The sequence below is a fragment of the Manacus vitellinus genome, unplaced genomic scaffold (assembly GCF_001715985.3).
Source record: "Manacus vitellinus isolate BGI_N305 unplaced genomic scaffold, ASM171598v3 scaffold_45_pilon, whole genome shotgun sequence".
NCBI lineage: Eukaryota > Metazoa > Chordata > Aves > Passeriformes > Pipridae > Manacus > Manacus vitellinus.
The window spans coordinates 6,012,590-6,534,391 of NW_021940571.1; the positions used below are offsets into that span (position 1 = coordinate 6,012,590).

The 521,802-nt window shown below is 37.3% G+C and overlaps 1 protein-coding gene and 1 long non-coding RNA gene across 2 annotated transcripts; one reads left to right on the forward strand and one right to left on the reverse strand.

The window, feature by feature from the left end:
- The first annotated feature begins 6,039 nt into the window (after positions 1 to 6,039).
- NAALADL2 (N-acetylated alpha-linked acidic dipeptidase like 2) lies at positions 6,040 to 247,465 on the forward strand. Its single transcript, XM_029962326.1, has 14 exons — positions 6,040 to 6,052; positions 7,117 to 7,618; positions 51,296 to 51,566; positions 72,822 to 72,941; positions 101,504 to 101,654; positions 137,965 to 138,108; positions 147,227 to 147,319; positions 151,163 to 151,365; positions 152,892 to 153,011; positions 171,287 to 171,433; positions 185,857 to 185,952; positions 221,608 to 221,701; positions 230,334 to 230,532; positions 246,605 to 247,465. The coding sequence occupies exons 1-14, from the start codon at positions 6,040 to 6,042 to the stop codon at positions 246,801 to 246,803; spliced, it is 2,352 nt and encodes a 783-aa protein (XP_029818186.1). The 3' UTR covers positions 246,804 to 247,465.
- Positions 247,466 to 444,815: 197,350 nt separating this feature from the next.
- LOC108640833 lies at positions 444,816 to 453,027 on the reverse strand. The gene is made up of 3 exons (XR_001921525.1): positions 452,951 to 453,027; positions 446,063 to 446,131; positions 444,816 to 444,905 (listed from the first exon to the last, which is right to left on the reverse strand). It is a non-coding gene; the product is annotated as an uncharacterized LOC108640833 (long non-coding RNA).
- Between the last annotated feature and the right edge of the window lie 68,775 nt (positions 453,028 to 521,802).

Below are 521,802 nucleotides of genomic sequence, written 5' to 3' on the forward strand. Positions count from 1 at the left end.
CATCTTTGGACTAGACTAAATTTTAGATAATATTGAATCCCAGGTGCTCCAGATTCCCCAGTTTGTTAGTGGGTTGTGGTTTTTGATTTGGTATGGTTTGGGGTTTTTTTCCCCTCCAACAGAATGTGTTAATGTTTTCATTGCTGGATTTTGTGAATGATAGTTAAAATCAGGAATGGAGTTATTGTGCATGATGAGGTCAGATTCCTGTTTGTAGCTTATCCATAAAAGCGACCATTTCGGTTTGTTTGCTTTGTGGGGTTTTGTTGTTGTTTTTTAGAGGGGAAGTTTGTTGTTGTTGTTGGTTGGTTGGCTGTGGTGTTTTTTGGGTTTGGTTTGGTTTTTTTTTATTTTTTTTTTTGTTCTTTCTAAGGCATGGGTTAAAATCACATACTATTTTGCAATGTGGCTTTGTACCTTTTAAAGTATAGCAGACTCTGATTAGCACACTTTCCTGCCATGTAGTAGCTTGCAAGTGTACAGTTTCTGAATTTTCGAAGTTCAAATGACTTAAATTTTTTATAATAGTTTAAATATGATTGGCTGTAATTAAAAAGGAAAAAGAGATTGAAAAAAATCAAAGTGAAATGTGCCCAAGTCAAAGACTGACAATGTAAAAATTTCCAAAGCAGAAATGAGTCATATAAAATTAACTTTCTTAAGAACTGCTATGGCCTGTTACTACAGCTATCGCTGTCAGCATTTTCAAGTTAAACACCATTTACAATAATTTTATTTCACATCAAGTTCAACTATAAGCTTAAATGCAAATGTCTCAATAATAGTTTTTGTCCTGGCAAAGCTTTATATTTTATTTCTTTCAGAACCAATTATAATGTCTGGGGAAATGTAATGCAAAATATATTATTGATGAAAATTTGAATTTGGAAAAAATACATATGCAGGCAAACTGAATATTAGGTTGGTGTACAGGCAGTCGGTGTGAGGAGAAATGAGAAAAGGAAAAGACTAATGTGTTGAATGAGCACCTTTGGGTGGGTTGTTTGGTCTCCAAGAAGAGGTGGTTGCTGCTGACCATCCCACACTGGGTGAGAGGGGGCAAAGGGGCCCAACAAGCAGTTGCATCCAAGATCTGATGGTGGCTGCAGGGTCAAGCAAACTGTGTGAAGGACTGGGTGAAACACATGACTAAAGTGACTTCTGCAGGAAACATTCTTTTTGCATTTCCTTCTGAGTGCATTTTGTTTGTTGTAACTGTGTAATGTCTGCAAGTCCCTGAAATTTGAAGCAGGGATAAAACTCAGGTGCTTTTTTGCTGAGGGATCCCTGGTGTCATGTGGGCTTTCCCCACCCCATCAGCTCCTGTGATTCTCTGGAGACACCAAGAAAGAGATGCTGAAGTGGGATTGCAGCTGAAGCAACAGGGAAGGAGGAGTGAGGGGCTTTGGGATGGGAGGGGAAGGACAAGGTCACTCTGGAGGAGCAGGGCCCAGTGTGCTTGGGATGGGGATGGACAGGAGTTCAGGCAGAGGTGCGGGAATGTAAATTGTGGGGAGGTGGTTGGGCCAGGACGAGCTAGGTGGTGGAGCTGAGGTCTAGTGCCAATGAGCAAAGATGTAGGGTGTAATTTCTTCCCCTTAGACCTAGTTTAAGAACAGTGTGTAAACGCACGTACACAACACATCCCTCCTAGTGCTGGAACTTCTGTTTCTCCATCCGCTTCTTTGCTTTTAGCAACCCTGCAATCCTATCCAGTGCCCTTCCCAAGGAGAACAGCGGGATCTGAGTGTTGAGTCCAAAAGAAAGATGAGTGATTAATTCATGGTCTAAGGAAATGGAGTGTGTGTGTGGTTGGGGTTTCTCTTGTTTTGTTTGGGATCAATGTTCTGATGTTTGCCAATGAGTGTGGTGATAAGGGAACAGCGAGAAAACTGAGCTGATCCCCACCCTAATGGGAGGGAAAAACTGTTCTGGAAGCAGAGCAAAGGCAGCAGCACAGCACGTACCACAAGAAATGCACAGACTCTGCAACAGAGCCATTTATACTGATCTGATTACACTGCAGTTTTAATAAACCTCCTAGGTAGGCTCTGCATATATCACAGATGCTGTTAGCTCCAATAAGTTCAGTAAATATTTCTGACTTTTGTTTCAGGCAAATAGGTATTTGAAAACTAAACATGCCTGAGAATGGAAAAGATCTGTTAGTAATACATGCCCAGCATATCAGAGACCAGCCAAGGGTGCCTCATCTTTATGTGATAGTTGTCTGCTGGGGAAGAAGGAGCTTCCCAGCAATTCTTCTTTCTCTAAGTCCCAGGAATTCAGAGGTTCTGAAAAGGCAGCAGACAAATACATCCATGTACCTATGTGCATCTGGATAGTCCAGGATATTATAGCTCAAGTGGCTGATATGTTTGATCCCAGGCAAGTTAAATCTTGTTCCAGCTGGATGTCATCATGCACGAGTCTTATCAATCAAGGTGTACTGTAGACCCTGTTCTTGTCGTGTGGTTATCCTTTGTGTTAATTCTGTCCTGGTCCACATGGCTGTTCATGATATAATAAAACTGGGGAGAGATTTTGAAGAAGTTAAATATTCCACAACATTCATGTGTGCCAAAAAGCGCTTATTAATGAAGGGACAATTTAGGGTCTATTTGGCTGAGTTCTACAGACCTTCTTTCTCCAGCCTGATCTCTCTGTTCTGTCTTCTGCTATCACTCTGCTTGGTCTTTCAGGTTGGGTTCATCTTCAGTGGAATGTGAGCAACTGGTGAATTTTGTCATTTGTTTTTATATGGTGGCTGTGTGGAGTGACAAGGTATTTAATTGTCCTGCTGTAACTGAGCTGGTTGCCAAGCCCATATCCCAAACGTGAGGAAAGGGAGAAATCATTACTGCAGGAAATTAGGGCAGTGGTGATGGAAATATCACATTATGTTTTGAATTACAGGGTAGTGTAACCTTGCTGTTGACAAGGGCATCATAGTCTTTTCTGCAAACAACTTTTGTCAGGTATTTACAACTCTGAAGAAATTTGTCTAGACCTGAAACTTGGCATCATCTTGTTTAGCAAAGTACTAAATTGTTGTCATATATACTTTAAACACTTGTTAGTGCAGTAGATGTTGAGTTCCATGATAAACTACAGCTTTAAACAGGTGACATTATATCTACTTTGGGAGTTTGCCTAGACACAAAAAGATTGCAAGGACTTAGAGCAAAGGCACTCTGTATAGAAGATATTGAGAAGAAAATAAAAATGAAAGAGCCCTTAAAATGAGGAGATCCAACAAGCCTGGATTTCATGTTCTGTGACTACATGAAGAGGCTGCAATGCCTTTAGTCCAGTTGCTGGGTGAAGTTTGCCTTATCAGTAATGGACACTAAATGACCTGAGAAGGATTCTCTGGGGGCAGCAGGTTGACACTTGCCACACTCCCTGCTGTGCATGAGCCTGCTGATTGTCTCAGCTGTTTATGAACTGGATTTAACAACTGCAGCACCAGTCACAAAGAATTTACTGTGGCATATTCATATTGCTCTTTCCTTGTTGCTTTCACAAAATGTTTGTATAAGCTGACCTTTCTTTCGAGGAGGTGTTGGACAGTGGCAGTGGTGCAGATGCAGGACGTTCCATGTCAACCTTATTGTGTAGTTTTCAAATTGGTAAGGGATTGAAGCAGGAAGGCCGTCAAAAAAAGAAGTTTCTGGTGGTTTCATAACAAGATGTACCTATCAGGATGTAAATGCATTATTTTTAAGGTCGAAGAACAGGTGGATAGTTTTGAAATGGACTCGTTAAGGCAATAACAATCTGATAGAGCTGACTCTCCTGATTTCTTGGGAACGGTTAACTGAAAGGATATTTAGGTTTGGTTTGATACCTCTCGATAAACATTCTCCCCACAAATCAGTGGAACTATAGAAATGCACATCAGCTTTATTGGTAATCAGCTTGGCTCTGTCCAGTATTCCAGAGTTTATGATCCCCTTTGCTGTCCCTATAGAATGGCTTTAAAGCTCACTTGGTGCATATTCAGACTTCTGGCATTTTGCAGTTGCTCTTTTATCTTTATAATAAAACATGTATTTAACAACAATTAAATGTTGAAACAGCTTGCTGGCAGATGGGATGAATTTTCTATCTCCTGAAGTTTTCAAAAATGTCTTTCAGAAATATGTTCATTTTATGGTCTGTGTTTTAGAGAAGAATGAACCAGGGTATTGTAGTGGTTTTTCTTGACTTCAAAATTTTTCCATATTTCTAGTGTCAATTTTTTTTTTCAAATCACTATGTAGAGTTTTCTTTATCCTTCTAATTTCCACCCAAAACTGCATTTATTATCTAGTCTTTAAGTCATGCCTAATTCCTTAAACAGCTAAATACCCAGTGGTAAACAGAACTAATAATGTGGTTTACGTGGCACAAATGGCTTGTGCCTTGAGAACCAGGAGACCCTTTTCTGTTAAAATGGTTCAATAGACTGTGGGCCCTGATCTCAGATACTTTGAGGTAAGTTGTGCTGTGTTCTTACACTCAAATAATGAACTTAGAAATATCAGTAGAAAAAGTGAAGTTGTTAACTGCAGCTACTCTTGCATTCCTCGCGTTCTTTAACTAAAGGACATGCGTTGCTAATAAGATCCCATACTCCAAAGACTGGTTTCAAATATAAAACTGAATTGAATATTGATTTTTAATTTTAGTTCATTTAGTTGCTTATGTGTTTTTGGGTTTTTTCTGAAGTGAGGTAACTGGTTTTGGTGCTTTGAATGAAAATGCAATTGCTGAGATACTAAGCTGTGGAATGTGGTTGCTACTCGTCTGCATTAACAACCATTTGAAGAAATTTCATATGGATTTTTATTATGCACTTATATGTAGATTTAAATACCCTTTATTAATACACTCAATTGAACAATAACATACATTTTTAAAGTGTCATAAATACAGGGAAAACTTAACTACTGCAGTTAGGCAATGGCCAACGTTTTTAAGCTCAGCAAGATTAATATTAGCCATGAAACTGCATCTGAAAAACTGCCTTAATTCCTGTTTTATGGCTATTACAGTGCTAATCTGCTAAGGATTTACTTATTTGGCTAAAACAGTTTGTTAAATGACTTCAGGAGTTCTAGAGTCAAAAATACATATTTATGGAATGCAGTAATAATTTGTTCTGCTTTAAAGGACAAAACACTGGTCTTCAATTTCTGACAAAGAGCAGTATGAAATGGAGTTGAAAAGATGAGGTTGTTGGGCAGTTGATATTATCTAGCAGTGATCTCTCATTGGTTTGCAAATTAATCCCTCCACTAGCAAAAGAGGAGATGGAGTGAAAGGGCAGATAAATAGCTTGAAAATTAGTTAGCTCAATTTTCCAGAGAATATTAATACATCATTTTATGTCCAGCTGGTGCTTGGCAAGAAGCTTAGTGCACCAAGGATCAGTTCTGGGGCTGATATTACTAAAGATCTTCCTTAACAACCTGTCTAAGGAGACAGAATGCTCCCTTGAGAAATCTTGAGGTGATGCACAACTGTGGGGATAGTAAAGCTGTAGTTCAGAGGATCCTTCACAAACCTGAGGGTTGGGCTAACAAGGTCAGCCACAAAGGCTTTGCAGGCGTAAACCATTTGTTGACTCAGTTGGAATTTAAAGACCAAATTTGTTATTGTTATTTAAATAAGTAATGCAGACCTTCACAATAATTTAAGAGGCTTTAGTTCAGATCACTCTAAACTCTGTTGCTTCCACTGCATATAGAAGAGTTTGGACTGCAGGTGGAGAATTGATTTGCAAAGTGGCTGCAATAGCTCCACTCGGAGTGTGTGGGCTCTCCTGGCTGTTCCTGGGCTGCCTGACAGTTATAGGCCAGGGATATTTATATGGCTGTACAGGGAAAATAGGATCTGTAAATTGGTATTGTATAGAGCCAGATAGCTTTTCAGTGGACAATAGGCTGTTTCATTATATCAGAGCTTGCTAACACTTTGCACTCTTCTGAGCTTCAAAAAGCTGAAATTCTACTTTGCCATTAGAGTTGGTTCATCTATTACGTGGCCTCAGTAATGTTATTTGGAGGTAAGTCTTGGAGAGTGAAAATGCCTTAAAGCATAAAAATGGAGGGGTAATATAGTGCTGTAGGTGTCAGTCTAGTATTCATCACTGTGAGAGGTTTATCTTCATTTTATTCTAATTGAGAAGTGAGTCTGATGTTTGAAAAGCCCAAAATTACAGATGCTTATGTGTTGGAATGGCTATTGTCAAAGTATGGAGGGAAAGGCACCCTGTCGTTGCAGTCTTTTAAAAATGATTTGTTGAAAATTGACTTTGAGTGTTCGTACTGGAGGTCAGAGTTCTCTTTAGAGGCTTCTGCTTCCACAGAAATATCTAGAAGTACCACAGTTATGCCTTGCTATTAAAGGAATGATTTTGTTACAAATACTTACCTGGCAGCGCTTTTGATTCATTAAAATGGGAAAAATAAGTGGAGCAAAACAGCTGGGACAATTTCTAAGTAAATTCATCAGTCATTCAGGAACTATGCATTTAAAATACCTATAAATAATAGAATGCTCCATCTAAATGGAATCCTTTTATTGATGTGTAAGTACAGTGTCACCCTGAAATTTCTTTAACGTATCATTTCCTTGTGTTTAGAATCACATCAGGCAATTTATATTATTTCTAATTTTTCTACTTTATTTTAACAGCATTATTTTGAATGGTGTGTGAAATCAAATTGATACACACAGTTGTTAAGCTTTAAAATTACTTTCAGGTAACAAATAATTGTTTTGGAAACTCTGTTCCTTCACTCAATTTTTTTATATTATCTCGAGGACTGACAAAATAATTGGATAACTTCTGTGGTTTGCCACTGGCACTTGTAAATTCCCTTTATTCATATTCTTGCAATATATTCTCTTAAATATCTTCTTTCCACACTGATGGTGTTGATGGGACTGCTGATCCTACAAAAGAAGACAGGACGATGGAAATGGGGAAAGTGAAATACTGAGAACCCAGTGTTTACTTTTTATTGTCTATGTTTAGTTCTCCCACGTTTACAAAGAATAAATAAATTGTTTAAGTTTGCATGTGGAAAAAAAATCTGTGATTTTTTTTAAATTTTGTTCTAATAGATAAAAAGATGGCCTATCACAAAGTGAATGCAGACCAGAGAGCACAGGGGCACTCTCCATACCTTGACAACGATGAGCTCCAAGCCACAGCGTTGGAACTGGAATGGGACATGGAAAAAGAGCTGGAGGAGCCTGGCTTTGACCATTTCCGACTGGATAGTGCAGTCCAGCATCACCTGGGAAACTCCCAGAGCCCTGACCTTGATCTCGAGCCCATCCAGACTTCATCTTCTCCCAAAGGAAGATTCCAGAGGCTTCAGGAAGACCCCGACTACATCTCACACTACACGAGACAGGCACCAAAGAGCAATCGCTGCAGTTTTTTTCGGATACTGAAAGTATTTTGCACTGCTTTGATTTTATTTATTTTTGGAATTGTGATAGGATATTATGCTCGCAAGAAATGCCCCTCTCCCCCAGCATCTCAAGAACCAAATAATCCTCATATCTACCATGAAATTCTCAAGGAAATCAAAGCTGAAAATATTCAACAGATTTACAGGTATGTACCTTGGCATGTTTTTTTGTCTAAATGCAATTAGGTACCAGTGTTAAGGCTTTATGTGATTTGTTTTATGTGGAATCATATTTACAAACCTTGACTTTTTCTTCATGTTCAGTTTTCTCATGATGCTTGGGAAGCTTTCATAAGAAAACTAGTGGAATTTACTCATATACAAAAGTAGTTGAATTTTTAATAATGTAAATTTGTGTTAAACACAATAGTTTTGCTTTAGCAGCGTTCTGTTACTAAATATGTTATTATCTTTAATGTACATGAATTGAAAAACATAGATTATTCAAAGTGAATAGAAATATAAACAATAGAACAACTGTCCTAGGTCCAACTGATTGCCAAATAACACTGTTGAAAAGCAAGGTTTATATGATGTTTTGTAATATTTGGTGCTTTAAAATAATTCCTGACTAATTTTTGGCACAAAAATGAAACCTGGCTTGTGGTTTTATCTAAATGGTGAATTAAACCTTTAGTCTGCATTGCTTTAGGATGAAAAAATTGGCCTCTGCACTCTGAAAGACCACGATTTGTTTATTTTTTATTCTTTATAATCTGTTTTAAGAACATAAATTGTTGTAAAATATCTGCTGACTGGGGTTTGATTTTATTTTTTTCCATGTGGAATCTTTTCACTGCTTTGAAAGTTTATATAACATGTTCATATTAGAGTATAATCACTTTTCTGTAGCGGTGAGTGTGGAAGAAACTAGGTTTTCCTTCCAACTTTTGTAAGTTATTTGAGGGGACAGAGGAGCTTATTTTGGCTTCTGGAACAGAAAGTTCCTTTCTCATGATAAAGGCAATGCATTGCAGATTTTTTGATCAGTACCAGTTCAGGAGCAGCAGAACTTAAAAACCTGAGGTTAGAAAAGATTGTTGTCATGGTCATCCAAAGAGGTCTTCTTGAGTAGAGCAAAAATACATTTGAAAGTAACCACAGGAGTGTTCTAACAATATTGTCTTTTATTGTATCTGCTAAATCAAGTCCTAAATCCTGACGTGGTTAATACAGTGTTTTGAGCCAACACTGTTACTAAATTCAAGGGAAAAAAAGTAAATATGCAGGATTTCATGTCAGTTTTCATGTGCTGAACTGACTCTACTTTAGACAGACTAATCATTTTCATAATGGGAAAGGGTACAGGTGATGAAAAATGCTGATTTTTCTTCTTTTTATGTAAAAAATTAACTTCTTTGTCTTTTCAGGGAGTCAATTGAAATGAATGCTGTCATTAGGCTTAGTCATGACAAAAGTATTGGAATAAACTAAGCCCTGAGATTAGGTATTACACAAATTACAGCAAATTGCTGACATGTCTGTCAAACTCAGGATAATACTTTGTCTTTGGGGACTGGGAGTTGCTTGCCATTTTATTATTTCAAAGAGTGGTTTAAAAAGATCCCTTTTCAAACTCTTCATCACTTGTCAAATGATTTCAGCCTTCTATTAGGATATTAGTGAGAATCTGGACTTTAACTGAAATGAATTATATGAATACTTTGGAACTTAAAAAACATATTATATAGTTGCTAGCCTTTTACATAATTTTTAGTATTTGATTTTTTTTTCTATTTAATGGCATGATTTCAACAAATGTAGTCAAGCATTAATTCAGCTGCCTATCAATTCTGTATATAAATATATAATCAATGCTTTTAGTATACTGCATTACCCACAAGATTTTTCTTAAGCCAACATTTTGATCTGAGACAGATTTTATCCCATGTTGTTTTAAGTTGCTTTTTCTCAACATCTGTTTGGCAATAGTCAGAGACTGCAAGGAAACCTGTGTGTGTTTAGCCCCACAAGTACAGAACATGCAACATATGTTGCTTGGGTAAAAAAACCCACAACTCAAACCTGACAATGTCAATATATGTTATTGGAAAACTTCTTTCAATATAATACTTTGAGTTATTAGGAAAGTGGCAGCTGCTTAGCTTGCAATTTCTCTTCTACCTGTTACTGGGAATGACATTAATTTAATTATCTTTGTTTACTATTTAGATCAGACTCAGTAATGGTAAAGGATTTTGCTAACTATCCTGAGAAAGGAATTGGGAGGAAAAAAAAACCTGTTTAAAAGACACAGAGTTGCCAATCATATTGTCCAAGCAGACATCACCTCAGTGTGCTTGCAAGTCTGGAGTGGGAGCTGTTCACCCCAACGGGGGTGAAATCTGCTTGTGATCAAATGAAGCTTTGAGGATTGGGACCCTCTGGGCTTCTAAAGGGGTGGCAGAAGTGCAGCAGTGGACTTGTGTTTGCTTTGTTGAGATTTGTGGATTTTGTGAGTTGAATGAAACCTGTCTACCAATCCATGTTAGGAATGGAGGATCATTGCTGCCCAGGGAAATGGTTTAGTCTCCATCCCTGGAGGGATTGAAAAGGTGTGTGGATGTCTTGGAAGTGCTGGGTTAGTGTTCTTGTCCAGCTTCTCCACTGGAGGCTCTTGGTGGGAGCCGATGTGCAGCTCTTCTGTCAGGCCCATTCTGCCTGTCTACATCAGCCAGGTCCATGATAAGCATTTTTCCCAGCAGACACACTAGAAATCATTAGGTAAGAAAACTCAGCGTTGGCTTTTATTCCTTAAACTTTGCACCTTGCTTCCCGTGAAATGTCAATGTTACGGAATTTCCGTGCAATTTAGCACAGTTGTAATTACTGGTCTTGGCCACGTTCCTAATCAATGATACAGCCTAAGTAAACATTATATCTGTAAGCCTTTCTGAACACTTCCCCCCGCCCCCTGCAGGGAGGTGCTTGCAATGTTGACAGGAAAAAGTTGAAATCGGTTTACTCCTGATGTTTCAGGGGTTTCAAGAGGTGTTAAGTTGTGAGAGGTGCCTGAAAGGGGAGAAGGAGTTGTCACCAAAAAACTTAGAGTTTTTCTTCATCCTGCACGTTGCTTTTTACATGCTGACAAAAATTGGCACAAATACTGTTAATAGGACTCAATCAGTAAATCTAATGATTTAGCAGTATGAATACTAGATTTGCTCAGATAAATATTTATGACATAACCTGCTCCATAATACAGGAGATTCAGAACTGGTAAAACCAGACTTAATTCTGCAAACATCACTGGGCTGATAGGAATCCAGTAATTGTATCTGTCTGTGCCATGAATATGGCTTCTCCCAATTTTCTTTCTTTGTTCTATATGTCCTTATGAGAAGGGCATAAATCCCACACCCAAAAGAGACGAGGTGGAAGTTGAAACATAAAATACTTTGGGTGCTGTTTAAATTTATATCCATAACTAGCAGAACTTAGCAGGACAAAACAGATGGATAAAGCTGGTAAAACTGATAGGCTGACAGCAGGTTATCTCCTGGGACAGCTGGGTTGAGACTCCATGGCAAGACTGAGTTCTCAGAGCCCTTTTAGAGAGAGCGTGTCAAGAGGGCAGAGCTGGAGGGTCTTCTGTGCTTTGAGTCTGCACCATGCTCCCTGAGGAATGTGTCTACAGCTCCAAAGCACAATCATTAGCCTAGGAAAGGTCCTGTTTTCAAAAGTGATGAATGTTTTTAGATGTGGAACTCTCTATAGTTTATAATAAATGTCGAAGGTCGTAAGAGTCAGACTTTCAAAAATACAGAAACACCCAGTAATTTCACTAAGTGTGCTGTTAATTCTCAAAAGGAAATTTGCAATTAAAAATTTCACAATTCTCACTGAAATCTGACTTTTTAAAGCTACTTTTTAAAATGGCATTTAGATTTCTAATATCACTGAAGTGCTTTTGAAAATTCATCTGATTTTTCCTTCTCGCCCTGTATAAAAAGGGGGATGCTAAAGAAGTGTATTTTTATTCTGTTGCTACATATCTGGGTATGTATGTAGATTCAGGGTAAAATGGTAAACATTTGAGTTTTGTGCAATTGAACTTTGAGTTTTTTCAGTTAAGAGTTGAGTTTAAAATTATTAACAAAATCTAAAGGGACAGGGCAATAAAACCACAAAAAGTAGCAGAAATGCAGTCTTATCAAAGACCTCTATGATTATAATTATCACTATTATCCAATTTGGCACCTTTTTCTTAGAAAATACATATTGCATTGCATCTTTAATTTCTTTATTGAGCATTTCAGTAGGGAAGTATGAAAAACGGTATTTTTATTTTATAAGAAATTATTTCAGTTGGGTTGCTCCAAAACCAGGTAAAAATGAAACTATCCTAGTTTATTTAGAGAATGTGGGGTATCAGAATTTTTTACGGTTGTAATTTTGGATTTGACTTTTGCAAATTAAATGGATAAACAAAGATTCATGTTGAATAGTAAGAATTAAAAAAAAGGCAGTTGTGTTGATGTCAGTGATAACTCTAGCTTATACATTGTTTGTCAGATCAGCCAATTCACTCTGACGTTTTTAAAATTCTTGTAACCTTATTCTGCTTTACTCAATAATTCCACTCAGCAGTCATATGTCTTGGTTACTATTAGATTCACAGTTTCTTGGATACATTTTTCCATTATTAAAACTGGGAGGGGGCACAGAGAAAGGAGTCTTTGCTTTGCTCTCCAACCAGTCTATAGAGCGGCTCCTACATTTCACCTCTGGTTTTTATCCTGTATGTTCTCACTCAAATGCTTTCTTCACTATCATTTTTTCCCCTCCTCGAGCAATAGGGAGGTTTAAATCCCTTTGTAATACCTGTAGTTGTAACTAACTGTCCTTTAGAGACATATCTGTTCCTTATTCCAGCGGGTAATATCACCTGCAGAATCTCCCAAATCCATCTCTGGCAAGAATTGATTTGTCATTGGTGCCTGTTGCCAGCCATAACTTCAGCTTAATTCTTCAAAGGGCTTGGGAGGGCAGGCAGCAGCAGCTCTCCTGTGCAGTCATGGCCAAAGAACAAAAGTGCCTGTGCAGTGAGAAAAGGAGTTTGCTTGTTATTTTCTTTAAGTGAGAAACTTCCATACACAACTGTTTGTTGTCCCTGATCAGTTGTAACCAGTACTGTTAAAACCTTGGAGCTTCAAACCTTTTCCTCGGGTTTGTGAGAAACACGTATCTGAGGAGCAAAGAGAGCTTAGAACTTCTTGAAAAGTTTGAATTCTGGAGGTTTGGACTGAATTAAATTTACAGGCTGCTGAATTAGATTTACAGGCAAGTTGCCTTTGTCCCAGGAATGAGAAATCACAGCAGAAGCAGAACCTTTCCTTCTAAGGGAGAGGGATGTGTGGAGAGAAAGGAGGGCTCCGGTGACTGCTGCCCTTGGGAAAGACCCATTTGTCCCTATTCCTGTTAATAGTTATTATTAATTAACAGCTCCCTCTGACCAACCCCCCCCCCCGGGCTGCTGGCAGCAGTCTGCTGGCCTAGGCTGCTCTCATTCCACTTATGGTCAGAGCAGTTGTCTTTGTGTCCCTTGTACACAACCAAATTCTGGTTTTTGTCATGCCAGCAGCTGAAAAATGCTCTGCAAAAAGCAAATCTAAATGGGAACTCCTCATTTCCCTCCTGTATGTTAGTCTCAGATATTTATTGTATTGTATATGCAAGTATTAAATCTAGTTAGGCTGAGTCTGAAGTCATGCCTGCTGCATCTTTAGGAATGGATGTTGGCGTGTTCCTGGGTAACCAGCAGCTAAGTGAGCTCAATAGATTTATTTCATTCCCACACTGTGGAATCACTTGGGATTCTCTTCATTCACATGATAATTTTGAATGTGTATTTATAAGTACAAAGGCCCCTTTGAAGGGAGATAAGAGTAATGTCAAACATTACTTATCCTCCTGCTACCTGCCCAGCAGAGAATGGCTCTGAGAACACAGGGAGGTGTCTTTTGTGGAACAAAGATGCCCTGTGTGACCCAAGTGGTATCTGTGGAACAGTGACTTGATAAACTTAGGCTTCAGATACCCACTTACGTCAAATGTGATTTCTTTTTATACCAAAAAAATAGGCTATATCTGTACTTCAGAGGTGTTAAGAGGAAAGCTTGTCTGTTTTATAGGTTTCTTTGGTTTCATTCAGTTGTTTTTTTTTTATTTGCCAAACGTAGCTCTCTCATTTGTTTTGTTTTCTGTAGATGAAAGAAGGAAGCATTATACTGATATAATACTTGACAAAGAGGTGTATTTTTGATCCTGTTAGGGTCAGTTACAGATATACTTATAATATTCCACTTCTTTGTTGAAGAAATGTCTTAGCTTATGGTTTACTTAACATTGAAAGGACATGTTTCATGTTTCAAGTCCACGATGTATTTCACTAAGAACAATTTTTCCTCTTGTATTTTTTTTGTTTTGGTTTGGTTTTTTTTAATGGCAACCATAAACATTTATTGATTTATTTTTTTTTTAGATGTTTGATTTGGGAAATTATTTGCAGTGCAGTCTAATTTTTATGTATGATTTTTACTGTATCCTTGGTAAATTAAGTACACAGTGTGGCCTTAAAATAATTTTCCTAAGCGATATCTGTGTGATTTCCTGAGCAACAAGTATTATATGGTAATGAATTAGAATCAATAAGCTGTATTATGCCTGCTCAGCATAATAAGTGATAAGTCCCTTGACAAATTTCCTTATCTGTCACAGCTCACACGAGTGGCTTTGGTCTTACTGCTCCTTTTTCAAAGCCAACATACATTTTTCTGCTAGGGAACACGGAAAGGAAAGCTCAGTTGGGCCAACTTCCTGATTTATCTTTAAAGACAGGAAATGAATTTAATTTTGTGTTTCACATGTAAGAAAGTAAAAGAGATTGACAAACCCCAGAAACCTTCTCTGAAAAGAGAAGAAGGCAGAAGGCAGATTTGTGTCTTGTATTTCATGTCCTATGTAAACATCATATGTTATCAGTGAGAAAAGTGGGAATGAGCTTTTGGAATATTTTCTTATAAACATCTAATTCCAGGAAATGTATTTTATGGAACAACTGCGTGTGTATATATAGATATATACATAGATATAGATATAAATACAAATAGATAAGCTAATTTTGAATTTTGGAAGATTACATGTATTTATTCCATAAATCTGTGTTTTTGGTGCTAGAGTGTCTGTTTCAATGAACGATTTACAAGCTCAGGATGCGAATCTGGGAGGGGAAGATGGGAGACAGCTCAGTACTGCTGAGAGTTTACATAGGACACAGGGGACAGTCCTGTTCTGCATGAGGGGAACAGGATCTGACAGTGAACTTTTCCTGTTGGGGTGCTTTCCTACCTGGTGCATGTTGGTGCAGTGCCTCATGTTTTCTATAAGGATGTGACATCAGGTTTTTGATAGGTTATAAAGTACAAACGAATTTTGCTCCGATCACTTGTTTTTGAACTGCACGATCTTACTTATTTCAAAATTAAAGATTACCGAGCTGAAATTGCCTCACACTTCTCATAGCAGAAGTGTGGTTAGGGTTTAGAGAGACAACCAATTTCTATGGCCATTAGCTATCTACATCTTTACCATACTGCTGGAAGTGCGGGCAATTTAGAGCCAATTAGGATAGCAATTCTGAATGGCAACAAGTACTACTTTTCCTAATAGATGATGAAATGAGCTGTGCCAGCATGGGTGAGGGAGCAATTTGCTTTTTAAAGGTCTAGCATTCCTCGCTCCTGCCTGCTTGGGGTAACAGAGGGATTGGGGCGGGACTGATGGTGCCTTGAATCCTCCTGTTATCTGGGCTGCCCCAGGACATCTGGCTCTCCTCTTTGCTGTGGGTGTCTGGTGCTGTTCAGAAAGCTCAGATTTTCAAGGGATCCATTTCTGTTTCAGCATGACAAACTAGAATGGGTGGTGAAACATCTATGGATTTTAAGAATCCATACATTTTAAGAAACTTTTGATGAGTGGTAGGCCCTGTATTTGACTTTACCTGAAAAACAGAAATGCTTGACTAGATATTTCTCAGTGATTCTGATGCTAATACTGGCTAAAAGGCAGCAGTTAGAGTCTAAAGAAGTATCTACATTGCCATCTATAATTTTTATAGATTTAACCAAACCACATTTTTCCTAACAGAAAGAATCTGAAGGACAAAAAAACCACACAACTTGCTGAGATGACAACCAGTTTTCCTTTTAGACCAATTGCTTCCACTTGGGAAATACCACAGGATGCAGAAATTGGAGAAAGTTGCCCTTTACTGTCCAGTCCTTGCAACTCCATACAAGGACAATCAGCAATTTTGGCTGGTGGTCCCAGGCAAATGTTTATAATGATACTGAGGAATAAACTTTCCAGAACAACCCCCCCTTAATGCAATTAGTAGCTTTAGTTACACGGACTATCTCCTAATTGCCTGAACTACTGCAGGAATTTGGTCTTGCTTAGTTGACAGTGTTGCCTCAACTTCCCAGCGATCCAGTGGCTGTGTCCTCAGAGGAGATGGTGCCATAGGGCATTGCAAAGAGATCTTAAAACTTCCAAAGCATCAAACACGGGCAGATTCCTGTTTAGGATTCATCTCTCACAGCAGCGTAAAACTATTTGGTACTCTTGAGATCCAGGCTTTGAGTGGAGTGCTGCAATTCCATGGTATGCAATGCAACAATTAGCAATTAGTTTCCTGCCTGTACACATAAATCAAATTAACAAAGCCTTGAGGGGAAAGAGTTTTCTCAGCCCTTTTTGGTGGTGCTTTGACATCCAGTTCCCTGCCGTCAGCACCTATGACAGCTATTTACTAGAAGCCTGCTAATAAGTTGGACTGCTCCCGAATTTAACCGGGAGCAGCAGGGCTGCAGTTTGTTGTGCTGTAATAAGTTATTGTTCATGCAGCATTTGTAGCTGCAGGTTGCTAAGGAGCATTGCTTGGGATCGATCAGGGATAATGAAATTGATATTGTCTGAATAATAATCAATTTTAATAATAGTATTCTACAATAGTCTTGCATTAAGGGGCTTCTGTTCTCAGTTCAATTCTCTTTAAAAGCTGATGAGTTTCTGAAGTGTAGGAGCTACCACACTGAAACAAATATGGAATGTATTGAAAAGTTAGGGTCTTCCCTGGTGATATTGGGACTTGTGTAGTGTTAGACTTCAAAATTAAACAAGTTGAATTTTTTAAATTTCTGGAGTGCTGATTATGGAAAAGAAATCAAATGATGCCTCCTCCTGTGTGTATGTCTGATTTTTCTCAGTCTCAATAATGAGTAATCTTTAAACATGAGAGAAGTCTCATCCTTCCTATAAGCTGATGTTTCCTTTGAACACATGTAATTGCCACAAATTTACAAACACATGATTTCCTAATGAACTAGTTCCTGTCCAAGTTAAAATACTGACTCATAATGTGCTTGTTTTATGAGTATTTCTTCAAGGCTGAAAAGGTTGTAATTTTCCAGTTAGATGAAAATTTTCTCTATCCATTATTTTTTTTCTTTTAGTGAAATAAAAAAATTGAAAAGTGTATTGAAATGTCTCTGTCAAAATAGTGTGTTGGAATGGCTCAGAAGTGAAATTGTTTAGAAATCTTGTTTCTTGGTGACTTCATGTGACTTCATGATTTTTATTCCTAGCTGGGGTATTTGGGGTGTGTGTGCTGATGTTTCCCACCAAAGCAGTGTCTGTTCCTGGACCAACTCCATGTCTTCGTTTATCTTTGGGGAAAGTTTGTTACTGAACAGAATGGAGGAGATAACATTAACAGAAGTGAGCAGGTAGCATTTGAAGATCTTACTCATTTTACCTTTTATAATGGGTGCTCAAACTCTGTTAGCCTACAGGGTATTTAAGTGGGTTGTGTGAAGCTTCAGGGAGAAGGTCACTGTTACTTTAGGGGTCAGGACCCCATCAAAGACTGACTTCTTTCCAGCAAATTTGAGAAGTCTCTTCAGAGATGAGTTTGTGTGAATTGTAGTATTTTTGCTGAGATCTTGTTCTAGAGAAAAGAAGTTAGGGGATGGCTGAAGACTGCTGCAGTAATCCTCCCTTATAATACAGAATTGATGAAATGGCCAGAGTTTTGATGTTACCTTGGCTCAAGAATCCAATACTGGTGTTATGCTCTAGGGAAATTTGAGCCTGGAGAAGCCCAGGACTGCTCCAGGATGTGAAGAGGGGAGACAGCTGGAAGAAGGATCGATAGTTAGAAATATATAAGGAGTCCATGAAAATGTCAGTGTGCCTTTGGTGGAAATTGCTTTCTTTGTTCCAACAGGGCATCTGTGATTTAGCAGAGAGCTCAGTAACAGTTGTGGCCGAGGCAGGAACATCTTCCCAGTGGTTCTGGAATCTGTTTCCTCTTCAAGGCTGTGTGAGCCAGGGCTGATGCAGTGCAGATTGAGAGCATTTAATTATTTAAATAGTTGGCTGAGTGCTATTTGCAAGCAAAAGGTGGTAGCACTTGGAAGTTGCTTGTTTTATGGCCATTTGTTAGTAATAGTTATTGAATGCTTTTATTTTTAATAAGTGCTAACCCAGGTGATGGGCCCTGTGATGTGCATTATTAAATGAATAGGCAAGCTTCAAAAAAGGCCATATGGGTCATGGACAAAGTTTCTGTTCCCTGTCAACTATTTAGGGAACAAAGCAAGGAACTGAATTATTCATGATATACTTAGTGCAAGGCAAATGGAACCTGCTGCTGTGTTGCTAGCTGTGCAAATAGTGACCTAAAATATATAAATGGTCTTCTGTAGCATCATGCTTGTTTTTCTTTACTAATATTTCCAGAAACTATTTAAGAAAATTAAATCCTGTGTCAAAAAAAAATTTACATCTGCATGGTTCCTCGGGATCCTAGCACAGACCCTGTGGGGAATTTTGTTTCTGAATTATTCAGTTTATGTGCTAAGAAGATAGATAAGACATGATGTTAATAGTGGTATTTGTTTTGTTATCGTGGAAAACTTTTTTCTTTTTTTTTTAATTAAATAACTTTTGTAAAGTCTTTCCTACAGACAGAAATATATATGTAGAGTTGTCCATTTATATATGGGGGTTTGTACCTAGGTGAATACATAGATGTAATTTTGGATAATAGCTGAAGTTCTGTCATTTACACAGCACTTCTCAAAGCTGTCATATGTTGTAGTACCACTTGTCTGGTACTGTAGTACCACTTCTGCCTGTGGTTGTGGCTGAAACCTGAATACCTTCTAGTCCCAGGGCCAGAAGTACTTCTTGTATTCATAGTTCTTTTGAAACTGTAGGAACTCAAAGTGATGACTGTGTTAAAAATGCCCAGAGAGTTATTAAGGACACAGTTCTGCACTAAAAGAGGGGCCTTTACACCTAATATAGTTACTTATTTAGCATTTGACCAGAAATAAATATAGCTTGGGGGGCTTATCTCGTTCATATTGACATAAGTATTATATAGAACGTAAGATTAAATTAGCTGATTACAGTGCAGAAGTATCTCCACATGAAAATAGATGCCTGGACTTCCTAGTCTGGTGTGGTAAAAAGCTACAACAAGAATCAAGCATTAAATTACAAGTAAAAATATACAGCACAGAACAGGTGAAGAATGGAACCAATTTCATTACGACTTTGTTGTGTTGTTGGATGTTCTTTAGCCAGACTGTCATCGTAGGGTTCAACACAAGGCAGAATATGTCTGTGGCATAGAAAACGTCAGGTGAGGTGATCTAGTGATTCCTTCCTAATGTCTTTTTTCCAATCTCTGTGTTTCATCAGTCTTTTCAAATCTTGTATTGAAGTATACTGAGATCAATCAAATTTGTTACTTGTACTGAAAAGATCTTGGAGTACAAGTTTGAAACCAGTAGTTAGTTCTTTGGATGTGAATGAACAAGGCAGTGCTGTTCATTCTCTTTACTAATAATAATATGAGGACATTATGAAAAATTTTCCTACTTTCAGATACAAACCCGGAATATAGATCCCTTCTTTTTTTAATCCACAAATTAATAGGAAATTTTTTGAAATTGGATTTCTTTTTTTTTTTAACAAGCAAGTTAACTTTATATTTTTGACCCCATTGTAAAATTGCCATTGGCACCTATGAGCTGAGAGTTGTGTATAGCCTGTACACTTAGCCACCCATCCCACTGCCTGCACGTGGGTTTCTGGCAGAGAACAAAGCAGTTCTTAAAATACACTTCAGAGGCTCAAGGCTGCACTGATGCCTCTGCCTCTTGTCAGCTGTGGTCAGGTGAGATCAGATTCTGCAGTTCTTCCTTAGCTAGCTTCTAAAAAAAGACAATGATAATTATATCTGATACAGGCTGCTAGCATTAACTCCTAAATTTTTGGAATTTTCCTTTATTCTTCAGCTGTTTTAGCTAGGATGCCTGAGAGGGCTTGATATTAATATTCTATTCTGATTAACAAAGCAAACTAGAACAGAGGGTTTGGGCTCTGGTGCCTGCAGGATTCAGCACAGAGGCCAGAGCCAGGCACTGGAAGGCATAGGGAGCTGTTTGTGGCACTGCCACGCCACCTGGGCATTATCTGGGATTTGCAGTTCTCCACTGGCAAAACTACCTTTTTTTTTTTTTTTTTTTTTTTTAGAAACACTCTCTTAAAACAAGAATCATTTGGTATTATTTTAGAAATTCAAAGCTTAATAAATTAAATCCTCCTTTAGTCTTACGGCTTTGGAAATTGGTTTTACATGCTTTTGTCATGTCCCATCTGGATTAGCCTAACTCCTTTTTCCCAGTTCTTGCCAGTGCTGCCACAGCCATGTACAGATCACTCACAGTGGCTTCCTGAGGATAAATGGATAAATGAGGATTATGAAGGTTTGAGTCTCTCTTCTGTCTCTCTCCTTTCCTCCTGACTCAGTAGGTCTTGAAGTTCAAAAGGTTTTGCTGTGTGGGAAATAGTTAATTGGATCAGGATGAGTCATACCCAGGATTAAAAGCTGCTGGTAGGGTTGGATCCCTCCCCCTTAGTTAGCATAATTAAGACTGACATTAAAGATCAAATTATCCTGTACCAAATTAGAGCCTCAGGTAAGTGAGGAACTCTTTAGTGACATTTCCGCCCAGTGCTGTCCCTGCCTTGCTAAGGAGGCTTTGGGGTCCTACCAGAGGAGCCTCGAGGTGCCCTGGTGCTCCAGAGCTCTGGGTCTAGTTTGTGGAAGGCTCCTCCTTGCCCAGATACCTCCCCAACATTGTAAAAACTGGTCATTTCCCAGATCACTTTGGGGGAATTTCAGAATTTTTCTAGCAGGACTGTGGAATTGCGTGTGTTAAATCCAAATGCCTTGGTACTTGGCTGTCTTTCCTCAGTGACCTTTCCTGGACTGCCTGGGGGAAATCCCTGGGTCCTTCCAGGGCATCCCAACTGAGCTGGGTCTGCTCCTCCCAGCAAAGGGTGTGATGCCACCAGCATCTTCTGACTTCTGAGGGCCTTCATGAGCTGCCTTTGCTCACGGGTGCTTGGTTTCTCCAAAACAGCCGACTCTCTTTGAGATCTGGTCCCATTTGCATCGTATCAGACAAGAGCAGCTGACATTCCTGAAACACCTGATAGCATAGAAGGGTATTCTTTAAAGGTTTCTTTACACACTTACTCTGAATTTATATTACCCTCCAAGGAATTCAGGGTGTTTGCATTGAAATATGGCTACTGAATAATCCAGTCTGCGCTGAAAGAATTAACTTCAGCATAAGGTTATATACTGGATCTTTTGGAGCATAAAGGCATTTTAACACCTTTTATTCATTGTGTGTTAGACACTGGTTTCTGGCTGCATTATATTATGTGACTCTTAGTTCAGCAGAGATAGAAAACAGATTTATCTGAAGATGAGTCTTAAGTATTTGTTATGTGCTGTTGTGCCACTCATGAAGAGTGACTTCGAGATGAGAATGGCGTTATTCCATCAGTAATTCAAGATCTATTACCCTGAAGGAAAAATAGTTTCTTTTTCTAGGATGAGAGGAAAGTAATTTTACACATAGAGGGATGGTAATAATTGCCATAAGGCTCGCTGTAGCTCTACACAAATAGTCCCAGTTTCTTATGCCAGAATGTGATACAGGATGTAAATAGTGGCTCATAAACCCAGTAAAAAGATAACTTAAAAGAAAAAGTGTGACCTTAGCAAGAATTACAGGGCAGCTATTCCAGAAGCAACAAAAGTATATTGTTGTACTGTTTGTAATCCTTTAAAGAGATGACTTGAGAGTAATGGGAAATTAGTGTTCTTTGCTAGATTCACCTCCAGCTGCAGGATGCATCTTTATGCTTTTTGGTATTACAAACAAGATATTAACTTCTCCTCAGTTATGAGTGCTATTAAAGTTTGCCAGAAAAAGCTCTTATTTTTCTTTGTCCCCACCAATGTTTGAAATCATGGAAACACTTGTGTGTGTCCAAGCTTTGTTAGTTATTATTATAGCTGAAAGGGAGCTAATTGAACTCTGTTAACATGTTTTTGAGGCAGTATTTAAACTGCCCTGGGAATATTTGACAATACACAGTAAAATCAAATGTTTTCTACTTACAGTATTATTTGAGCACTAACTTTGCGAGAGACCATATTCTACTAGTTACAGAAAACTAGATATGGAAAATTAAAGTGAGAACTTGCTTACAGGTAATTATGTGGCTCTGCTTGTATGTAATGGAGGAAAACTTCATGGAGAAGTCCTTATTTGATCTCTAAGGCAATATAATAAAGTTTTCAGTTGCTTTTCTCTGTTTACCAGAAAAATTTCAGACCCACTGGAAGTATTGTCTCTCACCAGTCTTGAATACATGCAAATGTTAAAATATAGCTTCACAAAATTGTTATCTCTATAATCCAAAGTCTGAGTTTTCAGAGAAGGCTTAATTATTTAGGAAAAGTGAAGAGTGAATGAAGACAAGAAAGGCTCCTTGATGGTATTCATTTTGAATGCTTTTCAGAATGTGTATTCTATAGTAATGTTTAGATTTCATCAAATTCATTGTCTTTCTTTTATTTTTCCTTTAAAGAAATAACTAAACAAAAGACAGGATGAATTGTTACATGCACATTATTATGCACTGGGAATCCGAAATGTCTAGTTTAATGCTGTTTGAACCCTTCTTTAAAAAAAATAATCAAATATATTAAATTGCTGAAGTTCAAGTTAAGGTTGAATATTCAGAGTTGTATCAGAGACTGCAAACCCCCTAGAACTTACTGCTTATGCCATTTAAAAATGATTGGGCACTTCAGTTTAATTTGCTTGAAGGTGAAGAGCTTATAAGACATATTCGAACCCAGAAATAATTCTGACAGCTAATTTTTACATGCATGAAAAAGAAGTTTTATAGTGGAAACCTTGACTTTTAGTGCTGTAGAGCTGTCATAAAGGCTCTAATGATTTCTTACTTAATTATGGATCTGAACACTTAGGCTGATACACATCCACTACCCTTTGGAGATTCACGTCCAAGTACCAAATACTGGATGCACTCTTTGGCTGTGAAACCTGCTTTACTTTACTTCTCAGGCTGCTGAGATCTAGGAGGTAGATTCTATTCTTGTTAGTATTTTACATGTAATTTAGGCTTCCCTACACACCCCCTTATTTATAAATAAATAGCAAAACCACATCATTTGCTGATTGTGTAAAATACTTTGGGGCAACTATTAGGAAAAGCCTTTCTGAAATTGTAGCAACATCCTCTGTGTGCCCATCAGTGTGGTAGTTGAGTGGATCCCAAAATACTTTTGCAGCCCTGGGGATCCACAGTGTGTTATTGAGGGGGAAGAGAGGAGCTGGACCTTTCCATCAGGTATTGCCCTCTTAGATGGCAGGAGAGCAGTGCTGGACCAGAGAGCTGCTGCTGCATCCAGAGTTACCCTCCACGTGCCTCTTCTGGGAAAGGGATGTCCTAGGCTGACCTGAGAAACAAAAAGTCTGTCCAGATAGGACAGGGCAGGCTCATCTCTGGCTGGTTGTGGAAATAAAATGGTAAAGGAGTCATTAGTAGAAAGCGCCTTGTTCTTACTTAGTTTTGTATCAAACCTGTTGGTTTAATAGTTAAGGAGTGTGAAATTAAAAAGGTTCCATCATCCAAGTGCTTCAGGTGCGTTTTTGAAAGATTGTTACCCTTTGGGTACAGTTAATTCCATTTTAAATATGTTTATTTTCACTTAGAAAGTTCAGCTAGAGTTTGGATTGCTTCCCTGCTGAAGATAATTTGATTTCTGATTGCTGCAGTTTAGAAGTACATAGATAGAAGGAAAAATTCTTCCATAAAAGCTGCACTGTATGTAAATCATCCTGTTCAGACAAGGATTTTGGTGCTAAGTTACCACTTATGTCTTAAGAGTGAATGATTTATGGGTTTGATATAATATTTTAGAATTCTACTGTGAATGCCTGTCTTTTAATAGCTCATGTGTCATCCAACTGGCACATATCTGTCTGTGTGTGAAAGTCAATGTTAAAGTTAAAAGGGCTTAATGAAAATTGAATTTTGAGAAGCATGTGGTGACACTGCTATTTTTTGTGTCTGACACGCTAAAACTGATCTGAGTTCTCACTGGGTTGGCACAAATGTCAGTCTCAGACTACTCTGAACCTGTTTGGGTTTGATGCATTATTTGCTGATGCTTTTTCCTTGTTTACATAAGTGGATTTCCATGGCTTGGTGCTCCAGATATTGGACTCTTGAAAACCACCTGCATCTGCTGAGGTATTGAGACTAAAGCTCTGGAGGCTGGCCAGGTTTCTGCAGTGCTTTTGCTTACGTGGTTGACAGAAACATCTGGCAGCGCAGATGTTGAGTTCTAGAGAGCCATAATTATTTTGAGAGCAGGGAGAAGTTGTCACACGTAGTTATTATCATGCTACTATCACAGGTATTAGTATCAAAGAGATCATTTTGTTCTTTGCTGACAGCATATGTTTTCTCAGCTTTGGAGATGTGCAGTTTTGGTGCTGTGGAATATGCAGATTAAAAATTATCTTGGTTTTTTCAAGCAGTTTGAAGGTTAAAAAAGACTAAAGAGACTGTAAATGCAAAATATTTTGTTTCTTCAGGATGCCAGTTTCCCTGCAATTGTAATTGCTGCCAAAATATGTTTCACATTGTGCCCTGGAGGGTCCTTATAACTAAGGGAAATGAGGGAATAAGGGAAGGACCTTAGCTCTGTGTGTCTCAGTTATTGGGGTTTTGATTTTGCTTTGGTTTGGAGGTTTTTTAGGTTGCTTGTTAGTTTGTGTTTTAAAACCCCTGACTCATTTTCGGGCACAAGATTATTGGGAGGAATAAGACAGCTGAGATGTTGGGAATTTTTGAATTTACAGAGGTATTAGAGAACAAATATTTGAATCTCTCCTAAGGGAAAGATTTCAACTCTGTTAATAGAATAATTTTTGGAAGTTTAATTCAGCTGGCCAACTTGATATCAGGAATTAATCTCAATTTTTATAAGATGCACCTTTTATTGAAACAAGTAAAAATTGTTATTTCTTGATTTTTTTTTTTTTTACAGCAAATACTGTTTGCATCTAAAAGCTTTGTATTTGGACATGTACATACATGGAACTGAGTATCTTGTTAGATTTCTCAAGTCTAGTTTAATGCATTGTAATCTTTTAACGTTGTTTTCAAAGCATATGCTTGCAGCAATGATATTTAAAAATTTCTTAGACAACAGAAGTTCCTAATGTGGCTAGAAACAAAAGTCTACAGGGGTGAAATCAAACAAACTTAAAAATCTTTGCACTATCTAGGACAAGTTTTTTCTTGTCTTACACTTGCATGACTTGTGAAAAATATTTGAGAAAGTGGGACCAAATATGAGTAGGGCTAAGAATGTGAAGTACCATAAAGTTCTCCTAATGTCTTATTCTGCACAGTCTAAATCTGAAATCAGTAGTAAAAGCAATTTTATAATAATCTATATTTATTCAAATCGGTGCTTTTTTTCTTTAAAACATGACTTTAATCATATTTGACTAAAAATGAGTGTTCTTTGTTTGAACATCTGAAGTTACTTAAAAGTGTGTTGATATTTTCCAAAGTTATCAATTTTCCTATCCATGCAGCTCTCCAAGTGCTCAGGCACCCAAGAGTAAAGTGAGATCACAAGCAGGTCATCATTTAGCTGTTTCTCATGTTGTCTTATTGTGCTGTCCAGACCTCTATACTTTAAACTTGCTTTTGTCCTCTGCTTACATTTGCATTTTAAGCTATGCTTAGTCCCAGAAGAGCACAGCGAGCTGTGGACTGTGTTTGACAATCACCAAAATAATGGAATACCCTTTGTCGTCTGGGATGAACGTTAGATTTAATTTGGCTTTTTACCTGTTTTACCACCTAAGCAGTGCTCCAAGCCCTCTGTGGTTCCTTGCTTTTCCACAGCAGTGCCTGTGCATTGCTCTGCTTTCTGGCAGCTTTGTGCTCCTCACGTCGTTGTTCCCTCCTTCACAAACCGACAGCGTCCGAGTTTCCCAGAGTGAGTCATTACCTGGCTTTGATGGAAGCACTTTATTATTTCACGAGGTGTTGCATAGGAATGGTCACCATGAGACACATATTTTGTAACTTTTCTGATACAGTTTGTTGATGCAACAAGCTTAAAGCGATTTAACATCGTTTTCTGCCCTCTGGTTTTACTGCTGCTGGATGAAAAGGCCTGTTTAGTTTTATTCTCCTTTTTATGTTTGTTGAGCACCGTGTCTTTGAACTGTACTTACACAGTGCACTAGGTCAGTTTTTAGTTTCAGATGCTCCTCATGTCCAGGGTTCACTGGTGTAGCTGCATCAGTGAACCCTGGACAAAAATTTAGATAGTTTTTACATTTTTTTCCCATGATTGTTTAACCGTGTGTAATAAAGGGAATTCCCATGCCACCTCGCCAGCTGACATGTTATCACCATCCTGTGACAGTTTTCATACCCTGGTCTATTCCAGGCATTCTCTACCAGCTTTTTTTTCTGCAAAGTGTGCTGGCCCTTCTTACTCCCTTCCATAATAAAATAATAATTTGTGATCCCGGCTTTCCTGCTGGACCTCTACATATCCATATGAGGAACTGTGCAACTGGGAAAATCTGATTTAGAAAAGAACTGGAACTCATCAGAGGTTTTGTTCTGGAATGGCACTTACTGTCTTATCAACATCTTTCAAAATAAAGTAGGAGCTCCTTCTTTGCAAACTTTTTTGTGTATGCCAGAGACTATTTGAGAGCTCTTTTTAAAGACTAGATTTTGCCGGCCTTGCTGCAGTGGGTCTGCAGATTTATCAGTCGGCCTCCCTCAGGGGTATAATTGCCAGATGCTCTGTGATGCTCATTAAACTGTAATCAACATCCTTATAAAATCTATAAAGGTGGACTGCAGTGCTGCTACTTCAAGTAGGTAAACAAACCCTATTGTCAGCACTTAGAACTGCAGTGGCTGTAACATGGCACAGCAACCATCTCCTATTGCAGTGGGCTTCTATGGAAAAAAAATAGGACTAGTGAGGAAAAATGAAGTTTTCGAAGTGCTAACAATATTTTTGCCTATTTATATACTCATAACACTTCATATTTTTATCATGTTGATGATACAGAATACTCCATTTGCGAAAATATGAACTTATATTTTCAACAACAGCAATATATTGAATAAAATAGTAAGCCCTATAAGCATTAATCTTGGCATTATATCTAAGATAAACATAAGAGTACTATATAATATACCTGTAATTTCTATTTCAATTAAGGAAGGTGGGTTCTGAGAGTGGCTCTCTTTAAGCCAGTTTTTAAATTTTACCTCACTTTAAAAATGTTCTGAATTCAGACAAAGAATGGGTAACAAGTTAGCCTTGGATTATATTTTAAGATTTAAGATTATGTAAATATGGAACACTTCTAAAATATTGTACTTTTCTACATGAGAAATTAAGAAGATATTGAAATGTGTATTTTGTAATTTATGCCCAATGATATAAAAGTTATGGACTCCAGCAACCCATAGGCCTGTTAATTAAAACAACAGCAATAAGCAACAAGAAGATGAACAGTAGATGTTTTCAGCATCATCTTAGCTTTCACAGTTAAGACTGTGCAAATTAGTCCCACTTCTGAAGATCAATAAACTTCACAGAGCAGGCATGTAATTGAAACTGCCTCCTGTTCTGTGCCAATGCCAAATGCATCAGAGCAGTCTGTGAGAATTCACAGTCAATAATTATGGCTTAGTTGATGGTTGTATTATGCCTTGAGGTGTTTCTGACTCTTCTGCAAAAAAAAAAAGTAGATTTTTTTTTGTCAGACAAATGCATGTTTTTATTAACCACCTAAACACATCCTTCCTTCCTAAATGTTACCTAGCTGCTCTTCACAGTATTTTTACTAAAGGGGTCACAGCACCAAGCCTGAGCTTGAACTCAAGAAGCATTTGAATGATGCTCTTGGGCACAGAGTGTGACTCTTGGGCATGGTCCTGTGCGGGGCTAAGAGTTGGACTCCGTGATCCATATGGGTCCCTTCCGACTCTTTATATTGTGTGATTCTGTGATAAGGAGGTTTTGTCACTTGTATAATCCAGTATTTCTTTTCAATCACAAAATTTTTTCACATTTGTCAAAGCTTTCAGAGCCAAAGCCAAACTTACCTGCAGCATGGGTGCTGTTGGGAGCAGTGAGAGTTCAGCTGTGTCTGCAGCCACAGTCAGAAATGGTGTTAATGTCACTCTGAAATCAAGATGAATTTAACCTCCATTCAGCCTGGGAAGAAGGTGAAGCTTAGGGCTTACAAGAATATTGATTGCTGAGGAAAACATGGGCACAGAAGCTGTTGCGTTCCTGTGTTAAGCTGCCTGCAGACTCTCCCACATCCAGCACCTGCAGCAGGTGAAGCAGCAAGTTAATACCCTAAGGCTTGAGACAGGTTTCTTTAAAGACCTGGTCCATATAACTGTTGCAATTATTTCTTTCCAGAACTTAGTTATTTCAGGCTTTATTAATGATACCTAGTGTAGCTATTTCCCTCTACTTTGGCTCGAATTGCAGATCATGTAGAACCATAATTTAGTGCAGAACATTATTTAATGAAACAAACTTTTTTATTCCTTTAATAAGTAGCTGTTCCCTTTTAAATTTGCAGGGATTAGTTTATTACTGCTGATTTTTGAAAAGGCAACAAATATGTCTCCATATGCCTTTTGAATATGGGTCCAGCTTAAATTCAAACAGATGACTTAAAAAGAAGACGAGAAGTTATTTATTGCATGTTCAGCTCATGCAATGGAGCGGTGGGGAGTGTTGCCTGCTCTGAGTTAGTGCTTGCTTGGGAGATCACCAGTAGAATTCTTATTAATTTTGCCCAAAACTGGATTAAGTTATCAAAAAGTGTACGATGGCACATGGTGCGTAAAGGCACAAAACTTTTTATTGAAAAATAGAGAATTTTGGTGTCTAACAGCATCTGTATTTAGGGAGAACGTGATTTTTTTTAAGTATTTTCTTGAGCACACAAGGCCCAAGAGACTACTTGTTTTGACAGAAGTAACCTTTATACACTAATTTAAAATTTTCTTTAAACCCTTTCCTTTTATCAGTACACCAGATTTTTATGGATTTCACAGAGATTTGATTTTATTTTGTGGCTGATAAAGTAATTGCTAAACTACCTTTGGGGATCAGTAAATCTGAAAACTCAAAAACTCTTCTTTCCTTTTCCTGCCTTTAGCCATATTGACATTATTAACTTAAAAAAAAAAACAACAAACCGAAACAAACAAAAACCCCTCTTAGTTTAATGAATGAACTGCATTCAGGCAAATAACTTGGAAAATTATCAGTAGAACGTATGCATAATAATCAGTTGATATGCTGTCATTGTAATATAGAAATGTGAATTTTACATGGTATGGATAAAACCTGGGTAGGTTGTTGTATGCCCTCTCCCAATTTTAATCTTAACCTCTTTATGTATGTACATAAGATTATTGTTTTCTTCTGGCATTAGTTTTAATACCACTTTAAATAAGTAGACTTATTTAAATCTTCTTTTCATTTTTTTTCAATATCAAATCGGTGTTATTGAAGGTATCAGGCTGGCAGCCCTAGAAACTTACAGCCTATATCAAAATTCCCTGAAATTATTTATTCCAGTTAATGTCTTGCTTTTCTCTGGAAGAACTTTTAATCACCAGGAGGGTTTTGGTAATTATTTTACCCCTGCTTCTTGATTGACTTGTGTCTGGCTGATGGTTTTGTGAACTTCGTGGGCAATGAAAGTCATTTAGTGCTGAATTGAGACAACCATGCTTTTTATCCTAAATTCTTACATCACTCTCTGGTTACTCTGGAGTAATTATTAACATCTTTGGTAGACTTTGTGAGTGAAATGTGGGGTTTTGTTGGTTTTTCTTCTGCCTATTTGGGTTCAGGTGATGCTGAATTTAAATGAGGAGCACTGGAACTCACATCTGTTAAAATCGGAACAGACGCTGATTGTTCAGCTCCTCTTCGATCTCCCGAGTTTTGCAGTTGGAGTCTGGATTTAGCTGTAGTGTCAGATAGGAAGACACTAATTTCACCAACTCCAAGAATAAGTACTGTGTGTGTGTCAGAGCTCTGATGTGATTGATCTTGATTTCCAAGGGATTTTGAGAGTGAGGGGAAACAACGATTTTTCTGTTCAGGGAAAAGCTGATTGAAATGTTCAAGATTTACATTTTGGAGATGAAAAGAGGGTAACATCTTTTTAATAAAACTCAGTTGATATTTCCATTTTGGTTATTGACTGAAGTGAGACTTTTGGCCACCTCTTGGGTCTGTACTGACTGATTCACTAGCATTTTCTGATGGTATTAAATTTACTAGATGGATAATTAATATCCAGTGGAATGATCACAGTGGAAATCTTCAAATGAAAGGAAGAAGACTTCTTTTTTTCTGATTGCAGAAAAAAAAAAAGGTGTTCAGCTGCAATTGTGTATCTGTGGTGGTGACATGCTGTCAGCACAGGTGTCATAAAAAGTGAGGCCAAACCTGTCAGACACACACGTTGAGGATATATCTGCTTTTGAAACTATCAGTCTGGAGGAGACTGATAAGACAACCAAAAGTAATCTCAAGTTGAGAAAAGAGAGAGAGAATAGCAGGATTTAAGATGATAGGGGAGAAGTGAGGTAAACCAGAAAGGCTTGGGATGACAGGTTTGTACTTTGTGTTAATAAATAACATCCCACCTAACCCAGCATCGTCTATGTCTGGTAATCCTGTAGTGGCATCCCGGGAGCCCAGGCTGCGCCTGTGTGGCCTTGTCTCTGTTGGTGACTTTTTGTTCTCCTGCTGCCTTGCTTTCTGGGGAAGGGAGATGTAGGTTGGGCCTTTGGGTCACCCCTGTTGCTGCTTCACCTTGAGTGAAGAGTCTCTGTCTTTTCAAAGGCAAGAGATGCTCAAGCAGAAGGTACTCTGGTTGTATCCTGAGCAGGCACGGTCATATCGTGATGGTTAGGGAAACAAAACTGTTGTTGTTGTTGTATCCTCATCTGCCTGTTGACTTGCTTCAGACCATAACACCAGCTCTGGAGCTGGTTGGGACAGTGATGTATGTAACACCTGCCCTCCAGGTACCTATTGTGAGTTCGTGGCACAGATGAGGATTCCTTATGCTAGAAATCCTGTTAACAGAATTTCCTTGGCTGCTTCCTTGCAGATCCTAAACCTTCATAATGGCTTGAATGTGTAATGCTCACCTAAGGAATGTTTGGGGGTTTGGGCAGGGGGTCAGATTGTTTTGGTTTACTAATTGATTTCTATTTTTCTCCCTACTCTTTACTTTGTAGTCAAAGTGTTTCTCTTGCTTTTACATTTACCAAGTGAGTAGTGATGAGTCACTGTCTAGTGCTGGCCTATCACACCTGTTAAAAAATTACACCTGTTCCTTGTAGATAAGGCAAGAAACAAATTACTCTGGGGTGCCTTTCTCTGACACTTAATTTGTCTTCCAGATTGTGCAAGGGTAGTTACCTTCATGACAAAATTAATTATGGCCAACTCTGGAATTGCTTAATCTGTCAGAAGCAACAGGAGAAAAAAAATCCGTATTCAGTGCCAGAGGACTGGGTGAATAAGGAATAGATGGGAGTTTTCCAGACATAAATAGGAGTTTTCTCACTGCTATTTTCAGCAGATTTTCAGAGTTCTCACTGAAGTTGATATAATTTCTTTTTTCACCAAAATTGCTTGAATGTGTCTTAACTTAGCAGGGTCACGCTGTAGCAGATGGTTGAAGAGTTAAACTGTTTTCCCTTTTTCTACAGTAAATTTACTCACAATGTATACAATGCTTTCAACAAAACTAAACCCTCCTGGTGTTACTCTCCGTTTCAAGAAGGAAATGCCTCTTAAAAGAATAAATCTTGCATTGGCTGGATATCATCCTCTAATCTAAGGACTGTAAGTGGTAACTACATAAATTACTATTATATTCCCAGCACAGTTTCAAATGAATGACTTTATTCCTCATAAAACCTCTGCTATATGGCTTTTTCACAAGCAGCAGTGCAAGGGGCTGCTCGCTGTGTCCTTACGCTGCTGGCCCAAGTACTCCTTTCACAGTTTCAGTGCAGACAGTAACTTTAAACTGTATTTACTTGTTTGGAATGAGTCAAGATCCATAGGCAGGGTCGTGGCTTTCCCTGTTCATTCCCCTGTGAGTGCCACACAATGTGCCCTCCATCTGGTGACAGGAGTACAGTGGGAAAGGGAAGGATTAGGAATGCATTTACAGGAAAAAGTAAAAACCTTTCACTAACTGTTGATTTAACAGGTTAATATCTCTGCAGTTAGAAATTAAATTGTTAGCCTAGGGGTTTTCCAGAATAGGCTCCTTGTTGTTTGGAATAGTTTTCTTTATATTATAGCAAGCGAGTGCGGTTTATACATCTCTTATTCTGTCCTTTTTCTCATCAGTAAATCGAAGCAGGGTTTGGCTCAGGATTTGCTGTGCTCCAGACCCCTTTGGTTTTCTCTGTATCTTTCCAGTAACACAGCTCCCGTGGTGTGGCCTGCAGCAGCTGTCCAGTGAGCATGATATTTTATTTCAGATCCTGCTATTATTTATTTTAACTGTGATCACATGCCTAGACCAGAGGAGTGCAGCCATCCTGGAGTATCCAAAGCCCCATGTGTGTTGAATACCCTCTAGTGGGTCTGTGCCTGATGAATCCTCTGAGCTGCCACCAGGCTCCCCTGGGAGAAGGGACCTCAAAGGCAGCAGAGGGTTGCCAGCAGCAAGTGACATTGCTGTTGGGGCCCTGCAGTGGTGGCCCAAAACCTGCCTGTCACTGGTAGCACAGCGAATGTCGGCTCTCGCCGCTGCAGCTCATGAAGCATCTGATCAAAGACAAGCCACACCACATCCCTCTGTGTGACTGTCTCATTACCTTAGGGTTGTTTTTTTTTAATATCACACAAAACAGTGTTGTCCACACCAAAGGGCAAAATGATTCATATGATTTCTATTGTTACTTGCTCAAGCAATGCAAGTAATTGTATCTAAATAGGGATGCTCTTTAATTTGTTATCTGACTGCTGAGCACTTCTGGTTCATTTCTGTTGCACTCTTCTTTGTAATCCTAACAGCTAAAATATTTCTTAATAAAAGCTGAAAATCTGTCATCATCATGGCATCCCAAGAACTAAGACTTGGGATTATATGCAAAACAGATTTGTGTGGCTAGAAAGTTGTTGCTGTAGCCATTTCTGTAGGAATTTCAGAATAAAGCTGAGGGGAAAGGCTCTGCTGTGAGCCACACATGACATTTCGAGTATTGTTTGCTTGTCTGAGTAATAGGAATTCTGTCTTTTAAAAAATCTTGCTGATAGTTTGTCACATTACACTGGTGTACCCAAAATGACAGTGGCTAATAGACAGTGGGATCTTGCCAGCATGTTGCATCTTGTGCTTTTGCTCATCAGCTCCAGCTTCTGTTTCTGAAATTGCTTTGAACTGTATTTTATATGTTTGAAGCACTGATTGGACCTTTTATTTGAGGGATGTGCCAAACACATTCCAGGTATTGTGAATAATAATTTCATCGATAAAGTCAATTATCCCAAAATCCTTCTGCATTTTTCAGTTACCACTTCTTCCTGACTGTGCCTGGGTTAGGAGACTCAAAAAATTACAATGTTAAAATTCTTGTGTTATTGATAATGTCCCACTTTCAAAAATAAGTCATTACATAGTGTGTCCTTATGATTATATGTGTGATGCTACATTTACGATGCATTCATCAGCTGACAAGTGCAACCATTCATTTTAATAATGTTTCTAATGCTACACTTAGCAGGAATTATTTAATAATCCAACCTGTAATAATTTGAAATCCTTGATTGGAGAGATTAATTTCATCCATCCGTCTGTTTCAGACTCTAAAGCTTTTTATGTAAATTATTTCACTGGATTTGGGTGTGTCATTTTTATGTCTTTAGTTATGTAGACAAAAAAATGTATAAAAATTCAGTAGTTGTCTACTGAGGGAGGCTACTAGAAGAAAATATTTTGTACATCATTGATCCACCATATTTTGGAGTGTGGGGAAAATACTGGTTTCATTGCTTAAAAGAATTTTGTACAGTAATGGTTCATAATTTTTTTTTTTTGATAGAAACTAGTGTCTCTTTGAAGTGATCACTTCCTAGGAGAATTGCAAAAGAATTACAGTTCTTTTGTATTAGAAGATTTTTGAAGGATACTGCAATAATGCTTTCTGTAAGCATTATTTGATAGGATTTTGTAGTGGGAATGTCTTTGTCACATTGTGGAACTGATGAATATGAGGATAGCACATAAAAAGGCTTTGATTAATTTAAACTTTACCCTTTGTGTGGTACCATAACTTTTGGGACTTGAATGCGGAGGCACAGCTTTGCTCTGCAATTAACCCAGAGAGACAGAGTTCAATGTACATGAAGTGAACCTGTAATTTTTTTTTATCTTAGGAGCGTACATTAAATTTTTGACCTTGCTGGATAGTGGATTTTTTTAAATTTTTTTTTATTCTTTTTGTTGTGTCTGAAAATTCCTCTGTGCTCATCCAACAACAGCTGGAAAGCTGTTGTGGGTCTTTCTCCCAGGCTTTGGTGACTGAGGATGCCCAGTGGCAGCTGTATCACCTGGGTTTTGTGCTGCACCTGGCAGGAGACAAGTTGAGCTGCAGCTGCAGGTGGGCAGGGGCAGAGAAAGCAGGTTGTGTTCCAAACATCTTGCTGTCCTCAGGAGCTTCACTGAAATCTTCTGGTGTTGTGCTATGAGCCTTAAAGTGGAAAATAACAGCAGATTATATATTCCATGTATCTGTCTGACTTTCGAACTAAGAAAATGCAATTGTGAAAATTTGCTTTACAATTACATGTTTATGTAAGAGACCTGCACATTTATGGGAAGAAAAGTAGGTATTTTCCTCTTACAGCCAATCTGGTTTGGGTTTTATCCTTAATTTGGCAGCCTGTGGAAACCTGTATATTAACAATCATGATTTCATGCATCATTGTTCTGGAATATGAATGGATAGAAACAATGTGCCTTTGACTGCCTTTAACTATGCTTTTTTTCTTTTTCATTCAGCAATGCAGATGTATCTTTTTATTTTAAAAAGCATTTATTTAAAAGCAGTTATTTAAAGCTGATTTGATTTTAGGATATCATCTACTTCATTATGTATAGACCACTTGGTCTCATTTCATGTTGTCTCCTGGTTATTTACTGAGTTTTTAACCTGGTTGCTGGAGTCCTGCAGTTTATTTTATCCTATTATTAGCACTCCTTTAAAAAGGTCAGGCCCATTCAGCTAGAAGGTTTTGATGTGGTGATTTCATTTCAGGAAGCAGAATAGCCAATGCCTACTGTGGGTGCCACAGAAATGCTGGAAGTGCTCTTGTGTTGGATGGTGGCTTGTTAAAAGATTGTATCTAGTCTTAGGGAGTGGACTTGCTGCGGAAAAATATTCTTAGTACCTAGTGAATTAGCTGGATTAACTCTATAAATATATAGAGTTTAAAACGTGTAAATAAACACCCCAGACTATTTTGATTAGGTGGGTTTGTTTTTCCAAACAGTGGTTTTCGGGGATAGGGGAGGGTTTGGGACAATGATCCCTTTAGTGGAAGCAGCAGCAGCTGGAGCTGTGTGAGTTTATTGGGTAAATTTCCAGTCCTGATAAGGCCATGGCATATTTGAAGGCAGAACATTTTGTATCTCTCTTGAGACTTAGGTCTGAGTAGGTGGAAGAGGATGAACCATTTGGGTATTGAGGGGTACGATGTGTCTTGCCCTTAGAAACTCATGATGCTGTGGACCTGTCAGTCTCACACAGGAAAATTTTCTAACTGAGGAGGAAAGAGCCTTTACTGTACTTAAGTCTTTAATAAAACTCCTGTGTCTGTATCTGACCTAATTTTCAGTGCTCATCATCTTTAATTCAAGATTTTATTTATTTATATGTCTGAATGCGGATCTGGGGTTCTAATATTAATCATGCATTTAAAAAAGTAAAAAGAAATCTCAGCTATGGATAATTTGATTAATTAATTTTTTTGCAGTTGCTGAGAGGTGTACTAAATATATAACTGGAGAGGTAAATTCTGTTGATGGTTTCAGAAATGCATCCTAGCAACGTAGTATATAGTAAGCTATAAAGCTATTATTGACTTCATATAAATGTGTCATTAATTCACATTTCCTAATATAGTGGACAGGGTGAACAGGAGATAAGATCATGCAGAGCAAGATTTTTTTCTCATTTCCCATCTCTTAAGTATGTCAATGTTCACATCTGCCTCCAGATAAGTTATACAAAATCTTAGAATGATTTTTTTTTCCCAAAAAAACCCTTAAATAAGCTACTCTTTTGTTCCTCCAAAAAAGATGTGCTGTATTAGTCATGAAGGCTATAAGTAATATTCTTAAATAAAATTTAGGACCTAATTATTGAGGTAGAAAAAGGTTTTACCCATCTTTGTACAGATTTGTACCTATTGCTAGCCTAGAGAGCCAACTCGTGGGCACAGGCTGCCAAGTCACCTCAGGTGACATCACTTTTATCTAAAACTTTAAAATATGAATACAAGGTGAGAAAACACTTCCAGCAGCTAGGCTATTCCTCTCCCCACTCACCATCTGGATATTGTGAGTAAATTATTTTTATAAGCCCATGCTTCTGGAGTGTTTTCCATGTGATATGCATGATGAAAGGCTGGGGGAGGCATACGTGGTCCAGCTCGCCTATCAAGTTTAATTCTTCCTTTCTTTCTCCACTCGAGCTATATTTGCCTCATCAGTCATTTATTCGGTCCCAAGGCTCAAATACATTATATTATTTGTTTGCTGATCCTGTCAGCTGAGCACATAAAGTAATATGTTATAGTGGAATAGTGGGCTGGAGTTGACAAGGGACGTTGCAGAAGTGAAATGTGGAAACGTAAGGGAGCAGATGTGAAGCCATCAAAGGCTGAGGTAACCAAAGTACAGTTTGTAGTGTGAAGAGGAGGAGGATGAAAAGAAGTGGTAGAAAAATTGCAAGAACGGTAAAAAAAGTGTGTGACATGAGGTGACCCTCCCCAAAGCAAATCACGAAACTTCAGAAAGAAGGGGAGGTATAGCCATGATTTGACTGTCTTGTCAAACTAGAGTTCACTGAGAAAGATACAGAAGCAAAGATTTTTCTCTTTAAAATAATAATTTTTAAGGAATTCCTCTTAATTCACAGTGACTGCCACATATTTGGGTGACTGTAGCCTTTTGGTGCTCTCTCTGTGTGTACCCAGACTCTGCACTGATAAAGCATTTCTGTAAATCACTAAGGAAATTTGCTATTTCAAACAGTCTGTAGAAGAGATGCTCCCACGTGCAATTCAAAAGAGAAGCTTAAGTCTTTTTGCTTTCCTAAGTCCTGTAGGCACTCTGGAAGATATTGCTTACATAAATATCACAGCTAATATTGTATTTCGTTGACAAAACTATTAACTTCACTGAAAATATGCTTAGCATCTTCCCTTGTGTTCTGTGTTACAGTGATTTCAAATAAAGTGAATTTCTAAGCTTAACCACATGTGATATTTATTTTAATTGGCAATCAGATTGAATAAAATCCACAATTTGTTTCATTCAACATTGCATGCATTTCTGGATCATATTTTCTTTAGTGGCAAGACACACAGTAATGCACTTCTACTTTTTACCTCCTAACATGCCCCAAATTGCTCAGGTCTTGTAGTAATTGTTGCTTGTAAAATGAAGTTTTAATTCCAAGTAACTTGATGAAGCATCTAACCAAAATTCAGATGTCAATAAATGCTGTCCCAGTTATCCTTGTCTCTGCTCTGGAAGAAGGTTAAGGAGTTGATCTAAATTTAGGCATGTATATTTTGTTTTAAAAAGAGCTTACTTGTATGTGGTTTTAATTGGGGTTGGGGGAGAGCTTGCAGTTCTTGCAGGGGTGATGTATCACTGCTTCCTGGCAGTGGAGTTATGGAGGCTGCTTGTGGGCACGCCTACAGCCAACAGAAAATGTGGAGAAATAAAAGCCTCCAGTGATTTCTCATTAAGCAGAGCAACTACTTTAAATTAACGGCCACATGTGGATTTGCACTTGTATAATTTAAATCAGTTTATTAGAGTAGATGCGTGCAAAATCCGTAACTTACTGTTACAATGTGTTGCGCTGAGGAACAAATGCCCATGAATTGTTGAGTCTTTCACTGTCTTGTTTTTCTCTTTTTGGCAGAATTCTGCCTGCAGTGAAAACGCCGGTGAATAGGCAGCAGTTTGGGCCATTAATCTGAGCCAGTTTGGGAGTGTGTTGGGGGGGAAATGGAAGAAGGGACACGATATGCATTAGTCTGCAGTGAAACACTTGGTGGGTTCCTGCATTTGCCAGCTGAGGTAGCTTGGTTTTCTGAAGGTTTCCAGTGAAACACAGTTGAATTTATCTTCAGTTTTCCTAAAACTTTACAGATACATCTAGTTTAGTGCCCATTGTTTCAGGTATAGTTAATTTTTTCCAATTTTTACTTCTTTTTTTTTTTTAGGTCCGTTTATGCATTTTACTGTAGCAACACTGCAACAGTTGTGGTTTGACGTTTCCTTTGTCCCCTGATTAAAAAATCTGAACTTGCTCTGTGTGGTTCAGCTTGATTAAATATGTTTAGACTTCTTAGCCCTTACTGGTTTTCCCATTGTTATATTTATCCTTTTTATGTGTCAGTGAATTTTTCATATGTGTTAATGTCACAGATTCTTAAGAAACTTGGAGATGAAATGTTGTGTCTGCATAATCCACGTAGGTAGTTTATTACCAAGAATATGAGTAGTCATGTCATGTTAATAACAAACAGACCATCTGCCTCCCACAATTCCTCCAGCTAGCTGATAGTTTAATAGATGACTTTGTCTTCCTAGTAGATGTGAGAAGCAGTGCTGGATGACCATGCAATATTTCTGAATGTTTTGTGTCCTCTTGTCTGTCTGTAGTTTCCCTAACTCTGCATTAAAAGCAAATTTAGACTCATAATACATTTGCAGGAAGAAAGACAAGAAAATGTACCTGGGTTTTCCATTGATATGTAATGATTCTGCTTTTTTTTTCCCCAAAAAGAATTAATTGATGCTGTAGCTTTGGGATAGCACACTTTTACTGTCTATCAGCAGCCACCCCCTCAGCCTTCAGGTTGAACCATCTCTGCACTGCAATATCCATTTGTCCTGGCAATGAGCAGTTCAGGTGATTGCACATCAAAGTATACTGAATACTAGGGGGCATTTTCCAGCCTCAATTCCAATTCCTGAACATCTGTGTATTGCTGTTGTTTTGTTCTTTTTATTTGTGCTTTATTTGCTTAAAAATGGGCTTTGAAATTTTAGTTAGATCATAAGAGAGGCTGAAAATGAATTAGACAATGTAAGTATTGCTATTCCATGAAACCAGCACCTGCTGTTCTGGGAAGACTTTGTGTGGCTTATTTTATTTTCAGTTAAAGAAGGTCCAGAAGTTCAAGGGAAGTCTAGAACAGGAAAGAAAATGTGGGTAAATAGATGGCTTGTGGGGGAGTGAGGTACACTTTTGGGCATGCAAGGTGACAACAGAGAATGTTGTATATACTAACACATGTCAAAGGGGAAGGTGAAGGGAGGAGCAGGTCAGGTCCTTTTCCTGTCACTTTTCTAGAAAACTGCACTGTGACACCTCCATTTTGCCCTGCACACCCAAGGGTTATAATGTGCCCCTTAGGGATGCACTTCACTGGAGCTGTGTGGGTTTTATGAGACTACTGAGAAGAGATGAAGTGGGTACATCAGCCTTAGAAGTGACAGAAAGGACTTTTTTGTGTGGACCTGAAGTGGACTGTGCAGGTGGTTGCAGCAGATTTGCTCTAAACTTACAGGATTCTGTAGTACATTGCAAAGGGAGCGATGGCTTTGGAAGCCAAAACTCAGAGCAGCTTCAGACTTGAGACTGGGAGAGGCTTGGAACTGAGCAAACAAATACTTCGAATTTTGCCTGCTTTAAAAATTTATCCTTGTAGTGTACACACTGGTATACAATGAAGTCAGCACAAATCTTGAAGTCTTGTACTTAGGGTTAGTTGTCTCTGTGGGAGCTGTTTGTTTTTTGGGGGGCAGAAAAAATGAATTCTTAACAGCGAATTCTCAGCACTTTGAAAATCTGACCTATTTTATACAGTTCGTAAAGATGTATTCAGGACCAGTCCTTCTTGAAGCAAATCAGTGATGAAATGGGGAGGTCAACAGAGCTAAAGGAACCAGTGAACTTACTGGAGAGGTACAGAGGTGAAATCAGAATAAACGACAGCAGAGGAATAATAATTGACTTTCATGGAGGCAAACGATAATTGGATACTAATCCTTCATTTTCAGTGCAAGTGGCATATTCAGAGTCTCCTCTGGTTGGACTTCAGTTTCAGAGGACTGGGGTCATGCTGGAAGAGGGCCAGAAGAGGTCAGGAGGGCAATTGAAGATGTCAGAAGCAGTAGCTCTTAGGAAATGGATGAAAACACTGAGACAGTTTGGTTTTAAGACAAGATCAGGTGAAGGATAGCCATAAGAGCAATCCTTAAATACATAAAAAAACTGTTGCAGGGAGAAAAAGATTAGCCTGTTCTCAACATGAGTGGTGGAAGGGAGAAAATACAGTGTGTCTAAATACAGCAGGGTGATTATTTAAATGGACAAGTTGCTATTTTTGGAAGAGGGCAGGAAAGCATCTGCCTGGAGTGGCAGTGGGGTGAGCCGAGCCTGCCTTGAACCAAGTGATGTCCTGTGGTCTCTTCCTGGGCCTCTCTTTATAAGATCTTATGCTTGTTCATTCGGAGAGAGCTTTTAGTTTATCCACAAGCAATTTGATTTGTGGTACAGCGTAAATAACTCCAGGACAGTGTTTCGGTTCTCAGCGTTGATTTCCTCAGTTGTGTGTTAGAACTGAACGGTCAGCTGGAAGATGTCAGTGCTTTCAGATAAAACAAATGCATCTGAAATGCTGTTCAGCTGATCAGATGGAGATTATCTGAACTAAACCATGTGATGTGGCATTCATGATAACATTTTCCTTATATAAGCACATAGAGTGGTATTTTATCCTTGCTCCTTTTTTTTTTCTCTCTGCAGTTTTCATTTTAACCAATATATATTTTTGTAAAACATCCAAGATCATGTATCAGCTAGGAATCTCTCCAGTTCCATTAGAATTGCACTGCTATGTTAAAATACACTGATAAGGAAATGAGGCTTGTAACAGAAACATGGCATCATCTTGTGGCTATCTGAGGTTTTCCTGTATGTAGGGTTAACTTCTTGAAATTCATGAAATAAAATGAGGGTTTAACCTTATTTTTAATTTAAAAATTAAACATTTATTTGGGGATCTATCTAATTCCAAGTAATACTAAATCTTCAAGTAATAGGTAGCTTCTCTAAACATTTCTGGTTTTTCTTCTAGGATTTTGGGTTAGCATGCCTTCTTAATTCCTCATTGTCCTTTGGGAACTGGGATGTTATTCAAAAGTTAAATCATACAGTTCAAATAAAGATGTCCAGTGCCATCAGAGTGACACATTGAATGTAATTAATTTAGAGTTCACTGGGTAACCTCATGATCTACAATTGAAAAGAATAAAATACTGCCAGTATTTTTTTTTTTGAGATTATTTTTGATCAGCAGATTTTTTCTATATAAGAAGCAAGATTTCAAGTTGGAGTGGTTTTTTTTTTTTTTTGATCAATAGGTTTTCTATATAGAAAAAGCATGAACTGCTATTCACATGCACACAGAAATGGTCTCTTGCTGGAAGTAAACCTAATTGTCCCTGACAGTAAAAGGTACCACTTGGACTTGATTATGCAGCTGGTCACATTTTATTGAGACACTGACATATTCCCTGTGGTCTGGGAAGAAAAGAAGATTATATCATTGTGAAGTTCTGCTGGGTCAGTGCTCTGCCAGCGAATGCAGGGTTATGTGCAAACACTTTCAAGGTGAGGGATTGTCTTTTCCCTGTGCTCCTTCCGCTGTGCCTCGGCATTGCCCTGGCATCCCAACCTGTTGGAAAATGCAGGGCACAGCTGTTTGGAGCTCAGGACTTGTTTTATTTCTTGCATTATGAGAAAATAGTAGTAAATCCCTTTGTTAAATAACTGGACCTATAAACTTTGAATGAAATTAATCCCTTTGCTGTATTTGAAACACAGGCTAGGATATCCTTATATGTCCAAAATAAAACTAAAATAGATTACACCATCCAGAATGTTAATGTGACTTTGGACATGGTACAAGTTTATTTAAAATGCTTTACATAGAATCATGCAAAGATACAGTTTGTGATGTTATGCATGCACTCAATCCTGTGTACCATAGAGGAAAACCTATCTCTTGACTGAAATTTAGCAACAGTGAAAGTTAGGAAGAATACAATAGTTGAGGTCATCTTATTGATTGTGAGAGAAAATGACATTTGAGAGATTATCTTTCAATCTCTAAGAGATTATCATGTGATAATAATAAAAAAGAGGTTTCTTGTCTAGATATCTTCACTGTGTATATATTTTGAAAGAACTTTTTTTACTGACAGTTCATCTGTTGAAAGCAGTTTATTGCAATAAAAAGAGTAAAGGTATGAAGGAGTAGATCAGTCCTGTTTGTGGTAAGTATTTGAAACCTGAGGGCTCAGTGTTAGGAAGAAGCAAGGTTTGCTTGCTTTGCTAAAAGGAGAGCATGTCACTCTTGTAACCAAAGGGAACAGTGAAACATGACAATGACTTCTTTTGTGCTGAGGTACAGAATGTTAAAGTTGTCTCCTCTCTCTGTGGGATTAACAGTCTTAGGGTCTTTGAAATAGCCCATTTGAGGGTCTGGAGCTGTCATTCTCCATATTAAGGTTTCTGTGGTTCATTAACAATTCTTAAAATGGATAGTGATTACTATCCTTTTTTTTTTTTTATGTGCTTCCAGAATGATGGGGAGAGGTGCTAAATGACATTCTCATCCATCTCTACACTGGGCAATTGAGCAAGATATATGTCATGGAAAAGTGAGTGCTTAAAAAAAAAGATGATTAAATATGATTTTAAATAAAATGTAAGGCACTTCGATAATTGCAAGCCAGGAGTGTAAATCAGCCAGTCTGGTTTCTGTTCCTTGCTCTGTCAAGGAACCTACCTTTCTGCCCTTGGGTGATTTGCTTATCATAAAAGTTTTTTGAAAACTTCCACATTTTTGTGGGTTTTATTTCTTTGGCATCTGGTTTAATGTCAAAGTCAACTGCCTTTCAGATTTTGCCTTCAGATTGCAAGTGATAGAAAAGCAGTAATTTAACAGACTTTTTGTCCAAATTTTGCAGTAGAACTTCAGCCAATTGCACATGCTCACAGTCCATTGCAAATGAACACATTTAAACAACCTTCACTTGGCCAGTGAATTTTACTGTACCTTTGTGCTCTGTTGACAAACCAATTCATTCATTAAGTACTGTGGTAATATTGATATTTTGCCATTCATCTCTCATACTGCAAATAGAAATTGTATTAAGAAGGTCTTTATTTTTGAAAATCTGATGTATTAAGAACAGTTTCTATGAAATTTACAACCCAGATAACGTATTTTGCATATGTTCAAAGTCTTTTTGGCTGACTTGCAAAGAATCTGAATTAACTAAACTCTTCAGTTCTTTGCCCAGCAATTTCTGGACTCAAATGCTAGTGCACGTTCAACGTTTTTTGGATCTTCTGTGAGGGGTTTTTGTGACTGGCACTTGCAGATGCTGCTGATTCATGACATGCTGGGAGTATTCACTATGTTGTTTTAGAAGAACACACGCAGAATAATGAAACAAGGACCTCCCTTGTGCTGGGATGCAGTTTATACCTATGGTTCCTTCTGAAACTGTGACTTATATCAGGAGTTATTAAGAATTAGAGTAAAAGGATTCAGAAGAGACAAACTCTCATAATTTTTACACAGTGAACATGCAGTGAATTTCCATCTTGAATGTAACATATTTGCAGATGACTGCCTTGTTGACAAATGCTTACCTTTCAAAACTTGGATGCCTTGGATTCATTGAGTATATTTCTGCAAATGTCAGTTGGTTTGTTGGTGGATCTGGCCACATACTCCTTGTGGTGACAGAGCTGAACTCAATAGATTAACTTCTAATTCATATGACTACTTCAATTGCAGCACCTGCATCATTCAATAACAGTTTTTGACAATTTTCCTTTTTCTTCAATAACAAGAGATAATGAATAGTTGTCCATTAATAGGTCATTAAAATGCGATGGCGTCCTGAACTTTGAGCATGTAGAGGATATTGTTACATTAATTCTGCTTTAAAACGCTATTATGTTGTTTCTGTGTCTGATAGAATAGCCAAGACATTGAGTTTTACTGTGGGTGTTCTCTTCCACAACAAAAGGATTGTGTAACTGGAAGAATTGTTTATTAAGCAAATGGATCTGGAAGAGTCTTTTTTGGTTTAGAATGGCATGTTATTGCTGAAGAATAAGGTGAATACTCTCTAATTCACGCATATTTGGAGCTATAATTTTTTTTCAAAAATCTTGTAAGCTTAAAAGGGACTAGAAGAGTAATTGAGGGGTTTTGCATGTGCTTGCCCTGTTTTTACCCTCCTCTGGGTAATCATTTGATATACCCTTGTTAGAACTCATATTGGTGCTCTGATGTCCTGGAGCACTTGAAGGATTTGGATGCTGGCTAGACGTCAGCATAACTGACATCCAAATCCCTCAGAAAGCTTTGGAAAGCTTACCTATGACCAATTTATGACTTAGCAATGTTTAGTGTAGAGGAACAATGAATTGCTTGTTTTCCACTAAATTGGAATCATGAAGTGAGAGGATCAGTCATTTTTCAATGCCTTCCACCATCTGCCTTGAATACAAGTTTGGCTTGTCTCCTGATGTTGGCAAGTGAGATTTGAACTCTCCTCGTTAGTTTTATTTAAAAAATATAAAAGGCATTTGACTGTCTGATGTGGTGGGTAGGAGCAATATGCTTGGTAGTCCTGCAGAGAAAAAAAAAATGTACAAAATAGCTAAACTTGGGAGCCAGCATGAGCTGAGATCTGAGGGTCTTCTTCAATCCCATGGCAAAGAACTTCCCAGGAAAATGAGAGGTTTGCCCTGAAGCAGTTCTGCATGTAATTATACTATGATAGGAGAGGGTACATATGGTCAGATACCCCTGTGAAACTCTAATACCCAGGTGGACTTAAACACAGTACAAAAATGCTATGAAGTTTTGTTTAAAAGTAGCTTTGGACCTACTTATGATGTGACTTTCTAAAGAGATAACTCAGGTCCCTTTTTGTAGAATATATCCAAAAGCCACATGTTTAAAACAAAAAAAAAGGTTCAAAAGCGCTTTTTTTTGGCTGGAGAACTGTGCAACCAAATTTAGAGCCGGTGTTCTGGTATCTGATGTTCCGTATTTTTTATGGTTTCATGAATTGCATTTAGTCTGTGTCTGTGAAAAGTAAAAGCTGTCATAAATCATACTCCTTTATGTTAAAGAACGTTAAATCTATATAGTAGGCCCTGTGTAGAATTCTTAGTGGTACACAGGTGCAGCTCTGTAAAGCTGCCTTTGACAGCAAAAGTGAGATGTTGTTACACAAGAATGTGCAGGGATTTGACTTTTCCATCAATAGGACAGACCATGATTTCATACTGTGTTCTGATAAGCCTGTTATGATTTTTTTTCTGTCCTGCAGAACTGGATGATGGTGTGGGCTGGCAAAAAACACTGCCTCCCATGAGAGGTCCATCTCCAGTGGAGAGACTACTGTGACAGGAGGGGTGTGAGCCCCCTGGCACAGGTTTCCAAGAGGAGCTGTGGATGCCCCACCCTGGAAGTGTTCAGGGCCAGGTTGGATGGGGCTTGGAGCAAGATGGTCTAGAGGAAGGTGTTCCTGCCCATGATAGGGATTTGGCAATTTGGCACTAGATGATCTTTAATGTCCCTTCCAACCCAAACCATTCTGTGATTCCAAGCAGTAGCACCATGTCACAAAGCTGCTGGCCATCTCTGGTGTCCAAATGTTCTGTTTAACCAGTGCTTTCCATTGCTTTCATGCTGTAGACCAGTATTATTGCTTGTTTATAATGTAGGAAGCATATCTGAATAGCCTTACCTGTTAATTTTGATCAATACTATGGTCATCATGAGACTGGAATCAACACAGTACCAGATTTCTTGTGACCCCTGACTGATATTATAATCCATAATACTACTACTACTAAACTATTAGTAGTATTCATATCAGTGCTAGAAATATGCCCAGAATATCCAGAATGTATGGAGACTGATGGTAGATGTGACAAAGGACATGTCATGGATCTGCTTTCTGTAGCAGATGCTGGTGGCTTTGCAATGTAACCTGAAGAGCCTGAGGTGGTTCAGGATCCTGTCCCGCACCAAGCTCCACATAGTCAACTGTTTACACCATGTTTCTCTCACATATTCTAACCTCCTGATATTTAATTTCTCACGGGCATGGATTTTTTTATATTTATTTATTTTGAGAGCGGTGAATTTGTGGCCATCAACTCAGACCACGGGAAATCTGATCGGGCAGTTGGAGACCAGCCGGTTGAGTGCCCTAATTAACAGGAGCATGTAATTAAAATTTAAGCAGATGTGGCTTGGGCAGGTGGTATTTCCTGAACGCATTCAGTTTCCTGTGTGTGCACACTCTTATGTGATGGATACAAATAAATGCTCCTCCTGCCACTGTGGAAGACACGGGTGCATGTGCTGAGCAGTTGGTCTGTGCGGGTGCTGTGCACTCACCCAGCGCCGCTGAAACTGCCACAGCTCGGCTCTTAATGGTCTGAAACGAGCTCTGAAATCCTCAACATATGCAAACATTTTTAAAACTCAGCCTGAACAAAGTTTGTGGGTAGGAAAAAAAGACATATGCATGGGAGGCTATAAATATAATAACCCCATATGATGTGTTTCTTGCATTCTTTTGTGATTGTCTGCTACCAGCTGCTGTTGGGAGCATCGTATTAGACAAGATAACACTTTGATCTGGTGTAGCTTTGCAAAATCTGTGAATTCGTTGCGGCTCACGAAATTTGAAAACCACTACTCAGCTGAAAAATCGGCCAGTAAAAATTCCAAAATCACATTTGTTTTTAGTTCTTATCTAAAATTCCAAAAATTGCTTTATCAACAATTTCAGTGAACTGGAAGAAAATAAAGAGTAAAAATTTACAGTCGGAATCTGGGAATAAGGCACTTAGATAGACTTTTAACTCTGAAAAACTGTAATTCAGAAGATTTTTTTTTTTAATAGGCCACGAAGTGTAGGCCATTTCACCGTGCTCGTTTCAGTACAGGCATCAAATGTGTAAAAAAAAAAAAAATACAAAGAAACCACACTTGAAGTTCTTCATATTTGAGGGGAAGTTTTGTCCCTGTAGGTTGTTAAGATTGAATCTATAGAATCCTGCTGCAATTTTAGATTTGTTTCGTGGGGGGTTTATAGCAATTTAATAGGATTATCTGAGAAGTAATTAAATTATACAGTTAAATTATTCCATTTTTAGGTCGTTAGAGTGACCTGTTGTAACTTTTCAGTATCTGTTGAGTGGTGTTTTGCAGTGTCCCAGCAATGAGCAGCGAGCTTATTTGCAGTACCTTGTTCTCTCCTTTAGCAAGCTGTGTCAAAAAGTGCTGTTGTAGCAAATGACTTTCCATTAAGCCACAGAAGGTCCATGTTCCCCATGGTTACCAAATTAAAACTGAAATTTGTGTATTTTGTGTGCGTGTTCATTTATCTTTTATAATCGTCTGTTAAGGAATGGCCTTTTGAAGCTTCAGAGGCTGCAGAACACCTGGCTTTATTTCATGTGTATCTTGGTCTTATTTCAAGTTGTTTTCCTATCTTTAGGACTTTGAATCTTCAACACTGGTGGTCTCTTCCTCCTCACTAGGCAGGACATTTAACTGATCAGGCTGTAAAGTACAACTGAGATTTCTTATTTAGACAAGAATTCTAATCATGTGTCTTCATAAACATTTTTTTGATCTTGTCGTCATATCAGAGTGGGAAAACTTTACCTTGTTCATTTGAAGTAGGGTGTGCTTTCTGAGTTTTAAGTTCAGTTTTATCTGTTTATCAGTTCAGGAACTGAACATATTTGAGATAGAGCAGAATGCTCATAAAACAAATTTATATCCTGTTCTGACGTACATTAGTTCAATATCTGATCTGCATTAGAAAGTAAAGGCCAGTAATTTTTGGAAATCTCTTTGAGAGCATCCTATAAGGGCACAGTAGTATTCAGACTGTTATTGTTATATTTATTAGTGTTGATTCTAACTTGAGACCAAATCAAGTCTGTGGTGGCTCCACTTTACTAGATTATATAGATTTACAGCAACTGAGATGTGCCCATTAGCTTTGTGGTTATTCCCATTGAATGAACCTGAAAAAAAAACTGAATAAAGTAGCTTTTTAAATGTGAGCAAGGGAATCAAAAATTTGGCTGAGGTTATTAAAGGCAGTATTGTAAGTGGAAATTGGCAATCACATTGCTATTGATTCCTACTGAAAGTGCAGCCGCCTGCAGAGCTGAGAAACATCCTCATCCCAAGGGCCTCCTTCCCTCCACTGCTTAAATCTTACTGCTGTGAGTCTCTGAGGCCTGGAAGTTTTAGGAAGTAAGTTAATTGAGAATTTGTAGAGAAGGACTAAGAAGTGCATGTGAGGTGTTGGGATTTTTCCAGGCAGAACTGCCAAACTTTGCACTTTTCCAAATTTGGCTGGGTTTAGAAAATACTGTTTTTGCATATTATGCGTGGTGCACAATTAGTATGTGAAAAAATAATGAGTTAAATTAACTCTGACTTTAAGTTCATACAGTCAGCATCAAAGGCAAATGCGAGTTAGGGATTATAATAAATCTGGAAAAAAAATCTTTCTGGTGCTGTTCGTAAGGTTTATTAAAGTATTCTAATATGTGCTGATTTATTGTAATATAATGTGTGCTTATAATTTGATATTTGATTTTAACATGCTTTAAAGATGTTATGGAGTAAATAGTGAGTGTGCTCATTTCTGTAACTTAATCAGATATGTTGTCACAAAAGTTTCAAATACATTCTTATTTAATTATGAAGCGGAAAGTAATTTTTCTTCTATTACTAAGGGAGCAATTTGCTTATTCCTCTCTTAATGCTTAATTCCTTTTATTGCAACTCAGTACTTCTTCTTGCAATATGCCATAACCTTATTGGCCTAGGATAAATTTCTTTAATTATTAATTCTATTAATGCTTCCATCACCTGAGGGAAATGCAGATATTCTGTTAATGATTGTGTTAATCAAACAGCTTTCTGTATTTCTGCACTGCCCAAGTTTATGTCATTACATTAACAGGCACAGGAGATGAAATTGGAAACTTGTAATATACTACAGATTGGATTAACTCATCTGTTTGGTGTAGACTGCTCGAAGACTTATTTTAGATAATTTAAAAAGATTAAATCTGTGAGACAGTTATTCTTCCTGACAGGATCCCTGAAGTCTTCAACTTAAGTCCAGTGTTCTTGTAAAGATTTTAAACTTTGCTCCAACTGGGTTATTCACATACAGTGTGACCTGGGATACAATATATTGCTTTGAGCAAATATATTTAAAAAAACCCCCACAACAACAAACTAACTTCTTTATATAAATATATGTATATTTTTAAAAGGCCTTTGATGTTGGAATAATTATTTTGCCTATGTAGTGTGATAATGGACATTAGACACTGAATATAGTACACCATTTTTGAGCCTTTTCTAGGTGTAATAGGTGCCATAACTTCCCTTTCTGTCTTTTTTAAGGGTTTGATGTTATCTAGGCAGTAAATGTTGATTTTTTTTTTTTTAAAGGTTTGTTCAACCACAAGATAGTTTTGTTGAGGTGAAGAAGGGAGTCTTTGTGATTGACTTCTGTCCTGGGGTTAGTGCAGACCCTTCTGGAAGTAGTGCTGGTACCTTTATCCAGGAGTATCTCACATGCAGCATTGCAGGGGTACCACAGCACTTGGTGGGATTCTCAAATACCTATTGCTTGCTTAAAAAGATTGTACATTATTCACCCTTTTTTTTCATGTGTGCAAGACAGCCAGGGTATTTTTTTTTCATTCTACTAAGACCTAAGACCTTAAAGCAGCTAAATTTAATTGGCCTTTTTGTGAAGAGATGATTGAGGACAAGAGTTTCAGTGTCTCTGTGCTTGGAAATCAATACCTCTGTGATCCTTAATCTTCTTTCTCAGTCCTGAGAGCTTCATAGAAACACACACACACACAATAAAAAAAATCCTCAGAAAATTCAGCAAATATTCCATAAACTTTTTGTGCTGTGTTTGGATAGTGCTTTTTATTTGAATAATAATGCATTTTTTTTTTGCTGTCCTGCTTTGCTTAAATGACTGCTTGCCTATATAAGTAGGGAAAACCTTTAGCTGTCCCTTCAGCATGCCTGTCCTCTAAAGTTATCATGCAAATAGTTTCAACATCTCGAATCTTTTGGCATTTGCTGGGGAGGAGGGTGGTCCTTTGGTGCCCTCATCCTGTGGCCCATCTGGCAGCCAGTGTTGAACCCTGATGCAAACCTGGTGATACACACCCAGACCAACCTGTCTGAATCCTCAGTTGACCTGTCAGTAGATAATTTCCAGGTTTGTCTCTGTGTTTGCCAAGGTGGTTGCTCAGCTAATCCTGTAGTGCAGATAGGAAATCTCAGGAGGACACCCTGACAGTGACCACAATATTTGGGGGAACAGTTGCATTCTGCTTAGTAAATTTCCTTTACTTGTTGAATTAAAGTCAAACATATAATTACAACTAATTTTCAGCATCATGCCCTCCCTGAAATCCCTGAAATGTGACTTCAGATTGTGTACTTCCTATTTAAAAGTTGATTAAATTGATGCTCTATCAGAAATTTGATCAGTGCCACATATATGAATTTCAAAACAGTTATGTGATAATTTCTGTAGGATCCTTTATTTCAATTGAATGTTTTTCCTATAATTATTTTTAATTTTATTTCTCAAAAAGCAGTTGCTTTTGTCTCATAGTTGATAAGAAATTATTTGCAAAGGAGTGAAGGGTGGTTGGGTTTTTTTGCACATTTGATGATAGATTATGAATAAAATTATGCGCTGATGCCTACTAAGGTACAAATGTTATGGTGGGAAAGAAACTAAACCTGTGTTTACTTGTGTGTTGTTTTGGTTTTTTTCCAGAGATTTGTTACAGTTCCCTAGGGAAGATGATGTAGACATTGCAATGAAAATTCTGGTTCAGTGGCATTCCCAAGGCCTGGAAGATGTCCGGCTGGTGAATTACTCTGTTCTGCTTGACCTACCAGGCTCTTCTTCAAACACAGTAACTCTGAAAAGCAGTGGTGAATGCTTTTATCCGAGTGGGCAACAGTGCAGCAGAGACCCCAAAACACTTCATAGCCAAGACCTCCTGTACTCGTATGCAGCTTACTCTGCCAAAGGAACTCTTGAGGTAATGTGACCATTTGTCTCTGTCATTTGTGGTGAAATAGAGTTAGAAAACACCAGCTTTTGTTGACCTTGACTGGAAAATGGCACATAGGATCATAGAAGCATTTAGGTAGGGAAAGCCCTGTAAGATCATCAAATCCAGTCGTTAACATGGTGAAATGCCCAGCCTATTTTAAAATAAGCACATTTGCATAAAATATGATGTGGCCAATCTTATTTAATCTTACAATCTTAAGTCAAGTTTATAAACTAGTCAGACCTGAATACTTCATATGAGATAGATAGATAGATAGATAGATATAAATTAATTTTTTTTTAAGTATCTGTGTTTATAAATTGTCTTGGGTATAAAACTCTGAAAGCTGTGTCTAGAGCTACACTTTATCTTGCTGATGTATGAGTGCTACTGGTTTGAGGGATGCTCGTAGGAAGGGCATGCAGGATGAGGCTTTTTGCACTAAGGCAGGTGGGAGTGCTGGGCTAATACCTGGAGCTCCTGAATTACGGTCGTGGATCTCACATACTTTCTTTTATGACAACTCAGTTGACACATCTGCTCTGTTTCCTCTTGAAACCCCCAATTTGTAGTTTCATTGTACTGTAGCTTTTGTTGGGAAGTTTTGTCAGCGAAAAGATCCTGCCTATTGGGATTTGTTACTCGACAAGTGAAAGAAGATCTTGGATTATCTTGTTTTATCCTGTTTACTGTCTTCACTGCCTGCCTTCCTTTAGATCCTTTCCAAATACATTGGGGGTGCACAAAAGGATCATGATTTGTTTGCTTTCCTAGCTGAGATAGTATAAATCTCAATAAATATTTCTGAAATATAAAAACTTCAATTTCTCTGCTAACTGCATTAGCAGTTAGCTAATGTCTTTCTCCTTTTTTACAATATTGTATGTTATTCCAGTGTTGCAGGAGGTTTTCCATCTTGCCTTCTTTTTGATTTAAAATGCATGTTTGTTTTCATGACTTAGAACACTATTACACCACATAGGAATAGATTTTGAATTGCTTTGGGTTTGGAGGAACCTATTCCAAAATAACTTTATACTTTTTGAATATCTTAATATTTAAAATTATCAATTACTTCATTTCTAACATAAAAATAGAACTGTCATGTATTTTCCTCTTGCTTGTGACAACGTCTGCCCGTAAGTTTTATTGATAACATGTAAAATGCTGTGGAACTCTTGCAATAACTCAAAATGGGGAAAGCTGCACAATGCTAACTAAACCATTGTATAGACTATTAATCTAATTTTGAATTTTTGACTGTAGGAAATATGAGGACTGGGTAAAAAGTTTCTCATCTTGAAGTCAGCAAGCTTCAGCATCTTTTTCTTAAAAGCATTGAAGCTTTTTAATCCTATAGAGGAGCAGGAATGGAGTTCTTGTTCTTCTTTGGGAGAAAAGCTTCTCTCCATCTCCTGTTTTTGTGTACTGACCATGCCTACTTTCCATACTGAGTCTCGTGAGCCCCTGTTCTGGAGATCTGTCCACTTCAGAGTTTGCTGTTAAGAAGAGAAATGAAGTAGGCAAGAGGAGATCCTAACCTACATGATGTATGCTTTAACTTCTCCATGGGAAAATAAAAAGGACAAATGAATGGGTTTTCCTTCTCATATCATATAAAAACTCTATATTTAATATTATTTTCTCATTGTAACTTAATAAGAGTAACTGTAATGAGATAAAAGTACAGTTGTGACCTTTAAGGTTTTATTTCATAAAAATCAATGTGTTGCTAACCAATTCATCAGATTAAAGGAAATCCAATGTTCCGGGAAAAATCCTTGATGTTATTACCAGCAGCACATACACCACCTTCCATTATGTTTCAGGGCAGTTTTCTCTCCAAGTTCAGCAGAAACGAGGACCACACACACTGTACTAATCACAAGGGTTGGACCTTGGCTTTGGCAAAACTCCAGACTTGTTCTTGAGCCAAAGTGTGACTCTCTGTGCACAGTTTTACAGTCAGTTCTTTGAGACACCTTAGCACCCTTACAAAACTTCAGATCTGTTCTTTTATTCTTCAGAAAGTCTGTCCAAAACGTCCTGAGTTCTAGAGTTTTGCCTAAAAGGGAAATTTCCCCATTTGTTTGGGGTACAGATGAGTTGGTAGTGATCTAAGCATCCTGACTTTCAATCCTGTACACTAATCTCTATTATTTAAATTAATGGAAATAGAAAAACTTTAAATGAGAAGTTGCAGGTGGTGGCTGTTGCTGGGTTCAGCCATCAGAAAGTGACTTGACTGCTTGTGGTGGATCTACAAGGCGCATATTTTGAATATCCTGCCGTGGGTTGTGATTGTGAAATCATGAGGGCTTTCCTGTGAAAAGGTATTTTTATAACAGCTACTCATAATCTGAATAATTTTCTTTCAAATGTGACACATCTTTAGCAGAAAATTTCCATTATGTGTCACCTAATCAGGTTGAATTGCTGATACTGCTTCAGTGCTGCTGCTTCATTGTATCTCATTTGTCTGTTTGGTTTGCTAGAAGTTCAAGCAGATAAAACCATTAAGCTATTGCAGTCTGGCTACCAGCAGAGCTACAGCTCTACCTTCACGTTGACAAGGTTATTTGTAGAACAGCAAGGCTCATTTTCTTTGACCACCTGTCATGTCCATTCATCATACGACCATTGTGTATGAGCCATCCAATTTGTGCTTTCTGGTAACAGTCTAAACAGCATTTGTGAGTAAAAATGTGAGCATTTGTGATCTGAAATCTACTTCAAAAACCTACTTAGTGCCATTGTGATGGATGGTGCACTTTACTGCTTCTCTATATTTCATTGGGCTGTGAAAAGGTGACACTGTTTACCCATCACGGTGACAGGCAGGGCAGCTTACAGTTCCGGAGAGGGCTGTCTAGTCAGTTTTGAAATAGATATTGCAGCAGTTATGTAAATAATATCTCGTAGGCTAGGTCAGTCTAAGGCAAGTATGACATACGTGAAATATATTTTTATTAAAACTTAAATATCAGCCACCTTTTATGGAGTTTAAACCTTTTGTCTGCTTGATGAAAACAGGAAAGCTGTTCTGGCCAACAGAGTGCACATATAAATGGAAATTACATTGCATCAAATTTATGCATTAAAGCAAAATGCATTGTCAAATGGTATGTAGCCAGTCTGCGTGTAGTGTGGTGAATCCGAATGTGCTGCTCCCTGCCTCCTCAGTGTGTGGTGATCCAGGAGCTGTGTCTGTGTGTGCTGTCACTGGTGGAGGGATGAGCTGGGGAACCATCAGTGAGAGGTGATGATAGGAGGATGTGAACCCCCAGAGATCTGGTGTCCCTGTTCAGCACCTGGTTGGTAAGTGGTGTCAAGGTCAGCACACCTGTAGCCCATCTGTTGGCACACGTGGTGGTGATCCCTAGAGTGCAGTGAAGGATAAAGAAGGGTATGTTTTGGCTGGCAGTGCAGCAGGAGGCTGGGTGGTACTTGGGGCATCTGGTTTAAATCAGGCCCACTGAGTGCAGCCAACTTTAGGATGAAACATGTTCAGTTTTGGTGTTCAAAGTTTGTCTGCTCTGTCCTCTGTTTCTTTAGCAGCTGTAGAGACAGTCTAAGCAGAGGTAATGGTTGATGTGTTAGGACAGCATTCAAGGACAGACTAATTAAAGCAAAATGAAGAATATGTTTGCTTTGTATTCCCGCATTTTATGGAATAATGTTTGTGTGAACTGAAGTTTTTCTTGACTTCCTTTCACCTTAAATTTATTCACTCTCTTTTTGTGGAAGTATTAAGGAACTTTTGAAAATCCTGTCTGCTTTAATACTTTAACTCAGATATTTAATGTCCTCTGTTATATGACATAATCTCATACTACACTACACTGCCTCTTACTGGAATAACTGCTGCCAAATCCCTGTTGGTTCCTTTGCTGCTTCTCTGTGCTTTCTTCTTTTTATTTCCTCATGGATGCTTTCAGCAAGCCCATCAAAAACATCTCTTTTCTTTCCTGGACCTCATATACTGAAAGGACTATGTTGGTTCAGGAACGAGAAGAGGACGCAAGAAAAGTACAAGTACTGGCATGTTCTTGAAATGGGAATGCATATGCAGGTGGGGTTTGATGGTTTCATGGACAGAAATGAATAGTGCCCATCTCTGAGGCAGTTCTCCCAACACCCAACTATGTCTTTTTAGTACCTTGACCCCTGCTCTGCTCCTGTTTCCCTGCTCAGACTTCTCTGCTGTGTCACCTTCCTTCCCTGCCGGCTTCCATGTTCCCTGTTTCTATCAGTTTCTCTGTTTGCAGTGTCTGATGTGAGACATTTCTACTCCCAACTCAGCCAGTGGTATCTTTGATTAGTTTTGGAGGGGCATCAGGGAGCAGACAAGTGAGAATTCCGATTGCTTGCCTCTATCTACAACATGCAGAAGAGATTCTCTACATCTGCTGATCACATATCATCCTGCTCCGCTTCATTTGTTTTGGTGACATTTTCTCAGCTATATGAGAACCCACCACAGAGATTAATGCAACCTGAAGCAATATGGGAAGTACAAGCCCATCTGTTAAGCTCACTCAGTGATCTTCCCACCATTCTTCAGTCTTGGCAAGTTGGAATAAGGGAAGGAGGACTCAGATTGCTGTCAGATCCTTTCACAAGGAGGGGGTCTTGGTCACTTCTTACCGGATACCCCATCTTCTTATGGCTGTGTTGAGATGTCTCTTTCTCCCCATCATCCCCTTCTTTCTCAGGTCCATCACTCTGCAGGAAGATGGGAGTCTTGCTCTCCTCTATTGCATGTCCCTCTAAACTTTCCCGCTCCTTCCAGGCTCTCCACTTGTGTGTCCTGCAGTCCCTTCCCCTCTATGCTCAGGTTCACAGTGCTGCAGCCCTGTTTCCTGGTAGTGCTGTCAGCTCTCTGTATTTCCAGCTCTGCACCAAAATGTCTGGAGTTCTCTGGAGGGGACAGTGCATCGGGAAGTCCTTGACCCAACAGCTTGCTTTCATTTGATTCGGTTTCATTGCACTGGAAATGTGATTAGTGCGCCCTTATTATCTTTTATCTTTCCTCCAGCTAATCAGTGGTAATTTCCTTAACAATATTTCCGAATTAAGATTGGTGTCAGCGGGTTGGTTTTAGAAAATTTTAAAATCTTCCCAGGTTATTTTTATCCCCGGGCAGAATTTCCAAATGAGCCTTCTGCAGCATGCTCACTTGCACATCTTGAATTCCAAAGGCAGAGAGTGCAGATAATTGAGATTAAATAATCACAGCATCTCTCCCTAAGTCTTTCAGTCATTTTTGATGGCACATTGGTGCAAAATATCGAGCTAGAGGGAATCTTGATACATGTGTGCATTTAATTCTTTTAGGCACGCCAAATTTAGTTCATTATTGTCTTTATTAACATTTTTTAAGATTTCTTCTCCAAAGAGACATACACTAACTAAAATGAATCCCTGGCAACTGAAATCAGTTTGCAGATGGTTAGGGCTATAGGTTGAATAACACATACACACAAATGAGAAAAATCATGTGATTTTTTTGTAACATTTAGATGTTTTAGAGGAGCTTTATTTATCTTTTATTTATAGAAGAGTTTCTCAGAAGCCTCTTCCACAAATAATCATAATTTAGACCACTGCTCTGCATACCAAGTAGGCACAGCAAATTTTCAAGACAATCTCACTAAGAATATGGATTTTAGAATAGACTTGACCTTTAAACAGAAAACAACATTCAACATTAACTACAGCATAGCTGCCACTCTGTTATAATTACATATAGAAAGCTGTGAAATGCAATGTGAAGGTTATATAATTTAAAATTGCAGGCAAGGGCTTCGAAAACAATCATTGAAGAGATGTCCTGCAGAACATCCTGTCAGTTTTCTGGCATATTTCACATAACTATGAATAAATAAAGTTGTACAGTTCCCTAAAAATAATAGTAGTTCATCATGCACAAAAGCCTCGATTAATATTGCTGGAAGATTTTTGTGTCATTGAAGGGCAGGGTTTCAAACACGCAAATGCTGCTGCTGCAAAACCTTTTGCTGTTTTATGCTTGAGTCAATACTGTGCTTACATTTTACTAATAAAGTGTTAGTAATGACATTTTATTAATAATGTCATTAATAATAAATGAGATTTTTTAAGTGATAAAAAAGCAAAAGGTGAAAGGGTGAGGCATCTTGATATCTCAAGACATAACAGATCACTGAGCGCTTCCATGCCATTGCACAGAATCAGCTGAAGGCATTTCTCAGTAAGGCCTCTGTACAGTATTTGAGGGGAAGCAATGTTGAACCATAAACATTATTTATATTCCAATTGCACAGTAAAAAACTAAAGGGTGCAAACCCCGAGGACGTGAGAAGTGTATTTGGTGCTTTATTTGGGTTTTAGTGCACGCAAAGTTCATATTGAAATAAATGGGAATTACATCATTTTTAAGCAGAGATAAATTTTGTCTGTTACTAGTCACTGTGAGAGAATACAAGTGGAAGTGTATGCATGGATCTTCTTCTTCTTCTGCAAATGCATGGATCTCTGAGAAATAATTTTCTTTTTTATTATCTTATTGTACAACTTAGACCCAGTGAGTTGCCATCTCCTCTGCAGTTCAGTAGGTATCTGGGTTGGTACCTACCCAGTCAGGCTTTTCTCATGCCTGCTCTTTGATGATGGTGTTTGGTTCAAACCTGAATACAAACATTCTCCAAGTCAAGTGGAAATCTTTCTGCCAAATCACAAGGCACATTTTGCTTAGGCAGTGCCATCTTATCTCTCCCTGTAATTTCTTCTGCATCTTCTTAGTAAATATGGACCTTCCAATAACATACCTGTGTTTTTTTCTGTTTAAGTTTGCAAGGCAATATTCTCCTCAGAGGAGAAATTCCAAGTAAAATGCTGCTTCTGCTGTGAGCTGTTTGGATTGGGTTTTAGGGATCTTTTTCTTTTAAATTTCTCTAGTATTCTGAAGTTTTCAAAATGCCTTGAAGGAATCTTGCTTGCATTGAAAAAAGCAAAAATTTTGTTCAGCAGAAGGACTATAAAACAAATATCAGCTTTTAAAAAAATTGCTAGGATGAGAAAAACATAATAAGAAACAACTATGACTGATATGAAAACAGTAACAAAATATTTTTGTGTTTACATAATACTTAATCCTTGTCCCTAAAACTACTTACATAACGTTATTGTTTAAAAAAATATAGTTTCATCCATTAACAGTAAAGAAGTGCTTAAAATGCTACTCAGTTCTGTGATAGTTACAAGTGACAATAAAATAAAATATCGATTAAGCTGTTGCTGCTTTTCATTTTTTTAGTTTACTTTTGAGAAAGAGAAGCAAGTCCTAAAACATTTTAAGGAACATGAACAATAGAAAAGCATCTGTAATTGAAGGCAGATTACCTTTTACTGTGCATATACATCGTGTATCTGGGAGCATGGGCAGAGGGTTCCGACCCTGGCAGTCTCAGATATCAAAAGGGAACAAATCACTCTTCTTAAATACTGCACTTGATTATTTTGGAAAATAGATAAAAAGTCTAAACAATGGTTGTGTCACTTGGATTAAAGCTGGCAGCAGAAAAGAATCAGGAGGAACTATTTTAATCTCCGATGCAGCGTGATAAATCTTACCAGTTGAAGCCTTAGCAATGTGTTTTATCTTAGGAGTTATCTCTACCTACCAGTATAACTTCTGCAGTCAATATTGGACAGCATTTTGTCAAAATCTTGAAAAGTTTATTTCTTCTAATGTAATATCAGCTTATTGGATGCTTTTCTATGTAAGTCTCTTTTTGTCTCATTAAAATCTTTTTTAATGTTTTGAAATGAGAGTAGCACTGAAAATCCAAAACAGGTCTGAAGATTTACTATCTGTGTGTTAGGATGTGGTGATATGAAGTACAAATATAGTCTTCTAAGATGAGCAGTTGAAAGAGTCGAAGAAAGTTCTTGCTAAAAAAAGAAAAAAAGAATAAGCTTGCCTGATGTTTAAATGTAATCTAAATTGTTTAAGGATAAAGCTGCAATTTTAAGAATAATTTGGTAAGGACTGCAGCTTGTCTGACTTCTTTGTTGAAGATTTTTGGTATAAAAGAGCAAAGTATGTACCTCTCTAGAGACTGCTTTGAGGAATGCTCTAAACCTGGACAGAGCCTTGGTACTAAGAAAGACCAAAAAAATGAAGAAGACCTCTCTCAGAGCAAAACCCTTTGAAGCAAATGTCTTTTGAAACCTTTTGGAGCGGGATGAAAAAAATGTGCTGCTGTGATAGAACTGGTTGAAAAATATATATAAGATTTGAATTCCTAGAAACGTAAAAAGGAATAAAAAGCTAAAAAAAAGGAGATCCAGATACTTACCATTGGCAAGTCTAAGTTTGGTATCCAGGTGTTGTTGGCAGAAGTGCATTGTCTGTGTGCGTGAACTGTCAAAATACCAGAGCCTGTTCACTGGCTGGACTAAAATGTCCTGAGAAAAAGCTTTTGTTCAGAAATTCCCTTTTAAGCTGGTTGGAAACACAGCACTTCTGACTCCGCCTACCAGTTGCAGGAGAGAGGTATCCTCTTAGAAATAAAAAAAAACAACCAGCAAACACTGAAAAACATCAGTGCGAACTCAATAAAGCTGAAAATACACTGATCTTCCCTTTTCCTAGGTTTAGGCATTCCTAGTTTTTTATTCTGTCTGATATGCTGTCTCTTCCACTAAATATAAATAAATCTCATGTAATGAATATTAGTTACTGTGTTTATCTCACTCATTAAGAGGGCCTTAATGTGAATTAATTGTGAGCTATATCAGTTCTGTTCCCATAATTATTTTTTGTGTTCCTGTGCTCTGCAGTTCAAAGAGAAGGTCACTAATCAATCACCAGGTTGTGACTGGCCCAAGAGTAGGTGTGCGTGAGAAAGAAGATACTTCAAGGAATTTATCTTCCTTCCACTGAATTATGTTACCATATAGAGTTAGTCTTGTCTCCTGAAAGATTCACTGCCTCACACTGCTGTCTTCAAGGGGCAGGCAGAGGTGAATAAGGATAGAAGAGGTCTGGCAATGGCTTCAACTATGAGAGAGCAAAACTGCTTAAATATGCAAGAGAGCTCCTGCTATGTTGTCATCCAGGAGGGAAATTTCTCTTACTGCAGGTCAATTATTGCCAGGCACGATCTTTACTTGGAGAATATTTTAGAGAATGAATTAGTATGAAAAGTTAGAAATTATATTGCTGGCAAAAGAATTACTGCATCAGTTTTCTAACAAAAAAATTTATTAAAAAAAATCTTTTTCTGTATTTGTCCATGTTGCCCTTTTAACCATAAACTCCTTACATCTTAAGGCTGAAGGAAAATATTACAACTGTGTAAAGTCAAAAACTAAAGACTAGAATGAGAAAATTTATCAGTATGGACAGTGTTAAGCTCAGGATCCAATGGCTGAGACTGACTCTTTGAGTTGAGATCTTTCCCTGATGATTTTATTACTGTTGCCTTAAAGCCTGTAGGATTGTTCTCCTCGAAATAACTTTCATAATTGTTCAATTTTCTCTGCAGACAGTGAAGATAATTTGTTTACAATACATAGTGTTTGTAAAGTAGGTACCAAAAATGTAATGGCAAAAGAAGAAATAAGGAGGGAACCTTTTCAGTAGATGTTACAATTAGTGATAGTTGCTAGTGATGACCATTGTATGTTCTTTGTCTCACCTATTGAATTGAGTCTCTTGTATTTATTAAAATTCAGGAAACACATCACTTGATCTCAGAAGAGGGACTGTTAGGGAAATGTGTGGTTGAGTCAGAATTTGTGGGAGCACGTACTGAGCTCCCTGTTTCTGGTTTCCTTTTGTTGGTTGTTCAGCATCTGGGGCAGGAGGGATTGTAAAAGGTGAAGAGAAGGAATTGAGCACAGATTTCTGTAGTAACTGATAGTTCTCTAACAATGTCCCTAACTGTTTTTATTGAAAATTGTACCATCAAGTACTATTACTACAATCATACTGAGCATTTCTGTACTGCTGTGAAAGAGGCTGACCTGAATTCCAGGCTGTGTGGAAGACAAGGGAAGCTCTGTCCAGATCCATCTCCAGAGCTCTGGATGGGCTGCACTGATGGCAAAGCTTTTGAATTAAACAGTAAAATCTTTTATATGATAGCAGGTCAGGTTGCTCCTTCGTCCCACCAAGTCATCCAGAGTCTCTTCAGACTTTCCTGTATATTTTAGATAACGTGAAAATTTTTCCAGCTTTTCTTTTGTGATGCAGTTAACCAGGATGTCACTGCACAGGGCGAAGGGTTTACTGGGACCCTTTCTAGAAAGAAACAGCTTCTGTCCTTTGCATGGGATTTTTCCTTTTTTCTCTAGGATTTTCCATCCCTGCTGCGAGCACAGGGACCAACTTCACAAATTCTCTGTGGTGCTTCTGCCCACATTTAGAGATGAATGCTCAAAATGTCTGTGTGAAATTTGGCATGGTTCAGGAAAACTTTCACCCTAACCTTTGGAAATACTTAGGATAAAGGTGAGCTACTAATTTTGCTATAGCAAGGATACCTGGCAGGGACCTATCCCAAACTTCCATTTAATCCTTGCTGTTAATTAATAAAACATTTTTTAAATGAAAGTTAGCTGTTTCTGAAAGAAAAGCTAAAAGATGCTGCCGTATAGAACCTTTAGAACTAAACAATGCAGACTGCAGTATCACATTGAATGACCAAATGACTATTCCAAAATCTTGAGTGCACTTTCAAAAGCAAGATTTGAAAGCCTGAAACAAAAAAGAACTTTGTTTTCTTCCTGGTACAATTTTATTATCTATGAGACCTGAATCACACATCATGTGTCTCTTGTAAGATAAGTCTGCTTCCAAAATGTTAGGTGACTGAAAAACAGAAATACATACTTGTTTAATCACATAGAGCTGAGCTGTTCTCAAGTATGACCATATAAATATATATACATATATATAGTCCTGGTCAATCATTTGGGCTACTTGAATTTGCTGTCACTCAAGCATATTCCCTGTTTTCACTGGAGTCCTTTTCTGTCCTCTGAATCTCTGAATATATTTGTAATTTTAGAACATATTTTCCCCTGTCCTTTTTCTACAGATGTAATTTAGAGACCTATAAACCTGTGCAATGACTCAAAACAACAAAATTCACATGAGATGGGAAAGATGTCATTTTCCTTTTCACAACTGCATATTTGCTTCTGCAGGTTTGCTCAAATACCGCTTTAACACTCAGATTTGTGTTTGAAACATTACATGCTTGGACATCTCTCTGATTATGTTCAAGTGCATGATGTTTGGCCAAGCTTTATGAAAGCTTTTATAAAAGTAAGTACTTTATAAAAGACCATTTATTATAATCTAGAAAATAGAGTTCTCCCTGAGATTTCTGAAAGTTCAAGTGTTCTCTAGATGCAGTGGATGACCTCCTCTTGTAGCTATGAATGATTATTTTCTTCTTTGAGGTAGATGTCTGTTTTATCATTATGTATCCATATACTGGCAGTAACAACATATGTTTTGTCTGTTTGCATAGCAAGTGTACACAGAAATCCAGCTAACCTGTACATTTCAGTTCACAGTGCATGTGCTACTATGAGAGTTGATTTGGAAATGGGCTCCTCATCCTATGAAAATTGCACTGTTTCAGAATGTGTTGTTGTGGTTTAACCCCAGCCAGCAGCCAAGCCCCAGAGAGCCGCTCACTCCCCCACCTGTGGGACTGGGGAGAGAACTGGAAGGGTAAAGGCTGGAAAACTCCAGGGTTGAAATAAAGACATTTTAGGGAAAGCAAAAGCCATGCACATAAGCAAAGCAAAGCAAAACAAGGAGTTAATTCACTATTTCCCATGGGCAGGCAGGTCTTCAGCCACCTCCTGGGGAGCAGGGCTCCATCACACGTAACAGAGATAGGAAGACAAACACCATCAGTCCAAATGTCCCCTCTCTTCCTCCTGCTTCCCCCCACTTTATATACTGAGCATGATGTGATATGGTCTGGAATACCCCTTTAGTCAGTTTGGGTCACCTGTCCTGCCTGTGTCTCCTCCCAACCTCCCGTGCACCCCCAACCCTCTCCTGAGTGTGGTAGAATGGAAAGCAGGAAAGGCCTTGGCTCTGTGTAAGCTCTGCTCAGCAATAACAAAAACATCTCTATATGATCAACCTCAAGTTCAGCAAAAATCCAAAACACAGCCCCACAGCAGCTACTGTGAAGAAAATTACCCCAGCCAAAACCAGTACAGTTCTGAATCATGAATTCTGAAGAGGAAGCTTGGAAGTGGTAAGGCTGTTTTCTAGATATTTTTGTTCTGACACAGAAAAACTGACTCTAAATATGAAACAACCGAGCCAAGTTGAAACACCTGTCTCTAGGAAATTAAAATATAAGCGTATTATATGTTAGTTATGAGATTAAAATATTTAGATTTTCCTTAGATTCTAACGCACTTCCATGTAGTGTTTCGTTCCAGTTGACCCACAATCTGTCTTTAATGGTGTTTGCATTCACAGGGCATTGTTCACTGCACAGGATATGACTTCACTTCTCTGGTGTGGGTATAACCTCATGTTTCACTGTTGTTCACACTGAGCCTCTGAGCAGGTGGAGGTGAGCTCTCCCAGTTCAATTTGATCCCTGTCCTGCCCAGTTGAGATTGGATCCATCCCTGCCAGAGCTGTCCTGCAGAGCCTGTTTGTATATAAGGTGCTTCTAAGGCACCTTCTGTAAAGTTCAAACTTTTTCTCTAAAGGCTTAATGCTTGTAGCTATTATAGGAGGGAATGTCTGGTTTTAATTCAGTGTATGATATAAGGACCATTGAAGGAGGCCACTCTGCAGCCTCTGGATGTTTTGCATTCATTCTCTGTGTTTCAATGAAACCTCCACCACACGGCAGCCCAGCCTTGAGAATTTGTTGAGTTCAGATGTAATGAGGCTGGACCTAAAACCCTTCCACTGAAAATTTTAAAGCCAAGTTTAAAATCACACCATTATAATTTACTGTGTACATATGTAGCTTATGATTTAAGATCCCACATCACAGCTGAGTAATTTCTGTTTTGTTTAGTTTACCCTTAGTCTCTGTGATTTGTAAATGTATATTTGCATGAATAATTACCTCTAACTAAGCTGAACCAAGTAGGCTGGCAAATACAGATTACTGTTTTTTCTTAGAAAAGTATGATCAATGTGACTTTATGCTTTAGGGACTAATGGTACTAAATAGCTTTGCAGTTAACTCTTATAAAGAGGAGAATATAAATAATGTTAAACACAAATAAGAAAGAATCATTAAAATTTAAAATTATGTCACTAGTGAAGTGACAAACAATCATCCCTGCTTAATGAAAGTTTGAAATAATAAAATTTCTGGTAGTATTTTAGACATTCAATGATCTCGTGTCCTTTAATGTTTTATAACAAAAGTCAATGTTAGTAGAGATTTTAAAATAAATGAATATCAGTTAATTGTGACTGAAAATTACAATATTTTATTTCAGAAACTTGAAAAGTTAGATTTGTGTTTATATATAGTTAGAAAAGATGACAAAATACATATTTGTTGTTTGGATATCTTGCTGGATATCATGAATTAAGAAGTTACATTCAAGTATTAGTTTTTCCTTTTGGGAAACCCAAAGAATGTGATTTGGGACAGAGGGAGCAGAATATGAAAGAATTAAAAGAAGGAAAAATAAAGTTGAAAATAGATATAGAGATAGGAATCTCCAGGATGAGCTTGATCTACGAGGACCTGAGCTGTGTCAGCTGAGATTTATTTGGGGCTTTGTAACCATAAAACACAGAAGAGGTTCTTTTCTCTAGGCTATAAAAAGGCTTCGATCTTGATTCAGTCTCCCTCGGAGTTGGTAGGAAAAAAACCCCTGCAATAAACTGCAAAAAACAAGCAAGCAAACAAATTTAACCTCCTTGTCATTCTAAAAGTGATCCTATAATAGCAGAAGCAACTTGTAGGAGAAGCTTCAGTAGAGCCCTGTCTGGGATGGAGCTGTGTGAGCTGGACAGGTAGGACGAGGGGGAAGAGTGAGCATGAAATGTCTGCAAGGCCAAACTCCATCAAACTGAGGTTAAGGAACATCTCTTTTTTTTCTCCTCTTTTAGTATAAATTACAGTTTTAGCTGCCATTATAATGCAGTGTGCAATTTTATCTAATAAAACCTAGACACAAAGAACCCTTTTTGACTGTAAGCTGACACTGTGAGTCATACTGAATTACTCTAGAATTTTATTGTAGGGGAAGGAATATTGAGGCAAAAAAAGAAAACTTCAATAGAGTAAGGTGCTAACAACCATGAAGAAAAACATCACGAATCTGTTTGAAGAGCAGTGCTTGAAGGTAAAATTCACTAGTTACTTAATTTCTAGATAGTTCTCTAAAGACCCTTCACACGTCTTCTCTGTGGAGCAATATTGAAGTTCTCTGATTTAAATCTGCCCAGACACTGTTGGTCAGAGGCATCTCATAGTATTGGAACAGAGCAAAATCAGCTTCAGTTAATCCAGATATGTAATTATTTGCTTTTTTGGGCTCAGACAGAGTGTTCAAATTCAAATTGCACAAATCATCTCTTGTCAGCGTGCCTGACACAGTTCCTCGGAAATGCATTAGGTTATTAATTTTCAAGGCATAAAATTATTTTTCTCCTTCCAGTTTTCTAATAAGACATAAAAAGAAGCTCAAGGATAGAGAATCCTATGATACTAGAAGTACAGTCTGGATAAGTAGTGTCCACATTTGGCCAAGAAGGTAGGGGAATTTACTTTCAGATATATAGTTTAGTCATTCACGGCATATCACACAGATGTTTCTGTGTAATTACCCCAAATTACCAACAACATTTCCAAGACAGTTTGGGAATGGCCAAGTGTTGTAGTATACACAAAACACTGAAAGTAATATTTGCTAACAGAAGACAGTGCACTTGGATTTTAAGATCTTATATGAAATTTTTCCTAAAGTACATAGAGAGTGGAAAGCTCACCAGGGGATTGCAGAGATAGTGTTATTTTGAAATTATTGTAAACACTGGAGTATGATGTTTTCATGGAAACTGAGTCCTAAAGAAACACATTTTTATTATGTAGCAAAAACAACTCTATAAGAAATTACTTTTTCATGTGACAGGCCCCCTTCCCCAAATCTCTCTTCTTAAAAATCAGATATCTGCCACAAATTCTTCCCTGATTTCTTTCTATTCTGTGTCATAATTGTTTAATTTTACTAAATATTGAATTATACCCTTGGTCATGCTTTCTCAGTTCTTTTCCTCTTCTGACAATTTCCTCTTCTGATCCTTGAAACACAGAGCAAAAAATAAAACTTCATTGCACTTGCACTTGTCTTCAACGAGTCCGAACCATGAAGGAACAGAGTGATGGATCCTACTCACACAAAGTGCCATTACTGTAAAAGAAATCACTAGTGTGGCACAATATTTTCTCAGTTCAGCCTTCAGCACTGTGATTGAACTAGAGACAGTCAGCAGGCATCACCTAACACACAAACACAGATCTCTCCCTGTCCCTCTTTTTGCCTGGAACCAAGTGAAGGACAAAGTGTGAAAGACAAGTTTGGATATTAACATTCCCCTAGAAATACAGTAAGTATATAAAAGGTGGTTGTGGCTGTTTGGTGTGCTCAGCAGGACCCTGAAGGAGGCCTGGGTGGTGGCAATCACAGGGAGACAGGTGTGGCTCCCTGATTATCACAGGGATGCTTTTGGCTGGAATGGGAGCAGCAGCTCCTGTCAGAAGGTGTAACAGAGTTTACACTAACAAAAGATTTGGCATACTTGGGCACAGCTCTATTATCTCCTCTTTTCTTTCTTCCTTCCTTTTCTCTAATTTTGGAGAACAACTAGTTTTTTATTTACTGCTTTCTTTGCATTCATTGGTGTCCAGCTTTGATCTACAACCAGCTTGAGTTTACTTTTATGCTCTGCTGAATGCTGCCTTCAGCCTCAATTTCAGAGCTGTGCAAATAAATTATAGTGAAGTGTTTAATTAAAGTTCGCCTCATGTCCTGATTGCAGAATGCTGCCTCCTCAGATACAATTTGCAAATATATTTTGGTGTTTTATTTTAGACAGGATGACTAGCTGAAGGTTATTTAATTGTGATTGATTGTGCATTGGATGTTTCTGTTGCCTTTATTTTGTGAAAAAACTGAAAATAGTAGCTGAGTGTTGAAGGACAAATGAAGGGCATTGACCTGGATGAAAGAAGGGGATTTAGTAAGCCTGAACAGTTGCAGAACTGAGAGTTGATACTTGTAGAATTACATATTTAATATTTAGTTTTCTTCAATACTTGGAGGTTTTTTAGGTCATCTATTTCTGAAACCCTTTAGTGAGTAGGTCAGCACTGTCAGGAATCTGATTTTGACTGTGCTACTGTTTATCAGTGATTTTCACACCTGCAGCTTCCACAGTCCTGACCTCCCAAACAGTTCGTGCAGAAGCTGTTCATTAATGTGAGTCAACAGATTGGTATTGGTTAAAATATATTCATAATTTGAGGTTACCGAACTGTGTCTCTAACAACAAGTAGCATTAAGAGGGAGAAGATTTTTCATCTCAGACATCCTGTGTGCTATTCCTTGTTGTTGTTTTTGTGAGGTTTTTTTTTTGTGTGCTAAGTTTACACCTTTCAGATTTCTTTGACATTGATCAGTACTGACCTTAATGAGTTCTCTTAAGAAATAATAATGAAAGTATTTATTTAGGTGTGGTGCTGTTCTACCCCGAGCTCCTCAGTTTGATAGCTGCTTTCTTATCTAAACTGATTCCATCTGCATTTTAGTGGTTGTGAGAAACATCCCTTCCTGATGTAGTGGCTCTGAGTTTTGTGGGGGTTATTTTTGTTTGTTTGTTTTTCTTTTGGGTTCTTCCCTTAAACTGTTCTGTGCCTTGTGTGCCCCTGGCAAATCAGTGACAATCTGCCTCTTAGTCAGTGTGTTGGATACAGATGCATAATGCTGTTATTAAATCCCTTTCCTCAGTCAAGAGGATTGATAACAATGTGATAAGACAAACATATTTCTGTTACTATTTTCAACCTATTTAACTTAATTTTTTTTTAATTGCCTCAGCATTCACAAAGAAAGCAAGGTTTAAAAAACAGTATCCAGCATCTCCAAGACCCCAGCTGCCACCTGCTTCATACACTTATTCATGCTTTTCCTTTTTCAGACCTATTCTACTCTTTGTTCTCTGTGACTAGATATGAAGTACGCTGTTTTATTCTGTTTCATTCTGGAGATAAGTAGAAGAAATTAGGAAAAAAATCCATGCCTGTCTTGATTGTGGCATTTTAAGAGTGTTTTTCTTTTCTGTTTTGGGGGAATTTTATTAAAATTTTTAAGATAGAATGTTTACAACTCATTGAGCATCATCTTGGTACTTAGAAACGAATAATAAGTCTAACATAAAATAATTACTTTTCCTAAAAATGTTTGTTTTATTACCTACCCCTACTTCATTTCATGCATGGGGGAATACTACTGAACTCCATAATGCACATCACAATTTGTTCCTAAATAGTCATATCTTTCAAACAGATTAGCATGAAACAATTTGAGGAGTAAGTACCTAATTCAGATGGATAAAACAACTCATTCCTTAGCAGTTTCCCAGTTTTAGGGTAAGAGGATTTACTGTTGCATATCTAAACCAAGTAGACAAGTGCTCTTTTTCGGCACCTGTTAAAAGAATGAGCTCTCTTTTGTTTTCGAACAAAATTATCCTACCATAGGAAAGCAGTTGATCCAATATGGGTAGTTGAGGGCAGGGTATTTTGCTTTTTAAAAAGCTGGTGTGTGTAAAATGAGGATTATGTCATGTTGTAAGCATTTCTTAAAGAAAAAAAAAGACAAAAGAAATAATAGAAAATGTAATCTTCATTCGTTTTTAAAGGTATTGGGAATGTTGCAACTAAAACAGACCTTCATGCAACATAAATGGTCTGTCAATTACTGTGGGGATTATTGAGAAGGTAGAAGTCTTTGAATTCAATACAATTCTTCACCATTATTTTGAAAATGTATTTTTTCAATACTGTTTTTTGTCAGAAGTAAGGTGTCCAATTAGTTGGGTCCCAGTCTATTATAAACAAAACCAAAACCAACTACTCTGAGTTAGTGTTGCTGTACTGTATTTGATATGTTCTTATTAAGTAGTGCAAACTGTTTTGCTTTCTATTAATAATTTTACTAAGATATTCCAGCACAGAAGAAGGGAAGGGGCAGGGATAATTTTTAAAACTCTTTTCGTAATTTAATGCGTACCTCTTAGTTTCTGGATTGTATTGCCAAAATGTTATGACCTTGTTCAAAACTCTTCCAGTGGGTTATTGTCTTCACTCGTTGGGATGAGCCATGCATAGTTTTACTACAGAGAATATTTTATTCCTTTTTTTTTTTTGGTCATTTTAGCTGAAGTTAAATCCGAGATTCACTATGGAAACTTCCAGCTGCTGACTACACATGATGTTGCCAGAATGTGATAACCTACTTTGGTAGACATGTGCAGTTTTTACCCACAGTTCCCCAAAAGATAAAATTAAAAGTCAAAGAAGAGAACCACTTCAGACTTACAGTGAAATAGAAGTGTGCAAGTACCCCTAAAGTTGGACAGTTACAGGATGTTTAAGTCATGCTTATTTTCAGGCAAATGCAGAAGAAAGACTTCTTATATACTGAGCTTTGACATATCTATCCTTCATGTGGAAGATGTGTGATAAAAGCACATGTAACTCTGTTATATTACACCCAACTTCTCATTCATTATGTAATGACTTCTTCCATGTACTCTCAATGTATGAATGTATTTATTAGCTTTGGCATTGGGGCTTACTTTTAACATTTGGAGCACAGAACATAGTTTGCAGAGTGTTTGGGGCAGCAGGGATTCAAGTTTGGTTCTCACATAATTAAAAAATGAACAGTGCTTTTGCAGGGCCTCTTATTCTGCCTCTCTCTTGTTGAGCTCATATGTTGCCTGGGAAAGACCAGTGAGCAGCTCTTGAAGATGCAGTTTGCATCCATAAATTAACTAAGAACATCCAAGGGCAGTTGCTAAATGCATTAATTATTGTGCACACATGTAGTTTTGTTGTTTACAGAGCAGTGGATAGCACCCTGGAGAAGCTAGTGGTGTGCAGAGGAGCAGCACATGAATGTAGATGGGCAGGGATCTCATTTTCACATGGGCATACTGGAGAAGCAAATGGCTTGATACTTCATTATGTTATATATCTGTGTATTGATTTTGCCTCATGAAAATTCAATGCAGTTTCTCTCATACGAATGATGAAAGCTCTGATTTTTTGCTTTGGGAGGGTAAGTGGCAAAGGCAATGGGTCCAAAGGACTTAGACAGAAGTATCCCTAGAATTCCTAGATGTAACTTCCCATAACCTCTCAAACCATAAGACTTTTGAGACACTTAATAATTGTTGCACTGAAGTGTATCTATTGACACATATGTAGGTACAAATTAAGATAAAGATAAGGTCCACAATTGTATGAAGTTAAGGAAGTACCCTGGTTAATACCCTTTCTTCATCTGAGGTTAACTCTATAACTGGAGGCTGGAGATTAGGTAAAACATAAAATACCTTCTACTAGTATAAAATCTTCACGTGATTTTATCTTACTTTTCAAATGCTGTAGTCATACAGGAAAAATATATATTGGATCTCAGCTTGTATTCACCCTTTGAATTTTCTTATTAAACAGTTTTCAAGTTCTTTAGATATCAAAACCCTCATATATTTTAGAAGAAACAAGCTTTTCTGTTCTTAAATTTCTGTATTTGGTGTTAAGTTTGATATTTGCTGTTCAAAAGTGTCTTATAACTTGGGCTGACCTTTCCAAATACTTGGTTTATACAGGACTGATGACACATTACAGACTTGGAAACTTGTTATCTTAAAAATTTAGAAGAATACATTTAATAAGACAGGAACCTTGGCAAAATTTTTATATGCTTTCAACTTAAATGTTGAGATGCCAACTCAGACAAAACATTCAGATACAGTTTTATAAGGGTAAATACTTTCCTAAAATAGCCACGTTCAGGAATCTAGTGAAATTTCACACATCCCACATATCCAGAACAACTGTTGCTAGAATTTAAACAGTTTGTGTAGAGATACCCAAAATCAGAACTGTTGCCTTTGGCAATGAATCCATACTTAAGTTACCAAACTGTACTGAAAGAGAAACTTTTCCATCTTGTACTGCTCCTCCTATTTTAATTTTTAAACAGTCATGTAATATCCTTGTGTCTTCTTGTACTTACGTTTAATGTGAACACTGTGGAGGGATTTAGAGGTTCCAGAATGTCCTCAACAGTGTCCTGAGAGCTTCATAACACTCTAAAATAGTAATGTAGAAGACTGATTATCCTCCTACTTTGTCTTCACCAGAATTTATTGCTGTAAGTGTGTGTGAGAAACATGCCCTTGGTCATTCTTGAATTACATGTATTTTAAAAAATCCTTGAAAACACATCTTGAAATATTTTTCCATTACTACTAGTGCTTGACATTTAGTAATAACTTTACCATATTTTCTTGCAGTGTCCTAACTGAAGAGCTGAAGATCTCCATGCTCTAAACACTTTTAGTTGGAAGTGACTCTAAAGAATTTGAAAATATGTGTTAATAGAAAAGTTCATGCTTTTAATATTGCTATCTGAGTAATGCTTGGATAACTGATGGTATATAAGAAAATACTTCAGTAGTTGAGGAAGGCTGCTTGGGAATCATATGAGACCACATAAAACTGTGTATGTTTGGTGGAGTTTGTGTTATCTGTGTAATTTCATCAGTGACCAATATAATCACTCATTTTCTGAAATGCTTTACAAGACTGATTCCTTCGAAGAAAAAAAAACACAGGAGTGACTTAAACAATTTTAAATAAATTCCTGTAGCTAATGAGGGCAAATTCTCACCAGAATCAGCATCACTTATAACCACTAGAAAAAAAAAATAGAAGGGATTTTATCACAGCTGATAGATTGTGAGTGAAAACTGCATAAAATTATGTGTCAGACTACACTCTCAAGTTCTTTGCTATTACAGGTATTGCTGATGAGAAGCTGGGGTAAGGCAATTGCTCATGTGCTTGTACTTAAGCAGACAACTTTGTTTCTGTGCAAGGAGCACCCTCAGTAACGTGTGGTTGTAGGTATAACCTGAACTTTGTCTTCTCTTTGCAGGCAGAGCTGGTTGATGTGCAGTATGGTACCATGGAAGACCTGCTCCGGATTCAAGCCATTACAAACGTGACCAAAAAAATTGCACTTTTGAAGCTAGGACAATCACCTTTGCTTTATAAGGTTAGTCAGAACCTAGTTACACATTAGCTGAATTATTCACTTGTTTGGTTTTTTTTGTTGTTGGTTTTTTTTTTTTTCATTTCCAAAATATCGAAACAAAGACTTTCCCATTCTGTCCCAGTAAGTCAGGACTTACTGGCATTCACATTCTTCCTTAATACTCACCGCTTCGCTCTGCAGTGCCTTTTATGTGTTACAGTTATTTATGTTGCTGCATATCTTGCAGTGCCCCACTAGTCTGTCATATTTTTCCTGGGCGTACTGTGAACCTTTTGGCAAATAAAGAAATCCCTGAAAGAAATAATAAAGCATGAGGGAACAAGAAAAAGGCAACTAATATCAGGAATAGTTTGATCTGTGTCTCCTAAAAATGTACAGAGAACAGTGCACTGACATCTTTTGTTTCTGCATAATTGCACATAGTACTTGGTTTGATGGCTGTAGTTGTGTGTAGTTTGGCAGAGCACAGTCTATGCTCACCTGAACTCAGGCTTCTGTGCGTCTTTCCAGCCCTGCTGGGCTGTGTCCAACATCCAGCACTCGGATGTGATGCTGCCAGCACTCGGATTGCAAGGTAATCACCAGTAGCATACACTATGGGAGAACTGACACTAGTGTTTATGGATTTAAGAAAGGACACTGTAACTTGTTTTCATCATGGCATTTTGCAGCCTTGCTGTGTGCAGAATTTGCCTTTGCCACCGTGTTCTTCTTCCACTCCCTCCTTTCTCCTTCTTTGGTTGAGATTATGTGTTGGGAGGGCTGCACATGGGTACGTGTCTGTCCACCTTCTCCTCCAACTCAAGTACTGGCAGAAAGCACAGAGCAGGAGCTCACTAATCCATTTGCACATTAAATGTAATAGAGTCAACATATAAACCACATTTAAACTCTAAATGCCCAGTAACTGCCTTCTGTTGCAAATAATTTATAGGCAAAAATGCTGGTTTGACGTTCAGAAAATACACTGAACCAATAAATACTTAAACAATTAATTCCCAAATTAACAAATGCAATTATAAAAGAGCAGTGAGTCCAGATCTTGCCATTAAAAGGATCAGGATCTGCTCTGTTGGCCGTAGAAAGTACAGTCGGGACTATAACACAGGTTCAGAAAACAACCACTTACTATTTTTTCTATAGGAATAAGATTTGTCTCAATAAAAATGCCATTTTCAACTGAGTAGCTTTAACTGTTTATTTAAATTATTTAGATGTAATTTAATTATGCTCTTGAAAGGTCAGTTGTCATTGCTGGAACTTGGCTGTCGCGCATCGTTTCCACCAACAGATCTGATGCTGCATTTCACCACTTTCAAAAACAATGAAATAGCAATCAGGGCTCATAAAGTAGGGATTTGATAAAGATGTAATGTTTACTGTAACAGCACTGTCTCTGAGATGGGTTTTTTTACCCGTTTGTGTTCCTGTGAGGATGCACTATGTCTGAATTAGGAAAGCGTACAGCCTGAAGGAGGAGGGGAAAGCAAATGGTGCTGAGAACAAGGCACATCTCAGGAACTTTTTGTGTGGGTTGGCTGTAGCCTAGTCCCAAATATGTGCTATTTGGTGGCTGAGGTGCATTAGTTACATTTCTGGTGCTCAGCTGCTGCTCCAGAAGAATCCATTTTGCACATCCAGGGTCTGTTATACAGTATGAACCAAAGTGTGGTGTGATCAGGAGGCTGATTTCGAATGCACACTCAGGATCTCAGCTAAAAATACACTCCCCAAGCCTTCTTTCTGTGTTCCCCTCATGCAGGTAGGAAGTTTGCCCTTTTTTTGAGGCTGTAAACTGTCCTTTTTTAGAACATAAATTGTCTCTCTTTGGCAGTGAAATAATTGTAAGCTTTACTTTTCTCATAAGAGAAGATGTAGAAAGATTATCAGAAATAGATTCTCCTTTCATAAGGAATATTTGAAGTGAAAGATTGCCTTAAACAGCAAGTCCTGCTGGTTTAAACAGACCCAGTATCTCACCACTTAATCCACTTTTTGTATCTTTTTCCACCCTAATGTTTATGTTTCTGCACTTATTGAGTCTCACATTTCTGTTTCAGCAGACACTTTCCTCTCCCTATATTTTCCTTATCTCTGTCTTCCATGTGCTTGGTTTTACATCACATTAAAACAGAATACTAGTTCATAAGAGAGCTGTGGCTATATATACATATATATTTGCTACTTTTCTTTCTCATTTCTGTATTTAACTTGTATTTTTCATGTTTTAATGTTCTTTATTTTCTCATTATTATTACTTTATAATACACAAATATCTCACTCTGGATTTGAGTTTTATTTTTATAGACCCTGCACCAAGGTTTAATCTTCATAACAGGGTTTCTAATTATGTCTCTATTTTTCAGCTTGGATTTTCCCTTTTGTGAGTATACTTTTTCTCTCTTTCTCTCTCTCTCTTTTTACTGCCATCAACAACTGCTGTTCTTCTTGTGTTTTTTTCTATTTCCCCCTTTTGTGTATTTAATGTGCCTTTTTTTTTTTTTATATTTTGACTACTGTTTGTTCTCTCCATACTGAGTCCATTGAAAAAGGCCTGAAAGAAATAATAAACTGCTGCTGGCAGAAAAATCACCATGAAAACTGAACATTTCTTTAGTCTTTATATCACATTAACAGAAAGGATGTGCTGGTAGAAAAGAGCTTCATGTGCAAGGGGATAATTTATAGACATAAGCCCAAGTGATGGAAATTTGAATATTTGGAAAAATAATGGTATTAATGACAATGTTTTTGCAGTAGAGGTTTAGTATGTGGAGATTGGATAGGGTACAAAATTTGGGGAAGGATTAAGGTTGAAGATAATTTGGAGCTTCTACTTTGTCTTTCAGACTGGGCCCATCTCTCATATCTTCAGACACATTGAAAACAGCAGACAGAGTTCAGAGCTTGGAGTAATTTGAAATTGGAATATACAGGGAATTTGGAGTATGCAGAAAAGCCTGAATTCAATGTGCTGTTAGAATATGCAGTTTAGTCTTTAACATGAGTAATTCTGATTAAATTTTGTAAGGTTCATAAATTGAAGCTGCTTTGTGAGAACAAGATTTTCAGGAATCTGACCTGGGGTAATTTTTGTAATTGGATATGATTTTCAGATTTCATTGGGAGTGTTGTATTTCTGTTCCACTGAAACAGAACTTAGTGTCTGTTCAGGGCAAGAGGGGCGGGAATGACGGCCATGGGCACATGTCCAGAGGATTGGCAGAGCCAGTCTCAATCCCTTAAACCAGATCTTTGCAAACAAACAATATGTTACTACAGCCACATCATAAGTTACAGCTATAAAGAGAAATAACATGAATCCTTCCTTGATAGCAGGGTATCAACAAGAGCATTGACTCTATGGTGGGAAAAAGAACCCACAAAAAACCAAAACAACAACCAAATAGTTTACATTGATGTGATAAAAAGAATAGATAAAAAAGGGATATGTATTTATATATATAAATCAGACTGGAGCAGAGGTTTGGGAAAGGGGTTTTACCATTCGTAGGGCACCGCTAAGGTCAATTAGGGAGCAAGACTCTTTTATAAAATTAATATAAAAAGTGAAGAAAAAAATGGTAGAAATGCTTCAAGGGCTGGAGCATTTTTAGTATGGCAAAGGCAGAATCATTTTCAAATGCAACCAAAATATTTAGGAATTTGCTGCTCCCAGCACCTGGAGTGACAGTTTCCTATTGCAACATGAATTGAGCCAGCGGACTGAGCAGGGAAGCACAGAGGGAGTCCTCATTTGACATGTTAACTTGGCATAACCATGGTCTGGTCATTTTGGACTCATTAGCCCAAATAATTCACAGTGCTGAAAAACTGACAGAAGGAAAAAATGTAAACTCTTGTGACAACTCCCAAAGGGATCTTGTGGCTTAGTCTGAGACAACGTGTAAGAGCTGGATTGTTTCTGAATTAAGAGGGAGCTGCATTAAGGAAGAGGAAAAACTTTCTTAAGGAGGGAGCTGAAATGAGACAAATGTAGAACAGAAGCAAAGCACAACTTCTGGAGTGAAGTGCCATAAAAAGAAGTAGAGTCCTTGCTTTTCACACCTTGAGATTGAAAGTGACCTGTTCCTGGTGTTCTGGCTAGAAGGAAAATTCATGTGTCAGTGGAACTCAGGTTGTTGGGATCACTGGTGAGGTTGCACAGTCACAGGAGGTCAGGGCAGACCACTGATGTCCTTGAACGAGGAGAATCTATAAACGTGGGGAAAGATGATGAAGTTTGTTACTACTGATTAAGCAAATCACTCATGTGATGTAGAAAACCTTCTTGAGAAAGAGCACCTTGAGTTGCCCACGGTGTTTGTAGAGAACATATTCTAATAGTATAGAAAATGTGTGGTGACAGAAAGATTGAGAAAACCACCTCACTAGCACCCAGCTCCTCTGCTCTAAAGCTGCTCTGTGTCACCACTGTGAGCACATAGAAGAAACCAGAGGAGGCTTTTTAAGAGAGAACTGCACAGTGGTTTCAATATCCAGCCTCTGGAAATACCATTAACAGATTTATTTTTTGAAAAATGTTGTGAGTCTTGATCATGATTTAATCTTTAGGGGTTGCAATTCATGAAAAAGCCATAATTTTTGTCCTAAATTAACTTTTAATAGAGTAACAAAAACCCTGAAGGCCAAACCACTTCATCTTTAATATGTTCACATATTAACATTTTTTCCACATCCATTAAATGAAGATGTTGTTCTACCATGTAAATATCTATATTTATTTTAATAATTTACTGCCTGCATAAATATTCATAAAATTGCTTTTTAACTGTCATAAAGTTTAGGAATGTGGATGCTTGGATGTTTATGCAGAGGTTATTGGCAGGCTCTTGCGGATAAGGATTTGCTAAATGGAAAATATTAAAGATTCCCAGAATAAAGGCAATTTGCAAAAAGGCTTCAATTTAATAACTGTGTTAGTTTTAAATAAGTTTACTTTGGAAAAAGTAATTTCATTTTTCTACTGTCTACATTGTTTATTTCTTTCTCTCTAGTACTTTTTATGGCTAGCACATATAATTCTGAAGATTGCAATTCACATTGTAAATCTCCATTTAACTGGGACTCTCTTTCCTTCCATCCCTTCCTCTCTCCCTATATATACACACAAATATACGTGTATATGCATTTATTTACACACACACACATATATATACAGTGTGTGCATATAAATATACACATAAAAACTGTATTAAAAACCCCAAACATTTTCTAGGGAACGTAAACATTTTATATGCATTTCATTAATAAGGACACTGGGGGTTTGGTTGGTTTTTTTTGGTTGGCTTTTTTTGTATGATGGAATTTTTTCCAAGGCTCCTAAATTCTTTATATACCCATTTCCCATATGAGTGCTGTGGGACTTTTAATGATATTATATCCTTTCCTAAACCCCTTCTTGAAAATTCAAGTCATAGATATAGGTAATATAAATAAAAATTATAGAATCATTTAAAACTGTATTTGGAGATCTGAAGGGATCATCTAGTAACATCCACTGGAATATCATCCTCAGGTTTTCTCTAATTTATCATCCTCTTAAGATCTCATCTTTATTCCCAAAATCCTGAGAGCTCCTCATGATAATCCAAACTGAATTCAAATTGATTCATTCAAATTATTGAAGCAGATTTTACTAATTAGATAAGTTATATTTCTACAAAATATACTAGTTCTTACCTAGTTGTTTTGTGGTCCTTTTTCCTTAGCCTTTGCCTCCCTTGAGTTTTTCAGAGACTCTCTCCTTCCAGTTAGTTGGTTTTATTCTTTATCCTTTTTTTTCTTCCCTCAAAGATTAGATTGAGTGTACTCATGTTATTAACCTTCCCCTTCCTCAAACAGCCTATTTAATCTTTTGGATATTATACAGTCTAAGAAATGGTCCCTTTTCATTTTTTCTTTACTGCCTATGTAAAAAAATTCTGCCAAGGCCTTCAAAAAACTTCCTGCGCAATAGTCTATACTAAATACTAATACTAAAAATCTGTTTATGTAATTGAGGTTTCACACTCATGAATCCTGTGTTTTGAATGATTAATTTAGTCATCTGTTTACCTCTTCCTGATTTCATGATTCATGGAACGATATACAAGATATTTTACTCTTTAGTGATTACTGAGAAATGTTATGTTTGTTTTGAAGAAAGACCATTGGCCTGCCTTCATCTGAAAAAGTGAGAAATATAAGAGAGTTAAAAAACCAAGTCTGTCTGCACAGGTTTATCACTTAGTGCTTCTTCCTGAAGTCATATTCTAAGGGGGTTTTTTTGCAAAACTGAGTTTAAAACATAGCTAAAATAAGTAAATGAAAATGAAAAGTAACAACTGTGATACATCTTCCCCTCTGTGTGAGGTACTTTGGGAAAGAAAATCAAGAAATCATAGCAACTTGAGAAATCTGTGGTTGATGACTAAAAAAGCATTGAAATGGAAACCCACAAACAGTGGCTTTGTACTCCTGTTTGGAACCAACTCTGAGCTCTAGTGTTCAGTTCCTAGAAGGCTGTTAGAATAATTTTGAGCTGAGCATGTCAGTTTTCCTCCTACTTTATCCAACATTTGAAGGATGATCTACTGTGACCTGTGCAACCTAAAAGTGAAACAGTGCCTGTGCTCTTATAAATCCAATCTGTATCTGTCCAGATGAGTATGAAATAGTTGACAAAAATTTGCTCTCTTATCCCCTTAGTCAAGTGCACTGCAGTAAATTAAAGAGGGAGTTCTCACTCTACTTTTTACAGTATAAATGGGAGGAAGTAATTTGCTCTTGTAAGCAGTAAGAAGAATATGTAAGGGGTGGGGTAGGAGAAGAGCAATTGATGTCTGGAAGGAAGCATAATTATAGCGCAACTTGTCAATATTCTCAAGTAATTAACATTTTGGTTGCATCAGTAAGAGGACTTCTGGTTATTACTCATTTCCTTTTTGCTTACAAACCCTTGGATTTGTTTGCATGGAAGGAGAAATGTGCTATTAGCAGAGTAAACGGGGGGATATGTAAGTTAATGAGCAAAAGTAGGTATTGATTATTCTGCATTTCTGATGCCACAAAATTTTCCTGAATGTTTTGAGAAACCATTTCTGTTTTGCAGATTTACTTGTGTTCCCATCTGCACTTCCTAATCTTTCTTTCTCCTCTGGATTGATACAGAAATTTCTGAAGTCCTACTGCTGAATCAAACACTGAATTCTTACCAATTTGACTCGGTACATAGTCCTGTTATCTTCAGTGATCCTGAACGCTTAATTTTCTCTTGGGAAAATAATTTTGAATATTCATATACTCAATTGGGTGTTTAATTGCACATTCACTACAGATATTGAATGTATCCTTTGAAAAATCAGCCCATCTCCCATAATGAATTGCTATTTCCTGAGGGAAAGGGATGACTAGTGTTACAGGAGGTCTTCTCCTTTTAGTGCTAAGGCTTAAATTGAGTGAGACAGTTAAGTGGCTTCCATTCAAACATGGACAATGGTTGACTCATAAAGAATTCATTCTGGGGTCTTCTGAAGCTCTTGTCATATTTTAGAGGTGTGAAACCCAAGCATAATTTTCTATTTTATCAAGCCCTTAAAAATGAGCAGTGAATGCAGTCATCCAATTTACTGTCTGAGTGCTATGTCCTGATAAATGGTGCAAAGTCAAGTGAAATGGCTTTGCTGTGAGGCAGCTGTTCTCAAGCAGAGCTGAGCAAAGATATCCATTGCCTCAATTTGTACCTTGAGCCCTAAATCCACACAGCTGGTCAACTACTTGTGTGCAGGGCAATGGGAAAGACTTAACCAGTTAGTTGGTCTTTCCTTCATAAAATCTAAGCCTTTAAAATTTACTCTTCCTGCAGATGCACTGGTCACATTTCTGCTAGTGGTCTTGACACTTTTTTTTGTTGCTTATGTAGGGAATTACAGGCTGCTAATTGAGCTGGTCTTTTGCATTAGTTGAGCTTGGATTTCACAAAACAGCCATTGACAGACAAATTATCTGGGCCTTTTTCCAGCTCATGTGTTTCCAGCACATGCTGTTTGATTTCAAAAACAGCTAAGAAAGGGAAAAAGAAAGTGGAAGATCCAGGAGCTTTGAGTAGAGATGAGGAGTGAATATATAAAATCTCATCCTGCCACAACAGGTCTACCTGACTGTTGGTTCTTTGAAAGCGTCAAAGACGCTGGACTTGGTAAAGCAATGCCAGTGATCCTCAGAACTACCCACTCAAAGAGCTCTGCAAAGGAGAGGTACAGACCAGCACTGTACGTGCTGCTTATTTGGTATTTTTGAAAAACTAGCCAGAGGAAAAGGTCATCTTTCTTCAGGCAACAAGTTTTTTTTGTCTTCCCCTCATTTAGTAGTGGGTTAGAATTGTATGGTATGTTCTATATTAGTTACTGGTTTATCATTTTATTAAAAAAAACTTATGACTATTCTCTGGCATTTTATGCTGGTTTATGTCTTTTCTCCTCATTTCAGAGTACCTACTTTATAATAATCAGTTTATTTACGTATCTGGGAACTGATTTGAAAGGTATCAAAAGTCATTACTCTTGAACAAAGTATTTATATAAACCTTTATTTAGGAGAATATAGAATAAATGGTTCTGTTCCTAGAATCAAAGGTTTTTTTGATAAACCAGGATGTCACAGATTGCTCACTGAAGAATTATTTTCATGCCTTGTGGCTCATTTTAGTCATCTGCCCTTTAAAATGCAGCTAAGTTAAAACGCAGTTAAGAAAAAAGAAACGGTTCAGTAACCTGGTGGGTTCTCTGAATAGAAATAGGTTTGTAGCTGGTCCTACTTTAGGCCAGATCCAGACTTTGGTTTGATTTGCACTGATTCTGCATTGCTTTACACACTCATCTGTGAGAATTTGTTGACAAAATCAGCACTTGTGATTTATATGTGAAAATCTGAGTTCTGCCCTTTCAAATACACCTGCAGTTTGCTGTGTGATCAGAGCTTCGAGTAGAAATGTGGCCTTGCAGAGTGCTGAGAGCCAACCTTTTCATTTGCATCCATGGAACTAGAGTTTTATACTTGACGTTCTGTAGCCTGTGGAAGGTTTTTCTCATTTTCCCTTGGGTTATTTGAATTGTTCTTTTGAGATCTTCTGTAGCTGCATTTTGCGGAGCATGGATGGTTAAAATATGTAACTGCTTGTCTTCCCTGCAGAGGGAAGAGGTGGCTTTTGGCATTGTATCTTTTAATTTTCTCTTTGTTTGCATTATGCTGAGGAAGCCATAGAACAGCAAAGTCAAAATTTCACTCTTAGCAATTTTGGCCTTTTGATGGCCCATGCATGAATTTGAAAAGAAAAACACCAAGTCCATCATTACAAATATAATTGGCACCATCTTTGCAAGTACAGCAATAACTGCTTGGAATATTTTGTTTCGACTGCCAAAACATTAAACTAACCTTCTGTGCAGAAGGCAATTCTTCCACAGTGAACATATTTTCTCTTAACAGGAGAAGATTGTGCATTTCAAAATCAGAACTCAGAAATTCTAATTTTCTCTTTAGGTCGGAGTGAATAATTCACAAACAACAACACGGGTAACAAAGTTACAATTGTCTTGTTTTCTCTAGATCTAAGTAAATGGCAACTTAATTTATATGTTATCCTACTACATGCTTATGTTTTTAATTCAGTTTGGTTCTTGTGTTTGGTTTGGGGGGTTTTTCTTTGTGATTTTTTGTTTGGTTGGTTTTAGTATTGATTTTATTCTAAGTAATTTGCTGAGATCAATTAATTCTCTGTGTTTGAGGTTGGAGTTGTGATCATTCAACATGATTGATTGTTTTGATTTTTCTTTTTTTTTAAAGCACTGACTTGGATGCTTTTTGATACATATACTCAATCAAGGTTGTTGCAAACAAAAAGATTCCTGAACTTCCTTATGTTCATTGGGAGAGAAGACAAAAATTGCATGATCATAGTCACTGGAACCTTAAGTTAAAAGCGTTTGGGGCTACTTTCCTTGATTGGCTTAGGATGTCATATTTCATTATTTTTTTCAAATTTCACATCACTTGTACATTTTAGATTTCTCTAAAAATCGGGTTCTTCATTAGGTAAAAAACTGTCAACCAAACAAACCCAAACCTTCACACAGCTGCTGCTGATAGCCTTGTAATTGTAAATAATCATAGTATGTGCATGGGCTGAGATTTGTCAGTGCAGCCCCATTATTTCTAGATACAGGTAATATTTTAGAGAGAGGACGGAGTGTTTGCATTTTGTGAAGGTTGGAGGAGTGCCTGCACTGACAGCTGAACTGTTATTTATGTTTTTCCACTGTAAGTTATTATGCAGGCATCATAAGAACTCTTACCACACAGCCTCAGAAGTGACCTTGAGGTGACCTAGAGAGACCTCCCTTTCAATAAGATGGAAGCATATTTTTCAATTCTGAGTCAGTCTTGGTTTTCCTGGGAGTGGGAACTGACTGTATGGCCTTTTATATCAGTATTCAGTTTTATGTGATGGTTTTATGAAATAAAATGTCCACTGGGGAACTGACCTGACAACTCATTTCAGTCAGGCCTCCTACTGTAATCTCAGAGGAAATATGATAACATTTAATCCACTTAACCACCTGACCATGTCCCATTCCTGTTTATCATATTATAGAGAATAAGGAAAAAAAGGCATATCCACATCTGCTGGTTCAGGCCGTTCTTGGATTCTAGCCTTAAGAAATCTTTATTACAGATTAGAAATTAATTAGTTCAGAGCATCTGAGTGTGTAGAAATTACTGTCTCTCAATACCCATGTGTTCCATCTTAATTTTGAATTCCCTCCTAGCATTGCAGTTGATCAAGTAAATGTGTGATAGGCTGGATCTGCTGTTTCCAGTATCAGATAAATGTGGAGGCTTAAGCAGGTTTTATGGGCTCTTCTTGTGTCTGGCAGTGTAAGTTGTCTCCATGGAAAGGTGATGCACATGTACCTTAAAAATGAGATACAAGGAAGACATTTGGAGTGCATTAAGGAGGGGTGTGACCCAGTCTCCTCTTCCTGCCTAGGAACAGTATGTAGCACCAGTCCCATTCAAAGCACTGTGTATTTATGTTTCTTGTTTTGAAATATCTAAGAGGAGTGTAAGTGTCCTATTTGCATGGTGCTTCATGCTTGACAAAGCATCTTTAAAAGATGACTTTTGCCCAACCAACCAAAGTGGGGTTGGAAGTGTGTTACAGAGTGTGATAAAAGTACAGAAATATTCACTGCAGAGTATTTGATTTGCATTTTATTTCTTTTCAGTGACATGCAATTAATCAGAAAATAGCTATTTAGGAAAGGGTAAGATTTTAGTATTGAAAAAAATGCATCTAAAACTCTCATACAGAAATTTATTTTGCTGTGACATTTGTACATACCATATAACCTGTTTCCAAATGCCTTTTGTTTTCATTTTCATTTTTGCATGGTTTTTTTTCTGGAAAACTTGAACTTTTTGGAACTGTAAAATGAGTCTTACAAATTATTTTTTTAATAAAGTCTTAATTAAAATTCTAATTTATTCATTTATATTGTTTATAAGTAGACTTGACTGGGATGAATTTTGATGTGAGTGCCATACAGATTAACTGAAAGTTGCAAGGACAAAATCTGACATTGTCACTCAACATGCTTTATTTCTTTGAAGGTGCAGTCATTTCAGGGCATACAGAATATTCAGAAAATAAGATTTGCTTCTGACCTACCAACAGTGCAGAATTGTTCAATACTTCAGTGATAGCAATGGCAACAGGCAAAGAGTCGCCTAAATTGCCTATTTCTCCCTTTTTCTGTTCAGCAAGCAAACAGAATAAAACTTTACAGTACATTATTTAATTTTGGAAAAAATTCTATTTAAGTGAAAAAATTACCTTGATTGTTAATATGACAACATTTATTTCTCAGTAAAAAGATAAGCTTGATACAGGGAGATTTCTAACATTCTGCTCTTGCTCCAGAAGAATATAGAAACACCACCTTATCTTTAAGCACATTAAAACTCACTTTATTTAATATAAAGAACATATTTAATTGTGTTGCTTAGTATGTTTTACAGGAACAATTGCCCTTCAGCAAGAGAAGCTGTGGCTGGTGTTTATTCAGGTAAAACTTTCACATGATGATAAGGTCGTGGCCATCACATAGTGCTGTTATTGTTGAAATACTTTTACCACAAGCCCTCATGGTGAAATGCACAGACAGTCACTCACCCAGAATGATTGGCTGCTTAGTCTTCTGTCAAGAAGTTCTTATTAAACAGAAAAATCTCTCCTCCTTTTACTGTGAGAACATAACATAAGAAATGTCCGCTGTCAGCCCGATATCCTTACTTGACACGGCTCGTGCTTAGGGGAAGAGGATGGGTTACAAAGCAAGTATGAAGTAATTTTTTTTTCCCCAGTATGTCTTTCCCAAAAATGGCAATCATAGGTGTTGTGGAGAACTCTCCCTGAAGTGGAGAATATGTCTGTGCTGATTTGATAATAATAATGAATATTCCATGAATTGGTGTATTCCAGTTCTGAGCCTGTTTATACTTACCTTGTATTCTGAGGTGATGAGTTCCACCATGTAGATACTTATGATTTCTTGATATAGAATTGCACATTTGGGAAAGAATGTATTTAAAACTCTGCTAATGCTCTTCCATTATGGGGAAAAAAGAAAAGGATATAACAACCTACACAAAATATTCCACCTTCAGTCTAAATATGAACAGCCTAAAGTCACTGATGCAATTCTGATGGTACCAGCTGCATGCTAAATGCATCCCTTTAAGGATATTAGAAAGAGATAATTTTTTTCTCTTGGTCTCAAGGTTAATAGACAGTATAATAAGAATGAGTTCTTAACAGATTTGTGCTCCTTAAATAACATTCAACCAAATTTTAAACTTTTTTTTCTGAATTAAGCTAGTCAGTATCTCATGGTCAAGGTGTGTTACATGATGATTTGATTTGCCTCTGAATATATTTATAGATACTAGGAATAAAGATGTTTTTTAACTTTGCTTAAACCCTATTCTCTAATTACACTCCAAGAGGGAAGAGGGGGAAAAAAAGCAAAATGCAAAAACCAATACCCCTCCAAAACAAAGAGTGTCTTCTAGAAACTTTCAGCTATTTTGTTCCAGATAATATCTTAGATAGTAAGCCCAGAACTTAACATCAGTGACTCTGAGATTAAATTAATATAATAAGGCAGACTTCGAAGTATTAAGTTATTTTCTAATATTCAAAGATTATCTGAAGAGATGCAAACAGCTGAGCATGTTAGAGGAGGGTTTTACTGTCAGAGCTGCCTTCTTAACTTGGTATCTTCATGGAATGTCATATGAACAGATCACACTCTTCAGATATCTTGTCTGAAAGGACAGTTTAGTAAATGCTGGTGAAAACTCAAAAAGGTAAATTAGATTGTAAACCCCCTGTCATCCTGCTTTATGTATCTTAACAGAATGATTTGGCTGTACGGTGTCTCCTATTGGCATATAGACTCCTGTTGGACAAATGGTATTAATTAATTTGCTTCTCTGTTGGTCTAACTTGTGTCTACTTCTATAATTATTTAAAAATTCTAGAATTTCTTCTACTATTATTCATGTACTTTGTCTTTTTTAAAGTTGTTCTTTAGTATTTACTAGCAAAAATAATCATAACTGTATAACCGAATATGTGTATATTAAATATTTTTCATCTCCTGAGAGAATTAGGTTTGTGCTGGTTTAAAAGTTAACCAGCAGGGGGAATGAACTCAACTCAAAGGAGAGATTATAAGTCAGAATAACAATTTATTAAAATAATACAGTAAGTACAATAATACAAACAAACAATTGGTCTCAACCCACAAAAACCCAAATGTATAACCCAGTACCCTGGGGCATGAACAAAGTGGTGTTCCTTGGGCCCTGTTTGAGTCCAAAGTAAAGGGAGAGGGGAAGAACCTGCTGGTGGGAGAGCTGCTGCAGTCTGGCCAGAACTGGTGATCGCAGTCCAGTGGTGGTCTAGGTCTGGTTGAGAGCGATGAGATGCAGCCGTCCTCTGGATCCCACGAGTGGGTTGAAAAATGTTCCAAAACTCCAAGATTATATATCCTCCAGTTCAGGCAGGAATGTTCAGTGCTCCCCTCAGGGCGGGGAGTTCCACAAAGGGTGTGAGGACAGAAACATCCTCCTATCTCACAGGCCTCTTAACACCTAGTTTATAGCCTGAGGAGTCAGGCTCTATGGGCAGAGGGTGCGAATAGTCTATTGACAACAATAGTCTAGTTTCTGGGAAATGACATGGAAGGCTATAGAATACAGTTTTGGGTTACACTCACCATGATGAACTGATCTCAGCTGTCCTAACTAGGACAGGTTCATACACACAGAACCATAGAATCATTTAATGGAAAAAGACCTCTAAGATTGTTGAGTCCAACCATTCCCCCAGCACTGACAAGGCCACCTGAAGTGCCACATCTACACATCCTCTAAATCCTGCCAGGGATGGTAACTCCACCACTGTCCTGGGCAGCCAGTGCTTGATAACCCTTTTTGTGAAGAAGTTTTTTCTAATATCCAGTCTGAATCTTCCCTGATGCAACTTGAGGCAGTTGCCTCTCATCCCATCACTTGCTACTTGAAAGACCAACAAATTCAAGGTCACAAAGTCTGACTTTTGGTTTTTTACCAGTTTAAGTTTCATTGACATTGAGGGCTTGTATAAAGCTGGTGCAATTAAATGCAGGCTTAGGCATGGTGATTTCAGTAACTACCAGTTTTCTAAATGGAATGGATGGACTTTCATTTTTCATTAATAAGTGATGCAAAAGTAAGCTTGCTGTGTCACCCTGAACTGGCTTGCTTTTCACCTTTTTGACCAGTTAAGTACAAAGATTAGTCATCACTGCCAGAGAGAAGAAATCAGTGGATGAGAACAGAAATTTCTGTTCAGGTTTTTTTTTCCACTCTGTCTCACTTGCAAGAGAAAATGCTTATCTGAACTTGGAAATATTCCCTCATTTTCTATAGATTCCTATCCTGGGCTAAACACCAGGGGATATGAATGTCATCATCATTCTGTGTCAGACCATTCATTCATTGCATGGCCCTCCAGCATAACACTGTGTTGGGTTGAGCTTTCATTTGGGTTTTTAGTTCAGGGTTTTTTGGTTTGGTGTTTGTTTGGCTTTGTGTTGTGGGTTTTTTTTTTCCAGAGTAAAGTTGTGTGTTCTTTAAAGACTTTTCCTAAAAGTTCTGTCTCAAGAGAAAACAGTGGTGTAACAGAAATTGATTGATCATGAGTTTTATTGCATTTCCTCTTCATTCATCTTCTAACTGCAATCTTCTGTGTTCGGCATTTCAAAGTCAGCTCAGTGGAGTTGTAGGAGCTGTAAGTGGCGCTAAATCTTTTCAGTGGGCCCATTAGAGGGAACTGTATTTGTTTTTAACATAAAAGGTTTCAGAGGATGTTTTCTTTAGGTTTTTCCTTTCCTTGCCCAAGAAATTGTCAGAGCAAGACAAAAATCACTTTACTGTGGCTGCTGTCAATGACCTAGCTGAGGAGAAGAGTGGCAGAGCAATAGTGTTACAACCTCATCTTTCTTAACCAACCTTTGTATGACCTTGTCTTCATATTGGGGTCTTCCTTTCCTAATCACTGCGTAAGAAATCTTTATGTCAGTGAGTCAGACATATTCTTCACATTTTATATTTTTCACTCTATTTTTTAAGTCAAGGCAAGGACATAATTTTGGATTGATGTTCTGGAACTAATTGTATACTGGTGTTATTGAAGAAGAGCTGGGGGTTGTTGGTTTGGCTTCTCTTTCTTTTTCTTTTTTTTTTTCAACTACTGGTGAATGAATGACTTTGTAGTGCTTTGTGACTGCCAAACTAATACAGCTCCCTTCCCTGTTCTCATCAAGTACTTCAACCTTGGACCTCCTTCATGTAGCTCTTTCTACTATTTCATTTTGGTGAAATGGGCTATTTAGTAGGTCACAGGAGGAGGCTGAGCTCTGTTTTACTGATGTGCTGAGTGGAAAGCAGTGAAAATAAAGGACCTAGGAAGACACAAAAGCTGTACATGTTGGCTTTTTCAGCTGTTGTATCTTTTGTGTAGTTTGCCTGCAGTTTTGCTGTACCAGAGTTATACTTAAAGTGGTACTTCAGTGTATTACATATTCTGCTGTAAACCTTGTTCAATATGAAAGATGCATTCATGGTATGTTCTGTGTAGCCCAGTTCATGAATAAGTTCTTGTGGAAAAAATTCTAGTTGCTGAAATGTCAGTCATGAAAGAAAATTAAAACAAGCCTTATTTTTAATTTTGGAATTTCTAGGGGAGCTTAGGAGTGGAAATCAGTACTGATAATTTATAGAGAACTTTTATTGCTAAGGTTTGTAATAACTTCTTTAATATTTAGAGTTCTTGAAATGACTCTATGCACTGTGGCACATTCTTTACAATAATTTCTTTTATCATTCCTGTTTTGTGACTGTTTTTCTAATCAGGAAGATAAATAAGTTCTTTCTGAGTATTGATTTACTTAAAGGCATGCTAACCAAGTAGTTAAACACTGCTCTTTTCCATAAATGAAACTAAAATATTCATTAACCAATTAATAATATGCAGTTTTCCTGATTGATATATAGATATGCCCGAGGCTTACATATAGCACACTCTATATCATTATATGTTCAACTTAGAAACATAAAATAAAGCCAAATGTAAATTTAAAAATACATAACAGTGTTATACAGTCTCAAAAGAGACTGTTATATTACATTCAAGGCATTATTTTAAAAGCATGGATGCAGTGTAATAGCCCAGGAAACAGTTGAGCAGAGAATATGGTTTGGGGTTTTTTGTATTTAAAAAAATACTAAAATCTACCAGTAAGAATAATTGGATAATAAATAAGTAAATAGGCTTTGGGTTTGCTCAGGTCCAATGAAGGCAGCTGTATTTTAACAATCTAACAGTCATCCTAATGTGCAATTACTTGGGGCAGCAAATGAGCCTTAATTAAAAATCTATGACTGATTGTTATGTGGGTTTTGAGAACATCTGCTGATGCCTTGTGGATACCATGTAACATCTACACTCATGGAGCTAGAGAAGTCATAATTCTGCTTTTATCTTGGAGATAGAAGGATGGCTTGGGCTGTTTGCATTTCAACACTACTAACTTTCATTGTCAGTAGTGGAAAATATATATTCCAGGTATCCCAAGGATATCCCAAATATGGGCTACATTTTAGTTGAGAAAAGACTGTAGAGAGAATCAAAAGATTATGAGTTTACCTTGCATATGCTGCACAATGAGTGGTGTTTATGAAAGTAGGTATTTCCCTTGCTCTCTATGTACTCCCTTAGTCATACTGATTATTTAACAGGTCATTTTAGAAGCTACTTAGGTGGGGGTTTTCCACATTGTTGGCTCCATTTTTTGTGTGTACTTCAGCTTTGATTGGTGGTCTGGGGTGATCAAAGGCCTGCCTTGTGTAGGCCTACTTGGTGTGTACTCACACTGTACTTAGATTTCCCCCCCCCCCCCGAGGCTAGTATGATGCTGCCATCAGTTTTTGTTGTAAGTACAGCTTTGAATTTAACAAAAAACAAGTGTGAGGATAACTTAGTTACTTCATCAGAGGCAAGTATGCCAAAACTGAGATTTATCTAATGGTGAGTATCTGATCTGCAACTTCAGTCAAATGTGTCTGTGACCATTGATAGCTTTAAATTGACACATCTATTTAATAGCTCTTACTGTAGTGACAGGTGAAATCCCTTGAATATACTTTATTTGGGGCACTATTTACTGTGTGTAAAGCATTACCACCCATGAATGTAATCACTCATGGCAAATTTGCAGGGTGAGTGCTGCTCTTTTGAAGTGAAGGAAACCTTCCTTTCTGTAGGTTGGTGCCACAGCACTAGGTGGGGCTGGAGGCTGCAAGGGGGAAGGTTTTAGTTTCTGAACACACTTGCCTTCCTTATGGAAACCCAGTATGGATAAGTGCAAAGGAGGCAGTGGTCTGAGTGCACTCTATGAGATGGTTCAGCTTGGAAGAGATCAGAAGTGCAACCAGGTAATGTAGAGTGCAATCAAACTGAGAGAGCTTGGGTTGTTCAGCCTGGAGAAGAGAAGACTCCAGGCAGACCTTAGAGCCCTTTTCAGTACCTGAAGGGGCTCAAGAGAGCCAGAGAGGGATTTTTGTCAAGGGCATGGAGTGAAAGGACAGGGGGAATGGCTTTAAACTGACAAAAGTCAGGATTAGATTAGATATTAGGAAGAAATTCTTCACTATGAGGGTGGTGAGGCACTAGCACAGGTTGCCCAGAGAAGCTACCCCATCCCTGGAAGTGTTCAAGGCCAGGTTGGATGGGGCTTGGTCAACCTGGTCTAGCAGGGTGGACAGGGGATTTGGAACTAGATGATTAAGGTCCTTTCAAACCCAAACCAATCTGTGATACTGTGGTTGAGATGACTCCTGGCTGGGAGCTTGGGGCTTGGTTCAAGAGTGGAAAGAAGAAGAGAACTGCAGAGATCTGAAACCCCCCTGAAGTTTGGACGAGGTGCCCTAAATTGTTGTGGTAACAGTATGTCTGCTGGCACAGTGAAACTGCAGCTGCCTCACCAGAGAAAACCTTCTGTGTTTTTTGTGCCCTGCACAAGGTACAGAAGAGTGAGGTGACGGCAGGGCTTTTTGTATGAGGAGTGTCCTGTGCTGAGGACAGTGTTTGAAAATTGGATTGGCTATTTTACCTCATTTTTCCAGTGATAGGAAAACAAATTAGTAATAAATTAAAAAAAAAAAAGGGGACATTGGCAGATTTGACTCAGGCCCGTGACTGTGTTGGCTGTTTGGTGAATTTTGGATTAAAAGTTGAGTAGAATGGATAAAATACAACAAAGGGTCTAATCAGTTTATTCCTGATGATTTAGCAAGATTATAATTGTATCCTTGTGTAATTGTTTTTTGTATGATGGATGTTCAGCTCTGTTCTCTCTGTAATAGAGCCCAAACATAGACTGAAATAACCATAAACATAATCAGAAACAACAGTTTCAGTATGAACAGGGAAATGCTATTGGCTTTTTGGAGGTTGCTCATCTGGACATTCATCCAGCTTTGTGTTTTGGGGTTTTTTTTAATGTTTACTGAATATTTAATGATATTTATTATACATACAGTGCTCCTCTACATGCTTATTTAGAAATGAGTAGTATTTCCTGAAGATGTAGGAATGCAATAGCAATATGAAAGGCTTTGTATTATATACTCATCAAATAAGAAGCATTTTTTCTGGACTGTAAGCAATTCAATTATTTTGTTTCTGAAATAAATTAAGTAAAGCTTATTGAATGCAATCAGCCCTTGTTTCTAGGGAATTGTAGTTCAATTTCATTTTTAATTAGATCGAACATTGTGAATTTCTTAGCAGTGGTAAGCAAGACCTGGCAATAAAATATGTGCTCAATCTGTATTAAAAGTTGCTAAAATCTAGTGCAGGGAACTGGCAGTATATCTGGCTTATGTTTAATTGTCCAAATACCCTATTGTGAAAAATTCCATTTTTAAAAACTGCTGATGTGTAACAAATTACTTTTCTTTGATAAAACTGTATAGACAATGAGCAGGCAGCAAACATGAAAATGTACAGGACAAAATGTTCAAGTTCTTGATAAGCTTAATACCACATTTAGGACCACGATGTTAAAAATTTTGCTGCACAGAGATTTCAGGATTAAACTAAAATGGTTTTTGGTTTGGAGAGAATGGGGGGGAAGATGTCTCCAGAGGTTTTTCCTCAACTGCTGTGGTTGTCCAGGAGCCAATGCCTAGATTTCTAGTCAAAGTAGGAGACAACAAGCTGAATTGTGATCAGCATTATACATGAACACTTGGAAACTCTTGATCTAGTTTGAGTTCTGCCAATTTAAGGTGTCTCTAATGTATTCAGCACTTTATTCCTTTTGTTGGTGTGTGTTGCTCTCAGTTTTTGCAGCGTAGAAGCTGCTGCTCTGTGTATGTGTACTGTGATCCCCAGTGCTGGTCATATATTTCTCCACTTTGCTTTTTCTTTTGTTTTGTGCCTATACGCTGTCTTATCCATCTCCTGTCAATGCTGCTGAGTTTTTTTTTACAAAATGTGAGTGCTCTAGACAAGGTGACCCATCCTGTGGCTTTGGAATATAGCATAGTTCATAGGAAGTTCAAATGTGGCTCTGTCACAGGCAGCATCCCTAGCTATGGGGAATAATATCCAACAGGGAATCGCAGAATTACAGAATGGGTAAGGTTGGAAGGGACCACAATGGATCATCTGGTCCAACTTCCGTGCTCCATCAAGGCCATACTAGAGCACCTTGCACAGGCTGTGTCCAGACAGCTCTGGAATATCTCCAGTGAGGGAGACTCCACACCCTCTCTGGGCAACCTGCTCCAGTGCATGGTCACTGCACAGGAAAGTTCTTCCTCATATTCAGGTGGAATTTCCTGTGCATCTGTTTTTGCCTGTTGCCTCTTGTCCTATTTCTGGGCCTCGTGGAGCAGAGCCTTGTCCATCCTCTGACACCCTCCCTTCAGATATTTATAGACATTGACAGGTCCCCTCTCAGTCCTTTCTTCCTGAGGCTGAACAGACCCAGCTCCCTCAGCACAACATTAGAACATGTGGGACACGTTAGAACGTGTTGTGATTGTGTTTGGGGGGGTTTAATTGTTAGTTTACCTCAGAATGAAGAGGGTCAGCGCTACCTGTGGTATTGGATAACTGGTATATGATAGATGTCTGTGGGAAGGCTGAGGATGCATATTTTGTTGTATGACAGCTCAGTTGTTGCAGCTCCTGCAAGAGCACTTGTAGTGGGGCTGAAGTGTTCCAAGGACTCCTCATGGCCACATATAGTGCAGAAAGGGATTGAACTAGTATGGACATTTATTGGTGCTCCAAATTGATGGGCTAGGACTGTTGGAACCTACCCTACTTCCCTTAAAGGGCTAGGACTGTTGGAACCTACCCTACTTCCCTTTCTTCTTAAAATAGTTGCACTAAGGAAAAACAACTTCTTCTTTTACTTCTAAAAGCTGATATTCATGAACCTTCCTGAATCAGTTTTGTTGTGCTTAAAGTTTCTTACCTTTCCCTGCTGCTTTTCTTCCTGCATTCCGTAGGGTATCCAGGAAATACAAAAGGGAAATTTTCCTTATAAATAATTTTTTAGATATCAAAAGGACAAAATTCTGAAAATTTAAAATTGTGAAAGACTGTTTTAGTTTGGAAAGTGATTAATAAAAATGTCTTAAAAATCTTAAATATGCACATCAGATTCTTTCCACAAATAAATGCACTTCATGTTCTCATTCCTCTAATAGTAACTACATCAAAGTCTTAAGGTCTTGCCATGATGCAGAGAAAGTATTTAGTTTTGTATTGTTCCTATATATGTCACTGGATGCCAGGAATAGTTTGTTAAATTCCATTGCAGTATGTTTTTCACCTTCTAAGACCTTTAAGGCAATAGCCAGTCATTTATGATATCACCATGTATGCATTTATAGCTTTTTGAAGTTTTATGCAGCTTAATCCTTTTCCCAGTCCTGTTTGTTCAATATAACAATAGTGTCACTCCTTAGACAAGGACAGTGTTTGAGCTGGAAAGATGTATTTCTTTTCATCATTCCCATGTAGCAGCCATTAAATTGGCTGTGTCCTCCATCTCTTTTACAACCTTAACACAGCACCTTGAGGATTCATCAGCCCAAACCTCTTCAGACAGAGTTTTGCCACAGAATTCCTTTGAACACTGTCCCTAGATCTGTGTGATCGGAAATGTAGGAGCGTGATTAAACGTTAAGTACAGAATTAAAAAAATCAAACTGAAACCAAAGTGGACCTTTGCTGCCTTACTTGTTAAAAAATATACAATTTGGGAGAGTGGTATATAAATGAAGATATGTGTATGTCGATGGGGTTTTTTCACTTTGAGTTTTGTTTGTGTTACTGCTGCATCTTCCAAGTGCTCTGTATTGTAGTAGGTAATTGAGAGGACAGTGGCATCTAATTATACCTGCAGCATCCTAAGTCTTAGTTTTCTACCCAAACAATCTGTTACAGTAATAAAGATGTTCTGTCAGTGAGATCTTCTAACAGTTTAAATGTAACTTTCCCCTGGCTTGGTAATTTTACGTGCTGCAAATTAATAAAAAGAGATGGGAGATCCTTTCAGAGCACTATGATTTTAATTGGAACTTCAGTAGAAAAGAGCAGTTAATAACTGTTAACCTGTCCAGCTAGTAAAGCTGTGTCTCAGATTAATGAACCATGTCTTTTGCACATTGCACTATGAATTGAAAAAAATGCAGCAATTAAAAACTGATTATTATTGTTTAATTACTGCTGATATTGTGCTGCAGTGTAATGACTATAGGAGATACAGCTTCTGCAATTTTTATGAAGATATTTATTTTAAAAATATAATAAATGTTTCTTTCTTCCTCTGACATATCATTGTGTATATTGTATCATTTGTTTTGATAATTAGTTTTTCTTCTTTAAACTACTTTGAATATAAAATTCTGCATATAAATTTTTGTGGATTACCTGGAAGGGGCAGAGAAAAGGAGATGACAGTTATGTACAGACAATCAACATATAATTGGGAAATAATTTTTTATTTGTGAATGTGTTATGTCCATGTTTTACATCCATGTTTTACTATGTTAGTATTGTAACAAACAGTAATTTTGTAATAAATTTTTGTAATAAACAGTACAGTTGTGAATCTGCCTTTAGGAAGACTTTTGGCCTAAAGTTATATAGAATAGGTTGTATGGTAGAATAATGACATGATCCCATATTATTTTTGTTGCACTGTCAGTAGCTGACACTTAAAGGCCTTTATTGTCTAATGAACTGCGATTTCATTTACAATTACAGAGTCTTTGTGTAAAATATAATTTTTGCCACTTTGTGTGCAGCTTTAAAGAGATTTAAGGAATACAAACTGCCCTATTAAGGTTTAAAAAATTTCCATTCTTAAGCGTTCTGTAAGTGCTCGTAGCTAAAGCATCTTTCATCTCTTTATTTACCAGACACAGACATATTTTTTGTATAGAAAGGCCTTCAAAAACCTGTGAGTAGTTTCAATGAATAGCCTAATGTTATGTATTAATATAATTACCTGTGTACAGGAGTGAGGATACAGCCAGGATACACACGTTCAATAATGTGAAATCCAAGCATGTAAATGCCTTCTGAAGATGAGAACTACATTTTTCAGATGCTTTTGAGTGAACACAGCATGGTGTGCTAAAGGTCTTTTTGAAATGTAGACTTTTAAAATATGCTAACATAGCATTGGCAATATGGGATAATGAGGTAAAAGAGAACTCTTAAATACCGTTGTGCAGCTAGTTTATATTGTTTTATTTACTGGTACATTTTAGCTGTATGTAAGAATCAAAAGTCTGAAGACATATGTAATAGAGTTGAAAGCAGAATTAGATCTAATAAGAAAATGTCACTGGATTTGTATTGAGCATAGGAACAGTAGAGAACATCTAGTAAAGTGGAGAGATACGGCTCATTTTTTTTCCCAGTGATAGAATTTGATTTATCAAATGCTGAAAATCTCTCATCAGTGTATATACAAGCGGGGAAATGGGTTTGAAAGTTGCTATATTTTAAATCAAGTTTTCCAGACACACTGTTGGTGCTACTTGTTTTGAATAAGGATGGCAAAGTCACACACTATATAGAATTGTAAACCAATGTGTCCTCCCCTGAACCTGCTTTATCTTACATAATGTATCAGTTGATAAAAGAACAGGTTGCTCCATGGGTTAGTGAAGAGGTTTTGCACAGCTTTGTTTCTCGAGGTTGGATTTTGTGGCCCAAGTTTCTGTATCCTTTTACACTGTTACTCTCTGTCTTTTGATTTCTTCTGTGTTTTTTCCCCCTTCCATTAAGGGGTAGGCTCTCTGCTTTTAATTAATGCCTTCTCAGTGAGGTGTATTAACAGGATCTACCTCTTGTCTACTCAATATCCCATTTTTGCTAAACTTGCACGGAATATATTGAGATACTTGTTCTATGAAATAAGTCTTTTGTGACAACTAATCAGTGGTTCAGTCATTACTGTGGACCGAGACATATAAATGGAAAGAAAAAAAGGCATAGAAAGCAAACTAAAGAAATCTTACTTACAGAGGCAATATTTGTCAATAATAGGGCTGGTATTATAACTTACAAGTCATAGCCATCAAACTGAACTGCTGATACTATGGTTGTCTGCATATTGAACACTATGAGATGGAGAACTGTCTCTGCAGTGGCACAAGAAGGTTCTCACTTGCAAATATAGTGGGAAGAATTGGTAATAAAGAGATGTTATTTTTTAGATGTAGTTGGTAGGCTGATATAATCCACAGTTACATGCATCATCTTTTTTTTTGGGTTTTTTTTTTTGTCTGCTGTGTTCATAAGCATGGTTAACCATCACTTTTAGGAATATACTATGTTGTGATGCCCCTCATCAGTTGATCATGCATTACCACTTCCTAAATTATTTGTAAACCGAACTATTGCTGGGAATCGACTAAAGAGACTCAATTCAGCTGCTCAGATGCAATGAGAGAATAGTGTAGGAAGCCCTTTCTTAGCTATCTCTGCGCTCTCACTTGCTGTAACCCAGGTGAGACTGAAGTGTGATGTGCTTTTCCACTCTCTGCCCATGAAATGACAGCTTAAACTCAACACCAGATGTGGCTCCCGTGAGCAGAACATCCAAGTAGTGCAGATCCACTCATCCTTTATTTTCAGCTTGAAAGTGAGGGTGCTGCTTAAACAGCTACATGCCTCAATGTACATGTTTTTAATCTTTCTTGAGGCTCTGTGCTTAGCAGGTAACCAGTCCAATGTACTCTCTGAAAAATAATGGAGCCTGATTACCTGATCGCTTGCTTGGAAGGTGCAAGGATGGTCTCAGCTGAGAAGAGGAGATGAGGGGAAAAGATCTTCGGAGAGATAGACTTTGCTGTTAGGTGAAAGATAACAAATACAGCTGGAGGCTAGTACCTGCTGCATTGCTTCCATGTTTATCCCCTTGATTTAAGGACAGCTCTTACACATTATGCTGGAGATTCACAGGGAGGCTGTAGTCTGTTCTCTTTGGTAGGTTTGTTCCTGTGTTCAGATCACCAATATAACCCCTAATGAAGTGTTCCTGAAGGTACACATTAGCCTCAGGTGAGATAAAACTCATTAAAACCAGCTGTGAAAGGTAGCAGCCCCCTGTTTCTTGTTGCCTTTTTTTTTTTTTTTTATCCCTCATCAAAGAGTTGTGCTCAATTTGCTTACTTTTGACCCAATACCTGAAGTAGGTTTGTGACCAAAGTTCAACAGTAAAGCTTGTCTCAAATGTACAGACCTGATCTCGGTTACCTGTGCGTCAGTGCGAAAGGTAAATATTTCCTCTGCTACATTTCAGAGATGGTGCAGTTAAAATGGAGAAGTAGCTTTGGGTTTTCTCATTAGAGCCAAACCAAGTTCTCTAGACTGTGGCAATCCATCTTTCCACTACCTCAGCCATATCATCTTTAAAAGGCAATTTAATGGTGCCTTATGGTGTATAGAGTTTACAAGGCTAATCTGTCCCCAGTTACATGACACAGCCTTTGATAAAGCATCTCATATTAGATCAAACTGAGTCCAGAATGTTTTATGGGCTGATTTAATATACTGGATTGAAACACATTTTTTTAAGTTACTCTAAAAACTAAAGATTTAAGCAGCTATAAATAACTAAAGGGTTAACAGTGGGCACCAGCATCTCTTTTCAAGGGTTCTGCATTTTCTGTTTTATTCTGAGATATTTGTGGCTTTGAGAGATGGAGGAGGCGTACACCCAAAACCATGAGGAGCAGATTTTACTGTTGGATGGTTTTGCAATATAAGATAATCCATTGATTTGAATAGATGTGCACTGGTTTACCTGAAGGAATTAATCTACAACCTTTTCAATGTAAAAAAAAAAAAATGCAATACCTTCCTTGGATTCTTTGTGCTAGGTCAGTTTATGGCTGGTAAATTGTTGACTTATTTAACATGAAAATGGAATCAACAATACCTATTTATTGTTGGTATAGTTGTGCTGTCACTGTTGTAAAGTTAAAAAGCAGCAATTAAAGCTGAAATCTGAAAGCTGTTTTATAATTCACATGTGCAACACATCTCTCTACTAGAGACTGTGGCCATGGCAGCAGTGGTTGCTGCACTTTGTGAATAACAGACGTGTAGGAGTTTAATAGTGATTTTTGTAAAGTACAAAGTTTTTAAAGCTCTCTTTAAAAAAAAAAAAAAAAGAAAGAAAGCATCTCTGTTTCCTGTCTTATGTGCTACTAAATAAACTAGGGATTAATAAAAAGATAATGGATGTGGATGCAGGAAAAGGCAATTGTTATTTTAAATCTCCCCTCTTCTCCCATAGTTTTCCCATCCCTTTTTTGTGCAGTCAAATCCTGGCTGAATATATGAACATGGACATGAATTGGAAACAGAACAATACAATAATTAATGAACCTACCATTTAGGAAATCTCTATTCCCTCATTACATTTATGGTCTGTAATACCTTTTTAACCCTTTTTACTTTTAAGCATCTGTGCTAGTCCCATTCTCTCACTCTCACACTCCTGTTCATCTGAATAGAGTTCTCTCAAAGAATGCCTTTTCATCCATGGATTGCTTGTTTGAACAAGATATATGAGATTAATTGATTCACAGGTTCAGTTGCTTCTGTTTATCTGAATTCAGACGAGTGTCAAAATCTTTCCAAATCACAATATTAAATATGTTTACTTATAGAAATGGCAAATAGTAGGTTGCTATTTTTATAATATGGCAAATAGTAGGCTGCTATTTTTATTTTTTTTTCTGTCTTAGCTGTTGAGAAAAGCAGAACTAAACACCAAATGCTTATGAGGCTTCAACTGAATACCATATATTCATGTAATTTACATACTTGTAAAACCACAAAGAACTCTGCATAAACAGTCTTTAATATCAGCAGCTAGGAAATAAACTGAAAATTATATATATATACACACACGGGAAACAATGAAGGGTCTAAAATATAGGAGAAGGATAATGGAACTAAGAACCAGAGGTGTAATAACAAGTCCTCGGGTTCCTGTGGAATCAGAGTTGTGTAGTTCAGAAACACCACATACCTGCAGTCATTGCTCAGAGCACTTGGAGCCATTTGCAAAGTCATGCAGAGTATGACAGAGCATGCAGAGCATGACAAAGTAGAGCAGCATAGTGAATAGTAAGATAATCCTTAAATTAAATCCGAATTACTTCTGTCTGGGAAATTAATATAGCTTTGTATCACTGTAGTAGTCTTCAGTCAATTCCAAATATGCAGAGTATTACACGGAAAGGTCATCTCGTTTCATGGGAGTATTTGCCACATTACAGTTTGATTTCATATGATTTGGAATAAAATCCCGTTATTTTTCTGTTCTCTATGAAAGGGAAAACCTGAGGTTTTTCAGTCAAAAAGGCTGCTACAAGTTATGGTACTTGAATGCTTTTGTCCTTGACTTTGGGGAAGTTTGCCTGATTTGCTGCCCCAGATCTATAGATTTTTGGAAAGGCTAATTAGAAGTTCCAATTCAAGCTTCGATGTTCTAATGAGACAGAATAAAGATGTTTGTCTGACAGGAGGCAAACTCCAAGGTTGTATAAGATAGACTGGGTTTTTTAATTTTATTTTATTTTTTTTTAATGATCTGTAAACTCCTTGTGTTTTCTGTCTTAAGTGAAGACTGTGTCCAGAAATCCTGTGCCAGTGTATGCGAACATCCAGCATGTGCTATGCACATGTCCTTGAGGAGGTAAACTAAGTAAAAGTGTCTTACATATATGGAATATCAACTCAAGATGTTTTAGTGAGATTAGTTTCAAAACTGAGGCATTTTCAAGGTGGTATTTATATATCACATGAAAATCTGTTAGGGCTGTAAGCCGAGCAAGTGTCCAGTGAGCAGGGAGAAAAGTGACTCCAGTCATATCTCTTTGTGTATGTGACTGCATCATGACCAGTACATCCTCTGAAGGAAATCTCCAACATACCACCCTTCTCTGCCAAAATAAGAGGTGAAAATGCAGCAGTTTCAAATCTCAGATGCAACTGTAGTCAGTCTTAGCACTGTGTTTCCTCTGGATGCTACATACCATGAAAAAGTAAGATTTATTTTTTTTTTTGTCATTAGGCTTTGAAAGAAGCTCTTGGCAAGAGTTGGGAAACATGACTTCAAATAGTTTTCGGGGGGGTTGATTTTGTCTTTTCATAGCTGCTGGTTCTATGCTACAAATGCTGTGGCACTGCACCTGTCTTTAATTTGTTTGTACAGAGCATTATGTGGTGAGAGCTTGATGCATGATAAAGCCTCTATCTCAACATTAATTAAAATAAATCATAATGTGTTCTGGCACTGCTGTTGTTAATAGTCACCTGTGTTGGTTTGCTCCCCCAGCTTTCCTTGCTGGAAGATGCAGGCTTTGGTGGTGTTCTTCTTTACGCTGACCCTTGTGACTTACCAAAGACCACAGATCTTGCTGATAAAGCTTTTATGGTTTCCTTGAACAGCGGAGGAGATCCATCAACACCTGGCTATGCCAGTATTGGTAAGTACTGTTCAAGGCATATTCAGTTAATGGACATTTTCGTTCTCTGTAGATTTTAAGTATGGGAGTTAAAACACTAAGCCAAATCCTGCCTGAAATAGAAGCTCTGAGTAAGAGAGCGTGTAATGCAGCGTGGCTTAGAGGATGGAATCCAGTCTCAAAAGTGCTTTGAGCTCTTGGCACAAAGTCTGCACTCTAAATAATATATTTTATTGCTTTTTGTATTTGAGTATTCACACACTGAACCATTATTACTGACTGCTTATTCTTATCCCATGAAAAAAAAAGGCTGTGAAGTCCTGATCCAGTGGTTTCTGAGCAGGTTTCATGGGATCTGTCCCCACCAAAAGATATATTCCCTTCATTCTGTCTTCCACTTTTATGGTATTGTTAATGGAAACTCCTGGTCAATAGGTGCAAGCACAGTGTGAACAGACATTTGTATTTGAAAAGTTTTGAGTAAGAAGAATAATGTTTATAGTATCTATGTGCAATTATCACTTGAATAGGATGTGTTCATTTAGCCTTGCCTCAGTTCTGCCTGGATAGGCTTGGTTATCAATTATGCTTCTCTAGGTACGTGTATTTTCAAAGGATGGGAAATAGAGAATTGATTTCAAGGAATGACATAGTCTTACATAACTTTATTGGTTGTTTTGTTGTTTATTTTCTTTCAAGCAATGCTAACAATGAATAGAAGCAGCAGCATATTTGACTTGCATGTACTACTTAAATCTCCAATCTGGCAGTTCAGTGAATGTGTGTTCTGCTCCTCTGCAGCATTTTCAGCTTTTACAGTTTTTTTACTATCTAACTATTTGGAAATGTATTAAACAGCAGTCTATGAGTTTGTGACAAGGCTTCATCAGGAATATTTTGTCCGGTTACTAGCTCAGACATCTAAAGTCTAACTTGAATTGGCACTAAATCAACTGAGGCAATGCTGAGATACTTCATGACTAGAATGGCAGAAAATAGAAATATTTGCCTGGTTGTCAAAGAGGGGTGTTAGCTGTTCACAGCATGAATGCCTTGACAGCTCAGTGGGAAAGAAATTGCACATTTTCTCAATGTCTCAGTGTACCTGACCCAGTGTTCTCAAAAGTGCCCTGGGAGCTACAGAGGTAAATATAACACTCTTCAAGCTTTATTCTTGCTCATTTCATGGAGCTATTTGAACAACAGTTTGTCGTGTATCTGTCTGGCTGACTCCTTAATGTTTTATTTACCCTACATGAAAAGTAAAGCTAATTAAAACAGATATACTAACATGAAGATGCCACTTCAGTGTCTAAACCTTATGTGTCGGTTTTCTGTCAGTAAAAGATCTCATTGGCAGTGTGCATTCCAATCTCCAGTTTGGGGAAAAGAAGCTTAATTATGTGGAGAATGGTGTTGTATGTACATCGATGGTGAAGTAGAAGCCTTAAGCATGGCTTGTCTGTGGTTTTAAGTCTTTGAGCAATGTTCATAAGCAGGAGGAGAACACGTTCTAAAATCGTTTATATTTTGATCATTGAATGCAGTGATGAGCTGGAAAGAGCTCAAAGGAATATTTGAGGAAACTCTTTTTTATGGCTCTGTCACTGGAAGGTAGATCAGATGGAAATAATTTCCATGTTTCTGATGATGGTTTTTCTTCTCTGGAGACTCTGAACCAACTTGGTTAGAGATAGCTTATGCCTGGGACAAACACAAACACATCTGGAGCCCAGCCTTTTCCCTGAGGGATGCACTTGCATACACTGTAGTTAAACTGCCTAAGTGTGCAATAAAAGAGCCAAAGAGCCCGGGTTGCCCCTTTCACTTTGATTCACTGAGTATAATATACACGACAAGAGATTTTATTGGAAACTCCTGCTTAAGTTATTGGCATATCTTTGACACCATCTGCACTTCACACTTTGCCAGCAGAACTGTTACTATCACAATCTCCGGGACTGCTCCTACCACCATTCTCTCTTTTTACTGGGAAATTCCTTGTAAAATGAGTGATCCAAAGCTGTATTCACTGTATTCAGTGAATAAAAGGTAGAAAACCTGTATTTTCATGCTACTGCCTATGTTTTTCACATTCTGAAAACAAATTTCTCTGTGTTATCAGAGCACTGGAATGCTTCAGTTTTTTCCTAGAAAAAAAGTCTTCAGGAAATTATATAATTTACAGATCTTTTCTTAAAGTTGGCAGCATTTTAAAATGGGATTTATTTAATAATTCAGAGAAAATTTTGAAGTTCTCATGAGATTTCAGCTCAAATTTTCTGTTTCATGAAGATTAAATGCTACACTACTGCATATGAATTATTTTGAATGTATAGAAATAGCTTGAGGATGAGTTTGAGATGCCAACTACCTATGAGCGGGATGATTTTATTGATCTCTGTTTAACAAAGGGAAAAAAGTGATGATGACAAGGGGAAGTGAACAGCACTTATATAAAAGTTTCTCCAGCTCTGTTTTATAATTTAATTCTTCTGTTCTTAAGACTCTTCCATTCCTGTGTCATCTCAGTCCTGAAACAATTGTATGAGCCTTTGTGAGCATCAGTTCTGTTTTCATGATTCTGATTGCCAAAGACTAGTGTCCCTCATTTTTAGAAATCTTTCTTCTGTGTTCCTGCTTTTGAAATTAAATAGATCCAGGGGGTGAAACTCAAGGAATTAAACACATGGGATTAAGAAACCTGAGATAAGAGGCATACATGGCAAAAAATTATCCCACAAATAAAGTTTAGAAGAACAGTGTAAAACTTGAGTGACTTCCCCATCTACTTTTCTTTTTCCATTTTGTCTTTTTGACTGCTGCACTCCTTTCACCCACCTTTGTATGGCAGACACATATTAGATTTCTCCATCACTAGATTTCAGAGCTGTTTTAAATCAAATTTGTTTCTGCACAAGAAATGGCTCAGTAAACAAAAATATGGATAGAATCTATTTGTCAGTCCTGGTATGTAAATAGAAAAGTGGCATTGTGATAAGCATTAAGAACCCTGCCCATGAGATAAGGTACCTCGTAATAAAATCCCTATCTGTGCAGTGGGGGAATGGAAAATATTTCATGAAGAATTCAGACAGCATCATAGAAAATACTGTGAGCTTAAAACTGCTGAAATATAACAGCTGTAAAATACAATCTTACGGTATCAGCTGGAGTTTCAAGTGTAATGTTATTTTAGAGAATTGTTATGCAGAGGTTATGCAGTATGAAAAAAGGGTATGTTTTGAAATAGTCCCTGCTTTGAGTCATTGTAACAGCTTGTCATGTGAGCCATATTACAGGAATTTGGGTGAAAAAATCAGTAACACAGGGAAAACGCTTGGTTCCCTATAATTGTGACTAGTGAACATTATTTAGACAGAGGAATTGACACAAGCATTCCTCAAACATTGCTAATAAGGTTTGATTTCATAGGAAGGGAAAAGGAAAGCAAGGAATTTTTGAAGTGTTGATCCACTACAGGCCACAGCTGAGGCCATCAGCGAAGTCAGTGATGCCTCTGAAAACATATTTGAGAGAGGACAAGAATGATGAACAGGAAGGGAAGTGAAACTGAGCCTGGAAAAGGGCAGTGCAGAGATGCTATTCTTGTTTTTTTGGTTTTGTTTCTCACTATCCAATATGTTTTAATTGGCAATTGCTGACACTCAGCATTGATGATAATTGATAAGTGATCTCTCTGTATTTACTGTGATCAGTGATTTTTTCCATCTCATTTCCCCCCCTGTCCTGTTGGGTAGAGGGAATGAAAGTACAGCTGGGTAGGTGTCTGGAACCTGGCCAAGGTTTACCCACCACACTCTGTTCAACCAAAGTTAAACACCAAATATGTATCCTAAAAAACCCATGTCATTTACCTCTAGTCTTGTGTCATTCTTAAATGGAGCTTAGCCAGTTCTTCCACAGCAAACACAGGGAACTACTACCACTGCTTGGGGTGTGGGTAAGGAGGTATGTGCTGTGATGGAAATATGTACCTACTTTATTTTTAGTCAGCCCTGTGATTCTGTATGCTTAGATGTGTCCTGCCTAATAATATGAGTTTGTCCTTACTGTCCTTTACTTCATGATATTTTACTCCTCTGAAATAACAAGCTGAGCAGAAGTGAGCTGGAAAATAGCACGTTGTGTCGTGGTTTTAACCATGCATATGCAACATATGTTCTAAAATGTTTTGTTATAAATCATCATGACTTTTTACAAGATGTCCTCAGCCCTGGTTTGTCTGTTCTTTTAAAGAACAAAACAGAGTGACAAGAATATATTTTCTGTGCTTGCCTTTGCAGCTGTGGAAATGATTCTGGGAATATATATATATTTTTTTTTCAAAATGCATGTTTATTTTCAGCTAATAACATCAGATAAATGCATTGTGAAGATAATTTGATGTAAAGTGAGTGTCTACATTCAGGTGTCTAGATATTGCTCTTTTATTTTCCTTAAGGACAGACTGAAACTGGCGAAAAAGAAAAGCTGAAGTTCCATATTATAATTTAGGTGTGAGTATATATAGGTTTACACGTACTCTTGATCATTTTATTTTGTACTTATGACATAATTTTAGTGGTTGCCATAAAAAAATCACACACTTTATCATACCAACTACAGTGCTCTGTCTGATATACTGTGGTTTTTTTCTGGATGAAGAAAAATCTGTGCTAATGCAATAGAGAGGTAAATCTTTGGAAAATGCTGGCTTTTGAGTAGTGAGCACAGTAAGTAATAATTTCAGCAGATTTTCTATAATACATGTAGCACTAATAGTTCAAAAGGTGTCTGAATCCATGATCTGCCTCTTCAGATTTTGCAGGATATAATAAAGCAACTAAATTTCTATGTAAGTTCCAAATTATGTACTGTGAGGTTTTTCTGGATTTATGGTTTTTAGTTTTTCCTGCTGTCTGGCTTTCAGTTGGTGTTACAAGTATTTTAAACTGAGAGAGTTAGTTGGACATCAAGATAATTTAGGCTCACAGGTTTGAATGAGTGAACCTCTGTATTGTATATCAGATATCATTTTGTCTTCTACTAAGCTGCCTGTAATTTTTTATTGTTGGGGAGAGGAAGAAAATTTGAATTGAAAATGCTGTGATTGTTTTTAACTAGTGTTATAGGAAGAGAGGATAAATCCCTGCCAATGGTACTGCAATGGCTTGCTAGCAGTGTTTGTATCATTTGACTCCTGCAAATGCCATAGTGAAGCATATCAAAACTTTTCTCTGTTTCAATAAAAAAGTTATTAAAAATGTGAATTTATAAGAGAAGTGGAATGTACAAGTGGAGAACACCAAATTATTTGAAAACAACAAATCAGTACTTCCTGTGCTGCAAAATTAGTTCAGTGGAAAAAATACAGACTAAATGCTTCCTGATGCTTTGTAAGTTGACTTCATAATATTTCTGACATTTCAGACAGTTTCAAACTACTACTAAACGGCCTTGACTGACTACAGAACGTTTTCCAGTGAAGCCCCTTTTTCTCTCATTCAGCAAAAATAGCATTTTAAATGGTGTCCAGGTTAGATTTTTGAAGCTACTGAATTTGTGAGTAAATTTAGCATATTTAAATCTTTTGTCCAATCATGATTGAAACTAATCCTACCATAGCTTTACTGACACCATGTTGCAGCTCAACGTAATTTGTGCAAGTGAGCTAATTTATGATGTGCTTACAAGACAGCAAACATCAACTGCATGGCAGTGAGTCTGTCTGGTGTCTTGGAATCTGCTCCTGCAGGGGTGCCTGCAGAGTCTGGTTGAAATCAAATGTCTTTCCATGGGATAAGAATTTGGGATGGGGGATGTTTTTTACAGCATCAGGAAATTATTTTTTTTTGAGGACTCCTGTATACATCTGTTTGTATATGGGAATGATGTGATGAAGCAGATGAGACAGGATATTGTGAAGAAATACTTTATGTTTGTGGGTGAGGAAAGGAATTACTTTTGCAAAGGCAGAGGGGTGTTTGAGGCAGAGGCAGTGATGTGTTTGCTCATGTAGCAATATATAGCCATCCATTTTAAGAACAAAAAAACCTCTAAACTGACTCTCAGCTCAAGGCCAAATTTATGGACCACTTGCTCTGTGGGCAGTCATTTGATACATAACACCCTTCTCTGGCATTACTGTGGTTTCTTCTAATCCTGTGTCCTTTCACAGTCTTTTCCAGTGGCTTCAGTGTGTTTCGAGTGAGGGTTGTTTCCTTTCAGAGCCCAATTAATCTACTGTTACTTGAGACCTTTCCATCCAGCAGTGTCCAGCAGATGGGCAGGAAAGTTTAGCAGTGTTTGTACCTGAAATTTGAGTTTATAGCAAAAACATGCATAGAAATAGCAAACCAATACAGTCCCTTTCAGGTTTTGGTAATTGCATCCTGTGAAGACATTTTTTTATTCATTGCAACTGAAACGCTTACACCACTATCAAACTGGTGACTGTGAGCAAGGAACAGTGGTATTGCCCCAGAAAGGGCTAAGAACAGTAGGTAGTAGTAACCTTTTGAGTGGACTTTGTTTTGTAGGCTCCAAAACTCTGGTTTTATTATTACAATAAAACAACCTCAGTGTCATAGGCCTACTTTTCCTGTGTTTCTCATAGTTGAGTTTAATTATCACCTTCTTCCATTGCAGGTGATATATTGTACATTCTGAAAAAATATACCTGTCAAAATTTAAAAGATTTGCTCCAAATAACACTGCTAAGGCATTTTAAATTTAAAACTGGCTGTTAAGTTTTCAATGAAGACTTAGGTTCAATTAAAAGAAATGCTGGGTGGCAGAATGTTTTTGTGAATTTAAGCTGATTTTAGTGGGCTTTTAAGTGTTAATTTAGTTTTGTACGCAGAAAGGAAATTTTAAAAAGCCATTAATTTCAGTTTAAATTTTAAGAAATATTGAATTTTCCTCTTCTATGTAAAAGTTAATGAAATAGAGGGAAGAGGTAAAAGGGTTAAGTGAATGAGCAACTTGAACATATTGGGCTCAACTCATTATTAGTTGTGCCTTTTTCCTAATTGATTTTGTTTGTACAAAGCAAGTGTTTTGGAGAAGACTGTGTTTTACTCAAGCAACCTGCTAAGATGACACATCAGAGTAAAAAGCAGGCATTTCTGGTAGGTTGTACTAGTTATTAGTGCTGCTGTAATTGCCAGAAACAAAACTATCTCAAGTACAAACTCTGGTCAGATTGAACCAATAACTTTACCAAAGGGAAAAATGTCACAACCAGAATGATTGTAAAGCAGTTTAAATACCCCTCACAGGAAGATAAAGCAAATAGTAGATATTGATATGTGTATAGATGTATATACACATACACACACACACATATATATAAAGGGACTGTATTTGCTAATAAAGCCTAGCTAACTTTCCCATGGATTTGTGTGTATCTGTAATACCATGGTATTTTTTCCTCCTAGTGCTCCTGAGCTCAAGTTGGGATACTAAATGTAACTCTTACATATTGGAGTTAACACCTGCAAATGCACCTGCACAGTATCAAGAGCACCATAAAATCAGCTGGCTGATTGTTTAAGCAATTAAAGATATAATTAGTTTTATAATTGAATTTTTTTTCCTAGTGCAGTTTGAATACTGAAAGCCAGAATAAACCAAACCGTCTTTAATTTGACTTGATCTCTGTTCCAGCCCACTGCTTTACCATACCCAGCAGCTGCATAAAAAAGATAATAGCACCTCTTCCTGCTTTCAGACAGGTAGGAACTCCCCCAGAAGAAAACCTAATCATCATAAAATGGAGATGTGGAAAATACTTTATTGTCACATAAATGTGTACTATCACATTATGTAGTATTGATCTGCAGAACACTAAAATGCATAAGTAATTCACTACAGTTTGGGGAGACAGAAGAATGCTCTGCCCAGGGGAACTGAGAAAAGATGGGAAGCAGGGGATGGGAAAGAGGAGAGTCTGTTGTGATGGTTTAGTTGGTTAGCAAAGGACATCACGAGTGGTGAAGGGAGCTTGTGAAACAAGAGGGTAAATAGTAAATTTACATAGAATGTTGTCAAAACTGGGCTGTAATTTCAGTGACTCCAGAGTATGATGGATCATGGAGTGATTGGGATGTGTCCAATACTGATGTCTGTAAAGGGATCACAGACCTTAGGACAGGATAAAAGACTAGAGCAAGTTGGCCTGGGGCACTGTCCAGTGATCTTCTTGGCCATCGTAATTTTGGAGAGTATTTCCAAGCTTATTTGCTCTGTTACCTTCACATCAACTAATGTATTAGTTAGTGGATCACAGATCCACCTTCTTGAAAGGTGATACAAATGATATTTCCTTTTGTTATATCCTGAGGAACCTCTTCCCATCACCAGGAACTTCCTAAGATTTTTATGACCTCAGTGTGACATCCATGAGTTCCCTCCTCACTCAGGGTTCCCAGCCCATCAGGACTTGCCCTGATGAGTGAATTTACATCTTCCTCTAACTAGTACTCTCTCCTTCTGTCATGCTGCTCAACATCACAAGCTACACTTGTTTTGCAGTTTGGATGCTGAAGGTTCCTTAGATATGGCAGAATGTAGCCTTGGAAAATGCATTTGGAACATGGAAGAGGTGAGGCATTGTGTCCTGTGTTTAGTGGATGAGTGGAGCTTCCCCTGCCTGGTTAACCTCCATTGCATGGTCTTTAGGTGAGATGTTATGAACCCCTGTGGACAAGTTGCCTAAGTACACTCAATGTAACTGGAGGTGTAGTGATTTAGTGATTAAGGAATATGAGAATTTACTGCTGCTGGCACAAATTTGCAAGACTTTTAATTAAGAGACTGCATCAGTTTTGATGCAAATATGTTCTCTCCTTTCTTCTACAAAAACAGTTTTAAATGCTCCAATGTTTGCTCTGTGAAAATGTGGAGCTTCATTTTGGGAAAGGGATAGTACTGGAAAAAACTCTTGGGGGTAGAGATGGTCAAGGGCCAGCTGTGCAATAGAAGAGAATTTCATAAATGTGAGAGAATGTCTCTGACAAGGAGGGAGTCACAGCTTTCAGATATTCTTTCTTCAGTGCTTTTAGAGTGTCCTGTAGGCAGTGATGCCAGTCAATATTTGCTATGCCAGAATGAGAAACAGTCAGTTTGTTGCCAGATGCTTTTGTTATCTGACATGTTTTTCATGTGCAAAAGCAGGCAGTGAGAATGATCTAAGTAACCTGAAACTTTGATAACTGTTTCAGTTTCAATTAGGACAAGTTTTTGCACAAAATGTGTATAACTTCCAATACTTCTTATGTGGTAATTTTAGGTAGCTGACAGGTGAGTCTGTTGAGTTAGTGGGGAAAAAAGGAGTGAAGCCTCTTGGGTTGTTTAAAACCTCGTCAAAGTCATAGATCTTTTAGAATAATGACACAATGATTTGCATATTTATTTAAAATATTGTGCTATAGGGACCACCCTTTACAAAATATGTAATGAACAAATTAGGCAGCTTGTGCTGCCTAATTGGGAGGGAATATTTTTTTTTCTTATAGCAGATGTCAGCTAAAGCTGACACGTGGTGACAATCTATTCCTTTCTGGTATGATGCTCATAACAAGGAGACTAAATTTAGAACAGCTGGTCTACTCAGTTTAAAAATGCCTAAGTTTGTTGGGCTTTTTTTTCTTGATTTCCAAGCATCAGTGGTCTTTCAACTCGTCCACTATGTGATTTCTGCCAAGCCTAGTTTAATCCATGACTGCAAGGGATTTTCAGCAGTATTTTGCATACTCTGAGAGAATTGAACCACACATTGCAAAGTCTTCAGCATTTAGAACTTAGGCAGTAGTAATTTTTGGATATTATAAAGTCCATTTTGCTTACTGTAATAGTAAATGAAGTGTAAAAGTGAGCTAAAACTAAGAATTAATTCCCTTGTACTCTATTCCCTATCAAACCTGCTGCATTAGATGCACTTTCGAGTTTTGCCAGTAAGAGGCAAAGCATTTCTCTGGGCAGCAGTATTATATGCTGATAATCCACTGAAAAAAAAGAGATACAACACCTGGCATGGACTGTCTTGAGGAATGTTTTAAAAGCTACCAGGAAAGAGAGAATATAGGATTTGCAAAGATTGTATGAGTGGAATATGTCTTGACCTAACATTAGGTGACTCTTGTAAGAAGAGTTGTATAAAGGTTATATGGATAATTTCATGGAAGTATTTTTGTTTTGTTTAGTTTTGTTTTGTTTTTTTTTCTAAAGGGATGGGGTTGGAAGGCATGAAATTCAATAGTACCAAAAATATAGGCATTAAGTAGCTACTACTGTGTTTTATTAATTATCCTTTGTAGTCACATTTAATTTGTAAACCTTAGATCCTTAGATACTTTTACCTCTTTTTAATGTTAGCATTCTGTTTTTTAAGTGAAAGAATTGCCTTCTGAGCATCGGTATAGTGGAGGAAGTATCCTGCCCAGAAGTGCAGCTTGATTGCTGTTTAATAAATAAATAAAAAAATCTCCAAACACAATGCAAATGAGGAAAACATGCATGGATTTTAAGTAGGTGTCATAGTTGTTAGGCATTACTTATGCTTTTTACATAATTTTTGTTTGTTAGTACAACACGTCAAAGCATAGCAAATAAGTATGGTTAAAACATTTAGAAGCAGTAGTCTGGTCAGCAATGTTTTCCAGAATTTACAGCTTCAGTTTTTTTCTTTGAGGTTCTGGCAGTTTCATCTTGTTAGGCAAAACACATCTTGTGTTTCTAGAGTCTGGATTTATCCTCTGATTTACACAATGGACCTGTAATTCTGAACTCTGAACTGATTTAGGAATCAGTGCTTTAAGATAAAATTTAGCTACATCTCTCATTTGCTTTGTAAAATGAAAAGCTGAATTGCAAATCCTATAATAGATTTACAAATCCTAAAGCATATGTAGAAATACTGCAAGAGATTTACAAGTCGTAACACAAATCATAATAAAGTAATTTTTAGCTATACAAATCTCTACTCATTTCTAAGTTAAAATCCCTGTGATCCTAACAGAGATCATTATTGAATATTAGTGTCTCTTCTGTTTTGGGTCAAATTCTTTATGATTTGTTTCTACAGGATTTATGTTTATTAAAATACTTTGCCTCTATTTCTCCTTCAACTTTGTAGAATAAAAAAATTAAAAGGCAGCATGCCCTGAACAGAGAGAGGAGCTGTCATTCACAGAAGCTGTTAAAAAACCTGTTCCCTGGTGGTCCTGTTATAGCACAAATGGGTAACTGAAACTTGCATGAAAGTACTGTTATTTTTTAAGATGTTTCTCTCCATGTACATTCACTATGAAACAGTCTGTGAACAGTCATTTTAATGTCTTGGATTGCCTTAAAATGAGAAAAATCCTAGCTTTCATTTTTCATTGTTTTTTTCTTTGACTTTGTTGTGCTTTGAATATATGAGTACTGTGAATACTAGATTTACTGTTGGGGGTGCAAACAGTAGGACAGTTTGCACACAGAACTTGTTTCCCAGAGAAGACACACTGAAAACAGTGGGACCTGAGCAACTTGATCTGACCCTGTTTTGAGCAGATTGGACTGGATGATCTCCAGAGGTCCTTTCCCACCTGAACTGTTCTATGAGCAGATAATATTTTAGAATGAGTTCAGCCTGGCAGCCAGTTTTTTGCTGACACAGATATTAAGAAAAAAATAACAATATAAGTGATCTCTGACATGATGGCTTAAAAGAACCTGGGAACTGTGACAGGAAGCCAGAAAGCTCCAGAGTTGTTATACCTTATAATGTTCTCCCTTGTAGTCCAGCTGATAAGTCCTGTCTGTCTGTAACACTTTTGGAAAAGATGTCTGTATGATTGGAAGGGAAACAAAACACTGAACTTAGTATAACAAAAAAATAACAGGGCCTGAACAGATTCTGCATAGTTTTCTCCATGTTTAAATTCTGACCCAAAACATTAATTAACAAAATGAGATGTTCATTTTAACTAGAATTCAGCTTTTTTTGAGTCAAGTATTATGGAATTATTGTGGTATTTGAATCACCTCTTATTATCATCTATGTCATATGTTTCATTTCCCAGTCTTCACCTCTTGATCAATAGTTTCAGGACTTCAGTCTTTCTGAGGGCAAAGAACAAGATGCTTTGTTCATTGGTAGTATGCAGCCATTTAAGTTAAAATAGAAGAAAACTTCTGTGACAGTTCTACTGTAATTGGCAAAGTAAGAAGTGACTGATTCACCTGATTTAACATGTCCATCTAATGCAATTACAGCCAAATGGCAAGTGTTCATTCCCCACCTAATTTAAAGAATAAAAAATAGCAGTAATTGTCAGAATTGGAAGAATGAGTGAATGTTTTCTGTGTGCTTTAACTCTGAAGAGAGAATTGGATGGATGAAATGTGTGTACTTATTACATTCTGTAGATTGCAGACATTAAAGAAGGTTTCTCAGACAGTACTTGGTGCTGTGCAGCAAGGAAGATGACAGGATGAAATCTAATTCTAGAATTTTTACTAAGAAGTTTCTGATGTGGTGATAAATATGTTAGTTATCTGACATACTCCATAACGCTTGATGATATTACCTTTATCTCTGACTTTAAGGAATTGTCTTGGTAGTTCATAAGTAGTTTTTGAGAGTGCTGAAGGAATTACACCATCTGATTAGGAGACAGATCCAGTGGTTCTGATTTAAAAAAAAAAAAAAAGAGAAAAGACTAAAAGAAACCTTAAGGTCCAGTAGTGTTTGTATTATCTGCTGCAACATCACACAAGTCTTCATGATTCTCTTATGGAGGAGAATCCATGAAAAGCTACAGGGAGGTTTTCTGGAAGGTCAGTTGCAGTGACCACCGTACTATTGTGGTAGGTGCCACAGTTACTGCATGGTGTTCAAAGTTAGTATTTCAACATGAAAACAAATTTTCACTCCTGGAAGAAATGCTTTCTTTATTAATTTTGTTGCTCAAGACTTTGGGCACAGGAAAGTTACTCTGAGCCTTAGACATTTTTGCTTTCACTATAATGCTCTGGCTGAGATAAGTTCTTGTGAATAAAGTAGTTATCTGACAGTCAGGTTCATCAGTTGGGCTTTCTGAAATATGGGTACCAATTCTACTATCTGTATGTCAGGATCTGTAGATCTTTTCTTAAGCTGTGTCTGATAGACCAGTAAAGTAGAACTATTAGTAGCTGTGCACTGATATCCCAATAATAGTTGGTCTTGATAAGAAGGTATGTGTGACCATGAACTGGCTTAAAAAAATGACTTTGCAGTACTCAGATTCCCTGTCTTCCAGTAAGACTCTAGACACCTACTACTTGTTCACTGAAGAATTAAATTGTTATAATTATTGTTTCTCAGTCTCTTTAAAAAAAAAACTTTAAAAGGCTCGCAGATAATCTGAGTAGCAAATTGATGTGTATTTTATACACAGTTTATCTAAGAAACCTTACAAGTAAGGAAAAAAAAAAACCTATTTTGGACAGTTATTGACTTTTTAATATCATTGTACTGACAAGTTAGAACAATCTTTAATTGGTTGTCACATGTTTAAAGAAAAAATGTTGAGATTTGGAATTCCTGAACACCAGAGATATTAGTGTTCCCATTTTATGAGTTGTGCAGAGAAATGCACAGAGGTCAAATGATTAGTCCTTCCTGACCATAAACTTAGATGGAGACACATTCCTGGATTCATTCTTTTTGCCCATTGGAATATGCTGCTTTTCCTTTGCACTCCTTTTGGTTTATTTGCTGCATGAATGTAGAGATGTTACTGTATTTTAGTGGAAATTTTACTCTTAGTGGAAATAACAATAATGCTTTATCTGATTAATTAAAACAAGTTTAAGAAGTAGATGATTTATCTTACAATATATATTTATCTTACAATATATTATCTTGTTTATCCTATGATATATTTAGAGCCAATCCTTAGTAACGTGATTTAGGGGACCCTGCTTGAGCAGGGAGGTTGGACTAGATGACCTCCAGTGATCCCTTACAACCTCACCATTTCTGTGATTCTGTGAAGGCAAATGGATTGGCTAAAAGATGTCCTCATGACACAGCTATCTTTGCAAATTGGCTGATTATAGGTTGGTGAAATTATTTATGGCTTCAAGACTGGAGAGGTTTAATATTTTAGTAATTATTATAATAGAAATTGCCTCCAACTCAAACACATGTTGTCATTTGTGAAACTGAATTTAAGCTCATGTTGAAATTTTTATCCTAAAAAAAAAAAAAAAAAAGAAAAAAGGAGTAAAGCAGAGGGAATAAAAGAAACTGAATGTTTAAATAAATACCCATAGAACATCCAGATACAGACCTGAGGCACTAATGTGTACTGGGCTAGATTTTGATGTGAGCTTGTTTCTGTTCAAAATATGAAAACGTGGATTTCCCTTTTAGCTAAAAGCTGATGGATTTTTTTCATATATCCATGCTTAAATAATGTAGAAGAAAGAGTCTATAGCCTTAAGTTTCAGTGAGGAAAAGGATGGTTTATTCTGAACTACATTAGTAGAATTTACCAAGCAATATTCAGGATGATTTAGGGCTTGAAGGGGCACTTTTACAGCTGAATTACCTTTCTTGTTCTAACTGTAATTGTGCCCATACATTGTATCTCTGACTGGATGTGGGTGCTAATGTCAGCAGTAGTGCCTGTGGTGATTTGAGTGTGAGACCAATTAGAAGCACAAATGGGTAATTAGAGCTCCAATATATTTAGGTAGTGTATAGCAAACTCACCTACTTCTGTTTCAGGTTATGCCTTCCTTGATACTGTAAATTAGACTGTAGGACACTTTTGAAAGGAGTGTATGGAAGGAAATATATGTTGCAGCTTCTAATATTGCCTTTTGACATTGCCTTCCCAACACTGATGGATAAAGATGCTCTAATTGTTATGGAGTGCTTCCTAAAAAGTGCTGATGACTCTTCAGTCCATTGATCTGATTGAGGTTGGTGGCTGTTCAACATCTTGCATGTGTAATTTGAAAAAACTAAGCTTTATTCAGTAAATTGTTCTCAACTAGAGACTGTTAATGTTCTAATTGCAGAGAATGATTTGCTCATCCACAAAAGTGCAATTCACAGGGCATGTCTGCCACTTACTTGAACTAAAGAGAGGAAGGAAATGCCTGACACCTGTGGAAGGCAAGCTTCAGTTGTTTCAGAAATGTCAGGCAAAATGTCAGAGTTGAGAATATCAGGCCAGTGGCTTGTATGTTCTATTGATGGTGTGTTTTTCTTATGCTTCCGTCAGTCATTTTCTTTGAATTAACATCTCTTTTCCTTTATTTTTGTGGCAGTGAAGAAAACTTTAATGTTCCCACTATTAAATGCTTGCTATAGATTAAATCCTCCTTACCTTTTCCAATTCCTTTGTTGTGTTTTAGCCAACTGCTGGATGTTTTAGTGCGGGGGCTTAAAATTGGAACAATAATCCAGCTGAGACTTTGTGTGCTTGAATAACTGAGCTGTGAATGTACCCCATGTAGGGGATTCACACTGCATAGTTGCTTTCAGGATAAAAACTTATTTGTGTATACGTGAGGGTACAGTGGCAAATTCTGCTTAGAAAACAGGTTTTGTGTCCACTTGGACACTATTAATGCTATTTAAAAAATGCCTTTCAAAAACACGTCTACATATTTTTGATTTTGCTTAGATTTAATAAAATAATAGAGCTAGTGGATTTACTAGGTTTTAAGGATATTATTAGATGGGATATTACTGGATAGTACTGGAAATCTTTGATAATTACTGGAAAGTTTGAGAATTAATAAGTGATTATAATTTTTTTTACGCATCAGTCGTGACAATTATCAAAGATAGTTTAGGGTTAAGATAATTTTGATTAAATTTATGATGTTCAATCTGGAGAACTAATTTCAGGATCAATTGTAAAATGTGTGAGTTTAGTTAATGGCAGCAGGTACCCAGGTTTCTGTTCATCTAAGAAAAGCTTAAATTATTTAAGGTTAGAGGAAACTCCATTACCTCTGACCAATTTACTTGGAAGTTTGGATTTCTTTAGGTAATATTTTTCAATGTCAAATGTCTACTTAAGTGGCTTCAATAGTTAAATTATCCCATGAGCAAATTTTCATGTTTCTTATGACCTCAGGGTGGCCATGCACTGGGGTGTTTCGTTTTCATCTGTTTTATCCCCTTGGCTGTAAATGTACAAATGGCTTTGTCTGCCTCATCATCCTGAGCAATGATTCCTTCTTCTGTTCTGGTTTACAGATTCTTTAAAGACTTCCTTCCTTCCTTCCTTCTGCACAGAAGAAATAAAATGAAACATTAAATGCAGACCTCTTGTGGCTTTCCTCTGCTATTTTATCCATAGGTAATCATCCAAGATAAAAACAAAGAGCAAAAGCTATTTTTGCTAGCATGGCACGTAATTTTTTTTTTCCTTCCAATTATGTATTTTAAAAGTCCTAAAATGAGAAGTCCATAAATCTATTACTTAAAATATTAATCTTTACTTCATTACATATTTGAAATTCATTCCTTATAGCTCTTTGTACAATTTAAATTAAATGTTGCCTAGAGCTTAAACTTAACAGCAGTTTTCAGCAGGTTTCTTAGTATATCCAAGATGGATCTCACATAGACATTATTATTCCTTGCAATCCTGTATTGCAAGTTGAAATAATAAACCAAAAATAAAAATCTAACAGGGAAAATGCAGTTTGACAATTTCTTAGAGCAAGCTTGAAATATTTGCAGATACTCACTGAGACTCTCAGTGTACAGTATTGCTGATAAAGCATATCTTCCACTCCTATCCTAATAGCTATGGTACTCTAAAAAGTTTGAGTTTTTCAGGGAAAACAGATGAATTATCATACGGAAGATTGTTTTGTTGAAATCAAAATCTGAAGTCATGTACTTAGCAATCAGTGCAAAACAAAGCAAGTACTTAATTCTTCTTTTGAGAAGCATATTTTCCTTTTTCTCACACTCTCAAACTGTGCCCTGGAAATCTTTTAATGGAATGTGACATAACAGAACTACAGGTATGACAATCCCAGCCTGCAGCACAATTCAGTGGTGCAGCATCAGGCCTGTTCTTTGCAGCTGCAGGAATTGTGTACTTGCTTTGTTTTGCACTGATTGCTGAGTGTATTCTTACTCTAAGCACGGGGCAACATTTCTTTTAAATAACCTGCCTCTCTCGTTAGTTCTCAGTATTTTATCACAGAATCATAAAACTTTAAAGATACTTTATCTTATGAGTTTTGCCCTTTCCCATCTGGCACTCGTTGTTTATGAAGAAAATTTTGCTTTGAAAATTAAAAAGGTCACTTTGTTTATTTTTTTCTTTTTGCAGAAAATATGTCTCAGTTGTACACTGTGCAGATTACTCAACAGAATTCTTCACACTGTCAATATGTCAACCCCATTACATGTGTTGTTTGAAATAAATGGCTAATTAGACAATCTTCAGGACACATTAGGAAACATCTAGGCAACAATAAAATTTCTCTTTCTGTTGTCGAAGTGCTTTGCCTCTTAATTAGCTAAAATAGGTTCTGTCCTATCTGGTTGTCTGTATTGGTTGAGGTGCATGTGTTTTTCCATATATTTGTACCAACATAGCATTGACAACTCAAGTTCTTTTGTTCCTCACTGTAATCTTTGATGTCCTTTACTACTTCACTTGAAAGATAACATGTTGACTCCTCCAAATCTCTGCACATTCCACCCAGGAAGCTAGATCAAGAGTATGTTAATTTTATAATTTTCTTACCTTCTGTTAAACATTTTAAGGCAAAAATTTTCCCTCTAGAAAGGTTGAGGTGTTCTAATTTGTCTGATATGTTAAAGTCCTTTTGTTCTCACTGGCAAACTGGTTTGAGTTTTATAAAAGCCCAAAGAGTGAAGTCTGATATTCCAGATAAATGTGAGATTATATGCTCCTTCTTTCAAGTTATGAATGGAAAAAAGACCAAATGTGTTACATATAAACAGTGTTTGCAAAGTTTCTATTATTGAATTTATTGAAAAATGAAAAGGATTAAATTCTTAGTCACCTAAGATTAATTATAAACTAAAAATTTCAGAAAACACCAGTCATTCCTTTTTATAGGATAAAAATAATGGAGTGGTTCCTAGAACTGGAGATACAGTCTAAAATTCTTGCCATTTTAAAGTTTTTAGGAGTTTACTGTTGACTTCAGAGTGAGAATTCAGTCAGAATTTTCCACCTCTGAGTTACTGCAAGGTCAAGTTAATAGAGATAAAAAATGTCACATCTGTGTAGCTGGTGCAACAGCATTTCAGAAAATGATTTGAAGTTGGGTATTTGGGAATTAATTCAATTTGCCAATGCATGTCCACACATCCTTCACTGCTGTCATTACCTCTGCTTATATTATTTTCTCTATTATCATACAGAGCCTGTCTTCCTTTTGGATTAGATACTGTTTCCTGGCTAGATTTAGTAAAATCCCACTGAAATACAGAGGGAACTCATTCTTTTTGCTTTGAAAATAGATGTTGATAGATATACTGCAACAGCTGTATTTGATTTTATTTTTTAGTCTAATGCTCAGATGCTATTTTGTCTATAGTTGACTGATTTTTATGCACACAGAGTAGTGCTCCATTAGTAGTGCAGAATATTTCACACTGTATTTATCCATCCATCCATCCATCCGCTCCTGTCTCTGTGTCTAACATGAATGTGCCATTTGAAAACAACCTGAAAAGAACTTGGATTTTGGAAGTACCAAACATACTTAAATGTATTATAATTGTCTGGAGTTAATTATTTAAAAGTATAGTCAGTTCTTGTCTGAGTGTAAACCTCAGAGTCATTACCTGCACACGGAGCACCACAAATGGATATTTAATTCAAGATTTTGAAATATTATTTGCAACTCCGCATCATTTTCAGAAATTAATTTTTAAGTCCCTATTTCATTGAAGGTTAAAATGCATTTTGAAAATGAACATTCCTTGAAATGTTTTAGGCTATACCCCAAACTTTCCTTTGCATTTTCAGTATTTTGACCTTAGAGTGTTAATATGAATGTTTCTTCAGTCAGTTCATAAGTGGGTATAAATTGACTGCAGTAAAACTGTGATGCTTCATGCTAGTAATTGATCTGATCCTGTGACTGTGAACATACATTCAGTTTATGTAGATCTTGTAACACAACATTGTACAATATTACCTAGAAAAGAAAGATTAACTATCTTAATGCATAACAGAATGTTTATATTTGAAGTCGGATGCTCAGCAATAGTTACCTTTTACATTTATGTGCCATTGAGTCTTCCTGGAGTAGGTAAGGGATGATGAATTATTGAGAGAGTTTGGGCTGAAACTCCAAGAACTCAACAACCTCCCATTATGAAAGGGAGAACAAGGGAAGTCTTACTATAAGGTAAATTAGGAAAGCATTTCTTACATGGCATGTAAGAAACCTTAGATATTACAGGGAGGTTATGTAATCTGATTTTTATTTATTTATTTAAAGAAAAGTTCCTTCTAAGTTGAACACATGGCAAACAGGAAAATGACTGTTACACATCTAAGGCAGGTCTGAATGATTTGTCTTTGAAGTGAAATGAATTGAAAACTTGCACCGCTTTTGAAATCTTGAATTCCTTTCCTGCAGGTGTTTACCACTGTAAAAGCTTTGACAACAATTTCCACCCTCTTTACTTCAATAAATTACTTTTAAGAGAGCTTTTAGCTTAGACTTTGATCTGGGAAATGCATAAGTATATATAGAAAAGTCTCCACTGTCTCAGTATGTTTTCTGTTAGCCAGCCTGTCAAATAACTAAGCTTGACTCAACTCTGGGCTTTACTTAAGAACTCATTCATATGAATGTAGAGTGTGACAATCCATTTATGTTAGTACAGGTTCTACCTACAGATCCATGGTATAAGGCACTTCCTCTTCCTACAGTGCATTTATAATCCATATTCACTAAATGTGGCAGCTTACCTGGCCTACACGATTTCTTTATCTTAGTGTCCTGAGCACACTTACAGCCACCTTCCAGAACTTACTTTAGAAATGAATATAGGTGAGCTCTGTACTTAGTATTAGATGCTAAATGCAGAGTTCTGTGGAAGTATGAACTCCCTAGATGCCTGAGTATTATTGATGAAAATGTTGCCAGAATTCATTTGGGATTCCCTTGCAACTTACACTGCATTGTAATACAACCATGACAGGAACAGGGCATGTCTGAGTAGGGTTAACTGCCAAGTTCCAGCTTTTTCTTCTGAGGATATGGGCCCATAGATATCTTCTTGACATTCTTTTTAAAGCACTATTCACTTAAGATAGTCATTTTGATTAAATGTATTGTCCTGCTCTGGATCTTTCTCCAGTTGCGAGATACCATAAATTCTCTCACTGTGATTTAAGATTCAGTGTTAATAAGCATTTCCCTCTTGTGTATGTAGATATCCTTCTTGACCACTTGCCTGAGCTGTAATCCTTGGCCAATCTAATTTTCCCTGCATTTTAAGTTGTGTTGACATCACCCTCTCTGTTGATCACACTTGGTGAGTAGTTCAACCCACATCATGTAGTTCTGTGACAGTTGAACTTACTGGGAGCCTTTTGTTGGTTTGGTTATTTTAGAAGTCTGAGTCTTGCACGTTTCTTACGGTCTTTAATAATATCACTTCTATGTAATGAACCTGAGCAGAGCAGTAAATAGAGATGTATTGGTTTTTATTGAATTGGGGACTTGCAAGGTTGCTTTACTGACTTCAATCTCTTGAGTATTTTTAGGAAAATCGAAAAGCTTGCAGATACATTTTTTTTCTTTTATCACTTTATGTTCTTTAAGTCACTGTCATAATTATGGATAGGTCAATTAAATGAGTGGTATTCTAACCCAGTAGGCACAGCTTTACTCTTAGCACACATAGATCATCGTTGGTAGCTGCCAGAAATTTTATTGTAATTGCATTGCTTTAGAGGTTGACTAATATTATTTTTTGTCTAGTGAGTTATCAATAATTATTAAGTTGAGGTTACTAATTTTATCAACCTATGATGTGACAAGAGACTTCTCAGAGCTTTTTTTAATGTCAAGCCCTTGTCTCAGAAGAGACAGCTTTACTTTTCAGAAGGTCTGTGACTTGGCTCTCTAATATTGTGTGTTACCCTTAATTAAAAAAAGAAAAAAGGCAAAACAAAAACCCTGCATTTTTAAAGAATTGCCAGAGCAGATTGAAGAAAGCCAATGTCACAATAACTAATCTATAGTAGTTGTAATTTAATTTCTTCTTGCCACTTCAAGGTACATGTACACCGTTTATTAGAAATATTGCTTTGAAATTTTAGGGCATAACAATCTAATAAATTGTAATTGCAAGATTGTACGTAATTCAAGTCAAATAACTGTGACATCAAGCTCATAATTTTAGTGTATGTACTGGAAATGCATTGGGTCTTGATTATCATTGGTGCTTCTGCAGTGCCTCTGATTGAGTTTTTCCAGTATTTTGCGATTTAAACAAATACCTTTAGCTTATCAATTGCAGGTGTGTTCCATATGGAATGGCTACATGTGCCAACTTGAGGCAATGCTCTGGTATAGCTTTCACCATTCTTTTTAAATTGCATACAGACAGGAAGCACCACAGCTGAGAGGATCCTTGGTGCAGAACTTCATGGAGCAACACTTGAGCTAATGAGGGGTTTGTATTTATAGAAGTTGCTCTGAAGAGGCACTCAAAGTTTCAGAAATTAGTCTGAATTATTTCAGTCTCTTGATTATTCAGTGGGCCATTTGCTTTTCTGATCTGAGGAAATTTCCAGCTGCAGACTGCCAGCTCTGATTCAGGTGGTTGGCTGGTGTTGAAAGTGTCAAGTTTTCTGACTATAATAAAAATAGTTTCTCCTGCCGGGAACACAGAGTTTTGAGGCAGCTTGTGCAAAAGGTGCCATCTGTGTATCTCAGTGTGTTTATGGTTAAGAAATGGGTTAAGGAGGATGCAGTATAGGCTGCCTTTCCATGCAGGAGTTCTTGCACATCAGTCTTGTCCTTCAGGAGCTGCCCTGAGTTGTGTAACAGACACAGTTTAATTTCCTCCTCTGGAAATATTTAATGGATTGCAGAGCCTTTTGGGTACTGGGGTTCCTAATGCAGTTTCCATGCACACTGAATGTAGCCAGTACCTCCCAAAGAAGCCACACATTTATTTCAAAACCCGTGAGAAATGGTGCAAGGATGATTTAAGAAGATTTTGATTGAAGTGGAATGACTTTATAATATCAAGCCTGGACATAAGATATATTTCCTTTATAAAACACATTTTTTAGTTACAGCTTGAAAAATTTAATTCCATGCACAGTCCAAAGAGCACATCAATATGAAGGATTTCAAGTTAAGGATAGTTAAAACCCACCATAGTAATTGAGTTCATATTTGAGGTTTTTTATAGAGATTTGTGTTATGTTGACTAAGACTTCCTAGGAACAGAAGAAAATTGTTTAATTTTAAAATTCAGTAGCCAGAATGTAGGGAACAATACATTTCCAACCAGTGGTGGAAAACACCCCATTTTTCAGAGGGGAACATACTTAAGCTAGAGGTTAACTTGGAATATTTGAAATATTTCCTTACTTACAGTAGGAGACAGAAAAGTATTGAACAGATTTTAAAGGAAGTATAATTAGACCAGTTAATCTAAGGCAATATTTTATTCTGCTCAATAAGCTCTGATGGGAAAATTATTATTTAAATGGATTTACATATGTAACAAAATCTAATTTTGTTCTTAAGTTGTGTGGGTTTATAGATATATTAAGTTTCATCAATACAGGTCTTATACCATTTAAGTATGTGTACAACAGCATTCTGTAAGGAAGACAAATAATAGCCTGTAGCAAAATCATATTAATATATTGAATAATTTGGGTGATTGATGCTTCAGATTTCCTTTTTCTGTGTTTTCTCTTAGCCCATTGACACTTCTCAAGAGTCAGTGCTACTTTTTCAGCTGCTACTCCTAAGTAGGATTGGATTTTTGTGAGAACTAAACCAAGTAAGAGGCCAGATTTTTTTAAAAGAAGTAGTTTTCTTCATTTCTGTTTTCTATCAAATCAATGTGAGTGTCAATCTTTTACATATATGCCTCTACTTAGTTAAAATGTATGTAGCATCTTCTCAGCAGCTGGCTTTGTGACTGTACTCAGCACTGTTGACTGTGACTGTCAGGAAAGTAATGGAATATCTTTCAAGTGCCCTCTCCGTGCTTCGTCCTGAGCTACATTTTCAGTTCATTTTTAGAGATTAACAGGATTTAGAATTGCTTAACCAGATTAAACCAAGATGGGGAAAAAAACATTTTTTATTAAAATAGAATTGGAACAAAGCAATAGCTCATGGTTTTCCATATAGTAATTTTTTGCTTGTTTCACAGCATTAAATACCTTTTCCACATGATTATTGCATTGAATTTTGTGCAAAAGCCACACATGAGGTAAAAGCACAATAGAAAAGGTCAGCTCTACCTACAGGCTAAAGTGGTATTTTTTGCCCTCTGATCTGTCATTACTTAAATATTCGACTTGTTTGCTGCAGTTGAACCAGAGGCAGTAAAATTGGTAGCCTGCAATTGTGATAAGTAGTACTTGAATTTTGGCCTTATAATGAACAGTGATGGATAACTAAACTGCTCACTCAGTTCTGTCTCACTGACTGAAGTGCCCTCATGCAGGACACCAGGTTTGAGAACGAAGTGTTGACTGCAGTGAGTGCATGGGAAAATGATATTTGATCTTTGAGTGGCTATAAATATTTGTTTCTGAGCAGAAAACAGATACTTGAGGACAAATTGCAACTTTCTTACAGCACTATTGACAGAAAATAGTTTATTATAAAACTGCAAATGCTAGTTTGCACACTCTCATGAAATACAGTACCTGTGACAATAAAGAATGGTGTTACATATTGTAGAGGCCAATCATGTAATGCATCATCTGTCACTTCAGGGAAACAGTGCCAATTGAATTTACAAATGTGGCATCAATTTATTTCCACCAATACTGAGAAGGAGACAAAATAACACAGAAGTGATGATTACTTGTGACACATTCATTTTATGAAAATAACTGTTTTAACTCATGTTGTTCTAATAGTCCATATGTTCTTTATATTTGTGTTTCTTTCAATGAACCATATTTCTCTATGTTTATTTGTGCTTTTAGATATCGATATGATGGAGCTGAGAGCACCTCCTGTAGAGCTGTTGCGATGGCCCACCAGCTTTCTGTATCTTTGAGTAACTTAAGACAAAAAACTCATGGAACTGCATTGTGACAGTAAAATAGTAGAATCACAATATAGGCCACATCAAGATTTAGGTTAACAAACATATTTTGAAACAAGTGCTGAATGAACTTCACAATAATGATTAAGTGATGTAGTTGAGTAACACCATGTCTTTCTCATTGAAAAAATCCTGGGTGAGGTTTGTGTTAGTACAGCATCACATCAGAGCTTCTTAACTCTACTTATGGGTACAATTTACTTTCCCAAACTATGATCTCCAGAAACATGGCAGCTGGAGGGTTCTGTGTTTCATATGACCCAGGCTTGGTGTGTGGGGGTGTGTGTCCATAATAAAGTCTGTTTGGGTGGCTGTGCCATCACATTGCCTTAGTTAGAGAAACACAGAATCATTTGGGCTGGAAAAGACCTCCAAGATCATTGAGTCCAACCTTTGACCAATCCCCGCCTTGTCAACTAGACCGTGGCACTGAGTCCCATATCCAGTTGTTTCTTGAACCCTTCCCTGGATAGTCCCTTCCAATGCCTGACCACCCTTTCAGTGAAGAAATTCTTCCTGATGTCAAAGTTTGTGAAACAGAAGCCCAAATGAGGGCCCTTTACCCTAAGATCCAGACACACACAAGAATTATGAATCCCAAATACTTTTACAGTCCATATCTGTATCTGCATATCTAACTTCAAGCATGTCAGAAGTCTTCTTGATAGATGTGGATGCTGTGAATCTTTGAAACCTTGAGGTCCCATCTTTCAGAGACAGAGGTAGTCCTTGGAGATATCACAGAATAAATTTTAGCAGTAAGACCTTGAAAGGGAGAATGTTTATTAGATCTGTCTACATTTATGAAATTTTCAAGATACCACCATTGCAAATATCTGTAACTTTGATGAATAAATGAAACAAGGAATGTTGTCCTTGATACTGACCTTTAACATAAACAGGTCTTCTTCTTGGTGGAGCTCTTGCACAAAGTTTGATTAATACATCTTCCCCAGACCTGTGTGTTTTTAAAGCAGTCTGGTCCTTTGCAGTTTCAGCTTGTGAAAACAATTTACTTGCTGCAAGCTCTTTCCTAGTACTTATTGTATTTCAGTACCACTCCTTTTATAACAACAACAACATCAACAGAGAGGAGAGTTGCCTTGTGTTCAGTGATTTAGTTAATCACTGCTATGAAGAGTAAGATCTGCATAGGCATTTCTGCCAGGAGATATTCTATATACTTCTTGGTATTATTTAAATTTCATTAAACTTCAGGGTAACAGTCAAAATGAAACTAGATATTGATTTCTTCTACTCCACAGCTCTTTTGGAATTCTACTAACCCAAGTTCCTTTCTGTAAAAATGGGGGGGAGAAAAAAAAGGGAATGGATCTCCTGCTTTGCCTATGACCTGAGAGAGATCTCAGGTCTTGCGTGTAAGAAGGAACTCAGGATGGCTCAATGCTGCCATGTGCTTCTAATCTTGCAGTAAGAAATGAACCAGGAAGGGATTGTTCTTTGAGGGAGCTGTAGAGAGTCTGGCCTTCTTGTTTCTCTTAAAAGGAGAAGGGACTGCAAATGAGTAAGGGTGACACATTTGTGTTAATTATAAAAAATGCTTTAAGCCTGCCTAGAGAATGGGGAAAAAATCTATGGAACTTCCCTGCTGATATTTTGCTTGTGAAATGTGGTGTTTCCAAAAAATTGTATTAGCATAAAATTCTAGAACATGATACCTATTTTTCAATATTTTATTTTTGATCTGTAAAGTTCCTATTGTTTTTTACAGTATTTTTCCATGGTTTTAGTGCTATGTTTTCTATTTGTCTTTCCAAGTTGTTTTTCTCTGTTAGAGAGTTTGTTCTTTTGGAGGTTATTCTCTGTTTAAGAACCTGAGACTACAGAGCTCCACTAAAAGGTTACTGCTAGTGAGTGCATTACTTTGTGTGTGAATACAGACCAGCCAAAAATAGATATTTTAAAAAAAATTCAAAGGGTCACTCTTGTTTAAATTAGTGTTAAGTCATAATTCAGATTATAACATGCTTATTTCCTGCTGAATTTTAGTAGCGGTAACTGGCAGTGATCTCCATTGTATTTGTGGAGCTCTTGTTCTTAAATATTTACTTAGAAAAATAGTCTCAAGTAGCATTTTACAAAAATATATGCAGGAATATATGTTTGTCACTGGCTTATAATTTAAAATGTGACCTTAAATATGATATTAAATTATGCTACTACTCTACCCTTCTTTAATAAGGAATTATTTTCTTCAAGGAATTATTTCTGTTTCCTTAAAAATTTTATTTGCTTCTGGTCTTCCTGACTAAAATTGTCCTCGAATTTCAGGGAGTTTAACCTAAACGTTAACTAGCTCTTCAGCTGTGTTATTTAAACAAAATTATTTATTTTGCCTGCTCATCTCAGGTTGCACAAGCTCTTTTGAGGATGCAAAGCTTCTTACAAGAGATGGTTCAGAAATCATTTAGGGCCAAAGACTCCGCTTGGAGTTTTGAATGAATATTCACAAAGAATGTGCTCTTGTGCACAAAATAAAATCCAGTTCTCCTGGGTGTTTGTAATTGCCTTCTGAGGCTGAATCCATCAGTTACACTAGTCAGCATGAACATAATAAAACATTGCAAATACATAAACAAGTTATTAATTAAATTAAATACCAGTGTTTATATCTCTGAGGAGCACTGCAAATAGATTATAGTTTATTTGTCTCTGTTCTGTAATTCAAGAAATAAGCCAATATGTGTTACAAGGATTTCCATAGATTCAGAATTGTAGGATTTTCCAAGCATAGTTCTTTCTCCACTTTGTACTATAAATAGGATTAATAGGAATCTTGAGAACATCTACGTCTTCATACTGGAAAACCGTCATTTGAGATTGACTTGCCAGGATATTTCTTTTTCTTCAGTAATTGTAATCAAATTATTACTGGTACGTGACCAAATATATCTACTTTATCTGGTCTTGCGGGTGGAAGATTAATAAATTAAAGATGAACCGAGAACTTGGAACACTTCCATTGCAGTCTAGCTTTTTAAGATTCTTCTCTGTGTTTCACTTTTAGTTGAGTGCAAGCCCTTTAGAACAAAATAAAAGCAGATAGAGTTTGTTTGTTGGGGGTTTTTTTGAACTTCTTGTATGCTTTCCATACATATAGTCAGAACTGACCTTGAAAATGAGCATCAATTCCAGTTGCATGGTCCACTAAAACAAAGCTAAATGATATCAATATACTTTGCATTAATAGACATGCATTATTAATAGATTGATCTTCTTTTGCAAATTTTTGGCATTAAGATCAGACAAGTTAACACTGCAACTTCTTTAACCTGCTAAAACAGAAGATACATATTAATTATGTATCATTTTCAGACAAAATATTAGAGGCCTTGTTTTTTTAAATGGTTTTCTGGAATTATCCCATAATACCTCAAAAAACCTAGAGAAAATGGAAAATATAAAGATTTTTTAATTTATTTTTTTTAAACTGTAAGTAGCGTTTGAATTCATGTGCATGTTTAAATGTCATTCTATGCCTTGGAACAGTCACTTTGTGTTGAACTGGAGGAATTCCAGCAACACCATTTACCTCCTTGGTCCTACCTTACCTCTTACTCTGCTCATTTATCTGTTAGGAGCACTGCTGTGATATGGGCTGGGGAGCTGATCTGGCTTTAAAGAACTTTTTTAAAGTTTGCTGATTCTGGTTCATAACATGGACATTGAAACATCCCTGTGGTGTAGCGAGAGGAGTAAGTAACAGGCTGTCGGAAAAGGGGGAGACTCCACACCCTTGGTTGACCTTATATGTCATCAAACTGAAGCCAAAATGTGACTTTCCAGATTTTAAACAAATATGAAAGAATGAATCAGAGATATATATAATTTTAAGAAAAGCATACTGTACCACAGACAACATATGCACGTGATTCTGAGTTATTGCAATGTTCACTACATGCTATAAACAAAATAATTGTCATCCTAAACCTGTCACTTTCAGTGTTTTCTTTGAGATTTTCTGTTTCCATTCCATTCCTTGTAGAGTGTTATAGGGCTTTTATTATTTTTAATAACAATAAATCTCATTATTGTGAATAAACAGGACTCTACGCTTGTTCATAATCAGAACAACGGTGGCATATGTTACCTGATGTATATTCTGGCTGCTGCAAACATATTTCACATAAAGCAAGACCCTTATTTTACTGTGTGTAGTGTCCATCATCACTGAAGGGAAGGAAATCCATATAGATGTCTCCTGTCCGTGTTTGTTGTTGGTTTTGTCTTGGTGGCCCTCACCAGTGTAGCAAACCAAGGTTTATTTCAGAAGGGAGCAAACCATAAGACCAGCCCATTAACTCTTGAATGTGCCAGAAGTTCCTTATTTCTTGAAGTGGTGAAAACATAATTCCTGCAGGAGGTGCTGTGTGCTTTTTCTGCTGTTGTGACTCAGTATTCCCGTTTCTGAGCAGGATATCCCTGCTTGGTGCCTGCCTGGATCCTTTTCGCAAGAGGGAGAGAATTTTTTTGTCAGTGAAACTGAAAACAAATTCTGTAATGTGTTTGGCTCCTGAATTCAAAATGTTCTGTAATATATCAGTTTTAAAAGCCATCTCTGTCACATCTTAGTCCATCAGTTTGATCTGTGTTCCCTCATGCACAGACCCACGTACACACGAGCTTCCCTCCAGATCCCAGTTCAAGAACATCATGTAGTTAATGGGCTGGGAAATATATATTTTCTGGGAGCAACAAGCAGCTACATTTCATGCACAGACTTGCAGGTATGGGCTTCATGAAGTAATTTTGCCCTAAGAGGAAGATTAAAAAAAAGAAGTCCAAGTATGTGTCTGATATTTAATATTTTGGATAGTGCTGTAATTCTGAATATCAGAGCAATCGCTTCAAGCAGTTCTGCTAAACTGCTTGGATTAATACCTCTGCATATTTTAGGAAAATAAAAAATACCAGCAATAATTTTTTTTGTAGAATTATTTTATCATATAGTGTTTAAATTGCTAATTTGGTGCAAAGATATAAAATTTAAGTAAGAATCTTAATATTTATTTTTGCGGTCCTTAATGATAAGTTATTATCCAATTTAAGACTCAGATAACTGGTTGCAGCAGATTGTGGTCAGTTCATTACATGGCTAATTTTTCTGAGCGTTTCCAATCTTTTTAGCACTGATTATTTCCACACACACCCTTACGGTGGGAAGTACCTGTGTTCTTAAATTTAATGAAGGTAGAAGATGCTAAGCATATCTTTTGCTATCAAGAACACCTCAAATAGAATCCAAAATTAAATACTAAATATTGAAGATTCTGGTTTGAATTCAGCATGCATGGCAAAGAATAAATTGTGCAGAAGCTGAAGTTTATGACTGTTGGATTTTTTTTAATAAGCTTATTTTTAAAGTGCTGAGAACAATTTATTTTTTGTCTTGTAAGGCAGGCAACTTCTGTCAACCCTTTTGAATATCCACCACCCCTGTTTGGACAGAGATTTGTATGTCCCATGACCAAACTGCTATCAGTGGAGAGTTTCTTTCATCTCAGTAGCAAGGAGAGCATTTTCTAACAGAGGAAAACCTGAAAATTATCTTATCCTTTCTCCTCTGTTACATTCCATTGTTACTAGAACATAAAAATATGTTTTAGCTATTTGTACTATGTGGAAGAATTGCTCTTTCCTTTTTATGGCTTAGTGGTTACACAAGGATACTTAAAAAGGAAAAATTTTACCTCCTGTCAGTTGGCGTAGAAGTGTTATGTAATTTTGCTCCATTTTGGCCACTTATGTGTCATTTTAAGTATTACCCACTACAACAAGCTAAATGAAAAGGGGGATTCAAAATGGTGAGAGATGTGTGAATTTTTTTTTTTGTGTTTCTTTTTTATTCTTGCCAATGTATTAAATATTCTCAGAAGGAAGCAGGGAAATTAATGAGATGATTATGCATCAGTGTGTCAAAGCAGTTTTGCTTTTACACAATAAATGTGTTGCTTTTCATTCTATGTATCTTAAAAAGAAACAAGACAGTATTTTTAAAGTACATTAAGTAGTCATTAAGACAAGAGTGATTTGCACTAAGAGGCAGGGGAGTGACTTTTTTTTCCTCTTTCATAATGGTTAAGAACATTTCCTTGTGAGGGAGGGAAAAAGATGACAGCAAGTTGTAGATGTATTTTTTCTCGCATCAGATATAGAATTACTAGTTTTCTTTTTAAGGATGACAGAAATCTGTTTAAAGAGACACTCTTGAGTAATATATACACAGATTTGCATCCAATCCATTGATAAAATGTGATGTAAACAGAATGCAGTAAATATACTTTGTAAGAAAATCAGTTGTTCTATAGTTTTATGGTTTTGGGTACGTACCAGTGGATGCATGGTGTTGTTAACTGGGGAGTTTATCATAGGTGGTGTGACATCTTCAGTTTTCTTCTAAAATTTTCTCAACTCCTGCAATCATGGGAACGTGACTTTTTTTAAAAACTTATTTAAAAATAAGTTTTTTTATCCATCACCAATGCTAAGAAAAAAATGAAAATCTTTTTCAGATCATTTCTGAGAACTCTCAGTGGCTTGTTTCCCTTCTAGGTGATCCTCACTGCCTTTCAGTTCTGTACTTTCTGTAAATGTGCATAAACCTTTTATAGGCACAGACATGTTTCTCACTCATATCTCAAATCAGCACACAGTTCTAAGTGTCCCTTGCCCACTTGAGATCATGCATCCTGAAATTCAAGCTGCCACAATGTTGTTGTAATTGGCAGAGCAGTTCATCATCTCGTGCTTTGCTGCCTGCAAAGCTGCTTTGAAAGCCCTTACATGTGGCTGTTGTTAAAATCCCTGGTTGCAGAATTTCAAAGTTCTTTTTTTTACAAAAGAGGAAAAAATGTTTTTCTCCGTGCTTCTACCAGTGGCTATGAAGCAAAATACTTCAAAAGTGACATATGTTTCACACTGTAATTCTAGTGGATAATTCATAGAGAACTGAATAAAGACATAGTGGGAAACTTTTGTTACCAGTTCTACTCTAGAGGCATTTGCTCCAGGTTCTGCTCTTCTCTTGAATAACATTTTTCTGTATCAGTTACTTTTTTCTTACTCTTGCTGGTATTTTTTAGCTTCTACATCTCAAGATACTCTCCAAGTCTGAAGCTATGGTCTTCTCCTTCCCATGAATAAAATCCATTCTTACTGCCATTTTAAACACCATCGGGTGTTCAGCACCAATTTTGTTAGTGGAAGAGGTCTCTTTTTGACTTCATATGCAGAAAACTATATATCTGACTTTTAAAGTCCAAACACTGAGCAGGTGGGGGCAGGGCTGAGCCTTCACAGAATTTCCTGTTCATAAGTGCTTGCAGAACAGCATCAGGTTTTCTGGGTCAATATTCTAACTGTATCCATTTACAGCAAGAAGTAACAGCCAGAATCAGTTTATTTTTCTTCCTTTGTTCAAAGAGAAAATTTAGGAAGGAAAAAAAAGTCAGTGACTTTGTGACGTGTAGCTGATGGATACATTTCATATCAGAGATTAAATGGGATGTGAAGGCTTAATTGAAGTCTTTTTGAGTTAGAAGAGTTATGTCTATCTTAAAAATGCTGCTCATCGACAGTATTGTTAGCAACTGTAGCTGAAGATTTAATCAAGTAGCTGCTGCACGGCAAAATTATTATGATTACCAGTAGTGATGTGAGTTTTAGTACCTGGAGCCACCAACCAGCTGGTGGAATCTCCCTGTTGTAGGCACTGCACAGTCCCTTTGTCTGGATAGAGGTAAATCAGAAAAACCACAGATAAACTGATTTTGCAGTGAAGAATAAATCATTGTGCCTAACTACATGAGAGTCAGTGGAAGATAACAGCTGTTGAGTGTTATCAGCAAAGTTGGGGGGAAGCTGTGTACGAGTTCAAAGCACAAAGAATATAGATGCCTATGACATGTCAATTTATACATCTTTTTTTTGTCATGTTAAATACAAGATCAAGCGCTGACAAAGGAATTTATGCTGGGAATCCTTAAATGTAAAAATACCACTTTCACGGAAATGCATTGAACTAACTTCACTTCAGGCAATTGAATGACAGAACCATCTTATTTGACCAAATTCACATTATTCTGTCTTTTATGCTCTAATTTATTCCCATCATGTGCTGTGAAGTCCTGCTTGGAGTGTCTATTCTCAGCATAAAACTGTTTGTCAAATTTCTATTAAGCTTAAGGTGAAAAATTAATGAGCCATTCATTTCAGATATTTCAAAACTAATATGCTCTATTATTAATGCAGCAGAAAGTCAAAGATGTGGGTATGTACAATAATGGTTCAGTGTTCAGTCAGAATACTTTTTTTTCCTCTTTTTTTGGGGGGAACATCCTTAAAGCAGTGTTTCAGGTCTTAGAAGGAATTATTTTGATGAATTCTATCAGTAAACTTTTTAGACAGTTTTAGTTGTTAACTTTTGTTTTATCAGATCCTGGCAGAGGGTGACTTTAATAAACAGATATGATGAAATACAATATTCTGTCCAGTCTTCTTCTGAATCTGGAATTTAAACAAAAGTTAACAGAAAATTGATTCATGTAGCAAAAAACTTCTTAGAGAAATATAAATAAAAGCCTATTTGCTAATACTAAGAAGCTGTGGGTGACGCAACGTTCTTTTAACTAGAGAGGTAAGGTGTTGTGACTAACTCTCATTTCATGTGCTCTGATCTTTCAGTCTTCACAAAAGTCACTGAAACGATGATAAAATTGTACTTTAGCCTAGAATTGAGTGACATATGGTGCACAAGTGTTACTATTAAATTCTCCCCATAAAAGCTTTTCAGAATTCTCAGAACATGTTACAAATACCAGTAAGTTAAGTGATGGATCACTATGAAATCCTGGCTTCCAAATGTGTGTCCCAAACGGAGCAGTATGGAAGCTGGTGCTCTTTGTGCTTACTTTGCAAAAGAAAACATAAAACACAGTCACTGCAAAAGTAGAAATGCAGGCCTTGCTTTCTGCGAAGAAACTTTCTAAAGATTGCCTCTGTTTGTGCTCCTAAAATTAACTTAATAATTGATTACCATATTTTTCTTCTCGCTTTACAGTATGTTCTCTAGAGACTTTCTAAAATTAATAGTGGTTCTAGGCCTGGCACTGTTAGATTGTTAGACTTGCAGAGAAGGAATTCTGTTTCTTGGAAGAGTTTCATGCTATAAAACTAAATTTCATTACAAGCAAAATGTCAAATTTAAATTATCCTCAAAGCATTTGTTGTTTCCACAGATCCTGAAAGCACTCTGTGCTCCACAGAGTTTGGCATCCAGCAGAGAAAGTGCCAGCAAGACTCTCAAACTTCTTTCGATATGTTGGTTCCTTTATGAAGTTGCACTGCACTTTTTCACAGTCAGTATTTAAAAACTGAATGTTTGAGCTTTAACTAGCAGCCCTAGAAATCTCCAGATTTTTAAGTGTGCACTGGAGAGGACTGGTCTTGAGTCTTTCACTTTTGAAACCTGATCATGGTGCAGAGAGCTTTCCTCAGTCCTCTTAGCAGGCTACTTTCCTGGCAGCTATTACATGCCTGGAAGAGGGAAAGTGACTCTCACTTTTCCTTTTTTTAAAAAGCATTTTTTAATATTAGTTCCAATAATGCCTTTTTTTTTTTTTTAATGGTTCAGGAAGTTCAGTTACTGGAGAATTCTATGGAAATCAGGCCTGGAAAAGATGTCAAGAGGTCATCTAATGCAGCACCTTCCCTCAGGGAGGGCATCAGCCATAGCTCTGTCATTCCTGACAGATGTTTGATTACTCTTTTCTTTAGAAAGATTTCAGTTGTAGAGATTTTACCACCTGCCTAGGCAGGTCTTTATAAATTCCTTCTATTAGAGAGTTTTTCTTCCAGATAAATCTGCCCAGATAACTTAAATCTGCCTTTTTATATATTTCTTTTCTATTTGTCACATACATCAAATTCCATCTTCTATTGTTAAATGATTAGTTTTTAAACATGGTGGGGTTTTCTCCTGTAAGTTGTTCTCAAAAGTGTATCTTTCAAAGCTCATTCAGGTGTGAAGCTCAAATTCTGAGTAACTGGAGAAGGGAGAGATACTTCTCATCTGAAACATTTTGAGCCTCATTGCTCTTCTAATACAGTCTGCAGATTGACAAACACTACACAGAAAATAATGTCTCAATTGCCCATCTCTGTAGGACATTTTAGGGGGTTTTTTGATTCCAGAAACTGACTCTCAAAGCCTGAGCAAACTGATTTTACGATGTTTATAGTGTTTTGAGCCAGTTTCACCTTTCCACTTAAAAATTTGCCTGATTCTTTCAAAGTGAACACTTGTCACTTTGTATTAAAGCTGAACCATGGTTTTTGTTTTTCCATATTTAAATAATATAGCTTTGTTCAATTTTTACATTATGTTTAAGGGCATATTATAAAAAGTCTCAGGAGTTTCTAGCATAAAAAGAATGAAAACTGGAGGTTGTGACTGGATTTTTTTTTTTTGTTGTACTTCAGCAATAACAATCCTAATAGTATTTTTACAGAAATGTATTAGAACATGTGCTGCTGATTTCTGATAGCTCCCTCCCTTTGTGATTGCAGTCACACAGGATGTAAAGGATGCTTTTGAGTAGTAAAGAACTCCATGTCGACAGAAAATATGGTGTTTGTTTCCGGGAGGTCTCAGAGGGAGGCCTTGTATTCTGAATCTCTAGCTGAATGCTGGAAATGATTCGGTGGGGGCAGGTATATTGGAAGGCTTTGGAGAGTGTTGCAGGTTGTTCTGGAACTGTGTCCTGCCCTGGGCTATCAATGTCCTCTCCCTTTCCATGGTGGGCTTTTCGTCTGCAAGAGTGTTCTTGCTTTCCATGGGAAGAGATGATACCTCTATTGGCCAGAAGAAATAGCTGAGAAAAACAGATGTTTTGTCCTGAAGTGCTTCAGAGCATTTCCATGTGCAGAATTAGCCTGTTTTCTTTTGCCAGTTCTTTCAATTGGTCTCCTAGAATATCTCATTGTCTCATCAGAAACATAGATGTGTGTGGAAACTCACATTTTTTTCAGTTGAAGGGAGATTTTAATATTTGCATGAATCTGTTGTTATTTAGAGGTTTGTGCTATGACTTCTTAAGTTCTTTAAGCTGTAAATGAGGTAGTCAGTGGCTTTCTGATCCATACCTTACTTCACTTGATGTGTGTGTCTGTTTAGTAGTACCCTCTTATTTCAGGTCTCCTTCATGTGATCCTTCAAATTCCCTTCACAGAAACACCCCTGCATTTATAAAATACATGAGAGTCACCTTAGCTGCATTGAACCCACTTTGAGTCAATGAGGTGACCAGTTTGTAGCCTTTCAAAGAGGTTGGTGTATATCAGAATTTTCAAGGTTTCTGGTACATGCAAGGAAGCACATCTCATCAAATTGCCAGTATATTATCAACATGCCTCATTTTTGGTGTTTTTCTTGTCAGATTTCTCACAAAGGCTTGTTTGTGTCATAGCACTAAAACTGTTTAAAGGGTGAACTAAATAGCACAACTTGTCTAGGCAAAATAAAGCCTAATCAGTAGTAACTGTTCAATGCAGATGGATACTTGCACATGATTCTGGGCAGTTTAAATGTCTGCTCTTCCCTGTAAGACTGTGTTCAATTTTTACTTGAATTTAGAAGTTATTTTTGATCAATAATTGTATTTTTCAATGTTTCCTTGAGTACACACCAATTTAATTTAGTGTGTTTAAGTCACATACAGTCCAATATCTGCACGGACTCTTTGTCAGCTTCTTTCCTGTGGAACTATTGCCCAAATACTGTAATATGCACATGCAATTTTGTGGTACATGGTCTTGAAGAGACTTTTTTTTTTTCAATAAGGTAAGTACCAAATAACAGCTGCTTATCTATGTCAGTTGTTTTAAGCTGTGTTATAGAGATTTGTGGGTTTTATTTGGTTTATGATGGATTGAAATCTAATTTTAATTTACAAAATTGCCCTTCTCTTTCCATTTTTTAAGATGGAAGCTACAGGCAAAATCGACTGAATCTCACAACACTGTTAGTACAACCAATTTCTGCTGTGCTTGCCAGAAAACTTGTTTCCTTACCTGAGGACAGTGTCCAAAAAGATAGGTGTACACCCCTCCAGCTGCCACCTACAGGTAATGCTTTCTAAGTACACTTTCCCTCTAACTATGGAATGTTCCTCAAGGGCTCCACATCCATTTTCTGTAACTGTATACAACTAAGAGGTTTAGCTGGTCATGAGTATGTTTTGCTGAGCTCCTTTCTAGGAGGGACTATGAACAGCCTAAAAATTATGCTCCTAGAATCTGACAGATGGAAGCTTTGGTTTAAAAAACAAATAATTCTCTTAGAATAAGATATTAAGCACTAATTCTTCATACTGATGTAAAACCTCCTCTGTGTAGCTACCATCACTAGGTAGTTTTGTTAATTGTTTGTTAGGACTTACTGTACTATTAAGAATGTGATTTTAACATTAAAGCACCAAGAACAGTATTATTGTATAGGTTTTTTCCTGTCTCTGGTACAATAATACTGTAATTCTAAACAGTGGTATGTCTCTCTGCATTCCTTAATTTGTATCTGGTATAGAATAAACAATGTATTGTTATCTGAACCTTCAGGCACCTTTTTCTCCAGGTTTCACCAGAAATATGGTCCTGATGATAAGAACAAAAGACCTTGAGTAGAGACAGATGAAATGAAGGAATGCATTCAGAGTATATATTTAGATATAATACCATTAGCAAAGTCACACAGATTAGTGCTTGAACAAACTTATTGCTATTGTGTGGGGGAAAAAAATGAGGATACAGTCTTCCAGCAAAGATACTGCACAGTGTTTCAATGAAGGAACAGCTTCCAGAGAACATTCTAGATGAGATGCATGTTCAGTAATTCTGTCTTCATTTTTGTTTAGTACCTGTCCATCTTTCACCATAAAAAAAATCCAGAAAAAAAGGTGTATTTTTTTATAATGCCTGTTTAAATGAAATGATTTGAAGCTGTGGTCTTGGAGGGGAGGAAGCAGATTAAGTTAGCCACTGTATCCTGTGCTACAAACAGCGATGACAACAGTAAAAGCTAATTTTAAGGAAAACCAATGTACTATCACTTGTGTACTGTATCACTTGTTTATTGCTTTTGGAAAGTTATTGTGGAATAGCAGTGCAATACAACAAGTCATAAAAAAGGTTGATTAATTTTATGACTTGTGTTAGCATTTGTAGTTATACATACTAAACAGGGAGGCAGAAGACCTCCTGCTTCATGGCTTAAGCTGCTGTGGTTAGGCAGGACTATTGCTCTCCATGCATGGCTGACTAGATACTTTAAAGATGAACTGATCGTCCCCACAACCAGTAGAAAATGGAAAAAGGCCATTTTGGAAGGAGGAAGTGCTTTACTGTTCCAGGTAGGATGTGTGAAGCTTGCTGGTATTGTTGGAATTTTAAACAGCTGAAGTGCCCTAAGGAACGCATGAATTTGGCCTGGCAAATGACACTCGTTTTAGAAGGATAAAAGCATTCACAGTGCCTGTTTCTCAAAAAGCTCCTTGTGGAGGCTGCAGGACAGAATCACCTAAAGGGTGGCTTATTCTGCTTTTTCTGTGACAGGTGTGGCATGTCTGTTTTATTTCACTGAGAAGACAGGTATTCTGTGAGGTGGAAAATTTCTGGAAAGAATATTCCAAGGATAGTAAGAGCCAGTCCATGTGTGGCTTACTCTGAGTGAACACAACAGCCTGTGTCTGATTTCCTGTAAAGCTTCTGAACCACAGTAATCCATGTGGGATTTTTTTTTAAACTCTTAATTTACTGAGAAAATAGGGACTATAATAAGAAGCCTTGTATAATTCTGCAATGTTTTATGATGTATTTTGCCTTGAAGTAATGGTGAAACTATGGATGTGCTGGGGCATATAGTGTGCTGAAGTGTTCAGTAGCAACCTTAATGGAAGAGATAAAAAACTGGTCTTATGATAAGAAATTGTGTAGAACTGTTTAATAAGAGTAATAACTAAAGAGATAACACTGAAGAGAGCAAGGCATTTGAAAACAGTGAACGTTGAATTTGCAGTCTTCCTGTTGATTTGAAGAAGCTTAAGAGAGAGATTTCACTTCTGACGTAGAACTCATCACTCATCTGTCAAAAGAGGGGAATGAGCAATTCAGATGATTGGTTGGCTTGAAATTTGTTAGAATAAAATGATCATCATTCTCTCATCAGTCTGTTCCAAAAACTGAACAGCAGATTCATCAGTAATGATTAAACATTTATATATAGTTTTCTCATATTGCCTCTTTTTCCCCTTAGCCTTGCAGTTTTCAAGAGACAAAATGTGACAGAATGAGTGAGAGGATATGGAACAAACATCCGAGATAGATCGACTGCTCAGAGCCTACAAAGCAAATAGTGGGAATTGAAGTTAGTTATTAGTTTTGTATTAGATGAAGTTAGTAATTAGATTTGCTTTTTGTGTAGCAAGGGACGTTGTTGTTAATCCTCATTAATCTGAATCCATGAATTTTTCCTCCAAAATAGGCAATTAGAAGGAGTTTGAGTGAAGCTTTATAGAGAAGCTGTAAAGTTTTGAAGCTTTCCTTTTTTTATAGGATATTAGTAGGATATTGTTAGAACATTGTGAAGGTGATTGTAAAACAAAAGCACTCCTATAAACGTAAATGAAGAGAATCCTGCTGTGTTGCAGTGAACTGTCCTTGTTTTTTAAGTTACCTGCCAGTTGGTAGATTTCAGTCAGGTGAAAATCATCCCTTTTCAATTAATCTGTTGAGTATTTAATTTAAATCTGTTTAGTGGAATTTAATTTAAAAAGTCTTTTTTTGCCACTAGTGACCAAATACTTTGTTGTTAAATGGAAAACCTGAAGGTCTGGTGGTTAAAAACACGAGTAATATGTAAGTAATTTTTCTCTTTGGTTTTAAGTGTTGGTTTTCATACTCATTCGTATCTGAGAAGACAGAAGATGAGAAAGATCTAGGATTTAACTATTGATCAGTGTCCAGGTGTCTGTGGCATCATCCTATTCTTCCATTCTTTTCCACATTTTTGTTGTTGGTCACTCTTAGAGATAAGGACTGGATGGGCAGCTGGTCTGACCTAATACTCCTGGGCAATAGAATTCAAATGACAGGAAGTATAATGCAAGCAGTGTGTCGATCTCACTTAAAGGATCACTCATGCAGTGATCTCACCTAAGGGCTTCTAAGTTTCTTTAGCCAACTGATGCTTAAATCCAACCCCATTTCTCTCTTTGTATAGATCAACCAAGATTATTAAAGGTGTATTATTTCAGAAAATATCAACGGAGTTAACATAAACAGAAGAAGATCCCATTTCTTACCAGCTCTGCATCCCTTTTGCTGACACCTAGGTGTCATTTCTTTTTATATTTTAACTTATAAAATAGTAAAACCAAAGCATAAATAGTTTGAGTAACTTGAATGATATCAAACACACTGTGAATAAGAGAGCCACCTATACAAAGACTCATAGGATTCTACTACAATGAGTAAAATTACTCAGATCTAAATGCTTTTTAGGTAGAACCTTTTAATCTTTTGTAACTTTTTTTAGCCTAAACAATACAGTCATTGCTCAATACTGAATCATCATAGTGACTGCAATGCAAGACTACATTTTAGACTGCAATCAAATCCACCTCCTCTGCCAAAAAAAGGAGAGTGGATCAGATAACCAGAAGTGACTGTTACTGAAAAGGTTTGTAGCATAACATAAAGAATAATTTTTAGAATACTTTAAACATCTATTTTATACAGTTCCACATGTCAGATGTTTACTATACTGAGTTTTTAGTCAACTCTGATCATGTGAAGTTTGAATCATTAATTACACAAAAGCAATAATTAATTGGAAGAGTCCTGTAGTTTCCATATTACACGAACATCATCCAAGACAAAGTTCTCTGCCAAGTGGTGCACTAGTGCAAATCAAGCCTGTCTTCTATTCAGTCAGAGGAAGGACATGAAAAGGATATATATCTCCTCCTATTAGGCTACAGCCTTGTACTCTTGTTATATGTGTTTCTCCTTCATAGTTTGCTACCTGTCAGAGAAAAGAAAGGGCACCATATTTAATAAACTCTGGCCATGCCATCATACACTGTGATACCAGTGCACAAACAATGCCATAATTTCTAGGTACTTGGGTTATGCTAAGCATGAATCCAAGAAAACAAATAGAGAAAGATGCCAGCATAATGTGTGGCAGTGCATGTTACTGTATCTATAAGATATGAAGTCACTGTACATAACAATAGGAATATAACAGTGTTCTGCAGGTATCTCTTACTGCCATTTCAAAGAAGTACATGTTAAATAGGGAAGTCTGATCTAATTCAGATATACTGGATATGAAAATTTACAGACATTTACACCAATACTCTCAGATTTTCTTTTCACGATTGCTTTAAATTTTGTTCTTTAAGTTCATGGAATGAATTAAGCATGAACAGCATGAGAAGCATTTTTTATGTATCTTCTCTCTACTCCCACCTGAAGCCTCAAGAGTTTTTCTACTAGAACTGTAAACAGTCGAGGTATATTTTCATAATTGTGTTCTCTGCCATTGTTTTTCTATGTGATGTTTTGGTTTTGATTGCTGTAAAGCAGGTAAAGAAACTGTCAAAATAGTGTGAGGTTATGAAATTCAACTGTACCATATGAAGCATTTTCAGCTCTCTTTGATACTAACTTTGACACATTGATTTTGTATCCCATTTAAGCCATCCCAGTTTAAAGCCTTCTTAAAGGACTTTATTCTAGACATTGCTTATTTTCAGAAGCTCTTAATCTGAATAGTTTTATTTCTGGATTCCTCATTGTAGGTCAGAAAAGATAATTAAATAGCAAGAAATTTATTCATTAAGCTCTTCAGACAAAGATTTGGCTTGGAAACTCAGGATCCATGAATATCCGTTTAAAAAAGGGGATATATTGTTAGTAGGCAACATAGTTGGTTAATCAAATAGAAATCTATTAGAGAAAAATATTAGGGATACCAGATTTCAAAGAGACTGTATCTAGATGGTGCACTGCTTATACAAAAAAACCCACAAACAAACAAAAAAAAAAACCAAAGAAAAAAACCCAAATCGCTAAAGGCTCTTTGTTACAGGACATCTGTCCTGGAAGTTTGATCCTGTGCAAATAATTTTATAATTCAACAGTGCTGTACCTTGCGTAAATTCAGTATTGATTTTTGCACATGCAATTTGATAGTGTCTCACAATATTTTTTCAGAGATTATTTAAATTATTGGGTATATACTATTTTATGTTTATTCACTTTTCTAAGTATGTCATTATGTTGCATGTAGTGTTTTTATATGTAAGTTCTGATGTTACATAAATGCTTATGATGATTACAGTTCTTCATTTAGAGTTTTGTGTTTGAACTTAATTGAAAACTGACATAAAATATGTAGTAGATAAGGTTTTGCACTCAAATTGACATGATGAAACACTGAGAACTAACTGAAATATGTTTTTCACAGTTCAGTGAGATTTTAAAAGCCCGTTAACTAGGCAGTCTAAGATGGTAGTAGTAGTTTGGAATTTTTACTCAATTATTCTAGAAAATGTCTGGTGAAAATGAAGCATTTGTTTCAAACTACAGTAAAATCTGGTGTTATATATGTTTTAATGTTTACTTGTCATACCTGTGTGATTAACAGGGTATTCCAAAAACTGCATACCAGGCCATATTATTTTTTACAGTATCACCAATAGAATATAGGAAATCTATGATATATTTGATTATTGGTTACATATAAATAGCTTACTGTGTTTCTACACTGAGTGCAGTTAGTTCTTATTCTACCATCATGTTCTGTGGTATTTGATATTACTTTACAAACCTCTGCTCTTGGGGCAAATAACTTAATAAAAACGGTGGCTTTCATTATTAAAGGAATCCTTGGCCTTCAGGGGTGTCTGAAAAGCTTGGTAATGTGTGGTCAAAAAGTTAGAAGTTGAGTTATTAAAGCCTGGTGTAAGGTTTTTGAATGACTGGAACAAGAAATCTGTCAAATTTAGTATTATTATGACTATTTCAGCTTATTTGGTGCCCCCTAAGTTAGTTACATGGCCATGGATGTTTGATGAAGTTTGAAATCTTTAGTTTAATTGTGATTTCAGACTGATATCTGTTTATTCAGGTGTGGTTTATGTTGGTTTCAACAGAAGTATGTTGAAAACTGCATTACATTCAGTGTACCTTATTTTTGCAGTCTTCTGAAATAACTTCTGGTTTTATGATCCAGGAGCTATCGAAATGCTTGAATTAGTTTAGTTCTCAGTGCTTCTGTACTGGAGCTAAATGTGATGTCAGGAAATTTTTGTAAATGAATAGCAAAAATCTCGTCGAATTAGTTCAATTTTTGAACCCAAGTCCCCAAAGATACTTTTTAAAATTCAGTACTCCAAGAAATGCTCAGAAAACTGTCTGATTATAGGCATTTAGCATGATCAGGATTCAAGAATTTAACCAATATGTTTGAAAGTGAGGCTCAAACTTATACTCCTCTCTGTTTGTATGAGCTTGGGATGAGGTTAAAAACAAACAAAAAAAGAAACAAAACATAACTCATAGTGTGTTTTAACATAAATAGTGCAAGTAGAATTTTTTTACTCATCTGGAGTACTAAAATTGTCAGTCAAATGAATGGGAAATAGCCATGCATTTCTAAAAATAACTATGTAAATAGGAGAGGAGAAGGTAGTCATTTGGTATGAGACAATTTACAGTTCCAAATCACAAAAGAAAGAAATTAAAAATAACAATAAATACGTTTCTCTTCTTCTATTTCAGAAGTAGCTTTTGGCTTACATAAAATCAAAGTGTATCCTGAATCATGTTAAGTTAAAGTTTCCTCATAGTTTTCCAGAGAATACAGAAAAAAAGCAAGAGAAAGATGGCAAGATCTTTAAGTTATAGCATAAGGAAGAGAGGTTTGTTGTCAGAACTCTTTAAAGGGATTAAATTTCGCTTCTGCTGTGTACTCTGAAAAGTACTTTCAGCCTTTTCATCTGATGTACTAAGCCTTTAAGCCCAAGTCACTTTAAACTGACTAGTGTGTTACATGACTATTAACTCAAATATCTGATTCTAGAATATGGTGTATTGCCAGAAGTTAATTTTCTGTTTCTTCATTGTTGGCTGAAGACTGGATAACTGATGTCAGTTAAGGAAAAACAATGAAGTTGGTTGTCTTCAAAAGGATTAATCTTTTTTTCTGAAGTGGAGCCCAAAGAAATGAGTGTCTGAAGTGTTGTAAGAAAAGGAAAGGAAATCAGTTTTGAATTTAAAACTATTTTTCAAGAAGACTGAATTGGCTCTAGAGTGGTTGTAGGTGAGAATCAGCAGCAAGAAGTAAGTTGCATAGTTTGGATTAAATTTCAGCTGCTTAATCAACATGGATGATTTGAGCTCTTCTCACATTTTTCTGAAAGACCCTTTGGGAACCCTTTGGATGATTTTTTTGTTTTAAATCAAATACTTTTTAAAAATTCTAAAATATTATCTGTGGATTTATAGAACAAACATGATTCATCATCACATGGTGTTAATAAACCTTACAGTAATTTACGTCAGAAGGGTGAAGTTAATTGCATGACAAATCAAAATTAACTTGCTGTGATTGATTATTGAAAAATCATGTTCTGTGGTTTATTTTTGATTAACTTACTTGACTTGCATTTTCTTTCCTATTGTGTTCAAGCAAAAGCAGAACACGTCTATTGATAGCAGAGGAGGTCTTGCCTGAGTGAAAAACAGAATAATATTTCTGGTACATTTTTTACAACAAAGATCCTAACAGTTGGTTTGCTTTTTTCAATAGTAAATGAATACTTGTGAATTAAAATATATTAGATTTTATTTTAAGAGAATTTTCAAGTAAACATCAAGTATCAGCAAATGAACCTTGAAGAACAGTATCATAATGATGTACTGGTTTTATTTTACATGTTGCAGTAAACTCCCCACTTGTATGCTTCCCATATCTCGGGAAACAAAGCCTGGAAACAAATTGTCAGGAATAGATCTGTGGGAGAATAATAGCCTGGGAGATAGAGAGCAAAATGATCAGTGGAATATTTTAATTTAGGTGTGTGACAGTTGGGGTATGGACATGGAAGGAATTCTGTCTCAGAGATGCCTTTAAACACAGGGGGGGTGTGGATACCTGGATGGAAGAGACCCTCCCTGAGTGTCTGGGGTGACACAGTGGTTATTGTCACACAATTGCTGCCTTTGAAGTTAGAGCAGCTTAAGACATTTTCATTTTTCTCAGATAGAAGTTATGACCTTTCAGATGAGATGAATGTTAACAAAGTCTATTATAATGCAAATGAAACATTTGGAAGGTACCAGCAGTTCCCCTGACTTAGTTGTTTGGTTTCCATTGTCACAAACTGCAGGAGTTTGTGTGGTTACTCTGTCCCACTGCAGGGCAGAGGACAGTTAATTTTTTAAAGCTATTTTAACTCAGACATTTACTTTTCCCTGTCTTTATTCTGTGCCACAGTCTCAACTGGCTGAGCAATACTGGCAAGTCCCTTATGTTTTAGCTGATTTAAAATTTTGCTTCCTATGTATTTACATTATTTCCTCAGTTGATACCATCTAAGCCAAAAAAACTGACTTCTGTTGGCATAAGTTCAGAAGTGTATCATCAAAAGCCTGGGCTGGCAGTGTGGGTAGTAATGGAGAGGTCTAACTGTTCCCATCTGATTTAACATAGGGGTGTTTCTCCAGAAGAAAATGTAATAGAAACCAGGTAAAATTTTGTGAATGTTATTGATGGATTGACCTGGGTGAAGGATCAGCTGAGAAAAACCTATAAAGAGTAACACAAATTTCATATTTACAGAAGTATGTAAATCCTACTGGTTTAAGGTTTGTTGGGGTTTTTTTCCCCTGTTGTATTTTGGCAACATTTATTGAACAAATTCAATGATCTTTAAACTCAAGGAGTAGAGATCTCTTTTGAGATTCCAGCTTTGAACCACACAGCTAAAATAGGTCTAAAAAAGTAAAATAGTGTAATACTACATTTATTAATCTCTGGTTCCTTTTCAGTATAATTTTATTTTGAAATTTTTTTATTTTTTTTTTACCTTTTTTAATATATGTGGAATTTATTCTGTGTTCTGTAGATTTCTTGGCTAGATAAACAAGTTTAACTCTTTTTTTTTTAATCTTTTAACAGGAAAAAAAATAATCAGTCTGAATATTCAGTCAGTCACAACTTACAAGACTATTTCTAATGTTATTGGATATTTAAAAGGAGCTGTATTTCCTGGTAAGTATCCCTTTATCATTTGTATCAGTTATTTATTTCATGATGGCTGGGAGTCACAGGTGTGATCAGGATTCTGTTTTGCCTCATAATGCAGTGGAAGGAGAGATCCTTAATTGTAGTCATTTTGTGATTTGATTTATGACAACAGAACATAAGTGTTAAAGAGAGAAAAAGCTGAAGGGGGTTGTAGTTACAATAAACACGTTTACATGAGCATCAGGCATTACACATAGACTATAGAGAGTATTAGTAGTTTATAGCAAGTAACTATGTTATGGTTTTAATTTTAATATGATTTTAACACTTGCTGCAGCCTTACATTGTATTACAGTCATGCCTTAAGCTAGTTTCATACAATTCTATGAATAATGATTACTGTTCTCTATGTCTAATAATTAAAAAATAAGATTCTAAATGCAACTGAGACATAAAGCACAACCCCCCTCCCTCCTTTGATGCTGTACGTGGATAATGTGATAATCAGGATATTGTAAGAATGAAGATCTTATGAAGATATCATAAGAATGAGATTATTCTGTCTGTAAGTGAATTTGCCTAAGAAGTGAAGGGTTTCTGCAACGTGAATGAACACTGTTACTTAACTGCTGGTTACTTACATAGTGCAAAGCATTGTGGAGTTAGTCCAATTCCTAGGGTACAGATGATGATCATCAAAACATCATCACACTTGCCTTAATACTTTTTTATCAGGTTCAGAGGAAAGGATGCAAATTTATTTACAGTCCCTTAGGAGGTGGGCCAGTCATTTCATATTTTAAGTCATAGAGAAGGGAGAGGAGAAAATTGTTATTCCTGTTAGTGAAATAAGGAGTTTTGTGTGAGCTAAATGTTTCTCACCAGAATACTGTGAATACTGTAAATTCACCAGTGAATACTTCTCACCAAAATATTTTTTTTGAAACAACATAGAAAACAATTAGCACGGTGAATTTAATTTCAGTAAAGGATTTAATTTCCTTCATTAATTTGAAGCTACCAGTCTACTGTTGCTAATGTTTTGCAAATAGCTGTCATGGAATTTGAAGGGCAGAAACTGCCATGTTTAGACATTCTTTCTACTGAATTGTGAAACAGAAGCAAGCCAGCTAATAAGAACCATGCATCAGTTTATGTTTAATAAATTCTGTATCTCCTCTTTACCTGAATCTTTCATCTTATTATTGCATTCTTATTAAGAAGCTACTTTTAAAGGGTTTGTCAATATGTGCTGAACTTAAAGAATTAAAGGATATATATAATCAAGTGAAGTCAAAAGCACTTTCCAGATGGCAACAGCTTGTCCTGTAGATGTCTGGCTGAACAAGAGCCATAGCAACTGGCTGCTAATGTAGGCACAAGTTAAACATCTAATGCACAGACAGACACATCTAGGTAATGGTGATCTTAGCTGATGTTTGATCTGAGGAGTAAGAATGAGCATCTCAATTCTAACCAAGATATTAAAAGATTTAGGAGAAGATCAAATGTGCTGCTTGATAGCAGTTTAAAACTTGAAAAATGAAACACTGATTTTATAGCTCTATTGAACATGGCTGAAAGGGGGATATATAACAAGAGAAGATAGTATAAAGAGACTTGTCCAACCTGTCACTAGCTTGAACGCTGTCCTTATCACCTCCAAAAGTATCTGATGGGTATTTTTTTCTCTATCTCTAGTCTTTTCTCTTTTTTTCTTACCATGTGATTCTGAGAAAGGACAGCTGCTGCCTCTGCAAGCATGACCATCCTTTCTCCTATGCTTTTCCTGTATTTGTTTGCTTCAGGGTATTACCTCTATTCAAGAGAGAGAGATGTGCAGAGATAAAGAATTCTAAAGGAGACACCAGCTGTTATGTTTTGCCCCTGCTTGTTCAGCTTGCTTCTCCTACAGTAAGCTGCTGCTTGCAGCTTCTGCTCCATCAAAATGTCCCACATTATTTTAATAATGTCTCTTCCCTTTCCCCTTCACATAATATGGGGTAAGTGTTGACCCTGTCTGATCCCTCTATGGCATTTCTTTTAATGACATAGAAGCCTTTAAGGCCATTAATTTCTGTTCCAAATTCCTTTCATTAAGTGAGTTGAAGACCTTATGGTTTTTCATTGTTAGTGCAACCTACAATTAAGCATTTCATGGTGCAATACACAAGTTGCAAAATTATGTGATTTAGATTGCATTTTGTTACATTATTATGTACACTTAGGTTTACACTTTGCATGTCTATTTTTAGAAAGAAATTTTCATTTACATACCTACACACTCCCCAAGCAATTGATTAAAAATATTGTATTATAGGTACATAACAAATCCCCTGTTTGTAAAGCATTTTTGATTCCATATAAAACAACATGCCTTTGTGTTTTGTTGAGCTGATAAAAGTCCAGTTTAATAGAGAATAGGTTTATAATCAAAGTCTGTTGATGTTCTATTAAAATCGTTTCTAGGCAACAGTCACTGTAAAAAATACTGAGGAGTAGATATATAATTTTATAAGCAAATATAAAATGTTGGCATTTTACCACCTATGTGTTGCCACATTCTGGTGTACTGACAGCAAGTGTAAAGTGAATCCCCATGGATAAAGAAAATAAACCAAAACTTTTGCACTTTTTGGAACCCAAACAACACCCAGAGGTTGTTGTGGATCTGGCATCACTTGATAGCTGTTCTGTTCTCTACTGGTATCCTGAAATATTGAAAGAAACCTTTAAAAGACTAGATCTTGACCAGAAAGAAACTACTTAATATCACAACAAAATCAGTGAGCAGTCATTCAAAGTGGCTTTGGTTGTGAATTCATCTCACACAGAAGGTCTAGTAGTTTAGTAAGTCATTCAGCATAACTCAACTTTGACATCTCTGACAGGCCTCAGTCACACTAGTCATTCATGCTATTTCATACCACATCATCGTTTTTGGAATAAAATAAGGGGGTTTTTTCCTCTTGTGAGTGGTATATGGATTATATGAATACCTTGAGAGATGAAGATTTAGTGTTATTTCTCTGTAAGAAAAGTGTTGTTTGCTTTTTTTTTTTTTTTGGGGGGGGGGTAACCATAGGTGTGTTCTTTATTTCAGGCTGAAAGTTCTTGCTTTTCGTCCTGTAAAGTTCTTTCTCCCAGCATTAACAAAACTACTGGGTCTGACTTACCGTTTCTGTATCATTCATTATCTCTATTCCTCTGTCATGTCTCTTCTCTAAACCTGCAGTCCAGGTATTTTAATGTCTCCTTACATGGAAGTCTAAGTCCTGATCTATAACCGTTCTGGTTACCCGCTGCTCAACTGCTGTTTCTACCATGTCTTTTTTGAGATAGGGTGGTGAGCACTGAACACAGTCTTCCAGGTGAGGGAGTACTAATACTTTGTGTATTTTATTTATGTTACCTATTGTAGTACCACACCTTTTGTTTTCTTTTTTGGATGCTAATGTGTATTGAAGACAGTTTCCTACTTATTTTTATATCTTCATAACACTCTAATGTGAGCTTGGAAATATTAGATTGTCTATATGACAAAGCCCTGCTGTAAAAATGGTATATATCAGATTTATAAGGAGAGAAGTAAGCAAACAATGAAGGCAAGTGCACGGAGGTTTAATTAGGAAAGGATATACATATATTTATTTACTAGCTCATTTTTAAGTAGTACTCACGCTTTTATGTATATATGTTGTATGATTGTCTTGCATGTAATCATATGAATTTTTGTTGACAGCTTTGTGTTGTACTAATGACATTACATATCACTAACAGAGTTCATTTTTTAGGGTTATTTAGAATTCTTTTAACGCTAGGATCCAGAAGAAGTAAAAGTCTGTCTTTCTTTTTTTCACATTTCAGACAGATACATCATCATTGGGAGCCATCACAGCAGCTTGAACCCTTATGGACAAGGATGGGCCAGTAGCACTGCTGTCATCACAGCATTGATCCAAGCCTTGACACTGAAGGCTAAGAGGGGCTGGAGACCTGACAGGACCATTGTTTTCTGCTCATGGGGAGGAACAGCCTTTGGGAACATTGGTTCATATGAGTGGGCTGAGGTAAAGTAATTTTAGACGGTGTCATTGCAATAATGATTACTTTTGTTGAAAGCGTGAAAACAATATGCAATTACCACGTGGAAATTGTGGTTCATTAGCTGGTCTGTGAGGTCTGTCTGTGTTCATTCATGTACCACATAGCAAATGCAGTGAAAACACCTTTTGAGGCTGTCCCTGTGGATAATGAGATGGCAGGATGTTTCCATAGCTGTGAGGGTTGCACATACAGCACCTTTGAGAGCTGATTTCCCTCCCTAATTCAGCAGAGCATTGTAAAAGGTCATTGCCAGGGTCTGATAGAGGGAGAAAAACCTCAACAAATTACATAGGCCAAGGAATAGCTTAGAGAGCTTTTTGTCCTTCTTGGGAGTTCAACATTCTCATTTTTAATTGTAAGGCTTAGTGTGGGGAGAAGTGAATCAAGAGCACACTAAATGAAAAGGAGAGAACCATGCTATGGTTTACATTAACGACATAAACATTGCAGTGCCTCCACGGCTAGTGCTGATTCATTTCTCTGATATTTGTGCTAAGGAGTTAGGTAAAATCCAACACAGGCAATTCCTTGGGCTCTTAGTTTCAACAGAATAGAAACCAGATTATTGACAGAAAATACCTCAACAGGGTATGGATGATCATATATAGTTACAGTGGACTTCAGTTCATATATTAGAGGAATAGCTGGCAGAGAGTTTCATAGCTGATTTTCCAACATTAACGATGAATATGAATTAAAACAGTAGATAAAATAAAGAGTTAATTACTTTTTATCGTGCGTAAGAAGCAGCCAGCCCTCATTGAAATTTCATACTTCCGACATCATTATTCTTCAAAAACAAGAGGGGGTGAAAAAATCAAATTGAAAAGATCCAGGCTGGAAGCAAAATTTGTTTAGTTCCACTTCAAGTCAGCTTTACATCAGATGTAATTGTGTTACACCCCTTCTGTTCAATATAAAGAGCCACTTCATGCAAAGAGGAACTCATTACTGAGAAGGCAAAGGGGATCTTTTTAAAAAAGAGATAATAATTGAAACAGTTTGTACATGGTATTTTTATAGTCTAACAAATAAGAAAATGAAAACACTGAGAAAGTTATGCAATTCAAATATGAATGTTGTCTCTTAAAAATTTGAGTCCATTTAACTGTTGATAATGATTGCTTTTGAAGTTTGTCTTCTGTCAGGCATAACTTTAAAAGGCCATCACATTGTTTCACAGTGTGTAACGTTTTCATTTTTGACCTTACAAGTGTAGGCATTTTTAATTCCTCCCAGACCTGTTTGCATTTTGTTGAGATGATGTGTGAAATGGAATTATAACCTGTGTTATATAGAGAAATAGCACCAGGATATCCTTTGAAGTCCATAACAGCATATTATAAGAAGTAGTAGTTAAGTATTACTTAGGAAATCACAGAGGACAGAAACATTGGGTGCAGTTTTTCCCTGGAAGGAAGTGAAAGAACAAAAGAAGCCTTAATTCTAATGATGCATAGTAGTAACCATTGCTCTGCTTGTGTTGTAGGACCTCAAGAGAGTTCTTCAAAGAAATGTTGTGGCTTATGTTAGCCTTCATGATCCAGTCAGAGGCAACTCAACTTTACACCCTGTTGCATCCCCTTCTCTTCAGCAGCTGGCAGCAGAGGTATAGAAATAAAATATTTGGTTTCACATGTTGTTTATGAGGTTACATGGTTAAACCCCTTGATACCAGTTTCTTTTACATGACTATAAGTGGAGGATGTTTTGTTTAGGAATTTTAACCTCACAAATACACCTTAACAGTTTTTACTAAGTCAGCAGGTTAATTTTTTTTTTTTAAATAATGTATTAAGAGGTTGGAAAAGATAACTTATTTCACCTGCTTGTTATATCAAGTCTCACCATACTTGCATGCCCTACAGCTTTTTTAATTTTTGACAGCTTTAAAGTAACATATTTGTTATTCTTTAGCACAGAGCACTTTTTTCTCTTCCTAATCAGATCTTTGCAGGCTGTTTCTCAATTTGCATTTAAACCTGTATATTTAGCAGATGTAACATGACACACAGGGAGAGTATGACTCTTACTATAATAAATACTGTCTAAAGTAAGTATGTCAGCTTCAGTGCTCAGTGATGCCTTTGTGGTTAATCTGGAGTCAGAATATTCCACAGTTACACTGGTCTAAGACTTTAAACTAATGACCTTATTGCTGTTTCTGAGGTTGCTGAATTTATTAATATTTTCCATGAAGTAAAAACAGTATAAGACACAGACTAAATGACAAAACCAGATTAAAGTGGATGCATAAAATGGAACTCAATTTGACTTTCATAAATTGTAGGGTTTAGATGTTTTTTCTGTGTTTGCCAAGCTAATACTCATTAGATTATTCTGGTGTTTCTTTTATTTACCTGTGAAGCATTTGGTACCAAACACTCCTCAGAGTAGCATCTTGAATTGAACTCAGTGTAAGACTGGTCTGGCTCGGCAACTAACTTAGTAAAGTTATATCACTAAATTGCTTCTTAGCAATGTTTTAACTACTTCTCCTGTCCAGTGATTAGGTGTTAATTTCCTCATGGAAAGAATCTGGTTTATTCTGTGTAAGTATTGAGAAAAATGCGATGCAACATCATTTCAGGGGAAAAAAAAAATCTTCTGTTTGTGTAAAATTATTTATAATGTTATATATGTGAGTCTGCAGGTGTTATGGATATATCAATTCAAATTTTATTATCAGTTTTAGCTAATGTATTCGCAAAAAATACTGTCCTCAGAGGTTGCTATCCTTTTGCTAACCTATTGATGTTTGCAGCCCTATCTCCATTAAAACAAGTGTTCACTATTTAAGGGAGTAATTTTATTACATTAAGTCCTTGAGCTATTTGGTTTTTTCTCATTTTATTTCTTTGACTTCGCAACACAGTCCATGGCAGTAATCTGAAAACTAAACTGTGCAGCAGACTCTTTGTTATCTATTTATCACTTTATTAAGATTCAACTCTTTCATTCTAATAAATGCCATATTAGTATGAGCATTGCATTCATGCCCTCTGTTTTGGAGAGAAAGCAAAGGAAGTCTCTTTTTTACTTCCACTGTATTTCTGTGGTGCATTTGGGTGTGCTCTTAATATTCAGTAATTCTTGTAATATATATTGTATCCTGTTCAGCATTATGGACACAGCCTCCCTTAGCAGTCTTACCTTGCACTTCTTAATTAGATGACAGTCAATAAAACATGACTAGAAGTTAATACTTTTTAGTTCCAGTGAACACCTTCCATGTCACTTCTGATTCTTTAATACTGAGGGTGTATCCACTCTGCATTTTGCCCTGAAGCCCCATTTAAAAAGTAAAGGATCGAATGCACGCGAGGCAACGTGTCTGGTTTTACTTTCGGTAGGATATTATTATTTGTAATTAATGCATCTGTCGTACAGTTTGTGACATTAAAAAGATTTGTAGGAATTATTGCTTCCCAATGCTGGCTGGATTTCTGAAATCATGTCAAGTATATTGACAGTGATGGAACAGCCCAGCACAGATCTCCATTTGTTCCCACGGGTGCTCACAATTTGCCACAGACTTTTTCTGGAAGACTGATCCGCTTATAAAGAATATTGATATTGCTTCCAGCACTTGCCAAGAAGACAATGGAATTACAGATTACCTCAAAATTATGATAGAGCAAATTAGGTAAGATGGGACCGTTTGGAGCTCATTTCACCTTGAAGAAATTGTGAGTCTGTTCACATGAGATTCTTGTTACCAGGTGCAGGTTGCAAAGAAGGACTTAAAAATTCCAATGGGAGACAAGGATAATTTTAATTCGTAATAGTAATTCTCTGAAATTATGTTAGAACAGAAAAAAAAGTGAAACAAGAATTTAGAGTTAATAATACCAATCCATTTTAAAATTAAAAGAGAAAATAGCCTTTCTTGTTTAGTTAGATAGAAATTTTCCGTAATTTGTAGATACATGGAAGATACTGGATTCAATGGTAAAACTCAGAATTCCATTTTTAAACTACAACAAAATAGACTATCTTGCAGTACTTTTTTCTACTGCTAAACAGTGTTACAACACTGTTGTTTTGAGGAAAAGGAGACTAAAATCTCACTATTTGCCCTAAGGGCAGTGCTCACTGTTGTGCTAAAATTGTGGACACTCCATCTCAGTAAACAGAGGGAAAATATCTTCCTAGGGAAAATTAATACCTGTTACAAAAGCCTACAAAGGTTAAGTTTTAGGATTCTGGGGAAAACAATGAAAACCTGTAGTTTGTCCTGTGAAGGAGAACTCGAGTAAAAAAATTTTGGACAATTGCTAATCACTGCACTTTCCAATACATCTTTTTCCCTTAATTTCTGGGAAAAGGAGAGAAGATATTTTAGCTGAAACGTAGTTCATCTGAATATTCTAGACTTAGCTATGAAAAGAAGAGTCACAAACCTAATAAGTTGTCTACATGTGAGATCTGGTGGCCAGTTAGAGAATAGGATAAATGCTTGACTAATTAACAGAGACTATGTTTCTTAAAGATGTTTTGTACAAAGGGATTACATCTTCATATTAGCAGCAGGTTTCAAAAGGGAGCTACATAAGCAGTCTGCAAATAATAATTTTATATGCCTATCTGTGGGATTCAGTGGGATTCTGGTTGAAACACCAAATTACATGGAGAAGCTAATTTAAATATTTGGATTAATTAAGCAAAGAGGAATTCAAACAGTTCTGAGACCTTGACATATTTAATTCAAATCTTTTTTATATAACTATTCTAATTAATGTCCACATTAACAAGAGGGAAATACTGCCAAGTTATATTTTTGTCTACTGTTATTTTGTAAGGAAAATGATTGTTAATTCACTTGCTCAGTTGGTGAATCACCATTTGTTGGCAGTGTCATTGGTAAATTGGGTTTGTTTGATGCTGGTATTCATTCTCTGTAAATAATGCCATTTATGATTTTTTCTATAATTAGCATTTCCCAAGTAAAAAAGTTATTATGAAACATGAATTCATTTCTGTTGTCTTTTCACTGATTATGTGACCATACTCTGGCTCTGTTATTACTGCAGTGCCCAACAAACCTTAGTGCTCTTGTCTACTAAAGGAAAAGAGTGATTTAAATCTATTGATGAATTAGTTGATCATTAAAAATGACTTTGCCAAGTATTGTTCCATGCTCTTTATCAGTGTTTGTGTCTACTAAAGGACTAAAAGTCATAAAACATCTTTACGTTTAAAGGTGGTGTTATTGACAGAAAACTCTTTTTTCTTTATGAAGTAGAACCAAAGTTAAAGTCTTGTATAGATGCTCGCTACTATCATTATTTCTTGATTTAAAAAAAAATCAAAACTTATATTAATGTCAGCACTGATTCTTTTCTTCCAACTTCTGTGTGTTTCTCATTTATTTTTTTATACTGCCAGCATTAATAATGGATCTCCTGGCATCATATATCAGTAATTATAAAAAAAAAAAAAAAAAAAGCCTTACTATTTGAATTGCTTGTTGTATGTCTTATTACAGAAGATTACATCTTTCCCATGAGTTTTCAGTCTTTACCTATTATCCCTTTTAGTGTTATATTTTTTTTATTGCTGGTGTCATTTTTTATATTTGTGTTGAAAACCAAAAAAAAAACCTCTTGAGAATCAGAGCTGTGAACTCCTGTCGCAGGAATTCATAACTGTGTTAAAATGATGCTGTTAATATAGACAATACTTCATTGCCAGCTTTATTAAATTAATTAAGATGCTGCTTCTCCAGTGTGAAAAGTTTCATTTAATGGTGGATTTGATTTTCAGCAGGTTCTTTGCAGCTCCTATCTGTTTTTTTCTTTTGATAAAATGTTGCTTTGTCCACTGTTACATATTTTTTCTCTCTTCTTCCAAATCAAATAATTTTGATAAATGCTGATTCAGTGAGTAATCATTTAAACTTATTCAGAAATTTTGGTTTTATGAAAATGCTATTAAACATGGGGAAGAAAGTTTGTTAGTGAGGAATAATGCAACTGGACCAGTTTTCATGCTGTGATCTTTGTGGCGATCTGCAAAAAGTCCGTTGTTTCTAATGAATCAAGCTTTCTGCTTCCATGTCCTTCCCTGTCTTTACAACATAGATTTCTGCTAAAGGTAAAATGATGTATATTTTCATTTTCTTTTTTAGAAATGTAAATGTCTACTTTGATAGCCGTTGTGGATGAAACTGAATAAATCTGAACATTTTATTATCTTTAAATGTAGCACTGGATTAGGGAAGATTTCAATAATTCGTTTCCTGCTGCAAAATGGATTTTGGTTCTAGGTTTCTGTTTTTGAATCTACTTAAAACTGTCTAATATAATGAACTGTACTATGTAAGGGAATTGTTTTTTCCTTCCAGAGACTTTAGCCAGACTACAGTATTAGAAAAGTTAACTTCAGTTCAGTCTAAACATTCCTTTGTTTAATTTCATCTTCATTATTTCCCCTCATAACTGACTTTTTCATGTTAATGGAAAGACGTTTTTGTAGTGATAGAAAAGCCTTTCATGTAGGGAGTTTAAAAGTAAACTTCTAGTTCTTACAAAAGAAGAGAGATTGAGAGCCTTGGATATTTTAAATTTTCTACATAAAGACAAATCATTGAAAAGTTTCTCTTGCTGCTTTTCTCATCATTATTAAGTATGTTCCCAAATGAAATTAAATTGACTTAATAGCTATAAGCTGTACTACACAAACAATGCATGGGAAAAAAACGCATGTGTTAAAGTGAAGTGTATGGTAAAATAACCAGAAAAAAAGAAAGCACCTTTAAATCAGAATTGATAAGACATTACTATAACATTAAATGAGACTTAAGGCTGCATTATGTCCTTTGACTCACAACAGTTGCAGCCGTGTGCTTTACTTCTACATGTGACAGGAAAATAATCAGAATTTTGTGCAGCACAACACGCTTCCTAGTTTTCAGATCAATGTTGAAAAAAAATGCATCTAGGTGATGAAAGCAGACCATTTGTTTGTCATAAATAAAAAAGGTGATGTATTTTAAGTAGAGTGATAGATATTTAACCTTGCCAAAAGTATCAGATACAGCCTTTCTGAGTCTGCCCACCTCATGTTCTCAGAAAGGGAAGCTTTAAAGTACTCTTTAACACACCATTACTCAATCTATCTCAGGATGCCTTTAGCTCTGATTGATAAAATAAGTGAAGGCATTTATTTTATGAAGGACTGTGACTTTAAATGAATGACCAGTATTTTCTTTTTCAAAAATGTATGATATTTCATATGGCCCTAACCAGGTCACATACTGAGAAGTCAGAGGAACAGGAAGAACAAGAGATTTGTAGAAACCTGGGAATGTGGTTTATTTTTTGTTCCATTAAATTATTTCTCCCAGGAAGAGTAAAAATACCTCTGCAGGATGCTAAACCAATAACTGAGGTGAAAATGTTGACCCAAGCCCCCTGGGAAATGGGTGTAGAGAACAGTATAGAATTCCTGCCCATGCTGATAGATTTTAAAGTTGGAAGTTCTTTCCAGCATGGACCCTATTCATGCATGAATGGAGGACTCTATGTGTGTTCTAGTATTCAGGTTTAGAAATTACCTTAAATTATGGTGATTATGTTTTGGTTACATAAATATGTCACCCAGAATATCCCTTGAATTTCGTTGTTGGTGCAGTTAAACTTCCTACATGTGAAAACAAAAACCTGATTCCTTTAAGGCTATTAATTGAATTTCTGTATCTATTCTTTAGGCCTAACTATTTAATAAATACCCAAATTTGGGAAGAAAAAAAAAAGCCACTCCCTGTATCCCATTTACTAATGCCTGACCCTTTCAGTGTCAGTCATCCAAAGGAAAAAAACCCTTAACATTTAAGTTTAGCTATCTTTCTTAGCAAGATCTTACTAGCGAATTGCTTTAATGAATTCTTCAAAACCAGACGTGAGGAAAATCATTCTATGTCCATTTAAAGCAGTCATAGTTTGAATAATCACAAGCATCAACTTGAACAATTCTGGGTGTTTCCTGGTATGTTCATTCTTCATACCCTGCTCATCTGTTCACCACCAGCATATTCTGGTGATGGTGTCTTTCCAGTCTAAAAAAACCACAGGGCTAGAAGGGAGGTTTTCAGGGCACCATAAACTGGGAATGGGAATTATCATGAAATTTCAAATGTAATTTCAAGCCAATCAAATATACATGATAAACCTCTGTATTTTCTAAATTATTCGGAAGGTTTTAATCAGTAATGTAGTTGAGATGCATTTTGATTTATTGCATCAAAGAGCCACAATTCCCATGGTATCACTATTCCTGTCTTGAAGTGCACACAGAATGGGACTTCACTGAATATAACAGAGCAAAATTTTACAGCAGATAATCTCTGATGTCAGGAAAAGCCAAAATGCAGGAAATAGTTTTCTTGAAGGTTCTGCAAACTGCTTTCTTTTGGCAGCTAAAAGGTCATACAGTTCAAACCTTTGTCTCTTGACAGCCTTGAAAGATATTTCAAAACCTCTTTTGTAGCCTTCTATTTTCAGACTTTAATGCTAAAGTTTTCTTTCTAGAAGAGCCTTCCAACATTTAGGAGAGCTGCTAACATCTCTACTTTGTATCAGGTCATCCTCATCTTGATTAGATATATTATTGCATAATTACTTGAAGAAGGCTGAATGTTCTACCTTCAATAGGTAATTTGGCACTAGAAGGAAATCTTCTAAAAATAACACCAAAAAAACCCCCAAGCTGGAAACTAGCTTTCTCTCAGTTTTAACATGCTTATTTTTTTCTCTGACATGAAAATGATCACTTTTAATTTTAGTTGTAAAGATTTTTAAAAAGCTGCAGATCAAGTTTTAACTTATTACTATTGATTTTTTTTTTCCATAGGCTTTTGAGCACCCCTAGGAAATCATTACATTCTGTGTCTAAATGGGAAAGAAAAACAGAATTTAGTATTAGGATTAATAAACAACTTGTGGGTTTGTATGAGTAGAGATGTAGATGATCTTCTGTTGTTTCATACATTACTTGTGTATGTGACAGTCAAGGATGAGATTTGCTGCATTCTGGCTAACTAAAAGTTTCAAGGTGACCTATTAATTTTGTTAAATGCAATCTGAAATCCAAAAATATATCTAAACTTTTATGGAAATTTACCTTTAATTTATTCACATTTTCTACCACTGGTAGTTATTTAATAAGTATCTGTTCTGAAATCTCAGTAATACTCAAAAGGCTTTTAAAGTTTCTGTCATGAAATGGTCAGGTGTTTTTTATAAACTCTTGTAAGTTTAGCAAATTTTTATGTCATGCTTTCTTCAAAAAATTAAGGAGGTTGAAATTCAGTAGAAAAGTAGGAATGTAGTCTACTAGGCAACATACAAAAATACTTCAAGTTGTTTTACCCATTCAAGTTGGGACTAGGATGAGAGGAACATTTGTTCAAGGTCATTTTAACTCTAAGATATAAAGCTGAAGTCTACCAAGTAATAACTCATGAACAAAAGAGGATATAATGTTATATGGAAGGTATCTAGTGTACCTGAACTCCATACTGTGATGTTTTAGAAATTGCTGGTTTTCATGCTAATTACAGAACATCTTATTTGATCTTAAATTCATTATTTAAAAAAAAACAAACTTGTATGCTGTATTTTATTGTTTGCATTTTGTTTGAAGCATTTGGTCTGCTCATCAAGCTTTGTGTAATGATTAGATTTTTAATTGAAACAAGTAGAGGTAGTTATTTGCAGTTGTCACTCAAAATATCTAAATAACTCCAACCACCACAAATGTATCATAAATCTTATTTACAAAATGCATTCAAGTAAGCTTTTTAAAAGTGTGGCCTGCACAGCTAAAATGGAATTGAATGTTCAGAATCGAGGGTGCTTGGGAACCAATTATATTGCAGTAGGTACTTCTTGGGGGCTGTGCGGAATTGGCAGGGGGAAAAATCACATAAAGTCTTTTTCTCCCTGTAAATTAATGAATCATTGTTATAAATGAAACAAATGTGTGGTTTACTTGATTTTTGGGAGGGGTTTTGTTGGTTTTTTTCCTTTTCTGTAAAGGAAATGAGAATTTTATTTTACAGATTCAAAATATATGGTGTAATGAAGTAGAATGTACATACAAAATGAATATGTAAAGCACTTTTGATGATACAAAACCAGGACTTGTAAGGACTTCAAGCAATCACTTGATCCAACCTCTTACTCTACTGCAAAAATAAGACTCTCAGATGTTTTTCAACTTCCAGTCTACAATATTATAAAACTTTCTCAAACGATCTGTGCTTGATTTTTATCACAGTGGTACTTGGAATTATTTTTGTCATTTATTGAAGTCGTCACAGTTAGAGAGGAATGTTTCTTTTCCTTTTCTTCCATGAGCAATTTTGTTCTTTTTTACAACCACCTTTTTACATATTGAGCAAAAGTTATCATTATACACAAAAGAAAATTATACACTTTGTACACTGAATATCAGCTTCAGAAAATTGATGTATCTTCCTCAAAGTTAGTGTGAAATTCAGTGTTTGAAATTAACTGATGTGTTTCAGACATGCAAGTGAAATCTCTGTGAAATCCTGGTTTTGCCAAAGATTATCACTTGAGTCACATCACACTTCAACTAATTTTTTACACTGAGCTAAAACATCAGAAGTGTATATGTGAAGTCAAAGTCACTCTACAGTGAACCTTATCAGCAAAAAACCCCAAACCACAGAAATAAGTATTTCACTTTTGTTTGTTGTATGCCTGTATTGCTGTTAAAAATGGCATCTTGCATGGTTATCCCCTTCAGAGCAAAGGTTATTTGGAATATATCTTTGTAAACCAAAGTAGCTGCACAGTGAACCTGGAACCAGAGATATTTTAATAAACAGCTTAATCTATCCAAGGACAGCATGTCTATCCAAATACCCTCTCTCTTTTCATCTCAATTTCTTTTGTAAAATATTTTTTAATTCTCACCCCTATGTAAACCCCTATGTAAACCTCACTTTCCTTTTGATTCTCCTTAGATCTTTTTAAAAATAAGCTGAATTTCAGATCAGTTTTTACCACATGACTAGCATTTTTCAGATGGAAATGGAAATGGAAAATCGTAAAAATTAGAGGAGAAAATATGGGTACTTTTGTCAGTCTTGCTAAATAAACATTAAGTTTTTAAGTTTACACAAAGTCAGTAATTGGAAGTTATTAAAGAGCTGTGGCATCCTGTCAGGGAACTGAAGAAAAAACTTGAATTAATTGTGCTGTAAAGTCTCTAGATCCCATAAGGCAACAGAACCCAGAGCATCCAAACTGAACCATGGGCTAAATGAGCTACATGCTCTGAAATGTGGAGACTAAGGATGTTCCAGGAACTAAAGGAGTGCTGGAGTTGAATCAGCTTTACAAAGGAGAATTGTAATGACCTGTGTAACTGTAGATTGATTAATGTTGATAATAACTTGAGATAAAGCAATAATTGATTTAAATAGGATTTATAAGGAGAGTCAGAATTTTTTCACAGAACGCATCTCCGTGTCATGAAACTTATTTTTAATCTTTTGAAGGGATTCCATGTTTATTTTATAAAGGTAACACCACAGACTTTTATGGAACATTTTGTATGGTATTCAGGAAATCACAATAAAAACAGTGCCTTAGGGCAGTTGTTAATCACATGGATTTCCAGTTTACACAAACTGACTGATAGATCTTCAAAGGTGTTACATGCTGATGGAGAATCATCATGGAATGCTGATTTTCCTACCAACATTTTTCAGATTAAAGCACTAGATTCAGTACTAGTCTACAGTTTCATTATTTATTGGGTAGAAACTTCCTACTCACATGAAAACAACTGATCTCAGTATAAAAACATTCCTTTTTTTAAAAGAAAAGGATAAGGTAGACAATATAAATGTTGTGTTTTTCTTCAGACCCCCAACTCTCAATTGCTGCAGAAGGGATACTATTAAATATATCTGTGTTTTTACATGTGATTTCTAATAACAGTACTAACTATATCAACAACCAGTACAATGAATATCATGTCCTGGAACTTCAAGTCTGTTTATAATTTGAAAATAAGAGTGTGTGTGTGTGTGTGTGTGTGTTTGTTCCATGCACACTTGATTTTGTATCTGTGAATAATACTTCTGAGCTTAGGGAAACTGTTCCTATCCATAAAATTATTTGCATATGCAATTACAGCAGCGAGGCCAGAGATGAAAACTGTGGAAGGTGGAGGGCACAGAGAAAGATTTAATATTGAAGAAAAATAAGCTCATGTTACGTGATTCAGTAGCTTCAGTCCATTAAAATATCCTGGACTGTGAAGTAAAGCTTTTCCACATTACTCACTGGAATCTGTACCTTTAAAAGTTCATGTAGATGCCATATTATTTACTATTCCGAAAAACAGATTTATGTAACCTTCATTAGTCTTCCTTACCTGATCAGAGTAAATAGCTTTAAGTTGCACTTTACTGGATTTGTCAATTTGTTTTCTCAATGTGTGCAGTGCAAACATTTCTCTGTTACATACCATGTGTGCATTGTTTCAGAAAGTTTCGTTTTATTGCATCAAAATTAACTTTTGAAGATCAGAATCTGGAGGATTAAACCTGACATATAATGTTATATTTTTCTAAGATTATATTGTGCAGTAGTTAAAAGCTATCAGTTTTCTGTCTTACAGCTCTGAACTAATCAGTTCTGAAATAAAGTATATTATCAGCCTTTCTGGCTTTTGCATGCTTCTTATGAAAAAGTGCTGACATATCCCTGAAATGTTGTTAACAGTAAATCCCCACAGTTTCTTAACAAAATTTAAATGTGCTTTTAGTCCTCTGGTACTTGACAGTACATAGAAATTACAATATCCCTGTTCAATACTATAGTTCGGGTTTGGAAATATCTGAGGTGTTAATTTTCAGGGTGCAATGGGAACACATCATTTGGGTGTATGATGAGTTTTGGGTAGTAGTTGACTCCTGTGTGTTTTGTAGAAAATCTTTTCCAAGTTCCTTGGACTAGATCGGATTCATGTATCTGGCTAAAATAACATTTTATTTTATTAGTTTTTTCCAAAGTGTTAATATTTCATACTTCTTGGAACCAAGGCCAAGTGGACTTCTGTGGAAACCAGAAAGAGTCATTTGACCATCTGGCTTTCCCTCCTCTAGCATTGTCTCTCATCCTTTCCTGACTGTTGTTGTTTTCCTGTCCAGTACAGAGGCAATACCAAGGACACTTACTTATGGTGTAAGTAGATAAAAGCTGGAAGAATCCAGTCAGGGAAAGAGTATTACAACACCTAAGTAAGGGTTTACAGTGGTCCATTTGTCCTACTGCTGTAGAAAATAAAATCATTTAACATCTTTTGGATCATTTAATTTATCTCCCAGTGGAGCCTGGAGATCTGAATTTGTGGTGCTGACACACTTCAATAAATCTGCTTTGTGATGATCTTTCTGAAAAATTCAATTTATACAGATACTCAATATCTTAAGTGCAAGTACTGTTATTATACCATTTACTCAGTCCCACTGAAGTCCAGGAGAGGGTTTTTATATGAAAAATATGATGGTAGTTTATTGGCCTTCATGCTCTGTATGGACTAATGGGAGTGACTTTCCATTTCAAAGAATGAAAAATGTTTTTTGTGTGTGGCTGGGAAGGGAGTGATTTGTTCATGCATAGTTGCTATTGAGAAGTTTAAGTGTCAGAGCAGAGATTTTGGGGCAAGGTAAAGCTTTGTCAGCAGTAAATTCCTTTGGCCATGTTCCAGGCTGCTGCCATGAGGGAAGATTTGCAATAGTTTACCAACGTATCAAGAGAGTTCCTCCAGAGTATTACATCTGATTTTCAGTGTACCCTGCCAAAAAAAGTTTCTTCATTTGTGTCTATTAAAATTGAACTTACTCTGGTCTTTGATTAGAGTAATAAAACTAGAGATTTTGACCACAAATTTCTCCCCCACTTTAAAAGCCTGACCATCGCACTGGTTATACCATGTTTATTTATATATGTGTCCCTTCTTGGACAATGTGTTGTTATGGGTCTATCCTGCCTCTGTGGGCATCGCTGGAGACATGTAGGATGATGCAGTAGGATTCTTGGGTTCCTTAAAAGAGCTGACATAGTATTGGATATTGGCAGTGTGTGTGGTGGGGTAGGGAATATGTGGCATGTAATTTGTTCACGTATTACAGGGTTAAATGAATTTTCATTTTCTTTTTCTGGTAAACCACTTTAGTTTCTGTTGTGTTCATAAATAGCAGATTGTAGCTCTCAGCACAGTGAAACAAACCTCTGCATGGGGAAAGGGTGGCAGGTTGACCTTCTGTGCAGAGCTGATGCATCTGCTTTTCTGGGTCAGCTTTATGATAAGGCTCATGATGGTGTCTTTGCTGAGCTGATTTGCACTTTGGCAAGTGCAGTTGTTTGGGAAGTAGTGCTAGGAAACATTTCTGGTAGAAGTGCTACAGGTCTTGAGTTCTGTGTAGTTTAGAAAATGTGACATAGAAATGCTGATAGTTTGGGGAAATGTAAATTACAGTAGTTACAAACTGTAGTATCAGTATTACACCCAACTCTAGACTTAATTTCTAACATTAGGTGCTGCTGTGCTAGTGCAGATTTTGTTCTGTGTGTGGTTTGGTTTTGTGATGTTTTTTAAAACTAGTTCAGAGTGCTGGGGTAGCTTCAGCCATCTGATCAACTGAGTGAGAAACAGCTTCTGCAGGTGTGTGCTGTGCACACTGCTGGGGGAGTGTTGGTCATTAAAACTCCATACATTTATTTTCGTGGTTTACTTTGCAAACTGAGCCTCAACTCATTTTTATTGGAAAGTTTATAGTGGAAGCTTTCTCTCCTGATTTTTTCTTTTTGTGCTACTGTATTGAAGACCAATGTGAACAATATATTTCTGCATATTCATTTGACATCCAACCTCCCAATGACTGTCTTGCTTGGGACACTTATGAGATCCTGAAATATGATATAATTCTTCAAATAATAGAGTGAATGTACATATCTGTCCCATTTAGATTGATGAGTAACTTTTTTTTTTTCCTGTGGGCTATGGAGAAGCAAGACTGTAATCTCACTGGCATGAATTATTTAATATCCATTTGGAGGGTCTGAATGATGCATCCCAAAAATGATCACCACAGAGTTAGACTACACTGAAATGGGTTCACAGTATTTCTAACTCTATGTATTATAAAATGAGAATGCCTTTAGGCATTTAAAATGATTTACAAGCCACAGCTATTTACATGGAGTACAAAATATAACCCCTTTGAAAATGAGGTCTTATTGTCAAATCCTAATCCTTTTACCCACTTAAACAGTGTTTTTAAATTGGCAACAAACATTACTACAGCACAAAACATTTGGGAAGTCATGCAGTTCTTATCAAGTCCCAAAGTATTAGTGTTTTGTACTAAAACCAATTATTTGCATTTTGTTAAGCCTAGGTTTCACAGTATCTCATTATTTATGTGACAACTAACAGAGACCAGTGTTCCTGCTACTGATTAACAGGAAGAAAAAGTATGAACACTATTAAGTCCAGGAAAGTACAACTTTTTACATAATCAAGAAATAGTTTGACTACATCGTTTACTTACAAATGCAACCATTCCATGCTCAAAAATTGTTTATATTGAAAACTAGTTTTAAAAATATAAGCTCTAGAGGAAAAAAGCATCCAAAATGTTCAGTATGTTCAGAGTTGGGTGTGGGGACAGGTTCCCTCTGTTAATATAGTATTTTCTTTGCTGGGCCCATTGTAATGGAATACAATCTTAAGCTGTTTTCTGAAATTTATTATCAGTAAAAGTAGTTCACTGAATATTGAGGCTGAGCCTGTGGTCAGGGAAATTCAGTCTTTAAATTTAGTCATTTCACCTGAGATGTTGGAGAGTTTGCCTTTATCTGTGCTGATGAGAAAATGTGGAAGAAGTTGTAATGAAGTATTTTCTGGTTGATGAGTATGGAAGTCTGGAGTAAGTGAAATCTTTGGAGAAACACAGCTACCACAGCTATGTTCAATAGTTTCTTGATTATTTTTATTAAATCTTGTAATTCTATATTTTTGAGGTACTGAGATGTTTGGAACTGCTGATGCCATTCCAATTGCAGTCTTGCCACTTATATAATTCGTGCTATGTAATTTTAGCTTTAAATATTTGATTATTGTGAAGTTCTCTTATCAAATGAGAGCATACCTGCTTGATTTTTACCTTTCTTAAAAAAGCCATTAAAATTCCTAGCAGTTTGTCCTGGGTGTTGGCAACAGGTACATCTGAGTTAATGAGGCATATGACTTCAATTTAGGTATAGGAAGGATAAATGTAATTCAGAATTGTATAACAAGCATCAGGAATCAGAGAGAGACTGTCAGTAGATAAATGTAGAAAAAGTCCAGGATACAAAATTAAATTTAGACTATATAATTTTTTACTACCTTGCCTTTGTATTTATTACCAGTTTGATGTAAATTTTGCATCTAAAATTTTGTTTAGTCCTGTGAAGTCGCATTTATTATATAGGCCTTTCACTGATAGTCATATTTCTTTAAAAAACGATAATTATTTAAAAGAATATAAATGCTGCTTAACAGAAACCAAAGCCCAGAACAAGAAATACAGGTTTGTGCTTGTCTCATGTTTTCTAGCTATAAAATAAATAAAAAATGTCAATTTGCAAAGCAGTACAATATATAACAATATATTTAAATTTTTCACACCAGTATAGGTATTTCTCCATGCTTTGTTTTATAACTGCTGTATTATAGTTTCCCAGTTTTGTTAGGAAGTCACTATGAAAAGGTAAAATTTACTTAACAGTTTTTTGAAAAGTAAAACTGGAGTTTTATGTCTGGCAGCTTGTGTTGTGTAGTTAGATTTTTTTCTTGGTTCAGTGGAAATCTGAATATGTCAGAACTGGGTCTTGGCTAATCTCAATTTGACCTGGCCTTTTAAAAGCATTGTTCTTGTCACCATTTTCAGTTGCCTCTTCCCCCTGGCTGAAAAAGGTCTTCTCTGTCCTGCAGGAACCTGCAGGCTTGTTCAAAGAGCAATTATTTTTAAACCACATGGTTATCTAACAGGCAAATTTTCCTTGTGAAAATACAATGTTATCTTCCTGCACAGTCTAAGAAACACTTTAGTCTTGGAATTTCCAGGTGCAGTGCTTTTGTGTAAGAAAACACAGGTGGTTTTGTGCTGGGGGAATTTCAAGTGGCTGATGGTGATCCTTGGGAGCTGTGGTGATGTAGTCGAGAATCACCTGTACTGTCAGGAATATCAGAAGATTTAAGATGATGCAAAATTCTTTGTCCCTGATGACTAAATAAACACTAATTCTTGGGGAAATTTATTTCCCTAGTGACAAGACGGTCCTCTCAACGGAATATGTGTGTGTGCAAGGAACATCTTACATTTTACTGTGGTAATAATGAAAAACCCAACTAGGGAAAATTTCTGAGAGTTAAATGCATTTTATCTTTGACTGATTTTGCAGAGGTACAGAACAATTTCACTAGAAGTCTTCATGTTACACTTAGGGGTCAATAAGTAATGTTCAGGTGTTTTCAGTAAAGCTGCATACATATCTAAATGACTGGTACTTGTTTCTAGGTGGAAAGTGAACTATCGAAGTGGCCAATAAATTATTTTTTTTATATAGTAGGCTTTTGTTTATACCAGGATCTTAACATCATAGCAGAAGGCACCTATGAATGCTTAGTTCTAATTAGTGGTAGAATAAGGTCTGCAATGAAGTAACACTTGATTATACTTTAGATGTGTCAGATCTATTTTAGAACATTAGCCCAAATTAAATGTATTTAATGGGCCATATGGTACTCTTCATTTTCTTGAATTTGTAATATAAACCTGTAACATGATGCTAAAACCCAAAATGAACTCCAGAGAAATAAAATTATTCAATTATGAATAGCATGTGCATCCTTGCACTGACACGAAGCACTCCATGATTACTGGCTAACCAGTGGCTTGATTGAAGCCCAGCCTGAGCAGCTGAGTGCTCTAAATAGTGCCTAGTGTGTGTTTTTACTGTTAGGCTCACTAGCTGAAGAAATGTAGTTTGGCTACTCTATACCATAGAGAGTTAGCTGCATGTAGCTGGCAATTTATTCTAGAAGCATTCTTAATGCTTTTTGAATAATCAAATTATTCAAATATTGGATTGAAATTGAATGTGCTAAGGTGTTTTCTGAGGGGCAGAATGCTGGTTGCATGTCAGACTTGGGTTTCTGAAAAGGATGACATCTCTTGCTTCAGTTCCTGGTGTGCTCTTCAGTTCCTGGGTTGGTGTATGTTCAGAATTAACCATCAAAAGCTGTATTTCACATAATTCAGTAAGATTTAAAGGAAGAACAGGCTATTCATCATTTATGAAACTTGGCCAGCTGTGTTGGGCAGTATGAGGAAGTGAGGAGAGACTTATTCAAGCTGCACTATACTGCATTGAACACTTAAAATTCCTGAAAGGAGCAGTGGATCTTCTATACATTTATATCCATAAAATTCTAAGCATGGCTTTTTGGGTGGATGTGTCCTATGCAGTGGTTTTGAGTGGGAAAGATTGTAGAAGATACGGGTATGGTTATTTAAAAACATCTTTGGAAATGAGTTTATGGTTTGGGCTTCTGCTGTTTCTGTCGTAACTTTTTGGATGGACCTTGCACAACTGTGAATTTATGTAAGAATGGCAGGAGCAGAAACGTTTAACAAAAAAAAAGGGAGTGATATAACCATCTTTCAAAAATACTTATGAAATAGAAGCTATTTCTTGAAGGTATTTAAAAATAATTTTCTGTGAGAATCTGCAGCCCTTATTTAGACTGGGTAATATGCAATTGCATTCTTCATAGCACTGAAATGAAACTGTGAAGCAATAATTAATGCTAATTTTAAGATGGAAAAATACTATGATTTGTCTCTGTCTAACCCTTAAAACATTTTCCTGACAACCTCAGGACTTTAATGTACAGAATTTGCTGTACTAATGTTAAAGGAGAACTAATCTTACACTGTTCTGGGAGCAAGCAAGTAATTTAGTAGGTAGATATGAGGAAGTTGTTATATTATATAAACTGTTACCTAAATGCAAATAATCCCAGTACTTCAACTTCCTAACATTCTTGAAAAGCTAACAAGCTAAGTAGCTTATTTGCTATAATTGATGTTGAAAGCCTTTGTGCCTACTGTTTATTAAGTGTTTAATTACCTGATATATTTGAAAGCTACACTAGTATCTAGCACTCAGTCTGGCGCTTATTTTCCAGTTCTCATCTTACATTTATTACAATTCTGTTGCTAAGATTTCACCATTAAATACTTAACAAGAAAGAAATACAAAGATGTCACTGGCAAGAATTGTTTTAAGCAACTTACCCAGGAAATGTGTACTATATATCTTTAACCATTTAATTATGTTTTTCTCTTAAGTCCTACTCTGCAATTGCAGCAAATTCTTTACATTGTCAGCATTTCAGAGACCATAGATACCTTGAATATGATCACCTCATTCAGCTTTTTGTTGTAGCAGAACATGCTATAACTGAATAAAGAATTTATTCCTTAGTAGCCATTAAAGACCTCAAAATATTTTTCCAAATGGAACCATGATGACCTCTAATCTCCTGGCCAGTATGAGACATTCCTTGCTGCTTCTCTTCCCTCTCCTAACATCTCAGTTAAATATTACTTTCTTTTTCCTCTGAAAAACTCAGCCATGTTGCAGCAAATTTCATTCTCTGCTTTGTTCAAGATGCTTCAACCCAAAGAATGCCACGTAAATGAGATGCTGCTACAAGTCATCAAGAGTCTGGTTGCATATAAGTAGAACTTTGATTTGTGGATTTGTTTGTTTTTTTTTTCAGAGCCAGAGCCTCAACTGTGTGGAAAAGACTAGATGTCAAGGATCTAATGTGAGTTCTGTGCAGATACAGGGTGATTCAGACTATTTCATCAACCATCTCGGAGTACCTGCCACGCAGTTTTCTTACGAGGACATCAAAACTTCAGAGGTAGCTACGAATAAAAAATGGACAAACTGAAAATAACAGAGAGATAGAATTATATTTTCTCAGGTTATATCCTCACATGACAAGCATGTAGTAGTGGAAAGTTATCTCCTGTAAGTGCATTTTTTAGTTCTCCAGAGGATTACCACAGAGCTTCAAAGGGACTGGTTTTGCAGGGATATGGTATTCAAAGAAACAGATAAAAATTGGAGGACGTTATGTTATTATGTTAAAAATGTTAATAATTCTGATAGTTTTATAGGTTACATATTATCTAACCCACCTTTTCAGACTGTTTTCAACATAGAGGAAACAGGTATTGATGCATAATTTTTTTACTGCACAGTAGGATGATACAGCCTTCAAAATGAATTTTATATCCATTTTCATATTGTGAGCAAAATACGATTCTCTAGTATAAATGTTGGTGGTAAAGATCTGTATGCTTGACTGGAGTCTTCGAAACACCATGTTCTATTTCAGTCCAGCAGCCTCTGCAAGGTAAGTGGAAGGAAGAGGCATTTTACACTGTTTGGGGACTGGGTGGGAATTGGACACAGATAAACTGTTAGGAAAGTTTGTCCTTCCTCAGCTTTCACTACTGTAGGTTATTTGCCCCTGGACAACTCACATGTTCTCTCAGTTGGTCAGCTGAAGATCAGGAAACTTGGGGTATTAGTTATTCCAAGATAAAACAGGCATGAGAAAAGGTGTGTGTTTTCTTGGAAATGTAATGATGCGCTGACTTCATATTGTCCTCATTTCTCTTTTGCACTGTACTCATCTCCATATGCACACATCTTTCCAAGTTCAGGAACAAAGCTGAAGCTGGGCTGAACTGGAATGCTTACTGACGCTGCATGCTAATGTTTCTCTTTCATAGATGCAAAACAAAGCAGAGATGTGCCAAATACAGAGCATTGCTGTCATGTCGTTGTGTAAATTGAAATAGATTAAGTCAAGAATTTATATAAATAAGGAGACTTCTGTGTTTTAAACTTCATGGCACCTATTAGGCAAAGTTTTCCATTTCAGATTAAACACAAGGCAAAGGCTGTAAGGAAAATGTGAAGGCGGAAGACTTATGAGTGCAATGTTTATGACAGGCTTTTGGTCCAGAGTGAATTTTTGTTGTCACTTAGCAGCTACTCCACGTAGTTTTCATTCAAGATCTGTGTATTTAGGATCTATAGTGCATGAGAAAGAATCTGCAAACTTCAGTATATCAAAATAGTATTTCCCAGCAACATTTGTAATATGAACATTGAAGGTTCCTTTGGCTATTGTCTACTTTAATCCACAGTTATTCTTCGTGTTCATTTAACCTTGTAAATATGCATTTTTGGTCCCACGGAATGACTCAGCAATGTAATTAAAATCATAAAAGGAAGTGTTTCTGTATTTGCTTAAACATGACACTGTAAATTTGGTTCTTTGTTAAAAACTCAGCTTTTGTCCTTGCAAAATCATTTCCTAGAAATAAACTTAGTAGGTGTAATCTGCAGCCTTGAAGTAGATGTGCTGCACTTCTCAGACCATAGGAGACCTTAACCCCATGAGATCTATTTGATGTGAGAAATAAATCTGCTTGGCAAAATGTGTAAATTTCTCTTGGTAAGAGGGTGGACCTTTTTCCTAAAAGTGAAGTTATTCAAAATTATTAAATTTGGATTATTTATTCTTATTATTTATTGCACTGATTGTTAACAGTCCAGAAGATAGGCTTGGTGTCTTTCCCGTATTCTATCAACAAACAAGCTTGTTTATTTTTAGTGCTTATTGCAATTGTTTATTGTGGATTCTGTTCATTGTATCAAACAGAGATATTACAAGGCAGATAAATTATTCTGTTTACAGCCATATTAATAAACATTGTTAGGAATTTCTGTTATGCAGGTTAGTGACTGATAATAATCTGTTGGTTTGCAGAGAGGGATTTTTGTTTGTTTGTTTCCAAGCCATTCAGTTTTTTTAAATTATGCCTCAGCTTGCAGAACAAGATTGGGGAGAGCAGATTTCAGAAACGGGCTGTTTTGACATGCTTTTGTAGACTATCATTTTGCCAGGTTGGTTTGCTTCGCTCTCCTTTCCACTGCTGTGACCTGCTCAGGAATTGGTCTTCCTTTGGAATATACATTAGTTGTTTATCTTACCCACCTGTCAGCCAGCATGCAGTGTCACGTAAAACTGATGCTATTCCACAGTCAAAAAAACCTTTTTTAGAGTAAAAAAGCCCGAAGACCTGTGCTTGTATCCTGCCTACAGAGCAGCAGCTGCAGGTCAGCTTTAGAAATGCATTTCTTACGCAGCCAGTGCAGTACTGGTCTGCAGAGAGAAGGTTATAAAAGCCTTTCATTGACAGGAACCTGAGGAGTAAATAAGAGGAAATAAAAGTTGTAAGAGGAAACGTTCAGGCCAGAAGAGTAAGTAAAACTGTCTGGCTTGAAATTGCATAATACAGTGACCCACAGCCTCAGGGAGGTTAAATCTACCTGGCAAATGCCCGTGGTCACATCTGTGAGCCAGTAAAGTGCATTTTGAGAATTCAACCACTGCTATAAAAATGCACTGAGTGAAATGCAGCTCATTTATTCGCTAGCAGGAAATATGCAGCATTTTAGTTTCAAAGTAAGTAAACTTGGAAGAATTTCTCAAGTGGAAAAAACCATAGTATTACACCAGTTTCCAAGGATTCTCTTGCAGTTGCTGAAGAAAGCCTTCCTCTCCTTATAACCTCTGGTGCACTGGCTTTTACTCCACGTGACGGTCACATTCTGATTTGTAATGTTTTAGGAGAAAGGCTGATCAGATTTTCCTACTACTGCTGATTCTCTTACTTTCAGGAGGAGTCATACTATTAAAGGTAACGGTTCATTTGCATCCTAGTGACTATGTAGAGCCTCCAGAGAGAGACATAATGTTGACTTTAAATCAGAGTTGCTATTACTGAAGGCCATGATTCTATTAGTCTTCACCGCAGCAGAGAATAGTATTAGAAACATATTCACTTAGCTTTACATCAACAAGGAAGAGCAACATAAACGAAAAGAGATCTTAGATCACAGTCTTGTCCTAATTACTCTCTGTACTGCAGTAAAAGCTGGATATTAATCAAATTAATCATATGAGCATCAATACATCTGTAATAACAAACTTGGAGCAAGTGAGTAAATTCTGATTTTTTTTTCCATATATAGATTATTTCTTTTCTCTTGAATGCTTGTATGACAATGTATTTTCAAACCAAAAAATGATGTAACAGGTATAATACATACACATCCTCCATAATGACAGAAAATATATGCATATGATAGACAAAAGTGCAGGTTTGGACACATCACTGTTCTTCACAACTCTGCTTAGTGTCTTAGATGTAAATTCTTCACCTGTGGTGTTTCAATTTTGTAAACAAAACATGTCATCTACATGACTAAAACTCAACTCTTGGTTACCTGATTCTAAATTAGGAATAACTCTGAAAACACTGGGTATGGTGGTGTATGATCTGAAGAACACGTATTCAGTTTCCATTTGAATTTATCTTAGTTATTTTTGAATGGATATACATGGATCGTGTGCCTGTGTAATAGAAAATACTGCTCTATCACTTATAGCTTATGTTGTTTCTCTTCCCTTACACATCTTTTTTTATCCTTCTCTGGTGTTTTTTGACATTTTTTAAATTTGCATTTTAGCGGAAATTCTAGTATTAAATGGTTTATTTCAGTTGTGAGAGTGATGACTGTGTTCTTCCATATGAAGTGACATTCATGCAGACTAAACTCTGCTCTTGTGAATGATTGACACAATACAAAAAAAAAAGCATTTAAAATTATCAAAACTTTACAGCACTAAAAGTTTCATTAGTCAGATCTGTGGCTGTGGTAACAGCCTAACTTGTATGAAATTTCTTATATCTGGAGACATGAGTGAGAAAGAAACATGAATCCATGTCTTAAAATGTTGTTTGGCATAAATCCTTCATTTCATTTTTACACTGCATTTATTATATAAAAACAGCATAGTCTTGAAAATTTTTTGTTGTTTCCTGTCTCTAGCTAAAGTTTTATATAGTTTTATTTGTTGGAGAGACTCAATACTTCAGAAGTTTATCCATAACTCCTCTTTACACTGCTTTTATTTCTCTACCTTATTTCTTTAAGCTTTGCCTTGTTTGTTCGGGGTTTTTTTTTCATACGAGCATCATCTCTATAATTTTCTGTCCTTCCAGTGGAGCACCTTAAAAATGTAGTTTGCTCTACTGGATTCAACATTCCTATGGCAACACTTGCCTTTTTATTTTCATGAGAAGGGACAGAGAAGAGTAGCTTTTAAAACCTCTATATTTGGAAGTGTATTGTGTAATGAGAAAACAACCAACCCCCTAGTTGCAAGTTAATTTATTTTGGTTGTTTTTTTCACAGCACAGTTTATAGCATAGCTGCTGAAGTCCTGGAGCATAAGTATATCACAGAGACTGAGAAAAAGAACCTTGCTGTGGCTGCCTAATGTTTGGGTGCAAGAGAAAATATAAACTGGATTTTCCATAGTTTCAGTTAGAGATTTGATTGTTTCTTCATCATTGTAAATCAAACAACATTGAGCGGTTTAGTATTTTGAGGCTGATTCAATCACTTGCAAACTTAAGCTGGTACAGGTGTATTTTGAGCCTTTTTCAGGATGGAAATTGGATGTTATTACCCATTTTTGTGTCATTGCAGTCAGCAGTTTCACGAGGAATCAGGTGGTTTTTAAATTATAGCTAGATGATTTCCTATGCTGTCTGCATAATATTCATCCTTCTTGGAGCATCCTATTACATAATTATTCCTATCTAATAACACAGAATCTTAAATCCCCTCTGTGATATTGTGGTAGGTTATATCAACATTAACATTATCATTTTGTTGTTAATAAAACCAATTACTGCACATGCACATTATTAAAAAAAAACCACACCTTTTTTGTTGTTGTTGTTATGTATTGATGAACACATATTTGGCATGAAACATTTCATGGCAGAGGTCCACATTTGGGTATGCAGGACTTACAGAACATTTACTTTTACACCTAGGCCATAAAAGTTGTTTTCCGTATCTTCAGTCAAACTTAAGTACAGGCAAGAAGTATAAAAATTGCCTGTCACATTATTCACAGACTAGACCAAGATAGTGTAATACCATGGACCACTAAGCTAATTTAGAAGAAAAATGAAAAGAGGTTTCTTTATAGAAGGCATTTGTATGTAATATATGTAGAAGAGTTTAGAATTTTGACAGTTTGAGATTGTATCCTCTTTAGAGAGAATGCATAATGATTTTTATTTCTGTTGAAATATGCATAACTTTCTGAAGGTAACTTTCAACTTTCATTAGAGCCCTTAAAAGTGATTTTCACCCACACTTGTAAAACAGAGGCCACTAAATCTTAACTCTTCAGTGAATGTGGCTTTTCAGTTGTTTTTGTCATCTGCCTCTGCCTCCTCCCTTCCCCCCATCCTGCCCTCTTTTCTTCCTTTTTTTAATCACTCTTTGGGGAAACTTACTGCAGTTTCTTGGTTTCAGTGTTTACATACTTAGACTGACACATCATGCACTTCTTTCAAAAGAAATCAAAAGCTTTCCAAGTTTCCTTTGTTAGAGGAAAAGAAAGGGAGGAACTGTCCTTGATGGAGAGAACTTTGCATGCTGCTCTTGTCTCTTTGATGTGCTTATGTTAGTGTAGAGAGAGGGCTTAGATAGCATGGAGTGCTCTTCAGTGCATCTGCCTTGTGTCATTTTAAAGTGAATGGGAAACTGATGTTCGTACCACACACAGGCACACTTTATTTTTGTATGTATATGCATCTGTATATATAATCAACATGGCACTGTGGAAGGAAGCAAAGGCTGTGGTATCATTTTAATTCCACAAGCACAACCTGTAACTGTGTGTGTACATCTAAAGCAAACCTGAGTTGTCTGACCTATGATATCCTTTACTGAGAGCTGGGTTTGTATTACTAATGTGGTTCACTGGTCAAACAGTTCCAGTGCTTAAAGTCAAACCTTTATGTTCTGAAGTTTTGGATCTCTGTATTCCTAATGCAGTTATCTCACCATTTTGCATCACATCATAAATCTCATTGTTACTCCATATGCAGATAATTTTCTCCTTTACTTCTGGTGTGTCCTCCAGTCCCTATCCAGTCAGGAAAGAGTATGGCAAGGCAGGTAGTCTTGAGATTTCTGACTGACTGCTTAAATTATCTGCAGCTGACCAGGCCCTTCTGGTAAATGTTCTGCTGGTTTTTTATGTTAATTTTTGTGTCCTCCTTTACCAAGTGTCACCCAGTACCAATTAATTAATCAGAGCCAAGTATATTCATCAAGAAATTCGATTAGAAGGATCATGGCATCATTTTCTCTGAAGGATCAGGGTAGACCATATAGGAAGACACAATGTGCTTACCAGCCTTAGCTGCTCAAGAGAGAAACTTCAGGGCTTGGGACATGTGTGTGAATGTCCTTAGAAGAGAATTAGCACTGGTTATTTGAGTCTGTAATTCCAAGAAGATTCTTAGCCCAAACAGAAGCCATGTTTCTCCTTCTGTGTGTAGACTAATAGGGAATTTGCATAACAGCAGTGTGTTGCTAAGATGATCTGCAATTTGGTAGCTTTTCCATCTAAAAATACAGCTCTGCATAGCTCCCTGCATTCCCTCTTTTACTTCTCCTGTCTCCCTGGTATATGTTAAATTTTTTAAGGAAATAACACAGCTGGTAGTTGCCCATAGGGAGTTACAGGAGATGTTTCATGCATTTATGAAAGAATCAAAGTACTAGTGTGCTTAGTATACCAGAAAGTCTTTGCAAAGGAGCAAATGTGTATCAGCCTCAGAATGGCAGTTTGCTTGGGAACCCAGATTTCCTTTTCTGAACTGTCTCTGGAGAATTCGATGCTGTTGCATTTGCTGCTGATAAGAATGTATTAACTATGTAGTAGAACTTTACAGTCAACAAGATGTAGCAGTGGGAGTCAGTTGTGTCAAAGTGAAGAGAGAGGTTTCATTTTTTGTTCACGGACAAGTGGTGAACTGCCAGTGTATAACAAAATATAGTTTGAAGAGTCCCCAGTAGATTGCCTTGGGACTACCTGTTAAGGTAGGTCCAAACCACAGCTGTCTTTCTAACTCATAGACTATATTGTCCTTACAATAGTTAATGGTTTTTTTATTCATATTGTACTTTTCTGACTGATGTATTTTCTCTTTTCTGTCTTTAGCATAAATTAGTGCTTTTTAATTTCGCAGTTCAGTCAAGGGTTAGTGTAGTACTCACCAGTAATTCATTAATACATTAGTCCATCTGTTCACTTGGATGCTAATTTAGTTGAATTTGGTAGTGAGAACATGCTGAAATTGTTAAGGTTAATGACACAGTGTTTTACAAGACAAAATACATTTGATGTTCAATTGATTGCTTGACTTGTTTTATTGAATAATATGAATATTTAGCTACTTAATTTCATGGCAGAGCATCTTTGTTATTACACCAGTGCTAGTGAAACTGATGACGTCCTCATCAACTGGGTGCATTACTCTGTTCCAAAAAAATCTGTTTGGTCTCACGAATCCCAGTGCTTTGATGTCCCAAACATTCCATGGTGCATCCAGAAGGGGGAAGTTGTTTGCATAAACCTTATGCCAACAAAACCACACAGCTTCTTTAGCATTCATTCACACTGCATAAGTACATGTTGTTGCTGTAAACTCTGTCCTTGCAGATTCTGTCATAGGCTCTTCAGTTTCTTGGGACTGACTGAGGGCTGTTGAAAGTTAGTGGAAGAAAGACAGCCTGGAAGTTAACAGGGTCAGTGGGATATGGGAAAACATGAGAAATTTGTTTAGACACCAGTTAATTGCTTCTGTTTGATAGCCTGGTGAAGCATCTAGTTACTGGAAATATGTATTATCTAAGGAAAGATGCCACTTAAATATCTGTTCTCCTCGGAGAAGTAAATGGCATGTTGCATTCACAGTAATATTTTACCATTGTCCTTCTGAGTGGTTAAATTCAATAGACCAACTAAAATTTTCTGGCAGAGTATCTAGAATAAGTATCAAAATTTGTTTCGTGTCAGTAGCTCTTAGTAGTGTGACACTCAGTTTTGTCTTTTAATACTTGGGGGGAAAAAGTCAAATCACTGGACAATCAAACAGCTCTGATTTGAATCAATGATTCATGCTCTTAAATTACATTTGCAATATTTTGTATATCTTATCATGTTTATTAAAGAACTGGTTGATAAGGCTTTCAGTAAATAAATACTGCCTTTGAAGACATTATTATTCTTAGCAAAAGCTACTTTTTATTCTTACCGAGCCTCCTGCACAACATCTGTCCGGCAGCTAACGTCGGATTTCTTCATTTGGAGTAATAAATATTTTTTTGAGCACTAAAAATAAAAAGTGGAAATAGGAAGTGTTGAATCAGGAAATAAAAACACTGTGATTGATAATATTTGTGATTGTGAAAGACATTGTCACTGGGGTCCATGACTTACAGCAGGACATTGTTAGGATGATCTTCCTGGCACTGCATGTTTCTGCATTTTGAATGCTCACAATTGATCATAAAATATTCTTGCATCCTTCACACAACACATCCAAGAAAAGCTGTTCTCTTTTAGATGTAGTGAGTCTGAGCTGAGCCTCCTATTTCTAACATTCTGAAACTTTGGAAAGATTTTCTGTGAGGTTCCAGATTTCTGGCTCAGGCTGCTTCCTCCTACCTAAACTGCTGATTCTGCTTTCAGTTTAAAAAGCATCAAGGGAAAACTCTGCAGAGGAATAAGTATCAGGAAAGCATCCTGATATCTGAAAAGTTGCTTTCTTTATGCTGTGGTCTGTGAATTTATAGCTTTACAGTGATTATTTCAATTCACTTACTAACACAAGGAAGAAAACAGTAAATTAAAAGAGATGAGAGAAATGTGTTTATATTCTTTTCCTGTCTGATGACTGTTAGCTTGAGTTTTTCTGGCTTGAATAATAAGATAACTTGTGCAGCAGTGATTCCAATTCTGCCTCTCCTGTATTCTGTGCAGTTTTATTTGGCAGGCCTTGCTCATTTTGTCCAACATTGGGTGACATCACAAGGTCACTGCACATCTTTACCCGAACATTCAAACAGAAAAGAGATTTGCTTTTGTTTCTTTTCTAAAAGTTCTTCAGTAAAGTGAAATGGTGAAAATACCGAAGAAATGGCTCTTGTCAGAAACTCCTTCTGACATTCTCATTTTCCAGAGTAGGGGCATTCTCACTTTGAAGATACGTGTTAGGCTGTGGCAGTTGCAAAGCTTTGCTTTATAAAAATAATTGTAAAGCACATATTTTATTTCTTTTGTTTCAGTGAAAACCAACTTTTATATCACTTAATAATCCTTTCTGGTTTTGGTGGATGATATTTAATTAGATATCTAGAGCATTTGCTAGAAAAGGAAAAGTCAGCCCAGTAGTGAGATGGAGAGGCATGAACTCTCTCCTGCAATATATTTGCAGCTTTAAGGGCTTTTATTGGTGAGAAATCCTATGTGCAATACATTAATGCCTGATATTATTCCATCAATTCAATTTAACTCACATATTAGAAAACCCTACTTTGGCTTCATTATGTTCTATGCTACATAATCCACCTTCTTCAGTAAATCTGCTTCAGTCTGCAGCACCCTCCCAAGCTAAAAGTGTTCCAGATAGCTGATGATTAGCCATATTTTAGTCTGTGAAATACCCTTTTCTATTACTCCTTTTTTTTATCCTTCTTGAAGTCAAACCTGTGGTTCAATCATCCTGCCAGCAGAAAAAAAAAAAAAAAAGGAAAATGAAGAAGAGGTGGCCTTTTGGCTTAGGTGAGGTGAAACAGCTGTTTCACAAAGAAATGCAGTTGTTTATTTGCTGCCAAGAAACCATATGCCAACTGCTTGACTTAGGGTAAAATGGAAGAAGGAATTAGTGAGAGCCTGCAGTGCAGATTTCAGAGGTGTTTTTGTTCTTCTCGCTACTCTCTCTTTATCTTTTCCTCTGACGGGGCTTTCTCCTTCATGCTACGACAAATTTTTGGCACGGGTTTTGAATACAGATGCAGACAAGTTCTCATGCAATTGTAAGCCCCTGGGTTTCTGGGTAATAGTTTTGGGCACTGCATAACTTCGTACTGTGCTTCGCAGGTGACTTCAGCTTCCTCACTGAAAGTGTTCCCAGGTTAATTCTGAACACGTGCAGGGACTACTTTGTGTTTTACTGGCCAGACACTGCACGTTTGTGTGTGTCCCTCGGGTTGCTGTGATCGTAGTTCTTGTGCTGTTGTATTACAAAAAGGCAGAAAGAATGAAACAGGTTAATAGCTCATAGAACAGACATAACGTGTATATATATATATGTATATGGGGGCAGGTAACAAATTGTATTCTCAGTCCTGATGCAGCGAAATTCTCATTTTCTAGACATTATTCTTTGGTCTGTGTGAAGAAAAAAAAAGTTTTCTCTTGGCTTTCATCCTTCTCTTGTGTATTTGCTTTGGAGGCTTCAGCAGTGTTAGATTAGCACATTTATACTTTTGGCCTACCTGTACAAATTTCAGATGGATTTTTACTCTCACTCCTTTTTCTCTGTTGTGCTCTGTAGTACCTCCTTTTGTCTTTTACTTTTATTCAGTATAAAATTGGTGGCATGAATATTGTGAAGGGCTGAAGGACAAAGTTGACCCAAGTATGGACAATTCAGATGAATATTAACAAGGGTGAAGTCAAACTGATTTAAGAACTTCAGACTAGAGATTGTTTTTCTAGGCAGAGCATTATTGCTGAGTGGAGAAACCTCCACTGCCTGTTACTTTCAAAACAAACAAACAACAAAGAAACCCCCTCAAAAAAAAAAATAAATCTGGAGATATTTGTGTATTGTTCACCAAATTAAGGGCTTCTTATAAATGCCTTCTTATAAATAATGGGGAATAATTATCAGGCAGGAAAAATCTATTCAGGTGTGGAATAAGAGCATATTAAGGAATTATTTGTTGCGTAATTTGAGTTTATAAATTCAAAATTCTTCTAACTGGTAATTTTGCTTTTTCTAAAGTAGTAGTCAAGAAAACAGGACATGTTGTAGAGGCAGCATTGTCTTGGCCTAGTAAAAAAATTGTTTGTTGAATATATTTACAGAAATATTTCCAATTCTAAGAGAGTGTGTGGTAAAATTTGATATTTTAAAACTTTTTTTTTATTTAATGACAGCAGAATAGATCTTTTAGGTATGTCTTGGTATTTATTCTGTTTTACATTAAATTACCAGAAATGCGGTGGGATTTTATTCATGATTTAAAATGCACTGGTTGAAAGTTGGCATATAAATTGAAGGTATGTTATAAGACAGTACACAAGGGATGGCAAATTTAGTACCTTTAGAAGGTGAAACATTCTGTTCACTTAATTGGTTCAGGAAGGATAAGTTAAGTTAGAAAAATGAGTCTAGTAAATCAGAAGTGAATTTTAGTGCAAGTGTCCATCATAAATAAGCAAGACTAAGCCACGTTTGGGGTTTTAAAGGATTTTCACCTGCATTTTCGATCTCCATTTAATTGATTCATAAATCAATTAATTACTGTCACAAGACCCGAGGGCAGCAGGAAATTGGGTTCAAATTAAAAAGAAAAGGAAGCAATTTGTTTTAAGATTGAAAGTTGAATGTTCAATCGAAGTTTAATCAGAAGTGACCTATTATTTGAAAAGTGGAACATCAATGTCTTTCTAATTTCACAGAATGCTTCATTAAATGAGTATTGAAAAGACCAGGTTAACTGATCATTCCAAAAAGAAGATAAGACAAGGATAGGGTTTGGAAATCTACTTCCAAATACATGTTCATTTCTCTTATGAAAAGCTCATAGAGAAACCAATAATTGCATTGGGAATTCAAGGATTATTGGGGTGATCCTTTCAGGATTGTAAAGGTTGTATGATGAAAACACAACTTTATATCAGAAGAGCAAATGTTCTTTATCCATTGGATAGCTGTGAGCTTAAAGAAAAAAATAGAGAAGGCAATAAACATTGAGTAGAAAATTTTGAAGGCATGACTGGAAGTTGGGCTTCCGAACTTTAGGATGTCTCACAGTCGTCTGACCTTGAAACAGTTTTTCTGTAATTTGACATCATTGTCACAGCATTCAGCTGCACAGTGCATGGGAGACTCTGCCCATTGTACAAACTGAGGAGGATACAAATGCCTGGCTAAGAATGAAGGCAGATGATTTGCGTTTAGGAAGTGAGTGTGGCAGAGTATGAGGACAACAACTGCAGCTGTAACTCCTACTGTGGTTGGAAAGCATAAAGGAATAACATAGTTGGTTTTAATGTTCTTTGGATTAGCATTTCTTTTTCTTAGTGCGTATTTACTAGAAATTTGCTTATCAAATTGCTGTTAAAAAACCAAAACCCAACACTCACTTGCTATTGTGAGCTTACTGAAAGAATAAATGTGAAGTCTGATGCAGTTTCTCACTGTTGGAAACTTTTGCTCTTTCTGTAAAATGCTGAGAGGTACTGTTGGAACATCATTTGGGCTCATCTCTCTGCCACATCCTCCCTGGGGTAAAGAGTAGGCTTCTCTTAGCTAGGAAGTTCATGCAGCTTTCTCTGATGAGGATAGTACTTGAAAGGCAATAAAAGGCAAGAGAAGCAGAGCAAGTTGGCCTTTCTAGTAGTTCTTTATAGAGGAGCCTTTTTGGAAAAAAAAAAAAAAAGAAAAAAAAGGAACAACAATCGCTTTAAACATTTCCTTTTATAAATGCAGAGCAAGATTATTTCAAATCGTGATCCTTTTCAAGATCTTACCACGCAGGGTCTGGATTTGGTCATGAGCAAACTGACTTGCCATTTGTGATGCCTAGATGTGTTTTGATCTATTTGCTGATTGTTGCTTATTTACATTGTGTTCTTTCAAAAGGCAGAGGGCAGAAGCAAAGGCTGCTGTTTTGCCTGGCCCAGCTGCTGTAATCTCAGCTTGGCTGGGAGGTGTGCCTGGAGTAGGGTGGGAGAAAAGCCAGCTAAGCAGCATCTCCCTGTTTTACAGACAGGGAATCCACCAAGTTTTAGGTTCCAGAGAAAGAATATTTGTCTAGGTGGAACAATAATCTGGTCTGGTGTAACAAATCTAAATCATCAGTCATTCCCTTCCCTGACTCTCAGTGAGGTACTCTAGAGTGAATATAAATAGTGTGGTTCTTTCAAAGTTATTGATTGCAATTATGTGAATGATGATGAACAGCATTAGCACCACCACAGCAGAATGATGGTGCTCCTGAACAGACCCCCAGTCAGATGATAAACTAGTGTGCAAACTTAAAACAAAGATGAATAGGTGTTATGAGTTAATCTTGAAGTATGTATTTTATTTTTGTAATAAATGACTTTGTGCATCTTCTCTCTGAGATATATATATATATAAAAGTTTACTGTTTTCCTGAAGGGAAGAATGACTTCATTTATTTTTCTGATGCTTCTGTGACAACTTATGCAACACACAGATGCATCATAAACACGGGAAATTTATATGATTCAGTGCTAATTATATATTTATTTTTTTAAAGAAGGTGATGGGAGCTTTCTACTGGAAATAATCTCCTAGCAACATGGAAATTCTGGTATACTATTGATCATGGAGGCATTAATTTGTAAAAAAAGTTAACAAGCAAACCTACCAGCAATGTAATGTAATGTAATTTTAGGCATCTGTGCACCTTTGAGGCTTGAAGTTTTGTTTTCTATTGTTTTGGGTTTTTTCACTCCACTCCTTGGGATTAAGTTTGTTTTTTCCATGTGACAGCAATTTGACAACCTCACTTCTCCCTTTCTTACAGTACAAGAGATTAATATCTTGTACAAATGATATATTAAGATTGCCTCGTGTTAAAAGAGTGGTCAACCTAAAGTATATAGTTTCAGGGAAATGACAAAAATCCCTTGCTATGTTAGATGTATAGAGAAGTAAGATGGTTGCAGAAGATAAAAAAGTATTCTTTGATTATTGTGGTTACATTTCTTTTGAAGACTTAAATCATAACATATTTAATAAAATGTCTGATTGCTGCTTAGCTCAGAATGAAAGCTGTGTGGATATTTTTTCTCCCTGTAGGCAAAATTTTTAGCTGCTTTGGAAGCATAATAACAGAGACAACTGCCATTCCAGAAATAAAGTCATAAGACTTAGGGCTTTTTTGCCTTTTTCGGGAACTTGGAATCAGTTAATTAGATCAGTGAAATAAATTTCATAATTGTCAAAACTTAAGAACAATTTGAAGGGTTTTTCAATCTCTCAACAAAATCCAATAAGCATTTGAAGGAGGAAATCAGTGTGGAATCCTAAAAGACTTCTTACTTCTTTCTCACAGAATTCTAGCTTTCTCTCTGAAGCTCTTTTTCCTGTACATGCAACAAAAACTGAAGAACTGGATCCCTCCTTCAGTCTGCACGAGACCATCGCAAAGGTAAGAGAAATGGAGATCTCACCTTTACATACCTTCCTTCAGGAGGCCAAATTTGAATTTGTGAATAATTTTGAAAGATAATATTTTATTTTTTCCCCGTGATTAATTTGAATGTAGTTAAAAGTTGTGGAGGTTTTTTTCATTGAGATCCACCTTTGGAATATTCTTTGGCATATTACGTGCGCAGGCACTTCACTTCATGAGCTGTTGCAGTGGTGTTGGCAGGGGAGGAAGGGGTGGCCATCCTGTGATTCTAGAAGGTGCTCTACAGAGGGGATGCTCCCAAAGTTAATGTGTTCTGACTCCCCTCTTATATATTGCTCCAATATAATACTCCCTCCATATTATTTATTGATACAATCAAAATTACTCCTTGCTCTAAAGTGCTGCTTCTTCTGTCAACTCTGCAGGCCCTGTTTCTACAAAGGGACATGACTACAAATGAGCCCAACTTAATGGGTTCATACACTTCTTATAATTTGGTTTCTTATAAGCCAGAGCACTGTAGGCCACACGGATTTCTTTCTGTAGTTGAAGCTACTTTTTTTGGAAAAGCAGCTGCTGTTGAAACATTTCTTCTGGTAACAGCAAAGATCAGCCATGTGAAGATTTAGCATGTGGGTGGCTCAGCATCCATGGCAAAATAGACGGGGACTGATCTTGGGGTTTTGTGTTTTGGGTTGTTTCTAACTATTAAAAACTATTGTTTTTAACTGTTAGTTTGCTTGGTTATTAAAAAAAAAAAATCCCCCACAAAAAATCACATAATCTTAGACATGGTTTTGAAGCTTGTCAGAGTTTAACAGTTAATGAACAACCACCAGACAAAAGTCTTCTCTGAAGGCCTTTCAATGGAATTGATGTTTTTCAAACCATCCTTAATGCCAAAGGGGCTGAAAAGATTCACCAAATCTGTTCCCAAAGTCTGAGGGAAATAGTTCTGTGATTATTTACTGCATAGTTAATTTGTGATTTACTAAATAGTGTGTGATAGACCATGTGTAATCTGAGAAATCTGTAATTCGGTATTTGCTCTATAATATTGACTAACAGAAAAATATTTATTAGATAGTTGACTTCAAGCATTTTGATCCTGCTTAAATATTCACCAAAATATTTTAAATATTGATAAAACTTGATGAAGATTGCACTAGGGTATGACTGTATTTCCGTTTTACTTTTCAGACTGTAGTCCAGGATGCTTTTATAAAGATGAATCACATATACAGCAGTGGAGTGAGAACCTCAGCATTTAAAGGAACTGCTATGATTTAATTAGTTAACTAAGCATCCTTAATACTAATTCTTAGTCTGAAATCTTCATATTTTCATTGTAGTACTCTGAATAATGAGACCAAGTTAAATCTCTAGCTTTATAATAAACTATTCATATTTGAAAAAAAAAAGACTGGTGAGAAGTTAGCTTGTAGTTAGAATTTACACTCCTCAGTTGGAAATTAATGCTCCTTAACAAGTACTTGCCGAATGACTGCGTGTATACCCCATTACAGTTGCAAGTAAAACAGGTATCATACCTGCTTCAGAAAACTTTAACTTTTAATTTCAAAAGACTTTTCACACAAAACTAGTTTTTTATGTTAAAAGAAATTAAATATTCAAATGTAATAAATTCTACATTTGATAATTTTAATTGCCTTTTTTCCTCAGAAATGGTTTATGAAAACATTTTCAACTGTAACTTTTTATTCTTATTTTTCACTGCATATCACTTACAGTCTGCTTCGCTTGTATGGCCACTCAAGCTGGTGGAAAAGAGCTTGTGTTGGTTTGGGCAGGAAATTATTTGAGGCCCTTCATCTCACTGTGGGAAATAGGGCTTTAATGATTTTTTTTTTCAGTGTGGATGGCTTGATACTAAGTAACAATGTAAACATTTCAACATAATTTTTTAGATGAGGTTTGGTGTAAAAACAAATAATCAGCTAATTGTGGCTTGTGCTCTGTGACATCAGTGGTTACCTTAATTGCATGAGCACTTTGAAAAGGAGGAGGTTTCTGAATGTGGCAGAAAAAAATTAATGAGAAATGTGCGGCTATTAAGTAGATAGATCTGTAATCTGAGTGCTTAGAAGAGCTAATTTGTCAGGACAATTGTCAGAACAATTTATCTTAAAATCTTGGCATTTTAAAGGTGGATTTAGGGTGAATTGCTGTGAGAACCAGACTGATCTGAAACATTCAAAGGGAGAGAAATCTGTAGGTTTCCTGGCGCTGAAGAACTGAGATATTCATTACAGAATTGTGTTGCAGTGCAAAACTTAGTGATATCTTAAGTGAGATTTGCAGACCTTGTAATTTCAAAAGTGTTTTGTAATGCATATATTAAGTATTAAAATGGAGAAGTGTGTTCCTGTGTGGCAGAGAAGGGGTTTTCCCACCTGACCAGAAGTCAGGTAGAACTCCATTGTTATCACATGCATATTCAGAAAATTATGCGCTATTTTTCAATAAATTCCATCAGTGTTATTCAGCAGTGTTTCATGGTAACCAGTCAAATGGAGTAATTAACAAGTTTGAAAATACTTTTGTGTTTTGAGGTGTGCTTGCTGGAGTAGCCTCATAGGATTGGGATTATGCAGTTCCAAAAGCCCGAATGGCCGACGTCCAACAAGGAATGCCACTGGAGCCACTTACCAAGGATCAGCCATGGAAAAATATCTTATTGACTTTTTCTTTGGCTGGCACCAAAGTATTGAAAGGCATGCCAGAAGTGACATAATTGGTTTTATGATGAGTTATGGGTGTTGACAGATAACTCTTGAGAAAATTATTATTGAACCTTAATATTCAACACTCCAATTATGAAACTCTTAGTAGAGCTAACTGTTGTAATGCAATAACTAACTACCATAATGCAATTAACTTCTAAACACTGAATAAAAGAGTGAGAGGGAGAAGTGTTTCCACTTCTAGGGGAAATAAATTTTTTTGTATAACGTACTGCGATATTCCAATTTTTTAAAAATATAAACACTTGCAAAAAGATGAGAGGCAGATACTCTTCCTGAAACAAATGGAATGAAAAGTGTGCAAATGGAATGAAAAGACTGCTGGACTGTTAGTAAATGAAATTTGCATTTTGACCATAGATAAGGTGCAGCACAAGAATATTGACTTGAGGCATCCTCTAACAGGATCATACTGTTCTGTTCCTTTGCAGCATGGGAGGATATATATTCCCATTTACCCATTGTCCAGTCCCATTAATTCTCTAATATAGGGAACACTCACTAATTGCAATGCACTGATATCCATAACTCTGGTAGTTCTTTTCTCTGTAATCTCCCTAAAAATGAAGATCTGTGGTTTGGTGCCTGCTACCTCTGCTAAATATTTATATCTTCTTGCATGGTATCTGCAAATGAGCTCTTTTTTTGTGCCAAGATAATACAACATATCTAAATTAACATAAAGGTGTAAAATTCTTACAATCCCAAAGACTGAGAGTGCAGATTTTGAAGCAGTATAATAATACTGTGTACAGGACATCTGTGTTACCAGAAACATTTCTAACAGCATATTGTTCCTGACATAGCTGTTTCAGCAGAGTACATTCGCATTCTTGGGTTGTTCCTACTACATCGTGGCCTTCTGGGAATCAGATTGTTCTTGAAAAAGGTCTGTGGCATTATGCTTGGGCATGCCAGTGGCCTTTGCATGGAGACATCTGGATTTCCATTGATGTATCTTCTCTTTCCATTTAAAAATTCCCTCTGCGTAGAGCTGGAGGATTTGGCAGAATTGCTAAACATTTCTGAACAGCAGAGACACAATATTACTCCAGTCAGTTACAGCACTTAAAGTGTTAAAGAGCTTGCATGGTGGGTGCAGAACTAATCTGAAATATTCAGGAAACAGAAGTCTGATGCACATGAATGTTTCCCATATCCAAGCCAAGCCCAGAAAAGCCTTTGTCCTTGCAAGGCCCAGACAGATACACAGCCTCCCCCCCATCACTGTGTGTTGTGCTATTTGAAAATTTTTGCTGTATGCCTTGATTTCCATCATGAAAATGTGACACACTGGAGTGTCAATTTTCACAGGTAATTTCTCCAGTTAGCTTTCTTCAGTAATGTATTCCATTGGATGTAATTTTTTAAATTCCTGTCTTCAGTCGCGTATGCCAGGCTTTCCCATCATTTCTCAGTCTCTTCATCATCATGCCTCCAAAGGCACGAGTTCTGCACAGACCAGCAGAACTCTCATGTCTTTTTAAAGATGAATTATGTTATGATTTTGTACTTTCAAAACAAATTATTCAAGCCTCCAGCCAACAAACAGGAATGTGGACCAGGGGTAGGTGACAGAGATGCTGACTGAGGTTAACGTAGCAGAAGCACAGTTGTCAGTGTATGAAGTGAGGACCAAGCTGGGGGGCCTGATCCATATCCATATTTGAGGCAGTCTGCCCTTGATACCTAATGTTTAGATGTGGGGTTTGACCTTGTTGTGCAGATATCAGAATGGTCTGTGATACTGTTTGGATGCTCTGTCACACATAAAAGCACCTGTATGGGTTTTGGGGCTTTTGGGGCTGAAAAATTGCAGGATGACTTAAGACATCTTTTAATTTTTCTGTTTGCCCTCCCGCAGCTGGCAGCAATTCATGGTGTTTCAGCAGCTCTGATCTGCCCTAACATGCTGTATCAGCATAATGCACCAATTGCCATAGTCACTTCATAACTTAAATTACTTACTTTGCTTTACTGACCAGCATCTCATGTACTGGTTCTGATCATCTCACTGGAATTTATGGTTTGATGGTATTTGAGATATTCAAAGCACAGCTGTATTGTCTGTGGTGACAGTCTGACTGAAATTGCACAAAACTTGTCCAAATTTTTCTGCAAAGGAGCACAGGCAAACATAATTCACAGAAATGGTTTGATTTAGCACATATTCTCTTAAGCACACAAGTGAGACTTTTTGTTTTACCTTTAGCCTTCTTGCATGAAAGAACATATAATCCAGTTCAAGCAGAGGGTAAATGCAAACCTGCTGAAAACTCCCTTCTAACAGTGTCTATTTTATTCTGTAGCAATTGTCAGCAGCAATAAGAACAAGGCCAAATCTGGTGATATAACCTGGAACAGTAACTTTGGGGTTGCTCTATGGATTGTGGTGAACAGGGAAGTAACAACATTCAAAGGAAAAAAAAGCTGTCTGGGGATTTTCTCAGCATTAGATGAGAAAGAGGTGACTTTGCTGCTGAAGACATGAGGTTTTCTGACAGACAGTCATACTGTGTTTGGCCAGACAGCATATTCTCTATCGACTCTAGCCTAGTTAGGGGAGATATGCTTGGAATTTTTCAGTAGTTCTTTGTTCCTAAAAGGAAGTAGCCTCAAGGACTCCTGCATTTTATACTTGAACTCTGATGGATAAAGACTAGGTAATAAAAATAAGCTCAAATTGCAGAACCCCTGGTAAAAATTTGATGAACCAGCTGCACCATCCAAGACAGCTTCACTTGGTTCAGTCAGGTATTAAAAACCAACTCCATTCCCCTATCCCCTGAAATTTTCCATGTATTTCCTGCTGATATGCTAATATGCTTCCTTCAAAATGGAAGAAGAATTACAGGACAGAACTAATTATGTTTCCTCCTGTGACATATATTCATGGGGTTGTGGATAGATGTCAAGACTCCAGTACTACAAGATTGTTTCTGGGCCCTTTGTTTTTCTTTGTGTTAGGTTTTGTTTTTTTTTTTCTTTTTTAGGTGCTGGAATGTAATGTTTTCAGCATAGATCAGAACTCTGATAACTATGAAAATATCAAAATAAACAGGGAACTGAGGTTCCAATAAACAAGAGAAGCTGAATGAACAAATAAAATAGGTGCCATTAGTAGCATGGCTTGTTTAGAAACCATTCCCATGGATTGTCTGTGTATGTTCTTAGCTGTTCAGTTCTTTGTAAAGAGAGAATTCTTTATTCCTTAAATATTTTTTATATTGCAACAAGACTGTATGTTCTTTAAAGAAGTTAACATTGTATTCTATCAGAATATTTCTTAACCATTAGTTCCTGAGATTCTCTTTTAGGCCTGAATTGTACTTGGTTGCTTTCAGGATTTGTCTGCCAACTATCAGTGGGAAGGGAAAGAAATCATTGCATCATTTTTCAGCTATAACTGCAATTTAAGTGAAATAAGTAAATACATGTCAGATCCATCTGATCAAACCAAACCACGGCATAAAAACATACATTGATACATAATTATCATCTTAAATCTTACAATAGAAACCCAATATTGGTGTTGTTTGCACGTCTCATGGAAGACACTTTTTACTGCAAATTACACAGCAATCTCACTAAGCAAAAGATAAGGTAGGATTGAGAGGAAACATTGTTTTAATCCCTATTTTATAGATGAGAAAATGAAATACCCTGGGCCAGAAATGGTCCTTACAATGAGCAAGTACATCTCATCCCCTGAACACAGAATTATCTTGTAAAATTTGGTGATTTGTCTGACACTGTAGACAGACTGAGACAAAGCTGAAGCTAGATTACTGAACTTTGAATTTGGCATGTATTTGGGATTTGCTGAAATTTTGACTACTGGCTGTGACCAACTGGCCATTTTTCTACTCTGTACTGAGGCCATGGCAGTGCCTGTGTTAGTGGGACTTACCTGCCTTGGAAAGAAGTTACGTTTTCTGCAGCAGTGCTTTCCTTTCCAGTGCCTTATTTGGGTTATGTTGAGATCTGACTGCAGCTGGAGCTACACTGGTGACAGTCTCTCAGCAAGGATGTCTGTGACAGGTGTCTTATTTCTGGGAGGAAGTTTTGTCTGATGGTTGATAATCATGACTGTACACAGAAACCACTGCATATTTATTGCATAAGTCAACTTATTGTTTTCAGTTTGTCCAGTTTACTGTGTAATGAGAAAATCTATTTTATATCCTTTGCTGTTATTTCAAAAACTTAAGTTTGCTGTGAGGGATGTCAAACAATTGGACATGTGCATGCATTTTGTAAGGAATGCCTACACATGTTTATAGAATCATAGAATCATTTGATTTGTATTCAACCCCTGAAATCCAACAACTTTAAATCTGAACAAATCTGAAAAACAAATCTACAGCTTGCTACTCTAGTAGATAAGAATATGCCTGGGGTTATTTGAATATTCCTATTTCTCACTATCCTATTCTTCACACAGTTACTGAATTTATCAGACTGTAATTTTATTTATCCATTCTTTAGCATCAGTACTACCATAGGCATTTGTTGTTGGCACACATACTGAATTTGATGGCTTTGCAAGGAACATGAGTTTTTCTTGAAAGAAGATGCCAGCATTCGAGAGGGATAGTTCCTTTGGGTACTCTAAAAGTACCTTATCTGTCGTAGCAGCTCACTGAATGAGCATTTTTCTGTCTACAAAACTTTTGACAAAGATGGCAAATCAGACAGTCCTTTCCCCAGAGCATGCCTCTTAAAACAGAAGGTTTCTACTAACAATAATAGAGTAACTACTCTTTTCTCTTTTTCCTTGTTTTTGTTTTTTTTTTAATTTAGTGTAATCCAATTTACATTTGAGTGAATATGAGGTAAAGTCAGTGCAACTTTAGTATCTGCTCAAGTAAAAAGAGATGGAAGTAGCTGATTGTGTACTATGACTGAATTAGTTGGTTTTGCAAACAACTTGCAGAAAGACCTGGGGAAATACAGCTGCTAAAGTATATGTTTCTTTGTTCATTTTATTTTTTAGGCCATGCTTATAACTTCCTTTGGTGTACATTTGTACAATGTATTTTAGGCATGTTTTGTCTTTACGTTATTCTGTGACACAACTGCAAACACTGCAAGGTGCTGAAGTTTCCTTTATGAGCTTAGTCCTGAATTCAAAACCACATTTTCAAGACTCTGTATTCCCTTAAGGAATTTTAAAATGACAGATTTTCCCAGGAGACTTAGCCCAATTCACAGTGTTTTTAATCTTGTCTTTAAATGTCAACACCTATTTTGGCATCAAACTGATATCTGAACTCTTCTGAAACCATCCTCTGGGTGCTAAGCATTTCTTGGGATTGTAGCCATCCAGAGAGGCATGGATAAGACCAAAATTAAATGTCTAGACAGTGAATAAGAAATGTGTGTCCTGGAAAAAAAACTCCTAAGAATCAACACATTGTGCCCTGAGCTGAAGGATGCCTGCAGGAACCTAATAGGAAAAAATAAGCACAAACTGATGCCTGCCCTTATATATGACAATTAACCCTTAAATCCTGGTCAAGATCCAAAACAAACAGCTGAAGGTTCAGATTTCAATATGCTGCACCTTGAAATTCTCATTTTACATTCAGGGTGTTACTAACAGGAGTGGCTGGGCCTCTTTGGTGCCTTCACTGCAGATGTGCTGTGAAAATCTGATTCCAGTGGCAGATAATCTTTATTTGTAATTCTTGTTCTGAATTATTTTGTAAGTGGTTGTGTATGAGAAACCTGATGTATTCTCAGTGATAAAAATCTTCAAGATGTTTTTTTTAAATACTCCTGTGCATGAAACCGTAGTTTGCCCTTGTCCTTTATTTTCTTGACACTGTAGTTTGCCATTGTGTTTTATTTTCTTTTATTCTACCTCCTCATATGTTGCTATGCAGGCATTTAAATTGGATATAACTAGAAAGCACAATTACATGCTTTTAAATAGATCTCCTCAAATGAAGGATTGCAAAATCAGCATGAAGACTCTTTTCAAATACAATTGAACAGTGTGAAGAAGTTTTGTGAAGTGTAGAAGCTGTGAGACAAAACTAGTAAATATTTAAAAAAAAATTATGGTGAGCTAAAAAAAAAGAATATAAACCAAATTGTTACAGAATAGATTCAAGCCCATGTGTTAACATAATGCCCATGGGATTTAATCAGCCAACAGGAATGATCACCCCATCCACCAGCAGTTCCTTGGACCAGGGTCTGGGTATTGTCTGTAGCAAACTAACCGTAAAACCAAAGCAATATAAAAGATGTACTTTCCTACAGTGGAAATGATGTTTCTCTTTCATAAGCAGAGATCATATGCTGGCTATGAAGCTATTTTTTATTTTAATACCTTCTTGTAAAATTAATAGCTGGGAGTTTCATAAATTGCAGCCTAATTCCAACCATACAGATATAATATTGATTTTAAAAGGTGCAGCATCGGTATTATCTGTTGGAATAATTTTAGTTTCAAATTTAAACTAATATTATGAAGTACAGCATTTGGACCTAAAATATTTCATGACAAGAGCCCAGTAACCAATACATGAAAAGCAACATTTCAGTAGGGTAGAAGGAAAGAAGGATAGAAATTGTTCTGGAGTAATGGAGTAGTATATTCTAGTATGCTGCAGACTTTTACTCATCTAAAAGTTATATGATAACGTAGAAATTGAGAGAAATTTCTTCAAAATCAAGTTACCAATAAAACTGTATGTCCTGAATTATATTTCCTTTGAGGAATCATTCATGAAAAAGTAGTGTTTTCTTATAGTTATGTGATAATTCTTCAGTCTCATAGAGTCCTTGTCTTTTCCTTAAAAGAAAGAATAGCCCATTTATTTTGTAGCTTAGGTATATCAGTAGTCCTACTGAACATGTATAATGCATTATTCTGAGATAATACCAAAGTTTTACTTAATCTGTTTTAAATTTTCATAGATAAGCAATGAAATAATCCCTGTGTTGCTACCATCAGATGTGATCCATCAACACTTACATGCTTCCTTCTTTAGAAGAATGAAACTCTGAAAGGAGAACATTTACTTTCTTGTGACAAAATAGTTCTGATTCCTAAATATCCCAATAAATAGCAATACACTTGCATCTGACTGATGTGGATGATGTTGACTATTTATTTCAAATTTCATTTTTAAGTATTTTTCTGATCAAATTGAATGTGAACTTTGTGATTACCTTTTGTTAATAACTTATGATTCCATCTTTTCATTATGATGAGGCCAGGAATGTATGGCTTTCATTGTTTGGGTAATCAAATATTAAAAAAATATGTAAATGCATAGTGACAAAATTCATCAATATACATTGTAGTCAAGGACAGTAATTTGCCCAAACATTGTAGCCTCTCCTGCTGTTTGTCTCAAACTTGCTTGGACAGGGAGAGTAGCGTGGCTAATCCATCAAAATTCATGAAAACTCACTGTAATTCTGGAGCATCCAATAAAAAAATGGGCTGCACGATTGAAGTAAGATGAAAACTGACATGTTCTAGGGATGATACAAGTCAGCAATGTCAGAAGTGAATGCTTTTATCAAACATGTAATAAAGTATCAAAGTGGTTGAATACAAACTGATTTTGATCCTTTTAGAGAGAATGTGACATCTCGTTACACTAAAACACTCTCCCTTTCTGACCGACAGCCTTGTATCAGCACGTCCTTTTTAATTTGGAGTGAGGCAGCCTTAGAGATTTCACTTCATCTTGGATAAGTGTTCAAAAGCTCTGATAATTAAAAAACTCAGGGAAAAAATTTGGGCAGTGACTCTCAATGAAATCACTTTATTGATTACTAGCCCAATATTCTTGTTAAAAAAAGTCACCAAAAATAACCTCTGATAATACAGGCAGACATAAAAATATAATTGCTGGGTTTGGTTTTCTTAATGACTTTTTAAGTGAGGTTTTGGTTTGGTTATTTTTTAATTTCTTCAAAGCAGTTAATTGGCAAAGTCACACTTCTACTGGCTTATTTGAGCTTTGTATACACACAGAGACTTCACAAAATCCAAATACATTGATAGAAGAAGAGATGCTACTAAAGATTATCTACTCTGTGATATTTTCTATATTTTTAAAAGATATTTTAAATAGAACACAATTTCTGTGTTTTATTAATGCTCAAATCCACAAATGATGAGCTTTGTAGCTGTATTTTCTGTATTTTCATAAGATATTTTATATATAAGTAAATTTTTTAAAAAAGTTAACAATGCTCAAATTTACAAAAGCTCATTTTTCTAGCTCAGCATGCTGACAGTTGTACACTATAGTCAACTGGCAGACTTTTTATCACAACTTTTTTAAATATCCAAGGCAACAAAAAAAAAACGCAAACAAAAATTGACTGGCTTCTTCTCAAATTAGTTTATAGTTGCCCTACTTCATGATTCTAGGGGTTTATTGATTTTTTTTTTTAATAAAACAGCTTTAGAACACAGAAGTGAAGATTGTGTAAATTTTAAATATTTTATTTTTAATTTCCTCTGTAAGGTGTTTCCTTGAATATATCATTTTGAGGAATCTAATTTTAAATGACATCGTTGCATCTGTCAAGGTGCCACCATGTGTTAATCATTCAGATTTCACTTCTTAAAACTACTGATTAATGCCCTCTGATAGATAAATGAACCTGATGTAAACAGATGAGAACTGTCTTGTTTCTATTATAGTACTAATTCTGTGTACTTTAGTGGAGTTCACTCTGGCTTCAACCAGTATAAGAACCAATGGTCTACATGAAGTGTGCATATAAATAATAGTAAATAAATAAATGATAAATAAATAATAAAAAATATTGGTCAGAATTTTTAGCTGCTCATGAAGTGTTTGAGCCCATAAGTGCAGATGCACTCTTGGATTTTTGAGGTGCAAACTGAGAGGCAGCAGCTGCAAATCTAATTCATTACATCTCAGAATAAAAAGTGTAGTTTTGTTCTGCTTAGTGAATATAAGACCTGTTGGGAATTAAATTATAAACCATATTCTGCATCCCATCAATAATCATCCAGCACTGTCCCCTGTTGGCATTGCTTGAGAGAGGAGTTCAGTCCCAAAGCTTAAAAGGATGCAGAGGAGCACTCTGAAGACAAAAGGCTAAATACTTATATTTATGCAACTGAAAAGCTTGATTAGACTCAGTGGAATAAATGCTCTGCTGTGGAATTTTTAGGTATCGTTAAAAAGCAGAATTGATCAGACCAACATAGAGGAAAAAAAAGTTCCTTTTTCTCTTCTTTATTTTCTCTTGAAATAAGGAGAATGTTGCCTTGAATGGGCAGAGCTTGTGGCTCAGCACACTGTGACCTTTGAGGTTTGGATTTTGCTCTTTCAGAAGAGAGTTTGGCAAGTGAGTTTTTTAATAGAAAGCCCATATATAATGTAAGGAACTATATAAATACATTTAAAATAAAAAAAATTATATAAGTACTTAAAGAAATATATGTAACCTTAAAACTTTTACGTCTCTTGTTTCTAATATCATTTATTGACCTTACCATGGAAGAACATTATTGGAATTTAAGTCGTCAGTTCAACTTTTTTCCTATTTTTAGAAGTATCTCTGGAAAAGTAAAAAAATCTTAAAATAACAAGAAATGCTTTCTTCCACCTGTCTTTGCTACATCACTTCTGATTCTCTACCTCTTCCCTTCCTGTCACCTATATCCCATCAAGTTCTGAGCTGAATGTCAAGTTTTAACATCTGGAATTGGATTTTCAACAGACTTTGCAGCTAATGTAATAATTAAGATCATCAGACATCTCCATCAGCTGAATGTTGCTGACTTTATAGTTTCCCAGTTCCCCTGAGCCAGTGTGAACGTTACCACGGGGCGAGCAGGATTAAGTTCGGTCTGACTGAAAAGGAATCATTTGGGTTTGTTGTTGCTTTTGCTGTAGGGCTTGTTTTGTTCTCGGCTCTCAGATCTGATTTGCCACACAAGCTTTCGTGCCCGTGGAAGGGTGACAGTGAGAAGTGCACGTGGAGCAGAGCACAGAGGCAGCTATTTCAGCAACAGCATAATTTTTGATAGGCTCTGTAATTTGAACTGAAAGGGTGTTAAAATTGGCCTGAGGAGGATTATTTCTTTACATACACTATTGCAAAGTTGATTCTTATATCTGCTTAAAATGCATGCCTAAAATTTAAACAGTCTTTTCTGTGTCTGTTGCTGTTGTTACTCCAATAGAATTGTGGAAGCATCGTGGCTAAACCTGACATATAGTGACAAATTGCCACTTCTACAAAAAAAAAAAAAACAAAAAAAAAAACAAAAACAAAAACAAAAAAAAAGCAGAAAACAACTGTGGCTGGGGTATGATTTATTTTGTACTTTGAAGGAGAACATGAGAAACAGATTACAAAGCCTTTTATGAAACTCATTATTACATTTGGACTTTAGGAACTCGCTGTGGAAATTCTGATTGGAATTTATAAAACCTAATTAAAAGTTAATGCGTAAGGGCTGTATTTGTAATTTTAAATGTTGATACTAACAGCTGAGCCCCAAAATTGTGATTTAGAAATAAATCTATTGCTTGTACCCATAAAGTGAACAGAAAAAACCAAAGCCTACTCAAAATTTTATTTAGGTTTTATTGGTAAGATTTACGTATCTGTTGTGGTTTATATAAATCTGTTGCAGGGTTTGTAAATACGCTTTTGGATTAGTAAATCCATTTGGACAATATTTGCTGAAAATCTAAGGGTTATGCATTATTTGGCACTTAAGGAAGAATATGCTTTAGTGAAATTCCTAAAAATGAGTCCCCATTTTAGTGGTGGCAGCCTTTATGGTGAGTTATTGAAAAGCAACCTCTGAGAAGATAGATTTGCATCTCCAAATTTTATTAGGTAACCACTGTTTTTATTCGCCATTAATAAACCGGTTTCATAATGCAGCTTTAGTGTTGCTCAGTACCTAAAGAAAAATTAGTTCCTATGCTCTATGTTTAAGAAAGCTCCTTTTCAGAGTTAAATCAAACATGAATCTGTTTGGGCTGGAATTGTAGAGTGGTTTGCTATTTAGTTACTCAGACTCCAGTGTTTTTGCTGTGTGCTGCTCATTTTTTGCAAACTGTGTTGCTTACCACGAGCTGTAGTTGAATAATCACAGTTTATTTAGTTGGGGAAATTACATGAAGAAGTGAAAGACAAATTAATACCATTTTTTTTTAACAGAAAGCTATTATGTTCAAGGGTGCATGGTTTGGATATGAATGGCGCTGCCAGATGATAATTTTCTACAGCCAGGTTATCAGATACAATGAAGAGATTGCACTATATAGCCATTTAAAGATTTTCACCTTCCCACTTTGGGTACCCAAGATGAGAACTGTAACCAGGAGGACAAAACTGGTGGAAGGGCCAGAACACATCCTGTGAGGAGCAGCTAACGGCACTGGGGTTATCTTGGGAGAAAAGGAGGCTGAAGGGCAACCTCATTGCCCTCTGCAGCTTCCTGAGGAGGGGATGTGGGGAGGGAGGTGCTAAACTTTCTCCCTGGGGTCCAGTGAGGTGTGGGAATGGTGCTAAACTGTGCCAAGAGAAGTTTAGACTGGACATAAGGAAGCATTTCTTTACCAAGGGGGTGGTCAAACACTGGAACAGACTTCCTAGAGAGGTGGTTATTGCCCCAAGTCTGTCAGTGTTTAAGAGGCATCTGGACAATGCCCTTAACAACAGTCCCCTTTAACTTGGTCAGCCCTGAATTGGCCAGGCAGTCAGACGGGATGATCATTGTATGTCCCTTCCAGCTAAATTAGTAAATTCTGTTGTATTTTCTGTGGATGCCTTCTGCTATGTTTTTTCTGTAAGACTATTCGAAAGGTTTGACAATGAGTCTGAAACCAGCTTTGTGAAGTCTCATGATCTATAAGCTGGTTACCCCAGCAGTGCACAGAACATGATTAATGATTGACTCTAGAAATTTGCTTGATCCAAACATCAACATTAACCAGCTGATACAAAGCAAAAGGGCTGAACTCTTAGTGAGAAACATCTCTGTACTTTATCGCCAGCTTTTATTTTAAATAGCAGCAAAATGAAAATGTAGTTTACCATGTCATAGGTCCCATTGCATGAAGTGATGCATTCATTGAAAGCACAGGGCTTCCAAGTTCCTAGAAAAGACTGCATTCCCCTTTGGGTGGTTCATGAAAACTACCTTCTGGAAGAAGGAGCTGTGATCCTACAGCAGCGCTCTGATCTCAAATGATCAGTACTTCTATCTTGATATGAAAACTATAAATTCATATAGTTTCTCATATTAAGAGTTGCCATTCCTAAAAGTTTATATTGTAATAAAAAAGGCAACGTGACAATGAATAAGATATTGTAAAATTATATGAGCGCATTAAAACAGGTATGTCTCTTAGAATCAGAGATCTGATATGAGGAGCTGTTTAGCAACTGTTGCAAATACAATAAAAAACAGAGCTGCATGAAAGAAAGTGAATAAGGGGAGTGTCTCTTTACTACATGACTGGAGAGAAAAGAGTAAATTTGAATTTAAATGAACATAGCCTGGAGAAGAACCTGAGTTAAATCACCAGAATTTTGGAATTATTAATTTTCACATAACCAAGTAAGGAGATAATTTAAAATTGAATGTCTGGTCTCCCTGGCCATTTCAAATTTGAATACTATTTATCTTTAGGGAAACTGTGATCCTAAAGAAGGTACTTTTCAGCTAAGAAAAGAGCACATAGCGAGAAGTACATGTTGGAATCATTGACTGAACACCTTTATATAGCGCAGTTTGATTTTGGGGTAATTGCAGGATGAGGTCAGGCCTTTACATAAATATCATGTTGTCTAAAAGTGATAAAGAGAATGGAGCCACAGAAATATTCTGTCTCAACTGACATGAATGATATTCTTCTGAACTTGGTGTTCCAACCAGTGCACTCCTTTTGATTGACATATCTAAGGAAAAATTTAAACTTTTTTCTTCCTTTTTTTTTCTTAAGATAAACTGAACAAACTTGCAGCTGACAGGATCTCACATGAGATCCTAATGAGACAAAGAGAATGAAACATTTCTTTTTATGCTGAAGTGCCAAAACCATAATGACATTGTATCATGGTTTTCAAAGAAAATATAAAGATAGAAAAACTGGCTCACAACTCAAAAGATATTTTGCATAATGTGGTGGACTGAATGCTGAATTTTGAGGAAAACTTTTCTGTCTTATCTCTTTTTTCCTTTTTCCACATGAGGCTGGGAATCTTTCTTTTGCATTCCTTTTCTCTTGCAGGAAAAAAATCTCTGTCCACAGTAAAATCTCACAGGGCAGGGAGAAACAATGGAATGATTTCTAACTGTTTTCCAAGTAACCATTCTTTTCCAGATCAAGTGTGTTACAGATATTCATTCAAGTGCTTTTCTAAACCAGCCTATCTTAAGAGCTCTGTGTTTCAAATGTTTAGTTTACATCACTGCATTTGAAAATAAAACAATTAAATTGTTAAAATAGAGTAAAAATAGCTAAATGTAAAAAAAAAATAAGTAGTCTAAATATGAAGTAGCTCATGTTAAAGTAGCCAATTTAAAAAAAAAAAATCAAAGTTAAGAACTTAATTGACTTCAAAACTTATAAAACATCCTTCACTGGAAGGATTTTTATGTTTGAACTGAAAAAAAAAAAAAACCAAAAAAAAACCTCAACAGCAATTATTGAAAATTTCTTTTCAGAATTTCCCATTATGCCTTATTATATTAAATTGACAGGGCAATGTTGACATGATTGTACTTTACCCCACCAAGAATATTGCTATATTTCTTTGAAAGGCTCCTGTTCCACTGATTTTCTATTGCAAATTGGATCACTCCTGCTTACGTCTGGAGATTAGAAGGAATGTAACTCCATACAGAAATATTACTGCATTCTTCTCCACTGCTTTAGAAGTAAATGAATGCACAAAACACGGTCACAGTGGGAAAGAAGAGAGCAGGAGTGTGATAGATGAAAGAGAGTAGGTTTAGATTAGATATTAGGAAGAAATTCTTCTCCATGAGGGTGGTGAGGTCCTGGCACAGGTTGCCCAGAGAATCTGTGGCTGCTCCATCTCTGGAATTGTTCAGGACCAGGTTGGACGGGGCTTGGAGCAACCTGGTCTAGTGGAAGGTGTCCCTGCCCATGGCAGGGGGGTTGGAACAAGATGACCTTTAAGGTCCCTTCCAACCCAACCCATTCTATGATTCTATGATAGTATTTATGTGACTGAACTTTCCACCTACTTCTAAACATTAATTCCAAACCCCATAAAAATGCATACATCTGTGCAGAGTGTATCCAAAACAAGATAGTTGATGACCTGCCCTACACACGTTACCTCTTTGAGCACCTTCTTGTCACACCTGTGAAAAGATACATAATGGGAAACAGTGAGATAATATCCTAACATCCATTTTTGTAGTAAGGACCAGTTTTGTGGATGCTGCATCACCAAATATGACAGTAGCTCTATATAACCTATTTGATTACGATGTACCTCAGGGAGTTTTTTTCTTTCCAAATTATAGTATATAATTAACAGATAAGATGAAGTTTTAAGGAAAGATTTCAATTTCAAATCTTGTTTCTTGTTATCTGGCACATTTTTTAATTAATTTCTATTTGCTGAAGAAGGACAAAGATACTCTAGAGCCATTTGTTTTTCTTAGTAAGACAAAAGTAAACAAAAATAAATCTTAAGATACTTCAGTACAATTAATGTCTGAATCCATAGCAAGTGCTTTTATCTCATCATGCTGTTAGAGTTATTAAATCATCAGTCTCTCATGGACTAGTTGTCAGAGAAGAGATTCAGCTTTTTTTTCTTTTTTTTTAAAACAAAACTCTACCCATACCTGGAATATGTAATTTTTCTCCTCTGGGTGCCTTCTGCTGGGCTCTACAGCCACCATTTTTCCAGACCACAGTGCAGTAGAGTGAAGGACTTGTTAAAAGGTGCTTGGCTGATGCACTTCAGCCCCCATAAGTGTATCACTGGCAGAGATGTGTCCTGTGAGTTGGAAGGCCTTGACTTTTGACTTACTCAGCACTCATACACTGACAAGAGAAATTATATTCTTGCTTGCTGAAGAAAGCAGGTTGTTACAGGAACTTTCTTTTGGCAGGGGCACCCAAATTCTGACAAGCTTTGGACAGTTGTGCTGCAGTTACATAACAGAAGGCAGTAGCCACATGGGCACATTTTTAAAAATTGAGCTCTAGTTCCAGAAAAAAAGAGCTATAAATCTGTGTCCCATTTAATATCTTATGCATTCGGCCTGTCCAGAAAGAGGTGATATGTTGGTGCTAATGATCTACTTTTCATCTTCCATTTCCATGCACAGTAAATTGCTGATAAGTTTTCCTGGTGGACTTTTAAAAGCAGAAGAGATCAATACTCGCAAATGCATACAAAGTTTTTAAAATAGCAAGCCTTTAGAAAATATTACAGTGTGTAAAAGTATTTCCCAATATATTCAAAATTGGATCAGAAACCAAAGCAAGGAAGTGAGAGTCTTGGCAAGGAGCAGAAAAAAAGGAAATCTGTGGTTTTGATCAGTGGATTTAATTTTTTTTTCCTGCTTATAGTTCGGGCTATGTACTTTTACTCTGTTCTGGCATTTGGAGAGGACAAAAAGAAGGAGAAATGATAACAAGAATTCCATGTTCTTTCACTACATTGGTTTATCAGTTGCCTTGCTTCTGTAGAGATATTTTATCCAGTTGCCTGGTTCTGGATGGAAGATAATTTTGCTACACAGTAGGAAACTTTGATAAATCTAGTAGGCATATGCTTGGGTAGGTTTGGGTTTTTTGCTCTTTTTCAGATGCTGTCAAGAAACATTTTTTTAAAGGACTGTAGCGTCTTTTGTCATATTCTGTAATTTTCACTGTGGCACTATTGGAAGAATGATGCCCTTTGCTGCTTGTGCTTTCTTTCTCTAAGTTACTATTAAGATTAAATATAATTAGAGATAATTATGAGAATATATGAAATAAAAAACTTGCATCCAGCCAGTGGAGAATGGATACATGCTTAGTATATCACTTAGAAAAGCTGTGCCATGTGCTGCTGAAATATGTTTCGTTTAACTAAGAGCCTTCAAGTTTTGTACCTTTCAGCTTGAATTGCTTCACTGATGTAGATCATACAAATAGAGTTGGTCTTGTGAGAATACTGTAGGAACAACAAAAACTACCTCTTTGCCTTAAAATACACCTTTTACTTGTCATGACTTTCCGGTATCTCGTTTTAAGCCATTTATATAATCATACCTTTTACTGTACTTAAAAATAGGGGATTTTAGTGAAACATCTTAATGCTCTAGAACTTTTTGAAGGCAAGGAAATAATTGACCAAATTAAACTATCACAGTCCTCACTGCTGTAAAGTCTATAATCCATGGCAGTGATCATTTGCTGGTTACACAGCCTAAACTAGAAACGGCAATCATTATTACACATGAATTGGGCTGAAATCTATGTATTTATTACATGAGACTGAGAGATTGAGTCTCCAAATTCACCTTTGAGGAATCTATTTGGCGCTTCAGATATTACAGCCTGGTTGTACTGTCTGTCTTTTTTGTTTGCTTACCTACGCATCTCTTACTGACCATAAATATTCTAGGACACTAGCCCCTTGTTGAGCTCCTTGGTTGTGTGTAAGGATGCTTTATAAACAGGACATTTTTGTAATCAAGAAGCTGCTAACAAGGATTTTCCATATCTTCATTCCTCTTTGTTTTTTCCTACTTTTATATTATATAACATAATCTGTTAAAGTTGTGTAAATGACTTTTAAACAGAGGATTAAACTGGATAATGCATAGCAAAAATCATGTGTTTCTCTTCAATACATTACTTGCAAGTAATGTTTCAGACCCTCAAATATGTAGCAACAATTCAGTTAGTAGTCTTACCTTACTTTTTAAAAAGCAATTTTTAAGGGATATAAACATAGAGAACTCTCCTCTAGAGTAGCTCTAATGTGAAAGATTATTTTAATTTCATTTCTCTGTTAACAGCTTAAGGTGTGAGTTTACTTTTGTGGAGTTTTTTAATTATATTATATTTTATTTTATTTTATTTGGGATATGTCTGTCCACAATCTTTTTCATGTACTTCATACATTTCTGTTCAAAGCAATCGGCAGGGTATTAACCTGAGGAGCACTCTACTTTAGAGCTCAGCTTTTTCTCCATCAGAACACAGGTCTTGTGTGTCACTCATGGGAAAAATATGGAAGCAGTCATGAAAAATTGGAAAGTAAACAGAAAGAAATATAGTCATTTGATTTACAGGTTGACACTTGTTGTTTTCATGAGCAGGCAAAGAAGACGGTGAGTTTCCAAAGGCTGAAAGACTTGAAGACAGTACTTTTTTAAAATTTCTATTCTCAGCTTGGACAGTTCCCTAAATTTTCATAGAAACTATGGAAAACACATGCTTGCTATTAAGCTTACTCTTTCTACCAACTTTTGAGTTTTATTTGAACACATGAAGCAGTTCAACTTTTTTGGAGAGAAGCTAACCAAAGTTTAATACTGACAGAAGAAAATATTTTTTCTAGCCTGACTTGAATCCTTGTTAGTTCACAGAAATCTTCCTTAACTAGAAAAAAAAAAAAAAAAGGTGACCATTTATTCTCCTCCATTTATTTGCCTGAGCTTTTCAGAACTATTTGAACTTAAGCTAAGCATAGTCCTCTTGCTCAAATTTCTGATTTTTGAGTGTATGATTTGCCTGGCTTTTCTGCATAACAGAACGAAACATTGGGAAGTATATATTCTATTGTAAAAGTCTGCAGTCTCATCTGATGCATAATTGTGTTTCTTGGACTACTGTTACCATAATTTAAATAGTTGTAGCGGACTTTGAAGCTTCCACTCTAATGTGACTAGGTAGATCATCAAATTATTAAAGGGTTACTTTGTGAATGAAAACCTAATAACTTTAAATTTACCCTCTGTTCCAATAATTTTAGCTTTCATAGTGTCTCAAAAGGCAGCAAAACTCAAAATCTTGCTTTCGGAGGTCCTGTGGGCAATACTTAAAATGATCTTGAGGCATGTGGTTTTAATAGGAACATTTTTAATGTTAAAAAAGAAGCTCTTTCTCACTTTGAGCTTGGCTGGCTTAGTCCACTGAGACTGAGTTGTGTTGCTTTTCTTGCCTGGCTTAGCAGTTTTAATTCAAAGAAAGTAATGAAGAGAAAAATGCAAAACACATCCTTTACACTGCTAAACAGCAACAGTATCATGTTTATATTGTTTAGAAAATTTATTGAACTGCCTAATCCAAGGCTCATGGAAACCAAATACAGATTGATAGCAAGGGTATATAATTAGGCTTTACTGACTTTTTTTTTTTTTTAACTCTTGTCATTTAAATGAGTTCACTTTTCCTGAGAAGCAGATAGAGACGGAAGGGTTGACAATATCAGAGTTAAAAGCCAAGGTTGCCTGGTGTCCACTCATGTCTTTGAGTTGCTTTTGATATGTTATTCCAAAGCTCAGGTTCTATTTTCAGAGGGACTGGTGGTACTGGCAGATAAGCAGTTTAGAATCTTGCTGGTTTGCTGACTTTATCCCTTTTAGTTACCAGCTTTTTTTAGTACCTGTCATCTAACCTGGAGTGGGAAAACACATCTCCAAACATACAAGAGGATTCTTTTTAGCAGAGTAAAAGCCTAAATTAATTCTGGGTTTTTCTATCCTTGGTTATCCTGTCTTTAATCAGTAAGACACAAGAGACAAGATTGTTAAGAGTTCTGCTGACCTTCAGTGTTTAAAATAATGCTGGTACATAGTGCAGATGACTACACATAGGGGTTTTTATTTGCATTAATTTAGACAGACTTTCTAACATGTTGCTGGCTATTTTTTCCCTCAAATATGGAATCAGAATGAAAATAAAATACCCTGGATGAGATATTGTGACTCATTGTGATAACTCATGCTAATTGAAGTTAGATTTCAGGACATATGAATTACCTCTGCTTGTTAGATTAAGATAAAGAACTTTGAGGTCATCTAGTCCATTCCTGCTGGTACAATACACTTAATTCCTTTCTTCCTAGGTTGTATTTAACTACCAAAGAGAAAAGTCTTGTGCTATTTTATTTGATGAGCTGTTCCACGATCCACAGTGACTTCTCACAAAGTTTTTTCCTTGTCTTACTCAACAGAAATAGTTTTTCCTTAATTGCATTACTTTACTTTTGATTGTTTCTTTTAATTTTTACTTGGAAACTTGAATTTCCTGTAACTACTGTGTTCTTAATTTCTTTGGTAAAAGATCCTTTATTCTGAGATCAAAGAATTCTGATATATGTTAGCACTTTAATTATAAGCTACAGAATGATAACTGAATGAATAGGTTGAAGGCTTTTTTAGACTAGCAGGACTGACAATTAAAAAGGCTTTTTCATGACTTGCAGCATAGCCTATTCTTTTTTTGTTAAATATGGCTATTATTGTAAATGAAGATTAATAATCACTAATAGCTACTGGGCTTCTTTAATGTACTATTCTGCACAAATAAAACCCTCAGCTTAGTTGGTACTAGTCCCCCCTTCATCCCTTCTTTTGCAAATGTCAGTTGTTACTTAAGCAGAGTAAGCAGAAAAGGCAATTAACTATCTGTCCTCAGTCAAGTTTAACCTCTGTCTCAGGGATGTGGGGGTTTTTTGCAGAGGAATGCTGGAGGACTGGAGGTAAAATAAATATTAAAAAATCAGCATATTATAGTGGTGTAATATGATACTGTGTCTAGAGTACTGCTATTCTCAGAATGGAAAATTTAAACATTTGGGAATGGACAGACATGGCAATGCCTACGGGCTCTCTTGGGACTGTGACCCCTCAGCAGTACCCAATTAGCAGTGCCCAGAAGCCCCAAGATTTAGTGTTATTTCCAGTTTTCCTGTTTCAAATATTTTGAGAGGTCAGTTTTAATAATGGAAAATGGAGTTTGAACAGTGTTAAGAAACTTAGAGTTTGTTACTTATTGTAATTTGTATATTGTACTTATTGTTACTTATTATGTACTGATTTTGGCTACTGAGTGAATTCTAAAATCTGTCTTTTTCTAAAATTTGTCTGTAAGTGAAAACAGGGGTTTTTTTTAAACTTTTAATTTTTTTGTTTTAAAATCCAGTATTAAATATGAATTCTGATCAGTTCCTCATTCCAGAAATGCCCCATATTATTGTATGAGGCTTGGATGAAAATATTGTTCATTAGGGTTCAGAAGCTGTTACAGCTTTATCCTGTACCCAAGAGATCAGAAGAGTTTCTGGAGGGCTTTTTAGTTTTTCTGAAAATACAAGTGAAAAACTTTAAAATGTGGTTTGTGTTTTTGATGTACTATGTAGACATAGTACAATATGTTCTAGAAATTTCATTCTGATATCAAAGCTCTTTTGAAGATTATTTACATTGGGTTTAAAGCTATTCAGAATACATCACATGCCCATACACATTGCCTTTCTAACTGGGTGGGGGAAAGGGGAATTCTCAGAGTCTAGGAAGTCTTAGTTTATTTTTAGGTCTGAAAAATAGTTCTATCTGATACTGTCTTCAGAGAAGAATTTTGAGATGAGTTTTTCTCTGATCTGTGTATTGAAGTGCACTTACACACGGGCTTGCAGAGATCACTTTGGATGCAATCAGCATTCCTACTAATTTGTTCTCTGTGGGTCAATACCATATTCTGCAGCACTTTTTCAGTTTGGGGGACAATTTATTTAGAATTTGACATAGTATGAGGAAATTATGCTGGGAACATATATATAATTATACTGGGAACACTGATTACAGTGTGCTGAAGGACATTTGAAGGCTTTTTCTCTGATGTGATCTTCCTCAGCTATCCTTTTAATCTGTCCACCTTTCAGACATTGCCCAGTCTCCTCTTGTTGTGCAGCAAATTCCAACTTGTTTTTCTTTCCAAATTCTATACCTTTTTCAAACCCTATCCCCTCCACTCTCCAGTCTCTTCAGCAACTTCCCTTTTATCTTATTCTTTCACTACAGTCATCAGACCTTCACCCTTGTCCTTATATTTGGACAAGACTTATCTCCTTGTCTATTTGCCCATATTGAGATCTCTTACAATGAACTCAGTTGTTCCAGACAGTTACTGTAAAACTGGAGACAAGTAGGCATTTGGCTAAGCCAAAGCAAAAGGATTCAATATAGCAAGACCAGAAGGGAACAAAAATATGATGCTTACCAACAAGGCGAGTCAGGGCACTGTATTGCTTACAACAAGTCTCACCAGAGAGTCTTAAGTAACCTGTGCCTTGCATATTTTTTTTGGCTTTAATGGTTTTAAACTGAAAGAGAGTAGGTTTAGGTTGGATATTAGGAAGAAATTCTTTACTGTCAGAGCGGTGAGGCCCTGGCACAGGTTGCCCAGAGAAGCTGAGGCTGCCCGGTCCCTGGAAGTGTTCAAGGCCAGGTTGGATGGGGCTTTGAGCAGGGAAAGTGTCCCTGCCCATGACAGGGTGGTTGGAATGAGATGATCTTTAAGGTCCCTTCCAACCCAGATCGTTCCATGAGTCTATTAATTACCATACCCCCACTCCTTTCATTCTGTAGAGTAAGGTTAAAGTAAGTGAAAAGTGCTTTAGATTGGATGTCTTTTGAATTGTTTTCTGAGACATGTAGTGTCTTTTTTGTGCTAGGACACTAATGCTGATTCTAAACAGAAAGATATTCAGAACAGGTAAGTACCTTGAGCAACCACAGTGCAGTTCTGTAGGTAAACACTGATTTTTAGGTTTTTTTCTTAGCACTAACTGCTGTCATTTGAACAAGTAGTAACATTTCCTGCAGTATTGTAAGATTATATGCTTTTAAAATGTGCTTCTCTATTTAAAATTTGCTGTTGCCATCACATCATGATGCCTTTATCATTTTAATACAGAACCCACATAAAGATAGGGTGCAGTGGAATGAAATGGCCATCATAATTTGCTGATTTTAGTAACAGATGTATGATTACAGACCCAGATGTGGTAATAAATCTCAATTTTACCTTCAGATACTTTAAGTTTTATTGCTAGGGTTCCTTATGAATTTCAAGGGCCATTCTGTAGCACAGAACATTCATCTGAGTTTTCTTTCTCTGTTTCTATAAATATTTTGTGATGAGAAAGACTTTTTATTAGACTTTTATTAATTTTTTTTCAGGAAAAGTTAGAAGGGTGAGGGTATTCTTTTTCAGGTAAAATGGTAGCCTCAGGAGCATGCCAGCTAATTATAAAATACTACAGTAGGTTCATTAAACTGACCTGGGATTCCCTAAGACTCAAAGAGCTTGTAAGACTTGGCATTTTCCCCGAGCCTGAGGGGAGCTTACTCAGGCCCAAACACATTCATCTTTAATTAATGTTTCCTTTTTAAAATAAAACAACCAACCTTACCCCACCTTCATTTGTGAAGTTATACTATTTAATTACAGATCTCCTTTTGAGGTTTAAATTTCAAATTATTATTGTAAGTCAGCTGATTACTTCTTATTCTAGTTACATTGAAGATTGAATGTTCTGATATGAAAAATAGTGTGAAAAAATTCACAGAAATTCCACCTTTCAATTCTAATACTAGTAAGAAGGTTAAATACCTTTCTGGCTTGGTAAATACTATGCAAATATACCCAAGAGCAGACTCTAACCCTAATTAAAATAATTGCCTAACAAGAAAATTGAGCCTCATCATGATACTGCAGCCTCTCCTGGTATCTGGGGATAGCCCAAGTGTATTATCCATATAATTCTCCCTTAAGGTAGAATGTATCTTTTAATGTTTATGGGTGTTTTCTATAAGCTTTATACTACAGAATGATGTATTTTCAGCTTCCTTTGGATCCTCAACCCTGTGGTTCACTGCTGTCTCTCCCTCAGGGCTGATCTGTCGTGTTTAATGAACTGTCAGTGCTCCAATCCTGACTGATTAGGGTGACCTAAGTGGAAAAAATTGCTGTACCTTTGCATCAGGGGGTGGCAAGAGAGCAAAGAGCGATGTTTTCTCTCTATAACCATTAAATATCAGATTTTCTGAGTCTGAGAGGATAGGGAGGCTTTAATATGCAATGTCATGAATCTTTTCATTAAGACTGTTGAGTCTGTGCTGAATTGACTGTGCAAGTTTGACAAGTTCCTCAAGGAACTATTGTCTCAACCCCTCATGGAGGGATTCTTGAGGTTCTTCAACTCCTAAATTCAATTTATTGCATCCATTGTCCCTAGTTCTGCCTAAATCCTGTTTCTCTAAGGACTGACTGCTGCCTAGCATACATTCTTCTTTCAGTATGGCCACTTAGAAGACATAATTGAAAATAAAATTCAGGCAAAACAGGAGATAATTTGAGGCTCCTCTAATAGCATTTCCTCATCCTCATCTCTCAATCGCCATAGTCAAGTCTGACTCATTTTGAAGGTCATGCAATATGAGATTTAAGGATGGTGGTGTATTAATGCATCTCACTGTCCTGATGTTATGATCATTAATGTTGAAGAAGTGTATAAATGGAATGGAGATAGATGAGGAAAACTAGAAAAAAATGTATTGTCACAGTTATGGAAGAAAAATAATAATGAACATCAAGGAGAATGACTGTTCGGTACTGAAGCAGATTATATGTATTATTTTAATTAAGAGTGCCTAATAGTACATATGGTTTCTCTTGAATAATAATTGCATGCTGATGAAGTATGATTAGAGACTTTTTTTTTTTTGGAGTTCAATTAAATCAAATCCATTTCTGTAAAAGGAGAGTGATTAAAAAGATGATATCAAGGTCTAAACTGAAAGCTGTGGTTGAAGCTTCCTATTGCAGATTTCTTTTATTATTGCACTCCTCTGATGACTATTATCTAGTTTTTAACAATGCCACAAGTTTCAGACAGAGTCCTGTAGATTCAGCAGAAGAACTGGCTTTATTTATCAAATAGAAACTTAGCAAGTACTTGGATGTCCTTGAATGTGTGATCCTTGGATTGCTCCTAGTTTGAGAAGATTCTTGGTTCATGCATGTATCTTGAAGCATATGAGAAGATACTTTGATTAATTAGGACTGTGAGGCAACATACTGTTTTCTAGGCTGCTCTGTTTCTGTGGAGTGCTTGTGAACCTGGGTGATTAAATGCAGACTTGCACTGCTGCTTATTTTATCTGCGAGTCATTATTGTCTGCCTTGGAAGGCTCTGAGACCGGCAGGGCCCAGCCAACTGTCTGGCAACTCTTAACAAAATTATCAATTATCTTGTTGAGTCCTATCATCTTGTACTTTGATTATCCTGTGAGTAAGGGGGACTGGTTATGCTAACATCCTGATTGTCTCCTAAACACATACATTAAGTCAGGGAAAGGTAATGATGTTAATTAACTGGGAGCAAACACGATGAAAGCCTTTAGTAGCATGGAAGAGCATGGTGCCCAGGCTGTTAATCATAGCATTCTGTGTTTTCATACCATTCCACAGGAATCTACACAAGTGCATCCTGTCTGTTATTCTGAGGGGCCTTTTACTTTCTTTACTTGAAACTTTCCTTTATGACTTAAACCAGAAAAAATACATTTTTTGTCCTAAAGTGTGTGTATTGATAGCTAGCTGCATGTTTTATCCTGCAAATGTCTGTACTACATATGCAAATAGAGAAAGAAAGTAAGCTATGCAGTTTTGGTTTAAGGTAGTAAAGACCTGTCCAAGATGCAAATTCTGTACATGAGCGTTGTTATTAGCGATCTTTGACTCTGAGATTGGAGATAAATTTTGCTTCATATTTCATTATCTACATCTCTTTCTACCAGAACAATAGCTAAATCTGTTTCCTGAGGACTGCCTGTAGTCAGCTTCAGGCAGCTAGCATTGCTGCTTTAAAAGGGATCTAGCACTGCTTCCCTCTCCTTATCTGTACCTGAAGAGGGTCACAGAATGAAAGCATTTAAGAGGTCATTTTCTGTGCAGTGATGGTATCTTGGTTTATGGGAATGCTGTATGCAAATCATTCTGCTTTAAAGCAAACTTTTCTGCATTCATCACTCTCCAAGTCTGCAGCTGATAACCAGAGTAACCTGGCTTTAAAGTTGGAGGTAAAAAAAGAGTTAGCACTAGAACAATTTTTTTTAGTTCTCTTTAAGAAATCCAGCATGAGGGTTTGTAATGATATAAAGATTTGTGTTGTCATGATGTGGCCTCCTCACCCAGAGCTCAGGAAGTGCAGAAGAGCATTCTGTTACATCCTTCTGCATGTTTGTAATCATCCACGCTAGGGAAAAGTCTGACTAACTTCTTTTTTACAAGAAGTTTTAATCTAGTGGCCCTTCTAGAACTTAATCTGACTCTTTCTTTGCACCTGGATAGCACTAGAATTTGACACACATAAATATGAATTACGTGATTAGAAAGTCATCTCAAGGTTATTGCTACTCACAGTTATGTGCTCTACAGTTGACATGGAGGCTTTGCTGTGTAAGCATTAACCCTGGGTGTTCTGTGCAGGTATAAAGTGGCTCTGCCTCAGTTCCAAACAAACTGGGTTGAGCATAAGTTCATCTCCACAGTGCCAAGCCTAACTCAATAAAGCTATTATCTTGGAAGTGAGTTAATCATCCCTATTGTCTGCCCTGCGGTAACAAGCTTGAGAACTGCCAAAATGGGACAGACTCTGACTGTGTGAGGAGCAGTGGGATGACCCCTTGGTGTCTTATCCCCTCCACTGGTGATCTGGATAGAAGGTAGGACTGGGAAGAAACTCTGTATAACCTCAAGGAGTTATAACCCAGGGTATGGGGTGTCATCGCTCACTATAAATTAGTGCCATTTAAAATATATCTATTTTAATAGAATCATAAAATCATATAAAATCCTGGGTTGAAAGGGACTCACAGGATCATCGAAGTCCAACTCCTGGCCCTGCACAGGACAGCCCCAAGAATCACAATATGATATCCCATCTATGAGGAGATTCATAAATGCATTTAGATATGCACAAAATACATATCTCCACATACCTTTTATTAATACAATCTGAGAAGTAGTAATTTCCACATGCACAGAGAAAACAAAGCAGAGATAAGTATGAGTTCCTTTTTTGTGCAAGAAAGTGAAAGTAGTGGGATGAATGATCCCTTCCAGTTGTGAGTGAAATCTATATAAAATGTGCTTTCACTGCTCTAAGTGCCTTATATTACTAAATTGGCCAACAAATTAGATTTGAGCAAATTAATCACTTAAGAGCATAATTTTGACCTTAATTTCTCAGTGTCTCAGAACCTCATCGTAAACCATGTAGAAAACATAGTGTAAATAGAGATCTGTATTCCAGTGTCATCCCAAGCTGCCATAGTTCTGGCGTATCTTAGTATGTGATTTTGGGGATGCCTAGTGCTGTGTACCACCACCATACAAATAGTTAAGTGCTGTTTGCTCTGCACAGGATACCTGCAGGGGGAGAGAATCCATGTTTTATTCACAATCACTTTTATTTCCTAATCAGTATTTTCTGTGCTAAGAGTAAATAAACCAGTATTAAATTATAGAAGGGGGTGTTAAAATAAAGTATTTAATATCTGCAAGACCTCACACTTTCCATGGTCAGAAACAGCTATTTTTTATGAATTACTGTGCTCTTGTTCACCTGCTGTAGCATAGACTCACCGTACTCCTTTCTCAGGGAGCCCTCTACTGACCTAAAATGCAGTGTGTTCAACTAAATGATACCTCAAAATATCATTTGACCTGTAATGTAAACACATGCCCTAATGCCAAGGTAAATTTCAGTAAGAAAAAAAAAACAACAAACCACATATGGTATTACTAAATATTTAAGAAATTCTTAATTTTAAAGGTTGACAGCTTTAGGTCAAAACAAACATGTTTGTGGCCAGATTTCTGTTTCTTTGTCTAGACAAGGAAATGTGGTTTGCAGAAAAATAGAGGGTCAAAGAACTGGCTGTTCTCATTTTCTTGCCTCTGACTTTTCTTGTATGAATCAGTTAACTTTTTTGGAGGGTGATGAACTCAAGAACAACTGCTGTGTAGACTGATTCTGCAGGAAATTTTTCTACAGTGAATTGAGATCCCACTATTAAAAATGCTCATTAATTTATCACAAGTCTCACAACTGCTGCCATTCATATATTAGCACTAGGTTCTGAAATTGGTATTGCCAGGGAATCACAGATTTCATTCAAATAGACTCAATGTCTCATGCATAATTAAAGCAATCTGATAACATGAAGGAAGTCGGGTGGATGGGGGGTACCAGCAGAAAGCAAATTCATTATATATAAAAATATAAAAGTATTTCTTTAATTTTGCAGGGTGGAGAAGTTAGGGAAGGCTGATTATTTTAACATTTGAAATTGCAAATGTTGTGGATCTGAGAGGGGATTTTAATATATGGAGAGGTTTAATTCCTTATTTACATGGGTACAGGAACTGGAGCTGTTGTTTATTGTTGGGTTAATGCCATAAGATCTCAGCAGGTCACTCTGCTCATCAGTACTTGTGGAAAGAGAGACCCTTGATGCAAAAGACGAACACCTGAGACTGACAGTGCAACAACCAGCCAGGGAAGCTAAACTTTTTCATTTCCAAGGAAAAACAGGAGAAAAAAAAGTGTTATTTTCAACACGCTGTTATTGATCACCCTAAACAGCACAGAATCTTACCATGGTCTTTCCTTATCCGTGAACCCCAGGCATAAAATGTGAAGGGAGAGGTGCCAGGTGTGAGGGCAAACATGACTTGAAAAGAATGATGCTGATATCAAAGGAAGTTGAGGCTCAGAGTTCAGATGAGCTGCTCAGTGTCCCACACTCTCAATCACAAGGGTTGTTTGAATCTGTAGTAGGCAGCAGGGAGGGCTGTTGAGTGTATTTGGGAATCTACACAGGTCTGTGGCACTACTTTGTTACATTATCTGCTTTCTAACATGGTTTGTGATGGTTTTGGTAGATTAGCTGCCATGTGTGTTCTGGTTTCCTCTAAAAGTGCACGGATCTCAGTAAAGTGTTGCTGATATGCATGGAATAAATTTACATCAGAACCCCCTGAAAATTATAGAGAAGGAAGAAAGAAGGAAGAGGGGATAAAAAGTATGTTGCAGAGGTTTGAGGCTTGAAATATAAAGGAGTTGTTGCTGCACAACTCAGGTTTCAAGTAGCTGTGTCTAATTCATTCCAGTAGGTAAAATTGGAGTATGACACTGCTGAAGTGCTGTGTTCACAGAGGGATAAACATGGCAGTTTACCTGATTTTTTGAAGTTATGTTGTTTGTAACTTGACATATGAAGAAATCTGAGATGTCTGTTTAGATTTTAACACTCTTAATGTAACTAAAAATGTCCTAAAGGCTCAGCACTTACACCCACGGAGGTTTGCATAGCGCAGGCACGATACGGAACAGTTTCAAATTTCACTAGACAAAAAACACTCAAAAAAAAACCAAGACTAGCATGTGAACTTCTGTGTTAAAGAAACTGCCTGCACACTGAATACTGATGTTTATTCTAGCAGATTGATCTCTCTCACGCATAATATTTTCATATCTTCGTATCCACTAAATATGTTTCCATTTTATTCATTTTATACGTCTTTCTCTTCCTGTGACAGAATGGAGGATGGGTTGCCATGCCTGCCTTTTCAGTAAAACCAGATAACATTAAAGACATGTCCCTGCAAGGCAGGTTCAGTAAAAGCATGCCCCCAAAGCCAAACCGAATCTGTGTAAAAGTGACTGTGTGCAGCTTTTCACATTTTTTCTATCCTGGGTTTAAACTGTTCATATTTAAAAAAAAAAAAATGTATGCCAGTAGACATGCTTTACGTTGTTAATAGGCAGCTTGGATATTTGAGTAAGCAAGTTGCCTTGAAAACTGAGCTTAACTCACAGAAAAAACAGGTGCAAACATAAAAAATAAAAATCTGTGATGAATCCCCCCAAAACTCCACTTTATTTCGTTTTCTTATTTTCATTGTGATGCAGCTAAAAAAAATAAAGGAGAGATATATAATTTACATAGAGGAAAATATTGTGTGTGTTTAAATCAGGTATCATTTTTTTGCCACGGTCCTTAAGAGAGTGGTGCAGATCCACCTGATGTCCTGAGAACTGGCTTTTATAGTGAAATCGGGTTTGTAAGTTGGGTAGCATTGCAAGAATACTTAGCTCCTAAATGAGTAGGTTGTAAAACTTTGGAAGAGAGAAGAACCTACAACTTCATTTATGAAGTGTCATGTGATACTGAATCATCTTTAACACCAGCATTTTTTGAAGTTTGTGAGGTTTTTTATCTTTTTGGATCTGCATGGTGCCACAGAGATAAAGGCAGGGACAGTAGTTATTTCCTTCCTGCAAAGATGTTTATTCTATAAGGTAAAAGACCTTAAAAAAATGTTACTTTAGTATAAACCTATTCAAAATATTCAGATTTATTTTGCAGTATGCAAAATTTTGCAGTACGCAGCTTGCGTGGGTTGGAGGGGACCTTAAAGATCATCTTGTTCCAACTCCCCTGCCATGGACAGGGACACCTTCCACTATTCCAGGTTGCTCCCCAAGCCCCATCCAACCTGGCCTTGAACACTTCCAGGGATGGGGCAGCCACAGCTTCCCTGGGCAGCCTGTTCCAGTGCCTCACCACCCTCACAGGGAAGGAATACTTTATGACTCTACAATTATTGTTATGTTTTATATTAATATTTATCTCTAAAGTAATTGGAAGTTGACCAAATACATTTTTGTTTACTGAAGAACACCTTTCCCTCAGCCAAATATAGTGAAAGTGTTAAAAATGTATAAGAAAATCATTATGGAGTGAATTAGCATTTGAACTCTAAAATGTTTCCTTAGACATTATAATTGTGCAAATGTTACATCAATTATTGTGTGTATTGTATGCGTATTATTATGTATAAATGCTATTTGAGAAGTTGTCATTAGTGTTTTAACCACTTCAGTATGGGAATAGAATCAATTATGCTGCTTTAGCATTTCACTTTAGGAGAAAATTGTTGTCTTTACTCTTGGCTAAGTTATTCTTGAATTTAATAATTCAATAGTCAGTCTGATCCATTTTTCACCTAGGAAAAGGGAGCAGAAGCTTGTCTTTATTTTCCATGTATATTCAGTGTTGTACTCATGGGAATTGTATATCCAAAAATAAGACTATAAATAAGAAATCAGTAGTCTTTTCTGTCTTGCTGCTTTATGTGGGTTTGATATATGCTTCTGCAGCATTATTACTTACTCTGTTCAAATCAATGCCCTGAGCTTTCCTTTAGGTGATTGATTTCCTCCAGATTAGCCTACGAAGTACGTGATTTAATAAACACTGCTATTACCTGTTTGCTAAAACACAGATGTCTGCAGTATTACAGACAGAGATACTGTAAAATTTCCAAAAGGGCTTCAGACAGTCATAAGATTTTGATGGTACAACATTATTTGAATAGGAAAGAGAAAACAGCTTAGGTCTTACATAGTTGAAAGCAAACTAAAATCACTTGGAAGAAATAGAAATAAGACAAGAACTTACAAATATGAAACCAGACTCTGTAGGAGATAACGATGAAAGTAAAGATACTTATTAGGGTATTGTCCTCTTTAATGCCACTTTTCTGATTTAGAAAAGAATCATTTTTTCCATACTTCTGTGTTTTTAAACATTGCAGTAACAGATTGTAAAGTGTCAGTAGAAATGTGTAACTGTTGATGTCCCTCCCTAAAATATATCTGAATATGTATTTGCATTACCAAGTTTTTGCAGAAATGGGGTGTCAAGGAAGAATTTGAGTGGTTTGTGTGATGCAGTGCTATTTAGGGTTCAATGGCTTTGGGCTCCATGTAGAATACCTACATGGTATTTTATTAGGATGTTATTTCATAACATTGCTTATCCACAACAACTGACAGAGTGTGAATGTTCTGGGTAACTCTATCTTGAAAGAATTCCGTGCAGGACAAGGAGGGATTTTGTATGGCATTTGGACATTTAAAACAGATTTTTTACAGTTGCTCATGGCTGGGTTATATGGACCTGGTTTAGATACAGTTTGGTACAGGTTTCTGTTTGCCCTCACGGTTTTATTTTTTTGTATTTCTGTAATACCTCTTTGATATCTGGAAGACTAATGTTTTCTAATGCTTTCCAACCCAGACACTTTTAGGTATAATCACTGTTAGAAAATGTAATGACCTTCAAGCACTGTTGGCCCGTGCAGTTGGGAAGTTTGGAGAAAGGTTTCATAAGAGGTTAATGTGTAGTATTTTAACACAGATGTCCAAACACAGTATTTTTCATCTTTAAGTTCACTCCTAGTTCTTTGTTATTCCTGATAATGGCCTGACATAACATTATTCCTCCCTGGTTTTTTCTCACTGTGTATATGGTAGGGGTTTTTTTTCTTTATGCCTTTTTCAGTATTGTATTCTCTGAGGGTAAATCTCAATAGCTTCACAGTATGTCTTTGCTTGGATGGAGGCTGCAGTCTGATACACAGCATGTTCCTTCAGTCTCCATACCCGAACTAGTCTGTGGCCAGGTCATTTCTTTAATGCTTTCTGGGAAATATTGTGGGGTTCTATTAATCTTTCTCCAGGAAACTTGTATTTCTGATATTACCCTGCTTTCATCCGCTTTCCTGGGAGATGGTTTTCCTTTTCAATTGCTGTACTATTGTTTTTAATATTACTAAGGCTTGTTACTTTTCCTGCTGCTTTCTATTGTAGAATTAAAATGCTTCTTTTGACACAGAAACTATCATATTGCTTTTGAAGGATAGATATTATTCTTACTCCCCCAACACCTTGGGAAGTATTGTGCCATATGATTCTATTCAGTCCACATTTTTATCAACATGGTCACCATCACCTGCAGCCATCATTCCATTTAAAGCACAGCCTTACGGGTATTTTTTCCCTTTTTGCAATATCAAGATACGAAGAAGATGAATGAAAGTTTCTTGCATGTTTTTGTCAGTGTGTTTTTACAGCTCCCATGAACAGTGATGGACTTGGCAGCCTAGAGACTGAAATCCTCTGTTTAATCACAGGCTGGGTATAGTTCAGCAGAAAGATGTATTTCTATACACAGCCCCTGTAGCATGTCTAAGCCTCAAGCTGGAGAGTCAACCTTCTAATAAGTGGAAAAAAGCTCTCAGGCCAGTCAGTCCCTGGCCTCATCTGTGGAACTGTTGAAAAAGAAGCATTTATACCATTGAGCTTTGTGACAGGTGCTGACATCTAGTCTGGAGTGGACTGAGAGTTCTCTTTCATTCATTTGGGAATGCCTTTCTGTAATTTACTGTAACTCACTACAGTGTAGTGTTCTCTCCAGTTTGGAAGCTGTACATTTGTGTGCATTGAGTTGTCACATAACACTTCAAAAGGCAGTGGGTTTTCAGGTCAGCTTGCATTTAACCCTGGTCTTGATCTCCAAATCCTTAATGCCTGTGATCATTTATTTTATTTTAGTTGTGTAAACTCTGAAAATCCAATAGCTAAAACCAGAGAACTGGTTTTAAACCAGTAAAACAATAAACCTCATTCCTATGTTTAGAGTATTGAGACATTTTATTTGAAAACAAAGGAAAACTAAGGCCCTTCAGAGACTCCTGCAACATCCTGGGTCCACAGAAGACATATTGCACAGAATTCTTGTGTGTGGTCATAAATTGTAATCTCTGAACATTTTGTAATGCTGTGTTAGATGGGAAATGGTCCTGGTCACATTCCTATTCACAAAGATGTGTTAATGGGGATTTATTAATTTTTCTCTAAAAATCCAAGGTAATGCAAGTATGTGCTATGCCAAAAGAAGTGCTGGCTATTAAATATGATAGAAATAATTTGACTTGTTTGGGTTTTTTGTATTTTTCAGCTAACAGGACAAGTGACTTTGAAAATTGCCAATGAACCAGTTTTGCCGTTTAATGCCCTCGACATCGCATTAGAAGTTCAGAACAGTCTCAAAGGTAATTTTCTTTAGAGGAGTATTGCTCTCCATTAATTCAGGAGAAAAAAAGAATCATCTAATCCCTAATATGTATTGTCAATTTTCACTTCAATGATAGCCAGTGATTTTACTAGTTAAACTAGTTAAACATTGCGGGTTTTGTTACTAAATAAATCTATAAAATATTTATATTTCCTCTGATGTTACTTTGTCAATTAAGCAATAATTAGTATTAAAATGTCCTAATTACAGTCAACAATAACAAACTTTGTGACTGAACTTGATTTTAATTCCTTTCAAGGCTTTATTCAGTACAAGCGAGGGCTTCTAATCCCATTATCGTTTGGTTCCTTAATTTTCACAGTCATCTTCCTTACTTGTTTATTCCACTAACTCACCTTGTTGCAGAGCATGCTAACTTCTCTCTTTTTTCAGGTGTGACAAAGCAAGATAATTTACCAATACATGTTGTTGGAACTGTCTAAGCCCTGATACCCTGCAAGCTCCATATTTGACATCAGCATGTTTGGGACAATGGGTTGGGATTAGGGAGATGGACGAGAAAGTTCCTAGTCAGAAAGTAAAGAGGAGTCACTGGTAACTAGGAAATTGTGCAGAGGTAATTCTTGTAGACTCTGAGTTTGGCACTGTTTGCTAGATATAGGATGAATGGCTTGATATGAGACCACTGCATCGAGACTGGGGTGCCATTACAAATATTCCTGTGTTGCCTTCTTGATTAAAGAACAGGCATTCTGCAGTCTCTTTATCCTGTGTCGACAACAGAACCCAATCAAGCCAGTAGCCCTTGACCAGAGCTGTTTAAGGTAACCTGGTTGCAGGGGGCAGTTGTGCATTCCCTTTGCTTATGGGGGCTGCTCTTTGTTTGTTATTTTTCTTTTCCCCTCTCTACAGGTAGTAGAAAAATGTTAATATGTTATAGGGAACTAAACCCATATTATGTTACTGAGATATTCTCTGCTGGTGTCTAGACTACAAAAGAGTAAAATGCTGCCTTCTTATCAATTATGAAAAGAATATTCCTTAGCTCCAGTCCTGAAGTCTAAGGAGGGAGAGAAAGTCTAGTTTTTAATGCTGTCTAGTCTCACTCATCCATATAAACTTTCTCCTTCAGTATCATCTGTCTTCCTCCTTCCATGCAGTCCCTTTTCCCTCGCAGATTCCTCATATTCTAGTGTATTCAAATGAGATCCAACTCTCTTTCCTTTTCTAAATGACTATGCTGGTTGTGGAGAGCACATAAGAAGATTAGTCCTTGAAGAATAATAAATCTTTTGATAATTTAGCTACCAAATTCTAGCACATTCCTTGAATGTGTACAAAATGAGTTATTTTAGAAGCTGGTTTTCTGGTCAGAATTCACTGAACTTAAAGTGTGAAAAGTACATCCCTGACAAGAATCCACATGAAATTTAAAAGACTGCTCCAAAGCATTGTCTTGTTAGGACCTCACAGTGGGAAAATGTGAGATAGGTAAAACCATGTTGTTATTTCCTGGTCTCCAATTATGTCTCTGATACAGATTACCTGTAGTACCCTAAGACCTTTCAAAAATATTTTTATTTATATGTTTATGGAAATCTTAAGTTGGCCTGTTAAATAAAGATGTAAGTTCTACAAAATCACACTCAAACTATACATATACTGTAGCAGAATGTGAGATTGTATCTCAAACATAAAGACTTCTTGCAATCTTGAGGTGCTGCCCCTGCATTTCATTCACTCCCTACACTATAAAGCACCACTTTTCTGTAATACACAGTCATAGAAGTATGATACCTTTTCTTTAATCTTTGCCATCCATCATTGTCAAGACCTAGGAGTCAGTAGGCAAGTATTGGTCTGGAATCAGTGAGCATCTAAAAAGACAAGTAATTTTAGCTCTGTTGAGCCACATAAACATTGGTTTAGTTCAGCTTAAACACAGCGGGGAATGATCATCAAATGAAAAGTGTGGCTCAGCTGGTTTTCCTTCAACTGAACATGAGATGTCTGCTATTGTTCTTCCTTTTTTCTTTATTTTGAGTAACAGGAAATGTTGATTTAAGCTGACATTTTTCCTCTAACTTCAGTTAGATCATTTATCTCTACCACTTCAGGGGAGGGAAGATTATTTCCTAGGCTGTAGGGCCAGGAGGATAAATCTTCTCTCTGCTGTTCACTTTGGAGTTTTGTTTAATGATTTTTCTTATGACTTTCATGTCTTGTCTATCTTCAACTTGTGTCAAATAACAGTTTATTATCATTTTGGAAAACATTAATACAATAGTCTTTTTTCTGGTTACTTGAATGAGTTACTTCAATGTACTTTTTAACATGGCTCATGGGTTTCTTCATTCTTCAGAAGATTTTATGTTGTGTGAAATTTCCAGTTGAAAGTGGCATTGTCTTAGTAAACTGTTTCCTTCCCCAAATCAATGCAAACTGTAAATGTAGAAAAGGTGAAGGTAAATCTGCATGACATAGCTTTGCTCATTAGGCTTAATTTTGTGCCTCTGGGATTTGGTTCAGCCAGTCCCTTAAACACCCATTTTATTGCCCATTGGACTTTCTCACATGCTTAAAGTTAAATCATATGTATAAATACTTGAGTCAGTGTTTTGCAGTCTCCTGGATGCACTCAAAAAAGATTGTGTATACCTTTGTATTTGCTAATAGTGCATTTATTTATGTTTGTAAAGGATTTAACTCTGTAATGTGGTGGATGTATCTCTGTTATATTCTATGGGATATTACTCAGCACTTTACAAACTATTTCTTACATCCAGGATAGTCTGAATAGCAAGTTATGTCATCCACAGCATGTTCACATCTGGCTCATGGCCTGTACCTCAGAAAGATGGGAAAAAGGCTGTTAAGTGACATGTGTTATCTCCATTTGCACACACCAGAACTCTTGGAAACAAGCTACTGCTTTTGGGTTTATCTGAAAGGAAGGGTTGTGACTGGAGAGACATTTCATTTTGTGCATCTGCTGATGGTCTGATGTTTAACAGGAAACCTCATGGTCATAAATGATAGGAGATGGTTTCCAAGACTGAAATCCAGGTCCCCAGGGCTAGTCAGGCTGTTGTCTGTCTGATCACAGATGTGATTTTTTAGACAAATAGGGGACAGCTTCAAATATTCTCATTAACCACACCTTGCAGTTGTGTGGAACTTGTGCCTTCTGTGGGTTTAAAATTAAGACTCACTGCAAGTTGAATCAAGTACAAGATTTGATACTCTCTAAAATTTAGTGTATGTTGCAGGAAGTTTCAGGGATTGATGATGGAGGTGCTCAGGTGTCTCATTAGGATTAAAAACTTTTCTGTACCTTTGCACCTGACTGTCTCAGCAATAAGAAGTTCAATCACACAGTTTATAAAAATAAAGGCAACCAGTTTGATGCTGACCATGTCCCTTGCTTGAGTGTTGTAGAAGCTGATGTCATTTATTATTCCCAGTCACTTGGGCAACCTAGACTCCTGCAGACCTTCCAAAAATTGGTGTCTGTGCTGTAGCCCCGTGGCTGTGCAGCACTAGACAGGCAAGGTAAGATTCCCCAGCTGTGTCTGTCAGCACAGGCTGGTGAAGCTGGTCAGCAAATTGTAGCCATCTCTGATAGGCACTGGCTGAGACAGAGAGAGGCTTGTGGAGACAAATAGTGTGGATGAGATTTTCTGGTTTTCCCTGTATGGGAAGTGCAATAGCTGTGATTTAAAGCTCTTTGGCTGATGCAGTGTCAATTGTGTGTGGCTTTCTATCAATTAGGTCCTTTCTTCTCCCCAGAATGGATGTCGTACAGATGTTAGAGCAGCTGAAGTACTTGGGGTGACAATAGTAGGCAGTGCTAGCAGAAGTTTAAAAATAATCTGGTTTATGATAAGCCATTTCCAGGAAAGTCTGTGTGACTTTCCACAGCCTCGATTCAACCCATACATTTCAAAACATCAGGCTAAACTCTTTGTCCTTAGAAAAATCAATACAAAAACATATCTCTCTAATTTACTTGATGGCTGCATGCTCATTGCCTACAGCTATCTGCTAGTCTTCAGCTTGGCGTCATTTTGTCTGCTTGACTGTATTTCCCTGATCATTTCGGGTGCTTTTCAGAGTTAATTTCTCCACCCGTCTGTCATGTTCAGAAAGTTTCTCTTTTTACTGTTTCCACCCATTATTCTTGACTGCTACAGAGGGGAAAAAAGCAAAACTTGATTATCTGTATGTATGACAGAAATACCTCCTTTGCCATGAGACACTGACATCTTGTCTTCAGTATCCTTTCAAGGTTAGTATATATTAGTATCTTTCATCAGCCTTTAAAAAAAAATCATGGAAAAATGCATTTTCCATGGACAAAACATTTGATACTGAAGAGAAAGGATGAGCAGCTAATCTGTATCTGTAGGCCATGTAAGTTCAGCAACTCTGTACAAAGTCATGGATAGCTTAATAGAATCATGGAATAGTTTGTGTTGGAAAGGACCTTTTAAAGATCATCTAGTCCAACCCCCCTGCAATGAGCAGGGACATCTTGAGTGTTTCCATGGATGGGGAATCCACCACCTCTTCAGGAAACCTGTACTAGTGTTTCACAATCTCATTGAAAAAAATTTCTTCCTTACACCTAGTCTAAATCTAATCTTTATTTTAACACCTTTACCCCTTGTCCTATTACAACAACCCCTACTAAAAAAGTTTGTTCCCATCTTTCTTACAAAGCCCCCTTTAAGTATTGAAAGAGCACAATAAAGTGTCTCTGGAGCCTGCTCTTCCCCAGGCTGCTCCTGTATTGACATGCATGTAGTGATATGTCACAACATGCCTCTTTAGTGGTAGCCTCTTTGAAAAGAGTCTTCTTGTAGCAACACCAGATTAGTTTGCTTGGGCAATAGCAGTCATGGTAGAAAAATTGAAGCTGATGGCAACATATTCTTTGCACTGAGGATGTCTGTGGATTTGTGTTTCTGCCCCTTTAGGGTGCTTCCTACAAAGCTTTCCCATTCAGATTTTCTACTGCCTGGTCTGATCATCCTATTTTTGCACAGCATGAAAAATCTGCCTAGTGAATACAGCAGCACACCATAGCTGATCCTGAATTTGCAAGCTAATCAAAACCTGAAGCAATTTCCCTTCTCTCTTACATGCAAACACATGTTCACATGCATGGTGAGCAAGCATAACTTAAGCATAACTGCTGATTTGTCTGTACTCACTCTCCTGTAGGTACTTGTAGGCAAGTACATTCATAACAGAGGGCACAAGCACAATTTAAAAATGTTAACTCTCTAGCGGTGCTTTTCATAAGAGCAGTCAGTTACATGGGGAAAGGCTGTTGTATTCAATGTCTGTAAAAATAAATATCTGTTTGGTGTAACCTGTTTCTGAGTAGAATCCAGTTACATTTAGCAAGTGTAATGAGATTCAACAATGTAATTCTCTGATCAAGAGTACATATGCTCTTGAGTCACTTTCTTGTACTTGCGATTTTATTTTTATAGCAACTAAACAGCTAGCTTAGATGATTCATCATGAATCATACTGGAGACAAAAGGACAAAGAATACAAAATATAATAACGTGGCATTGTTTTCTCTTGAGTGAAGTGATACTTGTGCTTGATTTTCTCTGTAAAAGCATAACAAGATGTTTAAGCCACCTTTAGTTAATACATCCTTCTCTTGTAGGATCATTTGCCCTTCTAACTCCCAGCTTCTCAACTTGAAACAAGTATAAATCACAGCTTCCCTTGGCAGTGAAGTTCAGTGTATTGTGATGCCCATTCTGTCCTTAGTTTGCTGGGATAACGCTGACCATAGACACTTGCAGGTTTTGTACTGAAGTATTAAAGAGGGACCTGGGCGTGTGTTTTCTGAGAGCTGGTTTAGAGTGTGTGGTAAACAGTGCTTCTTACTTATGAGTGTAAACAAAAATGTAGTTGGTTTAGGTGCCAAATGCTGTGGAGAATGAGTGGGAGCATGTACAGGATTTTTATGTTTGAAAGGGTGGTCTAGTTGGCTTCATTTCCAAATATGGAATGATGGATTTTCCCTTTATCTCACCTTCCCTATTGAAAAGGCAAAGCTGACATTTGCAATTGTTTAAAAATTATAAATGTTTTCTGTTACTTGGAATACAAAGTGCTTTGCTGAAACCAAAGGATTCTTTCTAACAGGGTGAATTTAAGTATTTCCATATGGACAGAAGTCCCGGGGTAAGGTATGCACAGTGCCTACATTACATACCTGGGAATAGCAAGTTCTTCAGCTGCACAGGATGTTTGCCAGAGATTTGAAAATTAAGGATAATGGTATTTTGCAAAATATCGCAAGTGTACCAAGTTTATATACTTGGAGAATATTTTTCTCATGCATCAACCTAACTTGATCAGAATTTAAATTACTCCAGACTCAATCAGAAAGATACCAGTCCCATCCATCAAGGTACCAGAGTGCCTGTTATCCATTCTAATTAGGGAAAGGTGGCTTGGTCAAGTGCCATTAAGAAAAGAACCTTGTCTCAAACCAGGGCAGACATAAACCATCTTCTCTCACTCCTGTTCTCACAGGGAGCTCCTGTTCATTGTTGAAATTTGTCTTGATAGCTCAGAAAATCTGGCAGTTTCTCTCACGCCAGCATCTGTCTCTCCCTGTATTTTGGATCATTTCATGTTTTGCTGGATTGGAATGTGTTAGCTGAATGACAGGAGTACATGGGGATCCATGAACTCCTTTTCATTTACTGGAATTTATCCAGTAGCAAATCTCTTTTTCCATCTGAGAGGGACAGTATATTATATTCAGGCATTTCCTTGATTTCTTCATTATACCTGTTTGCTTTTCCATTCCTATTATGTGCTCACCTTTCAGACTCCATCCATAAATAATTTGAGAAATGGGTTGATGTTTCTCCTGATTTTGACAAAGGTAGAGTTAATTTTCTTCCTAGTAGCTGGTACAGTGCTGTGTTTTGGGTTTAGTATGAGATTAAGGTTGATAACTCATGGATGTTTTAATTGTTCCTTAGCAGTGCTTACCCTGAGGATGTTCCACTTTCCGTGCTCTGCCATTAAGGAGGTTTACAGGAAGCTGGGAGGGAACATGGCCAGGACAGCTGACCCAAACTGTCCAAAGAGATATTCCATACCATAGAACATCATGCCCAATTTCTAAATTGTAGGGAGTTGACCAGGGGGGCTGATTGCTCCTGTGGGCCCTGCTGAACATGCTCAGCAGGTGATGAGCAGTTGTACTGTGCATCACTTACCTGTCTTGAGTTTTATTCCTCTCTCTCTTTCTCCCTTTTCAATGCTGTATTATTATTGTTGTTGTTGTGTTTGGTTGGTTGGTTGTTTTTAAACTGCCCTAATCTCAACCCATGCATTTTACCTTTCTGGTTTTTAAATTATTCTCCCGATTCCATCAGGGAAGCGGGAGGGTGTGAGTAAGCAGCTTCATGGCACTTACTGATTTTAAACCATATCAGTGTTCTCAAATTACTATTTTTGATTTCTTCATGTATCTATTAGACAGGGAAGTTTAACATTCATTTAGCTCGTGTCTTGAACCACTTTCTTGTCTTAATCATCTCAGTCACTAAGATAATGAACTCACTGACATTTTTACATTCAGCTTCTAAAGCTGCATGATTTATGTTGATGAAAATATCATTTGAAAGATTTAAGGATAGTTGCCTTTCTTGTCAATAGGCGAAGTGAATTTTGGCCTTAAGATAATTTCTGCGTCCTGGAAATGTTTATGGTGACTGATATTACTTTTGACTTTATATCAGGTTCAGACTCTGCTTTTTCCCTCCATGTGCTTGTAAAAATGAAAGCAGTTTATGCACACACTGGGAAAGGAGGCCATGCTCTCCACCTGCACTGCAGGTGGGAATAGACTACACATTCACAATGTTCCAGTTCACATTTCACATTCCTCTATCTGGACTATGACCTGGGAAATATTGAGATCAAGGTGTGCTCTGAAGGGCTGCGAGCTTTTATTCTTTTGGTGTCTGTGTAGGATTGCTAACAAAGCAATAGTTAACACTCCATATTTAAAAAGTTTTGAAAATACTGACTGGATTGGAATATACATTTGGATATCAATTAAACTTTGCTCATTGGCATATAATTTAAGTGATTAAGAGGAACAATTTCAATCCCCTCTACAACTGTTGTTAACCTCTAGGATTCTAAAACATTCAATCAAATTCAATTAAACTGCATATTACAATTTTCTATACAGCAGTCATTATGGAATGACTTTCATGGAAGGCTTTCAAACTGTTACAGCAGTAACATCAAATGGCATTGAGTAAATGCTGTCTCGGAAGGAAATGATATAGTTCCTGATTTATAACCGTTACTTCCTGCAGGCCTGTTTTTCCGATGCTAGACTTCAGTCTGTACCCCAAAATCATTCCTCACAGCTTATTAGATCTTAAAACATCAGAGCCCAAATTGATCTTTGAAAAAAGGATCAGAGGTTATACAGAATAATCTATGGCTTTTCTTGATCCATCACAAACCCCTCAAGGGAAAAGAGGCTCAGGTTTTAATTGGACTATTCATTTTGGCTTATAAGCAAGAATAATAAGTGGTGTTCTCTGAATCACTGGCAACTGTCTTGCTCTTGCTCTTCCTAGGTGATGAAGTAGGCGTTCCTCAGTTGCTTGCAGTGGCCTCACGTCTGAGGGACACGGCCGAGCTGTTCCAGTCGGACGAGATGCGCCCGGCCAACGACCCCAAGGAGCGAGCTCCTGTCAGAGTCAGGATGCTCAATGATGTGCTACAAAGCTTGGAGAAAAGCTTCCTGGTTCATCGAGCTCCTCCAGGACTTTACAGGTGGGGTGTCCCATGCGTTCTTTACTTGAGCTAAAATGGTTTTCAGTGTTGCTTGGTTTGCAAAACTGTCATAGTTTAAAAAAAAAACCCAAACCTCAGTGAGTATCCGAGATTAAAGCTATTTTTTCCTATCACATCCTCTCTGCAGAAAACATTAATTCATTACAATACAAGAGGTCATTAGAATGCAGCACTGTAGCATTTCTGTCATGACATCTTTGCTAACAAGATGTACTGTGTGATGGCAGCCCAGGCAGCATGACAGATACGTGTGTTAGACGCTACAGTAAGCTTCCAGAAGAAAATATTTTGAAGTCTAATGCTGCTTGACAAGCTCCACCTATATTTTATTTAAAACTTTTTACAGTTCATTGAAGATCTAGAATTATACAAGATACTCTGTAGCATTATTTAACATATTTAATTATATAGCAGCCTTCTTGGATGCATTTCAACCAGTCAAAGGCAGTACCATGCAGTGAATGAGGAGGCCTTAGTCAGTCGCTATTCATAATGGCTTTTCTGTGGTTGGAGTTAATCTCTGATACAGGTTCAGCTGCACTACCCAGGTTGATTTTAAGATATCATAGTCATTCCATCTTTTACTGTCTAAGAAGAAAGACATCAGTTCTGTATCTCTCACCATCGATTCCTCTACAAAGAAAAAAAAAAAAAAAAGAACTTACAGTGATCAGTAGCTTAAAAAAAGTTGAAAAACAAGAATTGACCAAGCATGCCCTGAGCAATGCCTGGTACTCTGGCTCCTCAGGAACAGACATGATGTGTGTCCGTGTGCTTCAGTACAAACTGTCTGAGCGCTGCAGCCCATCAGTGTGGAGTTTCATGGCTTGACCCCAAGGGCATGTTCTGAGTGCCCTGGGCTACACAGGAGGCAGTGTGGGCTGTCTGACTTCACCAGGCCTGCTGGGATCATTTTGAAGGACTCTGCAGCTGAAGATACCCAAAGGCTCATCCACGCTGCTCGTTAGGGGGCATTCCCAGGTAAAACTGTCCCTAAAGCCATATTCAGGTTTTACTTTAGGGAAAACTGGTTTGCGTGCTCAAAAAATAGAGCTTGGAAGGCAACACAGATATACAGGAGACAGACCAGAGTCAGGACATAAAAGTGAATGAGGTATCTGTGTTATTTTGGCATATAAATGCACTTGCAACCAGAACTAACTGAAGTAACAGAACAGTTCTTTGTTTCAGTTGATGGGAAAAATTATCAAAAATCTCAGTGCAAGTGATGTGTCAAGTAGACATAAAACAGACACAGGGTAGAAGTAGACTTGGGAAGGAAAGCAAAAAGTACAGCAACAGGAGGAAGAGATTCTTCCAAGCATTAGGAATGGCATAAAACAAGCGCAGTCATCTTTTAACAGAAGCAAAGGGAAAAAATAAGAAAGGTAGTTGTGGGGAACTCAGCAATGTCAGTGAATTAAAAAAAAAACCTACAGCTATAATAAAGAAAATATAGTAATTACATTTGGGGAGGGGCTAATTTACTTCCTTCCTGCTGTGACTGGATTTATAACATAAAGAAATAAAACTAAATGTCATTAAATAAAGTCTCATATTCCAGCTTTAGCACTGCTGTCTGTCTTGTCTGAACTGGTATGGTGTTGCAAAGGAGCCATAAAACTGCTTACTGTAATGTAATGTGTCTGTGTTGCATTGCAAGGGCACATAGTTGGATCTGGCCCAGTTCTTTACTTGTAAAAATAAATGATGCCAAAACTTAGGATTCCAATAAGAGGGGTTTTGAGGTCTTCTAATATTTCAATTCTTGCACTGTTTGCAGTATTAGGTTTGTTATTTATCAAAATGTAGTTGCTAGATATGCAGGTATAATGTGACTTAAATTTATCACCTGCTCTTCCCAGTACTTCGGTGCAGAGCAGAAATACTTTCCCAGTTGGCAGTGTGGAAGTGAAAATTTTGTATTTGTTCCCCTCCTGATTTAATTACATTTGATGCAAGATTTAACAGTAGACAATAAGGTTGCTTCAAAGTTTGGGAGAAAACATTGACTTTGACCTGACTCTGAATAATTTTACCAAATATTATCTGGAATATATAACAGTAAAGGACACCTTGTATATCATCATTTAGATACTCATTTAAAAAGAGTACACTCTTTATACTGTGCCAAGGTGTGTAATTGTTACCTTTAATGGAAAATCTACACAGATAAAAAAGTCAAGGACAATGTTAGGTTTCTGATTTCCTTTCTTACCATTAAAAATCTGCAGTACGTTTTCTTAATTAAAGGGGGAAAAAAAATCTAAACATATGTCTTTATTTGGATTATCTTTCACTTTTTAGGGACCAAAGGTCTTTCTATTAATTGATGGAGTTTTATGAATATATTTTGTGTTCTGAAGCTATAATTGTATTGCAGGAACATCAGAAGTACTTGAAAAACCTGATATACTTTTTTTTCTTTTGCTTGTATTACTTTAAGCTTATTCTTTTTGTAATTTGGTAAAGAAAACAAACAAAAAAATGAGTCTCACAGCCAGGACCTTGTATGCCATGTTTCATCCCAGTCAGAAGATTGATAGGCAAGTTATAAACCCCTGAAATAGTAGTTTATAATGGAAATGCTGGCAGCCCTTTAACTATAGCAGCACAAGCAGTACAGCAATAAATACTGTGCTTCATCTGTAAACAGAAATTTAGGATGCAGTTTGCAGCCTTGACCTTCAGGCTCCAACTGTGTTTAGATCATTAAGATTCCATAAATACTGTAATTTACAGCCTTCTGAAGGAAGAATTTGTGTGCACAGTAAAGGACGTATTCTTCACGAAAAAATGATTGCTTCCTGTATACCCATTTGGACTCATATTCTCAACCTCAATCAAAGTACTTGACAAATTTGCTGAAGTTTTAGGCATCATTTTTAGGCTTGTGTTCGTCCTAATTCACAGCTCTCTGGATCTATACTGTGTTTTCTGTCCTAGAAATTGAATTAAAAAGAAAGGTAGATTTTTTTCTTTATTGCAGGAGATAGGTTGCAATGTTACTTGTGCTTCTCCACTACAAGGGAACTGATATATCTTTTCTGTATCTTTTTTTTTTTTGTATGGTTTGCACACACGTTACCATAGCTATAGTCTCTTACTGTATATATGTACTTAAAAAAATAAATGTCTCATTCCAGTCAATGTCATAGGGCAGTATATGGGCATAATTTCTGCATTATTCATCTATAACGAGCAGTAAAATTAATCAAATTACTTTTTTTTATAATTAGATCAGGATGTCTGACTAAACTGAATCATGATTGACACTGGCAGGTTGTTCAATACAGTGTCAGTAAACACAGTCGTTTTGATGCTTATCCTTCTTACCTGAACTTCATGACATTGGACTGAAAATTCGACAGTAGCACACTTTCCCCATGATACTCTATTTCCAACTGAGCTGGAAATATACAAGTACAGCTTTCATCAGGGTATTTTAGTCTTATCCAGAAATTTAGGCGGAATGAAAAATAGTGGGTTGAAAAATATTATCCTGCTCTGGGAAAGTTACCCTGGGACTTGATTTGGGGTTAGGACAAAATCGCTGAGTTTTATTGTACCTGAAGAGCTTCTTTGATTCCCAGTGATAGCCCTGGGTAGATGTTCTATTTCCAAAATAAGTGTGTAGTAACAGAATAGGATAGCTATTGATGTTCTTCATTTATCTGTCTTTGTTTCTCATAACATAGCCATAATATTGATAATTTTGTGGGTTTATAATTTTTCATTATTTTAATGGAAAAAAATCACTAGAAATTGATTTATTTAGTCTCTTACCTCTAGCCATTTCTTGCTTTCCCCTCTTGCAATATATACTAATGTGAAACATTTCTGTATATTTTCTGATTATCATATTTTGCTACTAGTAGTAATAACCACAGATTACACAGCAGTGGCATATAAAACGTTTAGGCACTGTACACAGACAGGGGAAAAAATATCTCAAGCATTTTGTCTGCTCAGTGAGGTGGTCAGCCTCAACAGAGACAAAAAAAGATTCCATAAATACTGATCATGTCTACTGTCATGCTTCTGCATACTTTTCCCTCTACAAAAATGCCTACCAAAACCCTGACACCAGCAATATCATGGACAGCAAGACATCATGTATCTTCCTGGTGTTTATAAATGCTGAGTTCAAATCTTATGTTTACCTAGACTGAGTAAGAGTGTTCCCCCTGTTCCTTGTATATTTTATTGTATTTCTTCCATTTGCTGATCCCTACAGCTTCTGACAACCTGTCAGCCTAATGTACCTGTCAAGTCTGTGTGTGCATTCCTTAGGTACTTACATGGAGAGCTTCTTGTCTCTGTGTTGAAATACATAGCACTTCAATGAATAATAATATTGCAGAGAAATGAGATAATGAAGAAAACTTCATGAAGTATCAGGCACGGGACACTCAGTAAGACAGATGTCCTGTCTTACTGAAGGTGTTCTGTTTCTTCAGGTCCATGTCCAATTTTCGTAGCAGTAAGTATGCAGGATTCCCTAGAATACCCTGGGATGCTCCCACCAAACTTTCCAAATCTAAAAGAGTCACTAAAATCAGGGTTTGTGTCCTTTGTCTTTAAAATCAAAGCCAAAAATAGGTGCACAAGGGCTCAGGTTGTCATTTCTGCTCCAGTTAGGTGGGTTTTAGTCCTAAAGGAGCATTGCCTAAGGATCAGCTATGTCCTCACTGACAGTTCTTTTAACAATTTTATAAAAGAATCAAAGTCAGCTTATGTAAAATCTACCTTTTAATAGTTTTATCTTAGTGTGCCAAGTTTATCCTGTCCATTAAGACTCTGTGCATCTGCCACCACTATTTATGGAATTGTTGCAAGGGTGATTGTGCTTTGTCTAATAGATGTAATTGAGTGAATTGAGTAATAAGTAGGTGAAAAGTAAGGATTTGGAAAGCAAGCTGTTTTCAACAAAGACCTCCAGCAGTTTTTATTGCTCATTTGTACTAATTTGACTTCTTCCTTTTACTTCTTTTTATCAGGGATACCCAAGTGTGACATTAACACTTCACTGGGCTAAAAAATTATAACAAATCAGTTTTAATGCAAAATACTGGCAATAAGCAAAGATAGATTATGCACCCTGAATAAAATGAAAGAACAATCAAAAGATATTTTTAGTGCTCTACAAAAAGGTAATTTGCTGCTAATCTCATGCCACTCAAGTGTGTGTTGTTCACCAGAACAAATGTTTTCCTTTCAGATTGAGATTTGTTATATACATTTCTGACATATGTAGATTCTGCTGGGTTTATTTCTGCTTTGCTGGTAAACTGCAGCAAATTCTCAGGTTTCAAAGTACACATGCCCTAAGAGTCTAGTTTCTACAGATACATTTAGTAGGAAATTAAAGACCTTATTAAATCTCCATGTGTAAACAAACTGCTCACTGGATTTACAGAGGACAAGCATTAAAGATGCAAATATCCTGCTAATCTTGAAGAGTAACATGGGTAAACATGTAGTGCAATGTCATCTGAAAAATAAAACAAACCCCTAGCCCAGAGTTTCTGCAGAAGAAAATAATTCTCTCTCATTGTATAAACTCTGGAATTTGTTTTTTCATTTTGAATTCTTCATTTATGGCTTCAAGTAGAAAATATCCCTGTCTCCTTTGTTGTAACATTTGAGACATTTTTGACTGACCTGAACCAAACACATGGAGTATTTTTATTGTTCTGCATTGTATTATGTGGAGCAGAGAGTGATTTGATACAGTGTTGATGATTCTTAGTGTGGAAAATACTGAAATAATTCATGTTGTGCTGGCAGTAGTAGGTAATGTTCTGTCTCATATTATCTGCCATGTGCAATTCGTAAATACAATGCTAGAATTATGTTGGGGTAGAAGGAAAGAATTGTAGAATAGTGTACCTCAGATTTTGCTATTCAGTCAGAGTAAATGAATTTTCGTCTTACTGCATAGCAGTGATTTTCCATCTGACTTTTGACCCCCATACCTTGCATCTTTCAAAATTTGCAACTCTTTTTCTTCTATAATTTTTCACATTTTGTAAATTGAGTTATGAATAATGGCATTACTTGTTTCCCTTTCTAATCCTTCACTGGTGCTTTTCAGTTTTGCAGTTCTTCAGTTTCCTTCTTTCTCTCTGATATGCCTTTGTCCAAATGTATTTTTTTACACCCAAAGTGCCCTCCCATTTTCTTCAACCTTATTCCTTTGAACTCTTCAATGTTTGAGCACTCTGGCTGTGGTTTATGCAAGTGTAAGTCAGACATGACAACCTCAAAGAAGCAACACAGTTTCAGCAAGACTTGCTGCATTGTAGCTCACTTAATGACATACTAATGGCAAGAAAATCACAAGAAATATTCCCGGTATAGTGTTATATTTTCTCCAAGAATGAGGAAAGGCAAAAAGAAGTTTCATGAGGTAGGAGAACAGTGGCAGCTCTGTACAGTCAGGAGATGTAAAATGCAGTGCAGAGCTTGGTAAATCTGAAATTAATACTTGCATAGAAGATGATTTTTTTTCCCAGTGTTTGGTAGCAGACATCGAATGGAAGGATTAGGTTCTCGGTTTACATGCTTCTGTAAACAGAGGTTGTGTGTCTGGTGACTAGGGTTTATAAAAGTGGGAACAATCGTGAGTTGGTATGCATAGTGTTTACCACTAGTGTAAAATTGAGTAGACTGAGTCATCTCTGCAGGTCACCCCTGATTAGAAAAGCATGCATAAGAATATAATTACAATTCTTAAATACCAGGTTATTATTTCCAATCCTAGTCCCAGAGACAAACCAATTAGTTAGTAGCATGACAAGCAATGATGTGTATTTCACTAGGTTGCTACAAGCTAAGAAATATCTGAATCCTGAACAGATCCTGAACGTTGCATTCTAATAGCACTTATTTAGCTATGATTTTCTTTAAAAAAAAATGCAACAATGTGTTTGGCACATGTAATTTCATTTTAAAATCATAATTTGAGTCAAATTAATACATCCAAGTCACTAGCAGAATCTGGAGTAACACCCTTGATAAAAGGTGGACTAAAAGTATTTTATTCACTATATTCATTTTAAACATTGCCCTGACTGCTTTGTGAGAGTATAACATGGGTGGAAGGACAGAGGAACTCCCTCCTCTCTTGAGCAGCTCCCAGAAGCCAGGCCTGATTAAGATCACTTTGAGTTCACTCACATGGTGCAGACACTCAAAATGGGATTTGAGGGAGTGGGAATAAGATTCTGTCATGAATCTGCACATTCAGTGGATCGTAATGTACTGCTGGGGTTAAACTCTGAGTAGCACAAGAGGCTTTCCCCGGGATACCTTTTCCTATCAGTGCAGCTCGCCAGAACAGACATAGTTAGGAAAGTTTAAGAGCTGATTAATTTGTGATGGACCCATCGGTACAAATTTGAGCAGCATGAGCATTCTCTGTGGACTGGACAACTTCGGGAAGAGTTCTGACCTGGTCCTCCCAGCCCCTGTGGGAGGAATGAGCAGTGCTGTGGTTATTCATTCTCTGGACCAGTCAGGTACAATTTCATCCTCTGGGAGAGTGGATCTGTAACATTCATCTGTGTGTGGAGCAGCACATTTATCCCAGCACACATCAATAGTAATTACTGGTTGATAATGCTCTTACAAATTCCTGCTACGGTTATTATTTTTCTCATGACTGATAATCATGCTGAATTATGACCTTTCCTAATACTGAGGAGGTGCAATAAAGTGAATGAAACTCATACTCAAAACACCCGATCTATATGAGTGGCAATTGAAATGTTTTTTCCTTTGGAATCACCAATACGTGTAATAGCCATGAATTAATGACTGTATTTGTTGTCTTGTAAATTTTTACTATTTAAAGAGCATTTGCTGCATAAATACTACTGAATTAGCCATCTGCAGACATGTAATTATGGCAGACTTTAAAGCTTATTTAAACAGGGAATATGGAAATCTTTTCATTACACCTGCAAAAGCAGAAAACCACTGTAATCAGGGATTATGCCATGGCTGGAAACCAGATTTCTCATTTCCCTGATATGAAGGGCAAACCTGCGTTTACATACCTTAATTTATTTTTCTCTTCTATACTTCTCATTAATTTTTTTCATCCTTTTAATTAGACTGATTTGTATACTTAAAGACTTCTCTCTGTACATCACACCCATTATGTTTGTGATCCAGTAAATATTATTGTGCATATATTGTAATTTATTACAGCATTGGTTGTCTCAAAGACAAGCCTTTATCCAAGAACTACAATTCCTCATGCTTCCCAAGAACGTGCATGGTCTTGGCCTTGCAAAAAACCTGATTTTTTTTCTGTAAAATGACATTTATTTTAATATATGGCCCATTTCACAGCCGTTGTTCTGATAACTGTAAAAAACCCTCTCCCAGCTGTTCCATGAGCTCAGTCCAGAGCTCTCATGCCAACAACTAGCAAGCAGGATACAGTTTCCACTCAACTGTCCCTTGCTGGCAGATCTTTCTTGGGTCTGTGCTTATGGTGCTAAATAGGGCAAGAATATTTAGTTACAGAGAAAAAATCTACTGCAATCTCAGAAAGCTATACAAAGTATTAGATTTTGGATTTATTAAATACGACAAAAACTTAGTATTTTATATATTTTTCTTATGAACAGTGGGGTCGGTAACATTTTTTGGATCCAGGAAATATATGATTTTGGTCATGACAGATGAGAACCACTTATGTATGTGTGCAGTATTAGCCAGGAACACATCTCGAATATACTACAAATATAAAGGAGATTGATTGGGAAAATAGTTAATACACAAAATTCTTCCACTAATATATTACCTAGGCAATAGGGCTTAGAAATTTGGTGATGAGATCATTAACAGGAAAATTACCTCAGCTGGGATTAAAAAGAAGTGTTAATTTTGTGTGTATGCATGCCATTAAAGGTAATAAAGATACAACTTTAGGCATTTCTTTAAAGAATGTATTATGACATAATTAATCTTTTATCTATAGTTAACTCTTATGATAATGACCCATCTGATTTTAGCTATGATGGTAATGATCTCACATCACGTGGTATAGAGTTACTTAAGATGATAAACTTAGGATCAGAACTGAAGATCAAGGTCAAGCCTATTTACTGCATTGGGCACTGGACCCAGAGTGCTGCTTCCTTTAAAAATGGTTTTCCTCCTTAGGAATCAGATGTTAAACATGATTTCTAAATAAAAAGCCCTATGAAGCCATCAGAACATCAGCTGTGAGCCATTTGGAAATAATATTATTAATTCACTTCCCTCAAGTCCTTCAAAATAGTAGCACATCTGCTTTGAATTCAAGTATTTCAGACTGAGACATCCTTAAATGACAAATAGTTTCCTCCAAATTATTCACATAAGCATATGTTTCTTTCACTTCAAAAGCAAGTGTAGCATAAATCATTCAAAGAACAACATGCCTACGTTTGTTACTAGCAGCTACATTATTTGAAAGTTAACAAAGTGTATTTCATACCAGTTGCTGCCAGGAAAATACAATTTTAAAATACTGTTATATCAATTTTGTTCAATGTATCATCATTCTTTCAAGTGTACATGCAAGTCCTTGTTCTAAGAAATCACAAAAAGTATTCGTGGATTTTCAAGGAATTTTTACATTTTTGTGGAGTATTCATCATTCATCAGCTCCATAGAGGGTTTGAAAGCTCTATGGCAAAGAGTCTGATGGGGGTTTTGTGGCTTCTTCAGGAATTTCTAGATAAAGTCACTTAATTAATTTCTGTAAAACTCTAGGGAAAATAATGCTTAATTAGAGGACTGCTCTTTAGCAGTGATAAATAGTGACTTGCAACTTCTGAAGAACAGATGCATCCTATTTTTTTCTCTTTTGTTCCACTTCTATGCAGTCATTCTGTACTGTTGAAGCTGCAGAATGGATTCTTCTTACTTACTGGTCTTGTTTACTCCAAAGCAAAGGATAAATCAGGCTCCTAAACTCAGCAGATTTTCACCATGAGAAAAACTGTGAGTGCATGATAATGTTGATGTTCAGCGCTGGCAAATAGATATTTTATTGCAGCCTGATTTCACTCCAACTCAGTCTTTAAACTAGTCAGACTTGTTAGCTCCATTAGTCTTATTTGAGGCTGTTCCAGAACATCAGGCCTCTTATGATTAGCTACTGGCATAAAATTTCTAGCTTTATATATTATCCTAAACACTGTTTTCTATCATAAGTCACAAATATGAAGAAATTATTGTTTATGTAATGCAAGTGAAAAAATTTCACCACAGGTTGTCATGGATTCAGTCATAGACTCATTTTTTTCCCAAGCTGTCGCAGAACACTGTCAGCATTATCAGAAAATCAAGATTAGCATTGTTAGCTTTATTTTATGTCAGTTTTTTCTGTTGACAGAAATTATTTAACTATCAAAAGAATTGTTTCCTTACATGTTTCAGAACAGAAGTGAAAGTGAATGTTTTCTCTGAATGTTGAATTTTGGTCATAACAATATCCTCAAGCAACCTTTACTTGGCTTGATTTCTTTAATAGATCTTTCTCTTTAGGATTCTGAATGCTCCTTCATGCAAATTGAAATCTGGTAGATGAATTTGTAACGATCCCCAAGACAGTTTTAAGGGCGGGAATGTGTGTAGGTGAGGGTAGGATGGGGGTTTATACAGTCAGGTCTTTAGTTGAAGACTGTCTTCAAGTTGATAAGGGCTGCTCCCTACCTTTAAAAAGTACTGTAACAAAAGAGAACTGTAGGGAAATAAAAGATAATGTATCTTGTAACCCGCTGTCCTTCCAGTTCGGCTTCTCCTTTTCCCTTTGTTTATTTGGCAGGCAGTCAAGCCAAGCCAAGCATCAAGACACTTCACAGGGCTGCCAAAATCGGGATTTATTGTTTTAATGAGGCCTGTTCTAAACTGACCTCTCAGAAATGTATTCAAACCTGGAATAATTATCTCCTTGTAGTCCCATTTCCCAACAGGATTCTGTTCATGCAGACTTACCATAACCTCTGTTTGCCATAAGTGATTCAATTAAAGGTGTCCTAATGCCTGTCTCTTATGCAAGATAAATTTCTATCTAGCAGGGAATGAATTTGTCTGGTTTGCCACTGTCACATAACAATGCCTTTGAAATGCCTTTCAGTTGGTTACACCTTATTTAGGTTTGATATCTAGATTACCTTTAGCTTATCAACTGCTGATAACATGCAAATACATACCTTTCAGGCAGACACTCACCTCTGAGTGTACATGATTTTAATACATCACTTTCTGGGATATATATTGGTAGAACAGTTTGCAGCCTGTAGATGAGGATACTAAGGGAAGGCAGTTAATGGTTCTTTAAAAAGGACAGGATGCGTAGCAAACAAAAGTTTGGAACAGCATATTAAAAATAAAGGATCCTTAGATATGATGTGCTGAGTTTTTGGGGACTTAAGACAGTGAAGGATAGGGACATTTGCAGATCTAAGGACACGTAGTGACAGTTTACCAGGGAGTATATTTTCTCCTGGTCTTATTTGACCAGCAGCTCTAATTTTATAATTATAAACCTTCTACCACAATAGTGCTGCGAAATAAAACAGGTAAGATAATATTACTGCATGTGGGTGTCAAAAAGTTTAAAAAATAAGAAGAGAGAAAAGAAGAAGAACTGTTGGAGATGGAAAGGATAAGGAACCCAGAGGAAGAAGGTGCAAACAAGTGTAAATAAATGGTTAGAAATCAGCTCATGCTGTTTTCAGGGAAGAAGAATTTATAATATTTTTATGTCCTACAGTAAATAAACACCCTGTGGAAGTTCCAAAATGTAAATATTGTTATTAGAATACATTTATTTATTTACCAAGGTAATAATATTTTATGTTTTACAAACATGAATGAAAATGAACTCCTAGATGTAAGAAAAGTGCATTCAAAATTGAACAGTATCAGGAGAACGTGAAATTCAGAGAATCCTTGTTCTGGTGTGGTTTTTCTTTGTGGAGAGTATAAGAAGAAACAATTCAAGGATTTATAAAATTGAGTTTTTGGGGACGCTGAAGTCATAGCACATTGTGTTTTAACTGGAATAGACAGAGGCTGCCCATAGCATTTACCTGCAAACAATTCTAATGTGATTCCAAAGAGAAAACCTGCACTCATTTCATGGGGGACAGTGTACTTGCCATCGTGTCCTAATGATTTAATAATTACTTTTCAAAATCTCAAATGTAGGCTCTTAGATGGGAGTCTGCTTGTAAGTACCTGAATAATTGAGCTTGTGTTGCACATTACCCGCAAACTTTTCTTATAAGCTAAAAAATCCTTTTTCGTGACAAGAATAATGCAATAATCTAGTTTTATCCTGCACTGTCCAGTTGTTCTACTATAACCTCCAAAATAGTTTGGAGTTGTGTTAAAATCAAATTTTTAGTGTGATCTGTCATTTCAAAAAGTTTTCAAATTCATTCTGGCCTGGTGGGAATGACATTACCTCCTTATTTGTGATAATGTAGAACAGCATTTGATGGCATTATTTTGATCAGTAATGCTTATGTTCCTAGGTCTGAAAGGGTTCATAAAAGTTAGAGAAGAGGCTCTGTTAGAGTTCAGTGTTACAGTTTCTTTGCTTCACTTTGCTAAGGCTGGTTCTTTTGTTTGGAGCCATTTTACCTCTTTCAGTGGTACTGCCTGAAGTTATTACTTAGGTTTCCTGCTTCAGCGTTACACTTTTCAGGTCACTGCAATGTGTCATAGAAACAAGTCCATTAAGATGAATGATGTGTGTTGTAATTTCATTAGTCTCATCAATAATGTATTGCAGTTTTCTGTTTGGGAGTCTCTTTTTGTTTTGTGTGTGTCAGACTGACTGTGTGAATTATATTTAGAAGATCAAAATAGTTAAAGATGAAGGTAGATACTTAAGCAATTAGACCAGAGACTGGAATTGTTGTTTTAGAGGTGTAGGCTACAAAACCAATTTGTGTTAAGGAATGTTTAAGTAATTGAATTTCACAGTATAAATTAAAGTCTCTTGCTATCATTATGGATGTTGTGGGCACTTAGTGATATCTTGTGCCAGTGAAATGGCTGGGGTTTATTTTTCAGTCCCTGTGTAATCTTTAATGAAAACACTTTTCTGACTTGTAAAGGCTTGGAAGTAATAAACTGGACTGACCAATTTTTTTTTTCATTTGATGAAGCTTGGACGGAGATAAGAAGTAAACTTTTATAAATCGTTTCTCATGAACATGCATAAAGAGAGAAATCATTTTATGCAACAAAGGAGTGGCATGGCTTGCCAAGCAAAGATAAGTAATTGGAAAATATAAGATCCCAGTGAGAACTCCTAGCAGAAAATTCAAAAAAACAGGTGCTGTATAATGTTACTTACTATTATTTGCATACATAAAAACAAAAAGTAGGTTCTGTCATACCATGCAATCAGCTGTGCTGAAGTCATATTACTATAGCAAAAGTTAAGATATTATTTAAACTATTACAGCAAACTGCTTGTCTCTGTCATTCTTCAAACCACTAAGCTTTTCTCATCAGACACTAATTTGCACCACAGTCAGGTGGGCTGGGCTAGGAATAACTGTCTTTTACAGTGGATCACCTGCCTGTGCCTTTACTGTGGAATCACTTGTGATTCCAAAATCACAGCAGTAAATTTAAACTGTATTAACATCCTTATGTGTCAAGGCAAACCATCTTTTTAGCCTGTGTGCCTTGTTTGGAGCACATTTGAAGATGGGGCAGGAGAAGATCTGTTCCTATTCACCACAAATGTCTCAGCAGTCCCCAAAAGTTCCAATGTTCAGGCCATCCACTCTTTTAGAGTCTGATTTCTAGCAGTCTAAGTTACTGTTACTCTGCTGATGGTTATCATCCTCTGATGTTTTTATTAGTTGACATTACCCCAATAAAGGAATAGAGAAATCCTAATATAGATCAGGGAACCAGTATTATAGGCATTTGGAGTAGAATTCCAGCTCAGTCAAACTCTCCCAGCCACCAGCAACCAGATCTCTCCTAAGAGTAGAAAGTAATGTGATTATTTCTAGCACTGACCTTGCTCTTCAAGGCGTTCGAGAGGTTGTGAACAGGCTTCTTTCTCCCTATGAACTACAGGAACTATAGAGGAGAGTTCTTCAAAAGCCTGGTTCTGCTTGCACTGATCTCAGCAGGAGTCCCTGAACTGATTTCAGGGGGAGCAAAATCAATCCCTGCTTTGAAAAATACGGTATTTTCCATAGCACAGCCTATTCTTAAAAGCCAACCAACCAGGAATTTATCTGGTTCTCAAAATACAGAGTTTTCATTTACTATATCACAGGGACTGCTTTGGGACAGTCCACGGCATAACTTGAGTCACCTTTGAGTGTAAGATGCATCATAGTGTGAGGAACAGCAACATCAGCTCAGAGCTGAGGAACAGCAGTGCGAGCTGAGGAAGTTATTGCCACATCTGCCTGTTAACAGTCCTCCTGATGGAAATTCCTGACCCTGCTGAGCTGTTCCTGGAAGTGCTTCTAACCTGTTTCAGTCTGAATGATGTAGGTCAGTGATGACCTGTTGTTTAAACTGTGTAAGCTGTCCTGCTGCTGCAGTGTTGGATTCAACCCCTTTCCCTCCTCTGTTTAAAGCTGCAATGTATTGCATTGCAGAACCCTTGAAATGGATGTATTGCTACCAGGGGATGAAAAGCTCGCCTTCCCTATTGCACATTGCTGGGTTTCCTATGTTTTCCCAGCATTGTCTTATGTGAGATGTAAAATTGTCTTATGAGGACAGGAGTTATTTCCTATCTTTGAAAAACACTGCCTCTCATTCAAAACATTTTTTTTTTTGACTGAAAAACATGGCAGAAGATTGTAGGTGTTCTGTGCTGTCATTTATAGGGTTACTTTGTTACCTTTCCCCCTGGCAGACTGGCAGTTAGGTGATTCCTATAATAATAAGCTGCCCTTTTGTGGTCATCTGTCTTGTAGGTACTTGGCAGTTTTATTACTAATTTGGAGTTGCCATTTGGCCTGTTCTGTCACGCAATTAGGTTACTAACAAAGTATGTAAGTTGTCTTGTTTCTTGCTGGTTTCATTCCATGAATCAACTTCTCCCCTGCCCTGAACACCTGCCTTGTATTTAAGGGTAAGGTCCTGCACCAAATCACTGTAGTTTTCCTGTTTCAAATTTCACTCATTTCTGTTTACAGTCAAAGGAGCTCCTGGGTGGAGATTTATGATATTTACATGCTCTTCTAATTAAAATAATGATTACACCTGGTTTTGGATAACATTTATAGCCTGCTTCAAAGAGTCTCATTAAAATCACTGACTAGCTTTGAATTCTGAGCCTTCCACACCTCATACAGATAACATTTCCAAGGGATCAGACAACACTCTTGCATGTGTTTTTCTATAAACCATTAAAAAGTTTTTCAGATATTCTAGGAAAACACAGGTTTTGTTTCACAAGGGTATAGCTGTGTCTGCTGTTTATTTCCTTCCTCGAGTGTGTGACGTTAAAGATGGGTTGCTCTTGTTCTGATGCCACAAAGGATTATTGATGAAATAAAGGCTCTGCTGAAGGCAATGAGAGTTTCACCATTGACTTCAGTGTAGCTGGAATTTCACCTCTGAAGTGGGAAATAAATAACAGGAGCAGACAGGAAAAACAACAAGCCCAAACCTGTGCTGAGGGTTCACAGCAATAATCAAACTTTTTTTTTAGAGGGGAATAAATGGAATCCAGCTGAGACGCAAAATCCTTCATGAGGGATGTGATAGGTGCAAGCTCATGCTTTTGAATAAAATCTTGAAAGGTCAAAGAAGAATGTGAGATTTCTTTGATGGATTTAGTGACTGTTTCAATGTATGTACACGTAGTTCAGTGAACAAGGTATAATAAATATGCAGTTCTCTTTCACTTTGCCATGGGTCAGGTTTACTGTGCATAATATGTATCATCCATAAAGTGTGGCTGATACTTGCGGGATTTCTTGATGGCTTCTGATGAACTGTTTTGAGTAAAAAGTTTACCATTCTCTCCACTCTTCTCTTCTAGAAATATTCTTTACAGACTGGATGAAAGGACCAGCCAGTTTTCAGTACTGCTGGAGGCACTGGAGCACTGCAAACTGCATCAGTCAAATGAGACCATTCAAGCAGCCTTGTCAGAGGTGCTGAACAGCATCAATTCAGCTCAGGTTTACTTCAAAGCAGGACTTGATGTGTTTGAGACTACCTTAGCTGGAAAGAAATGAGAGGATTCTCTACATTCTAAGACATTTGTTTACAACTTGCTAAACAAAAGTTCGACTTGGACCAGAATTGCTCTGAGGATGACACATTTCTCAGCTTTTCCTTCAGTTGTCGCTTAAAGGTACCGCGGAGCGTGGTTTTATAAATATAAAACAGTCTTTTGCACTGTTCACAGTATATCTCAAATGTCTATTCCTGAATGTACAAAACATGAGAGGGAATAACACTTAAGATAGGATTTTTTGGAAGGACATCTGCTGTATTTTTATATGTAAAATATGTTTTTATGACTCAGATCTCAATCTTGCGAAGTACCAAGCACATCCTGCAACGCGCTGAAGACCTGGTTCTGAGACACCCCAGGTGTATACCTGGGTGAGTTTTCCATCCCTGCTCTGTCAGAAAAATCTGACTTAAGTATACTCTTGTGTTTCTTAACTTCTTCAGCAAGCTCATCTTCTTCCTTACTCCGTTCATAGTAAGTAGTTGAAGGATGTGGCATTTCCTCAGTTGTCCAGCACCAGAGTAAAAATGCACAAAACACCTTTACCAGTGCAATCCAACATCTTTACTCCTGTGGAACAATAAATACCTCAATTCTGAGAATACAGATAAACTTTGATTATTCCATTTCTGTATGAAAATAAAGAGTTGTTTTCTCTAATGTTTCTTGGAGAGAAAATTTTTGCGATGGTTTCAAATGATTTGAAAAGTTTGAATCAACAGTTACACTTGCACAAGAATACTTTCAGTCTTTATTTTAAATAAAAGAACTGCCTAGTCTTATAAGGCTACAGACCTTATAAGCTTATACATTACCAAAACAGCCCACTTCAAGGTCTCTCTAAATTTCCAGAGAGCTTTAAATGAAAACAAGACCTCCAAGTCCTGGAAACAGTTTTGGGATTCCATCACTCGGACGTACCACCCCACTATTCCAGGCCTGCCATATAGCACCTGGATTGTTGTCAAAAAGCACAAGCAAAACATAAATGCTGTAGAACCTGCTGTAGAACCAGGGATTCCACTCTGGAGGCACAAGCTGGTGAAGCATGTTGCAGGGGTAAAACTCAGAGCTGCTTTGCACTGGGGGAACCCTGTACAAAGGCTCTAATGATACCATTGCTTCTTGGCCAAAGTAATCTGTGAATGAAAGGATCAGGAGGTTCAGTGTCCTCTGAGGGGATATACACATTTGAGAACTGCAGGTCTTAATAATGTAAACAATGGAAATAGTTAAGCCCTATTGGGTTTAGAGTTTTACAATCTCAGATGATTCTGGGGTTAGAGCTTAAAAAATTAATTTTATATAGATACTTAGAATTGAAATATAATTTATTTAATGGAAATGTTAAATGTATTGTTACCCATTTTGCCATGGAAATTATTAAAGGAACATTTCAGGTTGCTATAAAAATGGAAAAAGTGTCTGTATTAATGTCTAAAAATTGCCTTCTGGAAAATTTCAAAGTGCACAACTTGATGAAAGACTTTTGAAAGTTCACGTAGCAAGCAATAAGAGTTGTTTACAGGTCTGGGTTTCTCTTTCCAAAGTCATTGGCAAACAGGCCTCTATAAGCAATGACCCACAACTGGGTACGTGTATCTGTGCATTTCTTTGCAAGTTATTATCTTATAATGGGCAAACCCCCCCAGGTCTTACCAGAGGCAGAGCTGGGCAGTTGTACAGCTACCACTGCAGTGGGTATATGTTCAACACCAGTCAGCGTGACTGCATGAACTTAGACATGATTATCTTCTATCTTTCCTTGGCATCTGGTAAGCAAGAGTTAATGATGATTTTTCTGCTACCAATTCTGTTTACTGCAGAGAGAATTTGACTTCTGAAGAGTAACATATTTTATGATGTTTATTCATCCCCTTCTTTGCATACTTTTGATTATTGTAATACTTAAGTGGTTGGAATATCCACCTTTGAGTTGTGTGTTTATTTTTTGATAGAATTTGGGGAGGTCCTGTTCATGCTGCATTTGAATGATATTTGTAAGAATGACTGTTCTTCTAACAGTTCATGTAGTCAAATATTTTCCTTCATGTTGACTCACTGTGGAGCCAAAGCCTGTGGTCTTAAAAGATATAGTGTCAGGTACCATTAGGAGAACAAAAATAGAGATTAACACCTTCTTTGTCAGGTAAATTTAACAACTGCTTCCTCATCCTTAAAATTTATGTTTCACCAAACCCACGTCTAATGTAACCAAAGTGTACTCATGCAAAATCAGTGAAATCTGCTGGGAGGAGTATCCCTCATGTATAATTTCTCAACCATGTAATTCCTCACTAAAACATTTATCTTGTTTTCTCACAATGTCGTTCTATAACAACTTTTAAAATAGCAGACTTCAAAGTACCCCACCAAGAAAGCACTGCTGTTGTAAATGCCTTTCTATTCTAGAGACATTCCGATGTTCTTGTTGGTGAGATTAATCAGATGAGCTATTTAGGGACTTAAATGCATTGATTTCAATGTCATCTCACACATGTATATATCTTTTGTAGGCTTTTTTTTCAGTGTTCAGATCTTACATATAAGTGAGTGCTCAGTGATAATATTTGTACCATTATAGCTTTGGAAGAAGCACTTTTGAGCCATATCCTTCCATTGATTTTTAAATCCTACCTATTGACTTCAAAGAATTTATGGCAAGTTAAGGTCCTAAATACTGTGTGTGTTTCTAGCATAGAGTTTTTGCCCAGCCAGCTGTGGAACATCAGCTAAAGGGAGGTGTTAGTAAATCATAGCACCTTATCCAGATTGACTTCATTCCTATGTTGTATTGAAATAAATAAAGGAGTGCCCTTAAAGGCAGAATTATCTCTGCAAATTGCCTGAATGATGCTAAAAATTTATTACCTTTTCAGAAACATCAATTGCCAGAGACAGTATAACAAATACATTGATTGCTAGTTAATCTAGAGTCATGCTTGCAATGACCAGAAAATCCCTGCAGCTTCCAATATTTGTATGTTGAGACAGTTGATAATAAAAAGCTAATAAGATTTTATTAGTGCATATTTTAAAGAGTCCATAAAGAAGCTAAAGTACAATCAACTCAGATGAATAAAAAGTACATGAGGGCTGGATTTTGAGTACTAACCTTAAAAAAGGCAGTGAATTGTTTTTATCATGCACGAAAAACTGTACCTGAGTGAATAGGAGAGCACACAATTGCCTTATATCTTAAAAACATTGTATAAACCTTAATTTACTTGCAGTGATATGATACACCTACATAAACATAAATGTAAATAATAACTACATGAGAAAATTAGCAAACACTTTGCACTGCTTCACTTACCTTTTAGGAAAGTATTTCAGTCTAGAGATGTGAAAAAAGACACTGCAGCTGACCTCAGTTCTTGCAACAGCAGGTGGGGAAAGGTTAAATCTCAGATATCACAGGAGGAACCACTGGAGGTCACCTAGTCCAACCTCCCTGCTCAAGCAGGGTCACCTAAAGACAGCTACCGAGGAGGGACTATGTTCAGATTGCTTTTGAACATCTTCCAAGGATGGAGATTCCACAACCTCTTGGGGCAATCTGTGCATGGTCACCCTCAGAGAGAGTGTTTTATCTTTCTGTAGATACAGTTCCTCCAAATCTCTTCCTATATTTCTTAGTTGTTAAATTATTGTAATTAGTTTAATTGCAAGCATTCAGAAGATAACCAGCATTTCATTTAGTGAAAACTCTTGGCAAAGGTCTCTAGGATTTCACAGTTGATATGTTAGAAAGTTGGTATGAGATTTGTCCTTCAAGATGTGGAGTTTACTTTTAAGATCTAGAAACTAATATCTTTCTTTTGAGCTCTTTGTGTACAGTCCCTGTCCCCATTTACAGGATTTCTGTATAACTTAGGATACTGATGGAGAGCAAAGGACACATTAGAAAATGCAGGGAGGAAAATTACCCGTCAGCACATGCGTAACTATGTGCTATGAATGCTTCTACTTTAACCAAACTTTGGGAGCTCAGTGCAATTCTATGGTTTGTGTTATGCAGAAAGGCAGGCAGGATAATGGTATGGGTCATTCTGGCTTTAAAAGTTATTAAATGCTATAAACATTGTTGTGTCTGGGCCTCTGTTCTCAAGGGAGCAGTTAAGATTTTCCTCAAAAGCCTTGTGCTGGAAGCTGTTATCTGTGTCACTCAGAAGTGGGTACCTCTGACATTACGGTACGTTATTGTTCCTATCTCAGGAAACAAGCGCAGTATGGAAGATGTTCTTTCCCTTTGGCACTCAGTAACATTTCAGCAGTATTCTGCCAATCCCAGAAAGGTGAGTGATAGAAACAAATCTCATTTTAAGATGCTTGGGACCCAAATTTGGAAAACAGCACTATAAATCTTCAAAATGTAATGAGGTGTCTTCCTTTGGAGCTCTGAATTTAACAAATTTGAGATAGAGTCATGGGTAGCACAAATAAATATCTCAGAAATATAAAATACACATGTAGTTACTAATAAACACTATAATAATGATAATTACTTGGATACCAATGCAGAGATAGTTTTGGGTGGCTTTAACCATCTGTCTGTCTGTTCTCCCTCTGCTACCATCTTCTCCAAAATTAAACTCCCCCTTAATTTTCCAGCTACTAAGTTAATCTCCCTCTTTTCTCACTCTTGATCTCAGTCATGCTTTTTGTTCCCCATTTGATTCTGAACTCACCTCCCTTAAGTTTAAATTCTTGTTCCTGCTACAGCTGACCATAATAAAGAGCTAAAAGTGTTGGAAAAGTCGTGCTCAGATCCAAATGGATAAGGAGACATCACTTGTTAAATTCTAAGTGTTCTCTTCTGAGTCTGTGCAAACAGCAGGTTTTCAATTATAACTTCACTGAATGGAAGCAGATTTTCTTGGGCCCCACAAAGTATTTCTTCCTGTCATCTTTCCCTCTCATGTCTGGACCAGGAAATTCCCTCAAAAATAGCAGTGTAGGCAGGTGATAATCTGGAAAGTTTTGAAATAAACTTTTTGAAGTTGGATGAATAAGAAATTATAGACAAACTTAATCAGAGTTGGTACTACCTACTCCCTGTCTACAAAATACAACAAGCAGTATGTAAGCATGTAATTTTTCTGACCTTGTACATGCCATTCAGCACTTTTCATTACATGATGGCTTCATACAAAAGTTATGTGTGTAATTATACTGTATTACAGTGTTTTAAATTATTAAGAATGATAAAGACTCAAGCCATAAGCCCAAACCTGTACTTGAAAATGCACACTTGAGCCCAGGAAGTGCCTAAGAATAATGAATACTTATCTGGGAAGCAAAGGCTTTAAGAATATCTAAATTATACTGTATGTTTACTAAAACAATGGTGCTATCAAGCCTAACTTTGTTTTTTCCTAATTTTAATCCCATTGCTCCTGGTTATTTCTACAGTTGCTCGTACACACTTGTCACAACTGGAGAAAATGTACACCTACACAGATTTGCTCAATTATATTCCCCCTCAGGCTTATTGACTTGGTCTTTTTTTTTCAGCAGGGTAGACTTTATTGTAATTGCTTATCAGGGTACTGTTCCACATGAGCGAGGTCAGCAGAATTTGGACACTATTTCTGGAATTTCCAAAAAGATTTGGTATCAGAATATTGTTTATTTGTGTTGAATCTATTTTCTTTAATCTCTCAACATAGATTATTACAAGCAAGAATATATATGTTATTTTTAAAATGGACAGGAGTCTCTTGGTCAATGTTAAGTAAACCCACAGGGCAGGATATAAATGTGTAGGTACAAGTAATATAATCTAGAATAAACTTAATAACTATTATAAATGTTGGCACAGATTAATGCACAAGTATATTTTACAGATTGGAATTAATACAAAGGCTTAATTTAAGAAGTGTAATCAGAACAGAGGCGTGGAACAACAATTTGGCTATGTAAATGTAGTATGTGCTTACTCGCCTGCCTAATGCATTTGGTTAAAATAGATTAGGATAGTGTTTAAGCTACTTCTCTCTGATTTATTTTCCAGCAAGCCTTTGAAAATGAAGTCTTGGTCTTTATTTTTCCTTTAAAAGTGTACTGCCTTTAGTGTTTACGGAAAGCCTATTGTGTTGGGGCAGTGTAATGCCATCTTGTCTGATCATTCCTGGAACATTTAATAGAATTGAGTGGTATTTCAAAGTACAGTCTTTGGAGGAAGGTCCTTCACTGACCAGTTACTGTATATGATGTTATCTGCTTGAGTGGCTGCCTTTACCATGCCATGCTGTGGGTGTGCAATGTGAGGCTTTGAGGCACTAATTTTTTTTTTACAGTAGCATTGCAGAGTTTTGCTAATTTTCCCCTGTTTGAGGCTGTTTCCTCCTGAGCATCCTGGTGATACAGCAATATAATACCAAGTGCTGTTAGCACCTGCTACAAGCTCTTCCTACAGGGGGCATTTTATGGGTTTTTCTGAGCAATAATAAGTGCATTTCCACTCTTTTTAATTAGTGTCTCTTGGAGCCCCACTCGGCTTTTATGTAGCACAGTCTTAATACTGACCCCAAGGTAGATGAAGAGGTCTGACTGATGTGTTGACTTGCTAACAAAACTTGCTACAAAAACTGCTGGTTGCCCCCTATCCTTGAAAAAAAAAAAAAAAAAAAAAAGGCAAATATAATACTTGGTAAGGGCTTCCCAAGCATTTGGTGTTTTCAGTCTGTACACTGAGGATTCTCAAAAAGTTTTGGATACTGGTTTGGTTTTTTTTCCATGCAGTTTCATTTCATGTTCTCAACAGCTAAAACATGTTGTAGTCTGTGAATCCACTAGAGGGGAAATAAGGAGATCCTTAATATTTCATACTTAGAGCAAATAAGATGACTGAAAATTCTCTGTGTTTTCCATTTGCAGTTTATAGAAGTTAATATGCAATGTACTCTTATCACATATATTGTGATTTGTTATTTTGAGACAAATAGAAAATGAATGTGATTCCATATATGCAGTAACTATGTTGAATTCAGGGAATGCTTCACATCCAAGTGTCTTAGCTATTTGCATACAGAGAGCTAGCACAAATTAAGATGCTAGGAACAGATATTTTAGAGGTTTTTAGTACAGGTCTGGTAATGTTTAAGGCCAGATTTTAGCATTGCATTCATACCTAGATGTATGGTAATGTATTTTATGTCCTCATTGCTGTACCTGTGAGATTAATGCTCAAATGCTGTTCTCAATGTCCGTGTTAGTCTCAACAAAAACTCTTATTTTTTAGCCAGTAACACCCTACAGAGTTTGCCTAGTTGGGTGGAATATGCAAGTATTTCTGCCTTTTGTATGCAAAAGAGCAGCTGTCAAGTTGGGTTATCTTTGTCAAGCCTTGACATAGAATGTGAGGTGCCTGAGTGATGACTCCTTCATTCCATCTACTACATTTTCATGTAGTAAAATCAGGTTGCCACAACTGATAGCTAGTCAATGCAGAATACTAAGTAACTACATTTTTTTGACCGTGAAGTAATATAAACTTGATGCAGTGACTCCTGGAAACCAATAAATATCATGTTATGTGGAAATGTGCAATGAAAGGTTGATTTTTATAACACATTATAGAATGTTGAGTCTGAATAAAGTAGCTTATTTGCAAAATTAGTTTACTTTGTATCAATTTGTACTTTTATAACATAGCATAATAAAAACGCAGTGTTGGCCATTAATGTAAGTAGATTCTACATACTTTGATTAAGAAGCACATTTTCTTGGTTTGTGCTCTGAATATGATTTTTGCAGTCTGTGAGAGTGTTTGTATGGAAGTGACTGTGGGCTGGAACTGAGTAATAGACATTTTGTGAAAGCAGTTGTGAATTAGACAATGTTTTTTCTTTAGTTGCATTGTTGAAAGAAATTAAACTGGAATATAAAAATGTGTATAATGTACATTGCACTGAATGTCTTGAAATTATATTAATTTGATTTTTTGTTGTTTTTTCTTTCTTTGTTTAATTGGTTCTGCCAGTAAGCTGCAGCATATGCCTCTCAAGCTGCTGATTCAGTAATGTGAATCCCAGGGCATTAAAGCGTAATGGGAAGCAGAAAAAAGGCAAGGAAGGAAAATAATAGCTAGGCAGAACCTGAGAAGCTGTGATGTGATAATTTACTGAGAGGTAAACTTTGAATTATCCACTTTCTGTGGGGCTGATATATGGAAAGCCCAGATATTCAGATAATTGGTCTTTCGGGTGGGAAGAAATTGTCCTTGTAGGTTTTTGAGAACATAAATTTTGAAAAGTAGATAGAGACTTTGGGTCAAACTCAAAGTATTCAGGATGAGACTCTTAAAATAAAATACAAAAAAAAGCTACTGAACAGCCTTAATGCTATCTGAAGAGACCAACCAGTCAGTTTTTAAAATCTTGATTATATGTAATATAATTTGAAATTATTTGAAATTCAGATGATCAGGCTTTTTCCTGTAGTTCAAAGGTCCAGGTGTTTTTTATTTCATGAAAATATTAATTCCATCTTTTGCTTATAGTATATGAGAATATGTATTTGCAAGTTTTATTTCCATTTTGTATAGGGTTTTGCTGGGTTTTTTTTGAAACTCCTGTTCACTATATTAAAAGGAAAAATAAAAGGGATACCTTGTAAATATTTTTAATCGTGGCTAGATAATTAACCGTGTTTGATAAATGAACTCTGTACAAAGTGCAGCTCTGACTAGAATATTTCATGTAATGCTAAAGATTAATTTGTGAAACATATTCCTTCAGGGTATGTTTCCTTTAAGCCACGTAAACTTGTACCATGAAAATAGAAGCCACCTGTATATCAATAAATCTAGACAAGTACCTGATTTGCAATTCCTGCTGATAGATCTGTGGAAGTCAATAGTAATGAAAAATGGCATTGAAACAAAATGTTTTTTCACCTGGGTACCAAAATCTTCCTCTGTGGCTCTGATTAGGAGATTGTACCATTACTGTCTTTCACCAGGTATCTATCTGAGAAAGGATTTTAAAAAAAAAAAAAAAGTATATTTAACATATAAGCATTCCAAGTAGTCAGGCTTGGTACAGACCAGATTTGTCCAAGAGAATGGGAATATAACCAAAGTTCTCCACTGATTTTGTTAACCTTGAGATTGCTATCGCCTTTCTTGCACCTTTATTTCTTATCGAGTGGTAGCATAAAGATCCATGTGGGATGGGAGTCTATAGGATCATGTAATTATGAAGGCATTTGCATTTTGCATGAAGTGCACGTATGGTAACCATGCAACTGAAGTAATGAATAATTCGACGCTGTCACGGTGAAGTGTTTATATACCTGGCTGATGAGCACAAAGGGAGTAGAAACAGATTCTGGCCAAATTCTAATGGGTCTAGCTGTGGGGTCCAAAGTCCTAAGAGTGGCAGAAGTGGCCACTGGGAAGGGCAGGTGCTGGTAAGGTGGTTCTACTGCACCAGGCAGCAGAAAGCAGAGGATGGAGGGCTGCCTTTGCCAGAACCCCGGTGCCTGTTTGCCCAGCTCTGAATCCCTTCTGAATGCACTGCAGACCAGTAAGAGCAGTTCAGCCCCACACTGCTCTGTTTGGTTTGCAAAGGTATGAAATAGCCAAGACTTTAACACTAGAAACAGTGGTAAATCCTGTCTTTGAAAGTGAAACTCAGAGCATTGAGAGTTAGTTTCTATATTCCATCAGAAGAGAGTATGAAAGTGGCTGTGAAGGTGGTGCTGTGAGCAGAATTGATTTTGAGATACTTAGTACCAACAAGTGGATCACTGTTTTCTCCTAAAAGGAGATGGAATGGATGATCCTGGTACTGGATAAGGTAAGCTCGGTCTAAATATCTGAACTTTAAAAACCTTAAAGACTTTGTTGAGGCAAATACACAAAGGCACCAAAGCAAAGATTTCTTTCAGTCTAGTGACCTTGAACACTCAATTGACTTCAATCTCTTTCTTCTGATAGTCCCCCCCTCAGCTGCAGAGGCTCTGGGCTGTATCTCAAGTGTTGTAAACCAAGATCACTCCTTTGAAGGCTGTCAGCTTGCATCAAGTGAAGATCTGATCTGCTGTTTGTAGCTCAGCCTTAAACAAAGGGAAGCATTTCTGACATTGCTTGACTATCTCGTTTCAAGAGAAATCTGGTAAGATTTCTAGTCAATGCCTCCAATTCATCTTTGGTGTACTTCAGTGAGGTCAGAGCTGTGCTAGAGAGGAGTTATCCCATTGGGTTAAGGGTTACTTTCATGTTCAAAAGAGAGCAGACATTGGAATTAATACCATGCCAATGCCTACTTCCTCTGAACATGTGTTGTTTGTTTAATAGCAAGCATTGAACTAAAATTGGATGGCTCCCTTAAACAGTTACCTGCTTTTATTTTGTATAATTAGTTTCATACAGTATCCTGTATCCCCTAGTTTAGAGAGGAAGATGACGAGCACAGTGCCCCATCAGAACTGTGTCACTCTATCTTCCACATGAAGAAGGGGAAATAATAGGCAGAAATGTACTGTAAGAGCTGAAAATACAGAAATATAAAATATAAAACTTAAAACAATAGAAGTGTTCATATGGTTATGCAATTTAGAATGAAAGTTAAACCACTAGTATGTAAAGTGAAACAAAATTGGTAAATATTGTGTCAATATTGAAGAGTAAAAATGACTGAGAAATGCTTTTGCTTTGATGGTATAAACCTGTGGAGATTGTTACACAACACACAGGGAAAAAATAAGGATTAAAAACTGGTCTAAGTCCTAGCTACGTTGATTTGTGCAAGCTGTAATGTGTGAGAAGGTGTACTGCTGTGGGACTACTCAGACACTGAAATGTCTACTATCTATCAGAAATGAGCTGTTATATTCCTAACTGGAATATGGCATCCAGAGAAACAAGAACAAGAAAAGGGAGATTTTTGTCTTCATCTACCACAAAAAAACTTCACATTTTTAGCTGTATTTCCGTGTTTTCCTCTGAATAATAATAGACCTCCGAGTAAGAATTCGTAGAGATGGATTTGTCTCCAGCCTGGGTGACAGGCAGATGTTTGTCAGCGTGGGACTGTATGTGAAAGATGGTCAAATTAGCTGAGTAAGTTTGCGCATATGTCATGTGTCACTGCATTTCCTAAAGTGAAAGATCACTGCTTTATCTAAAATGAAGATGTAGAACTCTGCTGGGAGACCTTGATATGCAGGTGTTACTTACACAGAGAGAGTGAAAAATCAGAGCATACCCTCACGCATGAAGTTCACATTTTCAAATTCTAGGCGGACGACCCTGTAATGAGCACTGACTGAGTTCACTTTCAGGACTGTGCCATTCATAAAGCACTTGTCACGCTCTCCTAGCACAACATAATCAGGGCCCTATGAGTGAGTAATAGCCTTGTGTTCATAGCAGGGCAATTTATTATCCTATATGTAAAATGACAACTTCATTATCATTCACTATTATAAAATAGCAGGGAAAGTAGCAGTTCAAATAAAAAGGCAGCTTTTTAAATAATTCTTTTTACAGTCAGAAAATCCAATACATAAATTCACGGCATGTAACATTTTTATTAATTTACAAAGAGTTTAACTTGATGTTCCATGGCACACTTCACTGATGCTTCATTTTTAGATTTAGAGATAAAAAGTCATAGTGACTGGCTGCAACGTCGTGGGTTTTATTCAACCAGCTTTGTACCTCCTAACTGTGCTTTTTTAGAATGGCAGAATTCTGCCTCAGTTCCTTTGCTGGCCATGCAAGGAACTGACAAGGCTGGGAAATTTGATGCAACTTTGTAAACTGACTGCAGGTACTTAGTGCTGATCACAGTGCAGTGCAAAATATTTGACAGGTGATTGGTCTCCTCATGGTTTTTGCTGTTATTTCCATGGCTGGATAATTAATAAATGGCTTCACCATCCATCTGCAATAACCAACTGTTGGTTTAGCTCCTGCTAGCAAGCCTTTTCAGGGTAAGATGAACTGTTTCTTGTCAGAATAGTTATATTTACTCAACTTTTCTCTCATCTGTTAATACTTCTGAGAAAACAACCTTTTCAGAATACGTTAATTTGCTTTAGATTACATGTGCTGATGTCCATCATTTTATAAATCTAGAATAAATGAAAATGGATGATGGACCATGATGGGTAACTCATTAAGTAGATGTAGAATAGATTACATCACAAGGTGTGATCTGGGTGATGGTTAGAAGATCCTTCCCAATATGGCAGTGTTGGCACCATTAATGGTAACTGGGAAACAGAGTTAAATACATGGGAGAGTGAAGGCAGAAATCATCAGATTTACAGAAGAAGGATGGGAACAGCATTGATTTGAAAGGGCTGATAGAACTCTTTTTTCTTTTTTTTTTTTTTTTTTTTTTTTTTTTTTTCTTTAGACCAGACAAGGTCAGTAGAAAAAATGATTAAGCTTTTTGCCTGCAGGAGGAAGAAGCTTAAACAACAAATTCATCTTCACATCTGACCTCATGAAACTTGACAGAGATTTTAAAAATAGAAGTAGGCTTAAAAAGCCAAGTTTTACTCCCAATTACACTAGTTTAAAGTCACAGTCACTCCACTTACTATAGAGTAAATGGGAAAGGGCTCTACAAGTCACCAGAATCACTCTGAAGTTCGTACCATCGGCATGAATTTGACTCTGAAAGACGGCACTTGGACGTTTAAAGTTGAAAATAATGGGCCTGAATATTTTATTGGATCAAAGATGGCAAGTCTGACTCTGTACTCAGTCATATAACTATAAATCTGGTAAGATGACATGAAATTTCAGACTAGTCTGAGCCTTCTGGCAGACTGTGCTACCCACCTCCCCTGATTTACAGGCAATGTTTTTGCCTTTGTTACTACTGGAATTTCATTTCAATGCACTTCCTCCTGAAGTGTCCTTGAGAGCAGCATCTTTAGGACAGGTCACTGTTTTGTTAAATAACACAAGCTGCAAGAGTATTTCATTTCCCAGCAGTGTATCCATGGCCCTTGACATTTGCCAAGCCTTTCCTCGTGGAAAAGAACAAAATCTTCTTCACGTTCTATTGCAGCACTGGTAACATTTCTTGTGGAATAATTATTTTGAGAGGAAACAATATCACACTTCAGGTAAGGTAACGAGGATCCTTCAAACTAATTTAAACTTGCCCATGTGCTTAAGTGTCCACAGGGCACAATGTTACACAAAGAAGCATCTATTCATTTATGCTTAAATTAAGCAAACTAAAGCAATGTGTCAAAATTGAACTTGATTTTCAACTTATTTGCAGTTCTCACAGTGATTGAAAGCCTTTATCAACAAGTGAAACTAAACGACATGCAGAGTGCTGATACAATGAAACCTTTGGAATTATTCTGCTTGTTTTCAAGTAACAGAGAGTGAAATGCTTAATTGTAAAAATAGCTGGAATCAGCATTTTATATCAATGAACCTGGAAACAAATACAAGCAAAAGACAATGATTCAGTAGAAAAGAAATAGACTTTGAGAGAGCTGATGGGGATTGTTCACAGAGGGATTTGGGGAGGCTTTACTTTCTTTTTGGCTTTTTATATTTGGACTGTTTTATGACAGAGTAGCCTACCAAATATTACAATTATGAGTGTGAGCTGCAGAGTCCTTGAGCAGTGTGTTTCCCTTACATATCAATCTGAAAACCTGAGCTAAATAACTTAGTGCTGATTCCACATCTCCAGTGTTCAGTAGCCTTTAAAATGTCTAATTTCTTCACTCTGTGATTGGGTTTACAGAAAATGTAAATACAGAAATGTATTAGCTCAAGGCATGTAATGTTATTTTTTTATATCACAGTTCTTAAAAGGAATACTGTATTCTTTACATGAAAAAAATTTAATCAATTTAATAAGTTTAAAAGTAAATTCAACCTAGGCAACTAAGTACCACAAAAAAAAAAAGAAGAGAGAAAAAAAAAAAAAAAGAAGAATGGAGCATGACAACCACAGCAGGAACTAGAAGTCCATTGTTACTGAACCTGTTTGCTTTGTGAATTTGCAGCAACAGGTCTTTAATAAATAATCACAAAGAATACTCATGATGTGGCCAAACCCAGAAAAATAAACATCATGTTGCTTTGATCATAGAAACACATTTACATTAAAACTTTTTATTATAAAGAATTTAATTTCTTGTGGTATGGCTAATGTTAGCTTCTTTGTGGTTTCATAAGACTGATGTCTGCAATGCAGTATTTCACTCTAGAAAATGGTTCCATCCAAGGCAGGAATGACTATGGATGAAATGTGCAAAATTCCAATTTGATATGAGTTTCTTCCAGGGGAAGAGGAAGACACAGATAGAGACCCTGCCCAGCTCCTCAGGGCTGAGCAAAGAGGGATCCAGGGCCAGTTTGTCCTAGAGAGAAACAGGGAGATGAACCAGAACTGAATTGGGAAGGTAAAGTTTTCTTACATGTTAAAAATACTACATTAAAAATACTGTTCCATCTAAATTCTTTTACCTATACACCTAATGACACTAAAGGAAGAGGAGTGCAGTGGCTCACAGTCCTAACACAATCACATACTGATTCCTTAAGAATGTGGGATAGGAGGGCAACACACTTAATTTGCCACAGCAGGAATTAACCAGCAGGTTTCACTCTTGAAGAGAAAGGAGTTTCTCTGAACCCCTTAGGCTTATATTTGAATACTGTATCTCCTCCTGCCTGATTGTCCCCTTGTATAGGTCCTAAGCTTATCCTGAAGTCTGTTCTGTTTTAGGAAAGAGAGGCAAATACTTTGTTCAAAGTTAGGCTGTTTGTTTCTTTATAACTCCTTATGCATAGATTTCTATTCTGGTGTCATTTAAATTCCTGTAGAAGATTCCCAATTGGTTTCAAGGACATTTTGACTTGACACTGTTCTAATGACACCTTCCATTATTTCTTTTCTATTTCTCACCCATTCAAATGAAGTGTTATACTGATATTGTTGTACGGCTTGAATGAAATTCCTGATAAAACTGCACTGTTTTTTTCTGAATAAAATATTTCTGTAATATTGTCCAGTTAAAATTTACAATTATCTCATGATTACTTTCTCCAGCATAAAGCCTTTCATTGTGGTATTCTTTTTGTCAACACCTGGGAATGTCTTGGTGAACCAGTGCTGTATTTCCTTAGCAAATGTGTTTCTACATTCCAGTTCATTCCCATTTCACCCATTGCAGAATATTCCTATTGTGCTTCCTTTCTCTCTGGTATAAACATTGCATTGACTAACTCAGATTAGTTAATTTGTGGTATTTTACAGCACTAGAATTTTAGACCAAAGCCCTGTTTGCTTCAGAATCGAAGGCATTATACTTCCTGAAAAATTACCCACACGCTACCCTTTAACTTGGTACATTTTCTTATTTGGAGACACAGAAGAAATGAGTTTTGCGGGTCAGTATTAAATGTATATAATCCCAGCACCAAGCACGTCTAGTAATTATTTTAAAAAATAAATAAATTTTTGTTAACACCAGCTTTCATATTGCATTTTTTGAATTAGTAGAGCCATGCTATAAAGAGAGGAATAAATCATTCAGCATGTCTGGCTGTATTTCCCAATTGCTGTTAAGAACAAAAACTATTAATACTAAAACATGGTGCTGAACGAATAAGGTCAAATTCATTCTGCAGCTATAGTGACACTATAATTAATGAGTGATCTGTATATGGTAAGAAAGGAGAATATTGACCCATTAATACACATTTAAAATCAAAGACCATTTATCTCCTGGCAATTCTAGCACGTGTTCAATGCTACATGATTTTTTTTCCCTCTAAATGAAGGACAGAAAAGCCATTTAAAAACCAAAAGTGGTTGAATCTATGAATGATGCTTGAAAGTCTGAAACTTATGCAGCATTTTATGTCAAAGCAGAACAGGAGGAGCACAGAAGGAGAATATCTGGAGCAGCTGGAAGGCTACGAAGATCCATTCAGACTTTCAGGTTGGGTAAGTGCTTTATCATAAGCAGTAAGTATTATTGTTCCATTATATGTATGGGGAAATTAAGCATAAATATAATGCCCAGAGCTGTTCATGAGAATTCAGAAAAAAACCCTCCAGTCCACTGTTGTGTTCACTAGAAAACTGCTTTTCTGTATGCCACAGGATGGCCTATGAATCAGAGAGAACTTCTTTAAAGCAGCAGGAAGGTGCCCACTGCCCTCAAAGGCAGAGCTCCCAGAAGGGCACGGGTATCCCCATGTAAACATGAAGTTACCACGTCACTTCACAGAACCCTGTTGAAGGAGACTGAGGAAAGGAACAAAGCAAATTAGTACTCAAAATGATCCGATTCAAATGTGGGAATTCTCACAATTTTTGTTGGAGCGGTTCTTCCACAGGGAAAATACATTTTTGCTGTGCCGAGGTTCTTCTGCTGTGCTTGCCATGGCTGTACCTCTGTCCCTCTGTCCTGCAGGTAAAAATATTAACTGTTTTCAGCTTGTTTGCTGCTTTGCATGACATATTTGGGGTTTACCTTTTTTTTCTAGGTGACTGTATGTTTTGACATGCAGTTATCCCAAAAGTCTTTGTGAAATCATCATAATAGACTTCAAGTGCTTAAGCCAAATAAAATAGAGCAAAATCTTCTGTGCCTACTTCGGAGTTTTTATCTTACTGTTCCCTGTGGCAAGTTCAGTAACAATTAAGTTTTTCAGAATTGTTCTGTACAATTTCTAACTCAAATATCTAACTCAAAAATCTTTGTTGCACCAGCAAAAAGAATATCACACAACTAAAATCCTTGTAACTATATTTTGCTAGAGCCATATTGCCACCATTAGGGGAAGAATGGTTGTAATTTTCTAGTATTTTTTTCTTGAAATGATTTAAGAAAAATATCAGGTTTTTTATTGGAAGGACATCAATCTTAAAGGTCTTTAAATTCAGTATTTTCAAGAACTCTTCAATCACCCATAGGGGATCTAGCTGATAACAAATAAGGCATTTTTGTATTTCTTAATCCATTCTGTGAGTATATGCGGGTAAGAACTTTTTGCATTCCAAAATCACAGTAGAAACAGAAACACTGGCAATGTGTTTTGGTCTACCTCAGATAAAATGAAAGGGAAAATTTATTATTTTAATTAATTCCCCCATCATTTTGAGTAAGTAATCAAAAATTATATCACTGCTTTTTCTGTGCTTAATTTCATATTGAATCTGCTTTGCCACATTAAATATTTGCTGATCTCACAAGAATTGAGGTGTGAATGAATGTCATCAGGAAATAAATGTCAGCTGACTAGGTCACTACCAAGGAAGAACTGTCTTGGTCTGCAGCCAACTGCATCCTCTATCAGACTGCTGGCTTTCAGGCAAAACTACCAACAGTCCAGGCAGCAGGTGCCCAAGACATCTCAGGGAACCCACCAGAATCCTGCTTCTGTTGATGATGTCCTTCAGGTCAGTGCAGAAATCTTCTTTCTGTAGGTCTTTTGGGAAAACTTTAGCCTAAATTTAATTTCCTCTAAAATGTACAGTTAAACACAGATAGTCCTCCTTCATAAGTATTGTACATTGTCAAGTCAATGTTGATTTTTACTTGTAGTTGCTTCCCATGACAAATATACATAGAGAGAGAGAGAGTTCATGTAAACTTTTTAAGTTCTCAATATATTTTTTCCCATGAAAAGCATTAAAATGTGTAAATGCAAGTTGTTACTTGTTTATTGGTTTGGGCTTTTAGTGTAATTAGCATCCAGTTTCTCTACTAGGTAACAGAGCAGCCAGATTAGGCTGACATTAGGATGAGAGAAGGAATGAAAGGACTTTGTGTTTGGTTTGCATTTTTTTTTTCTATTTCTCATTGTTTTCATGCAATATATATAATTTAGCCAGCATAGGGTACCCTCTGAGTTGATCATTACAGAAAAATAGATAAGTAGTGCAAAAGTTGTATCTATTAAGTATGATTTGTTTTATGAAAAATCTATAATCTGTTACAGCTCTGTCTGAAATTAACCGAGATGCATAACATGCTGTATGTGGTCTCTCTTCTGAAAACAGGTATAAGTTTAAAATTAAACTGCCTTAGTTTGGTCCATGTTTAATTTTGCTTTTTCAGCTTTGACCAGCCTGCAGTTTATAGCAAATTGCAACACAAATGTGAATTCCCATGAAACAAAACCCAACGCTGTTTTCAGATTCAGTGCAGTCAATGCAGTGATAATGAAACATGCTTGTCATGTATCTTTAAAAATTATCATTCCTTGGTTTCCATCTTTCCAATCAGGCTGTGACTCCAGTGGCCTTGAAATGGATTAATTTTCTTCCCAGACATTAAATTTATTTTTAACAAGTTTCTTATATAATACTGACATTTCCGTAGTAGGCAAAATACTTGTGTGACATTTTAAAGCCACACTTTTTTCCAAATCAAGAAATGAGCTATAAGATACATGAAAATATTCCAGATTCTTAAAATATTTGTGTTATTTCTAAGAAGCAGCAAAGTTGAAAGCTTTGAAATATGACTTCAATCTGGATTTCTCCTCCAAAAGTCTATCTGAATTAAATATTAAGTTGTCTTTGCTCAGTACATTGGGAAGAAATGGTGATTTCTGTATATAAAGCTGTTAAAAAGATCTACCATGGCCTGGCTATTGACTGATACCAGGATGGTGCTTGCAAAGGCCTTTCACCAGGCATAATTTGTGTAAAAATTGAGAATTTAAAGTCTTAGAAGTAAACAGAAATGAAGAATCTAAATCCTTCCTCTTTCTCTGGCTGTGAGTGTTCCTGGATAAACAAATAGAAGAACTCAGTTTTCTAATGGGGTCAAGATAATCTGAGATGTAAAATATTATTTAGTAGCCTGCATGAATACATAATCTCATATCATACAAGAGAAGATTGGTAAAGCAAAATAAGATGTGTGAGAAACAAAGTCCAATAATTAACTTTCTTTCCATTTGGCAACAAATGGTTGTGCAGTAATATCAGAAGAACATTACTGAAACTAATTTTCAGTAATGTGACTCCTTGATATTATAAATGCATGAAACCCATTAAATAAAGTTAATTGAATTTTAAAAGGCCACTTACAGCTCACACATCAGGTAGTTTTCTGTACCACATCATCAGGAATATTTCTTTGTGAGTGAAAAGCAGAACAAAAGCAGAGTAACAAAAACAAAACAACTCCCCCTCTGCCCTAGATTTGTTATATTCTCCTCTCAAATATCCTGCACACTCAATATATTGGTACTTCTCGTTGGAGTTTATTCCTGACCCCAGGAACAGAAGAGTAGCACATAATGAAGTAGCATTTCTTAAGAGAACCATGAATGCAGAAGAAAAGGATTCCCATGTCAACCAAGCAGTTCTGAAAAAAAAAAAAAAGTCTCACCCTCTGCATAATGTCAAGAAGAAATCAGAGAGGGATTAAGCAAAATCTGTTGTAAGAAAGCCAAACTATAACCTCACCCTGCAGACAGATTTGGAGACAATCAGTATTCTCCACTAGAACAGTTGACTAGTGATGATTAAGAGCAGCCTTGGAGTTTTTAGACTACAGAGGGAAAGAATTTAGCATATATGTGTGCAGAACTGGGCAGAGAGAATAGCCACCCATTTGTACAGTGCAAGCAAACATTGCAAAGCTTGTCTGAGCTGTTGCAACTCACTTGGCTAATATGAGAATCATAAAACCATGGAATATGCTGAGTTGGAAGGGACCTACAGGGATCATCAAAGTCCAGCTCCTGGCCCTGCACAGGACTATCCCCAAAAACACAACATGTACCTGAGAGTATTGTTCAAATACTCCTTGAGCTCTGGCAGGCTTGATGCTGTTTGGAGCTATTGAAGTTTGGTGCTTTTTGGAGTTTGGACTCTGTTGTGGCTGAGTGTTGTGGCTAAGTCCATATGGCTGAGAAATTTGGGTGAAAAAGAAGGGAAACCTTTCATCTTTTGCCCTAGTGAAAGGCCAGCTTGTCGTTGGTGTCATTATTATCAATTATTCCCAAAGCATATTCCCCAAGACCCTTCCCACCAGCTGATGCTGTGGTTCAACTGCCAGTCTTGCCAGTGCCCATGGATTTTAGTAGCTGGATCATCAATTGTCTCAAACTCATGTAACCACAGCTTAACCTCAGTAGTTGTTTTTCAGAGAAAATCCCTTGGGAGGCACAAACCCGTTAAAAATGCAATCATTCTTGTGCTGCAAAGGAGAAAAGGAAAATTAATAATCAAAGCTGCATAATGAGCAGAATGGCAGCTTACTTATGGAAGGTGCATTTTCATCTCCAGCAAGTGAGGAAGAAATGACTTCTGAGAATACAAATGAGGAAAATCAAATACCTCAAGATCTTTGGGAGGAAATTTTGACTTATCAGATAATGAGCTTGCTTTTAGTGATGAGAATGATAATGATTCCATTACTAATACTGATAACAATAACAATGGCTGTGTGTGAGCTTAGCAACATCAAATGGTTTGTATCTGGTGAGAGAATAAATTGTTAATGTAAAAATAAGAGAGACATGAAAAGATAGAGATATTTTTAAAAGCAGTGTAGACACAAAGAAGCCTAACAGTAATAATGAATTATATGAAAAAAATTATTATTATTTACAGAAACTAAAATAAAATTGTGAGGTTGAGGAAACATTACTAATGTTACTACTCATCCTCAAGACTGAGTGCCATGATAACCAGTCAGATGACCAGAAAGCTTGTTAGATATACCAGGTTTTGATAGCCTGATCACTTGGGGCTGTCTGGAAGGAAAAGAGAAAATAAACAAACCAAACCCCACAGACCAAAGACAGTGTCCTTACCTTTCTAGAGCTGAGAACTGTCCACTTCTTTAAGATGATCCAGTGACAGTTATTGAAACCCAGCTAGACTGAAATATGACCTACTTTCCCATGATAGAAAGAAACAGAGCCTTCTCACAGACATCAATAGATACTGGAATGAAACCAAAATTATCAAGAAGACTGATAATGACCGAAGTAATTAGGATAGTTGATTATCAAATATACACCTTAAACTGTTTCATAAATCACAGCCTGCCAGATTTAGCCTCAAGGGAAGGTTCTACAGAGTCAACATGAGAAGTTATGTTGATACAGAGAGTATTATCATCTGCTGACATTTACCTTCCATCCCTTTATCTAAAATCATTCCTCTATTAATTCATAATCCACGATAAGTAAAATATACATCAGAGGAATACACTAGATAATAAACCCAGCATTGTAATTTCCAGCCAGGATAGTTAAAGCTAGAGTTTTAATGAACTTCAGCTTCTCACTTGGAACTCTGCAGGGAGGGAAACAGTGGACTGATTCCAGCTGCCCTTAATGACAGCGCTTGAGTCCCCCACCTCACACTTTGCTTGTAGCTACTCACCAGTAACAATCACAGAGGAGATGATTTTAGTTAGACATGGACTAAAAGAAGTGTTAGTTTCCCAAAAGCTTCAGCTGATGCCCCCTCTCACCATGGCTGCAGAAATGCCTTGCCCCTTACAATGAGTACTGTGCTACTTATTGAGGGAATTTGGTCCTAAGGGAGCAGCTTTGAGGGAAGGTTTCAGGGCTGGCTGGTGAAATAACACAAGTATGGGACAAATTTTTTAAAATTTAAAAAAAAAAACAACCAGACCACAAGCCAGGTAGTTTTTTCTAGTCTTTTTCATTGTTAGTTCATCCTGACAGACTGAAAGCAGATTTAACAAAAGAGACCAAGGCATGGCAGAAAAGTGGTATTTTCTCTGCAAGGAGTGTTTTCAGCTGCTCTCAAGACATGCTTTTTGTCAGTTGTACTTAATATTATACAGCTGTTATAAGGGGTAGACTATTAAAAAGCCCTCTCATTTCTCTTTATTGTAGTTCCAAGATTTCCTATCCTGAAGGAAATTGGTTTGGATACAAATGTGGAAAAAGTAGTCTAACAGTTCAAAGGATTTATTCCAGAAAAGTTAGTCACAGTTTTGCAATAGAATTTCCTGTGAGTGGCAATAAAATGCTTCCTTCTTTTAGTTGAAATATTTGATGGATTCGTTGTCTACCAGTGCATGAAAGTTAGTTGTTACAGTAAGGTCGGCTGTCTGACTCCAAGAGAGAGATAAGTCTCATGCAAACCTTTCCTTCCCAAGTCCTTCCCAAGTATCATGAGACGAAAAATTTGTGGGTCGAGATAAGGTCAGGGAGATCACCTGACTATGACCATCACATGCAAAACAGACTCAACTTGACGAAAATTAATGTATTACCAGTTAAAATAGAGTTGGATAATGAGAGACAATGACAAAAATTAGAACAATGCCTTTCTCTTGACCCTTTTTCCTGACTCAATACCTTTGGGAACACTGTGGAAAAAGTGCCTGTGTCCAGCATGGAGCAGCCCAAGCTGATCCTTACAGAGGCCCTGCAGTGCCTCACCCACACCCAGTACAACTGCTGACATACCAAATTTTGTAAGGTACTTCAATCAATTACTGCCTTTCTTTTACATGACTGAAACCATTGTTTTCTGGAGAAAAAAGGACAGAGAGAGGACTTACCATCTTAGCAGGAAAAAGAGGTCAATCTTCTGATAATAAGGTGAAATCTTGCTAGTCTCATCTGCAAGGTTTGCTACAGTCTCTAAGCCAGCAATTAAAATAATGCAGCAGCATCTATATTTTTGTTCCTGACCAAGCCACCCTGCATATCTACCAGCCATTTTCTCAAATGGCTTCTCTCACCGTGTTCCTTTCTCTGTTCTTCCCCACTGCTCTTCAGTGTCCTGAACACACACTGTTTTCCCTTTCCCAATATCTCTGGATTCAAGCGTATCCCCTGCCAGCCTCGAAGAATCACAGAATCACAAAATCATAGAATCAGCTGGGTTGGAAAAGACCTCTGAGATCATCAAGTCCAACCCTTGATCCAACTCCACTGTGGTTCCCAGCCCATGGCACTGATGCCACATCCAGTCTCATCTTAAAAACCTCCAGGGATGGAGAATCCACCACCTCCCTGGGCAGCCTATTCCAATGTCTGATTACCCTTTCTGTAAGGAATTTCTTCCTAATGTCTAACTTAAACCTCACCTGGCACAGCTTAAGACCATGCCTTCTTGTCTTGCTGATAGTTGCCTGGGAGAAGAGACCAACCCCCACCTGGCTACACCCTCCTTTCAGGGAGTTGTAGGGAGTGAGGAGGTCTCCCCTGAACCTCCTCTTCTCCAGGCTGAACAGCCCCAGCTCCCTCAGCCTCTCCTCATAGGACTTGTGCTTGAGTTCCTTCACCAGCCTCGTTGCTCTTCTCTGGACCTGCTCCAGCCCCTCAATATCCTTTCTGAACTGAGGGGCCCAGAACTGGACACAGAAATCCAGGTGTGGCCTCACCAGCACTGAGTACAGGGGAAGAATCCCTTCCCTGGTCCTGCTGCCACACTGTTCCTGATCCAGACCAGGATGCCATTGGCCTTTCATGTTAAACAGATGTGCAGTGTGTTTTACATGGTGCAACTTGTTCTGGCTGAACTCTGACTCATTGAGCGGCCAGTGGGACGAGAGCTTTGAGAAATGCACTCTTACACATCTTGTATTTTACACTTCCTTTCTATTTCTGTATCTATCTCCTAAATTAGCTCTAATTTTGACCACAACCTCTTTAGCTAGGAATGTATCTTTCTTCTAAAGAGCTGGGGTGATTTCCATACACAGCAGCAAATGATTTTTCCTAATTTGTCCTGTAAATGGAGAAAAAGGGGAGTGAGCAACATATCATACAGTGAATAAAGGGACTGTGACTACATGAAGTATAAAGGAGAGCTTTTAAAAACTTACATTGATTAATAGCTTGCATAAATTTAAGCATGTCAGTACCAAATGCAACTATGATTTATCAATATTTAACTGTGAGACAGATAGCCGTAAGTAATCAATAACAACAGACAATTAGGATACTGAGGTCATTACAAGAATGGCAGTGGATGGCAAATGGCTCTAATAGCCTCATGAGAGAGCTCTAATGATGCTAATGGTAATGGACAGTTGTAGCAAACTGCTCAGCATACAGCCACAGAAATGGGAAAGGCACAGAGTCGTGGTTATGACAAGTATTCCCAAATCCTCGAGATTTCCCAGCCCACTGTGCCCCATCAGGCACTGCTGTTGGTCCTTGGGCACTCACAGCACAGGGCTCCCACTGGAATCCCACCTCCCATCCCACAGGCTGATGGAGGTGTTTGCTTCCATAGCATTTGTTTCCTAACAGCTTCTGCTGGTCCCACCTTGGTAGTTCTCTGAGTTATCTTTTATCCTTTCAAGAGCCCAGAACCTCTGACCTTCTCTACTTCCTCAGTTTCCCAGACTGACAGTTCACTGTTTCTGCTGAGTCACTTTCCCAATACTGAGGTTTCTTTTTTTCTCTGGGAAATGTTTCTTTGGGAAACCAGTTTCCTGAAACCAACTCTCATATTTTCCCATTTGAATATTCTATACTGACATTTGAATTCCATATTCCATAACCAATGTTCCCTTCATATAGTCCCTTTTCCCTTCGTTCTGCAGCTGTCTTAGCTATGCTGTTACTGCATTATTTTTCCTATGTGCTATTTATTGTGTTAAATCAGCCATTTGTTAGTTCAGCAGTTCCACCGCAGTTTATAGACATTCTCAGGCCTCATAGTTATGCTAAATCAGCAACTTGGTTAGTTCTTGTCTCACCACAATTAATGCCAAATGTATTTTCACAGGCTTAGCAAAAATTATACCATGGCCCATCTTGGCTCTAATGATCCCCTTCCTGCTAATATGGTACAATATTATGTTAAGGCCTATCCAGCTCATTGGTTCCCTTCACCTGAAATAGCAAATCATGAGAAGGTCTATCAGCCTGTCTTGGCTTGCTGGTTCCCTTCCCTTGCTATGGAAACAAGGCATCTATGTTGTTCTCGAATTCCCCCTTACATCATCTCCATCAGGAGAGTACTTAAAGAGAATTTGCTGGAAAATTCCTCAATTTAGGAAAATCACTTTAGCTTTATAGGTCAACAGAAAATTGGTCACATAACTTGAAAATTGTTCTTTATCCTCTCTGATACCATTTTGATTTGGTTTTTTTTTTCTTTCCCTGGAAATACATTAATTTTAGAATATTTTTTCAGACAAATGGCAAAAAATCATGCCTGTAAACACATTTTCTGATTCTGTTGCACATACAACATATATTGTTGAATGCTGGCATGGTACAATGTCACATGTAGGTGGAGAAACAATTGTAGCAAAGAAATGTACTTTATGTTTTAGCTGATAAAGTTATTGATTGAGATGCCTAGGAAAAAACAAAAGCTATATACCAATTCATCTGTAATTGATAACTTTGAGAACTTTGTAATTCTGGTAAAAAATGTGGCCCTGGTTGGACACAGAATATACATGTAAATTAATTGCTGTTACAGTCTTGTCATTCTTACCAATGAAATGGTAATCTTAGTATTAAGAATAACATGTTATTGATTTTGAGATACACTTTTATAATGTAAACATGAAGTCAAAGCAGCCAAAGTAACTGCAATCTTAAGCAGAACCTAATTTTTATTTGTCTTTAAAAGCTCCTAGAATATTTTATGATCATTCAGTAGAAGGTTTTTGTCAGAACAAGGCCCAGGGGAAAACTGGTACGTCACTTTCTGTACACTTCACTGTTCTTGTAATGAACCTGTTCTACCAAACCCATGAGTACCAAACTGATTTCTATACTTATAGTGGAAATGACAATAAACTAGTTCGTATTTTTCAGCTTGAGATAGGTAACTTGTTAAAAAAATATTTTATTATGGGGAAAGCATAGCCTGGGCAATTTATGGATTAATAACAACTGAAAAATGTTGGTTATGGTTTAAATGAAGAATGTGTCAGTCCTACTAAAAAGTAGCACACTTCTACTACAGGTTATGAAATAAGATATTTGTGAAGAAACTGTGTATGTGGACCAAATATTAAATTTTGAAACATTGCTTTATTTTAACATTTATCAGGCCTATTTTAACACTAAGCATAAAATAGGGCAGGTTGTTTAAAGAAATTTATTGTCTATATTGAAAGATACTGAACAACCTAAATCTCCCTTATACGGCTTAGTGATATTCTGTTTCATTTTAGATACTACTTTAAATATCCAGTAAGTCACTTGTAATAAATAAGCATGGTAGGAGTAAAACTATTCTTGACTGTTAACTTGGGAGTACACCATGATTTTTGCCTACATCGATGTGATTCTGCACTATATTGTGGGTGAATCTTTGATTAAGTTTCCTACCAAAGATTGTATCAGTAAATCAAAAGCACCAAGTAACACAGCGCTTACAAAATCTATTTTCCTGAAAACTCTGGAGGGTTAAAATGATCAGTAAATAAAATGTCCAGATGTTGTGTGGACTTGTGGGTGATATGCCTTTATCAGCAGCAGGTTACCTGCAGCAGCTACTGCATACGTGGCCAAGGTTCATTTCTGGTTTTCAAAATTATGTCACAGAAACAGCTCTAGGGGAGACAAAACAAGGGGTTTAAATGTGTCACTGGGTAAAGGGCAGATGTGCTTGGACTTTCCGACTTCTGCCTTGTAAGGATGGATTGATGGGGGCTTCTTTCTGACACAAACGGCAGCACAGAAGGACATCAGGTGCTCTTGGGATGTCCTCCCTGTGGCAAGCTGATACCAGTGATCTGCTACTTCCTCATGATGGTAATTTTGCCTGTAAGGGACTGAAGTACAGTCCCACAATTTAGCAGATAAAAACTGAAGACTTCCTGCTAATTAGAATTAAAACAGTTCACATACGTATCCTATTTTTTCTAGAAGTGTTTTGAAGCAATGTTCTGGCATTCCTCCATGAAATGGCAGAAAGATATTTGAATCTGCAGATATACACATATATATGTGTTTTTTGTGTGTGCCTCTATCTATCTATCTATCTATCTATGCAAACACGCACATCCAGTGCTTTTATTTTTGTTTTCATAAGTAAGGCAGACCTTGAAAAAGGTTGTGAATCCTTTTGAAGTGTTTTTAGGAAGTTTCCAACCAATTTATTCTGGATTCTTTAATAAATTTACATTTAAGCATCCCATTAAAGCCTAATTATTTTGAACAACCAGGGAAGGAAACTCAGAATTAAAAACAGAGTGAGCATTTAAAGCCCTGATATAAAATGTTTGCTATTTTCATATAGTTATTTACAACTGTGTACTGACTGAATTAATGAGTTAATTTATTACCTGTATATGAGTATTTATTGTTGGCGTCATTATTATGTGACTGTAATTTTAATTAATTCCTTGACAGCGTGTCTGTGATTTCTATATGGAACATTAAATGTCAAATTGACTTTCTTTGTTGCCTCATTTGTAAGTATTAAAGTATTTATGTACAGTAAAAAGAAATTAGTAACAATTACTGTAAGAAATCTATTGAATATGCTAAATGAAAGCAGAATGCAAAAAACCCACCCTGCTGAGATTTAGACTATTTTGAACTCTTTACAAGTTAGACTGAGCATAGGACATGATCAAATGCAAAAAAAAATAATAATCCATGTATCATCCCTCTGTGTGAGTCTATATAATGGTTTCTATTTAATTTTTGAAGAGTACTTTATGGAAGAGTACTTTCTGCGGTGATACTGAGGCAGAGGCAGGCAACTGCAGTCATATCATTGGTGATTAAGTGATTCTGTATGCTTGTTTTATTAATATTTAGATTAGTGATAATCAGAACTTCAGACTGAGTTCATCAGAAGTCCTCACTTTCTAATGTATTTTCAATGTAAAAATGTCATGGGCTTCTCAAAATCTGAGCATATCAATCAGAAATTTTTTGTTTGTTTGTTTGTTTGTTTTCAAGTACATGTTATGGCAGTAGAGAAATTCCATATAGCTGGATAATTACTGGATTAGCCCTGAAAGTCTGGAAACTACCCCATGCCTTAACAGCAGCAGCAGCAGCAGCAGTAGTAGTAATAGTGGAATTATGGCCCTGGAGGTCTGGTTTTTATCTTAAGCTTGTGCTAATTCTTATCACTGGTAAGCCAGTTTTATGTATCTATGCTCTGAAAGCTTGGTTCTGGGAGTACCATAAATGAACATAAGAACTAAGAAAAGTGTGGTAAGCCAGATAAATGTTTTCTGGAACAGATTCTATATCCAAGATCTATAGTTTTTCTATCTACTGTAATTCACTGTCACTGTAAATCTTTCTATTACTTCAGTGGGGCTAAGACAAAACTTTCACTCCTTGCAGTTTTGTAGTTAAATTTGCCATTCACAAGCAAGTCTTGAAAAGACTGGTGCTGAAATTTTGCAAAACTGTTAAAAGCTGTAAGTTACTACAGTGTGGTGACACCCTGTAATTACTCTGAAGCCCCTTACATTTTTTGTATTGTTCCAGAGTAGAATTTTACAACCAAAACTTTTAAATATACTGAAGATATTTCAGCAGAAATGCTGGTGTCACTTTTTGATGTTGTTGAAACCTTGAGGACAAAGCTAAATCCCATTTTTAGGTGGGAGCATTTGGTAGTGAATTAGGGTAGGAAACTTCTAATTTTTATTCAGAGTGGTCATCCTTATTGGATTGATTATTCTAAATATTTTGAATTTTTATTATCCTATTAGAATATTGTATTCCTACCCTCAGTTGAAATCTAAAATAATAGATATAAAATACAGGTTGGATAAGGCGATTTAATTAGCACAAAAAATTGAAAACATACATACTAAGAAATTTAACCGTAATTTTAGGTTGATGAGTTAACCTGAATACATTTTTTTTATATTCCATATTTTAAACCTTAACATAATTAAAATGGGCCAGATCTTTTAATCTCTATATCTAATTTTCATTTACAGGTATATTGATAAACATTCCAGGAGATGCCAATGGCTTTATATAATGCTGATTGCAAAAGAAAACCTTATTTCTCATAGCAGAAAAATCCACCCACATGGAACCTTTTGAGTGGTCTGGATAAGGATCTTCTGTATTAATGAAATTTATTTGCATGGTAAACATGCTTATTTTGTGTTTTCCTGACTCAGTGTCTTATCTCAACCTTTCATTTGCAGATTAAACAGGCAACTGAACATGTGATTTTTTTTTTTCCTGTAGAAACCTTTTTTTAATTATGGTGGTTTTTTGATCTTAGAGCATTACAGATCAAAATGCTGATGTTTTATGAACTCCCCCATACTGATGTTTGTATTATATTATGGTATATGGTTAAAAAGAAGCCAATGTTAAATAATAAGAAATTTCTTTAGGTTCAGATATCTTCTAAGGTTAATGCAGTGGTTAAGACCTATGTGAAGAGTGTTCAGTCCACGAAGTTGCCATGCAGTTACTGCAGGAGCTGATTTCAGTGTAACCACACACTGAAGTATTTACTTCATCTTTCAAAACTTTTTCAAAATCCGAGCTACAGATCTTTCAGGACTTGCTTATTAAGAGGCAACTTTAATCTACATGGGTGTATAAATCCACACATTTGAGCTTCCATAAATTAAGACTGGTTTGACCTGGAGCATAATATTATGGTAGTACTTAGTTCCCCTCCAGAACCACGGGGAACCATTGTTCTGTTCACAGGGCCTGCATATGAAAGACAGATCTGCCCTAAAGAGCTTCTAGTCAAAATAGACCTGACAAATAATAGGAGGAAAGAGCTGTTATTCGTGTTCACATTTTATACCTGAAAAACTGATTCATAGAAGATGTTATGAAAAGCCCATAAAAGTCAGGGAAAGGCTTCCAGTGACTTCAGTGGATCTATGATATTATATCAGCCAAGCACTTAGGGACATGCTTTAAATGATTGTCTCACTCTAAGGCCTGTTCCACACAAGATTTGCAGAATAGGCTGAAAACAGTATTTCTGGTGCCAGTACTGAATGAATTACCCACAAATGCTGTAATTTTGCCAAAAGGTAAATCTATTTATGGAGGCCTATTCAGTCTTTCATCAGTTAGATGATCCCCTGTATATGGAAACACGCACCTTGCATTTCAGTTAAAGACCGCAGATCTGATTTGTAGCCTATGAAAATCAATTCTGTTTTTCAGCAGACTTTACACAGTGACTCTAGGGAATTTTAATCATTGATACGAGAATTCCAAAACTGATCTAATGTTTAAGAAAGAATTTTTTCCTTGCTACCACAGAAAATACTGGTTTTGTGTCAGCCTCAGAAATGTCTTACTCATTCTCTCTGAGTAATACACCGTAAAGTAGGTCATAATCTGGGGCATCTGAAATTTCAGTTGTAATGGATCTTGCATGCAGCAGCCAAGGGCAAGTTTCTTGCCACCAGTTCACTCTTCAGATCTCCTTTGCAGTGTTTATATTCAGGCTCCCCATCAATGTCAGTAGGAACTCAGCCTGTGCTGGAGGTACAGATTGTGCAGGGAAAGAAATGGACGATCATCTGGGAATTGAGAAAGGAACAGTAATAAAAATGAAAGAGTAGCAAGCTATTAAAATAGTCTAGCCTGTTCCAGCGTTCTAAAACATCAAATTCACGTTCTGTTTGGTGGTATTCATTAGCATCAGTAAACATTATTAATTATGCAAGGAGCCAGAATTCATGCAATGTATAATCACCCACAAACACACATGAAAGGTCCTCCTTATCACAGAATGTTTAGCACCTCATATTTTCATTTGGCCAGATGAGAGTGGCCTAAAGTAGAAAAATATGTTTCTCAGGCACCAGTCAAATTTGTGGTTTTGGCTAGAGATACCTACAGAGGTGCTGTAGGAGGAAAGAGAAAGGAAAGGAAATCAAGGTCAGAATCCATTGTCATTCTCACAGGGGAATGGCACACTGGATATTCGGGCAGCCTTGATGGCTGAAAAGGTGGAAGAAAACAGAGAAGACAAAAACCAAGCCAGGGCCATTGGCTCAGATGGATTCAGAGCACACTGATCTGTTGAAAATCATTTCATGAGAAGAAGTTTTGAAGAAACAACTACATAGTGGTCAATGGAGGGGAGAAAAAGTCCATGTGCAATTGAGCAACCACAGAGTTCTGTGATAGCTTCAGCCTTCTGATCACCACTGCAGCTGAGACGATTTAACATTCAAATAACTCACCTGTCCTTCAGAAATTTACCATGTCTCCAAAATATGTATTGTATAGGTGACAATTTAATAGAAACTCATTACTAAAGTTAACAGTAGATATTTAACTACCCATGCAAGGCAGAAAATCTCAAGTTTAGGAGTATAATTCTGTTTTTAGTATGTTGTGTTAGATTACAAGTGACACCAAACTTGAGTGATCTGCATCTGTAGGTGCAGTCAGTGCTGCAATGTATAAGCAGAGCTGGTTGTATTACAGATGCAAACTCAACCAGGACTTGGAATTTTGTTGCTGTCAGGATTGAAGTGGAAGCCTTACTACGATTATAATGTTTCATGGTTTTGTTACAGTGTCCAAAGCAAACATTGTCTCCTTGGACGCATGGTACCTCTTTTAAGCAAAATTTCCTTTTGCATGTGATGCTCGAGAGTAAACACTACAAATCTGATTTACCCAAAAATCACTTTAGTTATTGGAGACAGATCAGTGGCAATGCATAAGTAAGCATTTTTCAGTTTTACAGGAGATAAATAAAAGCATCTTTAATGCTCCTGTTTTGAAAGAAACGCTCCTGTGGTTGATTTTTTTTTTTACGTAATGGGAATCTGTCAATTTTGCCTCAGTTTATATTGGGTGTTTCTCCATACCCTCATGACTGTAGTTGGTCAGAACAACACCTACAGCCAAAAGCTCTGTTAACTTGTCCTGGCAACTGTGTTTTGCATGCTTGCCTGCTTCTGGCATGGTTGTTCATTTTGTTATGTCTTTGCAGTTAACTTAGGCTGCTACTAAAAGAATGTGTGATTTCCCTTTTCCAAATGCTTTATTTTCTCATTGGCTGACAAAAATCTCCCTTTCAGGAAGAGCTGGATAAATGTCCTCTGAACCTGTATGATTTTTATGGGTGCTGCTGGTAGTTAAGGAGGCACTGCTGAACTGGAACAGAAAATGCCTCCATTCTTACCTGTTGTGAGTGTATCTGGTAGGATGGAACCTCGTGTCCAGAAGAAAGGTCCTGTAAGGTTTGAATGTTACTCAGTACAGAGTCTCCAAAACAACCTGAGCGATATCTGCATTGCAAATAGCTGTTGATAACCATTTGTGTTAATCATGTGCAACTGTTGTTGGCTGCTAAAGAAAATGTAACAGAGGTTGGAGTTGTGGAATCCTACCAGTTTAGAGACCATCCTTGCTGTCTACATCGGAAAAGCCATTCATAAAGATGGGAAAAAAGTACTTTCTATTAATATTAGATTACTGAGAACTGGAAAACAAAGATTGACAGTTTGGGATATTAGGATGTTCATAGATTTAAAGGAGTATCATGCGTTTTATCTTGAGGGTTTATAGTAGCAAACATGCAGTGTGATGATTCCCAGGTGTGGAGACACAGCCCTCTAGGGAGTTCCATCCTGTGTGGTTTCTCCTGGGAAGCTGTTCAGACCTTTCTCTGGAGGAAGGCTCAGTGAGGAGTGTGCAGTAATCAACAGTGCCATCTTGTGAGTAAAGCCCACCCCTGCACATCGATGTAGGAATTACAGGCAGCAATGAAACATACATACATACATACATACGTACATACATACATATATGTATGCATGTATGTATGTATGTATGTATGCATGCTATTTCCTTTTAGGAGTATCTAGGTCTTTCTGAGCAGCTACCTGTTCAAAACACCAGGAACATAGATTGTTTCCTTATATGAATAGGCTCCCATGCTGGCCATATCCCTTGAACTTGTAGGCAGGGTTGTATGGGAGTTTATCCTGTAAATCAATACCTGCTGTAAAATACAGTAGTACATAGCAGAATTTACCTCCTTGTGTCCCCCATGACCTTTCTTCTTTGCTTTCTTTTTGTCATTCAGCAGGTAAGAGCATGCAAATTCACCATGAAAGGCATTTTAGCAAATAATAGTCAATCGTACTTTATAAAGAATGATTTATGATATTATTTCTGTTACTTGTTATTGGCTCCATTCCTTGAGATGATCTTTATTAACCTCAGCTAGCTGAAAACATTTCATCTGTGAGTTTTTTTTGAAGAAATGCATCTTGGTAACTCATGATGGAAGGCATCTGTGCTGACCCATCAGCATTGCTATGACTTTCAATATATTATACTTAATAACAAATAAACATCCTTAGCCAGAAACAGAATCCTGCACTGCAGCTTGATTACATCCGCAAAGAACAGTGATTGCCCAGACTATCTGAATACAAAAACAGTGAGTGATGGTGAGCAAACACAATCTGTTTAAAGTTGCACTGGAGAAATACTTTCAATCCACAAACCAAGGGTTTATCATTATTCCAAGGTGGTGGAATAATGATTCCCCCACTGATTGTAGCAGTTGTCCCTAATCTAGATGGGGAGATAGTGAATACAGTCGCAGCTCTCTCTGGAAAATGCAGCTGAACTTTTCAAAGTAAAAGTGGGGCAAATTGTCTTCATAAAAGATTGCTGGGACATGTAGTCAAGAGAAACGGACATTGTGGATTTCTTCATGCCAAGGCTGGATGCTGTCTGGAAAGTAATGTTTGGTCAAATGTAACGACTGTGGTCAAGCAGAATGAAATGTGAGTAAAAATTGCTGTAATACATAGCTGTTATTTATTTTAAACCCATTTTAAAGAACTAATTGATACTTCTAAATTTAGTTTTAGGGAAAAATCCTTAAGCACAAACAAAGGCCTTGTAAAACTTAGTAAAACACTGAAGCCTCTGATGACAAATTTATTTGTACCTTTGTTCCATTAGTAGCCTCTGTGTTTTGAGGGCCTCTGTGAGTCTCACTGATATTGATTTGATGCTCTGGGTCTGCAATAGGTCAGACTAGATGGATCTCTAGCAGATATCACCTGGGAAGTCACAGCTTGTTCAGGACAGGGAGCAGCGTTGAATTTCAAAGGCATACTAGAATTTTAATGCTCAAATATCACAATAACAGGGTTTTTTGTGGAATAGCCAGATTCTTCCTCCTTCTGAGGCCCATTAATTTAAAGGAAAACAGTAAGGGGGGGAAAAAAACCTGAAACCAAAACAAACAACCCTCAAACAAACAAGCAAACAACAACAACAACAACAAAACCCAAACCTACTAACCTAAACCAAAATTTTAAAAACCGCAAAACATAAATAAGATAAAGGAATGAATGAGGCTGGATTAATCTGTGAGTTCAGCTCTCTATGTTTTTCTTGAGTTTTTTTATAGTTCTCAACAAGAATTTGAAGTTGTAATTTCTTTCACAGGTAAAAAATACATCACGTTGAAGCGAGAGAGTACCAGTATCTTTAATAGTGGGTGTTAAGTTTAGCCAGTGAAAGGCTGCTCTGAGATTAGGTACATGTTACATGGCATCTGATGTGGATCTGAGCACCAGCTCAAACTCATCTAACATCTTCTTTAGCAAACTCCTGTGTTCTTTTTACTTTTTATTAGCTTCAGTTTTCTTTCGATGGATTGGTTTGGTTTTCATACAAGTCTCTTAATAATTAAATAACAGAAAATTGGGATGTTAAGCAAAACTGAACTGTGAGACATTCTCAATTTATTTATCTATTTATTTGCTTGCCTGCCTATTTATTTATTTATTTATTTATTTATTTATCCTTTTGCCACTCATCTCCTATTCTCTACTCAAATGTAGGATAAAAATCACCATTTCCTTTAATGTACTTTGTACTGATCTCTGTCTTTACCTAATTAATGTTCTTTGATGAGGTTTAGTGACAAAAGTCAAAGTTTTGTGTGACAATATAATGATTATAGATAATTAAAGATTTTGTCTGCGCCATTGTAATGGTCCCAATTCATAGCCCTTCTGAAGAACCCATTCAGTTGTTTCAGATGTTTTTCATAGTTTTACTTGTGACCAGGATATTTTTATGGTCCTATTGTGTTCTAATGTAGAATGCAAAGAATTTTCTTCATTACTGCTTGCTTGATTTATACTCAAACACATATATATACGGTATATTTTGCTGATGGAATACCCATAGGGAAAGAAAGTAGCAAAACAGACATTTTGGTGTGTTTGTTGTCAGGAAATGTCATGATTCATCTTTCATGAGCATCTGCAAATATGCATCTGCCAAATCTATTTTACTAGAAACTTGTCCTCAGCCAAACATATTCTCACCCCAAGAGTAAAACATTTTTGATTGACAAGTAGAAAAGGATTAATGATTACTTTAATGTCTCTACAGATTGCCACATTCCCATTTTCTGCTGCACAATAGGAACAAAGATCACGATTCACTCTCACTGTCACATGATAGGAATGAATTTATTGTTTTTCCAGTTTTTTGCATATCCTTTTGAAGTGACAGAGGGGGAACAAATGAGGCCTTACAGGATGAAGACTATGGCCCACCCTCAGTGGTTAGCTTTGCTTAAAAATGTATTTAGTTCTGAGGTGCTATTTCCAGAACACTGCGTTCTAATCTGCATCAAGCACTACTAATGAAATGAAATTTATGAAAATTGGCATAATTCTTGCACTGCTATTAGGAGGGTCTATGGCAGTCCCATATATGAAACTGTAGTAATTATCAGGGTTCATCAGGCCACACTGTTTCATGTCTCTCTCTGATTTCATCCAGTTCTTGTTCTCACACCTAGAGAACAAAATTTCCATTATAGCTGTGCAATGAAATTGTAACCCATGTTTTAGCAGGCTGAACACAGAAATTGCACTGGGACATTAAACTAAAGTTTAATATCCTCTGATAAGAATATACTCTGCCATTCTGTGACTGTCTTTCAGTTTGAGACTAAATATTGCAGAGCACATAAAGTGGCTACTAAGCTTCCTGACAGTTCTGAGCCATAATCTGTTGGCTTTCATTAGGAGCAGGGGAGAGAAGGGAAAAGGACTCTCCTTATTTATTTCGGCAGATGAAGTTGTCAACATCTTCTGAAGTCAGCAAACAGCAAGCCCAAACCAGGGACACTAAAGTTGAAATAATTTATGTCCCATGATTAGGATTAAAGCTCAGGTGTTTTAAATGCAGTCCTGCCCTCTAATATTAAAACAGAGCTCGATACAATGCAGAAATGAAATCATACCCTCAAGACTGCAACTAAATGTGGTTAATATGACATCATGGTTTGCTGTGAGGATTATTTTTGGGTGCTGTAAATGCTAAAGTACAGAAAAATAACCAATGATTTCCAGGTATCATTTTTTAGTATGAAAAGTTAAAGGGGACAAAAAAAAAAGCTATATTTTCACAGTATTTGTTGACTTTTCCTTCTTCATCCTTAGTGGCAAATTGACAGCATTTCATTAATTTATGTTGTGCTTCCTTCCTCAACAGGTCCTCTTCTAACTTAGTCTGGTTTTTTTACCAGAGAAAAAAGACATAATTAGCCTCATCTTGTTTAATGTTTAATTGCATGTTTATCTTTTCTCTCTAAAAGTAGCAAACTTATCAGTAAAATGAGGGAAAAATGGTTTGGGGTGTGTAAATCACTTGTTGCAGTCCACAAAAGCCATTAGAAGGGTTGTCTCCTTTGTACTCTTTTTTTGTTTGTGTGTTTGTTTGTTTTCTTCATTTATCCAGACTAAAAAACATTCAAAACATCAACAGATCTCCACGTGGTTCATTTCTTATCTAATGTGGGGTGAATTTCTGACTGAAATTTCTGTGCTGGAAATGCAAATACTTGTTTTGGCTAAATCCCTCCCCATTCTGCTGCCCACCCGCCTGGGTTGGACATCAGAGGTCTCCTGTATATAAAGGATAAATGAGTTAATAAAAAATAAAGTACAGAGGAGGCCAGAGTAAATGGAGCATATAATTTTTTCATGAACTGGTCTCTTAAGTTTCATTTTGCAAGGCACCTTGATTTTCTACATATTTATGAAAATCTGAAAGAGTGAACTCGATGCTTAGTGTGAAATGTACTTAGCAATTTTCGGTCAGGCTGTATCTTGCTTTCCCTGTCAGAAGACCCAGTATATTCTGCAGGCACTACCACAAAAGATAGCAAATTAATGATAATTTGCTGTTATGAGCTTCTGTAGTGCTGCAAACCTTCCTTCAGAACCATTTGTCTTACAAAACAAGTCTACATGCCAGTTTGTGCTGTTTGGGAACATGCAAGCAGAAACATTGACAAACTGATTCTTAAGGGTGGAATGTGATGCTTCAAGAATAAAAGTTACTTAAGACTGACATCATTGCATACATATAAAACAAAGTAAAAATATTAAGAAAGATGGGAGAATATAAACTTTTGAAAAACTTTTGAGATAGAGGTGGGGGTTTTCTTCTAGCATCCAAATGGTGTTTTCAATCTTGAAAGCTCCAAAACAGTTTATAAAGATAATTAGGCATAAATGTCCCCATTTCACAGCTGTGCAAACAGAGGGAAACAGTTCTGTAACCTACTTACCAAAATCTTACAGAGGTAAGCAAATCTTGAGCCACCAGATTGCAAGCACTGGTTCATTAAGATTGCTTTTGTGTGCCTAGTTCTTTTTAGCTAAAGTAGTTATTATTGATATATCAAAGGAGTAAAAGTAGCCCTAGATCTCAAGCTCTTAATATGACCTGTTTTATTCCTGTGTAATGTTACATTTCTTTGATGAGACGTAAGCTTCAGAACAATTCAAAATATTTCAATTCTCTGCCTCATCACGGCCTTTGAATGCCACTAAAATTTCCAGTGTAATGTCTGGGCAGGTGTAAAGCAAGAGCCACCTGGCTACAGCACTGCAACATCACAGTAAAATGAACTACCCAGGTGATGCCCCAACCACAAGTTGCAAGGCATTCAGGAAATGAGCTTGTAAACAGAGGGGTTCTGCAGTTTTCTAAGTACACAGCATAGAGTCTCCTGCATTAGGAGCATCTCCATGACAACTGCTTTATAATTCATGCCACATAATATATAACTTTGCTGTTAAAAAAAAAAAAAAATAAAACCCTGCCAACATACTAACAAGGCCACATTCTTGAAAATTAAATGAACCTGAAAGATTTTTAAGCAATCAATTAACCATTAAATAAAGCTTTAGGGACATCAGACAGTGAGAATGACATTATTTACGGCTTTGGTGTGATCATGAAATCTCATTCCTTGCTTCTCCACCGTTCTCACCATTTCAAATCCCCATAATTGATACTGATGCAACATTTCAGTCAATAGGTATAAATGGGAATGAGGAGCACGAATGGCTCTTTGGCATTTAATGAGTAAATAGCATCTCATGGAGCTTCATGTTTCAGAATTTTTTGCTAGTCAATCTTTTTTTTAACTGAAAGAGTTGAAGTGTTTGAGGCATATCAACAGGTTTGGGGATTAGCAAACAATGGAATGATAGCAAAGATAATGGAAAAATGTGTTCTAATGTGGTATAGAGAATTAAAACTATCAAAATGTCTCTCCCGGTTATTGCTTCGATGCCAAAGTAACCAATCAAGTAAAACTGCTACTGTAAGATTAATAGACATTCTGAAAGGTGTGAAATGCAGTGTAACTTTAGTTCTGTAAATTTACCAAGACAGCAGATGTGAGAGGAAGAAACAGATAACTAGATCCAAGATTTTATTGAGTATATCCTACTTTAAGAGTTAGAAAAAAGAAATAAGGGTAACAGGGTTTAATGTTTAGCGGATTGCGAGCATACTATTAATTGTTCTGGTTTAATCAACATCTGCTCATTTTAACTTAGTAATTTTATTTTAAACATCAACTCTACGAAATGCTGGGATGCAGGTCTTGACTCCTTCTGTATCAAAAGGGGGATATGAACACCCATCATAAGACTGCTCAGTTGTTTTTATGCTGACTTTTGTATTTGGGTTTTTTTGTTATATGTAAAGAATATGTATTGACTTCAGAACTGAGGAACAGAAACTACACAAGATATCAAATAGGAAGAAATTACCAACTAATGAGTAAAAGACTTCTGTTGGGTTATAAAACTCAAGCCCAGTTAAAGAAACAGCAAGGCAAAGAAACACATTCTGGAATGAGAAACACTACTCCAAAATACAGGGACCTCATCATGAGACAAATTTTTGACTTAAGTTTACAGGTTTAATTTAAAAGCTACCAAAAACACAAACCTAATTCCCCAGTGAGACCTACTTCAGAAACAAGCATTAGTGACCAAATGACAGCAGCTGTGTTCAGCTAATCCCAAAGCAGGGTGTGCTTATATCAGAAACACATGATTTTGGCTGCTCTCTGAGTATCTTTGTTTACTGCATTTCCTCCAGTTGATGAGAGGAGAATTGAACTAAAATATCCAGCAGCAGTTCAAAATGGGACCGATGTTTCACTTTTTTTCCCCCAGTGTTCCAGGTATGAAGTATTATTTTGAGATTTATGTGACTCTGGGGCAGAATTTAAAATGTTAAGTTTACAGAGAGATGGAATTTTGGATTGAAAATAGACTAAATCTAGTGCTTGAACCGGAGGAACCAAGGCAATTCTTTATTTCATCTGTTAGGGAGGTTCAGGGGTATATACTAATGTATGCTGTGGGGTTTTGTTTCTATTGACTGTCATGTTTCTCAATTACTGGGGCCTGTGCTTCTGCAGAGGACTCAGAATTTGACAGTGGGGGAGTGGAAGAAGGGGAACATTTTGTACAACATAAGGACAGTTTAATTTTCCACAGCTAAAAATGATAAAAACTCCCAGTGGAGTTGAACTGCATTTTTCTTTTAAACAATGACAGCAAAAAAATAAGCTTCTCTCAATAGATTCTACCAGGTCCGTAGTCAAACTTCTGCTTTCAGTCCTAGCAGCAGGTTGCTCTAGAAACACTGAAATAAGGAGTGAAGGAGGCAGTTGCACACAAATATCATTGCTAGTGGAATGGCAAAGATAATCAAGTACGAGTTTATTACTGCCAGTTGCATCCAGAGGGACTTGGAGTCTGGGTTGAATGAGGTTGGGCCTTCCACAGATTACCCTTCTCAGTAATAGCATTGTGAATTAGGCAACTCTTTTCTAGTTTAATTATGTTGACCATTGACAACTATTTCTTTTCTCTGACCATGTCATTCCATCTTTCAATTACTCCCCTAACCCTATGTGTTTATTCCTTTCCTTCTGTCTGCAATCCATGTAGCTCTGGCCACCTGTTCAGAATATTTCTTCCCTGGTACATTCAGTATTTATTCAGTTAATTCTTCCTTTTTTCTCTTTCTTCAAAGAGCTACTGCTGTGTTGAACAATCTTTCTACCTCCCTCTCTTCAATTCTTGTCTTCCTCTTAGGCACCCAGACTGTGTGCTGAACATACTGATTTTGTGTCTTGTACAATGCTAAGAATATCAGTTTTTAATAAACATCAGTATGGCAAATGCACAGTTGCTATAACAGAAATAAATAGCTCAGGCAAAAATTGAGACACTGCTGCCTCTGCAACAGCCACTGGCTGCAGTAACTGTAAAATGTAACTAATAACTAAATTGTCAGTTTTGGTGGGTGCTAAAGAAACCAAGCAATGTCACACATGCAGATGTTTACTTTCCATTATCCTGGTAACCCCCAGTATAGATATATCCTTGTGGTGCAATGTAAACTCCTTTCAAGATGCCATTTAAGAGGAATTTAATCTGTATAGAGCACTAACAAACTGAAGCACAGCGGATTTATTCATTTAAGAGAATTATTCATTTAATTTTCACCATTTAGTATTTATATTCATTTACCATTCATTTATTCTCTTCATTTTTATTCATTTATTCATTTATAAAATATTCATTGTAATGGATTTCATTATCACTATAGTAACTGTAGGGACAGATTTGCAATAATTTCATTCCTTAAATAGGTCTAGTTTTGGAAAAACAGGGTAAGGCCACTTGTTCTGTTAGGTTCATTCCCTTTTCTCAGAAGTGTTTGTCTCTACTCCCCTTGTTTCTTTACAGCCCTCCCTAGTTTCTCTTAAATTCCTTTATATATTTTATGGCAACAGCTTAGTTCAGTGATATTAGAGCAAATGCTTGACTGATGTGAATTACTGACATCAGAGTGTGTTATTCAGTGCTTTGGACACTGATTTAGTCTACAAATTTCTCCATATATATTTCTTTGCTTTTCCCTATAGGATGGCTTTTCCTCTAAAATTCACTTCTTATTTTCTTTTAATGCCAGTTCCATTTCTATGTAAATTATCCCCCTGCAAACCAGGGAACAATGACCTTTTGAGCAACAAGTGTTGTGAACTATAGCAGAAGAAAGTCTAGACCTCTGAAAACAGTCAGTTCTGTGTATTAATTTCCATTGGAGCACTGAGAATTCAGGTCTTAAAAAAAAAAAAAAGAAAACCAGCAAAAAAAGCCATTTTTCCTTCTAGTGTGAAAACACTGGGTGAATAGTACCTTCCAACTTCACCAGGCATCAGATTGTGCTTTTGATGAGGAGAAGAAGGACTGGATCATCCAATGCCTTTTGTGTATGACCAACGCTTTTGAGTTAGGGTTCTAGTTCTTTGGTTATAGCTATAGAGACTGGTACCAAGTGCTTACACAGTTGAGTCCCTGAAGTGTATTACCAGTCACTTTAAAAGATATCATTTTATGTGTAGTGAAATATTATCCTGGAGAGCAGAATATTCCCAGTTGAACCCATTCTTGTTCTTGGTGAAGGATTAAGTTTGTAGTTTTTCCCCTTCCATCTTCAGTGATGTCCCAAAAGATGTCTCTGTGATCAATTTAGTACTGCTTTGCATTGTAACTTCCAACCAGTGACAGTGTCTGGTCTCCCATATCGAAATGTTTTCTTCTTTAAGCAACTGGTGCATTTGAAACTTAAACTCAATAATCTTTAAAAAACTTTAAATTCAAGCCATTCCAGTCATATAGTCTTTCACAGTGCTCTGAGTCCTGTCAGAAACTTTGGTGCTGTTTCAACAACAGAAACACAGCCAAAATATTTTACTACATTGTGATTGGTTGGATAGTACCTATATTTAACATTTACTCTTTTTTTTATTATTTATAACACCAGAATAGAAAAAAAATTCCTATCCTTGTAGAAAGCATCATGAACTCATCATGAACTGGGTATTCCCTACAATTGTATATTCAATAAACTGAACTGCTTCAGATATTTACATTCAGAAGGTTATCTCTGTTGCCAGAAGAGCTAGAAGTAATTTTCTTTACAATGAGATCTTAAGTTTGTAGAGTGTGTTGTGACCCTGCAGCAAAACCTCTTCATACCCCAACCTGTGTCTGCGACTCTAATTTTCAGAAGCACTGCTCTGGAGGATTTTTATCAGCTCCAAAAATGTCTTATCTCTTGTTGCTTTTAACTGCATAATAAGAGGTCATTTGAAATAGGTAATGTCTTCTTAAAGGTTTATAATCTAAAGCCCACAGTTGTCAATAGAAGAGTCATCGATTTCAGGGACTGTGAATCCAGGTATTTATTCCGTAATATGTGCTGTTTGCTTAGTAAACTTAGTAGTAGTGAGATATGAGGAAATGGGACTGCCTATTAAAACTGGACAGAAATATTCTGGTGGCATTTGCTTTTTCAGATAAAGTCTTGAAATTCCTGTGAATCTAAATATTTTGCAGCAGTGAGCCTCTTTAATTAACCTCTGCTTCAGAAAGCAATCCTCTTTGCAGCTCACCTACCCAGCTCCTCCCAGGCCCTGAGAATCCCTGGAGCCCTGGAGGGGAAATCCCAGGGCTCCTGTGAGGCTACAATACCATCTCCAGGGTTTTAGCCTGCAGGAGCTCTGAGTGGTTTCCTGCTGATGAGACTGATTTCTCTGAGGGTGAACCTCAAAGGTTAGGCCCAGACACAATGTAACATCATTAATATAAATGTGTACTTTTCTTTACACTCCAACTAATTTTCTTCAAAATATTGGAACTTCCAAAAAAGATTTTTTTTTTTATCAATTAATGAAACTTAAGGAAAAAAAAATAAAAGTGTACGTTCAAATAATAGCAGACATAGTTTATACTTTTGTCTCATCTTCTTGTGCAGTGTTTGAATGAGTTTTATATTTGAGGGAGTTTCACTCCCCCCTCAGTAGGGACTCAGGTCAGTGGGAAATTATCTAATTTATACTTTAACCCTCTGGTGTGTGTATGTACATTTTTTCATTATATCTGAACATTAACCTAATGGCCTTTAGGCACAATGCTTTCTGAAAAACTTAAACATGCTGTTTATTGCTTTCCAGCTCCAATTCCTCTTGCAAACACTACAGGGACCTCATTAAACTCTGCAGCTGTATTATCCTCCTCCTTTATTAAGTTCCTTCAAATATCCTGCCGTGGTCTAATGTCTTCTCTTGTCAGCTTCACTTCACTTCATACACCTGATGGAGACTTTATTGTTTCTATTTCCTTGCTCTGAAAACTTCATTCATAGCCAGTTTTGACTTCTCGGGATTTTTTTTTTAGTTCATCCCTCCATTGTGTCAGCCTTTGTAGTCCCTTGATTATACTCTGTGCTTTTTAGGCATGACATGCATTTTTTAATCATTATTTTAATTTCCTGATTTAAATCTAAATAGGGCAAGAAGTACAGCAGAAACATAGATGGTCTTGTAATCTTTTCCATTGTCCTGAAAAAAAGGGGAACTTGCAATAACATGAAAAAGTAGTCTCAAAACCTGGAGAAACTTGAGTTTTATTTTTAGGAAGCTGTTAGTCCAGCAAGTAAACTGGTGGGTATAAAGGGCAGTTCAATGCACTGGTATATCCTAAAAGTTGGAGCCACAGCCACTCTTTGCCTCTTGAATCTGCCACGTGGGCTTTGTATTGATTTCCCCCAATTCTTGCTGCCACTCCAGGCTCTTTTGACCTTCCTGGCAAACATTAGTATTGCAGGAAAGGTGAAGGATGCTTTTGTGAGGGACCTCTACCTGTTATATCCAGTCTTACCCACAGATTGTGGTGTCTATAGAGACAAATTTCATCCTTAACTTCTCTCACCAGTTTCAAGAGATTTAGTTTTATGCATTTAACCTGAGCCGACCGTTACCTCCTCATATTAGTTCCACTCTCTTGTTATCTCTGTGTCACTCTCAGCAATAAATGAACATGTAAACGCATTTCAGAAAAATTAGGGCTACTGGAAAAATTAATATTAAACTGTTCATGAAAAATTGGAACTTATATAGACAGAAAAAAATCTTTCAAGAAAATGGTATAGTAATGTAACAATTATCTCATGCAGAGCCAGCACAAGTCAGCATTTTAAAGAATTCTACATATCCACTTACAAGTACTTATGATTCTCAGTGCAACCTGTTAAACAAAGCCAACTATGCCAGACTAATGCCAAATCAATTACTGTCACTTATGTGTCATACACCTACAGAAAAAAATATTCTGAGTTGAATGTAGCGATTGTTTCAGGCAACAATACATTCATAATCTGAGCTTCTGAAATTAAGGAGTCTGGTGAAGTACAAGAGAGAATTTACCATATGTTCGGACTTTCTAGTGTTGGTGTTCCTACCATGCTGAACTGGAAGTTGGGTTGTTATTGCACTTTACAGTAAGTTGAATATTCAGTGTCTTACTGGTCTAACAGATCTTCATTGTAATCACTCAAAACCTGCTCCTGTTAGTTTCAGAATATTTCTTGAATAAATCAGAATTAATTGTGGGGTTTAGAATTCAGTTTCTCAAATTATTCATGGGGGTTTATTTGGAAAAAATAGGTTTAAACTTGAAGAAATTATTCCTACCTACAGATAGGTAGCAGTGTGATTAAGTTTACACAGATTGATAAAGAGGTCAGAGGAAATACTTTGCTCTAGGGTTTTCTTAGATCAATTAATGAGTAATCCCAGCTCCCCTGTGTCGTACTATACCACCAGAGTATCCTCAGTAGTCCCTGATGCAATGGTGGTACCAACATCACATATCTAAGCTTTTAATGTTAAAACTTGATCATACAATCATAGAATTGTTTGGGTTGGAGTGGACATCAAGGATCATCTATTTCAAACCCATTGCCATAGGCAGGAACACCTTCCATTAGACCAGGCTGCTCCAAGCCCCATCCAGCCTGGCCCTGGACACTTCCAGGGATGGGCAGCCACAGCTTCTCTTGGCAACCTGTGCCAGGGCCTCACCACATTCACAGTAAAGATTTTCTTCCCAATACCTAATCTAAACCTGTCCCTTTTTCACTTTAAAGCCATTCCCCCTTGTCCTATCACTACATGCTCAAGAAAGATGCCTTCAAATCCTATATTTTGCAAAATGTTCATTAAGAGGAAGATACATATTCTTCTTTTTAAAATGTTACTATCTTGTTTTATTTGTTACTATTTCTGTTGGTTGGGTTCTATGAGAATTTGATACTCGTTTTGGCTGCTTATGTTGGTTAGTTCTTACTGACCACATGCTCCATTCTAGCTGTGTGCATTTAAGCTCAGGTCAAGAGCTGGGCAGACCAGAAACCTGCAAAACATGCAATACTTTTTATTTGTACTATGTCCTTACAGCTGCACGTTTTCTTATCACAGTGGGTAACTCTGCTCATACAGTGCTGTGTGTATGTGGAAGTCAAGTGCAGTAGCATCGTGTGTGTTTGACTTGGGAAGCACTCACAGGAATCAGAAACTTGCTTTCTTCAGAGTGAGTTCCTTGCTTGTTTGCAGAGAGCAAGCACAAAGGATGAGCACTGGGGATGGCTCCAGGCAAGGGTGGTTCGAAAGCAGAGGCTGAGTCTGGGGCCATCTGGTGTGTCAGCTCACATAGTGCAGGGCCAAGGTAGTGACACCTGTTGGAAACTACTGCTGATGAGCAGGATTTTGCTCAATTTGTTACTGTCTCTGCAGATATTCCTGCATTAATTGGTCAAAGAGAATGAAAAGAATTACTAAATCCACCTTTTTAGTTACAAAATAAAAGTCTTTGTCATGGCTGTAGAGAACAGAAAGCAAAATAAATATTTGTTTTTAACAATTCATCTTTATCTTATAAATCTGAAGGGTCCCATGGTGCCATGCTGATGCATGTGATATAGAGAACTGATTTGATACAGTTGATATAATCTGAATATTGCATCCTGGCAACTGCCTGTATAATTTAAATACTGGAGATTTTCATCTGAACAGTTACTCTCTAAAACTGGGTTCAGGAAAGATTCTTTCTCAAGTTTCCATTTGTGTTAGAACAGTTTACATTTTGGACAGAAATAATTGTATTTCCAGCCTGTAGAAGAAATGGCATTTTGAAAAAAGCTTAAAAGGATTTACCTTTAAGAAAAAAAAAACAAAACAACCAAAAAAAAAACCAAAAAGACTAAAGAAATATACCTAGTCTCTAAATAAAATTATTTTTTTTATCATCAACCAAAGTGTGCTCTTACAAGAGGCAATACTTTCAGTTATTTTAGTCTCAAAGGGTTTTTCAAAGCAAAAGAAGTTAGACTAAAAGAGTATATCGAAAATTACAAACCGTAAAGGGAAAAAAGCTATTTCTAAATGCCTAAACTTTTCAAGGAGATGAACAGGTGACAAAATAAAAGTGCTTCATGTTCCAGCTGTATTAAATTATGATGAAGGCAGTAGGAACAATGCAGCCTGCTGTTAATGAAGAGGCCGTGGTTATAGAAAGACTCGTTATGAAAATGAATTATTTTATACATAAAATTACCTACAAATCTTCCAGTAAAAGGTGGCTGAACCCTGGGAATATTTTGAAAGTGAACACTGGGCAGATGCTGAGGTGCCACTACCACCCCCTGCAAAATAGGGGATGTGCAACTGATGACGAGACAACTGAGCAGCCATGAAAGCTCCAAGCTCTGGGTGATTTATTCAGAAGCCTTTCAATAACATCCATGGGCAATTCTAGAAAATTTTGAGAGTTGTTTGCCTGGACATATTTATAGGGGTTATTTTTATTCCTTTAATTGTTCTGTGTTATTTAAGCAACAAACATCTATAACAGTCTGTACGTAACTGTGGAGCTGCACAGACAGATCATTGCTCCACCCTCCCAGATTTTGCACACAAATGGATATTTTTAAGAATATCCATTTCTATGGCTTAGATCATCCTTGAGTTGCCTGCTGTAACCTGTTGCATTCATTGGAATTACTCCAGTTACATCAAAAGTAGGTATCAAAATCTCTGGGCTTTGATATTCCATGTTTTCCAAGGCAATCTGTCAGGGTGGGACTTCCCATCTTGCATCTTTAAAATATAAGTATTGAAGCCATGGCCACAGGTACAACTTTTAAGGTTTCTAGGCACAGCTGACAGTCAGGCCCTGGATCATCTGAAACAAGATCTCACCTTATGTAATTATTTCAGGCAATTTCTCTCATTGTTACCTTTCACCCAGGATCCTGGGAAAACACCTGCTGAGTATCCTAGAAGTCCCAAAAGGTTCTGTACAGAATGGACAACCTTTTCAGCTGTTAGTCCCAAGGAGCTTTTCATATCAGAAAAATTATATTGTTTAAGGAATATTTGAAATTTTCCAGATTTGCTTAATTGTTTAAAAAACTCAAAAAGTGTTGGGGTGTGTGTAATATTCCTCTACTAAGCTTAAACTAGAATTTCACTATTTGCACATATGCTTATTTTGCTGTTTGTTTGTTGGTTCTGCTGTGGTTTACTTTAGGATTTTCCTGTATAAATAACTTAGCATATGTCCACAGTAACATAACCATTGTAATGTGGGTTTATTTATAAGCTCTTAGAAGTCATAAAACATACTTTGAATTATTTATATATGTATTTATATCTATATCTTTGAACTTACTCTGCTATAAGGCTAAAGGTCCTAGGCCCTCTGTCCTCCTGTCCATGACATGAGGTCTGGCACTGTGGTGTGGGTAACCTCAATCTGTCAGCTCTATCACAGTGAATGTGTGAGTGACTGTTTAGCTCATCCCCTGGCATTGCACAGTGTGGAAGTTCTGGGCTCTCCAAGAGCCTGTCAGGAATTCAATCCATGATACGTGTGAATCTCAGAAAGACAGAGAGAAATGTTGGGCAAAACCTTTTGTGTTTAGTGAGTGGCATTTCCTGACAAAACTGCTGTGTTGAAAATGTTTTCCATTCTAGTTCTGCTTCTTATGAAACTAAACTCTTTTTGCAACCAACTGCTGCACAGTAAATTGATGTAAATTGTAATTTACATCAGAGCAGACTGTGACACAACAATATCGTTGTTTCCAGGGAACAGAGGAGCTGTGGCCAGAGCAGAGATGTGCTCACAGGTAGTAAGGCTGTCATTGTCACTGCTATGCCATCAGTGTTGATCGACAGCTTTGCTGGGCTCCAAAATTTCTGGCTGTGAAAGAAAAAAAATCTTAATACATTCCCAAGTATTGTGATTCTTATCTTCATTTTTGTAAGATATGATTGTCCTGCACTATTGAGTTATTTTATATGCTAGCTGTCAGTATAGATTCTTCTGATTATTAAAATAGTAGTTATCTTTCCTTTTATGCCAGTGTAAATAAGGAACAACTTGTCTGAAGTAAAAGAAATTACACATCTTGTTTTATCAATGCAAGTAAAAAGGAGAACCAAGCCCCATATTTGTTTTATTCCTTGCTCAGCTTTCAGCAAAACTTTAGGTGCTGTAAATACCATTAAAAAAAAAATCCACATTCCATTGTTCACAACATACAAGACAATAGCAAAATATAGATTTCTTAGTTTCTTGGTATCTTAGTGTGTATATGAAATTAGTACAGGGTTCCAGGAAGATATGAAAGGACAAAGTCCTACCCAGGGAGCAAGTACCAGGAAATTGATGTTGTGCTGTGCTATTTGCTGTGCCCTATTTTCACAGACAAACAATTTCTGCCACCAAAAAATGCATGAAAGTTCAGAAATTACAAGAGTCCCTGTGGTGCTGTGAGTTGTTTTTCCTCCTGTTGTTTTTGGTGCCTTAGTTTCTCTTAACTGATGCAGGCATAAATCCCTTTTTTTCCTAAACAGGGATTCCATTCTGTGAGAGGAATTTTTTTGAATTTCAACATGATCACACTGAAGGAGTTGCTACCTGTCCCCAGTTTCACTTTTTCAAAGGTACAGCCCATCTAAGGGAGCTAAGGAAATTCTTCCTCCTTTACTGATGCAGAGAGAAGCATAGTGGCAGGGGATAAGGAAAAGGCTGAGATACTTAGACTTACACTATGTGTAAATGTAGCTTTGTATCTTTAATATAAAAATTGATAAATCTCACAAATAAGTATAATGTAAGGCCAGGTATACAATATATAAGTTTAATACCTGCTTATTATAAAGTTTCTCGCTCTGAAAAATACCACAGGGATTAGCAGGATAAATAAAATGAAGTTTCAGCCACTGTGGTTTTTTTTTCCTCCTAGTCACTACAGTAAATCTAGTTGCCAGAAAGCTCATCACATGTGGCACTGAACATGTTCCAAGGCTCATGTGCCAAAGACCAGAGTGCAATCTTGCACATGGATCTACAGAGACCTATGTACACAGTACAAGTAAGTTTATGGGAAAATTTATAGCAGCTTTAAAGTGAGTGCCTCCTTAACAAGTGCTCTGGAGTCCCATTACTTGTTTTGAATGTGCAGTCAGTAATCTGTCAGGTGACCAAGGCCTGGGGTATGGGTCTGGTATAGTCAGAAGCACAGCAGTTTTCCTAAGGTTTTTCCTTTGCTTCCAAGGTTTTCCTGAGTCCTGGACAACCACATGATAAATCTTCAGTAATTGAAAATCCCTCTCTTCTACAGCTTCAGCCCTCAAAGTAGAACCATAAGAAAATTTTGGGAATGGAAGTGAGCTCAGTGCCATCTGCTGTCATCCATAGAAATGTCTTTACACCTAAGCAGTCACTCCTTCATTGGTGACAAACTCATTTGCTATTTTATCTTTGACTTAAAAGCAAATTATGATTTTTTAATTTTAATTTTGGTGGTTGTTGTGAGCTCTGTACTCCTAGTCCTAATAGATGTTGGCTTGTGACTGGAGCAATTTAATCCCTGAATGTCTCCCTTTAGTTCTTGTCTTTGCCTGAAGGCAAAGATTTCATTATGGTATATGTCCATGCTGAACTGGCTGTTAACCCAGCTTCTCATGTACAGTGTATTACATAAATAAGGTAAGACTTACATTCTCCCAAATCCTTTATCAGCTGGTAGCACAATTCTTTGAAAATCCTTTTCTGGCTTATGGTTATATGTAATGTTTTATGATGAACCCGGTCAGGACTTTGCCAATAGCTTTGAGGGGCAGTTCATTAATACCTTTTGCTCTTTGCTATGTACAGGGATAACCAACTGCTCCAGTGGCTTAAGAAGGAGTGACTTTTGGGACATTCTTTCCAGGGATATGTGGAGGGGAGATTGTGGGGTGTAGAATTTTTTGTACCTATTTGCAGCAGAAGAGCAATACTTTTTCTGTAAATATTGCATTACACTGAAAATAATCTATACATAGCCTTGCATGATTATTTTTTTATATAATTTTAGAAAGGGGTTTAGGGCATAGCGTAGGAAGAACTTCAAATTTTGTAGAGGTATGTCCCAAAGAGATTTTGATATGTTATTTGATCTGTGGACATTTTTCTTTCTTTAATTGCTCACTACCACTGACATAGTTGATTAATAAAACTGGAGCTGCAGAAATTGTAACAACTGGTACCAATAGTGCTGTGCACCCAAGTACATTGCAAACATAAACTTTACCTTTTACCCATTGAATGGTTCCTTTTCTCAGATCAGCACAGCTAATCTAATGACTTGCTAGATCACACAGTGAATCAGAGATAGAGCTGTGGAAACAAGTTTAAGGGCATGAAGCTACAAATACTTATGGCTATGAGTAACTTTACTCTTGGGAGTATTTCAATTAACTCCAGGAGGGATTATGTAGGGTAATAAGCTCTGAACTTCATGGAGAGTCTTCGCAGGACTGGTCCCCAAGCGTATTCAATTGCAGTCCTCACATAAAATCACATAAATCTGTAGTCAGGGACTTTTAATAAACATATTTTATGCCATAAATTACTTTCTGAGGAGGATTTTTAGAGGCATAATTTTACAGCGTTGACCTCCAATAGACTCATAAAATTCTATCATGTTAAATGTATATTTAATAGCTTCAAACCTTTTATATTAGTGGTCCAATGGGCCTGAAGGACTTAAGACTGCAACAACCTATTGCACCAATGGATATTTAGAGAGGTTTAAAAAATGCAGATTATTGACTTTATTATTGATGCAGAGGAGCCATTATATCTTATCAGGCAATTAAATGCCCTTTCATAAAGAACTCATTGCATGGAGTCTGAATTTATGGAAATGATGAAATTTAATGGCTCCATAGGAATCATTACATCCGGTCTAAAGCACTTTTTGGGATATTAATATTTATTTTCACATTCATACTTGTAGTGATGAGAAATTAAGGAATTTTGTAGTAAATTACAAATATAAATATGTAGATATAGAGGTTGCTATATTAATTTAAGCAAACCCTAAAGAGAAATGTGCTTGCATCATTTCTTCCTGTCTTTAAAGGCACAAAATTAAACCAGCCCAATGAAAAGAGATGGCTGTATTTTGATAGCTTTTGTAAATCCAGAATGTGGCAGGTTAAAATTTACAATTTTAATTTTCATTTCTACATCTGATTTATGAACACTTACCCACACTTCATCCCTCTCCACAAGAGCCATAATTTTGCACACGTTATTCTGACACATATTTTATAGCTAATGAAGGATTTTGGCTGTATCCACATACAATATGGCATTGAACCTGGAAATTGCTCTGCTGTCTTCACTCAAGTCCCTTTGTAAATTTAGTAAATTCAGCCTTCCATTAGGGTCCCTCTAGTTGGCAGCTTTTTCCAGTTCTAATTGTATGTACTACCCAGAGAGGGTCCCAGAGACTTTTTTTTTTTTCAAACACCCAGACATTCAAAGTCATTCGATGTTAGATACAAAGGAGTGGAAAACATGAGAAGTGCACCACAAGAATGCTAGATTTTTGCAGGGCTTTGTTTCGTACTTAGGATAACACATCACACTTCTGGAAATGAAGCTGCACCTGTGCCAAAAATAGCCACATCATTAAAGACCCTTAGTTGGCACTCTCGGGTGCTGAACCCATCTGAGGAGCTGTCTCTTAGTCATGTATGGCCTGTCAACTAGTCCTTTTGAAGGGTCTGGGCAATTAGGATCTCACACTGCATGTGTCAGGTGTGTGCATGTGGGTATTGGGACTGTGGAACTGCAGCAGACCCATCATGTATTTGTCCCTACACTCCATTCTCTTTGTGGGCACCTGTGACAAAGGGGCTGCACGGAAGCTCACAGATAAGACACACAATCTCTATGGACATTCACATTTTACTCAGCTCATAAAACCATCAGCAGAAGTGACTGTAGGGCCAAGGAGTCTGATTCTCTGTTTCACAGAGCCCACAGTACAAAATTCTTGCTATATTGTGAGGCAATTCTCTGCTGCTTTACCAGAAATTTTACTGTAGCTCCATTCAGTCTTTGCTCTCTCATCTCCTCTTATTTGGCAAAAGAGAAAAATTCAAGGAAAGTCACGTTGCTACAGCCTGTGCTGCATATTCCCTGAATAGAGAAAATGTTCAAATTGACTACATAGATTTAGAATTAAAATAAAACCATTTGCTGATTTTCTTGGATTTATCATCTCAAACACTGGCTTTTGCTTTTGTCTGAGATTGGCAAAATTCAGGCCCACGATTTCATTGTGCTGCCAATAGCACTATTTTGCCTCTACTTGACTAAAGTTTTCTTAAATATCCTCACATTATAAGGCCAACTTTACCTACAATACAGGTTTACCTGTACTATACAATTGCCCTGATTTTTTGTAACCATTTAGAATGTTCCCAACTCTGTTATGGCTAATATATATGCTGAAACATTTGGTATTATAATGTATAATATACATTATACAAAATGTATAATACACATTTTGGTAGATTTGGAGTAGCACTCAGAAAAAACCTCACTAAACAGAGACAGTGCTTCATAAACCACTAATTTAAGGGAGAGCTTAAGATCACAGTACCTTTCAGGAATCTTTTTTGTTTCCACTCAAGTCAAGGTTGAGACTTCTTAACCTGAAGAATCTTTTCTCCTTAATGGTTGGTGTGAATAAGGTCTTTTGTAGAATATTACTAAACCAGAAATTTTAAAAAAGGCTTTTTCATCTTTGACTCGCTTTCTTACTGCAGGGCTATATGTAAGATAGCAATAATATTATAGTTTAATAGACATAATTTCTCTGTTGTTATTTGAAGAAGCTTTATAGACTAATACAAAATGATTTAAGGTCCTTGAAATGTTTGTTTTCAACTCTTTCATTTTCACGTGTTTTTTTTTTAATAAAAAAATGTGCCAACGCTATAAAATAATTTCTTTTGTAAAAGGAGGCTGTAGAAAAGTCCCTGAAGTGCTTCACTTTGAGGAGCTTTGTTCATCAAGGTAGAGTGCTTTGTAAGCCACAAGCATTATAATTACCTGATTTTGCTCTTGTTGAAATCAGTGGCAAAACTCTTACAGGCTGCAGTGGCAGCAAGAGTGAAAGGAGCTGCTCTGCTTGGGTTTATTGTTCCATTTTCTGATTAACATCTTAAACTGCATTTTGATCGTGTAGCTTCTGCTGGCAGAGAATGCCTGATGGTCTTTTGTTGATCTTCTGAGAGAACAACAGCTCATCTTGATGCTCGGCCAAGGCATCTATCTTTTAGCTGTCCCTTTCAGTGACTGTGTTGAGAATGCAGCACAGCCCTGGCTCGGAGTGTCTCCACTCCATCTGGTGACCTGTCACAAGAGCTCTTAGACCTCTTTCCTTTCAGGACCCAGCAATGAATTTTTTTTCTGCACAAAATGTGGTTTTAACATTTTGTATTGAATAAATTTAGCAGGTCAGGCTCCAAGTAAGGCTACTATCATTCAAAAAGTTACTCTGCACCATTTTAGCCACAATAACTGTCCAAAAGATGTATTCTTAGCCTGCAGAAAGTATCATGTCATTCAACTGTCCCAGAGGTCAGTGTTAGAAAATAAAAAAATACATCATGTTACCTTAATGTTTGCTGCAATGAAGAGTATGGACAAGTGCTGAAATCTAGCTAACATATATCAATTAGACTATGGAATTTAGCCATTTGGGCATTTCTTTCTTTTCATTTTCCTAAACAGATGGTTTTATTCCCACCATGCAATTTTTTTCTCACCACTGTTTTTTTGAGCAGTCTCATCTAGCTTTCCTTAGCTTTTGTTCTCCACACAGTATTCAGGCATGTGTGCTGCACATAATCTAGGATTGCAATTAAACCAAAATGGGAGCAGGGTAAATGAATGGCAGATTTGTACTAAAGCTTCTGCCAGAGATAAGGGTAGATAGGTGCAGGGGTCCACCCTTTCTGCTACATTGTATAACTCTATTATGTGTAGGTATTAAACATCTTTCTCCCTCAGTACCCTTTCCCTTTCCCCTCTGCCTTGTGTCATACGACATCCATCAGTTGTACAAAGGCAGTGTCACATGCTTAGTTATTGCTGCCAGTAGTAATACAAAATCAGGCCTGTCTGACATGTAAAAAGCAGAGCCTTCTTTATTGCAGGCCAATAAAAGTCACCAGCAAAAAAGGCTGTGAATTTTTAATGGAAAGAAAGCACTAATGAATAGGCATTAATTGAAAATTAGAGCATGAAAGACAGAGAAGAGCTAAGACAAATCAATTGTAATACCTATAAACTTGAGTTGACAATAAATCAACAGTAATAGCAGCAAAATCCGTTGGACCAAAAGAATCACCGATGCAAACAGTTGGAGGTTAGGTGGGAATAAATTAGTTTAACAAAGGTCTACACATGCTAAATAGTTCCACAACTGAACATAAGTTGAGTAACTATACAAAGAGATTTGATCAACTATACAGGAATAATTTAAGATACGTACCCTGCCTCTGGGAGGAGATATGGTCATTTACTGTGGGAGCATAAAGAAGTGAGAAACATGATGGCTCTTTCCTTGGGCATAGTAGGGTCTGTCCCCGTGTTAAGTTTATAAACCTTCAGAATACCTTTGAGTCTTAATTCCCTCTTGTGCTAAGCTCAGATGGTGCACATGCCAGCACCAGATTTAGCAGATGGGCACATGGGCATGAAAGGGGATGCAGAGGAGAAAGCTGGGTCTCAGTACCCTGGCTGTCAGGTGATTTCACTTGTGATGTCAGTGGGGAGTCACCAAGTAACTCTGTGCTTCAGTTCTCCTTGTAAACAATGATAAGTTATTTTCCTTTGTGTTGAAAACCAAATTCAGTAAATGTACTTCAGTGTTCTCTTGCATTAATTTCATGAGCAGCCCTAAATAGTTTGTTGGCTATTCCCAAGCTTAGAGGCAGATGTTGGGCAACTCAGGCTGAACGTGAAAGAGGATATTTAGGAAAAAGTTACAAGGTCATTTACAAAATCTTTTTTGTTGTTATTCTGTTTTCTGACATATAGAAACTGGTTTGTATTATCCATATAATGAGGAACTTGTGTTGTTCTTGCTTTAAACAATACACTTTATTTAACCTACGTTGTGCCCAAATGTGCATGCACCAGGACACCTTGGAGTGAGGGATATTATGCCTTTGTGATTGCTACAAAGCAGCCAGCATTCATTTCAGTCCTGAATTCTTCAACATTAAATTACAATAATATTCCTGCTCTCCACTGGCGTTGCTGACATCAACAAAAAAGATTAACTCTAATAACAGGACTGATTTTGTTCCTATTAGGCATTTATTAAGAGCTAAATATCTTGATAAAGCAGAATATGCTGCAACTTGACAGCAGAAGTGAAGCATTCTGGAGACTGCTCCTACCATCCATCCTCCTTCCCTGGTGGTGATGAATGTGCACCATGAAGAGATTAGATCATTTGCTTCACTGGAGTAATAAAATGTTCTGTGCACTTTCTCAGTGGTCAGTTTGTTCATTTTGATCAAGTGGGGAACTTGGCTGATCTTGGGATTCAGCTGATAAGAAAATGGAAATATTTTCAACTTGGAATTGACTGTCAGCTACATTGTTTCATAGATTCAGCTATACTGGTTAAAATATTGTACATTCCTAAATTTAGTGCTGCTCTTTACAATAAAGAGCTGTACCTGAATTTAAATAGTTGAATTTCCTAAGGCACAGGATCTCTTCTATTATAGTAACTATTACTGTCTCATACTTGAGGCTGAGGCATGTGTTTGGGACAATGTAGTGCCGTATGCTGAGCACTTGCCTTTCTGCTGCTGTGAAACCTGCAGGTTCCAGGTGATGTATCTGGACAGAATTAACTGATGGAATAATCACAACTTCAAATTTCAGGTGCACATAAACAAACATTTTTCTAGAATAGTTAATATGGTTTTTGTCTGATCTGAAGCTGTTTGAGAATTCAAGTTGAATCCTGTTTAATTAAAATCTATCCAATTATTCTACTTGCTTTTTAGCATGGAATTTACACTCCCATGTCTCAGAAGAACTTCCAAAATACTGAATGATTCTGCAATGTCATATTCTAGGTGCAGTTTTTTTTCCTTCAGTTGAACCTGTCCTACTTTGTGTCATAGAGTGAGCTGGTGCATCAGAAAAGAGGAATCTAATTTTCTACCTTTGTAGTGAGTAGTTTTTTTAGTTATTCAGTCTTCACTCCTCTTTGTGACTGTCATGTTTAGTGGAATAGCTTCTACAGGAAGAATTGAGACTAACCCCAGTATTTCTGCAGTAACTGAGATACCTAACAGCATAATGGTTAGATGCATGTATCTACAAAAGGCCTTGTGAGTTTGTCCTCTCAGGAAAAGGAATGCTCTCAATGACTTTTCTGGAATCTATTGTGTAGTTTAGCAAAAATTCCCAACATATCCTTTTAAATGCCTTAGTCAGTTTCAGGTAAAATACAGATAAAACCATTAACTACTGTAGTTTTCACTTATTGTAATGCTCATGCACTTCAGACCAAGCTAATATCTTTGGGTTTTTTCTTCTTTTATTCTGTGTGATTTTGGTCTTAATGTAGGAAGCATCTGTTTGCCAAAACTAGAAGGGAATAAGGATTTGATTCAATGCAATTTGCACACACATGCTTCCTCATTCAGGGCTGTTACTTTAGTATAGGTATTTGCTGTATTCTAAAATAAGCAAAGTCCAAAAGTATAAGGCTGTCCTTTATGCATTGCACAGAAGGACACAGAGTAATCAATGTCAAGATTAAACAATGCTGCCAATTAATCATTAAGTTCGGAATGACTTGGCAAAGGTTTTCAGTATAATTTGAGAAAGAATATGGGGCCCTGCAGTTTTCTTAAAGGAATTCTATACATTTCTAAAAATGCATGCAGCATTTTGTTAATCCATGTCCTTGTTTTGCTGTAAATACCTGAAAACTACATTTCTGAGTTATGCTCAGGTGACCCAGGTACGATCAGATGGTGCCAAAGATGCCAGGTCAGCAATCGTTGGTGTCTAGTTAATTCAACGGGCTACTTTTCTCAATACACTTTAATTAGCAGCGGAAACAAGTGTACATTAAGTCTAGTGCATTGGTAAGATTGTATAGTGTTATACAAGTTCATTGTTATATGATGAACAGAATGTCTTTCTTGATGCTGAAATCTATTCCATAAGACAGTTGGCATGAGTGATTTAAAATGGCTTTAAAAGCCCCATAGGCTATATTATTCTTAAACCATTGCTTGTGCTTTTACTACACATTTTTGTGGATAATTCACATCTGACCAAATGTGCTACAACAGTTTGTTGTGGCTAAGAGTAAGCACTGCTGGTCAGGGGGTAGCAGTATGAGGTGTTTTCCTCTATCTGTGCTGTGTTTGTTCTCTCTGGTCAGTAGCATACAAAACTCATAGCTCAGCTGCTTGTTTGGGTTTACAGGGTGGGGTGGAGCTGGGGGGAAATCCAACATAACATGTCAGGAAAACAGCTGGCACCATTTGTCTCTCTTAGCAATGAGACAGGGTGGTGAGATTTACACTTAGGGATGAGCAACTCCTTTCAAAACTTTTCTTTACAATACTGCAGTTTGGGAAATATATAACAATGAAAGCATGTTTATTTTGTGTGGAATTCATGTCATGATGAGGATAATAAGACCCTCCAAGGCAATAATTGCTTCACTGTAGGGTGCTTCTGCATCTCAAATTGCTCAGCATCTGGGTTTTAAATCATTTGTGTTCCTGGTGGGTAAAACTGCCAGCTAAACAGGCAGGCAGACAAGTAGCATTTTTAAACTTACACAGCATGATCATGGCATGTGTGCATTTAAGGCTGAGCTTATTATCGCCAGAAACTGTTATCTAAACCATAGAGACAGAGACCGAATAGATTCTGTATGATACAATCTTAATAAATTCTTTTCATTCACGAGGAAACCATTCAGCTTATGTTATAGATGTGGTTTGGGTATTTTTGGCAGACTGTCCAACAGGGAAGCTTTGTCTGCTGAGCTCAGAAAACGTGAAATAAATTTCACAGTTTATCTGTGCTGTGGTGAGCACGTGACAGTCACTAAATGCCATGCTGAAGATCATGTTATAAGCAGGAAGAGACTTTGCTGTATTCACAGTGAATTATGTTATTAACATGTAAATAGGAAGTAGACCTCAATTTGGTAAGAAGTGAGGCGATTCTGCATGCAGGAATCGTTGAAACTGAACCTGAGTTTCATTTTTACTGGGGGAGGGTTAGACTCTGATGATGAATATTCTGCCTTTGAGTTGTCCTTTTCTATTGTATTTTCTGAGAGCTTACTAGGTAATTCCTCGTGCAGACCATGTCTTCTACTCCCTGTCCTAAAGTAAAGAATATGTCATGGTGCATATGGGGAGTAGTGTTTTGGGTTTGATTTTTGAAAATTCCCCTTCTGAAAAGAGCACCCTGAGGTGGCTGTTTGGTGATGGTTGGAAGTCCAGCCTGAAGCAACAGGTCTGCACCTTAACTCTGAATTACTGATATGTGGCCAGCAATGAGGAGACTTGTTCTGTCCACCTCGAGTTGTGGCTTAACACCTTGTGTTCATATGGTTATATCCCCAAGCCTCAATATTTGTATTTTGGGCAGGTTTTCAAACCTACTCTTGCCTGTGTCCATCATGTCCCTGCAACAGGAGAGAGGCTTGTGTGCCACTGTCTCTCCAGGTGTAGGTCTTGAACACCACACCAGTCTAACCACCCTGAAACTGTGGGCTCTGGAGAGACGCTGGTGAGGCTGTGACATGCATGACATTTCTTTTTGGCACCAGTGGCAGCTGCTTTGAGTTTTTCTTTCTCTTTTTCTTTTTTTTTTTCCCCATAGGTTATTTTTAACTTGGATCAATTCTCTGATCTGATTCACTTTGCAGTCACACAAATAGTTGTACTGGCACAACAGAGGGAGCAGCAGCAATTAGCTGAAGGAGCAGTGACTGCACACAGCAGCCCTCGTACAAGAAGAAAAACACCTTAAAGTCCTCTGTACTGTGTCCATTTGAAGTGCCCTCATTCTTTCTCTCTTACAGGCTTTTTTTCTTGTTGTGGATTTTCCTCACTTTGTTACTACACAGGTTTTTTTCCCCTGTACAACATGTTGTTTCAACTCTGCCAGTGCTCATCTGCCATCTCGTTAGTTGTCTGCCGACTACTGAGGCACTTAAGGAAAGAGGAAAAAGAAAGAAAAGAAGAAAAAAAGTCTCTGTAGACTTCTAAGCTATGTTAACTGGTCTTCAAAAGACTGAAAGAACAATCACTTTCTTGCTAACCAAGCAATTCTGCATAGAAAGTTTGCTGATAGAGTCACACATACAGAGTAATGGTACCCACTCCGTGAGGAGCTTTTCCCCTTTGCAGTCAAAGAGGTTTGCCAAGCCAGCTGTGCCAGTGCTTGCTGCTTTCATGTTTCTGTGTTATCCACAAGGTAACATGAATCAGCATTACTTGATGATCTTGAAGGTGTTAATTATGATTGTGGTCTGTGGTTTGGCTCTTTGCTCACAAGCTTTTTTTTTTCCCCATCTTTCTATGAAGGGAGGTTGAATCACTTGGAAGGCTCTTCTACTCTCTATTGTCATACTTCACTATGTCAGTAGTCATTCTTGATAAAATCTTTTTAATTTATCTGCAATCGTGCTTTTTTTAGTTCTCATCCTCAATTTTGGGAAAGAGGAGAAGTTATTCATAGGAAATGAAAATAGATGTTTTACTTTGATGTTTGCTAGATTTCAGAAAAGATTCTGAAAGTTTGGTCTTGACTCTTCTTGAACCAATAGCACCTTGAGTCATCTTTTATACCACTGCAAATTGAACACGATCCTGCCTTCTTCTTCTGTCATTTGAGAGCAATATAATGAAGTAAAAGGTGTAGATGTACCAAAACTTATCCTGCAAAATTCTCTAGTAAAACACAGTTTTGCTGGAAACTTCAGCATTCCTGTTGCTTTTTGTTGCCTTCTGCTTTGGACATATTTGTATTCTGGGCAGAATGGAACTTGCTTGGTAGCTGTAGGGAAAAAAAAATCAGTTATAGGGTTTACAGCTTAAATTGTGGACCAAACCTGGGCTCCATCTTGTCATGGTTTAACCCCAGCCAGCAGCTAAGTACCATGCAGCTTCTTGGAGGAGAATTGAAGAAAAAGAAGTAAACCTCATGAATAGAGATAAGAAAAAAATAACCATAATGCTAATAATAACAATAATGATAGTAATAATTTTAATGAAAAGGAGAGAGGGAAATAACACCCGAGAGAAAAAAGCAATGTCCAATAGAGTTGCTCACCACCCTCTGAACAATACTCAGCCCAGTTCCACAGCAGCTGATGACTTGTGGTCAACTCCCCCCAGTTTATACACTGAGCATGATGTTCTGTAGTATGGAATATCCCTTTGGCCAGTCTCAGTCAGTTGTCCTGGCCACGTTCCCTAAAGGCTTCATGTCCACCTGCTCACTGGCAGAGCATGGGAAACTTTTTCTACTCTTTTTTTACCTTGACTTAAGGTGAGCACTACTCAGCAGCAACTAAAACATCAGTGTGTAATCAACATAATTCTCATCCTGAATCCAAAACACAGCACTGTACCAGCTACTAAGAAGAAAATTAACTCTATCCCAGCCAAAACCAGGGCACATCTGAGCTGTGCAATTGAGTAGGGAGCTTGAAAATAGTGTTGAGTGCTCAGTTTCTCACTCTGTGCCAGCATAGAGCAGGGAAGCTATTGTTTGTTTCTGGGGCATGGAGAAGCCTTGCTGTTATTTAATGTCCATTAATGTGTTCCCCAGGAAATCAGAAATCAGTGCTGCAGGATCTATTTTACTTACCCTTTGTCACAACATGATAACTTTCAGCAAAGGGAACTGTTATTCAGCCAGATCCAGTAGATTAGATGTGTACCCGAAGGCAGAGGAGGTTGAGTTCTGTAAGGTGTGTAGCACACAAAAAAGTGATAGTTTCCACCAGTTTAAGGAAGTGTCTAGAGACTTACCTTTGAAGGAACTTTTTTCTGCGTTTACTCATATAGGTCTAAGGCAATTAATCAATAAGCAAGGACACAGGGTGAAAACATATGGTCTTTGATATTTAATAAATGGATTAACAGAGTCCACTGCTTCATATTCAGCCTCTGCCTTAGCAGTATAAATTAATAAGCATTAGGTTCTTTTTAATGAGGAATTTTCCCTTTTAAAACCTGAATGAATTATCAAAAAGAGCTCTGGCAGAATTTCAAAGACATTTTCTGACCTTCTAGTATTCTGGCCTGCATGAATTTTTAACAAGATGCTATATATCTAGAAGGCCTATTAGAATTTGTCTGCATGAAATCTCTCTGCCTCCAGCCCCTCACCCCCTTTTTACTTTTTTCCTTTTTTTTTCTTCCCCCCTCCCCTTTTTTTTTTGATAATCAGACAACTGAAGCAGAAAAAATATCTATAATAGCAAATGAATGTTTAATTTATGCAAATTAAGTTTTAAAAAAGAGTCCTTATTCAAGTTAATAAAACTCCACACATAGTTTTTAAATATTAATAGTGGCTGGCAAAAATCCTTTATTTATAGTGACATTTTCATTTATATTCATTTTTTAATAGTATCAACAATGTAAAGTGTTCCAAGATCTGCTTGAAAATGCATATTTTAAAGTGCGTAGCATGCATAACTTACAATTAAATGCACATGGCTATACTTTTCTTTCAGTTTCTATTCCAAAAAACCTTTAAGAACTCATTCCAGTATCTAAATCTGTTTGGAAAAAAAAAATGTAACAGACCAAAGCAGATGCTTTAAGTATTTGTAGACTAATTTTCAGTGTAATGAAGAATGCTTATTGTCATTATTACTTGCCTTTTTCTTTTTTAAATGGTTGTTCTCTGACCTTTTGAAAACGCAGAACATCATGCTTCATAAAAGGTTGTAGTTATCTATGCAAATTTTTACTGATGATGTTTTGCATTGTAAATGCCACTTCAGAAAAATACTGTATATGTTAATGAAAACTGAACTGTTTCACTTCTTGACATTACACTACACAGAGTAGTCTATTGACAGGTTATTGCTCTGAATTGTTGTAGCAGTTTCCATGCTTCAGTAGCTCACTTTTAACTTCTACTCAGTACCATGAATTAGGCACCTCCTGCAGGAACTAACCTGGGGTTTTGATCTTGCCCACCTGGAATCTGCTGAATAGAAAGCACCTGGGAAAAACTCTTGCTCCTGAAGGTGATTAATGTGCTGCTCATTCACCACATGGATCAGTGCCTGTGTGCACTAGGAGAGAAACAACCATTAGGGTATAGTAAACAGATTATTAAAAAGTGGTTGTCTTCAGCCTGTTAATAATGGCAGGAACAACTAATAGGATTTCCAAGTCACGATTTCTTTTATTCCACTAGTTTCGGGGGAAAGTTCCCTTCTGAGTTAATCCTTTTGCGCAAAATACGTCCCCAGGGTAAATCCACAGGAGCTGTTGCAGTCAGCAGAAGTGCACATCAGTTGGAGCTGAGCCATTGAGAGTCACTGAACATAAAACTGGGAAATTCAGAGTCTGCTTCACACATTCAAGTGCTAGCTAGTCTCTTGAGTCTGGAGTTCACTGACGTTCCCCGCCCTGACTCTTGATTAGGACCACACAAGAGTAGAAAATGATGCTAAAACACATGGCTTAATAAAAGCTGGTTAATTATTTGCTTGTGTTACTTTGTCAGGAAAAACTCTGGAACAACTCCTCTGTGGCTTGATTTTCATTAGGCAGCATTGTGCAGACATAGTATTGTCTGTCTTTGATAGGACAAAGTGTAATGGTTTTGAACCCAAGGAGAGTTGATTTAGGTTAGATATAAGAAAGAAGTCTTTTACGATGAGGGTGATGAAACACTGCCACAGGTTGCCCAGAGAGGTGGTAGATGCCCCATTCCTGGAGACATTCAAGGTCAGGTTGGATAGGGCCCTAGATGTCCCTGCTCCCCCTGTTGGATGAGATGACTTTTTAAAGATCCCTTCCAACCCTAACTGTTCTATCATTCTAATTTTCCTTTGCGAGGATGAGGGAGATACAGTTTTAAGGGTATATTGATTTAGTTGTTGAGACTAAGGCCTGCAATAGCTCGTGCTAGTACTTGCCTACCCATGTCAGATATTTTGAAGGACACAAGGCAAAGCTGGATGCATCACTGTTATTCAGAGGGCAGTAGGGGACTGTATCCCTGTTGTACCTTTCACCTTGTCATCAGAGGTTCTCTGTCTTTCATCTAACTCTACACATGCAGCAGAGCTCACCTACAGGGAGGCAACCTGACTTCCCTCCCAATACTCTAGTGGAGGGATGACAGGAAAGTGGGATGGCACTCTCTACAAAATGTTTTCCACTAGAGCGAGAGGTGATTCCTGGTATGAGAAAGTGACTCCCATGGGGGTTGTTTATGCTATTTTTTTATAGGGAACTCATGGGTGCAAAAAGAAACAGAAAATTGGACTGACAGGTGAGAGCTGCACAATAACAGTAAGCCTGAAAACCAGGGTAGGGAAACTAGAGAGGATCAGAGCAAAGTCTGAGGCAGGAGCCCTGAGGGTTTGTAGTAGTGCAAAGGGAAGACCTGTGTCTTACACTTTAGTTAAACCCGTGGGCTTTGTTTTTTAAAAATGTATCACTTGCTCTTTCTTTACTAAGGCTCAAAGTATACTAAGTTTGAGGCCACTAATAATGCAGAAGCACTTTGGCACAAGCTCCTCATTCAACACCAAAAGAGTACATCAAGTTGATTAATGCTTGTACCCTGGAGTGTTTATTGTATGGGGCAGGATGCACAACACAGCCTAACATTGCCCAGAGAGACTGGCCAGCAAACCTCTGCAAACTCATGCTAGAACTGGTATGTGCTGTGGATTGGAGGGGATACATATTTGATGATAAACAAAAGAACAGGGTTTGTTTGGTACACTGGAGATCAGGCTACTCAAAACAGTACTCCTTGGAGTGCTGGTGTGCAATCATCACAAACAATCAGTAACAAGTGTTCCCACAGACCAGTGTTTTTTACTTTTTTATTTCATATTCAAATGTCCTCACGCTTCATAATGAAAGGTGCACAGGGAGATGAGCATAGTAATAGTAGAACTGAAAGCAGGATCCATAACTCCTGATTTTATCCTAGTGAAGTCTGTTAGATTAAGCCATGTAGAGAAAATAGTGATGTGATTTTGAAAAACACAGAGAGATCTTAATCACCCAAATGCCATCAACAGTACTTGAAAATTACTTCTACATGCTTCAATTTAAATAAAGGGGCCGTCAATATCTACTCAATTAAGCTGGGTCTCTGTGACAGTACTATTGACCACAAGGGAGGGAGTATGGTATGTAGGTGATAAATGGTGATATAATTAAGAAACTGTTGTTCTTCAGACAAAATACTATATTTCCCCAGAGAGAAAGAAATATGGGACCTTTTGTTATGTAAGTACTTTCTGAATATTATATCAGTGGGTTAGAAACTAGAAAAAGGGATAATTGTGTGAACCACCATGCTTATCTTTAAGAACATTAAAATAAAATATACTGTGCCTTACATTGGCAGGCTGCATAGGACTACGTTTTCAAATTATATTTTTTTCTGAATAAGGCACTACACTTGCAAGGACTAATTTGTGTTCAGGGAGTTAAATGAACAGGTATCTGCTTGTATGGGAGAGCATAAACCAAAAGGAGCTGGGGAGTAGAGAGCACTGACATTTGAATACTGAGCCAACACTTCTCAGAGGTAGCCAAGTCTATGGCTGAGCAGAAACAAAATTAAAAGGATGTTTTCAGGTGGCCAGCACAGCTGCTACCTTTGAGTTTGCCTCTGCCTTTGTCCTCTCTGTTGATTTCACAGCATTTCTTTATATAGCATGACTTCTGATTTATACCATGTGACAGAGGGCCTAATTGCTTTTTCTGAAGTTTGGCTATTGGCTTTGAAAGAGCAAATAAAGCTGGGTGGCACAAAGGAAGCTGCCTTGCAGTCTGTTGTCTCGGCTGCCCTTTCTGCAGAGCAGTGGGAAGGAGTTTTTCCCAAGAGCAATTTCTCAAGCCCTGCTGGGGTCTGAGGTTGGGCTGTCCAGGCAGGGCACACGGTGGGCAGCAGCACCATCAGGGACTAGACCTACCTGGGAAAGTGAGACTGCAAGAGAAGGAGTCGGTGCTGCTTGGCAGAGAGTAGGGGTTGGTTTGACTTGTCAGTGGTCTCAGTCTTCTGTATTGAAAGCTCTCTTCATGAGACAGAAAGGAGCTTCAGCTGCTTGTTTGGGGGTTCACGCAGCACTGCCTCGAATCTGCCGGGAGGGAAGGTGTGTCAGGTATTCTGGGGAGTGCTCAGTGGTTTAACACCACCTTTGCCCTTCTTCAAATTATAGTTTCACCATCTATGTTGAAAGGCTGATACTGTCATATAATCTCCCAGTGCTCTCCAGGACATTTCAGTAGTTTGATGATACTGGCAGAATGTTGCACATTCTCTAATCTTGTTCAGAACTGTGAGCTGATGGCTACTTGGGTAAATGCTGCTAGCAGAAATTCTCTAGACACTGATTTTCTAGTGTTTATTTAGGCTGTTAGATGAGTGCAGCTATCAGTTGATTTAGATTTCTGGAGTAGGAAAATGAAATATTTCTGGAGGGCATATCAATAAATATATATTAGAAGAATAAACAGTGATTGAAGGAGAAGTATTAGCTTTTAAATACAGGTATTAAATCCAAATATTTTGGTCAGCTATCCTCTTTTCCAGTTTGTCCTGAAATGCTGCAGGAGAACAGCACAGAAAGATTCTGCCTCTAATACATAACACAGAAGTGTTCAGTAGGTTTTTACAATGAAGTATAAAAAGCACACAAAAGTGCATTCAAAGAGCTGAACTGTCCATTCCCAATGCAGTGAGAGAGATTCCAGTTATCCTCTCCTCTAGACAGTGAAGGCAGTGGGTAAAAGGGACAGGTGCAAGTGAAATTGTGTGAGAATTTGTTGTAAATCCAACATCACCTTTGACCTCCACACCGATTACTTAAGACCTATTGTCACAATCAGATGAAATCACAACTGTGTGTCACCTTTGCATTGTGTGCTGGGTCCCTTTGTAGGGTGTTGCACATACTTATCAAATATTTATTTATAGTGTGAAGACTCAGATGTGTGTTCATGCAAAGAGTTCAGTGGAATACAAGTAGAGTTTTGTGTTGTATTTTGTTTCTGTGGCACATTTTAGGCCATAGCTTGTTATCTGGAGGTGTTTGAGGAAAAACTAGACATGGCACTTAGTGCCATGGTCTAGTTGACATGGTGGTGTTTAGTCATAAGTTGGACTTGATCTCAAAGGTCTTTTCCAACCTAATTTATTCTGTGATTCTGTGATCTCTGCTCAATTTTTGCTGCCTGTATGTTTCTCTGATGGGTTTTGGCTGATGCATCTGTCTACACAATCCTAAACATCCATTATGGAGTTATCGTGGTGGAAAAGAGCCAATGCATATTTAAATGTTTACTGAAACATAATATTTGGGAGTTTTTTACTTTTCATCAGCTAGGCTGACTCTTATGTCGTCTGAGGATATTTGCAATGTGTTTAATAGATTTTAAATTAAAGATGTAATATGAATGCTACAGAAAAATTAGATATACCTGAAGGGAGTTAGTTACCCTATATAAATAAGTTTTCATTAACTATGCGTGAAAAACCAAAATGAAGTAGCAAAAATTGGATATCTGTGTTCTTCATGCATGTAGTAGGAAGAAATAGCAATTTTGTGGTGTTAGGAGAGAGACTGAGAATGACAAACTTACTTCTAATTGTGACTCAGTATGTGTCAACTCCCTCAGACAGTGCAAGCCACCACCCTTTCTGCCTTTTTCCTTCTCTCTATCTATAGGGTAGCTGAGTACTGCAATTTTTTTCTCTTTCCACAAAAAATGATTTGAATTTCAGAAGGTTTTGCTTTGAAACTGTTATCACCCTCTTTGTTTTTGCTTTTTGCATATGTTCCATGATTTTGCTGGCAGGGAAATTCATAAGGAGCAAGTTTTAAATAATTAGAGAATATTAATAGAGGGTGAATTTCAAATTAGTATATATGGCATTTCACATAATCTATTCTAAGTCATACACTCTTCCACTCATGAGGTAGTAATGTACTGTGTAATTTATGAGGTATGTTAAATGGGCTACTTCACAGATTTTAAATATCAGCTCGTCAATTGTGAATAATCATATTCACAAATATTATTTCTATAAATTAATAAAATTAATAATAGATCTGTATACTAATTTTTGACCTCTGGTGGCAAAGACTCTGCATATGGAAGAGGAAACAGTTTTTCTCAATGATTTGCTGCACAGTTGCTGTAATAGACAATCTGACTACAGACTGGAATATCAAGGCTTAAATTAGGTATTGAGTATCAAGCACTGGGAGGATAGGAAACTGCATTGTTTGTTATGCATTGTGGTGACAAGCATCTCACTTCTATAAATTTAGTTCCAGCAGTCAACTGCATTGAAAAAACACTAAATTTTCCATGAAAACTTAACTGCTTTCTGGAATGAAATAGCAGAATAGCTCCATGCTAATTAAACAAATGCAGAAATTCACATATAAATGACTGCACATGGTCTTTTATTTATGTGCATTGATGTATCATTACATAAACCCCTGGGATTTTTGAAAATTCTGATCTTGACAAAAAAAAAAAAAGAGTAAAAGTACATATTTTTTCCATCTGCAAACTCAGATATCATTTAAAGATTGGTCTTATAAATCAGAAAACAAATTTCTTCAGGAAATTGGTTTGCTGCTTCGCTAAAACTTAGTTGAGGCTGCCTTGCCAGGAGGAGCCCTGCTTTTCAGTTTTGTGCCAGTAGTGCCATTTACATCAAGAGAAATGATTCGCTTGGCTAAGAATTACCTCTGAGATAGGAATCAATGGAGCAGTTTTTTTATAACTTTGTTTATATTAAGAACAGGATGTGACTGAAAATCTGGACTAGGCTCTTCTTGTCTAAGGCATCTTATTGTTAAGGAGGTTAAATACATGGGTAACATAAAGAATGTTTGCAGGTTCTTTGAGCTGGCTTCAGTCTGTCTGGGCATTGTTTCCCTTATCTGTAAAATGGGAGGAAAATAGATATTGAGCTGTTTAAAGGATTGCAAGAAAATGGTTCTGAATTGTTATTTGTGAGTTATTTGGAGATGCTTTGGTGACTGGAGGCTGAGAAGTGCAAAGCTCTGCAGTTAGTTTCCTTTCCCTTCATGCTCAGGGAAGCAACTGTGGAAGGTTTCCAGGCTCAGGTGTACTTCTCTGTTAATTTCTGTATTTATCTTCCTTTAAGCTGTCTTTGATAGCTTTTTTCCCCACTCTCTGTTTGTTTTCTGACCCTAAGATATGTCTAGGCAGGTAGTTTTTGCACTCTGCATGGTCTGTAATCTTCATATATGCTTGTACACCTTTCCTTATGAATTCCATTTCATCCGATGTAAATCCAGACCTTAATTACCCTCGAGTCAGAGGGGATTTTCTAGTGGTTTCAGGAACATGTGTAAGTTTCCCTTACAGCTTGCAGTGCAGGTTTCAGGAGACAGCAGTAGTTGATATCTATATTATAATCTTCAAAAAGAGATCAAATGGGCAATGTGAGGGAACAGAGGGTTCCTTTCTGTTTCCTGTTGCTCAGGCCATGCTACAGCTGTAGCCACTCTCCAAAATGGTGGCATGGCAAAATTAAAGCAGCTAAAGCACTTCCATGAAACAGAAACAAGTCAGGAACTCAGTCCACAGTCTCTTAAAAGAGTAGCAGGATTTTTGTATGGGGAAGGTGTGATTGTAAGGAGAAAAAAAAACAGGAATCTGAAGGCAAACCATAGATGTTCTAAGATGGATACAGAGCACCAAAGGGAGAAAAAATGTTAACCTGCTCTCCTGGTTTAGTCTCTCTGTGCTATAAGGAGATTTCATTGTTCCTCTGCACTCAAAAGGAGTTCTTAGCACACTTAATTGAGTTGAACTGGCCTTTAATAACATATATTCATCAAAGATTTCCTTGATAGTGGCCATTAACATCTTCCAGTAATAGCAAAAGATCTTTAGTATTTTTCAGACTAAACCAGAGGCTACACCTTGGCTTGTCTATTATTATGGAGGTATGCATTGGCTTCTCAGCTATTTGGTTTTACTTTTCTTTAAGGATCATTTAGGTCATCTGGTAAGTGCATTTTGTTAATTTTAGCAACTGAACATGTAGGTCAGGATTTTTTCTTCATTTGGTTACAAAACAAACGGGGGTTTGTTCGTTTGTTTTGTCTTTTTTCTTGTTTTCTTTTTCGTTTTAAGAGAAAAGGCCTGGGGACCCAGGGAACAAATACATCATATATTTTTTCTGCTACAGCATAGTTTTATTGTGTTTATAATTTGTTAGTTATTCTGTTTCTTACCAGAAGTAGCTGTTGTTTCAGGATTACACAAAATCTATTGGGGATAGAGAAATGAGATATTTACAGAAGCAGACATCTTTCTTCAGTTTCTTTACTGGATTAAAGAAGAAAAATTATAGAATGTAAAGGAAAATGAAAAGAAATGCTTTTATTTGTTCTTGAGATAATATGTTAACACTGTTCCATTATGTGTATTTATCTCCAATCTGTATGACTTAAATGATTTGAATATAATAAAACTCTGCTACACCAAAACCAAGAGGTGATAAAAAAACCCATTGTTCTGATTTAATGTATTTGACAAATTACCTCAAAGACAAAAAAATTACTTCTTTTATTGTTTTTCTTTCCAATGCAGAAAGAGCCCATAACCTTATCAGATCACAATTCCTTAGTATTGCAAACTTTGTTCATAATTAAAACAGTCTGTATATCATTTAGAGGTTTTTCAGTTCAGAATACAATTCAACCTGATTTCTGGTACATCAGGGCTAAACATAGATACAGACTTTATTTTCCAAGACTTTATAACTGGATTCAAATAGGGCTTTACCTAAGAAAAGCCAGACTGGTATCCTGCCCATCTCTACTAATACACTCATCTGATTTTACTGCAGTTGGTGTAGGTTCTGCAGTATTTTATTTGGAAAGTATCAGTGAAAACATTAGTCCCCCATAGCTAGGGAGAGTTTGTTCACTTCCTAACAAATGATTCCTCAAGTTTAAATTTAAAGAAAGTAACTGCAATTAAAATGGGCACACTTAGAAAAAAAAAAAAACAAACTAAGAATCCTATAGGAGTAATCAAACTTTTAGTGAGATTATTATGTGAAAGCTCCATTATCTGCAGAAAATCTGTATCAAGTCTGTCCTTGGCCTCTGTTTTTTGTTTGATTAAAAACCAACCAACCAACCAACCAAACTCCCCCAAAAAGAAGTTAGCTTTTAAAATTGACACACAACCTTAAAAATTATTTTTAAAATTATTCCATTAAATTAAAAAATACTTGAGACATAAAGGGACACACATTAGACATAAGAGATAACTGCAGTACACCCATTATATAGAATGTGACCATAAGACCAGCATAGCAAATGCAGTCACCACTGAAATGGCTGAAATTTGGTGAGTGCAATTTGCACAAATAGCATTAAAAAACACCTGGCAGAATTTTAGTATCCTGAATAGCCTTGTGCATTCGGACCTAGGTTTGCAATACAGTTTGGCCTTTATTAAATTTGATATATCAGATGCCTCAATGAATTAAGAAAACAGGTTTCTAACCCAAATAGAGATGTAAGAGTACCTAAAAATGTCCCTATTGAATGAACTGTCAAACTAAAAAATCAAGCTCAGATCAAGTCAATCAGCAGGTTACCTTTTTAACTAAAAAACCTACTTTAGTGGTTTCACACATATCTTGATAATTTGTCTGGTTCTGATTTTTTTCTCTTGTATGTTGCTGTTAGGCTGCACAAATTGAAAGACTTCTCAACCTATGCAGGTCACATGCAGGGTGGTGGTCAAAATATATCTTTTGACTAGTTCACTGTCTTGGGATGTTCAAAGTAGCTATTCATACCAAGGAAATTGGGAGAACCACGTTTCTTCATAGCCCTTAGATTTGGGCGTGGATGGAAATCATTTGTCAGTAAAAAGTAAGTGGGGAAAGAAAAATAATTCAAAATAACCACTTTAAACCAGGTTGAATAAACTATCAGTTGCCTAAAATAGACATGTTCTAGTGTGATCCAGGACAAAACACAATAATAATAAAACCCTCTGAAAATAGCTCTTATCTGAGCTACTTAGACACAGGCAGTGCTCATGACATTGTTCACAGAGGATCCTGTGTGACTGTGGTCACTTCACACCCTAATACAATAGTCCTTGATCCTCTGTTTCTCCTAAAGCATGTAACAGCCTACCTTGCAATGTGCTTGCTAAAAAGGAGGCAAGAGAAGGATAAACCACGCACACAGTGGATGCTTCCTGTCTTTCTGGTATGGCTACATCTCAACCTGTGACTCCAGAAGAAAGAAGATGAGAAGGGCAGTGCAGAAGAGGAGTACTGCAATGTACAATCGTTTGACTTTATGTTTTTCTTCCCTGGGGTTACCAAGCCATCCTTGAAGAGTTAGATTTGAAGAAAATTCAAAAATCTATAATTTCGTTGTCCTATCCTGTTGCCTGTTGGATGACTTCTTAGTTTGGTTAAGTTCCTGGAAGCTAAAAGTCACTTAGATAGACAATTTCTGTCAAGGACATGCTTAGTCAGCTGCACTTGGGTAGGAGGTAACAGCAGCTCTCTCTTGGGCTTTGTAGTAAGTCTTCGTGTGGATAAGCAACATGGTCCACTGGCAGCTTAAAAGTGTCTGTTCTGTTTGAAGCAAACTCCATGGACTCTAAGCTATGTTCTGAGTTGCTTTGATAAATGCATATCTTAAATATTCTCAGCCAGAGAAAAGTTTTTAAAAATGGTAGACCACCTTCCCCAAGCTAGAAAGTTTTGTGTCATTCGCTTCTCCTATTTCCATTTTTTTAAACATTCAAGGCTAAAGGAATAAAGCCCATTATACTACAAGAAATGTATTTTGATTCCTTTTATGTTGTCTTCTTTAAATATGATGTTATATGACAGTATTATTGTAAATCTGAGAGTGATTCTTTTCCCTTTGAAGCTCAGACCTATTCTTCATTTTAATGTGTCTACCAGCTTCACATTGCCTGCTCTGCCAGATTCCTGTGAAGATGCAGTGCATCTGCTTCTGTGAACCCTGTCATCTTCTCCTCAAATGTGGAGCTGAATTCAACTTTGATATGAGAGGGGCTTAGAGAAAAAATTACTCTCTGTCACTGGAAGTCCTTATAGTTTTTGTTAGAATCCTATTTATAGTCTGTTCTTTAGTGTTACTGCATTCTGTTTGACTCTTGAGTTTTTCTCCAAGATGCAGTGAATGTCTTTGAACAGTGCTTGCACTTAAAAAGTTACTGCTTCTTCATAAACATATCTGGGTAATGTAGACAGTAAAATCTTAATCCTTTTCCTTTCTTCGGCTTTGACTAGGAAATATCATAATATCATTACTTTATAACTGGGTATAGATCATATTTTAGAAAGAAACTTCTGTGGGCTCTTCAATTTGGTAAAATTGTATCCATGAGCCAGGATTTATTTCATGATTTGATTATTTAGGTTTCAGTGATTCCTGTCATAGGGAAGAGAATGATTCTATAGTGGGACATCCGTCAACCACTTGAGAGGGTATTTGTCTATACAAGGAACTGTTCTAGAATATATTTTTCTCCCAATTAACTGTGTTTATGAATGGTCTTTTTCCTTTAACTATTCCTTAAGCTGAAGTGTGTTTTTCTGTAAGTAGGCCATAAGCAATAATATAGGTGAGTGATTTCCTTCACATTTATTGAATAGGATGGATTTGCTACAAATTCCTGTGGTAAAATAATTTTTAAGAGTTATTATAATACCTGCTTTTCTCTGTACAAAAACTTTTGCTGTATGAATTTGTACCAGCCTAAAGGCTTGGCTCATGCATTGAAGCCAACATTTGACTTTCCTTTCCTTATGTATAATTCATTTGGTATATCTAGTCTTTGATGTTGACTAGATGGTGGGGGTTTTTGTTTCTAGCAGGATATGGATTTTAACCTTCACGGATATTTTCAAGAATTAATCTTTCAGATTCATATTCACAAAGTGAAGCTCACAGGAACTGCCTGGTATGTGAAAACACTTCTGCTAACATAGTATTTAAATTGATTGAGTAGTGCTTATTAGCTAGTAACTGCTATGTTTTGCATATTGGCAACAAGTCAGTGTCTGAAATTCAGTGTGTAGACTTTTTTGTCAGGTGGGCCTTTGGCTGTGGTCCCTCTTGGGTAGTTCTCATGGGTGCTGTATTTCACTACAGTGATTTAGAGGGGTGGTACCAGCTGCCAACATCAGGTTTATCCTGAATTATGCTGATTCTGCTCTTGTAAAGTTCCCTACCAGATGCGCATATTTGAGGCCTGAGAATTTTTATTCTTTGCTCAAAAAAAGTAGCATTTACTTTGTTTAGCCTACGAGGTGGAAGAACAGGTTGACTTTTTTTCCCACCAGTCTGTTAACTCATTGTCACACTTGATCTTGAATATTCTTTTGATGTGTTTACTTTGATGAGAAGACTTGTATTAACTCTATGATAATATTTTCAATTGGCAGTAGGGAGTTATTAGAGATAAGCAGTACTGATAAATCATCTTAGGAAAGTCCTAACTGTGTCAGTCTGGTTCTGTAGAGCAACTAAAATGTGCCTTAAACCATATTCTAACAGAAGAGTTAGGATGCGAAATGGTAATAAATATCATCATGATTGGTTACCTCTTGTTACTAATGCAGGTATTATGTCCTGGACTTCTGACTTGTGCAGTAACTTGCTGTGCTTTTCAAGGGTTTTGCACAAACATTTTGTAGCACCAAGAGATTAAACCACTGACTTCAAACCACCTACTTTCTTGAATAAAGTATTCCAGGCAGGCTTTTGAAGGAATTGGAGACCTCTTTGATTTCCTCAAACTTTCATGAAGTCTTAATTTGTAATTAGTATCAGTTTAAGCTCTGTACCTGAATTTCTGTCAGTCATTGCAGGATGTAAATGCAGATGCTCTGGTGTTGGCTTACCATTTAAAGATATTGTTTATTAATTTATGGTGTTTTGATACCTGTCAGCATTGGGCCCAAGCAGTGGGGATGGCAGCTGAGAGTTTCTGCCATTTGAGTTTTGTTACAGCTTATTTGAGACTGTGTGCAAAAAGGGGTTTGATCCTTCAGTTTTCTGTGTGCGTCACTTTAGTGTTGCTGGAGAAAGAAAAAGGTTATAGTAATATGTTTTTATTAAATCTTAATTGAGTTTGGCTTCCTCAGATATACAGTAGATACAGATTGTTAGACAGTAAAAGAAGAGTCAAAATACGTATGAATTCCTTTGTCTATCAGTTTTTAATGAGTTATTTGTTACACTTTTCATTATGTAGGCATTTCAAGCTTGATTTCATTTATGGTAAGCTTTCATGATATCAGAAACTGATAAAAACTAAATAAGTTCATTAAAATGATGGTACTTTTTTTTAATCTTTGAACCTTTTAGGTGCAGCTTGACATCCTATGAAAAGAATTGAAGGATACCAATTAATTCATAAGGATATTTTATATTTTTATTTTCAAAATAGATTAGGACCTGGATGTTATAAAGTTGTTTCTGCTCCTTTCCATTACTCTTTGTTTATGTTTGTAGTTTTTACAGCAGTGCCCTTTGTGAGCATTTTATGTCTGGTTTCATGGGTTTGACTCCCAAGATTTCAGCCTGTGTGTGTCACTTGAAACATCCTGCTGTCCAGATGAACCAGTTCTGAGTTCTTTTCCTATTGTGCATCACCACACCAATACAGATCAAGCATGTATAAACCACATTTTGTTGCACATAGATAAAATAAACAGAGGGTGTTCTATGTGTGTTTACTCTGTGTAACTTGTGGATACAATATGTGTATACTTTTGGTTTATTTGCATGTTTACCTGACAAAGCCATGGGGTTGCCAGCAGCCAGACTGTAAGGGGAAATCATTACCTCCCATGATTTGTCACAGAGAGACACTTCAGGATGGCCAAGAGGTGACAGTGACCTAATAGTTGGTGCAATTCTAGTCCCAGAGTCCAATCAAGTTATGGAACTTGGTTTTTTTCCTGTAAGGTCTGTGCTGGAAGTTACGAGATCAAAGGAATTAAAGATTATTAAAAAGATGGTGTAGAAGGGAGACAGGTGTACTGAGTAGCCATTTCTGGCCTCCTTGCATTTCATTAGAGGTTGCTATCCTCAAGGTAAGGGATGTATGAATATTGATGATTTAAAATCAACTCTTTTTTTTTTTCCCCTGTTGTGTAAGACTATTCCCTGCTTAGGCTTTTAACTAAGGCATCTGGTAACCCCAGTGAGTTGTCTGTGACCATGAGATGAATGACTGGTTAAAAATTTCCCATATTTTTTTGTGAAATTTGACTTTGAGAACTTCCATAAATCAGTTAAATTATTTCTGTTGGTGAGCAGGCCTTTTGTCATTGTTTTAAAATCCTTGATGTTACTGTAAGCATATAAAAGTGTAAATTCACTCCCTTGCTGCTTCTCAAGTTGCCATTTGGTATCATGAAGGGTTGAGTTTTGTGTAAAAGTAATAAAACCTTCTGATTATTTTTATGAAATTTAACTAAAAAATAATGTTTCAACTAAAATCTGTTCTGAACCATGGGGTTCATGTTCTTCTATAAACAATTGTGCCTTTAAAGCACAATTTATCTCCACAAAATTTTTTATAAAAGTAATTGTAGGTTATCTGTACAAGGAAACCATAATAAATATATAAAATAATAATAATAAATACTTTAAAAGATGAAACTACAAAGAACAACTTTGTAGCAACTTTTCGACCATGAAGTGGATGTAAACATTAATTGCTTTTTTTTTTTGCTTTTTTTCTTCATGTGGAGTAAAATACTTCCTATTCTTGGACTCATTAGAGTTCTGTCCACAAATTTGTGCTGTGGGGTTTTTTAGATTATTAATATGATTTTTTATTATTATTTTTCTATGATATAGGGTGTAGAAGGCAATAATTATAACAAGTGTTACAGAGTAAGTTTCACGTGCAAATAATGACCTTTCAGTGGTGTTTCAATTGCCAGTATACAGATAGGGACTTCTGATACCCTTGTACCATGCCATTTATTGTTCTGTATTAGCATCTGTGAGGTGTTATTTAACGCTCCTCAGGGTTGGACATGTGGCTCAGTAGCACAATGAGCCAGATCAGAGGGACAGACCTCGCTGTCCTTTCAGCTGAAAAGCCAGCGCTTGATGCAATAATCCCTGAACGAAACAATCAACAGATTTACAGAACAACACAGTGCACTGCCTGTCCCCAAATCATGATATTAAATTATGTGTTAAAAGGATATTAGGAGCACAGTCTTCTGAAGAATCCAGCCTGCCTCTTGTTCAAATTAGCATATAAATGAGCTGAAGTCTCAGCTGAAGCACAGCCTGGATGAGTTTTCTTGCATTATGCTGCTGTGTATGTTAGCTCTGTCAAAATACAGCTTTGTGGACAGACACACACACATTTTGGAGACGCTGCATAGGAAGCAAGGAAAGCATAGCAGCAGACACAAGGGACAGGGTTCACCTCTACTCCCATGCTTCCTGTCACTTATCAAAAGAGACCTGATACACAGCTATGCAACTGTATCATACAAAGTGCTTCCCAAGGAAGATGGGTCTGTAAACTTAAATTGCTCCTGTTGTCCTATGGGACAGCATCTGGTTATTCCTAACATAGAAACTGTTAGGTACAACATAATTTCAAAAGCTTCAGTAGAATTGCAAGTGTCCTTCTACATGTTCAGCTAGAACCTTATTCTGTGTACGAGTAACCCAGGGCCTGCATATTACCTGGAAAATATTGTATAAACCTCTTCAAATTAAATGTAAATGATACCTAAAGACTTATTAATGAAAATAATAATGTTGTGTTTTGAGAATTAAAAAAAATAGCGCATTTTGGAATTAGATAGGCTTGCATTGACAGAGCTTAGACATGGGGTTGTCGGGAAAAACAGGGTGGATTGTTCTTTGGAGACTTTAGGCCTGAATTGTACCTGGCAAAGCATGTGAATAATGGTGTATGATCTCTTTGCTTTGTTGCTACCAGTTTGCTACCAGTCTTGATTGTGCAGTTTGAGAAGTATAGGAGAAATGTGTACATCTCTATGAATTTTTGACGTAACATTAAAACCAGTGGGACAAAGGTGGCTCTTCAGTGTAACTGGCGTCAGTGTAGAGAGTTCCTACTCTAATGAAGCATTTGTTTCCCAATTTATTTTGTAGCTACAAAGAACAGAACATTTTAGATTCCAGTGGGATCAAGTATTCAAGTATAGGAAAGGGCCTTTCTCAGAAAGGCCTTCTCCTGCCTGGCTGTTGCATGTTCTCTTGCAGGCCAGGTATAAGCAAAAATATATTAATTACTCCCCACATGGAATATTGAAGTAAATACTTGGGTACTACCAAGAAAGGAGATATAAGACAGAAATAATTATTTTTTTGAGTACTGTTGGCAGGAAGAAAGCTTTTATTACTAGCTTCACATCTTCACAGTAAGAGTTAGAAAAGAATTTTTACGTCATTGAGGGTAGTGTAATGAATTATTAATACCAAGAAGTTTATTAAAATGAATGTTTACTTATATTTGAACTTTTCCTCTTCAAGAATGTGGGTAAATCAGAAAATATCTTTGCTGATTCAAGACTAAACCTGAGGGATCTGTTAAGGTCTTAGTGCAGACTATTAGTTTTGTTTGCAATAGCCTTACTGAAGTCAGAACATAGTATCAGGCTATCTGATGGTAGAGGAAAACCTTTTTACTTGCATTTACTTTATTTTGTTTACAGCAGGGCAGTAAATATAACTTTGAAACCATCATTTGCATCCTTGAAACATATGTGATCAGATCAGGAAAAATTACTATTTTCCACCTTTTGCTTTTACTTAAGAACAAACAAACAAAAAACAAATGGAAAACAGCTTTTTTTTTTGCACTTTTAAAAAAATATTTATTTATCATACCTTTCATCAAGGATTTCAAATATGTCTGTGAATGGATTCATGATCATGAAGCTGTATTCTACTATCACATATTTCTTCATGAAGAGTCCAGTTGACTCAAAAAAGATGAATGTACCTCATAAGAGTTGTAACAGTATAATATTCTAAATATAATTAAAAACCTATTGCTTTTCCTGTATTGTACTACAAGTCTTGTAAGCAGCAAAGTACTAAGAAGGACCCCAAGAAAGACTTTGTTTGATGCTGCTTATTGCTTATCACACTTCAGCTGCCCAGGCTTTGTCACCTTCCAGGCACATATTTGAACATCTGTCAAGAGAGGTGGGATTATCTGTGTGGGAATTACCATTGGAGGGGAGATACACACATCAGGTTTTCAATCATTGTGAGTGTTGATGGAATGAGAGCAATGCACATTTTTATGCTGTGTTGTCTTTTCTAAAATAGTCAGTTTGTTTGGTCCTTGATCCTTGAAGGTATTTAAGTGGCTAACAAGTAGGTCAGAGCAATATATTTCACTCATTTGCAAACTTACTTTGACACCTTGTGGTGCAAGTGTAAGTAGAATGAAGGTGAGAAAATAAGTGTTACCCATACAAATGTGGACAAACAGCAAACCTGCCTTGTATGTCTCTTTGCAAACATAACTCTTAAAAGGATTTGAGTTATTGTAATTTTCAACTGTTTCTTTTCCAGAAGAATATAGGTGAATTCTGTGTCTGTAGAAAATATGTCTCCGATTAAATAAATGTTCTTAAAAATACTGGAGGCATGAGGAACAAAATAGGAGAAATTAGCTGAAATTTGTGTAAATTTTATTGAGGTTGGGTGGATGAGATGCTGCTCTGACCAATGCCCTGGATATCCACTGTACTGGCATGTTTTGTCTGAATTTCATTAGGAAGCCTTTTCCATATATAGTTTGCCCTGTGGATATGAGAAGGTGTTTGTTCCATAAGAAAAAAGAAGTGAAAATTACTGCCAGCTCATCAGATGCAATCGAATAATAATGAAAGCTAATGCAAGACAACATTCAAGGTTATTTTTAAATCTTTTCAAAGGTCAATGTATTCAATGGTATTCAAGTTCAACTACTGAAAAAGTTGCTATGTTTAAATATGATGCCCTTGTTGTTTAGGAAATAAGAGACCTTACTAGGAAGGGTAAATGGGACAAAGCCCTATCATCACATAATTTAGGAAAACAATTTCAGAAGTATTATTTTGATGATTAGTTTCAGTCTCAGAAACCTGTTTGTACTTTTTCCTCCATCTCCATGTTGCAAAGTTCATTGCCAGAGAAAGAGCAAGGTGCCTCCCTTGTGGACCTTTTCTACCCTGGGTGGCAAAAGAAAGCAAAAACTGTCTCGTGACCCTGACTAGCCTAACCTCTGGCAGCTCTGGAGATGTCATTAGGTAATCATTTGGCCACTGTAAAAATGTCACCATGTAAATGTTGTAATGTTTATGGTCTTTTGTAGTCATGGCTTCTGTCCTCATCACTTTTTGTTATCGTGCTGGTAGCAGGAGCAAAACAACCTGCACAGTCGGAAGTGGAGAAGTGAAAAATAAAAGGAAGGTAAAAACAAAGAAACCCAGAAAACCATAATGGAGGTATTGACTTTAGCTAGCTAGAGGTGTCTACATCATGTACTTTATGTTGCTAATTGTTGAAGAATAGCAAAAGTGTGCTCTAAAATATCATATTGAAAATGCTGCCACTGCATTTTAAAGAAAAAAATGTCAATATAGAGCCTCGGGCAAATGCAGAGTCCCTTCCCTGTACATGAGATGCCACAGTGTGTCACAGCATCTATATTGATGGCAGTAACTGTAGTACAGCACAGAAAATGAAATACTTGCTAGCTGGATGATCATACAGCCAAAAAACAGAAAGGCAGAAGGCACAGGAGCATAGACATGGGTCTCCATAGGTTTTAATTTTAGGAATATTTATTCTCAAGTTCATGATTTTTTTTTAAATTTTTTTTTTTTTTAAAGTAAGATAATAGGGGAGTCATGATTTAAATGTTTGATGAGATAGAAGAATTCTCCTAGAGGGAATCTCGAACTTCTCTTCAGATGTTCATATTCTCTGTCAATACATGTTGGGCTACTCATGCAGCATTTCACGTAGTTATTTGCAACTCCATTTGTTAAAGGCTAAGAAAAGTCATTACAAAAGTAACAACAATGTTAAACTCAGAGCAGATAATTCTCAAGTAGTATAGGTTTAACTAAGCTCCTGAATAGGAAAAATGTTTTTACATAAAGATTTAATGTGTCTTTGTAATGTAACACAGACAAAGCAGTTTAATACATAATGCCTAGAGACAGCTTTGCATAAATATTTTTACCAGACTCTTTTTTTCTAATGATAGATAGGCATTGAAATGATTTTGAAGTTGTGGACCTTAAGACCATCTAAGAAGGTCTAGTCATACAAACTTGCTGCTCTCTAACATTCAAATAAACCATCTGGATAAAGGTTAAGGGCAAAGAAAGAGACCATTCAAGGACAGTGAACAGCTGGATGGCAATGGCCATATTAGGTCTGTCATTTTTTCCCAGCCTTATCAGTGGAATTGTGCAAAGGGTTCAGCTTGAAAGGAAAGAGGAACTAGAGGAAAAGGGTTCAGAAAAACAGGCAGAAACAGCAGGCAGCCCAGAGGAGACCATTCATGGATCAGTTTTACTTCATTGATGTCTTGATGTGGTTAATATGTGCATTGGACTTTGCTGTGCCTTCCTTTAACTTGTCCGGGTCTGTTGAAAAAAGACTTTTTTTCTTTTTTTTTTTTAAATTTATTACTGACAACTTTTAAATTGTCAAATGAGTAGTTATATGGAGGTACGCAGTTTCAGCAGGAGTGCACAGATACCAGGGCTGCATTTACTGCAGGAGATTTAGAGTCATATTAATGGCTGTCTCTGGTAACTAATGCTGGAAGGGATGCTGAGTGTGCCACCTTCTGCCATGTAGAGCTCCACACTGAAATGGAGAAAAGAATGCTAGAGATTGTTTGAAAGCTGATGTGATTTCATTGGTTGCAAGAATGTAATTATCACCAATTAACTTGGTTCCAAAGAGAATTTTGTACTGCATTTTTTATGTATTTCTCTGCAGGTTTCTTCCTGTATCGAGTACAGCAGTGTGAAAGAACAACATCATGTCCTTAGAACTTACTAGTTAAGAGAAAGTATTTACAGCTTGTCTCTGAGCAGCACTGCATGGATGATAGAGCACTTCTGAAAGAATATCTGTGGAGGAAATAAATCCATTAATTGAACAGAATTATTGTGCACCAAAGCTACATGTTTGAGAGGTCTCTACAGTATTCAAATAATTATTGAACTGTTTGGCACATCTCTAATAAAAACCTTTATCCATTAGCCCCATTGGTGCATGCTTAGGCAAATTAACTCTTTTACATGTAGATCTAAAGAAAATGGTGTGTTATAATTAAATGATTCTTTTGGGGGCAGTAAACCTCTCTTCAAACAGCTTGAATATTACTGCAGCCGTTTTTCTTTCAGCCCTACTAATCACAGCAAATTTAGCTTGCACAGCCAGAGTCAGGGTGCATGTTACAGGACATTCTGGCAATGGCAAAGAACAAATCCCACAGGAACCAGTGTTTGGTTTATAAGAGGATTTTATCTGAAGTTAATGTAAATTTATCCGGATTCTTGCTGTTCATGAAATCATGTTCCTGTTTTAAGACGTCTGGTACTTAAGATATGTGTAGGTCAGAGCCCACCCCATAGAAGTTCGTTGTATGACTGACTGGATTTGGATTTGAATGAAAGATTTAGAGGACAAATGGCAATTGTAGCCATTCCATTTTTTAAAAAAAATCTCCCCCCTCTTCCAAGTCACTCAAGTTTTTCTCCCCAGTTTCTAAATCATTTGAAACCTGTTTGACTTAGGAGAGATTTTGAACATTCCTTGTGCTGAGTGGAAAAGGCACCAGATACTGAATCATAATGGAGCAGAGCCACAGTTGCCTTGATTAATATTTAGGTCAGGATTTCCTGACGTGACTACCAATTGCTGGGATCTAATACCTTGAACTATGTTTCATTTACTGAAAGTGCTGAATACCTATTTTCTGAAAACTGGGCTCTAAGGACATGATCTGTTCTGACTTTTAGTTGTAAAGCTAAATGTGCCACGTCTAAATGCTGAAATCTCCTGAGACTTCACAAAACTGCTTTCAAAAAAACAAATGCATGTTAGGCTTTAGATTTTTGTCTAGGATATAGAGGGTAGTTTTTATATTATTGCCAAATTTAGTCTTGGATTTCCACATATCTACTGGATATCTGCCGGAATTAATAAGATGAAAGATGTGTTCAGACCTCTTTTTTGCTTTCTTTTTTTATTCCTGTCTGTGTTTTCTAGTGTCAGGCTTGTAGGTGTGTTCCTGCTGAGTGGGGCAGATGATTGCTCCCAAATAGTTCCAGTGCAGTTAGTTGGATGGCTGCATCTAGCACAAGCCTCTGTTGATAACTACATACTTTTATTGGCAATGAGGGTCTTTTTTCATTTTTTTTTTTAAGTGTTTTTCTTTTTTGTTTTTGGTTGGTTGGTTTGTTTTGTTGTGTGTTTTTGTTTTTTTTTTTGAGGAAAATAGCTTACAGGGACTGCAAATTCTCTGGTTTACCGTGAGGTCTAGCTCTGCCTTGCATTTTTACGTTCTTCTAGAGAATGGTGGGGTGCCACATGTGCCACTGTCATCATCAAAATCTCGTTTTCCCCTGGGCTTTCTGAACTACCTGGCAAGTGTCTTGGAGCATTCAACTATGTAATGACTTCAGTATCTGATGTCTGAGGTCAAAAAGCTTGGCTATTATCAAAGTATAATCATTAAAATAAGACTCCTGATAGTACAGAATTATAAGCAAGATTAGGAGAAAGATATGATTAAAATATTCAACTTGTTATGGACACTGCAGTTTTGAATTCAGGTAAGCAAAGCAGATTGTTTTGTTGGTTTTTTTTTTTTCTTTTTTTTTCAAATTAAATGCTGCAGGACATGAAAGAATAAGCAGTTTATCTCACAGGACCGTGAGCTGCCTTCAGTTTGCATATGCAGCTTACATTGGTGGGAGTCCCAGTGTGTTCTGAGGATATGATACACAATCCAAACCTGACAGACCTCATAAGGGGAAGTATTCAAATATGAGCCTTCCAATTTGTTTGGCACTGCTTAAAATTGGAAATTAGCAGATTTAAAAAGGTTAATTTCAGTATGAATGTGGATCTCTCAGGCCACTGGTATAGATTCTGGAACAGGTTATGTACGTTTTCTATTATTGCTCTTTTCATTGTGCTTAAATAAAAATGTTGTAGAATCATAGAACATTTTGGGCTGGAAGAGACCTTAAAAACCGTCTACTTCTAAGCCCCTGCCGTGGGCAGGGACACCTTCCACTATCCCAGATTGCTCCAAGCCCTGTCCAATGTGACCTTGAACACTTCCAGGGATGGGGCACACACAGCTTCTCTGGGCAACCTGTGCCAGGACCTCACCACCCTCACAGTAAATAATTTCTTCCTTATACCTAATCTAAACCTGGCCTCTGTCAATTTGAAACCACTCCCCCTTGTCCTATTGCTACATGTCCCTGTCAAAATCCCTCTCTGGTTCACTAATGTCCCCTTTGAGTACTGGAAGGTGCCATAAGGTTTTCCCGGAGCCTTCTCTTCTCCAGGTGAGCAACCCCAACTCTCTGTCTGTCTCCATAGGAGAGGTGCTCCAGCCCTCTGAGCATCTGATGGTTCTGCTGTTCATTTACATTTTGCCACCTTAGACTTTAGATTTTGATTCTCACCTAAGAACGATGATGGTCACGCAATGATTAACCCTGTGCACTGATTTTGATTAGTCTACCTAGACTTTCCAAAGGTAGCAAGAGACATAATTTCCCAGAAAACTTGATTCCATTCTTCTTCCACGAAAACAAGGTGATTCTTTGTTCGTCGATTCTGTGAAATGAAAATTTATCTGTTATGGATTTGGTGAAGTTTAGAAATTGCGGAAACATTATTATTAGTCAGTAATTGATTCATTTCAGTTCTCTGTGTTTGTGAGGGTCATGAGTTCACTTCCAGGGAAGTGCAGTTTATCTTCAGCTGTTATTCATAACTGTTGCCTCAGGTCTCAGCATCAGTGGGTTGTTTAACCTTGAAGCTTCTTGTGCTGTATCTGTGGTGGTGCCTCATGTGCAAATGTGCTGTTTTGTAATGCAGAGATCGTACCTCAAATGTCCTACCTTACAGACTACATTAAGTTTTCTAGAAGGTGAAGCATTATTTTCCACATCTCTCCTGGGATGTATCGAAAGCCTACTGAATTCTGTGAGGGCTTGGTATTTAGTTTGCTTACCAGTCTCCTGCCATTATCAGATATGAATGAAAATACATAATGTAACACACAAAATAGAAATGATGTTTCAGCATTATGTAAAAATCACTGTTGTTCCACTTATTTGAGATGTTCCTTGAATACTGAAACCAGTTCTTTGGCATTTTAAGTATGTCTTATACAGTTCTATATCCAGAAATATTTCCTGCTAGTGGATGCACCAGATCCTGTTGGGAATCAGAGGTGCCAAAATGTAGGGTCACTGGTCTGACTTGAGAATGAGCAGCTTCAGACCCAAAGGAGGCTAGAAACATTAGAGATATTCAGGAGCAGATTTTTTTTTTCCTTTTTTTCTCTGCTCATCACCCCAAAGAAAGTGATTGAGTTCTCATGGAAACTCAAAACTCAGGCTTAGGCAGTGACCAGATCTTGCCACTTGATGTTGCATCAGCTGATGACAATGAGCCACAGCAGTTTTAACTGTTCTTAAAGTGACTTTGTATTCTATCTGAAAAGCAAGAAACAGCTCCCGTTAATCTGGCTGGAAATTTTCTGAAGGCTTGTGTCTTTATTGAAAATATAGGTTCATTGAAACTGAAGCATGTGGAAAACTGTTGAACCTTTGTTAAATTTTTCATGTAGGTAGGTTTCAGGATACTTGAAGCTGCTAGATGCCCCACCATCTAGTCCCCAGCTCTCTGGTTTCCTTGTTCCATGGATGCTTGCTGAGGGAGAATAATTGTTGCAGGGGGGGAGGGACTGAGCTCTTTAAAATAGCTTTTCTGCAATTCTGCTCCTCAAAAAGTAGCACATATTCTGCCTTCACCCTGACACTTCAAAAATGTTACACCTGATGTATTCTAAATGTGAAACTTTCCATGTGGGGGGTTATTTTGGCACAACTTTAGACTTTAGCTTTCTGCATTGATTACAAAGACACTTTGTTGGCTTCCTATAAACGTCTTACAAACATTTTTCAGGGTAATTAAACTGTTTAAGTAATTCATCTGATACTGTTCATAGTTTTATTTACAATGCAATCAGGACCACTGCAAGAAGAGTGCAAGCAATTAGTGATTTAATCCTAGTGAAGAATCATTTGACGTTTAGGTTTGGCTTTTTGTGCTTTTAATCCCCCCACACCCACCTCTGTAAGAATGAAGGTAAAGGAATATACAATGTGTTTAAGATTATTTCAAGGAGAGAATCACAGTTTGAGGAGGAGAATTGGCTTATATTTGTATAGGCTGCAAGTGAAATGATTTTTTTTCTCCACACTGAGCAGTGTCACTGTGTCTTTCAATAGGTGCTTGGGATTCCTGGCTTCCTCTCCTGCCTTAGACATTGATTCACTATCTGGCCTTGGGTGATCTATTATCACACTTTCAAATTTATGTGCTTGTAGCTACATTCAGACACTTAAATAAGTGACTTGAGGACTGTCAAAAAGCAAATAATTTATGTAATTATGTAACAATGGAGCACAACCCCAGTTCTGCAAAAGCTAAGAGTATCTATTTTTACACTAAGTGCTGTTCACATAAACATTTGCATAAATCTTCATAGGAAAGAGGAACTGGTTATCTAATTTGAAGTAATAAATTGTGAATTTTCTGTCATTCTCTAAGTATGTCAGTTTATTTGCATGTGAAATATTTCCTTTTCTATCATGTCTCTGATTCCAGAAAGATTATATTTTTCTATATTAGCCCAGTAACCATCAATTACAATGTCTGTTGAGTGCGAGTAAAGCTGATTGCCCAGTGAAATTATGCTATGACAGCTGTTTGTAAGAAAAAGGTAAACAATGGCTTATGAAATATTCTTCAATGAAAAATGTATAAACATGTATGCAACACCTACTTCTCTTTAATAAATAACCTTTTAGAAAAAAGTCACCTGTATTAAGTATCCAACTCCACAGATCCCTGGCTCTCACCCTAACAAAAGCAGTTAGTGAGATGTCAAAAATTCTTCTGCTAAGAGAAAAACACTGCATATTTTTCTTACATTTCCCATAGCAGGGAAGAGGAATTAGAATATGTATACCTTTATGTCTGTGTAGATAGCTTACAAGGGATTTTGATTTTATCCTCAAGGTAAATAAATGCTGCAGACCAAAGGTGCCAGTGTAGACAGGTAGGATAAGTTTCAGAAGCAAGTGTTTCTGGGATGGAAATAATTACCATCCCCGTGTGAACAACTTCCAGCCATTCCATCCACTATGTACTGATTAGAGTACATGCACCCTTGACTGCAAATTACATATATGCCCTCCTGTAGTCAACATCCCCTTTGCTGCCTTGGTTCGTTTTCAAGAATAGCTCAGATTTTTCCTGCCTTAAGTAAAGAACTAATTTATACTTTGAAGTGATGAGAAATTTTCTCTTAAAAATACATGATTTGATCTAATACTATGTTTTGTGAAATAAGTCAGATGTGGTTTTGTGCTTTTTTAAAATTATGTCCCTTTCTTTTAAACTGCTTATGATGTTTAATCAGCAAATCAAGACATATTTCAACTGGAATTAAAGCTCAGTGAAAATCCAGAAGGGTAATGGACATAGACAGGCAATCATCTGAAAGTTGAAAAAGTAGTGCAAGAAAGAAAATGTTTATGTCATGTTTACATTTTCAGAATGCAGATACAATTGCTTCTGCTGCATCAGTTATCAAGAGTTTTAATAATTAGGTGCATTATAATTAACCATTAAGACCATTCTTGTTTCCTTGGTACGGGGTTTCAATATTTCTCTATTCACAGTAAGAAACAGCTATATTTTTGTTTTAAATTACTCTAGTAGAGCTTATTTACATTCCTGAGCATGAGCAAATTTTAAAACCCTCAATATTACATTCTTACTGTTTTGTATGATCTTCATTCCAGTTCCTGTCAGTGAAATCCTCTTAGGTTGGACTCAAAGTCATGTTATGTCTTTGTGCATTTGGCCTGGCCAACCTGGCTAGACTCCATCTGGCTTTGTATGGCTTGTGCCATTCACAATAGCAGGGTGTCAGGCCCCCTCTGTCTTTCCATAATGTGTTTTTTTGGCAATCCTAGGTGGTTCTGAATCCTGGACTTGCTGCTTCTTGTGCCCTGGGTTGTTAGCAGTGCATCTTTCGTTTTTTTTTTTTTTTTTTAATATTTTTCTTAGTCCCTCTCCTTTTAATTTTTTTCAATGACTGTATGATTACAGTAGCAAATGTGGTTAGACACAGTAGAATGAATTTGTTGCTAGTGTAGTTTCAAAAACATCTATTATTTGTGAATTTGGCTCGTGCAGAAACAAAGAAAACCAAACTTATTGCCTATATGTTACGTGCCAAGTCTTTTTTAGTGTATTAGAATAAAAAGAAGATACAAGTAAAATTTCAGAGACATTTTGAGTTCTAAAAATCTTGCCCAGTTTGGAGTTTCCCCAGTAAAATAAGGCAAATTCTCTGTATGTTGCTGGAGATTTTAGGTAGTGTTGGGTTTTTTTGGTTGGTTGGTGGGTTTGGGTTTTGTGTAGGGGGTTTTGTTTGTTTGTTGTTATGGGGGGAGGTTTAATCAGAACTGCTGTTCTGAAGTTCAGTCTACATTAAGTATATATTACAATGAATGACAGAAATATTTTTGCAAGAGGTACATGTGACTATATATAAAACAAGAATTTTCTAGCTCTCCCTATTAATTATTATTGTTCCAAAGATACGGTTCCATATCTTATTGGGGAGGGGGAGAAATAGTGAAAAAAACCAGCCATTTTTAGAGCAATGAAAAGCTGGATATTCTTGGGAAAAGTAACATCCATATTTTTCTCATCTTTTAAAAATTACATGGTTAACAAGAAAAAAATTAATTAACTAATTAAGGAAATAAATCAATAAGTTCAAGTTATTGCAAAATTCATTCTTGAAATAATAATGAGTTTTATTTAACCCAGTTTTAATAACTGCATTTCTTGTCAAACCATTCAAGGAGGATCTGACAGTTATTAATAATGTGAAACTTGCGTTAAACTAAACAGGAGAAATTAATGTGAGGTGCATATAAATTCAATTCTGATTGATTTCCTTTTGCTGAAGTTAGTTCACCAGGAATTTTGCTGGAATTCAGGATTGATGCTTTCAATTTGTCTTACACTGCAGAAAAGTTGTATTCAGCAGATGGAAGGGCTCTGATGAATGCAGCACTTAGTTTTTCTGCTATCCAATAAAACTGGAATGACACTGTGTGAATCTAGGAGCTGTTGTAATCTATGAGAAATCAGGAGAAATTGTATTACAGTAATTGACTTCAGTAGGATCGAGACTTTCTTTAACAATTCCATGGGGCTTTAGGTATTTTTGCAGTCTATTTTAAGACATGTGCACACTAGTGGAAGTAGTGCTTCTAATCAAAATGGGCTATATTTTATTCAGACCTTGGAGACCAAGTAGGTAGAGCTAATTGGCTTATAACTGACCTGCTTAAAGGATGTCAAAATTGGCTGTTGGCTGTTCCTTTATAACATTAGTTTGATTGACTAAGAGTCTGGCAGCAAGATGTGAAATATTATGAACCCAATTCATTAAAATTGTCCCCATTTTAGATCATTACATATTTTCAGAACAAATGGAACATACTTGCAGTATAAAAGAAATATGGATATGTAAATTTCTAACCCATCAACCACCCCCTTCTCCTTCTGTTCCCCTCTCTGGAATAAAAAAAACTCCAGTTGATTGTATGAAAATAAGGAGGGAGCAGTGGGACATAAATTTTTCTCGTGGTACTACGCAAAATATGTGTCTTTAAAAAAAAAGGAAGAGAGGAGTACTGTGAGCTTGATTTCCATTATTTACTTCCAAGTTATCTGGTTGCCTGTCATTCAAGGACTAAATGCAAGAGCATTGTGCATACAGAGCTATCATTACATCAGAATTCTGCCTCTTTTCTCTGTGGGGGAGAGATTTTGTTTATTTGGATAATAGTTTTTTTTCCTATTTTTTAAATCACTGACTTTTGCTCTGCTGGGCATACAGCTGCCCTTCCTCAGGCAACTGATTATGTGTTGGTAGGAGTCAGTTCTGAGCATGGCATAATTAGGTGATAGTTAGATGGAATATGCATAGAGCATTTATAGTCTGAAGAAACTTCAACTAGTGCTCACCCCACCATGAAAGAGGATGGGAAACTGGGAAGTTTCGGTGTCTTGCATGGACATATGTTTTGTACATCTGTACTTCACACCTGAGTACTAATAGGTGTGGAGGAAGATATTGCTCTGTGCTTTTAAACTGAGCTGTTTGCGTAAAGTCAGGTCCTAAAGGATTATTTTAGTTATAAAAATTAGTGCTGGAGCTTGGTACCTTGATGTTACCCCGCCTGTTTACCACAGGGGGTAATATTCTTACAGAGACAGAATGCAGAAGGTGGAATTTTGCTCAGGTAGTGATTATGCTGGAAATCATCTCATGGAAGTTTGCTTAGGGCCACATTCCAACTGCTGCATTTCCTAATGCCCTTGGCTTTCTCCTCTCTCGGCTCCTTGGTTTTATCCTTTGTGAACAGGTTCACTCAACTCTGTTCAAAAACAGCCACAGCCCTTCAGATGCCCTTGTTTTGGGTGAGCATTGCTGATGCTGTTACACCTTGTTTCATAAGGGTATTCTGGTGTGTTCACAGGTAATATTAATGTCTTTTACATTCACTAGTTCCCAGGAAGGGTAATTTAAAGCATATCTAGTTATAGCATTGTCTTGCAAGTTGTGCAAAGCAGACTGTGCTCTTTGCAAGGTGTTTTACATGTGCCTTGTGCAATGGAGGTCACTACACGGGCCTGCAACCCTTTCACCTGTGATGGAAACACTCCAGCAGAAGGGATAATCTGCCTCCCACTAGGCACTGAGGAACCCTCAGTGGCATGGCCTGGGGTGCCTTTACAGACGCCATGCAGGGCATTGCAGACCCTGAGCTTTACAAAGCTAAAGACACCCTATGCCCTGCCTGCATCTCTCCCACTAAGGGAAGGTGACTTGAAGGGTGAATCTGTCCTTTGGTCAAAGGTTTCTGGTTTTTTAACCACAGAATTACAGTACAAACAGTGCTAAAATGGTATTAGGACGCACCTGTTTGCTGCCTAAATACATGTTACACACAACACATATGATTAACAGTGGTGCTATTCCATGTGAATTTGAGCTATGCATCTTCTCCAAGCCTTTGGAGTTGCTCATTAATATAGATGGTTGTTTGTTCATTTTGGCAAAGCCCAGAAGATCCTACAGTGCCCAAACGTAACTGAAATCCTCATTACCTCTAATAGCAAACGATGCATTCATCATCTTTAAGCCGAAAAACATATCCCTTCTTCTTTCTTTATACATTAAATAGCTTTTTCAGGTTCTGCTTTAGAGAACAGAAGGCTCGACATAATGAGTAGCAGTCTTCTGAAAGAGGCAATGTGCTGAGGAGGATTTGCCTTTTATGATTTTGCTTTTTTGTTTTTTACTTATGTTACATTGCAATTCCAAACATAGCAAGTTTTCGGAGATGTTGCTGGATGATTATGTTCATCTATGTGTTCCTTAGCAAATACTTTGACAGTTGGTAAAGTGAGAATATCATTCTTTCTTTGTAATGTGCTTTTTCCACATCAGTTACCCCACGCATGAAGTAAAAGTCGCAGTCATGCTCCATCCCCATTTGTCACATCTCAAATATCTGTTGGGATGTAGGTGACTCAGGCAGAAGTCTGGTATCTTTGCAGAAGCTTTGTAAATATCATGAGGAGGAAAACATAATACAATTAAAATAATTATGTCTCTTGGTAATCTAAATTTAACCTCTGATGATGTCCAAAAATTTGTTACTTTTGTTCTATGTTTTGTACTGAAATGTTTTCCTATCGTTCTTTTCCATGGTGATTGGGTAAATTTTAAATTTTAATGCTGGACCCAGAAGCCAGCATTAAGTAGTACTTATTTTAAAGAAGGAATGGTCTCCTGCTCTTCTCAGCAAACCTTCACAGCATAGCAGGATTTGTTTTTTCCTTGACTGTGTCCTGGAGGTACACTTAGTTCTGCATTGAGCCTTGCAGCCAGGCTCTGGGGGACAAGGGAAGATCTGAGGCTTGGATAGATGCTGATTAGCAGACATTTCAGACTGCACATTCTAGTGCCTAAATTAATTGCAATTATGACAGCAACAGTTCAAAAGAGCAATGCATGATTCAAACCATTTGCTACATGCATTAACTGGACTTTCTGGTATATAAATAAGAATGCTGTTAATGGGTAGAAGTACCTGTGATGAGGGTTTCTTATGAGCATATAAGTGTATGTGTGTATACAGTGCATAAAAGAAATTGAGGGTAAAATGCAAGGCTTACCCAAGTTTCAGTCACTTTCCAAGAATAATGGATTATAAGAAATGGGAAGTTCTCAGTTCTGTCTCATACATTCTTTAATAAAAGATGAAACTATTTTCCTGTATTTCATCCAGCCTTTCCAGTGCTTTGTTTTCCTGGTGAAAATTTAGATTCTTTTTTTCGTCCTAGTCTGCTAAATGTTGATTCCATTGTTAGGAATGTAACACTACAGGATAGATGATAGAAAGGACAGTGATTTGCCTCCAGTCTTTATTCTGTTCATCTAAAGCACAACTGCTTCTCTCCATGTCGGATTCATGTTGTTTTCCACAATTCACACAGACTGAGGACCAAAACTCAGGTAAATTAATCTGTTTGCATTTTGTGCTCCCTTGAACCATTCTTACTGATTTGAGGCCTTGATATTAATCATTATCTCTCAGTGTTTCTCTTGTCTACTCCCTGTCAGTCTACCATTTCCCTGTTCAAATTTTGCTGAAAGCTCATTTAGTTTTTTCTTACCATCTTTTCTCCAGCACTCTGCACATCCTGCCTTAACCGGACTGTCTTTTTTTTCATTTGTCTTATGTATTTATGGGTTGGAATATGTCCTTTGCTGCACATTAAATCCTTTGGTGCTCCCTAGCCAGCCTTCACTGTGTGAATTTAATGAGGGTTGTGTAGTGGTTGGTGTCATAAGTTTTCTTAGGCTGATTTTTCAGCTGTCTGCTGCTGGACTAGTTCATCGCTCTCCTGATGTGACGTGTGAGGGTGCCCCAAAGCTGCTGCTTAGAGCAGAGATCTCATTCTCTGAAGTCTGTGGCTCGTCTGGATGCAGGGCTGCAGCTGCTTTCCTCTTAGGGATGGATTTAGGTTACAGGGTGGGACATATGTAGTGGAAAAAACTGTCAGGCAAAGGCTTGTGTCTCCTGAGCATCTCTGGAGTGCAGGGAGAAATATCCACTAGCAGAATGATACTAGAAGCATATTTTAGAGCTCTGAGTAGTCTAGTCCATTTTGCAGACTAAAGAGAGGTTATGAACAGTGATGGTTGTGATCCTGAAAGATCACAAGGATGTGAGTGGCATTGCTTTTCTGCTCCTGTTGAGTGATTTCTCTTCCCTAGGAACTGCTGAGCTTCTTCTACAGTCATGGAAATTGTTCCTACTTGCAAAATATGGAGAAAGATCAAAACTGAAATTTGAAATTTTATTAATCATCAGGTAGTCAAACCTAAATTGGAAAGTTCCGAAAGTGTAGTCAGGCATAGCAGGAATCTAATTACACATTTTCTTGCAATGTAAAATAAAATCCCCATGGGATAATTGCACTTTTTTTCATCACCTGTACGTGTTCTTAAATTCAACTAAGCTGACAACACATGAAAACAAATTCTTTATGGTATTCTACTTGAGTCCTTGACTGTCCCTTGTAAAACATGCCACAGTGTTTTGGCACAAATAATTACCAATGTGCTCTATGACACTTTGTGCATATCTTGAAGGTAATTCAGGAGACTTCTGCGTGATAATGAGCTACAGTATCTCAGCTTCAGCCAGCCCATTGTCAGAATGACATCTGGTTTTTAGTAACTGATAGTAAGAGATGATGTGAAGCACTGTACAGCTTTCTTCTGACTGTTTCCTGACATATTCATCAGTAAAAATGTGTACAGCTCCCAGGAGCTGTAGTCAGATAATTTACAACAAAAAAGTGCTGTCCTTTCACCTATTTTTTCCTTCTATGTCCTCTAACACTGTCTTGAGAGACTGTAGTTGGAGTAACTATATTATTTATAAAGCTCTGTTTATGCTCAGTTGTGATATGTGACACAGTATTGGTTTTAAGCTGTTTAGACCTGAACATGGACCTGATGCTGTATCAAACACAAACATTGATGTAATCTGGGTGATTCTAATGCAGACACTGAGCTAATGTGAAAACTAGTTGGTTTCTGTGTGGGTTTTTTGGGTGCAACTGATATAATGAGACTTCAGGTTGTTGGGAAAAAAACATTTTTATCCAAGACACCTTTCACAGATATGCTATGATTGCATAAACTGATTGTGGTTCACGGGGGACTCCTAGCTGTCATCAGTGTTTTAGCAAAAAGTGTGCACAGTGTCCCTGAAAAGTGCTGTGGTGTGGGACTCCAGGGTCTGTACCTCACCCTGCCATTGACCTGCACTTCAAACACACACAAAATGCTTCAGCTCGCTGTGAGTCAGCTGCACCACCTGCTGAATAAAGATAATAGCACACACCTTCCTAGTGATGTGCTTTGGGACCTCTCTTGGTATCATAGTTTGTCAAATGGTCACTAAACATCTGATCACTCAGACGATTAATAATGAATTTTTCCCTAATCTCAGTTTCATTGGTATCTCTTCTGAAGATTGTTTTCTTTGTTTCTCAAACCATACATTATACTGCAGTTCCCTGTCTGGGTATTTCCTATTCTCTTCCTATCTGATAAGGAGGAATATGTGGAAAGCAGTTTTATCTGGCACACAACACTTTGTCCATTGAACAAAGTAATCAAGAGAGGAGATAATTGGGCTTTTAAAGTGATTCTTGGAATTTTCTATAGATAATATATTAGTCAAGGCCTGGTTTTGTGATTTCTGGGTTTGTATGGTATGTGCTTGGGTCCTTCTGTGCCCATTTTCCCTTTCCTCTCAGTCTTTTGAATGCTTCTCCTGAAAACAAAGTTCTTTGTGTTTTCCTTTCCCTCTCTCTACTGACAGTATTTATTCAGAAAGTCATCTTCACATTGGTGAGCAATCCTAGCACCTGGAAATTTTGCTGCCTCTCCACCCATTGCTGATCCCCAACCCACTGGGAAAATGTCAAAGCTGAATGTCTTCATCTTTGTCAGGCTGAAAGGCTGGTTCGCTTCAGTGCAAATTTCTTCCACAGCAGCTTGACCTAAACTTACTTGGATCTCTAATATGAACTTCTGCGAGTAAATGTGTATAACTTTTAATAAATCATTGCACTTGTAAGTGAAAAAGCCCCAGGGATTCACAGATCTTTTTTGATTTTTTTTTTTATAAGACATCTTCTTCATTTTGCTCTCTACTAAACTTATCTGGAAAGTCTCAAGGTAATTACATTCAGCAGAAGTGGTGGGTACACGAAGGGGACACTGTACTGCTTTTATTTTCAGGTTGGTTACTTGTCTCTTTTCATGCCAGTGAGCCAAACCCCATTCTAGACAAAATAAACCCCCGAGGTCAACTGATTGTGAATTTATGGTGTCAAACACCAGAAGCAGCACTGCAAAGGGTGATTTCTGGAATCCATATGGTATTATGAGAACATTGCACTGAAGATGTGTTTGCTCTGTGTGTTGTGCACCCAGAGGTTTTGATAGACTCAAATGACAGATGCCCTTCTAAAATAATCTGGTGTGACAACCCCCTCAGTATGAACCACTAGATTTTGATAAATGGCTCTTTTATCAACAGCATAATTTTTAATTGAGCTAGAAAAGGAGATTTTTCAAAACATCATATGATGAAGCATCCCTGTATGCCCAATTTAATAGTTAATTATCCACACAAAATCTGTATTCTTTACATCTAAATATAAAAGGCTCATGTTTTCAAAATCTGAATTTTGTTTTGCCTTTGCCTGAAGAACTCTTTATGATCAGGAATCCACTCATTTCTCACTTTTATTTTATATATGACAGTCCAGAAGAAATTTTGCTTAATTTTTTCAAATTTTTCAGAAAAATTTCTATAGACTGGATTTGGTGCTACAGAAATAGTGTCTTCCTCTTAGAGTGTTATCTTTGTCTTTCCATTACTGCATCATGCTTACATAACCATTTTCACCTTTCAAGGACAATCCACTTTACAGGCATTTAAATGACTTAAAATATTTTGAAAAAAGAATGCATATAAATTGCCTGGTGGAAAATTCCAGTGCAGTTATTGCTAGCTCACTACTGAAGCCGAAATACTCTTTCAGATGGATTTGGAAAGAGGTTTTTACTGTGTGTTTTCACTAGGCAGGTGTAGGATAGTGCTGTGTGTAAATCATCACTCTGGTGTTGGGTATGGCTTGGCAAGATCAAGACCTGACAGTCTTGGGTACAATAATTTTCTTGGGAGAAGTTGGTAAAAATAGAGCCCCCCACAAATCTTTTATCCTTATATGAGAGGCAAAAGCAGGCACAGGTATGGGACATTGTATGGTTGTGTTTGCACTGCTCCTCTTAGTGGCAGAAAGCTTTTTTTTTAAGGATCTGTCTCCAGGGTCAGATCAAGATTAACATGTTAAATTGCTACAGTGATTATTATCCATGATAATAATATTCAGCTTTCCTAAAAAACCCTAAATGTTTAAGGTGCTTTTTCATTCTGTTAGCCATTTATTGAGAATTCACTTTGCTTGATAATTACTGTGTGTTGAATATACCAATAGGGATATTTTATTCTATTTCAGGTGTTATCTCTGCCTCCTTTTGCCGCACCTTTAAATATCTATAATTAGATTTGGAAAGAGAGTCTTTCATTCTTGAACTTATTTTAAAAAAATGGCATTTTGCTGTACTTCATAGGATAGTTAGACCAATTAAATTCTTCAAGATAATGGTGTTTTGAACTTGCATCTATTTTTGGAACATTAATTATATTCTATGATGCTTCCTGTGAAAAATCAGAGACAGATACAAGCATTAGTGTGTGTTAATTAAATCTGAGTTAATATTTTTGGTCAGAGCTCTGCAGTGTATACATGGATGTGATTGCTGGTTAATATTTTCTTGTATTTTTTAGCCTAATTGTATTTTCCTATTAATGAAATGGAATATATTAATTTTTGTACACTCTAGATAAAGCTTGATTCAGTCAGGTCAAGGTTCACTTCTGTCCATGCTATCCAAGATCAATCTCTGCTTTATACAGAGGGGGCATTATTTAAGACAGGTTGTTTTGTCAGAAATGTTAAACTGAAGGTCCTGTTGGTTGTTTTTCTACAATTTTTCATGAAGTTGTGGTTGTTTTGTTTAAAGTGAAATCTCTAAAAATCTCAGTTTTCATCCAAAACTAAATATGCTGTTAATTTGGTGGGGGTTTTTTGTAAATGTTGCTGAGATTCTTCATCTTAATTTCCTTTTGTAAACTTAACTCACAAGCAGGTTTTCTTTTGCAACACTTAGACCAAGTTAGTCCACAAAGCCTTATATTTGTACTCTGCATTTCCATTTTTGTAAGGACATCATGGAAACTATAGTGTCAGCTAGGAGGCTGAGCATATAGATGAGACTGTGAGCATGAAATATTCATGCTACATCTCCCTGAAAGCCTTGCATTGAAGTAGAAGGGCTTGTTTTCTTTTCCTTTCCCTCATCCTCTGTTATTTTACACTGAAAAATTGGCATTATCTCAAAAAAAAAAAAAAAGTGGGTCAGGAAGACACAGGACATGTGAATCTTCCTGTTCTTCAGCAGGGCATCTCTTCCAGCAGACAAGGGAAGTGAAAAACTCAGGAAAATATCTCTTGGACCAGTGTCCTGCCCCTGCCCTGCACATCAGGAGAAAGCAGCTCAGTGGTTCTTGTTTCCCTTCACTTTTCATCTGCTCATTTAGTCTTCTGTGTATCTTCAGGCTGAAATCTATTTTTAATTTGTCTTGAAACGATTTGTTGCAAAAACTTACAATTCTCTATGCTTGTGCTGTTCAGAGGTTTCATTCTGAAATTTTTGTTTAAATTTTAACTCTCCTTGCAGACTACTGCATAAAAATTTCGTGGGGTGCTAGATAATGTGAAAAAAATTATTTTAATTTTATTTTTTTACTTTTAAGGGTAAATTTATTAACATTTCAAAAAGTAAACCAGTTTTGAACCTAAGGATATTCCATTTAGAAAATGGAATAATGAAGATATGTTAATTTCATCGCTCTCTTCATATTTTTTTAAAAAACCGCAATTTTCCTGGTGACTAAACTGTGAATGTATGCTGAAACATTTTTTTTTTCACTGGAAAGAAATGAGTTACAAATTTTTTTACCAGGTTTCTTTATTTATTTATGGATTCTTGTGCACGTGTTCTGGAACTGTAACCCTAATTTACTTATAATATATTCCAAACAATGTCAGGAAATGTTTTGATTTTTAACTTATAAATTCATTCAGATTTCCATTATTTGCAAAATAACTTCACTCTTTGAGAAGGCAAGAAATATGCTGTCTGAAAGACCTTCAGATCTAACTGCTGTAGACAATTAAAATTTTTAAGCTATTCTTCTAAATAAGCAAACATGATTTTCTTTTAGTGGTACTGTGCTGAATAAAAAGAATGAACAAAAATAATTATGTAGTTTAGAATAGTTAAGTCATTACTAGATAAAGTGAGGTGTCATTATGGAAATATTTGGTGGAATTTGAAATTGAATCTGTGACTTATCTGTCATTTTCCTCTTGGATTAGTTACATGCTGTCAGTCATTATTTAAGAGTATGAGCAAGTGTGGCACTGAGTTTTACAACCTCTTGGCAGAATTAGCCCAGAATTTTCCATTATCTCTTCTTCATCAGAAAACTTGGAATTAAAATTGACTATGTCACACAGTCTGTTTTCTAAGGAGTAAACTCACTTTAAGATTAAGAGGAGTAACTTTTTCATGCCTAAAAACTGCTACATGGGCATTGCAGACCGATTGCTACTGCTTTCATTGCCTTCCTTAGCTGGGGAACATGTTCCTTCTTGCATTACTGGATTTATTAAGAGACAAGGTGGTCCCACCTGCCAAGGATGGACACCTGCCCAAACATTCAGAGTGATAAAGCAAGGAGGCATGTGGAGTCCTGCAAAGATGAGCAGTGACATTTGTGCATCAGTGTGTGGGATGTCCCAGAAACTTCTGGTTTTCTGGTACTTGCTGATGAGTCAAAAATTTATAAAGGAGAAAGATATAGGTTTTCTAAATTTCTGCCATAACGTTCCTGTTCTACTTATGCCTTTTTGACAGTTTATTCTTTGGAAGAAGAGAATATCACTTAAACTGTTGGTAATTACTACTGAATATTCCTATTTTGAAAGTCTGCTTTACTCTTCTAATGAAAGACCTACCTTAGTTCGCTCACACTGTGGTCCTAAAGCTAACTTTGATAGATCTCATGCACTGTTTCAAGCACAATGAGTCTTACACAGGTTTTGCACAGGCACATTTGAAAAGATCTGTCAGTGACCAATCAAACATTCCTCACATCAGACCTTAGCAGAGCAGAGGAGCATAATCCATACAAACTGCAGCTACTGATTGCCATCCCCTCCCCTCCAAATGATAAATAATTTACAGCTATCACATGTTCCTCCTACAGTTAAGTATACAGGCAAAAAAAGAAACTATCTACATTTCATCATTAGCTTAATCAAGCCAGTGTATCAGTAACCTGCCGTGAGACTGATTGCTGAAGAGCAGGAAGAGTTGATGTCTGTGTAACAAATCATTTTGGACCTTGAAGCTTTTGAGTTTTAGTCAGTTATATCTAAATTTTCTCAAAGCTCCTTCTTTTGTATGAGAAGGGGTAGTATTTTGTGAAGACTACTTGGGAACAAAGTTTCAAAAATACTCAAATGCCAAAATTTCCCTGTTTCTTTTTCTTGTTTGTCTGTGTCAATACAAAATAAGAGTTCTTGACTCTTGCAGGAAAGAATAACCTTAAAATCCAGCAACCTTGACTGAAGTGAGGGGCTGCAGACCCCCAAGGCATGCCCAGCATGGGGACTGCAATTCTGGAGTGCTGCTTTCTGTGACAAAGTTCTCTGGGTCTGCAGCTTCTTACCATGGATTTGAGAGCCAAAATCCAACATCTGGGTAAAACTAGGACTTCTGGATTTCCAACTAAAACAGAAGACTGTGAGTCAGGAAACCCAGACTTGGAATCCCAGACAGATCCCAAAACCACAGGGATGTGGGTCCCAGTTCAGATCATCCCTTAACTAGCCAGGTGGTTATGGCTGTTCTTGCATAATTATCTACCTGTATGAAAATTCTCTCTGTCCTACTCTGGACTAGGTAATGGTGATGCAGTGGAAGTGTGGGATGGAAGTAGAAAAACTGAAAACTGCCAGAGACCAAGTTTGAAATTGGGAATGACAATACAGAATTAGATTTTTTGTTTGGGAGTTGTATGAATACTTGTGGTTTAAAAGCACAGAAGACTGAATACCAGAAAGACTTCAGGAGTTTATAAAACTGTATTGACCATCCAAACAACTTCAGATCCATGATTTTGTCTGAAATTTGCCCTTAAATACTTAGGGGTGTGGATGGTGAAGATGGCAGGTAATTGCACACGTCTCTTGGAATTACCACCTTTTTTCTTCTTCTGTAATCATCTATTTTTCCACCTTCTTCAAGACACCCTGTGGCTGTTTTTGTTCCTTTGTCTACCTCCAGATTTTTTTTTTTTTATTTTTTACTTTCTAGAGTTTGAAAGCCCTTGGGTTAAAAAGAATGAAGAAGGCAGATCTGAAATGCTCAAGAGAGTTCACATCCTGTAAAAATAGCAGTGAAAGTCAAAATGGGGAAAAAAAATACAGAAAAGCACAATGCACAGGACCTAGAGGCTTAAAGAAGGCTTAAAAAGAGACTTTCAAAAACAAATTTTCCCTTTGAGAAATATTCCATCAAAATGTTTCAGCTTCTTTTATCTCCTGGGTCTTCAGTGAATTATGTTTTAACACTGAAATAGTCCCTTGAGCATATATAAACTCAGAAATTAACTGAGAACTAGCTAGAGAAGAAGAATTCTAATTTGTACCTTAGATACTCTATTTTTTTCCCCTCACTGGGTTAGATATGCTGGATTTTTCTAGTTCAAGAATACAGGTAGTTCTTGAGTCATCTGTAACAGCTTTTATTTTCCATGGGAAAGCTGATTCCTTGCACGTGTTTTGATGGTTTTAGGCTTTTCTCAGTATCGAATCACAACAATTTGCCTTATGTTTTATAAAACCTGTACCACAAGATGCAAGAGTTCATCAAGATAATAATAGTATAATAAAGTCAAAGTAGCTAAAGCGTTCCTGAGGGAGAAGCTGCTAGAAATTACAATGACAAGCCCTAAAATGATGAAAAAAAGTTACAGGAATATGAAATATATTGAGTAAAGATAAGCATATTTTCAGTGGCATGAGGGAGACAGACTAGTCAGGTGCAAATTCTGGGCTACTTTATGTTTCATAAGATCCCACTAGGCCAGATTCTGACCTGGATCAGATAAATATCAAATCAGAGTAAAGCAGCAGAAATGAACCAGTTTATAGCTGTTGAAAGAGAGGAAAGAATCAAAGATGTTGATATCACTGTAGCTGTAGCTGATACAACTCATTTCAGACTAAATAAAACATTAATACCTTCATGCTCCTCTCTATTATATGGAATGTTCCAGTTATGAGTTTGAGCATCCCCAGGTATGTTTCAATGCAGAGATTTGTTTGGAAAAGGGTCCACTGAGGATTCTGTGCTAAGTTATCTAACAAAGAATAATTTAAAATGAGTCAGTGTCTCATATGCATTACTGCTTGCTGAACCTGCTGCTGTATTTGGTGAGGCTCCAACAAAGACTGCATTGATTTAGATAATCTTGTTTAACAGCAGTATTAAAACATTGGAAAAGAATTGCTGCTGGTGCATAAACTGATGGTGAGAAGGCAAGTGGGCACTTGGTATCTTTTAATTATAGGAGTAGGGATGTTCTACCTGTGTTAGATGGGTTGAATATGAGAATTGGATCTGTGAATGCCCGGACCTTTACAAATGTTCTCAGTACTTTTCTGTTCACAGAAGTGATTTATGGTTATTTTTATTGCTGGTAAGATTGCAGCTTATATAAAGGCCCTGCACATACACAGAAGTCTAGAATGAGGAATTTATAGTCAGCTACCCAAATAATGGCTGGATAGACCTTGAATTCAGAGATTTTTATTTATATTTATATTGATTTGTATTTATATACAAATAAAAAAATGTACTATTCTAGAACCACAAGAAAATTTCTCTTATTTTTTCCTTTACTTAAGGAGACAGTAAAATCAAAAGGCAGTGGTAAAATGCCATGATTGAAGAAATGCCAAGGAGATGAATGAATGAGCCTGATAAATCCCTCTTCCTAGCTGTTGGATAGATGTTCCCTTAACACAGCCTCATTTAATGGGGTAGGAAGCCCTGGCTTCCTCAGCCTGCAGGAGGTGGGAAATCACATTTATTGGGTCAAATGCTTGATTTGCATTCAAATAGGGGTGAAAGAAACCCCACTGTTTTTTCTACCTGACTTATTGAAGGCTGAAGTTTTTATTTATGACAGTTTCTAAGGCTCTCAGCATTGTCCTCATTGGTCTGAAGAGCTGGTGTGTGTTGGTGGCAGCCATACCAGTGCTCTGCTGTCTCAGGGCAGGTACATCTGTGACTGTCTGTGCCACACTGGATACCGCAGACCCCTCTGGCAGCACATCTCACAACATCAGTGGTCTCACCACTACCCTCAAGGTATTCTGTCAGCTGCATGTGCAAGTAGAAATTCTGGGTAGAAAACAGAACAGAATGAGATCTCTTCACAGATTTATTTTTTCTCAGAAGTAGCTCGCACTCTCATGTTGCATTTGAATTTCTGCTAGCAGTTTTCTCAGAATTTCTTCACCAAAATAATGTGTATGTACTTTATTTTAGTATTTCCAAAAAGAGACATTAGTGCACAAGGCATTCAGAGGAGATGGCCAGGCAAATTTCCCCAAAATGTAAGTGAAACCTTTGAGCCAGGAGATGCCTTTTGTTCTAGTGAGAATGTTATTTTCCTACCCCTTTAAGCACACCAGCCCTGGAGCTGACACAGTCTTGGTTCTGACAGTGCAGATCAGTTCTGTAAATTAAACACAGAATCCCTGAAAGTCACGTACCCAGACAATTCTCCCAATATTACCTTAAAGTGTTACAGTTTAAAGCCACACTGTTCAGGAAGGTAGAATTGAAATTCTTTTCTGCAAAATTACATTGATTCTCCACACTAAATCCTGATGAACTCTGATCATTTTTCTCCCCTCAAGTGATCACTGATTAATCTAAAAACTGTGAAATTAAGTTGTTTGAACCAGGAATTAAAAATTTCCAGCAATTAAAAACAAAGAAACAAACCAAAACAGCCACCAGCATTAGAAAGTGATTAAACATGACAACAACTGAGATGCTGAAATTAGTTGTCCTCGTTCCAAAGGGCTTGTAACTAGTATGATGTTTTTGAAGCTATTAAATGATAGTTAAGCTATGTTATTATTTGTAAAGCAGCTACTTTTGTATCCCGAGCCCACTGAGTCAATGTTTTGCACAGCAGGAGACTGGAAGATAGCAAGCCTAATCATTGTCATTTTACTGTACAAGAGGTAATTTTAGAAAATGATTCCTTAAATTATAAGATCCAAACAAAGACAAGGCTCTCCAGCTGGGAACTTTGTTCTTTTCTGTCATTGAAAATGTTTTTCTCCTAAATACTGTGAACTTTGGGCATTTTCACTGCTACTACTCTAAATAATAGTAAAGGAAATTTCAAATTTTACATATTTAATAGTCTTTCTACTAGTTAACTATAATGAGTTGTCTGTAGAAAGGGTTCTGGGCACACAATGAATCTGATTCTCTCTTGAATTACTCTGTCTTGTCTCCAGTATGACTGTGCTGCAGTCAATAGCACAGCAGTGCTGTATATCTAAAATGATGCGGAAAAGAATCAGATGGGATGACTCTCACATTTTGGATAAAAGTTTGCTAAGAGCTTATATACTTCTAACAGTCTGGATTTTAATCATTACCCCAGGTTATGCAGGTGAAATCTATTTTACTTCTGCAACATAGCTTTTAGAAGGTTGTAGTGCACTACACATATTTCAGAAGTTTTAGCGCGCTATCCACCATAACCTCTGCATCTTCCTATTCAGTGTTTTACAACCCGTGCTCTTATAAAAAATATATTCCATTTTTGTTCATTTTTCTTCATTCCTGTTACCTTCCCTTTTTTCCTAAATGAATTGCATAAACTATTCACTTAGCTCCTAGTTAACTCAGATAATTTAAAATTTTTTTTCGCCCTTCTCTGTACTGACTTAACTTTCACCCTCTAGCAAAATGTCACCCGTAGCTGAATGTATTTCTTCTTCCAGCTTACAAAAAATATGTTCAAAATATGTGCTACTTCCGAGGTCCCAATGTTTCCCATTCTGTTGGAATTTTTCCCTCTCTGCAGTCAATGTAAATACATTACTCATTTTTATGTGATACTCTTTTACACTCACATTTCCGATTGCTAATGCAAAGTGCAAGGCAGCAAGAATTAGGCCTACAATACACCAGGAGTCTCATGACAGTCAGGAGTTGACGAAATTTGGATTCCGCCATATCTTCTTAATTCCCTTTGAGCAGGGTGTTCCTTTCCAATGCTGTTGGTGCGAGAGAGATCTCTCGTTCAGAAAGGCAGCATCTCCCACTGTCATCTTGTTAAACTGAATTGAAACACAGATAAATAATTTTGCTGCTATTAAATGTCAAGATTTTCACTTTTTTTCCTATCCTAATTTCCACTTGGTCATCAAAGTTGTCCGAAAGTGATCACTGCTGCTCTTAATGAGTAGGTGTGTGTGTAAAACTGCTTGTTGTCATCAGCTCCCCCATAATGTATCACTGAGGGTTTAACAGGTTTGTGAGAAGGCTGCATTTAGAAAACATTGCAGCTGTGCATAGGGAAAAGTGTGACAGAGAAGCAGGAAGGATCAAACGACTACTAGAGTTGCTAGAGGGGAAAGTTTAATGACAAGTTACTGTGACATTTATGACCAGATCGATTATGAAGACTGAAAAAATCTATGGTGTATTTCCAGAGTGGTACTCTACAGCCACCTTATATAGGGGTTGCCATGGCAAGTACAGATTTTCTATTAACCAGGAAGGTGAATAGTCTCATAAAACCCATGAAACCTGTTAGTGAATAAATTGCATATGAGAAGCACCTCTATTGACCGCTATAGAAATTTAATATTTTCAAACAATGCTGTGAAGTCTTTTCCTTGGTTATTTTTAAAAAACTGCAAAATTCAAATGCACCATTTCTGCATTAGACAGATTGGAAAATCAGCACTGAGCTAAAAATACTAGTGTGGAGGCAGCAGGGCAAGAAAGTAAGTTACTGAATATTGTTAAATAGGATTTGGTCTACAGATTTGATACTTGATGAGGTTATGATCTTCAGCATTACAAACTGAGAATTAAAACAAATGTATATGTGGACTGTTTATTGCTTGACTATATAATTTGTAAGAAATAGTTCAGGAGACCAGTAAAAACAGAGAAAGCATTATTGTTAATGCAGCTTGGAGACACTCAGCAAAGGAAATCTAGTCAAGCATCATCCACGTTTCATTTCCTCCCCCTGGTGTTGTACGTACATAGAAAAGGGTCCCCTTGCTTACATGTTGTAAACCCACAGAAACAATGCAAGAGTAGAAAGAACAGGTTGCCCAGAGAAACCGTGGCTGCTGCATCACTGTAAGTGTTCGAGGCCAAGTTGGACAGAGCTTGGAGAAACCTGGTGTAGTGGAAGGTGTTCCTGCCCATGACAGCAAGGTTTGAATGAGATGATTTTTAAGGTTCCTTCCAACCCAAAAAACATTCTGTGATTGTAAGGGAGAGGGAGCTATGAGGTGTCTTGCTTAGGCCCAGACTTGCAGTCACATAACTTGATGTGAGTTCTGGTTGTAGCAGCATGGTGGGAACATGGCTCTGCTGTTACTGTCTTCTGCATAATGTAGCACTGCTTTCTTCTACAGCAATTTTGGTTTGCAGTAGAACAATAAATTTGTTACTAAAAACTGTGATTGTACTGTTTCTTATACGGTATTAATTGGCAGTAATTGATGATCTCTGGAAAGTCCAGATGAATACAGAAAATTCATTGATATTTCACTGAGAAACCATCTTGGTAGGTGACAAGAATTTCTGCAAAGGGTCAGGTCAGATTCTGACAGTCTAGCAGGGAATGTGTTGCACCTGTGGATGCATTAACTTATTGTGTTCTTTACAGTGAAGGAAGGCAAAATCATCAGTTTTGTCCCTCTGTTGTTGTTTCTCATTCATACCAGAGGATGTCTGCTTTGGCTTCTCTTTGTCTGTTGCTGATCCTGGCAGCTCTCACTGGCCACTCGAGGTGTTGCAAGTGCAGTTGCTCAGGCAGAATAACAACTACACAGAGACAACACTGTGTAGTAGTGACCACATAGCCTTCAGTGAGATCTGCCTGTCCAACAGCATGAACCCAAACAATTGGAGTCACAGCAGGTAATTTCTTATTCACTACATCAGCTGTGTTTCTTTTAGCAATAATTCTCATGCTTATTAACTATTTATTTTATTTGTATGCCAAGTACCTGCTCGAATAATTATCAGTGCTGTGTGTTCAGTTCATACCATATCTTTTTAAATGCTTTAAGTTCCCATTTCCTAGTCCACATATCTTCCCCCTAGCAATACTACAGGTACTTGGTTTAGACCTCTGTTAGTCCTTTGAACTGCAGTGGTTTGGGTTGTTAGCCTGTCTCACTTCTTATCAGTCACACTTGCTTCTCATTACTTTGGTTGCACAGCTACCATAATTAGATTTTATATATTTAGGCATTCATAATACTGCTTTAGTGTACACTGTGCTATCAGAAGCAGTTTAGACAAGCCATAAGACCAAACTAATTAAAATGTTCCACAGAGACTTTTCAAAGGAGAGTTATTGTTGCTTCTAAATTGGTAAATTCATGCACTATCAGATGTACAGGTTAGCCAGATCTCCCACGTACTGCAGGTTGCAGGATTTCACCCTGTAGTTTTTGCTTTCAGGCCATTATAGCTGATGTCTTTTAGGAGAAGACAAATCACATTTGGAATTGTTTTTTTCCCCCTCCTGGTATAAGCTTACCTTTTCACTCCTGGAGTTTCTTCCCTCTTGCCAAAGGCCATACAGAGATCTTGAGCATCTGTCTTTGTTCAGGTAATCCAAATACTTCTCAGAAACTGCAAATAGGGTATACTCACCATATTCACAGATTGCATTCATTACATTCTCTGTTGCTGGTAGTCTCTTGCTAGGGGTTTTCTTAGCAGAGGTGTAATCTCTGCCTTTATTTCCTTTCCCAAGCAGTTGCATTTTCCTCCTCCTGTGAGTGACTATCATCTTGTTCCTCTTCTCCAAGGAGAGAAATGGCTCAGTAAACGATGGGCTGAGACTGTCATTTGTCTGTATAGAGATATCTATAGATAGATGATCCTTGGTGACAGTAAGGGAAATGGGTCTGGAAGGCACCTGAGAGGTTGTGCATACCTGTAAGATTTTAATAGAATTATTACTGCTTCTATTTTGAAATGGGGCTCTGTGCAGGAGCACTTGCCACATACTCAGCAGTATCTCTTGAGATGTAACTCGTCTTGTTGTATAGTCTCTGTATGGAATGGGTTATTTTTAGATGAAAGCAATTTTGTACACAGGAAGCTTTAAGTTTACTTCCTTTGCTGAAATATTTTCTGTCTCTATGTTGAATAGAATCTGAGCTATTAAATTACATTGACTCCTAAAATAATATGAACAGATATATTAATATTTATTTTGTAACTTAATTTGTATTTATAACTATGTATTTTGTAAACATTCCATCTGAAACAAGAAAAATGACCTGGTATTGTAGTAGGTTTCTCATTTCCCTAGAAACCCAGCCTCTAACAGGAAGCTTACTTGGAAATTAGTTACAACAGGTGTAAGCACTCTCCTTCCTTCTATCTCATTTATTTAGTCTCCGCTAGCAGTATAAATTATTGCTTTGGGGAAACAGAAAACAGTGTATTCTACCAACATAATCATATTCCTCTGTCATTCAGCCACTTATTTCAGAATTAGCCAAAACCTTAAAGGCCTGTTTTTCAATAATAACTCAATTACTCAAATCACTAAAGGGAGTAAGTAGCAATAAATATGGGACAAGTATATGATATTATTTAAAAATAATTACTGCAGTGCAAATTTACATAAATAATTATTCTTTCAGAATCAAAACCTGGTATATTTATTTTCCTCTTCCTCTTAAATAGAATGCTTGCAGTTGGATTTCTATAGTTATCAACCATGGTTTGGGTAGCCTAAGTGTTCACTTTTGAAAACCTTTTTCAAACCTTTTTCTTTTGTATTATATCATGTTTTTGCACCAGAATTTCCAAGACCATCTGTATAAAGGAGTTGAAGGCCACAGATTCAGTAAAGGACATTGGTTTTCTTCCTTTTAATGGAACAGGAACTCCAGACTCAAGGGCTTTGGGATATCACACCTTGATATATGCAAATATATGCACAAACTGCAGGATTGTTTTCACATGGTGAAGTACTCTGTATCCTTGAGCATGCACAAGGAAAGTGTCCTCAAAGTGTATTTTTTGTAATGGAATTTTATAGGCAAAATTTTGTCTGCAGGAGTCCTTCTGGAAAGAGAGATTTCTTTTTCAACTGATACTCCTGGTGCTGAATCCATCATTTATACCTCATGCATCTCTGGGAAAAGAGAGAGGTGGATTGTAGCCAAGTTTGTAGATAATCCAGAGGACTCTCTTCTTTTACACCCCATAAAGAGATTGATGTTGTGCTTACTGTAGAAACACAGAGACTGTTAGTAGATAAACAAGTGAGTCACACAGCAGTGTGAGGAGCGCTTCCAAGGGTTCCCATTGACTGTACTCTTCCTGTATTTTCGTGGGGTAGCATTTAGAGAAACCCTGACTCTATCTGTGTTGGCTTGATATGCTTAAAGCAGTAAATAAATAGATGCAGCTTTTTGTTGGCCACTGAAGCTTTTTGTTGGGCTGAAGCACTCCATCCACACACCGTCCTCCAAGGAACTGTCGACAGCAGATGGATGAGAGAGCACCGTCTGCCAGCTTGGAGACTGTCCCACACAAGATCAAGACAGGTAAATGCCTTGCTCCTGCTGCAGATTGAATGCTTTCAAGAGTATTTACAAATGGCAAAACAAGGCTTATTTGACTCAACACCTCAAATGCAAAGCACAGGCAGTGACAGAGAAGGAGGCTGGAAGAACTGAGGCAGTGTGCCTGGACAAAACAGACCTCTACCCCTGTCAGCAGTGGGGAACAAGTAGATGTCATTTGAAAGCTGTTGCAGCTGGTCTCTACCTTTCAATTAGGTGGAGAAACACAAAGGGACAAACACTTCCATCTTTCACATGGATAATGGTGACATGAAAGCCTGCGGCATTAGTGTTTTCCTTGGAAATGAAAATTTGTTGGGGAAGATTTACGGAACTCTGGCTCATGAAGCTGGTCTACAGTTAGGATAGGTTTGTTCAGACCTAAACATGAAATATTTAAAAAGGAGGAATGTTTGGAAACAAAGTAAAATCAAAGCTACTGACATCCTGTTTTCAGAATTTGAGTATAAAACTTTTTCTTTTCCTGAGGATAGAAAGTTTGAGGGAATGGATGCTGTAGGTAAAAAGTTAGGCAACTCAGTCAGATATAAGTTGAAGATTAATTAAGGAAAAATTATCTTTTCAAACTGCCTTTTGCTTCTCCTGGTTAGGAGTTGGAATATTTATTTCATACTTCTTTGTTCTGTATTGCAGATCAAGTGTATTGTCACTGTGGACTCTGACAGTTCAGCCTGTTTATCCTATAGTTTTAAACTGAGAAAAAACCCCAGTGTACTGCAGTGTCAGGTAGTCTCCTCTGGTCAGGTGGGGCTAACCACATCCTGTGCACATGTTCAGGGCTCTCAGACAAGTTGCATTTGCTCCTTTCTCTCATAGTCCTCTCTTCATATAAAGTGAAGGTGCCTTTTCATACAATCTGTTGGTTTGCTTTGTCTAGCAGAAGTAAGAGCTTACATTGTTATTTCTGCCTTAATAGCTCAGCAGAGGTTTCAGTCTATTTAAAGATTCCTGTAATGATTTCAGTGATTTTTATGTGTATACAGGGGGGATTTATTGATGTATGAAAGCCAATATTAAGTGTCAAAGACACGAAATAAGAAATGTGCCCATGTATGCAGGCTTGCTGTATAAACCCTAAAGCCCCTAATCAGTTGTTAATGATGTTGATTTTTCTGGTTTTTTCATGGCAGAAAAGAAGCTGTAGAGCCTTACTGAATCCAGCTGTGTCTTGTGCACTGATTGTTCATAGCCTGGTGATGAATATATCATGGCAATGCCACAAGAGTTTGGGTGAGGGTCTGCATGCTCATTCTGGTTCTTTATTTGAATCCATCTTGAGTGTTTTCTAGTTTTTACAGTCTTTCTCCCTGTATAAGCTGTCAGCTCTTCATTTATACTAAAACCATTGCCTTTTCTAAAGCATTTTTCTCTAAAAATAGGCTACTTCCTGAAGCTTCGTAGTCCCAAGTCCTCACTGGGGACCAGTGCCTGTCTTGCTGAGACAGGGGGAAGCAGGTTCAGCCTGGAAGAGATGTGGTCTAGTACAAGCAGGAAAAATACAATAAAAAAGACAAATTAGGGTAGTATAAAGAAGCAATACAGTAATTATGGCCAAGTTGATAGTTGTCATTATCAGCATAGCCTAATAGGATGAAGTGTCTTTTGTTAGCCTTTTACATTATCTCTGAAGAACTGGTCCAGCAGTTTGCTGGTATATGGTGTGTCTTCCTTAGCCCACAGGAGAGGAGGAGGTGTTAAAGCAACATGGCTTCTAAAAGGCTGTAATTTGGATATCAGAGTAGAAAATGGAGCTGCAGCTGGCATGTTCAGGACAATTAAGAAGTGTGGCTCTGTGTTGGCATCCATACTGCACTGTTAGACAACCCTCAGGAAAAGGAATTCTGCATTTCCATCTCTGAATTTTAAAGGGGAAGACGGGAATGAAGGCTGCTGTCTATCTGAGAAGAATGATTCCTGTTCAGTAAAGTGCAGCCATCCTTTCTGATGTAAGGAAAAATTATTTTGCCAAGAACTACAAATAAACCTTAACAAGAAATATCCTTTGAAGGATAGAAGGAAATAGAGAGCTTAAAGATTCTGGGATGAACACATGCTTTTCAAGCAGATTAAAAAAACTGAAAGAACAATTCCCTCTTCTACTGCCATATGAGCCAATGAGGTGTCATGTCTGTTTTTTCTGTCTTGTGCAGGGAAAAACAGTGGAAAAATCTTGTGGCCAGCTCTGCCCTCTGACTTAATAAATCCTGGTTGAGATTCAGTGGACTTTATAGACTATACTATACCCAGTGCTCAGTATAAATCCAGGCAGTCTGTCATGTTGCATCTATTAAATAGGTGCAGCAGACTTTACAGTCCTTGTTCTCAGGTTGTTCAGAGTTGGGACCTGTTCATTTCAATACATTTCTGGTTCACACACAGAATTTTTCCCCCAAAAAATAAGGCTCAGGAAAGACTTATGCAGTATGGGATATTGCACTGAGTCAGTGGTAGCTGAGTTGATGTTGACTCTTCAGCACAGAGACACTTACTACCAGGGCCAGGAGTTCACACCTAACCTTAGAGGCTATTCCTTTTAATAAAGCAAAATATTCTTATTGAAATATCATGGGAAGGAAGCAAGAAACGAGAATAATTCAGCACTACCCTGCTGCATCAACCCAGGGTTAATAAACAACATTGTCAAAGGAACAATTCTCTTTCCTTCTCTCAAGGTAGTGAATTGTACTCATAGTCAGAGCAGTTAAGGACATGTCTGTTCATCTTACTAATGGGCCTGTCACAGTTATCATTTAGCAGTTGGAAAATAGTACCTATGTAACAGGCATCTAAATTTAACCATTTACTAAGACTCCCTTTTCAATATTATGGGTTGCCTCATTATGTTTTGCCTCATTTCTTGCAGACAGTTTTTGGAGTGTGACATTGTGCAGGAAATCTTTTCATGGGCTCATTCTGTTCTAGGCTGACAGCGTCACAGAAACACTTCATAGGTCTAAACCATTTATAATATATTGAATATGTGTAAATTATGCAGACATAAAATACCTTATTTCCTTAGTATTTTCTGAGACCATACTGCAAATCCACTTAGAGCATTAATAAAGCCAGAACTCTTACATACAAAGAGATATGCTTCCTTCTCAGCATTACAAGAAAGCAATTAGTGAACACTGGAGTCAACAGATTTTGCTAATCAAAAGAACCGAGTTTAACTTGTGTCTGCCTAAACAATTCTGTTATGGAATAAAGGGGGAAACCAGACATACTACTGGACTATCAATTAAAATGAAAACATGCAATGTAACACAATTAATTCTTTTAAAAGCCAGAATTTTCCATTCCTAGTACAAATGCGTTTGGAAAATGACGTGACTAATACCCAGTCTTTGAATCTTAAAAGTCATGACTTTTAAGATTCAACTTTGAATGACTTTTAAGAACTACTTTTAAGATTCAACCTTTCAAGTTTATGTCTGTTGGTATTCAAATAATTTTTATCTAAATGCTTATAGAACATTGATATTACATTTTCACCACCCTTTTCCATTTTGATCTTACTATTGACAGTGTCTTCCATCTTGGCTTCATTATCACATGTTCTTCATCCTCTGTAAGAAAACTGGTGAACTTGAAATGGAGCCCTTAGGGAGAATAGGTCTTTTCCAGTTATCACTGGATTTGACTAAATTACTATTTTCCTATTTTTTTTCTTCCTCCTCCCTCTTATTTTTCCATTACTGTAGTGAGCTTATAAGACATTATGGAAGTTCAAATTAACTTGATATTCTGAATATTTTAGAACATAATTAGTATTTTTCATGTTGCAGACAGCAGGCAGTGTGGCTTGTCTTGATAGCTGTATTTCCAGCCATAATAGGTCTGACTTAATCTTTAAATGCAACATCCCTGTACAGGACTTTTATAATTCATTTATACACTACTAGGAAGTGACTGTCCTGGAATTTGGTGAGATCTGAATTGAATTCTTGACTTTGCCACAGATTTCTTATTTGTTCACGAGACTTTACTAAATGTATTCACCTCAGATGAGCCCTTTGGCGATATAAATAATACATAATTTTAGTATTTATTCCTGTATGTTTATTTCTATCAGAGCAGTTAAAATCCCAAATGAGAGGTTATATTTTCAGTTTCTCTAGAGTCTTCTGACAGAGCATTTGTCTCCTGTTGAAATCTCATTAGTCTGACACACGCACTTTAAAGGTAGTTGAGTATTAGCCACAGTCAGTTCAGTAGGAATCAACCATTATATAGACAGACTAGTAAAAAGATTACATTTAATGATCATTTTAGTCTCGGGCCAAAGGAACGAACTCAAAAAATTCTTGTGGTCCTTTCCTGTCCCATACCTATCCGTGTCTATCATAGACTTTGCTACTGTTCAATAAAAGAGGAAGATGTAACAGCCAAAACCTTTCAACTTATTTTCTTATAGTCTCCACACAGACAGCATTGATTAGAGAGAAAATATGTATAATCTAATGTTTTGCCTAAGATGCGATGTCTGCTTTCCAGATTATCAAAATGTCAGTGGTATATTTTCTAGATTGTTTTCTCTTCCTAGTCAAGTCTCCTGTCTCCCTGTCACCCTCCCACCCCCCACTACCTTTTTTGTTCATCTCCTTCTCAAAGGTACAAAAGGAACAGGCCAGCTTTCCTCCTGCTGTGAAGTACAAAAACTCAAGACAGTGTTAAACTGACGTGGACTGTGCTGCTCTGCCAGTCTCTGAAATGTCATTGCCTGGGCAGCCTGCTGGGCTCAGCTCAGCGCCACAGTGCCAAGACTGCTAATAAAAAAGGAATAAAGGTTAATGAAGGAATGGAGGCATGCTATTATCCAAAATAAAGTTGTCTGCTTTCTACCTATGAGGTTTGTTCAAGGCCTGGGGTTTTGATTTTTTAATTCTTTATTTCCCCCCCAGCAGTGTTTTTATTTAGTTTGTAGGGTAAATCACAGTGGATGCACAGGACCCACTCCAGTCTTGCTTTCAGCCTGGTCTACTTGGTTTTTTGTAGCAGTCCTTGAAGTAGAAGAGATTTGATTTGAATGAGTTATCCTCATCTGGTCCTGCATGATTGCAAGGCAGAAAGGGAACTTTTTTATGCTATAGAGGTCCTTGTTTCAAGAAGCAAAAAGCTGAGCATGCCCAGGGTCCCACCCTGGTAGTGGGGCTGCTCATTGTGCCTCCCAGTGTGAAGTGGTTTCAGTGCATTGGCTCTGTGTTGCTTTGTGTTTGTGGCATGAAATTCTTGTCATAACAGTGTTACTTCTCTGTTGATTATCTTATATAGGGTGGTTGTTTAGTTTTTTACCTGTTGAGTTACAACATGAGGATGTGCTACCATGAACAGTATGTGTGACGTGTAGGCACTGACTGGAAGACCAAGAAAAGGCAAAGACCATTAGACATGCTTCTTTTTCTCATATTTATCAATGCACAGTGGCTCTGTTTCAGCTCTAACACACTGGGATGTTGCTCCCACCATCAGCTCATCAGTGCAAAGACCACTTGTTACTGATCCTCTCCCTCCTGCCATGCCCTTGCGAGTTGTTTGGTGTTTGTGTATTTATCCCCACACCCCTCCTAACTCATATACAATTCTCTCATACGAAAACATTCCTTTTGTCTATACAACATGATGTTCTGAGGTTACACTGCAGCTAGTTATTCTCCTGGCTTATGTCTCTGATAGTGACCTGGTTGTTCTGCTCACAGGGAGCAGATCTACCCTTACTCTCCACCTCCTTTATTTGTTTTTGTGACTGTAGTCACAGCTGACTTGTCACTCTGAAAAAAATGCATATATTAGGATTTTTGTGAGTCTTTGCATCTGAAGTCCATGCATTTTGTTTTTATGGTGACTTTGCAATACTAGGATATTGCTAGCACACAATTGCATAACTTTCAACTGCAGTTGAGATGGAGACAATTAAGGGTCTATCCTGGGGTGGGGTTTTATTTTTAGAATTATTAAAAATAACTTACTTTACAAAGGTAAGGATCCATCTTACCTCCCATTCCGCTTTCCTTTAGTAGCCCCCTGAAAAGCACACAGGGAGGCTGACAGAAAAATTCTCCACAGTAGCAAATAACAGGTTAAAATCTGACAGCTAGAAAATGTTCTTAGCTGCAAGTCATACTTGTAGTAGTAGAGAAGTCTGAAAAAGTCCCCTTTTTTATTTGTTAAAAAGCTGGTCCCAACTTAGGTGATTACTGTAGTTATTGCACCTCCTCCTTCTACTGTGGACTGGTTTGGCAACTATTTTTTTACTGCTTTTTTGAACAAATGAAGAAAAGTCATAGCACAGTGTAAACAATTTGAATTTGTGTGAGACTAGGATAAAAAATGTGTAATGGATGTGCATACAAAAAGTGCAGGGACTCGCTCATCAGTGCATCCATATAGACACACAGATTTATATACAGGTATGTGCCATATAGTGATCAAAAATACCTATTTGTCAAGTTTCATTAAAGTGGAGGTCTGCAAAATTAAAAACAACTGCTGTCACAACTGCAACAAACTAAATGGTTCCCAAAATTTGCTGCTCTAGGATGTTATCCTTTTTTACTTAAAAAATGACAGAAATTTACTGTTGTTTCTACCTGTTTATAAAATGAGTGGGAGGTTGGTGAGAGGAAAGGAGGTTATTTTTTTAATCCTCCCTTGCCATCAGTAAATCAACAACAACTGAGAAAGTAAATCTGGTTTAAAAAAAAAAAAGGAAGAAAGAAAAAATTACACCTTACTTGAAGAGTAGAAGGAGCTCATTTGTTGTTTGGTTGTGTTTTTTTATTTTTAATTATAAATTCTGTGTAGTTAGGTAAAACACCAAAGCAAAGCTCATACTCAGCAGTGACAGACATTCTCCAGCACTCAGTTAAGTCTCTGGAAATCCTCCCTTTGACAATCACTGTGCATTGCACAGTACTGGGGGCAGAATATACAATGAGAAGGAAAACCTAATCTAAGTATTATATGTAGATACACCCAAGTGTCGTATAAAATGATTTTTTAGAGTGTTATATGACATAGTAAAAATGTATGACAGTAAAATATAACTAGGATTACTATATAGCAACACTACAGAAATAAAATACTTTAAAGTAGGGTAAAAGAAATAAAACCAGGTACTATTAACAAGAAAGTAGAATCTGATCGTGAGGAGGAAAAAGCCATGCTAAGCTGGCTTTTTTGTTGAAAATAATTTAAAATAAAGCTTTATATTTTCACTTTAAAAAGGACAATGTTTTAGAGCCTTCTTCAAAGAACTACACTATTAAGACTTACACAAAGGAACTTCAAAACAGAAGAGCCAAACTCCTTTGAAGGCAGGGAGCAAGAGCTCTGATTTGCTTTGGAGAAGCTGAAGGAGCACAGTTCTTGTAGAGATCCCTTCCATTTCCTTAATTTTTATAGCTATTTTTCACAGTCTACTCAGAAGGTGACTCTCCAGAGGCATATTTTTCCAGCCCCCGTTATCAGCTTGGCTGGGTCAGACGTTGGCACCGCTTAGTGACGGGTAATTTGTCAAAGATGGGAGCGGGGTTGCTCAGGCGTGTGGTGACAAGTGTGTATGGATACCACATCCTGCGTGCCAGATCAGGCATTTAATTGTTCTGATTGTGCTTTTATAAACTCTTTACAGCTTGCTCAATAGTTGTTCCGCTCATTTACATAAACTTTACTTGTGCTGATGGTGTATCCTGATTGCTGCTTCTCAGCTGAAAAATTAAAGGCAGGAGAAAATATTCCCTTCTCCTTCTCAGAAACCCGTCCATTGGTTTCTACAGAGACCTTATGTTTCATCAGACCTGCAAAAGGGGAATATACGTGGCCCTGTGTCACCTAAGGTAGGGTATAAGAGAATGAGGCTTATGGCTCAGAGCAGAGTTTCATCTGATTTCTGTTTTTTAATCTAAAGCTTTTGAGGGATGGGCTCAGATGGTGGTGAGAGAGGGGATCAAGTCTCCCTCTATTTTGATGAGGCCTAAGGGGCAAACTCAGGTTTTAGGCATATTTGTAAAATACAGGTTCTGCTTCCTCAATTATATCAGTTTAGAAAAGCAAAGAGAAATTATGTTCCACTGATGTTCAGTGTCTCTAATTGTAATTAAATTTCTGGCAGTGAAGCACTGACTTTGTACTTACCATTAAAGTTTTCTAGTTCAGCTGCCTGTTGTTCATGAACTTGACTTAATTGGCACTTAGAGTAAGGGATATCACAGAGGAAAAGGCATCTCTAGTACTTACGGGAAATAAATCTTGTTTTCGTTTAAATATTATTTAAATTAGACCCTTCTAACCATATCCATCCCTGCTCTCATCCTAACCTGGTTTCAGAAGATGAGTGAATGAATATAGTCCTTTATTTTTATGAACTGTAGTTAAAACCCCATGAGTTTTCTTTATAAAAATTGTGCCTTTTGAAGCTATTCATGAATTGCATTTTTCCCCCCCAGGTTATAGGAAACTCTGAATTAATCCAGAAAATCAGAGTCCACATCCATTTGTATCATTGCTGAGTTTGCTCAAACTTAATACTTTCCTTGTCAGCTGTTTTTGTGTATTTTAGTATGAGTTTTGTTTACTCTATAACAGCAAATACAGGGAACACCTATATTAGATTGAAACTGTACCATCTGTGATCTTCATATGTGTGGGACATGTGCCTGGTAAATTGAAGCATAACACTTTCCTGTTTTGCTGTGGCTGCAGATGGGAATTCCAGTTTGATGAGCACTTGATTCTCTCAAGGTGCTGTAGCATCACAGAACTGCAAGATAGACTTGTGAGGCCTAGTATATAACCCTGACTTAAGACAGCTTTTCTTGAGATTTCATCATTCCCCCCTATTTTAAAGACAACTGAATGGAATTTATGAAAATGTTTGGGGAGAATTTCCTAACAGTTATCCCAGTTGCAGTCCAACATCTAATACTTCACTGACAAGAAAATTAGAAAATTAGATTCCCAGAAGACCTGGTGTATCTCTTTTTTCTATGTGAGGCCAAAGGTCAAGAGCAAAATGGTTTTTGTTGCATATGACTTGTGTGAGGTGGGTGGACCTGAGCTGCCTCTGAGTGTGCAGAGGCTGGAACCAGAACTGTGGGAAAATCCAGTGCATAGACACTGGAACTGACTGCATGTGGGCCAGGATGGGTATAGACACTCACACTTCCCCCAGCATTTATCCCACACTGTTTCAGCTCTTTTACATATCACTGAGCACAAATTACTACTCTTATGAATGTTGTTACTGTGTTAACTAAAAGTAGGCCAGTTCCTAGTGCCTTGGTAGAACTCTGTTTTTGAGATTGTCAGACCAAAGTTGGAGCTGGGAATTACACTTTTTTAGGCAGAATTGACAATCATTTTGGGGAACTTAGGTAAATCTTCACTTTCTTCTGCTTATCAGGGGGGTGATTCACCTCATGAGTTAATGGAGGTATATGCACCTTAACTTCTGTAGAGTTTTGCTTTATTGTCCTTGATTGGAACATTAAAACTGGATAATAATTTTGGTGAACCTTTTACTATGTGGGTATTACTGAGATCTATTACTGAGACAAAAGAAAGGAAATCAGGAGGAATTTTTAAAGACTCAGAGAAAGGATTCCAAATGTTCCCACAATCTATACAATAAAATAAATCAAATAATTATTAGGAAAGGGAGGATGCACTGTTCTGCCTCCTGGAAAATATGGGGTACTGAAGGAGATTTGTGGTGTTTATCAGATTCAAAAGCATAATATGCATCCATTCAGGCAGCAGTGCATATCTGTAGAAAAAGGAATCTCCTTACCATCCACTGAGAAGATGGAGGGAAAATCACAACTTGTATAGTCAGCACCTTTAAAATAAGAATCATCATGGATACTTTAATAATAGTGTAGAATGATCATCCCATATTGAATGTACACATTCCTGGGCAGGGAAGGGAATTTGAGAAGGTAACGAGTACAAGTTGCAATACAAAAATCCCAGTTTTGCATTTTAAAACCACCAGTTGATTTTCAAGGTTTCTATGGAATTTGACAAATGGTTTTATTAGGTTAGCACAATTATCTTGAAACCACTTATGGACATCACTGACAAATACAGCTCTTGGGAGTGTGATTAGGAGAAGACACTTAATGTTTCTGAAGTGCCTTTAGTAGTACTTGATCAAATGACATTGCTAGTAATAAGACATCATGTCCAGACTATCAAGAATTAGCCAAATAATTATCTCTTGAGCTCTAGTTCTGTACAAATATTTAGGAGCTTTTGTAGTGCAGTCACATTTTAGATTGTAACGCATATTCTGTGATTGTAACTCAGCAATGGGTGTATTTATATGGGATTTTTGAGGCAGATGTTGGAGCACTTTGCCAGGCAGATGTGATGTTTATTTGGTTCAAGTGCCAAGCTGGCCAGGAGCCTTATGGCTGCAGCAGTGCAGTTCTGAGCTCAAGATAATATACTCTGCCTTTCTGCAGGCCTTATTAGCTCGGGCTCTGTGCCATCTGAACTGAGGCTTTGCTCTGGAGCTGACTTATGCCCAGCTGCCTGGGAGTGTGAGGAGAGTTTACATCAAACACCATGTAGACTTATCCAGTATCTCTTTCTCTTCCTCATAGCCCAATCCAAATCCTAGTGAAGATAAAAGAACCATGCCCATTTACTTCATTAGTCTTTCAGTCAGTCCATGATAGAAGAAGGAATTTCACAAGACTATTCTGCTGCAAGGCATTCACACAACAAATTTTAGGATGAGTTTATTCTTACTGTGTCACACTTTTCTGATATTTTCTTCCTCTTTATAATACTTTCTTTTCCCCATAATTACATCAACTGCAATTATCACACCACTTTAAGTATTTCACCCATGACTAGTTTTAATCTGTTTTAACCTGCTTGCCTTCCTATGGCTGATAAATTCTTCACTGTGCAGCCAGCTTTTACCAAATCTAAAATGGTAGAGGTGTCATCAAAGTTATTGAGTTTCTAAAACTTTTAAGAATAATAATAGACAACCAAGGTAGAAGTGGGGAAGAGAATATGTAAACTTAGTGCTCATCTGTGAAGGAATAGTGGCAATAGGAACTTGGTTCCCTGTGATTAGAGAATCAACATGAAGAGTCATGTAAAATAACAGAGAGCTGATGAGGATTTATTTAACTCAGAGTAAGCCAAAAACACACAGTCAAAAAAGGCAAGTTTCATAGTTTTTGCTTTACCCAAGCTCACTTAATTTATAAATTCTCAAGAGCTGAGACTGACTTTTATAGAGCATTAATGTGGAATAGGGTGCAGTTTGAGCTTTTTGCCTTATTTAATACATTTTTAAAACGTCTACATATTTCATTATAGAGATTCTTCTGGTAACTTTCATAGCTACAGGGGTAATGCAAAGTGTGTTAGGACAGTGAACAGTCATAAACAATTATGTTCAAACTTCCAGAAGGTTCACCTAGTATTATTCTGTTCACCTTATGATACTTCCTATTATATTTCTATTTGAGGCTGTTAAGGGTTAAAAACATGACTACTTTGCTTTAAGAGTTTAATTTTGAAAATTTTAGTGATAAGTAGAGTGTGTCCTGTCTTGTCTTGCTAGTCACAAGACACAATTGAGAGCATAATAATCTAGATCAAGGTGCTCTGAGGCAAAACTGGCCTTTGCATTTAGGCAAAACCGGCCTTTTTGAAATCCCCAGCAGGACATCCTTGGTCCAGCAGCTCCTTGAGGACAAGGCTGCAGTTCATCACAACAGCCCATTGTGATTTCCAGTTATTTCAGCCTAACTCAAAAAAAAAAACCCTGGAAGGGATATCACACTGCTACCCATAGGAGTCAACCAGTGCTCTGAATCAAGAGCAGTATGACAAACTCTTGCCTGGAGTTAATGTTTATGGCTAGTTTTATAAGCTGCTGAAAAGCAGGACATATTGCTACATCCTGAAATATAATGGTGCCTGTGACTGCTGGTATAATAAACTGCAAAGCCTCCTCCCAACCTTTTGGATTAAGTAATAAAAGAAAATGATTAAGAGGGCAATTCCATCATTTATCTTTTGTTGAATAAAAGACTTTTTTTCCATCCCAACTCGCCAGCAGAGACAGCCATGAAAATGAATGATTTGGCTTCACCCAAAATGATGGATAATCCTGCTAGAAGAGCATGACAATGATAGACAGACATCTTCTGAAGGAAAAAGTAATAGAAAAGACTGACACTTTGATAGGCACCATGATGAACAAGCCCTCGGGGGCTGTGGAGTTAATAGGTTAATAGAAGTGTTCTAGCTTTCCCAGCCTCCTCTATCTCTGTGCTCCTTTTAGAGCTCCTTCAGTATCAAAAGAAATACATGATGAACAGAGGACAGATGTGTTTTACAATGCAGAAATGTGGGGGGGGTTGTGTATTTTTTAAACATTGTAGCAAAACAGAGAATGAAACTACTTTCTTAAGTGATGTGTAGTGAATGCCCACCCTGCTCAGCTCTTATTAGAACCTTTACTTTTACCTCTTCCATCTCTTAGATGCTGCTTGCAGGTAATATAATATCCTAAGGATATTTCACATGCTGAATATATTCACCTGGGAAATATGTTGTTGGAGCCCTGCTGAAACTGATGGTGGGCCAGTTTTGAGGTTGACTATACCAGAACACAGCCCAAATAGTTTAACTGATATCAACAAATATGTGCCTGAGTTCTTGGTTGGTTGCTAACAGAAATATTGCAATATTATAAAATTGAAGAACTAAGATTTATTCAAATTATTTTAATTGGTCATAACTTTCCTATTTATTCACAGTTTTTTCCTTATAAAGGTATAATATTTTTTTCTGATAACACAAAATAACTGTTGTATCAATGTGCACTTTATTACTTATTGTATGTGTTGTTGGCTTTCCTTATTAATGTCTGTTTAAAGAGGTTAGGACTTTGAAAGCCTCACCATCTGGGCCTAGCAATTAAGCTTGCATGTACCCTACTATTTTTTTTTTTTTTTGTCTCTTGAGTTTTGGTTTGAATTAAGAGTTTCTTACTCAGTTTTTGAAACCAGCTGCAAGAGCAGGTTTTTACATGAACGGTTTGGTACAATGGGCTTGAAACATTTTATAGTAAAATTATTAATATAAGTCAAAATGAAACAAGAGTGGTAACATATGTAAATGAATCATGAAGTAAATAAACAGGAGATCTATGATGCCAGTAAGCATGCTTTACAACTAAAGGAATGTAAGGTGATATATTTCAGAGCAAAATAATGTGAGGCACAATTGGCAAAGTCTCTCTGAGTCTGTAATGAGAAGCCATAATGATATACTTGTCTGTGTTGTCAGTACTAAGAAATAATGTATGGTTCACTTTATAGGACAGTGGAGGACAGACCAGCTCCCTGACATGCTGCATTAACTTGGATGTACAAAATCCTTCTCAGAACTTATCTTTTCCCTTGCTTATTTACATTTAATGCTCCCAGACATGGTTTGTCAATATGTCTGCCTACACATGCCACATTTCTGTATAACCCTAAAAGGATTCATGTAATCCAAATAAACTTGGGATGTGTATTTTGTAAGCTCATGATAAATGCCTTTACTGATAGATTTCTAGTCTTGCTTCAGGGATAAAGTCAAGTTGATATAAAATATCAAGTTCATATAGAAAAGAATTATACTTTAATTAGTATATTTACACCTTTTATTTGAATGGGAAAAAAAGTTTACTTCAACTATTTGGTTTTATGTTGACTTTCTTATTTAAGTTTTTTCATTAAGTATCTATTACTTTCTCTTCATGTACAAGAGTATTTCTGATCTTCAGCAGAATGTAACAGGGGTGTTATGCTGTTATTTGAAAGAATACATAGTTATTACATCAGTAATTGTAATCCCAGATTTAGTGCAGATCTAGCTGGTTTACATCACTCTCAGGTATTACTAGACTTTTCCATACATGACTGCTATGCAGGAGTGTTTTGAAGCAGTTTCAGACAATGGAACAAGATCCTTTAAGGATTACAAATCCCATTACCATTCCAGCCTTCAACCTGGCCTCTCTAGACTAAGCAACAGGTTATAGGTATGTCAAAACTAAATGAAAATATTGTCAGAACAGAACATTTCACAGCAGAGTGTATCTTTGCGTAGAGAATGTGAGGTTACACTACAGACCGGAAAGGCTGGCTACATTGCTTCCTGTGCTTTTGAAAGTTATTCAGGTCCTAGACAATGAGGATGAAGCACACAGAAGATTATGAAATTCAATCAGTTTTATTTCTTCTCACAGGATATTGCATTTTTTTTTTCCAGGATTCTTATGAATTAATCACTAGTTACTCTGGATAGTACCAGTCTTTACAGCCTCTGCTCCGGAGAGCTTGCACAGATAGCACCCCATAAACTATTACAGACAGATACTGAGCCTCATGGGTATCATACCTGCCTCATTTTCTGTCTAGCAGTGATCTGGTTAATTCTTTCACTCTTAAAACATAAAAATGCTCACTTAGAGGGGCTATGCAATCTTGCATTATATTAACTAATCGTCTATGAAAAACACTAGATATCTCTCTTTCTGGAGCAAGTCACTACATGTCTTTGTACCTTGCTTTTCCCATTTGTAAAACAAAAAGAATGATTCTGAGTTTCCCTTGTAAAATGCAGAGCAAGAGGGAGATGCTGCCCTTCTGGAGCGTGGACGTGGCTGCACTGGTACACAGATCACTGCTGTGGTACAAGGGAAATGAAGAAAAATTTGATTTAAGCTCAATGCCTTTTCAGCATGTGCTGGCTGTATGGCAGTGACAGTCCTGGTAAAGGACTTCCACTGGCAAAGAAAAGGAAATGGAGGGTTGAACCAGCTCTGTGATTTACTGCTGCCAGAAAATGTAGAACTTAGAGGTGCATTTGGCTTTACACGGATATTCAGGGCTGGGGTAAATTACCCATGTACACTTCAATTGCAGACTGATTTAGAGCTTATGCTTTTTGTGCTATTTTTAGCCTAATAGGTTCATGACTGGGACTTGTAGCTATAAAGACAATTCTAGTAATAATAGTAATGAGCTGTAGATATCTGTTTTTCGAGCACACTGGCATACGCACAACTCATTGATACTTGAAAATAAAAATGCTTTTGAAATAAAACCCACTGCACCTTTAGTCCAGCACACTTCCCAGATCACAGATTGTCCATCTCTTTCATTTTTAGTAAGCTCTCAATGTCAATTATCTTTGTAGTTTACTGTTCTTTCCCACAGAAAAAGGCAGTTGACATTAAGCTGTGTTCTAAAAGAACAGGCTAATCTGAATGTTAAATTAATACATATGTATGCATGCACATATATCTCTATTTTAACTATGAGGCAGATATTTCAAATGTATCAGAGGATTTTGTCATTTACGTATGAAAATTAATTCATAAATCTTTTTTGTATTTACAGCAGCCCTGACAGAGTTTATCAAAAATGAGTTGCCTTACGGAACCATCAATGGATTAATAAAAAGAACCTGATCTAATATTCATGACACAGGAGACAAATGTAAACGGTCAGGCAACTTCATCTTTTTATTCTTAGAGAAATGTTGTTTTTTTCATAACTTTTCCTCTTAGATTTTGTTTTCTCATTTCATAACTGCTTTAACAAAAGAACTGTGCCATCAATTTTGCTATATTGCATTATTCATGTAGAGGTATACACACCAAATTCAATGCACAAAAGAAAGAAATACAAAACAACATACTATATTATTATTCATATAAACCCAAGAAAACTTTCAAAATCATGCTGTCCTGTAATATTTATGACCCAATAATATTCTTCAACTGCGCAGTTCTTAATGTCCAAACACATCTTGCTGCCCTGTTGCTCACAGGAAATCTTGGTATCTAATGGTTTATCCTGATTACCTCTACCACTTGATTTTGCACTGAGACCCAAGCAGCCAATAACTAATCTGGGGAAAAGTGATCATTCTTACTCTCAGGTCTGTAACCTGAACTGCTGATTTGTAGTTTATTATAGAGGAATGTGAAAATAAAATACTTTTTTTAGGTGAGTGACTGCACTCATGAAGGACTTTCAAGATTATTTTTGAAAGCCATTTTTGTGATAATGATATTGACTTTAGGGTGAACTTGGAAGGAAGCTTCCCTAGCTCATCTCCAGAAGCAGGTCTGTTTGAACCAAGATGCTGCTCAGCATCCTGCCCTTATTTACCTGTCAGCTTTCTCCTTGTTCTACTGGGGATATGGTTTAGTGTTTTACCCAGCAGTGTCTGGTTAACGGTTGGACTTGATGATCTTAAAGGCCTTTTCCAACCTTAAACATTCTCTGATTATATTTTCAAGAAACCTCACAATCCCACCTAGCTGGGTACTTGGAAATTTGTTGAAATCTTTGTTTCTCTACTGTATTATTTACATGGTGGTACTCCACAACATTTCTCAGCCAGATTCTCATTTGATGTAAAATAACATGGATGCAAGGTAGGCAGCTCTACTGCATATGGAGTTCCTGCTCCTGAGTGTCCATCCCAGAGTCAGTATTGCTGTTAGACCACAGGAGATCCAACACTGAGCTTTTCCAGTCATGACTAGCATAAAGTGGTCTGTTCAGATAGTGTTATCTTCCATTCAAAAGTAATTAGTGTCCTCAATACTGCACATATACAATTTACTTACTTTCTAATTTAGTACTATACTAAGGACAAATTACTTTCCAACAGAAAATGTCAATGGTTTCATAGCAACCAGAGGTACCTGAGAGCTTTCCTTTCATGTTAAATCCCATTATAAGAGCATCAAGCCTGGTGCTTTATACCTCACATTGCTACTAGGGACTGACTGCTGCATCCAAGCAGCAGAGAAGGTCTCTGGAATCTACTCATACATGCTAGAACCAAAATCTGAGAGGCCACAAACTTGTTCTGTCAAAAGTTGGGTGCTATATTTTAATTAATTTCAACAGTTGCTTGTATAAGACAGAAGGCTGTTTTAAATGGGTTTTATCATCAGACCTTTTATTTTGTGGAATGGCTTGATTTCATGCTCAGAAACTGTGAAATGAGAAGTTACTGAAAAAAATCAGTCAATATTAAGTCCCTTTTAACTGCTTTCTTATCGAAACCGAATGGTAACCAATGCTGCTGTCTGATCCAACACATACAATTTGGAAGGCAAATTTAAACCATCTAATTTTTGCTTTTCATAGTTGCTGGATCTATTGCACCCCAAAGACTTCACTTTTTGCCATGAACTGAGCAAAGACTGTCTGCATCAGTTTTAAACCAGGGGTCTCCTGGGGGAAAGGCAGCTCCTGTGTGATCAGCCTTAGCTTGGGGCTGTGCAGTGGTGCAGAAGGCAGGGAAAGCAGAAAGAGATGGGAAACCATTGTACTGTGAGACAGTAGTAGGTGATTCCTTTTGCTCCTGCAATACCTGGGATGTACAATGTTACAAGGTTATATCTGCCTCAGCTATTGCCTAAAGACAAGCATTAATTTTCAGTGGTTTCTCAGTCACGGCCCTCCAGCTGCTGTGCAGGTTACTCAGCCTCATTAGGTCCACCACTATGTGAATGTGTTTTACTCCCCAGAAACACGAGTGCATACAGGAGAGCTCTTCCCTGAGCAAGTGCAGAAGCTCATCTCAGCACTCAAATACTCTCTGCAAATCTGCAAACAACAAAAACATGGGAGCTTGCAGATGCTTTATATGGGTGATCTCGACACACGTAAGTTTTTCTCAGTACTTAATACAAATTAACTGTTTGTTTCAGGCCTTACTGACTGTCTGTCACAGTGTTTAGGAAGTTTTGGGGTCAATTTAATAGAGAAAAAAAAGGGACTTGTTGATATACCCTACTTCCCTTTTTGCTTCTCTTGTCAGAAAAGATTCATGGTCTCAATACACAAATCAGAACACAAAATAAGAAATTTTTCTTTGTTAGGCTTTGTATGTGAACAGAAATAAGCTTCAACTGATGTGGGATTTGGCAAAATTAAATATGCCCGCTGGGGAAAGCTGTTATTGGATTTCATAAGAAAAGATTGATTTCAAAAAGCTCAGACTGTTGTATGAACAATCCCTGAAATCAGGATTTTTATAAAGCAAAGGCATAAAAATTCCAGTGAAAAAGTGAGTCACAGTTTCTTCATGGAAACAGGTGTCCAAAGCACCCTGGGAAGAATGAGGCATTTGCCCCAGGGTTGGCACCGTGATGAGCTTTTTCTCTTACTGTACACCTGAACAAGCTAAATTTGCACATTGCTTGTCATGGTTACAGCTTCTGTTGCCTTCTTAGCCATCTTTTTTCCAGTATGTTTTTTGTGAACATGATTTCATTATCTTAAATGAAAGTTATATTTCATACCATATCTATGCTATTCCTAAAACTTTCATCTCCACACCTTCAGGTTTACCCAGCTTATAAAAGATACTTGGGCTGCACTCATGTAGACCCTGTGCATTTGAATGTGCAGAAAATTAAATAAAGCACCTTACAGCAAACTGGCTGTGTTGGGATATTGTTTGAACTTTGATTGTGTCCTGAATACAGCCTGAAGTGATCTCTAATTCTTTTTTTGTTTAATCTGAGTCAGATTTGAGGAGATACTAATTCAACTTTCACTTAAATAATTATGCTGTTGGCCATGTGAGGAATAAAACCAAGCATTTAAGTCTTTGACAGGCAGCTGTGCTTAGCTACAAGTGTAGTTATAGATTATAAAAGTAGACTAAGAATCTTTTAAAAATATTTTATAAGTGTCACGTTTGCGTGTCACACACCTCTTCGTTTCTTATAAGCTCAGAATTAAAATTGTGGACTGTGACTCATAATCCATAAGAAATATATATATAGATATTTAAGATTTCTAACTGAATTCAAGCATGACAGTTGCAGAACTAAAGCTGATTCTTGTAAGCATAATAAATCCATGGAAATCATAGAAACACAGATCATTGCACAGATAGAGAGCGATATAACAAACCAATAAGCATAAAGAGGCTCAAGGAGAAAAGTGATTATGAAGAATAGTAGAGAACTTATGCTACTATAAATTCATAAGACAGAGAACAAAAGAATGTAAGTATGAAAATTAACTTGAATATTGGTACTTTAGCAGAAAAAACTAATTCCCTCAGGCTGCTGTCCATCTGGTGCCCGGTTCGTGTCATACAAACCAAGGTCATCTTAACAAATATGTACCCATATTCATAGTTAACAAGATTTGTAACCTGCATTGTTTGTCGTGTTTATATGATGTTTATTTAATTGACTGTATTCCATTAAAATTAAGCTGTGATTTCATAAGCTTTAGAATTTGTTCCACTTCTATGAATTTCCTGCCTTCCCTCCCAGTAGTTTTGTATTTTAACCGTTTATGGTGACTGGCAGGAGGAAAAGCCAAAGTGTTCATGTTTCTAAACAGTTTTAGTAAATGATAATTATTTTTCAGTACTGTGACCACTTTCAAAGTCTGTATTAGGCTTTTGAGGAACAGTGTATTTGTTTGGTCATCCCTTCAGCTCTCAGGATTTTAGAAAGATACCATCATTACCAAAATAGCAAATGCAAAACCAAAGCTCCATCACTGCTGTAGTAGGTCCAAGTTGTTTTTTCTCCTTCTCTCTTTCTAGCTCTTCCCAAAATATGATTTGTTGGAAATCTATGTATGCTTTTTATGTAAGAAGGTAATGTTTTTTTTCCAGTACTACATAAAGAAACTGTAATGTGTGGGTTGCTTATACAGCTCGCTCTGCAGGTTGGCCTCTTGGGCTCTAAATCTGACCTATTATTTTGACTTCCTTCAGTACATTTGCTTGCATTTAATGCCTCATCTCTTTTCCCTCATGGTTTCAGTGGCAAAATTTGCTCAGTTTTCATTATGGTAAAAATTTCTTTAAGGTTATGGATAAAAACAGAACTTAAAGTAGTATGGTGATATTAAAGTCTCTAACTGTTACAGATGAATAGCAGAATATTAGAAATGTCCCTGCTATCTGTGCTGCACTTAAAAAAAAAGACAAACAAACTAAAAAACAGGATATGTAGAAAGTAGAGGTACAAGAAAGTTTTGGAGGGCAGAAAAAATGCATTCCAGTGGGAGATTTCTGTTGAGCTTATAAAAAAGGAAAAGTTAAGCCTGTATAAACACCTCTGTGAAGGAAACATGAAATAGTACAGGGTTCTTTAATCTACCAAGGAAACCTATAGCAAGAACCAGTAGCTGGGAGCTAGAGCAAGGCAATTTCAAATTAGAAATAAAGAACACGCTGTTGCTTTTTTTTCTCTGTTCCACAGAGATGGTAATTAAACTTTGGGGCAGGCTACATTGCAGCAGAAAATGGTAGACGTCATCTCTAGAGACTTTCAGATACATTCCATATACTTTCTGAAAGATTTTTTTGGCTGAAAACAAGTAATGGGGTGCTCAATATGAGAGGTAATTGGATGGAATATAAGTATCTGAAACAAAACCTCGGTGTAGATGAACTAATCTCTTCTCCTGGCCTTAAATGTATGAAAATACAGATTACATTACTGGAATGTATTTTTTTCCTATACCTAATTGGTTTTCTTTCAGGGCTCAGAAAGCTTTAGTCACTGTAGCTTGCACCACTAACCTTTAAGAATTCAAAACTATGCTCTTTACTGCTTGCTGAATTGTCACATACTATATGTCTCTAAATCCATTCTGAATGTGCAATTTCCAACTCCTGATTAGCACCAGGAGCCCAGTCAAGGATGACAGAACAGCATCCAATTTTGTTGATCTCTACTACAATTACAACAGTCAAAGGCTGCGTAAGGACCATCCTACAGCTTAAGTCTCTTGAGAAAGGACTGCTTGAAAACATGTTATATCATAGGCATTAGTGATGGGAATAGTGATTGACAGAAAATTTTTAAAAGCAAACCTTTCTAGGCTGTGTTACAGCACAAATGTGTAATCCACAAAGAATGGACTGTCTACAGTGTCAGTCTCTGTGCTTGGGTTCCCCAGAAAGCACTGGATAGGAAGTGTCACCAAACACTTGCAATAGCTCCAATCCCAGAGCAAGGTGCTTTCTTGATTCCAAGGACACTGTGCATATTTTGATTTAAATTTTCCATGTTCTCTCTGAGCGAGTCAGAAATTGCATCAAGTTTGTATCAGACATGGGATGGTGAGAGTGTTCAGACAAATGGTTGGAGTGGGGTTAATTCGTGCAGTAACCGTGTCCAAAATGCCCTATCAAGAAATTTAGAGGATTATTTTCTGAGGAGTGTCAGTTACTATTGCACTACTGATTTAATACAAAAATATGTGTACCTACTCTGTCCTAATCTCCATTTTTCCTTGTTAACCCTTGCTGTATTTACCTTCATCAGCTCTTACTATCACAATGTAAGTAATTCCACTCTCTCAAGCACTTTTTGTTTTGATTCACTTTGTCTCATTGAGTATTTATCTTCTTCCTATTTCTGATTGCCACTGAAGTCCTTTCTCCCAGAAGATATATTTATCCATTAATATATTCAGTATATTTTCAGCTTTTATTAATATCAGATCAGGGGAAAAATATAGTAAATTACTGTGACTGTAGACTGCTCACAGGAATAGATTGTCAAAGAGTTTTAAGAAAATTATGCTGTCTTCTAAGCTATGGTCTTTGTAAACAAATGGATTATACCAATATAAAACTTTCCTGTCTAAGCTGTTATGACAGGTCTTGAGAATGCCATGCTTTAGTTACTCCAAACTTGAATATGGATAGATCAATGACAATTGGTTTTGCCCAACCCCTTTCTGACTGTAAAGACATTTTCATGCTCCCAACCCTACCTCCATGTGCTCATTGCTTCTGATCTATATTTTGTTACAGTCGGGAAAATGTGAAGAGGAATGTCAGCAGTGTTTTTACTTCCCCCAAAACACTTCCCCTTGAAAAGTAGAGCTGTAAAAAAAAAAAAAAAAAAAAAAAAAAAATTATCAGTCCTGACTGATCTAAACCTTCAAGCCTAACCTGAAACATTTTGTGGGTTTGACCTGGCAGCTGGTGGGAGGCCTGAAGTTCAGAGCAAGCATCCTCAGGTCCCAGTTGTCTTGAATTTGGGGATAGATAGTTCACCTGACAGTGCAGGTAATTTTTTTAACTCTTCATTAATTTGAATCCTAGCTCATATATCCTTTTGTAAATTGAATGCATTATCTCCTCTTTCCACCACATGCTATTACATAGGTCCTTCTTGGGTAAGAAATTGTCTCTATTAGCATTTCTGTCATGCAGAACAAGCATTCTGTCAGTGTTGGCAGCTCTTTTTTACTACGAGTCTCAAATGTGAATTGAATTTTATATAAATTTCATGCTGCAACTTAAATTATCTCTCTTGAAGAATGACTACATGTAACACTCCTTTTAGTTGAGAGTCCTCAAAGAATCCCAACTATGGGACTCAGTAGTGGAGTTAAAAATCAAGAAGTAGGTTTTAGGTAAAAGAACATTTTATCCAAATCTCTTGTCACAGTAATTTCAGATGTTTCCATCTTAAGGAGGAAGGCTAGCTATGATTTTTTTAGAATGCCTGGTATTTCTGATGTTCTACATTCCTAAATATTGATTCCCAGGTGTGACACTTGGCACTAAGTTGTTGTTAAATCCTCCTGCTTTTGAAATCTTCTTCAAAATATTGTTCACGTGTGAGGAAGGATAATTTTGAAAATCCAATCAGCAACACATATGGTGTGCCAGCTCTATTTCTTATACCTCATATCCCTGCAGAAGACATGGGAGACGCTCAGGCAAATCTTTCATGAATTTTTAGTGCTGTCCAGGATTTCACTAACAGAGAAATATTTTTTTTAATAGTTTTGCTCCCAGGAATTCCTCTTTTGAAAACAAACAAACAAACAAAAAATAAACCACAAATAAGTTCTCATGCATATACCAATAACTTCTATCTCCTCCTTCCTGTAGAGGAAGGAACCTGAAAAACCTGTTGCAGGTGTGTGTATTAGAAAATGTTATGATAGAAGCATTTTACAAAACATCTTTAAGAATAGCTTTTATCATGTTTACTCATACAACATTCAGTGCAGAGCTGCAATCATGCTCCCTGTTAAAGAGAATTAAGTTAATTCATTTTCATGTTGTGACCTGCAACAGTTTAATTTATCTGATGGCATTCTGCCTGTTAATACAGGCTGGACGGAAACATGATAACTTCAGGTTATGTTAAGTGTCTGATTTGTGCTGCAGTTTACCTCTGCAATGATTGCACTGTTAAAATTAATTAATACCAGATCATTATCTTTAGATGGCAGGCAGATGTTGAGGTTATGGTGTTTGCGAACCCTAAGCGTGTTTTTATTTTCAGTGCAGATCACCAGCAGTTGCTATATAAATTGGAGAGCCAAGGTCTAGGCCTTCTGGCAGTCAATTGGTTTTGTAATTATCTTAGTAATAGTTCTCAATTATTATTCAGTAAAGGTCGTCTTTCCTCTGCTAATGGGTCATGGCACTCTCTAGGCATCCAGAGATGGGCCAGTTCTCATTTTTATCAAGTAAATGACTTGCCATCTGTGTGCCATGCAGGTTCATCTAAGGTAGTTCTGAAATCATTGATTATTAATATCATAGTTGTAGTTTCTGACAGGATCGTAGATTTTTTTTTAAATATTTTTAAAGATGTGCTTTTTTCCTAAAATTTTCAAGACTCTGTTAAATGCTGTGGACATCTTAGTGACAATTCTCTTCAAGTAATACCATGATTAAAAATTCAAACCTTTTTTTTTTACTAGATAAGATGTATTCCACCTGCTTATCTCTAACATATATCTTCAATTTAATTCACAAATTTTTATGTTTGGAACATATGTAGGAAATGGTTTTCCTTTAAAATTATCCAGGATCAGTGACATTAACATTCAGACAGATTACTAATACACATGGAAAATTTACCAACTTCTGAAGTGTTTAAGTATTTACAAGTCTTTAATTGGGAAATCCTAGTTCATTATTTTATTATGTTTTTAATATGCCAGTTAATATAACTCCTGTATATGTTCATTCAATAATATTTTGGGTATTCATAGGTATGGTTGAAATGCAAGATCTTCACTGTTACGAAGAAAACGATTTTTTTTTCCCAAAGGTGTAGTGATCATATATTCTAGAGTATTTCTCCAGAAAAATCCAAACTTGGACTTTAATAGAACTATACTCCAAAACACGTGGTTATGCTGGGAAAGTCCTGCAGGTGTGTGTCCTCCTGTTTAGCTTTCCCCCTAGTCTGATGATCTAGTATTTCTGTTGATAGCACAAGCTCAGATGGGCTCTGAGTCAACAAGCTGAGAAGATACACACTGTCACTGCCAGTGCTGGCTGGATGAGGTGCTGTAGAAGGTGTGAGGATGTGTACATGAGTACCTCCATCCATGCTGCTGTTAAATCCAGCCCTGGCACTGCCTAAATTATCAGATCATGTGGAAAGATCCTGCCCTGCTCTGTCCCTTTATTGTCAGAGCTGCTGTTACACTCTGGTGTGTTACTCTGCCTCTTCTTCCTTTCAGTGGCACTTTCTGCAGGCATTTATAGCCAACAAACCCATCCTAATGCTCCAGCCTAATGCTACCTGCCTGCCTTTATTTCTGTCCTGCTGTATTTATTCCTCTCACGTGATTGCCTGGGGGAAGTGAGATTACTAGCCAAAGTTATTAGACTTGCACAAAACTTCTTTATTCCTTTCACTACATCATGTTTACATTGCAGGCTGTGCTGACAACGAATAAAATGAAAAAGTTAACCAAACTGATAAAGTGATCATTTGCTTCTACTCTATTGTAATAGCCAGGCTGTAATTGGTGCTGTTTCATATAAAATTACCATATAAATTGTGCCATCCAAAGCTGCAACAGAAACAGCAACAGTATTTACAATAAATGGCAAATCCTGTTAATTATTGATAGCCTAATAACACACTATTATAATTCATTCTTATTATTCATTATTAATAATAACTCTTATTTACTATTCATTGTGTAAGGATCAATTATGATTAACTGTTCTAAAAATGAATGGTCCACATGAATGTTTCTATTTTCAGGGCCTTTTCCACTGAAGGAAGGGCTTTCCATATTGTGTTGGTTTAAAAGTAAACTATCGGGAGAAATGTCAAGAGAGATTCAAGTCAGAGTTACAATTTACTAAAAAGATTACAATGATAGAGAAAGACTTGTTTTAACCCCCAAAGACAGATATATAACTCCACACCCTGGGACAAGAACATAACAGTGTTTGTCAACCCCTGTGCTGAGCACCCCGTGGCTCCCCCGGGTGTAAAGTAAAAGGAGAGGAAACCTGTTGGTCTGGGTGATGGTCACAGTCCTGTTGAGGTGACGATCACAGTCTTGTCGAGAGTGGCAGTCGCAGTCCTGTTGGAGTTCTGGTCCTCCTCTGGATCCGACGAGTGGTACCAGAAGTCCCAAAACCCGAAGTTTATATGTGCTCAAGTTCAGATGGGAGTGTCCAGTACCTCCCCCAGGATGGGGAGTTTCACAATGTGTGATTTAACTCATGTTTCCAAGGGCCACATCTACACACCTTTTCAATGCCTCCAAGGACAGTGACTCAACCACTTCCCTGGACTGTCTGTTCCAGTGCTTGGCCAACCTTTGTGTGAAGAATTTTTTCTTAATATCCATTCTAAACCTCACCTGGTGCAACTTGTGTCGGTTTTCTCTTCTATCACTTGTTCCTTGGAGAAGAGATCAACCCCCACCTCACTACAACCACCATTCAGGTAGATCTCTCCTCAGCCTTCTTTTCTCTGGGTTAAACACCCACAGCTCCCTCAGGTGTTCCTCATAAGACTTGTACTCCAGACCCTTTCCCAGCTCTGTTGCCCTTATCAGGACACACTCTGGCACCTCAATGTCTTTCTTGTGGTGAGGGGCCCAAAACTGAACACAGGATTCAAGGTGTGGCCTCACCAGTGCCAAGTACAGAGGGACAGTGACTGCCCTGGTGCTGTTGGCCAGGACCAAGGGTGTTTATTGCCGACAAAATTTTTTTGGGCAATAATTGCTGACCAATCTATTGCTAATAAATCCATCAGGCACTTGGTCTTCTTGGCCAACTGGGCACACAGCAGTTTAATAGTAATGAAGTTTTGCTTTACTGCTTGGTAATGTCAGAGAGCTCTTTTTAAAATAAACTCAGCCAAAAATTCATTGAGACATCATCATAAATCCTGGGTGGCTTCAAACCTTAAGTTTTCTGGGGAACGAGGCTGAATTCCAGTGACAGTGTGTCCTTGTGTGGATTTGCAGAGTTGTCTTCTCCAGAAATGAACAACTTATTGAGCCCTTGGTCTTATAATACTTCTTATATAGATGAACCAGCCCAGTCTTTCTAGACTGCATTGCCAGCATTATGACTTTTACCATCTGGGGTTGGGAGTGTCACTACTGGCTGTAGGAAGGACAGGACTAGAAGCATTTACAGCCAACACTACTACATTTTTCTACCATGTTTTTTTTTTCAGACCTCTGTTCCAAACACAGCTCAACGGAGGACAGGAATATGATCACTGGGTGCCCAGGTGAGACTTTCCTTCAGATCTGACTGTATTTCAGACTGCTTTTTTAGTGAGGGTTTAAAATACACCATCTGCAGGCAGCATTCTTGAGTTATCCAGAGTTTCTTGGCACAGAGTAATTTCTGCATATGCACTTTTTGTTTGACAAGGGTTCTCCACTGTCTTTCCCCAACTGCCCACTTCAGAACTTAAAATATCTGTAAAATGCTCTGTATTTTTCCATGATGTGCCAGTTCTCACCAGCTGTGATTTTCCAATACAGTGATGCACTATAAGGCAGCCAACTGACTTGTAAAAGGATATGAGCTTTTGTGCCAAGTAGAATTTAGCATGATTCAACTGCAAATATAAAAGATAATTTCAAAGGAAGAGAAGAAATTCAGAATGTATATAAATATAATTATATAATTATTTTTTTTTATTTTAGAATCCCAAGCTTCATTTTTTCAAATAATGTCTGCATATACGGCATCCAAGACACACTAAATGTTTTTAGCCCATTTAGTTTGTGGACAAAGGTAGTATATAAGCCATGCAGTTCAATAAATGCTTTGTTTTCCAATTCTTATGTTCATTACACTCTGATATATCTGGAATAATTCCAAAAAGTCATTTAAAGGTAAGTCCTGTCAGCAGAATGCAGTTACAACAGTAGTGCTGGGTAGCTTGTGGCACCTCTCTCAGTGTGCAGAGCAGGCTGGAGTGTGGGTTGACACCATGTACGTGCCTCATGCTTCACACCTTTCCTGAAGCTGTACAAGGCCCTATCGAAGTGTCACTGCTTAACCACTGTTTCCATTGCCCAGGGGAGGTGTCTTGCAGGCTTGGCTGCACAAGTCACACCTTCATACTGAGGTGTTGTCACATCTTAAATAGGAGCAGAATTTGCTCTCTCTTCAACTGTTCAGTAGCCCTTTACATGGACTCATGAGGTAATTAACTATTCATCTTTCCGCTTTTACAGATGATGAAAATACTCATGCTGTGCTTTAAGAAATGTTCACTTTTACACAGTGTTGTGGTTTAACCCCAGCCAGGAACTCATCCCCACACAGTTGCTTGCTCACCTTTCCCCAGCAGACTGGGGGACAGAATAGGAAGAGTAAAAGAGAGAAAACCTGTGGGTAAAGATACAGTTTAATAGGAAAAGCAAAAGTCACAAACACAAGCAAAGCAAAACAAGGAATTAATTCCCCACTTGCCATGGGCAGGCAGGTGTTCAGCCATCCCCAGGAAAGCTGGGCTCCTTTGCACATAACAGTGGTTTGGGGTGACAAACACCATCACTCTGAACATCCCCTCCTTCTTTCTTCTCCCCCATTCGGGCATGACACTATATGGTATGGAATACCCCTTGGATCAGCTGGGGTCAGCTGTCCCAGCTGTGTCCCCTCCCAAATCCTTATGGCCTCCAGCTCCCTCACTGGTGGAGTGGGGTGAGGAGCAGAAAAGGCCTTGACTGTGTAAGCACTGCTCACATCCCTAAGTTATCAACACTTTGCAGCACAAATCCTAAACACAGCCCCATTATAATTCTATGAAGAAAATTAGCTCTATCCCAGTCAAAACCATCACACACAGTCAATTGATGTAATTTTCTAATTAAAGTATAATTAATGTAAAATGCACTGGAAATACTAGCTTGAAGTGAAATTGTGACCATCTACTGTTATTGAAAACAGTCTCTGAACCCATTATGCTATTTTAAAATAATTCTCTAAATGTCAGTGATATAAAGAACACAAACAAGAAGTTGCTGTTATTAGACATGGGTTTATTATGCAGCCTAACCGAGAGCAATATTATGCTTAAAAACAGACAAGTAAAAAATGAAGGGTTTTGATCACAGAGAAATCAGTTTTACCATGTGCTGTAAATATAACTAAGGCAGCAGCATGTCCACTTCTCAGAAGCCAGAAAATGAACAAAACGAAGGGAGGAATATCATGAATTGTAATTTGCTGTGAATGCAAGATATTCAAGGTATTTAGTCTTTTCTTTTTCTCTTTTTTTTTTTCTTTTGTTTTGTTTTGTTTTGAAGTAAGGTAATATACATATTTTCATCACTTGGCTGGAACCTCAAAACATTGAAATACAGCAACAATGAGACATGAAAGCTCCATCAAATGCCTGATGGAAAGAGTGTTTGTTGCTGGCACAACTGCAAGAGCTTTTGCTATTTTTTAAACTAACATTTGCAGTATTTCCCACCTAGTGCAGAAAATGGTGGCTGCTTACATAAACATATTTAAGGCTTAAAAGAGCCAACTTTGAAGTCAGTCCAACTGTTAGTGTTTATAGAGGAACTAGTGTGTCAGGAAAGAAGCTGCCTGTTCATCAACTTACTGTGGCAAATCTGCCTTTGAATTCAGCAAGAGAAGAGTTAACCTTTTCCTCCCATTGCAGAAAATATACAGCTCTGGTGCAGTGTACTCGTCTACCATCCTCCACATTTCCTTTTGCGTATGTATAATTATCAGTTTCATTATAATAACTCTCACATTTAAGTATTACAGTTACCCAAAGGCAACCTGGGACATTTTATATTTGCAAACCCCATTTCATCCTTCTGTAATGAAACTATAAACTGAACATAGGGTGGCACCAGGCAAATATCAAAATGTCTGGTATTTAGAAGACAAAGGATGAAGACTATGGTATATTCTAGTAGAGAAATGAATACTGGTGGACAAATGAAGGCAACTAAACTAGTTGAGCCCTATATATATATTAATCTGACAATTTAATGACTAGCTATTCAATAAATATTTTCTTACTTACAAGATTACACAATAAGTTAAATTATTCTTCATAACTATGAAATGATAAAAATATTTTTCTTTAATTTCACATTTCCACTTAGGGCTTTTTTTATAAGCAGACTTTGATAATCTAGGAATGCAGAACTGTGCAGTTTGTGAATGCCTTGGGAGAATAGCAGCACCAAGGAAGTTATATTTTAGGTTTTTACTGCAGAGACAAGTTCAATAACCAGGTCAGCTTTCCTAGGAGAAAAGAAAGTGAATACACCCAGCCTCTCACCTGAACTTAATCTGATGCAGATGAATGAAAAATCAGCAGGCTTTTGGACATAAGTCAAAAAGGAAACAAATGAAAGGCAGTTCTTTTTGTTGTCAGACAATTTTTTGTTATTTAACATTCCTAAGATCTGAAGCTTTCCTGAAAAAGTGGAATTCAAATATAGGTCTTTCTTTTTAAAATTATGTTTTTCTTTTATATGAGCACAGGAAACTTGGTAATATCTCATTTTATTGCGTTTGCGATTATAGGAAAAATCTGTAACTTTATGTGCTGTATTCTTGTGCCATATACCAGATTAATAGGAGGAGGAGGACATTATCCAGGACTCAAGTATAGTTATTATGCCTTTTATGTTGGGGTTTTTCGGTTTTGTTTTGGTTTTTTTAATCACTGAATGCATTCCAGTAAGGTTTTATTAGGGATCCTTTTTACCTTTATTTCTAGACTCCTTTCATGTATTATGGCATCCACAATTACATTTGCTACCTTAGTTCTACAGCTCTGGAAGGTTTCATAGGACAGCTCGTATCAAGTCTAACTTACAGATATAACTTCAATTTTCCCAATTTCAATTTTGAAGGAATTCATTTAGGAAGAACTGACACAACTGATTAACGCTGCTAAACAAATGCTTTCCAGATATATCCATGCAATTCTAAATATATTTGTCTGACTTTCTCCAATCATACTGTTTCAGAAAATAGGAACTTCCCAATTTGCTGAAAAAACACCACATGGGTTCCAAAATAATGGAAAACTAAGATCCATAATAATACTATTGCAAAGGATTGGCTCATTTTAATAATTCAAGTTTGATATTACAGATATTTTTTTTGTTGGTGGTGTTTTTGCATGTGCCTCATGTGAAGGAAGATTTTGTAACAGGAAACTATTCAGATTCCTGGTTTTAATGTTTCTTTACAGAGCTTGTTATATATAAACCATAGGATGCCTTGTTTGTCCTGAATAATGAATATTTATCACAAGAAAATAAACTTTTTCATGCACATATAGATCTGTGATATCAGTTTTGTATTTTTCAAGAATATTAATAAACACATGTGTGGATAAAACAAAATTAAATAATTATGTCTGGCCTTCATCCACACTACCAGCCCAGTGCAATCTTTTAACCCACTGAGTGACATTCATAAACCAGAGGTAGTTTCTTTAGCAATAAAAACATTGAATTGATAAATGATTCATTCCATTTTGCAGAAATCAACTAAATAGTACATTCCAAAGAGTTTATTTACTCCTTTTGGGGTATTTTCATTCTTCAGTTTCAGTATTAAAAGCCAAATATTATTACTGTGTCACTTTAGCCCAAATATTTGTTAGTGCCTTTCTCAAGGATTGGGAAGATAAATACACAGGGAGAAGGAGTTTATGCATCAGGATATCAATGAAGTCCTAACCATTACTGTACCCATTAAATTTTCACACATTCTCAGTGCAGTCCTCGCACCTTTCTCACTGGGAACACTTCTAAAATGTACAGCAGTTGAGTCTAAACTTCTTGTTTTAATGATGTTGTCTTCTTAAAGCATGGGTTGCAGAGCTGGTGAATATATAACGTCGTTCAGTGCACCCTGATGCAAAAAGATTCTGTCTCTGGTGGCTGTGCCACTTAATAAGTGTTCAAAAAATGTGTAGATGTAGATGTAGTGTTGTTTAGTGGTGGACCTGGTAGTGTTAGGTTAATAGTTGGACTCTGTGATTTTAGAAGTCCTTTCCAAACTCAGTGATTCTAATCCGGAACCTCCACACGCATCTCGTGCTCTTCCAGCCCTCCTGTGCCTGTGTCTCTACTTCTTTCTCCCCTTGAAGCTAAAGCAGCTTTCCCTGGGTGAACTGTCAAGGAAAGCGTGGCCCACAGCGCTGCTCTCCTCTGGATGACTCCTCTGCACACACCTCAGTGGAGAACAGCCATCCCTGTGAGTTCCACGTTTTGGAGGGAACAAGGTAGGGAACAGAGAACATGCTGTTAAAAGGCAGGTGAAGTTCAAGGTGGAGAACTTCAATGGCAGCAGCTCTGCTAGTGGAGGGACCAGGAGCTGTAGTGAGTGGAAAAGCATTGAGGGGTCATTTTATTCTGCAAATCCAGTTACTCCATGTACAGAAGGTGCAGTTATTATCAAAATACTTGGATATGCTTTGATATATTTTTTTGTAATATTCATAAATGGGAAAGAATCAGATTAATCTCTGTTCACTCCTGGCGGTATGGAAGTGCCTCCAGCAGCCAGTGCGAAGAACTGACTATGAAAACAGCAAAAAGCCTTAAAATGGTTATCTAACCCTATAATGAGCTCATCCATTGCCCCAAGCCTTTCTAGGAAGGCAGGTATACCCAGTGCTCAGCACACTGAATGGCATGGTTGGCTGCACTTGCTGTGGGAGCTTCATAACACTGACAAATGACCCCAGGGATTTCGTTAACCAAGAGCATGAAAGATAGCAGAGCTAATGCCCACTCTCAAACACTGTGAGCTGTATTTTGTTTGCTTTTAGTAGTGTAGCCAAAGTAAAAATGGATGCAGGACTTTTAAAACTTCCCAATAAAGAGCAGACATTGTTTGAATCCATGGAAGCTGCATATCCACTGGCACAGCAAGTAATGCAGTTTGCTTCTCCAGTACTGCCCTGAAGTATCTTTAGAGATTCATGTACAAAAATGTGAGTATGTAACCTGCTGTAAAAAGCTACAGCAATGCCTTTGGCAAGCTTCCCTGGCCTGTGGAGGGTAATTACATGTGGAACACAAATACAGCTCCAAAACTGACCTGATTAGAAGCCCAGCTTTTTCCTCATACAAATGCCATGAGATCTATCCATCCTAATAAGAGTATTTGTGATACCTTGATGGAGAATTTTGACTTTAAGAATCTAATCAGATCTCACTTGAGGGGTGGGGGGGGAAGTGGGAGAAAATACTTTCTTCATCAGTTCCAAGAAGGACTGAGATATTTACACAGCACTATCAGGCCTCAATTCCAGACTGTTGCTATCCTCCAAATCAGTAGTGCAGCTGGAGAGGTGAGTGAGCCAGAAGGACCAGCTAGTTCTGGATAGAAATGTGTCTACAGCAAAGGCCAGTTTGGAAATACAGCTTTGTGTTTTAGCCAAAAATTAGACAGAAACGTTCACAGCTTAAATGTTACATGTAGCAATATGTACTTGGGCCTTGGTAGTTCGTCACAGCTAACCACAATCAGCTGCTGAGGAAGGAGTCACTTTTAAAATTTATTCTTTATAGGTAAAACTGTGAATGTTCCTGTGTGGTTCTCCATGGTTCCTGCAAGTAAAATACATAAAACCAAAAAAACCGTAACACCTGCATTTTTAAGAAACTTCCATAATGTTTTAACGTAATCTTGTGATTGGGTATTTTTAGACATTTACCTATGCTTTTAATGGAATTATGGGATTTATGCTATTGTATCACCCCCTTTGTCTGTCCCCACCAAATGATCTTCAGTCATGGCTAATACTGAGCTAGTAAAAAATGTTTGGCAGAAATGGCTTGTGCTAGAAATCTTTTCCTGGAAATATAGAAGTTCTGATAACTTCAAACCAGCTAGATTGCTGCCGTCCAGGAGGACTTTACTGAGGAGTTTAAAAGAGAAGAAAATAGATCCAACAAATAGTGAACTCAGATGTGGAGGAATGAGATTCAAGTATCATTTTTGCAGAGAGAGTTTTGACACATATGCAAGGAAAGAAAATATAACTATACATTACAAAAATTACTGAATAAGAAAATGAGCATTTTGATACAGATTTACTGTATAAAAATTGAGGTGCAATATTTGCAGTTAGTTAAACATTTATACAAATGAAAGCTGTGTGTATATTTCTGTACAAATGATGAAGGTGACCCTGATTTAAGTAATTAAAAAAAAAAAAAAGAACATTTAAATATGTAAATCAGAGATGAGCTAAGTTTAGGGAGGGTTATCAAAAATGTCTGTTATCTTTGAACATGAACATATGCTCACTATGCTAATTCTGTAGGCTCCTTAGATCAAATGCTGGCATATTTCAGTGTTTCACATTCCTTCAAATTTTGACTTCAGATTTTATCCCCAGTTTTCCTTTTTTTTGTATGTGGGGGTTTTTTTCTATCACCAAATGCCAAATTAAGAAGGACCATCTGAAGGGAAAAAAATTGCTGTATTCCTCTGTTAGACTGAGAAGTTGCATGCTGCCCTGAGAACAGTCAAGAAGAATACAAGATCAGAACATGACCACTCCATAATTCATAAGTAAATTTAATATATCACAGATGATAAATTTTATTTCAATTTTCCTTAAAAATGCATACCTTTTAAATGGTTAAGATTATAGAGCCCCAAATTTTTTAATAGATTGGTGTCTCGAGGTTGCTGGTGGCTGTATATATTTGAAGACTAGACAGTCATTGTTTTAAGAGATGATATTTGTCAGAAAAAAACTCTGTGATTTTATGTATTGAAACAAATTCTTGGGTTTTTGGTTGTCCAAGAAACTTTACTGCAGGTTTCTTCCTGAAAACTTACACAAGTAGGATGTACGATGCAATGATAGGATCAAGTTTGACTGCTGTTATAAGTCTTATTACCATTTGTTTTGGTTTTTATTTTTCTTTAAGATGAAGATGATAGCATGGTGAGCAGTTTATATTTTCATATCTTGCATAATCCACAAAACATTTTTCTATTAGTTTAAGCACTTGCAGCTCTGTCTTTTGTGCCCCCCAAGAGCTCTTTCATTAAGCTACAAATATGTTCCTAAAAAAACGAAAGTGCCATTATCACCCTTTTATTCATTTAGATGCCCAGGAAGGGAACTGAAAAGGCATTTAGCTAAAAGCATACTTTTTGTATAAAGAGACAACATTAACACAAGAATCTCTGCAGATCATTAGTCTGATTATTCCCTAATGTATTATCCCTTGAGTTTTGTTTACCAGAATACAGTGTGAGATAAATGGCAGGCACATCTTTGAAGAGACCCTGGAAGTTTTCATTCATTGCTCTCCTCTATCTCTCAGCACTGGGCTGATCCAGGCATTGAGTACTCACACCCTTATCTCCAAATTGAGGAATAACCCTGTCTGTATCCTGTCCGGCTGAATCCCTGCAGAAAAGAACAGGTCACTTAGCACTAAGCGACATTGTAAAACTGCGGACTTGTGGTTGAAGAATAAAAACCGCAGGAGGTCTAAACATTGTATCACGAATCCCCAAGTTCTTCATTTTTTACAAAGTAGACAGCTGCTTTTTTTTTTTTTCTTTTTGCATTCTCCACACTATGTTCCCACATGACTCCTCCTGGAATGTCCCAAATTGCCTCCTATGGTACATTGTGGAATCTGGTAAAAAGCCCGAAGTCATGTTGTAAAGAGCTGTCAAAATATTTCACTTAGGAAAAAAATGTTCTGATTTTTCATACTTTTTGAGATGATGGTATTCTGACTTTCTGGAAGAAAAGATTTAAAATATTTGCTCTTCAAATGAAATGAATAATCCCTATAGGGATTTTAGGTGTGTAAGTATCCACTGCTTCCCTAGGTATATGGTCCTGCTGCCTGTGTAATATACTCCTTTGAATTTGAATTCCATCAGCTTCTAGCCATTCCACGAAATTAGACTATTTCCTACCCTTTATACTAACCATAAAAATGTACATTAGTCTCTGAAAACTTTGCAAGAGGAGTTTGCAAAATCAGCCAGGCTACTTGCTATTATGCTAGTGTTTCAAATCTTAAAGCAATTACAAGTGACCTTTGATACCAGAGACAAAGGCAATGGGCATTAGGAATTGAGACAAAGTTTGCCTTCATGACATGGCCTCAAAGGACAGTCTTGTTACCAACCCATGTGCAAATGAAATGAAACAAAAAAGCCTCAACATCTTCAATTAAAAACCTTCGATCTCATATTCTACTTTCCCTTGTCCTTTAAAATTACTTGGTGACATCTCTCTAAGACAGAATTGAATTTTTTTTTGGTCGCCAAACAACTGGTCAATGTTCTTTGACTCATTTTGTACTCTAATCTTGGGTGCTATATGAATTTAAAGAGAGACAATGAAATTTGTGGAAAACAACTTGGCATTTTTCCATTACTGCCAATAGAATTAGAAAGGTGATGAATTGCCACTGGAGGTTTTGATATCTCCTGATACAGAGAAAGTAATACTTGCAACCAGCCATTGCTATTTGTGGTGCAACACTGTCTGGAAGTGATGTTTCTTTTTCAGCACTCACTACCATTTTTACAGACTGATCCATACAGGTGAGTCATCCTTCCTGTATCCAACAGGATATCCTTCTTGCATCCCACTTTGCAGGAGTAAGAAGCTGCAGAAGACAAGGAGACGGGATCAATGTTCACTTTTCACAGAGAGAGAAAAAAATAAAGCAAGGAGAGGTGTCATGGGCTTCTTAGCCTAAAAAGGCTTATTGAGCCGACCAAGTTAGTTTGATAAGTGAGCCCTGACACCTGTCCAGGTGAGTGCTCTCAGGTTGAGGATGGTGTAAGCTGATGTGTTAGTGCAGTATGTGATGAGAAGGTTAAGTTGTATTATTTTATTATCTCTATTTACAGCATGTACTAGCCTGCCCCTGGCTTATCCATCACATAACACTTAAGTAATTTGCTAAATAATGTGGCTGCCTGTCCAAAGTTTTTAAAGTTTCTCATGAAAGTAGCATTTAATGAGATCTGAATAATTCTCAGTATTATATTTTGTTCACTGACAATAGATGTGATGAGAAGGAGGAGATTTATACTTTTTGCCTATTTATGAGAAAGACATAAGTTAATGTAAGTATAGTTTGTCAAGACCTTTTGAATTATACCATCTTGGTTAAAATAACAACATTTAGCATATTAAACCCCTGATATTTATCAAAAAGCAGTGTAATGAATTTTTTTTACTTAAAAACACTCTTGAAAATATTTCAAAATTATCAAGACATTTCATTAGAAAATTTTTTAAGAGATTCCAAAGTATGAATTTTATTTCACTTTTAAGCTAATTTGGTAATGGTGTTTACAGAGAGAAATATTCATATCAAGTGAATGATTTTGGAGTTTTAATAGGCATAGGTTATTTCATAAGTTACAAGAAATTGGGAAATTTACTTAATAAATTCCTCTTATTCCTTATTTTCAAAAAGTGATGTGAATATGGTGATGTTAACATAAATTAGAGCATTACTTCTAATTACAAAGAGTATTATTTTTCAATGGATGGGTTTTCTCAGGGAAAACAAAACTAAACAAAAAACAAAGGACTTTTCAAAACATTTGCCTGTAGACCATTAGGTGTTTTAGTGTTTAAATTGCAGGCAAGCACATATCACTGACAGTTCTTGTCCAGCTAAAAAGTGGTATATGTTTAGACATAACCTAACCTATAGAAATAAACTATCTGGATCACCACGTGGAAGTACTCTGTGAAGACACACAGAAGAGTTAACACTTTGCCTTACTAACACTGCCTCAAGACCAGATAGTGTGTCATGATGTAAGTTGATACTTTGGTAAAGATAGAACCTAAAAATGGAAACAGCAACTCAGATTACCAGAATAATTTAAAGATATTTATAGCTCATTTTCACTACCACATCGTTCCAGAAGAGCAAAGCATCGGAAGTGATATATAGATCATTGATTTTTATCCTTTTCAGAGCAGCCTTTCTTAGCATTTTTAATGAAACATTAAATGATTGTAAAGTAAACTGTAACTGAATGGCATAGTTTTATGCCTTTTTAATTGGATGCTAATATCCATGTCAGTATTTGCGTGAAAAATGGTGTACTAAGCCAAAATATCAAGGTTTTTAAAACTCGTAATCATTCTTCTGCTGATACCATCTGTCAGCTTAATCTTTACCTTCCAAGGAAGACGGTGCCTTCAGGGGAAGGAAAAGAAAAAAAATTTACAGTTATGAAAGTACAGTTTAAACTATGGGCTTGAAATCCCATTTGATTAGATAGGATTTTTTAGTTATTAATTTTCAAAGCTGGAAAATAATTAACAATTACTGTTGGGGGATTGTCACTCATCCTCCCTGAAGGATCTGTGTCACTCATCCTCCCTGAAGGATCTGTGGGACTCCCTGGAGAAGGGTTGGAAAGCGGTTCAGACTCACGGCTGGTACCACAAAGTGCCTGACGAGGAGCTGCCTCTGGGAGCACATGAGCCATCTGGAATTCCCTCACCAGCAGTGAAAGTCTGTATCTCCTCTGTGCTGCAATGGAGGGGCCACAAAGGAGTTTGAATCATGTATTCAGTGTGCTTGATTCTTCATGGAACCACAGAAGGGGTTGGGGTGGAAGGGGCCTTAAAGATCATCTCGTTCCAAGCCCTCTGCCATGGGAGGGTGGTGTGTGGTCACAGTGTGTGCCTTCCAGGCTCATGCAGAAGGAATCTTCTTGAAACACTCAGGGACAAGTTTGCAAGCAAGCCCATGCACAGTAAGTGGGAAAACAAGTAAGAATTACTTCAAACGTGACAACCTAAAAAAAAAAAAATCAAATAAATATATTTGATTTAATTTCTTTGCTTTAAACCAGTATGAGCTCTGAAAAAAATATACAGGGCATTTTCAAATGATTTTTTTTTAACAAATAAATTAATGATTTTTAATGTTGAAATGCTTCGATTTTTTCTTCCTTTTTTTTTTTTTTCTTTCTTCTCCCCAGGGAATACTTGCAGCTTTTCATACTGCTTTGAACAGCTGATCAGAGGAAACAGAAGGAGTAAAAACTTGATCTACTAATAGCTACTCTGGTGCCCTGCTAACTATCTGCTCCCTCTGCCTTGCTCACTTGCAAATGTGTGTCCCAAACTATTAGAAAAAAAACCTCTAAAGCAGGATGTAAGAAGTGTGTACCCTTGGCACGTGCATAGGAGGTGGTGTTTGCAGGAGTCTCCAAGCCAGCAGCTGAGGAATCTTGGCTTCAGGTTTTCCAGCTGGTGCACGAGGTAGAGTGGGAGGAGTGTAATCCAAGGAAGACAAAGGGAAGAAGAAATGTAATTTTCATATGGAAAATTCTTCTTTTGGCATAAAAAATCAAAATTGTTCCAACGAAATGTTCTTCCAGTATCTGGAATCAATGAGCAGCTGCCAACACCCATGACCCTCTCCAGCTTCTAACAGGCCACACAGGATCAGACTGGATCAGAGCTCCAGCACCAGCCAACTGAGCTTTTTTTCATTAATTCTATTTTCATAATGTCCAAACCTAAAATTGAGCATGCAGTTAACTGAATAGTGTGGAGTAGCTGGCATAAGGAGGAATACTGTTAGGTTCTAACTTGCAAAGTGGCCTTTTTTTTCCCCAAGAACTAGATCATATAGATGTTAAATCTTTGTACATCACAGCCTGCAAATCTGAGGTTCATAAGGGTTTTGTATATATGCGCATACATATATATATATACATACATACATATTTATATAAATGGCATGGTACTTTCAATGTACTTTGTACATTGTACTTCACATTTTACTGTACATTCAACTGCCTCCCCACATCTCATATGAATTTTCTGAATTATTTGTCCTATGCTTGCTTATCTGTAATTCCAGAATAACTTAAACAATTAGAGTTCTCAGACTGGTGTTTCGGTAAGGTAACAGCAGAAGACTGTTTCAGAATATTTAAATTATTTTTCTATTCTCTTTCTTCCTCCCCACCCTTCATTCAGTAAGCAATTGCCAGATTACCAGAGGTAGGGGAGTGTTTCATATATTTCCTTGTAGGTAGTTTTAAAGCTCAAATAGTTTCTCCTGCTTTCATTTATTAATGTGAGACAGAGTTTAAAGTACAGACAGACACAACACATATTCATTTGGCAGTGACAGGTTAACCAGACTTTCTAAAGAATATTAAACACTGTTCAATCAGTGTCATTCTCCAGTTCTTTGTTTGGTCCTTTATCTGGAATCTGAACGAGGAATTAAACTCCCACATGAGATAATAGTCAGTCATTCTGATGTGAAAGAACTTCCATAATTTATCCTCCAAGGTGGAATCCCACCCAGTGCAGAGGACCAGCCAGGGGCAGACAAACCACTTCAGCCTGACGTGAGTCTACTGAAGCCTCAACAACACAACAAACCCTGGGCTGCTCCTTCCAAAGAGACTTTTTCACTGCAAGACATCGAATCACCTCCCTTCTGGAGAAGTTAATTGTGGTTACACCAAAGGCCAAATTAATTTCATCATCAGCTTACAAATCAAAGTTGGGTCAATAAGTACCGACATACTACTTCAAATAATAAAATCTCTTATAAGGTAAGAAATTATTTGTCCTCCCTTGGAAGTATTTCTTTAGGGAAATGAAATGGAGAAGGGCAGAAAATGACAACATCATCTCTTTCATACATTCTCAATGTCCTTTCACATTCATAAACATTTAAGGCAGAGCTTTGTGGCTTTTCATGTTGTTTAAAAGGTGATTTGAAATTTTTTTGTGAACATGCTGGTCTTAGTTTTGGGTGTCACTGACATATTTCTCTGGAAGTCATCCACTTTAACTCAGAACCTGGCAAGTAATTTAGCACTTATTTATTGAAACATGTGCATAAGCCTTAAAACCACCAGACAGTTCCAGCACAAACATCTGTCTTTTCAAAAGATAACACCCTGTCAAAATGCCCTGGAGCAGAATCTCTTCCTTTGGTTTGAAGTAGAAGTAGCAGCAGCTACAGTAGTTAGAGAGTAAGTATTTTTGGAAAGATGACAGCTGGGTTGTCAGACATTAATGCTGAATTACACAATGTTTGTATGTTACAGCAGAAATGTAATAAGCAATTATTCTTACATTATCATATATAGGACTACCAAGGTACTATCTGAGAGGTAAGATAAAGGACTTGGGGTCTCTGCTGGTTCTGTTGATGCTAGGGGGTTTCCATCAAATGAAGTTCAGTCTATTTTCACTCTTGTCATCTAAGGAAGTATCAGCTTAAACATCTGTCATGACAAAAAGATATCAACGAGTAACATCTCCAAGGCAGAATTATCCCCAGGATGAGAAAAGCAGGCAAGCTAGTTGCTGTAACTGCTGCTGATGAGAATTTAGCTTCTTCATCAGCAGATTTAGTATAGAGAGTAAAATCATATTTACTTAATCTTCAGTGTTGGAAGTCTCAACAAATTTCATTGTGTTTCACATATGTCATTTTTACACAGCACTATTAAAAAGATCACTGCAGTCTTCAAAGAAAGTAAGAGGTCTCTGGGTAGTATTTGTTTAGATCTGTTCTCATCTGGAAACGGAAAATAAAGGAACTCCAGTCAGGGAGAAGAATGAGCAAACATATTGAATAACTTCTTTGTCAAAGAAAACAACCAAGCCTAGAGCTGCAAAAAAGAGAACTCAGGGTGATATGACACAGGTCTGTGCAATCATAAATGAAGAAATTAATAGAAAAAATTGTTCACTGTTTCTCAAAATGGAAGAACAAGGGACAGCAAACAGACTGATTGGTTAACAGGTTCAAAACAATCAGGACGTAGTTTTCTAACATCTAGTTAAATGGTTAGTTTGGTTAAAATAGTTACTTAGACACTTAGTCAAATTCATAGCTATGAGCCAGAAATATATTTGATGTTAAAAGGCCAGCAGCAAATCTGGTGGAAGAAAAAAACCTCCATCGAGGACTTGGAAGATGTAATTTCTGCCTCAGTTGAAAAGTCTTATTCTTATGATTTTTCCCCAGGTAAACAGTACTAGAGATTGGCTAATGGCCTAGACCAGACCTGATGTGGATCTTCTCATGCTCTAAATCACAAGGCTAGAAATTTAACTCACTTCAATTGTCAGGAACCCAATGAAGTTCAGCAGATTTATTCTAAGGACCTCTCTATATTTTTGACTATCATAGAAAAAGAAGGACCTTAAGAAAATAAAAAAAATAAAAAGAAAAGGGAAAAAAAGAGTATTAAGGAGTCTTTTGATTACCTTAAGATATCAACTATAAGAAATTCTATTTGAAATAATTATGTGGTTTTCCAAGAAGTACCATTCAGCAACTGCGCCATTTACCTCCTGACAAAGCTTAGATAAGGAGGACAATCCTCCAGACATGACTCTGCTAAACCAAGGCAGGGGGTTAGTTTCAGCCATATTCCTCCAAAATATTTTTATAATCCTCATCTGATACCTCTGTTTTCTTAGATTTCAGCTCAGACTAAGCAGTAACTCATCTTGGTAGGACATGAAAATAGTCGAATCTAACACCATGAAATAAATTCAGAGTCAAGTCACGTTAGGAAAGATCACTGTGTTTCCCTTTCCATTTGGGAACCATGGAACACTGAACTGCCCAATTATTTTTTGGAAGGATGAAGGGCTTCAAGCACAATAACAACAAAGCAGAAGCATTACTCAGACTATTGACTGAACTAAATGTGGTTTATGCCATCTGAAATCAGTCTTTTGTGGCGTTAATACATAAATATTCAGTATGTCACTGAAAGCCACTAAAAATTTTTTCTCTTGTTAGACATGATCTGCTTCCCATGTTTCATTTTGGAAAGACCAAGATCTGTGAGACTCTGCTCCTCTTTCATTTTTCCAGACTGAGGGAGAACTCTGTAGCATAGCCGTCTGTCCAGCTGTGGGATTCAGATCACACATTCCTAATATCTCTGTGCCAGCACACCTGTTTTCCAGCTGGGCTTTGGCTTCATCCTTCCTCTGGCTGACCCACAGTTAAACCACTGATGCTGGTGCCCAAGGAGAGTCAGGAATGCCAAATACACATACAAGTGAGCCTGTAATGAATCCCTATTGTAATTCCATCTATTGTGCAAAGTACATGGATTAAATGCTACTTTGCCACACGTGAATGTTTTCTGGGGTGTGTATTTATTGGTAAGAAAAATTGACTAGCAGGGTACCTGAATTTTATTCACAACATCTATTCATAGCACAAAGACCTATTCTACAATTGTAGCCACTATTAAAAAAATCAACAAAAGGTTGCAGCATTGTCTGAGTTTCTCTGGCAATTTCCTCTCTCACATTAGACATGCCTTACTTGCCTTTTGTTATCCAAGGAGGAATTATTTGTATAATGTTCAACTGTGCTTTAAATAGTTCTCCAGTTCCTTTCTCATATGAATTAAGACTAAAATTATGTTATTGAACAAATATTATTCCTTTGTTGCCTCAAATTCTCAGTTTCAGATGTGTTGGGGTTAAAAAAAGGTCCTCCCTAACTCCTGCAAAGCCCTCCAGGGAGTCCCTGTCACATTTAATCTTTCTCTGTCTCCCTGTTTCTCAGGGTGTCTTCTGAATAACAGCAGTTTTGTCTATTTTTTATTTGCTCTCTCTCTTACACACACCCAATTGAAGAAAAGTAATTGAAACCATGGCATCTCACCTTGCAGTATCTGTGTAGTTTGAACCGACAAGTATCTAGAGATCAAATTTCTGCTTATCAGCCACATAAATGTGCTCCAAAGCCTGGAGACATCAGTGAACTCTGCAGGAGTTCACTTGCTGAGCAGGTGTTTGTGGCCCATCATAGGAAGAGAGATTTGGGCTGAAATAGCTTTTCACCTCTACAAACTGAGTAGCTTTTGCTGCAATTTGCACCTCTGGACCTACCAGTCAGTACAGTGACACCCAGGTTACTCTGAATTCATCTGCCAGTCCAGGCCAAACACAACGGTGAGGCATCAAACAGCTGTGTGTCTCCTGCCCAGGTTTTGCTGTTAAACGTTAAGTGGTGTGGCTGCAGGAGCTCTGTCTTGCCACACTGGAACCACAGCTGCTGCAGCAAGAGCCTCTTTCCATAGAGCACAGACTTCTGACTTACCACCAGAAACTTCCTCTCATTTTTTACACAACTGACCATGTTGTTTTTAGCCATGCAATTTCTTGTTCCTTTTCTTTTTTTTTTTTTTTTTTTTTTTTTTTTTAATTAGAGGGTTGGGTTGTGGTGTTTTTTTACATTAACTTCTAAACATAAAAATTAAAATAATCACCACTGTTAGCCTCTCTCCTATAGGAACAAGACAGCAGATAGGCTGATTAGACCTCATCAGACAAGACAGTCTTCTGTTGAGATAAACCACCCTGCTATTTCCCAGAAATTGAAGCATTATGAAAAGCTTATGAAAAACACTCCTGCATCTGGAAACACAGGTCTGAGCCAGGATTCGTTAAGCATCTAAACTGCCTTCTACAAAGGCAGAATCTGTTAGCCCAGGGAAAGGCTTTGAAGCACTTCTGGCTCTGAGGCAACTTATTCCTTGAGGCACATCAGCAAGGAGTTTCCTAAAGCCTGTGGGCAGCCCTGCAGGTCACCCCTGCACAGGGTGGTTGACAGACCCCCATCCTCTAAACCCTGTGTGTTCTTGGGGGGAGGGAATTCTCCCCAGTTCTCCTAGTGCCAACTGTGGTCTCCCAGGTCTGCAGAGCTGTGAAATAACTGAAAAGTTCTTTGAACGTCTGTCTGAGCTGCTCAGAATTTTGGAGAGCACCTTAAAAACATGCTTTATTCCTTCTCTTCTGTCGTGGAGCAAAATTTGTCTGCACCAGCAATTGTCTAATTTGAGGCCTTTTTATGAAACTGCTATTTTGAATGGAACAATTTTGGACCTTGAACATCATCACAGAATTCTATTCCCTAGGCACCTCCAGTGCTGAGCTGCTCTTGTTTCTAATAGTGTGTGCTTACATTTTCTCCTTGCATTTCTATTGACAGAGACACATTTAGAACCTTAAAGCTGACTTTTTTTTTTTAACCTAATAATTGCATGTTAGGCTCCTGAAAGTCTCTTCTAGGGATTTATGCTTTAATTTCATTCTCAAAGCTTCAGTCTCATTAAGCAACAGTGATCTTGGGATATTAAAAAGTCAATTCCATGATGATTTTTACTAGTCCCATCTTCTTTCAGAATGTCACAAATTATCATTTTGTTATTATGGTCTGGTGGAAACCTGTTCTTGGTGTGAATGATAAGACAGGTGTTCGTCATTTTGAAGACTCCAGTAAATGTATTTTAAGGTAGTACTTAGTAGCATAAGTTAAGTGTTCTCTAATAATCTATGCGAAATGTTAAAGAAGATTTTCCATTCAATTATAAAACTATACTAGGGAAATTATCACACACTTTCAAGACTGGATTATGTTTTTATGTCTTTTTATAGAGCAGTTAATTCCTGGCTATTTCTTATAGGATGTAATGCCAGTTACTGGCTCTTTCCAGAGGCAGGACTCAACCCAAATGGCACAGACAGGTAAGTTACAGTGGTACCAGTCTCCCAAGCTGGTCTTAGAAGTCTGCACCATTGCTTTGGATCACTGCATAGTGGGAGGTTAGTGGTTCCAGAGGGGAGAAACAGAATCATAGTGAAACATCAGCCAGAAAACAGGTAATTAAAGGATGGAAATGCTCTCATGCTCCACCTCTCACTGCTGCACTTCCCCTGCAGTACATATTGTTCTGCACTTGCCCAAGTTGTTTTGTGTTTTACTGTTTCCAGTGAAACAGCTTTGACTGTTTCCCTCAGGAAACCATAATGAAGCAACACAGCCTTGCTGTCAAATCCATTTTTTTAATTTTCCCTTGATTTGATTTCTCCTGTTTGTGCAATACTTCATAGTTCTTTGATTTCAGTTTGAAGCATTTCCTATGCAAACATGCCATCAAAATACCTGCTGGCTGGTTTCCCTGCCTTGTGTTTTAGCCAAGCTATATCTAAATGAACTTGAATTTCTTTTATTTTTTTTTTCATGTGAATGCTCCCAGTTCTTTGGTTGGAGTTTTTGTGGGATCTGTTAATGCTGTGGTGTGCCACTCCTCTCTCCACCACTGCCCTCTCTCCCATCATCAGTGGACTTACGGCACTGGGGTGTCCAAAGGCAGCTGCTGGATCACGCCTGGGGACTCCTGCTGAGCTCCCGTTGTGGAAGAGCTGGCATAGACGGGAAGAAAAGCTGCTTTTAAGGCATGGTAAGATAAAAGAGAGCAGCCACAGCAGCGCACTGTGAGGAGCTACAGGGTTGCTCTCGCTCCCCTGTGAGAGCTGACTGCACACACATGTTTTGTCTGGATGCCCATTTCTATTTTAGGCATTCCTTAGAATGGGGCCTCTTCTTTAAAAGAGATAATTTCTTATTACAGTTGGTCTTTGATCTCCAAGTGGAGGTCCAGACACAAGTACAATTTGCAATTATTTCTTAAGAGCAGAAATTACAGCAGTAGTTGTATTATCCTTTTTAAAGCAAATTTTGTCTCTGCTAGTGAATATCTGCAATTTGAGCTATTGTTCTCCAAATGCAGGGTTTTTATCCAATGAAGAATTCTACTATCAAGGAATTGGAGAGTTCTTTGGATAAATAAACCTCCTTTAGCCTCTTTATCCTTTCACTTGGATCATTTATTCACTATAGATCTAACAATTGAGATGAAACTCATACAATATTTTATTATTTTAATTGACAGTGAGGTCAGCATAACACAGGTGGCCTTTTTCCTTCTTTCTCATTCATTTGAGGCAGGGTTGGTGAGTGGGTGTGGTGGTGAAAGGACACTGCCACAGGCCACTGTACTAACATCCCTAAGAGCAGTGAGGCAAAGACCTCACTTTCTTTGTCTAGCTGTATATTTGTAAAAGGTTTGGGAAGATTTATCTTCTCAGAGAGCCTATAAATTTCCATTTCCATTAAATTTTATTCAAACAAAATGAACACAAGTCACTATTAAATACAAAGTTGTTTAGTTGAATGTTTTTTTAGGAAAAAAAATCCCTCTTCACTCTCTCCTTTAAAAAATATGAAGAAATCAGGTTTGCCAGTAAACAGGAGTTCCAAATGGGAGGTTTAGAAAATATGTAACTATTAAAAAAAGAGTGCTGGAGTCAGAGCTTAAAATATACAATATATAAGTATTTTAATATTTTATATATATAACATACATTTTTATATATTATATGTAATATATGTTATTTTTTATATTATTATAAATATTTTCTTATTTTGCAACCAACTCTACTAAATAATGGAGTATTGTGACAACATCCCTCATAAATAGCTTTACATGACTGCAGCTGACTAGATCAATTTTCTGACTGAGAATCAGGATTAGTATGTGGTCTGAAATATCGCTATATTGCTACAGAAAGTAGAAAGCCCAAATGTTGTTGCTGTGCAGCAGAAATTAAGGGGTACTTGAGAATATGACTGGTGAGCAGCTATTTAGATTAATATGCAGGAAGTCTGCAGTCCACTAGAGGAGCATCGATGATCAGTCAGACACCTGAGCTACTGCACAGCAAGGATATTCAGACCAGCAAAAGTTCAAATATAAGGCTGAAAATACACTCTGTGAATAAATGAAGCTCAGAGTCCTGCTCAGTGTATTCACAAACTAATTAACAAAGGAGATCAAAGGTGAGTGGGAGATGCCTGACTCCAGATCTAACCAGCGAGAACACACACGGCAAAATGAACGATAAACTGATAAAATGTGTAAAAAGAGGGATTATGAACTGGAGTTTGGCCTCGTGGGATGTTGCTTGGGTCTCTCTGTGCAGTGCTTGGAGGTACCTGGGTGATCCAGCCTGTGTTTGGTCCTTTGCAAGGAGGATTTGTTCCAGGGACTGCAGAGTGGAGGAGAGTGAAGGGTCCAAGCCCACATTCCTTAACCAGACCAGGCTCAATTAAACAGCCTTTATGCTTTTGCAATTCCCTGTATCTTGATAGATAGTAGCTAATAATTTTAATTATCTGAAACCAAAACATCTTGATATGAACAACTTGTCAGGGCAGGTGAATGCAAAGGGCTTCATAAAGTTGATGGTGGCTCTCTAGGTAGCAACTGCTCTTGATGGAAAGTCCCTGAACTGCTCAAGCTGTGTTTGAAATATTAAAATAGAAATGGCTGCTTTGTTTTCTGGTGAGCTCCAGCTTGAGCATTCAAGGTGACATCAAAGTTGAAGTGTATTTTTTAATGATCAGTGCTGTGACTCTGAGCCTTGAGGGATGATATGGGAAAGGCGGATTAGGACTAAATTGGCTTCTCTTCAGGATATTGGGAAGAAAAAGGCAACTCCCAGGAAGTGGCAGTGATAATGTTCCACAGTCACATGTCAGTGTATCTCACTTAAAAACAGAAAAAAAATTATTTCATTGATACTAAACAGATAATCCATCCTCCATGCCTGAATTGTTATAAATTATTGTGAAGTGTGTCCAAGTTTGAGGTTAAGCTCCTTAATTGACCACTAATTTCTTTCATCCAACAGCTTGACAAATGGTACAATGGTAATTTTTGGATAATTAAATAAATATATGTAAATTAATTCCCAATATTTCTCCATTTCACTTTTCCAAAAGACAGAGGAAAAATACCTTTAACAAACACATTTTCAAGGAAATTATAATTTTCTTTGTGTTATGAGTAATGCAATATTAAGCACATACCTCAGCTCTTGAATTACAGTTTCATCTTTGATGTTAGTGATCAAATATTCATTGCCTTGATTATTCAAATAATTAGACATTTTATCAGTTTCTTTGAAAAGCTCAGAAGTAAAAAGGCAAATCCCTTGAAAGGGTGTTCAATATTCAGTTTACTGTCAGCAGAAGAGTCGTCAGACAGGAGGATACTGCGACAGGGCAAAAAAGAAGTATTTGTGGCAGAAAGTCTCAAATTTTCAAAGTGAATGCTTTACAACTTTTGCTGTGTTGTAGTTACTTCTTGCTAAAAAACTGGAGGCCAGATCCACATCTGAGGATACTTATCACAACTGCAGTAGTTTTAATGGAAGCACAGCCAGGCCAGCCCAGGGAGTGCCAGTCTTGGATGAAATCCCTTACACAGCTGAAGAGTCTGCTCAGATACCCATTCTGCTTTGACTTAAGTGGTGTTTAAAGACAATACTATGGCAAAACTGAGCATTTTACCCTTGCAGAGGAGGTGATGAATATATGTAAAAATAGAATTAAAGATCAAGTATAATTAAAACTAGAGATGTAAATTCCTCAGTTTCTTCAAGAAACAGTAGCACCAATGAAATTTCAGTTGTCTTTAAGGTTATAATTTAGCAGTGGCACAGAAAAAATAATACATATTTAGTTCTTTATTATGCTTAATTGTTTCAAGCTTTCTGACTGCTGTGTAGATGTCATGAAACATTAGAATGAAATCAGCTTGATGCTCATGCATAATGCGCAAGAAGTTTTTTGTTTATTGTAATTTCTACTCTTTCATATTAATTGTAATCAGCAGAGGATGTAGTTGTCTTGCTAAGAATAAATACAAGTATAGCTATAGTATTTTTCATTCCATTTGTTAATTTATTTCACCCTGGACATACCTCATGCCAAGATATCTCTGAACAGTGGAAGTGTTTCGGTGTGCATGCACGGTAGAAATGGGAGGTGTAGAATGTATGTGTGTTTTTTTCATTGAGAGACAAAATGTAAGACTGGTTTCCATCCCTTTCTGCTACTGATGTTTGTTATGGCTCCACACTCCAGGTGCTTATGGAGGCATGCAGAAATATATTCTCAAAAAAGTCAGAAGTGGCTTGACTTAAAAGTTAATTACTTTACATTTAAATTTTACATTTACAAAGTTGATTATTTTACATTAATATTTTATTTTATTATATAAAAAAGGGGTCAACATAATTGCTTCATAATAAAAGACTGTTATATCTACATATCAGTATAGGTAGCATTTTATCTATATAAGTACATAAGAAGTTTAGACATGAAATTGGGGAATATATGAGGAAAAAAATCTATTGAGTTGTTTCCAGAGCAAATAAGAAAAAAATGTGACTTTAAATGTATTTTCATGGTGCTCTGACCCTATGAAAGGCCATAAAAGTTTGGAAAATCATTTTTCCTTCTTCTGTAATTCTACTCCTAATGACCCGAAGGTTGCAGCGGTGCAGATGGAATGTGATCAACAACAGGCATGTGAGGACCTCAGGCCTATGTGAGCACAGGCTGACTGGTCTTGCAAGGGAGAAGCTTCTTCTGAGTCCCAGGGCAGGTGTCTATGTCTGATGACCCTATTCCTGCTCACACACTCTCCAGCTGAAGGTGCCAGAAACAGCAAACCAGCAATATGCCAACAGACCCAGAGCAGCTGGACCATTTCACTTCACCCTCCTAAACTACCCCATTGCAATGAATAACACAAAGGGTTAAAAACACAATTTTTTTCTTTTTTAACTTAGGTGTTGGAGTGAATGTGAATAGTTAAGTAATATGAATAGTTAAGCAATTTCTGAAGAAAAATACGTGCTTATCCATATTCAAGCACTACATTTTTCAAGAGGTATTTCTTTTTTCCTTCATGCTGCATCAGAAATAAAAAGATTGCAGTTGTTACAAAGTAGTCAAGGGGAAAGAGGACAACTGGGAGCATTAAAAGCAGGCAAGTGTTTTTATTTTCATTTTTGTTTTGTTACCTTTCAAACTAAGCAAATGACCTCACTGTGTTCTTTCCTTCAACAATGATTTTCCATTCATACTGAGAGAATCCAGGGTTTCTGTGAAACTCAAACAAAATACTAAAGTAATTCTTTAAGCAATATATAAAGAATTCATTGTCTTGTGAAGGCCAAACAAGTTTGAGTGCCAGCAAAATAATGCACTGCCTCTCTGATGTACATTATTGATGCTGAATAGCGTGGGGTTTGCACAGATGGTATTTATTGCCAGCAAAATACAAGAAATGACTGGCTGGTGTCAAACTGAGCCATGGATAGGAAGAACTGCGTGAGAAACAGAGAAGATAAGGAGTCAAGGGAACATGTTACAGAAGGGCCCTCTTGTCACAAGGCCCTGCCATCGACTCCTATAACAAATTCACAGCCATACAGTAGCAGGTGCTGTCAGTACATATCACTGCCTATAAGGAACAACAGCCATGACACCAGTTAAGTGTCTCTTCATTTATTTTCAGAACTTTGTAAACAGTCCATCAGTGTGAAAGGAGACAGGTTATTGAATAGGTTTAGTGTACATTCTTTGAACAGGACCTGCTTAGGAGGTAGAAGCAGAGATTTCCCTGATTGCTTCCATAGCAAATTACTCAAACAGTTTTCTTAAGACACACTGCAAGTATACAGTATACAGAGAACACCAAAGGAGAAGGAGGGGACCCCCTTTGTCTCTGACAGCTCAAAAAAATGGAGCAAAGAGCATTTGCCCTGTAGACCAACCCCCAGAAGAGATGGAATTCTGCACAGAGGACACTAAACTGCCAGGCAATCAACTCAACATATTTAACACCTGAAGAACCTTTCTGAATTCTTTCTCCTTTTTTTTTTTACTTTGGGGGTGTTAAGTGATCTCTGAATAGAGTGATTTTTAAACTGAGCTAATAGCTATGCTTTCCTATTTCTTGAGTAGTCCTTAGTCACTGCAAGATTTTGTACAGAAGCTGCAATAGTGAATAGAAGCAAGAAAGAGAGACACATAAATATTCTACTTCAAAGCAGCCAATTAAACATATAACTTTTTAAATGGGTAGAAGTGAATATACAAAATCTTAAACAGAAATTCAGCATATTTTTTTTATTATTTCATAAAACAAGATGTAACCTTCATAGTTCTCCAAGTGTTTAAAAAGCTGGATGCATAGTTCTAGACAGACCTTGTCCTAGAGAAACTGCTGAGCACTGCTTTTACATTGTTGTATTAATGCAATTTATTTACTGTGAAATGTTCACATTATTGAATCCTATTTTTCTACCAGTTGGTCATACTCTGAAAATCAAACCATTCAGCTTAAATAAATAAAATAATACCATTGTGCTGGTAAGTCAGAAGGTAGCTATTCTGTGTAATGAAAATGCAAATATGAATGCAATTGTTATTTTATGGATAAATGGAACTTACAGAAAGCTGTTGCGATGTTTTCCCCCTCTTGTTGATCTAATCATTAGGTCACATACTAATCCATCCTCCGTTTGCCATATACCACACATTTTAGTGCACTTCTGTTATGGAAAAATGGTATTTCAAAAGGGCTTATGAACATTTCTGATCTAGTAGTTGGTGAGCAGAGGTTGAGGTATAAAATTACCCAAGGTCTCCAAAAGTTATTTCATAGACAAGTCCTCTTTGCTGAAGATTACTTGAAATAATAGCTGTTTTCCTGTGGGTCTCTTTTTCATGTTGGAGAGTATTCACAGTACAACATCCTTTTAGGCAGCTCTCAGCACTCCAAGCAATAAGCTACTTATTCACTCTGTCCTTTGCTTTTGCACTCATTAAGTTTAAGAACGAATGTGTAACCAGGAAAACTGAAGAGGACTTAAATTTCCAATAAACATATTTACTGCCATAATTTGTTTAGTACTCTAAAAGACTGGTGAATATTTTGCTAACATTGGTGGAGGTTTTTTGTTGTGTGTGTGTTTTTTTCATTTTTTGTTGTTGTTTTTTTATGAACACAATGAAGTTTAGAAGGATTTGGGGTTATGATAAAGCATTTCAAAGTCTGAGGTAGGTGGAGGGAGCACATAACTAGTGAGGGGCAGGAGCTGAAGGCTGTGAGCTGGGCAGAATTCTGAACCACAACACAACGCTGAATGAGGTACTGAACACGTGGGTTTGATGGTTATCATATTAATCCTACCTTAGTACTTCTAATGTGTACGCTGACCTTGCAGAAGGAACATTCCCCCACTTGGTCCATGACAGTGCAGCTCTCAGAACATGTGGGAGACCCACTTGGATGAGCAGCTGCCTTTCTTGGTGCTTATCCAAGGCAACTGGAACTGTGAAACTTTTGAGGATCACCTTTCACATTAAATCTGTTTTCTTCAGAAAATAAATTCTCACTTCAGCTTGGCCTGTGCCGTGTAAGTATACAAATCAAGATGTTTTTTCTGATTGAAAGGGCACACAGAGATGGCTCCAGGCTATTAATATCATCCTTGTGTGGAATAAAGAGAGATAACCAAGAGAGGGCTTGAAAGTGATAACAGACACAGAAAAAGGGCCATTTTTTTCCAGCACAGCACACCTTCATCACCAGTTGCTCAGAGAAATAATGCTTTCCTTATACTTCAGTGACACTTAAAGGGATTCCTGCTAAAAACATAAAAGCAAGATTCAGTACATGTATTAAGACCAATAAGCTGATGAAGGTCTCAAGATTTGGATGAAAAGGGCAAAACATTTTTATTTCTATACACAATTAATGCTGAAATGGGAAAAAGAAAATTCAAACTATCTTCTAAACTAGGATATTTACACTCCTGCCCTCAATAGCTGTGAATTTGAATTTCATTTTATCTTCTACTTGAGTCTGATTCAGTCCCCCTGAAAAGGACACAAAACTTTTCATTAGTTTCAGTGTGGGCCGAGTGAGGTGTCATTGACAAGGTAAAACAGGTGAGCATTTACAGAATCAGGTATGAGCACTCACAAGTCACAAATGGATGACAGGGTAATATATAGTACCCTGTAGGAATGCTGGGTACCTGGAGAATGATTTTCATCAGGATATGTCCTGCTTTACTGCTGGCACTGTCTCCTTTGAGGTCATCACAGTATATTTTATATGTACAGTCACATCAGCCTTACACAAAGTACCCCATATCTACACAGTGCAATGACACCACAAAAGCTCAACACCCAAGAAGTGGGGTACATGAGTCTGTGCTGGGTTCTGCACTGCAGAATGAAGCCCGAACCATTTCAATATTCTCTTGGCCCAACAGAAAGTCTACGTGTCTGAAAGGCTATTTCAAAATTCTATTTCTCCTCTATATTCTATGAAGGTATTCCTTTAATTCAACAGGGGAGAACCAACTGTGTTATAAGGCACTTCTCCCTTCATACTTGTTAAGTAATACTTTCCCAAGTCATAGGTAAAAAAAGTCCTATCTCCAGGAGATAAGGGTAGGAGATTGTCCAGTAATAAGGATCATTTTTCTTGTCTGTCTGGAATTTTTATTACAATGCCAGATCTTCCACAGAGCAAAGAAAATGACAGGGAAAGCCTCGACAGCATTCTCCAGGGCCTGCTGAGGTCCTTAGCCTTTAAATATTTCAGGCAGCATCTCTGATTCAGAATGAAAATGGACAAAGGAAAATATGAACTGAGTTTTTCAGGACGGGAGTTGCAGGAAGAGCTAGAGATGAGATTTATCAGGGTATGGAATAGGTTTCTAGTGGAAAGTTATGGCAAATTAGCCTGAATATAGTACTCAAATATGTGGCAGGAAGCAATTCCAGAGAGTTATGGCACTAAGCAAAGTAGCCTACAGGTCTTTTTCATCTGGACAGTTTGGGAATGAGCCTGTGATTGGTTTCTCTTACGGCACAGTCTGCAGCTGGTGAGCAAGGAGGGGGAGAAAGTCAATATTATGTTTTTAAAGTGTCCCCATCATTTTGTTCTCTGGCCAGTACTCATTACTGTGTAAGTCAAGTTGTCCACTTACTCTTTGGCCCTCTAGAAACAATTTTGTCTGTAGAAACAACCAATAGCATCTTGGAGCTGGTGACAGGAAAGTAGGGGGGGTAGAAACAGTGGGAAAAGACCAAAACTGCTCATCTCATCACTCCCCTCACTGCTCTAAGAGCATTCAGCTCAAGAGAACATTTTTTTCAGGCTGTGTTCAATCTGCTGCAGTTTTAAACGTCTAAGTGATAGGGAATATTTTCTCACCACTTGCTGGGAAGTTGGAGTGTGTCAGTTCAGACTAATAAATATCTGTTTTGACGGTGACATTTACAAGCCTCCTGCTCCACTGAGCTCAGTGCACAAGTTATCAGCTCACATTCCTAAGTCAGTTCCTTAATTACATTGCCTTTCCCCCAAAGATTTGTCAGGAAGCCTCCTGATGGTGCCCCAGATAGATGTGCTGTACCAGTGAAGCACAGTTTTGACTCCAAAAAGCTTTCTGGGGTCTTGAGGACACCTTACATGGCAGGAGGAAGTGACTCAGCAGTTGTTTCACTGCTCGTTCCTCCCACACCCACAAGATTGTTCTTAAAATGCATTTGCTTGAGGGTTATTCAACTTTCTCATCATACATTCAACAGAAAGAAAGAATAAAGATCTTCCCTTGCACAATGTTCTGTATTATTGAAGGCAGTTTGAGGAACAGATCTTGTATCTAGGACAGGGTAGAATATAAATTAACATGGAAAGGACAAGAGGAAGTTTAACACGGTGTATGGAACACAGAATTTGTTCAGAATTAAATTCTTTCTTCTTAAAGACACATGGACTCTTTCCCCTTCACAGATCTTCCACTTAAAAATTTTTATTAGCAGTCACAAGGAAAGAGACCCATTGCTCTGTGATTGCACATATTTTTCTCTCTCCTTCACGAAACATTATAGAGAACAAATAAATACAAATTTCACGCTTGTGGAATGATACCTTCTGTATATGCAGAAATTAATTATAAGTTCTTCCAAAGTAAATCCTTATGATCTCATCAAATTACTGTATTAAAAATCATGATAAAAATATCTTTTCATATGAGACTTTCAAATACATGAAATGTAAATTAATTCTCAGGAAACCAGCCTGAATGAATGCATTAAACCTACTCTGTGGGTGGTTATACAGACACTTTGAAAATTTTTTGTTCGTATCTACAATCACCTACAGTGGCACAATAATAAAATCCTCAAGCCTTCCATCTTATTTGCTGCAACCATGGCACAGAAATTGGACAGGAAACTTTGGAAGAAAAAATGCTCTGTGATTTCATTAAAATATTTTATTCCTGAGCATCTGAACTGAAGTAAAAAAAAATCCACAAAAGACTCAATATATTCTTTGACCAAGTAAATGTGTAGCTGATAAGAGATGCAGAAGGGAGCATTTATATTTACCCTTGTAAAGCTATATAGCATCCATATAAGCAAGGTGAGAAGGTATCTACTAGCACTAATCAACAATACTACCAAAGTGGGTGAAAATACACTTTCCTAAAGATTTAATACCTTGCTCTAAAGGTAGGAAGGTATTTCAGACAGAGGTCTGTCAGCGCTTTCAGTAAGTTAAATGATGGAAGACTGTTCTCATGTAAAATTTGCAGTATACATTAAACCATCAAGGGTAACAACATTCTTGGAGCCAGTGAGATTCAAAATTACCTTGATAAATTGGAAAGACAGTCAAGATTCAGTGAGATGGCATTCAAAGTGGGCAAGTGGCAGTGCACTATTCAGTATCACAAGAGAAGAACAGAGCTAAAGTGCCTGTCAACAGTGCAGTGCTGTGACAGAAGTGTAAATCTTATCTGGTTATATGGTAACAGCAATGTCATATACAAAACATAGGAGGCAATTATTCTTTGGTACTTGGCACTGATAAAGTCTCATGTAGAGAACATCATTCAGGATTAAAGCGTTTTGACCAAAAAAAAAAGTATAGGTAAATGGCAGGAATCAAGAGGTATTAAGAACAACAGGAGTTTTAACAAACATCCCTGCATAAAGATAGAATCAATTGGAGTGGGGTTTTTTTGTTTTGTTTTTTCCCCCAAAGGAGAGAGAGACAGAGAGAAGAAGAAGAGAGAAGGAGACAGAGCCAGGCAGACAGGTAAGATCTCGTGGTGGGGACAGGCATGAGAAGTTGTTAATAAGTCACTGTTTTCTATCTTCCACCATCTGCACTGGAAGAGAGAAAAGGCAGTATTGCTGTGCTTTTTGAAAAGCTTATGGTTGGAAATTAGCAACCATTTTATGGTTCCTGAAATACAAAGTATGAATGAATGATGGGTTAGAAGGCTCCTCTCTCCAGGGAAGGCATATGGCAGTGTTGGGGGGACTCTCTGGTGTCCATATCAGACCAGAACATAGGAAGAGACAAGGGAACTCAGACACAAAAAGGCATTTTTAATTTTGAATTTTTTAATACAATAGTTTGATGAGATCACAGTGATTTATTTTGGAAGAAATTTTAAATAACTCCTACACAGAGAAGAAAACGTGAAGAAGGAGAGGAGGCTTTGTCCCTTCCAGCTCCCAATCACCTTAACATTGGTACCACCAGCATTTCCCAGGTGAGACTGTGCTGGAAGATGGAAGATGTCTGTGCTGCCACAGCAGCAGATGAGGGTACCCAGTGGAGGTATGAGTGCCTTGAGAGCCCATGTCCTCACTGCTCAGCAGGAATATACATGCTGGGGACAGCTTCTTTAATGTGAGGTAAGCACAGGGTTAAACAAACAGCTGTTGAGGTTAATCAAGATATTCCGAGTCCTTTCTCAATAAAAGATGATTGGACTGACTCTGCTATTGAGGCTCTTCCAATTATTTTGGGATCACATATACAAAGCATACCTTGCAACATCTAACCTAAAGTGAAAACCATAATGTAATCATCCTGAGGCAAAGCCAACAGACATTTCTAGGGAACAATAACATCTTTGATAGAGTATATCACTGGGTATGTTTTTAATCTAAACGCCATTAAGTGTCTAAAGATGCAACTGGGGACAGACCAACCCCAAAAGACTGAAGACTGTGATGTGTTTATTTTGCTTAGAAGGTACATAAAATGAGCTTAAAACCAAACAGCAACAAATGCATGAAAAAAAGCTGTAACTCAGTCCTTGCTCAAGACACAGTTCTGTACCATATTTTATTTCTAAGGAACACCAAGGCACTTGTATGGAGTGACAAGGAAGTTAAACAGTGAACTGACATTAATCATAAATTAGCCTCCTCTTCAAATGTCACAAGAATTATCTACATTATTCACCAGGTTTGACACTTACCATAACAGTCAAACAAAGACTATTCTTTCTCTTTCATGACTCAACCCACAAAACCTTTCTCAGTACTGCTGAGGACAAGACACCAGAATTATGATTATCCACCCTCCAACACAACAAGCCCCACACAATTCTCTCCAGCCAGTCTTTCCCACACTTCTGACACACAATATAAGCTAAGAGATTTAGATGCTGAATCCCATGTAATGCTGTTAACCACAATAACTAAGTATCTCTGCTGACATATTTTAAGGCATTTTCAGTCACAGTTTATAAAGCCAAGTAGTCAGCATTAGGTTTAAAAAAGTGCTTGAGCTAACATTTCAAGGTGGTGGGTTTGTTTTTTTCATTTTTCAAAAATCTCTGATTTGTGTATTTAATAGTGGCATTGACTAAAGACCAGAAAGCCTGTACCCTCAGTGGTGGAAATGTAAATGGTATCCATCTTTAGATCTAAGCAAATTAGAGCATATTTCCTGTGGGCTGTCATAATTGGATACTTAAGGTGGATTTTGGAGTAAAACATTAAGCACAGATCTGCTTTAGTAGTTGTCATAACCAGTGAGTGTTAAGGCAGAAGGCATTCCAAGGATACAGACAACATTTAGTCATTTTGGTCTTAATGAAAAATTATGAAGTTTACAACCTAACTGCCATGCATCTGGAAACGCCCCCAGCTTTTGGTAGAATTTTTGAAAAACCTCTCCTGGGTGTCTCAATGGTTTATACAGTGGCTGTTTGGGCTGAGCAACTTCAGGGTCCTTCTTAATTAATCTTTTCAAAGACATCATTTAAACGTGAAATGAGTATTTGTGACCTTGGTTTTGCTGAGCTCTAATTCTGAGCAAGTGGTATGTTGTTGATATAAAAGAAAAAGTAAGATTGGGAAGCAGTTGTCCAGAAAAAAAGAAAAAGCAAATTCTGAAGAGGAAAAAGAATGCCAGGAAGTGACTCTGGCTAGGATCACAGATTTTTGCTGAGGGAAGTAAAATAATGGGATGTTACGGAGAAAGGTCAAAGAATGAAGGACTACATGGCAAAAGAGAATAAAGGCACAGGATACATTCACAGTTGCCACCTGAAATACACTTCCTTTCTTCTTCTGCCCAAGAAAAGGCTATAGTTTAACCAGAAATTAAACTGTTGTCATTTATATGCCTCTTACATCAAGAGAGAGAGGTCCAAGCAGTATTTGTGCTGCAGATGCTGATATTTTATCCTGTGTGTGCTGCATACTGTTCATTACCAGGGCACTGAAGGATGCACTAAAATACAAGGGATTCAGCCTTTTACCTGTGAACCTTCTGAGGGTCCTTCCTCAGAGTAAGGGCTTCTGTGTTACTTAATGTATGATCCCAACCCCTGGTGCAGCCTGGACAGTGCTGCTGATTTTGGCTGCTACAGGTTTAGTGATGGCAGTTCCTGAAAGGAGCTTCTGCCCAGCTTGGATGTGGATGAAAATTTTCTACAGACTGAGTGCTGGAAATCCCTTAAAGGGCTAGAAATTCCTTAAAGGACTAGAAATGCATCTCCTGAGCATTTCTTGCTTACATTTATCCTCTTTCCTCCTCTTATTTCTATTCCTTTTGCTTTTCTGTTGTCTCTCACAGTCACCGAGCTGAGTGATCTCCCACAGCAGGCACAGGCTCTGAGCAAAGCACGCTGCATATTGCACTGTCTCTATTGAAATGACTCCTAGTAACCAAAAATACACCTAAAGAATGCCATTGAAGTATCTGTCTTTCCTATTTGGGTCACCATGGAGTAAACCTGACCATAATACAGCAGTATTGGTGGGCAAAGCAAATATTAAAAAGAAAATATGATTTTTTTTTAATAAAAACACAATAAATATTAAAACAAACAAACAAAAAACCAAAAAACCTTTATCTCTGAAAACAGGGCATGTGCAGTGACAGCCCCTGCATAGGACACAAGGCAGAGAAAACAGGGCTATTTTGTGAACACAAATCATCCTCAGCACTGGCAATTAGGCTGCCCATGCCTCCCCTGAAGCAAACAGAGTTGGCTTTGCTTTAATGCATGTTCACTCACTATCAATAGTTTTTAAACTCACCTTCTTGAACCTGGTGTGTTCTGCTCACCATTCCCACCTCTGTCCTGTGAAAAGATGGGGAAAAACACAGTGGCCAAAGAAAATTCTATTCTCAGCTCTGTCCAACATCATATGTAGGCTTCACTTAAATCTGTGGCATGGTGGTGTTTGGTCCAGCATTTGTATGGTGTTGATTTTCTTCCCCTTGGTCAGCTGGAGCTTCAGTGTTTTACGTTCAGGATTCTCCCCTTATGTTCACCTGCTTCTACCTCAACCATGTGAGACATCAGCTTTTCAAAAAAGTACTCTCCTTTTTTAGGTCTGTGTTTTGCTGGTGAAGTGAGATAGTGGCTGATAACTTAAGAGTTCAGTTGACCACATTTTTTCCCTTTATTTTGTGTCTTCTCAATTTTTTGTGGTTTAAAAAATATGTAAACATCATCCAGAGGTTGAATGTCATCCCACTGAGGAGGGAATAGTAGCAAATAATGTGAATTTAGATATTTAAGCACAGCATACCTGAAGGGATATTCTTCAATTCTTATAATTACTGCAGATAATTAAAATGTTATTTTAAACAGACTGAAATACTAATTATTGCTTTAGCTGAGATTCCATTTATAGTAAGCTACATTTAAAATTTCATCAAGAAAGCAAGTGCAAGAGGGATCATTCATATCTACCTTGTTTGTGGGGCCAGCAGTAGATTCAATTTATCAGTAAGGTATTCAAATTAACACAAAATGAACCATGACATTTAGCAGAAGAAAACATCTTGTCTTTTCTGAAGTTCAAAGAAAGCAGAAAGCAAAGGGGGGGGGGAAGGGGGAAGAACAAAAAAACCCACAAACAGACCAACCTAAAAAAAACCCAAAACCCAAACAAACCCAACAAAAAAACCCAAAACAAGCCAACCCCCCCCCCAAAAAAAATAATTAAAAAAAAAAAGAAACCCACACACCACAAAAACCGAACCAAACCAAAAAACCTCAAAATGGTAAGAAGTCTATCATAGCTCAAATTTGAGACAGTAAATTATAAGACTTTTCTCTCTACCCAAGGTAGAACCTCAACACTAATAAATAAATATCAACAAGAAAATCTGACACAGGCTGCCACTTCTTTTCACATTCACTCAACTAAACCATCCCTTGTGCTTTGATCGATTTAAGGAGCAAACTAGTTCTCTTTCTAACCTAAAGATCTAAAAAAGATCTCCTGCAGAGTAGGGGATGTTTGAGACATTTGGCAATTCCGCCCATGAGTTGCTACCCAAATATTTTTGCCTTGAACAACAAAGTACTGGAAAGAGAGAGAGTTCATGGAAGTAATTACAGAACATTGCAGCTACTTGCTCTTCCAGTGCCAGTTTAACGTGCACCCTGCAGGATTCCCATTAACTGAAGACCTCTGAGGAGTCAGATTACTCTTGTCAGCAGGAGTTAAAGACACTTAAGAACAGGAAGAACAGAAAATCACAACCTAAGTGAGCCAATCTCATCTGCCTGTCAACCATGACTTGCCCAGACCTTACGGCCTAAAGTCTCAGTGCAGGACTTCCTAGCATGGAAACTAATGCCAGGGAAATAGAAATCTTTCCTGGCAATATCTGAGGGCCATGCTCCCAAGAAATCTTTACTCTTATTGAACCAGAATTTCTTAGGGGAGGTTTGCTCTCCAACTCACCTGCTCCATCTCAGATGAGAGCTCAAGGTATTTGGGAAGTGCAACAGGCTGTCCCTTGGAAGGTTGAGCCTCAAAAACTGTTATTTTTTCTTGGATCATGTCTGCAAAGCCCCTGTCACTGTTCAAGAATCTTGCTGTGCAGTTGCTCATGCTCAATTCCTCTCAAAACTTCTACCTTTTTCTTCCTCTTGCTCCTATTCTTTTGCTGTTACTTGCTGTCTGTCTTGTTTCTGGCTTTGTGGGAAACATATACCAGTCATCTGTTTTCCTGGAGATTTCCTGGGTGCATATTTTATTGTCATTTAATTTTATCTTTTGAAGTACACACCTTAATTCTGATAAAAATTCAGACCAGCCAGTGTTTTGGCAGCTATCTCAACCCAGGTAAGCAAGAAGCAGCAGAGCTCACCAGATTGACATTGCTTGAGTCTTCAAAGTCCTGGGTTATGTTCCAGATCAGGCACACTCAGCAGCTGTGGGAAAGTTTTTTCACCTCTGTTTGTGGATTCTTTGCATATTTGACATTATTTCAAATTAAGATAATTCATTCCCCTGTGCTTGTATAGAGTCTGCTATAACGTGACCCTGATTTTACTTGAGTCTACTGAAGTGTGAAGAAATAACTAGAGGGGTCCTGTTTCAGAGGGGAGATAAAGGCTGAAATCAGTAGAACAGCTACCAGTTCTTATTGTTGCCAACACACTTGTTTTTTAGCTAGTTCTTTCTTTAAGACATAGTCAAAATTATCTCCTATTGTAGTATACAGAGAAAATCTTGCAAATAACCCAGCCTTTTAAAACCAGAGGAAGTGTGAGGTATAAAAAAATAAGTGACATATATTGAGACAAGGAACCAAGTTCATTTGCTTATTCTTGGAAGAGCGAGTGCAATGATGGGTTTCCAGGTTTAGAGATTATTTACATTATGAAATATTTTTTAGAGAGTGTATTTATGGTCATATTCACAATTGGCTTCAGAGAAGGAAATGGACTTGGAGCTTGTTCAGGGTAATTTAATCAATCTTATACAAAAAAGCAACAGCCAACCATTATGGTCCAAGTCAATACTAAAATGATTTCCCAAAACTCATTTCAAAGTCACTTCCAGGAAACAACTGGTAGCTTCAAAACACTGAGGCTCAACGATAAATTTAATTTTCTTTAAAGTCTGTAATTGAGCTTTTTTTAACAAAATAATATGGTGTACTGCCATTTCCTTTAATAAAATACTGTGCATTGAGCGCCATGTCATTGTGTCTCTGGTAACTCCTCATTTTTTAACGTAAATCAATATATTTTGTAAGTTTGGTACCACCTCACAGTGACTAGAAATACTAACACAGCTCATTTTGTACAGGAAAACCAAACACATGGCATACATTTAATCTGCCTGCCCACTGCCAGATGGAGAAAAGAAGGGTCAAGACATTGATGGATTAACCATTTAATCACGTCAGCTTGTTGTTGACTTACTTATAAACACTTGTACCTTTGGGAACTCACCTTGTTTTCTCTCAACTTCCGAAAGTGCATGTTGGTTAATACTCTATTTGCAGATGAGGCAGATACATGATATGATCATGAGGTAACAAGGAAATAACATCTTTATGACTATTGTTTCACCTGGATACCTGTACTATGGCTGTACTTGAGAGCTGAATTATTCCATTTCATGCACTGAGTCTACATCTAATTAATTTAAAAAGTCTCATGTTTTGACGTATTTTTCTTATAAGTACTAAAAATGTATCATGAGTGACTCAGTAATTTCACAGACAGCACCACTTCCTTTAACAAGATATTTATTCAGATACAATCAGTGGATGTTTTGACATTGCCTTCACAGGATGAGGATTTGGTCAATGCCAAAAGGTGTGCTAGATTTTGTCTCATTTTTATATCCGTCAGTTCATGTTTAAATCAGTGCAATTATTCTATGGGATAAAAGGATACCCGGAGGGGCAAGGAATGGCAAGTGCTGTCTCTGAGTACTTGATGTTGGTTATGATGTGGGGACGGGCTACAGCTCCACTGCTGACTGCTCCACTGTCGATATTTGCCTATAAAAAAGAGCAAATTCTACTCTTCCAAGACAGCAGTGTTACACCCTGTCTAGTTTGTGTCACTGTGCTGTCACTGATGTGAGCTACCTAAGCAAATCCCACATGTTCTACAAATCAGATAAACTGGACTCAGGGGGAGTATTAGGGAACAAGAGGAGAGAGATGTGTTGGAGGGAACAGGTGGGATCATAAACCAAAAAAAAAAACATATATTTTTCCAGGAATATAGGAATGTCATTATCTGCCTGTCATTAGTTGTGCCCAGGAACATCCTGCATATTTTAAAATTCCTTGGTTTAATTATGAATTTTTTCTGCCACCTCTCCCTCTTTTTATTTTCTGTCCTTTTTGCTTTGTTTTCAGTGAGTTTTTGGTGGGGGATGAAATGAGTGAAAAGTGAGAGGGAGAGGATAGAAAGAAGGAAAAGGCTTTAATTATCAATTCCTATATTACTAGTAGAGTAGAAGATTACCATAAACTACAAATAGCTCTAAGTCCAGGGGAAAAAAAAGAAAAGAACCTTTTGTCTGAGAGTTTTCATAAGGTTTCTGGGGTTCATTTAGGGGGGAAAAAAGGAGAGAAAAAGAAAAAAAATCTTATGGAAAAATCAATGGAAATATGATGCCAAAAATAATCTCCAAATTTTAAAGAAAAAGTTACCTTTAGAACTACTTACCCAAGTACCTGATGGATTTTTTATTGTCTAGTCTTTTAATAAGCATTGCATGGTTTTCAATAAAATCTTGGTAATTCAGTCAGAAATTAGAGGACTGGTGCAGCAGCCATGGGGTGAGGTTCTGTGGTCTTTGCTATGCAGACAGTAGGACCAGATGATCATAGTTGTTGCTTCTGGCCTAAAACCTATGAGCCAAAGAATCACGGTAACGGGGCTGCTGCCAAGTCAATTAGCAGCACATATTTCAGGAGAAAGAATTAATTATCATATATTCACCTTCCGCCTTGACATCTGTGGAACTTTCTGTTGGGTTATTTGCCTGTGCTGGATTCCTTGAGTATTTCACCCAAATCACTTCATCTCTGGCCCCTGGATTCAGAAACCTACAGAAATAAAGCCTTTGGTTCTCTTAACTTTCTTAACCTGGTTATTTTTGCTGACAATAGACACAGGGTATCTAGGGGTTTGACACCAACTTTTCCCTTCCATAGCTATGGATATGTGGGATGGGAGGTCACTAGGACCAAGCAAGCAGCTCGACAGAATCTCATCTGGACCTCTGAGAGACCTCTCAGTTTCCTACTCTGACTTCCAAAAAGATTATCCAGTGCTCCTAAGCCCACGCTCTTGCTGAAGACAAATTATTACGACTTTTGCTATTCATAGGACAATCACAATTTTTGCTCTTTCAAAGAAGCTCTTTTTTTGCTTCTTTATTGGTTTTGCACAAAGCTCCTTATGGTGAACTCGAGCAAAGTTAGGAGCAAGAAGGACATGCAAGGGTTCTGGCCCCTCTCAGATTCAACAAATGGATCTGTAACAGATGGATAATTACAAAGATAACTATTAAGCAATCCTAATAATGCTTAGCTCTTCCAAAAATGCCATGACAGGGTATTCTGGCACACTGTGTTCCAGCACTGCCACCGAAGTGAGCCAAACATACTCCGCCCTAGGCTGGTCCAGAGATTGAGAGAATCAAAATAAGGCACCAGGACACCAGATATTCTGGTTTTTCAAACTGCGACCCTTTATCAACCATGGAGCTTTATTCAAGACCAGTAAGGGCAGAATAATTGGATTTTCTTGGCAGGTAACCTTTCTTACTCTGCCAATTAATCCGGAAGAAAATAAAAGCTACTGATCTCCTGTGAGAAGAAACACACAAGTGATCAAAGACTGGATTCCATCTCCCAGCACTCCTGTCAGTGACCACATGTGATGTGCATGTGGGCACACTGCTCATGCACCATACAGCTGAAGTGGGCACATCATCAGGTTTTTCATTAATCTGGAAGCTCAGTGTGAGCTACTGAGGTCCTGGATACTCATAAATACGGAACAGATGCCCAACATAATCAAATTTAGCCTGACAAAATTTCTGGCTGAAGAAAGGGAGCTTGTCTGGTAAGGGCATATGGTAATCTTAAAAGTGTGTGCACTGATGGACAGGCCAGTGCTTTTTCCTGCGCGCTGTGGCCAATTAGTCTTAAACTCTTTTCTGCAGCACCCTGTTTTCCACAAGGTTGTCTCCCCTGTCCTCCCCCTTCTCCTGTGCCCATAGAATCTAAGATTTAGGTACTACTTACAAAGAGTGAAATACGGAGGATAAACACCCTCTTAGGCAGATAGGAACATTGACTGTGGACTGCACATTTCAATCCAGGGATCATCCACGTCTCCCCAGATGGTTCTGTTCTGAGTGGCTCATAGCTCTCTTAGCCTTCCAAGTAAATCCACCCTTCAGTTGGTGACCCCTGCATCATGAAGACTTGGGGTTGTTTTGAGGGAGCCAAGGCTCTTTGGAAGTAAAGGCACACTCTCCACGTTCCTGAGCTCTGGAACTGGGGTCAGCCATAGGTGTCACCTTTCAGCTCTGTTTGGCACACCTGATAAATAGGATTCCTTCTCTCTAGCACGTTCTTTTATGTGCTGCCCGCCCCAGGTAGCAAATCTGAGCCATCCAATTTGTCCACCTCACTGCACAGAGAACCCTGTGCCCTAATGTAGTTTAGTGTTCATTCCTGGCAGCTGGGCTCAAAAAGGTGGGAGTGGTAGCGAATAAACCAGTCGCCAGCTCTGACTGAGCGCGACAGCAAGAGGAGAAGCTGTGCTATGGATTCTCTGCTGCTGATCTTCAGCTAATGTAAATCAACTCAATTCTGCTGGCATCAGTGGAAACGAGCTGATTTGAGCCATTTGTAGTTTCTTCTTGTTTACTTACTGCATCTTAATGACTGCCAGGCACAAGAACACCTGACTGAGGACATTAGACACAAAGGCTTTATACTCTTAATGTTTTGTTCGGTTAAAGACTAACCAAGATGAGGATTTTAACTTCTGATGAGAAAGCCAGGCCCCTGAACACTTAGCACTAATAATGTGCTATTCAGTTTCTAAGTGCTTTACAAACATTAATTAATTATTCCTTTCAACAACACTTGGTTATTTTCTGTTACTATAGTGCATGTTTACCAAGTTAGCTCCATTCGTGCTCAGCACATCATTGGCAGCAGGCAGGAGAATAAATTCATCTATAACCACACACTGTAATTTGCAGCAGATTTGCTTCACCAAACACCATCAGTGCAGCTACAGAAGCAGCTCGAAGGAGTGACCACTCCTCCCCATGTCCTGCAGTGGGGATAACCTTTACCTTCCCTGCTACACTAAGCAGAAAGATAAAATCTGTTCTCTGCACAATTTAGCTAATTCCACAGAAACATATGTTCAAAGGGGAGCATCACACAGCTGTAAAACAGTAGTAACGAATTCTGTATGTGTCACACAGAAATACCCATTATGGTACAGAAATGACACAGAATAGGCAGGTTTCTGATGAGTGAGACTGACATAGTGAGGCAGCAGAATTTCCTGCTTGTAACAACTATTAGGTACAAAATATTCCTGGCCAATAACATAAAAAAAAAAATTCTAACCCAAAATCAGCCAACCAACCAATCAAAAAAAAAGGAACATGAGGTATTACCCAACCTAACATAGCCAAGACTCAGTTAAGAGAAAGATGAGCCAAAGGCAGGAGCTGGAGTCTGACATCCTCACCTCTCAATAAGGTGGGAAACAGTGAAACAGTGCCCAAAGAGGTGGTGGATGCTCCATCCCTGGAAACAGAAAGCCAGGTTGGATGGGGCTCTGAGCAACCTGGTCTAGTGGAAGGTGTCCCTGCTCATTGCAGAGGCTTGGATCAGATGACCTTTAAAGGTTCCTTCTAACCCAAACCATTCTATGATCTCTACTCTGTTCAAGTCATATCAAAGACCTGAAACACATCTTGGCTTTCTAGAAGAGTAACCCTAGCCACTGAGTTCTCAATTATTTTCTCATCCCTGTCTCTCTCTTTCCCTCCCTTACACCACATGCCAAAAGAAAGGAATGCTTTCTGGCAAAATTTTTGTCTGGACCCATGTGTTTTCACTGGAAATGAGGATTTCAGTGAACTGTGGCAGAGAATAGCAACTATTGCCATGGCCAGTACCTCTACAATAGAAAACTAGGTCTGGGGAAGTGTTAAGCTTTCACTTTTTAATCAGACCTGCCCACAATTTTTCCAGGGATCAGATTTCTGACACGAAATGCTGGAAAGGATCGAGTTGATCATAACCATCAGCAGAAACCACGAATGACATTCTGCTGCAACTCCTGCCCACCTCCCATGCAGGCAGCACCAGTTGAAGGGCCTGGGTCCTGATTAGCGAGGGACAGGTACCTGGCAGGTGTGATGCCAAACCTGCATGTACCTAAATCTCATCTTATTGAGCATTCAGAGCAGTTTGCCTTTCATTGCCTGCTGACAGCACTAAGGTGGCTCTGTCTGTTTCCTGTCACTTCAAGCTCTCTTTGCTCTGCTCAGCCATACACAGTGTAATCCAACAGGCATCAGTGACGTGGCTTAGTGTCACACACGCAATAGGAATTAAAATTGCAGAGTCAGGAACTAAATCTTTCAGTATCAGTAACCTCCATCCCAGGAGGGATAAGGAACACCCAACTTTAATGCTGCAAGACATGCAGTCTAATTAATCAGCCATCGTTCACCTTGTTCATATTTAAAGTGTTTTGTCTGCAGGTAGAGCTGCACTGGCACACACTGGGGATGTACTGTAGGTCTCTAAAGAGAAAGAAGACATTTTAGCAAATAGACTCTTTTGCCTGTACAACTGTATCCATACCTGGGCTTTTTTCAACACAGCTATTTTCTCACAGCCCTGCTCAGCAAAGCTTTATGCTGAATGAAAGGCCTGAGACTGGATTCAGAGCATTATCTTCAACATGGGTATTTACAGCTTCCAGCATCTGTCCTGAAAAAATGTCACTATAAGTAATACACAAGTATTTACTGAAATCAGGCAGACAAAATTCAGTCTATTATCAGTCTGAATAGTTTAAACTGTATTCTGGGATTCTTTGATGGTCTGGTTGGGAAGAAAACAACCCCCCCCTCCTGCTGATGAGTTCTAATTCGCCTCCATCTATGCTGGGTACAAAGAAACAGTGAGGTAATCAGTCACACTTCTGCATCTGCTCTGCAAATACACCCAGCCCTCATTTAAGAAAATGACACATTGCACACTGATGCAAACAAAAGATTTGGTATCATATTCATTCATCCCTAACGAAATGCAAAAGTAATTTCTTTCCTGAAGTGTGGAGAAAAAAGAAAGCCTTTTTATTTAATGAAATCCAAATATCTCTATCTATAGAAATACAATGTAATTTTAATCTTAGAATACAATTTTCAGCTTCTGATATATAAATATATTCCTACTTCTGACTGCAGGAGGTTGCATGCAGCTATCATTTTTCTGCATGTTAACATAAAGTGCAAAAGCAATTAATTAAAACACGTCGTATTCTAAAGGATATCTTTTCATTCCTTACAGATACGTTCATATCAATATATTTTTCCATTGATACTCTGTAAAATATTTATATGCTAAAAGTACAAAAATTGCTGTAGTACCACATGAGACTTCAAGATAAATGTAATAGTATCATGGATGTAGGCTAAGTGGCTGTTTGCAGTAAATACATTGAGAGTTACCCAAAGGATACCAACCAGTAACGTGCAGAAGCCATAAATTCTCTCCTACGAAGGAGCAGACATCCCAGGGTAGTGGTGCATCTCTTCCAATAATCATTCTCCACTGCTAGCCAGAACTAGAACTTCTAGAACAAGGTGCAAAATCCACCTGAAAAATGTGGGATTAGATGGTTACAGTTAACACGCCTTTCCAATACTCATCAAAAAATATGTAGCTCATGCTGTGAAACATGAGGGACCTTTTTTTATTCCTTTCTGAAATTGGGACTAACAGCCCCAGTCCCAAACTCATGCTAAATAATTCACCAGTGGATGTTCTCTTTATTCCAAATATCCCCAAGTTTCAGACTTTTGTTATGCTTTTGGTCCCTGTTACATTAATGGCAATAAAAAGATACCAACTAATTTAATATATACCAAAGTGGTTTTTTCCACCTTTTGAGTTCGCTGACTATAACCTACAACCACATGAGAAATGCAGCCAATTAATACAGTCTCCATAGCAATAATTTGTACAAAAGCATCCAAACCCAAAAATATTTTTCAACAATGTAAACCTGTGATTTATTCATGCCAGGGAAAATTTCTGTCACCATTTTTTTTTTATTTGTGTAGGTAACACTTGCCTCTTATGAATTTGTAGGAAAACAGAGCAGGAAAGAGGAAAATAAGAAACACGTTCCCTCTTGTACTTCTCCAAATGTGGGTGTTGGATGTGTTTGCAACATAACTACTTGCAACCGATTGGCACCAAGCCCTGACACGCTCCCTCTCTAATAAAGTGTGTTTCTCTTGATACCAAAATCTCATCGTCAGGACCTGCTTGATATATTCTACATGTAAAACATGTTAAACACCCTAGACACTGAATATGTGAAAAAGATCATTATTCACAGGCTCCTAATCAAAGCTTTGTTTCATGTCATTATTTGTTTGGTTTTACACGATTCCTGCGTGCTTGAATGAAAATGTCTGGTACTGAAAACTGCCACATCTCTCTCAGAGAAGGCAGGCAAGGAGTAGTGCTGCATTTGGAAATGTCCAGGCATAATGGCTTGCTCGTGGGTTTTCTTTTCTTTTGGAAAAGCCTGCACTGTTTGCTTGGTTGTAAATTATTGATTTATTTGGTGATTTATTTTGCAGCAAATTGAAGCTATATGCAAGCTAATTACAGCTTCACTTAAGCTAATTATGATGATGGGCATCATAAAGATTCAGAAAGAGGCAATTGTATTTATTTGACGTATACACTCTAAGCCAAAATATACTCCTTTTCCATAACAAATACTCTCGCTATAGAGTAAATGTGAATTAATGTGAATTAATCCACATTTATTCATTATTCTCTGTGAAATCTTTTAGGTGCTATGAAACAATGGCATGGAAATATTTTAGGTTATCCTGGTTCCCCTATAAGAAGAGATCACCTCCATGCTGATGTGGCCACAGAGGGTCTAAACCAGCAAGTGGGGCTGGAGATGCCATGACCTCCCCACCTTTTTTTCACCAAAAGCCAAAATACAACTGGTGTTTGCCATGTGAAACATTGACTGAAATATCTTCCTTTTTCTGTACTTGTTGGGAACATAGATGTTCCTCACAAAAATAGATTTTGAAGGTACAAATGTGGGGGGGAATATCTGGAAGCCAGGAACCAAGCTGGTAAGAGTACAGAGGGTGGGCTGCAGTGCACAGACCTCACCCGTACCTTGCTGAGGGCACAGATCAATGCCTGGAGTTTCAGGGCTGCTCTCATGGCTTTCCCAGAGAGAAAGGAGTTTGACTTTTGGAATGGATTTTCTAGAAATAAAAATATGCCACAGCAGATTTCTGCCTCGGTATTGAATATCAAGTGATTGCACCTGGAAGAGGATGCAATGATGCAACAATCTGAATTAAAGACCCAGTCACAGATGCAAAACAGATTTTGGCATGTTGGCTACTGATGAAAGTATATTCCAGCTAACTTTTAAGCTGACTAGGCAGGGTAGGGTAGCATAAATCTGAAAATCCCAATCCACAGCTGTCTGTACTTTGTACTGTTAAATCTATGCTGTTGTGGGTGTCCCACCTGGTTAGATTCCAAGTTAGCATGAATGGCCAACATGCAAATACCTGTACTGAGTAACAAAAGATATTCCTAAGTGCACCTCTACATAAGGGCTGGGGAAGGACTGAGATTCCTGGTAGTGAGAGCCAGTGAATACACAGTGTCACATTCCCACACTCTGTACCAGCCTTATGGGAGAGGTCTGAGAGCCTTGGGATCCGTAACCAACCATCCATCTCTCTTGAGGCTTTTGGACTCTCTCCTGTGAAACTGAACACAGGAAAGCCTCGACTTTAATCTGAAAAGGGAAAAAAAGAGAAAAGTTCCACCCAGAACCCTGGTCTAATAAAATCAGTATTCTGGTCAGCTCCACCACTAGAAAAAGCAGCTGCAGTATGCAGGGGAACATATTCCGTGTTCCCAGCTCCATGTGTTAGCATTTCACAAACGAAATTTTCCCTGACTTTCAGGCTGCATGAAATCTTCAAATTAAAATGAAATATAACTGTCAATGAATGGAAAGTACTACTGTTTGGCCAGCTCTATTTGTACATATAAAATATCCTAGATGTCCCAAAGTGTCTTTCATGCCATCTCAAATTATTTTCCCTTTTTTTTTTTTTTATTGAGCTCTCCAAAGCCAGCTGCTTAGGGGTTTTCCCACTTATTATTTCATTTGACACTCAGATCCCTTGAGCAGCACTGAAAAATTACTAAGCCTTAATATCTCTGTGAGACTTCCAAACAATAGCTACAACGAAGAAACTGGTCCTGGTACTAAAAACCAATGAATATGTAAGACAAATTGTATCTGGAGAGAGTAAACACATTTAAACAGGCTACCAGTAGCATCTTTCAAAAGATATACAATGTAACCCGCATACTCTTCAATAGCTCAAGGGGCTTATAGTCAATAAATTTAACAGGCTGCAACCAAAAAAGTCAAAGCTAAAGTACAGTATGTAAATGGAAGCTAGAGTGCACTCTTCTTTTCAACCTTAGGACAGAGTTAATAGAGGGGAAATGACAAAATACATAAAAAAGAATACACAGGATTTGACAGAGTATGTTTTTTCCTTTTAACTTCAAGGCAAACTACCAGACTATTTTAGTTTACAGATAAATCAAACAAAGAACTTTTATCAGTTTGCATAAAAGTCTCATTTTCAGCATTGGAAAGATTAGGCTTCAGAGCCTTATTCTGTATGTGCATGTGGGGGATTACAAGGGAAGAGGTGCAAGTAGTAACCTTGTCAAAGATTAGCTTCGACGATTATATGGTAAAATAGTTGTGTCTTCTGTGCTTACGGATTAAAATACCCATTGACAGTTTCTACAACCTAGTGAAGTTCATGGATATTTACAGTAATAGGGTAATGACAGTAGCAGTATCTGACAGCCCCATTGCTGCCTCCTGACATTATTCATGGTATTCCAACGTTCAGCCCGGGGAGCCGGATCCTCAGCCTTGCCAGATTTGTTCGCAGCGGCTCAGCGTTTCTGTGACAAAAAAATGTTTCCTTTAGGAATTCCCTTTGTTTTACAGTTACGTGGCCAAGTTAAATGCAAATGTATTGGACCCATCCTGTGCTTTTTGTTTTTTAAGACCTACACTTGACTTCTCCCAGTTGACTTAACAGCACGTATGGGTTGACTTTTCACTGACTTACCCCACATGTTGACAGCTGCACTTTTTTAAGCTGTCAGTAAAATTGAAGTAGCTGGACTGCTCCCACCGAGATTCTCTCTCCTCAAAATTTTCTCTTATTTTGCTGTTTCTAAAATACTTTTGTGAGGAAGATAGGAACTATATATATGGAGCAATCAAGACTATTGGGTTGGCTATGACAAGCCTAGTCTCTGCTTTGACCAAAGGGTGACTCTTTGGATTGAAAGATCCTGCTCTGAGGAAGGCAGAGCAGAAAATGGTGTGGAGGCTCTTGAAGCCCAAATCAATATCTTAATACAGAAGGTAACAGGGAGAAACCACCTCTGATTGAGCGTTTCAGTGTTTCTGAGGACTCTCTAGCTAGCTTAGTGTTTCCAAGGAAGAAGAAAATAAATTAACCAGAAATTCTCAGCTACTTGTCTCTATGCCTGCAAAATGTAAAACATTTTCTGTTTACCATGATGACATCATTTAACTTCACAGATATACTGGTACTTGTATACTGTGCAAGATAGTGAAGGAAAAGGCTCACTTTGTTTACTTCCTACTTACTCAGAGTAATTTCTATTGTAAAATACTGGATAAAAGAGTAAAGACAATTTGGTTCATGAGAGAAACATTCCTGTGAGGAACAGCACAGCACAAACTCGTGATTTGCCTAGGGCAGTCCCAGCTCACATTGGTTGGGTTGTCCATACAAAGCAAAGCACAGACTTCTGTCTGCACACATCCTGGCAAAGAAATCAGGGTTTATAGTAGTCTATACACATTTTTTTGCACTAGCAGAATTAGTTAATCTTTAGTTATGTTCAACGGAGAAAGATTTCAAAGTCCTAGGCTCTGACTAATTAAATCATTTCAACTACAGATGCAACATGTCAAGTCTGTTAAGGTGTGTGAAATAGGACCTGGAATTCTGCTCTCATTTCATGACAATGAAAAGCGACATAAATAGACAGGAAAAAGAACTGGATCTGGGTGGGGATTTTTTGAAAGTATAGCACAAAAATAGTTTTAGACAGGTCTATGTAAGGCAATCACCAAATTTGATCATTAAGCCTTCAGAAAGGTTGTTAGTCACAATGATGGGTATTTTTCTCTCAGTGTGCAATTTCTTAGCCTGTCCCTGTACAGCAACATGTGCCTGTAGTGCAATAGAGATGTAGCCAAACACTATGCAGGAACAGACACACTGGGCAATGGCAGCAGTCTGTCTTCAGAAGCATGGAGAACACAAGTTCAAGCTGCAAAATTCATTCAGAAAGCTGAAAAAAACAAGGAGGTTAAATGATGTTGAATTCAGTGTTGCTTGAGCTGGTTTAAAACCTAGGCTGTGTTTGCTCTGAAGTTTTGTAGTAGCGAAGACACAAAAAACCTGAGCCTCAGCTTTGATTGTGCATGCCAGTAATTGGCAAAAAATGGGCTGTCTATCCCTGATCAAGGGAGAGGCGCTGCGACAGGCACAGGGTATGACTGATGAGCTCTAGATATAGAAAAGCATCAGGAATTAGCCACCCAGGGAACATAACAGGCTAATCAGAAAGTCCAATGGAAATAAATATCTTTCAACAGACATAAAACAATCCCTTTCATGCAGTTGAGTTGAGAAATCTTTATCCCATGTAGGTAATGAAAAACACACATTCACTGTGATGGACTGCATATGGCTGGCAAGTCACTTTTTCTTGTAATTACCTTTTCTCCTCTTCATTCTTCTTGTTTCTTTAATGTAGTCATCCAATCAACAGTTTTATGAAGAAAAGCTTGAGAACTGTTTACTAAAGAAAAGAAAAAACAAAAGGTTTCTTAGCGCTACATTCACCATATACATAGGTGATTACCATACCATATACACAGGTGATTACATCCACCACATAACAGCATTGGTTGATTTTAGCAGGAAAAAGGCAAGAGGCAAATATACTCTCTGTATCCACAACCTGGGAGATAGATAGGAGGATGTTGTGTTTTCAGGCTGAATTTGAAAAAAAGGGGGAAAGACTGAATGCTTTTGCTTCTCTTTACTGTTTAAAAGATTTAGAGGAAACACATTTTTTTCTGCAGTTTTTTTTTCCAATCATTTTGGGCCTGTGAGAGCTGCTTTTAAAATCCTGGTGAAGATTTCATATTCTAGATTGAATTTGAACATGTTATTGTACATCCCAAAATACATCAACTTTTATATTACTTAACATTAAATAAAATGTGTCTCATTATATTCATAAAACTAGAAACTTTAAAAACTCTACATTCTTTTATATAAACTCATTTACTTTTCAATTACATCAATTTCAGTAAAGAATCACTATTTAATATACAGTCATAATAGTTTCTTTATGTAATCACAATTTCTAACTATAGTTAGGCAAACAGTATTTGAAATAGATGTGATCTGTGATCTGTGATCTGTCTGGCCTTTGTTTTCAGTGACCTGAAAAAAAAAGTCAGTTATTGAAGCAAATTATTAAAAAGTTATTATTCAATTAGACAGAAAACTACCTCTCAGGCAAATGGTATCATATGAAGAGCAAGGTCAGATGGAAAGAGTGTGTTCAAAACCAGGTAATAAGAATCATTAGAAAATTACAACGGTTGGAAAAGTCCTCCGAGATCATCTAGTCCATTGAGTTTTAATTTTTCTGAGAAAATATGTGTAAATACATATTAAGATAATGGTACAAGTACAAATGAGCTTGCCTTGTCTTTTCTTACAAACTGAATGTCAGTATCTGTAAACATAAATTTGGAGTATATGCTCAGTTCTGATGACCAGAATGGCAATGACAATCAGCTGCAGAAAGACAAAACCGTCAAAGTAGAGAGATTTCCAGTTTTTGAGAAAAATACCATCACAATCCTCCTGCCTCAGAGGCCCATCACCATTGCAACACCCTGGCAGGCCTTCTACCCTGAGTAAGGTCTCCATTAAAAGAACAACCATGTGGTGCAGTGCTTCCAGCAATTGCCACTAAGACAAGTGTTTTTATTACCCTGAGCCCAAAGGTCTTCAGCAGGATGGCATGGTAATAGCTCTGCAGGTGAACAGTGTCTCACAAGTGACTGGATATAGACCTGTTCTCAGACAACTGCTCACACTGCGTTAGGTCTGTGTCATTGGCTCTTCCATCAAACCCACGTACACTGAAGAGGCCGTAAAATCCATTCAGATCTAGGAGACTTGTCTTATCAACTCACAAGAAATGAAGTTCTGCGGGTCAAATCTTGATTCTAAATTGGATTCAAGTAGCTTTGAAACTATAAAATTAAGAGAGAGCTCAGCATCATCATTATCATTAGAAGACACCCCTGAAAACGCTTGAGAAACATTGCTGGCTGTTCCTTGGAAAGAAGTTAGAGAGATATTGCAATTACCAAGTATGTTATATCATTTAAGTATATATTTAACTTAATTGTGGTAAAACTTGATAGTATTCTGTTGATTTCATAATTACTAGAAAAACTGCAAAATAAAATATATGTCTTGGGGGACTGGGAATTTGATGTGGTTTATAATCAACAACATTGTTCACAATGACAGATCTGAGTATACAGAAATTATTTCACATTGCAGCACTGGTGCCAACACTTGCTTTTCCACTCGCTTTTCATTACCATTGCAAAGTAGTTTTCCTAGACAGTGCTTATTTTAGTCGTGGCAGAAACTAATGAATTTTTCAGACTTGTGTCTGGGTTTTATTATACTCCTATACAATCTTTTATTATACTCCTACAAAATCTGGGGTTTATGTATTGTACTATCAAAGAGCGGGCTGAGTATGCCCTTACTTCCCTTTGAATCTTTTTTACAACTTTAAAATTCAGAAATTTAAACTTCTCTTGACTTGAACTGCTCACCTTTGAACCTGGCCTTACTTCTCCCTCTGGGTTACTGTGAAAATTATTTGTGCTACGGTGGCACCCCAAGCCTCTCTGCTTTGGCCCTGTTGTACTAAACAATGTAAAACAAGGCTGTAAACAGTCCCACTCTCAAGAGCCTGCAGTCTGGTTTGTTTACAGGACAGATTTTAACAAAGTAAAGGGATGGCTGAGCTAATGAATTTCAAGCTGACATTCCTATCTCTACTCTGTACTGGAGTGTAAGCGCAACCTAAGTTCGGAAGACAAGGGAGATGGGAGTGGGTGCTAAATAACTCATAGAAAAAGGAAAACTCAGAATTCCTCCCTCCACATTGCTGACATGACCACAGTGCTCACAGCAAGAGATCCAGCAGAGAAGACAAGATATTTTGTGTGAGCAATTGTCAGTCTGAACATCATTTTGCCCTTTCTGAAAAATTGTCCTTTGAAGAGACATGAATGCCACCAGACTGATTCACAGCCTTGTTAGACGTCGGAGCTGCTGGAGAACCTCGCCATAAGGTGGAACATGTGGCTGCCCTGGTGCTCAGGGGAGGCAGCAGCACCGGGTGTATTGATTAAGTTTGTGCTGTTTTGTACAGAAATGTAAAGAGGCAAGAAAATGTGAGAGGGAAAGATAGTTTGTTTGCCTGATACAGCAAGGTACCAGCAGCCAACAGATTCTAAACCCTACTCGATATTTCTTCTGCTGCTTCTTCTGACACTTGGTGAGTTCATTTTGCTCCAGGGATCGATTTCCCTATTGGAAAAAAAGGCTGACAAAGGTCTTTCTTACCTCTGTCTTCCTGTTGTACCCTGTAGGGTCCATGAGTGGAAAGATATTGCAGATGTGAAATGTGTGATTGCTGTCGTGTACATAGGTGTCTCCTGTTACTGATGAGGTGGAGCTAGCTGTTCCCCTAGAAAGTGTATCATGAGTGCTGAGCAGGCAGATCCCAACACAGAAGCTGTCTGATATGAAGGTGTGGAGAGAGCAGAATTAAGTGAAATACTCTCTGTATGCTTTAAATTTGCTTTTTCTTCCTTGTAGAGGTGAGGTTTGATTGAGTACCACTTAATGCAAAGCAGAGGAAGGAAAGATGTAGTGGTAGGAAGGTAGACACTACGGTGAAGAAGAACTTTAGGAAACTAAGTACAATTGAAAGAATAGAAAATTGAGACCTTCACACAAGTAAAACAATGCTTTTCTCCTGTTATCATCTGTGGTTATGACTTATTCCATGCTCCTCTCACAGTCTCACTAAGATCCTTGCTTGCTATTTTAGTAACACTAAAATAGTAGCAGTGGAAAGACAATAATGCTGGCATTTGACGTTGTAAAGAGCAGATGCAGTAAAAGCATTTATTTAACTTGAGGGTAGATAACCCTCTCAACTGAGAACCACATAGTGACTATTGTGAGACATGGACTGTGTATCTCAGAATACCGGAGGAAAAGTCAACCATGGGAGCATTTCCCTGGTAAAAGATGCTCACTACTGTACACGGGTCTAGATCTGCTTCAGAGCACGTTTAGCAAGCCAGCAGTGTCCCTGGATCACTCCATACAGGCAGGGATGTAGCTGGGGAGGGGAGAGGAGTAAGTCTCACCAGTTACTGCTTCAGTTTGAAAACTGCCAAATATCTAATAAACACGCACAAACCTCCTGGTCAGTTTGTGCAAGTTCTGGGTAGAAGAGTAAAAAATGGGTAAACAAGTGGAGAAAGATATAAAGTAACACAAAGCAATCCCATAAGAAGTCAAACTTTTACTTATAGTGTTTATGGCAGTGATTTTCTACATATGAAATCAATGTCACACTAATTCATGTAAGAACAGTGTCTGCCTTACTGTGGGTTAAAGTAACATAAAAACTCAGACAGCATTGCAGACCACAGTTAATTTCAAGTTCTGTAAAATGATTGGCATCTACATATTTTAAGACCATACTTCAAGCAGCTTACTAGAAAATTATAACATGCTTTTTAATAGCATAACCTACAATTTATTTTTCATTAACTACTCAAGTTCAATTTTGATACTGTAAAATTAAATGCATTTTTTAAGCTTTTGCCTTCATCAATCTTTTTTTTTTCCTGACACATGGCATATCTTATTCAATGGTATTGGTTGCTCTGTTTTTAAATAGTATTCTGTTTTCTGGAATACCAATATGATTCTATTTAGACATCTTTAAAAAATGTGGTGACAGCAATTTCAATCAAAAAATGAGAGGAAAAAAATACTTTCTTTACAATGAATAGCAGCAACCGAAACAAGTTAGAAATAAGGAAGGCAAAACCAGTATTGAAATACTTTGGTTTCATTCATACTGAAGTTTGTGATGTTATGGAAGAATTATGTGGGCCTTGTATATAAGTTAATACTGCAGTAGATCACCATTGCCATCTCCTGGTAAATAAACCATATAACTGTATTCTAGAGCTTTTTCTAAACAGTCATATATTGTACAACTGTGGAGAGATTACACCATAAATAGGCAATAAAGGATTTAGAGTATTTATTGTGAGACTATCATTGCATTTTTATTCTTTGCTCACATAAGACCTTTATAAAGAACTGCATTACAGTTGATAAATAGCAGCATTTGTTCCAATGCACTCTTTATGATGAAAAGAAATACTGCTAGTTATGACTCTGTAAATTAAGGTGAGTCGATGGGTTTTGTTGTGATTGAAACAAATGCTGGGGCTGCTTAAGGAAAACTCACCATAACCAAAACAAATACACCCTCCAAGAGAAGGCACTGGTTCCCACTGTGCTGTGATGGGGCTGTGCCACAGTACTTAGCCAAGACAATGTCAAACAGTGCCAAACCATGCAAAGGAACCGGCAGTAGGGATAACAGAAGTGACAACACCAAGCTGTCATTTCACATTCTGGTATTTCTAATTCTTTTATTTTCTTATCACTTTCATTGTCTTTCCCACTGTCATTTCCCATTCCCTCTCTCACAGATGCTCCCTTTTTGGCTTTGTGCAGCTACCTGAAACCTCCTGACAAACGTGGTCTGTCCTCTCCTGCATGAAGGGGGAAGGAGCAGGTTGATCCCGAAGCCAGCAGGAACAGCCTGTTCCCAGCAGAACTGTCTGTGTGTCACACCAAAGCCAGCAAACACTCACCTTCCCTGAACCCTCATAGCCACGTGGGGAAGGAGAATGAGATGTGTCTACAACTCATTACCCCTCGGAGCAGAGAGCAGCATTCAATGCGATGCTGAGCCTTGATAAATCATCCTTTCAATCAAATCAGTAAACAGAGGGAAATGCTGTCTAAATGGCAATAAATTTCAGGCAAGTTCAGCAAGGAGTGATAGATCAGTCAAAAGCCTGTGCCTGGCTCTGTTTGTGTATTGCTTTTGCAATGCTTCTTCCTGCAGCAAGGAGAGAGTGTTCCCTCACTTGCAGCTGCATGTCTGCTGCCAGCATCACCAATTAACATGACAGGGAACAACCCCTGCAACAAGGGTTTGCCTTTTCCCATGGAAGCAAACGAAATGTTCGTAATAATCTGGAAGAAACTAGAGCTGAAGGTTTCCTGATAACACTGAGCTTTCTGAAGCTAGAGCTGCATCATGAAGAGCATCTGCTTAAGAGCAGACTTCGCATTGGTGACAATTCAGTTTGAATCTTCCAGCTCAGCAGCCATACAGCCAGGACTGTGGTGGACAGGGTCAGTCTCAAACACTGGAAAAGAGGAAGATAAATGTGGGCAACAGCATCTTAGAGCTGCCATAGTGTCAGAAGGAGTAAAAACTAGCTGAAGCTCTGAAAGAGCTGTGAAAAGTTGCTGGCTGTGGATTGTTGGAAGGAAATGAGAGCTCTGGAATAAAAGTGAGAACAGTGTCTTGGGGGACTTTTATTTCTCATCAACCTTGTTCCCTCACAAGGGGACACAGACTTGGGCTTGGACACACAAAGGCATTTAGAAACTAGAGTCTGTGGAAGGTTACACTTAATGATCATAATAGCTTTTAGAGCCAAAAGGGACTGGAAAACACAAGCTTAATTATTAGGCTATCCCAAGGGATCTGGAATCAACATACAATACTAATAGTATCTCCAGTCATTATTATTAGATTATACCTAGAAACTTTTCCCTGAAGTAACACTGTAATTATGTATTTATTAATTCATTTTTATTTGCTTTAGCTTCTCCACTCTTTAAAAATATGCATACTTTTAATTGCAAAGAAATTCAAAACAAAGTCATCTCATTGAGGAAATGGGTAAAAACATCTGACCTCTAACAATAGAGGGGTAGAACTAGTACAATTAGCAGTTTTCTTTGGAATGTACAAGGAAAAAAAATAAATGCCTGGATTAGGGAAAAGGAGAAGACAGATGAAAATTAAAAGCTGAGATACAATTCCCTTTCTATAAAGAGTGGCAGGCCTGCAAACGAAATGAAACCAAGGACCTCCTCATTCTAAGGGGTTGAGAAGAGTTTGTGCTTTCTCAAGGAAATCTGGCCTTAAAACAAGTTAGAACAAAAATGAGAAAGAAATGCAATTCCCATTGCCCTCTCCATGATTAGATACCAAATTTCCATAAGACACTTTCCTTTAGCAAGTACAGGGATGCTACTCATATCAATGGGTTGACAGTAACTGGAAGGAATTACTAAACCATATCAGGCTGTGAAAGGTAAGATCAGTTAAAGAAGCAACAGTCACATGCACTGGGTTATGTAGCTGCAATGCAACAGGCACGTTGCATTGGTCTTCCAAGGCTCAGAGCAAGACACCATTCCATTTGGAAAGTCCATAAACTCATTCACTCCTTTCTAAGAAAAATTGTTTTACAGCATCAAACCAGGCAGTAATATCCTGGGCAGGGCTATGATGGGTTGGCAAACTTAAGACACAGAACATGTGGCTTCAGTGACACTGAGTACCAAAAGCATGAAGGACAACAGTAGCAAAGGTTGCAGTTAATTGCTGCTGCTTCAAGCTCATGGTTGGTGCACTTGCTGGTCCCTGCCAGTGACAGCACCTGCACTGATGAATAATTGTCTGGCAGATCCACATGCTGGAACCAGTATGAGGGGATCAACTCGAGGCAGACTCAAGTTGTTATCATTTCCACTTCTTCCAGTGCTAAATTTCCTGTCAAGGTGGAAATAAACTTTGACTACACTCTTATATTTACACTGGCTATTTCCTTGCGGGAAACAGGTCGACTTGGCCTGCTGTAGCCATTAAGCACAGACTCACTGTCACCAGTTCCTACCAAATCATCCAACTATAAAAGGGAAAACACAGAAATTCTCAGAGGCAGTAATTTTGCAGTGGCATGTGAAGAAATGTGGATAGCCTGAAATCTTTAGGGAGTAAACGTACATACATACATACACACGTATATATATGACAGGGAGAGAGCACCTCAGCCTACACTAGTAACCATGTTCCATTTCCCAGGCTATCCATGCATCAAAAAAGGAGAGAAACCCTCTGATCTTTTTTTAATGGTTTTAAGCTCTAAAAATCAGGAGGTGGAAAAAAACTGTATGCAGGTTCTTTGCACAATATAAGTGAGAGCTGCAAGACTGACCTCCCCCTTTCTCTTGAGACTGAATTTTCAGTATTTGTGCTTAAAATATATTCCTTAAAGAAAAGGAGGAGGCAATAAGAGGGGACAGGAATAAAACAATATTTCAAAGACTTAATGAAACACAGATCATTGTTGACTGTCTATCTTATCCTCCTATGTCACATTTTTGGGGAGGGAGAATTTACTATTACCACTACATATTTTCCTTAGCATGCATAGGTGGGAAGACAAAGATTCAAGCCTTTACATTCCAAAAGAAAGATTTTTTTTTTTAGGACAGATAAGTCAGAAACACAGAAAAATGTGTCTTCATAGAATTGAGTTCACTATCTAACAAGACCTATATAGCAGGATTATACTCTATGGCTTACAAGAGTATTGATCTGTGTGTACTCCTCAGAGGTGTTACATTCATTTTAACATTGATCTCTCTTTCATTACACCACTGCATCATGCACTCTCAGTGTCATCTCACTGCCCCTCTAAAATCTGAGTGCCTTCTCTTTCTGTCAAGATGTACAGACGCACTGTGCAGCTTCCAATTCAAAACACCAATTTCAATGTCTACTTATTCACAGACAGACTCCCCCTTTTAAAATAATGCTAAGGACCTACCATGCCTTAACCCTCCAAAGCAAGTTAAATACAGAGTGAAGAAGACATTGGAAAGTGGTTTTTCTTCAAAGCTTTTTTTTTACTCTGTGCACTGTTTGTGTTACCTTTCAAAGAAGCTTGAAAATACCATTTCTTTTCCTCATGGTTTCTTTCTATTACATTTGGAAAACATTGATTTTGCTTCCCCCTGTGATTCTTATGCAGCACAAGTAAACATGGCTCTGTTTAATATATGTCCAAGTCTGTGCAATGCCATCAAATTCACTGTAGCTCTGGGAGAAAAAACAGTCCCTTTGCTGGCTTCTAGCATTGCCACAATACAATACGAAATACAAAATTCTTGCATCTCCAGAGAGGTTACTGGTTTGGTTAATTTTCTTATGCAGGTTTTATTTTTCAAAGTATGTGACTGGGCACCAGGAACTCATAAATTCTGATGTCAGCTTTAATAACACACAGTTGCAATGCAATTACAGAGAGACAAGGATACATGGTTCAAAAGCTCATGGCACAAAACATCGTGCAAATACATGAGCAAAAAGTCTTTTTACCTAATGGATTAACAAAGTGATACACGTGATCTTGAGCTTATCACTTAAACCTCTGCTTCAAGTTGTGCTTACTGCACTCCTGGTCTTAGTTAGAGGTGATTCTGTTGTCTTCAGGCTGGTAAATATGAGGACAAAAACCTTAGAAAACCTACTACATCTCCCTGAAAGGATTATCTCCTTCCCTGCTGAGTGTGACTTCAGGATTATGTGCTGTTTTGCCAGTTCCCACCAAATTCTGTAATTCTGGGCAAAAATATTTTATCTTGCAGCCATCTAATTGTGCCAGCCCAGGGAGCCAGTGCAGGACATCTCAATATTTGTACCTTGGTTATTTTGCAATAATCACCTTGACTTCACTGTGTATTTCTGTCTCCTATTTTTCACATCTTTGGAACTGGTATAATATTTAGCTGTCTGAGTGGAGAAAAACACTTTGTCCTTCTCTTGCATGTATATTATAACAGATGAGAATAAACTGGGAAAAGCACCTATTATTTTAATTTTCATGATTTCCAAGTTTTTCTCTATAAATTCCCCTTTTCTGCCTTCACACAGCTCTTGCTTTTTCTTATCAGTATTTCATTGTCAACTTACGTTCTTTTACCTTTTTTCCTACTTTAAAACAGTAATGTCATATTTTATTGCCGCAAGTCAGAGCCTCAGCACTTAAGCTACTGCACCATGGACCCCAATCCAGTGTTTAAAGATGGGAATCTTTCCAAGAACATCCTTAGGCACTGGCACTGGATCAGACACTATGTGCAAGGACAGAGTTCTCATATCTGTAGGTTAACTTCTGAAAGAAAAGGCTCTATCCAGCGGGAGAGTTACTTACCAAGGTAATATTTTATGCATTGAGCTCCAGAGTGCTGCAAGATGACTTTAAGTATCACAGCAGACAGAGTAATTCCATATAATGAGTTAGTTCTTTAAACTGTTACCTCACTTAACATTGAACCAATTAGTCAGGACAAGAACAAAATTTTAAAAAGGTACTGCTTTATGCACTGCTGTACCACAATGCATTAATGCCCACAGCTCGAGTTCCTTTTCTTACAAAGATTAGATCTCAGAAACCCAGAGTGCTTTACTTGCTTGCACTGCCCTTTTCTAATTGCTCACAATAGGAGCTGACTGGCAAGCAGTCAGGGAGACATTGTTTTCACAGAAATTGGATATAAAAGATTCAGTAGCTGTGTAAATACATAATTTTTAGAAAGGGGTCCATCTTTTAAAATTATGGAGATGTAACACCGTTCTTAAATTATAATATCAACAAAAAAATAAAAAAACTGTTTCAGCTTCACCAATCACTACTGTGTGCATGGTATGGTCAGAGGAAACATGATCCTGAGCAAAAGAAAACAGCCTCATTCCAAAACTACTGCTTGTTAATACAAGTTTAAAGAATTAATTCACTATTTTCTTATTTATTTTGAAAATACTTGAAAAAATATCCTGTGTAGGGATTGAGACTTGTTCTGGCTAGTGCTCAGCATTCAGATATTGGAGCTGTGAATGTCAACCTTATGCCAATCAACTTGCTCATCTCTCCTGGATAGGACAGCATCCTTTTCTCTATGTTGTGTCATAAAGATGGTGTAAGTGGGGAGGAGGAGGAGAAAGGGGATGTCATTTCACAAATTATTCAGTTACAGTCATTCTTCTCTTCCCACTTATTTCACTGAATATCTCACAATCAAGAAAGGTGCAATTATCTAAAGTGAAGAAATTGCAATATTAATAGAAATACTATTTTACCACAGAGATTAAACATGGAATTTCAAGGGCTTATTCGTCAGTGTGTTCCTTACACGTTACAGGTAATCTCTGAAAATCAGTAGAGTTATACTACTGGGAAAGACAGTGATTAATGAGATCCTGCCTCTGAGGGACATATTTCAGGTGAAAAGAAACAAAAGTAGAATAGACAAGTGGTAAGGGCCAACGAGACAAACTCTTAATTGTAACCATCATGAACTAATTCACAGAGGAGTTATAGGACTAAGTGAGATGCAGAAAAATGTTCTGGAATTTTATGCCCTTTTGTTTTGGAGAAAGAAAATGGCCAGGATACATGGTTGCCATAGCAATGTAAACTGTTATTTAAAATAGACTTCTAATGCTGGAAGAAATTGCATAGCCAAGGCTCTAAACAGCAGCTTATTGTGCAAACAGGTCCTTCCATTCCCACTGCCCTTTGAAATTTTTGCTGAAGAAATTTAACCACCCCTCTTCCCTCAGCCTACAGCTTGTTTATGTCTCAACTTTTCTACACACCTTTCAATTTGTAGTGTTTCTTCATTTTCCTTTTACTACCTCTTGTCATCCAGCTTAATCCATGGGTATTTTATTTCCCTTGACTCCACTATTCTCTTCCTGTTTCATTAGGCAAAGTTTGCCTTTACTTTCACAGCACTAGCACTGTGACACCACAATGACTTTCAAAAACTAATTCATTAGCAGCTCTCATTATAATAATTTTCAGTCAAGAATGACTAATTGTAGAGGATTGTCTTGATGGACACAGCAATCCGCTGCACATCCTGAATCTGTGGCTGGTGCAATGAAATCCCAACCCTGTGTTTGGATATGTGACACTGCACTAAAACAGATATTCAAATAACATTAATTTACTGACTTCCACTCCAGCAGTCAGTCAGATAAGCTCTTGACAGAAGGTAGGCACATGCAGATGAAAGGATGAGGGAAATGGGAAATGTAAAGGCAGGATGAACTGTAAAGTGAAGCTTTCAGCACTTTCAAAGTGCCCTCCCTCAAAGGCACCATTGCTGGTGGATGCTCTGCCCTCCACACTGTCCCAGGCTGTTGAACTTCAGGCACAAACCACTATTGTAAGCCCGAAAATTTTAGTTGGAAGTATTTCAAACTGTAGGAGTTTATACTAAGTCCATTAGGTCTGACATGGTTCTTCAACAGATGGAAACTGAGACATACTCAGATTACCCAAACAGGCAAACAGCACTGCAGAGAAATGTGGAATAATCTGGAGGCTGCAGGCACTAGAGCAAAGGTGAAGATTATTCCCTTTTCCAATAAAACAGGAGTCTACTCTTCCCCTACTTGGTTAGTTACATCAGTGTAAGTAAGTCAAACTACTGGAATTTCCTAGTTATAAAATAATTACAGACAGCAAGCATTTAATCCCATGAAAACTGTATCCCCTTTTTTCATGCCCCTCCTCTTGCTCTTGGAATGGTGGAGCATAGCTGAAAATTCAGCTGTGTGCTGAGGCAGCCCATCAGGGAGTCTGCACAGCACACCCCCCCACATGGTGTGGTCAGAGCATCAGGTGCTGAGATCCCTTACCTCCAGTGCTTCAGGAAGCAGAGCTGCTTTGGAGCAGGGATTAAAACCAAAGCAAGAGCATCATTACAGCAGTGCCCACTGCTCCTGCTATTTTTAATGTGGTGCTGGCATTTTCATTATAAGCTCATATTTCCAGGTTTTATAATTCAATCATAAAAAAATTGCTGAGGGCTAAATATTGGCAGGCAGCTCTGCCTACCAAAGAAATGAAGAATTTCCATAGTGCAGAGAGAGAGAGGGAGTCTCAGACTCTGCTTATTCCAGTGGGAAAGTGGTTCCAACATGAGCAGGGCTATACCAACACGGAGTATCTGCCAGAAACTTTGCATGATATGCCAGAAGGCCCCATAGCCACACATTAAAGCCACAGCCACAGAATGTGGCACTTCAGTGGAGTCCATGAGATTAAATCAAAATGCCAGATTTCTACCCAGATTTCAGATATAGTACTTGCTTTGTGCCTTAGATCTATTTTGAACCACAAAAACAACTTTATATCCCAGCATAGACCCCAGTTGATTGATGCTGCTGTATGGGCAGACATGAATATCCAGCTCTGACATCCTGGTGCTGTTTAACAGCCCTGGTAGGAACCAGAGCCCAAGGCAGCAACCAGGCAAACCAAGGGCTCTGCCTCCAAGCTTTCCTGTGTCAACTCTCTGCAACGCTGCCTACCCTCACACAGTGCAGCTCTGGGGTGCTGCACATGAGCTGAGAGGTGAAAAATGAGAAGCATTACTGAAGGTCTATATGCTCTCATATGAATGTATTGAGCTTTATTAAAAAGTTAGAGACAGATGGAATAGCCTCTACTTTTTTCTTTTTTTTTCCCACAGGAAAAAAACCTGTAAAATCAGTTTGAAAATGTAAGTGTATATATATGGTAAACATACATAAATACATATGTGACCACTGTGGCCTTCCTGTGGCATGAACACTGCATTGAAATAAAGATTGTAAAATGGAAATAATGTCTGGGATAATTAGCAGAGAGACAAAACTGAAGAATATCACCATCTCACACCCATTCCTTCTCTTCTCTCACAGCTCAGTGACCTCACCTGCACAAATGGTTCTCATAAAGTTAACATTTTTAAGACGGAACTATTTTAGATGCACAATTTCATATTCTCTTTTTAAATGTAAAATTAGAATTGATAAAACAACAAGTATTTACTGAGAAGAATATTATTTTGCTAAGAAATGCAGACTGTAATTTCATTCCAGACTCTGCTTCTTTAAAGATCTAAGCGGTGTATACATGTCTTTGTTGTGTGATGCAATGGTTACCATGGAAATTTTTTTTTTTTTTTAAGTTTAGTGAAGATGGTGCAGTCAAAAACATAAATAGCCTGAGCCCCTGGCAGGGTAAATTGTACAATGGTATTCTAGAAAAAATTTACATGGTTTTTCTTTTTTTTTTCTGAAAGCTGATATTAGAAAGTAATAATTCTTTGTGAAGAAAAATGCCTCACGTTTCTTAAGACTGCAAGTATATTCAATTATAATTTTTAACTGTACTTGAGCTGGCATGATATTAAATTCTGTAGCCCTTCATGTGCCCATAATCTATGGTTCCTCAAAGACAGTGAGCCAAGCTGGTGGGTGTGTGAGAGTTTCCTGCAGTGTTGCCTGGTTAAAAGGTTTTTAGGTTTTGCAGGAACAGCACCAGAGAGATTTATACCATGATGTTTCTTAACAGCTTAGCTAATAAAAACAGAAATATATCCTGGAATAACTAATTGAGCTGCAGACTTCTGGAGAACTCATATGCTAGCCTGGAAGCCAGGAAATTCATTTGTATCTTGATTAAAAAAGAAAGGCAATATTTTTAAAGCTAAAATTCTTGTTTGCCAGAGTTGTTTGATAGCAGAAGTGTTGGACAGGACCTGACCAAAACTGCAGGTAATGTAATATCCTTTCTCCAGCAATGGGCAAAACATGCTATCAGGAAAAATCCAAAGAGTGGGACAGACTGATGAAATACATCACCTGTGTGCTCCTCTATCCTCCAGTCCTTTGCAGTTCACAGACATCCTGGGCCACACACAGTCTCAGCAATCTCAGTAGATTATTTTCCATGAGTTTGTCCCTGAAGTCCAGTGACCTTTTGGTTTCCACAGTAGCCTGGGGCAAAAAGTCAAAGTTACCAGGCTGAGTTGTAACAACAGAAGTCATCACCATACTGTAATAAATGTAATGCTGCTTTGACATAAGGCTAAATGTCTAGTTTTACTAGTGATTCTGTGCACAGAAGTAATGTGTGATATATGGTTAAAGTAGTTTTAAGATGCTTGAGCAAGATGAACAGAGGGTCTTAGTGAAAAGGCATTTTTACTCCTGTGGTGTTTAGAGCTATTGCATCTTGCCAGCTCACTTCTTGAAGAAACCAGAAAGACAGCTATCAACAAAGCTAATAAGCTGAAACTGCTCTTTCTCTAGTGCTCCTGCTTTGTCATGAACAGAGATTACTACTTTGAATTTTGCAGTTAAAGAGTATCATCTCATGTCCTGGTTTGCCTTCTACTGGGCAAACATATGGTTTCCCCACAATGATTTTAAACTCATTAGTTTAAACCTGGCAAAGCAACAAATGTTTAACTAGCCAACAAAAGTCACATTCCTGGAGGAATTTCTAATAATTATACCACACCAAGTCCTTCACATATGTTTTCACCTAGTACAAATTAGTGCAGCTCTGTTGATAAAAGGAAATGATGCCATTTAGGACCACTTGAAAATCTGACACCTTCCAAATTCACAACAGGGTATGTTTATTAAATAATTTGAAAGTAAGAAATCTTTTAATATTAAATAGCTGAATTTCTATACAAACCATGTGAAATACCGAGAAACAGTAATTTTTTTTTTCTTCATAAAGTCTTTCTCCCTGATGGGTATGAAAGAGATTTTTTTTGAGGAAATGGACCAGTAAAGGAAAACTTACTATCCCCTATTTTATAAGTAGAATAACACATTCTTCAACTATCCTTAGTAATTTATAAACAGCTATGATCCTAGGTTGTTCTGGTCATTCAAATCTATGACCAGAATAAAATTACTCTCAAAGGAGAGAAAAAAATGCCTCTTCCCTGAAGTTTCATAACGAGTGATAAGCATTCACTGGACCATAATTATGTCTTTCTATTTTTCCTATGCTGTTTCAGGTTTTATTTTTTTTTAATATCATCGCTTTAATTAAGCTTTAATCTTCACAGCACTAAACTAAATTAAAAGGATCTTTACAGTGTTGCTTTGGTAACTAACAGAAGGGGTAAAATTACCTTATCTGTTTGTTCACCATGTTGCGGCTGTAAACATCCCAGTTATGGTCTTTAATTTGCTCATTTTCACTAGGAAAAAAAAAAAAAGGCATGTGACACTGAAAACAGTTATCACTGTTGGAACAGTCCTCTAGCAGGATCTCACTGCGCTTGTCATGGACAAACATGTAGTTGGGAACTCTTTGCTCCAAGAGACTAAATACAAGCTAATTAGGCAAGACACAAAGCAGGCAGAGACAAGGGAACGAAGCAGTATCCATCACAGGAATTCCCACCTTCTGGCCCTTCTGTCTAGTCCCTTCTATTTCCTTCAGCAATCTACAACACATTAAAAGTTAAATATAAACTTCATATGATTTTCCTGTGGCTTCTTGCAGATAATTAACGACAGATCTTCAGAACGTACCTGCCATGTACCCACCATGTCATTGTCTCATTTTATATCTATGGAAAATACCAAACAACAAATTGAGTTGTCCAAGACTATCAGCTAAACACAATCCTACATTATAGCACTCTAACAGAAACATGCTGAAGACATGAAAGCACACTTGACCTTGAAAAGCCTGTATAACTTGAACTGTGAGTTGCGAAATAGGTAAGAGTAAGAAGAAAATTGTCAGATCTTTCTTTTAAGGCCAATGCACCCCAGCAAATGGCAGAGCTGATGTGTGTTTCAGCATCATCCAAAGACACAGTCAGACCTTTCCCACTGTACAAATGAGCTTTCCCAACCGTAGGAAATGAACCAGCACTGATGTAAAACTGTTTTATGTAAAATTCATTTCTCTATCACTCTTTTGCTATGAATTGTACTTCTTGAGCTAGAAAGTTTTTTAGGGAGATTGGATTATACTACAAAGCATGATAGGTGAGTCACTGGCACAGGTTGCCCAGGGAAGCTGTGGCTGCTCCATCCCTGGAAGTGTTCAAGTCCAGGTTGGATGAGGCTTAGAGCAACCTGGGCTAGTGGAAGGTGTCCCTGCCCCTGGCAGGGGTTTAGAACTAAGTGATGTGTAAGATCCCTTCCAACACAAACCACTATAATTCCATGAAAATGAAAAACCCTTGTGCCTACACAGCTGATTCCCAGCAGTTTCTGCTGCTGGCCCCTGGCTCTGGGGCATTTCATTGTCTCCCTTCTTGGAGAGGTAAACTCTGCATAAAGAACACAACCTTGAGCACAGTCAAAGGTACACATTGCACAGAGATTCAGCAAAATCTCATAGACAGACTGACTTTGGAGTCATTTTGCCATTCAGTTTGACTGCCCCTGTGTATTTTTCCAGTGTTCTCAGTAAAGCACTTACAGCCTCAAGTCCATCATCATTGTAGCACCTGAGGTCAAGTGTTGAAAGTTCCTCCTTTTTTTTTTTTAAAAAAAAGAGATTAATTTAGCAAAAAGTATTTAAAATGTGCTGCACTCCACAACAAAGCTGTCCTAGAGCTCTGACTGCAACCTGGTTTGAATTTTCAACTTATTTTCAATTTACAGCTAAATAAACACAAAACATCAAAGCCAATAAAACTAAGGCAGATAATAAAGTGCTGTCAAGCTGTGATAAAGTCAGTCTTCACCAAAGATCTATCTTCTCCCACTGAGAGATCCTAAATTTAAGACTGAACTAAGAATGACAGAACAGGCAGCACTGAAAATCAAAAGTTTTCACTTGGTAAGATTTCTCTGTTTTCTGATTTTGATGGACAACAAAATGGTTGAAAGTTAAAACTCATTTAAAACCATGAGGAAAATGACAAAAAATAGAAGATACAAAATAAAAAAACTAAGAACTGTCAATCACTGAATATATAAGGAGGGGAAAAAAAAGACATTTTATTTTGCATCACCTTTTTTATGTCCTGGAAGAACCTTTTTGTTCAAGTGATATCTTTGGTGTTTCTTCAGTAATCCACAGAAAAACAGATTCTTAAAGTAAGCTTAAATGTAGGCCTCATGACATAGCAATTGTATATGACTAATTACAAAAAAGAAGTTCTACCATTCAATATTCACTGAGAGAACTTTTCCCCAGAGTATTTACCCAACGTATCCTCCTTAGAATCATGTAAACAGATGAGCTGTATTGATCTCACTAAGAACAGCCTGAATCTTTTTCTTATATAACAGCTTTTTTTCCCCCAGGAATGCTTGAATGTAAGGAATATTAGAAGTAGAACTTAAGCAAAATAAAATTGCTCTGTTCAACACACAAAATATTTCAAAAAACTACCTGTCTCTGCAGTCATGCCATGGGCTGTTTGCTGATTACTAGTTGTTGCCATCATTTTCATCACACAGGAAAAAGAAATACCCCTAAAAGTATCCTGTGAGCACTCCAACGATGATCTCAATGCATCAGGGTAAAGCAGCTGCCAGAAATCAGTCAGATCACTGGTGAGAGTGCAGCAAGCTCCCTGTGAATGCTCAGCAAATATAATTATTTAGAAACTAAGGTTGCTTCCATGTCTCCTTGTTGTTGCTTCCATTGAGTAAAGAGAAAATGAAACCCTCCCTGAGCAGGAGCCCAGGCTACAGACTGAGGGCAATATGTTAACCTACAAGTAGTGTGCTTTTCATAGGGAATCTTGTAGGATTCAGTATAACCCATGAACTGTAGAAGCAACTGTGGCCACAGCTGGGTTCCACCTGTTCGCCCTCTCTGACGGATGTTCAGGGCTCTTGAACCCCTCAGTTAAATACCAGCTGTACCTCAGTGAGGGAATAGACCACATTTATTTGCAGGTTGCAGGAATTGCCTGACCTGCCAGCCTGCCTGTAGAACTAATCTACCTCAAAGCACCACCCTCGACATCCAGACCACTTCCCCAAAGCCCTCCTGTCACTGCAAATGCACATCTATTGGTCTCCAGCAGAGATTTCCTTCATGGAGCCTGTCTCTCCCTGCTCAGGAGCAGAGAAACACATTTGTTCATGCCAGCCATAGCCTGATGTGCACTTACTGTGTAGCAGAGCTAAATTATGGACTCTGTGCTCATTAGGAGTTATTCCCCCTACACGCTGCAGTCTCATCATCAGATTCATGCAATGAATTGGATCAGGAATCAAATCTAGCTGAAAAATGACCAGAAGATGAAGTCCTCAGCATACTGACTTTAAGCAGGATCCTCTCCCCACCCTATTCACCATCTGAACAGAAAGGACAGCATGGGCTGAGAGCAGCTGAAAAGCCAAAGGTACAGCAGCTAAATGTTTAAGCTCTGCCTCAGCTAAAGTAGCTCCCCAAATATTTTTTCTGTGGCACACTCCCAATAATTAGAGTTGCCTGTAAAAGACAGAAAACTGACACTGGCATAGGTCTTGTATGCTCTTCTATAATATACCCTAGTATTCTGGAAAATTTATTTGGGAATTAAAAATAGAAATGTGTAGAAAAAAAATCAGGTTTCCTATTAATATTTGACAGCTAGTCTGTACAGAGTAAGGTTTTCTTTTTAATGAATGTCACTTTTTTAATATATTACCCTTAAAACTTGCAAATCAGTATGTATCCAATACAATGAGCACTGTTTCTTACTTTATCCCTAATGTTAATCTGATATATCTGATTATGTCTTTTTCAATAATAGAAGAAAATTACTTTGTCAATTATATTGCTTTTCCTATTCTGAAATATTAGAAACTAAAAGGTAAATTCAGGAGAATCCCATTCCAAAAATACAGTGTATACTGTTTTATAAGAAATACTCCTAGACCATGACCATTAAAAACATTCTCTAAAAGAAATTGGGTAGTAATCTGGACCATTTCTGACTGTTTGAAGTGTCTCCTGCTTTTGCCGCATGTTCCTAATCACATAATTTGTGCCTCTCTGAGCTTAGTTCCCATTTTCTTTTCCTATGATTTTCTTTGTAACATATATTAGTTTATTTTTAGCCTTAGTGAAGAAGTTTCTCAGCATCACATTTTCATAATCTCTCTCCTTACAGCTGCTGTATTGCTGGGGAGGTCCTGTTAAAAACTCATCCGTAACAGTTCAGTCTCCTCAGTCTCAGACAATTGCTCCATGGATGTAATACTTTGCTTAGAAAATTATAATGTGAATTTCTGGAGAAATATATTTCTTCCTTGAGGTAATTATCAGGAATTTAAGATGGTCTATGACCTCTCTCTCTTATACTTAAAGAGGTTCCAGGCGGAATCACAGATTATTTTGTTGTTGCTGTAGCTATTGTTTGTGCAGTAAAGATGGAACCATCTGTTACTCTGAAAATGTGCCAAATCAGTTGAAAATATTTCATTCAGGTAGTCAGTGAACCACAAGAGCTGATAGTTTAGGAATTCTGGAAGGTTTCAAAAGGGAACACTAAATGCACTTTGCCCAGTTTGGATTAGATTTTATTTAAAGTGGACTCTGAGTAGTTCAGGAAAGAAATAGCTGGACATGAGAGAGATCTTCTCTTTCTGTCTACCTCATTCCCATATAAACTTACTTTAATAAGAGTCAACAGGAACACATCATGTGAACATGACTAGCTCACACTATCCAAAGGATAACTATAAATGATGGCAATGACTTTGGTGTAAACCTGCATATCAGAAATACAAAGAATGGTCAAGCCATGTCTGTCTTATAGTTGGTTTATGTCCCTAAGTTATGCTCTTTTGGCACAGATCTGCCCTGATGGCTGTGTCTGGTATGAGTATCCATAGCAAATATCTCACTGCTGGGGACACTGGAGCACAGCAAGTGTAGGGCACCACACACAGCATGAGAAAAGAAGGGGAAGGAAGGACTTGTAGTAGAGATGTGACTTGAGCACTAATGTCTGTCTAGAACCAATCTGTAATTCTAGATGAGATGACAGTTTGCTTGACAATTCTCTGATAAACAGAGCAGCAGCAAATGAACTTAAAAATTTCCAAGGATCACCTGAGTCCTTAACCATCTCTATTTGCAAAGATTTTCTGATTAAATGATTGGCAAATTAATATTAGTTGGTGTCTGAGAGATAATAATTTCTGAAGCATTTTCTATTATGCATATTATAATGATGAAGAAAAGTCTGCATGAATTTATAACTCAGTGGGTTAATTAAACATTACCTCTGGGCATGTGGACATTGAAGAATGTGTCTCTATTCTGAAAGGAACACTTAATCCTCCTCAGCCTGATGGATTTCCTGTGTTATTTACCAATAAAGTTTCGTTTATTTATTGCAAGAATTATTTATTATAAGGATTGTGAAAAAAGCAGTGGTTTAATAAGGTTTATTTTTCTCACTTTTCAAATTGATTGGGATGGTAGATTTAAAATAATGAAAACCTATATTGTAGCATTCTTTTTTTTCTGTAAAAGATTGGAAACAACTGAATAAAAACATGACTGATATTAAGCACTGTCTCAAGAAATATTGAAAAAAGAAATAACGTATTAAACTGCTGTGTGACACCTCCTGAAGCTGTGACAACTGAACACTCACTACAATGTTGTTAAACAGCTATTCTATCAATACTGCTAGCATTACAATGGAGTACCTTAATTGGATGAAGTTTCTTTCATCCTTTATTTATTATGATTTTCAGCCACAATAATAATAATTAAAAAAAAAAGATTTGTGGCTCTAATAAAGTACTGCAATTGTCATATTTCTTTCATATATTAGTAATTTGTTAGTTAATATGCATTTGCATTTTCTATATTTTGCTCTTGATAGATGTGACAAACACAAAAAACAGAGAACAAATCAAAATATTTACAACATATCATAATTTCCTTTGCAGTTTAGTGTCATAATTATATAACAATCAAGTTTATGAATCAGTTTGGCACATTTGCAGGTTATGTGGATGTGTGGCTGACATAAATGACCATCTTTTCAAGAGTTTTGATCAGTCACGGTGTTGACCTCCTGTACTCCTAAAGAATATTTAACATATTTTTTCTATACAACAAAGTAAATTTGAGGGTTCCTTTGTCTCATGAGTTTTTAGAGACAAATGACTTTTTGTCCTGGATAGAGAACAACTTAGTTTGCATCAAACCAGGAAATTTTCACTTCAGGCACTGATTCAGCAGATACTGAAGCCTGTCACCACTCAAGAACAGTGTTATCCTCTGCACTTTAAACTACTCCTTTTTAATTTAAAAAATAAAAATCCAGAGCTAGATGTATTTTTACTTTATCTTGTTATCTTTAAATAAGACATTTGGATTTGTATTGTGTGAAAAAATCATCTCAGATATAGATTAGCAGGAAGAAGGCATCAGAAAGGCAAAATGGATTGAATTGATCTCACTGTGCCCTGGGGAGGCACTGCCAAGTGCCTCGTGCTCTCCATGAAGAGCTGCTTTAGCAATGCTTGCCTGGGGATTTGGCAGTGCTTTCCTGGGGCTTTTCTCTTTCAGGTGTGGGACCAGCATGTCTTGCACTCTCCCTCATTCAGTTGGCCTGTCTGTGCTGAATACCCACCTCTTTTCATTATACTACTGCTCTTCCTATGCCAGGAGACCTCCTATTCGTCCAAGATACCCATTACCCAACATAAGATGGAAAAGGAAAAAAAAGACACGTGCTGTTTATCACACTAAATCTTGAAACAAGTCAAGATGTCCAGGTGCTGATAGCAAGGATGCTGCATGCAATAGTAAGAGTCCTGCAGCTGTAAAATAAAGCAAGCTAAAAGCTTGGTGAATAGCAAATCTCAGGGCATTCTGAATTGCGACCTGTACCAATGTGGTATTGGGCACTATTTTAGGACTGGTGGCTTTAGGAAGTGCTAGTTGGTTGGCAGCAAATTTTTGTAACTTTTCAAGATTCTTGTGACAGGGAGATACCTACAAAAAATACACCATTTATTGCTTGACATCAAAAGAATAAATAAAAGATGAGCAATATATATTTTATGTATAAAGAGAGCCTACTCACAAATACGGAGTCTGTTTCTGGTCTGCAGTGGGGGGAAGAACGAGTGAGCACCACCATCTCTGAGATAATGATCCCTGGATAACCCTGTGGAAAAGACATACTTGGAGGTGTTTGTATAGCCAACCCTTATTGAACATTATTCAGATAACTGCTTTGATTCCATAGGGCTTATTTGTAAACAGTCCGAGCCTTCTGCAGGGTAACTATGACTGAGGGGAGTGGTGCTTTAACCTAAACTTCTGAAAGTCATTACGAGCCTCTTAATAGCAGACAGGTTCCGTTCTGACCCACATCAAATTCCAGTTAAATAAGGATGTACCATACAATTCACCAGCATCAGATAGTTAACAGGCATTTAATTTCTATTCAGTTGCCTAGTACAGTAAATGCTTTAATCAGGCGGGTTTCTTTAGTAAAAAACAGGGATCCCTTCTAAGCTCTAGTAGTATTTATCCTGCATTCCACCACTCTGGAAGTGAGCACTGACTGCCTACATATATGAATTGGACATCTCTATTCATACTAATACAATGAAGATGTACACATGCACAAATCAAAGTAGCTTTTTAACTGAATGGATAATTATGCCACAGGGAAGGAGTTAAGTTCATTTTGTAAATTGTGACAGTTGCACTTACACAAAAGTCAGTCAGTTCTGGAGTAACAGTGAGACCAACCATTGCCAACAAAATAATTTTGTTAGTAGAGTGCAAGTAAACACTTAAAGCAGAAATTTAATCAGCCTTTCTTGGTAGACAGATTCTCTTCATATGCCCTGAGAGGTCTTAAAACAAGGTCATTGAAAATCCATGTCCTTGGAGAAGGGGTTCACAGAGCCAACGAGAATGTCTACTGAGGAGGTGCAGCCAGACTCAGTCAGATATTCTGTGGCAATACATGAAGCAGAACCGTGGTACAGAGCCCACGTGGATTTAAGAGGATGTTGCACAGCCACACGCTACACAAATGTTCAAAAAAGACATCTATCTGCCCCCAGCACAGAAGGGAGTGAGTTAGTGGAGCAGCTTCTCCCACATATGCACAAAGGCAAGTAGACACGTACAGAGGGAACAGTGTTGTACTTTCCAAAGAACAGAGGTTGATTAAGCCTTGTTGGAAATGCGGATAAAACAGAAGGAGAAAATAATCTTATGTGCTTTAATTTCTCACTATTTTCTCTTTTTGCCAGAAGCTGAATCAGGGTAATAGCAAGTTTTGCTTTTCTGCTTCTAGAGCAAAATGTTGACTGCCCAAACAGAGGTTTTCAGTCGTTAAGAAGTTCTTGTCCTGCGTTCTAGAACACTTTTAAAAGCCTTTCTTTTGCTACCGGTTACTTGTTTTGAGCTGACCTCTATAGATTTCATAGTTGCAATTTTAAAAATACTATTGAATTAACGTCCTTCGTTTGTATGCACTGTAACTCCCATTTGTATGCATACAATTCACTCAGTCTGTGGTCTATAGCTGGCAAATAACACCACTTAACAGCTGTTAAATAGGGTAATCACCTGTTGTTATCCACAGGTAGCTTTAATTCAAATGCTAATTGCTCTCAGTGCTCTACTTATAAACCTGCCCCAGTGTCAGCTGCTGTCTGTGCGACACCAGATGGATGGGAGCCTCGAAAGGATCACACTGTCCCTCTGCAGGAAAAAGGCCTGAGTTATAAAAAAACCTTGCTACCCTACAGTGCCACGAAAAAAAAAGAAAGATGGCACAAAAATTAAACAGTGAAGGTCTTTCAGAGAGCAAGAATTGCAGAAAAAAAAAGCAAAGAATGAGGAAAATGAAGAAAAGGACTGGAGACCAGACATTAAATATTTTATGAGCTGGTGTTTCAGCCTATTTACAATCGAAATGAGTTAACATTCACCATCAGTAAACTCAGTGTGACAAAATTCAGAAACAGATGCTGCAGATGTATGCCAGTGTCAGCCTCAACTGATAGGGAACAAGAGCTAAACTGCTTCAACAGGTCAGGTGTTTGTAAAAATCCCCCTGGGAAAAATAAAATTCCTAGCCTGATACAGGTAAATTCTTATTTTTCCAGAGACTTAATTTTTCACAAAAAAATCACTACATGTTTCTCCTCTTGCTAGAAATGCCTCAAAACTACACTGTACTACTTACTCCTCATAGCAAGAGGCTTCAAATTATTTTTTCCTAAATTATCTCCAATTCACCCAAGCTCTCTGGAGGCTCTGTTTCATGTTGTGCTTAATTTCACCAAACCGTGTGTTGCTGCCAAAAGCGATGGTTTAATTCTGTCTCCTTTCCCCTCTTAACTGTATTGACGTGTTCCTCACCCTTTCCTCATATTAGATTGAGTGATTCGGTGTGTTGCTGGAATATGACTCACTGATCCGATGGGAAAGGAATTTTTTGGAGGAGAGATACACGTGTGAGAGTCCACAGTCAGACGGGATTAATCCTGGTGTGGAACAGTGCCCTGAATTGTCCTGTGTTTCTTGCTGCAGTACAGTGAAGTTCCTGGCTGCACAGCTGTAGTTTTATTTTGGATCCCCCCACTGTAAAAGGGCCATTCATTCCGTAATGCTGTCGGATTTTCACACTGCACTGGAATGACTTCCCTGCTGTGCTCTCTGAAGGGCTGCTTTTTTCTGGGGGAACGAAACCATCCATCAGTTGCCCAACAGCAGAACCTCTCTGCTCAGCTTCTACCCTTTGATCTGTTCAGCTTAGATAATTCTGGGTGCAAGAACTCCAACCCAAACAGCCCCGGGTTCTGGAGGATGAGTGTCTTTCCACTGGGACACAGTGGTGACTTCAGAAAATGACTGTTAATACAAGGCTATATTTTCCTGCCCTCAACATATTTTTCAATTAAATAGGAGATAAACATCACAACAGGTGAAACTTGGCTCTGAGAAAGGAATCAAAACCTATAAAAATCACATATTAGATGTCCAACAGGTACAGGCACAGGTTTCAGGTTTGGTTTGAGCTCACTATGTTGATTTGAGCTCTGGCCTTGGAAAAAAGTTGTTGCTCAAAATTTTAGAACACAAACCTTAGATTAAAAAATGTGTATTAGATATTGCCCTGGTTCTCTGATATCTTGTGCTAATGATGAGGTGAGAGAGGGATGAACACCTATTAAACCTAGATGACTTTATCTCTTTGTGTCCTGCTTTAGGGTCTTAATTGAACTGAACAACCAGTAGTAACCACCGCTTGTCTGTGAATGTTCATTTTAGGAAAGTCAATTATTTCAATCATCAAGAGGAAAGAACTGCTTGATTGACAGTTATGACTCGTATTAACACACATTTCACTTTGGTGACTGCTTTTTATTTTGTTTTGCTTGTTTTGCCTACAGGGAGAGAATAAAATGAAATATTTGTAAAAGGATGCAGAGTTTGTGCTTTGATAGACTTTTATAACCTCTTAATAGAAAGCTGTAAGCAGGCCTGCTTTACCTGTTTGAAAACTACATTATGTCTGATTCTCTTTCAGACTGTGCGTAGAAAAATAAAGCTGCAAAATATAGTTGTAAAGTTGCAAATAAAAATAGTCATATGTAAAATTCTATGTTAAATATAAAAATAAATGCAATATTTATTCAATCTTGCAGGAAAAAAACTAAATCAAAGAAGCTAAGTAAGTATTTGAATGCTACACTTTCCTTACTTCAGTCAAAATCAATCCACATTTACTTTTACTTTCGATCAGGAATCAAAAATCAGTTGGTCAAATTATTTCTTTCATTTCACACTGACAGTATGACCAAAAGGGAACAATTCAATCTACTTAAAATGGGCTTTTTTGTCACTTCTCAAAGAAAAAAATGCACATAAATTAATAATTAACCTGTTTTTTCTTCCATCCCAGAGATCATAGGTCAAGATATCATTAAGCACATTTCATTCTGAAACGATGGAATTGCACAATTTACTCTCCTGTCAGGCTCTGCCAAAAGATTAAAGATGGCTTGATGTGAGGATATGCAGCGATGGGAAAACTTAACCCTCTGGGATTGAGCCACAGCTCTTAGTTCCTGAAGTCACAACTCATTTTCTTATGAGTCACAAAAGGCCAATGCTATAATTTGTATCACTGCACAATTCAGGAGTCTTACTCATATCCTTTTTCTCCCACGGTTTAAGTTCAATGACTACTTTTGCTAAGTATATACACTCAGAATAATTCCTTCAGGACCAAAGCTCACCTGAAGAACCCAATCTATTTGAAAGTTTATTGATGGTAATTTTAATTCCAGTAAACTTCATCATGCACAATATGACATAATAATTAAGCAACTGAGATAATTTTGGGTACCTCCAGACCCATATTTTATTTCCCTAGAAGTAAATAAAGAAGAGGGCACCAACTCTTAACAAAAACTGAGAGGAAAGACCAGAAAGTTGCTGTTTCAAAGCAGGCTTCTCTCAGATCCTTTCTTTTATGTTACCATTGTGAGAATCACAAATTTGCACCTACCAGGTTCAGTGTAGTCCTGGAAAGACCTGTGGAGTGCAGAGTACAGGGAAGAGATGTCCACCTCAGCTCAGACAGTGCTGATTCTCTGTGGCAAGGAGGTCATGGAGACACATGTTGGGTCTGGTCAAGCTGTTACTTCTTTTCCATTTATCTGTATATTTGCAGAGTGCCTATATGAAGTTGAAAGATGAATTAAATACATACATAGGCAGGTAAAACTTTTGAAAGCTCTGTACTGATATTCCCTGACACAAGTAGGTTGATAGAAGCTGTTTGTTACAAATGACTGTCAGGAGTAGGTAGGTCTAAACTTCTATAGATCTGCTAACAGGCTAGAAACTGTCTCTGCTTTAAAAGACCACTCTTCCCTAGCTCTCTGCTTCACAGCTTTTGCTAAAAACAGAGTTGTATAAAATCCTGTATTTTTTGTCAAGAGATAAACAAAAATCTAGCAATAGCTTTTCCTTATATAACAGCTCCTGGAATAGAGGCAAACCCCTCTTACTCAAGACGGCACCTAATTTTCCAGGTAGCCTTTAATATTGATGTTCACAGGTCCTGAGGCTCCTTTAACAAGCAATAATGAATTACAACAGTGATCTGTGCCACAGGCAAGCATGTATGTGCAAACCATCCCAGGAATCACACACAGGATGCAACAGTGTCCAACACATAGAGCTCTTGCCTCTCCAAGAGCTCTTGCCTCTCTCTCTCTCTTGCACTGCAGCAGCGTGTGCAGCTACAATCTGAATCAGAACCAGGTGCTAAATTTGGATTAAATTGATTCAGTTATTAAACCTTGGCAGCACTTTCCAAAGCCTGGAGTCATTACCCTAAACACTCTTTGCAATCATGTTTTAAAGTAAAACTTCAAAACCATCACACATCAAAGAGTGAACTATGTTTGCAGGTTGGAATAAACCGGGGAGAGGAGGATTCCTTTTTTTTTTAGATGACAGACTTAAACTACTATTAATCTGCAAGCATGAACAAACACTTCTAGTCCCTGAATCAACTGAGGACTTATTAACTGTCAGAGTATCAACAGGCATACCTGATACACTTTACTGAGGGCAATTGCTGATAAGTGCTCATGCAATAAGACGTTCAAGGAGACAGGTGAATCTGGGCATGTCTGTCAAATATCCTGGCAAATGAAATATTAAAGAAATCAATCACATTTTAATCTACAGGTACAGAATCTTTGGAGTATAAAAGTAAAAATTGGTTCCCTTCCCTCTGTCTTGTAGAAAGTCGCTTAATTTGTACTATACATGACCGGAGGTTTTGAAAAGTTTTTGTAAAACAAGAAGGTTTTTCCCTTTTTACAAAATTACGTAACTTTTCCAATTCAGATTTCCCCTGAGTTTTTACCTCTTTCAAAACTGTGTGGCTCCACAGACTGAGACAGCATGATGAGTTACCTGGCAGCAGGACACCAGTTTTGTGTGCATTGTTTATAATTTTCTATTCAGATTAGAAGGTTCTTATCAAAAAATATGTAGAAATTACAACCTGGGCATTTAAAATTTAGAGAGTTTTGACCAGTAGGGGATATTCCTTCCAGGATAAAACTATTGGGGTAGAATGAATCTTTTTTGTGCTACAAAAGGGAAGAAAAAAAAAAGCTATATGAACTGCACCTATAAAAATTTTTTACTTAAGAAGAATTATAATTCCAGAGATGTGCTCCAGCAATGCAAGTCTCTCACACCATGTTCCTCCTCTTGTGTGGCAGAGAACTCCATTTCTATTACCACCAGATGGTCAAAATTTATCAGGCTGCATAGACCATCGTGCATCATCTCATTGCCTGTGAAAGCTGCATCATCAACGCCAACATTTAACACTGTCCATTATCCCACCTGTGTTATGCTCTCCTATCCTTGTAACAGCCCCTTAATTAAATATCTACAAGAATCCATGCAAAAAATCATCTTCTAAATGAAATAATTACTGCCAAAGTTTAGAAATTAAAAAATTTGAAATTTTTTATTAAAAAGTTACCAAATGACTTAAAATGTAAGAGACAGGTTGTAGAGAAATAATATGTTAAGATAAGCTGAAGCATTTTCCCACAATTTTTAAAAGACATCTAGTTGTAATACATTAATTACTATAACTTATTCTAAATTCTGGTATGAATTTAAATTCTGATCCATAGTAATTATGATATTGCAGTTAATTCTGCCATGAATTAATGTGTGGTACTTCTCAATTCATCAAGAGCAAAACTTAATTTCCTTTAAGTAGCATTTCTTTCTATTCCTCAGGAAAAGTTCTGATTCTATTGAAGTTAAAATACTGATGGAAATTAAATTATCCTGTGAATAAAATCAATATTGCATTTCTCTAAGGAGGAATAAGTGCATATTTAACATTAATCACCAGATAAAGACATAAGAGATAAATAAAGTGTGAGTCAAAAATGAGATCTTTTCTCCAGCAATACGGACTTGATTAAATAGGTCAAGAAGTCATGAAAAATAATTATTTCTTCTGTGTTTGTGATAACCACTTTTAAATGGGAATTTGTTGCCTGTTTCCCTTCAGTTACAAAAAAATTAAACACAAGTAATATTTTAATTCTTTTTTTTCTTTTTTGCATTGTGCAGAGGAAAAGCACAGAACAAGGAGACTTTTAATTAATTTTGAAATAAAATCAATGATCTATGGGTAGTCTTGTACTTCTGTTACAAAACATAATTCTCATGAACTGTCACTGGAATAAAGCAGAAACTGTTTGGGTTAGAAGTCAAGGGAAAAAACATAACCCTGATATAAATGCTGTCATAGAAATGTGGTACATTTGTGTTACTGTCTGCCTCCATTAAGCTCTTTGCCACCGATACAATTTGTCAGAGAATTATCAAATTTCATACTCTTCCCTTTACAAAACAATCTGTTAGTACGTCAAGTTACAAACTTACTGTAATAATCTACTTTAATTATTCTCTCTTTCTCTTAGGTACAGTCTGGCTGGTGTGTGAATGATGAATCACACGGGCTTCAGGCTTGCTCATTAGTATTTAATTTAAGGGAAAGGGCTTAAATTAGTTTCTTTTAAGTGAGGGCATATTTGTGGAACGAAGTTCCAAAGCCGTATGTCCTTCACTCTAGGAGATAAAGCAAGGATGTACCACAGTGCCTACCTGCACATATCCATTTATATGTCTAAGATTATACACATTCGGACATCCTAGGCTCTCTGCTTAAATGGAACCAGGGCTCATATTCTGTTGCTTTTCAGTATCCAGTAAAGCAACTTGAAATTCTTGGTGTGAAAAGCTTCTGAACGAAAAAATCTTTGAACTACAATGTAAATTATAAAATTTTTCAATAAGAAGTTTGAAATGAAATCCATTGTTTCAAAATGCTAATTCAAAGTAGACACGCTAGCTTTAAACAACAGGTTCACTCCCATTGCAATTTTATTCTTATATTACCAAGGATTTTTTTTCTATGTCTTTTTAATATCTAAAAATTTTTCTTTGCTTTCTAAGGAAACTAATTTCAAGATGTCAGCAATTCCTAAAGTGGAAGGATCTCTGTTTCTAAAGAAGATTGAAATACTTCAATGTTTTCTGCACTGAAACCAGAAGAATTCTGGCCTATATTTTACAAATATCCAAAAAGTCCAGTTGATGTGAGAACAGAACCAAACACACAAACAATATGATATACATGTGTTCAGAAGTAACAGGATAGCATAAAACTGATTACATTTCCAAGGAAGACCTTCCAAAACCTTGAGGAGCAGGATTTGAGTCCCATCTGCAGAAATATTAGTCCTTTTTTTAGCCAGAAGTGGGCCTTAAGTTCAGGTCTGAATATCCACATTCTAATTCCATTAAAGGGTACTTTTTTCTCTACTTGGAGTCTTTCAGAACACCAACTGCTAACTGCCCCCACTCTCCAAGAACCCAAAAAGCTTGATTTTACCCTTCCCTAGGGAAAGCTTAAGGATGGACAATAGCACAAAGAACAGGTAATTACTGAACTTGACTGTGTTTTGAGTTTAGTCCTCCTTAAATTGTACGAGTTCCACACTCAGCTGAAAATCGGTTCTCTGAAATGATCTTGCTGCAATAAAAAAGACTAGACAGATATTTAGCTGGTGGAATATTAGAAGAATTATGTCAGTTCACCACCGTAAAGTCCCATCACTGTCATGCAAGTCCTTGACAGATTGCCCTCAGCAGTGTTTAACAAGGAAGCAGTCAGAAATCAATGATTGCACAAAAAAAGTTGGGGCAATTTATGCAATGATAGTGAGAAATGCCATATAATACATGTAAGGGCTATCAGTCATCATTTACCAGAGGCAACAAAAGAGATTGAGTGTAATTGTTTTCATATACAGAAATCACACCAAAATAGAGGCAGCCATTTATATATATACTCAGAATATAAAACTTTAAGGTCACTGGCTTTTCAGTTGTAGCAATCTTCTGTTAAGTCTAAAAGAGGATGTGTAATTGTTTGCTTGGATAAAGTCAACATTTACCATTAAGATTACAAAGAACTACCGCTGTATTTTGGATTAGGCTGTCATGCAAGCGATGTCAAAGCAGGTCTTTTAAAACTCGGATTATCACCTGGATTTATCTGGATTTATCACCCTTGCACAATTAAGATTTAAAAGCCAAATCACAAAAGCCAAGCCAAAGGAGTCAAAGACAGCCCCAAAGGCTTCCGATAGCTAATCCTTCGTGTTGCTCTTGCTCAAATGCCTTGTATCACTTTATGCCTTTCCACATCTGAATGCAGTGAGGAGATTTAACTCAATTGCATACACAGTGAGGATCTGCACTACACAGAGCACAGCCTGCCTGAATACTGCTCCCTTTGTCCCATCCCTTTGTCTGAAGAGGCAGCTCCCTCAGCTGGCGAGAAGAGTTCCAGAGAGCACAACCCATTTCATGCAACTCCACGGTGAAGAGGAAGGAGGCCAGGGGGTTAACATCTGCTATAAATACCACAGGACTTCTTGGCCTGAATTGCAGAATGAGATTGCTTGACGTTTCTACGCTGCACCAGGCCGTCTCACCCTGAGCCTTACTGCACGACACAATGCAGAGCAAAGAGTCGGATATATCAAAGGAATAATGCGCTCGGATTTTCTCACAGCAGAAATACACTGTGGAAGCCTGCACATATGAGAAACAAGTATTCCAAACCACCAGAATCTTAAAGCACACTGAGTTCCAATTCTTATTCAGCTCTTCAGCTGAAGGTCTGAATTGTACACTAAGATAGAGATTTTATTAAGGTATATATAGAGATATCATCTAAAGCAACAGACTGCGAAAAAATGCAGCAAAAGATCAATTTTTGATTTGGGTATTGAGGTCATAGCCTGCTCCTATTCCATTAAAGAATGTTTTTTTACTGAGTTCAGTGGAGCAAGGAGAAGACTAACAGTTACTGCTAAATGGATGTTCAACTGGCAGCCTTTGCGGCGCTTTGAACAGTTATTGCAGAGTGGCAGATCGCTGAAAGGCTCTGACCTCCTCCACAAGCAGCTGTCAGCACAGCAAAACTTGAAAGCTTTTTCATATGCCTTTCTCACATATTTGGTAAATGCAGTATAGGAAACCAACCTTAATGTTCCCCATGCACGGATTTTTATTCGGGGTTTTGATCTAAACAGAACAGGAGAGATGCTTACTGAAATAGTTGAAGGCTGGTTTAAACTATTTCCACTAATCACTAATTGTCTATCCATCAGATTTGAAAACAAACAAACAAACAAACAAAAAAACAAACCCCAAAACCCATGAGGAAGTTACAACAATTAAGTTGGAAGGACAAGGAATAGTAGATAGAACAGATAATCCCTGGAAGTGTTCAAGGACAGGCTGAATGCAGCTCTGAGCAACATGATATAGTGGGTGGCATCCCTGCCCATGACAGGGTGGTTAGAACTAGATTACCTTCAAGGTCCCTTCCAATTCAAGCCTTTCTATGATTCTGGGGTTCTATGATAATGATACTCCTGAAGCGAATATCAGATCAGACAAGATCATCTAGAGCAATACGAAGGTAGTGTGTAACATAAGTTAACTTAAGGTCAGACTTTGGTCTCACATTGATATATGAGTTTAAATAATCTCAGTTGCACATGTTTAGCCTCAGAATTATTGTTATACAGAACCAGTGAAAAGCTGAAAAAAACTGTAATTGATAAAGGAGAAGTTAAATTGGACCAAAGTCTACTAATAACATATCACATATGCAGTGTCTACATTATTTTAGTTATAAAAGCATCCTCCTCCACCTAAGGCATTAATTTTTTGTGATATATAATGCTACTTTTTTCCTGTTAGCATGGTGAATTTTTAAAAAAGAGTACATCTAATGGGTGGAACAGAGTAATGTGTACCAAGAGTGTGACAGATGCCAACTGTGCCACCCACCCATTCCGTGATCTCTCACCACCCTTTTACAGTACTTCAGCTGCACTGTCCAGGAAATGAGATGAGAATTCATTTTCAAATCAGTTATAGAGACTCAGATGTGAGGAGAGACAACGTAATGAAAAAATTATATTGTCATGTACAATCAAATTCAGGGATCATTTTAACAGAGTCTACCAGTTCCACAGAATGTCCCCATAAGAGAGCGAGAGGAAAAAAATCACAAACTGCAACAGTCTTTAAAAATTCAACAATCTTCTATATAACTATATAAGCATGTATAAACATATATGGTAATTTATACACCATAACACAAGAATTTTCCAAGTCCAAAAGATGTAAATTATTTGTGAATGCACAGATTAGAAGTGGGTGCTTTCTGAAACCAGAGTATTTTATGACATGCTAATCCACCAAATCACTTTAGATATGTCACAAAAGCAAATTTCGCAAATATTCTAGACAGCTTTTCAATTGTGTGAGGTTTGAATGAATTTTAAATACAACCTAAGTCCTCTCATTGGAGCCAATTATATCAGCTACTATTAAATCTTTCATTCCACGGGCTGAAGGAGCAGAAAGGAAGGTTTGTAGGAAGGTAAGTATCTATCAAACTGATCTTTTAATTTTACTAAGAATTCATTGTATCACTACTCTTATGAAAAGATATCCAAAGCAGTAGGTGGACTTCTTCAAAATTATGCAGAGAGAAATAAATTCTGAACAACCATGTTAGCACCAGCAAGTGGTTTGGTTGAATATCTAAAAGGTGGTTTCCCAACCCAGTTTTTCCCTCTTTAATAGTGTCAACCAGCTCATTTTCATCCCATCCCTATTTTCATCTACTCTTACAGAAACAGGCATTAGAATTCTGCAGACAAAATGGACCACTTTCTGTAATTCATCAAAGAGACAAAGACTCTACTTTTAATGTTAAGACCCTTGAGAAATTGCACTGAAAGCATTCCATCATAATTTCTAACAAAAAATTTCTATGAAGTACAGTAAGTAAATATTTAGGGAGCTCAGTAGATAGGACTGCAGTTTCATTGCTTTATATTTCCTAACATGACTCTTTACCAACCTAATTTTCAGCTCAAATTGACTTGTAGAATCTACAAATACTTTATGTTAGTTTACTTTTAAAGATACATTGGTTTTTCCATTTGAGCACATAATAATTGTTCTTGGATTAGAGCAATGTCATGAACTTACTTCAATATTTTCAGAGGGAAGACAGATAACTTTATAAGAATCTCTGAAAAATTAAGACTCTGCTTTAATAAAGGGCTCTGGAGTATGATGTAGCATTTTAATAAGTATCGTATAGAGTAGTATTGTAGCAGCTGAGGAAGAAAATCATTAAGCTGTGAGTCTGTTTGTATGCAGAACTCCTTTTATGTAAGAGTAAAAAAACCCAACAGCAACAATTAAAAACAACTCAGAGCAAACGTTTTGCTGTTTAGTTCTATTACTCTGCTGTAACAGAGCTGTGATGTAGGTTTGAAATGAAAAACTTTTAAGTCTGATTCACACCCTGCTCTCCACTGGATTTTCCCAATGCATTTTCCCACCACAACAACTGCAAGTACTCACCACTGTGTGACTATCTTGGGATCTCACGTGCAAAATTTGTCATGACAAAGAGCATCTATCTAATTTACTGCTGTGTAACCAAGAGAAATATGAAGTTAAAACTGCTATGGAACACCAGCATGGGGATACTATAATTTAGCCTAACGTTGCTGTCCATATTTTCACCTTTTACAGAATTTAATTACAGGAAGGAGAAAGAGTGAAGATAAATACTGATCAAAAAAAAAAATCATAGAAGAACATTTTTCTCCAGGAAAGATCAAAGAAAAAGTAGCAGTATTTGAAGATAATGAAAAAGTTGCAGATACAAATTAGGAGAAAAAACCAACTTTATTCATAACTGTATATGAACAAGTCCAAAAAAGCACAGAAAAATTATTTGAGTGACAGTTCAACTGCTATGAGATGCAACCCTGCAGCTGAAAACAAAGTTTGAATTTTTTATGATTTTTACTTTTTAGTCACAATGAATTAATGAAACTAGTAATGATCTTAAGCTACACAGGAAACTGAATATACTCAGTAAAATTAGAAGCAAGCTTGAAGTGTCCTCTTTGCCTGAGGCCACAGAAATGATGGATGACAGTCTGAGGAATACTCTTTGTGTTCTGGACTACTAAATAAGTAATCTCATTAATCCTCTTGCAGCCTTTGCCTTTTACTTCTGCTGTAGCTATGTTAAACCTGAGAATTTTGGATGTTTTTTACTTGAACCTTCGGTATTTCATAACACCAGTTGGATGCAACGGGAGTTAATTGCAAAGGGTTTGTGCAAGGCTAGTTTGCTACTTCAACAAGCAGTTTTAGTGCACAGTTAGAATGTAACAACATAGTACTTAATGCAAACAAAAACTAAACTATAGAAAATACCCTTGAGATGGAACATTTTAAGTTCTGGGTTGTGCTTTATAATAAAATTCTGAAGACAGAGAATCAAGAGAAAACATCTAGTATGACAGATAAAAGCAGTAACTGGGCAGGGCAAGTGATGGAGTTCAGCTCTTATCCACATTCTGGGAAACCAACACTGGGAAGGCTAAGGCAATTAATACTTCTAGTGAGCACTTTTATTCTGACATTTAATACTTCTAGAGATTAAGAAAGCTCAGTCTCAAAGATCATCAAAGAAAAACCTTGGTTGAACCAGCAGCCAAAATTGTCATCAGTTAAAATTCCCTCCTAATCCTGAAATCAGATACAGTTTTCCTGCTCAAATAAGCTCACGAGCTACGAATCTTCAAGATAATTTATATTCCAGAGCACGCAGCAAATTTGATAGACACAAGTAACTTTACCAAACCGGTTCAGGCCAAGATGTCAAATGGTTCCTTTTAATTAGGAAGGAGGGAAATACCAACAACACCTTGAAGTACAGTAGAAGTCTCACTGTGAAGATATATTATTGAGAGCTTTTGGCAGCAGCAGTGATGGGCTGCAGAGAAGCCCATAGATTTTTACATTCAAAGTCCCAACTGCCTACCTATACAGTAATCACAGCAGATGGATAATGTGCTGTGTTAGTTTTTTTTAATAAACATGTCGAACATTTAACATCCTGTTCACAGATGTACTATAATAAAAGGTCTTTGCTGTGATTTGAAGTTGTGCTGCCTCAAAAAAACATACAGTTTTTAGAGAAAGAATCCAACTGCTGCACATACCTTAGCCATGGTTCATTTTTGCACCTTACCTATGTAACTCTAGAGGAGGAATTTCAACCCCAAATACGCCAGCCAAGATTTGGGCAGTCAAGGATAAGCCATGATGATAAGAGCTATGTGGTGCTGTGTGATTGAAGGTACTTTGCCTTAGAACACCCGTTTTTGCACATCTTCTATTCACAGTTTTCAGAGACCTTACTGAATTTTTGGTAGATTCTTTATGTTTCTAATCTTCACAAAGAAAACTGTGTTGGGAGTTCATTGAGCTTCAACATTTACACACATGCTGTGAACAGTAATCTCACTGTGAGAAAACAAGAGCAGGGGGAAATATTCTCAACAAATTAGGTCTGAGGCAAACATCTGAGTCTGAGGCAAACTGTGAGGGTGCTGAGGAACAGGAACAGGTTGCCCAGAGAAGCTGTCTCTGCCTCATTTCTGAAAGTGTGGTTGCATGGGCCGGGTTGGATGGGGCTCTGAGCAACCTGGTCTAGTGGAAGGTGTCCCTGCCCATGGCAGAGGAGTTAGAACAAGATGATCTTTAAGGTCCCTTCCAATCCAGGTCATTCTACGATTCCATGATTTAATCTGGAGTTAAGTGGAAGGTCAGATTAAATCCTACAAGCAGTTTTATCTCAAAATTCAATATCTCTTCTTACTCTTTGTAAACTCAGAACAGATTTTGCACATATGCAGTGAGGATATGAGTTGTGGGCTTGGCCACCAAAAGAGCACAACCCCTCACAAATGTGAGTGGCTGGTCCTTCAGGCACCAGGGGTCCCTGACACACATATGTAAATTTTTAAAACATCCATTTAGGGCTTCTGCTTCCCTTTTGGCAGTGCTGACTGTGAAAAGACAAACTCTCCAAAGCCGGCTGTTCCCAGCATATTTTATCAAAAGCACAGGTTTCCTTAGCAACATGCCCCAAAACATCCAGGAGTCCTTCCCTCCATGTGTCCTTAGTAGAGCATCTTGCTAACATGGAAGTACACAGGTCATCAAACACCTGTGGCCCTTCTATTCAGCAGTATCTTATGGGTTGGAGTTTTTGGAGTTGTTTTCTAAACACAAAATAATTGGTTTATTAGCTAAATGTGCAATATCTGATCAAAAGAAATTCAGCACGATATTTTAGATTTCTGATGTGTTTCTGGTGAAAAAGTGATTGCAGAGTGCAAGTTATGGCCACAGGTCCCAGAAATCTCACTGCATTAAGCACTATTCAGAAAGTCAAAGTAAATGAGGCCATCTGTGTAATGAGGAAATAGAACCAGGATAAAAAAATACCCGAGTTCAAAGAAAGGCAGGGCCACAGCAGATTCTTTAAAATCAGTGACTCATTTTATTTAACAGGCACTTTTGCCTCAGTGCTGTGTGTGATAAACAGATATTCTTGCCTTTTCTGATAGCTGATACATGCCCAGGTTCGGGGTGAAATGTGCAATACGTATGTATGCACATAATTAAGTAGAATTTAATACTTCTGCTGCTCACGCTCCCAGGCAAGTCAGCAATAACACACAATTTCAAAACTAAGTATGACAGGCTGAGGAATAGATACTTATTTGTCCAAATGGTAGAAATACCTCTTCAGAAAATTGTTTGAGTCATGACTGAATGTCAGAACACAACAAAAAAAAAAAACCATGGATACCAATCCACTTGCACACTTCCTTTTTTTCTTCAACAGAGTTGTTGAAAGGTGATCTTACTTACTCTAAGGACTTGCAGCTTCTGTTTAAGTGCAGACAATTTCCCTGTGCTTACATATGAGATTGCTTGACTAAATCAGCTATCAATGGTTTGCTTTAAATTACTACAGCATTCGGGAGGACAGCACGGCATTTGCCTATGAAAAAATATTGCATTGTTCAGAAAAGAGAATGATTTTCCTGTTCCCTCCTATTTTGCAAGTCTTTTGGGTCCTGATGCCTTACATCATAACGGGAGCTGTTGGTGGTCTCCTAATACAGATGAGCATCTGTGAGTAAACCAGCACTGAAAACACAGGCAGTGGAAGGCCCAGAGCATGTGAGCAGAGACCACAAATATGAACAGAAGGAGGGCCACTCACAAATCTCCCCTCAAATTACCAATGCACTTCAGTCCTGAAGTTATTCTTATTTCTCATTATTGATTATGGTAGTACCTAGTGACAGAAGAAAAGGAAGGCAGGGAAGAAGTCTTTCTAGAAAACATTTATCTTTTTTTTTTTTTTTGTCACAAGAACTTTTATTCCTCCACAGTGCATGAGAGGAAAAAAACAAAGTTACCTTGCACATTCACATGTAAATTGATTGTGAACTGAATCTAAAAAAGGGGTGATTTTGTGTAGGTAAGAAATGTTGCAAAGAGCTCAAATCTTCATCATCAGCCCATTAATATTTCTATTTTTTTAAGGGTTTATCTGCTGAGTAGATTCACAGTAGGTAATCTCATTTTCCACTAGAAAAAAAAGTATTTTTACACTCTGCAAAGGAGAGGAAAAGATGGAAAGTGACCTCACTGTAACTGAAAAATGCAGAAGTCAGAAGATAAATTAAAATACCAGAGATTTAAGCACACAATGATTTTTGAAAGCCAATTGCACAATTTTATCATATGGAGAGCTGATAACAGAGAGGAAAAAGGTCTCGTACCATTTGAGGGAAGCACTGTTTGGCTGTGCAAGAGTTCTGCAAATATCAGGCCTTATCTGTTCCCCTTCTGATAGTAACATATCCTTGTGTTTAGGCAACCAAGACAGAATCAGGAGCTCATTTCCAGAGCTTCTACAACATTCTATTTATATAGAATTTACCCGCTGGTCAAGACTTCAGCACAGATTTTTCTCCTATTTGACAACACTTATTCATGAGTTAACAAGCAAATCTTGTACAAAGGCAATATGCTGTTCATTCTTAACGTGATCTTTGTCACTGCAGTAAGGTATAGATATAGAAAAAGGTAGTATTTTAGAGGGAAAATTGAGTGGAAACATCATTAAATTTGTAACTCAATATGGCTAAATCTCTTTATAAAAGTAGAGATCTGTTACAATCTGCTTTTTTGTTTGGTTGGCTGTTTCAGGTGAGCTCAAGATCACCCTGAGTCACTTGCCATGTGAATTAAGCCAACATATGACTGGGGAAGTTATTTTATCCAATTCCACACATAAGTATTTAAACAAAAAGTGAAACGAGAGATGCTAGGAAGTATTGAAAGAGCTAAAGGCTCACTGTTAAAAGTAAGAGCTGAAGGAAAATGTGTGGTGATTAAAATTGACAACTCTCCATTCACCTTCAGTCTTCAAACTTCTATCAATCACACATTACAATTATCAGTTTAGTTTCAAGCTAAGGACCAGTATAACTTATACTTCATTGATATTGTGATGTGCTGGGCATTTCTCACATAGAAATCAAATTTATTTGTTTCAAGAAACCATCTATTGACCATTTCTATTTTCATAGTCCCTCTCAACAAGACCTTCTCTTACACTCCCTAGAAAATGCAACAGTGTCACACAAAATGAGGTAATTTCACACCCACTAGATAGAATGGACTTAATTCTACTCTCATTACCAGTAAGCCAAAGCTATTCTATTGCACAGTTGGAGCTCAGGCTTCATCCTGTAATACTTTCTGTCCCTGAACAAAGAATGATAAAGTATTCCAGAGATCACTGGACATACTTCAGGTTAGATTAAGAAATAATGTGCAAATCATCAGGAGCTTTATCTCTGCTTTTGCCACTGTAGGACAGCCACTGCTGACATTTTGTCATTGCCAATGGAGGACAGTCACCTGTGCTGTATTGCCATTGCAAGCTGCACATCCAAAATGATTCCATCTGACTGGATCAAATTTTCATTTGAATGCAGGACAAGAAAAAGTCCTTGAAAAAGTTGCATATTTCTTGGTTTTTAAGCCATTCTGCTGGATCTCTGAGAGCTCCCCTCATCTGCCTGGTTTGCTTTCCATGCAGCTTTGTCATACATGGTGCCTTACAGCAAAAATTTGAATAAATCTCAAGTAAGCCCAGAATGTCTAATGTTAGGAAAGGTTACTCCTCAAACCACAGTTTTTCAGATTTTTACACAGCTGTAATTCAGTAAGATGGTTAATCTGGTTCTTCATCACCAAGGTATCAAGAGTTAAGGTGTCAAGGTGCCAAGCTTCCACCTTATTCACAGGCTTTTGTGCAACCACCAGCCTTAACGTGCAGGGCTGGGAGCACAGCAGAGGAGATGGATAAAAGAGGACAGTTCTGGGGGAAACAGCAGCAGTCACTGCTTCTGCAGCAAATTAGAGGCAATGTATTGGCAAATGAGATTTAACAGGCTTGATTCTTCTTTATCAAATACAAAGTGAACTAAGTAAGTGCGGAATTATGGCAAGGCAAGAGTAAAGTTGTCAAAATGAATAGAACGAAAAGGAAAAGAATGAAAGACTTGAGCAAAGAATGGGAAATAATGAGAGCAAGGAAAAACAGCCATGAAGAATGAGGTGCAGAAGGCAGACAAGAAAGGGTAATATGTCAATCACAGTATGGGAAGGAGAAGATGGGAGAAGTGACAGAAAGGGAGAGAAGAGGTCTAGTCACTGATGCAAAGCCAATTTCTCCAAAGCTAAAAAAGAGCATTTCATTTATATATATACACCTGCCCTTCAGAAAACAAAACAAGTGGGATGTCTAGCCAAGGACAGAGATACAGGACAGGGAAGGAAAGCAAAGTGACATGAGGCCTGAAAGTAAAAATGGAAAAGAAAATTGGAATAACTTTTAAATTTTAAAATGCCAGTGAGTTACTAGTGATTAGAAGGTGAAAATCTTGAAAAGAACAAAAAATATTTGTTCAAATTAAAGACAGACAGAATCACCATCAATTTTCTGTTGCTGTCATTGGCTCAGGCAATCCTTGAAGCAGAATGGTCAGAAGCCAGAAGGCTGTATCCTGGATAAAGATTGCTCTGAATTTATCCTAATAGTATATATTCTCTAAACACTGGACAATGCTCAGTAAAATATACAGCAATATATTCTCTATAATGTATCAGCAACCAACGCAAAGTCCACTGAGAGCTTGTGCTTTTCAAGTAACTGGAAGACCTCCACTAAAACACTCAGAAATGAAAGTCTAGATTTGACTCCTTTTTTGCCTCCAGTAATGTTTTCAGACCTTGAGTTGCTTTTTTGTGTAGCCTACTTCTCTCCTCTCCAGAACTTATAATTTTAAAAATCTGCAAGACACATAAAAGTACTTTATACTCCTTACCTATACACTCCCATTGTAATCTCAGTTATTTCTATTCCAAATTTTAACAAAACTGCATAACAACACATTAAAAGTTTGTAGTGGTTTAACTTTGGAATACAATCCTATAAGTCATATATCAAACACACAGTAGATAGACTTTACGGGGAGATTAATTAGTTCCTAATCATACTCTCAAACTCTTTTTTCAGTTTTGTGCTCTCACAATTCAGTAAGACACATCTTCCCTCCCCTAATGTTCCTGTATACTAAAGGTCAGCATTAACATTACGGAATTTCAAGCACTGTGGATGTAAGTTTGAAATATGTAGGTGGAAGTTCAGTTACTTGCACTGCGTTGCACATCTTTATTACAAATTCTGCTCTATCTCCTCATTTGTAATTCCCACTGAAACTTCATCTGCTTCTATCAAAGCTGCTGGCTGCCTAAGGTTTTCACTGCTGTTCTTTATTCTTTTTTTCTTTTCCCATGCTTATTAAGTTATCAGCACCCAAATGCACTCAGGCAAAACACAGGGGGGTCATCACAGTACAACCTCTTAGGAAATCAAAATGAGACCAGGATAAGATAGAAATAAGAACTAAAAAATATAAATAAAGGGTGGGTGGAGAATTGTAGAGAGCAACTCTGAGGAGAAGGAGCTGGGGACACTGACTGACAAGAAGATTCAACATGATCCAGAAATGTGCTTCCACAGCCCAGAAAGACAAACAAGTCCTGAGCTGCACCAAAAAAAACGTGACCAGCAGGTTGAGGAAGGTGATTCTCCCTCTCTATTCTGCTCTTGTGAGAGCCCACCTGGAGTCCAGTTCTGGGATCCTCAACATAAGAAGGACATGGATCTCTTGGAGCAGGTCCAGAGGAGGCCTCAAAGATGCTCGGAGAGCTGGAGCCCCTCTGCTATGGAGACAGGCTGGGAGAGCTGGGGATGTTGCACCTGCAGAAGAGAAGGCTCTGAGGAGACCTTATGGCTCCTTCCATTACCTAAAGGGGCTACAAGAGAGGTGCAGAGTGTGGAGAGATGGGACAAGGGGTAATGACTTTAAACTGACAGAGGACAGGTTTAGATTAGATATGAAGAAGTAGTTCTTCGCTGTGAGGGTGGTGAGCCACTGGAACAGTTTACCTAGAGAAGCTATGGATACTCCAACCCTGGAAGTGTTCAAGGCCAGGTTGAACAGAGTTTGGAGCAACCTGGTCTAGTGGAAGGTGTCCCTGCTCCTGGCAGGGTGTTGGAATCATATGGTCTTTAAGGTCCCTTCCAATACAAATGATTCTATGATTCCATCATAAAATAATGAATAACTCTTATGAGGACACACTGCACTGAGTTATTTCTCTTTGTGCATTTTACAGAAGCAAAGAAACCCCTACAGACTAGTAACCATAAATTTTGAAAGATACTGAATTTTAAATAAAATTCATTTCAGGCAGGAACAATTTGTACCCATTAGGCAGATCAGCCAGTTTCTGCTGAAAGCATTACTTTGAGAAGAGATATGGGGAGCTCTGGGTGACTTTCAATTTGTAGAAAATATTTGCATTTCCAACATTTTTCTTTTTAAGTCAGAATGGGTAATTTTCTGAGGCAAGGATTTTCTTTCACAATCCCAGGACAAGAAACAATCATAAGTCACTGTAAAATGTACAGATGTAGACAACAATTATAATCAGCAAGGGGGTATCCAGACAGACTTATTTTTACTCACACAGTTATGGTGCAGCACAAATTGTCATTGAAGCACTAAGTTTTGCCAACCAGCACCAGGCCACCTCTTTGTGAATTACTTTCTGTGCAAGTTCTAGATGTGGCAGGCACAAATTATGCAAAAGAGATTGCTATGATGAGGAAAGGATTTGATTACTAATGTTTAAATAAGGATCCCCTGAGCTGTCTCTTTTGTGTAGGAATGGTGTTAAATATTTGGCAACAGGATGACATGTCCTGCATAATTTATGCCATTCCTTTTACTGGGCACACAACACACATATGCCTGCAATTCTTTAGTTCCCATCCACACTTTAAACCAGCATTAAAAATACATGTAAGATGAGCTACTGCAATGTCCATCAATCCCTCCTCTCCTTAATTCTTACTTTATCTTTTTATTGTTGACTTGTCTTTTACTTCCAGGTAACATATCAGCACTTTTGTATATTTGTGAAGCAAGGAGCCTCAAAAGCTCAGTATTTGATCTCTTTTTTCTGTCTGACTGTCTTCAGTGCTGTCACATCAGTGGGAAGCCCAGTTCATGACTCCAAAGACAGCTTCCATCCCTCCCTGCCTGGCTGCAGCTTATCAGCTTTGTCTGGTCTCGGCTTATTTTATTTATTGAGAGTCAGGAGGGAGCAAGGGGATGGTAGGATGTAAAAGGAGATGCAGTGAACAGGAAAGCTGAGTATCTATTTAACAAAGACATACAACGCCTCTGTGAAGCAACAGACAGGCTCTCCTTGCCTCAAATAGGAACAGGCAGTTAAAACGGAGAGAAACTTCGGCTGATTAAGTCACTTTAGGCCTTTTATGGAAGAGTGATGAATATCATTTTGACACGTGCTGGAGGGGGTTAGATACAACTCAATGTGTGGAATGCCTGCTTCCAAAATGTAAGCAAGACTTACTGCTACTGCTGTCTGCTCTCCACAGCTATGATGATGATTTGCTTTGGCTCCAGCACCACCCCGAAAAATGATTAGGTAGACACGTCCTAGTGACTTCAAATTATAATCAAGGAAGTTTATAATTACTTTTTGTTCCTGTCAGGCTTTGCGCGTTTTTCAAACAAGTTTTATGTTAGATACATCTGATCATCCTAGTAATCTATTTTTTATTTCAAAACTGAAAAGTTCAGTAGTCAAGTTCTCCCTGAAAAAATAGAACAACATTGCCATGAAAGATGAGAATAAACGAGGAATGCATGTATGGCTAATGTAAATTCCTGTCAAGTATAAAAGACAAGTAAAAGCATGACGTATGGAAAAGCAAACCTAAAGTTTAGCATCACTGGAGACATGTCAATGGAAGTTGATGGATTTTATCAGTCACTGTCTCTATGACAGAGGCACTACAACAGAGTCCTTTCCCACTGCAAATTTGGCATTACCACAGCTGTTTACAGGGATGCCTTATAAACACTAAGTGCATATAAAATATGCATTAATATCTGCTTTAAGATTAAATAACCAATTTGCAAAGACTTCTGTCCAAAACACTTTATACTAACAGAGCACAGCCCTGTAAGATGGCAGGACTTGTCAGAGCATGTCTTACACAGCTCATAATCCACCTCTGCAACCATCAGAAGAGAAGAGAGCCAGAAAATTCTGCAAGAATCAGATATCAGAGGTCAAAGATAAGTAGGTCTATTTATTCTTTTTTTTAGAATCATAATTGTTAGGAATACTGCCAGTACTGGAGTTACAAATTCAGTGAGAAAATGAGTGAAAAATGCCACAAGAGGATGTGAAAATGGAAGACAGGTTACTACTGTAAAGACCAAAATTAGTATTTGGGACACCACGCTTGGGTGCTGGAAAGGCTTTTAGTTCAAGCCTATTAAAACAGCAATACTCTGACAGGCCAGGACCCAAAGAACCCTAGAGAATTATAGCAGCGTCACAGAAACAAAACATGAAAGATAGCTAACCTCCTGAGTTTGAGGATATCCCTTCTCTATATTTTATCATCATCTTCAAAAAATTTAGCTTAAGGTAGTTGAACTGGAAAATTAGGTTCATATGCCCAGGACAGGATGCTGAAATAAGAATCCCTAAAAGGTGTCAGGACATGTACTAGTAGATTTTACTCTGCAAAGAGGTTCTGACAGGCTTGTTAAGGTAACAGCAGAAAGAGATTATAAGGTTTCTTTTATCCTTCCCCGGGAGCTGCTGTTGTGCAAAGCTCATGTGCTCAAGAACAGCACGCCAGGGTTAATAAACTACAAAATAATGTTAAAGCTTGTATGCAATAATGGTGATTTCTAATAATTAATAATTCTAATAAAAATAGTTAATTAATTCCAGACACTAAAGAGTAAATCATAATGAAATATTTGAATCTGCACTTTTCAAAATTAACTCTGTAAATTATTCTCTCTGTATCACTTCTACAAAGGATTCCATTCCCATCTGAACATCAGAGGTATTCAATTCCCAAAGGTGTTAGATGGCTGCCTAGAAAGCTGCATATTTGGAAGAATCTGAACAGGGAACCCTCAGTAAGGGGAGGTGAATAAAGAATATTTGCTTCTTCCTTGAGACTTGTTGGTCTTCTGCTCCTGATTTCATACTGCTCTTATGGTTTCTGCTGACAGATTTGATCACTGCTACACCTCAGATACAGAGCCTGTCTCCAATACTTCCAGGACAATATGCAGGACAAGGCAAGTAGTAATTGATGGCTCACACATCCAAAAGTCTTCATGTCTCGGGAAAACCATGATATTTTGAAGAGGTGAAAACCACTCCAAGGGTGAAGAGAGTTGGACGAGGGCTGAATTCCACAGATGTGGAACTTTCAGCTTTGCTGCAGGGCAGCAAAAAATTCTGTAAAATAAAAGTACTGGGCAAATTATACTTTTTTTTTGACCTCGGGGAAAAAATATCAGATACCAATATGTATTGGAAAGCGGGAAACTCTCCATTATGTAGCTAGAGAAAACACTACTAAACCCATACATGAGACTATTGTGAGACTACAGAGAAAAAATCGTAATGATATTTCTCTTAACATATTAAGAGCTAAACGCTCCCCTGCAGAACTAAGCTGACAGATTGAAAATTAAATTTTAACACTACCTGTCCTTCAAGTGCAGACTTCTCGTTGCTAATTTTTCTCTAACCTGAAATACGTCCATCATGCTTTTTGGTAGTATGATAATTGCTGAAGATGGGTGAAAAATGTAAGACCTTTTTCCACACAATAAGGTATAAACTGAATCCTACATCCTGTTCTTAAGACCTAAAATCTGTCAGCTCTGCAGTTGCAGAGAGGTTGCTGAAAATAGTAATAAGTTTTCAGGAACTGCACCAAGTAAGTTGTTTTGTCCGGACTTGTCCGTTGCATGTAATAAGCTCAGTTCTACAAAAAAATCAAGTCATTACTAGAACTCCAGGAGCCAGGAGTACTGTGGCAAACTGCTAATTAGTTTTGCCTCTGAAACTTTCAGTAATAATTGGATCAGGGAGTGACACGTGCATTGAAAAGCAAATGTATCCCTGTGATGCTTTGGCCTAAGAAGTTTCTTAATGTATTAATATGAATTGGTTTTTTTGGAAGGAAAGGCAAGTTAGCTCATGTGTGCATGCCCTTTTTTCAGACAAAATATAGGCTATTTTCAACAGCTTACTTTTTCCACTCTCTCAAAAGAAAAAGCTTTTACATTTGATGGCCTATCTGAACTGTATTGAAAAGTGATATTCATGATCATAAGAGCCATTCCTCTTGGAAAAACATTACCATTCCAAGCCTCAAAGGAAGGTAACAGAGGGGAAAAAAATAAGAAATCTGTGGAGAGAAAAAGATGGAAAATGAAAAAGAAATCAATCACAAGAGATATTAGTAGTTGCTTTCTGTACAACAAAGCCTATTCAATTATTGGGTCTTTTTAGAATCAAACTGAAAAAGTTAAAGTATTATCTATTTTTTGGCTACTACAAATGAGACTACAGGTTTTATTTCCATCACGATAGCACCCACAATTTTCAATGAATACAAAGACTCATTGCTCAGATAAAATACATTTAATAAAAGTCTAATAAAAATCCTCAGGTCTTCTTTTCCTTCCTCTACCCTAGTCAAAAATAATAAAAAAAAATAGTTATGGAAGAGGACTGCCTCAGGGAAGTGATGAAAATCCCACAGGGCGAGTTTGCAGCTGAAAACAAAGTCCTGTTTTTCCCAAATATACCCTTGTTCACTCAATTACATAAGAAGCCTCCAAGATAAAAAATTAGTACATCTTCAGGTCACTTTGTAGTGGAAGAAAACCTATATTGTTCACAACTATGAATAGAAGATGTCCATCCCTAGTTACCCTCCAAAATTTCCCCTCCTATTTCTGTATTTTACCCACCACCATCCCTCTGGGCTCTTCCACGACAGCACAGCTCTCAAAGACTGTTAACACACCTTGCACAAAATATGATAAATTTAGCAGCTTCAAGGAACCTAGCAAACAGCAATTTCAGTAAGCTAATGGTACTGCAGGAGAGCCCTATTTTCATTTTATCTCTACTGCACACAGCTCACTACTGCTTTTTTGTGCTGTTGACCCAGCACAGCCTGACACAGACTTTGCTTTAGGGAGACCCCATATCTGTAAGCTGGGGTCCTCAATGTCCAATATCAACTTCTTGATTGACAGGATTGGCTTCTCTAACAGAAATCTATTTAAAATATATGCCCACTGTAGCCTTAATCCCCTAGCAGACACTGTGAACAGATATCAGGAAAGCACAGCTTCCAAAAATACTGGGAACTCTCATATTAGACACTGGTTCATGGCAGTAAACACAAAAAAAGGGGGAAAATCCCCTGAGTGTCTCATATGACTCAACAGCACAGGTCACTTCCAAATTCGAGGCCATCTGACCTTTCAACCCATGCCAGACAGCCTCGAGGACAAGACACAGAGCTACACCTGCTACAAGCCCCAAACAGCCTGAACTCCACTTTTTAATGTTTCAATAAATGCAGAACACAGACCTTTCAGGGAAACTCTCTCTGATCAGCACAGCACTTCTGAGCCCCACAATTCTGTGCATTTGCCTTGTGCAAAAATGCATTTGGTCTCCAAGGGCAGGAGAAAAGGATGATCAAAGACAAACCCCACTGTGTAGATCCCAGAAGAGAATTTGTCACAGTCCCATGTTCCATCTTTTACCTTGAAGCATAGAGCAAATGAGAAAGGAAAGAAAATGATGTCTTAATAGTGAATGCAATTAGCAATCAGAGGGAACTCATCCAATAATTTTTTCCAGATATTGTGTAACTTTTTGGAAGACACACTTAACCCTCTCTTCTACTATCTGCTCATTTGAGGCATAATATTTAATTACTTCAAAGAATCACAGAATAAGCTGAGTTGGAAGGGAGCCACAAGGATCATCGAGTCCAACTCCTAGCCCTGCACAGGCTTGATGCCTTGATGGAAATCCATTTTGACAGCTTTGTACTCAGGATTGTTTCCCAGAAGGAAAGTTTCCCTCATGTGCATCTATAAAGTCACCACACAGTTCTGAAACCTCTTGCTGGTTTCAGAAGTCTTCAGAGCAGAAGAAATATTTGGGGAGTGATGGGATTGACATGCCTGATACTCTCCGTTCTTCCTTACATCTCTACACCGTGTTTTGTTGAGTAAAAAGGGTTGTATTTAGTCTTTGTCTGAACTCCAGTCTGAGAAGAGAGCTTGCTGCAGCACATGAATAATCTCAATTATGATGCCCATACAGTGCAAGTTATAGTCTAAGCTTCAATGTCAACGAAGAATTGCTGACTTGCATTGTGTTTCATAAGAAAGAAAATTTTAAAAGAAGGGGAGCACAGTACTTGAATTGGAAGAACTCAGATATTTTTATGGATGCTTTGCTCTTCTTAAACACTTCTGTCAACACCAGAAATCTTTGAAGAGCTGTATTTTCCCTCATAAATGTTTTTAAATGAAAAAAAGTAGTCACACAGTACAGGATTGCCATTTAAAGGAGTAAAGAGAAAACTACCCTGGAATTGTCAGATCACAACATCTTTGTTTGCAGGCATACCTGTGAAATCAACCACCCTAAGAAAGTTTTCCAGGTAGCAAAACTTTTTTTTTTTTTCCTTTTTCCAATTGCTTAAGCCTCTAATAGGTTTGCACTTAGAAGGATGCTGAAAAGAGATGTCAGAATCACATTCTACATTTTAACTATGGCTTTCTTTCCACCCAAGCAGAAGACTATTAGACTAAACTTATTAAAATGGTAGGTAAAAGAATTTCTTTACCTTTCTGCAATAGGTCAAGTTCAAAAGGGAAGAGATTTGGAAGCAAGTTGTTATAATGACTATTATCTGAGAGAACCAATATGAGGAAAACGCTGAAATCAAGATGCTTATTGAAATAACACAAGAATAAAAAGTCACAAGTATGACACCAAACTTGGTTGTAATGGCCTGGGGTTAATTGGGTTGAAGGGAACAGCTCGGGCTCTCCAATGTGCTTGGGCTGACGAAGACCACAGGCAGCAAAGAGCAGAGCAAAAGGAGATGGGAATGCCAGCAGGACAAAAGTGTCTTATATAATGTTTAGGCTGCTGGCAATTTTAAGACAAAAGAATTCAGAGAAAAAAAAAATTGGCTCTGGAAATTTTGAGGCCAGAAGACACTTGCTATTTTAAGACATGGCACTTTATTCCTTTAGAAGTAAGTTGATTTTCAGTGCACATGTATCGGCCATTTGTGTTTTCCTCAATACTCATAATAAAAAATTCTGAAGGGATAAATTTAAAATAAATTATAATTTCAGATTAATATAAAAATTATAAAAGTGAGAAAAATACATAAATGTGGTTTTATTGACTACCTTTACATGTTTATAAAAAGAATAATTTCTAATATACAATTTCACATCACATTTCCTTGCATCAAGCTCCAGTCAGAAAAATTAGTAACCTTTCAGTTATAGCAAAACTGGATGAAAGGTCACCCTTTCCCCAAACTATGGCTAAATAGATTTAATCTTCTCAGTCTAGTATTACAGGCAGAACAAAGTGTTTATGATCAATTCAATTAAAATGGTAATTTCAGGGGGACTGGCAGCTCTCCTAAACTGTAAAGAGTTCTAGCTTACTTGAAATCCCATGGCACAAGGTAATAATATGGGATGTTTGCTGTTCTGTCACTGTGGTAATTTTCCATGATGTTACACTGGAACACTTACACAAATATAACTGCAGATAACACATGGAAAAAAAACAGATAAAATATTTAATTTTGATGTATTTATCACATCCCACTGAAAATACATGACTAAGATCAAAAGATAATTACAATATAGACCAGTGAGAGCTCTGCATTAATCAGAAGGAGCTCTGATTCAAGGCTGTTCTGCTTGCCAAAGCGAGAGTCTTGTTGGGTCAAATAAGCTCAGCCAACCCCTTAAAACAAGCCATTGGATTTACATCATTATTTTTTGCTCTTGCAGAGCTTGATAGTGTAGCAGACCCTGAAGCAAAGCTTTGCCTGTGGTTGCAATTATATAAACTTCACAGTTTTTACCACAAGTCCTACTGAATAGTTTTGTGATAAGCCATAAGCATAAACCGGTAAGCAATTGTTGTTACAGAGATCTATTAATAGATATTTCTCTTAAAAAAAAAAAAAAAAGCAAGAAAGATAATGCTATTCACATTCAGCACTAATGCACAGGGCATTTTAAAGGAAAAACTGCCAACTTGAAAATTCATTTCCTTCTGATTACTGCAGACATACCCAGAAGCTAACAAAAAGAGTGAAGATTTGTATTTTTTTACCATTCCTGCCTCTCCCCCTTCTCTATTTGGCAAACACTTTGCAAATGTGACACCATATCTGCTCAGTTCCCTGCTTTGTTGCTGGCAAACACCTTGTCACTGAATGCTCTGGGGCTGGGCACTCACAGAGACACTTTCCCTGGTTTTGCAGAAAGCAACAGAGCAAGGTAGGAGTTCCAAGAGATTGCAGTAAAGAAACAACCAGGCTTAAGTTCTACTCAAGGAAAAACTAAGATGATAAATGTCATCTTGTTTTTCATTGTTGTTCTAGGTCTATCAAAAAGACCTTTCAAAAGCAGTATAAGTAAACGAGTGGAAAAGGCTCTCAAATGACTCCAAGAATTTTTCAACAATATCTTCTTCTAAGTAACTCAGGTGTTTAGAGATTGCTGTATCTGGACTTCAGTAAACTAAAGAAGTAACTGGTTTTGCACTTAATCCTGAAGGCAGTCAAATGACATAACTGCAAACTCTGATTATCATTTCATAGGTTGAAACTGCCTTGCTTACACTGCAGTCTCTGCTGAGACTAAAGCCTGGCTAGACGTACCTGTCTCAGCCTTCAGCAAAGTAGCTGAGAGCAGTATAGCTGCAAGGAAAAAAACCCCAATCTCAGTCTGGACTGCAAAACCCTTCTGAAAAGCAGAGCAAATATTTAGATTGCTGGCTTGCACTGAAATCAGCACTGCTGTGGCTCGGAGTGCCAAGCCAAGGCAATGTGATTACACACTGAAAGCTCTCAGCAATATAGCGATCACATACTGCTGGTCTTGACACACCTAGAAATGTAGTGACTGCATATCTCACTCAATCAGGACAGGGAAGCAAAAAAGTAAAGAAATCTGTGCCAATTTTCTGAGTGAAGATTTATGCAGTCAGCATAGCATAGGAACCACAGAACCTTACCTCTTTAATTGCATCAAATATAGAGATAGTAAAAACCTAATCTTCTGTCAAAGCTCTAGAAATTTAATCAAGCAATTAGTGATGTAAAATCAGAAGGCCCAAAACTAACCAAAATGACTATCTAAATCCTTTGTTAAATTCAGCAAGTTTTAAAGTAGGCTCTTACAAGTGACACATTTCACAAATCCTTTATCTGCTCTGTTTAGTGATGAACTGTTTGAATGGCCAACAATTGCCTGAGATTTTGGGTATGCTCTTGAGTAAAAGACACACAGATGGGTCCCTGAGCAATACACAATGTAGAACAAAAGGAAGAATTACTGTCCAGGTAATATAAAAATCCTTAGTTTAGGACAGTCACATCAGGAATAGAGCTCCTAAAACCACTACTCAGCTTTCAGCAGACATTTGGATCTAGAGACCTCCAAAACATGGAGTATAAGAAACCAAGTTGCATTTGATCCTAACACTATTATTTTTTAAGATGTAGGTGCTGAGGAAACTGAAAGAAACACAAAAACCTTGACATAATAATGTACACCAGAGAATGGGCAACTGCAAAACGAACAGTAGAAAAGTACACAAAGGAAAAATGAACTTACTGCCTCATTGGGAAGTCTGAAATATTCTGAAAGTAGAAGTGTAAGCACATTCTTATTTAAACATACCCAAAGCAGCAGATCTACATTCAGCATCTGGTCGAGCGACAACAAAAATGGATCACTGGAGATGAAACTGTCTGGGGACAGAATTGTGAAGACAATGTTTCTCTTGGCACAGAAATTTGGGACATTATGTAGTTAAAGAAACTGTGTGTTCATGTGGTATTTTATAGGCTGTGGTAGTTTTGTGGTGATTGACCTTGACGGCAACTTTTACATATCTGACTCTCAAAGCAGTTAAATGACCCCAAAAATATTTCTGCACCTCCATGGTCCTTCATTACAACAGGATCTGCTGCTGTTTCCATTAATACAAATCCTGGAAGCTGGTAAGAACACATGGTTTAGCTTCTAATCAGCTGAAAAACTACAGAAGGAAGAAAGATATTCCTAGGCAGATTATAAAAATCAAAAAGCTCGTGTAGGAGATCTTTTTAAAGTATTTTTTCTTTCAAAGAAAAAAATAGTTACCCTCCCTTCTGTGTAGCAGAAAGATACAGCTGTAGTTAAAAGCAGAAAGTTAAGAATATCTCAGGGTTCAGACAGGATTTTTTTCTTCTTTTTTTCTTTGCATTTAAAGAATTTTCTCTTTCCTTCAGTAGGTTTCTTTGCCAATTTCATTCTTCTAGAGTTTATAATTCCCTGGGTTACCATACTTTTAAGTGCTGTGCTGGGTATATGGGATAATTACTCCTGTTGCTATTTGGACTCAAGTATTGATAAAGCTTTGGCTGCTTTGAAGTACCCTCCATTTCTTATACAGATTTCTCCTCACAGACTTTTGTTGAAGTGCAACATTTTCTACACAGGAGCAGAGAGCTTGACAGTGTAATTTCTGAGATTGTTCCATGTTTGAAAAATCACGTAAACACGATCATCATGCCTGCCTTCAGTATTCACTCAGGATTTAGAAAGTTTGCCAACTGGAAAACAGGAAAAGACAGGAATGGAAAGGGATTGAAAAAAACAAACACTTTATAAGAAAGATTTGCCAGTATTACCCAGAGAGCATCCTCAAATCCCAGGAAAAATCCTAAAATCCAAGCAAAAATGTAATAAAAAAAATGGTTTGATGGTTCCATGTGGATTTAGAGGATAAAACCAACTACCCAATTTGGATTCAGACCAGAATTCTCAGGAAAAAAAACATGTTATCATTGAGTTGAGGACCAAAGAGCACAATTGGTTCTGCTGACAGACACGCAGGGGATGAGAATACCCTGAGAAATGAGGAGCCAAGGAAGAGAGGCAGAAGAATTCACTGCTGGCACCAAAACCTTTGGAAAGCAGCTGCCATTCACCACACCAGTGTGGATCTGACCTTACAACATGAGAGAGACTGAAGAAATGGTGTATGACTGTTTACAAGTGTGGGTAGATTTTTACCAATGATATTCGAAGTCATTGATAAAAATGTAGGAATCAGTGCTTATCTCTTATTGACTGCCTGCACCAGTAGAAAAAAAACCCATTTGAGTAAAACAACAAAAGAAAAAATTCAGGAACTACATTTCTGAACCACATATCATTTATAACCAACCTAGCAATGTTATTGTTTCAAGGCAGGCATCTTTAGAAAATATATGGCCAGATACCCAAAAGCTCCTCCACTTTTACTTCATGCATATGGCCTTTGAGCACTATAATTTATTTTACTACTGCTCACTTGCCCAGATGGGCTTTTACAATATCCTTCTCATAGTTCTCCAGGTGTTGCAAATAAATAAAACACTTTATTTCAGGGAGATGAGAATAGAGTAGGTACCAGAGAAAGTTGCCAATACACGTATTTTAGCAACAGCCATTACAAAAATATATTGCAATATTATTATCAAGCATGCCAAGTGATTCTGTGTATTATTCAAATGTCACACATGAAAAAACCACAAAAACTACTTCCAGTAAACTGCCGAAATCAAGTTGACTGCTGTTAATGATTCTGTCACTGTGTCAAATTCAATGAGAGAACTTATGGAGTATTAGCATCAGAATGATAATTTGTCCACCTTGCCCTATGAGATTTACTGTGCTACCAATATCAACAACCACCAAAAAAATGTGTAAAAGATTCAGTGAATTTCTACATCAGTAAATGGTCACCCCTTCGCAGAGATTCAAGAAGCAGAAAAGAGTCTAAGCTTGTTGCATGAATTATTTGTTGCACACCATTTATGACCTTGGGCCTACAGTATATTAAATATTCACACAACTTGTTCAGAATTAAAAAGGCTGGAGCACGTGAGAACTGATTCTGAATCCTCAGCAGACTCACACAAAGTATGCTCTGCCCTCAATCACATATTCTCCCAGATTACTGAGAGAAAATTAAACATTTTATGGGACAGTATTAAACACTTTGGGGCAAAACACACTTTTAAGATAGGGGTTATTCTAATTACTTGGAAGTACTTCTTAAAATATACGCTGGGTTTGTCCATGAAGGCTCAGATCTACAGAAACAATTTCAGAGTTGCCCAAATCTCCTTGTACACACTCCCCAACTGATTGAATGTGTTGGTGCTCTTCAAATGCTTTAGTCCATATTGTAGTTAATAAAACAAATCCAGTAGTGTTATTGAAATCCACATGTCTGTACAAAGAGTAAATTCCCATTTTTTACCTGAGAAGGCCTAGTGGTATATTACCAGGCAGAAATGGAGATCAGAGAAGCAGCAGGAATATCATGTGTTTCACATCAAGAGTACCATGCACACTGCAAAAAAGCCATCTATGGCCCTTTTGATCTGTAGATCCCAAATGACTGTAATCTTACCCTGAAAATTCCATTAATTGTCGAAAAAAGTGTGGATTTCGGCAGGCACACAACTTTCGAAAGGTTTAGGTAAAATTAATAACTTACACAAAACTAAACTTAATCAAAAAGTCAAATATTCAAACGAAACTCAGTGTATTCAAAAGGACAAGAAGAAAGGACATGAGATTCAGCCCTAAAATATATGATTTAACATAATTTGCTAAAATTAATCTGACACATACATGCATTTCCGTTGGAGACCATAACCAATGCTAGCTGCCTTCAAATTCCTTACTCCCATCCTTTTGGAAAGAAAAGCCAAAAAACTACATCTAAAATGAAACTAGGTTTATTCTTTCCTAAATAGTCAGCTAAGTTTGGGACAGAAAAAGTCAGTCAAAGCTGTGGAATTAGGCATTCAAAAGCTGAAATATGAATTAAGCCAAGGTCACCTGAGAAGTGTTAATCCCATACACTGTTCAGATGTCATTCCTGATATTGTAATTCCCACATCATTTCTAAAATTATACATCTATATGTATTACTACACATCTGTAGAGATGTTCATACACAGTAAATTAGAGCCACAAATGCCTTGGATCTCAGACTTAACATCAAATTTACAAAAGAGCAGTCTTTGTGTCCTAAACCTACGAGAGCAAGTAGGAAGAGAAAATTTTGGCACAGAGTTGTTTGTCTATGTCTCTTCTAAAGAGGAGTACCATTATTATTTATATTTCTGTATTGTGATAAATGAGGGAGGGGAATGCTTGGGGGTTTGTTTCCACACAGAAGACAAAAAATAAGCCCTTAGAGACATTAAAATCTGAATAGACAGAGCGAAGAAGATGCTATCCAAATCACAGAGTAGTGAGGCATAGAAACATGACTAGCATTCCCTTAAAGGAATAAGGGATTTTATGGTAGTATGAGAAAAATTATGTCTTTTTTTAAGAAAAATAATGATCCTCAAGCAATGCTAATGCTTAACATCAGGTCAGAAGTATGTGCTTGCACATAAGGAGTATTCAGTCAATTGTATCACACAATAAAGTGGAGTCTTCTACACATTTTTATTATTATCACATTTGCCACTGTACTTTTACGTACCATATAAACACAAAGAGCTGGCTTAAAAGAAACACATTTTTGCCCCATTTAACAAAGCCCATTTACCAAGATTGTTGTTTTCTGACCAAATTAAAAATTATGATCTTTATAATTCCTCTATTCCAGTGCCAAAAATCACATCAATTTGCGGGTAGCATGGAAGTGTGTCTAAAAATATTACTTTTTTTTCTTAGTTCTATTTAGCATTCATGTAAAGAAGTCTGTCCCTGTAGGGTGCTGCTGTGTTTGAAAAGAAAATGGTAATTCAGGAAGATTGGAAATGAGTAGGTATTCACTGAAGATATTTCCTCACCTATTTTCCCTGTATTACACACTTAACATTCCTGAAAGGGGCAGGGGGAATATTCTGTATTTACAAACATACCAGTTTTATCACAGTGGAAGTTTCCCCACCATCTGATAATGACACTGCAATTAAACTACAGCTTTTTCTTAAACAAGGCTGCAATTAAATCTGGATGCCTCTAACATCCACTCTTTTTAAGATACACTTGGATACTGCCTGTGATTACAAGCAGGTAGTAGGTATTTTTCAACTTGTCACAGAGGACACACAATAAAACTGTGTCCTAGTATTCTTAATTTTATCACATCAGTTTGCTACTTTGAAGCCACCCTGTGTTCTGAAATGGTTTCTGTGGTTTGGCAGGGAGTCTTTATGAACTCAACATCTACAAATTAGCCCACTGCAGAAAATATTCTCAGTGATTCAGACGTCATTTCTTAATTTCTGGGGAGGATGAGAACGGAGAAGGAGATACACTTATGCTTTCAGAAAAGGGATCCTTCAATCATTTCTAGCAAATCAAGAATGACATTGTGTTTAATTTTTATGCTGCAGTATTGTTCTCATTGAAATGATGATTACAATATTCAAGCCATCCCAGCTTCACAAAGCATAAAATAGTCTAATGGCTGCCATTTGGCATAATGCTCATTGCAACAGCATTCATTCACAGAGTAAAGGTATGATTTTCCAGAATCATTCAGGAACGTGACTTCTACTAATTTTGTTAAGTGTCAGTGGTATCTTCATATGAATCCACACTTATTCCTTTCTCACTCTTAAGGATCTGGATAAGACCAGATCACACAGCTGAGAGCATCACAATACAGCCTCCATTTTGAGCTTCAGCTTTTTCTTTAGGGTGGCTGAACACACTCCATACACGCATATGGAGCTTCAGGAAAGGGTTGTGGGTGCACTGTTCCAAAAAGCTCATACCTGAAATGTTCCAGGTCTTTCCCTGATGGCTGTACCTTCACGAGGATCTCACTCCCAAAGCAATTGCTGCAGAGAAATGACAGCAAATATAGATGAGCTCTGCACCCTCCCAATAAGCCTTACAGCAGGAAGTTTCCAAGGAATTATGCTTTAAGCAAGGTGAGGCCAAGACAATAGTTTTTTAACATTTTATAACTGTCTCGTTCTCTTTTCTAAGTTGCTTTTCTCCTTGAGACTTTCACAGTCCTGGGGACAGCATCAGACTCTTCTCCTCTGCTGTTTATTCAACACAGAGACAGTTGCAGCATTGTGTTACTTATCACAATGAACCCACAAGACTTGCATGTTAAATATTGACTACCAAATAATCACAACAAGCCATTCACCAGGAAAAGAGTGAAATAAATGGAAAAGAAAATAAGACAACACTCAAAAAACAACTGATAAGCTGTGTGAAAGCATTATCTCATCTCAAAGGACCACCCATAAATAGAAAGCTAAATTCATCACTTGTTCCCTGAATTAGTGGCTCAGCTCCAAGAGATAAATTAATCAAATTATTCTAGAAAGAAAATAAGGAGACTCATTTCAAAATTCAGACGAAGAATCAAGAGGCTGCTATTTATGGATTTCTCATCTTTACCTGGTTTCACAGTCATTTCCTGAGATAAAACCCACAGAACACAAAGGAAAGAAGTTCTCTTATTTAAATTAGCCTTGAGACATTTTATAAACACATAATCACTAATCTTATGACCAGTTAGCTTCTCATTTCCTTCATATCTTTGTACATAACTGGCACTAATGGTATTCATGTGGTATAAAACAGGTGCTCAGTGAAATAAGGCTGAGGCTCTGAACACCATTGCTGTCCTGATGTTGGAGGCTCAATTCTAATTATGCCTTGTTTCCAATGATATTCCAGCATATTTCACAAACACAAGAAAACATTCAGGAAGGAACCAATTCTCTTCATGTGGCTGTTCATCCAAAGTCATTTACGTATTGGAGACATAAAAATGTAAAACATGACCCTATCACAGGAGAATTAGTCTGGAATCTGGAAAACTGGAGGAAACACTGAATGTTTGGTGCATGTTGTAAGGAAATGCACAGCGTCAGAAGTGTGATTGTGTCAGATGTGTGAGTTGTAGCCACAAAAGTACAAGCTTGGCCAGAAGTCTGAGGCATTTTTGTCATTACCATTAGAAGGGAATTCGCTCTGAAGCTTAAAAAAAAAAAAGGTGTAAAATGCCAGTCTCTAAATCAAATCTCACCAGCTGTGAACCAGTTTAGAGTTTCCTCTCCACATTTTGTTCTCCCAAACGCATATGCACATGTGATTCCCCTCCATACACTATGTGATACCAGCCAGCAAGTGAGCAAGGCAACAAAAGATGGATCTCTTCCTCTCCTTTTATCTCGGTGTTGATCTCTTGAATCAACTGCCATTTACTCCATCAGAGCATCCCATCCATGCTGCCCCAAAGGAAGACAGTGTGTGTACCCTTGTTCCACGGGTACTTGACAAGTTTCTTAGTGCAGATTCAGTGGGCCACCTGGGACCACCTGATTCTCTCATTCATCTACCTTGGCTGGTGGCTGCATTTCTCTTCCTGAGCATTAACCTGACTTATTTTGGTCTGTTAAGGAAAAACCTTATTATAACATACAGCCTGCGTGTGGAGCCAGGACCTAGAGCAGCTCTGTGTCTTACAGCTGGTTATCCAGTGCCCTGCTCCTGTCGGTGCCTTTGGAATTCTTTTCCAATGAATCTCTGCTCAAGTAATCACTCTGCCAAATATCAGTTGTAGAAGAGCTTGGTTTTTAACAAAAGGTCAAACAAAATTGCAATGAAGACCCCAGGGATACTTGCAAAAGGTCACTTAAGACAAAAGGGATTCCCAGCTGAAGTACAGGCTTCACTAGTGTATATATTCTGTGGGCTATAAAAACAGAGAAAAACTTTCATTTATGGTCCAAATTAATAATTTTTATAATTTTCTGTGCACAATCATCCTTATACCCAGTAAACAAAACAGTCACATCCAGCTATGTGATTTGATGGTTGTTACTCAGGCCTCCAACTAAAACACTTTATTTCACAAATTACTTATGATGGCAAATAAAGTTACAGCATGATGGTACAGAACTGCAGTGCTCTGTTTGCATGAAGTTTTCTAACACCTGACCTCAAGAAATGGATCTTCAGTTCTGTGCTTCTTGATCTGGGTGAGCGTCTCACAGTGAATAGTTTACTTGATTAATTTAAGGTCATGACTGCTTTACAAAATTTCTTTGTGCTGACTTCTTTGGCCACATTTTTTCACTATTTGAAGTTGCAGAACAGATGGTTTATTCACATATATTTCTGCATAATGATCGCTCATAAACTCTCTGTCCTGGATAGTGCTTTGAATACTGTCTATGTAGGCTCAGTGACTGGATTTTTATCTCACATAGCACATGGGCTGGATTCCAAACTCACTTATTTTTCCTGTCAAATAACTAAATATTTTCCCAAATCACATAATATCTTCAAGAAAATGGGGGGAAAGTGTCTAATTTAAAGCAAAACTTCTTAAAGACACATCTAGCTTTCAACTTCTGAATAGTCTACATGGAGCTATGAAAATTCAGATAGTTAAATACAGATGCTTAAGCATTCCACAGGATTGAAACCTGTATACAAATGGATTGCTGAAACTATATACTAATACTCCACGAAACAGCACAACAAAACATTTAGAAAAAGTGAATAAATGGATTAAAAGGTGTCCACAAAGTAGGTGAAAACTGACCAAGATTTTACTGTTGCTGCCAGGAGAGAGTCAGAGCTGGTCCAACAGACTGACATGCTTTTAACTGGAACAATGGCAGCTCTCCTAGAAGATGATGATGAGGCCATCAGCTGAATGCCATCTGTTTAAATCAGAATTTGGGCAAACTGGTTGTTGTTGAACCATATACAGAATTGGTGTAAAAACCCTAGGAAGCATGATTCCTCAATAAGCCCATATAAGAACAAATGACAGGGATCCAATCAGCCTTACATTTTACTGCAAATGATGTGTTTATAGATATTTACCTCTGCAGCAGTTTCAGCAGCTGTATCTCAAATTGCTATTAATGCCTTTCTTCACTGATTAATAGAGTAAAGACACTGAGATGTAGGGTTTTTACTAGTTTTTATCCCAGTGTAACATTGCCATCTACAGGAAGTTCTCCCTTACTTGGAGACTAATTTTGTAATCAAGGAATAGAAACCACTGAAGATGAAAATGTAAGTGTTCAAAATTAGCCCTGTTTGATCAGCCTGACAAACTGCTGTTTTAAAAATTATTCAGTAATAGTGTGGCTCACCAACAAAAGTAGTATATTAAACTACTGTCTGTAAAGTTATTAAGCAGAGGGATTTCGATTAATCTAGTTGAATTATGCATTAGGACAAAAAGTAACTTTTATTTAGGACAAGGGGTTTCTGATTTAGTTACTCATCTTTAGTTGACATATTACACGTTCATATTGTCATAAAAAAATATCCTGATTTTCTGTTCTACAGACAATTCAGAAAAGTCTTTATCAGTACCTGTCTGTCTTCTCAGCTCTGTAAAAGGGTTTAAATCATTATTCACCACACTAGACATTGGATATTCGTTCACATGTACTAAATATACTGCCCAAAGTGCCAAAAAGATACATATGCAAAAACTTAATTTTAGGCAGCTGCTTAATTTTAACCTCACTATTTAATCTCTGTCTTAAAGACATAATATTTTTGACTCTTAGTAGGGCATTGATTCATTTAGAGATCTCAGTCTTCTGGAGCAAACTCTGAAGATGATTTCACAACAATAAGAATCCTAATGAAGGCAGAGGTGTTTGGGGATCAAATGCTGTGTTAGCTGAACAAATACCCCACCAAACATCACAAATAGGGTGATTTTTTTTGTAGGATGAGCAAATTAGGGCCACCTCGCTGAAATCTCTTAGTGAGACAGGGAAAAAAAACAAAATTAAACAGTGATCAATAAGTTCCGGGGAAAAGCTGAGGAGGTCAGAGGAGCCAACTTGAATCAAATAATGTGATCGAAAATGTGATCTTTGATGTCAGAAAAAGTGGTTATTGACTTTAATTCAAGGAAGACAGAATGCTGCAAGACATTATCATTTTTAAGAATCGAAGAAAAAAGTAAATGAGAGGGGAAAAGCACCAGCAGCAATAAAACAGACCTGAGATCTCAAATTTGAGATGGACACACTCTATGTATGCAGATGAGTCATAAGCTTGTACATTACCACACTAGGGTGGCTCCCTATTTGAGAACCACTAAATGGATTCTGCCTCCTTAATTTATGCCTAGGAGAAAAAAGAAAAAAAAAATCACATTGACCCAAGCTGAACATATTTTCATTTCTCAGCTCAGTGGCCAAACTAGAAAATCAATTATGTTCACAACTCAATCTAGACACTCTTAGTCCAGGAGACACATTTCTGGAGCAGAATAGGGAAGAAGGGGTAATTTTGCTACATGCAGAGTCACACTCTGGTTTCAGGGTTCTCTTCTGGCAGCTTCACACTGGCCTAACTTGAGATAAACAGATGACAGAAAAAGCTGATTTATTGCTATTTCAAAACTGTCAGTCTCCCATACTTAAGGACGATAATAAGGCTGTTAGCAGGGGGGTGTCAGCACTGAGATATTAAGACCATTAACAGAGTTTCCAGATAGAGCTGAAGTTGCATAATACTGAAACCAGCAATGGAGCTGTGGGCAGACAGCATCTGCAACAATGCTGAGGATCTTGAGGAGGACAAAGATTTATATTAACCTGTCACTTAGCTTGCCCCATCTGACTCTGTACTGTTGCAAGCAGCTGGTATAACACTTCAGGTTTCAGAGAATGATGCAGACAAAACTATCTCTGCTAGGGCCAAGAATTGACAGGCATGTTTGGAGAGCATCCCTCTGAGTGTAGCTCCTGGGAGCTACAGAGGTGATGAGATGTGCCACTGCAGCTTCTTTGACCAGGATTCTGCCAGTAGCCGCCTTCCTACTGACAAGAAAAGAAGTGACTATCTAGACATGAATCCTTAGACAACCATGGCAGTCTTCTAGGTCATGACATCTAGAGGATATGGTGGTAAAAGTGTTCTCCCTTGGTGAGGCTCTGCTGTTACTAAATTAATAGTAGAAAAATAAAAATAAATTGGTGCCTAGAGAATGCTCATTGAGTCTTTTCAGGACCATTTTATTGTCCTGCATAAAATATCAAGCTCTTATTACTAAGAATGTTGATAGAAAACAAAATTTAATTCAAGGTTTATTTTGATTACAATAATTACAATTTACATGCTGCTTAAGAATCACCAGTTGCCTAAAAATTATTTGTGCATGAACTTATATCTCAGAGTATATTTCTTGTGGATGATATATCTCAGAATTTTGAAATTAAATGGAGAAGAAAAACAATTTAGAGATTATTAAATTTGCCATTGTATGGCATTGTTTCACTTTTACAACTTCTCCTTATGCTATAGAAGTGCTACTATATTAAAGGGGAGCTAAAAGCTTCTAGGCTCTGGTTTGCACTGTTGTAAGCACTTAAAAATGCAAACTCAGAGACAGCCACCTTCCCTGCCTCATTAAAACCTCCCACCTGAAAGAAATAAATCTCATTGTGCCCTTATGTGGGATGGACATTCAAGCTCAACAGGTGCTCAGAGGGACATGCTCCACATCACACCAGTGTCTACAGCAGTGCCCAGGAGGTGTCCAGAAATCTGCCTGCACACCTTCACCAAGCTATCTTCCCTCTTTTGTGGCCTTTGGAAATTTCTCCAATTTTTTTTTTTTGAAATGCTATTAAAAGACTGCACATTCACACACTCTAGATGCTAAAATGCTTCACAGAAGGTAAGGCAGTTACAAAGTCAATGGATATAATACAGAAGAGAGGGGAGGTAATTTAGAGCTATGACATAAAAAGGCAACAAAGATATTTACACTTTCAGTTCCCTAAGGAAGCTCATGAGGAGGAAACATAGCCAAAGAACAGGCAGTGAGGAGTCCAACAGAAGTGGAAGGTCTATGAGGTTAGGGAGGGGTTGCTCACATGAGCCTGGAAAAGGAGATGTGACAGAGAGGTTGGACAAAACATTTCAGGGCTCAGGTAGGAACACACACCTCCTGCATGTTTTTTAATGACATGCACCAGGTGGCAAGGTCAGCATTCACTGAGGAGGTGTCTGGAGAAGTGAGGCTGATCCCTGTGGAAACTGTGCCATGGTGTGCACTGCTCACCGTGCCAGTCGAATTCCCCCTACACAGCCTCATCTCCAGCCCCCTGCCAGCTCCCTGGAGCTCAGCTAACAGCAAAGGTGACTCCAGCCTCCTGCTGCCCCTCTTTGCTTGGTGTGTTGGATTTATTTTATGCAATCTTTCTGATGTGCAGTGTCCTAAGCACTAGGTACACATTACCAGTTCAATCCAGCATGTAAAGGGGTGACAATTTTTACCTGAATCTGGCTTCTCTGACCATTACTTTGCTATCTACCAAGCAGACATACTGAGCTCATCATTGAAAGTCCTGTTGAGGCTGACTGCCATGACTTAGTGTAGACTGGATCTCATCGAGTCCATGGAGCTCACACAATCCTGGTGAGTTAGAGGCTGTGAGATGTCCTTGCCAATCTGTTGCTGCCTCTTCCCTGATCCCAATTCAAGTGCTTGTAAGTCACAATGGGGAAGCAGAATAATGATGCTCTGACCACTGTAACCTTGGGCAGTTAGACTGGAATATAGGAAAATTACAGTAGTCAAGGTTGTGATAAATGTCTGTTCTTGAATGGGCAATGAATAACTCTGCATTGCAATTGTAAAATAGATGATATTTTACAATTTATATTTTACATAAAATATGAACTTCTACTGGGCCTTTGGGAAACACTTGCAAAAGCTTGGTTGGCAGTCACACTGCTAATCCCAGAGATGGATTGGACTCCATTAAATAGAACAAAAATGTTACTGAATAAATAGTTAAGGCTAATGGCTTTTTATGCCAGAGAAGAAATAAATTATCCAACATGAGATGTTGTATTGCCCATATCACAGAATTGTTAAATAAAATAAGGGACTCAATAACTGGTCTAGGGAAATGATGTAGTACCTAACTGTATTTTTGAAAAGAGACATGCTAATTAAAGAGAGGAAAGAAAAAAAAAACAACAAATATTTTAAACTTGATTGCTCTTACCGGGATCAAAGACATCCTCTGATGATGAGCAAAAGGGCAGTCCTAAACAGAAACCCTAGGGAGCCTAAAAGCAGTGAGCCAAAGGAAACCTTTCTTTTAGTGCCTGTGGGGAGCAGAACCTGCTCTGCAACAGATGGTCCCTGTCTTCCTTCCAACATCTTTTGCAGTAGTAATCTGAAGCACGTTTGTGCTCAACTTTCCTTTATTCTCTGCCTGAGAGCCACAGCACCAACACACACAAACAGCTTCATCAGGCTAAAGGTTCATCCACACAGATGTCCAGGTACACTTCTGTAGCCAGCACAGGAGAATTTGACCTGGCATGGTTAAAACACTTGATTTACGCCCATTTAGGGACATCACAATTAGATAAAAGTAATGGCAACTAATTCTCATGCAGGCTGTGCCCGTATTCAGAGCTACTACATGGACCTGCCTTATCATGAATGAACAAGATGAAGTTCTATGACTGACCAAAGCAACAGCAGCAGATGGGACAGTGTAGTGTCATGGCATCACAGAATAGTTTGGGTTAGAAGAAACCATCAATACCATCTAGTTCCAAACCCCCTGCCATGGGCAGGGACACCTTCCACTAGACCAGGTTGCTCCAAGCCCTGTCCAACCTGGCCTTGAACACTTCCAGAGATGGGGCATGAACAGCTTCTCTGGGTAACCTGTTCCAGTGCTTCACCACACTCATAGTGAAGAATTTCTTCCTAATCTCTCATCTAAACCTACTGTCTTTTAGTTGTGTGACTACAGGTGGAAGGAAGAGGCTACAGCAAGACCCCATGTACTACAGTCTAAAAGACTGCACTGTCTTTGTTTCAGAAGGCTTAGGCTTATCCATTTTTCTTTGATAGTGATGCATTGCACAACTGTGCAGTTTTCTGTCTAATCAATGTCAGTTCTCTAGAAATGTTAGTCACCTCAGCAGCCTTCAAGGTGGGTGATTTCACAGTTTTAAGTGTAGGAAGTGTGATTCCACAGACAAAAAAGAGCCATTCTTTCTCTGTACCAGACAAGAAGAGCAATGTTCAGCCTTAGGCAGGTCTTGTAAAGAAAATTTCCAGACTTCTCCCTCTAATCCATCTCCTTCACCACACAGCAGAATCTACATTTACAGAACTAATCACCTGAGTTATTTGTCTGGGTACCTGGAACTGGGATTTGAACTCATCCTGTGGAACAAATAGTCCAGAGTCACACATTCTATGCCAGATGTCAGACCCCACCTGTATTCCCTTGCTCTGCTGCAAAATTGCAATCAATTAGAGATTATTCTGAGTTCATATTTCATATTCACAATTTCCTGTCCTGCCTCTGATCCAGTTAAGATGAAGTTTGTCTAACCAGCTCCTACCTCCCTCCTGCTCAGAGAGAGTTTCAAATCTCTGGCTCATGAAATCCCTTAATACTGTGTTACTGGTAACTTAGTAACACCTGCATGTACCACATACCTCAGGTAAAGATTCTCATATTTTAATCTCTGAAAACGAACAACTAACTCCCTTTCTGAATAAAAGGGACCATAAAACCCAGGCTCTTAAGAGGGCCTCATTAATCCCTGCTGTAACTTGATGCACTTCACATAATGTCAGAAAACACACCTGACCTGCTGTGACATTACCCAGCACCTAGGAAGGATCAGCATCGTGCCAGTCATTTGTGTTACACTGTGAAAAGCCTTTCAATTTCCACGTGTCCTGATCTCAACACAGGGACAATGTCAAGGACTAAATTTCCAATAAGCCAGAGCTCTAAGTTGACCAGCACTAGATAATACAATATGCATGAAGGTCAGAAGCAGCCGTCACCTCAGATGTGTATTTTGCACAGAGTTATTTTCTTAGCAAAGAAGTTCACTAGAGCACGTTCCTAACTGAGGAAAATAACATAAGAAAATGGGAAGAGGTCATGTAAAAAATGAGACAATCAGGTCAGAACCCCAATTCATTTTGACTGCATCAGCATGCTCGATCCAACTTCTAAAGCAGCCTTAACAGAGAAACCTTTTCCCTGTTTAAATTGCATTAGGAAGTTGAATTAGCTTTATAAATATAAATCAGTTAAGTATAATGCAATATTTATGCTGTGGTATCTGATTTTTTCCCCTTTAGGATTCCATTTAAAAGGAAATAACAGGGAAACTCAGCGCTCTCAGAAAGAGAGTGGGTTTACAATTTATGCTAATTAATTTTCATTGACACAAAACTAAACCCTGCATTTTATTTGATTGCAGCAAGAAAAAAAAAAAAAAAGGTAGATTGAGCCAAACAGATTCTTATTTTTCTGCAACACATAATGCTGTAAAGAAAAATCTCTGATTTTACCAAACATGAATTCTCATTCATTCATTATTCTACTGCACCACATGTAGGTCACCATGCCCCAACCAGTCCCAATCCCTCTCCCGATTCCAAAACACAAAGGCAAAGGCATAAGCAAGAAAAATGGTTCAATTTATTTGAAGCTCTGAAAGGCTCCAATCAAGACCAAGAAGCCATTATTCTAGGAACTATATAAAAAGCAAAATATCCCATTCCTGACCCGAAAGAGGTTCAAAATTTTCCATTAAATCAAATAACAACATTCAAAGTTGGAAGAAAAAATTCTATTGCTAGTTAAGCTGGGAAAAAAATGCAACACTATTCTGTTGCTAAAAAGGCTACTTGGAATTTGCAGAAAGAACCAGTTGGCTAATTCCATATATATTCACTGAACAGTCTCAGCCAAACTCATAATTGTTCTAATTTGCTGGGCTTCTCTAATGCTATATCAAAAAGAAACTCGGGCCACAGAAGTCTGTTTTCTATTAGAATTATTCATCAAGGATCTGCAAAAATCTGACATGAACTTTCCTTCCAACTTTGGCTGAATCAAATTCTATCTGGTGTTCAAACAGATTCATTTTTCTCTTCTCATTTCCCACACATATGCCCCATCTCATTTGGGCAATAGTGAAAGGTTCTACACTGCTGAAAGTGACAATATGCAGTATTCTGTCCTTGATTATTTTAGAGTCAAAAAAAAGCTAAAGAGCAACAACTCCACCACACTGACCAACTCAGGCTCTGTCAGCTTTGTCCCAGTGCCCCAAATATTTACTTTTCTTTGCTATACTTTAATTATTCATTCAGGTTTTTTCCTGCTGTTAATAGAATTTGCCCATCATATTGATTAGCTTACTTAGTTCAGCCGGATTCACAGTGTAAATAAGATATTTTTTTTTTCATTTTAATAACCTCCTTGCTCCAATGACTCCATTTTGGCTTTTTCCTCCCCCTAATTTTAATAGAAGCTGCAGCACTAATTACCTGCCCTCATGTCAATGTTTCCTCAGCAGCATCCTCCAGCACTGAATTGCTGCTTTCCTTATTGTTATTGTCATTAGCACTGAAGTACTCTTATAAGGAACATTTCACTCAGCCAGCCTGAGGTTCTTACTTCTGCAACAGAAAAAGAATAATTTCTCAGTTAGAACCAGGATGTTGTCTACCCTTAATGAGATGGCAGCATGTTTAGAAATGGAGATGTTTTCCATTACCCATCCACATTCATTTAAATCCACATTTTACTGAAGTAAACACAGAAACACAGGCTTGTTCTGAGATGCATGTTGTGCCCATTCCAAAAAAAAAAAAAAAAAAAAAAAGAATTCTTTATCTCAGGTTTGCAGCTTTCTCAAACATCATAAAATCCTAATTCAGTTTTCCTTATTTTAATGGTTTTCCCAGTACAGTTTTCAAGCAGACATGGAGGCTAGACTTATCAGTGTCTGGCAATAACATGATGCTATAGACCTCAAATAAACACGCAGTGTCTGAACTATAATGTGCAAAGATACCTAAAATATTAACAAAAAGGAGAGGGTTATACTTTAAGGTATGATAGAAAGTCCCTCAATTTAAAATCTATCTCCCATATCTTATCCCAGCATAAGAATAAACGTGGTTTTTTTTAATTTGCCAGGATAGTTGTTTAAGAATTTCCTGTGATTGAGACAGGAAGCAACTCTATTCAGTGCTTTTCTACTTTAAATATTTGCTTTAGCCACTGTGTAGCCTTACATCTTCCCCATTAGCTAAGTCATCTTCAATATTTACAGATAGTTGACTTTGCTAATCCTTGTACAATCTTATTTTTAAAATAGATGCCAAATGACTTGGGATGGGAATGCTATGAAACATATTTGACATCAATTTATTACTGAGGAGTGCAATGTTAGAAATTTTAGTTGAAAAGGGAAAGACTAAGTATTCCTCCAAGGAAAGGTGACACACTGAAGAAGGTGACACAAAGGACAGAGACATGTAAGGAGGCAAGAGGCAAATTAATGGCACCTACTGGAGGATGAGGATGACACTTCCGTGGGGTCCCTCCCACAGGAAACAGTCCTTCACAAACCCCTCTGGCGTGAGTCCATCCCACGTGCAACTGTTCTTCACAAACTGCTCCAATCTGGGTCACTTTTCCACAGGGTGCAGTCCTTCAGGAACAGGCTGTTCCAGCCTGGGTCCCCACAGGGCCACAAGTCCTGCCAGGACCCTGCTCCAGCACTGGCCTCTCGTGCTGTCACAGCCTCCTTCAAGCATCCACCTGCTCCAGTGTGGGCCTCTCCCTGGGCTGCAGGTGGGTCTCTGCACCCCAACGCTCCCCCATGGGCTGCAGGGGCACAGCTGCCCCACCACAGTCTGCACCACGGGCTGCAGGGGAACCTCAGCTCCGCTGCCTGCAGCACCTCCCGCCCCTCCTTCTGCACTGACCTTGGTGGTTACATCCTTGTTCACGTGTTCTCACTCTGCTCTTCTCTGGTTACAATTTTCATCTGCCATATAATTTTTTTTTTCCTTCTTGCACATGTTATCCCAGAGGCGTTACAATCATTCCTGAAGGGCTTGGCCTTGGCCAGCGGTGGGTCTGTCCTGGAGCTGCCCAGTGTTGGCTCTGCAGGACACAGGGGAAGCTTCCAGCAGCTGCTCACAAAAGCCACCCCTGTAGCCCCCCCACTAGCAGAACCTGGCCAAGCAAACCCAACACATTAGCCTTTTAATAATGCCATAGAAGAGTGTCCATGGAGCATTCTCAAAGCTTGTCAGCGTGAGAGCAAAAGGGTTAATTCCAATGGATTTCTGAAGTGGCTTAGCTAAATGGCATTATATAGTTATTCAGACTTTTTTATTAAGTGTTAAAAATGCCTTGATTAAATTTTCTTTACCTTCCTAAACGATTTAAGTTAAAATCAAATTGAAGACATTTTATTTCTGACTATGAACGTGGGCACAGAATTTAACACAGTTTAACTATATCTCCTTACAAGGGACTGAGGCAGAAAAGGAATCCTTGACAATTGTCACAGCTCCCAAGAGAAATCAGGGCAACTCTCTCTAACAACTCTTCATTCCTTCAGACAGTTGAAATCTGTCTTGTGCATTTAAGGAGGAATAGGGGGGAAGAAGAAATGTATATGCCTCATGCTGTAACATTATATAATGCCATCCAATACCAGAGGGAAACATCGGAATATTTAGTCTCATCCCATATGGCAAGACAAATGTTCTCCCAGTTTATTATTAATAGTGCTGTGACAACACTGTGACTCAGCATCAGAAATCATTATTTTAAATATCTTCCACCAGAACCAACTTGGCACAAACCTTTCTATCACAGAAGGTTGGTCCTGACTAAAACCTTCCACTAGCACCAAGATTAGCACAGTGATACAACAACCTGGTGATCCACTTCCACATTAAAATGAGTGCATGTCCTAACCTTTGAGGAGTTGATATAGCATTTTGAATTATATATAAGGAGAAAAATTTAGTGGGTAAATGTTAAAATCATTAAAGTAGCTTTTCACTGCAAATAAAGAGTGAATGTTTCATCCCAAGACAGCTATCAAATGTATCAGTTTAGGTTTTTAATCACAAAGTGTGCAAAAATCTATTCAGACTCATCTCTTGTCATCTTCTTGTCAAAAAAAATTTCATATTACTTCCCCCCATCATTACTCCCCATGGTTTCTGGAAACATTCCACTTTAAAATTTTATCATGGGAAGGGGAATGTCCCTTCTAGGTTTCATGGAGAGTTAAACTATGAAATCCACAGAAGAAGATTCTATTAAAAATAAAATTAAAAAAAGAGGCTTAATATAGTTAGTAAAACAATTAGAATCATAGAATGACTGAACACCCTTGATATTTTCCCTCTCTGAACCTACCTCCATTTCATTTCCAAAGTTCAATAGAAACTGCAGAATTTGATGAGCATTTTCCCTCATTAGTGTGTGTGTGATGCTCTTAGAGGAGGAAAGAGGTGGATCTGTCACCCAGGTAGACTCCCACGGACTGTTTCCTTGTGACATCCCTTCCTCAGCCATGAACACCTTCATTAGCTCACAACAAGTCAAGAAATATCTAAAGGCTCTAAAAAACCCCACCCCACTCCAAAAGACAGGCATCCATTTTGAAGGACTTGATAGTTTCAGTTACTTTCTATGTGCTTCTCCACCTACTTTTCTGCATAAGGCAACACACACATTTATTTCTGCAGCAAGCAGGTTGATGGGACATCAAGGGTAACCTGACTTTATAAATAAGTATACATAAGTAGGAACTGGCAGCACAAGAAAAATCTTCTGCGTTTATTAGAGCAGGCGTGACACATGCATAAGACATCAAAGTAACCAACAGCTTCTCTTCAGTACCTGCAATTATTAAATCCCGTTGAAAGACCATTTCCTAGAGCAGATCCAGTCGTACCAGTGCCAGCAGATGGGATGTACTCTCCCCACAACTGCATCCATGTGTAAGGAGCCAGTTCACCAGGCAAGGTGACAGTGATAGAATGACCATCGTCTAATTTGTGTCAGCAGAAATCAAGTTTTAGGGGATGAGACCTTGGATAAAATATAGCCTGTCACCTGCAGTTTTTAAAGAGTGTTAGAAAAAGGAAAAAAAACTATAAAGGGAGGAAATAACATGATAGTATTGCTCATAATGGTATCCTAATATCCATATGAAGCTGGACATTAATTTGGCATTCTATAACGTCTGCAACTTCAATGATCATCTAACACTGTTTACTAGGATTATTTATTTTTTTTAATTCTTTGAAAGTAACTCTCAAAAGGGGATGAGAGACAAACTTTGCTTTTAGATTTCACAGAACTTTCAGAAAAAAGAAACAATGAAATACGTTCCCTTGAGCTCCCTCAAAGCTTTAGAAAGACGCTTTCGTGCATCACTTTTTATGTCTCTTCTTCTTTCTGGTCCTCATTTCCTCTCTTTAGGATTCTAAAGTCTATTTCATATGCCATTGTCAAATAACATTAATTCCCAAATTCAAATCCTATCTATTCCTCCTCTCTGTCTTCACATCCCAACCATTCTCCCAGGAGTTGTCTAAACTCACTTTCTTCCCACAACCCCAACCTAATGTCTTGTTTCCATCTTTGGCTCAGCCATTTCCCAGTTCCCTCTGCTATACTCAAGCCTTTACCAGATCAGTACCTGTTCTCCTGCCTTTTTCCCCCGTTTTCTCTCTTTTCCCCTTAGTCTCTCATCTGATCTCAATGCCACTCGAAAGAATTGGCTTCTCACTTCTCCCTCTCCTCTCACTCTGGCATCAGATCTCCTCTGTATCCACTCCTGTCCAGAGCTCCCCTGCACCCTCTTTCTCAGCCCCTGCCACATCCCTTTGAATTTCAGTGTAATGACTCCTTCCCACGCTGCCTGTCCTGTGGGATGGAGGGAGAAGAATCCCATTTGGATTGCATTTTGTCACTGGGTAAATGCAGCCCAGGAAGCTTCATCGCTTTTCTATTTTTCTTGAATTTTTTGTGACACTGATTTTGAGACAATTTTAGGAGTAGGCGTATTGTACATCATAAGCACATAAGAGCTTCTGGCTGCAACCCAGCAGGAACCTCCTACATCTCACAGGTGGTTTGTGAGCTGCAGATGGAGAACTTCTGTGCAAAAAAACTTAAAAAAAAATCATCTAGCCTTATTTGTCCTTTCATTGCAGTTGGTTTTCAGCACTTCCTCATATTCTCCTCTTTTCTGAAGGCCACAGAATTGCATTCAACTTAAAGGTTTTAAAGAATAATAAAAATAGTAAGCTCTCTTATTTTGCACACTATTCTGACTGCTACCAAACTATTTATTTAATTGATTTTTACCTTTTCTATTGTCCTTTGTGCTGTTGCAGGGAAACTTGATCCACGGCTGGCAATAGCCACACACACCAAATAGTGCCCCAGAGGGGCTTCTGCAGAGAGAAATTTAGTTTGCCAGGGACAGAGCAGAAAAGGAAGGAAAGTGTATAGAATCATAGAATCATTAAGGTTGGAAAAGAGTTCCAAAATAACCGAGTCCAACCTTTGACTAACCAGTACCTTCTCAACTAAACCACAGCACTGAGTGCCATGTCACGTCATTTCTTGAACACTTCCAGGGATGGTGAATCCACCACCTCCCTGGGCAGCTCGTTCCAGTGCTTCACCACCCTTTCACTGAAGAAATTCTTCCTGATGTCCAACCTGAACATCCCCTTGTGCAGCTGGAGATAATGTCCTCTTGTCCTGTTGTCTGGGAGAAAAGGCCAACATCCACCTTGCCACAGTCTCCTTTCAGGGATGAATGAAGGAGCATATCTTTGGCATCTTAATAAGACACCAACTCAGCAAATTTTACAATATAAATTCGCAATGATTTGCACAAGCCACTGAGAGCTGCCAGTTTTTCCTGCCCAGGCTGAACTTTCCCTGCTGAGGCTCTTCCTTAAGGAATGCTTCTCTAACAAACAAGTCCTTTCGCAATACCAGTTTTAAGCTTTTGATCCTGCTGCCCAGCTCTGCCAGATTATCACTTCCAAACAATGCATTAAAGTGAAAGATGTTGAAAAGCATAACATCATCTAGTGAACCATTATATCACAACCTGTAACACCAATTAAATAAATAAAATGCACTCCTCACTGCACTGAGGAAGAGCATGACTGAGCTTTACAAAGTCGTGGACACCACTGACAATGTGAAAGCAAAATTTTTGTTCTGCAAGTCCCCTTCAGTAGAATGAAAAACACTCAGACTAACATGAAATATGCAAATAAAAGTGAGTATTTTTTTAAACAGCTGTAATTTGCTGGCACAAGTTTATCAAAGCAGACAGTAAAATCAAGCTTAAAAATGGATTGGAAAAGTTCATGAACAATAATTCAAAAGAAAGCAAACCAGGAAAAAAAAAATCAGTGTTTTTTGAGCCAGCTCATCCGCTAGTTTCAGCCAAAATTAAAGGTAAGAAAAAAAGGCCATTTATCTTTAAATTTGCTTCTAATCAACTGGGAACTTTGTTTGTCACATTAAAAAAAAAAAAGGCAAGTTGAAAGAAAAATGAAAATGTATTTCAAGTCCTATTGCTTTTTGTTCATTTTGTCAGGCTCAAATAATTAAACTCTCCAAAGGACAGAAAACAGTGAAAACGGTATGCATGGCAGATGATAAATGCACCCACTGCAATTATTTTATAATTAAGCCTTGATGGTGTAGCATTTAGAAAGAGTCACTCTATCAGGTTGAAATCCAAGTCTATAAACACAGAGTTTGATTTTACTGCGAATGAAAGAGAAATCAAATGAGAATAGGATGCAGAAATTTTATATACCTGTACCTTGGACATTTCTCCTTGGTGACAACATGTGTCTCCACTTAGAGAAACAGTTTAGAGAGACAGATGCACAACTGATAGAAAGATAAGAGTACACAAGTGTTTGTTTCTCTGTTTTCAGGTCCAGCCAGATTCTAACACTACTTGCCAGTGATTAGAAATGTCTTGGTGTTAGAAATGCTGTCCAGTGGACCTGTATTTGTGTCCGTGTCATTCCATGCAGCCTAGATAACAAGTAAAACACAGGGCATGGTCTGTGCATCTCACTGGGAAATGAAAAGAATAACATGGTCATTTACCTTCACCCCTTTCCATGCAGCTCTAACCTTACATAAGCAGCAGCCTCAAAGAGACTGGTTGAGTCATTGCAGTGTCCATGTTACTTCAGAAGTTGTAAATTTGCTGACTGATCCCAGTATTCCTCACTGTTAATAAATAACTTTAGCAAAGCCAAGTCTAGCTCCAGCTAAGGATAAAGCCACAACAGCCACGCAAAGATGTAGACAACGTCAGCCACTGTTTAGAAGTAACTCAAAACCAGCGTCAAATAAAGTTCAAAACAAAATACACAAAGGTAATAGGACAGGTTATAACTTAAAAGAAACTCTACAGCTGGGGCTCTCAAATGGAGGCATTTAAAGTACCCATTTTGCATATTTTGTACACATCAGCTTAAAAAACCCCATCCATGAGTAACTGTCTGGAATACTGACTTGATACTCTTTTTACTTACATTAGTGAAAAGTAAATTTAAACTGTATAAAGGGAGATGGGAACTTTAAATTCATCAGGTTCACCACTCTGAGGACATAGATTTACATTTTACATTATCCATGAAACAATTGATACAATGAGGATCTCAGCAAGCTGATCTGGTTTTGAAGGGTTTAGTTAACATTTCAGTTGAATACAGAGTTCATCTGGGTTCTCTATTCAGAAAAAAATTCCTTATAATGCCAAAATATGGCTAAAAATACTTCCAATTCAATTCTAATTTGTCTTGCTGCATGAAAATAGCATCCAGCACAATTAATATGCATATAATATAAACCCATTAATGGACTGCATTTAGGTGAGTTCAAGGAAGTGAACCAAGACCATCATAAATCTTCTTATGTGCTTTTGCTGATACATTGACAGGTAGGAATTAAACATGCAAGGAACTTTTATTGAACTGTCCAGATCTTGTTTATATTCAATCAAAGTCTCCCACTTTATCATGCTGCTCTTGACATTGCTGCGAAATAGATAACAGCTAAATCAGCGACTGTCAAACTGAAGTAACTGCCAGGAATTAAATGGTATTGCTGAATAAAAGCCATAATTGAAATGCACCAAAAAACCCCCTCTAAAACAATGTGGGAAACTTCAGATGACATTGCAGAGACATCAGAAGTCCCTGATATAGCAATAGAATTGAGCAGATTGTTTGGGCAAAATGTCATCATTTGAGCTTTCTTGTGCCTTATTACACACAGACATCATCTGGGACTCTGCACAGCACTGAGTTACTATTTACAGCAGTTTGACCTTGAACACCACAGTTGCATTAATACAGTCCGTTCAGTGGAACAGCTAGATAGCTGTGAGGTCAGTGAAAATGTATAACAGATTTTTGTATTCTAACAGGAAAAAAAATATTAGTGACTTGTATAGATCCTAAAAGGAACAATCTGTTCATAAACCACCTGGACTAACAAAGGGTAATCTTTCCTACACAAGAGTTAAGATGCAATATATTATCGATCAAGCATTGTAAGAAGTCTAACATCCTTTCAGAGCTCTCATGGTACTCTAATTATGGGATGTAAATTATAATCCCTAAAACATGTAAGTTTCTTGAAGATGAAATTTAGCCACCCTCAAGCATGCTCGATTAACTGAGTGACAAAGAATTGCAAGCAGGAGTTTAAAATTCAGTATTCGTTCAAAAGAAACCAATTTGAGAATTTCAAATATTCCACTAACAGCAAGCAAATACTTCACTAACAGCAAGAGACTAGCAGTATATAGCCTGATTATTTCACATCCTAAAGCTTTCCTCACCCCTACATTTATAGAGACATCTGCAAATGCTAATAGAGTTCTCTCTAGGATGGGGATCATTAAGTCAAAGTACTCAGCACAATGGGCAATGAAAAATTGAATTGGTTAGTGCTCATAACAACTGACAATGATGCTAATATACATCAGTACTTCACTGAATTCAACATCTGGAGACTCTTCCCTGGATTTTATGCAATCAGTATAAAACTTTAAATAAATACTCAGTAACATACACATTTCAAATATGTATCTGTAACCTGCCTTTCACTATTTGGAATTGCCAATAACGAATTTAAGGAATCAATGGGAGGAAAAAATAGTATTTTTAATACTCTGGGCTGCCAAAAAGGTGGTACAGTGATGTCTTCTGCTCCTGCATGTGATACCTCCACCATGTGCATTTGAGACTTGATTCCACACCACCAACATCATTGGCAGCTTGACACTGATTTCTAACAAGTTCAAGAACCCACTCCCTGAAGGTGAGATCCAACAAGGAGAAAACCCCCTCAGTATGTTGGTGTCTGGTCACACTCAAAAAAAAAAAAAAGCATCAGAGGGTTTCAAGTGGAGAGCAAGAACAAAGGTTCATCCACCTCTCACCTCAGGTCTGACAGCAGCAAGGTCCTGGGGAGTGCCTGGGGAACCAGCAAGGTCCATAGCACTATTCTTTCTGTTCATGGTGGGAAATGGCACTCTGAACCGAGAGACTACAGAATTTACTATAGCTTAATTCTAGTAACAAAATGCAAAATAACACTGCAACGGGATGCCGAAAGCCTTCCTGTTCAAGCAAAGCTCTTCTACCCGTCTTGAGATCCAAGTGCTCAGTTTTCCTCCACCTTGAGGGAAATATATCTTTGACTGTAGATACAAATACTATTATGGATATCTCTCATAAATTTTTGCCTTGGAAAGGCAAAACTAAAATCCAAACCAAACAGAACTGCAGGAATTACATGTCAAATTCTTATTTGAGCTAGAGGTCATAATTTGTTTGCGTATCTACACACATGGAACTGATAACTTTCTTGTACAATCACATGATATTTGTTTCAAAAAAAGCGCTTTTTCATCATTTTGCATCTGAATGTATTACTGGTTGTGAACATGCCACTCATCTGCACAGGAAGTTTTGGGACACACAGTTATGCATAAAGCTGAGTATAAAGAGGTGATGTGGTTCTTCTTCTTTGCAACATCTATTTGCATTTCTTGTGGTAAACAACATGAGTATAATCCAACATATTTCCTGAAGAAAAGTGCTGACCTACACCTCTCACAGTAACTCCCTTTTTTTAAAATCTGAACAATATTTGCACTGATTTAAATGATTAAAGAATCCTATTTTATCAATACAAATAATATAAAGCAGTGGTTTATGGTTTACCCTTGTATAAAGACACTCATGTTTTTTTTTTCTCTTAAAAGTACAGAATATAAAACTAATTTTTTAATAATATTTCTTTGTCAGCCTTTCATGCCATCTCGTATCATTTGTCAGTAAGAAACAACTGCAGTAGAATAAGACACCTCAAAAGACAGGACAGGTTTTATGGCATATGGCAACAGACCCTTGTTTCTGTTAAAAATAGGTAAAAGTATAACCTACTTCATTGTGATTTTTCCCAGGTTGTGAAATTATGCATTTCTTTTCAATCCAGTAAAAAAATTTGGAACATTTCTGCTCCATATATTTCAAGATCAGCAGTTATTCTTTTCACAATGTGATAGATGTTACACTGGATTACAGAACCCAACTACATCTGCTCTCCTGCTTCCTCGATATTACATTCATTGTATTCCACAGCATGAACTCACAGTCAAGACTCTGAATATTACTCCATGATAAACACCACAGATGAAGAAATGGTCCAGTGCCAATGCTATTTTTGTGATGCTGGCACATCTCCTGAGTAAGGAGTTTGGTAGTAAACACTATTTCAGTTGCAAAAAGTTCTCAGGTATCACTGTAGCATTCAGTCAGAAATTTTTACAAGTATTTTAATATTCTTCTTTTTTTTTTCTTCAGTAACTCTTTCTACAAATCAATATTACTCTTTCCTTCCTCGAACATTTCTAGAAGCAGGGATTGATTCTGTCAATACTTACACCAGTGAGCAAGTTCAGCTACTGCCCTGTTATATTCAGTATACTACATGTACAGTGAAGTGCTGGCAAGACTCGTAGACTTGATATATCAACTCAGCTCTTCCCTGAAATACAACCATCTCTGGGGTAAAGCGTGATAAATATTCAACAGCACAGGGAAACACTACGCTGCAGATTTAAGACTCAATCTGGCAAATACTTACACAAGAGTGTATTTTCTTCACACTGCGAAAGAAAAATACTTACATACATAAACGTATTCATAGGCACAGGATTGCAAACTACGGGACCCAAGAGAGGAAGGAGAATGGAGGAGGAGTAGAAAGGCTTTTCCCTGTACCCCAGGGGGCTTCAGCGTGTGTTGAATCTCTTGCCAAAACACAGAGAGGTTGTAAGTTGACCAAGGTGGCAGCAGCTGGAACCAAAACCATTCAGGAATGCTCAGTACCAGGAGCAGGGACATCAACCCGGCACTGCCAGTGCCCAGTGAACCCAGGAATCTGACTGAACACTGCTGGCAGCAAACCAGGCTGTTGAAAAATCTGTGCATGAAGATGGAAGGTAACAGGTGGGAGTAGAAGCCTTTTTCTGACATAAGTTGCAGGATCTATCTCAATCACATGCCCCTTTTAGGTTTTACCTCTCTCCTAAGAGTTGGTAAATTTTTTTAAATAATCCAAAGCCGCTAGCACACGTTTTCACAAATCAGATTAATATTCCATGTGTGTAATGGCTGGTCTTTGGACATCTGATCAAGTGTATTTCTCGTTTTCCCCACAGGAAACTGTAATTTCTTCTCTGATCTTCCTTCATTTCAGCACTATAAAAAGAAAGCAGTCAAAACACCACCCTGACACTGCTTCCCAGAGAAATGTTTTCCTATTTCACTCTTCATAAAGGTCTGCAATAAAGAGATACCTGTAAGCCATTCTTTCTAAAACTGTATTTTCCGTTTCATAATTCATCCAGAGGCAGAATTACGGGAAATGGGTTAATGAATTCCTTTTTTCATTGTCTAGACTTAATTCAGCCTCTTCAGTGCATAGAAATGGACAATTTTTCATTCTCTCCTGTTTGCTTATGTGGCTTAGTGAAGTACAAGACAGTCTCTTCAATCTGCAGAAACTCACTGACACAAAAAGACAGATGTACAATATTTAGTGATCATATATTAGATAGGCATTGCAGACCTTGCACAGGCAGTTATTCAGCAATAACAGGCTGAAGTCATCTGACCCAGTCTGAGAAGGCTGCTTATGTTTTATACTTAAGAGCAGTGATGTCCTTTACTGCACCACTAACACCAAGTTTTTCTAAAATCATAATGGCTCGGCTGCAATATTTACTCCCTGGAGGAGTGTTTTTTATTTGGTTGGTTGGGGGTTTTTTCTATGGTTTTGTTTGTTTGTTTTTTTTAATGTGGAAAGTTGGGGTTCCCACTTCTGTCTTGTTTGAGACTGAATTTTGTCCATTAAGGGGCAATTATTTGACATAACTGAAGCTCTCAAGAAAGTATATGTCAATTTGATTTGTCTTTTTAATCCACACCAATTGAGGAACCATCATTTTTCTGCAGATGAAAGTCCCTCACCCCTCTGGAAAACTAACATTAAGAGACAATTGATATTTCCAAAGCTGCATGCAAGACTTAGGCATACAACTTCCATTTTGTTCTTGATGTATGTGAAGCTACAGACATGCCAACAGGTGAAAACGTACAGCAAACTGCAGCACGGCCTGTGCTTAGCTATGAGCAGACCTTGTACTGAAACATATTTATTTGTAAGAGTTTGTAAGACAAAGCGAGCCCTGATTCATTCTGCTGTAAATACCTTGCTACCAGCATGCTGTCAGATTAGTTTGGGGCTATGTCACACACTTGGACCTTGAGAAATGCAAGGCTACTGCTAAAAAACATTATTTCTGTTCCAAGGAGAGAAATGCATGTATGCTTTCTGTACTTCATATATAGTTATACTCAAGCTATCATCATATTTTGGTTGGAATTCAAAAGGAAACTTCTACACCTATCCTCTCCTTTTGCGATTTTTTTTTTCCATTTCTTATGTCTAAAGTTCTTCTGCTGACCACTAACACCTTAATAATTCCACTAATCATTTATATTGCCAGAGAAGGTTTCTAGGACAGCTCCCACCCCCATCTTTTTCGCTGTGTAAAGAAAAAGAAATCATGAAATTGCAAGACAGCCAAGACTTTGAAAAGGGCAAGTGAAGGAGGAGATCTCAAAAGCTTATACAAACTTTCCATTTCAGATCTAATATATCTGGAAGAGCCCAAATTGAATAAAACCTCTGAACTTTTAGACACTTAAGCATTGAGTACACTAAAGGTATTTTTTATATATTTTCAAGCACTTTGAACAATATTAGCCACATCTACCATATTGAAAATGAATGTTCACTTCAGTTGTGTTTTTATAACAGTAAAAAATTGGATTGATGATCATTTCCCCTAAAATTGCCTAAATGTGTTTCTTCAGCCAACAGTCTGCAGATATATTATAACCACGTATCATTAGAGTGACAATACTTGCATTATGCAGTAAAGTAATGGGGATATAGGAAAACCTTGCTCCTTGAAACTGGCTCAATAACTCTTAGATCTCTTGGAGTTCAACTTACCTTTATTTTGCGTATAACTACCTGAGACATTTGGGCCAGTTATTTGGGAGTCCCTTTAGAAAAGAATGAATATTAAAAACTGATTGTGCCTCCTTAGGATACAAATATTCACTTTCAGGAGTAAAAAATACGAAAGACAAGCCCCAACTTGCTTAAGACATACGTTGCATTAAGATATTGCGCAGCCCATTTAACAAAAGGAATATCATCTGCTTCTAATAGGTTTTGACAAGGAAAAGACTTGGTTAGATAGAAAAAGTCCCTTATCAACACATTTTCAAATGAATGGAAATTCAGACTTTTGTTCCAGTCAGTACAGTGGCTTCATGGGATTAAATTAAATGCAAACTCTCCAGAAGTCACAAACTATTGCAAGGTAGTTCAAATTAATCAATGTATAAAGATCTCTTAGTACACTGAGTGAAACCTAATATTCCTGAGCTGTTAAATTTCAGGACAGCCTCATGGGTCAGGGGGTAGCTTCTGCTGCGGTGCTTAAAACACTGTTCAGACATCCACACAGCAAAGGAGTTTGAAAACTATCTGGTGGCCTGTCACTCCCAACAAAGTCTTCAAAAGTGCTATGGTAACCCCTGCAACTTCTTTAGATTTCCTGCTCAGAAAAAAAGTTTGGGGAGAGACATTATGTACAGATACCAAAAAAACCAAACCAAAACAAAAAGAAATCCTTCTGGTATCCACACACATGGAAAGATACAAGTCACTGAATGAATTGCTATGGTGAAACCTAAGGAAAAAATACCACAGATCATGTAAATACTTTCATCTCTAAATGTAAATTCTAGACAACAGTGATTGGTGCAGCAATTATCCCATGTGCACTCCACGCTTGTTCCTACATTCTCAAAAATTCAGTGTGGTTGTGACCTCATTAAATGTTGCTGGTAAGGATATCAGTGCACCACCCCTGCTGCTCATGGTGATACACAGAGAGCAGCAAAACTGCAATTAAACAAGTGTATCTTATTTTATCCAAGGTTTGAAGGACAGGGTATAGCAGGTTATGTTTTATGTGTGCCACTGGTTTGATATATTCACATATGTATCTTTATGTAAAGTGTTCCTTGTTTTTAAAAGAAGAACAGCAAGGTGGATCTGAGGCATTTATGTCTCAAACTAGCAATAGGTTTTATCTCTGTATTTTCTGGGTAAATAATTTTCCTCACACTAGGAAGGAATGGCATCATCTGCCAGGAGCACAATTCTGAGGAACAGGGCTACACTTATACTCTTTTTTTTTAATTTGTTTTACAATCCTTTATTTTTCAGGTATTGCATTTATATATTGGAGATTGCACCCGCAGGGTGAATCTTCATATGCTTTCAACTCACCCCAGGAACCTTCACCTCCTTCTACTGTTCCATATAAGAATTTAGATAACATCCACTGCTTTCACCTGGTACACTTTTGTTAGCTGAAGAAGCAGAAAATATTCAACTTATGTAGCTTAAACTTCTACTCTTCAGATAAAGATTGGTCATATGGCATATACAGAAGAGTTTCTGTCCTGGTTTTGGTTGGGATAGTTAATTTTCTTCCTAAGAGATGGTGCAGTGCTGTGTTTTGGATTTAGGAAGAGAATGTTGCTAACACACTGATGTTTTCATTATAGCTGAGCACTGCTTACACAGAGCCAAAGCCTTTTCTGCTCCTCACTCCACCAGTGAGGAGCCTGGGGGGCACAAGGATTTGGGAGGGGACACAGCCAGGGCAGCTGACCCCCACTGACCACAAGGATATTCCAGACCTCAGGGTGTCGTGCTCAGCATTTAAACTAGAGGAAAACCTGGCTGGGGCAGCTGCTCAGGAACTGGCTGGGCATCAGTCAGTGGGTGGTGAGCAATTGCATTGTTCATCACTTGTTTTGTACATTCCAATTATTATGCCATTATCATTATTATTATTGTTGTTATTATTGCTTTCCCTTGCTTTTTTTTCCTATTAAACATATTAAATCTTTATCTCAACACACAAATTTTACTTTATTTTTCCCTGCAGTTCTCTCCCCCATCCCACTGTACTGGGGGGAGTGGGCGAGTGGCTGTGTGGTGTTTAACTGCATGATGTTAAACCATTACAGTACCACAGCTTCTCATTTCACATGACTGTATCCTTTCTGTGGTTGGAAATTTTGTCAGAGTGACATTTCAGGACTGCTTCCATGTGTAGCTCACATCTGCAGGTATTCTGAATCCCGCTACTCTGTTCACTTATGAAACTTCTATCAAAAAAAATAATAAAAACCATAAATAAAAATTGTAATTACATCTCTAAGGATCAAGTTGAGATGCCACATAAAATCTCAGCATTGAAATTTAACCTCCTGCCTGAACTTCAGTTGGTTTCTGCCTATGTTTCCTGACACACGCAAAATTAAGAAGCATATAATTGTAGTGTAATTGGATTTCTTAGGAGGGAGAGTTTACACCTTACCTATTCATTTCCAAGAATGAATCTCAAGACCTTTCAGACACACAAGAGGGTAATATGAAGCAATACTGAAGGAAAATACCCTCTGTATGTGCCTCCTTTCGAGGGAGGAAGGGAGACAAACTTGCCACCGGTGATTGTTTTCTAGTGATAGGGAATTGTATTAGACACAGACAGTGACAGAAGCACAGTAATCCCAAAATTAGGGGCTGCAGCAACTCTTTGGCCTCATAAGGCAATGACCCAGCCCCAGAATTATACTCCTTCTGCCTCAGGATGCAACAAGAAGAAGCACCAAATCCACGTATCTTACAGAAAATGTCCTGAAAAGTCTTCAAACAGATAAAAAAATTTAAAAACTTAGAAGTCTAAGTTTACCATTCTATTACTCATCTCATATTCACTATTATGGTTTTCTATACAGCAGCCTAGACTTCCAGAAATAATTAACTATAAATCTCCATTCTGGAACTCGATATGGTAGTTCAGTTTTAGCTGATCCCATGTAAAATCTATGGGATTGATGAATACTTGCATCATTCCATTCCCCTCTCCCCCCCCATTTATTCTCAAAAATTAATTTACACATTAAAAAGCCCTTTTCCTTATGCCTTTACCACTCCTGTGTCATGGTATAATAGCCTATTTCTTGTGCTCCAATTGATTACACTATACAGAGTAAGGAGAGAAAGTTGAAAGTTTCTGATAATGGAATACTTGTCTAAAAACATGCTCATACAAAGTCCATCATCTAAACACTAGATATTCTCATTTTCTAGCAAAAGCTGGATTCATTCTTATATTATAGTGAGAGGAAAGAATATCATGTGAAGGGGACCTGTAGTCTAATTAAATTAATATATCATAAGTTTATGGTTTTGACAGGTAAGAGGTAGCTGTCATTCTTTTCAGCACTTTGTGAATTAAGCTGCTGTCCTTCATTATACCAAAAGATTATTATTTCTCTGCTTTTTGTGAGTGTAGTGAGCTAGAACAGCAGAGATAATGGGTTATTATAGCAAAATTTGGCTTTGACATTTATATGATAAATTTGAAGTCAATTAGAGGGAAAATACTCCATCAGATAAAGTGAGTGTACCAGTTACTGCACTGAAGAGCTATTGCTAATGCTAGAGTTGAAATTTTCAGAGTGGTGGTCCCAGCACTGCAGAATTAGATTGTATAAGTGATGTCAATAACAGCCATGTAAATGTTTTTGCTCCTAGCCATTTACAGGCTGAGGATGGGGGTACTTATTTTTTATTAGGAATCTACTTGCACCTTGATGTTAAAAATACACTCTAGAATTACCAGGAAAGGGATGTTATGAGAAACTTACCTTCCTCCATAACTTCTAACAAAAGAAAAGAAATAGCCCTTTTGAGTAAAACTCATACACATTTTCATGAAAATGAAGTACATGTATAAGGAATCATTAAGAGAAAGCAGAAATAAAGTTTTTCACAGCAGGGGAAGTTTTTTTTCGTTATGAAAGAATTCAAAAAATGTATAGCTTAATATGAACACAGAGTTACAGGGGAAACTTAGAAAAATATTTAATCAAATTTAGGTATAGAGGGGGCAAAAGGGAAGGGTTTCTGTCTTAGATATTGGACTGTAAAATAGCCTTGTGAAGGAACTACATAAAATTCAATTTACAGCAGTTCAAAACCAGATGGAGAGAGATGTTGAAAGATAAATATTAGATAAAATTATGTTAAACTAGATCAAAAGGACAAGTTAGTAGGGAATTGGTTAAGAACTTGCCAATCATGCTTTTAAACCAGAACTTTTTTAAAGCCTTAAGACAAACACAACAGCTGGTAAAACAGAGTATATACTGAAACCACTACTTGCTCTGTGCTATTTTTCTATTTGTTTCCTTTTGCTCACATCTCTCCTGCCTTAGCTCCTCTCAAACCTGCCCTCCCCACCTGTGGAGGGCCAAGCCCTGTGGGCTGCAGCTCTGGCTGGGCACATCAAAGGGTGATGAAAGAGGCACCGCTCAGCTGGGGAGCCGCATCTGTGCTGGACACTGCGACTGATCCAACAGCATTCCACACTCCTCCTGTGAACACAAAAGGCAGGTCTGGGGTTTTTCAGCAGCACCCAGCAAACGTTTCAGTGCAAAGCACAACAGGAACTCTGTGCTCACCACCCTGAAATCCTGCAGGTTCAGCCTCAGTTCAGCTGCAGAGCAAAAGCTAAAAGAGGAACCAGTGTCTGCCCTTCGCAGTGCCAGGGCAGAGCACAGCTATGGGAAATGAGGAACATCTAGGGCCTGAGAAGTATTTTAAATTTCACTGTCATCAGGCCAGCCTGACAAAGCTGTGTTTCAATACAAAGGGGACCCACATCTCAAATATGGTCATTATCTCCACTGAGTTGGATAGAATTAGTGATTTGGTGAGGCAGTGGTACTGGTTGCCCAGAGAAGTTGTGGATGCATTATCCTTAGAACTGCTTAAAGCCAGACTGGATAGGGCCCTGAGAAACCTGATCTAGTGAAAGGCGTCCCTGCCCATGACAGGGGGGTCAGAATGAGATGAACTTTAAGGTCCCTTCCAGCACAAACCATTCTATGGTTCTATGATTCTGTGAATTTGGACATTAACATGCCAAAAAAGTAAGTTCATTCTGTGCCAAAATAGGAGCTAAGGCTTAAATCAAGGTTAACTCAAGACCTTTGCTTCAATTATTTTTGTTATGGTGTAGTAACCCGAAAAAATTTGGTGCACATGCAGAGTTGGACCTGTAACACTGTGCTGAGCTCTCTAAAGGACTCTGCTCTGTTTCCCTCACTTCATAGGAGAAATGAACAGCCACAGGCTTACTCTGGTGTTACTGCACAGCTAAACAAAATGTTCCTCAAGCAGCAGAACCCATAAACCTGGTTCCCTACAGATTTGAGTCCTTTCTCCTCTGACCCCACACTCTCTGCTAGCAGCACCACTGTTGCCTCTTCCTTTCCCTTCACTTTTCCTCTGAGCCCAGCACTCAACTCTGCAGGTGAGCAGAAATCCCTGCAGAAACCAAGCTGGAGGTAAATCCACTTCCCAGCAAACAGCTTCCACAGGACAAGCATTTGGTGCCAGAGTTCAGTCTGCCTTTTCCTAGGGGCTAATGTGGGTCCCTCTCCTTCTCGATTCCATGCCAATTTTTACAATAAGCTAGTGGGAACATAATTTACTTTCTATTTCAAAAGTTGCCAGCTGGTAACTGGAGAGGAAAAAGACCCAACCATCACCTATCTATTGTTTCTTTCAGAAACTAGCTTAAAAATAAATTTGAGACACTATTTTTCACTAATGTAGCTAAAGCAAAATAGCAGATGTATGTTATGGGAGCACAAATATGTGCTGAAGATAAGGTTGCTTTGTTGCTTCCATTATGAACTCTGTTTCTTGAGCTGTCATCACTTCTTCAGTGAAATTTTGCTGCCTATTGAGATTTCTGCAGTTGGAAATAAGGGAAGCAATAGTCCTTGCATGACTTACTGCGTGTGAAGGGATGACACCGCAGCCTAAATCATTTCTGGCTGACCTGCTGATTCCTTCTTCACTTATCCAACTTATAGGACCCCATCTCACCCTTGCAGCTGTTGCAGCCCAAACAGCAGCTTTGACTTCACTGACATTTCTTCTCTGTTTTCAAAAGCCAACTGTACACGCTTTCAGATACAAAATATTACCGGTTATTTAGCTCTGCATGCAAACCCCATTACTTCCAAAATGCTCTCTCACAAATCCAGTTGTTTATTCCTCCTTGATCAAGGTTCTACTCAATTCAGTTTCTCTTCTGTGATCATTACTCCCCACTCCCATTCCACCAAGCACAACCAGGTGTGCACAGGGCTGCCTCCATACCCTGCCAGTCTTGGCAAACAATTCACACATCACTGAGAAAGTCATCCTTTCCCACACCCCAGCAATCCTTATCTCTCTGCCAGGGACACAACTGCAAGAGAACAAAATCACCAACATCATCCTGGAGTTTCCTTATGTATCACCAATGGCTGTGTGGAAGAGGTGGAAACTTCCAAGGAGCTGCTCTGTAATGGTTGTGCCATGTTACCTGATATGGCAGCTGGTATATTATTAAGAGACATTTTTCCTGCCTGGTCCCTTCCATAGCACTCTGCAGTCATTAAGGCATTAGTGCAAAGCATACATGTATGCACACAGAGCTGCACTTCTATTTCAGGGTCATGTTTAATGAATGTAGCACTGGGGTTCAGCCTGTCTGATATGGTTTGAAGCTGGCTCCCTGCCAAGTCTCCAAACCTTACCACCAGAAGTCTCCCCCCCCCCATCCAGGGTGGTCCCAAACCACCACCCTGTCCAAATACCTTGTTCTGAGAATGCCAGTCTGAGCTTCAGCCTCTTGTGCTCAATGTTATACAAGGGACTGCTTGTAGAAATAGAATGAAGATGGCCTCTTAATTGTGACTTATTTTCCTTTCCTGTAAGACGTTGCCATTTGAGAATGTCAGTGTGGTTCCCTCCTTCATTCCTTCCACTTAACTCATAACATTGCAACTAAAATTTCACCAGGTTAAAATGCTTTTAATGCACTGGGCTTTATTTGCCTTTTTGCTCTTTGCTTTAAAAGCTTAATGTTTCCCGATGAAATTCATTCTGTGAGCAGGAAGATGCTCAAAGGAGAGGCAGAGTTTTAAAACCTCCGAGTCTGGAGTTTTATTTATGCTAAATGTTGCTGACTCCATTTGGTCTTTTAGCCAAGGATGATCCAGCTCAGTTCACTACTTCTAGGACTCCTGCCAAAGCAGAACTTGCTTTTGTTTAACACGGTTAGTGTATTTTTATTATCACATTGGTGCTGTATCCTTAGCCCTACTGGGGAGCTTTATTTCAGTTCCAGTCTATTATTTCCTATGATCTGCTTAAGTGGAAACCAGTTATTTTTTGCTTAATCATATAGGGTAGCAAAGTGAAAGAACAATTTGCTCTTTCATTGCTCCACAGCTCTTCCCACAGCAGGTGAGGAACTAGTTTCAGGTTCAAAAGAACTGCACATTTGACAATTTTTTGACAAGGGGTTTGGTTTGCCAGCAAAAGGATTTTTTGGCTACAAGCTCATGTTGCCAGCTGACAAAAACACTTAAGCCTCAATTCTCTTTGCAGTAAACCAAGAACAACAAAAGTAAAGGCAGCAGATAACACAGAAAGTGACACCTGAATCAAGGTGTATTTTAATCACATTAAAGTGAGAATAAACTTATCTATCTCATTTTATCTCAGTCCAAATGAACCAAGTTAAACTTTAACCAATTTTTTAAAAGCACATAAGTCTTACAGGCAGCATCATCTCCATTTCTCTTTTCCTTCCCCAAATATCAATTCTAAACAGCATATGCCAAATAGGTACATTGAATGAGAGACACAATTACCTTCTAGTCAGAGCTACTCCCTGTGTGCAAGTACCCTAGACATCTTTGGACTAAAATTATAAACCAGTATTGATGAAACAATGTACTTTAGCTTTGATGTTCACACTCAAGGATAGATCAAAATAAGCTCTAATGGTCAGATTTCAAAAGAACTTGGTGTGAGAGCTCCAACTGGGAACAATGACAGTAACTAAGCATGCAGCTCTTTCAGAAAGGCAGCCTGATGATATCCAGAATTGTGTGTCATTCAGAACATTTTCTTCTTTTGCCTTCTTTAAGCTACATAAGCCCGTGTTTACTGCTGCTTTACAGCTTCCTCTACCAACAGCCATGTAATCATGAGATGAATTATCCAAGCATAGCAATTACTATAGAACAGATGCTCCTAAAAGGCAAAAAAAAAAAAAAAATAAATAAAAAACCCTCATTCCTAAAATAAGGTAATAGACTTCCTTTGTATATCTGATATTTTTCTTAACAATGCTCAAACAATAAATGTGCATTTGCAATGCCCCTTTTTCTTTAAAAGAAGTAAAGGAAACTTTTAAAATAACTTATAGAAATCTATTTCTCTCATGGTTAATATGTAGTATGGAAGAGGTCAAAATAATACAGATTATTCAGATAGCAAATAAAATATGGAGGATAAAAATTCTTAGAATGTTCGAGGGATTTAGGATTTTACGGCCCCACTTTTAATGCACCTTCAGCTGGATGATTCCAACAGGAATGATGAGCAACAGGAACCTACATCCTGCCATTCCTCCATGAGAATTGGACCTTTACTGCTATTTTTTTTAAAATTTAAATATTCATGCCAAGTCCAGTTCACAGTCATCATTGCTGATGAGAAAGCTGTGCTTAATTTGCTTTGAAGATGACAAGGACAACAGTACTTGGATCTATTCTGGAACACTTACCAACAAAAACAAGCACCTCCACAGTCATTTCCATCCCCTGTACCTCCTTTTGGTTGTTTTTGGGAAATGTCCCCCTTGCTGTTCCTGAAATGTTTTCCTCAAAACAAGTGATGTTTAACATCAAAGGACTTTGTGTTTTTTCCCTGTTCTACATGATCTATGTAGAGCAGCAATCATCAAAAGCAAAGAAATTAACATCCCCCTCTTCCTTTTTATTTCTTTTTCCATCTGTTCTCAATGGGTACACTATTTTAGACGATAAATTGGTGATATTAGCTGTTAAATCTTGCTAAAATTATTTCTGTAGCGTGTAATCCACTGACAGTATTTTTATAGTTTATGGCCTTGCACAAGCAAAATACTCTTTGAAACTCATTGGGATTTACCCCAAAAGATTACCAGGACCTGTCTGCAAGTGGCTTCCAACAACAATGTGTAATTTTGCTTAATTTTCATTTTTTGCGAAGTGATTAAGAAAAGTCACTTTAAGAAGAAATTTCATTGTCTAATGGGACGTGACTGTTCATGATAGGATTTCATTTTAAATTCAGTTCATTACGGTGCCATTAGGAAAGATACGACTTGTCTTATTGCATCTTATCATTTACCACGATTTTAGTTCCATTATTAGTTTGGATTTTCAAAGTAAGATATTCACTTCTAACCTGATTAAATGCACAACAGAAGTCAAAGAGGGAGACCCGCTCCCCGCTAACGGGGCGGTCGCCCCGCACAGGCTGCCAGCTGAGGGAGC

Coding starts and splice junctions, on each gene's coding strand:
- NAALADL2 (XM_029962326.1), top strand. Junction 7,619..51,295: donor AATATTCAACAGATTTACAG/GTATGTACCTTG, acceptor GTTTTTTTCCAG/AGATTTGTTACAGTTCCCTA. Junction 72,942..101,503: donor AATCACCTTTGCTTTATAAG/GTTAGTCAGAAC, acceptor TTGCTCCCCCAG/CTTTCCTTGCTGGAAGATGC.